The sequence below is a fragment of the Sorex fumeus genome, unplaced genomic scaffold (assembly GCF_029834395.1).
Source record: "Sorex fumeus unplaced genomic scaffold, SorFum_2.1 ptg000054l, whole genome shotgun sequence".
In the NCBI taxonomy this organism is placed as follows: domain Eukaryota; kingdom Metazoa; phylum Chordata; class Mammalia; order Eulipotyphla; family Soricidae; genus Sorex; species Sorex fumeus.
In genome coordinates, this window is record NW_026606111.1 from 7155569 (window position 1) to 7732284 (window position 576716).

The window sequence follows — 576716 nt, forward strand, 5'->3', positions numbered from 1 at the left end:
TTCTTCTTTTATTTGGAGGCAGAGGCGGATGCTGCACTGCTCAGAGCTTACTCTTTTAGCACAGCGGTAGGGCGTTTGCCTTGCATGCAGCCAGCCTGGCTGAGCCAGGTTTGATTCCTCTGCCCCTCTCGGACAGCCTGGCAAGCTACCGAGAGTATTTAATATGCTGATCACAGTAACAAAAAGTCTCATAATGGAGACGTTACTGGGCCTGCTCGAGCAAATCGATGAACAACGGGAGGACAGTTTTACTGTGTTACTGTTACTTTTGGATGACACTCAGCGATGTATAGGGGTTACTCCTGGCTCTGCACTGAGGAATTACTCCTGGTGGTGCTCGGGGAACTGTATAGGGTGTTGGGAATCGAACCTGGGTCGGCCACATGCAAGGCCTTACCTGTTGGGCTATTGCTCCAGCCCCCTCAGGGCTTACTCTTGACTGCCTCAGAAATTATTTCTGGAGGGTTCAGGAGACCATATAGGATGCCAGGGATTGAACCTGCAGCACCACATGAAAGGCCAGCACCCTACCTGCTGTACTATCTCCCAGGACCTTTATGTTCTTATGCAAAAATAAGCAAATACATACACATACACATACACAAAAGATATATTCTTTTCTTCATTCTGATGCAAAACCTGGCACAGGCCTAGGCCTCAAAAGGCTAATGTTTTACATGCTGGAACCCCTGGTTTGAACCCCAGTACCACATAGTTCCTAGAGTGATCCCCTGCGCCCCAGTAATATGCCGCAGTAGCTTTGCAGCACTGTAGGGCATGACCCACCTCTCAATTCCCCGCAAAAAGTGGCATACTATATTTTTGTCCCTTAATACAGTACTAATAGATTGGTACTCCAAATTCCAGTAGGCGGGGGTCACACCCACCACCTGGCCCCCTGGCGCCGTGTAATCCCATCAACGGCCAAGACTCAGAGACTATAAAATCCAGCTTCCAGAATCGCACTGCCGCGACATCTTATCAGGACATCGTTTTGTGACATCTTATTATCTCATTCCTACTTTGGACAAACTTGCAGGTTATCGAATGTAGCCTGCCCACAGGGCAGAGTCTGGCAAACTCCCCGTGGCGTACCAAATATGCCAAATACCAGTAACAATGATGGGTCTCATTCTCCTAAAGAGCCTTGAATATAATCTCAGGGCTAGGATGAAAGAGACGTTACTGGGGACTGCTCGAGGTAATCGATGAATAACAGGATGATGAATGAATGAATGAATTAATAGATTGGTAAATTATTCCACAAAAGTGAACAGTTATTTTCAGGTATTAGTGCATATTTTTTTGAGGGTGCTGGAGAATGAATCCTCATACATGTGAGGCAAGTGCTTTTGAGTTAGATCCCCAGCCAAAGAAATTGCTTTTTATTTAGGTTTTGGGGCTACACCAGCTGCTCCTATGCTCATGAAACCAGGTGGTACTGGTTATCATCTGGGCCTCCAATCTGAAAAGCATGTGCTCAGCCCTTGATATGGAAATAACTTGCTTCTTTTGTTATTTGTATTTTTTTGTTTGGGGACCACACCCTGCTATGCTTAGGCTTACTCTTTGCTCTGTGCTCGGAGGTCACTCCTGGTGGAACTGGAGACCACATGTGTACCATGGATGGAAACTTTACCCCTTGTACTGATTCTTAAATTGCTTTGTGTGTGTGTGTGTGGGGGGGTGCATACCCTGCAATGTTAAGGAGTTACTCCTGGTTCTGTACTCAGTAATTATTCCTGGCAGTGCTCAGGGGACCATATGGTATGCCAGGAATTGAACTCTGGTTGGCTGCCTGCAAGTCAAACCCCCTACCTGCTGTGCTATCACTTCAGCCCCCTAAATTGCTTCTTTTAATGCAATATTTGCTATTATGTGTTTTACTCCATAAAAACTTATAAAATATGTAACTTAAATTTTATTGCTTCCTTTTTAATTTTTTTGCTGCACCTGTTAGTGGCCAGGGCTTTGCACTCAGGGATTACTCCTGTCAGAGCTCAAGGGACCATATGTGGTGCCTGGGATGGAACCAGGTCTAAGTTGCCTACCTGTTGTACTATCTCTCTTTCCAGCACAGTTTTCCTTCCTTCCTTCCTTCCTTCCTTCCTTCCTTCCTTCCTTCCTTCCTTCCTTCCTCCCTCCCTCCCCCCCTCCCTTCTCTTTCTCTCTCTCTCTCTCTCTCTCTCTCTCTCTCTCTCTCCTTCAAAAAAAACCTCCTTGTCCTGTCTACTAGTATTCCAAATTGGCTTTGATGAGTGTCTTTCCAAAGGACTATGTGAAAACAAATCACTTTTGGAGTTGGAGTGAGAATACAGTGGGTTACTTGCTTGCCTTGCTTGCCTTGCTTGCAGTTCAAAATCCTTACACCACACAGTCTCCCCAGCACCTTAGATTTTGGGAGGGTCACAGCCAACTCTGGCTGTGCTCAGGGCTTAGTCCTGGTGGTGTGCAGAGGATCATATGGAATACCACGAATCGGACTGGTCTTGACCACGAGTAAGGCAAGCTTCTTACCTGCTGTACTATCTCTCCAGCCCCTCAGTGACTCCCGAGCACAGAGTCAGGGGTAGCTGCTGAGCATTGCAGGGTATGCCCCCCCAATTAATTAATTAAATGCGAAAATTTTAAGTGACATAAATAAGAGAAAGACTGCAATATTAAAGTCTCCTTTTCTGGAAGATAATTTTTGTTGCTTCATTTGAGCCATCATACCCAGCAGCCATACTGGTACTGTTCCTGGCTGGGCTCAGGAGTGTCCCCTGGTGGTGTGTGGGGGAATAAGTGGTGCAGGGATTGAATTTGTGTAGGTAGCATTGCAAGGTAACCCCTATATTATCTCGTTGCCTCCTAGATGATAGGGTTGGATTTTTTGTTGTTGTTGTTGTTCTTGTCACACCAGACGGTTCTCAGGGCTTACTCCTGGGGGACCAAATGCAGTGCCCGGGATGTAAAGGAGTTGGCTGGGTGCAACGTAAATGACTTATCTACTGTACTAGTGCTCTGGCCCCTTTTAAAAGGTTTTGAAAATCTGTAGTAAATTCCTTGATGGGATCAAGATTCCCTGATGTCTGGGTTTGAACCACAGCAACACAAATGCTATCCCTTCTCCAAAAAAACAAAACCAAAAAAAGAAGAAAAACCCTAATGTCATAGCTGAGAAAGTGGGTCTATTTTCTTACTAATCAAAGATGCAGGGCCCATCAGTTGCTTCATTAGGGTTAGACCCTGCAGGTGCCTCCTCCCAATATCTGGTGCCGGGAGCAATAGTACAACGGGGAGGGTGTTTGCCTTGCACATGACTGACCTAGGTTCGATCTCCTACATCCCATATGTGCGCCCCTCCCCACCTTCCCAGTATCACCAGGACTAATTCCTGAGAGTAAAAGCACGAATAAACCCTAAGCATGGCTGGGGGCTGGAGTGATAGTATACAAAGAGGAGGGTATTTGCCTTGCACGTGGCCAACTGGGTTCGATCCCCGGCATCCCATATGGTCCCCTAGCACTGCAAGTAGTGATTTCTGATGCAGAGCTAGGAGTAACCCCTGAGCATCGCTGGGTGTGACTTAAAAAGCAAAAAAAAAAAAAAAAAAAAGTAAATAAAAATACCCTAAACATGGCTGGGTGTGCCTCCAAAACCAAAAACAAAAAAAAGAAATAAAATAAAAACAACTTCCAACACGCTGGGATAAGTTGCTTATCTCTCATGCAAGAAAAATGTCTGAGGCCAGGGATCTAGGCCGCGGCTGACACTCAATCACATTCACAGTTTATTCCCATAACTGAATAAACGCCAGGTCCTGGGCTGTGCTCAGTTTCCCTTTCACTAGGTTCTAGCGGACCCCGCCCCGACTTCCGGCTGCGACCCCGCCCCTTCCGGAGCGAAGTTCCGCTCTGCGTCTGTTCCCACCCCTCCGGTCCCGCCCCCTTCCGTAGCCCTTCGGAAGACTACGGGAGTTTGGCGCCAACCGTGGTTTTTTTTCCCCCCCTTGTCTCCTAAAGGCGGGAACTAGAGTTGTCTGCGCCGGAACGTGCCTTGCGTCTCATCTGATTGGCCCCAGGAGCTCAGTTCCGCCCCCGCGTCCCCGACGGCGCTCTGGTATTGGCCGAGAGTCCCAGAAAGGTTTCGGCGTCCAGAAAGGATCCCGGGCTCTCTCTCGGGGCCGGGGCAGGGCGCGTAAGTTGCCTCGGGGGTCTTGTCTTGTGGTGGGGGGGGGGGACTGATGTTAGGGGTCGAGGTGCAGTACTCCCCCCTGACCCCTTCCCCAAAGCGGGGAGGTGGGTGCCGCTGCGGGGAGGCAGAGGGTAGAAGGAAGCCGGACGCGTCCGGGGCGTGAGGGGGTCGCCTCTGGCCTCCCGGGCCCTCCGGTTAGCCGCGTTCCCGCCGCCGCCGCCCATCGGCTCCCGCTTCTGACTCCGTTCCGGGGCGGAGGGGGTGGGGTGGGGGTCGCTGCGGCTCCTGGAAGAGGGCGCGCGGAGACGTGGGGGGAGTCGTCCCCCTTTTCCTCACCTCCTAAGCCGTCTCCTTGGGAGACGGGCTCAGGAAAGCCCGGGGCTAGGGACACCTGGGAAGTTGGTGGCCCCCGAGTCAGGTGATCTTTGGTTGCTTTTGCTTCCCCGAGGCTCTGGCGCCCCGGGGAGTTGTCGGGGTGTCGCTTCCACGGCGCTTACCTGACAGGTCCGAGGCGCTCGGCTCGGAGCGGCACCGGGCTGGGGGGGAAGGTCTCAGGGAACCGGCCCTGCGGGAAAGCGGCTCGGCGTGGGCTGCCCGCCCTTGTGCCTCGGCAGCCCCCACCCCACCCGATTTCCTTTGGGCGCCTCTGGCTTGGGAGGGGTCCCAGAGCTTCTCCCCACCTCACTGCGAGAGAATTAAGTGACGAGAAGGCACACAGGCTTGTTGTTCGTCTGTTTCTCTCGGAGGCAACGCGTGCTCTCCTCGCCTTCGTCTCAGGTCTGTCCTCTGGCTTTTAGAGACTGCGCTTAGGGTGGGCGGCCGGGGAGGCAGGTTTACCTGTTCTGTGGAAAAGGGTGGGGGGGGGGAGGTCTGCGTCTCACAGGACTCTGGAGAGGATTCGGTGTACAGGTGATGTTCTCAGAGCATTTAGGTTGAGAGAGGAAATAAATGAGACAGGAGAGAGAGGTGAGGGAAGAGAGAGGCTTTCTGTGGAGATCTGGTGCGAAATGGATGCTCTCAGAGCATTTAGGGTCGAGAAAAGAGAGAGAGAGAAGTTTTCTGTTCATTTCCTCACAGGTTTTTTTTTTTTTTTTTTTTTGGTTCGTAGATTTTACTGGATTACATTAAAACCTTTTACTTGGGCCTAAAAACACTCCCGTATTTTGTTCCCTCAGTTTTTTTGCAAAACTTTCTTTGACCTGTCTTTTTTGAAAAGTCAAATGTTGATTCACCATTGCTTTGCAGGACTAGAAAATCTCAGTACAGCCTCAGACTTCCTGTATTTACAAACCTCATTGAATCTCCCACCAAGTTTTTAGTGCCATCTCTCTACCAAAATATGTCTTCCTCTACCCATTTGTCACATCTCCAAGTTCTCAGTCTTAAAGTTTCTTCTTTTTTTTTTAGAGGGGATGGGTTTACCACTTCATTTGCTTTATTTATGTTTCACATACTAGTGAAACTATTTGATAATTGTGTTTTACTTCCTAACTTACTTCACTCACTACCTGCACCAATCTTGTTCCAAAAGGTACACAATTTCATCTTTTTTCAGGAGATAAGTAGTATTTCATTGAGTATATATTTGTTATCTGTGGATGAGTATTTATGACGATTTTTGAACTATTATAGAATACAGTGTGCCTATGAGTAATAAGGGCTGGAGCGATAGCACAGCGGTAGGGCGTTCGCCTTACAAGCGGCCAACATGGCCGACCCGAATTCGATTCCTCCGTCCCTCTTGGAGAGCCCGGCAAGCTACCGAGAGTATTCGATATGCCAGACACAGTAACAACAAAGTCTCCAATGGAGACGTTACTGGGCCCGCTCGAGTAAATCGACGATCAACGGGAGGGCCTTTACCTTTATTAGTAATAAGGATGCAAATATCTCTTTGAAATAATGTTTTTGTGTCCTTTGGATATGTACCTAAAAGTGATCTTGCTGGCTCATGGTTTCTCCATTTATGTCTTCTTAGAAATCTTTATACTATTTTCTATAGAGACCACACCAATTTACATTCCCACCAGTGGCATATCAGTTACTTTTTCTCCATTCTCCATACTTCCTTATTTCTCACTGATACTATTTCCAATTATCCTCACTGGTTTTATTGGTGATATTTCATTGTGGTTTTGATTTACATTTCCCTGTTAATAAGTGAAGTTGAGCATTTTTCCAATAGTCAGGGAACCTGTTGTGTTGTCGTAACCTCTGTAGCATCTCTCCAGCCCCTGCCTCTGTCCCTTTCATAGGAAAACTCTACTGTAGTAGCAGCTCTCATATTGAGATCCTCTCTTGTGAGAAAGTGGAAACATTGAGTAAACTCTTCTTTGCATGATATTATGATAGATAATACTTTTTAATCTCCCTCTACCTTTCCAGAAGAATCACTAGTCTTTATGATTCTAAGAGAGACCATCTCAACTGTGCCAATCATGCCCCATCTTCTGTATTATATACTTAAAACAGTCTGTTAGACATCTGAATCTGGATGTCCTGATAATGATTTGACATGTCCTGTTTTGGTTATCTATTTTAGTTAAAAGCAGAACTCTGTTACCAAAGCTAGGAATGTTAACATTGTTTTTAACAAACTGATAAATAACAGCAGTTTTTTTCATTATTACCTACCAACCTGCTGGGCCATGTGCTGAGATCTGGCAGTGCAGTGGTAACGGCAGAGCCAGTCCTGGTCTTCATGGAGCTTACAGTCAGGGAGTGAGATAGACATTTGTCTAGGAATCATACAAAATATAATCCTCAACTGGAAAGAAGCCATGGAGAGAAAGGATATAGTAGTATAAGTGGAGAGAGGGTTTAAGTCAGAATAGCAAAGAGGAATTTTGGAGCTGGGGAGAGAGCTTAAGTGGTACATCCTGGGCCTAGCATGGGTGAGGCCTTAGTTCAGTCCTTAGCAATATTTTCTCCCTACAGCCCCCTGAGCTCTCAGGTGCCCTACCCTTAACCTCTGGTAGTGCTCCTCCCCCTGCCCTCCCAAACTGCTGATGGGTGGCCTGTATAAAATAAGGGTAAATAGAGCATTGAGAAAAGGTTCGTCCTCCAGAGAGCCTGTGGTGGAGAAGAACAAACTGTATACTCAGCAAACTGAAAGAAGGCCCATATAACAGACTAAAGACTGTTGTGTTCTGGGGGCGAATAATGTAGACTGATAACTGGAAGGATTGGCAAATTCAGGTCACTTTGTTGTTTGTAAGAGGAATTGAACATAATCTGTTTGACCTAAGATAAATTGGAATCACTAGGGGTTTTAAGCAGAGGTGAGAATGTGATCAGATTTACTCTTGGTTGGGGTCTGCTGGAGATCTCACACTGGCACTCTGGCTGCCATACGGCAGTACCACTGGGATCACACTTAGCTCATAGTGTGCTGAGCATGTACTCACTCCAGTGAATTATCTCTTGGGTCCTCGGACATTTTTTATAAGGTCGCCTTATAGCTTGTTCTGAGAAATTGAAATTGTAATAACCATGACATTGTGAAACCCTCCCTGTGAGCTTTTCATGCTGAGAATAGACTTTGAGTGAAGGCTCATCACATTCTCAGTAAATGTATGTGGTTTAAATCATGGACATATATGTGTATTCTGGCTGTTTAAGTCTCCTTTGTGTGATTTTCTTGTTTATTCATTATGCATTTATTATTATTTTCTACTATTGCCATGGGGCTGGAGCGATAGCACAGTGGGTAGGGCGTCTGCCTTGCACGCAGCCAACATGGCTGACCCGAGTTCGATTCCTCCGCCCCTCTCGGAGAGCCCGGCAAGCTACCGAGAGTATTCGATATGCCAGACACAGTAACAACAAAGTCTCCAATGGAGACGTTACTGGGCCCGCTCGAGCAAATTGATCAACGGGAGGGCCTTTACTTTTTACTATTGCCATGGTGCCACTTCCAAGAGTGTTATCTATAAAAATAAGATAACAGTAAGCAGAAGACTTGGGATATCAGGTACAGAAACCAGTACTATACATGCAAGGCATGTTCTGATTTTCTCTACTACTGAGCCATTGCCCTAGCCCGTTTATGTTTCTGTGTTTATCAAAGCCAGTCAACGGTGTTTGCAGGATGCTGTGAAGCTAAGGCTTAAACCTGACTGCAACACAGTAGTTATGTGGCTGTATCTACCACTTGATCTATCTCCTTGGCATCCTCCATACGTTTACTTTTTTTTGCCACACCTGGTGGTGCTCAAGGCTCACACCTGTCTCAGTGTGAGCTCAGATATAACTCCTGGCAGAGCCTGGGCGCGGGGGAGGGCAGGACCATATGAGGTGCCCAGGATCAAACCGGGGTAGGCTACGTGCAAGACAAGTGCCCTATCTGCTGTACTATTGCTCTGATCGCTGCTTTTTTTTTTTTTTTGGGTCACACCCGGCGATGCTCAGGGGTTACTCCTGGCTTTGCACTCAGGAATCATTCCTGGCGGTGCTCGGGGGACCATATGGGATGCTGGGAATCGAACCCGGGTCAGCTGCATGCAAGGCACACGCCCTACCCGCTGTGCTATTGCTCCAGCCCCTGCGTTTTCTTAATATGGAGAATTAGCAAACTTGATATCTGTTTTCAGATTGCTAATGGTCTAAATGGGCTGGAGCGATAGCACAGCGGTAGGGCGTTTGCCTTGCACGCAGCCAACATGGCCGACCCGAGTTCAATTCCTCCGCCCCACACGGCAGAGCCTGGCAAGCTCCCTGTGACGTATTCGATATGCCAGACACAGTAACAACAAAGTCTCCAATGGAGACGTTACTGGGCCCGCTCGAGCAATGGTCTAAATAGCTTCTCCAATATGGCAGGTAACCTCTCCCCACAAATGGCTATTTAACTTTAAAATGAAAAAGCAGTTTTGGAGTGTGCTGGGCCAAAATAATGTCATGTGTTCTCCTCGCCCCACCATGATATGTCTTCTAATGTATGAAATCTGTGAATGTGTTGACATGGCAAAAGAAGTTTTGCAGGTGTAATTGCCGTAAGTCTTTCTGGCTCAGTGGTAGAGTACATGCTTCCCATGTATAGGGCCTTGTGTTGAATTCCTGATACTTCCCTCCAAAAAAGCTGAGAATTTGGAAATGGACAAGATATTTTGCATAATCTAGATGGCCTAGCATTACATGTTGGTTCTTAGAAGAAGAAACAGGAAGGACTGGGGAGATTGCTAAATGGACTCTGATGCTAGAGTCCCAGATTTAATCCTCAAACACCTGAGCGACCTTCCTACTGTAGAGCACTTCTCATGTACTTTGTTTCTATTGCCTTTGGGCATATGCTATCTTTCCCTCATATAAGAAAGATCATCCTGTGTCAGTTCCTTTTTAACTTCACTCACGATGTTACTCTTAAGAGTCATACATGACCCAGCAAATTGCACGATTTTATCTTATTTATAGCTGAATACTATTCCATTGTGTATATGTACCATGTTTTTTTTGGGGGGGGGTCACACCCAGCCATGCACAGTGGTTACGGACTTATGCACTCAGGAATTACTCCTGGCGGTGCTCAGGGGACCGTATGGAATGCTGGGAATCGAGCCCGGGTTGGCCACGTGCAAGGCAAACACCCTACCCGCTGTGCTGTTGCTACATTCCCAATACCATGGTTTCTTTATCCAGCCATCTGTTCTTGGAACTTGGATTGTTTCCAGATTTTGGCTATTGTGGATAGTGCTGCAAGAAACAGAGGGATGCATTGTGTTTTGGGACCCTTGTGATATATTCCAAGAAGTGGAATTGGTGGGTCAGACAGAAGTTTAAAGAAGTTACCATAGTTGTCTTATTTAGTATAATGATTTAATTATTTAGTTTTGGTCTGCACTCAAGTGGTGCTCAGGGCTTATTCCTGGTTCTGTGCCCAGGGATCACTCCTGACAGGCTCTAGGTATCATGTACCTTTGTAAGCACCCTATTTGCTGTACCATCACTCTGATGCCATATGATTATTTTTTGTATAAAAGTTGAGTTTTAAATTGGATTGTTTGATAAGATTATCATCATTACTTTGTGGCATGTTGTAGCTGTTGACAAAATGTTAGACTATTTTTTTTGGCGACGTGGGAAGTTTATAGTCATTAATGCTCAGGGCTTAGTCCTGACTCTGCACTCAGGGATTACTCCTGGTGGTGGTCAGGGTCCATATGGTATGCTGGGGATCAAATGTGATTTGGCAGCATGCAAGGCAGGTATTTTGCTGGGACCCTAGACCTTTTTGTTTTGTTTTGTTCTTTGGATCACACCTGGAGTTTCTCAGCAATTACTCCTGCCTCTGCACTCAGGAATTACTTCTGGTGGTGCTCGGGGGACCATTTGGGTTGCCGGAGATTGAACCCAGGGTGTCTGCATGCAGGGCAAGTGCCTTACCACTATACTATCTCTCAGAAATTTTTGAGATCATAATAAGAGTAAAGATTCTCAGGAAATTGCTTTTAACTTAAAGCTAGGTTTAATCTCTGCATTCTAAAAGTGTGAAATTCTTATATTTAATACTTTTAGATGGCAACTATTAAAAGAATATAGGATCATGGCAGCAGATGATGATAATGGTGATGGACCAAGTTTATTTGATGTCTTTTCTGGTAAGGACCAATTTTAATTATCTCTAAATTATTTAATCATTTACTTGTTAAAATAGTAATTTTAATAAGTATTTTAATTATTAAAATAGTAATTTTAACAGTATGCAGGCTTTACATTTCTAGTTATTTTAGGCCACACTTCAGGGGCGCTCAGACGATACTCCCTAGAGTTTCTTGCCTGGGGATCACTCTCCAGTAGTGTTCAGGAGATCGTGTGGTACTGGAGATTGATCCTAGGTTTCCTGCCTAGAAATCATGCAGTCTAGCTCATTGAGCTGTTTCTGGTCCCAGTTAAAAATTTTTAAACATAGGTACAATTTTCAAGTTTTCAGATTTTTAATTTGGTTTAAAACCTCTACTTTTCTGCTAAGCTTTACTCTAGTAGTATTGAGTTGCATGCTGATGTTGTAGATGATATGTCACAGACAGTGGATTCTGCTGTATTCCTCTGAAGAGTTATTATTGTTTGTTTTGGGGGCCACACCTGATAGTGCTTTATCCACTGTACTATTATTTCAGCCCCAGAATTTTTTTTTAAGTATTTCTGGATTTAGGGTGCAGTTGAGTTGGTTGACATCACTTTGATCCTTTGAAATTTGTTCATTTTAAACATTCTGCACAGATAGTAGTATTTTATCCCTAATTTGCCAGTGACAGTTTGCCACCATCACCAGGACAATACTTTTGACTTGTGTCTTCCATTTTCTTTGTTTTGGTCAGGTACTTCTTCTCTGGCAGGAGGAGATAGCTCTTTTCTGGCTGTTGCTCTTCCTGTGTGATTGTTCTTTGATTTTAAGGATTTTTTCATCAGGGGTCCAAGAGATAGTACAGCAGGTTGAGCATTGCCTTGCATGCTGCCTACCTGTATTTGATCTCCTGCAATGCCAGGAGTGATCCCTGAGCACAGATAGGAGTAAGCCCTGAGTACTGTTAGGTGTGGCCCCCAAACCAAAAAAAAAATATTTCACTGATACAGTATGTTTTTGGAATTGAGACTTTACATTTTATATTTCAACGTTTTCAGCAGTGCTGGGTGATTAGATGCTTGGGTCTGTGAAGGTGGCCTAGTGCTGCTGCTTAGGCCCAAAGGTCCCAGCTCTGAAAACAAGGTGTCCCCCCCCCCCCCCTTTTTTTTTCTAACTGCGTTTGTGTTTTGGGAGGCTGGGAGAAGACCATACATGGAGATAACTTGGGTCTTATTCCAATTGCAGTCCTTGAAGACCATTCCAGTTTGTACCCTGGGGACTTTGCAATGCTGGGGATCAAACCTACAGTCTTTGAGCTATCTCCCCTACCCTGAAATTTAGTTTTTATTTCTAATCTTGAGTTGTAAATCTCTGCTAAAATCTTTTTTTGTTTTTGTTTTTGTTCAGGGGCCACACCTGGAAGTGGTTTAGGATTTGGTCCTGGCTCTATACTCAAGGATCACTTCTGGCAGAGCTCAGGGATCATAGTGGGTTCTGGGAGATTGAACCTGGGTTGGTTTTCTGCAAGGCAAGTGGCCCCCTTAAAATCCTCCTTTTTACAAGGCTTTATAAATATTTCTGATCAATTCTTTGAGTTACATTTTTCATCTGGCCCTTATAAGTAGGAATGGAAAATCTTTTTTGTTTTGTTTTTGGGCCACAGCCAGTGATGCTCAGGGCTTACTCCTGGATCTGCACTCAGGAATTGCTCTTGGTGATGTTCTGGGGAACATATGGAAGAAAGGGATCAAACTCCAGTTGGCTGCATGCAAGGCACACGCCTTATCTACCCTCTGTGCTATAGCTCTGATCCCGGAAATGAAACTTATTTACTAAGGACATAAAATTAGTTTTGACTGCTCTTTGATTTTCTTGCAGCTTCTCCTCTTAAAAATAATGATGAAGGTTCATTGGATATCTATGCTGGGTTGGACAGTACTGTTTCTGGTATGTAAATTCTGTTGTAAAAATAGCTGCCCTTCCCCCACCCAAAACGTAGCCTGCTTTTGTTTGATCAGTCTTTTGGAAATCTTTATTTTGTTGTCAGATTCCAGGAATAGCTCACAGAATAGTTTGCCATTCTTTGAAATGATTACATCAGGCAATTACTGACCTGCCTAAAATTTGCTAAGTAAAAGCAAATAGCACTCAGGTTTGTTTTTCATCTAGGACTCAGATTTAATTGGACCATATGCAAAAAATATTTTGTAATACTAAACATTTTGTGTCATTAAAATACGGTGCTATTTGTACATATGTAACTATTCACACTGTAATTTCAGTTAAGTGATATTAGATCTTTTTTTTTTGTGGAGGGGGCGGGTGTTTTTGTTTTCCGTTTTTCCACATCGTGGTGGTACTCAGGCCTTACTGCTGACTCGCTGCTCAGATATCACTCCTGGTTGTGCTTGGGGACCATATATGGTGCAAGAAATTTCAACTGGGGTCAGCCACATGCAAAGCACTTACCTTTACTCCTATTGTTTTAGCCCAGAACTATTTTCTTTTCCTTTTATTTTTCCCGTTTTTGGCCAAACCTGGTACTCAGGGATTACTCCTGGCTTTACTCTCAGGGATCACTCCTGACAGCGCAGAGATCACGTAGGGTAATGAGGATCAAACTTGGGTTGGCCGCATGCAAGTCAAACATTCTTCCTGCTGTACAATTGCTCTGGCTCCCAGAACTTTTTTCTTTGTTGTTTGGAAGATCAAACTCAGTACCTCACACAAATGTGCTCTACCACAGAGCTATATCCCTGGCCCACTTCGAACATATGCCTTTGTATCTGATTTGTTGACAAAAAGTGTTTTAGGTAAATTGCTTTTCAACTCTCATGTCTGAAATAAGTATAGATTTTGGTGAAATGTAAGAGAAGGAGAACTGTTTGGTCCTTTGAGTTGAGGTAGCAAAAAATATTTTTAAATTTCAACTATTTTTTTCCATTTTCTTTCAGCTTTATTAAAATATATGTAACATTATGTAAGTTTAAGCTTACACAAACTTGCCTATTACAAAATCTGTTACAGCTATAGTTTTAGCTAATATCTGACTCTTGTCATCATATAATTAGCATCTTTTTTTGGGGGGGGGGTGGTGGGGACAGGGGTTTGGGCCATACCCAACAGAGCTCAGGGCTTACTACTGCCTTTGCACTCAGATGACACTCCTGACAGAGATTGGGGGAATGTATATGGTGCTAGGGATTGAACTTAGGTCAACCATGTACAAGGCAAGCTCCTTACCACTGTACTATTACTTCAGCCCGTATGTGTTTATACATGCTTTTTGGCCCAGCCTGGTAGGCACGCGGGACCTTGTGAGGTGCTAGGGATTGAGCCCAAGGTTGGCCACATACAAGGCAAAAGCCTTAGCCTCTGTATTATGATCCTGACCCCACGTTTGTTTTTCTTTTCTTTTTTTTTTAAAGATTCAATTTTTTAAATTTTTTTATTTTCTTCCTTTTTGGGTCACACTCGGCAATGCACAGGGGATACTCCTGGCTCATGCACTCAGAAACCACTCCTGGCAGTGCTCAGGGAACCCCATGTGATGCTGGGGATCGAACCCTGGTTGGCCGCAAGCAAGGCAAACACCCTCCCCACTGTGCTGTCTCTCCAGCCCCCATGTTTGTTTTTCTTAAGTGAAAACATTTCCCCTTTCCCTTTCTTGTTATTGATGTTGTGGTGATGAGGGAGAGGGGGGTCACACTTATACCAGGTGTCATATTTGTACATTTTTAGTTGTGATGCTTGCATGGACTCTCACGTGGTGCTTGTAGAGGAGCAGTGAGCATTCCTTTGGTTGTGTTTACACACCTGCTAGCCAGGAACTTTACTCTTGAGTTGTGCCATGTATTGATTACTCAACAAGGTTGCTGCCATACTTACACATACGAATATCCTTTTGTGGATACTCATATACACCCAGCTGTAGTGTGGCCAGAAGTTGTGATGTGTGTGATCACAGATAGCAGAGGTGTTCAGTGTATGTAGAAGCACTGGGGATTGAACTCAGATTGCAAGACTGGCATATCAGCCTCTGAGTTGATCATGAACCCTGGAAATACCTATTTTAACCTAAGGATTTTTTGTTTGTTTTAGACAGTACCTCCAAACCCTGTGTGCCATCCAGAAATTGTTTGGATTTATATGAAGAAATTCTTACTGAAGAAGGAACTGCGAAAGAGGCAACATACAATGATGTATGAGTTAACAGAATTATTATAGAAAGTTGTTTTGTACTCTTCTGTAGCTTTTGGAGTATATGCATCACATTATTAAAAAATAATTTTTTTTTTTTTACTGAATCACAGTGAGGTACAAAATTGCAAGGTTTTTCATGATTGGGTATCAGTTATTTAATGTTCCAACATCCATCCCTTCGCCAGTGTACATTTCTTACCACCAATGTTCCCAGTTTCCCTCCCCCCCACACCTGTTTTACCTGGTCTTGGATACTGTATATTTTATATCCTCTCAAAAAATGGAGCACTTTGCGAATTTGCGTGTTATCTCTGTATCTTTCCAATTTTAGTATATGTGCTGCCGAAGCAAGCACTAGACATCACCTTATTGAATGTTCTATGTTTATGACAGAGCTCTTAGAGAAAAATAATTTTATCTTTTTTGCTTTTTTTGGGGGGGGTCACACCTGGCAATGCACAGGGGTTACTCCTGGTTCTGCACTCAGGAACTACTCTTGGCGGTGCTCAGGGGACCATATGGGATGCTGAGAATCGAACCCAGGTTGGCCGCGTGCAAGGCAAACGCCTACCCGCTGTACTGTTGCTCCAGCCCCGAGGAAAATAATTTTAAAGTTAGTTTCTACCTTCTGGGTTGGTTTTTTTTTTTTTTTTTTTTTTTGCTTTTTGGGTCATATCCAGTGATGCTCAGGGGTTGTTCCTGGCTCTGCACTCAGGAATTACTCCTGGCGGTGCTTGGGGACCATATGGGATGCTGGGGATTGAACCCAGGTCGGCCGCGTGCAAGGCAAACGCCCTACCCGCTGTGTTACTGCTCCGGCCCCCTGTTTTTGTATTTCTGAGCCACACCTGGTGATTTACTCCTGGCTCTGCATTCAGGAATTACTCCTGACAGTGTTCAGGGGACCGAATGGGCCTTCTGGTCTGCTTTTTTTTTTTTTTTTTCTTTTTTGGGTCACACCTGGCGATGCACAGGGGTACTCCTCAGGAATTACTCCTGGCGGTGCTCAGGGGACCATGTGGATGCTGGGAATCGAACCTGGGTCAGCTGCTGTACTATCACTCTGGCCCCCCTGGTCTGCTTTGTATTTTTTATTTTTAGTCAGTGGCTACACTGACTTGGTGGCTGGGGTCACTTTGGTGCTGCCCTGGGAACCATGTGGTGCAGGGATTGAACTTGGGCCTCCTACATGCAAAGCTTGTGCTCAGCTCATTGAGCTCTCTCAGTCTCGGATATGCTTTTTAAAACAATGTTTTCTGAATGTTTGTCTAAGTTAAATTTTTTTTAGATTACATTTTTTTCTCCTAATTACCTCTCTGATTAAATTTTACTTGTCTAAATATATAAACTGGGTTGGAGTGATAGCACAGCGGTAGGGCATTCGCCTTACAAGCGGCCAACATGGCCGACCCGAGTTCGATTCCTCTGCCCCTCTCGGAGAGCCCGGCAAGCTACCGAGAGTATTTGATATGCCAAACACAGTAACAACAAAGTCTCCAATGGAGACGTTACTGGGCCCGCTCGAGCAAATCGACGATCAACGGGAGGGCCTTTACCTTTACCTTTACCTTTTAAATATATAAACTAAATATATAAATATATAAAACTTCAACAGGCAATCACTTTAATATATAGAGCTTTGTCTTTTTATGATGTGTACTATGAAATGTTCCAAGAATTAAATTGGACATGTTCTTTGTACTTTATTTGTAAATTGTAAGATTTGGAGATTGAATGAGAAACTAAACAAAATATATTACTGGTTTGGTGACCAAAGTTTAAAAATTAGAACAAACTTCCCAACATGTAGCATAGAGTTTATCACTAATGGTGCATATGGTTGTCCTCTACAAGATTAAGATAGGTATGTTTATTCCTAGTTTGCTAAGGGATTTTTATATATTTCCAATAATGAATTAACATTTTATATACATTGGTTACAATCACTTTGCAGCTATTACAAATTGACTTTTAGTGATTTCTGATAATTTCATTTGTCATTTTTTTATGTATTGTTCACGGTCATGGTCCTCCCGTTGTTCATTGGTTTGCTCGAGTGGACCCAGTAACGTCTCCATCGTGAGACTTCTTGTTACTGTGTTTGACATACCGAATACGTCACGGGGAGCTTTCCAGACTTTGCCGTGCGGGCAAATTACTCTCGGTAGCTTGCCGGACTCTCTGAGAGGGGCAGAGGAATCGAACTCGGGTCGGCCATGTTGGCTGCATGCAAGGCAAACGCCCTACCCACTGTGCTATCACTCTAGCCCTTATGTATTGTTAGAGAAATTAATATAAGATAAATTTGTTATATGCCTGCCAAGGAGGGAGATTGGGGGGTGGGAGGGAATCTGGGGACAATGGTAGAGGGAAGGGGAAACTGCCTGAAACAACTTATTATGAACAACTTTGTGAATCATAGTCTTAGTGAAATTTATTTATTTATTTGCTTTTTGGGTCACACCTGGTGATGCTCAGGGGTTACTCTGGGGACTGTATGGGATACCGTGGATGGTACCCAGGTCAGCGGCATGCAAGGCAAACATCCTACCAGCTATATTATTGCTCCACCCCCTCCTACAACATTTTAAGTAATCTTTTAAGTGAAAAAAATAATTTACAATGATACTTAAATTAATCTTTCTATATTTTATAGTTACAGGTAGAATATGGGAAATGTCAGCTGCAAATGAAAGAGTTGATGAAAAAATTTAAGGAAATACAGACACAGGTAGGAATATGATGAATATTATACTTTTTGCCTTAACTGAAAATAACATTTTAACAAACTTTTTGTAAGATTGACATGCCAAAGTACTGGCAGCTTAAGAAACTGTGTTTGAGGACTGGAGCAATAGCACAGCAGGTAGGATGTTTGCCTTACATGCAGCCGACCCGGGTTCAGTTCCCAGCATCCCATATGGTTCCCTGAGCACTGCCAGGAATAATTCCTGAGTGCACAGCCAGGAGTAACCCCTGTGCATTGCCAGGTGTGACCCAAAAAGCAAAACATAAATAAATAAATATCTGTGTTAAATTTGGGCTACACCTGGTAGTTTACAGGGCTCACTCCTCCTGGCTTTGTGCTCAGGAATACTCCTAGTATGGCTTGAGAGATCATAGTGGATTGCTGGGGATTAAATCTAGATGAGTGGCATGCATGCAGTTGTCTTACTCCCTGTACTATCTAGCCCCTGGAACTTTAAAAAAAATATCCTATGAAATAACAAATCTAGCACAGCAAATTAATTTTCTATATTAATGAAATTGATGTAGGAAAACTGCTTAATTTGTTAAATGATGACACGAAAAGATTTGTTGGGACTATTTAATTGAAGTAAAACTCATTGGGTGACTTACTGATAAGAGGAGCAAAGATTTAAAGTGATATTTTTTGAGAAAATGGTGGTATTTTTTGTTGTCATGTTGTAAAAATCAGAAATACATTGTCTTGTTCTGAATCATTATTTTAGCTTGTAAGATAGGTTGCAAGTTTTTGATCCCTGTTTGTATAGTAGTTTCATTTTAGTTAACCTTCCTTTCACACCAGCTTTTCTCTGAATCCCAGCTTCCCCATCTGATGAGTGTAGTGGTATTTCCAATTGGACTTACTTGAAAATAAGATATAATTTGTGCCTAGTATATAGTTAGCATTCAGTAGTATTTAGCTATATTAGCTAGTTTTATAGATACATATTTCATTTAATGTATTTATATTTTGCGATATTTAGAATTTCAGTTTAAAAAATGAAAACCAGTCTCTTAAGAAGAATATTTCAGCACTTATCAAAACTGCAAGAGTGGAAATAAACCGCAAGGATGAAGAAATAAATCATCTTCACCAAAGGTATAATTGAGAGATACAGATCTCTTTATAAATATTGTAGTTCTTGTCATGTAGGATATTTTTAACTTTGAGCAGGAAGATAGTAAAATCATATATTTAATTTAAATTTATTTATTTAGCTTTTTGGGTCACACCCGGCAATGCACAGGGGTTACTCCTGGCTCATGCACTCAGGAATTACTCCTGGCGGTGCTCGGGGGACCATATGGAATGCTGGGAATCGAACCCGTATCTGCAGTGTGCAAGGCAAATACCCTACCCACTGTGCTATCGCTCCAGTCCCAATTTATGTTTTTATTTTGAATGATAAACTAGTGGCATATGTGTATGGTTATTGACAAAGTAGTGCTACAATATTCAGTTTTCTAATAACTTTGGACTTAGCTTTGGCACTCTTTTTTTTTTTTCTCCCTATGGTGCTAGGAACCTAATGCAAAATTTTCAAAAATCCCATCTCTAGTGAGATCAGAAAGAAAGTATTGTCAATAGGGTGCTGGCCTAGCATGCAGCTGACCTGGGTTCTATCCCCCATCCCATATGGTCCCCTGAACGTGGCCAGGAGTAAGCCCTGAGCATCACCAGATGTGGCCCAAAATCAAACAATACCACATCCAAAACTAAATTTATAATCAAACCATTGTTATTTCCCTGGTCAGTGGATTCTCTGTTATTTAGTTGATATAAGTTATTTAACTTGAAATAGGATTACCATTTAATTTATTGCCCACATCATTGTACATTTGAGGGTATAAAAGGGAACTATTAATAATCGCATTTAGAGTTACTGGAAAACTGGGACCCACTGTTACTCTGCCTAGATCATCTTGACACTTGCTCTTGATCGCCCTTCAGATTTAGTTCATCACTATACTCTGACTTTTGTTTGTTTGTTCTCTTTTGGCCACATCCAGTGGTGCTCAGGGCTTACTCCTGGGTCTGTGCTCAGGGGTCACTCCTGGTACTGCTTGGAGAACCATTTGGGGTGCCAAGGATTGAACCGGGTTGACTGTGTGCAAGGCAAGTTCCTTATCTGTGTACTCTCTCTCTGGGCCCTGTTGCTTTTTTGTCTTTGTAATCTTTGAATTCATTCTCCAGTTTTTCCATTGTTTCCTGTCCTCTCTCATCTCAACTGGTAATATTCTTTATACTGGTATCTCCATCTTGTGTTTTTTCAACTTATATTTTCAGTATTAGAACCACAGAAAACTTCATAAAGCAAGTCTGGCATCTCACTGTCATAGAACCACTAATTTTTTAAAAAATGTATTAATGACTAGACCTGAAGGATAGTACAGTGTTTGAACCTTGCATTTGAGCAACCTCGGTTTGATCAGGGCACTATATATGTTCCCCTGCACACCATCAGGGGAAAGGTATGTTTAAACGAAGTGAAAAGAGAAACTGGACGATTAAATGATAGAAGTTGTATAATTAGATTGTTTGCTATGGTTTAATGTTACTAAGAAATACTGTCAGACATTTCCACTATTTTTTTCCCTTCCCCCTCCCTTTGTTCTCTTGATGGGAGCTTATGGCATTTGCACACTTGACTGTGGAACTCATTGGGGTTGTGCATGTTTTTTGTGGGGCCACGCCTGGTTGTGCTGGGGAACTGCATTTCTGGAGATCAGATCTAACTTCATACACTCATCAAGCTAAGCTCTTGCTCTCTCTCAATAAAAGAATAATCTCATTGTCATGATTCTGACAAAGGAAGGTGATTTTTTTTTCTTTTAGTGAAGCAGTTTTTTTTTGGGGGGGGGGTGTCACACCCGGAGATGCACAGGGGTTACTCCTGGCTCTGCACTCAGGAATTACCCCAGACGGTGCTCAGGGGACCATATGGAATGCTGAGGAATCGAAGCCGGGTTGGCCACATGCAAGGCAAACACCCTACTGCTCCAACCCCAAAATAGTTTTTATTGAACAAAATTTACTTGAAAGAATATGAGAAAAGAGAAACAGAACACAAGCTATAGCTTCTCTAGAGTGGGAAAAATAAAGCAAGCAAAGATATGCATTTAAGGGGAACACGGGCTTGAGAGAACCAAAAATATTATTGCAGTTGAATCTCAGATTTTTTTTTAAATTAAATCATCATGAGATACCTAGTTAAAAAGCTATTCATGATAGGGTTTCAGTCATACAATGTTCTGACAACCCATCCATCCACCAGTGTCCCAGAGTACGCTCTCTCTCTCTCTCTCTCTGTCTCTCTCTCTTTTCCCCTCTCTTTCTCTCCCCCTTCCCCTACCTCCCCCCCTCTCTCTTCCCTACCCTCTTCCCCTTTGGGCCTTATGGTTAGCAAAACAGATACTGGGAGGTTATCATGTTTCTTCCTTTACCTAGTGGTCCTTTTATCCAGAGTGATCCTTTCCAACTATCATTGTCATAGTTGTTCCTTCTCTATCCCAACTCCTTCTCTCTCAGCACTTGTATTTCTCAGATTTTTATAGAGCTTAGTTCTTTTTTGTTATCTTTTTTGGTGTTTTTTTGTTTGTTTGTTTTTCGAGACCACACCTACTGGTGCTCAGGACTTACTCTTGACTCTGTGCTCAGGTATCACTTTTGTCAGGGCTCGGGGTATCAAATGGGATGCTGGGGATTGAATATGAGTCAGCCATGTGCAAGGCAAGCACTTTACCTCTGTACTGTCATTCTGGTCCCTACAAAGAATTCTTGTTTTGTTTTGTTTTTGGATCATAGCTGGTGATGCTCAGAAATTACTCTTGGCTCTCTACTCAGGAATTACTCCTGGCGGTGCCTGGGGAACCACATGGCATGCTGGGGATGAAACCTGAGTCAGCCGTTTACAAGGCAAGCACTCTACCTGCTGTATTATCTCTCCAGCCCCTACAAAGAGTTCTTTACTAGAAGAACTTTGCACCAGTTGATGTGTGGTGGACAAGAACATGTATGGCTCTGAAGTAGCTCAGTGTTCTCAGTGTTTTGTGTTTTTTCTATTTTGTTTTTGGATCATACCCACCAGAGCTCAGGAGATATTCCTGGCTCTGGGCTCAGTTTCTGGGACAATATGCAGTTCTAGGAATCACACTAGGGTTGCCTGCAAGCAAGGCCAGAGGCTTATCCACTGTAGCATCACTCTGGCCCCTGGATGATTCTTTTATTTATTCTTTGCCCATACCAGATGGTCCTCAGAGATTATTTCTGACTATGTGCTTGGGGAATCATGCAGTGTCAGGGATCTAATTTGAATTTCCTGCTTACAGAGCATGCACACTTAACTCTTCACACACTGTTTTGGTACTTGCGCACATGTTTACAGAAATCATTTAGCAGTGGTGCTCACACACTTTTCTGCCATAGTGCTCACTGAGGGTTGTACCCTTGGTCTGTGATACTTGGGAGACCTTTTTGGTGGATACTTTCTGGAGATCACACACTTAAGTTGTTGTTCCCATAACCACCTGGCTGCAGTATGCCAGAGATCACACTTTCTGTTGAGGTGCCTTGGTTCCTGAACAGCATTTCCGTAAGTTGTACCCGGAGTAGCCTCAAGCATGCAAGGCAGGTACCTTTTGTCACTGAGTCATTTTTCACTGGGACTCCTACTTTGCTCTTTATAATTATGAGCTCAGAATTATAAATATATTAATCTCTTGTATTTGTACTTAGATTCTAGTGGTAAATGTTTTAATAATTTCCTAAAACTATTTATTAGAAGGTATACTCTTTTTCATTTGTCCTCTTAAGTACGGTTTGAGGATGTCTATTGATACTGGGATTACTGTGGGCTTGTATGTGAAAAAGAAAACTAGGACAAGTAGTTATGTGGAATTCTGTTTTGATGGTATCTTTGGCTCTTCCAGATTTCAATTTTCCTTCTGTTTCAGTAGGCTAGGATGAGGGAGGGCAAGAAAATAATGTCATTTTTCTAAGAGAAGTTAATCTGGTGTTATGGAACTGTGCACTTGAGGTGAAGAAAATTTGAGAAAGGTTGTCAAATTCTGTGTTAGAACTCAGATGCTTCAGACTTCATTTGAGCAAAACAAATGAAGAATTCCTTATTTAGGAAGCTGGTAAATTCATGCCTTTATTCAAAATAAAATTAATTTTGCCATATTAGGTTCCCTAATTTTAAAGTGTATTAGATGTAAATAAAATTTGGAATTTTAAAAATCAATTAACTTTGGAGCTTGAAAGATATTACAGGGAATTAGGCATTTATCTTGCACATGGAAAACTGCATATGGTCTTGTGAGCCTTGCCAGGAATGATTCCTGAGCCAGGACTAAGTCCTGAGCACAACTGAGTGTGGCCCAGAAACCAAAAATAAAACTAAGTTAAAAAGCAATTAACTTTGATCTTTTTTGTTGTTAATTTCTCTTTCTCAATAGATTGTCCGAGTTTCCACATTTTCGAAATAATCAGAAAACTGCAAGGAAATCGGATATAGCTAAACCAAAAGATCTTAAGTCCAGACCTTCCCATTTGGATGATTGTTCAAAGACTGATCTGAGAGTGAAAAGTGATGCTTCTAAAGATGTCCGTCATAGCACTTCACTGCCAAATCTCGAAAAGGAAGAAAAATCACAGTCTGAAAAAAGGAGCACTTTGCATTTATCTGCATCTACTGAAAAACATTGTATCAATGGCATTTGGTCACGTTCTCATCATCACATTGGTGAGGGTAGCTCATCTGATGATAGAAGAGGGAGAAAAGATGTTAGACACAATCAGTATAATCGAGGAACTGACAGAATACGAAAAGATAACACTAGCTTTTGTGATGATGAACCAAGGAACACAGAAGCTGGTCAGAGGCTACAAGGGCGTTCTGAGAAATATGGTAAAGGTGAACTTAAGACTGAAAGCAAAAATTCGAAGTTTAAGAGCAATGCAGAGTTGGATTATAAAGATGAACGCATTAGCTCTTTTTGGGACAAAGAGACCACTCAAGAAAAATTGCATGCTCGAGCGGAATCTCAAAACAACAAAAGATCAGAAAGACAAAGTGAAAGAACACAAAGTATGAATAGGAGAGAACTTAAGCCACAAGATAGAGAAGAAAGGAAAGTTGACCAAAAATCTAAATCTGTGGTGAAAAACCAGGATCACTTGAGAATATCTGAACGAGCTTTACTTCCTCATTCCAAGAATGAAATGAAATTTTCTCTTAATTCCAGTAAATACCACTTAGAAGAGAGACGAGAAAGGGATGATTATAAAAGAGACAGAGGTACAAATAATCATAATGTTCAAGATGGAAGATGCCCATCTTCTCTTTCAGCCAATAGAATTCACAAACACATTGACTCTAAGGAGAGTGATGTTTCACACCAACGGGAGAATACGCTTTTAAAAGCAGAAAGGCATAGAATGGAAGAGAAGAGGAAAAAAGAAAGAGAAGGCAAAGAAGAAAATAGGCATATGAGAAATGAGAAAAAGACATCTACAGAACATTTTCAGAAGACTAGCAGAGAAATCAAGAAATCCCCAATTGATGTAAACAGATCTGAGATGAAAAATGATAAAGGAGAGGTTGCAAATAATGTTTCCGAAAGAGCAGAACTTGCAACTAAAACTGAGAGTGGCCCAAATGAAGCAAAAAACAAAGACTTAAAGTTGAGTTTTATGGAAAAATTGAACCTAACTCTTTCTCCTGCTAAAAAGCAACCTGTTTCTCAGAACAGTCAGCATAAAATAATCAGTTCTCCCAAATCTGGTGTCCTATGTGATTTGGAGCCCTCGGTGCAGACTAAAACAGCAACTTGTATTCCTTCTGTCAGTGAACCTGTCAAAGAGGAAAACAGAACAACGTTACAACAATCCAAGGATATTCTTGAAGCAGCATCTGAATCTGGGACCAGTATTCCAGAAAGGAAAATTGAAGACGAAAACCTTTTGTTTGCCAAATCTGTTCAGAACACTGTACGTTGTAACACGCCCTCTTGTGGTTCAGAGACTTCCTCCTCAGCACCTGTAGAAATGGAACAAGGAGAATCTTCGTTTCCATCATCAACAAAAGTAGAACAAGCCACTAATGGTACAAAGGCAGCAGTTCCTGTGGCAGAGGATACGTTACAATCAAATGTTTCTCAAAACTTTGACTTGGAATTGGAGACCAACATAAATGATGGTTTAAATTCTTGTGCTTCTGAAGGTATGGAAATTATAGAGACCTTCTCAACAAAAGGGGACAAAACCAGTGAAAGCATTTTGCAGTCATCAGTTGATGAGGCTGGCATCTTGCCAACTGTCCTTTCAGAAGATGGGCCAAAATTTGAGTCTTCTCTTACAGATGCACCACTGGTTGAGAACAAGTCTTGTCATGTGGAGCTGTGTTTACCGAAAGAGACATATGAGTCTTCACTTCAGCAGACCCAATTACTGGATCATAGAATGGAAGTTGCTGGAACAAACTCTGTGTATCAGGATGATGAGAATTCAGTTCTGAGTATCGACTTTAATAACTTGAGACCTATTCCAGAAGCCATCAGTCCTCTGAATAGTCCAGTTAGACCAGTAGCCAAAGTTCTTAGATTGGAAAGTCCATCTCGAGTTACATTATATAATAACAGTCATAAAGGTAATAGTTTATATTCAATAACTTATCTTTGTGTGAGAACGTAAAATGGATACACAAGATGAGTTGTTACTTTTCATCTTCCTTTCCCCTTCTTAACAGTGTTCAGGGGACCACTCCTTGGTGGTACTGTGCCAACTGGGCTGACAGTTCAATACTAGTTTTAGTGTTAGATTCCACTTGAGTGTGCTTGGAAGCCACAGGGCCACATACATGGCAGTGTTGTAGGGGTTATAGGGGGCTGGCTTGTGGTCCTGGGGATTGAGCTTGGTTCTTAACGTATGAATGACATGTGCTCCTGCCCCTTGACCTGTTACCGTGTCCCCTCTTTCTCTTCCTTCTCTCCTTTCCTCTGAGGGCCTCATACATACAAATCATGTGCTATAAAGCTGAGCTATATGCCTGCTTCATTCGTCCTTCTCCCTTTTCATCCTCCTCCTCCTCCTCCTCCTCCTCCTCCTCCTCCTCCTCCTCCTCTTCCCCCTCCTCCTCTTCCTCCCCCTCCTCCCCCTATGCCTCCTCCTCTACCTCTTCCTCCTCCTCTCCCCAGTGGTAGTAGTTTGGGGGCTATACTTGGAGGTGCTCAGGAACTACTCCTGGTGCATAGTTCAGGGTTGCTCCTGATGATGCTCTGGGGACCATATTGTACTGAGAGTAAACCAGGGTTGGCTGCCTGCAAAGCAGGTGCCTTAGTTCCTATACTATGGCTCTGCTTTTTCTTTTTGGACAGCATGACTAACAATGTGCAGTGAGCCTCTAGTTTAAATTTAGGTAATTTTTTTAATTTTTAAAAATTTTTAAATTGAATATTCGTGAGACAGACCATTACAAAGCTGTTCATAATTGGATTTCAGTCACACAGTGATCCAGCACCCATCCCTCCACCAGTGTACATTTCTCACCACCAGTGTCCCCTGTTTTCCTCCCACATCCCCCAACCCCCACCCCTAGCCTCCCTCTATAGGAGGCACTTTCCTTCTTTTTTTCTCTCCTTTTTTTTTTTGTGTATTATGGTATGCAATACAGGTATTCAGAAGTCATTGTGCTTGTTCAGTGCGTTCAGTATTTTTATCGGGACAGTAAGGCTTGAGTAGCTTTTTAACTGGATGGAAGCTTTGGGGTGTGTATGTGACTGCAGAGGCTTCCAGGAGTACAGGGTGGTGGTGGGAGGTAGCTTATCCCAACCCTGAGAAAGCCTCGAGATTTTAGTCACAAAACCCGCAAACTAGAATTCTCAGCAAATTTTATCTCAGTGAGGTCCGTCCTGAGATGGTGGAGTCAGGCCGGGGTATGGTGGCAATTTTGGATGTGGAAGCAAGTGACTGCTGGGGGATCTGCTTGGGCAGGTTCCAGGCTAGCCTGCCTCCCTCCGATTTACCCCAGTCTGTTAAGTCATGTGCGGGGCCAAGGTTAACTGCGGCTTTTAATCTCTTTCAAGGTTTATTGGTCTCTGAGATAAGGCCAAGGTGTTGGAGTCTGACCAGAGGCACAGTCACAATTTTGGGGTATCAGGAAGCCTGAGGCAGCTTCAGGCAGCTGATGCACTCACCCTGCAGGTATAGGTTGACCTGCTGGTGCCACCATTACCCCCTAGGTAATTCTTATACCAAAAAAGGGAAAGGTAGAACAGATTGCTTCTGGTGCTTTGTTTTCAGATTTATTTTTGGCCTTCATAGACTATCAAATAGCATGGGGTATGTGATGCTGCTTATATGAAATAAAGATGCCTGGACAGTAGATAGTTATTCAGATAGTGTTCTCTTTTGAGCACATTCTATATATTGATTGATTTTTGGACCACACCCAGCAGTGCTTTGGGCTCACTCATGGCTGCACTCAGGGATCACTCCTGACAGGCTCAGGGGGCCATATGGGAGGCACCCTACCACTGTAATGTTGTTCTGGCCCCTGAGCACAATTAAAAACTAGTTTAGACAAAAGGCATGAATCCATATTAGGCACTAACATTCTGCTTTAAAAAGCTACTAATTTTTAAAAATTTTTTTGTTGTTATATTAATATAAAAATTCAAATAAGACTATGTAGTTTTATGACTGTATACTTTTTTCCTTCACAGATGTGTTTCCACCAAATCCAGCTCATTCTACCTCTGAGAGTCATTCTGATCTCAATAAAGAAAATCAGAAGCCAGTTCTTAAATCTGAAACATGCACAGAAGCAGACTCCCATAATAATTTGCCTTTGGATGAGTTAGAAGAAGGAGAGATTCTAAGTGACAGTGAAAAATCTAACTCACAGAATTTTGAAAAGGATCCCAAGCCTAAAGTATCTACAGAATTTCAAAACACAAAAACTCACTCAGGAAGTAAGAAGAGCACCGTGCATTTGAGTAAAGACAGGAAAACATCTATAAAAATCCATCAGACCAAAAGTAAATGGAACAAAAGACAAAATGAGTCTAGTAGATCTTCAAAAACAGAGAAGAAAGACAATACAATAAATTTGTCTAGCCTAGAGAAAATAGTTTCAATTATTGCTGCACCTTCCTGTATCCGTGAGGTGATGCAGATGTTGCGAATGATAAGAAAACATATAAGGAAAAGCTATATGAAGTTCAAGATAAAGTTTTCATTAATGCAGTTTGATAGAATTATTGAGTCAGCAAGTTGGAGTTTCACGACACTAATTAAGCAACTTGACTTTTCTAAGATCTCTAAGTCAGTGACAACATTAAAGAAGAATCTCTGTGATGTTATAGTATCCAAGCTTAAGCAAGTAAAAAAAAATGGTATAGTGGATCGTTTGTTTGAACAACAGCTACCAGATATGAAAAAGAAGTTATGGAAATTTGTAGATGAACAACTTGACTATTTATTTGCAAAGCTTAAGAAAATCTTACTAAAGTTTTGTGATTTCATAAACTTTGGCAGTGATAGTGATGAAGGAAAACTTGAAAAGATTAGTAAAAAGAAAGCACAGTATTCAAAATGTCAAAAGGGAAATATGGACAACTCCAGCAAAGAGATGCTGAAAGAGAAATACCCCATGTTAGAAGATCCTGCTTATTGTAAGTCTTCATTGGGGTGCAAAAACTCTGAGGAAAAGCATCAAGAAAAAAATACCTCAAATATTAACACAGGGAAGGATGACATTAAGAAAAGTTCTCCTACTTACTTTAATAATATGAGGAACTCTCACTCTGAAGAGCATGTGTTGGAACTGAACTGTTCAAGCATAGCCAAACCAGGAAGAGCTGAAGGTACCACCTCAGAGGATGCACAGATGTCCCAGCTTGCAGCTTTGAAGCCAGAGCGCGGTTTTGAAATTCTCACAGAACAGCAAACATCTAGTCTGACTTTTAATTTAGTGAGTGATGCTCAGATGGGTGAAATTTTTAAAAGTTTGTTGCAAGGTTCTGATCTTTTGGACAACAGTGTTAACTGTAATGAAAAAAATGACTGGGAATTAAAGACTCCAGAGAAACAATTGCTGGAGAGTCTCAAGTGTGAGTCTATACCAGCTTGTACAGCAGAAGAGCTTGTTTCAGGAGTGGTTTCTCCGTGTCCTAAAATTATTGGGGATGATAACTGGTCATTATTATCTTCTGAAAAAGGTCCCTCTTTGACTTCAGGGCTTTCGTTGCCAGTTCATCCTGATGTATTAGATGAGAGTTGTATGTTTGAAGTGTCCACTAGTATAGCTTTAGGCAAAGATAATGTGTGTAGTTCAGAAAAGAGCAAGCCCAGCATTTCTTCCATACTTCTTGAAGACTTAGCAGTCTCTTTGACAGTGCCCTCCCCTCTTAAGTCAGATGGTCATCTCAGTTTTTTAAAGCCAGAAGTTTTATCTAGTGCAACCCCCGAAGAAGTTATTAGTGCCCATTTTAGTGAAGATGCCTTACTTGAAGAGGAGGATGCCTCTGAACAAGACATTCATTTAGCTCTGGAGTCTGATAATTCAAGTAGTAAATCAAGTTGTTCTTCATCCTGGACAAGCAGATCTGTGACTGCAGGCTTTCAGTACCACCCGAATCTACCCATGCATGCTGTTATAATGGAAAAGTCTAATGATCATTTTGTTGTGAAAATACGCCGTGCAGCGCCATCTACCTCTACTAATCTTAAACAGAATGTGATAGCTGATCAGTCATTGACCTCTTTGCCCAACATGGGAAAGGAGGCTGATGGAACCTCAGAAAAAAAATCTAATTCATGTCAGAACACAACTTTTCAATCTGTGGAGAAACTGAAAAATTCCATCAATGATGCTGACAACAGTAAATTAGTTCATGAGGAACAGGACTGCATGGTACAAACGCCAGTTCCTGATATATATGAATTTCTTAAAGATGCTTCAGGTAAAGTGGACCATAATGAAGTGACTGATGAATGTTTCAAGTTGCGTCAAGCTTGGGAGCCCAAAGTGCCCGAAAGCATTGAAGAATTGCCTCCTGCAGAAGAAATTCCTTCTGTAGAGGATCATCTTTCAAAGGCATACATAGACCTAACAAAAGATCCCACCACAGAACCTCAAAATTTGGGAGAACTCGTAGATGTAACCGTTTTAAATATTGATCAGTTGGGATGTTCTGGAGGCAGTTTGAATCAGAATGCTCAAATACTAGAAAATGGGAAACCGGATACTGTTGGTGCTTTTATTGATTTAACAGAAGATGTTTCAAGTGAGAGTAAGAACGAAGGTAACCAGCCTCTATCAACTGCCCCAGACTTGGATTGTCCGGTGATATGTGTGGATGAAGATAATAGCAAAGAAGAAAAGGTGCAAGTAGCAAATAGGCCTTTTGAAAAATGCATTGCTGAGGAAGCCTGTATTGATTTGACTTCAGAAGCTCCCAGCTCATGTGAAGTTAAAAAGAGTGTTTTAACATCAGAGCCATTTTCCAGTTTGGAGACTTCACAGTTGCCTGGCGTTTTGAATAATAATGCCCACAAAAAGAGAAAAAAACTTTCAAATCTAAATCATGCTCAGAAAAAACAGAGAATGGAAATAGACTTAAAGACTGAGAAAGTGACAAAAGAGTCTCCTGAGAATGGTGAAGTACAGCAAAGAAAAGCCAATAAGAAAAAGACTACTCCAGTAATCAAAGATCCCTCATCTTTCAAGGCCAATCTGGGGACTACAGTTCTATCAGAAGCAGCTACCACTTTTCCAAGCCTTTCTGCAAAGAATGTCGTCAAAAAGAAGGGAGAAATTATAGTTTCCTGGACAAGGTAAGAATCTTGTGATTTCACCAGGAGGTTTTGAGAGGCCAGGAGTTTATTCTGTGATGTCATAATTTGGGATTATATCCTAGTGTTAATATAATTTAGTGTTTTCCACCTTTTTTTTTTTAAATTAGCAGTGCAGATATACTTAAAGTTTTTTTTTTCTGAGTGGTATTTGGGCTATTTTCTGGCTCTGCTCAGAAGTGACCCTTGGCAGTGATCCAGGAATCATAAATGGTGCCAGGGATTCATGCCAGGGCTTTGGCCACACTAGTCTCATGCGAGACAAGTTTCTCTCATATCCTGTACTATCTCTCTGACCTTCTGTATTGTTTTATCCCAGCCTAAAATAAGGAAAGTATTTTAGGCTGGGATAAAATACTACTGAACGTATCCTGCCTACACGGATGAGTCTGGCAAACTCCCCATGGCATATTCAATATGCCAAAAACTAGTAACAATGATGGGTCTCATTCTCCTGACCCTGAAAGAGCCTCGAATGTGGCACTTTCTAAAATCTCAGGGCTAGGACAAAGGAGATGTTACTGGTTCTTGCTTGAGGAAATCGATGAACAACAGGATGACAGTGATACAGTGGTGATTTACTTCAAAAGTAGTCCTTCTCGGGTGGAAGTTAAGTTAGTGGAGAACAATATCTGGAGCATGACTTAAACTCAGATGAGTGCTGCCAGAAACATCTTGGGTGCATTACTCAGTAATATTTGGTCCTTCTGTGTTCAGATTTTACTGTTGCCATGTTTTTCACAATTTCTGCATCCAGTTGTAGTCACTGTCAAAGCCCACACTTTAGGAAGCCATTGTCTAGAGTAGAGGCTTTTTTGTTGGGGATATGCTTTAGCACCATGCACAGAACTCTTCAGATATGTTCAACTTCTTTTTGACCATTAAAAAGAAACCTTCCTGGGGACCAGAGTGATAACACAGCAGGTAAGATATTTATCTTACACTCGGCCAGTTCCGGCTTTCATCCCTGGCATCCCATATGGTCCCCTGGGTACTGCCAGGAGTAATTATACTTTAGTACTGCTCCTGTGAAACAAAGGATTCAGGGCTAAAGAGTAGCTTAGAGAACTGAATAAGTTTTGCATGTGGGAGTCCAGGATTTAGCACTTTCTGCTGAACACTGTGCTTAGAGTAGCTGCCAGAGAACCACTGGGCACGAACCAAAAAATTTTGGGGAAAAAAGGAATAAGCTAATTGAAAATTCAAAACCATGTCACTTCCTCTTGGTGGAAATTAAGACATTGGGGTTTTTATAATCCTCTCTAGTCTAATCTACTTAATGATATTTCTCCCTTCAGAAATGATGACCGGGAAATTTTATTGGAATGTCAGAAAAAAGGACCATCACCAAAAACATTTTATTATTTAGCTGCCAAGTTGAATAAGAATTCCTGTCAGGTAACTACTGAATTTTAATACCTCTGTTGTTTGATAAATGTTACTACCTAATTTTATTTTTGCCTTTCTGGTACATTGCTGTTTTAAATAGATTTAATTTTTAAAATTCTTAAGATATGCAGGTATTTACTGACTAGCTTCTTTAAAAGTACATTTCTTCATGTAGGACCAAGTTAAAACTTGTTGATAAGTCAAAGATAATAAAATAATGCTCAATTTTTTTCTTTTCCCATCATTGAGTTCATAACATAGATTTTGAGTTTATAACGTAGATTTTGATAGGTGCTTAAAGAAAATTTTAGGCAAAATAAAACATGAAGTAAGCAGGACCTTGAATAAGGCCATTGAGTGCAAAGTCAAATTAATTGAACATCTGTGCTTATTTGGTGTCAGTTTTGTATTGAGGTATTTACTTGTTTAGGAAAACTTGAAACTGAAAAGTTAAACTAGTAAATCGCCTTTAGTGGAAAGATTTTTTTTAATTTATTTTTTTGCTTTTTGGGTCACACCTAGCGATGCACAGGAGTTACTCCTGGCTCTGCACTCAGGAGTTACTCCTTGCAGTGTTGAGGGGACCATATGGGATGCTGGGAATCGAACCTGGGTTGGCCGCGTGCAAGGCACCCGCTGTGCTATCTCTCCAGCCCAAGATTTTTTCTTTTTTCTTTTTTTTTTTCTTTTTGGATCACACCCGGTGATGCACAGGGGTTACTCCTGGCTCTGCACTCAGGGGTTACTCCTGGCGGTGCACAGAGGACCATATGGGATGCTGGGAATCGAACCCGGGTCGGCCGCGTGCAAGGCAAACGCCCTACCCGCTGTGCTATCTCTCCAGCCCCCAGCCCAAGATTTTTTATTTTTTAAAATACCACTTTATCTCTTTATTGAGAGTGGCTTTATGTGTCTTTAGAGGTTTTGTGAAAACATCAAAGATAAGTAGAATATTATTGAGTTATTTATAATTAACGCTTAATTTTGAATTTTTCAGGTTTCAGAAAGATTCCAGCAGTTAAAGAAGCTCTTTGAAAAGTCAAAATGCAGGTAGCTAATGGCCATGGTGAAGTCTACGGAATGTTTGGCACTGCATCTATGCGGTTAAGGCCCTTTCATCATTGTAGATTTGAGTGTTCGTGAGGGACACCCAGTTGAGTCCCTTCTTTAGTTATCCATGGGCCATGTCCAGAGTGTCGCCTACTGCAGTTCAGATAAGCGTGATATCTCTCTTAAACCTTCTGGTTCCCCATTATGGGGGGCAGGCCATTTAAAGGTTAATAATACATTTGTTTTGATCAAGAAAAATCATGCTCAATTTTATATTTCATACTCATTATATCTGTTGTCATTACAACTTTCCACATTTTTATTTAGTAGTGCAAATACTTTAAAATACAAAACACCGTTTTCCTCAGTTATTTTGGGGAATGATGGCACTGTTTGGAAGAGCTATGAGGTGCTAGGGATGAACCCAGGTCGCATAATATGCTTTTGCAATTGAGCCCTGTCCTAGCCCCTCAAAATACAAAATGTACATTCTTAAACCCCAAATCATTTGTCATCTAAACAGATGGCATTGTTTACCTTTAGCATTAATGCTCACAGAACGTTTTCTCAGACCACCATTGCATAGGTTGATTAAGGCTGATTAATATTTAACAGCAGGTTGGAGCCAGAGTGATAGTACAGTGAGTAGGGCACTTGCCTTGCACTTGGCTTACTGGGTTCGATCCCTGGCATCCTGTATGGTCTCCCAAGCCCACCAGGATTGATCCCTGAATGCAGAGCCCAGAGTCAGCTTTGAGCTCTGCTGGGTGTGGCCTCCCAACTCCCTGCCCCCGCCAATTGAGTTTTTTAAATAAGGAAACTTACAAGACTATCTTCATAGTGTAATCTTTTTTTAATGAGCAAACCTTGGTCCCCCGCATGCACTGCAAGCACCCTGCTTCTGTATTATCTTTCTGGCCCCAACACAATAGCCAATTTAAATTAGATGGTTTGAATTAAATAAAATCTAATAGAAGCCATATTTGGAGGTTGATCTTGGAGTGATGAAAGATTCTGAATATTTTTGAGTTATAAATTAGTTTCTGCATTCTCTGTAAATGACTATTTAGATAGTTTCAGAATTCTTTAGGAGTAACTCATTTCCTAACGAGATCTTCAAAGGACAGTTAATACCTATACTATAACGTTTAAATTCTCTGCATATAAATGTAAACTTGAATAATGGGCATTTAAAGGAAAAACTTATTCTAAAAAAAATTCAAAAAATATTTAAAGCAAAATGATCTGATTATTTTTCAGACTTATGGTGCTTTAAATTTGTCACTGCCTTCAAGAAATTAAACTGAATTTTTTTTTAATGTGAATGTTACCTTAAAATGTGACTTCCTTTCTCTTGCAAAAATAATGTATGTTCATGACAGAATTAACTTGGATCTGCAAGTATGCTTACTAGTTTCATGTTTCAAATTCCATTAAACTTTAATGAAACTTCAAATTTTTAAAAACTTTAAATCTTTCAGTGGATTTAATTGGAGATTTTATTTGCTTGCATAATGCCCAAATAGTATTTTATTTCTAATTGTCACCTTGATTTTGATTCTCTAAGCATTGTGTACACAATTACATTTTTGTCCTGGGGCCAGAAAGATAGTATAGGTACTTGCCTTGCTGCCATCCTGGCTTTAATTCCTGGCCCCACAAATGGTCCCTCCAATTCCTCTAGGAGTGATTCCTGAGGCAGAGCCAGAAAGTAAGATCTGAGCACTACTGCGTGTTGCCCAAAAACAAACAGAAATTTTTGTCAACTGTATTGATAAGATAGTTACCAAGGTGATTCAAAAGAGCAACACTTTATGAACAGAAAATAAGAATCATAACTTTAGTGTTTTCTTATATTACAAGTAAGTTTCTAAATACCTAGGAATCTTGATTGATGGTGAATTACTGCACAGAAGCTTGGACTTCCTCATATTTTAAATGGGGAAGTGGGGAGCAGTTACATGACTTGTGTGGTTACCAGTTAATAACCTACATTTGTACTTGATTCCTCCTTAATCTGAAATCAGCATGTTCAGCAAATCAATTGGATTTGCATTGCTGCTATTGTCCAAGATATTTATTTTTAAACAGGTTAGAATTTGTTACTAAGATGAAAGCAACACTAGTATAGTGTTGAAACCTTAGTTTTGATATTGAAAGAAATGACTTCCTTTTCTAGATTTTCAAAAATAGTTTTTAATAGTGTTTCAAGCTTAATGCGCGTTTAGTTCATTTTTATTTTTATTTGCTTTTCTAATTCTCTTTCATTTGATAAATTGTAACATAGTATGTAAATATGTATAATTATGTTGTAAAATACTTTGTGTGTGTGTACTTGTGATTTGTTTATACACATGGATAAATGGCTTTGCTTAGCCAAGGCTTTTTTTTAATCTATATAAAACTTTTTGTATAAAGTTTGCTGTCATTACCAGTAATGTGTAAATAAAACCGTGTAAAGTTCTGTTTTATTTTGTTTGTTTTTTTTAGGCCACTCCCAGAAGTGGGATTAGGTGTGGGGGCCATGCAGAGCTTGGGTGCTGGGAATAGAGCCTGGGGTTCCAACATGGAACATGCTCCAGTCCTTTGAGCTATCTCCTTGTCTCAATTATTATACTTTGATTAGGATATTTCTTTCAGTGGGGCAAGAGTGATTATAACAAGTGGGCACTTGCCTTGCACACAACCTACACAGGTTTGATCCCTGGCAGTCCACATGATTCCCTGAGCATCATTAGAAGTGGTCTCTAAGAGAACACAGGGGATTGCCCTGCCACAGAGGCAGGGGGGGATGGGGGGATGGGGGTGGGGGGATATTATTCATGGTGGTGGAAAATGGGCACTGGTGGAGGGATGGGTATTTGATCATTGTATAATCGAAACCCAAGCACAAAAAGTAGTAAATCTACAACTGTACCTCATGGTGTTTCCCTAATAATAATAATAATAAAAAAGAAGTGGTCTCTGAGCACAGAGTCAGGAGTAAGCCCTGAACACAGCTAAGTGTACCCCACTTCCTACCCCCAGAAAACAAAATACATAAAATATTTCTTTTAGTGTGTTTAGATAATTACAAGAATAAAAAGGAAAGGGGAACATGGTAGACTATTTAAAAGAGTTATTGTTTGAGGGGGTGAAACCTCTTAGCGTCATTATGGGAAAAGTTTCTTTTTCCTGCTTTCTCACACTGGTGCTAATACAGTGAACCCCATCTCTCTGATTGGTGTCATGGGTAAAATGGTATTACCACAAACTCCTTTAGGGTGAAGATTTGGAGGAAACAATAATTGACAGGCTGTGTATTATTTATTATTCACCTTTCCCCTCCAGACTCAGGATTGGTGGGTTATCTTATCCCTGAACTACAGCAAGTGCTTTAGGACATTCCCTAATCTGAAGAATTGCCTGGTAGGTGACATTGAAGTAATTAACTGACTATAGTGCTGGGATTGTGCACTCTAAACTTCTTCCCTCTTTGAACCCCCCACAGAACCTAGGGGACTGTCTGTCTTTAACCATTCCCTAGTTTTCAGAAGTTTTCAAAAGAAGAAGCTCAAGGCCAGAGAGATGTGGCTGACTCCTATTGCCAACACCCATGGTCTGCTCACCATCATTGGATGTGTCCCTGGAGACCCTCACTGAACACTGCAGGTCCTGAGCAGCACCACATCCTCAGGGCCCTTGCCCTGAACCATTAGCCTGGTTAACCGAGATAAAAAAAAAAAACCAAAAACAAAAACAAAGAATGCAACAGTTAGTTAGTCTTCAGTGCCTGGTTAGGAAAGTGTTCTTTCCAGATCTAGCCACTGGGTTCTGTATGTGCTGACCCCTGCAATACCCCCGCATGTGAGAGACTTCATAATTTACTGAGTTGGGGGGTTTGCATTTGCACTCTCCTGTTTATGGGCCAGGGATATGTTGGCAGTGGTAGACAGTATACCTCTGTAAGATTCAGGGTTCAATCTTTGACACTACCCAGAACAGTGATTTTTCACAAAGTGTGCTTGTGTAACACCATCCAGGGCAAGAACATGACCTTTGTAACCTCTCAGAAAGCTTCCACACACTCTGCTACTAGTTAGAATCTTCATTCTAGCATTAAACAATTGCTGGCAAATTCCCTTAGGTTCATTTGACCTTTTGTTTGAAATTCCAAATGGAATACATGTTTATACTATTTACTTGGGAGGACGGTCAGACCCAAGTGGTTATTTGGGAGGATGGGCATACCCAGATTGGTGAACTTGAACATGACCCATAGTGCTCTTGGGGAACGTACTTGCTGGGGATCAAATTCAGACCTTCCACATACAAAAGTCACTCCAGCCTGTTGAACTTTTCTCTCCTGCCATTATGGTATAGATGGAGGCTTGAATCTTTGCTCAGCTGTTGCTTGTGAGATTGATTTATTTTGTTTCCAGTGTGGAGCTATTTATATAGTACTGGTCTGAACAGTCTTGTCCCTGGCCTTTACTGCAAAGGTGAACACTTTCCTTTGGTTTTGAGGCCACACTTGGTAGTACTCAGGGGATGCTCTCAGCTCAGTGTTTGAGTGTCACTCCTGGCAGTGCTCAGGGGATCATGTGGCTCCAGCATGCAAAGCCTGTGCTCCAACCCTTTTGCTGTCTCTTTGGCACCAATCAGCACATTTTTGTTGGATATATCCCTAGGAGTAGTTTACCATGGGAAGACTTAAAATAAGTATTGCTTTTTTATTTATTTTTGTGTGTGGGCAGGGGGACCACACCTGGTGGCGCTCAAGGCATTTTCCTGACTCAATCATATGTGGTGCCGTGGATCGAACCCTGGTCAGCTCCATGTAAGGCAAACATATCTACCTGCTGTACTATTGCTTTGGTCTAGTGTGAAAAAACTACTACTAGTTTTTGTAAGTGCTCTAAGTTATGTTCCCACTAGTAATATGTAAGTTCTTTAGTTTCTTTAAAAGATCTATAACACTCAGAATTGTCAGTCTTTTTTTTTTTAATGCTTTTTATTGGGTCACACCTGGTGATGCACAGGGGTTACTCCTGCTCATGTGCTCAGGAATTACTCCTCGCGGTGCTTGGGGGACCATATGGGATGCTGGGAATTGAACCCAGGTCGGCCGTGTGCAAAGCAAACTCCCTACCTGCTGTGCTATCACTCCAGCCCCCAGAATTGTCAGTCTTTAATCTTGCCTGTTCTGGTGAAAGTGGAGTGATAGATCATGAATGTTCATCGACCACTTGAATATCCTTACATCAAGTTCCTGTTTCTCTTATTTGTTTTAATGAGACATATAATCTGATTGAGTCCTAGATAATGTAACCATTACTGTACAAAGTATATTAGTAGGTCTTGTGTTGTTTTTTATCCCCATCCTTTTACTTTGCTGTTACAGGTGTGATAAGGGTTGGGTGGGGGAGGACACCCACTTTGGTTGGGATGCATGCTGCAATCCAAACATGGTTGTGATGTGCTGTGGTGTACCAGAGACCACACACCCTACTGGGGCTCCCATGGGAACCACACTCAGCATGTGGGACCGTGCTGGGGATCAAACTACAAGGCAAATGCTCTCTACCTGTGGGCTACCCTTAGGCTCTGACATCATGTGTTTTCACCCACTATGGATTCTGATAATCAATTTGTACCCAGTGGTTTTGAAATGTTTACTCTTAAGGCCAGAGAGAGTGAAACACTTGCTTTGTATGCAGCCAAAGCAGCTGCAACCCAGGTTCAAATCCCCTATGCCACATAGGGTCCTCTGAGCACCACCAGGGGTCAATTCTAAGTAATGATTCAGATTAGTAGCCCCTGAGCACTGCTGGGTGTGGCCCAAACCCCTACCTTTCCCAAAATGCTTACTTTTAGATCTAGGAGGTTCAAAAGACCGGAGCATGTACTTTTTTTTTTTAACCTGACAATGCACAGGGGTTACTCCTGGCTCTGCACTCAGGAATTACTCCTGGCGGTACTCAGGGGACCATATGGGATGCTGTGAATCGAACCCGGGTTGGCCGCGTGCAAGGCAAACGCCCTACCTGTTGTGGTATTGTTTCAGTCCTCCTGGAGCATGTACTTTGTATGGGGGACCCTGGTTTCATCTTGGGCACTGCATTATCTTCTGAGCACTGCCAGTTCCAAAAATTAGGAGAAAAAGAGCTTACTTTCTTTTTGATGTTTGTCCTTTCAACATGGCTTGATTTGCAAGAACACTGTGGATTTGACTGTCACTCCACTTTTATTTGTTCACAGTTGATGAGCCTGGACTCACCCCAGGCAGCTGTTGGTGAACTTGGACATGACCCATTGATTTGTGAGCACAGATTTTCAAGCAGTCGAGTGACAAAGAAATCCACCCAAACATGCGCTATTGTAATCTTCAAAAAAGGAAAATTCTCACAATTTTCTCACTTTTTATTTCTAAATATGAATACTGTGAAGGGCCTTAGCTAACTAGCTATTTTAGAAAAAAAAATTACAAAATAATTGCAAAGCACCAACGGGCATTTAGAATCCTAGGAGAGAGCTGGGTTAGACTTGATTGATCAAAATTATTGTGCTTGTTTTGGATTGGGCCCCATGGCCAGCTGATCAGAACCTTTATATCTGTAACCAGCAGCAATTGTTCTACTAATTAGCTACACAAGGTGCAACGGTTTTTTTTTAAGTCCAATTGGGATTTTGTTGTTTCTCATCAATAAGGTAAGTGATAAATACGTGGAGTCTTGTTTATGGGACATATATAGAAAATTTTTGTGGGGATAGAAAAGTAATATTTAGGATAAAATTAAGGAAAGGCACACCAGCTTTTCACTTTGCAAATGTGAAATTAAATTTGATAAAATTCAAGAATATATTTTTGGGGGCCACAATTGGTGATGCTCATGGGTTACTCATGGCTCTGTGCTCAGGAATCACTCCTGGCAGTGCTCAGGGCACCAAATGGGGTGCTGGGAATAAAACCCAGTAGGTCAAGAGCCCTATCTGCTATACTATCACTCCAGATTGACAAGAATATTTCTAAGGTCCAGAGTGACAGTACTGTGGGTAGGGTGCTTGCCCTGCAGACCCAAGTTTGATCTTTAGCACTCCATATGGTCCTCTGAGCCCTGCCAGAAGTGAGCTCTCAGAGCACAGAGCTAGAAGTAAGTCCTGAGCACCACCAGGTGTAGCCCCAAAACAATATTTCTAAAACCTATCTATAGTCATTTAAAGTAAAAAGTAATTGTTTTTAAGGAAATGTAGAGATAATTGTCTAAGGAATGTTCTTGCAGGTTAATAGACCTGATTGTGTTTCTGTTTTGCATGTGGGTTGTTTTCCTTTAATTGCTATTTGCTATTTCATGATAAATTCTAGAGTATTTCTAAGATCTGTAATCAAAAAGTTGTTTATTGGAAACCCAGGAGTAATTGTCTGAGGTAGAATAGAGCTGGTCTGTAGGGGTAGAAGGTTGAAAACCATTGGTCTTGTGGCTGGAGCAAAAGTACAGCGGGTAGGGCATTTGCCTTGTACACGGCTGATGCGGGTTCGATTTCCAGCATCCCATAAGGTTCCCTGAGCACCGCCAGGAGTAATTCCTGAGTGCAAAGTCAGGAGTAGCCCCCGTGCATCACTGGGTGTGATCCAAAAAGAAAAATAAGTCATTGGTCTTGGTTTGAACTGCCAGGCCATGAACCGATCTGTGAACAGATGCCAGGCCTCAGGTGTAGAATGGGTGAAGAACACTGGTCTAAGGATCTTGCTCTTGCAAGTCAGTATGCAAGTTACATTTCTGTTTTTGGTTTGTTTCTCTTTGGGTCACACCAAGCAATGCTTAGGACTTACTCCTGGCTCTGCACTTAGGAATCACTTCTGATGGTGCTCGAGGGATCATATGGTATGCTGAATTGATTGAACCCAGATTAGCAGCATGCAAGGTCAGCAGCGTGCAAGCAGCAGCTTCTAAACAAAGCATTATGTAGTTATAGATAGCCAAATTGATAATAAAATAGTGAAATGAATTTGTTTTTCTGACCTCAGGGTTTGTTTTCATTTTTGTTTTGTTTTACTTTGCAAGGCTTTACTTTTTTTTTTTTTTTTTTGCTTTTTGGGTCACACCCTACGATGCACAGGGGTTACTCCTGGCTCATGCACTCAGGAATAACTCCTGGCGGTGCTTGGGGGACCATATGGAATACTGGGAATCAAACCCGGGTCAGCCATGTGCAAGGCAAATGCCCTGCCTGCTGAGCTATCGCTCCAGCTCCAAGACTTTACTTTTTAGCCACAAACAGAAGTGCTCAGGGCTTACTCCTGACTTTGTGCACAGGAATCATTCCTGGCAGTGGCAAGGAGGCCACATGGGGTTCCAGGGATTGAAGCCTGGTCAGCAGCATGTAAGGCAAGTACCTTACCCTCTGTAGTATCCCTCTGGCTCCTGGACTCTAATTTTTAATTTTAAGAAATTCACAGGTATATAGACAAAAATATATCTCATTGATATACTCCTTCCAAATTTTGAGATATCAACTACTTTAAAATTTTTATTCTAAAAACTGTTTTACACTTATATGTAAATATAGGTATGTTTACACATGTATGCAATGCAAATTTGTTTATTAATATGTATACACACAGGTATGCTTAGTCAAATGTATGCACATACTGGCATAAATTTATATTTTTTGGAAGGGGCACACTTGGTACATGATGGGGCTTACTCCTGGGTCTGTGCTCAGGGATCTACTCCTGATGGGGCTCAAGGGACCATATGGGGTACAGAAAATTGATCCCAGTTCAGCAATATACCTGCTATACTATTGTTCAGGCTTGTGGTGACATACATTTATATAAATGAATACATTGGATAAAATACAGTCACACTTTCTAAGAAAATAAGTCTTCTCCATTTCCTCCTTTTCCTCTTCCTCTTCCTCCTCCTCTTCCTCTACCTCTTCCTTCTCCTCCTCTTTTCTTCTCTCTTCTTCCTCCCCTTTCTTCCATTCTCTCCATTCCCCTTCTTTCTTAGATATTTTGCTTCTCCTCTTATCCTACAACTTTTCTTCATCCTCATAACCTACCCACAGACTATAAACCCATATCAACTTTCTGACGTGTGTTTTTCCACATGTTCCTAATACTCACATATCCACACATGCATGCACGCTTGCGCACATTGTAAGATTTTTGTTTACACACGCTTACATAATTTTGCATTTTATCTGAAGCAATTTCGACAGATAATTTTGAGACTCATTTCATAGGATACTTATTTCATGTTTATTTAATAAATAAGACTATCTTATTTCATAGGATATATGGTAAATGGGAATCTCAAATGGGTAGACAAACTGAACAACAGTGTGGAATGAAATGCACCCAGAAGGTATGAGGACAATGTATATACTAGAATGAGGGACAACTTTGTGACCGAGATGAGAATAGGAAGAGATTGTGTCAGATTGTGTTGGGGGGGGGGTCCTTATTGTTTTCTCTAAAAACCATATTCTTGGGGGTCTGGGCAGATAGTACAGGGTTGAGGGCACTTGATTTCATGTGACTGACCTCTATTGAGTCCAGTGCCTTAGACCACTCAGCTATCCTGACACCCAGCTGACTTCCATTTGATCCCCAATGCCACATGGTCCCTCGAGCACCACCAAGTACAATCTAGAGGTCCTCAAGCACCGACAGGTATGGCTCTGGAGGTTGCCAGGCTCCATAAAAGCAACCCAACACCACAGGGTTCAAGCAGTACCAAATGCTGGACCCTGATAATGAGCTGTCAATCTGGTTGGCTGAAAATTGCTACGGGTCCTCAGATCACTTGGGAACCCCTTCAGTAAACAAAAATAAAATAAAAATAACAGCACAACTTATACTCTCTGGAAACATCTTATTACATTATGCCTGGGCCAAGAATATCAGAGCTGGAAAATCCTTTATAGATTTTTTATGTGACTTGACAAAGTACCTGCAGTGCTGATGATTTGTCCTCATTTGTCCCATTGACGGGTGCTATTAACTTATGTTTCCTATATTTCAGACACTAGTCTCTTGCCATGGGGGACTGGAACTTACTGGGTGGCATCCTAGAGGAAGTCCATTCCCATTCAACTATAGTGGGGAAAATCTGGCTGACCATCCTCTTCATTTTCCGAATGCTGGTCCTTGGTGTGGCTGCCGAAGATGTCTGGGATGACGAACAGTCAGCCTTTGTTTGCAATACCCAGCAGCCAGGTTGCAGTAATGTTTGTTACGATGATGCTTTCCCCATCTCTCTGATCAGGTTCTGGGTTTTGCAAATCATCTTCGTGTCTTCCCCTTCTCTGGTGTATATGGGCCATGCACTTTACAGACTCAGGACCTTTGAAAAGGAGAGACAGAAGAAAAAGGCCCACCTGAGAGCCCACCTGGAGGATCCTGAGCTGGAGTGGGAGGAGCAGCAGAGAATTGAGAGAGAGCTGAGACGGCTAGAGGAGCACAGGCGGGTCCATAAAGTCCCTCTGAGGGGATGTCTGCTGAGAACTTACATTCTGCATGTTTTGACCAGATCTGTGCTGGAAGTAGGCTTCATGATAGGCCAATATATTCTTTATGGATTTCAAATGAACCCCCTTTACAAATGCACTCAACCTCCTTGTCCCAATGCAGTGGACTGCTTTGTATCCAGGCCCACAGAGAAAACCATTTTCATGTTCTTTATGCAAAGTATCGCGGCTGTCTCTTTGTTTCTGAATGGACTGGAAATATTTCACCTGGGAATCAGGAAAATTATAAGGGCAGTTCATGAAAAACCCGGTGGTGAAAGCACGGAGGCTGAAAAGGGGCTTGATTTGGAAAAGTATCCGGTGGTCCAGCCATGTATGGTTTGCTCTTCGTTGCATGAAAGAAGCTCCCTGCTTCAAGCCAACAACCAACAGCATCCCCTCCAAGCCAGTGTACCAAAGTTTCACACGATGCGGCAAATCCCACAGCCCAGGCAATTCGAGGTGGACGCTTGCTATAGTGAAAAAGACTGTGCTGAGAAGGATCAGCACAGTGGACAGCTCCACGTCCACGAGCCAGGTCTGTGGACCCACAGAGCTGCCCTTCAGCACCCGGGACAGCATCCAGGCAAGTCCTTTGGGCCACAGAACACAAAGTGCCATTCCTGGTTGCTTACCACTGCCCTTCCCAGACAGGGGGCATCATATGCATCAGGACCCTGGGAGCAAGCCCAGGACCAGCATATGGCAGGAGAGTCTCTCACAGATGCGCAAAGTTTCTGCAGAGATAGTGAGGGCAGCGTGAGGGAGAGTGGGGTCTGGATGGATCGATCGTGCCCGGCCAGTCGTAAGGCCAGCTTTCTTTCCAGAGTGATGTCTGAAAAGGGACAGCTGCACAGCGACTCAGGAAGCTCTGGTTCTCAGAAGAACTCTTGCATAGACTCACCGTACCTAGACAACAGTCCCTCGTTCCTGCCTTCAGCTACTGGACGCCGGAGATCAATGGTAAGCAGAGGTAGACTTGATCAGCCTGATTGATCATAGAATTATCACTACAAGAGGTATTTATCTCTTTCCATTATTAACTTTCCTTTTCTTCTTTCCAGTGCCTATTTGTGTGTTGAAAGAGAGGGAGAAGAAGGGAGGGAAGTTAATTTTTTGTTGTTGTTTTGTTTTTGGGTCACACCTGGCGATGCACAGGGGTTACTCCTGGCTCATACACTCAGGAATTACTCCTGGTGGTGCTTGAGGGACCATATGGAATGCTGGGAATTGAACCTGTGTTGGCTGTGTGCAAGGCCCTATCTACCACCCTGCCGTACCACCCTACCCGCTGTGCTATCTCTCCAGCCTTGAGGGAGGTTAATTTGTGGAGACTTAAATTCATTGATAAAATATGGGTCCAGAGAGATATTACAGTGGGTAAGGTGTTTATCTTAAATGAGGCAGATCTGAGTTCAACTCCCAACACCCCATATTGTCCCCTGAGCCCACCAGGAGTGATTCTGGAGAGCAGAGCTAGGAATAAGCCCTGAGCATCACAGGATGTGTTCCCAAACCAAAAAATAAACAAACGGGGGGTGGGAAGGTGGGGGGAAAGTTGGGCCAGAGAGATACAGAGCATTTAAGACACTTAACTTACATGCTGTCAAACAGAGTTTGATCCCTGATACTTCATATGGTTTTCTGATCCCTGTCCACAAAGCCAGGGGTAAATCCTAAACACAGCTAGATGTGTTTAGGATTTACCTAAACACAGCCCCTCCTTTCAAAATCCCATTACATTCCACCTATAAAATAAGTGTAATAAACCTTTATATCTATCAGTCATAACTTCTGGGTATATAAGTAAGTCAAATACAGTTTATGGGGCAGGGGGTAGCATTGAAAGAACTGGAACTCATGTCTTGCATGCAGAACCCACAGGTCTGCTCCCTGGTACTACGTGTAGTCCTGGGTGGACCTCAAGCCCACCATGAGCATTGAAGCTTCATTTTATTTATATTAATAAATATAAATAAAATGAGCCAGTGGCCTTGGGCTCTCTGAGCATTATTTGGAAGGCTTCACCTCAGCCTCTGCAAAGGGTCTGTCATCAAGGGGCTCAGCATCTCGACAGGGAAGTTAGGAGAGTAAACATGCACGTGGTAGTGACTGTGGGGTATCTTGTAGGTGGGGGTGTGGACATGGGGTGCTTCAGGAAGAGCTTTGTGGTTGAAGTTACTTTTGAATTGAATCTTGCAAAAAGTGAATTCCTCTAGACTTGGGAGAACTGGGTTCCACGGAAGGAAGAAGTCAACATGTTAGGGGGCATCACCCAGTAGAGGGCAGCACACAGCAGCGCTGCAGAGTCCTGAGTGTCTGCAGCCCAGGCCAGAAGGAGGCTGGAGAATGACAGACAGTGAAGGGACCTGGGTGCCGACAAGTAGCAGAGGGTGAGATCTACTTTCATCCTTCAAATCTCTTCCTGTCATGCTTTGGAGAGTGGGTGGGAGGAGTGCTTGGCAACTTCAAAGAAAAATTTATATATATAATTAAATATCTATAATTAATGTAAATAATTTTTTATTTATATTGGTAAATATAAATAAATTGCATATAATATATATTAGCTTTCCTTTTCTTCTTTCTGGTGCCTATGTGTGTTTGAAAGAGAGGGAGTGGAATATATTTGGTCACAAATATATTTTCGGCCACACCCGGCAGTACTCAGGGTTTATTTATTCCTGGCTCTACCCTCAGGAATTACTCCTGGCGGTGTTTGGGGAATCCTGTATTATATCAGGGATGAAACTTGGGTTGCCTGTGTGCAAGGCAAGCGCTCTCCCCGCTGTACTGTCTCTCTAGCCCCTTTGGCACCTTTGAACTGCTCTCAGGAATGAGGGTGAGCATCATTATTTTAATAGCACTTGCATTTAAAAGTCCTATGTAAATATTTGGTGATATATTTCACAAGGACTAAAATCAATATGGTATTGATTTTAATTCTGTTCTCTGAAAAGCCACATGGAAAAAAGAAAGGCCTCCTGGCCATTGTAAGATACAGTGAATGTTGACTGTAGGTGCTTCTCACTTGGGAAAGAGAAAATGATATCTGCTTTACCCAATGCTACTGATGGCGCGTTTCATTCATTGTGTTGGTTAAGAATGAGTTTCTCTACCCTACTTTTATCTTGCTGCTAAAAGTTCAGAGACATCGTGCTATGCATGAAAGTCAGATCTTACCAAGGAATGAGCCTGCATTGCTTATTTCCTAATGAGTGTCAAATTGATACTCATTTCTTTCTCTGTTTTTGATTTTTAGGGAGTTACATCTGGTCCTGCTGTGTTTAGGGCATACTCCTGGCTCTGCGCTTAGGGATTATTCCTGGTGAGGGTCAGGGGATGATAATGGAGTGCTAGGAATTGAACCTCCAGTTGTACCATCTCTCTGCCCCTCTTCTATGCATTTGTGAAGGCTCCAGGACAGTCGTTTTCATTTCCCTTACCTGTTACTGCCTTCCCTGTGAGAGGAGCCTTTGAATCGAGAAGTCTGAGGGGGAGAGAACAGTGTTCAGTTGAGGCTGATGTTCTTTATCCTTTAGATCATTCTTCAGGAGAGACCAACTATTGTGAACAGCTTGAGTATGTGTGGGAATTTTTGGGGGGGGCCACACCTGGTGGTGTTTGGGCTTTACCCCTGGCTCTGCACTCAGGAATCATTCCTGAGTGTTCAAGGGATCATTATGGCATGCCGAGAGATCAAACTCAACGTTGGACCAAACCCCCGTTCCCAGTGTATTTAGAATCTGCCTCTGGGAGCCCCAAATGATAGGACACATGCAGAATGCTTGCCTTGTATGCGGCCAACCGAGGTTAGACCCCTGGCACTCTTTATGGTCCCCGTAACTCCTCCAGGAGTGATTCCTAAGCTCTGAGCCAGGAGTAAGCCCTGAGCAACCTATGGGTGTGAACCAAAACCAAACCAAACAAACAACCAGGCTCTGAGGACAAGTATAAACCACATATTTGGTTCTGGTTTTTGTTTTTGTTTGAGGGCACACCTCAAAGTGCTCAGGACTTACTCCTGGCTCTGAGCTCAGGGATCACTCCTGTCAGGGGACTCTAAGGGGAGCCAGGGATAGAACCAGGTTGACTGTGTAAAGACAAATAAGTGTTCTACCTGATTTACTATTTTTACAAGCCCTTAAAATTAAGTTTAGGGGGCTGTAGCAATAGTACAGCGGGTAGAGTGTTTGCCTTCCACATGGCTGACCAGGATTCAATACCCAGCATCCCATATGGTCCCCGAGCATTGCCAGGAGTAATTCCTGAGCACAGAGCCAGGAGTAACCCCTGAGCATCACTGGGTATGACCCAAAAATCAAAACAAAAAAATTAAGTTTAAAAAAATAACTCATTTTGGGGCTGGAGTGATAGCACAGTAGGTTTTTGCCTTGCATGTGGCCGACCCGGGTTTGAATCCCAGCATCCCATATGGTCCCCGGAGCACTGCCAGAAGTAATTGCTGAGTACGGAGCCAGGAGTAACCCCTGAGCATCGCTGGGTATGACCCAAAAAGCAAAAAATAAAAAATAAGTAAAAATAAATTAAAAAATAACTCATTTTATCCCCTCCTCCTCTCTTCTTTCCCTCTGGCTTTCTCCTCCACCTTCTGTTGGCTGAGATGACGGGCATCGCACAGTGCCTAGCTGTGGGGGTCCACGTCTCCTGTGCATGCAGTAGCCACACAGCAGGTTGTGGTGCTTGGCCCTGACTGAGAAGCTCAGCAAGGCTCACAGTTTTTCCATTGTGTAGATCAGACCTGTGCTCACTGGAGCTGGTCTCATTACCTGAGGTGTGCAGATTATCGTTTTGGTGCTGGCCAGCACGGGCATGGAGCTCACCCAGCATGGGCCAGCCCTGCACTTCCTGGCTGGGGTGCTGCTACTAGCCTTCGAGTTGTGCTTACAGGGGCCTCACCTTGTTGGTGCTACATGTCCCCCCACCTGGCAGCCACTGCTTGTGATGCTGGGGATCACAGCCAGCAGAGCAGCCAGCTTACCAGGAGACATGTAGATACTCAGGATGTGAAGTCGTGACCGTACATCTGTGAGACTGGGCTGGGAACCTCTGCGGCAATCCTGCTCCAGGACCCCTGTGTTGCTGGTGCTGCTGTGGTGGTTCCCAGGTTAGAAGAATTTCCAGGCGTTGGTGCTCACACATTCAGCTGTGGTCTCTGCCAGGAAGTGCATGTTAGGGCGTGGTGTTTGCACACACTTGGTCCTGGCCGATGTTTGCACTCCTGGAATGGTGTTGCTTGCACATGTGCTCACTGGGATTATGCTCTTTTTTGGATTTTTCGTTTTGTTTTGTTTTGAGCTCACATCCAGTGGTCTCAGGACTTACTCCTGGCTCTGCACTCAGGGATCACTCCTGGCAGGCTTAGGGGACCACTCCACCTATAGGCTGTCAGGGATCAAACCTGGGTTAGCCTTGTGCAAGGCAAACATCATATCTGCTGTACTATCATTCTGGCCATTCTTTTTATTTACATTGTTTACTTTTGCTTTTTTGGGTCACAACGGGTAATGTTCAGGGATTACTCCTGGCTCTGCACTAAGACTTACTCCTAACAGTGCTCAGGGGACCATATGGGATGCCGGGGATTGAACCTGGTTGGTTACATGCAAGGGAAATGCCCTACCTACTGTAGTACCACTCTGGCCCAACCCTACACTTATTACTATTACTCTGATTTGGTGCCCACACATCTGCTTCCCAGGGGTTGCGCCTCTTGGCTGTGACATATCGTTAGTGGTGGTGCTCACTGAGGGTTGCACACTTGTGGTTTGCACATACTTGTTTGCGGAGTGGCTGGAAGTCACTTGTGGCATCAGGGGTCTCAGGCAGCGCTGCCAGGATTGCATTTGGTGTACCAGAGGTTGAACTTGGGCTTTCTAAGCCACTGAACTTTTGTTTCAAGTTCTCTTCCTTGGGACTGAAGTGATAGTACAACAGGTAGGCATTTGTCTTGCACATAGCCAACCGGGGTTCTATCCCTGGCACAACATATGGTCCCCCTAACACTGCAAGGAATAATTCCCGAGTGCAGAGCCAGGAGTAAGTCCTAAGCATTGCTTAATGTGGCCTAAAAATCTAAAACATAAAAATGTTCCCCTCCTCTTTGAGGGGCGGAGGGCTTTGGCTGCCCCTGATGGTGCTCAGGAACTGTTCTTAGCTCACAGTTGATTCTTGATGGTGCTTGGGTGACCAGACTCAGTTGGCAATTGAACCCAGGCCTCCCGCATGCAAAGCATGAGCTACACTCCTCATTGACCTGTCTCTCCAGTACACCCTCCCTTTTATTTTTATTTATTTATTTGAAGTAAAACAGATTTTATTTGGAGATTTTGAAGGGAAGGAGGGAGAGAAAGTGGGAGAGTGGAGAGTAACGTGTTCAAGAGAGAACCCAGGCTTCTCCAAGGGTGGAGAGAGCCCCTACGTACATCCCAGCATTAGACATGAAAGCATGACAGTACACATCTCAAGAGGGGAGATGCAGGCAACACATGTGCTCAACCATCACATGTGCTCAGCCACATGAGCGCAAGCAGCACATGGGCTCGGGCAGCATATGAGCGCCCCCTTTTATTTTTGATTCTGATTATTTGGGGGGCACACCTGACTGTGTTCAGGGCTTACTCTTAGTTTGGCAGTCAGGGATGAAGTGCTCAGGGACCATATGTGGTGCTGGTGATCAAACCTGGGTTAATCACATGCAAGGCACCTAAGCCTGTACTATCTCTCTGGCCCCCATTTCTTTATTTTTTTCTTTCTCTCTTTCTTTCTTTCTTTCTTTCTTTCTTTCTTTCTTTCTTTCTTTCTTTCTTTCTTATTTTTTTATTAGTGAATCACCATGAGGTACAGTTACAGACTTACAATCTTTCGTGCTTGTGTTTCAGTCATACAATGCTCGAGTACCCATCCCTCCACCAGTGCCTATTCTCCACCACCGATGATCCCAGTATCCCTCCCACCCCCGACTCCATCCTCCCCACCCCATCCCGCCTCTGTGGCAGGGCATTCCCTTTTCTTCTCTCCTTTTGGGTGTTGTGGTGCAGTGTCTCTGGCCCCCATTTCTACGGTTTGTTTGTTTGGGGACTACAACTGGTAGTGCTCAGGGATCACTCCTGGTGGGACTCAGGGGAACCATATGTGGTGCTGGGGATGGAACCTGTACTATCTCACTAGCCCCTCATGTGGGAGGATCTTAAACTCAGTATTAATAACAAGGATTGGGAGGGTATTTGTAAAGTAGATTGCTATCAGTTATTGAACCTTTAACAAAGTCTTATATAAGAATTCCCAAAGATAGTCTAAGGAAGAGGGAGAGGGACTGGGATGTAGCTCAAGGAATAAAACACATGTCTTGCATACAAGGACCTAAGTTCCAGGCCTGGGGCTGCATAACCCACTTAGTACCACTGGGTATAGCCCTGGTTGCCTCTGAACCCTGACATCTGCCCCTGTCCCATCCTCTATAAAAGAGGAAAGATGCACACTTTATTGAGGATCCAACTGATCTAGACAGTGCCAGAGGTTCCTGCCTGTAATTGTAATTGTTTTAAGGGTAAGTCAGGGGCAGGGGAGAGAGTACAGCGTTTGTCTTGCATGCAGTCAACCCAAGTTCAATCCCCGGCATCCCATATGGTCCCCCATGCACCACCAGGAGTAATTCCTGAGTGCAGAGCCAGGAGTAACCCCTGAGCATAGCTGGGTGTGACCACCCCCACAAAAAAGGTTAAGTCAATTGTTGACTTTCCTTTGTTTGGTTGGTTTTAGGGCCACACTCGGCAGTATTTAGGGTTTACTCTTGGATTTATGCTCAGGAATCACTTCTGATGGGGCTCAGGAATTTCTATGTAGTGTTGGGGATATAACCCAGGTCTGTCAGGTGCAAGGCAGGCACTGATGACTGCCCCTTGCCTTCCCTGTGCAAAGCAGCCCAAGCTAAGAGTATTTTTAGGATTGATCCTACATCAGCATGAAATGGAACATTCCACATTTGAGTCACTTTCCTCAGGTCAGCATTATACAAAGTAAAGAGCCTGGCTAAATGTGGAGGGGACAAAGATAGAGCTTAGGGAAACACTGGGTTTTAGCTTTCCACCTAGATTTCTTACAAAATAGCTGGAGGTGGAGAGGGACCTGGTAGATAACGTCAAGCAACAGAACCTCTTGCCATTTATCTCTGGAACAATGAAAAAACAGTTTTTTTTCTGCAGCAGATGTTTTTTTTTTTGGTTTTGCTTTGCTTTTGAGTCACATCCAGAAGTGTTCAAGGGCTATCCTGGATGTACTTTGGGGTTGCTCCTTGGCAGTGCTGGGGGGCACCATGCAGTGCTGGGGCTCAAACCCAGACCTCCTGCATGCAATACTTGAGCTCAGCCCTTTGAGGTATCTCCCTGCCCTGCAGCCATTTTTTGGTTTGGATTCCTGTATTCAGACATAGAGTTACAGGGGGTGGATGGGACTGACTTTTGCATACCTTTACCGTCTATTGCCTTTGCTTTCTATCTCTTCCAGAACATGCTTCTAGAACTTTCATCTATTATGAAAAAATAACGCAGACCTTGGAGGAGGAAAACAGACCCAGGAACAGGTGGCATCCCTGGGAGAAGCAGTTGTCAGCTCCAGCAAGGAAGAGCTGCAGACACTTCTATTCTGAGAGACGCTCTGGATTGTGAATGGGGAGCCCCTTCCTTGGGGGCTACTCTGCCATTTTCTGTGTCCCCAGCCCACACAGTTGCTCCAGCTGAAAAGCCCAGGGCTGGAGACTGTGCTCAGCCAGGTGAGCTCTCTCCAGTTTGGATTCTGAGCAAGGGCCTAGGATTGCCCTGAGAATCTCAGCCTGGGCTCCAACATGCTTCCTGTGTCATGAGACTGCTTATTCTCTTCCTGTCCCGCCATCATTTTCTGGGGTGAACCAGCTGGGTTTTGGCTCCTAGATTCCAGGTATCAAATATGGCTTAGGACATTGCCACATGCTTGCAGCACCGGCCTTTGTTCTGCCAGGATCATGCTGGGACCATGGGCCCACAGGCCTCCTGCAGTGGGAGTGGGGGGGAGACTGAAGCCAGCACCTCTTCCCCACACCCCTGCCTTCCCAGAGGCACCTCATCACCCAGAAGGCATAAGCTCTCATTAGCCAATGTTGAGCTGTTTGTTACTGGCCAATTTCTGAGAACTCTGGAGACAGGCTGTGTTCCCATAGCAAGAGCCACTTAGCTCCTCATCCCACAGGCTGACTGACCCTCAGCCCTGGCTACTGACCTTTGGTGCCAATTTTCACAGCTGGGAATCATCTGTGCCCTGTGAGATAAAATCTAAATTCCTCAGCTTGGAGCACAAAGCTTTCCTGTGCTGACTCCTGTTTGCCTTCTTCCCTTCTTGTGCTCCCTAACTCAGCTGCTGCTTGCTGTCAAAGCTTTGTGAAACTTTGCCTTTCTCTTTAACCCCCCAGATTTAGTAAGACTCTCTAGGATACGAAAAGCTAAGCAGATTAGGTCGAGCCTTGTGAAGATGTGACAACCTCTCTGGTTGCATTCCTCTGACTCAGACCTGTCCAACAAAGGAACGCTTAGAACACTGACATTGAGCTCAGAAAGGGAAGGGGAGAGAGACAGACAGAGAGGGAGAGAGAGAAAGAGAGGGAGAGGGAGTGAAACGCCTACCATAGAGGCAGGCAGAGAGTAGGAGGTGATAGGAGGGAAACTGGGAACACTGGTGCTGGGAAATGTACACTGGTGGAGGGATGGGTGTTGGAACACTATGACTGTAACCTAATCATGAACAGCTTTGTAAGGGTCTATCTCACTGCGATTCAATAAAACGTAAAAATTAAAAAAATAATAAAAACACAGGCTTTGAAAAGTCCCCCTGGTCCCTTTCCGGACAGCACCAGCCAGCAGAGCGTGTAGAGCTCTGGCCTTTGCTCCTCATCACCTTATAAAACACACCCCGAAGACATTTCCCCGCCATCTTCTGTCCATGTTCTTCATGTGAACCTTTGTGGCGTGTGCTGGCTGTTCTCCCCGATGAGGTATGATTGCCCTGGGAAAGGACTAGCACAGGGATGAACTGTTACATTGCCCACTCTCTGCACAGGCATCCAGCAGAACCGCCAAGGGTCATTTTCAGCCTGTGCTGGGGGCCATTCTTCCAGACTTGTTTTATTTTATTTTATTTATTTATTTTGCTTTTTGGGGTCACACCCGGCGATGCACAGGGCTTACTCCTGGCTCTGCACTCAGGAATTACCCCTGGCAGTGCTCAGGGGACCATATGGCATGCTGGGAATCGAACCTGGGTTGGCCGCGTGCAAGGCAAACTCCCTACCCACTGTGCTATCACTCCAGCCCCTTCCCGACTTGTTTTACTGCCCGTAAAGCCCCACCTCATCTCCTTCATTGTTTCTGTGCTTCTTTGTTCGAGGACACCAGCACCCCACAATATGCCGCCTGCTGGGGACCATGGGAGACAATCTCAGCACTTCCCATCAGCTAGCCTGCACTCACCATGGCCTCCGCCCAACCCTCTTATAGATATTATAGACACCATGCTGGGGGTTGATGATAGTTTTGTTTGCAAAAGAGGATCATAATCGATTTTTCTTTTTCTGTGTGTGTGTGTGTGTGTGTGTGTGTGTGTGTATGTATGTGTTTGGGCCAAGTCAGTGGTGCTTAGGGTTTACTCCTGGCTCTGTGCTCAGGGGATCACTCTTGATGGGTTCAGAATGCTGGAGATCAAACCCAGGTCAGCCATCAGCAAGGCAAGCATCCTACCGCTGTACTATCACCCCTGCCCTAATTTGATTTTTCCTTTTTTTTGGTAGGGGTGGAGGGCACACCCAGAGGTGCTCAGGGCTTACTCTTGGCTCTGCTCAGGGCTTACTGAGGCTAGTGCTCAGGGGACCCTACGTGGTGTCTAATATTGAACCTGGGTCAGCCACATGTGAGGCAAGTGTCTTATTCACTGTACGATCTCTGTTTTGTCTTTTTTTCCCCCCTAGTCATTGTTGTTTGTTAGGTTTTAGGTTACTCCCAGCAGTGCTTAGGACTTACTCCTGGCTCTGCACTCAGGGATCACTCCAGGCAGGGTTCAGGGAGCCCTATGTGGTGCTGAGGATTGAACCCAAGTCAAACCCAGGCTGACTTCGTGCAAGACAAGCACATTACTCTATGTACTATCACTTTGCTCCCTCCTACCCCCCCCCCCCCCATTGATATTTCTTTTTTCTAGGAAGCACCTTCTGTCAAAGGGGAGTGATTCATTTCAGAAGGTGTTGGGACAGGCTTGCTGTGACCTTAAGTTTCTGTGTTAGTGAGACTCCAGGCCTCTAGCTAGTTTTTCTCAGTATGTCTGAGATTAGCATTAGAATCAGTAAACTTGCTCAGGGCAGGAGAGAAGAGAGACTATGGCAGGTAGTGTGTCTTATCTGTTATCAACTCTGGTTTGATCCCCAGCACCACATAGGGTCTCCTGAGCCCTCAAAACCTAAAGCAGAACAGATAGCCCACTGTGGGTGGGCATCATCGACTCTGTTGCAGGTCTGAGCTAGAGTGACATAGGAAGGGAGAATTTGCTCTCTTCCTGCTTGAGCTAGGACGTGGATATTCTCCTGCTCTCAACTCGAGAAGTGTTATCAGTGACTCCGGTTCTAAGAACCACACCACAGTGCCACCTGCTGTTTTTCTCCCAACCCCCCACACCCTAGCTTGCAAAAGGTCCCCGTAATCAATCTTTTTTTAGTGATGGTACCTATTTGTCCTCTCTTATCTCTTGTGGTTCTCTCTCTCTGGAGAACTTTCACTAATATACCCGGGACAGTGTAGAAGAAAATCCCACATTGGCCAGGTTGGGTCTGTGCTTTTGTAGTTTTGGGGGTCACACCTGGCTATATCAGGAGTTCTGTATCTGCACTCAGGAATCACTCCTGGTGGACTCCGGGACCATATGAACGCCAGAAGTTAAACTCGGGTCAGATGTATGCCAGGCAAGCACCCTAGCCGCTGTGTTATATCCCTTGCCCTGGGCAGGTTCGTGCTTTTAAGCCAAACGGTTCCTGTGTTTTCTTTGTCCTCCCAGTTTGCGAGGGTGGGTTAAGTAGAGTGACCACACTAGGACCCTCTCCACAGTGATTTGTACAAGAGCTTGCGAAGACATGGTGGGTGAGAAGGACTCTGGAGCCAAGGCCAAACGAGTGCAAGTTAAAGTAGCAAACTATTCCAGGTGCTTAGACACATTAGGTAACATAGCGCACAGCTGTGTCAGCTTTTCATCGCTCATCCTCATTTAATAGATGAGATTAAGTAACTTGCTCTGGAGCTTTAGTGGCTGCTGTGCCCCTGGAACTCAAACCCATTTGTAGCTTCTCAAAGACTCACTATCCTTCATAAAAACCAGCAGCCCTGGGCAATGACTTATTTGTACACCTGTATGTCCAACTAGTTTTGGAAAGTTCCAAGAATCAGGCCAGTGCATGTGCAATCGTAGAATCCAGCATGAAATGCAATGTTGTTGAGTGAGTATATGTTTACTTACAGATGCCAAAGATAATGCATTACCCATTGCTTCTAGTTTTCTAGGTTTTAGTCCTTGTTTACTACTGTTGGCTGTCCTCCCGTTGTTCATTGATTTGCTCGAGCGGGCCAGTAACGTCTCCATTGGATACTTTGTTGTTACTGTGTTTGGCACATCGAATACATCACGGGGAGCTTGCCAAGCTCTGCTGTGCCGGCGAGATACTCTCGGTAGCTTGCCGGGCTCTCCGAGAGGGGCGGAGGAATCGAACTCGGGTCGGCCATGTTGGCTGCGCGCAAGGCAAACGCCCTACCGCTGTGCTAACGCTCCAGCCCACTACTGTTGGCATGTCTTGTAAATTGTTTATTATGAGGCTTTCCCAAAGTCTGTATACCACCCCTTCCTTCCTTTCCTTTTCTTCTGCCACACTGGTGATGCTCGGGGGTTACCCTGGCTCTGCACTCAGAGTTACTCCTATTGAAGCCCAAGAGACCATATGGGATGCTGGGGATTGAACCCAGGTCTAGGTTTGCTGCATGTAAAGCAAATGTTTTACCTGCTGTACTATCTCTCCAGATAGTACAGCAGGTAAAACATTTGCCTGGAGCGATAGCACAGCGGGTAGGGCGTTCGCCTTACAAGCGGCCAACATGGCCGACCTGAGTTCGATTCCTCCGCCCCTCTCGGAGAGCCCGGCAAGCTACCGAGAGTATTCGATATGCCAGACACAGTAACAACAAAGTCTCCAATGGAGACGTTACTGGGCCCGCTCGAGCAAATCGACGATCAACGGGAGGGCCTTTACTTTACTTACTTTACTTTACTATCTCTCCACCCCCTCTCTTTCTCTCTTCTCCCTTTTCCTTCCTTCCTTCCTTCCTTCCTTCCTTCCTTCCTTCCTTCCTTCCTTCCTTCCTTCCTTCCTTCCTTCCTATACTCTCTCTGGTTCCTGTTTTCCTTTCCTTTTCTTTTTTCTTATTTCAATGTTTTCACATACAAAAGCCTTTACCCGATTGTCAATTGTCTAGCACAAGTCAAAGTATTCAAGAAGTGAATGGAACCCACTATAAAATGAAATGCTTTTAGTTATGCTGGTTTTTGAAGACTTTAAACCACTGCTTTAGGATGATGCAATTTGGGGAGGGGGTGTGCAGAATCTGGGCTCCCCCCAGCAGTGATCAGAGGTTAATCCTGGCTCTGTGCTCTGGGACTACTCCTAGCACTGTGCTAGAGGAACCAACCACGATCAGCTGTGTGCAAGGCAAGTGCTTTAACCTCTGAATGATCTCTCCAGCCCCCAGCTGAAGCCATTTTAACTTTAGGATTGTACTTGTCTTCAAGGAAAAGAGGAAAAGCTAGCGTGCGGAGCCAGCCCGGATTCTGGTGATGGAGCAGGCCAGTAGTTGGTATAGGCTGCAGCCAGAGGAGGTGGGGATGAAAGGTATCATCCACCAGGTCTAGTGAAAGGCACTTGCAGCATGGGATCTGGGGAGAACAAGTCAGGCTTTTCCCATTTTTCTGGGTTTTGATTCTTTATTTGTTTTTGTTTTGTGTTTGTGCTCAGGGGCTACTCCTGACAAGCTAGGGAGACCATATTTGGTGTTGGGGATCAAGCTGGGGTCTGTTACACACAAGGCAAGTGCCCTACTCACTGTTCTATGTAATCCCTGAGCTTTAATATTTTTCAAACCAGGAAGCATCATGCTCATTTACACTAGGAAGACTAAGGTGCTGGGAGATGTTGTTGGGGGAAGAACTGGAAACCCATTTGACTCTGTGCATCACCACAAGCTGGTGTTGACACCGATGCCATCTTGCTAAGCATAAATGCAACTGATCAAAAACCACAATGGGGTACCATCTCACACCTCAGAAACTGGCCCACATCCAAAAGAACAAAAGCAACCGGTGCTGGCGTGGATGTGGCGAGAAAGGAACTCTCCTTCACTGCTGGTGGGAATGCCGACTGGTCCAGCCCTTCTGGAAAACAGTATGGACGATTCTCAAAAAATTAGAAATTGAGCTCCCATTTGACCCAGCAATACCACTCCTGGGAATATGTCCCAGAGAGGCAAAAATGTATAGTCAAAGTGACATCTGCACTTTTGTGTTCATTGCAGCACTCTACAATAGCCAGAATCTGGAAAAAACCTGAGTGCCCAAGAACAGATGACTGGTTAAAAAAACTTTGGTACATCTACACAATGGAGTACTATGTAGCTGTTAGAAAAGATGAAGTCATGAAATTTACATACAAGTGGTACTACATGGAAAGTATCATGCTAAGCAAAATGAATCAGAAGGAGAGGGATAGACATAAAAAGATTGCATTCATCTGGGGGACATAAAGTAACAAAATAGGAGATTAATACCCAAGAATAGCCAAGATCAGTACCAGAAGAATTACTCCATGGCTTAGAGGCCAGCCGGGCATGCTAGGGGAAAGGGCAGCTCAGATAGAGAAGGAAGCACCAAAAAAGGGTGTTTGGAGGATCCTCCCAGGATGGGAGATGCATGTTGAAAGTAGACTATGGACCGAACATGATTGCCACTCAATGCCTATTTTGCAGACCACAACACCCAAAAGGAGAGAGAGAACAAAAGGCACAGAGGCAGGGTGGGATGGGGGGGATGGGGGTGGGAGGGATACTGGGATCCATAGTGGTGGAAAATGGGCACTGGTGGAGGGATGGGTATTTGATCATTGTATAATTGAAACCCAAGGACAAAAATTTGTAAGTCTACAACTGTACCTCATGGTGTTTCACTAATAAAAATTAAAAAAAATGCAACTGATCAGAGAGGGTGATGGGTGGGCTGGAGAAGAGTGAAAAATTCTCGAACCATTTTGAAGAGCAGCTTAGTTACTTGGGAATCCATAGAACAAAGCTGTTGGCAGGGATGTAGGAGTAGCCAGTCTGGGAATCCTTAATGTGCCCTAGAAATAGATATTGTGAAATAAAATTTGCAAAATTGAGCATGGAATTTGCAGAGGTTTTGAGTTCAACGAAGAGGAGGGAAAGAACCCCCCTTCCTTCCCCATTTGGCTGTGAGGAGCCAAATGTGCTTCTCCACCAGTGACATTTGTAGCCTCTGCTGCCAACTTCGGCAGCTAGAAAGACTGTGGAACCTCACTAAGTTGAGGGGGTAGTGGTGCGTTGTGTGTGGATGGGGTGCAGGGACATAGTCGAGGAGATAAGGCATTTGCCTTGCATGTGGCCGCAGTCAGCACCATGTACTGCACACCCCCTGAACACATCCAGACGTCACTCCGATCACAGAGCCAGGAATAGCCCTGAGCACTTGTAGGATGTGGCTCCCCATATCATAGGAGAGGAGCTGTATTGGCAGTGAAATAAATTGGTCAGACAGCCACCAGTAGAATGGCTAAAGGACAATGTCCTGCATGCAATCAACTCCAGTTTGATCCCCAGCACCATATATGGTCCTCCCCACCCAAACCAGAGTGGCTTCTGGGACCCTGAACACTGCCTGGGAGCACCCCCCACCCGCCTCAACTGAAAACTTTTTTTTTCCCATCTCAGTATGCCTTTCCTGGCAGCTTTGAGATCTCCTGAGTTCCAGGAGCCTTGTTCACTCAGGATGCTGTCACAGGCCATCAAGTCAAGTGTTTGTTTTGAATCTAAGTCAGTTGTGAGTCAGCCCCTCCCCCTGGGATGATGGGGCTGGGGGAGGGGTGGTGGTCACCATAGGATATAATGGCAGCAGTAGTGCTGGGTGGGAGAGGCTTTTGTTTGTTTGCTTAAAGCAGGAAGATTTTTTTTTGTTTTGCGTTTTGGGTCACACCTGGCGATGCACAGGGGTTACTCTTGGCTCTGCACTCGGGAGTTACTTCTGGCGGTGCTCAGGGGACCATTTGGGATGCTGGGAATCGAACCTGGGTCGGCCGCGTGCAAGGCAAACGCCCTACCTGCTGTGCTATCTTTCCAGTCCAAAGAAGGAAGATTTCTAAGGGGGCACTGAGTAATTTTTTTTTGAAAAGGTGGCAGTTCAAATAAATTTGGGGATCTTTTGCTTTCTATGATTAATGACCATTTTTTCCCTTTGTTTTTAAGCCACACTGGGCTGTGCTCAGGGCTTAGTCCTGGCTCTGCACTCTGTATTGGTGGAGTTCTGCGTGCAAGGCAAGCATCCTACCTGTTGTGATTGCTCCGGCCCCTAATGGTCATTTATTCCTTTGGTGAAAATAGGCCCCACCTGTTCCAACTGCAAAGAAGTTAGAACCCAACCTAGGAAGGGGCGAGAAAGGGGCTAATCACAGCTCTCTGACTTGAATTCTTCCTCTAGGCAGCCCTTATTTAAAAAAAGTCTTTTTAGGTATACAATATTTCAATGCCAGCCCCTCCACTAGTGTTCCCATATTCCTTCCCCACATTCAACCCCCACACCCCCTGCCATCAACAGATCTAGTGGTTGCAGCTTAGATCTCATGTTTTTGGTGTTGCTGAGTCTGTGTTTTGGATATATGGCTATACTATTCTATAGCCATATACCATTCTCCCCCATCCTTGTTCCCCCATTCCTTTCTGTTCTCTTCTCCCTGCCTTGGCCCTCATTTTTATTTATTTGAAGGGGAGGTCACACCTGGTGATGCTCAGGAGTTACTCCTGGTGGTGCTCAATGGGCCCTATGGATGGGGGTGGGGGTGGGGATTAAACCTGGGTCTGCTTCGTGCAAGGCAAATGCCCTACCCACCTTATTATCTCTCAGTGACCCTCCTTTTTAATGCTGAACATTGAACTTCCCTGAAAAGCCAACCATTTGAATCACTGCAAGATGCATATTCAAAGTCCTCTGGGAAGAAGCTGCTACCTCTGAGCAGAAGGGTGCCAGAGGCTTCTTCCCTGTGGGGAACCTACAAGCCTTCTTCTGTACCACACTGAGAGCACCAGAGTCAGGGCTGAGGGAGCAAGCGACCACTAGATCGAAGTGGCCGTTTCCTTCCCCAAAAGCTTGCAAGTCAAACCCTCGTCTTCCTTTTATTTATTTATTTTTTCGTGTGTGTGTCACTCAGCGTTGCACAGGGGTTACTCCTGGCTCATGCACTCAGGAACTGTTCCTGGTGGTGCTCAGAGGACCATATGGGATTCTGGGAAGCCAACCCGGGTCAGCCATGTGCAAGGCAAACGCCCTACCCACTGCCCTACCCACTATCACTACAGCCCCTCCTTTTTCAGCATGATCTTTCCAGGCGCAGCCAGGGCCTGTGCTCCACCTTCCTGTCTGGGACCACCATCCTATTGATGTTTTGGCTATTCCTCTCCTTTGCTCCTTACAATCCCTCCTCAGTCAGCAGAGAGCCTTGGAGGCCACTGAGGAAGAAGTCAGCTTAATTTTCACTCTGGGCATGGGGTAGATGTCTCCTCTCCCTCCCCCTCCCCCACTTGTCCAGAGAATGGAGCTGTCCACTTCAGGCATGTTCCTTACCATTCACAGCCTTGCCCAGGGCTCAGTACACCTTCATGCACAGGGTTGCACAGGGTTGCCTGGCCAGCCTGTCCACCTTTCAACAACCCCCCACCCCCCAAGCAAAAACTCCCAAATGTCAATAATTTAATGAGCCTTTGTGGTTCTAACATATTTACTCTCTCATCCTTTGAGCTCCTGCAATTCCCCACCATCCATTGTATTCTGTATTTTGTTTTAAGTCAAACTTTCTATTTTGAGATAATTGGAGATTTACCTCCATTTGGAGGGAACAATACCTTTCACTTAAGTTTCTCCCTGTGGTGACATTTTGCCTAGCTATAGAACAAAATACCCAAACCGGGAAATTGGGTTTAATGCCTTTTATCTATTCTCAGAGGCACTAAGGATTTTAATTCCGAGGAATCCCATTAAGCATTACTGAGAGTTTTTAGGCTTCTAATTAGATGAATCAGGTAGCAGGTAAAGGTCCAAAGGAGAGGCAGAGAACCCTGGTCTCCCGGGAGAAAGGCCTTCCAGCTCTCGCCTACAGCGTGGGGCCAGGGACTGAGAAAGCAGCAGTTTGCAATGCATAATGATATGTCTTTATTTCATCAACAGAAATGGTGTCCAGACAAAATGCAGTTAACACTAGCAATTCAACTGAGTGAATTTTTTTTTTTTGCACAATAGTGTATTTACAATGAGTAAATGACATTTCAATTCATTAGTTCATAGCAATGCTTTTTTTCCCAAAAAGGTAAAAACTCTTAGTTACAGAGAGTAAGCAACAACAGCCATTTCATTTTTAAAATTTTTTTTTTACAATAAAAACCACAAGAAAAACCACAATCACTTAGGAAGAAAAAAAAAAAGAAAAGACAAGCCTAAGAACTAGTACAATAAAATGATGCATTGGATCAAGTTACATTAATCGCATAGAATCTGTGTAAAAAGTATGTAGAAAAACACCTGATGTAACCTGTTACAGTCGTTGACCAGTTGTGAGAGGTACAGAGGGTTATACAGGTAGATATGTGTGAAAACTGTCCATATTGTTCGGCCTGGGGAGGAAGAGGAGGAAGAGGCTACAGTTGCATACGCTGAGAAGACCCTGTTTTGAATATGGCCTCTGGATTTGTAAGGCATAGATTAGAGGTGCACTTGGATCAGACTGTTCTGGAACAAATGTCACAGTCCCTTTTGGCCTCACACACAAAGGCGGTGCTTGCCTTGAACGGCTCACTGGGTCTAACCAGCACCCGAAGCTCCCGAATTCATCTGGAATCATCCTGATCACTCACTAGAAGTGGCGGGTCTTTTGAGTCAGAGCGTAAAGGGCATCTCAGCACTCACACGTGCCACAGGCACGGTCAGGACTCAAGTGGAGGGCACCTCTGTGCCTCCAGACAAGTTTTGGTAGATTTAGCATCGATCGGTAGGTAAGAAACAAGAACAACGGCAACACCCCTTTGACCCAGTTCCTTCACTTTCTCTTGTACTATGTGTCCGATCACCCTCTTGGGAGCGTTTGGCACTGAGTGTGAGGGTACCTGAAATCAGCGGTCTTGGTGCACTTCTGCGTCTAAGGAGGGCCACTGTTTGATCTGAGGTCAATAAAGTGGAATGAAAATGAAAGAGTTTATCCATTGCTCGCGAGAGAAACGCAGACACCATGTCACCACGGTAAATCAAAGCTACAAAGATGGGCCTCTGCACCCAAGTGGGTATTCGTCACAAAATGGCAGCATCATTTTCATATTACAATTTAAAATGCACTGATATTCATTTGATATAAATATTATCTCCCAGGGTGGAGTGTAGGAAAATACTATACACTTACTTTGCTTTGCAAGAAATGTTTTTGCACCGTCAGTTGAATAATTTATCCTTAATCTGCCACAATGGGTCTTTTCTATGTACAGTTACTATCTGTGTACACTATTTATGCACAAATAGGTCCTAGTCTACAGCATCCGTCTTCGATGCCTGGGTCATGAGAAAGCTCGGGCAGTATGAATACACAGCTTGAACCAAGAAAGCCTCCGTACTCACGAGCTTCCTGGACCAACACCCCAGCGCTGCGGACCGCCTCCCAGCTCTGGAACCGACAACAGAATTCTCAGTGGGGAGAAGAAACACAGACTCCTGGTATCGCAAACAGTTTCCTCATTAAAAAAATGATGTTCCTTCATCTATTTACAGCGATTTGAGGACAAAACTCGATTCCTGCTCCCTTCTTGACCCTCGACTCCTAAACCGAAAGCAACAGAGGAACGATTTAAAGTCCTGTATGAAGCAGCAATTGGTTTCCTAGGGGGCATCCTGTGTAGAACTAGGCAGTCTGGGACTTGGAAGAGCTTGGCTGACTTGTCCTCATTGGGAGAGGGTTATGTTACTTCTTGGGACACGGGGTGGCTCCTGGCGGCCGGACTTTGTGGATTCTTAAAAGGCTTATATTTTCACACCTTTTAGTTTCTTTAATGGCAATCAAAAAAAGTACTGGACATGTAGGCCTTGCTCTCGGATAACAATAACACTCAAATCCACACTGCAGTCTGAGAGACTTGGAGTCACCCTCTCAGGCCCGGCCCTGTGCTGGTCCCTGCCCTCCTTCAGAAGGAGCAGAACAGTTAGCATACTCATCACGAGCCTTTCTGTTTGCTTGTTTGTTTGAAACTTCCTTGGGAAAGCGACACAAGGATTCAATCCAAAATTAATAGTGCATTGTAAAAGCAGCATACCTTTAGAAAGAAAGTTAATAAATTACTTGTATAATATACAAAATAAGTTTTTCTACTGCAGCATCACCTCTGACGCCTGAGTCATCGCTAGGAAACTGGTAAGAGCAGGAGTAAGGTCGGCTAACTTGGTCAGCTTGTTCAACCACGTTTTTGCTCCTTTAGGGTTTTTAATTTTTTAAATAACTGTTTTGTTCCAGAATCAGTAAAGAAGTTTGCTTTCATTCAAGGCACCCCCTCGAGAATGCAGAGAAACAAACAACAGACAGCAAAGCACTCGCTTGCCCAAAGCCTGACCAGCCAGTATGAAGGGAAATGGACACATGGGCACAGGCAGATGCAAGGGGAGGATGAGACTCAGGCCATGCTAATGAGGCCAATGACCTCCTCAGTGGTCTTCACTCAACAGCCCAGACTCCAACCATCACTCCCACCCCCACATCCCCACACCTACTGAAGACCCATTCGAGGGGATGGGATGTAGGGATCTTCCTACAGCCTGTCCTTGGAAACACCTCCATTTTTCCAGTGCTCTGATTTTTTCCTTAAAATACAAACTAAATGGCACCTTGTGGTGACAACACAGCCCTATTTTTCCTTTTTAAGGAAAGATCTGGGATTGACTAAGGGATCCTATAGAAAGAAGATGGGCTGGTGTTTCATTGCCACTGAAGTGAACTGTAAGTCTGGGCTCTGGCACTCCTCCCTTTGAATCAAGCCCCAAAGAATCTCAACAAGTACCAGATTCAGATTTGCAGAAAACACAGACATGTCACATACACAAAGCCTGTGTGGCTGTTCATGCTGGACAATGAGCAGAAGGACAGCTTGTTCCAAATCTCCAAGATACAGGTTTTCTAAGCAGTCCGTGTGACCAGTTCCCAGGACAGGATTGGGCTGGGGAAGAGGAAGAGAAGAGGAGGCGTGTGTGCGTGTGTGTGTGTGTATGTGTGTGTGTGTGTGTGTGTGTGCGCGCGTACTGGGCTGAGGATGTGGGCTGGAACAAGATGCAGACAGGCAGGAGACCCTGTCTCTCCCAGAAATAACCACCACACAACTGAGAGTGCATTGAACAATAGAAACGGGGAAACGAATGGAATGTGGTCAAGGCCACTCGTTACACATGAATTGTGGGCAGGATAAATCACAGCAGTGAGCTGGTTTGGATCTGGCTGTGATTGGAGCAGAAAACAATCCTTTTTTTAAAAGAGGAGGTCATTTGAAAAAGACAATGAGAGAGTTGAAAAACCAAATACGGCAGGCTAACTCCCCCAGAGCTATCTGGGATGTTCCACAGACTTTGCAACGAACTTCAAGCCCACCGCTTTCCCCACAGAAGCGAATCTCACAGTGAAGCATGGAACTATTTTACCAGGCCAAGAAATCCCAACCAACGGAATAACAAATGGCAGATCCAGCCCAGAGCCCTCTCAAAAGCTTTCAGACAAGCACCCACAGACACACACAGGGGAGAATGAACAGAAACCCAGAGGCAGGTTTTAAAAGTGGAAACGTTTGAAAAGTCTTAAAAAAAAAGAAAAAGAAAAAAAAAACCCAAACCAACAAAACCCAAAATCCTACTGAATGAACAGACAAGTTTCTGGCATTCATACATATTTAAACATTGAGCATTAATATTTGTACAGAAAAAAGTTAATAATACTAAAACATGTTACTATGATTTCACTTTTTCCCCACATCATATACTAATTCCCCCCTTCACATGCAGCTTTAATATTGTCCAAACAATGGCACAAATAAAGAAACAAAGTCAACTGTCTAGTCCCCCCTGCCCACCACCCCACCCCACATCAAACCCTCGGGGACTTCCTCCTGTAGCCAGGCCCTACGGGGGGGCGGGGGGGGGGGAGGCAGGAAGCGGAGTCCCACTCCTCTGGGTTGCAGATCACGGGCACACCTTCCTGTAAACGTGGCCAGGCCAACACAACTCCAGAGCCAAGGGAAGCTGCTCTCAAATGTGTGTGTGTGTGTGTGTGTGTATGTTTGTGTGTTTATGTGTGTGTGTATGTGTGCGTGCCTGTGTTGTGTTGGGAAGGCAGGAGGGGTCAACAAGGACCCCTGGCCATACCCTGTCCAAAGTCTAAGAGTGAAACCTGCCTTTGGACCAGCAACCAGTGGGAAGGCCTCCGCTTTATCTCAAAGCTTCAGAAGAAAGACTGGAGAAAGAAATGCTTTTGCCCGCATCAGGGACAGACTCAGGCTCCCCCTCTGTCCTGCTCTCTCTTCTCCGGACCAGCTGCCCTCCCCTGGGGGGGGGGGCTCCACGGAGGGAGGGCAGGACCTTCCTCTATTCCCTCAAGCCCTGCCCAAAGTTTTCCAGACAAGCCTGCTCAGTGGAGACATCATGGGAAGCGGGTCCTGGGCGCAGGCAAAGGTGCCAGGCCCACCATATCCTTCATGGGAGAAGGCCTGACACTTCCTTGGAGCCGGCTGAGGCTGGAGGAAGTGCTGAAATGAATGGAACGATTCCCTGGGCGATTCCATAGTTCTAACTTGATTTCTAGGAGCCAGTGCCTACTGAGTTCTGGTAATAAGTCATGAATTCCTGCTGATTCGATGCACTTTTGCGTGAGATGTCCAAACTCTCTTCCCCACTTTGGAATCTGAACACCCTGCATCAACTCTGAATTCTATCTGCATTTCAACTTTGCGTAGGGAAGGGTGAGGAGGAGGTGACATAGAAAAATATTCAAGCAAATTATTGTCTACACATCCTAGGATGAAGTCATTATTTGGCAAGATTGTTTTTTTTTCCCTACATCATTATCACCTGAGTGCTTTTTAATTAGCTAAAATGTTTTACTTTTTTTTTTAAACTAAAAGCAAAGAATATACAGTATACTTGAGTGATACTGAAGTGACAACTTCATTTAAGAAAATAGGTTTAACCCAAAACTCAGTGCAAGTGGCAAAGCTGACCATGACTAACTATACAGTATCTGCAGGGAAAAAAGAAAAAAGAAACAAACAAAAAAGGCAAACAGACCCACAGCACTAATGGCACCATCTGACAGTGCCCAAACCAAGTCAAAAAAAAAAAAGGTCCTAAACAAAACCTAGAAAAGAAAAATTCCAACACTGAATTCCATCCATAAATAATAAGTACACATTGAAAGCTGAACCATGAAGCAAGGAAAAAAACCGAAAACAAACAGCAAACCATATTAACAATGATCAAACTAGCTCTAGTATCAGAGACCAAAGGAAGAGGAATGTTGGAACCTGTTTTTAAATGAGAAATGAAGTTTCCAGTTTTAGAATGAGAAAATTGAGGCATGCAGGACTTTTGCATATGGAGATATATATATTTCATATATATTATATATAGTATGTACAGTCTAGCTATAAAACTTTGATGTGTATAGAAGCTGTCTTCAATGAAAAAAATTGAACATTCAGAAGAAATTCCTGAGATTGGATTTGTGACATGGGCCACTGAGCAAAAAAAAACAAAAACAAAAACAAAAACAAAACCCAAAAAAACAACGAAACAAAAATCCATGGTGGGGTCCCGGAGGTGACAGAGTCTATCCCTGTGAAGACTGAGAGTGACCCACAGACAAGAGTCGTCGTCGTCACTGTGTTCTTTCCCCGCGTGAGCCAGGGTAGCACCATAGTGAAGGTAACTCTCCACCACTCCTGCTCGAAAGAGGAGGAAATACTGAGGAACAGTATTGCTGCGAAGACGGCTTGTAGTGTGCACCAAATTCCTTCGAGTTCTTCAGACAACAGGTGAGCAGGCCGCAGGCTGGCCTGGAGACCCCGGCAGGGTGGGCGCTAGGTGTACTCCTTTCGTGGCTGCTCGTCGGTCGTACACTTGTCAGTCATTTCCTGGCAGAAGTCCACCGTCACCGTCTGACCCCGGGCTTCCAGAGGAGGGCCTCTCTCTGGGAAGGGGCCTGCTCCAGGGCCTTCCAGCCTCCTGGCGGAAGTACAATTCTCCGAGGTGCTGCTGGGGCCCCAGGGGGATCCTGGGGGGGCGGCTGCGGCAGCGGCACCCTGCTCTGGGCAGCAGGGCCCGCTCTCCCCCGTGGCACACTGGGACGGGGCAAGGTTCTGGTTGAGGCCCAAGGGCGCGGGGTTAATACTGGAGGCTGTGGGGAGACCCACGGGCCGGAGCACTGGGCAGTACCGATGCAAGGCCTGGATCTGCTCGGGGCTCTGGATGTCCCGGCACACTTCCTGGGAAAGGCAGGAGAAGTTGTCGAGCAGCTCCCCCATGCAGGCTTTCAGCTGGTTCCTCTCTGACAACAGTTTCTCTTTCTCACAGACCTGCAAGGGAGAGAAAAAAGGTGTGGTCAAGCCCCAGCCAGGCAGAGGCCAGAGGACCTTGTTCGTGGGGGGTGTAGTGGGATCGTGGTGGTGGGGAGGGTCCCATCTATAGTTGGGTTGTTTGATTTTGGGGGACACATCCAGTGGATCTTAGAGCTTACTCCAGGCTTTGCCCTCGGGGATCACTCCTGGTGGGGTTGGAGGAACCATATTGCTTTTTTTTGAGTTACACCCTGGGATGGGCTGGAGTGATAGCACAGCCGATAAGGCGTTTGCCTTGTACGCAGCCAACCTGGGTTTGATTCCTCCGCCCCTCTCGAAGAGCCTGGCAAGCTACCCAGAGTATCTCGCCTGCACGACAAAGCCTGGCAAGCTCCCCGTGACCTATTTGATATGCCAAAAACAGTAACAACAAGTCTCACAATTTGTTGGGAGATGTTACTGGTGCCTGCTGGAGCAAATTCCATGAACAATGGGAGGACAGTGCTACAGTGTTACAGTGCTACACCTTTGGTGCACAGGGGCTACTCCTGGCTCTGCACTCAGGAATTACCCCAGGCGGTGCTCAGGGGACCATATGGGATGCTGGGAACTGAACCTGGGTTGGCCGTGTGCAAGGCAAACGCCCTACCCACTGTGCTATTGCTCCATCCCCTGGAGGAACCATATCGGATGCTGGGGATTGAACTTGGGTCAGGCGTGGTCAAGCCAAGGACCTTACCCGCTGTAGCATCTCTCACAGTCTCCCACCTTGTGTCTGTGTTCTACACTATGGGGTTCCTCCTCAATGCCCAGGTGGGGATCTGAAGCCCATTATCAGGGAGCTACATTCATACTTGCACCAAGCCTCCCGTCTGGCACTTGATCCAGGCAGGCTGCTGACCTGACCCTTTCTTCTTTGTGTCTCTGCATCCTTTGCAGCCCTGCCAAGGGCTAGGAAAACTCCTACCAGCCCTGAAACCCCAGGGAGGCAAAGGCACATTTTTTTCTGGGATTTAGGAGTTTTTCAAATGAAACACTTATTTCCAACCTCATAGCTGACAGTTTCTCCCAATGCTTTAGGTTACCATTTTTTAAAAAAAAATTTTATTAGTGAAACACCATGAGGTACAGTTGTAGACTTACAAATTTTTGTCCTTGGGTTTCGATTATACAATGATCAAATACCCATCCCTCCACCAGTGCCCATTTTCCACCACCATGTATCCCAGTATCCCTCCCACCTCCATCCCCCCCATCCCACCCTGCCTTTGTGGCAGGGCATCCCCTTTAGTTCTCTCTCTCTTTTTTGGTGTTGTGGTCTGCAAAAGATGCATTGAGTGGCAATTATGTTCGGTCCATAGTCTACTTTCAACATGCATCTCCCATCCTGGGAGGATCCTCCCAACACCCTTTGTTGGTGCTCCCTTATCTATCTGAGCTGCCCTTTCCCCTAGCATGCCCGGCTGGCCTCTAAGCCATGGAGTAATCCTCCTGGTACTGATCTCGGCTATTCTTGGGTATAAATCTCCTATTTTGTTACTTCATGTCCCCCAGATTAATGCAATCTTTTTATGTCTATCCCTCTCTTTAGCACATCCAGCAGTGCTCAGGGCTCATGCCTGGCTCTGTGCTCATGGATCACTCCTGGTGGGGCACAGGAGACCTTAGGTGGTGTTGGGGATTGAACCGGTTTAATGCCTAAACCTCTATACTAACTCTCTGCCTCCTAGGCTTTTTGAAAACCAAATATATAATCCTTACTGTCCCTTCTTTTTTTTTCTGGCTTTGTGTTTTATTTTAGGGTCATACCTAGTGATGCTCAGGGGTTATTCCTGGCTCTGCAATCAGAAATTACTCCTGGCTGTGAACAGGAACTACATGCGATTCTGGGGATTGAACCCGGGTCAGCCATGAGCAAGGCAAGCGCCCTACCTGCTATACTATTTTTGGAAACCAGAAATAACTGACCAGACCCACTCTGTAACATTCTAGAAGACTGCAAAACTATGAAGATAATAAGAAGATAGGTGGGTGTCAGGGTTAATGAGGAGGGGGGAGGGAGAAGAACAGGGGTCCCAGGGTGGAAAGGCTCACATGCCTATCATAATGGGGAGGCACAGGTCTCTCTTATCTGTGTGTCTTGGGGGGTGCAAGGGACCAAGAGCAGTTTAGTCATTTTCATCTAAATTTTCTATGCACCTAAAACTGTTCTAACATCTATGAAAACACACACACACACAAACTGCCCACTTGTGATTTCGTTTTCCCCATCAGTGGGCACTGGGGTCTGCATGGCAGAACAGGGTGACTTCATGGAGGGCCTGGAGTGTCTCCCTGTACACCGTGGGATGCTCAGCCCTGGTGCCCAGAGGCCTCCTCCTAAGGATGTGGGAGCAGAGAAGACAGGTTCTGTGGGACACACACTACAGGGGCAACACTGGACACGGGAGAGCAGCTGGCAGAGTCCTCAGCAGCCCTTCCAGGTGGGAAACAGGAGGACATGGGGGAGAGGGGAGGAGGGAAGAGGGAGGAGGGAGAGAGGGTGGAGAAAGAAGAGGAGGAAAGGTAGTGATTGGGGGAAGGGAGGAATAAGGAAGAGGAGGGGAGGAGGAGGGAAGGGAGGAGGAAATGGGAAAACACAGAACAGAGCGTGGGGGAGGGAGGTGGGTGGAAGTGGGGGAGGGGGAGGGAGGAAGCGAGCCTGACCCCGTCCCCTGTGTGGGAGCCGCGCACACGCGCGGGAACACGGCAGCAATCTGGCAGGCAGCGTGGGCATGTGTGTTGGAGACAGAGATTTACACGGGGAAAGGGCACCTGCTAAAATATTTATAAATTTATCAAGAAAACAGGCTTTAAAAATGAAAAATAAACAGATGTACCAGTGCAACTCGAGAGAAATACATTATGTGAGTTTGCAAAAGCCGAGAGTCATGTGGAGACAGTGTGGGAGCCTGGAGAGGGTGCACATGCCTGTCCATCGAGCCCAGAGGGCACAGCGCCCCCAGGAGGCGGCACGCGGGAAGCGGAAGGTGTCTGGGAGGCCTCCTTTGGGAAGGGTGAACGTGGCAGCGGGCCTGTACCAGCCCTGCAAACTACACCATTATTTAAAGCTCTGTCACGGTCACTGTCACTGTCCTCCCATTGTTCATTGAATTGCTAGAGTGGGCCCAGTAACATCTCCATCCTGAGACTTGTTGTCTCTGTGTTTGGCATATCAAATACGTCACGGGGAGCTTGCCAGGCTTTGCCGTGTGGGCAAGATACTCCCTGTAGCTTGCCGGGCTCTCCGAGAGGAATCGTACTCTGGTCGGTCAGGTCGGCCACATGCAAAGCAAACACCCTACCTCTGTGCTAAGGTAAAGGTAAAGGCCCTCCTGTTGATCGTCGATTTGCTCGAGCGGGCCCAGTAACGTCTCCATTGGAGACTTTGTTGTTACTGTGTTTGGCATATCGAATATTCTCGGTAGCTTGCCGGGCTCTCCGAGAGGGGCGGAGGAATCGAACTCGGGTCGGCCATGTTGGCTGCGTGCAAGGCAAACGCCCTTACCGCTGTGCATACCTCGTTGTGCTTGGGGCCTACTCTGGGCCCTGCACTCAGGGATAGCTCTGGGGGCCCCTTGGGTGCTGGCGATGGAACTCAGATTGGCCTTATCCTTTGTACTCTTTACCCTCCACCCTGAAAACTACAACTTTCTAGCTACCCCAGAGAATCCTGCTTACTCCAGCCAACCCTCTGTCTCCCATCAATTTCTCTGTGTAAGACCCCAGGAACGGGGATGGGGGGGCCACGGGGCAGCTTCTCTGTAGGGAGCTCAGTTCACATCAGGAAGCGCAAGGTCACTCAAGATCATCGGTGAGAAACTGAAGCTCTCATTTGGCAATGAAAGGGGGCTTATTATTTTTTAAACTTTTTTATTTTTGATTTTTGGGTCACACCAGCGATGCACAGGGGTTCCTCCTGGCTCTGCACTCAGGAATGATTCCTGGCGTTGCTCAGGGGACCATATGGGATGCTGGTAATCGAACCCGGGTTGACCACGTGCAAGGCAAACGGCCTACCCGCTGTGCTATCGCTCCAACCCCAGCGGCTTATTTCTTAGGGTTCCCCTCCTCCTCCTCAAAAAAAAAAAGAATATTTGGTTGCTTCTTTTTTCTTTCTTTTTCAACTGCTACTCCTAGCTCTGTAATTGGGGACTGATTCCGGAGGTGCTTGGGGGCCCCGGTGGTGCCGAGGATCCAACTGAGGCTCATGCACTGCAAACCTGCACGCCAGCTCACTGAGCCATCTCTCTGCACGCCCCATCTTGAGTAAAGCTGAAATGGGAAATTAGCACAATATCAGCCTGGGCTGACTCGGGCCTTTGTTCGCTCAGGTTGTGATGGGACAAATGGTGCCACTGACACAGAGCAGGTGCTTCTCCAATCTGGGCACAAAGAGTGAGCAGGGGTGGGGTGTGTGTGGAGGGGCAAAGCCAGGGAAGGCCTGTGAGGGAGACGGAGGCCCAGCGCTGGCCAAGGGGAGAAAGGGCCCCCAAAAGTCTGCCTGTGTGTGGACCAACAGTGACAATACCTTGCTTGCTTAGGTGGCTTTTTCTTTTTTCAGGGTGGGGTATTTGGGTCATACCTGGTAATGTTCAGGGGTTACCCCGGGCTCTGTGCTCAGGAATCACTCCTGGCAGTGCTTGGGGATGCTGTGGATTGAACCTGGGTTAGCCAGGTGCAAGAAAAATGCCCGATCTCCTGTACTCTTGCTTCGTCCTCTTTTTAGCTGGCTTGAATTAAAACCTGGTTGATGGTAAGACATTCAAGAAAAGTCTGGGAAAATTTTGTTCTACTACAAGCTGAAGAGTCATCTTCTACAGGACATTTCAGGGCAATGAATTTTTTCTGAATGCTTTCAAGGTACTTCCTTGGAGGATGATGGAGCTGCTGTCACTGTGGTGAGGAAGCACGTACGTAGGACGGTGTGTGTGTGTGTGTGTGTGTGTGTGTGTGTGTGTGTGTGTGTGTGATGGATCTGCACCTGGATAATGCAGACCAAGGAGAGCAGCATAGAGCCAAAGGTCAGGTCAGGGCCAGGGGGGCAGTCCCCCAGCTCACTGGGGACTTAGGAAGGGATAAGGTGAAAACCTGCAAGAACAAAGACCTGGGGCTAGAGTGATAGCACAGCGGGTAGGGTGTTTGCCTTGCATGTGGCCAACCTGGGTTCGATAGCCAGCATCCCATCTTGTCCCCTGAGCACTGCCAGGAGTAATTCTGAGTGCATGAGCCTGGAATAACCCTTGTTCATTGCCAGATATGACCCAAAAAGCGGGGGAAAAAAAAAGAAGAACCTGTGTGTGTGGGTGGGGGTGTACAGGGAGAAGGTACTTGCCTTGCACGCGGCCAACCCTGGTTCCATTCCTGGCATCCCACAGGGTTCCCTGCGCCTCTTCAGGAGTGATCCCTGAGCACTGAGTCAGGAGTCAGCCCTGAGTACTGGGTGAGTTGACCTGGTACATGGAGGATGTCAGGAGAACTTTTTTGTGGTTGCTGTATGTGAATTTTTTATTTAAAGATGCCTAATGAGGTCTGAGGATATGGCTCATGGCAGAACTCAGGCCTCTTAGACATAAGGTCCTTATTCATAATCATAAACGTTTGAATGCTAGCACTACAAACAAAAAAAGGAAGACTAGGAGTCTCAGTCTCTCAACGACAGGTTATATCCACCTTGCTTTATCTTGTTTTTAGGTTCTCACTAGACTGAGAGCCAAAGAACATCTACAATTAGTTTGTAGACCCAACTTTATTATTTACTTACTTTAGTTTTTTGGGGGGCATACTTCCAGGTATTCAGGGCTGACTCCTGGCTCTGAGCTCAGGGGTCACTTCTGGTGGGGCTCGAGACACTGTATGGGATTACCGGGGATCGAGCTTGGGGTGGGTATGTGCAAAGCAAGTGCTTCCCCACTGCACTATCTCTTGAGTCTGTGGGGACCCAAAAGTAATTAATATTTCTGCAATCAATGTCCCACCAAGTGAGAGATTATAAATAATGACCAGGGATGGCTAAAGGACATAAATACCAACACTTAATCACACAACCACACAAATACAAACTGCAGAGTGTGCAGAGTGTACAGCTATTATTTCTGAGGAGAGATTTGTTTAGGGGCTGGATATAGGCTGGCTGATATGGTATGGTCACTATGAGGCCTCTCTCCTTTTCAGCCCGACCCAGGGTGAGCCCCAGGTGAGTTTTGGCCCTGGGCCTAAGGACAGTCATTCTAAGGCTGCCATGGGGTCAGAGGTGCCTGGGCTGCTTCCTGCAGCAAAGGGGACATGCCAAGGAGCAGCAACAGCGTTACGAACAGCAGGGAAGATACTTTCCTTGCATCCCAGTGAGCCGGGTTTGAATCTCTGTACCACATACAGACCCCAGAGCTCACTAATGAGCACACAGCCAGGAATAGTTCCTCAGCAACACCGCGGGTGACCCCCGAATAAAACAAACTAATGTAACTAAAAACACTCTGAACACATTTATAATCAGACAACTGGATTTACACATAAGTACCACCATATGCTGGGAAGTTGCCTTCATCTCTGCACACTTGCTTCTCCCCTAGCTGGTATAAACAGTGCACACGTTCCAGGGTAGCCAGGAGGGCTAAACATGACCAGCTACAAAAATGGTTTAGAGGGCTGGGAAGATAGTTCAGGTATCAGGGGTGCATACTTTGCATGCACAAGATCCTAAGTTTGGTCCCCTGCGTACATTTCCCACTTGGCTCCTGAAACTGAGACATGGTGCTCAGGAAACCCACAGTACCACACATAGTTGGGCTCTGGCACTGAATTACCTGCCCAGCCCTGCTGGCTGCGTATCACCAGGAAAGGTGCCTGGGCCCCCTGAGCACTGCTTGGGAGCCCCACAAAGAGTTTAGAATAATGCCTCTTCCACAAATGCCCTCTCGGAGAGCCCGGCAAGCTACTGAGAGTATCTTGCCTGCATGGCAAAGCCTGGCAAGCTACCTGTGACATATTCAATATGCCAAACACAGTGACATGAAGTCTCACAGTGGAGATGTTACTGGGCCCGCTCGAGCAAATTGATGAACAACGGGAGGACAGTGCTACAGTGCCACAAATTCCTGTAATCAATGTTCTGTCAAATGAGAGATTTAAAACAATGACCAGGTATGGCTAAGAATATAAATAATGACACACAATGACACAATGGCACACAAAGGCACACACACACACACACACTGCAGTGGTAGAGCTATTATTTCCAAGGACAGATTTGTTTAGGGGCTTGGATATGGGCTGATGGTTGAGTGTAAGACTGAGTGACGTTTTGCATTGGATCCTGGTACTGTCACTGTGGACCCCCTCGCCCCACACAAACAAGTATGCAGACCTCAGATGCAACAACAGCAATCCCAACAACAAAGAGGAGACAGAAATGGAGCTCTCAGGATGGAGAAGAAGTGCAGCAGGTAAGGCACTTGCATTGCATGTAGCCAACCCCAGTTAGGTCCCTGGCACCATATAAGGTCCCCCAGCAAATAAATTCCGAGAATGCAAAAAAAGCACAGCCAAAATGACATCTGCATCTATATGTTCATTACAACACTGTTCACGATAGCCAGAATCTGGAAACAACCTGAGTGCCCGAGAACAGATGACTGGTTAAAGAAACTTTGGTACATCTACACAATGAAATACTATGAAGCTGAAAAGATGAAGTCATGAAATTTGCTTATAAGTGGACTGTCATGGAGAGTATCATGCTAAGTTAAATGAATCAGAAAGAGAGGGACAGACACAAAATGACTGCACTCATTTGTGGATGTGAAATATCACAATATGAGACTGACATCCAAGGCCAGTTAGACACAAGGGCCAGAAAGATTGTTCCATAGTTGGAAGTCTGTCTCATGAGCTGGGGGAGAAGGCAGCTGGGGTAGAGAAGGGATCACTTAGTCAATGATAGTTGGAGGAATCGTTCAGGATGGGAGATGTGTGCTGAAAGTAGATCACAAATTACAAATCACAAATCATCCTGTTATTCGTCAATTGCCTCGAGCAGGCCCCAGTAACGTCCCTTTCATCCTAGTCCTGAGATTATATTCAAGGCTCTTTAGGAGAATGAGACCCATCATTGTTACTGGTATTTGGCATATTGGGTCCTGAAAGTAGATAAAGGACCAAACGTGATACAGCCTCTCAGTATCTATACTGCAAACCATAATGTCCAAAAGTAGAAAGAGAGTATGGGGGAAATTGTCTGCCATTGAGGCAGGGGAAAGGTTGGGACATGTGTGGGGGTATACTGGGGACAGTGGAGGTGGAAAATGTGCACTGGTGGAGAGGTGGGTATTCAATCCTTATATGACTGAAACTCAAACATGAAATTTTTGTTAAGTGTATCTCACGGTGATTCAAGAAAAAAAACAAGGTCCCCCAGCACTGCCACGAGTAACCTGTGAGTAGAGGCAGGAGCAAGGCCTGAGCACCACTGCTTGTGGCTCAAAAAATGAAAGCAATGAACTGTTGAAAAACCAACCAACCAACCAACCAACCAACCAACCAACCACAAACTAACCCAACTTTCCCGAATGGAGATCCTTCTCCCTACTTCTCCAGCCTTTGCTCTTTGTATCAGTCATGGGGACTTTGGGTTCCGAAAGGTTGGACTTACCAATTTGCGGATTTCACATTCTAAATTCTGAATACAGTCCAGTTTCCTCTTGCGGCAGCGCTGGGCCGCGATGCGGTTCTTGCTGCGCCGGCGGACGTCATGGATGAACTCTAACTGTTCTGAGGTTAGTTTGTGCATCTTAATCATCATCTGGAAATCGTTCCTTGGAAGGTCTGTGATTTGATCAACAGGAAAGGGAAGTTTGACCTGAAACCAAGAAGAAGAAGACCAAAAGAGTTTAGACAATTAGATTTTAGTTTTTAATTTTGGCAGATAGAACATAAAAGAAATGGTTAAAAACCTTTCCGAGATGACCAAGAAATATAGAAGCAACTGAAAGCAGGCTCTTTTCCGTTTCAACTGTAAAGAAGATGTAATATGTGGACAATAGAACAGAAATATGAACACATAAATTATAATAGGGTCATCACTTCTGAGGGTGTGTTTTATTTTAGGGCCATACCACCCAGTGGTCGGAGACCACTCCTGGTGGGGATTTGGGGGCCATATATGGTGCCAGGAATCAAACTTGGGTCAGCTGTATGCAAGGCAAGCACCCTGCCTGTTATAGTATCTCTCCAGTTCACTCCTGAGCTTTTTGAAAGCAAAGAAGTGTGGAAGTACTAGAAAATGAGCAATTATTTTTTTTTATTCTTTACCACCTTTGTAAGAAAGGGATCTGACTATAGTTAATTGAAATCTACTTCCCATGAGCCCCAAGGAAATGAATGATCATATAGCACGGGCCATCAGAGGAATGCCATGGGAAATGCATGGATGGAGGGGGTACCCAGACACCATGCACATACTGGCAGACAAAGCCATCAGCATAATCCTTGGATATAAGCAACAGCACAGGAAGATACAAAAAGATAACTGGTTCCACCAGGGGAACCTAGAAGAACTAGCCTTTTTTTTTTTTTTGGCTCAAGACCTTAGGGTGGTATAGTTTGACTTTTGTGAATTACTTATCTGCAAAATGGATATTGGCTTTCGGCTGTACAGCGCTAGCAAGAGTCTGGCATGTTGTCAGGTTTTATCTTTCAGAGCCGGCCATCCTAGTTCCTATCATCTTTCACAGCATGAGGCTGACTTTCCAAGAGGTTGGTGCACCTTCCTGTTTCCCGCCCAACACAAAGGTACAGCGGGTCATTTCTTTCTTTGTGATGCCGTGCTCAGGAATTACTCCTGGCAGGCTTGGGAAACCAGAGGGGATGCTGGGGATCAAATCTGGGTGGGCTGCATGCAAGGCAAGCACCTTCTCCGCTGTACTATCCTTCTCTGCATATACTATCTCTCCGGCCAGAGACTGACTTTTTTGGAGGGCAAGAGTGACCATGCCTCTCGGACACTCAGCAGCCTGTGCAGAGGTGAATGGAGCCTCTGGGCTGCCCCCATCTTGCTGGTTGTACAAATGAGCTACCCTGGACATGGATTCTCCAGGCCCAGCAAACTTTCCAGTAACTGAAGTTCTAGCCAACCTCTGATTTCACCTCAGTGAAGATACCCTGGACTCCAAGTGTTCAGCTAGGCCACCCCTGATCCACAGAATCATGGAGAGGGGGTTGGAAAGATAGCTCAAAGGGCAGAGCACAGGCTTTGCATGTAGAGGCCTGGGACTTCATGGTCCACTTAGCATTGCCAGGAGTAACCCTGAGCACAGAGCCTGGAATAGACCCAGAGCACTGCTGGAAATGCCTCCCCCCTCCACCCCCCCCACCACCAAAAAAAAAAAAAAGAGAAAGAAAAAACAAAGGGGAAAAAGGGATAAAAATGAAATTCTTTCCTCCCCTGCAAACAACATGAAACAAAAATAATAATCCAGAAATTGTGAGACAGAAGGTGGTAAATGATTCTATCGCTTTAAGCCACTAACTTTCCGGTGAAATGTTATACATCAGATAGTGTCTAATTTATTTTAAAGGCTATTGACATGATTTATACTTTCAAGCACTTGACAAATCCAGGCAAGTGGCATTACCCAGAGAGAGGACACTAGTCCTTTGAGGAATGGAGATATGTCCTCATTTTGAGAAATTCTAGCTTCTAGCCCAGTGCAGTGTAGGCACTTGGCTCTGTACCTGTGCGTTGGATTTGACCCACTGCATATTATAAACACCTGTTTTGCGTAGTTAGGCCTCTGGTGACTGTGCCAACACTAAACATGCAGACTTTTACCTTGTCATTATTCCCGAAACAACATGACAACTCTGTAGACAGCACTTCACACTAGATACAGCAACGATTTCAAAAGTGTGTGATGTGCATGTAGGTTAGATGCAAAAACACTGCCATTTTTAGGGGCCTGAGTAACTGTGGAAGTTTTCATCTTCAGTGGTAACAGAACCAATGCCTCACTGATATTAAGGGATGACTACATTTACTTTTGTCTTTTTGTTTAATAGGGTCACTCCTGTGTCTATGCAGTCCTAATGCTTAGTTTTCTGGCATGTGGTGCAGGTACAGGGATTGAATTCAGGGTATTGTATATGCGAGGTATGTGCTCTACCCGCTGACCAAAAACTGCATATATATTTTGGGGCTGGAGTGATAGCATAGCAGGTAGGGCGTTTGCCTTGCATGCGTGGTTGATTTGGGTTTGATTCCCAGCATCCCATATCGTTCCCTGAGCACCACCAGGAGTAATTCCCGAGTGCATGAGCCAGGAATAACCCCTGTGCAGCGCCGGATGTGACTCCACCTCCCCCCAAAAAACAATTACATATAGTCGTGTGTGTGTGTGTGTGTGTGTGTGTGGTGGTATTTATACTACATATAGTGTGTGTATGTGTGTATAGTGATATTCTAGTCTTATGTTTAGTGTATATAGCGGTATGTTTTTTGTTTTTGTTTTAGTCTTGGTCACATCCAGCAGTGCTCAGGGATCACTCCTGGCAGTGCGTGGGAGCACGTATGGTGGTGGGGATCCAGCCTGTGCCCTCTGCAAACCAAGCATGCTGCTCTCTCTTTCCAGGCCCAAGACTGCTTAAAATAAACATTTTTTCCCCCTTTGTTTTTGGGTCACACCTAGCTGTGCTCAGGGCTTACTCAGGGCTCTATGCTCAGGACCACTTCTGGCAGGCTAGGGGAATCATACACAGTGTTGGGGATAGAGCTTAGGTCAGCTGTATGCAAGGCTACGGTGCAGCAGTGCCCTGCCCGCTGGACTATTTCTCCAGCCCCAGAACAAAAGATTTCTTCTTTAATTTTAATTAATTCATTAATTTTTGATTTTTGGGTCCCACCCAGTGATGCTCAGGGGTCACTCCTGGCTCTGTGCGCAGGAATCACTCCTGACGGTGCTTGGGGGACCATATGGGATGCCGGGGATCGAACTTGCACGCAGCCGACCCGGGTTCAATCCCCAGCATCCCATATGGTCCCCTGAGCACTTCTGAGTGTAGAGCCAGGAGTAACCCCTGAGCATCGCCATGTGTGACCCCCCCCAAAAATAAATAAAAAGAACAGTTACTTTGGGGAACAGGGGAAGAGCACAGATAGGTCAGGATGAGCAGATGCCTTGCACACTCAGGGCCACAAATTTGATCCTGCGCGGTCACCAGAGCACAGTGGTGGGTGTGGGGACACCCTGAAGTGCCTCTCCCGCCCCACCTTGCATTGTCTTGTGGTCCCCAAATCACCAGGACCGAGCAGCAGCACATTGTTGGGTCCTAGAACTGTCTGCTAGACTGGGAGTGGGGTACGCCCCACCCCGACACACATAAAACAGCTCTGGGGGCGGGGGGAACTTCTCCACTTCCACAGAGGGCACAGGCTTGCGCCTCCCAGCTGTCTGTCACTTGGAGGTGTCTTAAAATAATCTTTCAAGAAGTCTGCTGATGAGACGGGGGCTTCAGGGTTCAGTCTGGTCCCAGAAATGCCTTGGAAAGGGTGCGTACACATGGCTTGGCCAGACTCCACGCAGTGCAGACATGTGTCTGTGGCAAGTTGACCAGCAGATGGCACAATAAACCCACACTTCCTACCAGCCGTCCCCCCCCCCAGCCTTGCCTGGTGCAAATACGGGCTTATATCTGTGATTTGAATGTGTTCTAGAGGCCACATGAAAAGAAGTGTGGGGAAACCACAACAAGTGGAACTATTTTATATAATGTATTTAACCCAACAAGTCTGAAAGTCTTTTTTTTTTTTTTTAACACGAACGTAACAAATTATTAATGAGATACGGTGCATTTTTTTCTGGGAAGACAGTAACTAAATTCCCCAACCGGAAGCGTTTTTCACAGCTTACAGCACATCACAATCCACACACACCACACTCCCCGGATGCAAGAACTACATGTGCTGTGTGGCCACCACACCAGCCAGCCTGGGAACACTCGGACAATAGAGAACTAGGGAACTGGAAAAACAGGTGGATCTGGTTTTAATGGGTTAAAACATTTGGGGGGAAAGAGACTGAGGCTCTTGCCATACTCTCTCTGCGTGACACAGGGGAGTCTGATGGAGACTTCAGGCTTTTTCTTTCTTTCTTCTTTTTTTCTTTTTGGGTCATACCCAGCGGTGCTCAGGGGTTACTCCTGGCTCATGCACTCAGGAATTACTCCTGGCGGAGCTCGGGAAACTATATGGGATGCTTGGAATCGAACCTGGGTTGGCCGCGTATAAGGCAAACACCCTCCCCACTCCAGCCCCAGACTTCTGGCTTTTTCTTGGGCTGCCTCTGATGCAGATTGACCTGAGTTCAAGTTCCCATACTGGTGCCCAGGGACGACCATTCACAAAAGCAATCACACTGAGTGGTCATTTGCCTGTTTAGGGGGTTGCAGAGATTCAGAGGCTGTGCGCCGGGGTAGTTGCTGAAAACTCCCCATGGTGTGCCTGGTCAACCTCACATGGCAAACTCATCGCCAAACACCTGTAAAACATTGCCCCCTAGAGAAAAACTGCTGGGGCACACAGGAGGCCACTGTGGGTCCAGCATGCCACAAGCTGGCGGCCAGGACAAACAGCTCCTTGTTCTGGGCCCAGGAAAGGGCTTTGTCCATGAGGCATGTTTGCACAGGGCTTATAATGATATGAAAGAATGTTTGATTTCCCCTTTATGCCCTTTGGATAACAGACTCTCAGATGCTGGACGCGGCTTAAATCACACAGAGGCCTGTCTGTTGGGGACACGGGTGTTTTCCTAAAAGGCAAAAGCCTTGTTTGCACAGCAGAGGTTGAGGCAACTCTGGGGCCTTGTGGAGTTCCTCAGCTCCCCGCTACCCTACACCCCCGCTCCACTGATAACAAAGCAATTCTGCTTCTGCTTGAAACTGGGCTTGCTGGTTTTCAGAGAGAAAATATACCTATAGTTCGGGCCACGGGGAGAGTCAAAAGGTCCTCTATACCAAGAGCGACCGCATTTAAAATCATCTAGACAGCGAATATAACACATGATGGAAATAGGACAGAAGGTTGACAGGCCAGTGAGGAAAAAAAAATCAACAAGACTAGTTTCAAAGTCCTTGAAACGAAGGCCATACACAATTTCAGCAGAGCTACTGCCAATTCAAGCATTTTTTAAAAGAGGTCAAAGGAAAAGAAAATAGTCACAAACTCTCCTGCATACAAAAAAAAAGTAGAACCATTCTATTGCTTTGTGAAAGGCTGCTACCCCCAGGTAAGTGGGCTATGAGGCGGAAGGCCCGAGGTATTCTTGAAAAAGCACAGAAGCAATGTCTGAACCTCTGGCTTTTTTTTGGGGGGGGGGGTCACGCCCGGTGATGCACAGAGGTTACTCCTGGCTCTGCACTCAGGAATCACTCCTGGAGGTGCTCGGAGGACCAGATGGGATGCTGGGAATCCAACGCGGGTCACTGCATGCAAGGCAAATACCCTACCCGCTGTGCCATGGCTCCAGCTCTCTGCTGGCATTTTTTTCAGAGCAGCAAGTTCTGAGCCAACAGGTATCTGCCCTGGAGATGCAAAGCAGTCACAGAGCTCTGAGCACCCACACACTTTCCCAGAGTCAGTCAATTTCTAAGTCACTTGGCCTTGAAAAGCTGAAATACATCCAGAATGAGGGTCCCCCTCCTTCCTGAGAATTCTCCCAACCCACAGCAGCCTGACAGGGCTCACGCTCTTCTTTATGTTCCTCAATGCATCATCATCTTCCAGGAGTTTGCTTCTCAGCAGTGAGCTGGCTTCCATCCCCTGTGTTCTCCTCTGAAAGAAGCACAAGGCACCCAAGAGGAAGAGTTCCGTGTGCTGGTGGTGAATGGCTGGCCTGCCGCCATGCCCCGGGCCCATATGCCTGTCCATGCCCAAGAAGGCATGGCTGGGGCATGGAACAGGAAGCCTGTGGTCTTGGGCACCTGTGGACTCAGGTGTTGCTTTGTTTTGGGTGCGGGGCTGGCACTGAGCATTGCTAATACACGGCCAGGGTCGGCCATGGAGTCAGCACGCTGAGCAGCAGAGCAGCCGAGGCTGGTTAGCCAACGGGCTGCCCAAGTTGCTGCTGCTGTTTCTCCCCAGGTCCAGCCTCACCCTTCTTACTCCGGAACATTGCAGGAGAGAAGCACAGTCTTCCTGCCACCCGCACAACTCTGAACAGTGGTACTTATGGAGATCCATGAACCCTGAGATGATTCGGTGACCTCTGGGCCCAGGCAGACAAAGCGGGGAGGGAACCAGAATGTCTGGAGAGTGAACAAAACCTAACGTACTCCTCCTGACAGTCTGGACAGGGGGGTGTAGTGGGTGCATAGCCTTCTTGGCCCACAGAAATATGCTCTTCATTCCTCTCCTTGGACAACCACCACTCTGGTTCTGTAGCCAGAATCACTGTCCCGTTCCTCTCTGTTTAAACAATATCATCGAGGGGCCAGAGAGATATAATTCAGTGGGTAGAGCTGCTTGCCTTGCATGCAGTTGACTCGGGTTCGATCCCTGGCACCATACTGGATGTCCGCCACCCCCCAAACCAGGAGTGATTCCTGAACACAGAGCCAGGAGTAAGTCCTGAACACTGCTGGGTGTGGCCCCAAACCAAATCAAAACAGACAAACAAAAAAAAAAAAACCACTGAAAATGTATATAAGGAATATAGTTTGAAGGGAATTCATATAGAAGTGCAAAGAGAGTAGGGGAGGGGGGAGAGGGAAATTCTTATCCCTCCCTTCCCTCCCCCAAACAATAAATGCCACCTTGAGAGACTTCCCAGTGATTCCTCTTTTCCTGCACTCTCTCTCAGAGGGCTGTAATTAGAAAATTGCCCGGTGGCTCTGACTTGCTGGATGATGGGAGCTAGGAGAGGAGCAGGATGGGAAGACAGATGTCGGGAAGTGAAAACTCCAGCATCGCTTTCCTCTCGAAAGCCCAGAGGCAGCTGGCTCATGAGTCCTCTCCCATCTCCTTTCCTGGTTTCATGAGCAGATGCTGAGGCAAAGCCACCGCAGACACATCTGACTCACAGCACCCATGTCCTGAGGTGGAATCTCTCGAGCTTGGAGGATTCCCCGGGCTCATGGCAGTGCCCACCTCGACCCGGGGGCAGCTGGTGATTCCAATGCAGGGATGAGATGGCCAGCTCAAACGCCAGGCACATGCCCGAGAAAGAATCTTCTCTCCTAGACTCCAAACTGTTTCCTACTCAGACTGGCCTGACCCCACCCCATTGTCATGGCGCAGTTTCTGAAATACATGCAAGGAACCAGGGATCTAGTTGTTATCCTCGTAATTAATGAGCTGTGTGGTCTCAAGTGAAGTCTTTCATTCTCTGTTCTTTGAGGATCTGAGAGCAGGAGAACGTACTTGCTCTATTTTGCTTATAGGATTGCAATGAAAGATAATACTGGGTAATAAACCGTGCTTTGGAAGTTTGAACCGCTTCTAGAGGTGAAGTATTATTACTTCTGTTCATCAGCTCTCTTTGTCACATGGTTTCCTTTTTCAGACAGACAGTATGCTTTGGAGCTGAAGATACTAAGTATGTCTTTCTAGACAATACAAGATGGTAAAAGTGTGGCTAACTTTTATATAGCCGATTTAGCATTTCCTTCCTTCCTTCCTTCCTTCCTTCCTTCCTTCCTCCCTCCTTCTCTCCCTCCCTCCCCGCTCTCCCTCTCCCTCCCTCCCCCTTCCTTCCTTCCTTCCTTCCTTCCTTCCTTCCTTCCTTCCTTCCTTCCTTCTTTCCTTCCTTCCTTCCTTCCTTCCTTCCTTCCTTCCTTCCTCCCTCCCTCCTTTCTTTTCCTTCCTTCCTTCCTTCCTTCCTTCCTTCCTTCCTTCCTCCCTCCTTTCTTTTCCTTCCTTCCTTCCTTCCTTCCTTCCTTCCTTCCTTCCTTCCTTCCTTCCTTCCTTCCTCCCTCCCTCCCTCCCTCCTTTCTTTTCCTTCCTTCCTTCCTTCCTTCCTTCCTTCCTTCCTCCCTCCTTTCTCTTCCTCCCTCCCTCCCTCCCTTCCTTCCTTCCTTCCTCTCTCCCTCCTCCTCCCCTCCCCTCCCTCCCTTCCTTTGTTTTGCATGTGTGTCATACCTGGTGGTGCTTAGGGCTTACTCCTGGCTCTGAGCTCAGGACTTAAGCCTGGCTCTGAGCCCAGGGTTTACTCCTGACTCCAAACTCAGGACTTACTCCTGGCACTGAGCTCAGGGATCACTCCTGGCGGGTTTGGGGGACCACATGTGATGCCAGAGATCAAATCTGGGTTGGCCCTGTGTAAGGCAAGCATCCTACCTGCTGTACTATTGCTCTAGTCCATGAGCATTTCTTTTTTTTTTTTTACACACATTAGACACTTATAAAAAAAGAAGTGTCTGTTTCAACAGACCACAAAAATAATAGTAAAGTTTTTTACAAACAACATATGTCTGGGTGAAAGATTTAGAGCCAGCCATTGTGCTTCAAATCTTTCCTACATACCAGAGTTCTTCAACCTTTCTATACCTATAACCAGCAACTGTCCTGCACTCTGGTTCAGGGACTGGCAATTAGAATCAAGGCGGTTGTAGGTCAATGTTTTTCAACCTTCCTACACGTGCGGGCTGGCACTGGCCCATGGACCCATGGTGAAAGAAGCTGCTGTATACAAACTCAGAAGCTGCTGTGTACACACTCCCACGTACCTACATACTCTCACATACTTTTTATTCCGCTTGCCGTGAAACACATCAACAGTGCAAGTGCAGCTGAGCAATAATTCTGGCTGTCCAAATACTGTCTTCCCAGAATTAAAACTTAAAACTCAAGATCAATTTGAAGTGCTGTGCTACATCAAGTTCACTAAGAAGCTGACTCTTTGGAAAATTTGTAAAACGATCCTACAAACCACAATGAAACAACCATTGCTTCCTACTCACTAGCAAGGCTTTAATTAAAGAAGAGGCACAGAAAGGTGTTGGCAGAGGCTGGATGCCGGGAATGGAAAGTTGGGCGGTTACCTTGGAAAACCCTCTGGTAGTTTCTTGAAAGGTTGGCTGACACATAATTCAGGAATTCTATTTCTAGGTAAATAATGAAGATCACTTGAAACACGGTCTATGAAAGCATGTGTATAAAAAATGCTTACAGAGTCATTAATGATGATGTTCCACGTTATTTAGCACTAACAAGGACTGAAGCACACTCATATAATGATGTACCTGTCAGGTATCTTAAGAGAAGACAGGAATCTTAGGAAAAAAATATACCAAGTGAGAGAAGCCAGAGTGTGAGACTCCATTGATAAAAAGAGTCTAGATGGAGACAGAGAGATAATACAATGGGTAGGGCTCTTGCCTGGCATGCAGCTGTCCCAAGTTTAATCCCCGGTACTACGATTGTCCCACATTCCCCACCAGGAGTGATCCTTGAACACAGAGTCAGGAGTAAGCTCTGAGCATCACCCATGGGTAGGATCCTTCCACAAAAAAGGAAGCTAAGGATATTATAAACAAAAAGGAAAATGGGCAAAGATATAAAATGGTATTTCACAGGAAAGGAAATATGAATGGTGAAAACACACAAGAAATTATGTGAATATTATTAATACTCACTTACTCATCAAGCTGACAGGAAAACAGGGAATGGTAACAAGTTGTACTGAGAAGAATAGGGGTCAGAGAAATAGTCCAGCTAGCAGGGTGTTTGCCAAATATGCAGTTGAACTGGGTTTGATCCCTGGCATGTCAGATGGGTCCCCAGGAGTGAGACCACCAGGAGTGATCCCTGAATACACAGGAGTCAATCTTGAGCACTACTGGGTGTGGCCCCTCAAAAAACAAAGCCAAGTTATAATGGAAAGAATAGAAGGAAACAGACATTTATAAACTTCTGAAGGATAGGTAAATGGATACAGCCTTTCAGAACCTTTTTTTTCCTGCTTTTTTAGGTCATACCCGGCAATGCACAGAGGTTACTCCTGGATCATGCACTCAGGAATTACTCCTGGCGGTGCTTGGGGTACCATATGGGATGCTGGAAAACAAACCCAGGTCAGCTGCGTGCAAGGCAAATGCCCTACCCGCTGTGCTATCGCTCCAGCCCCCATTTAAAAACGCTTACCCCACAAACAGGTCATCTCAAATAAAAATATGGCCTCTGCATGTGTCCACAAAAATATTCATTGTTGCAATGTTTATAAGATGGGAAAAAGTGGGAACAACTGGAATGCCAGTTGGTAGGTGATAGCTGAGGGTACCGTGCATTCCGGAAGCTGTGGATATTAAAGTGGCTTGTGTGAGTCCAATGTGACCAACCCAGAGACATGGGCACGCCTGAGCGCTGCACCGAAAAAGCAAGTTGCTGAGTAATTATATGGTAAATGCTATTAAAATACAACCCAACCACCCACAGATGTGAAGAGATGTTCGTGGAGTGTTGTGGAAACAGAGATTGGATAATTTTTTTTAAAAAAAGAGAGAGAGAGTTGATTTTAAAAAGCTGACTGTTGTTGGTAAAGGGCAATGGTGTGCTAATTTAAGCTTTCTTCAAAGCTAGGGAATAGCTAAAGAGGAGGGTGAAATCAGTGTTGATCAGATGCAAGAGATAACAGGGTATAACTTGATCATCTCACAGAAGACAATTATGCTACCACACTGTCTTTGGATGGAACATTCTGGCTCTGTGCAGAGGAGAGAGAGGAAGGAAATCGTAGCTGTCACTCTGGAGACATTGGCTGGCGGCTGGCTGGGAGTTGGGGACTCTCTCTTGGGTTTCTGACTCGGATGTCTCCTTGAGGGTTCATTCACCTTATACAGGGATACATCAGGGCAGAAGCAGCCCAAGACTTTTTCTTTTTCTTGGATCAGCAAGTTATGATGCTCATTGTGAAGAATTTCTCTCCGTATTATCATGGGTGTCAATATTCTACCACCACAGTCAAAGGAACTTCTGAAATCAACTTACTTATAGATTGACTAGGATGCTGAGTTCTGAGAGCGTTCTCAGAAAACTAAGTCTCCTCTACTCTGGGAAAATGGAACTGTCAAACTGGGAAAAACCTGGTCTGACTCTAACAATCCTGTCCCCAGTGCACCACCGAAAGGGACTAAGAATCTCCCTGAAATAACATAGGTGCAGAGCAGACGTTACTAAGCTATCTGCTCTTTACTGTTCCCTTACACAGAAAAAAAGAGAAAAATCACACAGTCCCCTGTAAGTCTACCTTCTATAGGCAGACAAAGAGAAACTGTCCCAGAGGCTACTACTGAAGCCCCCCCCCCCCGGCCCAGTGCTCCAGAGTCCTCCAGCAGGTGCTACTGCCCACTTTGGGGAACACTGTCACTGTGGAACATTATTCAGTGGACTTCTTCTTCTTACAAATGCAAACATGATTTTTTTTTGGGTTGTTTGGGGCCACATTGATGGTACTCAGGGTTTACTTCTGGCTTTGCACTCAGTTTACTCTGGGTGGTGCTTGGGGAACCATGTGGTGGATAGAACAGGGGTTGGCTGAGTGCAAGGCATGTGCCTTAAATACCATTCTATCTTTCCAGCCCAGCAAATTTTTTTTTTTACAAAATAGAAATAGGGTTGGGGCTGGAGACAGTATAGTAGATAAATCTTTTGCCTTGCACAAGTCTAACCCGATTCAATCCCTGGCATCTTACATGATTCCCTGAGCCTGCCAGGAGTTCCAATAATGACAATTTTAGAGAAAAAATGTTCCTTTTAATCGAGTCATTTAGAATTGAGACGTTCTCAGGCATTTAAGTGATTTCATCTGGACAGAGGTGACAGGGTGAGACTTTGTTCCAAGAAGTGACCTTAAGCTTTCTATTGTAGCACTCAGGACCAAAGGAGACTTCTTTGAAACTGTTGTGAAAACAGCACCCCATGAGCTTAAAGGTGTAGCACCCCATTTTATCCTAAGACGGAGAGAAAACAGACTCAGCCTCACTTCTCCAGCCACACAAACCCACTTCTCCAGCCACACAAACCCTTGGCAAAAGTCTCCACATGTGTCACACCGACAGGGGCTTTGGCTTTTTGCTCCAGAGCTGCTGAGTAACGTTCTTTGGGAGGAAACCCGCACAAGCTCTGATTAGTAGGACAGACAGCAGTGAGTCAAGAGAGCACAGACTGCCACTACTGGGGACTGGAGCAACAGTACAGTGGGGAGAGTGTTTGCCTTGCATGCAGTTGACCTGGGTTCGCTCCTATCACCACATATGGTTCCCCAAATCTGCTAGGAGTGATCCTAAGTGCAGAGCCCAGAGTAAGCAGCACAGAGCACCACCAGGTGTGGCTCCCCACACCAAACCAAATCCAAAAAAGACCGGGGGTCAGAGAGATAGTACAGCGGGTAGGGCATTTGCCTTACACGCAACCAACCTGGGTTCAATCCCTGGCATCCCATATGGTCCCCCAGCACCATCAGGAGTGATTCCTAAGTGCAGAGTCAGGAGTAACCCCTGAGCATCGCTGGGTGTGATCAAAAAAGCCAAAAACAAAAACAAACCACCAGACTGGGCTATTTGTATAAACATAAATCCTCTGAAACACAGGTAACTATGGCTTGGAAGCCTAGCAGTCTTCCACCCCAATCTGAGCTGTTATGGTACATCCGCTAGAAATGGTTCCCACGTCCTTTACCATCTACTGCAGCTAAAGGAAACCCTTCCAGGTATCTTCCTGTCCTTCCTCAACTGTGCCAGGCAGCAGCAGCAAAGCGGGGATCAGGCTAGTGAGCAAAGACACGAGCCTAACCCTGCGGCTAATTTCTGCGGCTGGCACGGGGCAGGGAGCTTTGGAAGCCATCGCCAAAACATGCCCGGACAAAGACCTCATGTGCTCCTCGCCAATTTTGCAGAGGCTGACTAAGCCACATGTGGCCCTTTTCACCCACAGTGAAAAGTCACCGAGTGCCACTTTGCCATCTGGTTGGGCTAGAGCCTGCTGCTGCTTAACCCGAGGTTAATGCCCAGGCACGGTGAGGTGCAGGGAGGCCTAAGGCAGCTTCAGGCCCATTTTCGCCTGCCTGCGCTTTTTCCTTATCAGCAACTCTGAGGAGTCACTCAGCTTCCAGCCCACACTCTCCTGGCTCTTGCGGCAGCCTTCACACACCAGACAGGGCTGCCTTGAAGGGAATATTTATCTAAGAGGCACTTACATTTTTTTTTTTTTAGCTTTTTGGGTCACACCCGGTGATGCACAGGGGTTACTCCTGGCTCTGCACTCAAGAATTCTTCCTAGCGGTGCTCAGGGGGACCATATGGGATGCTGGTAATCAAACCCGAGTCAGCCACGTGCAAGGCAAATGCCCTACCCCCTGTGTATCGCTCCAGCGCCGGTACTTTGTTTTCAGGGTGAACAGAGACCGCTACTCAAACCCACTCTGCTTCAAAGTACCTTCGTGCCACCCTAGAGAAAGACATCACACAGTGACAGGTGGCTGGTGCTTCTGCACAGACCCTGTGGCTGGCACGGTAAAGCTGTCACCAGCATGATGATGGACACAGTCTGGCCCTCCGGGTCTTCCCTTGACAAGTGGAATGTCAGGGTGCTGGGAAAGTACTTTTAAAATATTTTTATTGGTGTGGATCTCTCTGATTTCAATCAATCAGTTTTGCAAGTGAAATCTTTATTTTCCTTTACCTCGACAGGGTGACAAGCAGGGACAAGGGTGATGGGGTGGCACGTTTTCAAAGCAGATGGATAAGAATGGGAGGAAGTGGCAGGGGTGGGTTTGAAGTCCTGGTGGAAACTGACATCGGCTGGACTTATCGCCTCTGCCCATGAACTAGTGCTTGCTAGATCAGCAATTGCACAAAAGTGGTTACTTTTATTTTATTTTACTTTGTTTATTTGGGGGAGTGTTTGTGCCATACCAGGTTGTGCTCAGGGCTTACTCTGGGCTCTGCACTCAAGGATCACACCTGGAGGGACTTAGAGGACCATATGGGATTCTGAGGATTGAACACATATTGGTTGCATGCAAGGCAAACGCTGTACTAGCTCTCCAGCCACCAGAGAACCCTGAACCCCACTCTCCTGCTCCCCATGTGGCTGGGAAGGTAGCCCCTTCATGGTCACCCTGATTCTTCGCAAATGAGAACAATCTAGAAGGTGTGGGGGGTGGGAGGGGTGGGAACAGTCCAGACAAAGGACTGAGTGGGTGGGTCACACGCTTGAATCGACGTGGGTTCCCTACCTCCTGGCCCCTGTCCTGCACAGGACACGACTCACTGTCTGCTTCCGAGAACGATCCGGATTCGTCGCTGGAGTTGGTTCCGTAGGATTGCTCACATTTGATCTGGGGTCGCACTTGGTTGTACATTCCATCTGCCATCAGGCCTGGCTCTGGGTGTTCAGTGGCAAGGAAGCGGGCTCCCTGGGAACAGGGCGATGAGGAGAACTCGCAGAGGGGCAGGCTGCAGGGGGAGCCCCCGCTGCCGTCCTCTGCGTACGAGTAGGAGGAGCAGGAGCTGGAAGTCCTGGTCCTGGTCTCCAGTGGGGGTGAGCGGGGGCAGACTTTGATTGGCACCGGGCAGCTAGTGTTGGGGCGCATTCTTCCTGGCAAGTGGTCGGCCACGAGCCCGCCATGGGAATAGGCCTGGGAGCTGGGGAGGGACTGGCCGGCCCCCACCCACAGGCCCTTTGGCAGCGGCTCCGAGAGCTCTTTGTCCAAGCTGCCCACCCCAGGGTAGGAGTGGATGGCGGTGCTCGCTTGGTCGCACGTGCTGGAGGAGAAGATGACGCTTCTCCGGTCCAGTTCTCCTTCCTGTTTACAGAGCGCCTCCAGCCCCGGCCCCTTGAGCGGCGACCCCAGGGAGAAGTTGGACAAGTCCTTCTGGCCCAGGTGGGGCTGCCCGTAAGTCCCCGTGAAGGGGGCGTAGTCCGTTTTAAGGTCACCCTGAGAGATCCCCTTGTCGAAAGGGCATGTTGAACCCCTGGCAAAGTGCTGCGGAGGCGTGTTGGGCAGCCCAGTCAACTCCACACCTTTTGTGATGCTGAACAGAGACCTCAGACAGGAGGACGAGGACTCGCTCCTGGCTCTCTCCAGGCCACCGGGCCCGGCCGGGGGCGCCGCGGTGGGCGCGGGGCTGGGCTGTTTCTGGTCCATATCCACGTCCCCCGCCCGGTCCTTGATGTCGGGCTCGTCTCCCGACAGGCAGAGTGTGATGCTCTCCTCTTCATTCTCTTCGCTGGGCGGCTCGCTTTTAATCTGCCCCACGGCGAGCCTGGACTTGACGCCACTGCCGCTGCCGCCGCCACCACCACCACCGCCGCCACCACTGCCGCCACTGCCAGAGTTCTCTTCGCTGAATGTGCTTGCAAAGCCTGAGGTACTGTGTGATGAAGCATTGTAGACATTCTTGGTACATGCAAGCTGGTATTTCTTGTATCTGGGGTACTGGGTCAAGGCGTCCTTCTCAGAGCTCTCCTTGGCATCGGCGGGCACGTCGGCCTCAGGCAGCAAAGCTTCCTCCTTCTCGGCCACCGGGATGGGGGTAGCCTCGAAGCGGATGGGGTCTGGAAGCATCTGGTCCCCGGGGCAAGTCATCTTGGCGGCCTCCGACTCCATCGTCTCCTCCTCCTCGTCCTCCTCCTCTCCAGCCGAGTTCTCATGGTCCTCGTGTGGGCGCTGGCACGCGGCGTCCTTGCGGCAGACAAACAGGCCATCCTCGCTGTCCAGCAGCTGGGTCTGCAGGAAGCTGAAGCAGGAGTCCTCCAGGTTGTGCATGCGCAGGAACTCGGCACAGCGGATGACCTCCCGGATGTTCTCTCTGCTGAGTAACAGCTTGGCGGTGTAGGCGAACTGCAACAGCGGCCCAAAGCCCCTGGCGGTGACCTGCAACAGAATAGAGAGACAGAGAGATCGCCTGTGTTACCATATGGATGTGTGGCTCTGTCTAGAAGCGCTCAACAGCGGCAGGGGAGGCGAGATAACCAGATGGGGCCAAGACCCCCGGAGGCGGACTGCAAAGGGGCAGCTCATCTCGCGCTGGGTCAAGCGTTCTCAATAATTAGTGCCTGTCTCCTGCATACCGCCTTCGCCTGTACTTCGTCAATGCACGGGGAATTGGAAATCGCTGGGGTCAAGTGGCTAAACAAGATGACAACAGGTTCTGTGTTTACACTAATGAAATATCCTGGCCAAAATGCGTGCTACCAATGGGAAGCCTATTAATTTCCCTCCCAATCAGTTCTGTTGAGAGTCATTCTACATAAGTGCGGGGACACTTCTTGCAGCCTACCAGAGTCAGAGAATGTACTCGGAGTCTTCTTGACAACCCTGATTCTGGCAGTCAGGTCCAGTGAAACAGCGACAGCTCTTCAGGGTTTCAAACTGATTTTCCTTTTTGCTTTCCCCACTTGCAAGGCTAAGAGAGCCATTAAAAACAACTCCTCGTCTTGCTAATTCCTCATGATTTGAGTTAGGACTCCTTCACTCAGCTTGTCATAGCTGATTTTACAATGATGACAATCACAAGCAATGTTCTCAGCCAGAAATTAAGTCCTGGTCTATAAAGAACGGGCTTGCAAAGCTAAACCAATTGGCTGCCACTTAAATGTAGTTGAGGCTGCACAGGACATGGGCTATTCCTTCTCTAATTAATAGCAGCAGCTTTGCCAGGCAGCTGTCTACTTCCCTGGTAAATCTTCAAGGGCTCAGCCTATTCCTCGTGGGCAGCTCATCCTTTACGTTTAACACAGACCGAAAGATGCTCTTTAGGCGCAGCCTGTGCCTGCACAGTGACTTGAGGCAACCAGAGAGCCACTGCTGAGGACCACCTACACTTTTTCAGAAGAAAACCGCCAACCCTGCTGGTGTTCGGGACAAGCTCTCATTCCTTTTTTTTTTTCCTTTCGGGTCACACCCGGCAATGCACAGGGGTTACTCCTGGCACTGCACTCAGGAATTACTCCTGGCAGTGCTTGGGGGACCATATGGGATGCTGGGAATCGAACCCGGGTCGGCCATGTGCAAGGCACATGCCCGACCCGCTGTGCTATCGCTCTGGCCCCACAGTCAGACGTTTTCTAGATTTTTTTTGCAAACACTGACACCCCCCACCCCCACCGACATACAACACCACCCCTATCCATGCTCCTGTTTCCCCAAGAAGGGGAGAAGGTTGAGCAATGATGTGTGCAAATCAACGAAAGCAGCAATCACAGAGTTGTTGATGGAAGTTACAGCAGCAGTGATTTAAAAATATCTGTTGGGGGATAAGAGCACCTCCAGATGAACCGGCAAGTGTTGGAGCGGGCATCCACACAGATTAAATTCATGGCAGCACGCAGAGCTGAGACGGCCGTGAGGACTTACATTCGCTGTTCAAGTTTCAGTGTGGCACTGACTCCTCTGGGAACCCTCTCCAAGCCTCTTAGAAAGAATGATGCCCCCCCTGGGGCCGGAGTGATAGTACAGTGGGTAGGGCATTTTGGCTTGCATGCAGTCCACCTGGGTTCGATCCCCAGCATTCCATATATTTCCCCAAGCACCGCCAGGAGTAATTCCTGAGTGTACAGCCAGGACTTAACCGAGCGAGGAAGTGGCTTGTGATCTCCAGCAGAGCACTGAGTTAACACTGCTGCATTCTTTCCGGTAGGGGTCATTTTTCTTGACTTTTCTTCTCTTTTTTGGGCCACACCTGGCAATGCTCAGGAGTTACTCCTGGCTCTGTGCTAGGAACTACTCCTGGCAGTACTTGGGCGACCATATTGGGTGCTGGGGATCAAACCCAGGTCAGCCATGTGCAAGGCAAGTGCCCTACCCACTGTACTATCTCTCCGGATTCATTTTTTTCATCTTAAATTAAAAAAAAATTATTTTAGGTTCTGTGGTTTCTAACATTTAAAAGGTAAAGGTAATGGCCCTCCAGTTGATCGTCAATTTGCTCGAGCGGGCCCAGTAACGTCTCCATTGGAGACTTTGTTGTTACTGTGTCTGGCATATTGATAATTTTTTTTGCATAACACATTTTTGCACTATGTCTTCCCCAGAACTGTCCTATTCAATGGGATGTCCCCTCCCCCTCCATCCTCTACATCCCTCCCTGTTCTCCCCCCCTCCCCCATCCTCCTGGCCCCCTGTGATAAGGTAAATTTCTTATTTCAGACCCATTAGCAGTTTAAGAAGAGTAATTTCTTAGCTATCTAACTGGAAGGGCTATCTAATTATTCACATTTTAGGAAATGCTTTAAATCTCATTTTATAGTAAAAAAATGCTATCAGATAATAAATCCCAGAGATATTTGTTAAATACACACACTTTCTCCCTCCCTCCCTCTCTCTCATACACATACAGCCATGGCTGACAGACTCCTCTCAAAGGTCTGTGAGGGTGATCTCGCCAAATTCCCCTTTGTTACACTTAACTGTGAGATAGCACATGCCTTCAGAACAGAGGTGTCTCGTGCTCCTTCGCCACTCTACAGCTAACTGGGGTCCCTCACATGGTGAACACCCAACAGAAGCCTGCAGGAAGCACTGTAAGTCTCACTGTGCCCCTGGTCAGCAACCCCAGGGATGGAAGGGAGTCGTGCCATCTGCCTGGTGAGTGCTAGGTCTTGTTTTCTGGAGAAGGAATCGTGTGCACAGGGCAAACCAATCAACTAGTCCAAGGCAGACAAGAGTCCTTACTGGCCCTGTCATCTAGGACTAGTCATAGAAAGGGACCGTCCGACCTACCCTTCTATGTCCTACTCAGCTAACATGGTAATGAATGCAGCAAATGTGATATACCTTCTCTGCTTTATGTTCTTTTCTCCCAGGGTGCCAGAGAGGGGACTCCAAATCAGGGTAGCACTGCACTGCACTGCACTGCACTGTCATCCCTTGTTCATCGATTTGCTCGAGCAGGCACTAGTAACGTCTCCATTGTGAGACTCGCTGTTACTGTTTTTGGCATATCAAATACACCACGGGGAGCTTGCCAGGCCAAATCAGGGTATACTTATAAATAGCCAAAAGAGGCAACAAGCAAGTCACAAACCCATTTCTTTATTGTGACATGGCTTGGCCCCAAAGAGAAATGGCAGAGTCCAGGTGGAGCTGGTCCCTTGGAAAGAAGACAATTGGCCAGTGCAGAGCACATCATACACCTCTGGGGTGCTGGCAGAGGTGCTTATTATCTAGCACGTGGGGAGATTTAGCTCAACGTACAGATGTCTTTTTCTTTTGCTTTTTGGTCACACCCAGTGATGCTCAGGGATTACTCCTGCTTTTGCACTCAGGAATTACTCCTGGAGGTTCTTAGGGGACCATATGGGATACCAGGGACTAAACCCAGGTCGGCCACATGCAAGGCAAACACCCTACCTGCTGAACGTACAGATGTTTTGATAAAGTCTCCTCACCCTCTCATTTTCATCAACATTGATCTTTCATTTTGAGATTGTTGGTCTCATCTGCCCACCACTGTCCTCCCCTGAGGTTGCTTCTAAATAAAAGTTCTAAAGAAGCCACAGAAAGCCAGGGGGGATGGTGAAATCAGTCCTCCGTGCCACCATCTGTCCCTTGGCTGTGAGGAACTGGAGCCAGCATCACTCGGGGATGAGCTGCAGTCAGTGAGTTTACTGGCCAAGAAAGCCAGCCAGCGGGGACCACGTTCCAAATCAGAGTGCCCTGCTTTTGGGATTAGGGGACATGATGATTGCGAAAAGACTGTCACTTGGTCACAATACAGTCACAAACAGTAACAGTCACAAACAAAAAAGGTAGTAAACTGTCATTTGAGTCCAAGAACAGAGGAAATGTCACCATAAAATTAGTCGAGTTCAAAAACATCTTATGTTTACATCAGTTTATTTATTGAGGCGAAGTTAGATCATTTGCATTGAAACTTATTTAGAGGGCCCACGGGACAAGTTAGGGAAGGGAACACTAGGACAAGGGTGGAGGGGAAAGGGCCTGCTGTAGAGGCAGGTCAGGGGATGGGAAGGAAACGGGGGACATCGGTGGGGGGAAGTGGACACTGGTGAAAGGACTGGTGCTGGAATATTGTATACCTGAAACTTAATAGTGAACAACTTTGCAGCTATGTAAGTCACGATGATCTAATTAAACAAAGAGCTTACTTAGAAAGATGTGAGGGGAGAGAAGTATGTATTTAAGAGAGAACACAAGCTTCTCCAGAGTGGAAATAGAAAGCAAAGAAACACGGGGACAAGCAAGTGAGCTACACATTCAAGGGAGAATGTGGGCTTGAAGAGCAAGCCTCTTACCCAAGTTTAAATCCTGTCTTGTCATAATTCAACTCTGTTATATTTGCTCAGCTTTTGTGTTCAAGGCTTAGTCTAAGGCGCTGGAATTATCATTCACCCAGCAGCCCCCAGGCACCAGGACTGAGACAGCTGGCTCTCAATATGCCCTGCGAGGCAGGCACCATCACTTCTGTTATGTAGATAAGGAAGCTAGGTAACAGGGAGCTGAAGGAATTTGTTCCAGGTCATCTAGCTGGGAAGGGGCATGCTGGGATTCTAATCCAAGTCACTGGCAAGAACGCCTGAGTGTAAGTCTTAGCCTCTATGCTCAAGAAACTTAAAATCTGGCTTTGAAGAAGTGGTGTACATGACGAAAAGTTAATTATTAAGCAACGATGTAAGTCAACTGTGGAAGAGCCACACCGGATCAGACAATTGTCAGCTTGGAAATACTGACCAGTTCAGGAGAGGAACCGCCTGAACACCGTAAGGGCAACCAAGGGAGGGCGGCTCTTGGTCAAGCACTGCTTTGCTACAATGAGCAGTTTCTGAAGTGCCACACGCACAGCGGGAGGAACCCATCCTGGAGCACTTGACTAGCAGCTCAAATATTCAACATGGAAAGCAAATGCTACCACACCTGCTGATCAGTGTTGTAATTACCGAAGGTTTTCTCACTATAGGTTTAGACCCCCATCTCCAGGAACGGGTACCATCTTTCTAAGAAAAAAAAACCTACTCAAACTTACTAATTGAACTCAGAAAGCAAATAGCATGGCACCAAAGGAAGGATCTGACAATGAGAAGAAATAAGAAATAGGAGAGGGTGGGAAGTGCAGAATGACACACAAACTAAATGAGCTATAAGCACCAGAGAGGTAGTATAGCAGGTAAGATGTTTGCATTACACGTGATCAACACAAGTTTGACTTGGCACCTTTTTTTTTCCCTTTATTTTATTTTATTTTTTTTAAAGTTGTAGATTTACAATTTTTTGTGCTTTGGTTTCAATTATACAATGATCAGATACCCATCCCTCCACCAGTGCCCATTTTCCACCACCATGGATAATATCCCTCCCACCCCCATCCCCCCATCCCCCCTGTCTCTGTGGCAGGGCAATCCCCTGTGTTCTCTCTCTCCTTTTGGGTGTTGTGGTCTGCAAAAGAGGCATTGAGTGGCAAACATGTTCTGTCCATAGTCTACTTTCGACATGCATCTCCCCTCCTGGGAGGATCCTCCAAACATCCTTTATTTGGTGCTCCCTTCTCTATCTGAACTGCCCTTTCCTCTAGGATACCCGGCTGGGACTTGGCACCTTTTACGGTCCCCAGAGTACTGCCAGAAATGATCCCTGTGCACAGAGCCAGGAATAAGTACTGAGCACAGTCAGGTGTGCCCCCCAAATGAAAAATTATTATTTAAAAAGGTTAAAAAGGTAAAGCCATAAAGTTAAGGTGAAATAAAGTAGCAAAGTTGTTCATTTCACTGATGATAATGGAACTATGTTCAATGCTCAAAGCAGATGCATCAGGTTAGGAATGGCTAATGATGTGATAAACAAATGAAAAGTACAATATTAGGGACACCTGGAATGACAGTCTTGCATTTTGAGGGAAATGGCTTCGATGGATCATTTTATTTAGTTTTTGTTTCTGGGTTACCTCTGGCAGTGCTCAGGTCTTAGCTCTGGGCTCAGGTGGGCTTGGGGGACCCTTTGTGGTGCTGGGGATTGAACCCTAGATGGGCCACATGCAAGGCAAGTGCCCTATCTGCTGTACTATCTCTCTGGCCCGTTTGTCTTCTGGCAGTGGATGTCCCCTGACTTTCTGGTGAAGTGTCTGCAGGGGGCAGTTGGTGTCCTTTACTGGGGCAGTCACTGAGGCATGATCCCCTCCACTGTGAGCAGAGGTGCCTTTCCCCACCCTTGGGAGAGGTAGTGGCTTTCTGCAGACATGAATAACCTACCAGGCTAATTCTCCTTCCTCTTTCAGTTCTCCCAACACCTGCTCAATTAATTCCCTGATTTCTATCCTCTCAGTGTGAATGAAACACCTGTCATGGTTTCTGTTTCCCCAGCTCAATCCTCCTCTACTTTACAAACCCAGAAACTAAATTATGGTGAAGCCCAGAGAGAAGAAGGGACTTTCCCAAACCGCACAGCTGCTCAGTGAGGCACAACTTAAAGTGTTTGGACAACGGAGTTCAACGCTCCTGCTCCTTTTCTTCCATCTACCGCTTGTCTGAAGCGAATAAGCAAAGAGAGGATGATAATTATAACTTAAGCTTTTTTTGCGGGGGGAGAGGGGCACATCCAGTGAAGCTCCGGAGCGATTCCTTGCTCTATGCTTCGAAATCACTGTCTCTCTCTCTCTCTTTTTTTTTTTGCTTTTTGGGTGTGCACCCAGTGATTCACAGGGATTACTCCTGATTTTGCCTCAGGAATCACCCCTGGCAGTGCTCAGGGGGACCATAATGGATGCTGGGAATCGAACAGGGGTTGGCCACATGTAAGGCAAACACCCTATCTGCTATACTATTGCTTCAGCCCCTTGAAATCACTCTTGGTGGTACTCAGAGCACCGTATGTTATGCCTAGGATTTGAGCTGGAATTGGCTGCCTAGTAAACTCTAACCCTACTTCTCCAGCCCCACGTTTCTCAAAGTTTTTAGTTTTGTACCGCTTTATGCAAAGGATCCTGGTCAACGGAATGTGGTTATTTCCTTGGCTTTAGTGAAAAGGGGTGAGAGCAATGATATCGACCCACACTTCTCAAACTTTTTCACTTGAAATGCCTTTTCCTCTGAGAAATGCAAAAGGAGTGAGCATTGCCATGGCTGATTCTGAACTAATGTTTCATCACTGCAAGTTCCTGAAAACTTTCCAAAGTTTTCATGACTCCCACATTCTGTTCCGTGAGCTACACATAAATTGTGGGTTGTGGTCCACAGTTTAAGAAGCTCGGGCTTAAAGCATCTGCCTTGCCAGGGCTGTTGCTTTTAAAACATTGTTTTTGGCTTTTGGGCCACACCCAATGATGCTCAAGGATTAACTCCTGGCTCTGCAGCCAGGAATCACTCCTGGAAGAGCTTGGGGGACCATATAAGATGCCAGAGATTGATCCTAGGTTGGCTGCATGCAAGGCAAGAGAGTTACCTGCTGTGCTATCTCTCTGGTCCAGAGCCGTGGTTTTAAGTCTCTGGTGCTCCACATGTGCCTGGTGTGATCCTAGTTGAGCAAAATTATGTCTTTTATTTTTTGTTTTTTGGGTCACATCTGGCAGTGCTCAGGGCTCACTCCTTGCTCTGCACTCAGGGATTACTCTTGGTGGAGCTTAGGGGACCCTCTGGGGGCGCTGGGCATTGAACCCGTGTCAGCTGAGTTCAAGGCAAGTGCTTTACCTCCTCGCACTATCACTTGGCTCCTGGCACAAGTGATTTCTGCCAGGTGTGTTATAGCAACACTTAAGGATTCAGTCCTCTGGTGCACTAAAAAAAAAAAAAAGATGGGAGAGTATCAGAGCACCTCTGAGAAGCACATGTGTGAGGATGGCATTGGTCCTGGTGGCCACCACAACCATTACTTGTGCTTCAACCCTGAGTGCTGGTTCAGGTGAGGAACACAACTGAGCATGAAATGGGGGTTCACCACAGCCAACGTGCACAATTCCTTTCTCAACAACAGACAGGGGGCTGGAGTGATAGTACAGTGAGTAGAGTGTTTGCCTTGCATGCGGCTGACCCCGTTTTGATTCCCAGCGTCCCATATGGTTCCCTGAGCACCGCCAGGAGTAATTCCTGAGTGCAGAGCCAGGAGTAACCCCTATACATCGCTGGGTGTGACCCAAAAAGCCAAAACACAAAACAAAGAAACAAAAAAACCAAAAACAGACAGGGATGGGAAGTTGGGGGGAATTAAAAAATACATCAAAAGGGCGAACCATGCATGTACCTGCTTCTGTGATGATTTATATCAGTCAGATTTTGAGCCTGATTTCACCAAATAATGAAGAAAACTCGGGTTAGAATTGGGATTAGGCAGCTAGCCTTGTTGTGCCCAAGTCTTCTTCCCTCCGCCCAGCTCCAAAACCACAAGCTCCCCCTGACACCCCAAGCAGGGCTGGACATAGCTCTGGAGACCTCAGAGTACTGCTAGGATGAACCTGGTGGTCCCCAGCAGTGAAGAGACCCAGCATCCTAATGTCCTTGGGCCTAAGCATTGAGTTAACCTGATGTGGCCCCTAGTCGCCTGAGCACTGCTCAGGAATCCCCCCCAATGCCCCCACCGACCCCCCCCCCAAAAAAAGTGAAGAAAATAATTCAATTCCTCTATTGCCCAATGAGATTGAGTAAATTCTTACATCCTAGAAAACCCTTTTTATCACCTAGGGATTGACTAAATTAACAGTCCTGAAAATCTGAAAGATAGCAAGAAGAAATGCCTTTTTTGGGGGGGGCGCTGGGTGGCACCAATGCTATTTCAAATGAGGAAGGCAGGGTGGGAGAGAATGCACAGTGGGTAGGGCACTTGACTTGTACACGACCAACTCTATCTCAATGCCTGGCATCCTATATGGGCCCCTGAACACCGCCAGGACTAATCCCCGAGCTCAAAGCCAGAAGTAATGCCTGAGCATTGCCTAGTGTGACCCTCAAAGAATAATAAGCAAACAGATGAATAAGGCAGCCTGATAAGCAGCTCACAGAAATCAGGCATGGCTCCTTGGTGTAGTCTGCTCAGAATAATCATGGAGCCACGGAAGAGGAGTGTTTCTTAGGCATTTCTTTGGTAGTGTCAGAGTTGATGAGAACAGAGAAGGGGACTGAACTTTACTCTTGTCCTTCCAGGAAACTGGTTACACCTCAGGCCTTGTGTCACCTTCACTTTAGCTGTGAGGTGGCCCCTCCTCTTGCCTCCTTCTCAGAGACCTTAATTCTATCAGCCTGAGACGATGATATTTTCCACGTACATGACAGGCAAAAAAGTTACATGTGATACCAGATCAGATATATTGACTCTGAAAGCACAAGCTGAAAACAGAAAAATTTTCTTCTGAAAGATTATATAACGAAGTTCATGGGATAATTAGAAAAATCCAGTTTCAGTGTTAAGAGTAGATCTTAAAATAGGTACGAAGTAGTAGTAACTTTCAGCATTTTACAGTGTAAAATGAAAGTGAGAAGCATCCCACTCACTGGTAATAAAGTAGTAAAACCTGCATCTACATTATAGTTTTATCTTAAATCTGTCTCCAATAAATTTTTTTTTAAAGATTAAGAAATATTCAGATTTTCTTTTGTTTTGTTTTCGGTGCTGGGGATGGAAGTCAAGGGCCTCACACATGTGAGATACATGTGCTACCATAAACCCATCTCTGAGCTCCTGATACTATTTTAGTGATTTATGCAGTGGATCCATTCAGAAGCAGGGTGACAAGAATTTTCTTTCTTCTTCTTCTTTTTTTTTTTTTGCTTTTTGGGTCACACCTGGTGATGCACAGGGGTTACTCCTGGCTCTCCACTCAGGAGTTACTCCTGGCGGTGCTCAGGGGACCATATAGGATGCTGGGAATCAAACTCAGGTCGGCCGCGTGCAAGGCAAACGCCCTACCCGCTGTGCTATCTCTCCAGCCCCACAAGAATTTTCTTGAGTCAGTGTGTGTGTGTGTGTGTGTGTGTGTGTGTGTGTGTGTCTTTTGTGGGGCGCAACGATGATTTCAGAGCTTTTCTGGTTCTGGGCTTGAGGGTTGCTCCTAGTGGTGTCCAGTAGATGACAGGGTAAAAGAGACAGAATCTGGGCCTTCCACATGAAAAGCATGTGCTCCACCCACTCGTTAGCTCTCTGGACCAAGATCTGATGGTGTTTTTTGGGAGAGGGGCAATGGCGCTCAGGGTTTACTCCTGGCTCTGCACTCAGGAATCACTCCTGATGGACTCAGAGAACCATATGGTATGTCAGGAATTGAACCCGAGTGCGGTTGTGTGCATGGCAAGAGCCCTACCTGCTGTACTATCTCTGTGCCACTCCCTCCCCACAAGATTTGGTTTTATAGTCTTAATCCTTTCAGTAATTTCAAAGCTATGATCTACCACATGACCTTCAACTGGAAAACACAGAACATCTTTTAAGGCTTCCAGAGAAGAGAAGAGAAGTTCAGTTATCCTTAAGTCTTGTGTTTTTCTTTTTTTTTTGGGGGGGGGCACAGCCATCGATGCTCAGGCTCTGCACTCAGGAATTATTCCTGGTGGGCTCAGGGGACCATATGGAATGCAAGGAATCAAGCCTGGCTTGGCCACACACAAGGCAAGTGCCTAACCAATTGCACTATTGCTCCAACCCCACCATCTGTCTTATTTTTTATATGAAGTCAAAGGTTCCATACTTGATATCTACCCAGTTAGGAGCCTCCATCATCCTCATTCCTTCCTTAGAACCATCCTGAATTTTACCACAATCCCAGCACAGTGCCCAAAGAGGGAATGTTCTAGTCACTGGTATAGAGGACATCACTATCATAAGCCCCCATCTGCAACCTAGTTTTTAGGAATGCTAAGATTTATGCCCTGCATGTAATACTTCTGGTGTTATTAAGACTTCCAAGCTTGGAGTGATAGGACTGTGGGTAGCAGGCCTGCCTTCCACACAGCAGACCTCAAGTTTGATTCCAGCATTGTTTATGATTGCCCAAGCACTGCCAGGAGTAATTCCTAAGTGCAGATCTAGGAGTAAGCTCTGAACATTGCTGGGTGTTCCCAGAAACCAACAAAACAAAAATATTCCAATTATTTTAGCATATATTACTGATAAGATACATGTCCATTTTAATCTCATGAGTATATATATTTGATATATATATATATCACTCCACACCCACTGGAGTGAGAGCACAGCAGGTAGGGCATTTGCCTTACATGTGGCCAACCTGGGTTCAATTCCTCTGTCCCACTCAGAGAGTCTGGCAAGCTACCAAGAGTATCCCACCCACAAGGCAGAGCCTGGCAAGCTCCCTGTGGCATATTTGATATTCCAAACACAGTAACAAGAAGTCTCACAATGGAGACATTACTGGTGTCCGCTCGAGCAAATGGATGAACAATGGTACAACAGTGCTACAGTTCATATATACATATATATATATATATATATATATATATATATATATAGTCACAGTCCTCCCATTATTCATCGATTTGTTCGAGCGGGCCGAGTAACAACTCCATCGTGAGACTTGTTGTTACTGTGTTTGGCATATCGAATACTTCACAGGTAGCTTGCCAGGCTCTGCCGTGCGGGCGAGATACTCTTGGTAGCTATATATACATATATTTATATATATATATATATATATATATATATGTAAAGTAAAGGCTCTCCCGTTGATCATCAGTTTGCTCGAGTGGGCCCAGTAACGTCTCCATTGGAGACTTTGTTGTTACTGTGTTTGGCATATCGAATACGTCATGGGGAGCTTGCCAGGCTCTGCCGTGCGGGCGAGATACTCTCGGCAGCTTGCCGGGCTCTCCGAGAGGGGCGGAGGAATCGAACTCGGGTCGGCCATGTTGGCTGCGTGCAAGGCAAACACCCTACCGCTGTGCTATCGCTCCAGCCCTATATATGTGTATATATATATGTATATATATGTATATATACACACACACACACACACTCAGTGACATATTTGGAAACTGAACCTTTTCTATAAATAATTCTTCAGTCTTCCCCCAGCCCCTCTTTCTTTTTGGGACACTAGGGATCCAATCCAGGGTCACAATCACACAGCAAGGCATAAGCTCTATCACTGAGTCACATCCCTAGTCCTTTTCATTTAAAGGTTCACATTCACATTCTTCCTTTTTGGAAAATCATAATGCCATTTTCTGATCTCTGGATAATTGACGCTTTCCTGAATTCCAGTATTCCTAAAATTGATTATAACAAGTGGTGCTACAATTATGCCTGATTTTTTTTTCTTCTAGTATGGAGACTCGACTTCATCCAGGAAGGCAGCTTAGGTGTTTTCTTACAGTTGATGGACAAGTGGTTTTCATTCCCTCCTCCAAGCATTCCTCACTTCCCTGTGTAATGTGCATTGTCCTTGGGGCACAAAGCAGAGGTCACTCTTCGGTTCTCTGCTGTCCTCTTTACTGAATGAGCTTCAATGTACAGCGGTGTTGGTGGCTTCCTTCTCTTCCTGCGCAGTAAAATCTTGAGTTTGTTTTCCTTGTCTGCAGCCCTCTTTAAAAGATCTCCTTTCATTCAGTGCTGGTTTTTTGGATCCTGCTTGCAGTTACACATACCTTTTCACTGTTATGTTTTTCTACCATTAAAAAAACCTGAGGGGCTGGAGCGATAGCACAGCGGACAGGGTGTTTGCCATGCACGTAGCCAACCCGGGTTTGATTCCCAGCATTCCATATGATCCCCCGAGCACCACCAGGAGTAATTCCTGAGTGCAGAGCCAGGAATAACCCCTGAGCACTGCCAGGTGTGACCCAAAAAGCAAAAAAAAAAAAAAAAAGTCCAAAGAAAAACAAAAACAAAAGAGAGAACTAATTACTCTCCTTTGCTGAAGAATGGGCTTTCTTTTCTTCTTCTTCAAGTGGCTGCATTTCACAGAGCTTATGGCCCAGGCCTCTCTCTGCAGAGTTCAGTCTGGCGTGGGTTTATGGTGCTTTGGAACCTTTGGAGACATACCTAGCAACGTTCAGGGAACTGTGAGGAGCGAGTGAAAACGTAGTCTTTCACATCTGGGCGGCATGTGCTCTACCACTCCCAGACCCAACACCCCGCCTTTTAAACCAGTACCCCCAAATGTCTTTTTTTCAAAAGAGCAGCCAAAACAGTCTTCTTACTACTGATCTATCAAATTCTGCCATGCTTATGCCACTAGGAAAATAAAATTCAGACAGAAGAGAGAAAAAGAAGACAGTGAAATCCGTAACATTACCAAATCTGTCTCTCCTCCTAGACCACTCTTGTCTTCATTTGCTCTGGCAAGGGTCTACTTCTCTAGATTAGTTTCATCTCCAGTTATTCTCACACTAGTAACTTGTTTTTGGAGACACTTAAAAAGGGGAGGAGGGAACATTTTAAAATTATTCAACACCAGTGCATAAATGTTATATCAGGAAATTCCTAGACACCAAAACCACAACAAAATGGTTTCAAAGGAAGGCATTTCCACCAGAGTAGTGCCAAGAATTGAAAAGAGTTAAAGTGGTTTCCTAACACATTTTCATTGTTATGTTTTTCTACCAATAAATAAAGGTAGAAAAACCATTTTCCAAACCTAGTATTTGTTCATGTTAACTACAGAGACAGAGAAGAAAAAGCATACTTTTAAATTATTAGTCAGATCTTGCTCCCCATTCCCATTATTCTCCTAAAACCTGTCATCTGGGTTCAGAAGACCACAAGGCTTTCATAGGCAAAAATGGCCAGAATTTTCCCACAAAGAGAGAAGAGCACAAAGAGGTTCTTCTCTGAACTCTGCTTTGTTTTCCTAGCACTTCTGAAACTTTTGTCCCTGAACATGAATAATTTATATATTCCTCTATTATAAATTTAATTTCAGAATATTTCTTTTTGTTTGTTTTTGGCCCACCTCCGGTGATGCTCAGGGCTTATTTCTCACTTTTCACTCAGGATTTACTTTGTGTGGTGCTAGGGGGAACATATGGGATGACGGGATCAAACCTGGGTTGGCCGTGTGAAAGGCACACACTCTACCCACTGTACTATCTCGCCAGCCCCTTTCAGCATGTCTTGAACCCAAACTAAAGCTCCTGGAAGAAAGCAGAAAACGCTCTGAGATAATGAACTTGACAGTGGTTTCTTGGAGGGGACATCAAATGCACATACCAAAAAACCCCCAAAATAGACAAATGGGTTTAAAATAGATAAAAACATTCACGAATCAGAAGACTTATCAGAGCGAAGAGGTGATCTACAGAATGGGAGAAAACATTTACAATCAAATCAGACAGAAGATGTGGGGTTAATTTCAGAATATACAAAGCATGACTCAACAATGACAACAAAATCAAATACCTTGATTAAAAAATTGGCCAATTTTTTTTGGAGGGGGGTTGGGGGCCACATCCAGGGGTGCCCTGAGGCTACTTCTGGCTCTTTGCTTAGGGGTCACTCATGATGATAGTCAGAGGACTATAAATGACATTGGAATTGAACCAGGGTCAGTAGCATGCAAGGCAAGGGCCTCAATTAATTCCTGCTCTAGTGCTCTGGCTCCTGGCAGATGTGAAAAGATATCTTTCGGAGAGATACTCAATAGTCGATGCTCAACATTGAAAAGATGCTCAACACCACGAAGCACCTGAGAAATGCAAATCAAAACCACAATGAGCTATCACCACATGTGCAAGAGGGCTGCTTTACATATATATTTAAAAAACTCAGAAAATAACAAGTGTTGGTTGGGCAGAATCTGGAGAAACAGAAAACCTGTGGTCTGTTGGTATAACTGTTATGGAAGAACAGTATGGAAGAACATTCCTCAAGAAATTAAAAATAGGATCACCACATGATCCAGAAATCCCTCTTCTGAGTATATATGCAAAAGAAAAAAAAAGCAGAGACTGAGAGAGAGAGAGAGATTTGCAAACCTGTGTTCATAACAGCTTTATTCACACCAGCCTAAGAGAAGTGAGAGCAAGCAAGCCATGTGGCCCTCAATGGAGGAGAGGATAAAATGTGGTCGATGCAGACACTCGATTGTGTGCCACCTTAATAAGGAAATCCTGGCCCATAGTACTGTAAGGACTAGACTTGAGGTCCTTAAACAAAACAACACCAGCCAGTCACAAACAGAATTCTTCATAGATCCATTTAGATGAGGTACTGAAGCAGTAGATTCATGGTCACAGAGCGTGGTCACCAGGGGTGAGGTAACAGGGAGAGGTAGTTTGGTGTGTCATGGTAGAGAGTTTCAGTTTTGCAAAATGATAATGGTTCTGAAGATCCATTTTACTTTATTTATTTTTTGCTTTTTTGGGTCACACCCAGCGATGCACAGGGGTTATTCCTGGCTCTGCACTCAGGAGTTACTCCTGGCGGTGCTCAGGGGACCATATGGGATGCTGGGAATCGAACCCGGGTCAGCCGCGTGTGCAAGGCAAATGCTCTACCCACTGTGCAATCTCTCCAGCCCCTGAAGATCCATTTTAATACAATGTGCCTTTTTCGCCAGTTAAGAAAATGTTTGATGGAGATGAATATAGTACAGCTAAAATGGCTGATGGTAATTTTATTTATTTATTTATTTTTGTTTTGAGGCCATTGCTGGTTATGCTCAGGGGTGACTCCTGGCCTGCTCAGAGGGCCACAGGGGATCCTGGGAATTGAACCCTGCTCAGCTATGTGAAGGGCAGGCACACTATCCACTGAGATGGTACATTTTATATTATGCTTTTAATTATGATTAAAACGGTCAAGGCACTCTGCACTCTATCAATTCTCTAAAGGGTGATTTTTCAGAATTCTAAGAATCCTTTCATTCATACCTTTTTTTGGGGGGCAAAGGGAGCATACCCAGGGGTGCTCAGGAGTTACTTCTGGCTTAGAGCTTGGGCGGGAGACTGCTCCTGGTGGCCTTCCAGGGACCCAGGCAGTGCAGGGGAGTGAACCTGGGCCATCACATGTCACACATGCACTCTAGCCTGGGTGGAGCTCCTCTCCAGTACCTCAACTATACTTTCGTCAGTTCCTCTTAGTTGGCCACTATTAGGAGCAAAATAGCATTTTACACTCCTTTGAAGATGAAATTGTTAAGAAGGCAAAAAAGATCCATAACAAGGTATTCTATAACAAGCTAAGGAGAATTCTGGTAGTTGAAGTTCTTCGTCATGCAGCTCCTTTGCTCTAATTTCATAAACGAGGAAAGCAACATGAAGCTGTTAACTGCCCCCAACTATATAGCCCACAATAAGCTCCTACAACTGTCTCAATTTTGTTTCTCTCTCCTCTAATCTCCTCCTCTATTCTTCTAAGGTGCCTGCACTCTTGCTTCTGCACCTGCCTGACTGCTTCTGGAATTCCTGGAGATAAGGTTCTGTCCAGCTTTCCTTCCCAGTTATCGCTCATTTGACTATAGAATGCCTTCACAGAGACACACTTTACTAGGATGTCTTTGTGTTTTTTTTTTTTTTTTTTTTTTTTTTTTTGCTTTTTAGGTCACACCCAGCAATGCACAGGGGTTTCCTGGCTCTGCACTCAGGAATTACTCCTATGGGATGTTGGGAATCAAACCCGAGTTGGCTACGTGCAAGGCAAATGCCTTACCCGCTGTGCTATTGCTCCAGCCCCTAGGACGTCATTTTGCTCATTTGGTTACCTGGGCTACCTAGTTTTATAACCCTGAAATAATACACACTTCATTCTGTTTCACCCACTGACGGAGAATCAACGGAGATCATAAGTACAGTTTCTGTCTTCTCCTTTTCTTTTTATCCTATGATTCACCAAGCCATTCACACTTCCACATCAATGTCAAACCTGCTTGCTTCCGCAATAATTGGTGCCAGGAGCTTAGCAGGATATTTACTCCCTCATGGCCCATCACTTTCAGTCTTAAGCTTGAGTCTCGTGCACCGTAGGTTTTCAATATCTAATAGTCGAACCGGAGTTAGCCCCTAGCACTGTTCATCAGGGCAAGCAGCAGTTTGAATCTTTTTCATATGACAATCCATCATGAATTTTATAAAAATTATATATATTTGCCATACGCAGCAGTGCTCAGGGATCACTACTGGAAGGTTTGGGGGACCATCTGGGGTGTGGGGGATCCAACCTGGGTTGACAATGTACGAGGCAAATGCCTTACACACTGTATGATCACTCTGGCCTCCATGTATTTTAAAGGCTTTTGCCATACCTGCTAAGGACCCCCCCCCCCCCCCAAGAACTGGCCATAGTTTCCATCATTTAAAAATCAAAACTGAAAAAAAATAAAAGGGATGTATCTCTTATGGAAAATGTCATTTTCTTCTTCTCTGGAAGCAAGAGGATTTATACTCCTTGATAGTTCAATGGTCATGAGGACCCAGGGCCAGCAGGGAGGACTTCTGTGAGGAAGGTAATTGGGCCCTGCTGATTGGAGAAGCACTTTTCCTGCTACTGCCACTCTTTTATTTGCAAAAGAGGAAGAAACCAGGCTATGCTAAAGGAATGTAGATAAAACACTTACAAGGTGTGAGACAGAATCTCTTCCATAGTAGTGGAAGTGGGTCTTACTGGTGCTTACACTAAAATAAAAATATATAGAGTTTATCTATGGGTATGGCTGATCATCAGTAATAACAGTCTGGTTTCCTTCCTGCAAGTCCTTCACCAACCTCCATAGGACAAAAATGCAGACAGAGGGACAGAGACGAATAAAGTGAAGGAAACAGGAGTTTATTGGGGTGTGCTCCCGGGCACACTCTATGACTCTCAGGTGAAGCTGGGGTAGAGCCGTACCCTGGGGGAGTCTAAGAGAGCTTTTAAATTGTCTTGGGTGGGAAAAGGGGAAAAGAGAATGAAGAACCAGTGGAACCTGTGTGCTTGGTCTGGCCTGTTACCTATAGTGGATGGATGTGAGGATGCATGAAATGCAGCCAGGTGACTTTCTGTCCAGGTGGGCTATAAGTCCTGTCTGGGGACAGGATGATCCCTGGTTCCGGGAATGTTGCTGTCTTGTCAGCCAGTTGCCATTTGGTCCTGGTTGCCATTTTGTCTGAGCAAACCTCACAGTTTGTATGAAAACCAGATGTTTTGCCAAAGGGACCAAACTTTTCTGATTTCTCCTCCCTTCTCCTGTCTCCACGTGGGTACCATCTGTGCTCTGTGAGATCTAAACATCGGCCATCACACAACCCTCAAGTGTGGACGGGCTGCCCTGGAGCCACAGGCCTGGCTGAGAAGAACACAGTGCTGAGGGGGTGTGGGTGGATTCCCTCAGGCTGTCCCTCTCCTATATCTCCCTTTTGTTCACCTGCATTTCTTCTTTTCTTTCTTTTTCTTAGCCTGGCAAGTTACCCTTGACGTATTCAATATGTCAAACACAGTAACAATTGTCACAATGGAGACGTTATTGGGCCCGCTTGAGCAAATCGATGAACAATGGGAGGACAGTGACAGTGAGTGAATCACTGTGAGATACAGTTACAGACTTACAAACTTTGGTGCTTACGTTTCAGTCATACAATGATTGAGTACCCATCCCTCCACCACTGCCCATTCTCCACCACCACCAGTGTTCCCAGTATCCCTCCCCCTCCATTTTCCCGCCCCCCACCCACAGTGGCAGGTAAAAATGTTACTTCTTTCATGTGTGATTCCTGTCATCAAGGGAGGGGACAAAAGGGGAGCTGACTCCATCTATCACTATGACCAGCATTCTTCTGAACCGTGGCTGAGTAAGCAGGCAACGCTGGCATTTCCAACAAAGACTTTTGGCTCTCTCTGCTTTCTGGGGGGAAAGGGGGGCTGAAACACACTTCTCAAGGGACCTTGGAGTGTGGTGAGAAAAGGAACTAAGTCACAGGTGCATCCACCAGCACCTCCGAGGCTGTTTGGATCCACTAGTTTGAATGTGGCTGGGAATGGTCGTGAGCCCTAAGCGGGGCTAACTCATTCCAGTTCCTAACCAGGAAAACACCTTTCTGTGAGAAATCAAGAGATCCAAACCTACTGAAAACCAACTTCTGGTTTTGACAGAGGTCAGATTTCAAGCTCCCCAGGTGTTCTTGTTTGGGGAGAATCAAGCCCTTTCTGTGTGTCCCTTAAAAGAGATGAGTAATAGAAGGGAGATGCCTCCACCACCCTTGACCCCAGTGTTTAGAGCGAAGAACAAAGAAGAAAAGAACTCAAGGGGGTAAGAAGAGGATGGGAGTGACGATGAACAGGCATCGGGGCTTCAGTTATACTGGTGACATGAGTGAAGGGTATAGCCATGTACCCCAAACACAGACTCAACAACATTGAAAGCATGAGACCTAAGCTGCAACCACTGGAACTCTGTAATGTGCCTGTCAAGTTGACAGGCGGGGATGGGGTGGGGTTGGGGGCTAGGGAGGGAATATGGGAACAAGGTGTGGGGAAGTTGACACTGGTGGTGGCGTTGGTGTTGAAATATCATATGCCTAAAACTCAACTATAAATAACTTTGTAAACCACAGTTCTTTAATTAAAAAAAAGATATGAAAGTGATGCCTGCTCTCTCTCTGTCTCTGTCTCTGTCTCTGTCTCTGTCTCTCTCTCTCTCTCTCTCTATTTGTATGTGTGTGTGTAGGGGGTTGGGGGGAATTCCAAGATTTAGATGGGATTTTCATCACAGAAGGGGAAATCCGAAACCTAACAAATCATAACAGAAAACAAGCCCTCTAGGTTGCCTGCACGTTCCTAGCAGTAACTCTGGCTGCAGGGCGGAAGGGCTGGCAGAGCCGAGACCCTGCCCAGTGCCAGCCGCTTACTTGCACAGCTCTGCTTTGAAAGCCCCAACGAAGCTACCTGGTGTCTGCACAGCTCTGCCATTTTTCTTTAACAAGTGTACAGGCCAGGGCTGAAGGATCTCTAGATAAAGCTACCGTTGAAGTGAAAATACGGAGACTCAAAGTGAAAGAGAAAAACGAAGACTGTTTTTACACCCCACTTCTTTGCTCCTGACCCCAAGTCTCTGTGGATACCGTCTCTTCTCTGTCCTGTATCCCTGATGAGCTTTGAACTGTCAAGTATAGGAGGCGGGTGCATTTTAGGGGAAGGTTTCTGACATGGACAATGCGCCAAGCTGTCTGAGAGAGCAAACTTAATTCCTTTCTATCTGACCTTCCAGATTTCCCCCCAATTGACTACCATCGGCCCCCACCCACCCCCTCCAGTCTCATCTCAGTTATCTTCTTGAGCCAGCCGGCCAGCTCTTTTGCCTTCGAGCATTTGCTCCAGCTGTGCTCATTGCCTGGATGCATTCTTTGCTTTGCTTCACCAATTTCACCTGTACCTGGGATGGCTCTGGAGGACAGGTCCATCAATATGGAGTTCAAGGGCCAAGCAAATCCCTTGAATAGAAGGGAGAATTAAACTGGATCCCCACCCCCAAACCTGCTAACAAATGCCAGACTTGGCATTTAATCCCGGAGTGCTATTTTGCATTGCTATCTAAATCTTCCACTCTGCTACCTTGATTAGAAATAATTGGTGCTGGAAAGATAGTACAGGGGCTTAGGTGTTTTGCCTTCCATGCACCCCCTGTGCCCCTTCCTGAGATTCATGGCCAAATATGGTCCCTGAGCCTAAGAGGTCTGGCCTTAAAATAAAAACCGAAACCCAAATTCCTCAAAGTCAGGACATATATGACACTTTTCTTTTTCCTTTTTGGATCACACCTGGCGATGCACAGGGGTTACTCTTGGCTCTGCACTCAGGAATTACTCCTGGTGATGCTCAGGGGGACCATATAGGATGCTGGGAATAGAACTCGGTTGGCCACATGTAAGGCAAACGCCCTACCTGCTGTGCTATCGCTCCAGCCCCATATATGACAATTTTCATGAATCTGCTATGTGGAACTCAATTCAAGTTAGATAGATATCTTCATTGTGAATAAGTATTAATTGTTTAGAAGGCAGTTAACAATGTGTGTGTGTGTGTGTGTGTGTGTGTGTGTGTGTGTGTTGGGGAATTGGCCACATCTGGCAGTGGTTTTGGCTCTGTGTTTAGGAGTCAATCCTGGTGGTACTTGGGGTACCTTATGTAGTTCTGGGTATCGATTCAGGGTCTGGAGTATGCAAGACAAATTACCTTAACCCCCTGGACTACTTCAGCTCCTAACATTACTCATTTTACATATAGTAAAATAATGAACAAAGCCCACATTTTCGTATTATCCATTTCCTCACGACGGCATTCAACAATGTGATTGGAAAATATGAGGAAATTATCAGACCAATAGAGAAGTGCCAAGAGCACAAGCGATTCTTATACCAGTACAAGGTAGCTTATAGAAACAAGACGGTGCTAAAAAATATTTAAAAAGAAAACCATTTACTTGAGCGTTTGCTACACAGCGTGCTAGAGTGAACTTGAAAAAGGACAATCAAGACAACTGTATTTGGAGGGACTCCCAACTTCACCACGATGAACCTAGCAGTTGAAGATGATTGTTCTACAAATGCTCGTTCTACAATGTCCGGGTGGCTGGTGACTGTGAATGGGAGGCAGGAAGAACAGCCTGAACTCAGGGCACTGAGCATGAGTGAGAGTGATGGGAACACAAGCCCCCTGCAAGCCAGGCCAGCCCTCCAGGGACTTTTAGCTTGACCTGAATGAATGTCCAAACAGCCTCACGACTTTCTAGGAAAGCATCTTCCATGAGCACCTGGAATTGAACACCCTTCTCTCCCCTAAGAGAAACCAGTGCCCTCCACCCCAACTAGATTAAATGTAAGGGAACTCCTTGAAAGGGAAGGGTACAGTAAAGGAAAGCACGGATCCTCTGGAAGAGGTTGCCAGTGGCTGGGGTCACAGAGCACAGCCACTGAGGCTTCTGGAGGGGCCCCAGAGCCATGCACAGGGAACAGGACCCAGGTAAGAAAACCAGGGCAATGCAGGCTGGGGGAGAGCAGTGGTGAGTTAGACTCCTTGAGGTCCTACTCGAAAACAGCATTTTAATTTTTTGGGGGGTGGGGTGGGGTGAGGGTTTGTTTGGGCTACTCTCAGCCATGTTCAGGGGCTACTCCTGGCTCTGGACTAGAGAGTGACCTTTGGATGTGCTCGGGGGACCATATGTGGTGCCAGCCAGGGATTTGAATCAGAGTCGGCAGCATGAGAGACAAGTCCCTGTATTAACTCTCTGGCCTCCAAAAGGAACAAAAATTCAGATGTGGGAAATGGGAGGTTCAGTTCTAGAGAACTGTGAGAAGAAAAAACCCTCTTATGCTAATGTAGGAAAAGCAATATACTTAACAGGGAAGGTCTTCCAGAAAGTCAGATGAAAAGAGGTGGGGGGGAAGGTAAACAGGTGGGAAAATGATGAAATGGTCACGAAGTCACTGTAGTAAGATGAAGTATTTGGGTAGGGTTAGGGTTCAAAGATCGCTCCTGCTCCCAGTGATGCTGAGGACCGTGGGGAGGCCACCGGAAGCTCCCTCTCCCCGCCCCCAGGGGGCGCCATCCTGCCAGCTCACAGCTCAGTGAACCTATCTCAGCCTTGATCAGTTTCCAGCCCGGGGTGGGGGAGCACCCCACTGGCCCCACAGTTGTGCAGACCATTTTCCATGTTACTCAGGGCGGGAGAGGACAGCCTGAGCCTGAACCCCGGTTCCAGAGCAGTCAGCAGAGCCCCTCGCGTGGCGAAGGGAAGAAATGCCAGAGGGCTTTCACGACACCTGAGCGGATAATTAGATAATTAGCTCCGCTAAGCGATAGGGCACCTCTTAGATGCACTGCGAGATCTCCAGGGAGGCGGACTGGAAAAGATGCACTATATTATAATGTATTTATTTTTTTCATTCTGGAGAACATTTCATTTCTCAGAAAAGGATGCCAGGCACGTTGTTCTCCCCCAGTACACAGCGCTGCTCCTTTCACTTAGCCAAGCTGGACAGCGCGCAAGGCAAGAAGTAAACCCACTTCCGGTCCCTCCAAGAGGGGACCTGCGGTGCAGGCTGGCTTCTTTGTTCCTGAGTCGGCCCCCTCTTTGGGGTGGGGGTGGGGTGGGGCGGGGGTGCCCAGATGGAGGAAGATGGCCGTGCTGAGAGGCAGGGAAGGCCAGGAGAGGGAGCACAAGAACACAAGATAGTGCTGTATCTGGGCAGCAGGGCTAGTAGCAGGAAAAGCGTTCTTTGGGGAAGCACAGACCCTGAAAACTGCACTTGGAGCTGGGGTGGGGGGTGGGGGTGGGCAGGAGAAGCAGAGGGAGTGAGTGGAGCTTGTTGCTCGTCATTGGGCAGAATAAATGCTGAGCGGGTTCTACTGAAGCAGATTTAAAAGGGCATGTTATTTGCGATTAGTTGGTCCCGGAAGATAACCACTGCTCTGTGAATTGCTGAATCTGTCACCGATTAGGACACATCACCCCGCCTAGCTGCTGTGCCCGGGTCATTTCTGATCACGTCTGCTGCACCCTGATCTGGGCCCAGAGCAGTCCCATGGCTCTTGGGAACTCAGGTGGACTGCCACGACTTAGGCACGGTTCTCCGAAAGGCTTCACCTCCGCAGGTGCTTGCATACTGGCCATCTCACTCACTGCAGAGCCTGGGTCATGATGGGACAGAGAGCAGGGCAGCAATGGAAAGGGTGTGTGCTTCCCACCAGGCGGACAGCCCGGATCCCCATCACCTGCGATTATAACACAGCATTCTGTCTCTAGGAGTAAGGGACAGACACATTGCAGGCTAGTGGAGGCTTCATCAAGCATTAGGCAGGAAGGAAAGGCACGTATGAGAAGCATGGAGGAGGGTGTAGACACAGGTCACGGTGGAGGAGTGAGCAGCAGGAAGGTTGTTCTCTGTCAGGGGGCCCGCAAGGTGTGTCAGGAGAGACAGGGAGTTAATGGCATTTGGGCAGGGGGCATACTGGCCCCAGAGATCCAGGCATGCGCCACGTGTTACTGGAATGTGGTACTGTGGCAACTGGGGGATGTAGCAGATTAGGGTCAGGAGTTGGTGATGGGTGAGAAAACGGGCTTAGGGGAGACACACAGGAAGACTGCCAAAGGGTCACCTTGCTGTGGACTGATGAATAAAGTCAGAATATGGAGGCCACACTTGGAAAGGAAGGTTTCAGTTGGAAGCCCTGTGGGACGCTAGCACGTGTTACAAAGGAAGGGGGGAAAGATCCCCAGGAGCTGAGGGAGTGGGGAGCCAGAGGCGGAGACCCCGAGGAGGATGTGGTGCAGGATTCGGCAGCCACCAGCTTCCAAGGCAGCCCTGATGTCAATCAGCTGTTTCCTTCGGAACTGCTGGAGGAGGAATTTTCAGACAGCGGGAACTGGCCCAACGAATCATTCTGACCTGGCAAAACCTTTCACTGAATTAGAGGAGTCCTTTCTTGAAAAGATTTATTCTGACAAGAGGTGTTAGATGGAGTTAGATGGGCTGGTATTTCGGAAGACTTAGTGAAAAAAGTCAATGGTCCAAGATGGGGAAGAGGCAGGGGAGAAGCACCCTTCTTGTCAGGACCCATCCTGTGAGTCAGATGGGAACTGTGGGTGAGGAACCATACTTGGGACCCCCCCTCCCGAAAGCATTTATCTAGCCTCACTTGAGGGAACTTCACATTTCCAAGTGCCTGCCTTTCCCAGGCTGAGCTGCCTACCTCTCTGGGATAAGAACTGCTGTGATTCCACTGGGGGCAACTGGCTAAGCCAGGATAATCTCATCTGCAAAGTTCCTTTTGCCATGTAAGGCAACAACAGTATCACAGGTCGGGGGATTAGGACATGGATATCTTTAGGGGGGGCTGTTTTTCTGCCTCCTACACTGGGCTGTTATAAAATAAAGGCAGCAAGTTTTTTCAACACATCTTATACCTTCAGCACTTCAGAACTGAGGCCCGAGACAAAGGCAGATCCTCAGCAAGTCAAGGTGACCTACACAGATGGACTTGATGTAATGGGAGTGCAGTGACCTGTGGAGTCATCAGTGGGTAAAGGAAAAATGAGAGAAGTATTTTCTACTTGCTATCATGTTTCATTTCCAGATTTTTCAACATCTTGCTCACAATTTCCAGTGCTGGGTTCGTGGCAACTTCTGGGTGGGAGACACTCACTGCTACCAAAGCCACAGGGGACTGACTCTGAGACTCACTTTGCCAACTGCTGAAGACAGAGCTGGGCACCTCTCATGAATGGGACTAGGGTCGTCACTGAGGGGTTAAGAACAGGAGCTCTGGCGCTCTGCCTCATTTGGTATGTGGACTTCAAAATTTCAAACAATAATTTCAGCAATCCAACTGAGACAACGACTTAAAGACATATAGTGCACCAGGCAGTGCACATCCAATAAATGGTATTTGTATTTATTTACTGGGTGGCCAGGGGCTAGGGAGAGGGAAGAACAGAAATCAAGTGTCAAGTGTGTGTGTGTGTGTGTGTGTGTGTGTGTGCACGTGCACACATGCGTGTGTGCTTTTCTTTTTGTGGTGCTAGGAATTAAAACTAGAGTTTCACACTTATAAGGCACATGTCCTACCTGTGAACTATATCCCTGGTCCCACTGAAAGTTATTTTTAAAAATTCATTATCATTACTGTATTAGAAACAAAGGGTATATGAAATATAAAGCCTTTCCTTAGTTCTGGGTAAGGCTTTTATGATTCCCAATATATTAGAGAAAAACAAACAGCTTCCTGATGTTCTCATTCCTTATGTATCATGCTGCTAAACTAGCAAGGTCTTTTACTATTTCTCCTTGCTGCCAATTAAAGGCACAAGTCTGAGTTGATATGTTAAAAATTACTGTCCCATCATTACCTGCTAGTCTCGCTAATAAATCCGAGCTTAATGAAGCATATGCATCTTTTTAGTAGAACTGAGTATTACCCAAACTAGAGGTCCACGGGCGCCAGCTTGTTTACAACAGCACTTTAAGAAAACCCAGTGCATAATTGCACGCTCATAAATACAAACGCTGTAATTTTCTTGGATCAAAGATCATTTTCAAAACGTAGACACACACATCCATACTGGTGGTAGCTTTTAAAGCAAGTCTACAAGGTCCAACAAGTCAGTTTTGAGAGTAGCTCTCTTCCACTTGAAATCTGAAGAGTGGCGAGTGGAGTGGATGTGTGTTTTACTCAGAGTCAGCAACAAAAAAATGGAGTACACTCACAGCTGGAGCAAGCTGGGAGGCATTTATATAGGGGATTTGAAATCAAGACTCAAAATTGCCTTCTTGAGGCTCAGGGATATGGCTCAAGAGGTAGAACAGATGCCTCGTATGTGCAGAGCCTTGGGCTGATCACCAACACCAAGTATGAACCTCGGCCCCTGGAACACTGCGGTGTGTTCCTAATATCTGGCCCTGCACTGCTAAGTAATACTGAATGTGGTCTCCTCCTCCATAAGAAAAAACTGGCTTGTTATCTATTGAAAACAATTTCACTGATTCTGGGTCAGGAATTCAGTTCAGAGAAATGCATGCTACTCCTAGTTCCCAAGCATGCATGCAGAAGGCCTAGGTTTGATCCCTGGGACTGCACAGTTGTTTGAGTACCAAAAGGAGGATATTGAGTGTGCTGGGACTAGACCCTGAGCACCAACAGATGTGAACCCCCTCCTCTTCCGTTCCCAAAGATTTTGGACTTTCTGATGGCGTTTTCTGGGTAAGGCAGATCCTAGAATGAGAGCTAAGAATAATTTCAGATATAGATCTCTTCTCTGTTTTCAAAAGAATTAGAAACTGCTAACAGAAAACAGGAATACACTAAAAGAAGAGTAGATTTCTACTTGCTAGTGGTAATCTTGGTATAGCACTGTAGCACTGTCCTCCAGTTGTTCATCAATTTGCTTGAGTGGGCCCAGTAACGTCTCCATTTTGAGACTTGTTACTGTGTTTGGCATATTGAATACGTCATGAGTAGCTTGCCAGGCTTTGCCATGTGGGCGAGATACTCTCGGTAGCTTGCTGGGCTCTCTGAGAGGGGTAGAGGAATCGAACCCAGTTTGGCCAGGCTGGCTGCATGCAAGGCAAATGCCCTACTGCAGTGCTATCGCTGATCTTGGTATAAACTGTCTAATTTAGCTTGTCCTAGTGCTGGACTCTTTTCTACATTACTATAACTTCTTTAGCTAGACTTACCACTTCATCGTTTTTCTTTTTCCCTTTCAACTTATATTATTAAAAAAAAACCCAATTCTGTAAGTGTACTGATTTTTTTCTGTTCCTTTGATACTAATATGTTATTTTGATCAAATTATTTTCATAGCCATAACAGGTACTCAATAAAGGTAGATTTCTTCTTTCTCTGCTTGATCTCTCTATAGCAATATGTTTCTTCCTTTAGACTTTAGTTTACAAGCTGTTCGCTAAATAATTGGCTCTGGGAGCATCCTTCAGAACCTACCTCATTTATTGGGAAGCGGAGCCCAAACTGACAAAACACTCATAAGACATCTTGGAAATGAAAAGGTTTCAGAGAAAACCAGAGTGTCCCACTCATCAAAAACAAAGTGTTTTTGTTCTCATTTCAGATGTGGTGGCAGAAAGGAAACAGCAGCTTTCAGGGGGCCCAACAAACATTTGACAAGATATGTAGAATAATTTTCTTCATTTGGGCTGCTTGCTTCCTAATACAAAGTGTTTCAAAAGAAAAACAAAGTCAGTTTAATGGATCAAACACGCTTCTGCTACAGACACATGCTCGTGTAAACAGGCACACTCTCCTAGCTCTAACAAATGCAGAATCTAATTTAGAATGACAAGAGCCAGGAAATTAAGAGTTAACACTTAAACCCCATCCTTAATTCATCCTGTCATGCCTGAGCATCACTTTTCCTCTAGCAACTATGATCACCCACTGTTCAGAGACCACTAGACAGAGAATGGAATTGGTGATAACCCGACTGTGTCACACTCAGAGGGAATCAGAGATGAACTGGAGAATGAGTGCGGGTGCTCTTTGTGAGAGCAGGAAGTGGGACAGGAGGGATGGGAAGGAAGACAGAAATGGAAGATAAGAAGGTGGGCACATCAGGCAAGCTCCTGCCAATCTTCTATATTGTTCCTATTGAGGGCATCTGAAGGCAGGATGTTGGCTGTGGCCCTGTTATGGCTGCCCAGCTATTAGCAGTCTACACTGCCAGGCTAACTTGAAAGAAACTCTGTTCAGAGTAAATAAAATGGCATACACCTTCTCATGCACACCTGTCTGAGGACAGGAAAAGGGAGACTTCCAGCTTGAGTGAAGAGTCCCTTGGTTGACTTTTTTGTAGAGCATTTTGGATTCCATTCTTCCAACAACACAATGGGCCATCTACCCATGAAAATGAGACCATTCCTTGTTATTTCTTTACCACGCATCATTGCTTCAGCATCTACTTCTCAATGGGTTTGATTCCTCCGCCCCTCCATAGGAGAGCAGCCGTTTTGACTCCATAGAGCTTTCATTTGATAATGGAATTACTCAAACCCCTAAAATCAAATAGAACCCATGGAACCACCTCAGGGTCATCACAAAGCATTGCTGTGTTCGCTTGGGTCTCTCTAGCCGTGCTCAAGGGGCTTGGAGTCTACTCCGGGTGACTTGTGGGCCAACCCGACTTCAGTTCAGTGCCAGGACCCAAGGATGTAACCCTCCTCAGGCCCTGTACTGCCAGGGACCACAGCTTCCAGGGCTATACACTGTGCAGTGCTTGGGGCTATGCTCACTGAATGTTCGATTCGGAGGAATCACAGGGTTGGCTGTGTGCAAGGCAAACATCTTACCCGCTGTACTACAGCTCTATTATTAGGTACTTCTCAATGGGTTCGATTCCTCCACCCCTCTTGAAGAGCCTGGCAAGCTACCGAGAGTATCTTGCCTGCACAGCAAAGCCTGGCAAACTACCCGTGACGTATTCGATATGCCAAATGCAGTAACAACAAGCCTCAAATTTATTTTATTTAAAAAAATTTTTTTGGGGGGTCACACCCGGTGATGCTCAGAGGTATTCCTGGCTCTGCACTCAGAAATTACTCTTGGTGGTACTTGGGGGACCATATGGGATGTTGAGGATCAAACTCTGGTTGGCCAAGTGCAAGGCAAATGCCCTATCCGCTGTACTATCACTCTTACCCCTCAAATTTATTAAAAAAAAAACATTTGAACCCAAAACATGTACAGAAGGTTAGAAATTATCTTAATCTTAAATCCCACTGTTGTTATTTATTTATTTATTTATTTTTAATCACAGATGTTTTGCACTGATAGTAAGCCCAGGCTCTTTGGATTTGCTGGCTTAGATTAATAACTACCCATCTCTAATCATTAATGATGCTGCTTCCAGTTCGGTGACTGAAATGGGTTAAGACATTTCTCATTTTATTCTTTCCTTATGAAAGAGCTATTGGCATTGCAATGCATTTTTTTCTGGAAAAGAAGTCTTTTGAAAGAGAAAACACTAAAAATGGTGTAAGCAGCACTAGAGAAGAATGGAAATTCATTTTAAAGCAGTGTACCATGTACAAATGCTGTCTTACAAATAGGATTATTTAATTTAAACCTTAGATCTGTCAAGCTCCATTACTTCAAATGGAGCCTGTCGCTTCTTGAGTTCATTATATATCGAGATTATATTACAATTTATGTTGGGTTAAGTCATCGCTGAGACACAAGGCGGTTTGAAAAAAAAATTACACAGCAATGTCAGTAAATAGAGCAAAGTCACTGCAGTGTTCGGAAAGGCAAGAAGTCATCTTACTAAATGAGGATCCAAGCTGTCCTGAACCAAGACTGTTACTAATAAATAAAAGGCCTCTGGGAAAAGTGCTGAGCGTACGCTGGATCTATTTTCAGCTTGCATCAGCAGCTGCTGCCCCTGGGATCACATCTTTACGCGTACTCTACACCATATGTAATCACTCCAGTGCTGCAACCAGTAAGATAATGAAAGAGCATGGCATAAATCTATACTTGAGTGGAATGCTAAATGAGAAAAATAATACAAAAAGGGGGGAAATAAACCGCATTTTCAAGTCATTAGGAAGAAAGACTTTGACATATGAAGTGTTGCAACCATTAATAGCACTTATCATATAGAGTGGAGACAAAGAGACAAATTAATCAAACTGACAGAACTGGGACATTTTATGCTAATGCAGGCTCCTGGGTTTTAGTCTGTATTCCTCTGTGTCTGGGAAGCCGATACCATTACAGGGCAGGAAATTGTAGGAATAACATGCAACAGATCATAAAAATTCACACACCAACTGCAGAAACACTGCCAAAAGCTCTGTAGAAACAAGGATGGAGACCTCAGCAGAGAAACTACCAGCAAGTAATGAATGCAAATAAGTCCAGGAATATCTCCCATTCATGCATCGTAATTAAGCATAGGCTGCTCACTCATAATTATAGTGGTGAAACTGAAGCCTAGAGAGCAGACTCTGCTGCTTGCCAGAGAACGCAGCTCCGCCTGATTCCAGGCAGTTTGCTGTCGGAGCTGGGCCAGTGTCACTCCGACCTAAATTTGCAGGCTGGGTTGTGTTAGCTGTAGGAAATACAAAATAAACACGAACACATTAACTTAAGCCTTTAACGGGGAGGCAGGACATACACTGATTGATAATGCGAAACAATGAGCAGAAATGTCCATGTAGGTTTGTGCAAATGGTGGCAATAAAGAGAATCTGATGCTAAAAGCACTTTTCTAAAACACCACGGAGCCAGATTTACAAAGAGCCTTCACTTTGGGAATAAGCACTTAAAAGTGAATGGCAGGCAAGTCCTCCTGAGGGCTCCAGGGAGTAACTGCCCTCTGAACTCCAATTGCAAATTCCTAGGATGGTTGGTGGTGAGAGTTTCACCGGCTCATTTATACCAATCTACAGAGGCGAATGAATGCTGACCTAAGCTCTCTATTTCTCCCTGGAGAAAGTGTGCACCCCTGATACTCAGAGACGAAGGTTTCCTTAGGTGTTTCAAAGGTATTTTCCTATAAAAAATACACTATGCTGGGGGGTACGGTGCTGCCAGCAGGTTAGTCTGTACCTGCAGGATGAGTGCATCAGCACCCTGATGGTGTCTTCAGGCTTCCTGATACCCCAAAAGTGCTGCTGTGCCTTTGGCCAGACCCCAACAACTTGGGGCCAAGTTTATGAAGAATTAAATGGTCAAAAGTTAGGTATGTGGGAGCCACACCCACAAACCACCTCCAGCTCAGCTATACAAGCTCATTTATTGTTTCAGAGACCCAGAGATAAATCTCTAAAGAGATCAAAAGCCTCAGTTAATCTTGGACCCGCACATGGCTGAACAGAGTGGGGTAAATTGAAGGGGGATGGGTTGGCCGCCCAAGCAGAGCCCATGGCAGCCACTTGCTTCCACAATCCAAAATCACTGCCATACCCCCGGGGCCTAACTCAACCATCTCAGGACAGACCCCACCAAGAGATAATATGTTGAAAATTCTGGTATGCAGGTTTTGTGACTGAAATCTCCAGGCTTTCTCAGAGTTGGGATGGGCTACCTCCTACCACTTCCCAATACTCATGGAAGCACTGGCAGTCAGGCCCACGAACCAACTCCAGTGCCACCATGTAAGCTCTACTACTGGCCTTGCTTCAGAGACCCATAAATACATTTTGAAAGAGATCAAAAGCCACAGTTAATCTCAGACCCATGCATGGCTGAAGAGACCAGGGTAAATCGGAGGGGGGCGGGGAGTTGGCCTGTGCCTGTCCAAGTAGAGCCCCTGGCAGCCACTTGCTTCCACAATCCAAAATCTTTACCATACCCCCAGCCTGACTCAACCATCTCAGGATGGACCTTACCAAGGTATAATCTGCTTAAAATTTTGGTATGCGGGTTTTGTGACTGAAATATCCAGGCTTTCTTGGGGTCAGGATGGGGTACCTCCCCACACTTACCTGTACTTCTGGGAGCCTAGGCTGTCGTCACAAAGCTTCCACCTAATTGAAAAGCTACTCCAGCCTTACAGTCCCGATGAAAATACCAAGTGCCCTGAACAAACACCATAACCTCTTAGCACCTGTATTGCAAACCATAATGCATAAAAGGAAAAGGAGAGAGAGAGAGCAAGAAGTGTCCCCCATAGAGGGAGCCTGGGGGTACGAGGGAGGGGGCCGGGGGATGGTGGTGGGGAGATGGGGGACATTGGTGGTGGGAACTGTACACTGGTAGAGGGATGAGTAGTGTTGGACTGAAAACCAATTATGAACAGCTTTGTAATGGTTTATCCCATGGATATCCAATGAAAAAAATTTAAAAAAATAACACTATGTGGGACCAGATATAGCATAGTGGGTAAAGCACTTGCCTTGCATGTGGTTGACACAGGTTTGATTCCTGGCAACCCATATGGTTTCCTGAGCCCATCAGGAGTGATCCCTGAGTGCAGAGTCAGGAATAACCTCTGAGTATTGCCAGGTGTTTTCCAAGAACAAACAAACAAACCCCAAAACACTATGTGGGCTGGGATGTGGCTCAGGGGCAGAGCACATTCCTTGCCTCTATGAGGCCCTGGGTTCTATCTCTAGAACTGCAGACAAAGCAAAACAAAACAATGTGAACAGAAGTTAGATGTGGCTGGAAAAAGAGCATCAGAACCGGAATCCAATAACTGAATGTTTTTTTTCCCTTCTCTTTTTTTCAGTGTTTGGGCCACACCCAGCTGTGCTCAGGATTTATTCCCAGCTCTGTCCCTTAATGGTTTGCATCTAACCTCTCCTCCCATTCTCATCTGATACACACAACGCATTTTTCTGCCTCTAGAACTTCATCAGTGAATTTTTCCAGGGCCATAAATTCAACACCTGGTACTCAATGATCTCTGAGCACTGTCAGGTGTGGCCCTGGAGGTCCCCAACATGGCTGCAGGTCTGGGTATCCTTGATACTAGAAGGGCATAGCAGCATCGCATCCTCAGGTCTTTGCTGAGGATGAACTGACCGTCTGGTCTGATTTGCTGAGAATCACCAGTGGGACTCCTGGACCCCTTGCTTGGGAGTTCCCATCATTGACATTCCCCCCAAATAAAAATAATGCTTTTCATTTACTTGACAAATGTTAACCTAGTGGTTACCATGTTGGTACTGTATTAGGTGGTAGGTTTGCTGATTTAAACATTATCACTGGGGGCTTGAGAGATAATACAGTGGGAGGGGGCTTGCCTTGCACACAGTCAACCTGGGTTTATCCCCAGCATTGTATATGGTCCCCTGAGTACCGCCAGGAATAATTCTTGAGTGCAGAGCCAGAAGTAAGCCCTGAGCATCAACAGATATGGGCCCAAACAAAAAAAGTAAACATCACCACTACCACCACCGCCACTACCACCACCACCACCACATAAATCTTGCATGAGGATCCTACTGTTCAAATGAGAGAAATAATTCACTTAGAGTACAGTGCACTAGCTGCTATGACAGAATCAGAGAGAGATGCTATAGGCACAGAGTGAAGGGAAACTAAATGTAAGATAATCCTTTGCCACTGTGAAATCCTCTCCTACCTTCAATCCTTTATGAGGTCTCCTCTCATTAGAAGGACCTAATCTTCCTCTATATTTTCATAGCCGTTCTCTTATTCCTAGCCTACAGAGTTAATTCTCTGCTCTGTTCAGTGCATAAATTAAAATAATGAATGAGGATCCAGATATGAGATTTGGGAGCTGACTTATTGTTCTTCAAAACCTCTTTCCATGCAAAACATACACTCAAGGCTCAAACAACTCATTTCCTCACAAATGTTTGGAACCCATTTATCTAAATGGCCTCCAGCTTTTATTCCATAGATAGACCATCAAAAATGTAACCGGTATTTACCTAGACCAGTGTCTCTCAATCTTTTTTTGAACTATGACCCAATTCTTCTTTTTAATTTTTGGAGGGGCTACATTCGATGGTTAGGGGTTACTCCTGGCTTTGAACTCTGTAATTACTCCTGACAGTGCTTGGGGGACCATATCAGATGCTGGGGATTGAACCCGGGTCAATCTCATGCAAGGCAAACACCTTACTTGTGGCCTCCTTCTATCCTTGTTTCCTTTCTGTGAGAATCCTGTTCTAACCTCCCTTCCCCCAGTTTCATTCTGTGTTCCCATCCCCACTTACACGATTTTTCACCCTTGGAACATCCTGGGGATCCACAGGGGCGCTCTGACCTCTGGACGATAGTGCTAGAGCCGTTTTTTCCCCCTTCCCATTCCTCTGTTTTTGTTGCTTATTGTTATGTCTGAGGATCAACACCTGGATATGACTGGTGAGTGCACATCTGAATGTGGTGCTCACCAGGGCTTGTGCCCTTGGTTGTGGGGTCACACACTTAGTTTTGGTGTATCCAAGGTCACTCTGTAGTGCTCACATTGGTACTGTTGGGGACTGCACTTGGGGAAGGAGGGCTGTCCTGGGGAATGAACTCAACGGCCTGGTACAAGGCTGGTGCACTATTCTTGAATCACATTCCTGGTGACATGGCTCAAGATTCCATGGAGATGATTCTTCTGCCCCCCCTCCCCCTTTTTAGGTTTAACTTAGTTTTTGTAAGAACATTTAATTTAAAAAAATCCCAATGGTGTAGGAGATGGAGGGTAGTTAAGATAGAGGAGGGTCCATTATGACAATAGTCGTTGGAGATGAGCACTCTGGACAAGAACTGAGTGTTGAAAGCAGGTAGCGGGGTATAGATGATAACCTTTCAGCATCTGTATCACAAACCATGATGCCTAAAATGAGAGAAAGAGAAAGAGAGAGAGAGAAGAGAGGTGCCTGCCATAGAGGCAGGCTGGTGGGGGGCGTGGGAGGAAAACTGGGAACACTGGTGCTGGGAAATTCCACAGGTGGAGGGATGGGTGCTGGAACATTGTATGACTGAAAGGCAATCATGAACAATTCTGTAATGCTCTATCTCATGGTAATTCAATAATAATAATAAAAATTCCCCTTCCCTTCGCTATTTTGTAAGGATGAGCACTTGCACCCTTGGCTGTGGGTGCCGGAGAGCTCACAGCAGAGCTGTGGGGATGAGCAGAGCTCTCGGCGCAGGCAGGCAGATGGTGCTGGAGAATGAACGCCTAATCTCATGCGTGCCAGGCAGGAGTGCTACTACTGACACAGTTCCCCAGGCTCTAGGGCTGCTTCGTCATAGGTTAGAGGTGCTGCAGAAGTTGTGCGTTTGAGGAAGTCAGTTCATGAAGGGAAAAAAAGAGTCTCAAGCTATCGCTAATCAGATGGGCACAGGGGCATAGACAGAGCAAGAGGGCATAGACAGAGCAAGAGAGGAGGAGAAGGCAGGGCTGCCAGGCCAGTACTGAGCCCCCTCACCCTCTCCTGCTGGAGGCGAGCAAGGGAGGCTCAGCTTCACCACCACCACACAGCCCCTTCCAGTTTTTGCAGCTGGGATTGCCAGAAAACGCTTCCTCATTCTTCAGTAAAATCTACTTTCACTTTTGATTCTATAGGCGCTTCTGGTCTTGGACCAATGGGGAGGGGAAGGAAGTTACAGAACAAAAAGGGGCAGAGAGAGGCTGGAATTCTTGGGGCAGAGAGAGGCACAGGATTTCTTGGCAATCAGCACCTCTGAGTTGTAACAAACCACTAGAAAAAGGTAAGGAATCAGGTTTCCAGGTTTTTTTTTTTTTTTTTGGTATTAAGAGACAATTTTTTGTTGTTGTTGTTTCGGGGCCCCATCTGGTTGTGCGCAGGGGTTACTCCTGGACAGAAATCCCTCCTGGCGGTGCTTGGGGGACCATATGAGATGCCAGGTAAAGCAAGCACCTTACCCACTGGACTATCTCTTTAAACCACCCCCTCCCCCTAATTCTTTTGTGGGTCCAGGCATGTGGTATGTATGAGACCCTTGATTCATTTGCAGCACCACCAAGAAATGTTCTTTTCTGCACTGTTATAATTCTGTTTGATTTTTATTTATTGATTGATTTTGGGGCTACACACTGTGGCGCTCAGGGTTTACTTCTGGCATTTGCCCTCAGGGATCAATCTGGTGGGTTTCAGGGATTGAAGCCAGGTTGACTGCATCCAAGGCAAGCGCCTACCTATTATATTATCTCTTTAGCCCTTAAGATTCTAGACATTTTGAATGTCACTGGCCAGAACTGAGTGGCTCGTTATTCTTTTCCTAGAAGGCCCCTAGCAGTGTAGGCTGAGCAGAAACACCTATGTGTTTGAAATATAACCATCCTCTGCATGGAACTCTATGAATTAGAAAACACACATTTCCTTCTGAATCCATCATTCCTTCCTTCTTACCCCCATTTTTAATGCAGCGGAGGCTCTGTTTGCAGAGCTCCACCCAACAGATCCAAAGTCCTGGTACTTTAAGCCCTTCACTCCAGGCCACGAGGGACCACCGCCATCTCTCTATAGCCAGAAAAACAAACCATTTTCTTTTCCTTTTTCCATTTTGTGGAGGGGCAGAGGAGACACATGACAGAGCTCAGGGTTTACTCCTATCTTTGCACTCAGGATTCATTCCTGGTGAGCTTGGGGACCATCTGGGATGCTGGGGATCTATACAGGTTGGCTGTGTGAAAGGCAAGTGCCCTTCCCACTGTATTATTGCCTTGGCCCAAGAGCAAAGCATTTCCAACACATTTTCTCTCCCCCCATCACTCCTAAAATATGTTCTACCAGTTTGATTGGTACCCTTCCATATTTCAGGGAAGAGTGTGGGTGGTGTGTACTGTAAGAACCAGAAAGGAAGGCCAAGGAAGCAGAACACTAAGCAGAGCTGGGTGTGCTCTGAGTGTTCCTCACAGTCCAGCCTTCATCTCTCCCCTTGGGCTTGCTTCACTCCACCTGTGTGTGCTCAGTCTTTGCTGCCAACACTTGGGGGATGACCTAAAAGTACTTAGGAAATCTCCATCCTATTTCAGTGGGGACAGAAACTGTCCCCCACCAAGTAATTGGAGTAGCACAAAATACTCTCCTTGCCTCTCTTTTAGGACCTGTTTATCCTCCTTTATTCAAAAATATTTATTTATTTATTTGCTTTTTGGGTCACACCTTTTTGGGTTACTCCTGGCTCTGCACTCAGGAATTACTCCTGGTGGTGCTCAGAGAACCATATGGGATGCTGGGAATTGAACCCGGATTGGCCGCGTACAAGGCAAATGCCCTACCCACTGTGCTATCACTTCAGTTCCTCAAAAATATTTATTGAGATCCTACTAGGTGCCAAACACTGCAGGGATCTAGGAACAGAATGCCAAGTAGGGCAGGAATGAAGCCTGGACCTACTTGTACTGAGCTGAGGCTGGCTTGCAAGCTGACACTGACTTACAAGCTGGTTTTGGGAGTTCAGTTTCATATCTCTTCATCACACCTTTGCCCAACACCCAGGAATCGCTAACTCCCATCCATTGTCCTCCCTTTCTTTTTCCCTTCCTTTTGGGGTCACACTCAGTAATACTCAGGGGATACTGCTGCTTAGTGACTGGGCATTATTTCTGGCAGTGCTCTGGAGATCAGAAATTGATCCTGTGTCTCCTGCATACTAACTATGCAGTCCAACTTTCTGATCTATCTCCCTGGTCATGCCTTCCCCCTCCCCCCCCCCCCCCCATGTATGCGGGCGAGATACTCTTGGTAGCTTGCCGGGCTCTCCGAGAGGGGCAGAGGAATCGAACCTGGGTCGGCCGGGTGTGCAAGGCAAATGCCCTACCTGCTGTGCTATCGCTCCAGCCCACACGGCAAAGCCTGGCAAGCTACCCATGACATATTCTATATGCCAAACACAGTAACAAAAAGTCTCACGATGGAGACGTTACTGGGCCTGCTTGAGCAAAATCGATGAACAATGGGAGGACAGTGCAGTGCAGTGCTTCCGTGTATGAGTAAGATATCTGGTATTTGTCTTTCTCCTTCTGACATTTCACTTAGCACGACTTCCCGCCCCCAGTTCTATCTGATCTGTGCTGTCGTAAAAGGCAAGATTTCATATTTTCTTATAGCTGAGCCCATGCCATTGAGTATGGGACATGTACTCTCATCCTGCACTATATAACAGAGCCATCACTAGCCACGTGTGACTCTTTACATTAAAATTAATTGAACTTAAAAATTCAATTCCTTAGTAACAGCAGCCAGATTCCAGATGCTTGGAATGTGGCTAGTGGTTGCCGGGCTGGACAGCCCTCAAAGGAGATTTCACAGAAAATGTTACTGGATAGAACTGATCTACAGGAAGAAATGGATAATACACAAGTCAGTGAATGTACACTAGACAATGATGATACAACTTTAGGTCTTTTCTGCTTGAAAAATAAATGCACCCCCTTCAGTTTTTAAAAAGTTGCCTATTTTGTTCCCAGCAAACATGACTTCATGGCCTTATTACTTCACCATTGCAACAAGCAGACAACTATCTCCTTTCTCTCTGAATTTTTCCTTTGTACTGCTGCCTGGGTAATTTTCCCAATGACAACTGTGTCATCTCTATGTGTCTTGCATACAGAACCCTCAAAGCATGAGTTTCTTTATAACTGGGCTCCCGTGTCTTGTATTCTGCTATGTCTGAGCCTTACTCTACATTTTAATAATACAAAAAATGGGGTTATTAAGAGCAGAACCACTGCCCTCCATACCGATCCCACAGAAAGATATCTAAATTAAGTCGGTATCAATAACCAAGCATATCAACCTGCTTTGGTAAATCTTTGAGTTGAGACAGAAGGAAAAGAGAGGGAGGTCGGGATGTGGTTTCAGTATCAACCATCTAAGTGGTCCTGCAGACATGCCCCATCCCAAAGCATCAGTCAGAGTGTGCATTCTTCTCTGGCCTTGTTGAAACAAGCGCTACAGAAATAGAAGAGGTGAAATGATTAACTAGGGATCTTTACAGTAAAGCTAGGATATTTTGGAAGACAAATCAAATCAGAAAAGCAAGAAAGAATGAGCGAAAGAAATGCAAGCAAGAACGTTTTCATGTAACTGAACTTAATAAGGAAAGCTTGTTCCTCTATTTTAGTTCAAGCTAATGAAAAGAGGTCGGGTGGGCCAGGGAGATGCTCAGAAGGCTGAGCACGCACTTATCATGAGTGAGCTCTGGTTTTACTCCCTGCCACATAATGGTATCCCCCAGCAGGGCCAGGAGTGACGCCTGAGCACAAAGCCTAGAGCAGCCCATGAGCAGTGTGAGGTGAGCTCCCCTTTCCAAAACAAAACAAAACAAAACAAAACAAAACAAAAGACTGAGATTGGGTTGGAGAGCTAGTAAGGGGGTAAGATGCTTGCCTTGCCTGCAGTCATTCCAGTTCATTCCCCAGCATCACATGTTGTCCCTACAGTTCCTCCAGGAGCAACCCTGAGTAAGCCAAGTGTGGTCCCCAAACCAAACAAACGAAAAAGACAGCTCCTGTGGCGTTTTGGGGGAAGAGATTGTACCAGCAGGACTAGTGGACTTAAAGCAGACACTTAGGACCCACGGTCATAATTTTTGTGTTTTCCTCTAATGACATTCACTTTCTTCTTGTTTCTGTTTTTTTTTTCTCTTCCGTAGGTATGCACAAGACTTACTCCTGGCTCTGTTCTGGGATCATTCCTGGTGGTGCTCAGGGTACTACATGTGGTGCCAGGGACTGAACCAGGGTTGGTGGCACGTGAGGCAAGTACCTCACTAGTTGTACCATCTCTCCTAACTCCAACTTTTCTCCTTCAACAAGTTTAACTACAAAGAATCTCTCTCTCTCTCTCTCTCTCTCTCTCTCTCTCTCTCTTTTACTTTTTTGGGTCACACCCAGAGATGCTCGGAAGGTTCCTCCTGGTTCTATACTCAGGAATTACTCCTGGCAGTGCTCAGGGGACCATATGGGATGCCGAGGATTGAACCCAGGTCGGCTGTGTGCAAGGTGAAAGCCCTACCCACTGTACTATCGCTCCCGCCCACTTCGAAGAATCTTGCCTGAAGCAAGTAGAATCTGTCAGATCTACTTTCCTCCAATACCCAGGAAAACGAACACCGTGAATTCAGACATGGCTCTGCACACACTGGTGGAATCCCATCCTCTTTAAGCTGGGAGACACATCCCTATTCTGCAGCAAGAACGGGATCAGAAACCCGAACGCCAATTGTGGCGCTGTGCTGGGCAAAGGGACAACGCGGAGGTGGCATCTCCTATTTCTGCAGCACCAAACGCCATGCAGAACTGCAGCTCACTACTCTGCAGTGGCCAAGGCTGGGAGAGGGGGCTATTGAGACTAAAGGAGTCACAGTGGGCATGTGGACGTCGATGTGAAGAACAGAGGATCCCTGAAAAACCATCTCACTGTCCTTTAGGGGCCAATGAGTTAAGGGGAAGATGAGGAGGGAATGTTCCAGGGGCTCCTGGCATGCCCCATCCTTTGTAGGGGATGAAAACAATGGAGTCAGTGGCCCTCTGAGCCCACTGACAGCAACTGGCTCCTTGGAGGGTGGTGGCTGATGGGGTTTGGGGTCAGGGAAGGTCCTGGGGGTCTCTGTGGTGACAGACCCCTTCCTCTCCCTGAAGCTGCAATGAGGGAGCAGCAGTCTAGCTAAGGTGAGATAGGAAAATTCTCCCTGCAAGGATATAATTGTGGGAACCCCTTGATCGTGTCCTTGAGGCTGATGCAGGGTCACCCATGGGGCTGACACAGATCATCTGAATTCATTCTCCTCTGCAGGGATTCGGCTAGGGGCTTCCAGCTTTAGACAGAGGTTCACTTATTTTTGTAAAAAAAAAAAAAAGGGAAGGGAAATCGGGCTCCCCCTGGAGAAAGAGGGTCTCATGGACTCCTTCTGTCATTTCCTCTCACCTCCACAGTGAGGCTGAGCTCTCAGAACGCGAGGGCTAAAGCACTTCAGCAAGTGGCCAGGCGATTGAAAGCCCCTCCTAACAGCTGTTAATGGATGTCAATGGGCAGGCAGACACCCGGAATGGAAGGACGGGAGCCAAAAATAACTCCACAGCAGCACTTTGAGGATTATAGGATTCCTTCATTTCTGAGGCTGGAGAGAAGGAGCCTGAGGAACTGAAGTGCCCTTCTATGAAAACAATGCCGAGGCAGGAGGGCAGAGGGCCACGTGCTGTGCCCTAGTGCCTGCAACAGCAGCACCATCAGCATCTTCCAAAAATGTGGTGTCCCACAGGCAAGGATACAGGCACAGAAGGACAAAGAACAGTCCAGCTCACTTCCAGCATGTTAGCACTTGGGCTCTGCATCGGGGGAGTTTTTGTGAGGATGGGGAGAGAGGTTTGGGGCACACCCTAAGGTGCTCAGGGCTTATTCCTAGCTCTGTGCTCAAGGATCACTCTGGGCGGGGCTCAGGGGACCATATGGGGTGCTGGGGTTGGCTACATACAAGACAAGTGCCTTACCCCCATACTATCTCTCTAGTCCTTTAATCTGTCTTTCTTCCTATGAAATCTACAAGCCCATTCTATGGTCAAAATTATTCAACCATCTTTTTTTTTTTCGTTTTGGGTCACACCTGGCAATGCACAGGGGTTCCTCCTGGTTCATGTACTCAGGAATTACTCCTGGCAGTGCTCGGGGACCATATGGGATGCTGGGAACCCAGGTCGGCCGTGTGCAAGGCAAATGCCCTACCCGCTGTGCTATCGCTCCAGCCCCTCGACCATCTTTTGCCTAATGCCTCTCTCCTCTCAATTCCTTGCCTTGATGAAGATGCTTTCTTCTGTATTTCTGCTCAATTTTCTTTCTCCCTGGCAGAGATCTGGAGCACTGTGTACTCCAAAACAAAACCAGAAACAAACAAAAATCTTATTTTCCCTTTATGATCCACTCAGCAGCCATTGTTTTAAAATCCTAACCTAATCTTAGCCATTTCTCCAAGAACTGCAGCGAATTGTTATTCTGAACAGGATTTCATCTCAGTTTTGTAATGCAAACCTACAAAGCAGGATTCTTTTCCCTTATATTTTCCTTGTCACTCAATCAAGACGTGTATGTGGCACTTTAAAACCTTCCTCTCCACTCTCCAAAAGTTTTGATGGGCTTAGTGAATAAAACTAAGCCATTGAACAATATTTCCATCTGAATTGTACACTTGATTTTTCTGGGCTTGGCAAACAAACCCACTCAGAACCTAGACAGGAAAGTGGCAGATGATTCAAGCTTCATTAGGAACAAGTCACGCCAAAATAACTTCATTTCTGGTTTTGATAGGATTATCGTTCAGAGGAGGCAGCCGAAATAGCATACCAAGATTTCAGAAAGGCAGCTGACGTCTCTGAGGTCACTTTATGAATGGGGGGGGGGGGGGGAAAGGAACCTGGAAAATAAAGATACAGTGCTGGGTGATGGATCAGTGTCTGAATCTGAGGAAAAGCCGGCAATGCCTTCTGTTGTTAGTTCTGCCATGACTAACCACTGCCTCTGACATGGAGAAGACATGGGTGGCAAACTGGTAAGATGCTTCTTGTGGACTAAGGAGGCAGTACAGTCGATAAGGCATCTGTCCTGTACACAGTCAACTCAGGTCTGATTCCTGGGACTGCATGTGTTCCCCTGAGCTCTGTGTCAGGAATGATCCCTTAGCACAGAGCAGGAATAAGCCCTAAATACAGCCAGGGGTGGCTCCCAAACCAAACCAAACAACACAACAAAGCCCAAAACAGTGAAAACAAAGATGAGACAGAACCCAAATCGAAAACGATGACAACAGGCTGATATGATGGGGCCAAATGTACAAACATGCAACTTAGTAAAAATAGATGTCCAAACTTATTCTGGGATAAAAATGTCAACTGGATAAGAACAAGATGGGAATGTGCTGCCTTTATGCTGTGGGTCACCCAGTGGCACAATAATGCAAACTTAATGCAAAGCAGGACCACGGGCAGAAATGCATGAAGCACGGATGGGCTCACAGTTTCCTTTCTCTGTCCTCCTGCTGCAGATCCCACGAGGACTCTTGCTGTGGGTCCTGTTGCTGCACATTAGTAGCAAGCCTGACCCACAAGGCCATCCAGATCACTGAGACCATGTCCCAGTGGAATGTGAAATCAGTCATGTGAAACCCCGAGGAATGGGGAGCCACTAACAGCTGTCTTCAGAGAATAACCAGGCTCTCATGGAAAGATGAACTGTAGGACAGCAGAAGCAGCATTCGAATTGGAGGCATGTCTTTGGAGCAGCTGATCCCTGTTACATTCCCAGCCTCATATGGTCACCCAAGTCACATCTGCTAGGGCCCTAGAAGCACCTGAGCACTGTTGGGATGGCCCTGGTATCCCCAGGACCACGGGGTCTAAGCAGTATCTATACTTGGATACTGCATTGAATCCCTGGCCTGGCTGACCACTGAGTCTCCTGAGCATGACTTGGGACCATCCCCTAATCTCAAAGAAAACACAGCCAAAAAAGAAAAAAAAGGAAAAATGGGATGAGATTTGTTCTCTTCCACTCTACAGGGTATAAACAGGATCATAAATAAAAAGCAGTAGGCTCCTGCCAAAAAATGAGGAATTTTCCAGCAATCTTTGTGCAAAGCAGAAGGGGTTCTTGGACGATGGTGAAGCGAAGCCATGGGGATGGCTGGAAGTGTTCCATTAGAGGCTGGAGAGCTACAGGAGTCATTATCCTAAAAGGATTTGGAACTGGATGGGAATTGGACCAGATGACTTCTAACATGCCTTATTTTTTTAACCTCCAATCCCTGATGCTCTTCACTTCCCACCACAGTCATCTAAGGGAGTTATAATTCTTCACATTCCTTCAACACTCTCTGCAAAAACTGACAAGAAAGCAGGGTTGATAGTATTAACATTTATTCTAGAGACCGTTGGCAAAATAGATGGGCTTGTGAGTGAGCAAAACCAAACAGAGCTTTCTTAAACAACCCCAAATCTGCCCTAAGTCTATTAATAAGATCCTTGAGTTTGGCATGCTGGCATAGTCAAACCAGGCTGCTGAGATCCCAAAGGATTTCTGAAGAACACTGGGAGCCTTGATAGTATGTAATGGGCAGTAGCATTAAGAAAATTAAAGTAGCCGGTGATTTCCCAAATATTCTAGTTTTTAAAAGTCATCATATCTATTCAACAAAGATTCAAATGTACATCGAAGAACCCCGAAATTAAACAAAGACACACTTAGCAGAGTTTCAACACATTCACACAGGCATTATTTCCTGGCACATCTTTCCCTCACTGAACAAGAAACCTCTATCTTGCAAAACCTGCCAGGGAGCAAGTGTAGTCAGTCACATGATCCAGGGTTTTGTCTGAATGGAGGGCAGCAGGCCCCATCTTGTATATTCCTGGGCTTGGCTTAGCAACACATATTACAAAATATCACAAAGGTTCCACACACGCCACCCTTCTATACACATTCAACTGTCAAAAGAAAAGAGTCCATAGCTTTTCCTCCATATAATCTCTTGGACAGATTTTAGGTAAACTTGAAATCTTTGCTAATGAGCAGAACAGAAAGCAGAAGAGGTGACTCCATGTGGAAGAAATGGAGGGCTGAGTAAGGAAATACATTAGGGCAAAGTACACTATGGTTTCTCTTGAGTTTTTCATGACTTGAAGAGAGAGAGAGAGAGAGAGAGAGAGAGAAAGAGAGAGAGAAAGAGAGAGAAAGAGGTGTTTTTAAGTTTTTCATGACTTGAAAAATGAGAGAGAGTGAGTGCTGTGGGGATGGAGGGACTTTATTTATTTATTTTTTGGCTAGAACCCGACTTTATTTTGACATCAGCAACATCTTAGCCATCACAAAAATAAACTCTACCCAGGGCAACACCCATCCCTCCACCGGTGCCCATTTCCCACCTCCAATGCTCCAGGCCTCCCTTCCAGCCCCCACTCCCCCAACCCACCCCACCGCTGCGGCAGGGCATTCCTTTTTGTTCTCTATCTCCTTTTGGGTGCTGTGGTTTGCAAATGAGGCGTTGAGTGGCTATCATGTTCAGTCTAAGGCTATTTTCAACATGCATCGATGGAAGGACTTTAATGGGCTGGAGCAAAGACTCTGAAAGAAAGAGCTGCAGCTGAGTAGGGGTGAAACTTATTCTTTGCTCGAGAATTATTCCCAGCTCTGTGTTTGGGGAAATACGTGGTGGCCAGGGTTGCACGCATGCAAAGCTCAGCTTCTGGCCTTCTGAACCCCGTCTTTGGCCCAATCTAATAGAGTTCAAAAAATAAATCCAGGAGGACAAGAAGAGAGAGCATGAGGATGAGGGAAAAACCTATGTCTTCTTCTCTTTCTGATGTTGGCCAGGCAGGAATGCTTCCCGCTGTGTTCTCTGGGGCTGGTCCTCAGCTGGCAGGATGCTCTCCAGCTGCAGAAAGAAGCTCCTGAGAGTGTGGGCTCCAGGCCCATTTTCTCCATCACTAATCGTCTACCAAGGGCCCTCGCTGCTGGCTCATGACTTCAAGAACACTTTCTGAAGTTCCCAGAACCTCAGCAATTCTCGAAGAATTCTCATGAAATGCTCCCGGCATATTCCTGGGGGAGGAAGCCTCCGAATAAAGAAGGCTCATTATTTTAAGAGCAGCCTCGGTAGGAATCTTGGAGGGAGAGCAGAAGAGGCAGCGGAATGTGAATGAATAGTCTCCGAGCTGCCAGAGCCTGCTCTTGAGGAACGAAATATGCTTAGAATGTGTGTCCCTCATGGAGACAGGCATGGAGCACAAGAGAGAGAGGGGGATCTGGGTTCAATGCTGAAAGGCAGTCTGTGAAATGCCGTCCCATGTCAAAGGGTCGCTGGCAAAAAAATGTCTGGGAACCGGGGTGACACAAGGGCTGAATCTTGCAGGCCACTGTGGGCGGGGCTGGCTCTTCAGCAAACTCCCCCTTTCCCACCCAAATTTAACTTCCAGCACCTAGAACAAGGGAGGCCTCTGGCTAGAGGCTAGACTTAGAAGCAAAAGTCAGCGGTAACTGGGAGTTAGTCTTTTCATCAGAGAGCAATTCACTTATTGGTTCATTTGCGAACAGAACAGCATTTAATGTGAAAGTTTCGACAAGGCAATTCGAAAGGATCCTGGCACAAGTCTGCAGTGAAATTCTCCAAACCTGCAGCTCTTGCCTTTTGCTTCCCACTAATGACTGCAGGTCTCCTGAACACGGCACCCTCCACTTACCCCAATCCCTGGCTTCTCCAGTTCGACCTGCTCCTGGACTCTCTTGGTAACACCCCTCGGTGGTAACTACCCTTCTCGAGTGCTTGAGGCAAGAAACCTCCATCACGTTGGTTTCTGTCCTCTCCCTGCTCTCACACTCCACATTCAAGCAACTAGCACCAAATCTTGGCAGCTATGCCTTTGAAACGGAGTCAAATTTGCACTGTCCCTGTTTGCAGCCTTTGATTATGGCAGCAGCTGTGTACTGGGTGTTCCTGCTTCTGTGCTGCCCCTCCATGGCCTATCCTCAACTCAGCATTTGTCCAGCATCAACCTGGTCACTCACTAAGGAAGGCAAACTGGGGTCATGCCTTTGTTTTCTACAGAACCCTCTCAAAATCCTGTCATTTCACTGTGCAACAGTCCAAGCCCTTAAAAAGATCCAGCAGGCACTCCATAATTTGTCCCCTCCCAATGCGCTGGCCCTAGCCCTGGCTTCTGCTGGGAGACCCCTTTTAAAAGCTATCTTCTTGAAAATGTCAACTCTGCCCTCACTTAGCTGCTGGCTTATCACCAATTTACTTAGCCCGGTTTTCCGTCTGTCAAGCCCAGTGAGAACACGAGCTCTGTGGAGCAGATGGTTTGTTTTGTTTTGAAGCCACATCTGGTGATGTTCAAGGGTTACTCCCTTGAACATTATCTGGTGATGTTCAGGGGTTTCTAAAGCTCAAACTCAGGCTCTCATATGCAAGGGGTATGTTCCAGCCCACCGAGTTCTCTCCTACCTTCTTCACTTCCCCACCTCATGCTGTAGATCAACTCAGGTGTCTAAACCACACACCCGCCCAGTGCTCAATGATCCAATCTGTTGGATGAATGAAAGACTCTCTCTGGTCACTGAGGTCTCAACTCAAAGTTTTCTTACTATCACTCAAGGTCTGATTACCACATCTTACAGCTTTATTTGGCTTCTAGGATTTATAATAATTGAAACTTGTCTGTTTTCTTGTCATTGGCACTAAAATGTGCAGACCCATGAAAATACCAGCTAAAATTTTCTTTTCCATTGTTATACAGCACACAGAACAGGGCTTAGCATAGAGCATATTGCTTAGTAAACACTTCTCGAATGAATGGAGTATCTTTATGACAAAAACCAACCCAAATTCATTATTTTTTCACAACAGTTCTATTTTTTTGGAAAGGGGGCCACACTCAACGATACTCAGGGCTTACTCCTGGCTTTGCGCTCAGGGATCACTCCTGGCAGTGCCTGGGATTGACATGGAGTCAGCTGTGTGCAAGGCAAGCACCTTAACCCCTGTACAATCTCTCTGGCCCAATATTTTTATCTTTAAAACTTCAGTACAGTGTACACAATGGAATACTACGCAACTGTTAGGAGAGATGAAGTCATGAAATTTGCTTATGAGTCTTGAAATTTGCTTATTCTCCATGAACAGACATGGGGAAGAGCATGCCAAATGAAATGAGTCAGAAAGAGAGGGATATACATAGGATGACTCCACTCATTTGTGGAATATAAAATAACACACAAGGATAGTAGAGACAAGGACCAGGAAGATTGTTTCATTGTTGGAAGCCTGTATCACATGAGCGGGGGGAGAACACAACTGGGATAGAGAAGGCATCACTAAATCAGTGATGGTTGGAGGGATCGCTTGGGATGGGAGATGTGTGCTGAAAGTAGATAAAGGACCTAACATGATGGTCTCCCGTTATCTGTATTGCAAACCATAATACCCCAGAGCAGAGAGGCTAAGAAGGAAATTGTCTGCCATAGAGGCAGGGGGTGGGGTGTGGTGGGGTGGGGGAGGCAGGAGGGAAAATGGGACACTGATGCTAGAAAATGTACACTGGTGGAGGGAAGGGTATTCGAACATTGTGTGACTAAAGCTCAATCATGGAAGCTTTGTAACTATATCTTACAGTGATTCCATTAAAAAAAATAAATGATTATAAAAACCCCAAACTTCAGTACAGGGCCGGAGAGATGGCTTTGTACTGAAGGAGCTGAGCACATGTTTTTCTTGTAGGAGGGCTGGGTTCAATCATTGGTACCGCAAGATCCCCCACATTAAGCTGGATTTTCATTTAACCAATGAGACTCTGAGTTCAAGTTCACCTGCCCAAGTTAAGGATTTAAGATTCTGAGGGTGTACTTAAGTCAAACAGAGGGAGCCATGGAGCAGTCCAGGGTAGGGGTGAAGGAGGTGGCCAGTTTGGTGAATTCAGGAAGAATACTGATGAGGCCACAGAAATCACAACCTATGAAACCACACATAAAACCAGGCTGGAGAGAGTTCTTTTTCTAATATTCTGTTCCATACTTCACCAGGTCTTCCTGCCTGTCTATCCACGGAATTGCTCAAATAACCTTTTTATTAGTAGCACAGAAAGGTAATAATGTACGCTGCAGGAAACTGGAAGATGCAGACAAGCAAAACAAAATTCATCACATTGCTGCCATTCACGGGTCACTACTGTTAATATAAGAAAACAGCCATACAGAAACATGCACACACGTGTACTCTCTATCTTGCACATGCGTCATGAAAACCTTAAACCTGGCAATCGACAGTAAGTCTCGTCCTCGGCAGAGGACTCAGCAGGAGTGTAAGCATGGCACTCAGGCTCAGCTGTGGTCTGGCTTCCGTTTCTTTTGCTTAGAGTAAGCAGCAGTTTCCAGCTGCTGCCCATGTACTGGAGTTCCTCATGTCCATATCTTTAGCTCTGCATGCTCAGCACCATGAGTCCATGAAAGGTGCTGCAGACAAGCTCAGAGCATCTGGGCCCCACACCCAGATTCCTGGGATCTTTGAAAAGCACCAGGCACCAGCATTATCCTGGTCTCCTTCAGGCACCGGCCTTTCTTAGCTCCTGCCAGGGGCTGGCTGAATGTTGGCTAAGCTGCCAGTCTGGAGTATTCTGTTGTTCCAGATGTGAAGCATCCTATTGCTAAAAAGATACACCTTCAACCACTTTCCCCCCTGCTACTTCTGGTCTACATTTACTGAAATCCTATTATTTGTTCACAGAAAGGCCCCACATAATCTGAACATGTGTTTTTTTTTCTCAGGGTGGAGCGGTAGCACAGCGAGTAGGGCGTTTGCCTTGCATGCAGCCAACAAGGCTGACCGAAGTTCGATTCCTCCACCCCTCTTGGAGAGCCCTGCAAGCTACTGAGTATCTCGCCCACATGGCAAAGCCTGGCAAGCTACCCGTGACGTATTCGATATGCCAAACACAGTAACAAGTCTCACAATGTTACTGGGCCTGCTCGAGCAAATAGATGAACAACAGGAGGTCAGTGACAGTGACAGTCCCAATCAGCACACAGAAGTTCTCAAGGAGTCACTCCTGGTGGTGCTCAGGCTACCAGGGTAATATGAGGTATCAGGTGTCACATGAAGCACCAGAGACTGAAATGGTATGGGCCGTGTGCAAGGCAAGTGCCTTAACCCCTGTATATCTCTCTGGCCCAATCTGACCTTATTCTGAACACTATCCCTAAGTCTATGATTTGTGCAGGTCTGTTGGCTTCTCACATCCCTGAGAACACATATTTCCAGGCCTTTGTTGTCTCTGTTTATTCCAGGGCTCTGCACAAACAATTTTGTCAGGAAAGTCTCAATCATTTGTGCTGGGGTAAGCTTGGGTGGTCTAAACTCTGAGGGGAAGATACAAAAGAAATCCCGTCTTCTTCCTTGTCCCAACCTTTGCAGCACACACAGAGGCTAACCCAATGTGGCATCACGGATGCTATGATTGCTCACTTTTGTTTTTTTTTTTTTAGAAATAAAAACGTTTATATTTTTTATTAGTGAAACAGCATGAGGGACAGTTGTAGACTTATGAACTTTGTACTTGGGTTTCAGTTATTCAATGATTGAATACCCATCCCTCCACCAGTGCCCACTCTCCAGCACCACTGATCCCAGTAGCCCTCCCCCCAATCCCCTTGCCCCCTGCCATCGTGGCAGGGCATTCCTTTTTGCTCTCTCTTTCCTTTAGGGTGTTGTGGTTTGCAATAATGGTATTGAGTGGCCATCATGTTCGGTCTATAGTCTACTTTCAGCATGTATCTTGCATACTGAGCAAGTCCTCCAAACACCCTTTACTTGGTGTTCCCTTCTCTATCTGAGCTGCCTTTTCCGCCAGCATGTGCTGCCGGCTTCCAAGCCATGGAGCAGACCTCTTGGTACTTATTTAAACTATTCTTGGGTGTTCATCTCCCCTTCTGTTACTTTATATTCCCCAGATGAGTGCAGTCTTTCTATGTCTGTCCCTCTCTTTCTGGCTCATTTCACTTGATTGCTCACTTTTTAAGAAATATTTTTCTTCTTGACTTTAAGGGCCACACCCAGCAGTGCTCAGGGCTTACTCCTTGATTTAGGGACCAAAACTTATGGTTTACTCTGCATTTAAGATTACTCCTGGTAGTGCTCAGGAGACAATTTAGGGTAATGGAACTGAACCCAGGTTGGGCACATGCAAGGCAAACACACACACACACACACACACACACACACACACACACACACACACCTAGGTGCAGAACTGCTGGATCCTCCCATGATTCTATGTTTAATTTTCTGAAGAATTCTCTTTGTCATTGTTGTCGTTGCTGGTGGTATGTGCTGACTGGAAACTTCACATACACTTAGCTGTGGGTCTCCCATATGTATATATATATGTATATATGCATATATACATATATATATATATATGGTACAAGCTGGAAAAATCTGGTCAACATTGATTTTAAGAGCCAAATAGGAGGTGTGGTGACACTCTGTGCAACTGAACTTTAAAAGGTCACTGCATTCCTCAACATGAACTTCTTGTAAACCTGAAGGATTTCTGACAGATTAAAGTCATCCCTAAAGTCTCCAGAGTGGCAAAAAATATGATTCAGACAGCTCCTCGTGGTAGCCTGCTGATTTCCCCAAATGATAAAATACAGAGCCTAAGTGTGGTGTCTCACTTTAAAAACTTTCCTCAGCCTTCCTATTTGGGGGACCACCACACAGGTCCTAGGCTGTGTAGCTCCTCTTGAATACTTCTACACAGGCTGAGGTGTCCGCTGGAGAGAAGGACACATATGACAATGTCTCTGTTCACAGACAGCTCATCTTCACGTGGTTAGGAGGTTGAGATCCTGTCTTTGGTCAACATTTCTCTGTATTTTCATAACTTTCCTGCTCTTGTACTTCAGTAACTAATGAAATGCGAGTCACAGCTAAGTTGTGAGGTGTCAGAAAGCCTTTCCGGACCGGGTTCTGAAGTGACTGACCTCTGTGCATCATTCCATCCGAGCGGCATAACTCAGCACAGGTCAGCCAGCGTGTGTGGCCATGGCCCCCGAGAATCTACTCTGGGCTCCAAGTTCTGGTGGCTGAAGCCACTTCCAGAAACGACATCCTCATTTTGCCACTTTCACGAAGAATCATCCAGCATTGGTTTCGCATAGAAAGAGGGGGAGCCTCCGCCCAAGAAATCCACAGACAGAAAGTGAAAACTTGTAACTAAAGAATCCGGGGCAAGAAATAGCAGAAGAGAAACCGAGTAACGTCAACAAGCTGGAGACCTGAAATTGTGACCTCCTGTGTCCTTTCTTTAATTTTTTTTCTAGATTCAGGAACCATTTGTTGGCAAAATCGCAGCAGTCACCACACTTCATCCCCTGTCCCCCACCACCCCCCACCTGTCCCCTGGGCCAACTTTTCGACTTTCTTGGAACAGCTGCCAGTATTTCTTTGCTGCCAGTCAGTCAAAACCTGTGTTCATGCTGGAGGCCTGGCTCCGTCCCACCCAGGGTGCTGAATGCATTAACTTTTTCACACATTGCCTTCGCCAGGCTGTGCACAGAGTCCATTTCAGTCAAGAAAGCTCAGGGCATCGGCTGCTAGCTTGGAGGCAATGCCAGTCATCAGAGTCATAGTCAACATATTTGTGGCGTCTACAGCAAAGTGATGACTTTTCCTCTAGCCACCAAGCAAACTGCGGGGGGGGGAAGGACATTTCTGAGCTATTGGGGGAACCCAAAGTGGTAAGATAGAATTGCCCTACTTCTGAAAGCACAAACAACCCAACCCTTTCTCTAGCCTGTCATTTGGTTCAGCACCAAAACAAACAACAATATAAGCATGAAGGCGTTAACTCAGGGGAGACAGCAATTTGACTTTCTTTGTTCTTCTAAGAAACAGCCCTTTCTCCCGACAACCTTTCCAACGTCTGGCTCTGATCCACTTTATGAAGAAATCCCGGAATCAGTTTCCTAGCTGACCGCTTGTCCAACCAGGTGTTTCTCCCCAGAAGAAGGGTCTCTTTCAAAAGCTGCTTGCGTAACTGCACACCCACCCGAAAAGTCAGGGATGCTCCAACAATAGTGCAGAAACCTGAAGCAGTTTGGTGACATTCCAAGTTTTTGAATGGAATGCAAATCCATTAAGATTATTAGGTAACTTTACTGATATCCTCAATGGTTTGCCAAGTGTTGAAGCTGCCAAAGAAAAGACACAATAAAGACCCACTCTTGGATTCCAAGTCAAGAGTATTTTGGTGTGGAAATGGTATTTTCTTGTAACTCATTTAAAACACACACCAGTGCTTTCACCATTTAATTGCAATCTCAGTTTTCAGGAAGCAAAGAGAAATGAGATACATAATCAATGTTTCTCTTCCGTTTCTTCGGCTTTCAGCCTAAATGGTCCTGCGCTTTTATTGGCAAAGTAGGGCAGGTAATAACAGAGAACAAGCGACCTATTCTAAGAAGTACTGGCTCAAGTGAAGTACCCACTACATCACGAGTGAGTCAACTACCTAGTCAAGAGTGATTACTCGGCAATGATGAAGCCAGGCTAATTGGACAGTGGCCGGGTGCCAGCCCACGTTGGCATGACCTACAGTGCGCTTGGCTGACAGCCATCACGGCTTTCCATCACACCTATTTTTTTTCTGGGGGAGGGTAATCTGGATGGGAAGTGAAAATCATTTAAAAAATCCCTTCCAAGTGCTATTTAACTTCTTATCATGAATTAAAAGTTTAATTAAGGACCCTGTTAAAAGACCTGGTTCTATGATTAAATATGACACAATAATAGTTATGATTACTTGATCATGAGAGAAACTTTACAGCTCTGAACTTTGTCATTAAAGCCATTATTAATTTTAACTGAAATAGCTAAGGAGCTCTATACTATGGAAAGGAAATGTAGGGGGCATTTAATTCATACACAGAAATTAATGTCAAAATGAAAAGATGCACTGATAACTCATTTTATAGCATACAAGTCATTTAAAATGTTGATTGTTGTGACAATCTGATGTTACATAGGGGATAGCTAGGTAGGTATAGGGAATGAAATTCTTAAAGCTGGTTAGAAATCAGATCACTTCTAATTTTTAAACATGTCTGAGAGTTTTTGTCTACTCAAGTTCTTCTACTATGCCAAAAGAGGAACACATTTCTGCATGAGTTTCCTTAAATAGATTTACTGGCCTCAGGATTTAAAAACTGTAAGAGGTTTGGAAGCAGCTTATGCATCTCAGTTTTAAAATTAGCTATCACTGTGGCTATTTTCACACCACATTTCCCTTCCTCTGTATCAGCACCGTTGAGCTGCCTTCAGAGATGGAATCACAATAGTATTAACTCCTGCTCATGGCTTTGTCTTCGGGCCTCCTCATTTGATACTGAAGCCCAGATTTCAGGCTGGAAGGCACCTCTGTGTTACTATAAATAGATTCTGCCTTTAGGCGGTTCAAAATTATCAGCACAATTCTAAGACTTGAAAACTTCTTGTTAGCAAGTAGTTGCCTGGAATATTCTGACTTATTATTTATTTGCTATTTTTTTTTCATCTGCTGCCAAGTCTCACTAATGTAACTTGGAAAATTGCACCATAGCTTTTAATGAGGATTCTGAGGTAAGAGCCATTTAATCAGAGAGACTGTGCTTTCCTTTTATGGGAATAATAACACCTTCTGTTTATATAGCACCATCCTTCCAAGAAGTTTAACATATCTCATTTTATTCTTCTAAACAGAGGTCCCGCAAGTCAAGTGATAATCAGTATTGTTACTCGCTGCATAGTCACACTGAAATTGAGGTCATTAAATATAAAATGTATATTTTTAAAACTCCTAAACCCTTTTGAAATGATTACAAAGCAATGATCTGCATCTTCTAAAATTTGCCAAGTTTCTTTAAGCTACCAAGTAGACCACGGTTTTAGAGCTCTTTAAAACACACAGCTTCTCATAAATTTTTTTTATTTTTTGAAGGGAGTATGGTGCTTGAACTCAGGGTCTGAAAATTTGAGGCCTGCACCAACTGAGTACCTCCGCCAACCTCCCAGAACATTTTTGTTTTGTTTTGCTTTGTTTCTGGACAACACTTGACAGTGCTCAGGGGTTACTCCTGCCTCTGAATTCAGGAATTACTCCTGGCAGTGCTGGGGGGACATATGCAATGCTGGGAATTGAATCTGGGTCAGCCACACTCAATTCTACCCGCTAGACTATCACTTCAGCCTCTCCCAGAACATTTCTGAAATGTGAAATGGGAGGATTCACAAACATGTAGATGAGAGTGAACTCACTTCTCTTTTGAAATCTGCTGGCTCTCTTATGTCTGACCTAATCGGCCTCCCATTTCCATGGTCTTTCCCTACATCTCAATCCACAAATTTCTTCTCTCCCTCCTGCAGAAACATAGACACTTTCACAGACCAGAAACCTCTAACACAGAATAGGATTTCAGAGATCGTCTTATTTTCAGGTAAGGGACTACCATGCTACCTTGAGTCTGCCTATTTAGCCGGTAGATCCCATCTTCTCTTTAATACTCAAGGGCACTCCTTTGGCAACTGGCCTTCTGTCACCTATAACATTGCTTTCCCCTCTTTTGAAATGTTCCTCCCGTCAGGTTAAATATTAGTCAGCATGACCTAGGCTTTGCTGTGGTAACGAATAAATACCAAATCATAATAGCTTAACACAAAACTATCTCTCACTTATGTCAGTGTCTGATTTGAGTCAGACGACGCAATAGTGATTTAGTGATATGGGTTCTACTATTGTGAAATTCTGTGATACCAGTGACCCAAGTCGGGAAAGAGCAAGAAGAGCCTGAAAAACTCAACTGACTTTTTAACTACCTCAGACCAGAAGTGACACATTATTTCTTCTCATTGGTACTTCTACTTTCATTGGCAAGACTCAGTCACAAAGTACAATGAACTATAAGCTGAGTTTTACTGTGTGTCCAGGAAAGAATGAAAAATCAGAATATGGGGAAAAAAGAGATATTCACCTCAGAGTTCACACATGTTAGAGTATCACTATAGTTAAAACAAATGTTACTCCTATTATCTAGATTTCTCTTCCCTAAATGCCAGCATGACCAGCTTCCTTGCCTCATTTAAGTTTCTGCTTACATCTGGAGAGAGAGCTCCTGGGATAAAGCATGTGTCTTGCATGCACGAGGCCTGGATTCAGTCCCTGTATCACATGGTCCCTGAACACCACCAGGAGCAATCCCTAAGCAATGAGTTGGGAGTAGCTCAAAGTATTGCCAGGTATGGCCTGCAAACAAATAAACTCCCTACTCACAGGTCATCCCCTCAAGATAAAGAGGAAAAGGAATCCTTACTCACTGTTGATGAAACTATAAATTAATATAGCCTTTCTGAGAAACATTATGGAGATTTTTAGAACAAACAAATGACAACAGAACCATCAGATGAGCCAGCAATTTCATTCTTAGGTATCTATTCCATGAACACAAAAACACTATTTCAAATATCTACTTCTACATTCACTGCAGTGCTATTTACAATAGCTAAGACCTGGAAACAACCCAAATGCTCAGCAACTGATGAGTGGCTAAAGATGTGGTATATGTACACCATGGAATATTTCTTGGCTATAAGAGAAGATGAAATCTTGCCTTTTCCAACAACACAGATGGAACTGGGGAGTATGTCATGCTGAGTGAAATTAATCAGAAGAAAGGCAGATACCATCTCATACTCATAGTATGTAAAGAAACAAAGCCAGGTAATAAAGAATATCCAATAAAAACGAACTTGTAGAATCTGAGCAGACCTGAGGTCACCTAAAGGGGTGGGAGACTCGTGGAAGGGTGGAGTCATGTGGGATGTGGTGGAGAGTTACTGACACTTTGGTGGTGAGTATTGTTTGGGAATACTGGATCCCTAAAACATAAATATTCACACCGAGAAAACAATTTTGCCTCTCTCTCTCTCTCTCTCTATATATATATATATATATATACATATATATATCATAATTTTTTTAAAAGGGTCACTCCTAGGAAGATAGTACAAGGGTTAGGATACATGCAAGGCCCAGGTTCAATATCTGGTACATATGATCTCCTGAGCATCTCTTGGTGTGGCCTTGGAAGCCCCTGACCACTGTTGGGTAGCCATGGGAGGTCCCCAGCATTACAGGTCCTGAACAGCTACTCATTTGTGCCCTAACACTGAACAGCTAGCCCATCTGGCCAATTATCATCAGGAGTGGCCCCTAAGTCCCTTGAGTACCACTTGGGCCCCCTACTGTCCCACAAAAGTCATTCCCTCAAGTATGTCTTTTTTGGCCACTCTGCTTGTACCTGTACTGTGACATTCCTTAATCCTCCTCTGGGTTATTTTCCTCAGTGGAAGATAACCAGTCTAACAGGAACATATCATACTTCTTTAGTTTCTGTCTTTCCACCTCGCCCACTGGAATATAAGCTCTGTTTTGTTCTCGAGGTTCACTCAGCACCAAGAACATACTTCTGGTAGATAGTTGTTGGATAAGTGTGTTGGTGAATGAATCTGTTGAATAAACGAGTGAGAAAACATGCCCAAAGACGCTGACTGGCTTGCTAAAGACCTCACAGGCAGTTAGTGACAAGGCATGGATTGTGGTTTCCCCAGTCCCTCATGGCTGGTGCTCCCTGGTGCTTAAAATTTGCTTAGGATTCTTTATCAGAGTTTTGTGGAGAAGGCCAAAAGGCCAGGGCTCTGTGCCCTGGGTTGGGTGAGTGCTTCATTTTTTTTTTTTTTAATATCTTGGTGAGCGGTAGGGCTTTTGCTTTGCACGCAGCCAATATGGCCGACCTGAGTTCGATTCCTCCACCCCTCTCGGAGAGCCCGGCAAGCTACCGAGAGTATCTCGCCCACAAGGCAGAGCCTGGCAAGCTACCCGTGACATACTCAATATTCCAAACACAGTAACAACAAGTCTCACGATGGAGACGTTACTGGGCCCGCTCAGGCAAATCCATGAACAATGGGAGGACTGTGACAGTGGCAGCTGATATCTTGGTGATAAGGATAAGGAGCTGGGGCCAGAGTGGTAGTACAGCAGGTAGAGCCCTTGCCTTGCACATGGTCAACCCAGGTTTGATCCCTGGCATCTCATACAGTTCCCTGAGCACTACTAGGAGTGATCCCTGAGAACAGAGTCAGGAGTAACCCCTAAGCACTGCTTGGTATTCCTCAAAGTGAATAAAAAATAAGTATTTCCAAAAGGCCTCATCCAGCTCCTCTCCATACTTCTCTTCTCCCTACTTTATACTTGGAGGTTACAATGCTGTTAACATCGTGTGCTATCATATTAAGTATGTTATATAGTTTTGTGCACTGACAGGTCTACCCAAGGAGGATCATGCCTGTCTTACTGCTTCTTTAACAGACTGAACCTACACCACCCCAGAGACATGAACAGAAATTTATAGTTTCCGAAAGCCTTCAGACAAGACAATTTCATATTTCCTTGTGGACTTCTATGCCGGGCAGTACTGATGCCTTATTTCACCCTGTAGTTAAGAACTAATAGCACAGAACAGGGAGAAAATCCAACAGGCTGGAGACTGCATGTGCAATGTCCTAAGTTCAGTCCCTAGCACCACATGCTCCCTGAGCACTGGGTCTGAGCAGGATTGAGCCACCAGGCTTGAGTGTCTAAATGTAGGCCTGTACTGAAGACCTCTGGAAATCTCAAGAACTGCTGGGGAGGCCCTTATCCTCCTCCCCTACAAAAAAATAGACTTAGGGGGCTGAACCTCACTTTATAGCTGACTGTACCCCAGTACCATATAAGATTCCCTGAGCCCCACTGGGAGATATTCCAGAATGCAGAGGTAAGAGTAAGGCCTGAGGAGTGGAGCAATAGTACAGCGGGAAGGGCATTTGCTTTGCATGTGGCCAACCCGGGTTCAATTCCCAGCATCCCATATGGTCCCCCAAGCACCACCAGGAGTAATTCCTGAGTGCAAAGCCAGGAGTAACCCCTGAGCATCACCAGGTGTGACTCAAAAAGAAAAAAAAAAGAGTAAGGCCTGAACTCCCCTAGGTGTGCCTCCATTCAGAAAAGTCAAACAAATAAAAAAAAAACAGAGAGAGAGAGAGAGACAGACAGACAGACAGACAGACCGACAGACTTAATAACAACCTCATTTTATCCAGAAGCCTTCTGGGTACATTTTTCTATTCATTTAGCCCTGAAAAAAATGACATCTGCTCTAAAATGTTGAGAGAAAGAAAAGAAAAAGCAAAGAGCAGTGACAGAGACCAGTGAACAGAAATCTGAAACATATAAATTCAGAAATTTTTTTTCTTTGGCTTTTTGGGTCACACCCCGCGACGCTTGGGGGTTATTCCTGGCTCATGCACTAAGGGATTACTCCTGGCGGTGCTCGGGGCACCATATGGGATGCTGGGAATCGAACCTGGGTTGGCCGTGTGCAAGGCAAATGCCCTACCTGCTGTACTATCGCTCCAGCCCAGAAACATATTTATATCTAGGAAGATGCACCTGAAGGAAAAATTCTGACCCTGATCCTAAAGTTTTCCTGCATGAACCCCTCCCCTTCTCTGGAGGATGAAAAGATGCAGGAAAAAACCCAAGGGAAAGCAGTAGTCTTGGCAATGGCTTCTATCTCCCTGATTTTTATTACTGGTTGAGTTATTCACGCAAATAAAACCTCACATATTTAAGGAATATCTGTGCTGTTTTGACGCATTGTATATCACAATGATTACCACCACTAAACAAATGAATGTATCATTCATCTCTCCTCCTTAGCATTTTGTTGTGAGGTGGGAACAACTGAGATCTATGCTTCCTGTACATTTCAGGAATGTAACAGATTGAAAAAGATAACATTATTGGGGGCAGAGCAATAGTACAGTGAGTAGGTGCCTGCCTGGCACACGGCCAACTTGGGTCTGAAATATTGGCATCCCATATGTTTCTCCAGGCCTGCCAGGAATGATCCCTCAGTGAAGAGGCAGGAGTAATCTCTGAGCACCGCTTCCGCGTGTGGCCAAAAAACTAAAAGAGATAACATTATTATTAACTACCATGTCAACCATGCTGTACTGAGGTTTCCAGAACGTGTTCATTTTACAACTGAAAGTTTGTGCCCTTTGATCAGTATCTCCTTCGCTTTCTTACCCCTCCGTCTCTGGTATTACTCTTCTATTTGCTATTACTATGAGTCTGACTTTTTTCAGATGCCACTTTTAAGTGGTGTCATGCAATATATGTCTGTCTCATTTATTACTACCAATTTTTTTATGTTTTTGGGGCCACATCTGGTAGTGCTCAGAGCTTATTCCTCATTCTGTGCTCAGGGATCCATAAAGGATACTTGGGGTGGGGGACTCCTGGCTCATTTTATTTTGAACAAAGTTCCTGAGGCTTATCCATGGTGCTGCAAATAGCAGAATTTTCTTCTTTCTTAAGACAAGAAATATTTCACAGTATATATTACATACATATATCCTAAAGTGTATATATTCCACATTTTCTCTTTGCAGACATCTGCCACTAGATGCTTCAGTTATTTCCATGACTTGGGTTCTGTGAATAATGCAACAGTAAACAGAGAAATGCAGTTATTTCCTCCAGACAGTGATTTTATTTCCTTAAAGTGAAATCGCTGAACTCCCATTATAGATGACAGTTATAGTTTTAATCTTTTGAGGAGTTTCCATATTGTTTTCCACAACATCTGCAATGATTTCTAGTCCCACTAATTTCCATTCCCAGCATACCAGGGCTCTGTTCCCCAACATCCTCACTAACTCTTATTATCTTTGGGTTTTTGAGTAACAGCCATTGGTCATAACTTCTCATCAGCTGGTCTTCTAACATTCTGAGAGAGCAAAAAGTTTGTTCCCCAAGAAGGCAGTTGGGGTAGAGAAGGAACCACCATGACAATGATAGTTGGAAATGATCACTCTGGACAAGAACTGCGTGCTGAAAGTAGGTAAAGTAACAAACATGATAGATAACCTCTCCGTATCTATACTGCAAACCATAATGCCCGGAAGGAGAGAGAAAAAGGGAAAAAATGCTTGCCACAGAGGCAGGCTGGGGGTGGAGGTGGGGGTGGGTTGTGGGAGGGAAACTGGGGACATTGGTGGTGGGAAATGTGCACTGGTGGAGGGATGGGTATTGGATCATTGTATGATTGAAACCTAATCATGAACAGCTTTGTCACCGTACTTCACGGTGATTCAATTAAAAAAAAAGTGGTTGATGGGCAAGCCCATTTGGCTGCGAGTCTCTTGGGAAAAAGCATACCCCGTTTACTTTCTGTACCCCCATGTGCTGTTAAGGCTGCATTTCCTGACTGTGGTGCCATTTCTGCCATGGTCTGTTCTCAACAGCATCTAAGGTCGTATTTCAGGGGGTGTCTGTTCAGACAGCGTGAATCCTAGCACGTAGCGAGAGAATGTCCTTGCAGTACTGTTTCATTGCTCATCATTTAGTACAAAAGTGATTATAATTAAAAAGGGTGCCATCATTTAACTGAAGTACTAAGATCTACTGCCTTATTTTCTACTATTTACGGACACACATATACTGGGTGCTTTTCAATGGGGAGCCAATATAAATCCTAGGGATGGCTAGTCCACTTTTGGTGGGAGGGGAAAATAAAGCAAGATAATTCAGTAACTTCTTGGCTTTTAGAAGGTGGCTTCGACTCTATCTCTCTTGCTCTTTCAGACCAGAGGCTACACTGAGTACTGCATGAAGCTCTGATTTGCTCCTTGAGCACCAGGAGCCAGGATTTTGGGTAGAACTGCACAACTGGATACCAGCTGGAGGGCAGAGCTGAGTCTGGTTAAATGGATCAACTAGGGAAGGGGAGAGGGCGGTGGCTTGTAGCTTGAAGAAAGAGTTTTGAGACTCAACCAAGTGCCCTTCCTGACAAGTCCAGCAGCCGTCAGGTGGCTGGCCAGGGAGTATGGAGGTGGTCAAAAAGGAACAAGGCTGAGAAGGGCCAGAAAGAAAGTTGATCTGAATTTGGTGGTAGGATTATAATGAGGATTAAAGATTTCCAAGGAAGGAATCAAGTGCCTTTTTTTTTTCCTTCACATCTTCTGAACTAAATGCCAATTAGTTCCAGACAGCTACTTTTCCATGGCAATGGTTGGGCTGTTTGTTTATTTGCCACTTAATTCAAATTCTATGAAGTAATTCACCAAGCTCAGGGGGACAATGACCGCGGAGCCAGTAAGGAAGTTTCAGTGTGCACACAGCCCACCGAGAAGACAATGGCCGGCACCGAAGGCTGCAGGCGGCTCTGTGCAGAGCTGAGAGAGGGAGGCTCAGAAACAATGACAGACCCAGCCAGCACCTCCGGTTACAAAGGGGAAGGGCACTGAGACCGCCTCACAAGTGCCACTGGCAAGAAATGGAGATCGAGGTGACTGGCAAATGGCTTCCTAGTGCACAGAGGGGGGAAAAAAACCGGGTAGTTCCATCGGAAGGAACTGGTTCCCAGTGTTTCAAGGGGTTGGGAATGCTGATGATAGAGGTTCAACAATCATTTTTTAGGGCTAGATGAAAATCAGATTCTCACTGAAATGGAGCACAAACAATGACACAGGTCAAATAAACGGCTGTGTGATGTCTGGAGAGTGTGTCTCTTCCTTTAAAGATGCAGTGTAAGTGAGGAGGGAGTGCTGATGGTTGGAGCATAAGCACTGTAAAACCTTAGCACCTGGTGGTGCCTTGAGCACCGCCATACCACGTGTGGCCTACATAACTCCCAAATGAAAAAAGTGAAAAATAGCCTAGGGCCAAGGAAGTGATATTAAGAGATTTGATTTAAAATGCAACTTTTGGGATAAGTCAGATACACATACACAAACACACACACATACACATACATGTACATGTATCATATGTACACATATGCATATATACACATATATGTATCTATCTTTGAGTCTCTCTCTCTCTCTCTCTCTATATATATATATATATATACATATATATCTGAGTTTTCTTTAAATTACTGCCCTGGTATTAGGGTAAATAATTCAAGGACTTGGGGATTTCAGCACTTAAAAAAATTGTTTTTTTGGGTCACACCTGGCAGTTCTCAGGGATTACTCCTGCTTCTTCACTCAGGCATCATTCCATTTGGGGCTCAGGGGCCACATGGGGTATCAGGGATTGAACCCAGGTTGGCCTGGTGCAAGACAAGCACTATACCCACTGTTCTGTGATTTTTCAGCCTTCCCACAGATAAGAAGGGGAGGCTGGGGACCCTCAGGCTCCGCCCCTTCTGTCTAGTCTACCTGCTCATTGTTTTCCTATTGCCTTTGGATGCCTTCCTGGGAGCAGGTGATCGGGTCCCCCCTCCTCCAACCCTGCTGTCCTCTACACCTTGCTTTGGTCATTTCTGCTTCTTGTCAGGCTTCTCTCCCCCCTGGGACTCCCCCCCCCCCCCCCCCACAACCCGTAAGCCTCTGGGTTTGTGACCCAGTGCTGAATGATACTTGAACCCATTAGCACCTGAGAGCAGGGGTGTCACCAGGGTTGCTCTGTGCAGCCCTTCACTGTACAACTCCATTGCCAGCCACATGCACGATGGCTGTGACTTGTTCCCTGTGTCCCTGCACAGCTGTTGGTGGGACCCCCAGTGCTGCTCTCTGCTGTTGCCTAAGGAAATATTAGAGCCTTGAATATAAGTCAGAGCTGAAGCAGGCAGGCTGGCAAACAGCAACAGGGGACCCCCTTCCCATCCCCATGGCAATGACTTTTGGGGAAGTAATAAAACCAATGAGTCCTAAGGCTACCAGGGTCACCTTGAAGTGATAACCAGGTAAAGGCCCAGAACAGACCCAGAGAAGGCCTGACCCCACTCTGAGAAATGCTCCAGAAGGAACAAAGGCCAGGGCAGGAATGTCAAAGAAGACCGTTAACGGCTCCAAATTTTTCCCTTTGGCAACCACCCTAGCAATGAGCTCTTACTCAGGTAGAAAGCCCCGCATGGGGCAGCTACAAAAGCAAATTTGGAACAAAGAAGCAAACACAGGTGTGGCTTGGGTACATGGTACCAGAGCACATGTCACTTGCATCTCCCCTCCTAAGGTATGTACTTCTGTGTTATGTATGTGCTCTCGAGCACATTACATAACACAAAATGAATTCTGTGTTATGTATATGCTCTTGAGCACCTTACTCTCTCTCTTTCTCTCTTTCCCTTTCCTCAGAACTTCCAAATAAAACTGTTTTTTTTTTTTTACTACACTGCTAATTTCCTTTTTTGGTGAAGGCCTGGGTAAGGTCTAGCACTGACTTGACTTTGCTGCAAAAAGCAAGGCTCACAGCAGACTCCTATCGGTGTAGGATTCCCCAGACACTCCAAGGGTGGCAGAGGTGGACAGAGAGAAAGCAGATTGCCTTCTTGAGGCTACGACCTCTCTCCACCCCACCTCACCAAAGACACCCAGCATCAAAGCTATTCAGTGTTTCCTTCAGTCCCTAGAAAATTCAGGTGGAGAGAAAATGAAGAGTCACAGAGCACAGGGAGGATCAGCAGAAGGGCCTGTTGCCACCAACTCCTTCCTTTTGAGCTCCTGCAGCTCAAACCTTCCACTTGGGTGTCATTTCTGGACAGAACAGGTCCAGCTACTCGTGTCCTCGCAGTACTCGAATGACTGGACTCCCTGGAGTCATCGAGAAACCTTGAGTAGGGTATTTCAGCAACGGTGAGAAAAGCAAGTTCATGCTTCAGAGAATCTTGCTATGTGAACTCTGGAAATCACTGCTTGGTTTTAACTGCCCCCCGACCCCCTAGTGAGGAGGTTGCTGTGAGGACTTTCATGCTCTTTCTCTCAGGGGGAACTCGAGTGATTCTTCACCTGGAGGGGGGAAAAAGTGTTGCCACCCATCCCGAGTGATTCAGATCCCACTTCGAGGACACCATCACCACCACCAGACTCCGTGTGAATCACTCAGAGCCTGTGGAGCAGGTGGACGAGAAACTTCGAGTGCCCGAGAGCCGCAGGTGAGGTTTGTTTCCCCGAAAGACAGACGTCATGCTTCAGAGTCATGCCTCGGAGACTCGAAGTGCCTCAAATCGAAACTGGCTCTGCCGCAGACCTCATGTGTGGGTGACATGGACTTCAGCCCCCGAATGGGGATGTGGCACAGGGTCTACCTTCCAGCTCTGACTCAGCCCACTGTGCCCAAGTCAATAAGCCCCAAGCAACAACCACATAAACAGACCCGACTACTGTACCTCCTCAGGCAAGCTGACCACCAAGTCATTTTTCGTCTGTCCGACGAGCGCCTGCCAGAAATATTCACTGCATGCGGCCAGCACAGCCCGGTGGGCCCGGAACTCCTTCCTCTCCACGATGAGAGTCACGTCACAGAGAATATCCTTTTTCCGCTGGTCATTGAGGCCCAGGAGGATGTTGGTACAGTGGACTGTGGACTCATACACATACATGGGGGAGTCAGGCTTCTCATCCACAGACATGCCGTTGACACCCTGCAAGAGAGACAGGCCGGGTCAGAGAGAAGGTGTGAGAGAACACGCCCGCTTCCTGCGCCTCCCGCCAGGAGCTGCTCAGCAGCGTGTGCATGTTCCACCAAAAATACAGACTTATTATTATTTTTTTTTTAAAAAAGCTACCCGTGACGTATTCAATATGTCAAACACAGTAACAAGAAGTCTCAAAATGGAGACGTTACTGGGCCCAGTCGAGCAAATCAATGAACAACAGGAGGACAGTGCTTTTATTATTGAATCACCATGCGATGCAGTTACAAGCTTTCATGTTTGAGTTTCAATCATACAATGATTAGACACCTATCCCTCCACCAGTGCACATTCTCCACTACCAATGTCCCCAGTATAACCCCCCTTTCCAACACTCCCCCTGCCTCCATGGCTGACAGTTTCCCCCACACTCTCTCTCTACTTTTGGGAATTATGGTCTGCAACACAGATACTGAGAGGTCATCATGCTTGGTTCTTCATCTACTTTCAGCACACACCACCCATCCCGAACGATTCCTCCAACCAGCATTGACTTTGTGATTTCTTCTCTATCCCAGCTGCCTTCTCCCCCAGATCATGAGACAGGCTTCCAACTCCTGGCCTTTGTGTCTACTGACCTTGGGTGTCCGTCTTCTATTATGTTACTGTATATTCCACAAACGAGTGCAGTCCTTCTATGTTTGTCCCTCTTATTCTGACTCATTTCACTTAGCACGATACTCTCCATGTCCATCCGCTTTTAAGCAAGTTTCATGACTTCATCTGTCCTAACAGAACACACACTCATTTGTGTTCTTCTTGTTTTTTTTTTTTTTTTTTGAGGGGCCCCTCGGCGGAGCTTACACCAAGCAGGGCTCAGGAGGCCACACCGTGCCAGAGACTGACATTTAGGTCGTGAGCATGTGCTCCAGCCTTTGGGTCTATGTCCCCAGCTCCCAGAACATGTGCCTGGAAAGTCATATCATTGACGGCCATCCTTACTCCTTATATTGTGTCCTTTTACAGTACTCCCAGTTATGGAGCCAGATCTTTTTAAAAAATTCATTTTTATCTTTCAAATTTTATTTATTTTATTTTTAAATTTTTGGCATGAGAGAATTTTATTAACAATTAGCACAGCGGTAGGGTGTTTGCCTTACAAGCGGCCAACATGGCCGACCCGAGTTCGATTCCTCTGCCCCTCTCGGGGAGCCCGGCAAGCTACCGAGAGTATTCGATATGCCAAACACAGTAACAACAAAGTCTCCAATGGAGACGTTACTGGGCCCGCTCGAGCAAATCGATGATCAACGGGAGGGCCTTTACCTTTACCTTATTAAAGATATTCTAGTGATATAATTTGTTTCTTATGTTAATTTTCCATTAATCTAAATTTTTCCATAATATAAATATTTATCAATCAATGCAAGTAAAGTACATTTGGGTAAACTTCAGAGTATAAAATATATATCCTTTCAGTAAGAACTGAAAGAACTTACCAGTCTAGTTCAAATTCCCCGAGGAAAACTGTCTCTCCTATTCCAGTTATTCATTTTCTTTTTCTTTTTATTTAAGTGAATGGCCATGAGATATAGTTACAAAGCTTTCATGATTGAGTTTCAGTCATACAATGATCGAATACCCATCTCTCCACCAGCGTACATTTCCCACCACCAATGTCCCCAGTATCCCTTCCACCATTCCCACCATACCCCACCTCCTGCCTCTATGGCAGACAGTTTTCTTCTTATTCTCTCTACTTTTGGGCATCATGGTTTGCAATACAGACACTGAGAGGCCATCATGTTTGGTACTTTATTTACCTTCAGCACACCTCTCCCTCCTGAGTGATCCCTCCAACCATCATTGACTTAGTGACAGCACAGCGGTAGGGCATTTGCCTTGTGCGCAGCCAGCCCAGCCGATCTGGGTTTGATTCCTCCGCCCCTCTCAGAAAGCACAGCAAGCTACTAAGAGTATCTCACCCTCATGGCAAAGCTTCGCAAGCTACCTGTGACATATTCAATATGCCAAACACAGTAACAACAAGTCTCAAAATGGAGACGTTCCTGGGCCCACTTGAGCAAAATCGATGAACAACGGAGGCCAGTGTTTGTTTGGTTTTTTTTATTAGTAAATCACCTTGGGGTACAGTTACAGACTTATAAACTTTCTTTCTTGCATTTCAGTCATACAATGGGACATTTAAAACACTTATATGCTTTTTTTTTTTTTTGCAGGTAGGCACCCCTGTCACTGGACACATATATAGTATATGTGGTGCTGGGGATACAACTGAGGTTGGCAATGGGCAAGGCCAGTACCTAACCCCCTGGACTCTTTCTCCAGCCCCCAAACACAAACACAAGCATTCTTCTTTTCTTTTCTTTTTTCTTTTCTTTTCTTTTCTCTTTTTTGAAAGTCACACCCAGGGACTGGAGCGATAGCACAGTGGGTAGTGCGTTTGCCTTGCACGCAGCCAACATGGCTGACACAGGTTCGATTCCCAGCATCCCATATGGTTCCCCGAGCACCGCCAGGAGCAATTCCTGAGTGCATGAGCCAGGAGTAACCCCTGAGCATCGCCGGGTGTGACCCAAAAAGCAAAAAAAAAAAAAAAGTCACACCCAGCAATGCTCAGGGGATACTCCTGGCTCTGAAATCAAGAACCATTCCTAATGGTACTCGGGGGACCATATGGGATGGAGGGGATCAAACCTGGGTCAGCTGTGTGTGCAAGGAAAGTGCCTTACACTTTGTACTACTGCTCTGGCCCCACAAATATTCTTTATTTTTTCACTGGGCAAATATTCACTGCTGTTTCTCTATAGCGAGCATTAGGCTAAATGGTAGGAACTTCTGCTTTCATAGAATTTACACACAAATGTGGGAATTCAGTGGTTACAGACTGTTGCTAGGGAATATGAAAGAGGAAAAAAAAAACCCTTAGGCTCTTAAAAAGTACTACAGCTTGACTGTTCAGTAAGAAAGCTCAGTGGTAGAATGGCTCAGCATCAGGGCACTTATAGCCCTGATTTTGATCCCTGACATCCCAAAATTTTTATGAATTTTTTTGGGGGCATACCAGAAGATATTCAGGGCTTACTCCTGGTTCTGTGCTTAAGGATCACTCCCAGCAGGGTCAGGGGACCACATGGGGTACTGGAGATTGAATCTGAATTGGCCTTGTGCAAGGCAAGCATCTAATCTGTATTATCTCTCTGGTCCAATAGTTTTAATATTAAATGCTAATATATACACATATACACTTCAAAACTTGGTAGTTTGATTTTGTTAGCTGACTGAAAAGAAACTTGCATATATTTATGGTCCCAATTAAACTATTAACTGAGATTTGTGTTAAGAGAAAATAAGTTATTTTGAAGTATTTGCAATGCTCTCTTGATGAAGTACATGTAAGGTCCTAGACAGAAATTTGACCAAGCAGAGAAAGCATCCAATCACAATGTATAATTTAACAACTGAACTAAACAACATGCATACTGAGTAGATATTGCAATTGCTCTCTGCCACTTTAAGACAAAGCAAAACCAATATAATGCTATTATTACTAATAAAAAACTCTTGAGTACATTTTGTTGTCATTATCTCAGTAGACTTGATGTATTTTCTCTTTAAGGAAATATAGTATGTCACATTAGAAGTCACAGAAAAGATGGATTCCCCAGTGTATATTACTTTAACAAAAGAGTTCTTTCCTTTTTTGAAAAAGAAGCACATTGACTTTTGATGCCAGGGATTAAATCCTGAGATGCATACATACGAAGTCTATGCTGTACAACTGAGCTGCATTTCTTGCCCCTATATTGACATTTAAAAACACCCAGTGGGCTCAGAGAGATAGTACAGAGATTTACAGCACTTGCCTAGCATAAAATTGACCCTGGTTTAATCTTGGCACTGCATATGGTACCAGGAGTGATCCATGAACACCACCAGGAGTTAGTCTTGAGCACAGCCAAGTGTGGCCCCCAAATAAAATCCACCAAAAATCCAGTATCATAATTTAAATACAGTAATGTTTACTAGTAATATGAATTCTAATAGTGAATCTTATTTTCTTTTTAGCATTATTCTTTCAAAAAGTTTATATTCAATACACTTCATAGTATATGCAATGATATGAAAATCAGTGAACACCCATCACCACCAAAAGGACCCTATGCTCCTTGAGCCTCTGTGCCTCAGCTTCTGAAACCACAAGAAGTTGAAAATTAGTTGCACTTTTACCCTTGTATAATGGAATCATACACCTTGCATCTTTTATGCGTAGCATCCTTTACTAAGTATAGTTTTATTTTGTATGTGTGATTCATGTACTCCGGCCTGATAGCACAGCGGTAGGGCGTCTGCCTTGCACGCACCCAACATGGCCGACCCGAGTTCGATTCCTCCGCCCCTCTCAGAGAGCCCGGCAAGCTACCGAGAGTATCTCGCCCGCACGGCAGAGCCTGGAAAGTTACCCGTGGTGTATTCGATATGCCAAACACAGTAACAACAAAGTCTACAATGGAGACGTCACTGGGCCCGCTCGAGCAAATCGATGATCAACGGGAGGACAGTGACAGTGACAGTGACAGTGATTCATGGACATTGTTGTATTCTGCCATTCTGTGACTGGATTTCGATTTGATTCATTTAAAATTTCTGTTCTTTGCTTGATTTTTGACTTCTTTTGCTTTAGCTATTATTTATAGCTTAATTCCCTCTTACTTATTGGTATGTTATTTTATTATTTGTCTTAGGAGTCCTAATATTCTTCTTTAAGTTATCACAACTTACTCTCAAGTGATAATGTACCAATTCATGCGGACCTTACAACATTTTGCTCAAGCGGGCCCAGTAACGTCTCCATTGGAGACTTTGTTGTTACTGTGTCTGGCATATCGAATACGTCACGGGGAGCTTGCCAGGCTCTGCCGTGCGGGCGAGATACTCTCGGTAGCTTGTTGGGCTCTCCGAGAGGGGTGGAGGAATCGAACTCGGGTCGGCCATGTTGGCTGCGTGCAAGGCAAACGCCCTACTGCTGTGGCGCAATCTGTTAGCACGTGGTACCTTACAACATATGTTCTCTTTTCCTCCATTCTGGTATTGTGCTATTGTCATGTATTCTACTTCTACAGACATGACAATACATCCCATGATCATGTTTGTTTAACCAATAATATTTTGAATATTTTATATACTAAGACTAAAATTAATATACATACAATTTCCTCCTATCCAAAGAACTTCTTTAATATCACTTCCACTGAGGTTATGCTGGAGTGTGGTGAGTTTTCAAAACACACAGACTGAGAGACTCGAGCACTAGGAATCTGTTTCTCACAGTTCTGGAGGCTCGGAAGTACAACAACAAGGTGTCAACTTATTTGCATATTTTTGGCGAGAGTTTTCTTGATGACATGCAAACAGTCACTTCTCCCCACGTCCTGTTCTCTCTTTCTCCTTGTCTACAACACTAATCCTAACACAGGGTCGTCATCCTAATGATCCTCACTAAATCTAAACTAAATCTAAATCTAAACACTTCACTAAATCTAAACACCTTCTAAGATCATCACATTGGGGAGTAAGCTTTCAAGTCGGTGAGCTTGGGATGCTGGGGATAGAACCAGGTCAATGGCATGCAAGGCAAGTGACCTGCTCCTTCTATTATTGCTCTGATGTTCCCTTTGATGCTTCCTTTGAACACTTTTATTATAATGTGTCCTGATGTATTTATCTTCTTGGCTGTGGCTTTTGAGCTTCTTGGATGGGTCATTTATAGTTTCATAAAATTTGGAAATATTTCTATCACTATTTCTTATAATGTCTTTGTCAAACATTTTATCTCTTCTCCTCTTTGAGGGGTGGGGGCAGGGCTGGGGGCTAGACAACCTGAAATGAATTATCCCACAACTCACAGATGCTCTGCTCATTTTTTGTATGTGTGGTCTTTATTTCACTCCGCATTTCATTTTGTAGTTTTCATTGGTAAGATTTCAAATTCACTAATCTTTTCTTCTGCAATATCTAATCTGTCACTGTTTTCCATTAGCATAATATTCATCTCAGACATGGCGATGCTTAACTCTGAAAGTTCAATTTGAGTCTTTTTAAATCTTCCATATCTCTACTGATGATAGTAAATGATCCCTCTGACTTCATGAACATTTAGACTACAGTAATAATTTAATTTTCAATGCTCTTGCCTGTTAATTCTAACACCTGTTTCAGTTCTGTTTCAATTGATTTGTATTTGTGTTCACTATGAGTCACTTTTCTGCTTTTGTGCATGCCTGGAAACTTTTCACTGGATATTAGACACTGTGAATTTTATCTTGTTGAACACCTGATATTTCTGTATTCCTGTGAATATTCTTAAGCTTTATTCTAAGACATAGTTGAGATATAGAAAACAGTTTGCTTCTCAGGGTTTTTTTTTGATAGTTGTTAGGAGGGAACAGTGGAATTTAGTCTAGGGCATGTTGTTCTCCACTACTCAATCAAGACTCTTCTGAATATCATTCACCCTTGACCCTTTCTTTACTCAATACCCCTCACTGTTTCCTTATACATGGGTGTTAATGAATATGATGCAGAATATTCACTGTACTTCTGCTGATCAGAGGAGTTCACAACAATGCAACTCAGCTCCTTGCATTCTTACACTAGTTCTTAGTATCTCCAGACTATGAGGTCATCTCTTCAACTGAGGAGTTAGTCAGGGTCTTTGGTTCTGTGTCACTGCCTTAAAATTCAAAATATCAAACTGGGCTCATTTATTTTCCTTTTCTTGGAGATCAGTGCCCTTTGTTGCCTAACATTTGATATCTTGACAGTCAGTACTTCATTTATTCATTCTTGAGAACTACTCCTGGTGCTCAGAGGCTATTCCTAGAAAAATGCTCAGGGATCATTATTGGTGGTGCTCAGAGAACTAAGAATTGTCAGGGACCAAACCTGGTACATTTTTATAGTGGTTTTTGGTGGGAGGAAAAATCTTGTACCTGTTGTTCCACATGGTCTGCATGCAAGGTCCTGGATTTATTATTTCTATTATAGTTATATCCAGTACTATACAAATAGTAGCTAATCATATTCAAAACATTTTCTGTACTATAAATAGTAGGCTATGATACCTAATTAAGAAAAAAATGTTCCTACAAAGAATTTTTGGTTCTTTGGTAGTGTAGTAAAAGAGTGAGCATATGCAAGTTTTATTGTCTGGAATCATTTTTCATGCAACAAAAAAAGCATTCTAAATGACACAACTCAGCTATGATGAACGTAAGTCATGGGATAAGATTGAACTGTCTGTTACTAGTTAATTGCTGCTAAATCATTACCTAGTAAAAAGACAACTATTTTTTATGCTACCTTCTTTTCCTTGAAATGTTTTTAGGATTTCCTCATCTCCCGGGCAGTGTCCAAAGTTTAATGTATTTTCTCCATTTTTAGTTCTAAAATTATACATTGTTCATATTACATTGTTTTCTCTATTAGCCTGGTGAGACTGAGGGTTTTTTCCTTTTAAGCCACAACAGCATCCTATGTAGCAGACAGCACTCAAAACTGGGTGAAATAATTACCGTTCTACATGTAGACAGTGCACTTAATTTTAAGAAGCAGGAGATTTATAAGAGACACCTCATTTTTAAAATGCATTTGTGTGTAAATTGTATTAATGGACTTCTACCAAGAATTGAGAGGCTTATGTGGAGAATTCAGAGTCATAGATTTTACAGAAACACGTGAAACAAAATCAAAAGAGAAGTAAAAGTTAAGTCAATGGAAAATGGACTGGACCAGTAATCCAGGACTTCTAGTTTACCTCTGACTGAGTTTTTGGAGTTGGGTAGATGACCTTTTTCTTTTCTTTTTATGTGCCCAAGCATGAAGCAGCTTTGGTCACCAACTCAGACATCAAGATAGGATCAACAAAGTACCATCTGCTTTTCTCCCAACTAATGTAAGAGCAATACCACCAATGAAGTGTTTCTTTGCCACTACTAGGGGTTTAAATCACCGCACTTCTTCTGGACCTGGTTTCATGTTTGCAAAATGAAAAGCCTGGACTGAAAAATCATCAATTTCTTAAAATTCTGTAATTTCCTGAGGTTTATTTTCTTCTAAAAGAAACACGCCTCATTGATCAGAAGATGGATACTGTCATTTAATTTTTATTGTTTTAAAAACTTTTTAATTTAATCACTGGGAGCTAGACCCTTACAAAGCTGTACATAATTGGATTTCAGTCATACAGTGTACCAACACCCGTCCCTCCACCAATGTACATTTCCCAGCACCAGTGTCCCCAGGTTCCCTCCTATCACCCCCGACTCCGACTCCCTCAGGGGGCATTGCAATTTGCAATGCTGATACTGAAAGGTTATCAAGAAGAATATCCTTTTACCTACTTTTAACCCTCAGATTTTATCCAGCGTCATCATTCTCAGCTATTGTTGTCATAGTGGTCTCTTCTCTATCTTACCTACCCTCAACCCTACACATGCTTGTAGTTAGTTCCAACCACTGACCAGTCCTCCTAGTCCCTGTTTTTCCTGGTCATAGGTATTGTCTTCTACTAGGATACTGTCATTTTAATTGAGAGTCACCACTTTCCTTGCCACTAGAAACACCTTTTAATGAACTCTTTGTGATTGCTGATATTGCTCTGCTTGGCAAAACTACCCCTGTAACAGGAATGACTCTAACAACAAATGTAAGAAACCAAATCTGTGTGAGTAGGAACTAGGACCTGGCCCCTGGTCCCAGATCTGTCCAAATTAAGATCTGTCTGTCTGGATAGTTCATATCGTGTCTTTCAGAAAATGGAGGGGGACAAGTCCCCTTGAAGTGAAATTACCTGTAGGAAATGGGGAAACCAGACCTACGTGAGCACTGAGGCACAACTAGGTGGAACTGATGCTGTCAGCACCTTTAGTCCTGGATGTCTTAATCCCGATATCTGTTCCCAGAACCATGACTGAGCATGGGAGTATAAACTAATGTGCCACTATGTGAAGCTCCACAGAGGCTGAGCCTGTGATCCCAAGTGGGTACTAAGCCAGCACTGAACAGATATCAGACCCACTAGGCAGGAGCAGCCACCAACAGTGGGCAAGCCAAAGCAGTGGAGAGGGTCTCAGCTCCCAGCTCAAAGTCAAGATGGTCCCTTTTTGGATCAAAGATACTTGGAGGTGAGGTTTAAAAAAAGACTCCAGGAGAGATAGGATGGTGGATAGGGGCCTTGCCTTGCATGAGGCATCACTATGGTCCCTAAGCACTGCCAGAAATGATTTCTGAGCAGAGCCAGAAGTAATCCCTAAGCACAGCTCGGTGTAGCCCAAGAACCAAGTCAAAACCAAGAAAAAATTCCATATCCTCTAATAGAGCATGTTGGTTGGGGAGGAGGCATAACAATAACCTTGAATCAATGATGCAGGTTTTAAGAGTGAACTGATTCAACCTGGAGTCTCTGCTGTTTTTTTTTTTTTAACTGAATCATCCAGAGAATTCTGGAAGACATTCAATGTGTTCTAGCTCTATCAAATTCTCTGTTGTTAAATAGTAACCTGAAGGAAGATTTTCTGGATTTTATTACATTGTTCCCAAATATTTTTTTCTTCATGACTTATCAGTACTAATTATCTTCTTGATCTTTGCATTTCTATCGTATCTGACCATGTTCTTCTCTGTCAAACCCTCTTCAAGCTTAGTGGAACATAACATTTCTTCTTTTCGAAATCAGCCCTTTCCTCAGGTACTACCTCAAGTTATTGCAAATGCTCTTCTTGGATCTCCTTCTTTTGTGCTTGTTTTTGATTGACAAAACCCAACACAAATCCTGTGTCTCCAACCATGCTTTATGATCCACTGTTTTCTTTTAAAAATTTGGTTAACTAATATTCGTCAAAAAACAGACTCTCAATGCAACAGATCCTGAAATCTCTAGCAGAACCCATGAGATCTAAGAATGAAACACTTTGTAGTGAGTTACCAAGCCCAGAATAGCATGCAGGAGGAGGCTGACAGCCAGTCTTCACACTAAGCATTAGACAATGTGTTAAAGTGTGTAGACATTAGCTGAAATGAGAGTATAAGGAAGCTTTCCAAAGGTTCAGATTTAGGTTTTGGCTGGATCTCTTTCTTCTTTCTGTAGGCCAAAAACCCCAGCTGCACATGTACAAACATACATACCCCAATCATCTTATCATATGGTTCAGCAGTAAAAGTTAATTACTATTATTTTATCATAGTATGCGCATCCTCTTAAAAAACTCCCAAGACCACAACTCTTATCACTCAAAAGATAAGGTATTAATGAATGCAGAATCACTTAATAACTCATCCATTCACTGCTCATTGTTTGGTCATATTAAAAAAAGTCTAATACTTCTGAAAGTAGAAATTTAAAAAACTAAGAAGAAAAAAAAGAAATCCACTAAAAAAAGAAAAAGACCCATAGTGGGAAATATGAAAAGCTGCAATTCACAAAAAAGAAGGATGTTAAGTTTTTCAGACAACCTGTCACACCTAGAGTGTTTCAGATGAAGAGAAATAAATATGCTTCACAGGTAATGAAAAAAGACCAAATTATGAGCCATTTCACTTGAAATTCCAACCACATTTCCCTTAGAAACAGTGCATTAAGTAAATACTTCTGTGAATCAAACACTAAATTATTTAGTAATTGCTGAGTAAATTCCTGCTCTTATCAAGCATGCTTTAAGAAAAGTTATTTACTATGAAATCTTAAGGGTTAGTTTCCATAAGAGAAATTTTAGAGAGCATAGGGCCAGTAAAATCACTAACTTATTATTTCTGGATTGGAAACACTTTTCAACCTCATAGAGGCTCAAACTTCTTACTTAAAGCGAAAGCAATCCAATTTCAGTATTTTCTAAGGGCCTGTCACTTAATGTCTCTAATGCCTTTGATAGCTAAAGGAAGGCCCTGACACAGAACAGCTAAAATGTTTCGTGTTCCTTATTTACTCAAACACTCCATCTGCGTGTGTACTACTTAGTGCCAAGGGAACTGAAATTTAAGGTTGTCGTTAGGAGGAAGCACTTGCAATTGTATCATCAAATCCATAATAGCTCTGAATGGTTTTTAGACTTCAATAAAAACTTCCATTTCCCTTGACCTTTCAGGAGGAAGTTCAAGCTACTGACATGGTTTTCAACAATGGTTTTTATGGCACACTTCAAAAATATTTTTAAAAATTAGGGAAGAAGATGGAGAGTTAAGGCACTTGCCTTGCATGTGGTTGACTGGTTCAATCCCTGTCACTGCATATGGTGGTTCCCCCCCCCCCCCCCCCAAGCACTGCCAGGAGTAATCCCTGGATATAGTGTTGAGAAGTAAGCCCTGAACCTCATAGGATATGGCTCCAAACATATAATACACACCGAAATTAAGAAAAGTAATAATAATCTTAATTGGGGGGGGGCGGACTTTTGTTTTTGTTTCATTTATTCTTTCAAAAAGATAAAAAATTAAACAAAAGCAAATGCGCCAAAATAAAAACTAACCTCCCCCTCCCCAATTGCTGGTAATAAAGTATTGACAACCACTAATGCTTCTGTATTTAAATTCAAACTGCAGTCAGGCAGGGGGAGATAGAAGAGATGGAGAGAGAAGAAGCATTAAGATGCCAGTGGCAGACCGTATGTATTAGCCTACAGATAATGATCAAAGACATATGATGCATCCGACAAACCAGAGAGCATTAGAAAGTTTGACAATAAATCAATGTGAAGATGGATAGCAACGGGGCTCATACAATGATGGCAAGTTTCATCTCTGGAAAACAGTCCGGCATTGCTTAGTCAAACTAAGGATATAATACATAGCTTATGATCAAGTACAGAGGCTATAACCTAGGAACATTCCCGCACATTTGAAACAGGAATTCTGGTCTAGTCTTCACTGCAGCATGGATTAGAATAACTCCTCATGGAAAACAACACAGGATCTGCCAGCAGTAGAATGAATAAACTGCAGAATGTCCATGTATTAAAATAATGGAAGAATACAAAGCTAATCAAAGCCACCAGAACCACACAGATGAATACTGAAAGTTAATAACGAATACTGGGCCAGGAAAGCAAAGCCAAAGAATAACATACAATCAAATTCCATTTATTTCAAATCCCCAAACGTGCAAAGATTAAGTATCTGAGAGGCATATATGTAGGAGAAAAAAAATATTAAAGAAAAGCCTGAGAACAGAGGCTCCTTTTATGAGTTGAGAACTGTCACTGCAGAGATGGAGGGGTCTCAGGGGTGTCATCATGACTATTGCTTGACATTGGTGATAGGTCGAGACATATTCACTTTATGCTAAATTATACATTTGCCTTAAGTACTTTTCTATACCTACATTGTATGTAATAAGAAAACCCTACAGATACCCTCAAATTAAGAACTGCAGGAAAGAGTCAGGAACTCAAGTTACCTGCCCGAAACACCTACTCATAATAATAACAACACATCTGTAATACTAATCAAAATCATATAATACAAACTATCAAGGTCCTAAGAGTGGATTCAGGGTTTCAAATAAAAATACCACCATACCTTCTAGCCTACCATTAAAAAATTATTTAATGAATCATCATAAATTACAAGGTTCCGAAATTATTCATGATTGAGTTTCAGGCGTACTATGTTCCACATCCATCCTTTTACCAGTGTCCCCTTCTTTCCTCCAATGTCCCCAGTTTCCCTTCCACTTTCCAGCCTGCTTCTATGGCAGACATTTTCTCTTTTTACTAGACTACAATTTAAGGTTAAGAAGGGTCCTTGTGGAGTGAAGGTACAGTGGGAAGGCCTTGCATGCGGCCGACCCGGGTTCAATTCCCAGCATCCCATATGGTCCCCTGAGCACCACCAGGAATAATTCCTGAGTGCAAAGCAGGAGTAACCCCTGTGCATCACTGGATGTGACCCAAACAGAAAAAAAAGAAGGGTCCTTAACAGACATAGAATGAACGTACTCATTTGTGGCATATTAATATATATATATGTATATATATATATATATACACAAAAAAACCCCACCATCCACCCATTGTTTATTGATTTGCTTGAACGGGCCCAGTAGCGTCTCCATTTTGAGACTTGTTACTGTTTTTGGCATATTGAATATGTCATGGGTAGCTTGCCAGGCTTTGCTGTGTGGGTGAGATACTAGCTGGGCTCTCCGAAAGGGGCAGATGAATCGAATCCGGCTTGGCCTGGCTGGCTGCGTGCAAGGCAAACGCTCTACCGCTCTCTCTCTCTCTCTCTCTCTCTCTCTCTATACATATATATATATACATATATATATATATGTATATATATGTGACTAGTATCCAAGGTCAGTAGAAACAAGGATCAGGAGGACTGTTCAATGGTTGGAAGTTTGCCTACAAGTGGTAAGGGTGAAGGGTAGTTAGGATAGAGAAGGGACCACTACAACAAGGATAGTTGTAAATGATCATTCTGGACGACTTGAGTGCTGAAAACAGTGTAAAGAGACAAACATGATAATCTTTCAGTACTATAGTGCAAGCCATAATTTCAAATTTATTTTCTCTCTTATAAAAATACCAAATCAGATCAACATACTTCTACTTCCTTAACTGAATAAGGAAGAAATGAAGATGGGAGGAAGAATTTTCGTTATTAAAAGTTCCCCTCTTATCCATGGCAACCAAAAGAAAGGCTGAATCTTGGGTGAGTTTCTTAACAACAGAAGCTAGTGTTCACTGGGTCTGAACAGGCAAGTTCTCAGAAACTGTCTTGGGCATGTGGCTACGGAATCAAGGGGCTGTCCATCCCTCCTTCTAAGTCTCCACTCTTGAGGTCAGACCACCAGGTAGGGGTTGGGGAGGTAGTGATGACTTGGGTTTAAGAATGACCCAGTGTATATATTGTTGACTCAAGAAGTAGGCAGGACTGCATGCTGTGCAATCATTTGGTAAAAGGTACTCCACACCAGGTCATTCAAGATATACAATTACTGTTAGTGGAGGTTGGGTGATTGTGGGAGTATGAGGGGTACACCAGGGAAGAAGTGAAGAAAGAAAAGAAAGCATGGAACTAGGGATTCACAGACTTACATGTGCAACTTTGTGATCATTTACCTGGCTCCCCACCTTCTACATTTTGATGCCTGCTTCCGTACTTTTGTGGTAAATCACACCCCCTCACCCCTGGTCAAGGATGCAGTGAAAACCACTGTTTGTTCTTCTGGAAAAGATCCATTTTTACCCGGGGCAAGTTTTCTTTTCTGTCCTGTCACTTCCCGTTTGTCTCTGGCACTACTTTTCTGTATTTATGTTCCCCATTTACATTCATATTTCACACATCACTGGCTCCCATTAGCATTTGCTTCTTGCCTACTAGGAAAGGGAGGACAGAGAAAGCCAGTTCTTGTCTTTCTGGGGGAATCTGTGTGAAATCGTTCGAAGTGTCCCCCTCTCTCCCTTCCCAAGCCAGACAAATAGGAGCTTCAAGCTGCTAATATGTGAGAAGAGATGAGGAAGAATGATCAGGGGGCTCCTTGAGTGCCTGGAACCTACTGACTTTATCAAGGTTTGGTGAGGGAAAATGTCAGGGAGGGAAAGGGGAGGAGAAGGGTTAAAATGAAAAGAAGAAAAGATCCATTTGACTCAGAGCACTCTTCAGTCAGCCTGGATTCTATCAGCCGCCCTGCTCCATGGGGAAATCATTACAGAGAAATGACATGCAAAGTGTGCCATGCAGCCTCTGAGTCAAACCAGAGGGAGGAGGATGACTCAACGGATCATTTTACATTTTAATAGAAGGCGCTGCAGCTTAGCACCAAGTGCGCACCCCCCTCCCCAAATCTTCTCCACCGGGTGGGAGGGGAGTTCCCAGAACCTGACAGAGATTATTCTGTCTTCGAAGAGAACCAAGTCAAAACTCAACGGAGAATCACAGACGAAGAAAAGACAACAGAGTCAAAGGCAGAAGAAAGGAGGAGACTGCCAGTCTGCCTCATCCCGACGCATTGCTGTCAAACAGGAATCGCAGCTAGAGAGACTGAACATGGTCCTTAGTGGGCATCAAATCTGCAAGGTGTCATGGGGAGGGGAGAAAGGGTGGGTTCTGGGAAAGGGAGAGAGAGAGGGAAGGAGGAAAGAAAGAGGAAAAGGAGAGAGAAAAGAACATATTTATGTGTTGGGACTGGAGAGATAGTACACAAGTAGGGCATTTGCCTTGCACACAGCTGACCTGGGTTCAATCCCCAGCACAGCATATGGTCCCCTGAGCCCCACAGTAGGAGTGATGCCTGGGCACAGAGAGAGCCAGGAGGAAGTCCTGAGCACAGTCAACCGTAGTCCTCCCCCCCAAAAAAAAACAACCGCAGAAAATATTTAATTTTGGGGACTGGGGATGTGGCTTAGGCATTGCATGGATAAGGCCCTGGTTTAATCCCTAACACTGCAAAAAAAAAAAAAAAAACAACTGAGTGATACAGTGAAAAAAATCTTGTTTTTAAATTAGTCTCCAGTCCAAAGATCAAACAGGGGACTTTGCTGTGCAATCAGCTTACCCAGCAGGCCTCTAACAACGCTGTTTTGTGTGTCCATGTGAAATCAAAAAGCAATATTCGCAATGCCTTTGCAAGAAGCATATCTCCTGGGCTAGTGACTGGCCCATAGGTGCTAATTTACCAAAGGTCAATTCATGCAGAGCAGGATTAGGGCCCTAGAGACTGGATTGTCAAACCTAACTCACTCTCAGAGTGAGGTCGGGGAGGAAGATGGCACCTTCAGACATGCTTCTGAGACAAGAATCTGCGTGTACGTGGAGAGGATCTCGAGATGTGGATGGGTTCACCCGTGTATTGGCACCGTGTCTATCAGAGCTGGTCCTGCTCCTGAGAGGGGAGGCTGCTGCTGATGGGCAGGAAAGAGAACAGAAGCTAGTTTCTGCGACTTGGTAGAAAGATCTCTTTCACCAAAAGGTACCTGATGAAAGGAAACTCATTTCTTATACACAACCAGGCTTCTAGGACCACATGATTCTGTCCTGAGATTTCTGTGCTGGGTTGTGTCTGGGGGTGGATAACATTGCGTCAGTTTACTGATCACTTGGTAACTACAACAATCAAAACTCAGCACCCAGAAAGCATGGTTTCAATCCCCAGCTCTGCCTGGTTCTCTAAGCACTCCTGGGTGTGTCTCCCTAACCAAAAGAAAACAAATGAATGGACCAATCCCACTCCAAAGGTGGGTAGCATTGAACAGGGGCAGAGAAGTCCTTGGGCTCCGGGGTCATTCTGGAAGTGCTCTGGGATAGGTCTGTGATTCTGTGCTGGAGCCTGGACACCCTCCCTCCTGTTTTTCCATTGACACATGATGGAAATCATGGGCAAACACATTGGCCAGCAGTTCCTCAAATCCCACAGCAGGTAGTAAAAGTGCTTGGACCATCTGTGACCATAAAAGAGATCAAATAGAGCTGATGGAGCTGGAGTTTTACCGCGGAGGTGAATAGCTCCCTGGAGAGAACAGGAAAGGTGTGTCAGTGGAAAGACAGAAGGCAAAAGAATTGTTTGGAGCCTTCTGAGTCCTGCCCCATCCTTAGCAGCATCCCAGAATGAGGCTGACTGGACAGTGGGGACACAAGTGCTCCAGGACGCTGGGTGGACCTCTTAAAAGACAGACTCTGCTTCATGCTGCCATCATGACCACTCACACAGCCCGCCTGTACCCATGTCAGATGCCGAGTGTAGGTCACGGAGAAGAAGGATGATAGAAAAAAGAGACGATTTTCTAACACACTCACTGTAATAAGCCAAGATGGTCTGGCTGGGTCCAGGGGAGAAATTTCTCTTTCCAGATGCTCTAACTTTGGCAGGTGGGACTGGGGAAGCACAGAGGCATTGGCGATGATGATCAGGAAATATTTCTCAGTTCTCAGCACTTCCGTGGCTGTGCACTTGTACATGCTTCCATTTTTACACCAATCACTTCACAGAGGGGCTCCTATTTAGACCCTGCTCTTCCATTTCCAAGTTGTACAGCTCTGGGTACCTTGATTAGACTCACTAATCCTTGATCTTCTCATCTGAAAAAACTGCTATGTGAAGATGAAATGGGCCAAAGCAGTAAGGTACATAAAGATTTTTTTTTTTTACAGCAAGTGTTCCACAAATAAGATCTATTATTATGGAAAGAAAATAATTTTCTTTGTGCAATAGATAAATGAGTGATTCTGGATAGATTGAGAGTTTTTTCTTTTTTGTTTAAAGAATCCATTTATTTTATTTTTTTCTTTTTTTGGTCACACCCAGCAATGCTCAGGGGTTACTCCTGGCTTTGCACTCAGGAATTACTCCTGGCGGTGCTCAGGGGACCATATGGGATGCTGGGAATCGAACCCGAGTCAGCCGTGTGCAAGGCAAACACCCTACCCGCTGTGCTATCGCTCCGGCTTTGAGAGTTTTCCCTTTTTTCCCTATCGGCCGTGCCTGGACTTGTATGAGGAATGATTTCTCCTGCTTACATTTGACGAAATGTCTATTGCTTGGTTCCCCTGTCTCTAGATTTAGGAGAGTTCTGGGGCAAAAAATGAGACGCAGTGTATGTTCTGGTGTTTCCTGAACTCTGACCATAGATCCACTAGTGCTTTCTCTCTGCAACATCCCACAAAGAACATGAAGGTCAAATCCAGCAATGTCCCAAAGAGTCCTCTGAGAAGTGCCAAAGAATCTGCTTGCATGGGGAATTATCCTCACCGCCACTTGACTAATTCTACACATATCAAGAATGTCTGCTCTATGGGCACTTAACCCTGATATATTTCTCTTTCATGCCAAGAGAAGGCGTCTGGCAGATGGAGACTTGTATTGATTCTCGTCTAATGACATTTCTTAAAAGATTCTATCCCCTTATATTTGCTCAAAGTACGTGCTTTGAATAGTACCCCCTCCTCCTATAGGCTTCCCTGTCTTCTCTCTCTGCTGCCTTTTGCATATGCTCATACAAATCAGAATCAAGGCTCTGGGGCGAATTTGCCAGCACTTGATGCTGACTGCTCTGTTCCCCGGGACAAACCCAACGAAATAGTGTCAGGATTCCTCATCTGTAAGGCAGCTGTCATGAACAGAAAGCGACTTAGAGCACAAAGAGGGAAAGCTCTTGGAACAATTCCTGGTAGCAAACATATATTAGAGATTGTTGACGTGGTATCTGGAGAGTGGCATCCCGGCTGAGAATCCAGACTCACAAGTCAGCTTGTCCAGCTCTGAATCTTTTTTTTTTAATTTTTATTAGTAAAACACCATGAGGTACAGTTGTAGACTTACAAATTTTTGTGCTCGGGTTTTAGTTATACAATGATTGAGTACTCATCCCTCCATCAGTGCCCATTCTCCACCCACTCTAATCCCAGTATCCCTCCCACTTCCCATCCCCCCATCCCACCCTGCCTCTGTGGCAGGGCACTCCCTTTTGTTCTCTTTCTCCTTTTGGGTGTCCAGCTCTGAATCTTGACCCCTGGTCACTAGCTGCAAAATCTCTTTGGTAAGACAACTTATCCTTTGTGTGCTCTGGTTTCCCCACTTGTGTACATAGGGTATGAAGAAGCTCATCTTTCCAAAGGGCTGTGAGGACTGGAATGCGCTCTGCTTATTCATTCATTCACCAGAAAGTTTCTGGCAATACTTGGTTTTCTTCCTCAACTATACCAACGTTTGGCATTTCCTTTCATTCCAGATTGGGCTCAGTTTGTCCCCGGTTCACATCTGAACTATATGCACCTCCTGTACCTAGTTCTGCCTAACTCTTCCCAGCTACCTTCCTATCTTCTGGAATTACAAGAGCTCTCTAACTTCATGGATTTGAGAATTTGGGTTAACTAGAATGAGGCAAGAAATCTGCACTTCAAAACCCCATGGCAAATGACCTAAGACAGTTCTATAAACTGGACTCTCCACGCCACTTACCACTCCCCTCCCCCATTAAAAAAGTTTTTTTTTGATAACATGGGCAGCTATTGCAGATCTTCTGAGTTTCCTCATATAGAAAAGAAAGAGAAGATCAGTGTCCTAAGAGACTTTTCTGAGATTTAAATATGATGGCTCACACCTGACCACCTTTAGGTCTTCCCCTCATCCTCCCCCTGCCCACCCCCGCTACTCCCCAGGGTCACAGCAGGCTGTCAGTATTACCTCTGGGCAAGCAGCAGCCTCACAGTTACCTGGACGACACTTTAAGCCGCTGTATTATGTTCGAGATACCCTAGGAAGTCCCAAGTGATCCTCTAGTTAAGCCTCAACCCCAAGCTTCTGCTTGCACTCTGTTTTCCTTCCCCACCTTCTGTTACCCTTGTATCACTGAAATCCTCTCCAAACTTCCTGCACACATACCCAAACTCTCTGGAGCTGCCTATGCATCCTGGGCCACCTGTATGTCTGCCTTGGCTATCCATTCATCTGTAGATAACACTCTGAGCAATGCAAACATGAAAGTAGCAGACACTCAGACCTTCAAGGTGTGTCCAAAAGTGTCCAAAAGGATGGGAAACTCCAAAGAGGTTAAGAAAAGCTTCCAGTGAAGGAAAAGCAAACATGCGTCAGTCTCCTACGTGTTCTCCAGGTCCAAAATTTGGGGGCTTGATTATTCATGAACAGTGAGACATTTTCTCTGTTGGTGCTTCACCGTCTGGATCTTGTGAGCTGTTCTACACTGAAAAGACGTTTCTTGCTCATGCTTATAAAAGATGATTCTGATTCCCTCTCCACTAACCAGAATTCCCACTTTTCCCATTTTCCCATCTCAAACTTCCCTCTGGAGGGATCAATCATGTTATTCTGTTTCTGTGGCACCTTGGGCTGCAGGTCCTCAGGAACTGATGCACACAGGAGCCCTTTCCATCTGGAATTGATTCCTCAGGATGTTTTCAGAATATGACTGAGCTTGGCAAGACCATTGTTACCTGGGGCTATGCTGCTTTGGGGACCACGCCTGACTCTGGACGGCCTGGGAATGAGTTGGTAAGAGAGGGATCAGCAGGCTGGAACCCACCCTCAGATGCTAAAAGAACATGCTTTAATTTTATGCAAAGTGGTTAGATAACAAACTCCCCTTTAATAATGTATAATTTGGAATTGTAAGACATTAGAGTCACTGTGACCAAATGTAAAAAACAAACTAATCGCTTAACAACATCCTGGGAAAGTGGAGGTGTGTGCATACAGTCCTGTCCAGGAACAGGCCCTTATGCTGGTTTTCTGATCAGCTTAGAAAAATATTAATTAAAGAATAGCTCATGTGTGATAACCATTCCCTATTGCCATGGCTCCACAATTGTTTGGGAAGAAATTAGATGTTCACCTGTTAAAAAATTTCTTTTAAAACTTTTGTTGTTTTGTTTTAAAAAGGATCTCTTGAAACTAGAAGGGGGGAAAAGCAACACCTTCTTTAAAACATATCAAACAGAGTGGCCCAGCAGAAGTTCATGCACACAAAATGCCCAACTATATTTCTTTTCAATAGAACTCAGGCAGAGTGAAAGACATTCCTGGCTTCTGAGCTTTCACTGGTTACCTAGGTTGCAAAGGATACCAAAAGAAGCTCACACCAGGAATTCTTAGTGAGAATGCCAGTCAAGAAAAAGTTCATAATCCTTTCAGATTTTAAATTTTGTGTGTCTGTGAGGAGGAAAACCATTTAGTATTTTGGACAATTGGAAAAGAAGACCAGGCCAGACTGTGTCTGCTACACTATGGCTTTGCACTCATCAAAGGCAGAGGGAAGAGGTTTTGTTCTGGCTGCGGCTCCGTTATTCTTTGTCAAACAGTGGTCATATGAATACTGCTGGCTGTTTAATTAGAACAGAAAGGGACACACTTTTCTGGTGTCTCTCTTTGAGCACCAGAAAAGCATATTTAACTGAAGTTAGTGTATTAGCCTGATATTCATATCCAACATCTGATTACTTAAAATGGACCAGATTTGAAATCTATTAAGATCTCTTAATTATTTGTATGTGTTCACAGTTATTGCTTTTTTCAAAAGGAAGCATAGAAAGTTTAATGATTAATATACCAATTTCAAAAGCTTTTTCCTACAGATTGGACTAGACTCCATGGTCTTTATAGAATGATCATTATTTAGTTAATGAACTCAGCACACTGAATATTTCCCAGCCACCTGAAACACCCAAGTATTGTGTGAGTTTTTGGCCAATTAATTATCAATTACAACATCATAAAACATTAGCACAAAAATAGGAATAATGAAATTTAATTATACATTATTCTTCTGAGTTGCTGCAAATACTATACAAGACTGATTCTGATTAATAATTCATTCAGCAATAAAGTATCAGGAAAGATAATTATGCAGTGCCACAATTCTCACACTGATTTCCATAATTACAGATTACAACAGTGTTAGCAATTTAAAAGGTTAGAGAGCTGTGGTAATTTGCTATGTCACCCTCAGCTATATTAATGTCTCTCTTTGAGCACCAAAGATAATTGAAAATATAATAATGGACCAAATCAGATGGCTTGCCCATGTTCTCCTCACCTAAAACATCTCCAACCTGAGTATATTAGTAAAGTCAAGCCCTTGATAATTAGTCTTTTTGATTATTTAAGCAGACTCACCACTCACATTTCGTTTATAGGTAATGGAGGGGAGGAAATTTGTGAGGTATGCATGGACACTATGCAAACAAAGAAACATCTTCTACAAAAAAATACAACAAGGATATAATTATACTTGGTATGTATTTTTTTGGGGGCACAGCTATGAATTTATATGTGGCTATGTGCATAATCCTTACATGATTAGATCTGCCAAGTGACCCACATAACGGGAGTGGAGTCACTATCTTTGGTAATCCGGTACATGGTCGCAGATGAGGAGACACAAAGTTTATCCAATTACCCTCTCTGGGTCTTTTATGTATTGTGAAACACCAAACTACTCTTGCCTTTGAATTAGATTACTCTCTGAGAATGAAAACAGGCGCATCATCCTAGGATGATTTAGTCTGCTCTGCTTTCATTGCTTAGGAAAAAATGGCTAGCAACTTATGGCCTCTTCCCATAACCAGTATTTAAATAAAAATCCATCTGGAAGAAAAGCCCAAGTAAATAAGACATAGGGTTCTGCCTACAGAAAAAAAATCTCTTTCCTGCTCCTGTTGGTATATTTGGAAGATGAACACTGGCAGAGAGCATGGATATCCTTCTCTAAAATGTACTGGACTAAACTCATGTCCACTCGCACAGAGAAACATATGACCAAAACTCTCTGGCAGTAACATCTTAAGCCTCACTTAAACAAGTCTTAGCAGGATTCTGGGTGTCCTTGATAGACTGGGGCTTCCTCATTACAGAGTAGCCTTCCCCAACCTTTTCACACTTGCACACTCATCCGTGTCTTGCACACCAGCCCAAAGACCTGCAGTTAGAGCCAGGGTAGTAGACCTCTGGGTCCCAACCTTTCTATACCTTTACATCAGCACTGGTCAGCGGACTGGTGGTATAACACCAATGTTCTAAAGACAAAGACAGAACCTGGATTCAAGATTTAATTATAATCCACGCCCCCCCCCCCCCGCCCTGCAAAGATGACACTGTAAGACTTTTTTTTTTTTAAAAAGCAATGGTTCATGTTAGCATTCAGAGGGACTTGTACATAAAGGCCCTCCCGTTATTCATCGATTTGCTCGAGTGGGCCCAGTAACGTCTCCATTGGAGACTTTGTTGTTACTGTGTCTGGCATATCGAATACGTCATGGGGAGCTTGCCAGGCTCTGCCGTGCCGGCGAGATCCTCTCGGTAGCTTGCCGGGCAATCCGAGAGGGGCGGAGGAATCGAACTCGGGTCGGCCATGATGGCTGCATGCAAGGCAAACGCCCTACTGCTGTGCTATTGCTCCTGTACATATATGTTTGAATCTGGTAATCTTCCACCATGCAAATGTAGGTATAAAGGGATGAAATGGTTTACTCACAATTACAGAACAATTCAGCAGCAGAAACAGGAGAACACAAATGTCTCAGACTCTGGTTTGTACTATGTTGTATTAAAGAAAATACAGAAGGAAGACAGGTCTGCTGAGAACTTGGAGACAGTTTTGGTTCAAAAATTAAATCCCTTTATCTACACTTAATTTCCATTAAGCAGTAAGTATGTGACTAGGGACAGGGAGGTAAAGGGTAGTTCTAAGAGAACACCATAGACTTGTAACTCTTTGTGCCATTTTTTCAAGTAAAACTACAATGGGTTTCCTCTGTGTCACTTAGCACCTATTATTAAGTACTGCATTGCTTTTTCCTGGGCCTGTGCATTCTTCTTGGACCATATGTAGGTGACTGGTACAAAACCATAAAGGAGAGTGACACTTTGAAATAGAATTATTGTCTGTCCTTCTTCATTTACTTCCTTTTTCAAAGTCTTAGTCCCGGTTGGGAAATAAAACAGGCTCCCAGGATATTCTGTAAATCTGTTGTTGGACTCACCAGGAAACTCCAAGCAGATGATGTTGTTGCCTGTACTACGTAGAGGATCTTCAAGCTTGTGACAGGCAATGTAAGTGGCATACACATGCTAGCCCCCTGTTTGCAAGGTCCTGTATGGCCTTTGTACTTTGAAATTTTTAGGAGGGAGAGGGTTTGGGCCACACACAGAAGTGCTCACTGACTATTCCTAGGTCTGTGCTCAAGAATGACCCCTGGCGGTGCTTAGGGGGCCATATATGGTACAGGAGGGTTGAACTTTGGTAGCCTGCATGCAAGGCAAGCTATATTATCTCTCAAAGACTTCGATTTTCCTAACATCCTATAAAAAATTTGAAATGAAAAACATTTGAAGAATTTGGGCTGGAGCGATAGCACAGCGGGTAGGGCGTTCGCCTTACAAGCGGCCAACATGGCCGACCCGAGTTCGATTCCTCCGCCCCTCTCGGAGAGCCCAGCAAGCTACCGAGAGTATTCGATATGCCAGACACAGTAACAACAAAGTCTCCAATGGAGACGTTACTGGGCCCGCTCGAGCAAATCGACGATCAACGGGAGGGCCTTTTGAAGAATTTATAGTGTACATCTATATATTGGAATCAGTCTTATAGTATTTGCTGCAATTCAGAAGAATAATGTATAATTAAATTTCATTATTCCTATTTTTGTGCTGATGTTTTATGATGTTGTAATTGATAATTAATTGGCCAAAGACATTGTGACCTTGGGCTCTGGGCTCAACAGGACCTGGGAGCAGAGATCCTCTGCCTGCTTCCCCCAGTCTCTGGCGACCCAGGGGTCACGCCCTTAAGTCACCTACTGCTGGTGGCTTACCAGATGATCTCATTGGTCACCATGCAGAAACTCATGGATACTTCTCCAAGAAGGGAGCATAAAATAAGGCCCTATATCCATGCCACCGGACTCCGTTCCAGGCTGTTTTCATTCAGGGCACCCCAGAGTGGGGAGGGTAAGAGCCCTCCCTGCCCCAAGGGACCCAGCCGAGGCAGCCAACCACCACTACCCAACTGCCACCATGCTCCAGGCCTCTTTCCACACGCTTGGGCTGAGCCTCACATATGAGTGAACATATTCCTGGACCTCGAAGCCGCTTGACACATCAAAAGACACTCCCTACTCATTTCCATAGTTACCACACCATACTTGATGGGAATCGGACAGTAGGCAACAAATCTCAGAGGGAAATATATATATATATATGCCTATATACATATTTTCAGAGAACACCTGTAAAGGCAATTAGAGGCTACCGAAAAAGCCTCTGTCCCCCTTGGAGAGCCCGGCAAGCTACCGAGGGTATTCCGCCCACACGGCAGAGCCTGCAAGCTCCCTGGGGTGTGTTCAATATGCCAAAAACAGTAACAATAACGGGCTTCAATGGTCTGATGCTCTTTGTGTTCCTGGAGCAAGCAGACAACATTAGGCTATGTTAGCACATGACAGGGATGAATGGAGACGTTACTGCTGCCTGCTCGAGCAAATTGATGAGCAATGGGATGACAGTGCTCTAATACATATATATATATATATATATACATATATGTATATATATGTTTTTAATATAAACTAGGAGAAGTTGAGTTCTGTCCCAGAATGGCAAAATTCTGAACCTGTTACAGACCTCATCCTGCACTATGACTGATTTTCTTCCTTCCATCAACAAACATGTCTTGTGCACCTACAATGAACCATGCACAATGGAAGCCAGTGAAAACAAAATCATTATCTCATTAAATTAGGAAAATGACTTCAATAGTGGTGAGAACTGTGGGATTAATTATACCTCAAGGGTGATTTGGATGTACAACTAAAAGGCAAGCAACACACCACACCCCATGTCTGTTACTCATTTGGAAAACTTGCTGACTCTTCGCTTGAAAAATAAAAACCCCTATCTATGCCTAGTGAAAACCGAAGGCTCGTTGGGTCTCTGGCGTCAATCTGAAAAAGGAGATGGCAACTGAAAAACTGATTTTCTGACAACATTATTGCTCTGTGATGAAAATGAATGGACATAGTGTGAAGAGCCATCACTTAAAGAGATATTCCCCAGCTCTACCAAACTACTCAATCATGAAAGAGCCAAAACAGCTCGTCTATTTTCATCCAACATAACTATGGTGAATAAGTGGATTTGGTCTGTATTTTCCAGCACCTGAACAGTTGCCAAGGAGATAACACCTTTGGCAGGGACAACATTGGATGACTTCTCTCTATAAGAGCTAAACAAAGAGACAACTTCAAAAGTCAGTCAAGAAAAACAAGATGAAAATATTCTTCCATAACAACCTCAGGACTCTTAAAAATTCTCCAATTTATTATTTTTTTGTTTTTTGGGTCATACCCGGCAATGCACAGGGGTTACTCCTGGGTCATGCACTCAGACGTTACTCCTGGCGGTGCTTGGGGAATCATATGGGATGCTGGGTATTAAACCTGGGTTGACCGCATGCAAGGCAAATGCCCTACCTGCTGTGCTATCGCTCCAGCCCCTCCAAAAATTTTCTTAAAAAATAAAAATACTTTACGATTTAGTAATTCCACTGCTAGGTACTGATACCAGGAGCACCAAAAGTCTAATTAAGATACATGCACAATGCAACTGTTTTTACAACAGCTGTGGTCTGGAAACAACCCAAATACCCAACACGGATAGGTGGATAAAGATGTGGCATATATACATAATGGACTATTGCTCAGCTATAAAATGAAATCTTGCCGATGCTACAACATTGAAGGGGTACTCAGCGAGGTAAGTTAGAAGGAGAAACATGCTATGGAGGATTTCAATGTTCTATGGAAATTAAGCTAGAGGCACTCGCAAGAGAATTAAGGACACAGGACCCTCTGGGCTGTGGGCTCTGGTGGTGGTTTATTGCTGCTTTGGTGGTAGATGCCATATGTTAATCTGCAATAAGATTGTATCTATCTGCCTGTTTTGCAGGTAACAGTAGCATCTCATTGTATCTATTTTTATGCATAAAGCTGGATGCATTTTATGTTTACATATGTTTCCAATTATATATATATTTCCACTTCTGGAGGTTGCTAGTTAGTAAACTCCTTTTATTCCCCACTGCATGGCTGGTTATTTCTCTCAGTGAGTGCTTTGTATAAGTTCTTAATATATTATGGAAATCATCCATTCTCCTTATACCGGATGCAATTACCCCTTCACCCCTACACTTGAAACTTTGCCTTTGTTTGTAGTAGAGTTTATCCATAGAAATTTTGGACTTTTGGACTTTTATGTAATGGAACATGTTTTATGACTTCTTTGGTGGTGTCTGATGTTTTATATCATCCCGGTTATAGACAGAAGCAACTTTCCTTCCGATTATTTATTATTTTTAAGGTTGTTGCTGTTTTAATTTAGAAACCATCTTGGTGTTGAAGCTAGAGCAATAGTACAGTTTGCCAGCTTGCCTTGTATGCAGCCAACCTGGATTTCATCCCTAGCACTCTTTATGGAGTCCTGAACACTGCTAGGAGTAACTCCCAAATGCAGAGTAAGGAGTAACCCCTAAATACTGGTGAGTGTGCACCCCATCCCTGCAAAACAAATTAAAAAAAAAAAGAAACGATCTTGGTGTAAAAAGATGACCTATCAATAAACTTAAATTTTACCATCAGGTATTTAAGCATCCTAACAGTATGTAACAACTGTTTTATCACACTGATCTGAGATGTCTTTTTTAATGGAAAGTAAATTTTCAAACGTATTTGAGATTACTCCTGGACTCTGTAGTATGCTACTGACATATCAATCTCCTAATTTAAATAAATATGTTTTAAAGTAGTTATTATCTAAAGAGCAACTTTTTTGAATCTGAATGTTTTTGGGTCACAACTGGCAGTGTTCAAGGCTTACTCCTGGCTCTGTGTCATGAATCACTCCTGGTAGGCATGAAGGACTATATAGGGTGCTGAGGATTGAACCAAAGCAAGAGCTTTGTACCCTTGTACTAGCTCTCTGGCTCCTAAAGATAAAGTTTTGTCATGGTACTCAGTCATACTACCTAACTCTGTTACTGTTTGTAATATATTTTCCACTTAGTTCACATAAGAATGTATCATCTCCAAAGTACAGACATCAGTTCAACCTTTCCTTTGAAATTCAGTGATAGGGCTTACTCTGGGCTCTGTAGTCAGGAATCACTCCTGGTGGGACTCAGGGAAACATATGTAGTACTGGGAATCGAACCTGGGTCAGCAGCATACGAGGCAAGCACCCTGCCTATTGTTCCATCTTTTCCGTCCTCCTCTGAACTTCTTGTGCTCCTAATATCTTTCTCTTGTACTGCATTCGTTAGTGCATTCAGAACACTGTTAGAGAATGGTTCTAAGAATGGCATTCTCAGGCTGGCCAGGTAGAGCAGGAAGAAAGCTGCTTGCCTTACATAAGGCTGGCAGGCCTGGATCTATAGGATCACTCCAAGCTCCAGGAGCACTTGGCAGGGGTCAATCCTGGCACCACGCACAATTAGGGCACAGAACCAACTGGCATTTTTAAAGAAAAATTAAATGCTTATTTCATTTATTTCTGTTTTTCTTATTCATTAGAATAAGGATTTCTGTCCGTGACTTTTGTTCTGAGCTCTGCTTTCATCTTTTGGCTACTACAAAGACAGGTACTTGAACAGGTCTGTTGGTTGGAGGTAACTGATGTTTACCCAACCATTGTGTATGATATGAACTCAAGGAAACTGAACATTTTAAAAAGTGGTAGGGAAGATCATTCAAGAAACGCAGCAGTGGGGCTGGAGCAATAGCACAGTGGGTAGGATGCCTTGCATGTGGCCAACCCGGCTTTGATTCCCAGCATCCCATATGGTTGCTCGAGCACTGCCAGGAGTAATTCCTGAGCGCGTGAGCCAGGAGTAACCCCTGTGTATCACCAGGTGTGACACAAAAAGCAAAATAAATAAATAAATAAATAAATAAATAAACCCCAGCAGTTAGGCAACTGCAACATATGAGTGTCTTTTGCAGACACTTCAGTGTCTTGGCCACATCCATGGCCAAGCACTGGACACTGCAAGAACAAAAATGATCAGATGGGGTCTACATAGTTCTGCTGTGAAGGGAAAGAGCCTCATAGTAAACACACAGTCACATACTGCAAAACCACAGTATTTTGGTTAAGAAGAACAAATGATCAGGAAGAAACAACCTGTAACATGAAAATAATTTCCCTCCCTTTACTTGAAATACATTCATGAATAATATTTCTTTTGGGAGTGGAGCTCCCCAGTGGAGCTCAAGGTGATCTGGGCCATGCCTAGGGATATTCTTCTAAGGTAAACATCAGTTACCACTGTTGGGGGGTGAGGTGCAGAGCTACCCAGGCCTGAAGTGCTGGGAACCAGAGGCGCTACAGCTAGGGTTTCCTGGGGCCATGAGGTGTCAGGATTTCAATTTGGATCCTTGAATCCTGTGTCATCTTCCCAGATTAAAAATTAAAGATTAAAAAAAATCTTTAAATTTTTTATTTAAAAATATAATTATTAATATATTATTATTTTAAATAATATATTTCACACCTAGTGATGGCTCAGTGCTTACTCCTGGCTACGTACTCAGAAACTGATTCTTGCAGGGCTCAGGGAACCACATGGGGTGCGGGGGATTGAACCCAGGTCGGCTGTGTGCAAAGCGTGATCACCTGCTGTGTGATCACTCTGGCCCCCTCATTATTAATATTTTTTTGTTTTATTGAGACACATCTGGTGGTACCTGGGGACTACTCCTGGCTCCTATGCGTAGGGGTCACCTTCAGCCATGCTAAGGGGACCCTGTGGTCCTGGGGTGGAGGTGGGACAGAACTGGGTCCTGTGCATGCATGAATCACATGCACAGCCCACTGAGCTCACTCTCTGGCTCTAGTCTCCAAATTAATCATATCTAAGAGGCATCCACTAAAGTGCCTGCCATACAGGCAGGGTGTAGGGTGGGGTGGGGTGGTGGGAGGGATACTGGGAACAAGGGTGGTAGAAAATACGCACTGGTGGAGGGATGGGTATTCGATCATTGTATGACTGATACTCCATCGTGACAACTTTGTAACTGAAAGATTTTATTGAATCTCACGTTGATTCAATAAAAAACATAAGCTAATACCTAAAAAAAAGAGGCATTCATTTAGTTGCTATTGGCCAGAAGCTTTCCTTCATTTTAACTTAAAAGCCAGTACATGGCACTTGGAGTTTTTGTACTGAATGTGGGGCTTTGATGCAAGGGATCCCCAGTAGTCTAAGGGAGCAACAAAAATGGGCTGGACTTAGGAGGGAGCAGCCGAGGTGGTGACAAGTGGCTGGAGTTCCAAAGGCAGAGCTGATGGATCTGCTAATGGCCTAGGTGTGGGGTGTGAGACACTGGCTTGAGGGGCTTCAGGGTGACTTTGAACATTTCATCATGAGCAGTACCATGAACTAGGGCTGTCATTTACAAAAGGGGAAAATTCCAGTGGACAATAACCTTTGGGTTGAAATGAAATTTTGCTTGCTGGCTTCTCAGACATTCGAATTTACTCATACACCTTTCCTTTAGGTTGGTCATAGTTGAGGTTTGGTTGTTATCACCGCTCAAGCTGTTCTAAGTGCTGTTTGCACCCCTGAAGTGCCCTTCCCACCCTCCTCTGTCTGCCAAGTACCCACTTATCCATCCTTCAAGAATAATCACAAATGTCAGTTCCCCTAGTTACCTTCCTGACTCCTGCAGGCACAGTTGGGAGAATCTTGCTCAAGGTTTCCAGCACTTCAGCTTGGTGAACACACACACAATTGCTTACTGCATCTCTTGGCATAATTGACATGGATTTTTTTTGACCTGTGGTGTGTATGTGTGTGTGTGTATGTGTGTGTTGTGTGCATGTGTGTGTGTGTGTGAGAGAGAGAGAGACAGAGACAGAGAGACAGAGAGAGAGAAAGAGAGAGAGGGAGGGAGGAGGGGAGAGAGAGGAGGGAAAGAGGGAGAGCGGAAGAGAAGAAGAGAAGGAGAGAGGGAGAGAGAGAGGGAGAGGGAAAAGAAGAGGCAGAAACCATGGGGCTACTTTTCCTGCAGCATAATGCCTGAAACCAACATGGTGACTCAGGAAATATTTCCCTCTGTTCCAACAGCACCGTGTCTTCCATGTGGAGTTGGTGGTGGCATCATGCATGATACTAAGTGCCTGCAGAACAGCAATGAACACAGAAAAGGGGTGCCAACCAGGAGCCCACATGCACAAAAAGACGTTTAGCACATTGTGCTGTGAAGAAAATACAGTATGGCCAGGTCAGAAGAGCAAGGCCTGTCGGGGTGACAACATGGCCTTGGAAAGTTCATTAAACATATTAGAAAGTAAGGAATAAACTAGACGTGGATCTGGAGAAGAACCTGCCTGGCAGAGTAGAGCCAGAAAGCCAGGAGAGCCTGAAGTGGGGCAAGGAGTGGACCAAGGAAGGAGAAGCAATCTGACGATGCTTGCTCAGAAAGTAATTTCCCATTGGAAGCCATGGCAGAAAGGGAAAGGCTCTAGTTTATGTATATTTTTTATTACTTTTTTTAATGAATCACTGTGGGGTACAGTTACAGACTTACACACTTTCATAATTACGTTTCAGTTTTTCAATGGTCGAGTACCCATCCCTTCACCAGTGCCCATTCTTCACCACCAATGATCCCAGTATCCCTCCCACCACCTCCCCCAGCCCCCTGCCTCTGTGGCAGGTCATTCCCCTTTGATCTCTCTCCTTATGGGTGTTGTGGTTTGCAATAGAGGTATTAAGTGGCCATCATATTCGGTCTTTAGTCTACTTTTAGCTTGCATCTCCCATCCCTCCAAGCGGGCCTTCCAAACACCCTATACTTGGTGGTCCCTTCTCTATCTGAGCTGCCTTTTCCCCCAACATGTGAGGCCGGCTTCCAAGCTGTGGAGCAGATCTTTTGGTACTTAATTTTTCTTGGGTGTAAGTCTCCCATTTTGATTTATGTATTTTTTTCAAGGTTACTTCAGCTTCTCTGTGGCCATGAGACTGGACACCTCAGGAGGCCCTTGGAGTAGGCCCCAGGAAAGCAATGAAGCTGTTGGACTAGAGAGGGTGCAGGAGAGGTGGGGTGCCGGGCTGGGTTCGCACATACTTAGAAGGCAGAGCTAATGGAATCTGTTAATGGATCGCATGTGGGAGTGCTCCAAACAAAGATTTCAACTTAAGGGACCAGAGGAATTACAGGGGGTGGGGAAGCAGGTGTTGGGGGAGTCCTTGACTTGAATGGGACACCCTTGGGAAGATCAGGTATACAAAGTGAGAGAAAGGGCTGGCACTGGACGTGCCGAGTCTGAAGATCCCCTCGGCCAGTTGGAGCTAGCACACAAAAAGCTGAACACATAGCCAGAGATTCAGGGCAGGGTTAATGCTAGAAATATGAATTTGGCAGCCACTGACTGCGTGGAGTGAGTGATATTTAAAAGCCACAGGACCAGAGGAGATCACCCAGGAGTCAGCTCACAGGGGCTGAATGAATGAATAAGCAAGTTTCTGTGCAGCCAAGAAGGTAACAGGTTCACACAATCTGAAGCTACAGAGAGGCTGGACAAAGAAATCATATATACAGAGAAGAGTGCAGAGAATGAATTTTGTCGAGTGGCCAATTCTGAATTTTCCTTTGGACTCTCAGAAGAGCCTGCCATGGACCACAGGCCTCCCATCAGCAAGCATCTATGCTCAGCTTGTGGACAAACTCGCCAGCCTTCTCTAGGCTGTGGGGGGAACTCTCTCCTAGCCTGGGTAAACAAACTGACACATAGAGCATGCGGCACAGTCCACGAGTGAGTGAGCGCTTCTGGAAAGATGAGAGATGAACAGATGTACACAATGTGTTTCAAATTAGAAAAGGGAGAGAAGATGATAAATCCAACATCTGCATGTACCATTTATGTCGTTTTTACTGAAGAAACAAGGCAAGCAAACCTCCTACAACTCAGATAAAATAATCTTCACTCTAAGCCCAAAACAAGTAGAGTTTGAGATAGTGAATCTGTATTTCTCAGAAGTCAAAAGCAGGTCAGTCAGTCCACCAACATTATTTTGGCTCCTTCAAATATCCTGTTACCTAATACCAATAGCTTCTCAGGCCTGTTTCATAGAATCCTATTATGAAACATGACAAAGGACGGTGATATAAGAGATAGCCACCAAGAAAAATTGCTTTTGCATACGAAGATATATTACTTCTTTCCAAGTACACAGAGTTGTGTTTATTTTGTTTCTAATCACAAGGCATTAAAACGTGGCACAGAAACGCTCCAACCTCTTGTGACTTTTTCTGATGTTTACTCATTCACACAGTTCCAGGTTTCTCTGTTAAAAGAATCACCAGTGCTTGTTCTCATCTGCTCCCCTGTTTCAGTGTGATAGTTTTCCTAGCTATGCCATCTTCTAAATAAGAAACAAAGACTCCAGAAGAGAGATAGCTCAAAGAGTTGAGCGCAAGCAATGCGTGCAGGAGTCTTGGGTTTGATTTCTTGGCACCACAGACTGAGCACTGCAAAGAGCAACTCCTAAGCACAGAACCAAGGGTGAGCCCCCCCCCCCCCAACAAAAACAGAACCACCACCACCAAAAGACTCTAAGACCAAGGAACCTGCTCAATAGCTGACACTGCATGCTTTGGTTGCAGAAGGCTCAGGCTGGACTGCAGCACTGCATGGTCCCTGGAGCACTGCCAGGAGTAATTCCCAAGCACCTTGCTGGGAGTAACTCTCCAAAACCAAAACTACAAAAAACAGTGGAGCCATCTCATGTGTCCTGTGCATGTCTTAATGCAATAAAGGCTGATTCTAAAATTACTGACACCTGCTGATGAGAGTCAGTCTGTTCCCTCTTGACTACTCAAATGGCATAAAAAAAAGACAAATGAAAAAAGTCAAGAAGAGGAAAGTTGTGTGGAACTCAGGAAACAGGGAATGATCTTATCCCGTATGGATCCAGGAAATGTTGAGCAGATCTACCACATGCCAGTTGTATTGAAAGGTGCTGGGTCAGAAACACAGAGAAGCTTCTACAGCAAATGGTGATCAATGACTGGTAATTTCTTGCTGTGGTGAAAAAGTGATGGCCACTTAACACAGGGTATGCCTGGGTCAGGTAGTGGAGTGGGATTTAAAAACAAATGCAATATACTATTAGAAATGATGTTTTTTATTTCTGCCTTTAGTGGTCTGTGAATTCGTTCCTCTATTTTCACTGGTGTGCAGGTGTCAAAAGGTTGAAAATCGCGGATTAAGAACATACATAGAGTTTCCCCAGGCAAACAGCACTGCTGTAGTGGTGTTCCAGCATCTATAAAGCACAGAGGAGGCGCTACAGCAATGTCTGAGCTGAATTCTCTAACCTCTTTTTTTCCATTTTTCTGTGGTTCTGGGCATCAAATTCAGATTCCCTACATGCAAAGCATGCACTTACCACTGAACCACATTCCTGGCCCCTCAGCTGAATTCTAAATATCAAAATAGGAGTTATCTAAAGGGGTAGAGGCTAATAAACTGAAATCTGTAAGGAGGAATCAATATATATGGATCCTTAACTGCTTTTCCTCTTAATGCTTGGTTCTAAATGTACAAAGATTAACGTGGTACATCTCTCGACAAGAAGATAACAGCTATTAATTTCTTTTCCAAGAAGGGGGCCAGAGAGATTATACAGTGAGTTGTTCACTCACCTTGCATGAAGCCGCCACAGATTTGATCTCTGGCAACCCAGATGGCCTCCAGAGCACTGGCAGGAGGAATACAGGAATACAGAGCCACCGAGCACTGCTGGATGTCGCAACAAAACAAAACAAAACAAAACACTTTTCCCCATGAAGTTATGTAGAAAGAAGCATCGATCTTCCCTGGTTGGTCCTATGAGTGATAACAGCAGGTGCTGGAGGCTGGAGTTAGTTGCGCTCTACCAGCCTGGGTCAGCCCCACATTTTAGTGGCTGAATGCTTCCTCTTACGAAGTCTGAGAATTGTGAAATTCTGGTAATAATCTCAAAGATCTCAATTTAAAACAATAACAAGACGTTTACAGAGGTTCAAATATATAAGACAAGTTGATAATACGATGATAAGAAACATTAGATGTGCTATAGAACAGACCAGTGCTCTCAACCTTTTTTTCAGCTGACCCTATTCCTACATTTGCATATATCAGTTATGATCCTGTTCCGTGCAGCAAGACTGGCCGGCAGTGACTTCCTCACTGCTCTCATCTCTCTTACCACCAGAGGAATCAGAGAAGCGATGAAAAATGAAGGTACTGAATTCAAGGTATTGAATTTTCTTTGCCTTTAATAAAAGCAAACGATTGCCAGAAGAAAAGTCCCTGAAGCAAGCTTGGAGTATGGAGAGGTGCAAGCCATGAGTGACGAGGATGAGGAGGAAAGTTTTTCCTTCTGATCTCCTTCCTGTGGCGCCTTCTATTGGTGGGCCCCCTAGTCTTATAGCCCCCATTTATGTGACTTTTTTTCAAATTCAAGCTATTTTTTTTTGTTTTTGGGCCATACCCAGAGATGCTCAGGGCTTACTTCTGGTTCTGTGCTCAGGAATCAGCAGGCTTAGGGAACCATACGGGAAGCCAAGGATTGAACTTGTGATGGTGTGTGCAAGGCAAGTCCCCTAACCATTGCACTATCACTCCAGCCCCTCACTGAACTGATTTTCATCTGTGGTCTCCCTGGATTATCCCTGGAGCCTGCAGGGAGGAGGGCACCTATGGTTCCTGGCTGGGAAATGCTGCTGATGTAAAAATGCATTGAGCTTTTCCCGCTAATGACCCCTATTTTGGCCTGAGAAAATTTTATATGGTCCTAGGTATTATAGGTATATAAAATAGGTAGTGATCAAATGCTTACTGATAATGAATCATAAGGAAATTGATTGGAAGGCAAAAATCTCAAAATGCCATGTGACTGCATGTGGGACTATGACCCCCCTAGCACCCCAGCCTAAGCAGCTAGACTCAAAGAGTGAGTCTCTGTAGATGCTTACTGGGATCAGGAGACACGAGGACTGTGAGGAAGGCCTGTCCTTGACATACCCTTGACCTTCCCAACACCATCCCAGATACGGTCTTGTTTATGGGGATGTGCAGCGGCAGAGCAAGACAGCCATCTAAGGGAATATGGTTTAAATTCTGAAGTGCACAGCATACAAGACACATGTCCCTTGGTATCCTCTGTAAGCTTCTCACCTTCGGTGCTTAAGGACTGGGAATGTGATGGGATCTCTACCACAATTTAAAGCATGGAAGGAATGGAAAAGATAAAGCGTGTCTTCAAGACCCTGTAAGTCATTACTGCAGGCCATGAGGCATCTAGAAACTATCGCCTGGTGGGGCTGGAGATACAGGACAAGAGGTGAGGCTTTAGTGCTTTGCAAACTGTGGACCTGGTTTGATCCCTGGCACCACATGTGGTCCCCCAACCACTGCCAGAGGTCACTCCTGAGCACAGAGCCAGGAAGAGCCCCTGAATAGCCCCACACCTCTGGGTGTGACCCACCCCCAGCCTGTGCCATAAAGAAACCTTTATACTCTGGTGCCCTGAGGAAGACAGTGGGCTTCGGGGAGTGAGGGGAGTCACAGGGCGGCTCTTCCGACAACTTCCTTCCCATTGCAGGTGAGACGCCAATGGAGGCACTGGCTCATCCACGGTCTGCTCTAGGAAGATGGAGATAGGCAGGCCCGCTCTTCCTCCCTCTGTGTGTGTCCTCCACATCAACTCTATAGCCCATTTCCCCAAATCTCTTCTCCTGCTGTCTAGTCCTCTCTCCACAGGCGCTTCGGTAAAGCAGAACACCTTCCTGTGTTCAGAGCTTAAATTAGCTTTCAGAACCTAGTAACTGACATATAATTGCTCCTGCTGTTCCTTGGAGTACTTATATTTTAATTGAGGATGAAAATTAAGTTAGTAGATAATTGTGGACTTTCAGATACGGGTTAAAAAAAGTAAGACCCTGTCAGTAGCTACTGGAGAGTCACATAATCAACTTCTGCAGGTAACGGACTCTGAGTTCTCCCTTGTATGAATTAAAAAGAGATCTCCGAGAGAGAACACTTTCCTTTAGAAAAAAAGTTAGAGATCTAGCTTTCAATCTAGGAACACAATCATAGGGAACTGATTACCAAAGTCCTCTATCTTCTGGTGTCTATTGAGCTAGTTTTGCAGCTCCCTGGGAAGTTCCTTGGAAACTACTTTTGTGTATTAAAATAGATTGGAGAGATAGGGCACTTATCTAAGGAGAAGCAGCCAGACTCAAAACCCATGTTCTACCGATGACTTCTGAATGATGCTCAGGAATTCAATTATAGATTATGGCTAGTAAGTCTCTATTATCTGAGATGAGGCCCAGGCCTGCGTCTACATGCTGACACCTTGTTATCCTGTCTTACTGTCTGCCTGGTGCAGCTGGGAGCCAGGGCAAAAAAGACAAACCTTTTCTGTGAAGGCCACATGAGACTTTAAGTTCATTTGCCATTGCTGGGGTCCTATGAACAATCCTAAGAACTGGGCAAAAAACTGAAGAAGTATACTGGTTTCTTGGGAACTGAAGAGCGAAGTAAACATTTCTTAAATGTGCAAAGAAGTTAATTTTGAAAATCGACTGTTCATTTGTTATAATTTCAGAGTTTCAATTTTAATTATTAAAAAAATTCCCTCGAACAAACACACTTTCTGAATGACTATGGCCCCATCATTTGGCAGCCAATTCTTGAAACCTTGGCACTCAGAGCAATAATTATGTGTATGTCTTAATGGGTATCCAAAGAATTACTATGTTACCTGGGAGGAAGTGGGAGGATATGAATTCAGTTTTTGGCTTTAATTCTTCTCATATTTCTAGATTTGTAATAGTTTTTTTGATCTTCAGATGCTTTTTCTGTAAAACAGAGCCAAACAGTAGCTTGCTTTGACAGTTCTTGTGAAGACTGAGTTAACACAAATAAAATGCAGAACTGAAAAGTTCCTTCTGATATTATCCACAGAATCTAGAGTGAGCACAAAACACCTAGTTTCAGCTCTAAGACCATGAGAGTGAGAAAAGATGAGCATCCCATGCCACGAGGCATTGTATAAACCTCAAGCAATTACTTCTCAAATATCTGCTGAATCCTTAGGTGACAAGTCTTATTTTAGGCTTTGGAGAAACTTATTTTATTTAATATCACAGACAGGGTTCTTCATTCTTGAGTCTTATAGTACAGTTGGGGGAAACAGTAAGAATAAACAGACAAATAAGAAAATCCCCAATAAACTATAAAGGATATCAGTATGTGCTTGAATAATAGTAAAAACTGAGTGGTATGGCAGGAAGTCACCAAAAGTTACTTAGGATAGTTATCCCTGAGGTCATGACACTCAGCTAAGATCTAAATGACTTGAGGGAGAGAAAGTCACAAGAAAGTCTATGACAACCCGTCTCAGGAATCCAAGTGGATTCCAAGATGATTCCAGAAAGTCAATGTAGTCAGTAGTATTTTCATAATACTACTAAGGTGCTATTTGTCTTTTTCACAGGTTGACATTTGTGTCATGGTGTAAATGTAATGGTGGGTACAACTGTTGGTACCTTAACAGAAAGCTAGTCAGTGGCACCATTTGAACTATTACACACCATAGAGCAAAATACTACTTTCAGTTAAGAATATACTTGGTTATGGACCAAGAAATTATTGGAATGAAATGCATATTAAATCTTAATATCTAGTAGTACATAAGGTAGTACATACTACTTTAATTCATACCATATCACAAATATGTTGACTACAGAGGTACCATATTTTGAGAAAAAAAAAACCCACATCTATGGGATTGTCTGATTTTCAAGCTGAAAAAGACATATCCACATAACACCTTTTTACTCTTAGAAGAAAGCCTGAAAAACTATGATTACTCAGATTTAGATGTCTGGCAAATATATACTTTGAAACAAAAAGGTGAGTTGTTGTCCTTAAAAAAATTTAGTATTTGTTCTAATGATAAAATTCCACTGTCCTCCCATTGTTCAATTTTCTCGAGCGGGCCCAGTAACGTCTCCATTGTGAGACTTTGTTGTTATTGTGTTTGGCATATCGAATACACCACGGGTAACTTGCCAGGCTCTGCCGTGCGGGCGAGATACTCTCGGTAGCTTGCCGGGCTCTCCGAGAGGGGCGGAGGAATCGAACTCGGGTCGGCCATGTTGGCTGCGTGCAAGGCAAATGCCCTATCCACTGTGCTATCGCTCCAGCCCGATAAAATTCAGGGTTCTAAAAATTCAGATTTTGCAAAGTGTTGATCTGCTAATAAGAGCTTGATAACTTCACAAAAGTTAAAACTGCTGACATTGGTGATAATATTAATATGTCATTATTTGGAATATTATAAAATAAAATGCTTGGAAAATCTGCCTAAGTCAGTAAACCTGACTTAATTTAATTATTTCAAATAATTAATCATGTCTTTAAAAATATTAACTTCTATAATAAATCAGCATTTAAGGCAAGACCATGAATTTAAACATAATGGAATATTAAAAGTTCATTGATAGAGCTTTAGAGTTTGTGTTGGAAACAACCTTTAGGAAGAAGTAGCTCTATGTCAAATTTTGACTAAGTACCTAAGAATTATTAAAGTTATTTTAATTACTGAGTTATGATTACTTGAAAAGGTTGTTAGAATGTTCCTTCCTTTTCCAAACACAAATATGGTGATGCTGTATTTTATTCATCTAATTTAACCAAAATATCACAACAGATTAAATGGTAAAACAAAGGTTGGAACCTCAGTGTCCTATTATGCTGGTATCATAGGTACTTGGAAAAATATAAAACAATGCCACTTATTCTCACTGGTGTTTTTAAAGATTTAAGTTTCTCATAGATATGCTACAATATATAGCAGGCTTATCATTGCTATAGTAGGCTTATCGTTGTTATTTATTTATTTATTTTTGCTTTTTGGGTCACACCTGGCGATGCTCAGGGGTTACTCCTGGCTCATGCACTCAGGAATTGCTCCTGGCGGTGCTCAGGGGACTATATGGGGTACTGGGAATCGAACCTGAGTCGGTCATGTTGGCTACGTGCAAGGCAAACGCCCTACCCGCTGTGCTATCACTCCAGCCCCATCATTGTTATTTAAAACTGAATAAATAATGTTCAGTTTTAATCAATATGCCAGTTAATTAATATCCATACTAATTAAATTAATGAATATTAATTAATATTGATGGATAAAACTCTAATAAACAAAACCCACTTTGAGGCTCTCGTACTTTTTAGAAGTTAAAAGGTCCTGAGATAAAATCTGTAAAACATTAATCTGAGAATGAGACTTATAACTAAATTTCAGGACTGGACTAAAAATTCAGAATTTTGCAAAGTGTTGATCTGCTAATAAGAGCTTGATAACTTCACAAAAGTTAAAACTTTGCTGACATTAGTGATAATATTAATATGTGATATTTTGGAATATTATAAAATAAAATGCTTGGAAGATCTGCCTTAGTCAGTAAACCTATAGTCTGCCATGCTTGAGATGACCTGGTTTGACTCCCATAACCCTGAGCACCACCAAGTGTGATCTTTGAGCACAGAGCCAGGAGCAAGCCTTGAGAATGGCTAGGGGCACCTTAAAAAAGCAAACCAAAATATAAAAATAAATGGTAGCAGTAAGTTTTAGGGGTTTTCTAGGTCTCAAATTTTGCTAAAATTTATTCTTAAGTACTTGTATTTTCCTATTGTAAGTGATAACTGTTAAACTGTTATACTTTTCCTCCTAGTGACAAGAAGGCATTATAGTTTTTAATATTAAACCTTTATCTAGTCACTTTGCCAAACTGTCTCATTCTTTTTTATATATCATCCTTATGATTAGCCCCGTGGTTGACAAATTGTGATTCATGGGCCAAACTGGCTTGCCTGCCCCCTCTATTTGTAAATAAAATTTTACTGAAAGAATCATATCCATTCATTGTTTAGTGCTACAATGGCAGCATATGCTGGTTATATACCACAAGGCACAGCTCAATAACAAGTTTATTTCTTACCAATGGAGTTAATAATTTCCTATCTGCCTGTCTTTAAATGAAATTCTGCATTACTATTTCCATCAGCTCTGCTGATCCCTCATTTGGCAAGTGTTTTTGTTTTTAATTAACTTTTGTTCCTATCTTTGCTCATCTTCTCTCCCTTTCTCCTTATTTTCTCTTTTTCTACCTTCTTAAAGTTACCTTATTAATGTTCAATTTTTTTCTTTTCTGGTAAAAGCACTTGAGCTATACATTTCTCTCTAAGTATAACTTTCACTGCATCCCACAAGCTTTGACATGTAATATATAAATTCTAAGTATGAACATTTTTCCATAATGATATCTTTCATGAGTTATTAAGAAATGTTTTTAAATTTCCAAAAATAAGGGGAATTTTGAGGGGGTTTATCTTTTAGTTACTGACTTCTAATTCAATTTTATTCTGATTAGAGAAAATGGTCATTATTTTAGTGTTTCTTGGAAACCTAGTGAGACTTGTGGCTTATAGTGAGGTCAATTTTGTAACTTCACTGTGAAGAATACTGTATCCTAATTGTTAGGTGTGAGGTTCCTTATGTCTGTGAGTCAACCTGTTTAATTATGCTGCCAAAATATTATATATCTTAATGAATTATTTGTATCTTCTTGACCAAACAACAATCTGGAAGAATGTGAAATTTCCTTATGTTTGATTAAAATAATTGCTTTTCTATTCCAAGGTTATTTTAAATGAAACATTATACCTTTTGAGTGAATTAAAATTTTTATCAATATGAAGCTGCTTTTTAGTTCACAATTTTTTTGGTCATCAAGTCTACCTGACAGATATCCATGAGATTACTCTAGCTTTCATCATGCATTCATTCATTCATTATTCTGAAGGTTTCAAACCCAGGAATCTACTACCTGTGTGTGTGTACCCCAGTCTTGAGCCATATTCCAGCCTTTTCAAGCTTCCATTTTATTAGTATTTGCTACTGCACATCTTCCCATTGTTTTACTCTTGACTTTTCTTGTCCTTTCATGAAAGTTGCCTTTTCAAACATGAAATAGCTCTACTAGTCACTGTCACTGTCCTCCCGTTGTTCATCGATTTGCTCAAGTGGGCCCGGTAATATTGTGAGACTTGTTACTGTCTTTTGGCATATCGAATACGTCATGGGTAGCTTGCCAGGCTTTGCCATGCGGGCGCGATACTCTCGGTAGCTTGTCGGGGTGGAGCGATTTTAAAAAATCAACTTACTGTATTAGCAAGCTTGGGTTATTAAAAAAGTAAATATACTGTATATAATATAGCTATAATTATTTCTATACAGTACAATGCCTTCCATTAATCCTGCTTTTTCTGTAACTTATTATAGTAAAGCAAGAATATTTATGGGCTAGAGAGAGAAACTGATGGGCTGGAGATCATGCTGTGTGATCCCAAGTATCAGCATTGATAGGAGTGGCCCCTTGAGCACCAAGCCAGGGGCAGCCCCTGAACATCATTGGGTGTGGCCCCTCCCAGTAGAAGACGATTTGCTTACATTCTTTTCCTCTCTCTTTTTTTTTCTTTTAATGGGAGTCTTTCAAGCACTGCTCAGAGTGTGAACACTCAGCCAAAGGGCCAGAAGTTCAGTGCTAGGGCCTGAAAATGTGTTACTATATTTGGGTTCTGGGGAACAGCAGAGCCCATGCCAGCAGTGCCCAGGGACCTCCAGGGCCACACCCAGTGATGCTGAGGATGGTGGTACTAGGGAGTGAGTTGGGATCGGATGCATCAAGGCACCTTACTATGTCCTCACCACTGTATGTTTGAACTACATGCTCACCTAATCCCTTTACATATCATTTTGTCCTGTATCTCAGGTTTGTCTTCTCTTTGTCTTTTCTGAAATACATATTCTGAAGTTCCTTCAGTGTTAAGTTTTCTTGTGGTAAACTCAAAGTTGTCCTTCTATGAAAAGAGTGTTTTCATTGTTTTCTCTCATTGTTGAGAGTTATTCTTGCTGATCACATAATTTATGGTTGGAAATTATTGTCTCTCAGAACTTTGAAAACGACATTCTCACTGTTTCTTGACTTCAACTGTTTCTGTTGTAAAGTATGCTGCCACTCTAAGCTATTGTTCCTCAGTGGGCATGTCTGTCTATTTTCCTGAATATTCCTTTAGAGAGAGTTCTATCTTCAGTGGTCTATAGCCTACCATTGTGAAAGGGACTGTATCCAGCTTTGTTTAATAAGGAGTCTCTGCAGCAGTGTCAGGGGACCTGTGACCTTTGGGGAAATAAGGGGATGGACGACTATGTTGAATACTGTTGAGAAAGATGAAGTATGGGAAGGCCATTACCGCTTTTTTTGCTTTTTTGTTTTTGTTTTTCTGGTTACACCTGACGATGCACAGGGGTTACTCCTGGCTCTGCGCTCAGGAATTGCTCCTGGTGGTACTCAGGGGACCATATGGGATGCTGGGAATCGAACCCGGTTTGGCCGTGTGCAAGGCAAACGCTCTATCCGCTAGCGGTACTATCTTTCCAGCCCCGTCATTACTGGTTTTGACGTAAGCAAGTTTGGAGGAGGAATCTAGCTAGATTGGTCGGGTGTGGGGTAGGCGGTGACAGACATTGCCTATCGACTTAAAGTTCAAGTCATTCAGAGTGAAGGGAAAACAGTAAAGAGGATAGAAACTAGAGGAGGGTGTGGCATGAAAATGTTTTTACCGTTAGGTGATACTAAAGATTGAATTAGTAAAGGGAACCATTGGGTACAGAAAAAAAACTCATCACACAGGAGAAAAAGTGGATATTTTCAAGAGTAACACTAGTTTTTGTTGTTGCAGTCTATGGGGCAATTCACTGGTGGGGTGGGAGAATGATGTGGCCAGGGGTCAAACTTAGGCTCTCACACATGTGAACCATGTGTCCTACCAGTTAAGCCTCATCTTTGGCAGGGAGCTATATTCTTGAAAAGATTAAGAGTCCAAAAGTGTTTTAAGATATGTTTGTATCCATCTGAAGCATGAGACAGACATACGCTCAACATATAGGAGAGAAATGTCAGGATACTATACTGGATAAGTAAGGTCTTCGAATCCATATCAACGTAATTGTGGTCAAGTTCTCACGAGGGGTGCTACATCCTGGCTTCTGTATTTACCTACAATTCAGCAGCCAGTGGTGGAAGCTATAGGGCATCCTGGGTAATCAAGACCCCATGCTGTTTGGGGGAAGTTATGAAGGTAGCAGACTTAACTCAAATCTGAAGTGCTGAAGGGTCTTATGATATCATCTAATCAGGTTATTCTGTATAATACAGGTTGCTGTAGAATGCACAATCTTCTAGATGGCTCTAAAGTTGGTTATTAGGGTAGGGGTTACCCACCCCATTTTGGTAGGGGAATCCGGAAGGTACCTTTCTGTGGTATAGCTAGAGCAGCTCTTTGGGAATTCTGCCATCTTGTGATGTGCCCAACAGAAACAGAAGTAGTATTTCTTTGGTTTAGTACCTCATGATCATAGAATGGGCTGGAACGATAGCACAGTGGGTAGGATGTTTGCCTTGCACGTGGCTGATTTGGGTCTGCCCCTCTCGGAGAGCCCAGCAAGCTACCAAGAGTATCTCACCTGCATGGCAGAGCCTGGCAAGCTCCCTGTGGTGTATTCTATATGGCAAAAACAGTAACAACAAGTCTAACAATTTGTTGTGAGACATTACTGGTGGCCGCTGGAGCAAACTGATAACAATGGGAGGACAGTGCTACAGATCATAGAATAAGGCTGAAATGAACTGTTTTTTAGCCACATCCATCAGTGCTCAGGGATAACTCCTGGATCTGCACTCAGTAACCACTTCTGTTGATGCTTGGGGAGTCAAATGGGATGCTGGATTGAACTCAGGTAGGTCATATACAAGGTAAGTGCCTGCTGTACAATCTCCTCAGATCCTGAACTATTTAAAAAAAATTTCTTTTATTAGAGAATCACCGTGAGATTTACAGTTACAGACTTACAAACTTTTGCTTTCGTGCTTTCATTTCAGTCATACAATGATCGAGTACCCATCCCTCCACCAGTGCCCATTTTCCACCACCAATGGTCCCAGCATCCCTCCCACCACCCCAACCCACTTTTGCCCTATCAGAAAATAGGGCGATGAAATGAACAGAAACTTCCTCAAAGAAGAAATCCGAATGTCCAAAAGGCACATGAAAAAATGCTCTTCATCACTAATCATCAGGGAGATGCAGATCCTGAACTATTTTTTAACCTCCAAAATTTATGTATCTGAATACATAAATTAACTTTACTTCTCCAAGCATTTTTTAAAAATTTTCCTATACAGATTTGTTTTGTACCACTTGGCTAGTCTTCCTGACCGATCCCCACTCTCTGAGAGATTTTCTTTTTGAGTGCAGTGACCACACATTGACAAGCTACTCAAATAAAATCAGAATAATCTTGAGAACAGTGGGGTGATTTCAACACATCTCCCTCAGATGGATGCAAGCCTGAACCAAGTCTGCCAAGACTTGAACACAGTCCAGTTCCCGCTGATTTGGAAAGGCATTTTCCTAGGCATTTTTCTTCAATTTAAATTAAAATGAAAATAAAATCAGGCATATATAGGAGGGCATTTTTGGTACACTTGTCCTTCAAAATCAGTTTACATGATATCTACATAAGTCAAACTTTGAATAAATCAATTCCTTCTAGAGTATAAAAAAAATCCAAGCTTACTGACAAAAAAAAGATTTGTCTTTGTTCCATAGAGTGCTTCTTAAATCTCAAAGAAAGAACTCAGATGAAGTGATCAATTAAGGGAAGCACTGGGTTTGGAAGCTACTGTTTTCAAGCTAATGGATGGTTAAGAAGCTCCTATGGGTATGTGCAAGAGAGTCTGCCTGCTAATTATTTCCCAAGAAAATCTAAGCATCCAATCATCATTCTCATTTTTGCTATGCAGCGTGAAATACCACATCATATTATATCATGTTATGTCAAGTAATAGGATGTTCCTGGGGTAACAAGACAAAACAATACAACTGGGACAAATAAGCTCAAAGGCTACTGACGTGCATATAATTTGAAGAGGAAAAAGAAAGATGCGTGTCAATAAGGAGACCGATGGCTGACTTTTGATATCCACAGGTGATTCTAAGAACACTGCTGATTGTAAACCACACACCAGAGCAGTGTGACTGAAAAGGCTTCCTTGGTTGTGTTAGCTTCACACTGTCTCTTTAAACCATACCATTTTTCCTCTGTAAAATGAGACTATACGACTCAACTCACCTCTCTTTAAATGGCCACCATGAATTCTAATGCCTGGCACAGTAAGCTTTTTTCCTTCTGTGCTTTACATGCATCTAGTATTTTCTGCATGTATCAGAAAACAACTTAATATTCTGACTCAAATATATTTCTATTAATAGCTTTTTGGAAATATGATGGGCAAAAGAGACGGAAAGAGTCAAAGCGCTATGCACATAGCATTTACTCACTGGTTCATGGCCCCTGTGTAAGGCTTTCACAAGGACATGTGGATGAAAGCTGGTTCCCAATTTAAGGAGGATGTACTGTATGAGGATGCACCACATGAGGTGGATGGGACAGAGAACTCAAATATTTATCAGGATGTGAGCCATGCTATTGGTGCTGCATGCTGCCCTGGGCACGAGGGGACGTGGGACCCATGCTGCTGGGACTCAGGCCTTATTGGACCTTGCAAGGAGAGAACACAAGAAAACTGGTGTATAGTCAGAGCAAGTCAAGAAGTCTCCACGAAGGGGGGGTGGGGAATGATGACTGAGTTTGGGGGATGGCTCAGGAAATTAGTATTTGGGCTCTGTTTAATAAGATGGGAGAGGTTATTAAGCAGGAGCAGCCTATGGAAAGTGGGGTACTCGAGGGTCTGCTGGCAACTCACAGACAGCAGAGGAAGCTGGGGATCAGAGAGCCAGCCCTGTGCAGGCCTCAGAGTCCACAGAAGAAGGTGAGTGCTAGGGGCTGCGGGAGGAGACTGCAAAGGAGGGAGAACCACAGTGAACACATCTGGCAGTGGAGGGGAGTCCTCGCAGGGCTGGACAGGAAGAACACACCATGGCCTCTGCCTACATCCTCCCAAGGTATGATCTGCAAGTCTGGCTGTGGCCCTACCCCAGCATCTACAGCCACACACACATACTGTACATCTATATGCGAGGTGCCGGACTTCCAGCAAAGATTTAATTCATGCTTCTAATTCAGGTCTTTAAGACATGGCATATGCAACACATACTCAGTGAGTCAGAGGGGAAGGGAGAGAAACAGCTGCTATAATGGGCTGCAGTCCTACGAAACTCTCTTTTTTGGTCTTTGTTTTGGGGCCACACCTGGCAGAGCTCAGGGATTCTTGTTTCCTCTGAGCTCAGGGATCACTCTTGACGAGGCTAAGGGACCATATGGGATGCCAGGGATCAAACTGGGTTGGCTGCATGCAGAACAAGTGCCTTAAGCTGTGTAACTCTCTGGCTCATTAACTCTCTCCTTTAATTCACTTTCTGGGTTTGGTGCCCCTGACACAGACTTTGGACTTCACCACAGGATGTTTTCGTTGCTGGGCCACACCTGATGATGCTCAGGGGTTACTCCTGGTTCTGCACTCAGGAACCATTTCTGGCAGAGCTCAGGGATGCTGGGGACCAAACTCGGGTGTGTCGCATACAAGTACAAGGCAGGTGCCTTATTCACTGTACTCTCACTTTGGCTCCCACATGACCGACTTTTACTGAAGGAGACAACAGAATGTATGGCTAGAGTAGGAATGTGAACAAGGCATGCAAGCTGGGGTTCCTTTCAGAATAATGGTTCCTGATTTTTTTCAGAATCCTGAAACCATCAGGAACACACTTGTGGGACAGCCTCCTAGAGAATGAAGACCATTCAGTGCCAAAATAAAGCATCCCAGGTGATGCTGCCCCACACCAGCCTACCAGATTTAGGGGTGAGGCCATCCTAGGTGACAAAGTGAGTTTTAGTATGAGGGTTCTATGATTCTGCTGGAGTTGCTCAACTCTTGCTGTGGAAGAGCTATACATATTACAATGCCTGTGGTTGTGATCCAACTGTCCACAGACACTTTCAAAAACAGGTGGCTGACCTGTGAGCCACATCTAGCCTTCCATTACCCTAGACCATTCAGCCACAACTAAGCTGGTCTCCAAAGAACTGTCCAGTCCATGTTCATAGTGGTGAGAGATGGGGGTTTGGGGGAATGAGGATCTTTTGCAACAGAAAAGTACGTCAACTGAAACACTGTTTATAAAAATCTGGGAGGCAAGACACATCACAAAGAAGAAAAACCAGAGCTGGCACAGATGTGGGAAGAAAGGGACTCTTCCATTGTTGGTGGGAACGGTGACTGGTTCAGCCTTTCTGGAAACCAATATGGCCATTTCTCAAAAAACTACAGATTGAGCTTCCATATGACTCGCCAATATCACTTCTGAAAATATATCCCAGGGGTGAAAAAAGCACAATAGAAATAACATCTGCACCTGTATGTTCATTGAAGCACTGTTCACAGTAGCCAGAATCTGGAAACTGCAGGAGTGCCTGAGAACAGATGACTGGTTAAAGAAACTTTGTACATTTACACAATGGAATACTATGCAGCTGTTAGGAAAGATGAAGTCATGAAATTTGCATAGAAGTGGATGGACATGGAAAGTATTATGCTAAGTGAAATGAATCAGAAATAGAGGAACAGACATAGAATGACTGCACTCATTTGTGGATTGTAAAATAACATAATATGCGACTGACACCCAAGGACAGTAGAGACAAGGGCAAGGAAGATTGCTCCATGGTTGGAAGCCTGCTTCGTGAGCTGGGGGAGAAGGCAGCTGGGATAGAGAAGGGATCACTAAGTCAATGATGGTTAGAGGGACTGCTCAAGATTAGAGATGTGAGCTTAAAGTAGATAAAGCACCCAACATGATGGCTCCTCAGTATCTGTATTACAAATCATAATGCCCCAAAGTAGAGAGAGAGTAAGAAGGAAATTGTCTGCCATAGGGGAGGGGTAAGTGGGGTGGGATGGGGGGGACACTGATGGTGGAAAATGTACCTGGTGGAGGGGTGGATGTTCAATAATTGTATGACTGAAACTCAAACATGAAAGCTTTGTAACTGTATCTCATAGTAATTCAATAAAAAAAATTTGTGAGACCTCGACACCTAAAATCTATGCATAGAAGTAAAAAACCAGTATGGAATGTTTTCAAATGATGATATAAGGAACATGTGGTTAGATGTCAAATATATAGTGTGAGATAATTAAGATTTGAGAGGAAAAGAATGAGAAAAATGAACTTGGTCAAAAAAATTTGACTTGGGAAAATTTTGTTGCCTGCATAGACTGTGACAGACACTCATAAATTTGGTTTCTCTTCCTTTGGGTATCTTTAAACCCTGTGTCTGCTCTGTTCTCTGTGCAATCACCTGGCCAAGAACCCTCTGAGCTCAAGGGGTGCCTCTGAGGACTGTTCTCTGTGTTCCCAGAGCCTAGTGCGTGGTCGGTCCACACTGTCAGGCTCAATTTACTAACCAACACAGGAGCACAGAGCAGGAAGCAAGTCAAGTGGGAACAGCAGTGACAGGAGAGTGACAGAGTCTGTGTGGGGCTGAGAGGCTCAGGAAGGGGGTGTGTGCAAGAGAGTGAGTGGTGTGTGATTCTGCACTTGGGAGGCGTGAGAGGCAGGAAGAACCTCAAAGTCAGGTAGGGAGATGCAAACCACCTATTAGTGGAGTGGATATATTTGGAAGGCAACTTTGGGGGCAGTATGTAGGGCAGCTTCCAGGAAGAGACCAGTTAGGGCAATTTAGTAATCTGGGAGTGAGAAAACAGTCTTATCATGAGTCAGTGGAGTTGGCCATGTGAGCCCAAACTGCATGCGTGTGTGACCTCAAATGGAATGTGCACTTCAGCACAGGGAATAAAGAACAAGGGGACTTCCAAAGCATCACTTTGTATCACATGAACTGTGGACAAGATAGTACGCTCCAGAGTAGATGTTCCTAAACTTATTTTGTCTACCGCCTCCTTTTCAGGAAAAACAAACAAACAAACAAATAAAAACATCATTCTGTGTCCCCATGGAAATTTACCTTCCTTATCTTCTGTTTGCCTGGTGTCTGGTTCCTTCTTGACTTTTCAAATGACAGGCAAGAAAAAACTCTATAAAAGTTCTAAAGGGGCGACTAGTATATTTAAGCAAATGGTTGCAATGAGATAATTTTTGTAGCCCATCCTTCAAAACTTTTTTTTTTTTTAATTATTTCTAGTTTGGGGCTGGAGCAATAGCACAGCAGGTAGGGCATTTGCCTTGCATGCAGCCAACCCAGGTTCAATTCCTTCGCCCCTCTCGGAGAGCCCGGCAAGCTACCAAGAGTATCCCTCCTGCATGGAAGAGCCTGGCAAGCTCCTTATGATGTATTGATATGCCAAACACAGTAACAACAAGTCTCACAATGGAGATGTTACTAGTGCCCGCTCGAGCAAATTGATGAACAATGGGAGGGCAGTGCTACAGTGCTATGATGCCAGCAAACAGAAAGTGCCCCCACATTGCACCTGAGCATTCTACTGTACCCCCCGTCCCCCTCCCCCACATAGTTCCACCGTCCGTTTTGTGACACACTATTACAACATGAATTCATGTGCTTCACAAAGAATGGGTATATTACATTGTAGTAAAGCTGGGTGAGGTCCAGGACACTCCCTGGTCATGGAGAGGGAGAGGGAGAGGGAGAGGGACAGGGAGAGGGAGAACAAGTGAAAGAGTGGGAGAGAATGAGAGAGAGGAGAGAGAAAAAGAGAGAGAGGGAGAGAAAGAGAGAGGGAGAGGGAGAGAGAGGGAGGGAGGGAGGGAGGGAGAGGGAGAGAGGGAGACAGAGAGAGAGAGGGACAGAGGGAACAAGAGAGGGAGGAATTAGGAGTGAGGCCGCCCTCATTAGAGGCTCAGGGACAGCCTCTGCAAGGACACAGGCTGGGGCTCACGTCTGGCTGCACCAGCACAAGCCACCAGCATCGTGGGTGATACAATGTCCTGCGCTTGGCAGGCCTGGGTGGGAAGAATGCGCAGCATAGGCGGCGCACCCACCAGGACAGGGAAAGCCACGGGGAGCAAGGAGTGTGTCGAAGGTACAGTTGGAGCTTTGGCCTCAAGTGGAGGGAGGAGCATGAGCTTGGGCGGGGAGAGCCTCTCTGGACTGGAGAGCAAGAGGGGCATTCTTGTCTAGTCGTAAAAACAAGGCAGAACAAAACAAGTAAAAAACGAGCCATGATTTGGACAAATGGGAGCAGGGGAAGTCGGTCCAGGAAAGATGCAGGTGGTGGAAGGAAAGAAGAGATGAACGGGTGACACGCCCCTGGGCGGCCGGGGAGGAGCTGTGCTTGGCTGTGGAGAGGTGAGAGTGAGGCTGATGGTGGAGGGGCGCCAATGAGCGCCTGGGGGAGGAGTCTGGGCACTGTCCCTCCTAATGAGGTGCTGCTGAAGGATCCTGAGTGGGCAAAGGACGTGATCAAAGCGAAGCTCAAGACCAGTTAAACCCAGGGCGGCCTGCTGAGGGATGTGGAAGTGGAAGAGACAGATGCAAGGTCATGCGGGGAGGCAAGAGCAGTGAGGAAGGGGGGCGTGTGTGAGCGGCTGCAGAGGAAGCCCAGGCATGGGCGGCAGCTCAGCAGGGCGAGCTAAGAAGGGCGTGTTGGGAGTGCTGAGAAGGCGTGTGTGGCCCCAAGGGGCTATTCACTCCTTCACTCAGCTAAACCTCCTCTGGGCTTTGAGGTCTGTGTCAGGTCCAGGCACAACTGGTGGGGGGACACGCAAGGGCCTGACAGGCCCCACACTGCAGCCTAGGGAGGATGGCCACAGACACACTCCCATGACTCCAGAGGGCAGTGAAGACAGGCTGTGTGGGAGGTGAGGCCTGGGGTGCACCAGGAGGTAACAGACTTGGCATTAACAGAGCCCTCGCAGTCTAAACGCCGCAGCCAGAGTGTAAGGTGAGTGGCGACACAGTGGCACTTACAGGCTTGATGTAGTGGAGGGAAGAGGCTGGAGGGGTGGCGCCACAGCAACTGTACAGAGGGGAGGAGGGCACTTGCTTTGCAGGCGGCCAACCCAGGTCTGACCCCCTGCATACCACATGATCCCGCCGGGAGTGACCCCTGAGAGCAGAGCCAGGAGTAAGTCCTGAACATTATGAGGTGTGGCCCCCAAACGAAAAACAAACAAAAAGACTAAAGTGGAAGGTTGGGAAAGAGCCAACCTAACCTAAGCCTAGGTCAGACAGATGCGTTTGGTGGGTGAGGTAGAGGCTATGCAAGACTGAAGCTATGACACCAGAGGGCATGAGAAAAATCTCAGAGTTTTGTGTAATCACAGGGCAACGTGCATGCGCGCTTGTGTGTGCATGTTCTGTGTAAGTTATGTGTGAGTGCCTGGATGGAAATGTGCCCGTAGATGAGTGCATGCACACGTATTAATTGTGTGGGAGTGTGGGTGAGCACACGTGTGTGTGTGTGTGTGTGTGTGTGCGCACTGTTTAAGCTGTGTGTGACTGTGTGTAAGCTGTGTTTGAGTGTGGGGGAGGTGTATAAGTATGCAAATTGTGTAAGTTGTGTAAGTGGGCATGTGTGTAATTGTGTGTAAGCTATGCATGATTGAGTGTTAGCTGTGTGAATGTGGAGGAGTGTACAAGTGTGTAAATTGTGTGTAAGTTGTGTGAATGTGCATGTGTGTAACTGTGTATAAGCTGTGTGTGAGTGTGTTAGCTATGTGAATGTGAGGGAGTGTACAAGTGTGCAAACTGTGTAAACTGTGTGTGTGCACGTGCATAACTGGGTGTAAACTGTGAGTGACTGTGTGTGTAAACTGTGTGGGGCCTTGTGTCCCGTCCTGAACATGGGCGCCTGTACCTTCTCTAAGTGTGTCTTCTGCGTATGTGCCCTTCGTCCTCCTAGCTTGGCATTATTGGTTCATTCAGTTGACAAGATGTTGACTCGGACACTGTGTTAATCCCTGGGAGCACAAACATGAAGCCAGGGTGGCAGGGGATGAAACTGGAGAAATCAGAGTGGCCAGACCTGCTGAAAGTTCAAGATTCTAGCTGTGTTAAGGAGTTTAGAATGTATTGGCTCCTGTTTGGGGAGTAGAAAGATCACTGGTTTCTTTGTGGATAACAGACCAAGGAGGAAGAACAGGCTGGAGCTGAGCTCAGCAGCTGGCACTGGACTCCAGCAGTGGGCGGCAGAGGGGGCATGGGTCAGAGAGGGTTACAGTCATGCCAATGGGCTGGGAGACCACTGAGATACAGAGCATGAAGAGGAACGACAACCCTTGGCTCACTGGATCTGTGGACACTGGGCCTGATAGAGGGAATGGGAGAGAGTGAGATAAAAGAGTTTGAGCCTAGAGAGAATAAACAGAAAACCTCCGAGGAATGTCCAGGAGACAGCCTGGTATAAGGTAGTGGAGCGAAGCTGGGCATGGAGCTAAGATGATCTAGTTAAGTCCTTGATTTAGGAGGGAGCAGAAACTACCAGTGGCTATCAATACCTTTTTTTTTTTTTTAGAGGGTGGGGGTTGAGTCACACCCTGAGTGATCAGGGGCTCATCCCTGCCCCCGTGCTCACCAGCGACCTCTAATGGTGCTCAGGGTCTAAATGCCATGCTGGGGATTGAACTGGGATCAGACCCATGCAAGTGCCTTACCTCCTGTACTACATCTCTAGCTCGCAACACCAATCTTCTAAGGTGGGAGAGAGACAAAGAATAACTGGAAAGGCAATTGGACTAGGATGGATACTGTGAAGAACAATTGTAAATGAACGACTGTCTTTACATGGCAAATGTCTTTGACCTGCATGCACTTTTATTTATTATTATTATTTTTTTTACTTTATTAATTTGGGAGGGATTGGACCACACTCAGTGATTCTCAGGTCTTGTCTCTGCACTTTGAAATCATTCCTAGTAGTATTTGGGGGACTATATAGGATGCCGATGATAGAAACTGGGTAAGCCATGTGCAAGGTAAGTGCCCTACCTGCTGTATTATCTATCTGACCCTGGACATGTACTTTAAAAGGTCAGAAAACTAAAGGATGGGATAATTAATAAGAGTTGATTTTCTGATACTTTCTTATTGAATGGGGCAACAATAAAACTCATAGGCAATAAATTTTTCGTCTATATCACTGTCCCACAATTGGTGTTGTCAATAATCATTGTCTTCATCATTAGATGATGGGGCTCCTATAAAAAGACTACACTGTCCTCGACATTTTAGCTTTCAGACCCCACCAGTGGACTTGACACATTCATTCACCCAACAAGTTTTTCTTAAACACTGATGACATACCAAGCATAGTTTCAGGCTCTGGGGATACCTAGAAAGTTTAAAAAATATTTTTTGCGTAATGAGAGCTTACAAATCCTAATGAAGAACAAGTATCATAGCAAATCTATAAACTTAATATATAAATCAAAATTGTATTGGTTTCTGGATAAGAGGAGCTCTGACCTAACTAAACCCAACAAAATGGAGACCCAAGTACTCATGGAAATACACTACTTTTTCAGCTGCAAGGAAACTTGAAATATCTCTACATTCAGTTTGCACTTGAAGCATAAACAAAATCACTTTTTTTTAAAAAAAAATTACTTTTCTTACTCTGTGATCTAGAACCCTTCCTAAAGATAGATTGCTGTTTTTCTTTTCTCCAGTTAAAAGTTTAAAGGTAGCAAGGGTAATGTGCTTTCCTTGTGTGTGGCCAACCCAGCTTTGATCCTTGGCACTACATATGGTCCCCTGAGCATTAACAGTGTGATCTCTGAGCCCAGAGTCAGGATAAAGTCCCAAGTAGTGCCAGGTGTGTCCTCCACTCCCCAAACAAAGACAAAGTTTCCCACATTTGGGCAAATCGCAGGAGTCAGCCCATATGCCTTGCCCTGGAAAAACCACCTTTGTGATCATGGTGTTTTGCCAGCCAGGTAACACTATAGCACTGTTCTCCTGCTGTTCATCCATTTGCTAGAGCAGGCACCAGTAATGTCTCCATTGTGAGACTTGTTATTGTTTTTGGCGTATCAAATACGACACGGGAAGCTTGCCAGGCTCTGCCATGCGGGTGGGATACTCTTGGTAGCTTGCTGGGCTCTCTGAGAGGGATGGAGGAATCAAACCCAGGTCAGCTGCGTGCAAGGAAAACACCCTACCCACTGTGCTATCGCTCCAGTCTGCCTGCCTGGTAAATATTTTCTTTTCTTTTTTTTCTTTTTGGGTCACACTCAGTGATGCACAGGGGTTACTCCTGGCTCATGCACTCAGGAATAACTCCGGGTTGTGCCTGGGGACTATATGGGATGCTGGGAACTGAACCTGGGTCAGCCGTGTGCAAGGCAAATACCCTACCTGCTGTGCTATCGTTCCTGCCCCTTATTTTCTTTTTTAGGGGGAAGCCTCTCGAGTTGTGCATAGGGGGTCCTAGAGGCCACTCCTGGCTATATATGGTCAACTGGACTGGTAGTTCAATGCAAGGCACTAAAGATAGGAAGCTACTCTGCTCTGTAGGCCAGGGATCACCAGGACCACCCTGAGGGCGTTTGGGGATTACCAGGGCCACATCTGGTAGTTTTGGGTGCGGGTATGCAGCACCAGAGATTGAACTGGGGTTTGGTGTATGTAAAGCATGAAACTGACGACCTGCATTATCTCTCTGGATTATCTGTTTTATCTCCTGGTTTATGCATTATCTCTCTGGTTTAACTCTACTATCTCCTTCATTTGGTTCTCCCTGGTATTGCCCATTTTCACTGGCACTCTTGTTGAACCTGGAGAACCGACTGCTGAGGATCCAGAAACACAGATGAACTTGAGCCAGCGACACAAAGAACAGAGTGGGACAGAAGAAGAGATGAGGGCAGGCACTCTTTCACTTACCAAGGGTTGCTCAGGCCTCAGATAAGGACCTATTTCCTGAGTGGCTCGCTAGAGGGAAGAGATGGACAAATGGGTGGAGGAGATGGCTGAATCTGCATGGCAGCTTTCCAATTTCTGACTCAGGAAAATGGCTGAAACTTCCCCTCCCTGCCCACTGCTTTTTCTGTTTCAGCAGCTTCCTTTCAATGGGAGAGGATGTGAACAACAGGATCAAATTGGCATTCTGGAGCTCTTTATTTAGCAATTTGCACTGTCTGAGTTAATATATGGGTTAGGTTCCCTGTGAACGACACCCTCCTAGCTCCAGGAATGTCATAAAGACACTCAGCTGCTGTGTGTCTGGCAACTTAATGACTACAAGCCCAAGGGATGGGAGAATGGGGAAATGTTAACATTAGGAAAAAGAACCTTAATCAAATTCACTGGATAATGAAAAAGCCATCATCTCTTCTTCTCCCCTATAAAGCAATATAAAAGATCCTGTTTTGAACAAAAAAAAAATTCTTTTTTTTTTTTTTTTGGCTTTTTGGGTCACACCTGGTTATGCGCAGAGGTTACTCCTGGCTCCGAACTCAGGAATTACCCTGGCGGTGCTCAGGGGACCATATGGGATGCTGGGAATCGAATCCGGGTTGGATGCATGCAAGGGAAACGCCCTACCCTCTGTGCTATTGTTCCAGCCGCCCCCCCCCCCCCCAAATTTTTTTGGACAAGGGAATTTAAAAATTTTGTGCTCATCAGAGCCATCCGACCTGGAATGTAGAAAAGAAGGTGGCAAGAGTAAAAGCTGGAGGGTTAGAGAAAAAGGAGTGAGAATCAGGGACAGGAAGAAGCAGAGGAAGAAGGAAAAATGGAGAATGAGAAAGTAAAGATGGCGGCTCCAGATGGAAACGCAGAACAAGAGAAACAGGGTGTGGATGTCGAGTCAGGTCTCAGGGGCAAGCATGAGGATCTGGCCAGTAGAGGTGGGTGGGAGGAAGTGGATGATGACATGAAAGAGGGGAGAGGGAGAGAGAGGAGGGAGAGGGAGAGGGAGAGGGAGGGAGGGATGGAGGGAAGAGGAGAGAGAGAGAGAGAGAGAGCGAGAGCACTGAATTCTTTTACTGCCTCATTTTATTAAATCCTCCAGCTCAAAGCAAGAAAGGTACCTGCATTCTGGAAACAGGTTACATGGAGTGGAGCTGGGACTCTGGTCAAGCAGCCACCTGTGGACAGCACATCATGATCCACAATGGTCTCAAGGCAACACTATAAAGAGGTTAAGGGTATTTTCATTTTGCCGAGAAATAAATAGGGACTTGGAGGCTTTGCAGGAGATGCTTTCAGACACAACTAACAAGAGAACAGGATGCTGGTGAACTGGGATATGTTTCAAGGTTCCTCTTGAGTGAGAGTCCAGCCTTCAGGAGGATGTCACATGCACCCTTCCCCCATCTGATCTCCAATATCAGCCTGTAACTTATGGACAGATGAGGGTTGAGTGAGTTCCACACCAGGAACCACATGGAGGTTGGGACGATGGTCATCTTGACCCTTCAGTGAATAAGGACTTTGAGCTTTAAAAACAGCATTAGGTGGGCCTGGAGAGATAGAGTATAGGGGTCAGGCTCTTGCCTTGCACAAGGTCAACTCTGGTTTATATTCCTCTGGTCAATTCAGCATTATATTCCTCCTGAATAAAGAGTAAGGAATTATCCCTGTATCCCAATATAATCAAGTCAAGGTGACATTACAAAGGTACCCTACCATGACATCAACTCCCAAGGATCTCACTACTCATTGAGGATAACTTGGTAAAGCTACATTGCTGAAAATGCAAAGTTCAAGACCATGGATTTCATGGTGACCCCAGCCAGTAAGGAATCCTGTCAAGCCCAACCAGAAAAAAACTTGCTGGTCTCAGATATTTTTGTGTCATTTATCAAGTACTGGGAATTTAGCCCATGGAAGGCTGTAAATACTGGGATACAGGAAGAAAAAGATATAGTCCATGCAAATTTATTAAATGCATCGTTATGTATTACCAAAAAATTTTTTTGAGCACAGAGCCAGGAGTAGTCCCTGAACACTGTTGGGCATGCCCAAACTAACCAATCAAGACAAAAAAAATAAACTGATGCTGTCTGGCTTACGTTTCCACACAATGCAGTACTCTTATTTCTAACAGTCCCATTAAGTGGCCATAAAAGATAATGATCCTCATTCTAGTGACAGGGGGTTTACTGTTACCAAATGACACCAACGGATTCAATAGCGTGTTAGTGTTCTCTTTCAAGAAAATTCTTGTTTTAAACTCAGAGCTGCTCCTCTACATCTCCCTTTTATCTGCCTTTTTTCAAAATAGAGAAGTCTTTCAAATATCCCAATACAGCTGTTGTGTCTTTTTTCTCTGATTCAGATTAACCTGCCTGAAGTCCTTCAGTCTGTGATTTTTAAGACACTCTGATGGCTTCCCCATTCTTGATTTCTTCTGATCACAAAGTCCTCAAGTTTATTTCCCTGTCAAATTCCCTGTCAAAACTGACTACTCTTAATGTGCTCGAAGTCCTGTAGTGTGTCCAGTGGAATCTCGTGCTCTCGCTGGGCATGAGATGTCTGTGTCCATGATTGGGACAATGTGAGCTTTTCAGCAAGCAGGTTGTTGGTGGGAAGAAAGAGAAAGAAACAAGCTCGGGCTTTTCATTGTAAGTGCTGTGGGTCGCAGGGGAGGGGCAGTTAGTTTAGCATTAAAAAAAAAAGCCAAAAATCACTTCTGGGAAGAAAACCATTCTCTCCTAGTAAGGGCTAACTGGGTGCATGGTACCTGTGAATGGGAAGGAGCCAGTTGTTTTGTTGGTTTGTTGGTTTGTTTTGTTTTGTTTGCTTTTTGGGTCACACCCGGCGATGCACAGGGGTTACTCCTGGCTCATGCGCTCAGGAATTACTCTTGGCAGTGCTCAGGAGACCATATGGGATGCTGGGAATCGAACTCTAGTCGGCTGCATGCAAGGCAAACGCCCTACCCGCTGTGCTATCACTCCAGCCCCAAGCCGGCTGTTTTTATGGAAGATGGGACTACCTTGGTGGGCTGCTAAATGAGAGGAAAGAAGCAAAATGCAGGGCTTAGGGAGCTGAGCGCTGGCTCAGTAGGTGGGTGAGCCCAGGGCCAATGGCTTCTCCCTTCCTCCACTGACCAGCAGGGCCCACACTAAGTCATACCAGGTTTCCCAAATCTTGTTTCCGAGGACCTTTATCTGTGACTCTTCTGGAGGCTCTTCTCCCCAGCTGGAGAGCAGACTGGCCCCGGAGACTTACCTTTGCAGGGCAAGTCTAAGAGGTGCTTCCTTCCTCTTGTCCCTTCCCTGTGCTGGGCTGCCTGTCATTCACTCTCCACCCCTCAATGCAAAGCATGCAGGAATGGGTCCGGGTTTCCCTTTAAAGCCCAGGCAAGTGAAGTCAAGAGAAACACCTTTCACAAGCCCCCGGTCTCACAGGATGGATGAGGGACCAGAACCCTCAGAAAAGAACCTAAACATCCCACCAGAAAGTCCCAAACAACCCTGAAAAGTGAGAGTAAAACTACCAAAAGCTGACAGAGGGGAGCAGCATTATTATCAACCCACATTTGTCCTTCTAAAAAAAGACAAGCAACTACCGAAAAAAAAATTCCCTGAAATATATAAAATCTAACATAGTTAACATACTTCCTGTCCTCACATAGCTTATAAAAAAAATGCTTCTGAGCGTTTCCCTGGCTCATTTACAACGATGAGAAGGAGCAAAAAGGAAATGCAACAGATGGAACTACCAGACTCTCTCGCAGTAATTTATCTTTACTTGAGGTAGCTTGGGCAGGGTTTCAAACATTTTTCAGATGTATACCAGTAGCTTATTTCTGCTCAAGAACAATGAAGACACTCTCCCTTGGGGAAAAAACAAAGCTGCAGGTTGAAAGTCCTGTTTACTATTATCTATTTTTGTTGTTTCTAAAAGAGATCACCTCAGCATCCCCCCAACCTTCCCACATGGACTCAATGAGGATCTAATCCGGTAGTGATTTAGAGCTGACAGGTGGTGCATGCATAATTAAAGATGACCTAACACAGAATGCTCTCATTCCTGGCATATTATCAGACACTTAAGCAAAGCAATTATCAGTAGGCAATCTTTTCTGTCAACAGTTAGAGATGAAACATTTCTTCAATTAGGAGGATTCTACAAGGAGGCCATATATTCATATCCATCTGCAAATACTTGAAACTCTTAAGAGTTTAACATGAAGCTACATAGAACACCTCTGGTCACTTAAATCAGTAGTTTTCAGCCCTTTCACACCTGTGAACTGGTACAGTTCGATTCAGTGGTGGCTAAAAGCCATGGAGTTAAAATCGTGTCTCTTCACCCCTCCCAAGATTTGATCAAGGCCCTCCATCCACCCCACACTTACTTTTCTAGAAGATCACTCTTTAAACATCAGAATCATCAAAACCTGGGACCATTTGCAGGGCATCAGCAGAGATGCTGATCCAAGTTGACCAGAGAATTTCTGCTTACTCCTGGCATAGCCCTGCTAAGGTTTGCAAATATGCCAAGCCTTCCTTAAAGGCTCAGAGCGAAAAAGGATAGGGGAAAACTCAAAAGTAAACTCTCAATTAAAATGTCGCCTTCAAAGAAGGATTATTCTTTTCCCATGTTCTAATCAATGCCAGATTTAGAGAATTATCACCATGCCTCAAAACTTCATCTTTCAGTGATTCAAAGGATTTATTTCATTTTTTTTCATTTTAAAGACATAAGTATTACTGAAAGGGAGTACATTCTTGACCTATTGAATGGCTTTCCCATTTCAGGTGAAAAGGGAAGAGGCATTTCCTAACAGAGTACACACTTTAAAAAGATAAATTATAGTGCTTGTACTTTATATACATGAATGCATTTTAGCTTTCCTGAGAACAGAAATTGCTTTAATGTTACAGCAAGACAAGTGATTTTCTTTTTCTTCTTCTTTTTTTTTTAAAGAAATGGTTTCTACATTAATGAATTTTTTGAAGCCCAAGCAAAAACTGCCTCCACGAGACAGAGAACATCACAACGTTTGTGGTGCATATTTTGCCACATTTCACAAGAGGCCTTATTGTTTAAATTCTTATATCCTTATGTCATACGTGAACAAACGACCTTATTGTTCATTTGAACATGTCTTTATCAAATCTCTGGGGGTAGAGCTGGTGTTGTTGTTTGCATTTTTTTCCCTCATCAAGTCAGAACAAAAGTCTCCCTTTTTTCAGCAGCACTGGGAGCGCAGGGAACGCGGCACTGTGTGGCAGCAGATGTCAGTTGGAAACACCATAATGATCATGTAAGTGAAGTGCTGCTGTTAATGGGTTGACTTCTGACAAGTAAATCAAGGTCTATAGGAAAGTTTCTTCTACACAGCAGACTTTAAGGTAATGCAAAAGAGAAGCACTTAATAGAACAATTAAGAATCTTCCAGTACGCGATTAAAGAGGAGGCCTGCTGGGCAACAGGATTCAATTCTTTCCAACTTGTGTTTTACCTGGAAGAGACTCCATTCAGAATATTAAGGGGAAAAAATACCAGTAGTCTTTGGGGGAAACAGAAATCAGGTGGTGAGCTGGTGATGGTGGGATCATTAATGGGAGATTCAGCGGGACTCAAAGCTCAAGTTCATTATATTTCTCAGAACTAAGAATAGCTTCTGAATGAGTACTCACAATTCTCCAAAGACCTATTTCTCCAAAGGAGCTTTCCCTCTTTCCCTTTCCAATTTTAATGTAAGAAAAAGAAGGGAATATATAGTCATGGATAGGTAGGCAAGAACAAAGGAATCGCTACAGATTGGAGGAAGAAGAAACTAAACCAGTTCTATTTTAAATGCTGTTAGATTCTGACCGTCAGGATTCAGTTTAGAAAAATTCAAGGATGCAGTCTGGGAGCATGATGCTCCCTGGGTCAGGGTGAACAAATGTGTCACTTATGCACTGCTGTGGTGATCAACAAAACATGTCATTTCTTCATCAATGTCATGGATTGAAGCAAACACAAGGCGCATATCACCACTGAAATGAACGTCTTAAAAAGGAAAAAACTGTAGTGAGTTTATTTAGGGAGATAGCCTCATCGCCCACAACAGTTAAGTGTTCCTGAGTGTTTGTAAAGCTTTACTGATGCCAACTTGGTAAGCACTGTGGATGCTGAGTATGGCTAGCACAAGGCATTAGGATTAGGAAATTTCACACCACACCTTTCATACGTAGTTACAATTTTAGGATCACCAACCAACAACATTTTTAAGGGGAGGACAGTACTTTTTGTAAATCCATCTTATGCTGTTGATCTTGGGCTGGAGCAATAGCACAGCAGGTGGGTGTTTGCCTTGCACGCAGCCAACCAGGCTGACCCATGTTCTATTCTTCCGCCCCTCTCGGAGAGCCCGGCAAGCTACCAAGAGTATCTCGCCCGCATGGCAAAGCCTGGCAAGCTCCCCGTGACTTATTCAATATGCCAAACACAGTAACAACAAGTCTCACAATGTTACTGGACCCGCTCGAGCAAAATCGATGAACAACGGGAGGACAGTGCTACAGTGCTACAGTTGGTGATCTTGCTCCCATCTACCCTCAAAACTGGTTTTCCAAGTATCCTGAGTTTTCTGCCTGGATGAATAAGACTGTAGCCAGGACTTCAAAGTAAAGACTAAACTATGCTATATGAATGCCAAATTGGGTGTTATTTTGGAAACAACAGAAGTGAAGTCCATGGTATTATTATCTTTCATTTTGTATCCCCATTGCAGAAAGGCTGCTTAAGCCCTGACCTGCCTTATAGAAAGAGTGTGCAGAGTACCTGGCTCTTTTTGTTGACAGATTATGAAGGATGCTTCTCAGGTTTTTGTCACTTAGGACAAAGTGTAACATATATTTAAGAAGGTCACAGTGGTGATTGTTTCAAGTCTAAATCCATTCACAGTAGGGCATTTCCTGTCAGGTTAAGAAGTGACAAAGCTAGTTCTTGTTATCATTAGCTTTTTCAACAACCAGCTTGGAAATCAAAGCTGACTACCAATATTTCTGATGATGTAGAAAGTATTTTCACTGATGCTTTTATTTTCTCTTAATTCTTAATCAAGGCGGCTATTAAAGATTGACAAAAAGAAGTCCTCCTCCCCCTTTCCTGGAGGAGGAGAAAAGAAAATAGAAGTAAAAGAAGTTATTCTGCATAAGCTACATTTCAAGAATCAACCACTCCTGAGTTTCTCCACGAAATGAAATGCTATGCACCACTACAATTTGTTTCCCTTAGGGATGGAAGGTGATGAGAGGAAACAAGTGTTAGGAGAGGATTAAAGAAAGAAACATATGTTCTTATTAGGCAAAGGTTTGAAAAGAAATAGTGCTACAGAGAAAATGAATATTACATCCAAATAATGTATGTTGGATACTCACAAAAAGAAAATCAAGGCAAGTTTTTGTTGTACATTTAATGTCATCCAGCCACGAATAATAACAATATCCCAATGCTAACCTGTTTATATAAATAAACTTACATGTATTCCCTCATGGTCCATTGTAACCTGTGCCCTAAGCAGACATGCTGTGCTCTCACCTGTATACACCTGTAACTTCTGCAAACTGATTAACAAAAGAGAGAGAATATGGAGTGTCCAGATATAATGGCAACCACTGACTTGCATGCCTGCAGCCACCTGAACTGTAATAGCTTCAGCTTGGTGCTGACAGCCGCCTTCCTCCTCTCATCTCCACATAATGCCTTCAGGTCTGTCTAAGTAATGTAATTTACTGGAGTGGAATTCCCTCAGTCTCCTGTGCAGTGCTTGGTGGCGGCATCATTTATATGCCACAGTGTGGTGGTCCAGCACCGACACACTGGCCTTCATTCCTCATTCAGAGCAAAGTGTGTGATTTCACCTTCCACCATGCCCTTCTGTGCTGTGCTGTGTGTGGATGAATTCCCTCCATGGAGCCCTAATTACAAACCTTGGTTGAAATGCTCTCATTAGATTTGTATTTCTCACTCCAAATGTCAATCTTATTGAAAATTCTGATTTTCCCAAGGATTCATCCATTAGCAATAAACTCTAAAGCATTCCATGACTGAGCGCATTAAACCAGCAATGTGGACCTGCACTTAAAATACATCATTAGAGAAAATCTCCATTGCAAATGCTTTACATTATTCAACCCAAGGCATAATGAGCCTGGCCCAGCCAGTACCCGCAAATTGCACATGAAAGATGAGGTTAAAACTCGCTTTTATGCAGGAAGGAGCTCACAGTATACCAACAGGAAACATTTCAGAATCTGTCATTCCTTCTGAAGGTGTGGGAAGGAATCCCAACCAGTGTCTAATTTATCACCTTCATCCAATTATTATTTCAACAAGAATTTCAGTCTGTGGCAAAGTGCAACAAGCGAGGCTGATGATGGCACGTGGAGTGCCTATCTCCCTATAAGGGGACCGCAAGGCCAGGAACTTTGTTAGTTTCCCTGAGTGGTGTACTCTGCCTTAAAAAAGCTCTTTCATTTTGCTCAACAGTGAAAACAATAATAACCGTAATAATAATAATAATAATAAAATAAACTGATCAAAGCAGCACTGTTTGGATACAATGAAAAACCTGGGCTCTATTTGAAGATACAACAACAGATCCCACAGATTTAGCCAGCCCAAGAAGTAGCTACATTCCAAACTGCTGGGTCTTACCATGAAAAAGCCAGGAAACCTAAGGATGCTGTTAACATGAAAATTATAACGCAGAGATTTATGCCTATGACTGATATGGTTCAACAGACCATGAAAAGGAAATGATTTTTAAAAAAAAACTAGCAAAAATACATAAGCTTGATAAAACCAATCCATCCCTATTTTCTCTCTGGATCATGCTTTAATTCCTTAGCTTATTGGTTTCATTTATCACATCTTATCAGGTCTCAGGTGATCAGCTTCAATGGGAAGCCATAATTTCTCTTTACATAATGAATGGAGCAAATGTATCCCAGGAAGGTCATGGTAGAGGTTAAAAGAAGGCTCTGATCTAAACTTTTAGTATCTACGTCCAAAGATTAATTACAACTCTAAATAATACCGAAAGTCACAGCCCTATATATATTAAAATATGTATACTATAAAATACACATATTTTTAAATGGGTTGAAAGGATTCTTACAAGAGCAGGTAGATATCATAGTAAACAGAAAATAAAAATATAATAAAAATAAAATCAACAGCAGCAACTATTTTCTGCTTTTGGCCTTTAGTCATCAGTAGGGTTGATCAAAAGTAACCAGAATGATCAGAGTAGCAAGGGTTTCTGTGAGGAATTCTATCACATGAAAGCTAACTGCTTCTGAGTCTCACTTGTTCCCACCTGGAATATTTAAAACTTTACTTTATTATAACATTAGCACTCTCTCATAATGTGCATCAGCAGGTACTACAATTAACATGCACAGATGTTAGAACTGAAATATCCATGTTTAAATAAAAAATATAACAAGAAGGCAAAAATAACTAAACATGTTCGGCAGAATGAACACCTTACAATTGTAAAAAGAGGCTTACATTGTACTTACTTGATGCCAAAAAAAGAGACTCACCACAGCACTCCTCACCTATGAAGAACTAAGTAATCTCTTGCTGTCCTACTCAATTTATAACATTAGGATACAACAGAACAAGTAAGAATAATGTCATTTATTGGGCACTGGTTTTGTGTTTTATAGATGTATATTTAGTATCCAATAATGCACATATATAATATATATGTCATATATATTTTATATATTATATAGATATATAGCATCCAATGCTGCACACATGTATTATATAGCTACATACATGCATGTGTAATATATATATCCTCCCACTCCTTCTCAGTTAACCCTTACAATCACCCCATGAGGTAGGTACTAGGTACTATCCTCATTCCCATTTTCAATTAAGTACCTCCAAGTCCAGGAGAAGTGAAATGAATAAAACAAGGTTCACAGACAGCTAAGATTTGACTCCAAAGTTCTCTTTCTCCCAAAGCTCTTGTCTCACTTTGCCCATCATGTCTCACTGCTAGCCACAGCTGGAGATGTCAGAGATTTGCAGCCTTGACAGAGCACCTGTCTTGACAGAGCATCTTTCACAGAGCCCCTGACATTGAAAGGCTCCCAAGGCTTTAGACATTCTCATTCTTTGGAAATGCCATCACCCCTCAGCACGGTGTAGAGGGGCAGCACCCTTACCAGGACTGTGAGGCACAAATTTCCCTGCAAAGCTGACACCACCATTCTTGGTGTTTCTTCTAGCCACAAACTGACATGGTGTCATCGATTGTGGTCGCGGTGCACTTGGTCAGATGAAGGGGAGTTTTCACTTGGGTAACAGTCCCTTCGACATCGTGTCCATGGAGGGTACTCACCCCTATCTCCCCCTGACCCCTCTACCTGCTGAAAGAACACCCCAATCTCTCAGGCACCACCATTCAAAAATGTGTCGTCCCTCACTGGTCTGAACTACAAGAAATAACTTTTGAACAATTCACCAAGAAGATGAAATTTGTAAGACCCTATTTCAAACCAGGCAGTTACTTAAAAAAAAAAAAGATTCAAGGATTCTACCACTCCTTTCGACCTTCCATAGACACACTTTGTATATGTATGAGTTGTGTCTTTCTTCTTTCAGAAGGGGAAAATGCTGACAAACTATCACATGTAGACAAACAGTGCAAAATCCCGGCTGCCTTTTCCTACTTAAACAGAGACACATTTATTTCCCAATGCACTGCTTACCAGACAGATGCAAAGATGTGGGCAAACCAGTCATCAGAATTAACAGAGCGATTGTGCTTGCACTACATATTCTGATTTGTATGACTCTTATTTTTAGCCATGCACAAAAGGGCAATAAATGGAAAATCTTATTCTAACCGCTACTTTTTTTTTTTCTGGGCCACCCACACTGCTCCACCTACTGCACAACTTCACAAATGTAAAAAAACCCAACCCAGGTTTGTCCTAACAAGGGATGCAAAGTGGCTCAAGTATGTGACAGTTTTTCCAGTCAGTGTCTGTACTTTCATTCTTTTTCTCTATCAGGACTTTCAGGGCAAACAGCACTGACTTACCAACGGGCATTTTCAGAGAGCTGACTGGGGCACGCCAGTCAGTGTACAGGTAAGCAGGATCCAAGAGGCATGTGTGCCACCCGACCACCTGCCACATGCCGGCCGGTTGCCCACAAACACCTACACCCACAAACACCGCTGTTCATTCGGGAAGAGGATGCCTACAAGTTCTGAAACAACGACCGTGTCTAAAGTTTTTCCAATGATCCTGGGTAATACCTGAAGCCGTTCTGCAACAGAGTAGACTCTTAGATATGACTTTGCCCTAGCTAGGTAAGAGCGCCTGATGGAAATCTACTTTGAGTTTGCTGTGGAACAATGTTTTTCAAGAATGCTGTGGCAAGCTCTCTCCCCTGGTCTGCATTTCTCTTAGTCCTATCCACAGCCCCCACCTGCAGCTCACCAAGCTCTAACTCCCACACAGAGGGCACTGACACTCAGAAGCAAACACCTTGCAGAGTGAGGAAGAAAAAAAGAGAAAGCGCTGAAGAGGATGTTTTCTAGGGGCAGAGAGAGGCGAGAGAGATCAGCTGATGTTGGGATCCCCCCTCTCTCTTCAGACATTTAACAAGCAGTTTAGTCCTTGGGATCCCATGATAGCAATTAAAAAGGAAAAAAAAGCCCCCCCCCTTGAGCCCTTCACAGACAACCACAGTAAACAAGCAGGGAGTCATTCATTTTTAAAAATCAGTTCAGAAAATGATGCAGACACAGAAGGAGCGAATGCCAAGAAAGGCATCTTTACCTGCGTGCTTGCTCATTATCCAGAAACTTGAGGAAATGTCCGGTGATCTTCTGCTAGGAATACGCCCTACAGTGCTAACAGCTTCCTCCTGTCATGCACGGGACAAGAATGACACCGACGAAACGTGCCAGAGAGTCTTTATGGGGTGATCATCCTCGACTGTCAGAACTTCTGACTCGTAAAGACACGGTTAATTGTTATGAAAAAGTGGGTCATACACCACCGAGGTACAACCACACCGTCCCCAAACTAGACTCCAAATGACTGTGTGATGACAGGGTGGGAGGGGTCTGGGCACAGCGAAAGCAAAACTTTCATGTGGTGAGGAGCATTTTAGTTTTCACTGGCTTCAGGTTAGAGAAAGTTAATCTCATTGTCAACGACAAACCCACTTTTGGGCACCTTCTTGTAATTTTATGATAAACGCTGGCTATTAACGTAAGGGGGAAGTCAGCCCCGATGTCCTAAGCAGTCCAAGGGACTGTCTCAGGCTCAAGAGCCATGTCTATCACCTCAGAGCCAGGGCTGTGACTCAGGGAGGTTAGGATGTCAAACCAAAACTGAAGACGAAAACCCAAATTCTCATGATCCACCAACTGCACCTGTCTCCAAGGAGGGACTGAAGTATTGGACAAAATACCCCCATGCCTGTACCCACTCCAGGTGTTCCACACAATTATGGATATTGGTCGTCGCCCCCTGGACTGCCATGGGAAGAGCCCAGTTATTCATCTGCCAGTCAAGTTACAGAAATATGAGTTCACATCTAAAGTCTCTGCTGCATAAGAGCACAGAGGTGAAAGGAAGCGGAAAGACAAGCACAGACAAACCTGCTTCCCAAGACCCTGTCTTGGAAGGGTCTGTATCTGGCTCAGAGAAGAGCAGCCATTTCCTGTGCCAAATACAGTTCACTAAGTTAAAAAAAACTTTTTTTTTTGGTTTGAGGGACACACCTGGTGGTGCTCAGGGTTTACTCCTCTCTCTGTGTTCAGGGATCACTCCTGGAATGGCTAAGGAGGTCTTCTGGGGGGCTGCGGACATAACCCAAGGTGCTGCTGCAAGGCAAGAACGAGCTTTAACCCCTGTAACTATCTCTCCAGTCCCTATAGCCCATTTTTGAAAAAAATAATCTCTTCTAACAGCGATTTACTATACATTTCTCGTTCTACTGCCATGAGATTTGTGGAAGATATCCCACAACATTTCATGGAGGAATCCATTAGCAATAACTTAGTTTCATTTCATTTTAAAACTCAGTTTTTAGCTGAGTTTTCCTTCAGGGTGTGATCTTCCTAACTTTGGATGTTAGAAAGTATTTGATCCTTGTCTAAAAATCCTAGAGTTGCCCAAAGAGAAGTAGAGTCATGCCCCTGCTCCCCACAGGAACTGTACCACCAAACCAGACGAATCTGAAGAGAAGCTGCTCTAAAAAGCATAGAGGATGTGAAATGAAAGGAAAATTCTGGTTCAGGAAGGGATCCATTTGAATATTTTGTTGCTATCAGATATAAACAAGAATTCTACTGGCATCCACTGTTTGCATTAGGATGAAACTCTGGGAGGGATCCAGCTGATTAACCTTTGACATTTTTGCCAAGCCAGCTTTCAGTCTATTGATCATGAATTTTTAATTATCTAGACCACACAGCAGTTGACCTAACAATTAAATCATCTTGTATCTGATTTAATCTTTCTTTCATGATACACAGATCCACCAAGATCTGACAGGGCCACCCAATCATAATTTTTATTGAGAGAAAACATATTTAAAAAAACATAATGTTGAGTTATACACAGCAGGTAGGGTGTTTGCCTTGAACGTAGCTAGACCTGGGTTCAATTCCCAGCATCCCATGTGGTCCCCTGAGCACCGCCAGTAGTAATTCCTGAGTGCAGAGCCAGGAGTAGCCCCTGTGCATTGCCAGGTGTGATCCAAAAAGAAAAAAAAAGACCACACACACAATGGTTTATAGTTATTTTTACCTGATAAAATAATGGAGAGTCAATTGAGGTAAATGTCTTTGAAAGTGTTGATTACTGCAATTTTAAAGAAGAAAAGCAAAGCAACTAGGAGATCACTGTTTTGTGAAATGACATTTAAGTTACACCAGCTTGTGGGATGCCATTAACACAGAGCACTACTGACAGATTTGGAATTCGCTGACTATTTGAAAAAGGTCTGAAAAAAGGTACAAAAGCGTGAGTCAAAAGTTAAGTTGTATCTGGTGGCCAGATGATAGGTAACTGATTTTCTTCTGTTATCTTGCAAATTATGTAAAATAATGTGTATTATGTTTACAACCAGGAAAGTAAGACTACCTTTGTAAAAGGAAACAACTCTGATGCTTCCCTTTTGAGTTCTTAATAGCATTTAATACATGGAATTCAGTTTAATAATCTGACCTAGGAATGAATCAGACATAAAATACTGAAAAAAATTGCTAGCAACAATGGATAATGGATTCTAGAAAATCTCAAATGCCTGCCACACCACAGATGCTGTTCTTTCCCATGGTCTCCATGCCTGGGCATCCCTGGGCTGCAATCAAGGTCTTCATATGATTAATTTAATGGGAGGAGTCCTTGGAAGAGTGTGTTGCCATTCCCTAGATTAAACTCTGGGTTAAATCAAGGTTCAGAGAGAGTTATTTTGCAGTGCCAGGTGTGCTCCAACACATAGTTTTATTTATTTTTAAAAACTTTTAAATCGAATATGTGAGATATGTCCTTACAAAGCTGTTCAAGATTGAATTTCAGTCATACAGTATTCCAACACCAATCCCTCCTCCAGTGCACATTTCCCAGTGTCCCCAGGTTCCCTCCCATCACCTGCTACCTGCTACCCTCTACCACCTGCCTGTCTCTCTCTCTCTCTCTCTCTCTCTCTCTCTCTCTCTCTCTCTCCCCTCCCCCCGCCCTTTTCTGGGCACTGCCAACACATAATTTTAAAACAGCAACAGAAACAAAATAGGAGACTAATACCCAAGAATGGCCGAGATAAGTACCAGGAATTTTACTCCATGGCTTGGAGGCCAACCACACATGCTAGGGGAAAAGGGAGCTCAGATAGAGAAGGAAACACCAAATAAAGGTGTTGGGAGGATCCTCCCAGGATGAGAAAAGCATGCTGAAAGTAGACTATAGACCAAACATGATTGTCACCCATTGCCTCTTTTACAAACCACAACACCCAACAGGAGAGAGAGAACAAAAGGGAATGTCTTGCCACAGAGGCAGGGTGGGATGGAGGGGATGGAGGTGGGAGGGATACTGGGATCTGTGGTGGTGGGAAAGGGGCACTGGTGGAGGGATGGGTATTTGATCATTGTATAATTGAAACCCAAGCACAAAAATGTGTAAGTCTGCAACTGTACCTCATGATGTCTCACTATTAAAAATTAAAAAAACAAAAACAAAAACAGCAACAGGTTGGAAGTTACTAAACTAGTATATGAAATTATATGTGACACTACAACATAAAACTGGTAACACTTGGCAAGGAGCTTTATCATTATTCATGGCTAAATTTATTTGAAGTTTTACTTGAAATAAAAAAATAATAATGTACATGACCATGCTGGGCAGATCATTCCTATCTGTATATTAGTGTATATGCAAAGAACGACAATCAATTTTGGTGATGCCTTCAGCAGAATGTAAGTGTAAAATTGAGTGTTCCAAATGATCATGTCACACATTATTTTCAAAAAGAATTGACTTGAAAACTATTCTAAAGCCAGTGGCGATAACAGAGTAAAAAATTGCTAATGAATTATTTAGTACAGCATCCATAATATCATTAATAGTACATTTTTAGCATGCTTTCAAACAGGAAAAACATAAACATAATATCTGAAATTTAAATTCTGGCAATGAATGGAAAAGTGTTAAGACCCAAAACTTGCTGTTTCTCAGACTAAGAATGGATAGTATTTTTTTCTTGCCATAGTAAGTCAACATTCATAGATTACTCAGTTATGTAAATAGGAACAACAAAAGCTCAGTTAACCAGACAATGTGAGACAAGTCAAATACATTTTTTGTTTGTTTCCATTCACTAGTTCATAGACAGGGAAAAAGTATGTTTTTGCTCTTGTTGCTGAAAATCTTTCCACAGAAGTTTCTTTTCCTAATGAGAAAACATTGATCTATTCTCAATGATTCAGCAGCTTGGTGGCCTCCGTTACAACTAGTCTTCAGGGTATGTTCAACCACTTTTACTAAACCAAAGCATCTTGTTTTCTGAAGCTTTATCTCTGAAAAGGGGAAGTGGAATGTGGGTGGGCGGGTGGGGTGTGTGGGAAGAGGCTAAGAGAGGACTGGGGAAGAAGGAAGGTTAGTTTGGGTTCTGGGTTGTGGGTTCCAGGTAGCTTGGCTGTCTGTCCCTAAACAGCAATTTGGTATCTGGAATCAGGGACTTGTGATTCTGAGGAGATAGGAGAGCTGAAGAGGAGAGCTCCCAGGGGTCTGCTTTGCTGGTTCTCTCTTTTGTACCAGCTGGGTGATGGCTGGGCTTCTCTGGGGTTTAGTAAACCCTTACTAACATGCTCACTCAACACGCTGGCCTGCGAAATCATGGGCTGAACTGAATTTGGTCAGAATCTGGATCTATGTTGTTTCAGTCCAAGTTCAGTTCAAGGACAAATAACCACTCAACTTTTCTCACTCCCAGATTTGCTGACCTCGATTTTCTTTCCTACAAAACCCTTTAGATTTATTTTTTCAATTTAAAAAATTCTGATATCTGTGCAGCTCCCTGAAGCACATGGTTCTGAGCTCTTTGTTGCTTTGTCCTGTTCTCCAACTTAAGTGAAAAGGCAGAGAGTTTATTTCTAAGCAGGTCTGGAGAACCTGGAATAGGAGTAGGAAACTGACTAGCATTTTAAACTTGGGTGATTCCATTTTACCTTTTTTGGGGGGTTACCTGTTTTTTCAGTTCTGCTTAAGCCAAGCCCATACACAGAGATTTGTGTATATGGTTTATGTCATTTTATAGAGGAAGAGAGATAATTTAGGATAGAGGTTTCTGACCTATTTGCAACTAGGGTTCCTTAGGTGCAGTTTTTCAGGGATTATAAACCCTGGTCAACTTGAAAGGCTGATACATTGTTTCATGGATAAACAAGGCTCAGGAACTTCATAGACTCAAAACCAATCTTAAAAGAAGGACTAAAGGGGCTACTGTAAGACAAGATAAACCCCTACAAGCACAACAAACCTCTACAGAAAGATGGCGTAACACTCCATGACAATAATCTCTCTCAATGTCAGTGGCCTAAATGCACCAATTAAGAGACACAGAGTGGCAAAATGGATTAAAAAACTGAACTCAACATTCTGCTGCCTACAAGAAACACATTTGAACAGTCAGAGCAAACTCAGACTCAAAGTCAAAGGATGGAAAACAATCCTTCAAGCAAACAACTCCCTCAAAAAAGCTGGGGTGGCCATACCAGTATCTGACAACATAGATTTCAGGCTCAAAAGATTTGAAGGGACAGCAAAGGCCATTTTTAAATAATCAAGGGTTATGTACATCAAGAAAAAATCACACTCCTAAACATATACGCACCCAATAAGGGGGCCAGCAAAATACTTAAAACAACTGCTAATAGACTTCAAGGAGGACATTAGTAGCAACACAATAGTAGTCGGAGACCTCTTGATAGATCAACAAGACTAAAACTCACCAAGGAAATACTGGCTTTGAAGGAAAAAGTGGAACAGAGAGGGCTAATAGATGTATACAGGGCTTTTCATACCCCCCAAACCAAATATACATTCTTTTCTAGTGCACATGGAACATTTTCCAAGATAGATCTCGTGCTGGGCCACAAAACATACCTCAACAGAGTCAGGAAGATAGAAATTGTATCAACTATCTTTTCAGACCACAATGACTGAAGATAGAAGTTAATCACACACAGAAATGGAGAATCAAATCAAACACCTGGAAATTAAACAACTGAATGTTGAACAATGATTGGGTCAGAGAGGAAATCAAGGAAGAAATCAAAAGAGTCCTGGAAAAAAATGAGAATGAAGACACAAGCAACCAGAATTTGTAGAACACAGGTAAAGCAGTGTTAAGGGGAAAATTTATAGCTCTGTAAGCATTTCTCAGGAAGGGAGAAAGGGCCTACACAAATAACTTGACATCAAAGCTTAAGATCTTAGAAAATGACCAACAAAAGGAGCCCAAACCAGGCAGGAGAAAAGAATCAATTAAACTTAGAGTAGAAATTAACAACATGGAAACCCAAAAGACAATTCGAAAGATCAATGAAACCAAGAGCTCTTTCTTGGAGAAAACAAACAAGATTGAGAGACCATTAGCAAGACTCACAAAGTAAGAGAGAAAGAGAGAGAGAGAAACCTAATAAACTGAATCAGAAATGAAAAGGGGGATATCAGAGAAACCAAAGAAATTTAAAATTTCATCAAAGCATTACTTTGAAAGCCGGTATGCCATGAAACAAGAGAACCTAGAAGAAATGATTAAACTCCTGGATTCCTATGACTACCCAAGGCTGAGCCAAGAAGATCTGGAATACCTGAATAGACCTATCACTATCAAGGAATTTGAAACAATCAAAAGTCTTTTCAAAAACAAAAGCACAGGTCCAGATGGATTCACTAGTGAATTTTTCTGAACATTTAAAGAGGACCTATTGCAAGTCCTTTTCAAGCTTTTCTAGGAAATTAAAGAAACAAAAACACTCCCAAACAGTTTCTATGAGACATATATCACCCTAATACCAAAAGCAGACAGAGACACCACAAAAAAAGAAAATTACAGATCAATATCACTGATGAACGTGGATGCAAAGATCTCCAAAAAAATATTAGCAAATAGAATCTAACGACTCATCAAAAAGATCATACACCTCAACATACACCACGACCAAATGGGATTCATCCCAAGATGCAAGGATGGTTTAACATTCTCAAGTCAAGCAACATAATCCATCATATCAGTAAAAGAAAAGATAAAAGCCATATGATCATATCACTAGATGCAGAGAAAGCATTTGACAAGATCCAGCATCTGTTTATGATGAAAATGCTCAGCAAAATGGGAGTTGAAGGCACTTTCCTCAATAGAGTCAAAACCATCTACCACAAGTTCACAGCAACTAAAAGCCTTTCTTTTTTTGCTTCAAATTATTTATTATTTTATGTATCATTTATCATATTGGCTTTAATGTTTTCACCTTAAGATAATGATTTTTTTTTTAAATGTAGGAGTACCGCTATTTATTCAGCCACTCATTAGGCTGATTGAATTGGGCATGAACTCCAAAAACCTTTCGCTTAAGATCAGGGACACAACAAGGATGCCCACTCTTACCACTTCTATTCAATATAGTACTGGAAGTTCTTGCCATAGCAGTTAGGCAAGAAAAAGATATTAAGGGCATCCAGATAGGAAAGGAAGAAATGATGCTCTCACTATTTGCAGATGACATGATACTATAGAGAACCCTAAAGTCTCTACCAAGAAACTCCTAGAAATAATAAACCTGTATAGTAAAGTTGCAGGCTATAAAATCAATACTCAAAAGCCCAAGGCTCTCTTATATGCAAATACTGTGAGAGAAGAAAATGATATAAAAAAATAATCCCATTCACAATCATGTCTCAGAAAATCAAGTATCTTAGAATCAGCTTACCTAAAGAGGTAAAGGACCTGTACAAAGCAAAGTACAAAATGCTACTTCCAAGAAAAGAGGACACAAGGAAATGGAAACACATCTCCTGCTCATGGATTGGGAGAAATAACGTTGTCAAAATGGCAATACTCGGTCGGAGCGATAGCATGGTGGTTAGGGCGTTTGCCTTGCATGCGGCTGACCCGGGTTTAATCCCCGGCATCCCATACAGTCCCCCAAGCACCTCCAGGAGTAATTCCTGAGTGCAAAGCCAAGAGTAACCCCTGAGCACTGCTGGGTGTGACCCAAAAAGCAAAAAAAAAAATGGCAATACTCCCCAAAGTATTATACAGATTCAAGGCGATCCCTATAAGGATACCCATCATATTCTTTGAAGAAATTGATCAAATACTCCTGAATTTCATATGGAACAGCAAGCCCCCACGAATAGATAAAGCAATTCTTTTTTTTTAGATTTATTTTTTTAATTTTTATTAGTGAAACACCATGAGGTACATTTGTAGACTTACAAATTTTTGTACTTGGGTTTTGATTATACAATGATCAAATACCCATCCCTCCACTAGTGCCCATTTTCCATCACCATGGATGCCAGTATCCCTCCCACCCCTACCCCCCGCATCCCACTCTGCCTCTGTGGCAGGGCATTCCCTTTTGTTCTCTCTCTCCTTTTGGGTGTTGTGGTCTGCAAAAGAGGCATTGAGTGGCAATCATGTTCGGTCTATAGTCTACTTTCAGCATGCATCTCCCATCCTGGGAGGATCCTCCAAACGCCCTTTATTTGGTCCTTCCTTCTCTATCTGAGCTGTCTTTTCCCCTAGCATGCCTGGCTGGCCTCTAAGCCATGGAGTAATCCTCCTGGTACTTATCTCAGCAATTCTTGGGTATTAATCTCCTATTTTGTTACTCATAAAGCAATTCTTAGGGGAAAAAAGATGGGGGGAATCACCTTCCCCAATCTCAAACTGTACTACAAAGCAGTAATAATTAAAACAGCATGCTACTAGAACAAAGATCCGCAGATCAATGGAATAAGGTTGAATAATCTTACATACACCCTCAAATATATGATCATATAATCTTTGATAAGGAAGCAAGAAATATAAAGTGGAGCAAGGAAAGCCTCTTTAACAAATGGTGCTGGCAAAACTGGACAGCTACATGCAAAAAAATAAAATTGGCTCAGACCTCTACCTAACACCATGCAAAAAAATAAGATAAAAATGGATTAAAGACCTCAACATCAGACCAGAATCCATAAGGTACATTGAAGAAATGGTTGGCAAAACCCTTCAAGACATTGAAGCTAAAGGTATCTTCAAAGATGAAATGCCACTGACACATTAAGTAGAAACAGAGATAAACAAATGGGACTATCATAAAGTTAGAAGATTATGCACCTCAAAAGAAAGTGACCAGAATACAAAGACAGTCTACAGAATGGGAAAGAATATTCACCCAATAACCTTCTGATTAGGGGTTAATATCAAGGTACTGGTTGAACCCTACAAGAAGGAAACATTCAATCCCATCAGAAAATAGGGTGATAAAATAAACAGAAACTTCCTCAAAGAAGAAATCTGAATGGCCAAAAGAAAATGCTCTTCATCACTAAACATTAGGGAGATGCAGATAAAAACAACAATGAAATAGTATTTCACACCACAGAGACTGGCACAATCCAAAAGAACAAAAGCAACCAGTGTTGGCATGTGTGTGGGGAGAAAGGGACTCTCCTTCACTACTGGTGGGAATGCCGACTTATCCAGCCTTTTTGGAAAACAATATGGCCGTTTTTCAAAAAACTAGAAATTGAGCTCCCATTTGACCCAGCAATAACAATTCTGTAAATATACCCCACGGATGCAAAAAAGGACAGCACTATTTACAGCAATATTTATAGCACTATTTACAATAGCCAGAATCTGGAAACAACTCAAGTGCCGAAGAACAGATGATTTGTTAAAGAAACAATGGAATACTATGCAGCTATTAGAAAAGAGAAAATCATGAAATGAAGCATATAAGCGATGGATGTGGAGAGTATCATGCTAAGTGAAATGAATCAGAAAGAGAAGGACAGACAGAAAATGACTGCACTCATTTGTGGAATATAAAGTAACATAAAAGGAAACTAACGTAGGATAGTAGAGATAAGGGCCAGGAAGATGGCTCCACGGCTTGAAAGCCAAACTCATGTGCTGTGGAGAAAGGCAGCTGGGATAGAGAAGGGAACACCAAGTAAATGATGGTTGGAGGGCTCGCTCGGGATGGGAGATGCGTGCTGTAAGTATACTATGGCCCAGACATGGTGGCTGCTTAGTACCTGTATTGCAAACCATGTCACTCAAAAGGATAAAAAGAGTAACAAGGAATGTGCCTGCCACAGAGGCAGGGGGTGGGAGTGGCAGGAGGGATACTGGGAATATTGGTGGTAGAGAATGGGCACTGCTGGAGGGATGGGTACTCGATCATTGTATGACTGAAATGTAATCAGGAAAGTCTGTATGTCTGTAAGTGTATCTCACGGTGATTCACTGTAAAAAAAAGCCTTGGTCAGGACTAAAGGAACTCAAAAAGACATGGCTATGAGGCCCCATGGAAATGCTCTGGTGTAAGTTCACCAAAGCCAACTTTCTAGAAACATATAATAAAATTCCAAAAACAAACTAAAAGGTACAGCTTGAGTCAGAGAGATAGTTTATTGAGTATCAGAGAGGTAGGGGCTAACTTTGGTCCAATCCTGGGCACCACATATGTTTCCAGGAGTGATGCCTGAACAAAGAGCCAGGAGTGAGCCCTGAGCATAGTTGGCTGTGCCCCACCAAGCTTTTTAAGTGGGTTTAATTCTATTAATCACATGACTGTCTGTCACTCACTTTCTTTTTTGGTGGGGGGGGACGTGTTCAATCACATCCAGCAGTGCTCAGGGGACCACATATGATGTTGGGGCTAGAACTCAGTTGGCAACATGCAAAGCAAGAGCCTGACCCACTGGACACTCTCTGTAGACCTGAACAGTTTTTGTGATGTATAGCTAATGTGGGGCTGGAGCGATAGCACAGTGGTAGGGCGTTTGCCTTGCACGCAGCCAATATGGCCGACCCAAGTTCGATTCCTCCGCCCCTCTCGGAGAGCCCAGCAAGCTACTGAGAGTATCTCGCCCGCATGGCAGAGCCTAGCAAGCTACCCATGACGTATTCAATATGCCAAACACAGTAACAAGTCTCACGATAGAGACGTTACTGGGCCCACTCGAGCAAATCGATGAGCAACGGGAGGACTGTGACCATGACCGTGATAGCTAATGTGCAATATTAGAGATATTAGTGATGGGGGAAAATTATACTTCATTAAGAAAAAGAAGGTATCATCATAATTAGAGGTTCTGTTGCAGGAAAACTATTCACTATTCATTTTCCTTATAATTTTTATTTCCTACTAGGTTTCAGCCTGTGGTAAGTCCCTGTTCCACTAATAATCCACTAACCAGGACCTCTTAGGCACCATGCAGGAAACTCTGTAATCCCCGATGTTCAGGGACACCATTCATTAAACCATGTATGAACACACTCCTCAGAGGATTGGGACCAGCCCCACCGACCCACATGCATGGCTGACACCCTACTGCCCCTCCTTCACACAGAAGCATGTTCTTATCCCTGTGACTGGCACACTGAGCAACATTTAGAGGGAAATCCCCTGGTGGTCTGAAAGAGTATCCTTGTCATATGATTGCAATAGAACTGATCCTATCACTGTGTTCCAAAGGGCAGAAGGATGTGTGCAGGACACGACCACCTGTCCTTCCCCTCACACAGTCACCTCCCATCAGACACGGCTCACTAGGCTCAACTTTTGTGAAAGGAAAGTGAGCTCTGCTATTCTTTTTCAAGTGTGTAAAAATATACCTGAGAATATCACTGACCTTTTTGCCACTAAAAAAAGTACAGTTCAGTGACATTACGTACACTCACATTTTTGTACAACCACCACTATCATCTATCTCTAGAATGCTGCGTTGTCCCAAAGAGAAGCTCAGGGCCCATTAAACATTCATGTTCCTCTTCCCTTCTAGTCCCTTGATAACTACTGTTCGACTTTTACATTAGGAATCTGACTGCTGAAAGTACTTTCTTCAAGTGAGATCATGTAATACTTGTTCTTTTCTGTCTGGTTTATTCTTCTTGGCATGGATGAATCTCATAAGGTTCATCTATTTTACTATGAGTCAAAATTTCATCCTTTTAAGGCTGAAGATACTTCAGCTGTCTATCTCTCCTGTATCTTCTTCATCCACTGCTCACTATTGGGCACATGGTTACTTTTACGTTCTGGCTATTCTGATCAATGCTGCTATGAACCCAGGCATATAGATTGTTTCAGTCCCAGCTCATACTTCTAGGTATGTACCCAGAAGTGAAACTGTTGAATCATAAGGTAATTCTATGCTCAATTTTTAAAAAAGGAATTGTTGTATTGTTTGATATGCATTAAAAATCAATCAACTTTATTTTTCAGTAGTTTTAGTTTCACAGCAAAATTTAGGGGAGAGCACAGAGGTTCCCTTCTGTCTCTTACCTCTCTTTCCCCCACTTCCAAACACACACAGAGGGTTTTTAGAGAGATGCCCAAGGCACTTGTATCTGGACTATTGTCCAGAGGCAGCAGGGAACGATCTGGGCAGGTCTGCCAGGTCCCCCAGGAGCTGGATGCTTGGATTCATGTCCCAGCAATCTGCCTTGTACTGCTGCCCCCGGCTATCACTATAAAACTATGAAACTGAGTGATGCCAACCAAAGAAAGACCTGACGTGTGAGTATGAACATGCACACATGCAGAAAACAGATGGAGTTTTCAATCCTTACACACTTCTTTTACTCCTGCTAAAGATATTCCACAAACTGAAAGCCTAAGAATGCCATGAGGTCATGAGTAACTATCTCTCTGGCAGTTAGGATGGAGAAGGGACCACTGACCACTATGACAATAATAGTTGGAAATGATCACTCTGGATGAGAACTGAGTGCTGAAAATAGGTAAAGGGACAAACATGATAACCTTTTCAGTACCTGTATTGCAAACCATAATGCCCAAATGGGGGAAGGGGGAAGAGAAAAAGAGAGAAGGGAGAGAGAGAGAGATACAGAGAAAGACAGACAGAGAGAGAGAGAGAGGCAGAGAGACAGAGACAGAGAGACAGAAAGAGAAACAGAGAGAAGGCAAGTGCCGGCCATAGAGGCAGGATGGGGGGATGGGGGGAAAGAAAGGAAACTGGGACATTGGTGGTAGAAAATGTACACTGGTGAAAGGAAGGGTGTTAGAGCATAGTATGACTGAAACCCAATCATGAACACCTTTGTAACGGTATCTCACTGTTATTCAATAAAAATCAAATACATTTTTTAAAAAGCCATTTTAATTGAAGAACCAGGATTACGATAATAATAATGCTACGTTTCACGCATGCATCATTCCAATACCTCCCCATGACAGAGAGAGCCTGCATCCCTCCCACAGCATCCCGAAGGCCCTGCCCAGGCACTGCTCTTCCCCCATAGGAGTTTAGTTGTATAGGCAAAACCTCCATTACCAACAATTTGGCCATTTGTTGTTCCCTTGTTGTGTTTATTTATAGACCACCCATGAGAGGTCTTTAAATTTTTTTTTTCATCGTGGAGGTGATGACATGGACACACATACAGATAACTAAAACTGAACTCCTAAAAGTCTATAATATTGAAATCAAGGATAAGATGAAAAAACATTTTTCAAGAACTGTATCTTTTTCTTCAGCTACACAGTGGCTGAATAAATAGCAGTACTCCTACATAAAAAAAAGAACACTATCTTTTTCTTCTTGTAGGTATGTAAATTTAAAAAATAATGTAAATAATTCCCTGCAAATACATTTTAAAATTAACACAAAATAGATAAATCCTACAAATACACAATTTGCTAAGAGTAAGGAGAATTAAGAAAACTTAAGGGCATTTTTTTATTTTTTATTTTTTGGGTCACACCCGGCGATGCACAGGAGTTACTCCTGGTTTATGCACTCAGGAATCACTCCTGGCGGTGCTTGGGGGACCATATAGGATGCTGGGAATCAAACCTGGGTCAGCCTCGTGCAAGGCAAATGCCCTATCCACTGTGCTATTACTCCAGCCCCCTTAAGGGAAAATTTGAATATCACCTGTCACCTATCAGTTCTTTGTTTTTTCCGATTTTGTGACTTATTTTCTTGGAAGCAAGTGTACTTAAAGCTATCTCCAGGATTTTTGACTCTGTTAAATGTTTAGACAGTAGACATGTTCCTTCAATATATATTTGTTAGGAAACTGCTTTATTAACTGTGATGATTCTTAGCTTCTGAGAGCTATAATAAAATAACTCTTTGGGGTTGGGGGGTGATGGGAAGAAACCTGGGGACACTGGTGCTGGGAAATATACACTGGTGGAGGGATGGGTGTTGGAACACTGTATGACTGAAATCTAATTGTGAACAGCTTTGTAAGGGTCTATCTCACAGTGATTCAATACAAAAGTTAAAAATAATAACTCGTTGGTCCTATGTGGTACTTTGAATGATAACATTTACATATCCAAATGAAATACTGCAGATTAGAGTATTTACACACAAAAATTTAAAATGCCCAGAAATTTCTCATTTCCTGGAAAACATCAATCATACTACTGCTTTACACACACACACACACACACACACACACACACACACACTCACACACGCACGCACACACACACACTCACACACACACGGATAAAACACAAGAAAAACAAAAACATCTAAAATTCTGACAGTGAAAGCTCAGAAGTGTGTAAAAATGCACATGTATTCTCATGCACATATATACGTCCTTGGACAGTCACAGAGTGCATTTCTTGAGTAAACTCTACATTTTTCTACTGATAAGGAATGCATCGCTCCTAGCAGAGAGGAGGCTGGCCCTTTCCAAAGGTAACTCAGTACCATGCTACTCTTCACCATTCTGTCAGTCCTGAAATGCCAAACTACATAAACCTGGACGTGCTGACTTGGATTCTTTCTCAGAAGTACACCTCCTCACAGGAGTTTTGCCAATCAAGTCTCATTTAAGAGAGAGAAGGGAGGGATAAGAGAGGGTGATTCATTCTGAAAGGGAACTATGTATTTCCCACCCCAGGGGGAACAAAAATGTTCCCTTTTGAGTGTATCCAAAGGCTGAGGAGGAGCAACTCTGAAGGGCTGTAGCTGTCACTTTGGCTGGAGTATGACACTATTAGTCACCTTGCTGAACAGCACGGGCGAAGAATGACCGATATTCAGGAGTAAAGCTGGCAGGAATAACACATCTTTTTTTTTTCTTCTTCTACTTGGCTGAACTTTCAAATGTGAGTGTGCTGAAAGCACCTTAAAATCCTGATTTCTGAGATGAGTTAAGATAGGAAGTAAAGCACTAGTTGCCTTAATTTAGTGATACTGAATACTGGATGTTAATACATTTTTCCCACTTTTATCATTCATCCTTTCAGACATGCTCGAGTTAAAGCAGTGAGCCACAACGTGGGGTCCTTGGATTGGCAATGCCTGGAAACCTGTTTGAGAAGCACATTCCAAGCCTAGTCCAGATCTGCTGAATCAGAAATTCTGGGCAGAAGGTGCAGTAAGCTGTGACATGAGAAGCTGTGCTGGTGACTCTGACACAAGCTCATGCGAAGAACCGCTGAATTAACGAACCTTCAATAAGCAGATTCTAACCCTGGCTCCCTTTCTCAGTTACAGATCTTAAGCAAATTTGTTAAAAGAGAAGCAGGGGCCAGAGAGATAGTCCAGGGGTTAAGGCACTTGCTTTTTGCATATACCTGACTCTTGTTTGATCCCTGGCACCACCAGGAGTGATTCCTAAGCTCTGCAGTAAACCTTGAGCACCACCAGGTCTGGCCGCAAGACAAAAAACAAGAACAAACAAAGCAATCCATGTGCATTTAGTCCACTAGTTATCATCTAAGAAAACTCAACACGGTGAGGTTTGAGAAAAGAAACCAACCAAACTCACATGTAATTTTTCCAGGTCCCGTTCTGGCTTCGAGTCTTAGGGCGCAGGGCACTGGGCGAAGGGAGAGCTGAGAAGGCCACAGCAATCCATTCAGACATGGACCCCGAAGTGCTGTGGGGCAACCTCACGGCAGGTCAGCGGCGGCCACCTGAAGGGGGAGGAAGAGTTGTTCATTAGTTGAGCAAACCTTGCAGGGGACTGTTTCCTCCACCCTCTTCCCTGGGATATGCTTGCTGCTGCTTTTATAACCCTGCTGACCTCCTGTGCTTCTGCCATGTGCCTGGTGACTGGCATATCAGCAGAGCACGACAGAACAGTGTATGGTATCAGTGGTCGTGGGCTCAGCACAGGAAGATGCCCTGTTCTGGCCAGTGTCCCCTTTTGTGAGCACACTCCTGGGAGCTCTCCTAGACCTCAGAGAGATGCCCACGTCCTCTCAGCTTCTCCATTATTTCAGCAATGTTTTATTTTTTTGGGGGGGGTGAGGTTTGTAGGGGTTCCCAAGTTGTTCTCAGGGGTTGCAGGAGTCACCACTGGTGATATCTGGCCCAGAATGTGGATCCAGAGTTGTTCAGACCATGTACTGCTGGGTCAGCTGCATGCAAAGCATCTTTCCAACCCCCTGCACTATCTCTCAGACCCCTGGTTCTCTTTAATCAGAATGCACTGTCTAAAAGACACGTGGAAGGGCTAGAGAGATAGTACAACAGGGAAGGTGCTTGTCCTGGGTGCAACCGACCTGGGTTCAATCTGGGGCACCACATAGGGTCCCCTGATCCCCACCAGGAGTGATTTCTAAACCCAGAGCCAGGAGTGAGCTCTGAGTTTCACTGAATGTGGCCCCCAAACAAAACAAAACAAAAACTAATATTTTGCTTAATTTCTGCTTTTTTGTTCAGTGATATACGGATATAAGCATTCTTCAAGCTACTAAAAATTCTCTAAAAAAGCTCGCCTCCAAATATTTGTTTTTTTCTGCTTCTTTTATTCAGTGTACATCTTCTCAGTTATTTCTTTGATTTTTTTGGAATTAGTGATTTTATCATGGTTTGTTGTTGTTGCAAGTAACATTTGAGGGGCATATCGAAATATCAGATTTCTGAATTTCTGAGTATCTTCTTAGAAAAATGAATCCTAGAACTATTCTTAGAGAAAGAATGATCAGGTCTAACAGTGTGGCACTGGGGGTCTTGGCTTTCCAGTGCAGCTCGACCAATGGACAGCAGCCCGAGGGTCTGGCTCTTCTGTTTAACTGTCCACTTAACCAGAGGCGCAAAGCAAAACACTTGCGCTTTACACATTTAAACAACACTGTCATCAATGACAACTGTTCTTAGGAAAAGTTTTGCTTTTCTTACATTGCAAGCAGCAAACAGAGGGCTCTGGAGGTAGCTCTGTAGCAGTCACCTGCCTTGCAAGCTTGAAGCTGAGAGTTTGATGCCTGGAAACATGTGGTGGGTACCACCTGGCGACACTGCTGTGTGGAATCCCTGGCATCACCATGAAGTATGGGATCTCCAGCGCATAGCACGAAGTGCACATCAGAAGCACAGTGGAAAGATGTGAGCACCAAGGCTGGAGAAGCAAGCCCAGGGGAGTGCGGCAAGGAAAGGCTGCCCAAGCATCACAATACTGTGACCCCTGGTAAGCGCCAAAGCCAACCAAGTATGTGATGTCCAGTCATCAAAATAACAACAACTAGCAATGCAAAGGGAAGGGAAAAATAAAAATAAAATGAGACAGCTCATTGTTTTTCACTTAAAGAGGCCTCTGAAAGTTTACTATCCAGTTGCTGTCACCTGAGTGGGATCTGGGCTGGGTAGGGATGTCACCCTCTGCCCGTGGAGCCTTAGCCTGGAGCAGGGTATATATGGGCAGGGGCATGAGAATGATTTGCCTCACCATGAGAAGAGAAGCAATCAGCTACTGATTCTTAGTGGGCCAATACATTATATTTCTGCACCATCAAGGTTGGAGGAGGGGTGTGGGGGTGGGGGCGGTTTCTTTCAGTCTTCTCTATTTTTCCTTTTTCCATTTTTTTTGGAAAGGGGAATGTCCTAAGCAGTGTTCAAGTACTCAGGGGATTCCTGGGCTGCTCCCAGCAAACCTTGGTCAACCTTGAATGGTTCAACGTTTGAGTTTGGCCACAAAGTGCTTAGGCCCCATGCTGCTAGAAGCTATCAGGGTCATACCTGGCAGTGTTCAGGAGCTCACATAGTATTGGGGATCAAGTTCTGGTCGAGGCCTATGTCACCTGACCCATGAGCTCTCTGCCTGGTTCCCTAGTCCTTTAAGTGTCTCTCTCTCTCTCTCTCTCTCTCTCTCTCTCTCTCTCTCTCTCTCTCTCTCTCTCGGCACACCCGGTGGTGCTCAGGGCTTATTTCTGGCTCTGTGCTCAGGGATCAGTCCTAGTCCTAGAGGGGCTCAGGGGACCAGCTGGGATGCTGGGATTGAATTCAGGTCGACTGCAAGCAAAGCAAGCACCCTAACGGCTGTGCAATGCCCTGGCCCCCATAGTTCTCTTTTCTTGGAGATTTGCTGCTTCTCAGCATGGCATCAGAAAAAGATGGGAAGATAAAAGTGAATCTGATGGGCTATGAAAATGGGCCAGTCCTCTGGTGCCCACTACGCCATGTCTCGTTTAATGCTGATACAATGGTATAAACACCAGTGACTGTGTTCGCCCATCAACCCCATCACCTTCAAGAAGTCTGGAGGAAGTAGAAGCTTATCAAAGACTCAAAGATCAAGTCTGATGTCCTCTTATCATCTTAACTCCAACTCCAGCGTTTTATGTTATGCAGTTTTACTTTTCTTTTTCCTGTCAGTGTCATCTATAGTATATACATGAAGCGGGGAAAACAGCATAAAGAAAACTCAAGAAGATTCTAGATAACAGTAAACACTTTGAAAATTTTACATTGACAGGAGGGAGGCTACATCTCTTAGAATTTGACAGAGAGCTGAGTCTGTTATTTAACACAAAACACAGGGTATACAGAGAGACGGTAGGAAGACACATACATAATATATACTTAAAAAATATGTATTCTTCCCAAGAAGGACTACAAATTAACAATGCTGTATCAAGACCCACAAAACCAAGACCCACAATCCCAAGTTCATTCCATCTGTATCCTTTTTTCCCTTTCTGATACACACACACACACACATACACACACATATATATACACACACATATATATACACACACACATACATACACACGTATATACAATATTTTCTTTCTCTTTAGAGGTGTTTAACTTTACAGGATAACTGGAGTAGTGGATGCCATGATTTTTACTTACAAATGAAAAAAAAACCTGAAGAGATATTTCTTTGTTATATGGTATGAAACAGTATCATTCTTCATTTGCCAACTCAATTTCTGTACAGTGCAGTACAGCATATATGATCAAATGACTGATGTTCAAGATAGTGAAGCAGAAAAGAGAGAAATTTTAATTTTATTTTTGGAGTGAGTGAAATTGATAGTTCTCACAATCTTAACGAAAATTAAGAAAAGGCTTTTTAAAAACGGCTCTAAGACAATAGATGCATCAAGAAATGGGCCATTTCCTTCAATGTGGTTTTATTCTCTTTATCATTAAAATAGCAGTCTCTCCGACAGCAAGGGAAGAAAATAGAAAATAAATAAATGAGATTACATCATGCTAAAAAGCACTTGCATTAAGAAGGAAACTATCATGAAAACAAAATATCCCGCCGCATGGGAGAAAATATTTGTACACCATACATCTGATAGGAGATAAGGGACCCAAAAAACTCAACAAGATGACAATCCCATCAAAAATGGGGAGAAAAGCTGATCTGACACGTCTAAGAAGACAGAAAGATGCACAATAGGCATGAGAAAAAATGCTCATTATCACTTATTAACAGGAAAATGCAAATCAAAATGAAAATCACATATCACCTAGACCTGTGAGAATGGAAAATTCAGGGGAGCAGAAGTAGGTTTAGGTGCAGCTGGGGGACACTTTCTGTTTATTTGCTTAAAAAATTAGATTTCCAGGGGCGCAGGGCTCTGGAAGATCTGTGTTTTTTTGAAAAGTGGCAGAAGGCCCAGTAAGGAATCTCTGATCTCTATGAAAAACATCAGAAAAAGGAGTGTAGCATGTGCCTTTATGCACAAAAAAATCTTGATTTACAATTAGTGTTACTGCAAAATGGTTTAGCCCTGATGGGAAAACAATATAAGGATTTCTAAATAAAAGTAAATAAATAAAAGATCTACGTGTGACCCAGCAATTCTACTCCTATCTACCCACAGAACACAAAAATACTAATCTGAAAAGATATATGCACACCTATATTCTTTGCAGCACTATTTAGAACACACAGTTCAATATGCATGAATATGAAGAAGATGTGGAGTATATTCATAATGGAAAACTATTCAACTATAAGAAAAGAAGGGAACTTATCTTTTACAACACTATAGACAAAATGGGAGGGGGTCATGCTAAGCAAAATAAGTTTAAAAATGAAAGGCAAAGATGGTAATCTCATTCATGTGAGGGATACAGAGAAGCAAAGCAATGGGAGAGACAAAGCGTCTTTGGTCACGACCTGACAACTCAAGGTTATCAGATGGGAAGGGAGGAAAACAGGACAACAGTGGGAAGGGATAAAGACTGATGAGAACACACTGGCACTTCTTGGGTAGGTGTAGTATGATAACATTTTTTGAACAGGTGTAATTATAACCCTAAAACATAGTCTTGGAAATAAATGTTATCTAAATTTAAATATATAAATAGCAGTCCTTGATAATTATGTGTCAACTGGAGAGAACAGTTCTGATTTTTTACTTCTCATGATGATATATGGTTAATTTTGTATGTACACTAGAACTATATGGTGTGAAAAATAAAGTGGTAACAGAGGAAATGAACACTCTAAAATATACTTTTTTTTTAAAAAAAGGACCTAAATGCTTAAGGATGTAAAAAAAAATCCACCACTAATAGCAGAAATGATTACCAGAAGTTCCTTAGATACTCAAACTGCACAACTAGCATTTCTAAAGCTAATTACAAATTTGGATTCTCTCATTTTAAAAATATACTTCAAAGCAGCCGACTTCTGTTTTAATGCTGAACCAAAGTCTGTGCAATTGGCACATTATCAAAGTGGAAAAAAAAAACCCAACACAACATCGCTTGAACAAAGTTACCCACTTTCAATGTCACTAAATCTTCTACTGCAAAATACCACAAGCTAAAAACGAGTAATGCCATGTGGTTATGTTATCTTGCATTTACAAAAGAGTTCATAGTTTCTCAAGCCCCAAGAGATATAGGCGTTTGCTACTCTTAGCAGCTTTGTTACCTTGAGCAGATCCTTTGCTACTTTGAGAGAGAAATAGTAGGTTCTTGTGAAAATTCAATGAGAATATATATGAGAACTCTTACAAACTATAAAGCATACAGTTAAATATTGTGTGTCACCACTCCAGTCTAAAGACTGTGAAACACAAAGAAATCATTCCCCATTTCACAGTTAAGACAACTGAAAATGGGAAGATAGATCCCTGCAAAAGTGCCACCCTCGGAAATTTGAGTTTTGTTTTTTATAATTCTATTTTAGGCACCTGACTTAATGCATACAATGTTCCAACATCAAATCCTCTACCAGCGTTAATTTCCTGATCCCACCTCACCCCCCACCAAACTCATTCCTGTAGACCAATTCTCAGGCTCTGTTGCCTTTAGCCATTTGTTGCACCTTTATTGTGTTTCTTTATATCCCACATATGAAAGATCATTATCTGTCACTTTCCTTCTGATTTCACTAAGCATCATACCCTCCAGATCCATCCATGGAACAGAAAATTGCATCTTTTATAGCCAAAGCAATTCTAGGATATTTGCGTTTTATCTCCCAGTTGGCCACAAATTCAGCAGAGTGATTCTCTCTGACTTGTTTTCTTCAGCTAAGGGAAGAGTTAGAATGAGATCATTTTTAGGTCTTCTTAAAGCCAATGGCTCGATGATCTGGACTTAGCCATGGCAGTGAAGAGGTAGTCAGTGAAGACTTAGAGGAGAGAGGAGGCAGAGTCCTGCCTGGGGGACACACCGCCATGAACCAGGAGAGTGTTGGGGTTGTCTACAGTACTCTCAGGGGATGGGTCCATCAGTCAATTCATTTCCTGGATACAGGGAAGGTTGGTGGGATCCTATAGAACTGCCCAGAAACTCCTAGACACAGGAAGCTTGTTCAGGAGGAGCTTGAAACGGAGGCTCTATGTAGAGTGGCAGAAATATCTCACCTCTCTTTAAACTGGCATAACCAAATAAGTGTGATTACTTGTTAAACCACACCACAAGAAGGCCTGTCTTGCTAGCAGCCCCACTGTAGTCTGTCTGTCAGTTACAAACAGGCAACCTCCTCTGTGGGCCACCTGACTTCCTTTCTTTAATTTTATTTGACTGAAATAACATTGCATTCTAATGTTATGTAAGCAGCAAGATACAGCATTATAAATCAACATTTGATTCATCACCAGAAGTCCAACTCTCCTCTTAACCACAAAATGGGTCCCTTTTGTGTGATCTATCTACCCTGCTTCCTTCTTCTTGCTGGCCACTACTAATTGGTATTATAAAGTTCACGTTTGTTCTTATTTAGTTCCTTTGAATGCTGAGTTCTCTGTATGCCGCATGAGTGATACCATATGCCACCCATCATTCATTTGGGGGGGCTGTGTGGCTCCCGAGTAATGTTCAGGAGGTTCTGGGGTCACTCTAGGGGTGTTAAGATAGCTGGTTCATATGGTTCAATACTCAGACTCTGTGATACAATGCTGAATGCGACCTGCAGTGCTGCGTGCCACTAGAGTACTCAGGGAGTGCTCGAGACACCTCCAGGAATACACCAAGCAGTGCTGGGGTGGAAAGACACATGATGTCAGGATCAAACTTGGGTTCTTGTACATGTCAGACAGAGGCTACACTCCAGTCCTGTGCACTGTCACCTCAGCTTCTCATCCACCTGTCTTGATGGGATTCCTATAGTATGAGAGAGACAGCTGTTGAAAGAACTACTTTGTGTATTATAAGTAGACTTTATGGTCATGCCAGAGTTTCACTTTAAAAAGATGGAAGCAATTTGGGGCCAGAGAGATAGTATAACTGGTAGGGAACTTGTCCTACATGAAGCAGACCTGGGTTCAATTCCCGGCATGCCAAATTTCTTATTCCCCTGAGAAAGCCAGGAGTGATCCCTGAGTGCAACAACAAAACAAAATGGTGACACCAACTTAGGCCTCTACTAATGATATTTTACATCTACAAGTGACGAAAATGTTCAACGTTTTCCTTCTAATATGGTAGCCCCCGGTCACATATGGCTCATGGGTACCTAATATGCGCCCTGAGGAATTAAATTTTTCATTTACAGCAGCTTAAATGAAATCGAACCGCCACCTGTGGGGAGGGTTTACCTTATTGGACCGTAGCTCCAGACTGCCTCATATATTAGGTTTTTGTTTGCTTGTTTGAAAACTGAAGTGACACTGGTTTACAAGTGTGTAAATGTTTTGAGATTTTACAGGTATAATGTTACCAAACCTCCAATGCAGTGCGAAATTCCTCCGCTGTTGTCCATAAGCTCTACTTTTCTTGCATGTGGTTCTGATGACCAAGCCCAAGGATAAAACCCAACACGTTCCATTCAACAAGAGTTTACCGGTGTCCTCCTTGGTGCTGGACAACCTTTAGGTCTGAAAACAACGTGGATCCGCGAGTCAGAAACTCTTCCTCCCCTCCGAGCTTCTCTTAGCGCAACCAAGTTCTAAAGACCTCACGCAACCCTGAAGTGGCTCACCAGACTGCTCTTAGGAAAAGGTGGGTGAGAAGATATGGTAATGCTCCACCAAGCGTGAAAGCGCTGCTTTTTCATTTCTTCATATTTACTGTTAGAGAAGCTGGGGGAAAGCTTAAAAAAGCTATCTGGATGGTTCCTGCTCATGACACAAGTCGCATATCCCAGATATGAGAAATTATCTGTAAGTAATTCTCTCTTGCACACACTTAAATGGACTTAAAAGAGAAAATCAGTGGGACCTAAATTCTTAAGCTAAGGAAAAGTAAATGGTATTTAATTACAGTAATGTCATGAAAAGTACAAGTGGGTCTCCAGCTGCAAGCAGTGGGCAAGGAAACGTTTATACCAATTAGCTGTGAAATGATCAGGTTTTCTAGAAGGTATTTCTTACATAAGTAAGGCTGATTGCATTCTTTGTCCCTATAACTTAGCTCTTAGCTAAGATTGTCCTACTGACTTTAATGGAATTTGATGAGCAAACACCGATCTGCTTTTCCTCAGTAAACTGTAGGTATAGGAATTTTTTTCATCCATATCACAAATCTAATGCCAACAATGTAATTTCTAAGAAACAGAAAAGTAGTTTGATTTAATGTTTTTACAATTTCCAATATTGCCTCTGATGTTCTTCAGTTGCCAGTTTTCTCCGAGATTACTTGCTTATCCCTATTTTATCGAGATTCAAAATGATGCAAAGAAAAGAAAATAGGCTGGTTCATGCTTTTCTTTGAATTTGAATCTTGGCTTACCTAAATTTAAAGAAAAGAGGCATACATCACCAAGCTCTGAAATCATTCTCCGCACCCCACCCCCCCGCCTGCCATTAAGAAAAGTTTTGAGGGTTTATATTTTAAATTCTTTTAATTTTTTTTTTTTTTTGCTGGGGGGTTGTGGTGGTGGTTATGGTGGTGGATGGGGCATACCTGGCTGTGTCTGTGCTCAAGGATCACTCTTGACAGTGCTCAGGGAACACATGAAGTGACAGTATTTGAACCAGGGTTGTGGTTAGTCGAGGCCTTAACCTTTGAACTATATTTCTAGACCCTAGGATGAGGTGTTTTAAGTTTAGTTCTCTCCATTATGTTATCAGTGTATGTGAAATGATTCATCAAGCAAATTGATCCGATTTTGTCAGCATCCCAATGGACGTCAGGCCCATCTACGGTCACTGTCACTGTCACTGTCCTCCCGTTGTTCATTGATTTGCTAGAGCGGGCCCAGTAACGTCTCCATCGTGAGACTTCTGACTGTGTTTGGCATATCCAGTACATCACAGTAGCTCGCCAGGCTTTTGCCGTGCAGGCTAGATACTCTTGGTAGCTTGCTGGGCTCTCTGAGAGGGGTGGAGGAATCGAACCTGGGTCACCCGGGTTGGCTGCGTGCAAGGCAAACACCCTACGCGCTGTGCTATCGCTCCAGCCCAGGCCCATCTAACTTCTTAGAAATAAGGGACTCATCCATCCTACACTCATATTTATATTCATTTTTCTCTTCTTTCTCTCTCTCCTTCCCCTTTTCCTCTTCTCTCTTGCCATGAATTTTCCCCCTTGGATAGAGTGGAGAGATAAATTAGAGGGAGGGGGCAGAAGACAAGAGTCAGAGTTCATAACTCAGTTCCCTAAATACAAACTGTACTCAGAGACCATCATCTTCCAGAAATGGACGAATCTCAAAAGTTCTGCTGGTTTCATGCTGCATAAAAAAAGTACTGAAAAAGCAGTGAGAATTTTAGTAATAAACACGCTATGAGTGCTCTAGAGTCCTTATTCATTTTCAGAAACACTAAATGGAGTAGTCACACGCCAATATGTGCGCAAATAGGCTTAAAAAAGAAAGGAGTAAATTGGTGTTAATTTTTGGGAAACTACAGAGGAAAAATTTTTTAAAATCTACATTGCAAACATAATTTAAAGTCCCTTGTATATGCAGAAGACCTTTGAATCATAGCTCTTGTGGCTTTTGTGTTTTGTTCTGACATGGGAAGGTGATGCAAGGAAATGTGCTTTTTTTTTTTTTCATTACAACAGACAAAGGAGGAGGAAGGAGGTGCAGCCATTTTCAGACAGGATGGAGAAAAGAATTAAGATGAAATAAGATGAAATGTCAAAGTTTCTACTTAAGGCATTACAGGTGTCGGGATCAAGTTGCTCCAGCTGGTAGCCAGAGAACCACAGCTAGAAAATGCATCATTTCGATGTTCAAAGTGTTTGAGTTTCCAAAAATACAGTGGAGAACTTAATTCAGATTTTCACCTCAATCACAGAATGATGGTGCAATCACTATGGACAACTTCATCAAAGACAAATCTTTTTTTTTTTTTTACAATATCAAAGACAAATGTAAAAAGAAACAATAGTTGAAAACATAACCTGAAATAATCTGGAGGTTTCTGTAGAGTTTGTTATACAAATGGAACCCTTGCCTATGTTTCTGCAGAGTGGTAATAACAATTTCCATCGTCCTGAAATAATTTCCATCTACTTGAAAGTTCTATGTGTTAGGAACTTTACAAGTACCAGTCTAACTGCTGAACAATAAAGTCATGGCAGAGGCAGCTGTAGAGACTGCCTGCCACTCCACTGCCCATGAGAGGATGCCCTGCCATCTGAATCCATGGCCATTTGGCACTGAAGGCCTCCCCCTTTCCTATGCCACACTGCCATTCGTTACAACTTCAAGAAACCACACACACCTCCCATAACCCCTTTCCCATATGTTATCAGCAGGCTCTCTCAATAAAATGACCAAGCTGCAGGTCTTACAGAAATTTATTATTTGTTTTTTCTTTTGGTGCAGAAGAGATCACTTCTCGTGGGACACTGGGGACCATTCCTGCATGGTGTTGAGCAGAAGGATGGGAAGTGAAATGCTTGGTCCTTTTATGCCATAGCAGAAATTGCTACATGGTGCTATGGATCAGACATGGCTCAAGAGTGTGCAAGGCTAGCACCTTATCCACTAATACCACCTCTTCTGCCCTGATTATTTGAGTAAAAATGGGTCGATTAGTTTATTCTAAAATCAGAATACAGTATTTTCTAGGACAATACATGTTTAAACATGTATGTCAATCCACGTAAATGTGGATTTTCTTGTGAACAGATGGCATAAATGTATAATACTAATACACAGTACAGAGCTGTAAGTAAATTTCATCTTCCTCAGGATTTTGTTTGCAAGCTTAGTTTATTGAAATAATACATAAAAGAGAAAAAAATGTGTTAATCCAATGTTTTAGCAACATCCTAAACATTAGATTAACATGAGTTAAGAAAAACAGCTAGGTTTTGGGGGAGTCAGAATTATATGTGAATTTTTTTATCATGGGGGGGATGGAGCAGAGCCCTTAAATACCTGTACTATTCACTTGTCAACAGCATTTGACGTGAACTATATTAGAATACTGTCCGTAGCATTGTACTCCCGTTGTTCATCGATTTGCTCGAGCAGGAACCAGTAACGTTTCCATTATGAGACTTGTTACTGTTTTTGGCATATCGAATATGCCACGGAGAGCATGCCAGGCTCTGCTGTGCAGATGGGATACTTTTGGTACCTTGCCGGGCTCTCCAAGAGGGACGGAGAAATCAAACCTAGGTAGGCCGTGTGCCCTACCCACTGTGTTAAAATGATCTTTTATTTTTAAAAGCACTAGAAGGCATCAGATTAAAAGTGATCCAGATTATTCTCTAAAACAAGACCCAAATTATCCTCTGAGGGTGAACTATAAACACAGAATTCCTGTCCACATGGGGTGGAAACAGTGCATCAGGTATTTTACCCTGGGCACAATCTCTGGAAATATCCAAGATATCCCACCAGAGATATGCCACCATCCCTAGAAATATGAGAGCAGAAAACACCCAAAGCAATTTCTGATATGGCATAAAAGGTTCAAGCAACTCACTTTCCACCCTTCTACTCAACACCAAACAGGAAATACTGTAGTGACCAGGCCCAGCGCAGCAGAACACACGGGGCTGCCTGTCCACCCGGGGAAGGGCAGCTGTGGAGGGGCATCTGAAGTGCCTTGACTCCTTCCAGCTTTAAACCCTGGACCATGCTCTTGAGCATGCTTTGATTTCTCCCCATACCTGAGAGCACTGGGCTCTGTGCTTCGCTTCTAAGCAGAGGAACCAGCCAAGTTCTACCCATTTCTGGGGAGCTGCTCAGGCCTGCACCTTCATCTTTTTGGGCCGGCAACTCTTTACCTCCAGACTGCTCAGGAGTTGGTTCCACAGAAGGCAAGATGCCTCTGGACTGTCTCTATGGAGGTTAATGGGGTCCACATGGAGCCCACGGTCGCAGCAACAGCAAGGGTGACACATCCAGCTAAGACCATGGACAGAGGTAACATGATACAGAGGGATGTGAGGTGCCTTTCTAGGCCAAGCCGATACTACTAATTGTGGTGCCACAGCTCATACTAAGCATTATCTTGGATTTTCTTGCTTTTCTTCCTTTTCTGGATTTTGGGCCACACCTGGCGGTGCTCAGGGCTTACTCCTGGCTCTGTGCTCCAGGATCACTCTGAGAGGTGCTTGGGGGGGCCCCTATGTGGTGCAAGAGAATCCAACTGGAGCCAGCTGCATGCCAGGCACAAACTCTAACCTCTATTCTCTCTTTCAGACCCTTATCTTTAACTTTCTTCTCAACTCTTCACATATAACATCCAATCTGTCATTGTCACTGTCACTGTCCTCCCGTTGTTCATCGATTTGCTTGAGCGGGCCCAGTAACATTGTGAGATTTGTTGTTACTGTGTTTGGCATATTGAATATGTCATGGGTAGCTTGCCAGGCTTTGCTGTGCAGGTGGGATACTATCGAGAGGGTCAGAGGAATCGAACTTTAGTCAACTGGGTCGGCTGCATGCAAGGCAAACACCTCTACTCAATGTGCTATTGCTCCAGCCCAACATCCAATCTATCAGTAAGTACAGCTGGTTCTACCTCTTACTTGTATTGCAAACCTGTCCGGTCCTCTTTATTGATCCTGCCATCTCCAATATTACTCCAATATTACTCATCTGGCTTGATGCTAATGCCAAGGTAACTGGTTTCTCTTTTTAATTTTCTCCTGGCAGAGGGCTACTGGATGGCCTTAGTTGGGCGATTCCCTAGGAGGATGCATGGGACCCAGTCTATCACTCAGCTCATAGCATGCGTAGTTCATTACAGCTGCATATCTTCTACTCTTAGTGTGAATGCCAATTGTAGACCTTCACCTACACCATCCTCAACCCATTTCCAGCACTCAGGTCCCCACAATCCTCTTCATTCCCTGCAGAGTCACTGCTGACAGCTGATCCTTCCACTAATGACACACTTCGTTTCTCTGTCTGGATTTGCAGTCTCCACATTTCAGTCGCCATCTGCCTGGTGTAAAAATCAAATGCACCGAATCTTGCAGTGGTCACAAAGTCTTTGATGATATGGGTATGTGGCCCTGAGTCCTGCTGTCCCCATCCACCCACGTGGCATTCTCAGTCCACTTGCTGTCATTCCTACTGCCACCTGACATCACTCAGCTCCCAGCCCTCCATCTCGGGCCATTTCCATCCTCCTTCCCACTCTCATCCCCAAGGTGCTGGATGGCAGCCGAGAAAGAGAAAAAGTAGGGGACAGAGGGAAGTGAAGGTCAGAAGCAGCAACAGTTGCTGTGTGCTCACACATGGGCCTGCGCTTGTCCATATGGATTTTATAAAATGTAAATTTGAATCTTTGAAATTGAGTATCTGAGTTCACCAAAGGAGCAAAGCCATTATTTTATAGCTGCAGAGCACTCCACCAGCCCTCCACCAAAGTTTCCAGATCCTTCCACCACCACTGCAAGGTCCTTTCCTCCTCCCCCCATGCCCCGACTCAGTTCTTAGTTTTACTGATCCTGTCCCAGGATTGGGTTCCTTTAGGGACTGCCTAATCCCATTCTTTGTCTCTGTCCAAATGGATTTTTTCCAAGGTCCTGTAGTCCTTTTCACAGTTTTCATAATTCATGGGTTAGCAAAGCTGTAAGGGATCTTGAAGATCACAGAATTAGACCTTTTCATTTTATTTGTGAAGGACAGGACGTGTGAGGTCAGGGAAAGGATGGAAAGAAGGAGGGAAAGAAGTGTTCATTCAGTGAGAGCTTATCATCTGCTTCATAGACACATCCAGACCCCACAGCTAGTGAGAGGCAAAGCTGCCTACGGTGCTTAAATGAGGGTTTTCATCATGCGATTCGCTGCAATTTGGATGGACCTGGAGGATGTCATGTTAAGTGAAACAGTGAATCAGGAGAGCAACGAATACCAGGTGACCTCACGAATCTGTGGTATACAGAATAACAGGACAAAGGAATGAAGGTAGTAAAGAGGGAATTCCAAGCTCATCCTTAGCCAGAGTATAGTGAGAAGGAAAGAGAAGGAAAAAAAAATCTAAGGAGTTAAAGAGATGGAAGTAACAGGGGCCAGAGGCAGGGGCCTTGGGTACATTGGTAATACAGAGGGGTGGTACACCTATATATACAAACGACAGAGTAAACAGCACTGCAAGCATGAGATTCAAGCTACAACAACCAAACCTAAAAACGTGCCTGTCAATGAGGCAGGCTGGGGCCGAGGCGGGTGGGAGTGGGAGGAAGTTGACGCTGGAGGCTGGATTGGTGCTGGAACATTGTATGCCTGAAACTGAATTTTGAATGACTTTGTAAATTATGGTGTCTTAGTAAAAAGATTTTTAAAAATGAGCATTTTCATTCTGCACAGCTCTTACCTATTCCTTATCAACTCTCATATATAGGAAAGCACTTATATAGAGAACCCTGGAAATCCCACCTCAAAGGACAAACATATTTTCCCTTTGTATTACCCAATGCCCAATGCATTTTCTTATTGTAGGAATATGTGTATGTGTGTATACATGTAAAAGACAGAACTTACCCACTAACAGGTTTTGTTAGCTGAAATGTAATCCCACCCAACATGCCAAGTACCAGTAACAATGATGGGTCTCATTCTCCTAAAGAGCCTTGAATATAGCACTTTCTTAAAAATCTCAGGGCTAGGATGAAGGAGATGTTACTGGGGCCTGCTCGAGACAATTGACGAATAACAGGATGGTCGTGGTCATCGTCGTGATACCCACTAACAATCTTTAAGCGAATACACAGTTCAGAGGAATTAAGTACAATCACTTGTTGTGTAAGCATCTCCATGACCCACCCACTTTGTTTTAAGCATTTTCTGAATAGTAAACTCAAAACAAGATCAAAGGACACCAGAGCAAAAAAAAATGTAGTGATGCTCAGGACTTATTCCTGACTCTGTGCTCAGGGATCACTCCTGGTGGGCTTGGGGGACCAGATGTGGTATTAGGGATCAAACCTGGGTCAGCCATGTGCAAGTCAAGGGCCCTACCTGCTGTATTATTTCTTTAGCCCTCCACAGCAAAAGATGTAAAGGAAAAGAACATAGGAAATAAATGCCTGGGATTACATTTCAGCTAACAAAGCCTGTCATCCACATTAGGTTCTCTGTGACTTCTTCGATATTTGCTTGGCCTTCAAACTAGAATTGTGAGAAATTGCTTGTCAGCAGGTAAAAAGGTAGCTCCGGTTGTTTCTCCAGCTTCTGCGTTAGCTGCATCTGCTTACAAAGATGTTATGCAACCCAGGTCAGCACAGCCTTCCACACCTCCTCCATAAAAGGACAGACGAAACACGCTTTCTTGGAAAGACAGACGTTTACCAAGACGCTGCATCTAGATGGAGCTGTCGCTGCTGTGCTCCTCGAGGTTTCCAAGCTGGCTTAAATATGTTGGCACAGAGCACAAAGGGAGTCTCTGCTATTCAGCAGTGAGCTGAACTGCACAATATACTTAGCATGATTTCTCCCCCCAACTTCTTGGTTTAATGACCTCAAATGTACCAACATCCTGTCTTACCTAATCCCTTAACAAGTTCTATCAGATGCCAGGACAGAATCAGACAGCACTGCAGGCAGTGAGATCATTCGCTAAGAATTCATTTTTTATTCCAAAAATTGGGAGTGCCAGACCATTTCACACAACCTACCACAAAGCCAGCAAATGAGCCTGGCAGTTGAAGAGCAACATCTCCAGAATAAAAAAAAATACTCCTTTTCTTCTCCTAGTTTCTTTCATAACTAGATGACCAGAAGAAGGGGTCGATGTACCAACCTGTTTGCAGAGAGAGGGGTTCAAGGACTTTCTGATGCTTCTGCAGGGGTCCTTATTAAGCATAAGACAGACCACAGGTTACAATGCCCTGTTCTAACAAGGGTTCTCTTTGTCTATGAGTCCGTGTTCTGGACCCCGGTCCCGGAAGCTCCCGAAGTGAATTCCTTGGGTGCCCCTTTTGTCTCTAGATGAGAGGTGACTTCTGGGTTTGGCTTCAGGATATCCCCGCCTTGGCTTCAGGTTACAATTGCTGTCAACATGGCTGCGCCAAGTCAGGGCACTGCTCTGGGGCCGCTCCACTCTTGCAGGTCCCTGGTAGGCTTGCTCTAGCCTGCCCCGTTGGGGTCTGTTCTTCAATTTGCTGTTAGGGATCTACTCTTTCCCATCCTCCTCCCCTCATCATGCCAACAGTTTCCTGGCTGGCCCTCTGATGTACTCATAATTTAAAAAGATGAAACTTCTTTTTATTTTTAATCATAAAAGCAACAATCTCCATTTTGAACTAAATTTTTTTTCTCCAAAATCACTCTTCAAAAGTTTTGGGGCCTAGAGACAATAGTTGAGGGAAGGGGGAAAAATGGATGTTGTCTCAGTTTTTTGGTGTTAAAACATATTGTTTAAAATTATTTTTGAATTAGTGTTAAAGATTGTGATCATTTCAATTTTCAAAAACAAGCTTTGGTTATTTTGGGTCTCTTGCAATTCCATATGAATTTTTAAAATGAGCCTGTCAATTGCTGCGATAAAGCAAATGTGGGATCTGAGAGGATTCTGCTAAATGTGTATGTTTGGGTGCCATTGCCTTCCTGACACTATTAAGTCTTCTGAATTACGTGTCTTCCCTCTTACTCTCTCTCATGATGTTCTATAGTTTTTATGATGCAAATCTTTTATTTCTCTTAGTTAAGCTCACTCCTGATAATTTCTTTCTTTTTCGTGATGCTGTGGCAAGTGGAACAATTGTCTTCATTTAATTTTCTGACAGTTTCACTCATAATTGAGTATACCCATAATTCACTCCTAATTTATTTCCCTAGTGTAGGGGAATCAAACTGATTTCTGGATAATGACCATTTATTCTGCAACCTGACTGTGTTTATTGATTAGTTATAATAATGTTTTTATTGCCTTCTGGGGTGAATTCGAATCCGAAGGTATTTTTAAGTTTTTTTTTTAAATCACAGGAAGATGCTTGCAACTAAATTTGAACTCCCCTATAGATAACAGGAGTTCATATTTCTCCTCCCTCCTCCCTTTTCACTGGCAAGGCTCCTGTTCTGGGACAACACTATTTCGGTGACATTCTCACGCAGTATGAGGTAAGTTCCTGGAACTCTAGGTTACCCTGAACCAACTTTCCCTGGAAGTTGGATGTGCCACTTTAAGGTCAGACAGGTGGGGCTGTGAGTCCATACCCTTAGGTCTATGTACATGGGCATCCTTGGCTCAGGATAACACAAGGGCCAGCCTCACTATCCCCAAAGAAATTGATCTGAAGCTTATTTCAACGAGAAATTACCCCTTCAAGGAATTTTCTACAGTCATTATGAAGAGATCTTCTGCGTGTTTTCAGGTGATGCCTCCCCCCTACTCCTTACCAACATGGGACAGAGTCCCAACAGACATTCCTTTGCGGGATAGTAGATTCCTTGGCTATTCGTACAAACAAACCCCACAAAGTTGCTCCCCCCCCCCCCACTGTACTTTAAGGTTTAAAAATGGATTTCCAGCCAGCTACCATTCAGAGACCTGCTTTGCATCTTGATCCATGAGTCACTGATTTGAGCAGGCACTTGCCCAGAATACCCAGGCCTGAGAAAGGGTCAAAATATCACACTTTGATTCAGAAAGTCATTTCCTACCACCACGCATCCTGAGAGTTTCTGTACTGTGTCTGACTAACTGAGAAGGTGCAGGAGCAGAGAGCCAGGAGCTGCTACTGTGTCTGACTAACTGAGAAGGTGCAGGAGCAGAGAGCCAGGAGCTGCGCTGGGGAAGGACCTGTCCCACCAGTAAGGTTCCAAGATCCCAGGGAGCAAGAGCCCCGGCTTGTGGCAATGCATGTCTGCATGCAGGACACTGAACTAAACTGAACCTGGGTATCGGAGTCATCTTTTGAAGAGATCCTGATATCTCGGTTTGACGAAAATCGAAAAAACATTTTAGAAAGAAAATCGGATTTGTGTGTAAATGAAAAATATTCCTGAAAAGAAACTCTATTACGAAACTGAAATCTGGAGACCGCGCAGTGGTGCTAGGTTGAGTCATCATTCCCTTTACACCCTAATAATTGACGGTACTTTGATCACAATGACTGCTCTGGGTGATGCTTCTTTGTTTGCTTTTTTAAGTACTTCCTTGTGTAAACAGGTTGTCTCACTAGCGTCTTGCAAACATGTTTACATTTGGGGGATCATGGGGAACATCTGCTAGAAACAGATTTCACGCTTTTCTGTCAACTTGGGAAATCTGAATCACATTTTTTTTGTAATATAGTTTTTGAAAAAAAAAAGCTCTTGGAGAGTTATGTGGAGCTCTACTGGAAAGGGGGCTGGATGCAATGCCATGATAACTCTTCATTTATCTACTCTGAAATTGGTTCCCAAAATATCTGCTTGAAGTCATTAGAACCATTATTTTCCATTTCTGTACAGAGAGACACAGATATCTAACGGAGATCAAGTGGCCTTGCCAAGTTGGAGAAAGTGGCAAAGGGTGTGCTCTAGTGATAGTACAGAGGATAGGATGTTGACCTTCTAGGGATCAACCTGTTTTTGATCCCTGGCATCCCATATGGTTCCCTGAACCCTCCAGGAATGATCCCTGGGCTCCGCACTAGGAGTAAGCCCTGAGCACTGCTGAGTGTGGCCCCCAAACAGCAACAACAACAATAAGAAAGCGATAAAGGGGGAACACAACAACATATTTTAGGACCTTAAGCTATCAGGGGTCCAGTGACATTATTTTAAAAAATAGTTATAATCCCCTGTAATTTTATTACGGCTATCACTTACTCTAGAGAGGGCAAAAGGAAGGGCTGAGTCACAGGCTCTGAGAAAAATACAGATTTGGAGTGGGGGTAAAGGTGGCTGCCAATCAGTGCTCGGGGGTCCTGGGGATGTTCCCATTGTTTCTCTGTCACCCAGTGGTAGTTCAACGCCAGGACCCGAGGGTGTGGTGTTGTTCTATTGCTGCAGTGCTGGGGGACATCAGGGTTGCCTTGATGGGTTCAAACCTGGGGGCTGCTGAGCTAACTCCCTGATCTCAAAGGCGTGATTTGAAATTCAGGTCTCAGTTAAGACAGGGAGAAGTGAGGGACTGCAGAAAGGGATGAAGGAGAAGGTTGAAGAGATGAAACCAGGCAGAATCTGGGAGAAATCGCTACTGAAACGTCATTCTGGCGCTGCCCTGGCTGAAACAGGATGCCCTTCTCTCACACTGGCCCTCAGTCTCTACAGGAGTATCCATGTATGTGCAATGAAGCATCTGCAAGCAAGGAACTGGTGGGGGGAGGGGGATGGACAGGAGGAGGAGGGAACAGGGGAAAAAGGCCAGCACTCCCTGCACTGCCTTCCAGCTCAGTGTTCAGAGGATCCTGCAAATTCCAAATTCATCAGTTTAGATGAAAGGCAAAGGAGCAGGACAGAGTATATTCTGTGACTAATTGGTGAGCTTGATTTAGAACGTTAGAAGATTTAGACAGATGGCCCCATAAGCGTCAATGGGGTCCTTGTCCCAAAATTTGTAAATGTCAAGGGGAGGCCTCGTAGGAGCTAGAGACTGGACTGGACACTGGCTGAAGCACACAGTATAAACAGACACTGATCCTCTGGGTCAGCAAGCGGAAGTAGCTATTAGGTGCTCTCCACATCTTAGGGCCTCACATAACAGTACTGTTTTGGGAGATGATGTTGGAAGAGGTGAATCAAGTCCATCCCCAACTAGCAGCTCTGTATGCCAAACACACCAGGGTACGACTATGGGCCAAGTGAATCTGATTGTGCAGCAGTCACCTAGAACCTTCATCTGAGCAGTTTCTTTTCCCCAAATATACTCTGTAATACTTTCATCTTTAGCTGGTCAGGCACCAGGTACCTGTGGGAACCAAACCAGCAGCAGCTGGACATGATAAGGAAGGACAAAAACAGAGTTGGGGAAAAAATATACCAATGCTTGGGATTTCTGAATGAATGTGAGGTTGAACTGAAAGAAAATTAAGTAGTTATACATCAAATGCATGGTATGATTCATTTTTAAAGGCCCACATAGGCTATACACCCACTGGCAGGAGTTTCCCAAAGTCATTTGAAACTATTTGATGCTGTTTCCTGTTTTTCAGCCCGTTTCTGTGGATGGGGGTGGCAAGTCTACTGTTACCAAGTGAACAGGGAGAAAAGTGAAGGTGAAGGATTGGGCATTCTCTGAGCTCAGTCATTGACGTTGTCTTTATTTTTCCTTTTAATTTCTTTCTTTCTTTTTTTTTTGGGGGGGTGACATCATCTTTAAAAGGGCCTCATTTTCCCAATTCGCATCTTCAGAAACGACAGAAGAAAACAGAAGACAGAGATTCATTGATTTGGGTCTGTATTCAAAACATGCCCCTTTTTCACTTCTGAGATAAGGATTGCCCAGAAAAAAGACTTCTTAATATTTTGAAGAATAGCAATAAAGTGCCAAATACACTTACTTCACAAATTAGAGGTACTAATGACTGTGGGAAAGTGACCACCTCTTCGTACTTAATCATAATATCTTTCAATTTTAATCAAGTAGATGATGAATGGACTATAATATTTTCCATGAAATAAAAACCAATAAACATCACAGAAGCATGAAAGACATCTTCAGGATAGTGGAATGCACCATTCTAGTAATGATTCTGATTAAAAACATCAGCTGAGAACAGTTCTCTCTCATAAGGAACCAAGTCTGAGTGGGAGGATATGGAGACAGGGATTGTAGGGATTGTTTTAGATAATCTTACCACTTATAGGATTATGATAGAGAACATATGACACTGTATATATTATAGAGAACTAGACGCATGTACCATCATGTCTGTTGTTAGAAGGTTCTCCCTGAGGCTAATATACCTTCTTGCAGCACCCCCAAACATTGGCTTGCCCTTCAGGGCAGCAGAAAAAGGATTATCTGGCTCCATCTCCTTCATTCACCCGTCTTGCCTCTAGGCTTCCAGTTTCTTCAAATATCATTTGGGACATGATTAAAAGTTCTCTTGGGATCACAGCTGTGGGCCACTGTTCTCGGAAACCAAGTTAAACTCTAAATATAAAAATAACGATCTGGACACAACACAGCAGGCATCCAGATTTCTGCCAACCTAGCTATCAAATACACTCTTGAATAAGGCATAGTTTGAACAGGAGGACCGAACCATAAACACCTCTTGGTCCTATGATGCTGATCACAATTTCCTTTTTGCTTTTCTCCTTTGTCTTTTTTCCCCCTTTTCAATAGAATCACCATGAGATTCTATTACACAGATACAAAGTGGTTCAGGATTGGGTTTTGGTCATACCATATTCCAACACCCTTTCCTTCATCAGTGAACATCTCTTACCACCAATGTCTGATGACAATTTCATGCAGGTTTGGCCTGCTCCCTCACTACAGTGCCAGGATGAAGTTGAAGGAATCTATTTCCCACATTCTCTTCTTAGTCCCCTTTTCTTTTATTTATGTTTTTTTTTGCTTTTGGGGTCACACCTGGCGATGCGCAAGGGTTGCTCCTGGCTCATGCACACAGGAATTACTCCTGGCAGTGCTTGGGGGACCATATGGGATGCTGGGAATCGAACCCAGCTCAGCTGCGTCCAAGACAAACTCCCTACCCGCTGTAGCATCGCTCCAGCCCTTCTTTTTAGTCCTTTTGAATCCTCACAGTTCCTATTTGTGAAGCTGGAGATTTTCTGGACCTGACTGTGGGGCTGACTATTTACACTGTTAAATGTGAATGCTCTTAGATGGAGTTTCTCGTCTCTTCCTTTTTTCTCCTGCTCCTCCATGTGGTGGCAAAGGCACACATGAAAGCCAACCATGCCCGAGCCCAGGCTTCCCCGGCCGTGGGCAGTCAGCGTTAAGAGCCAGTGGTAACTAATACCCACTACACCCGGAGCCCATGTGTGTTGAATTCCGCTTGCTCAATTCCAAGAGGAAACTTGGAATAAATATTTACCATATCTATTTATTTCTCTGTATGAGAACTATCTAAGACAAGAGGATGTTTAACGATGAAACAGATTTCAGGATTCTGCTCGGCACAGTGGCCTGCCCATGCGGGACGAGGATGATCTGAGTCCCAGGCTCATAATGAAACCAGACACAGTTCACTTCCTTTTTTTTTTTTTCTCTGAAACCACCCCCTCACCTGGGGCAGGGGGTGTCTTGAGATGACACACAGTCATGTATCACTAACCTGTGATACCAGAGGGAACAATCGGTACTCATGATCATTAACAATAATATTTAAAATAACTTCCTGGGAAGACAGGCCACACTTGACTAGGATGGGATAATCTTGGCCGCACTGATTTTCTCCAGCATCACCGGGAGAAAGGCAGCAGTGCATTTGCTTGGCTGTTTCCTCTCCTGGTCCACAGAGCAAGGAGAGGCCAGGGAACACACAGTGACGGAGAAGACCTGGGCTGTGTCTCCAAAGCTAATGACTAAGGAACTGCTACGAAGTCCCAAAGCCCCACTCCAGGGTTGCCTCACTCTGAAAATAAGAGAAAGAAAGAGACCAATGTAACAAATATGCCAACTGGTTATGAGCTTTCTCCGACCTGCACTGTAGAGAGAGAACTGAGGGCTAAGCTGTGGCTAGTTTCTACCACGTCTTTAAACAAGGGAACAAGCCAACTGACCAACCCGTAACAATATGCAGTGTGGACAACTTGCTTGTCTCACAGTCCCTGAAATTTCTTCTGGGGCAGAAAGATGGCCCTAAGGCTGAATATATGCTTTGTATTTGTGTAGTCCGTGTTCAATCCCCAGCACCACATAGTCCCCTGAGCTGGGAATAGCACCTGAGCACCATCAGGCAAGGCCCTATAGAAAAGGGGGGGGGGAAAAGGAAAGAAAAAATAAATAAATAAATTTCTTCTGTTCTCTACTACACCCTATACTTCTGGAAGCCATGGCAGCCACACTCATATCCCACGGCTGCCAACCATGTAAACTCATCTATCTGTAGTCAAAGCTGCCAAAATTTATGGTTTCATAGTCTCTAGGCTGAAAACTTCGGGGTGCCCTTGGAGGGGGTCAGACCAAGTTCCCACCCTGCTGAAGACCCAACCCCACAGTTGCCGCATGCCAAGGACCCAGCTCTAGTGCTTCACAATTAATTTCTGCAGAGGCACCAAACTGATGAAAACCAGGTATTTTGGTTTTCAGGCTAAAAACGCCTTTGTCTTCCTGGAGAAAGGGCAGGCTGCATACCCCTAACCTCATGTACTTCTGGAAGCCCTGGCAGGCACACCCACAACCCACAACTGCCACCATGGTAAACTTATCTATTTGCCCAGCTCTATAGATCCTGAGTTCCTAGAGTGGGCAGTTGTGTACTTAGTTGTATGACACCTCCAAATTTCACAGTAATGACATCCCAGCTGGATCCCACCAAATTAGATGGGAAAGTAACATAGAAGCCAAATAAAGCTCAGTAAATAAAACATACAGAAGGCTCAACTAGCACTAAATAGCTTTGTAAACTCTCAAAGACTTACTGACCCCATGGTGAAATATAAAAATTTTCACATTTTTTATTGTTTTCTTTTATAATTATAATATCCATTTAATTGTATCTAGCAATATAAAATAAATTATTTTGTGTCTGCTAAAGGGGCAGACTTGGGAAGTGGGTGGGAAAATGGGGACAATGGTGGAGGAAAGGTCACAATGGTGGTGGGATTGATGTTGGTACACTGAGTGCCTACAACAACTGTATTATGAACAACTTTGTAAACCACCATGTTTAAATGAAGTAAAATTTTTTCCTTTCGTTTCAGAAGTTTTCTACTGTTAACCTCTTTATGGTGGACAGAAGGTTCCTAGATCAACTTTTAAAAATAGCTATCTCAGTTTTGGACTTCTCTGACTGACCCCCAACCCCGGCACCCCATTCCTTTCAGTAATCACTAATCTTGGGCTCTGAATTAGCCTTCCCATCCTCTCTTGAGAAATCACTTCCTCCATTTACCTCACTCTCTCTGTGATATTCCTTTCCCCTGGACCATTTCCATCCACACAGATGCTTGTTGACTATCTCCCATTTTAATTCCCTGCTTCCAAAACAGGGGCAGGGAAAGCAGTACCACTTTATTGGACCTGGGTCAGCACTTTTGCCAGTTTCCCTCTGCCTCACCCTGGAAGGCTCTTCCCCAGGTCTTAGCATGTTGAGGTTCTTATCTTCATCCAGGTCTCACCTCCTGTGTCACACATTACCTGACCTCCTTATATATCCCTGTACATCACTATCTTCTTGATTACACTGCTTCACTTTAACACCTTTATAGCATTCGTCACTAAATTTCACGTTCTCTAAAAATATTCATTACTAGATCTACAGCTTTATAGCATGCACTCCTAAAACAATGTAAATTTCCACACGAGCAGGGATCTTCTTTCTTATGTTCCACCATATTCTGACCACCTACGACAGTATTTGGACTATATAGTAGGTGATGATTCGTAGTTGCTGACTGGAAGCACACGGGCATGCATGGCAATGGGTAGTGTGATATTAAGTAGGAAAGTTCTCTACGTACTACCAAAAAGCATACTTATGTGTGTGTGTTTGTGTGTGTGTGTGTGTGAGAGAGAGAGAGAGAGAAATATTATGCTACAAACAGTACATAATCTGTCTTCTAAAGATCACTACTGACATTATTACCCTATGGATGCTTGCAATCTTGACTCTATAAATGAAGCAAGAGTCCAAGTGCTCAAATCTCTTGCTTTAAGTTGGTTTTCCTGCCACCATGCTGTTTTCTTTTCTAAGTCATCTTCTACAATGTTTGTAATCTGTCATCATGGAAACGGGATTCAAGTCCATCCCAGACTTTCAATGATATTAGGATAAAGCTCAAATGTAATTTTCTGTGTGGCTCCTGATCAGGATCTTGGCCCCACCCCCACCTACCTTGTTCTCTATGTCTCATATGACTTTAGCTCTTTGAAAGCACCAGACATTTCTACCTCAAGATTCAGTCATTTATTCTTTCTCCTCTGCTCTTCACCTTTTACCTTTCAGGTGTAAGATTAGGGAGCGCTTGCTCTGGGAACACATCTGACTTCTCCACCTCTGCAATCTCAGTCTTTGCTGTTTCTATGATGGTTATTCATTTACTTTGCCTCCTCTACTCATTTGCAAGCTTCTTGAACACAGTGCCTACATACTCTTCTGTATCCAAGCACCTAGCATGTCATCAGTGGCACAGTAGGTATTCAATAATATCATGAAATAAACAAGTGAACCAATATGGGAATCCCACAGAGACAAAAGGAAAATTATACATACATGATTAAAAATTAGCTTTTATATTTTTCTTGTCAAATATTAAATTTTTTTTCTCACCTTGAATTTTATTTTTAACACTGTTTTGGCTTCCAAGTCTTTATTTGTAAATTCGATCGACATATATCTCTCTCCTTTATTTAATATTTTTCCCATAAAAAATAAACAACTGTTCTTTAATGTTAAAATTTCTCTTAATTTTTTAGCCTCCATTTTCTTCATTTTTATAAGCAACTAAAGTCAATACAAAATATTTTATGTGTTTATTACTGAATCTAATAAGTTTACTTTATGATTATCTATAGCTTCATTTTTATATGACTATGTATAAGAATTATTAAGCCTAACAGACATGTAAAAGTTCCTGATGGCAATTAGTATTCAAGCTAATTATTTTAAAGAAAAGCTACCTCCTGTGGATATTTTCCTGGACTGTAATGCTAACCAAGAAGCCTGAAGGAGAAGCATCTATTATTTAAACCAAAGGAACATGAATAAGGATCTGTGGCTTCACACAGGTGACTTGTCTTTGCTATTCGTTAGCTCTGTGGGCAATGGAGACAAGCTAAAGCACCTCAACATTCCATAACTTAATAACTGCTTTTAAGTAACTAAATTGCAAGTTTGGATAAATTTCCCTCTAGAGATTAAAATATCTTTGGAAAAGTCCAATTTATTGTATTCAAGTATATCACTGGCACCACTAAAGGAGTTTATGCCTTGATAAATTTTAGCCCCCAAAACTCACAAGAGCATTGATAAAATAATTTTACCTACCACTGATACAGGCATATCCATGATCAGTACCGATGAGCTATATTAAACCCAGTAACGGTCACATCTTCTCCTTAATTCAAGAAATAATGTAAATTAGCGATGCAAAGTGCAATATGCACTCCCCCCAAAAGCTGACACCAACCCAATCCAGTCACTATAAGTATCTAAAGTAAAATGGGAACAAACAAATGCTGATTTGCGATTCATTGCAGAAATCCAAACAAGTAATAGTTATTAAGACGGTAAAAGTAAGTAAAGTAAAGGCCCTCCCGTTGATCATCGATTTGCTCAAGCGGGCCCAGTAACGTCTCCATTGGAGACTTTGTTGTTACTGTGTCTGGCATATCGAATACGTCACGGGGAGCTTGCCAGGCTCTGCCGTGCGGGCGAGATACTCTCGGTAGCTTGCCGGGCTCTCCGAGAGGGGCGGAGGAATCGAACTCGGGTCGGCCATGTTGGCTGCGTGCAAGGCAAATGCCCTACCCGCTGTGCTATCGCGGTGGGCATTTATTATCTTTTCCATTTTTAAAAATAGAATTATAGTGATATACACATTTACAAAGTTGTTCATGATTGGATTTGAGTCTTATAATGTCCCAAGACCTGTTCCTTCACCAGTGTACTTTCCCCATGACCAATGGTCCCAGTTTCCCTGCCACCCGCAAAACCGTACCACCTCCTGCCACCATGACTTATAGCAAGCACTTCTCTCTCTCTCTCTCTCTCTGTCTCTCTCTCTCTCTTTAGGCCTTATGGTTTGCATTACAGATAATGAAAGGTTATTAGGTATATCCCTTTAACTGTGCCCTTCACCCCGACACGCTCTTGTGGGAAGCTTCCAACCAATGAGCTGTCCTCCTGGCCCCTGTTTACTCTCATCTTAGATTACCTGATCTCTTGACTTTCCGTTAATCATCAATTTGCTCGAGCGGGTGCCAGTAACGTCTCCATTTGTCCCTGTTGCATGCTAGTGTAGCCCAATGGTGTCTTCTGAGGTGCAGCAGCTTTTGAGTTTAATGTAGTCCCATTTGTTTATGTTTGCTTCTACTTGCTTGGTTAGTGGTGCTTAATCTTTGAAGATGCCTTGAGCATCAATGTCATAGAGGGTTTTGCCTACATTTTCTTCCATGTACCTTACAGATTCAGGTCTGATATTGAGGCCTTTAATCCATTTTGATCTGACTTTCTTGCATGACATTAGAAAAAGGTCTGAGTTCTTTTTTTTTTTCCTAACATGTAGATCCCAGTTTTCTCAGCACCACTTGTTGAAGAGGCTTTCCTTGCTCCAAGACTATGGGCGTTTAGCCTAACCAGATCTGGGTTTGATTCTAAACTCACCTCTTTTCTGCCTCTAAGGTATCTATATCCAGTACTATATAAGAGGAAGATGACATAACTTATCAAATTGGATATTTTATGAGAATTAAAGGAGGAAATATATACAAAGTAAAATTTGAGCTCAATTCCAGGTACACAGCAATTGCTGAAAACATTTTACCTTAATTCAATCTCCTTTCTTTTTTCCTTTGTAAAAACATGTGATCTGATGTTACATAAAACATACAACCTCAGTCATATGTAAAGCTTTACATGACATTGGCAGGCACCGATGTGCCTATGTTAGTTGGGAAAGTCTACCCATATGCAGTAAGAACTGTGATTCTTTGTTCTGCACATGCAGCTACATCTTGTATCATTTATATCACTTGTCATTCCATTGCTCATCGATTTGCTCAGAGCGAGCACCAGTAATGTCTCCATTCGTCCCTGTTGTGTGCTAGTATAGCCCAAAGGTGTCAACTCACTCTAGGAACACAAAGAGCATCAAACCATTTGTTCAGGGTCTTGACAAAGAAGTCTGACCATCTCGTAGGTGGGTGGCCATTTAAAGAAGGCAGCTACATCTAGTGATGATAAGTAAGTCTTAATCTTCCCAGGGTCCTGGTGGGCCCAGTCCTCAAAATCTGAACTTACATGAGTTTCAATCAACAACTGGACTTTTAAGACATACTGATAAATAAGAATAACATATGCCATAATAAGAAACAATATATACTAAGAAACAACAAATGAATATAATGTTCATAATATGAACCTGTATCATCACATTATGAATATAATATGATAAAAAATGAATATAATTTCCATGACACATTATTCAAAATATGATACACATTATAGAGAAATGATTCACTGCAACCCAACCAACCACTTACTTGGTGATTAAGGTTTACCGAGTCATCAACTTAAATAGTTTGATACTTAAACACATAGAACAGATCTACAGAAATGGTCTTCTAAATATTATAGTATTCTAAATATTATAGCAGTATAACACTACAAATCCAGCAGCTGAAAAAGAAATTACTGAAATTATTCAGAATTTTGTATTATCCAATATTGCAAAATTTGCTATAGAGCTATAATTAACATTTCCTAAAGATTCTATGTAGGCAAAAATTTTTAAAACTAATTAGCTGTTTTCAGTTATTGCCCTAATTAATCTCTTAAGATATTCACTCACCTAGAGAAGAAAACTACTACCTCATTTATTTGCAGATAAATTCAAAGCCCAAGTGAAAAGAATTCCCATATGTCTAAAAACATAAATTTGACTTGCTATCATTGAAACACAAAGCCTGTTATAAATGGGATCTGCTCACTTTGTTTTAAATTATTTGTCATATTTTGTCTGTAATCAGATAAAGGGGTTCTGTTTAGGCCTGGGGAGAACACAGAAAGAAAGCAAAGCAGGGGAAGCTTCTAGTGAAACAGAAGGAAACAGGATGAAGATACAACTTTAATTTCTTTCTATCTTTTTTTTTTTTTTTTGCTTTTTGGGTCACACCTGGCAATGTTCAGGGGTCATTCCTGGCTTTGCACTCAGGAGTCACTCCTGGTGGTGCTTGGGGGACGATATGGGATGCTGGGAATCAAACCCGGGTTGGCCATGTGCAGGGCAAATGCCCTACCCGCTGTGCTATTGTTCCAGCCCCAACACGACTTTCATTTCAATGTACCTTTTGCTAGTTGTGTGACCTGTCTCTCATTCAATCATTCATTCATTCATTCACTCAAACTATTGAGGATATTAGTGAATAAGAGAGATATGTATCTCACAGCATTTATTCAAACTGGCCCCAAGAGCACCCCCAAAATAATAAGGGAATACAACAATGGCAAATTTACACCAAACATCACAGTAGAAAATTCATGATTAAGGACTCTCACGGCGCAGCTGGATCTATTTCTTTAGGGAAAAGAATAGAAACAGTATCTTTCCATAAGGATCAAATTTTGTGAACACTTTTATGTTGCATACATTTGAAATTAAAGAAAAAATATTTATACCATATCAAAATAAACCACCAGAAAAATCGATTCTGATAAGTTTAAGGTTTTCAGAGCAAAGCCTAATTCATATGTTCATTGTTATTTCAGCCCCCCATAAAAGGATAATATATAAATGTGTGTACATATTTAGAGATGAATATTTTTACCCTTTACATCTCTTTAAAATATTTTGAGTCTGAGTGAGAAAATTATTATTATCTCTAGAGGATCCCTGTGTTGGGAAGAACCCTTCAAAATGAATCTTTTTTGGTTTTTTTTTTGCTGTTGTTTATGTATTGAGGCCACACCTGGTGATGATCAGGGCTTACTCTTTGCTCTGCACTCAGGAATCTCTCTTGGTGGTGCTTGGGGAACCATATTGGATGTCAGGGATCCTCTCAGGGTTGGCATTATGCAAAGCAAACACCCTTCTGCTAAACCATCTTTCTCTCAAAATGCCCTAAGATGACTTTCCTTTCTAAATAAAAAAAAACCAAAATAGCATTCATGACATAAAGCATTACTAGGATTTCAATATAGAGACTTTGAAATAATCATCTGTATATACCATTGCTTGCTCACTGTCAGAATTCTAGTGTCCTTCCAACACATTTGACCTTTAACTCAATTTACCTACTCCACACTATTTGTTTTTCAAAATTCATTTTATCCATGTGTTTCTTAGATAGCTTCAGAATATACATGGTGGAAAGTTTCTTAATTAATGGAGTTTAGCTAACTGAATGGATCAATCAGCATATCCAGCTCCTGTATAAAATGTACTGACCACCCTGTAGTCAAAAGAATGTTGGAAGGTTCTCTCTGGCCTTATGGAACTTGTCAGCTTGCTTACTTGCTACTGCTAATGCTAGTTGTCCTTGTTACTGTAAATAAATATTATATTAACTTTATTCAGCCTATGCCATCTGAATAAAGTTAACTTTTTAAAAATTAAGCAAAATAATGACATAAAAGAAGCAACTTGCTGAAGGAAATCTGAGAGTGAGATAGGTTTTAATAAGATAACTAAAAGAATGGCAAAATCATAAAAAATTTAAAATGATTTGACATTCACATTGTGTTAAAACAATTCTACTTTAAAGCGACTGCAAATGGAATCATGTGAGAATGTGCATGAGCGAAGACAGAATTCCAATCATCAGACACAAATTCCAAGAAAAGACTCTCATCAAGACTGGCAAGAAACTGTTCATTTGTTGTTGAAGTTAAATATTTTAGACTACTTAGGCTTCAGAGTAAATTTTTAAAAATGATTCATCCTATTACTAATTTTTCAACTAAACAGAAAACAGACGTTCTCAACAGGCTAGTTGAGGGCCATGGAGGGGTGAGCAGTCACGGACTCCAGGACTCCCCAGGTACCTGGAATTTCTTCTTTTTGGCACTTTCTCATTTTTAATTGCATAATTTTCACCAGTGGTCACAGATGACTTAAAGGTTTTTTTTATTAAAATATTTACTATCAATTTTAAATGTCCCAGAACAAACAGCTTTTGCACATTTAAGAAAACAAAAAAAGTCCATTTTTTGGCCCATGTGGTGCTTACAGTGCAAATCTGTCCTTTGCTTTCCTGTTTCTGATGCAACAACACCTACTCACTTGCAACCTAGGTTTTAAGTGGGTCTCAGTGAACATAAATCTTCCAAGTAACCAAAGCTGGACCTATTCAATGCAAGGTTTCATTTGCATTTGAATTAAAGATTGATTTTGGAACAGTAGAATCTTACCATGTGTAAAATAGGTTTCCTCTTAGTAATCTGGCTCTTCTGTATATTTAGGGAAATGACAGGAGTCCAAGCAGTGCATAGCAAGAGCCAAACTAGCATGAGGCTTAAAAGAATTGTGACTCAAGAGAACTTCCCTGGGGATGCCCAGAGGTTGTGCATGAACAGACACTGACAAAGTGTTTTTGAGAAACCTCCTCCTCATCTGTTAATAGCCTCTAGCAGAAACCTGTACCCTGCACAGAACCAAAGTGAAATCAGTAAAATGCCCCCAAAGATAGGTTGGTGTCAGTGTCCAACACAGTTATGTCCTCCTTTACTAGACCAACTACCCTCCCCGCCCTTCTACCAAAAAAGTTTTATAATTTACAGGAATGAATTACACAAAGGCAACAAGATGGGACACAAGGCTAAATACACTGAATTCTTTATTTTAATATTTCTCTCTCCAGATGGGAACTGGCTCTGAACCTATTCAAGTCCACTTAATCACAGTCAACAAACTTAGGGCAATCTATTTCTCCAAGATTTCTATCAAGACATCAAATTCTGTTTCCCATTGATATGTTTCTACGTGTTCTCATGAACAATTTCCCTCTGTCAGGAGAGTCTGATAAAAGAAAAAAAGTGGAAAGACAATGAGTGGTGGGGGGTCGAGGCTGGCGGGGGGGAGGGGGAGAAAAGAGACAGATGAAAAGTAACAGGGGGCAAGAGTCAAGGTACCCTGTTGTGCTAATGAATGATAGAGCTAAGTATCCAAGCCATCAAATCAACAACACTGAAACCATGAGGCCCAAACATTAATAACCAAACTTCCAAAGGTGCCTGTCAAGATGGCAGGCTAGGGCTGAAGGTGGGGGTGCGGGGAGAAGAGGAAACCTGGGGACACTGGTGTAGGAAAGCTGACCCTGGTGGCAGGATCAGTGCTGGAAAACCCAACTCTGAATAACTTTGTAAATCATAGTGCTTTAATAAAATAAAATATAGAAAACTAAAATCTAAAAGAAAAATCAGAGGCAGCCCCATAAAAAAACCATAAATGTGGGATCCTATCTCTTTCAGTGCTTGGACAGGAAGTATGGATGTGGTTGGAGAATGGATACTGGGCATGTCTGGCTCTCCAAGGCCCTGGGAGAGTTTTGGACACTGCTTGAATGAGAGAGCACCCACCCAGACAAAACCCCAAGTTTCAATGCGAGGGTAGTCACGGACTATGCTAACCATGCTTCTGACCACCCCTTCAAAGAACTTCCTATAAAGCTATTCCTGAAAGAGGGAGATAATACCAAAGATTTAACCTCAAATAAAAAGAAAATAAGAAATGTAGACTGTTTTGGCTTAATGTCAAAACTACTATTCAACTGCTTAGAAAATGTAGTGGGTAGAAGTCGTGGCACCTCCGCCCTCCTTGAGGGTATCTGACTCCAAGGAAATAGGTCTACATCCTAACTCCTGGAATCTGTGAAATCTTTGGGTATCGTCAGCTGAGGATCTTGAGACAGTCTCACACCAGTGCACTGGAGGTCACCAAGTCCAATGAAAATGGTCTGATAAGAGCGAGAAGTTACAGACAGAGGAGAGATGGAAACTGGGAATGGGGCTGTGTGGTCACCCACAAAGAAGCCAGAAAGGATTGAGACACTGACTTGAGACTTCTGGCCACCTAAATTATGAGAGAGTAAGTGTCTGTTGCTTTTTAAAAAAAATTTTATTAGTGGAACACCATGAGGTACAGGCTGCACATGCTAGCGTCTGTTGCTTTAAGACACCAAGTTGTCCCAACACCCTTTATTTAGTGCTCCCTTCTCTATCTGGAGGTGCATGCTGAAAGTAGACTATAGACCGAACATGATTGCCACTCAATGCCTCTTTTGCAAACCACAGAACCCAAAAGGAGAGAGAGAACAGGGGGGAGTGCCCTGCCACAGAGGCAAGGTGGGATTGGGGGGGGATGGGGGTTGGGAGGGATATTGGGATCAGTCATGGTGGAGAAAGGGCACTGGTGGAGGGATGGGTACTAGAACATTGTATAACTGAAACCCAAGCACAAAAATTTGTAAGTCTACAACTGTACCTCATGGTGTTTCACTAATAAAAAAAAAAAGACACCAAGTTGTACATCAGCCCTAAGGCTGGAACAAACAGTATATCAGGAGGCAAGTGGATTTGAAACACGGTGGTGGATAGGTGCAATGGTGGTGGGGTTGGTGTTTGAACATGTAACGTAATGAATTATTGTGAAAAACTTTATAAAAGTAAAAAAATAATTAAAAAAAGAAACATTGGTTGGAAATCAAGTCCTCTGTGTAGATACCAGTCTTTCTCCATTTTACTCCTCTCCAAACCATAAATCTGAAGGAACCAGGGAGCAGAACAGTGAGAAGAAATTGCCATTCACTAATGCATGTGCCCATATTTTGAAGCAGAATCTGAAGAGATGAACCGAGCCATAACTAGTTTGAGTAATCTTGAGAACTTACAAAAAAAAAAATCCTGGTCTTTCCACTAAATGATGGTTCAATTGGAATTTTTGGAGGCAGGTTTGAGAGTCTGCATTTTTCAAGTTTCCCAGGCTATTCTGATGATCTACTCTTCTTAAAATTATCTGATCCAGAAAGTTTGTCTCTCCAAAAGGAGAGGCAACTTTCTGCCAAAAGAGATGATTTTAGGTCTGGGAAGACAGCTCAACAAGCTGGAGCCTCTGCGGGGCATGCTGGATCCCTGAGTATCTGATCCCTGCCACTTCAATCTCTCCCCCTCCCCCCGCTACCACTGCCTGGAAGTAGTTCCCAAGCACCACTTGTGTGTGGTACCCAAAGCAAAAAAATATTTTTCTTTAAAAAGATTTTATCACTTAAAAACCAGTTGTGGGGTTAGAGCAATAGCACAGTGGGTAGGGTGTTTGCCTTGCACGTGCTGACCTGGGTTCAATTCCCGGCATCCCATATGGTACCCTGAGCACTGCCAGGAGTAATTCCTGTGTGCATGAGCCAGGAGTAACCCATGTGCATCGCTGGGTGTGACCCAAAAAGCAAAATAAATGAATAAATAAATAAATAAAGACAGACAGACCAGTCGTGCTTTTTCTGCAAAGACAATACAGATGGATTTAAAGTATTAGCAATACAGTAAAAGCACAAAGATGAACATTCAAATAACCCAGATTCTCCTTCTTGGATAGATATTGTATAGATATTCCTAAGGACTTATTTGCCATAGACATGGGTATTCTGTTTAAACTTGCAAATTCCAGTGTAAGTCCATGGGTCAGAAGTAGTGACAACACCAGGAAAATTGCCAGAATTTAGAATCTCCGACCCTACTTGGTCCTTCTGAGTAGGAACCTGAATTTATAAACCATTATAGTATATGAATGGAAAACATTCTATATCCCTGGTGCTATAACTTTTTGCTCGAGCGGGCCCAGTAACATCTCTTTATATAACTTGCTATAACTTGCTTTAACCAAAGCAAGACATTGTAAATATATTTTAGGCAACAGATAAAGACTTACCTGATTTGTATTCATGGACACATAGTTTCTTTTATGTAACAGAACCTAATCAGTCCCATTTTGAGGATTATTTCGATTCCACTTTCCACCCTCGCCAATTACAAATTGTCATCCTTGAGAATAAAATTTTTTCTGCTCTGTCTTTAGATAGATAGATAGATAGGTAAATCCCTTGAAATGTGTTTGGTAAGCCTAATAATACGTACATCATAATTTTGAAACATTATGCCAGGATGTTTTGTAAAAACATTGTCTCATCATGCATGCCCACATGAGTTTGTAGACTAACACATGCTTTCTCACCCCATAAACACTTGGGTCTTTTAAAAATTTTTTACTGACTCACCATGGGATACACAGTTACGAAGTTGTTCATGATTGGGTTAATCATGCTATGTTAAACCTGTCCCTTCACCAGTGTACATTTCCCACCACCAATGTCCCCAGTTCCCTCTTGCCCCACCCCTCCCTCCTCTATGGCAGACACTTTTCTTCTCTCTCTCATTTCTGTTGGGCATTATGGTTTGCAATACAGGTGCTAAAAGGTTACCATGTATATTCCTTTACCTCCTAACACTTGGATTTTCCCAATAACTTTACTCATTGCCTATCTGAAAATATAAAGGGAAAAAATAAGCTGTCATGCTTGGCCTTCATTTTCTCTAGAACTGAGTTTTAACAAACTGAAGATCTTTTTATTGGCCATCTCTATTTCTTCCTTAGTGAACTGTCCAGAATAATTCTGGTTGTTTAACTGTTATATAGAAAATTTTGGAGTGTTACAGAGTTTAGAAATACGGCCTAATCACAATGAAAGGAAACACTGAAGAATAAAAAAGAAGGCAGAAGAAAATGTGCCACAAAAAAAAAAGGATAATCAAAAGATTAGTTTGTGTGTTTATTTATAGACACTGGTTAGAGCAATCCAGTGATTAGGCAAATTAATGCAGCTGTGTATGATCACAGCTCTGGGATCAGCCCCCACATCCTTTTCAAATGATGCCACCTGTCAGTTAAGTATTTTTCATTTGCCTTTTATGTTACATACATTTCCCGATGATTCCCATTAAAAAAAAAACAACATCATTAGTTAACTCTTTGAAGACTGACAGAATATGGATTTTTTTTCTTCCTTGTTTGTCTCTTTGGCAGTTAGGAATGGGGGTTCCTACATCCTTCGGAGGAGACAGGAGAGACAGTTCTTTTGCTTTAGCAAATAAAAGAAAAATCCCACAAAACCCAACTCTGTCCAAACTTTCACTTTTTATTTTAATAGAGGCCCCCTCATGGTGGTGCTCAGCGACCACAAGGGCCATGTGGTTTGAAGGGTCAAACTCAGGCCTTGCACATGCCAGGCATGCACTCTATTTCCCTGCCCTCTCTAAAGGTTTGCTTTACTGAGGAAACTGGATCCATTTAACTTAGTGAAAAACTAGCTCTGTGCTCTGATCAACTGAATAAAATGGGGGTCTGATGTGTGCGAGCTGGCCATGAGTAGCACGAGCAGCAAATGCCTTACTCTGCAGGACCTGGGCATCCCTTAACCCGTCAGGAAACCTCAGGGCTGCTGGGACATGGAGCCATCCTCCAATGCACCAACTCCTGCAAGTGGACCAGCCTCATTGGCACTGGTCTTTGCACAGGCCCCTGCAAAGCTCTTCCAACTTGGAGATGAGGCCGAATGGACAAAGCCCCACCTCACCCAGCCACACCATCATCTGCCTTTCACTGCATCACATCTGTCTCAAGATGACTCCTTCCCCTTTACTAGGCAAGCATTCTCTGCAGACAGTAAGAGTAGACATCAAGGAGGGAGAGTTCCCAGAGAATGAAGGAGAGAGAAGGACGCCAGACCCCACTTCACAACCTGCAGGATTATCAGCAGTCTGAACAGGTCTTACTGCACACCTTTCAGGAGAGTAGCACAAGCAGACTACAGACTACATAAATAAAAATACAAGCATGACTTTACACCACAGGTCCTACGCATACCTGAAGCACGCAACTTTAAGAACAGTGACGCTTGACAGAGATTTTGGAGACTGCAGGAGCGGGTCTGCTCTGTACACCTGGTACCAACAGAACTTAAGAGGCGCAGGAAACCCTCATAACATCTCTGGAGAGGTGGGTGGAGTCAGGGGGGCTGTCATTACCATGTTGTAAGAGGGTCAACAGTGCAGCCCTCGGAGAGAAGCTCGGCTAACAGAGAGCTGTCGAGATCTCTGTTCGGAGACCAGAGACGCAGCAAGGAGAAAGAACAGAGATGGTGGCATGAAAGAAACTGGTGTGAAAGTGCATCTACATGCAACCTGAGTGGAGCAACTGCTTTAATTGTGAGTCAAGTTCAAAGGAATATTCAAGGAATATTCCACATTGCAGTCATAGAAGGTAGTAGAAGAACCCAAGCAGGCTGCCAGACACATCAGCATTGGGCACAGGGCAAGTCTTTGGGTCATGCTTCGAATGGTGACGTTTTCTCTGACAATCAGAACAAAACTGACGTGGACAGAAAGGTTCTAGAACTGATTATGTGATAGGAAGAAGTGGCCAAATGTCTGGTGGTTCTGGTAGATTCTCAATGCGACATATTCAGCCGCTCCTTCTAGTCTGACCGAAAGTCTAGCAAGCGAGTGGTCAAAAGAAGAAAAGTCAGGAAATGGGTGTGGTGGCGGATTCCAGCGCCTCACGCCCCAGCCAAGTTGACTTGTCAGGGAAGAGGCATCTTCTGTTTGGCGCCCCCCTGTCAGGGGGGCCGGCAAGCTGTTGACAACTCCTACTGTACAAAGAGTTGTTCACACTGCAAAAGTGTTTACTGCTCACAAGTGATGCTCAAAATTAATTCACAGCAGCAACACCAGCAGAAAGCTTTGACAGACTGTCTTATGTGTTGACACAGTTAGAAGTTGTTGGATAAAAAAAGCAACACACTTTCCCTCTTTTCCAGCCCATACACACCAAATTTGCTCTGAAGAGAAATGTGTCTGAGACTGTGAACGCCAGCGCGCAGGTGAGGATTTCCAGTGCTGGGGTGGATGGCTCCGTGTTGGGGTTGCGGGGTGGGGTGGGGGGAGAATGAAGACCTCGGTTTTGAGGGGGGAGCCTCATGCCAGCCCTGTGACAAGTGGTCACGGTGGGATGTTTGCTTTTCTCCTAGAGTACCTCCCCAAGAGGGCAAGTCTCAGCCTCCGGCATCAGGGTAGGAAGTGGAGGAGGGCAGTTTATGCGCCTCATGCAGTGGCTCGAGGAAGTCACCACCTTCACTCTTGGGAAAACCACCTTCCATCATAGGCTAGGGTGGGCTCCAGGAAAGCGCAGAAGCTAGCTCAGAGATGGTTTACGCGGAAAAAAAATCAGAAAAAATGCAGTGTTATTTAATTATCTCAAGTCACTTGAGATAATTAGACTGAAAAAAGCAGCCAGGTGGGATAGCAAATATTTGGCCTTCTCTTGAGGCTGTTGCACAGACTCCGGTTTGGCTTTTTGCTGCAGAGCCAAGGTGTGGGGTTCGAAGGCTTCCTCTGGAGTGAGAAGCCACTGGTTTCAGAAAATGAAGCCACTCTTTCATACGGTCATCGGGCTTCTGTGAGAAGAGGCTGCCACTGTTCCTGGTGGAACTGGGCCGTGATCCAGGTAAGACTACAATTTAAGTCCCTGTTTAAAATCATGCCAGTGCACATTCAGCCTTTATCTCCTGCTCTTTCTTCTGCTCATTCTCCCTCTCCTCCTTTTTCTTCACCAAATTCTGCTAACCTTTAGTGTTAGGGGCAAAGCAGAGAAAAGAATCCATACCTAGGGAAGAATGACTGGCTGATTAAGGATTTCAGTGCCATAGGCTTCTGGGGTGGAGGAGCAAGGGAAGTAAGGGGAAGTGGGAAGTGGGGTGGCATTACAGTGCACAGAGGTGGTGGAATTGTGAGGTGCAGTGAGAAGTACTAAAATATCAGGGATGGAAGAGATCATTGGGGGTCCATGGGATGCACATTCATTTTAGGATTAAGAAAGTCTTCTCTGGGTCTGGGATGTGGCTTATTGGTAAAGCACACAAGAGACTGGGGGTAGCCCCCAGTACAGGACCAGCACTGGGCTTTTACATCCTGCAGGGGCCAACATTTCCTCACATGTCCACAGCCCAATGGGAAAAGCATGGGATTCCAGTACCGACAGAGCTGGTGAGAATACTGGCCCACCTCTCATTCTCTTTGGATGAATCCCCCAATTCACACCTATTGTTTCTCACCTCTGAAATTAACTGGATACCAGCTGGTTTCCAACATTGTCCTTAAATAATGAATAAAATAATGCCAATGAAAAATGTATGCAGAATCTTAGGCTGAGCAAGGACATGATTGCTGTTAATAATGGTCCTTTAATGGGAAAGTTAGTTCCTAAGGGCCAAAGACTGGCTTTCCAGTACGTACTATCTAGCCCAACCAGACAAAGCCACAAGCAAAGGCTCAGGATGTTGGGAAGAAGTGAAAGGTTTATCAGAGGCATTTATCAGTCCTAAAGAAGGAGGAGGGAACCTGTAATTGGTAAACCACAGACGTAAGGTACCTTCCCTGAGCTCAGAGCAGATGAACAGTTTCATGCTCATAGCCAGCTGGAGATCCATTACAGCTGATGAGCTGGACATGCCATTTTCTTGTCACTTAGACCTCTGGAGACCAGAGAATCAGGTCAAATGGCAGGGTCACCTTTGAGTGGTCAGCCCCTCATTTTTAAACAATTGCAAAGCACAGAAGCTTCTCCTAATGTAGTTCAAAGACATCTATCCCCCCAACCTGCTGAGATCCAGAGGCAACCACGAAGGACCTTGGGTTTCTCCTCTGGGTGGCTGGGACCTCAGTGAAAACAAGTAGATAGGAACGTTCCAGAAGGAAAGTTTGTGGTACTAAATTGAAGCCATTATTATGGTAGGCCTCCAATCTTTTTCTACACATGAGCTCACCCTTCAAATGCCACATTTGTGGTCACTTTGGGGAGGGTTGAACTAGGGTTTAAAGCATTATGTCACTGTAAACAATCACAAGTAGCGTGATTCTGTGGAAAATACAGCATTTCACTTTTGTGGTGTTTGTTCCACTACAAGAAAAGGGAACTCAAACGATGAGGTCAGTGGGCCAGCTGCCACACCAAAAGAGAGTGCCGGGTCCATGCAGACAGAGCAAGCTGTGCTTTCTCGCTTCTGGAAAATCACGCTTTTGCCTAGTAGGCCAGTGAACAAAAGTGATGGCCGTCCCACAGTAAGGGAAACGGCTCTAGAGACCACTTCTTCCTGGCATGACACAGCTATGCCAGGAGGGCAGGAGAGTTGTTCGCCCTTGACACGGAAATAATTACATCCAGGCTCATTTCATTTGGATGACATATTGGTACCCTGATGGCTTATTCCATGAGAACAGCGGCTACTGTGACTTAGCAGCAGAGCGAGAGTTCGAGCGGGTCCAGTAACATCTCCACTGTGACACTTGTTACTGTGTTTGGCATATCAAATAGATCACCGGTAGCTTGCCAGGCTTTGCCGTGCAGGCGAGATACTCTCGGTAGCTTGCTGGGCTCTCAGAGAGGGGCGGATAAATGAGTGTAAATATTAAGAGAGGATGTTGTCTAAGTCCTAGGCATCTCAGAAGTCAAACAGGGCCATTCACACCTTCTGCTCAATGTGCAATGGTGGAGAGGTGCGCATAATATTATGCAGGTCATGTATAAAACTATACAGGTTAACCAGACTTGTCTATTTTTTTTTTTTACCTGAGGAGAATAAAATTCTTTTCTTGGGGGGGGGGGAGCATTTTGATATGCCCCATCACTGGGAGGAGGCACATCTGGTGATGTTCAGGAGTCACTCCTGACTCTGCACTCAGGAATTACTCCTGGTGGTGCCTGGGGAACCATACAGGATGCCGGACTTCAACTGGGGTTGACTGCGTGCAAGGCAAGAAATGCCTTACCCACCATACTCTCTCCCCAGTCCAAGGAGAACATGATTCTTCCACCAAGCAACAGAGCTGCTCGGATTTCCGCCCCCGACCGCCACAGTCTTTAAACAAATCTAATATAACCATTAGAACAAGCACGGGTGTATAGACTGAACCTACTACTAATCCACTAATCACTCTTTCAACTATTAGGTCCCAAGCATTTTTTTCTTTTGATTTCTCCGGCTCTGTCCTAATTCCATCCATGTTCACAGGTGACATTCAGCAAAGTCCCATGTATCTGGTGCTATGTGCCTGAACTTTACCCGCATCTCTTTTCTTGTCACAATTTCCATGCAGGTTTGTTCTGCAGCCTCATGCCCACACTGCCTTTACCCCTCCCCCCAGCTCTTTTTCTATTACTCCAGTGGCTACAGCATCACTGACTTCCTAACTAGACATGGGGCCCCTTGTTTCAGCCCCCCATCAATCTGTCAGGGAAGAGGACACCAACACCAAATTAAAGTAATGATTTTCCAAGCCTTAAAAGCAGCAACTTAAAACTCAGCCTGTCTCATGGCCTGACGTCAACAATTTGGCATCAACTTACCTCCGCAATCCTATTTTTCACTTCTGCCTGACACAAACCATTTCTCAAGCCCTGCTTCCCCTATGTCTCTGACACAACCTTTCCCACCAAAGTGTCCCTTTCTTCCTTCTGTCTGGCTGTATGCCCAGGACAAGGTAGAACATATGTCCTCCACAGAGACTGACCTGTGGCTCATCCGGGAGTACACACACCCGGGCCCAGATCACTTACTTGCTCTTACACAGTATACCTTCCTGTGACCCCCCTGTGTCATGTATTGCTTTTGTTGCTAGCTAGTCAAATGCAAAGCAGCAGCGTTTTTGTCTCTGCAACTAGACTTTTTCTGTCTCCCTGGAGACTATATTTTCTAAGTTTTGGTATTGTCTCTATTGACCTCATCTTTTATCCTTCTTTTCCTCCTTCACATCCACCTACCCACTGCAAAAGTAAAGGCCTTCTTTTCATTTATGTCCTAAGGGAAATTAAGATGGGAATCTAAATGACATGCACGAATAAACTCTGAGAGGCTGCAACTAGGCCTCCTCTGGGTAAAAGACACTACAGAGTTAGAGACATCTTCCTCCAGTGAATCTGCAGCATTGCAAAAGGTCCTCCCCTCCAGTAAACCTACTCATAACAACTCAAAGGCTAAGATCTAATTCAGCATGGTAGGGAGGCTGAGGAAGTGACGTAGTAATTTCTCTAAGAAATGCTTTGCTCCGTAAACATTTCCCACACATGTCTTCACTTTTAAGCCAGTTTTTATTTAGGAGTATTTCATATTGTAATGAATTTAATTCCCCCTCCCCCCCCCGGCATAAAGTGAGATAGTAAGATGAGTACTGTTTTCATAAGAGGAGGCAGAAAGAACCTGGAGTGACCAGGCAGAGCTGGGACCACATTGTGGGTGGTGTAGGAAGGTAGGTGGCCCTGGGGTGAGAAGCACTACACAGCAGGAAAAGTAGAGTATACTTCCAGAATGAAAGCATCTCAAATAACACTTTTAAATAGTCCTCACCACCTAGATCTTATGGGCTGAGAAGGGAGAAGGCTGCCAGCTCAGACACTTATGTGTGACATGGGACTTGTGTTCTCTGGTTGAATTAAGACCTCATGCAAAGCATTGGTCCTGAGAGAAAAAAAAGCATTGGTCATGGCATTCTGAGAGAGAAGGTGCTCAAAGGGCTGGGCCCATTCCTTCCCATCAATTCAGCTGGAAGTGTGTGTGTGTGTGTGTGTGTGTGTGTTTGTGTGTGCGTGTGTGCACGTGTGTGTAGGGGTCTTCTGGTGCTCTAGGGTATTGGGTTTGTGACCGTAAGTTACTGGGAAATTTGGGAGGTAGCAGTCACTGAGCAGATGGTATCAAATGTGAAATAAATTGATCACAACTTAGCATTAGTTCTGAGTTTTATGTTCTATACTTTTTTTTTTTAAATTATTGGTGGGGTAGAGGGCAACATACTAATCTTTCTCAGGGGACACATGTGTTGGCCTTATCCACACAAGGCATGTCTGCTATCATTTGAAATACATCCCTGGCACAACAGCATCTAACTGTTGATTCCTTTTCTACCTCTCCCTTAACGGAGGCATTCCCTTGCAACACTACCATCTCCTGGACAGCATGCTAGGCTGCCTTTTGCAAGCAAGAGAATGAAATTATGGAAGGAAGGTTACCAACGCAGCCTGGCCTCCTTTCCACGTCATTTACTCACCCTTAAGTTTGCTTTTCTTTTTACCCCTTCTGTTGTCAGTGTCCTCCAAACTCAATATAGCCAACAAATACATTATCTCTGGTATCCTCATAACCACAGTGAAGTTTTGGTCCCTCCCCTCTCATCCCTCTCTCTCACACCCTGAGAATCCCCAAGGTTGATGGAATAGTTGATGTTGGTTAGAATTCAGGTCATAAGTAACCTTTAAATGAGAGGATTAACTTCAAGGGTCAGGAATTGTAGCTGCCATTTATTTCTTCTCTCTGCTCACTAAGCACTTATGTGCCTGCTCTGGTCTCGTAGTCATGGAGCATTGGTGAAGAACAGAGGCTCCTACCATTCCTCTGTCTCTGGGTCCTCCTCCGATGCTTCATGTCTTTGTTACAGCCGATAGAGCACACACACCCCTCACCATAGCTGCTCACGCTTCCACAGCTCTGCCCCTTCTCTTTGCTCTCTCACACACCACCCGGCTTACTAATTTCTCCAGAGTTCCCCTTCTACAGACATCATCTATCAACAGTGGCCCGCTCTTCCCTGCTACTAGTCAACCCTGCCATCAGAATTGAGGGCTGAAACTCTGCATTGCATTTTGCTGCTAAGGTTGCATTTCTTCCCCTCCAGGGGAACCTGCCTGACTTCTTCATTTTCTCATTTTTTTCCCTCAAATGTGCAAGGTCAGGTCTCTTATAGATGAACAGAACTGTATTGGTAGCAACTGCTGTGAGGAGGTAGAACGAGGCAGGCTTTGAAGTCAGAGAGATCTGGTTTCAGGTTCTGGTTCATTGCAATAATAGGGCACCTTTGACAAGTCAGTTAATTCAACCCAGCCTTGGCTGCCACATCTACAAAGCAGTAAGGATAATAATCCTTACCTCATATATATATATTTTTTTTAAAAAAAGGATCCAATATATAGGCTATCATATGCATAAGAGGCATTTTACAATGCCTTCCCTAACTCACCGCCATCCTGCCCCCTGACAGGTGATACCCAAGATGACTAAGGTAAATAAGCAACCTTCCCAATCAGGATGATTTATTCCAAGACAATTCTAAACCAGCAAGGACTTGGTACCCGAATTTCAAGTGTAAGTGTCAGCTGCTGTCCTATAGTGTGGGAGTGGGGACATGAGAAGTAGGGCCAGACTTTAACACCCTCAGCTGATACAGAAGATGACTAAGGTAAATAAGCAGCAGAACGACATCCAGAAAAACTGAACAAAGCTGATGATAATTAAGAGTAAATACAAATAGGAGCTGGAGCGATAGCACAGCAGGTAGGGCGTTTGCCGTGCACACAGCCGACCAGGGTTCGATTCCCAGCATCCCATATGGTCCCCTGAGCACTGCCAGGAGTAATTCCTGAGTGTAAAGCCAGGAGTAACCCCTGTGCATCGCCAGGTGTGACCCAAAAAGAAAAAAAAAGTAAATGCAAATAATGCTTAATATCAAGAGGGCTGGCCTGCTATGAAGATGCAGAAATCAAGATGTCAACCCTCCTTCACCCCCCGAAAAAAAGGTCACCTATTAGTTCAACAGGAACAATAAAAAGCTGAAGAGGTCACCCAAAGTGAACCCAACAGCGAAGCCATACAACAAAACGAGCACTCAGGCGAATTACTATTTTTAAATTGTCCTATAAAGACGCAGGAAATAAGGGAAGTGGCTTGTGAAAAAGTCTTGCCTTGTGTGTGCAGCTGATGAATATTCAAAAATCCTAGACCAAATTCCCATTTGAAAAAGGAACTTGTAAAGTATGTGGTTCCATGCGAAGAGGAAGGCAGCGCCTGTCTGCCGAGTCACGCTGTGTCTCTCTGGCACATGCAGAAAACAAACACGGTGTGTGAAGCAGCAGCAAGTGGGGACAAAGGGGCCCAAGGAGAAAGATGAGCCTGGGAAAGGAGGTCTGGGCCGTGGCGGGATCACCTTTGGCAGACTCATGCCCATGTGCACCCCACCTTCCTCCTGCTACAGGGCAAACGGAGTCAATTTCCCCAGGGCAGCTCTGCAGAATTGGGCACGGTCTGGGAAGGAGACCAGATCTCTGAGTCACTATCCAGGCAGAAAGAAGGGTCAGATGTCTCTGCTGGAGTGAGGGGAAGCATGTGTGTGTGAGTGAAGGGTGATGGCTTTCAACTGTTTAAAGATGCCACAGATTTATTAGCTTGAACTTCAAAGAAACAAATTCTGAGAAAATTGAAGACGAGGGTGGGGCACGCGAAGAGAACTGAGTCGAAACCATTTCCCTGTTCCTTCCCAGAAGAACAATGGCAGCCAAACCGGGCGTGGGTCTCTCTCTTCTCCCCTTCTGGGTGACTGACCACACTTCTGAAAATATCTGCTGTGTAGTCTTACCTCTGGCCAAACAGATTTGTATTCCAGTTTGTGGCTGAACACGACTCCGTGAGCTCATTTTTCTATGATTTGTTAGACATTTTTATGTGGCTTTTACTGAGAACAGTTTAAAGTGAATTATCTTGAGAAGCCTGTGGGATTCTATAATTCTCTGGTTGCTCTTCCCAATCAGGATGATTTACTCCAAGACAATTCTAAGCCAGCAAGGACTTGGGTACCCGAATTTCTAGTGTAAGTGTCAGCTGCTGTGCTTACAGTGTGGAGACATGAGAAGCGGGGCCAGGCTTTAATGTCCTCAGTCTGTTGAGGAAATGACGCTGCCTCTCTGGGAGGTGACTGTAAAATATAAAGTGTGGTGATGCTTCCTCAGATTCCCGCCCTCCGACCCTCCACAATGCTGGGCCGGCTATTCCTCTAGACAGGCACTTATGCAGGGAGGCCCAGGACAGGTTTTCGCAAATTAAAGGCCCATTCAGGAATTTTAGTCAAAGAGACAAATGGTAGAAACAGAACTGGGGCAGCAAGAGTCCTTCTGAAATCACCAGAGACACCGACTATCAGAATGGGCAGGCCAAGAATCGACCTAAGCCATCCCCTTCAAAAATCCTTGAAAAATCACTATTCTCGCTGAGAGACTACAAGCCGATATGAATAATTGAAAAGAATTCATTAAATACACACCAGAGTACACTTCCGAGGAGCTAGAACATAATAAATGGAGAAAGCATTTTCTAGGTTCGCCCCTCCAGCCTGACAACTCCTTGCACTAAATAATAACCCTCGACAGCTCTATCAGGAAATGAAACGCACAAACTGAAGTAGGACACAGTAAGCACAATACCAGTAACCCACTTCAGCTCCTGCATTAATTCACAGACACACGTTTAGTTATAAAAATGCAAGGGTGGGAAGAACTGGGTGCGGGGAGGGGAGGCAGAGTGAATCCTGCTGACCTCAAGAAGAATGTGCCAGAACAGGAGCCTGGTCTGCATTTTTGAAGGAATCCCCTTTCCGCTTCATCAGCTTCCCCTACACACACACTTTAATGAGATGAATAAACAGGATATGCCCACTCCACTTCCTTGTTTGCTCTCAAGGTGACATCACTGAGAAAGAGCATGAGAGGACTTTATTGCAACGTCACTAGATTTTTTTTTTTGTTTGTTTACAGTAACTCTCTATGCCCATGCTGAAATCTGGAACTGGCTGATCTTCCTTTCTTCACACTTACTCTCTCTTCCCCTGGTCCTCATTTCTTCCATGTGTCTCATGATTCACTTGTCCAGTAATGTTCCATGCCAAGTCCTGTGTGCCTTGAGCAATTTGGTGAAAGAACTGGATGAATTTAATAAAGGCAGATAACATTAGCAGGGAAAGTGAGGCGCAGAGAGAAATGTAGCCTGCAGCTCACTCTCATTCTGAGACAACCCTTGAAGAGACACAGGCTGACTTCACAAGGTCTCAACAGCAAGCAGCTGCTGTCAGCCCCGGAGGCCACTGCTCCACCTACTTCCCGACAGAGTCCAGCTCCTCTGTCAGCTTCGTGCAGGAACTTCCCTCCTTTCTTTCCTTGGGAAAAGAAGAGAGTTGGGAGGGAAAGGCAAAGAAATAGGTCTCAAATCATATTTATAAACGTAATCCTCTGACATGGTGTTTTGGAATGTTCTTTGATTCTGTATGAATCTGTATCCCCAGGGCTGGGGACCCTCAGAATCTGTCAGGAATCTTTCTTTAGTGATACAAGAAAATGAAAATGAATATAAGAAAGAGCATAAAGGCAGGAGACCCATACCTGGCTAGGTCACTGTTTTGGACATGGATAACTCAAAGTCCAGGTAACACAGACATCATCCTCCGCTGTGGCCCCCAGATAAGAGTGTCAGTGTTACAGTCCTGGACCATTGCTTCCAAAGAAATCAAGGGCAAGCAGGACAGAAGACTATAGTGAAACCAGATTCAACAGAATAAAAACTCTTTTTTAGCTTTCCTTTCCAAAAACCCAATGTCTTTTTCCTCCAAGTTCAAATGGTACTTATCCATTCTCACCACTCCTATTCACTATAGTACTGGGAGTACTTGCCATAGTGGTTAGAAAAGAAAAAGACACCAAGGGCATCCAGATAGAAAAGGAAGAATTTAAGCTTTCACTATTTGCAGATGACATGAAAATATACTTAGAAAATACTAGATACTCTACAAAAAAGCTCCAAGAAACTACAGTTTTGTATAGTAAAGTGGCAGGTCACAAAATCGTTACCCAAAAGTCCACGACTTTCCTATATACAAATAATGAAAGAGATATTAAAAAAAATCCAACCCCATCAAAAAATGGGAGAAGAAATGAATAGAAGCTACCTCAGATAATGCAAATGGCCAAAAGACATATGAAAAAATTCTCTACATCACTAATCATCAGGGAGAAATAAATTTTAAAAAGTGAGTTCTCATTTCACACCATAAGAGATTGGCATACATCTAAAAGAATAAGAGCAACCAGTTCTATTTTGAATGTGAGGAGAATGTTGGCGGGAATGCCGACTGGTTCAGCCATTTTGGAAAACAATATGGGAATTCCTCAAAGAGCTAGAAATTGAACTTCTATATAACTCAGCAATACCACTTCTGGGAATATACTAGCAGAAATGCCATCTGCATGTCGATATTCATTGCAGCATTATTTACAGCATTATTTACAATAGCCATACTCTGGAAACAACCCGAGTGTCCAAGAACAGATGACTAAATAAATAAACTGTGGTACATCTACACTATGAAATACTACACAGCCACCAGGAAAAACGAAGTCATGAAATTCACGTACAAATGGATGGACATAGAGAGTATGATGCTGAGCAAAATGAGCCAGAGGGAGATAGACAGACATAGAATCATAGGACTCATTTGTGGAAGTAAAAAAACAGAGTATGAGACTAATACCCAAGGAAAGTAGAAACAAGAGCCAGGAGAAATGGTCCATGGTTGCGGAAGCTTGCCACAAGTGGTCATGAGAGAAGGACCTCTAGGATAGAGATAGGACCACTATGATGAAGATAGTTGGAAATGATCACTCTGGACAAGAACTGTGTGCTGAAAGTAGGTAAAGGGACAAACGTGATAACCCTTCATTGTACTGCTAACTAAAATGCCCAAAAAGGAGAGAGGGAGGGAGGGAAGGAGGGAGGGGAGAGAGAGAGACAGAGAGAGAGAGACAGAGAGAGGAGAGGAGAGGAGAGGAGAGGAGAGGAGAGGAGAGGAGAGGAGAGGAGAGGAGAGGAGAGGAGAGGGACAGTGCAATTCTTCTAATTGGTGATCAAAGAGAAGAAAATGGTGACCCCAAAGCAGTCTCTGAGATGACAGAGACTTTGGAAGCTTCCCTTTTTATGGGGGGGGAGGTGTATAATAGAAAGATAAGTGACACAAGATGAGCATTATTAGACGAATGCAGCAGAATAGCATTCTGATTTTGAGACATGGATTCTCCATTCATAATTTGATATATATATTTTAACAACTTAATGTCATTCACAGGAAAAGTGATACATCACAAGATACTGAAGAGACACTTATTGAGCCCAGTATAGAAACACTTAGATCAACATAGGTTTGGACAATGAAACAGACAAGAAATACTCTAATCTGCACCTAACACTAATACAGTAGCAAGAACTGAGAGGAAGGAGAAAGAGAAAGAACAAACACTTTTTAAAAAAGTATTTGAATTTTTTGGCTTTTTGGGTTACACCCAGTGATGTCCAGGGATGACTGCTAGCTTAGCACTCAGGAATTACTCCTGGCAGCCTTCTGGGGACCATATGGGATGCCGGGGATTGAACCTGGGTCAGCTGTGTGCAAGGCAAAAGCCCTACCCACTGCACTACTGTTACAGCCCTAAGAACAAACACTTTGGACAGCAATAAAATAAATTTGCTGAAGAATTACTCAGAATTAATTAATTAATATACTGTCACAAGGGGAGAGTCATTGAATAATTTACTAAGTTATAATGGAAGAATTACTGGTTGGCATAATCTGGTGATTTATACCTTGCAATATCTTTTTGTGGAAAGGGGTGCTCCCAGGCGATGCTTGGAGGTTCAGGGGCCTGATTAGCAAGTCTCAGCCAACGGGACCATCAATTCTATGTAAGGCCCTGAGGATGTGGTGTGCTCAGGCCTTACAGTGTCAGAGATGACCTGGGTCACCCCAGTGGTACTCAGGACTCTGCAGGGCTGCAGCTGGTGATGCTTGAGGACCATGCGGTACTTGGGATCGAATCTGGATCAGACACATGCTAGGCCTGCACCTTAACCCCAGCACCTAAACATTCTTCAAGGTTCTGACCCAGAATCTCTATTTCTAGAATTAAAACGAAGAAAAATAGCTAAGTATATACTTAAAGACTTAACTATGGAGATATTCATCAAGGTTATATATGACATCTAACAGGCAGGGGAAATACCCTATTAGAGAGGACTAGTGAGGGCTAGAGAGATTAAAAATGTTTAGGGCCAGAGATAGAGCACAGGGGCTAGGGTCTTTCCTGGATGTGGGGATCCTGGTTTGATTGCCAGCACCACATGGTCCTCTGAGAATTGCTGGGTGCAGCTTTAAAGATTCTCACATTACTGGGTGTGACCTCACTGTGTCCTAAGCACCTCACACTGAACTGCAAGGACTGCTGGGGATTGGGAAGACCCCTGGATCTCTCTTGAGCACTGCTGCAGAGCACCTACCTCATAACAATAAAAGATGTCAGTCCATCCATTCTAATGTATCCATTCTAAGGATATGGTTAAGAACATTAAGTCACTGGGGCTAGAGCAATCGTACAGTGAGTAGGGCACTGGCCTGGTATGCAGCAGACCTAGGTTCAATTCCTGGCACATCATATGAATCCTTGAGCAAAGAGCCAGAAGCCCTGAGCATTGATAGGTGTACCCTGTCCCCCCAAAAAGACAATTAAGTCATGGAAAGTAATAATAATACAGAAAACATAAAAATATACTCTGAAACAAAACACAGAATGTAGTCTTGTTCTTTTTTTGAAAAAACCGAATGCAAATACAAAATGCAAAGTTATCTCCATGCCGTGCATGTACAAGGGCACGTGTTCCACCCTGGGCTGGGATCACCGCCGCACTGACCCACAGCACTGCTGGACCTGAGCAGGCTGACCCATATCTGCTGAAAGCAGCCTTGGGAACTCAGAGCGCCTCCAGGGAGTCCTTATTTAAAAAGAAAATTCCCATTTACCAGTGAGAATACAGAAAAGAACGTGTGTCAATTTGAATTTACAAACTTTTAGAAAAGTGATGAAAATGATCACTTATCTTTTCAGGATTTTGAATTAATTTAGTTAGGCATCTATCTTTCTAATTCTATTTTTACAAAATAATAGATTAGTGTGTAACTTTGGGGGAATCCTATTTTATGAGAACATTACTTCTGAATATCTCATCTACATCTTCAGTTTCTTCACCGCTGTTAGAACCTCTTTTCCAGTCACCTAACACCTCCTTGTCAGAGATAGAATCTCAGAATATTTGACTCAGTACATATGATGCTGACTCCGGGAATATGATCCCGAGTAAGAAAGCTCATGTGAATCATATTAAGAGATAGCCTGATATGTTTTTCAAAAAGACTTTCAAAGCAGCTAAACTTCTGTGGAATTTCATCAACTTAATTTCAATCAGTTTTATCAGGTGACCTCTATAAGAACTTAAAAAGTACACTGCCTAAAAGAGTTTCAGGATAATGAGCCTTTACCCAAATAGTTCTCTATTTAAAATGAGAAAAGAGACAGAATGACAATCATTTGAGAGAATTTATATGGGCATGATCATTAAAGGATATCTATTTCTATGGATAATGTCTCACCAAACACATTACCATTCCTGCCCTGTATCCAAACACATTTTATGTGTATGAAGGAAGAAAAGACTAAAAGACCAGTCAGCATCATATGTACTGAGTCAAATATTCTGAGATTCTATCTCTGACAGGGAGGTGTTAGGTGACTGGAAAAGGGGTTCTAACAACGGTGAAGAAACTGAAGATGTAGATGAGATATTCAAAAGTAATGTTCGCGTAAAATAGGATTCCCCCAAAGTTATACATCTCTGTAAGATCTGCAGTGGTTACAGCTGTGAAGGGAGAGTGTCCTGAGAGGTACCATCTTCTTTCTGAACACTTCTTTGACTTTCTCAAGTTTCTCCACTGAACAATCATGATCATCATAGTTAGAAAAATAGGATTAAGAATAAAAAGGAAGAGACACTGAATTAAAAAACTGACAGGGTATGAGCAGAGACAGCTAAACTTGTCCCAGGGCATGGCTTATGACTTTCTAGTTAAAACAACAACAACAAAACAACTCCCCGCCTGCCTGAAAGTTGCCGCTTTCTTGGTTGACAGATAGCTGCTAGATAAAACGTGGATATGTTTTTTGGAAAGATAACTCATTCACCTACTGTTCACTATTGATTCACTGCCCACATTCAGTTCTGTGCCTGGAGTTGAGTCCTGAAGAAATGAGTCAATGACAGGGACACGTTCAGGTCCTCTGATAAGAGATGGCCAGAGATCAGGCACCAGCTATCCTTTTTCTTTTAACTCTCCACAAAGTTCTGGCAGCTGGGGAGGTGGGGAGTAGGAAAGACATGCTACAATGAAGGGAAACAAGAACTGAGACACCCTGAGGCAGGTTGCTGGAGTTAAGTTGCCTCCCTTCTTCCTATCTCTCCTTTACCCATTTATCAGGGCAACTTTCTCTCTGCCTCAGTTCTTCATCTGGAGGAAGCAGGATGATAGCTGTTCCTACTTGGTAAGAATATGAGCTTTAGTAATGCTAAGTGAAGTATCCGATCACCAAACAAGTTTCATCATTACTGGCTGTTGATTCTAGTGCTCCACAGTGGGCTCCACACCTATCCACACGTAGGCACCATCACCTCTGTCTTTCCTCACATCAGCCTGACCAGTTAAGTATAGCTGTGTCTATTTCGCAGATGCAGAAACTGGGGGCCTGGGGGGTGCAGGGTGGAATAACTTGTTGAAATCTGAACGGCTGATGAACGGAGACGTGAGAGCCCATCAAGAATCACTGACAGCTGCCTCCTGGTGGCTTCACCTTGACAAGGAATGTGTCTATGGTTCCCCTGCATCTGCGGCTTTCAGCTTCTTTCCTCCTTTCCATGCTGTGTGCTGTGTGGAGACACCCGCACACAGCCCTTTCCACACAGCCCTTCCCCATCTTTCCTTTCCCCAGTTTCTCCCCCTGTGAGTGAACATCCTACTCAGGGCTAGTGGTCGGGGCCCTTTCAAAGCCAAGACCTTGACTTCACTGTCCAAAAACAGGCAAAAGTTTCCCACCCTGTAAAGCCCACAGGAAAGAAGGCCACAGCCTTCAAACCTCTCACATCTGATGCCACTTCTCACCTATCCTTTTTATACTTTATTTTTTTCTGCTTTTTGGGTCATACCCAGCGATGCTCAGGGGTTACTCCTGGCTCTGTACGCAGAAATTACTCCTGGCAGTGCTTGAGGAACTATATGGGATGCTGGGAATCGAACACGGGTCAGCCACATGCAAGGCGAATGCCCTACCCGCTGTACTATTGCTCCAGCCCCAACTCCTCACCTTTTCTATTTGCAGAGAGAGACACTGAATCCAGGGTCTCATTCCTACAAGGCTTGGGCTCCACACAGAGCTCCATCTCTTCAGACCAAACTATTCTCTTCTGTGTGTGTGCGTGTGTGGGGGGGGGGGACCCACCTCCTGCACTGCTCCCTTTGAGGCACCTTGACTCTGGCCTGTGAGACTGACTGGCAGGCACCTTCACAGACCCCATCTTTGCTCACACTGTTTAGAAGAGGTTCCCAAACTTACTTGGCCTACTGACCTCTCCCCCCATTTCTTTTTTTTTGGGGGGCGGTGCAGGTTAGAACCGGTGGCATTCAGAGCTTACCCCTGGCTCTGTGCTCACAGATCTGTGCTCACTCCTGGCAGGCTCAAGGGACCATATGTAGTGCTGGGGATCCAACTTGGCTGTGAGGAAGAGTACCCCGACCTGTCCATCTCTCTGACCCCACTGCCCCTTTTACAGGAAGAAAAACTGAAATCCCCCCTTGGAAATCTAAGAGAGGGTTCTTTAAGTGAAAACACAGACGATGAACTCCACCTGCACCCAAGGCTCTGGACTGTCCCAGTCCTGTTCCAGAATTCCACAGGCATTAAATTTATTCACATTGGAAACACTGGCTAGAATGTGCTTTTCCTTCCAATGATTTCCTCCTCCTTTAAATAACAGCTTAAATGTCATTCCCTGTAATAGGCCCTGACTGTGGGCAAAAGCCTACTGTCAGACACTGTCTCACACTAAAATCCTGTCCCCATTCTGCTCAGTCATCATTTCTGCTCCTCAGCATATCCCTGTGATCTGCTGCAGCATTAAAACTCACGAGAGAACTCTTTCCTCTATGATGATCTGATTCAATGGAGAAGAGGACCATGTCTTAACTCGCTATGTACTTTTATCTTGGCTCACTAAGGACTTAAATATTTAATTGGATGAATGTCCTGAAAAATCTTCTTGCTGGAAAATACATATCTATCATCATATAGCTATGATTATATCTATCTATATATATATCACATATCTATATCTTGTGAGCAACCCAATCTAGAGAGCTGGAGATGATTCATCTGAAGATATTAAAATGACACTTACGGCTGGTCTCTTGTGAAAGTCCAATTTGTCACTTGTGTACAACACAAAGAAAAGTTGTAACTTAGGATCCCTGGGACTTTGTACATTGCGAGACCTTCAGAAGGTAGTCAATGAATGTTTGCTAATGGAGGGGGAATGAGGGATGGAGGAACAAGCCTGAAAAGGAAAATGGAGGGACTGGAGTGATAGCACAGCGGGTAGGGCCTTTGCCTTGCACGCGGCCGACCCGGGTTCAATTCCCAGCATCCCATATGGTCCCCTGAGCACCACCAGGAGTAATTCCTGCATCAGAGCCAGGAGTTACCCCTGAGCATCGCTGGGTATGATACAAAAGTCAAGCCAAAAAAAAAAAAAGGAAAATGGAAGGAGAGGATAAGTGAAAAAAAAAATGAAAGTCTTGGCACCACAGAGAAGAGCTGGGAATGGGAATGAAAGATACTTATCCTGAAGTTGAATGAGGCACTGGCAGATATTCTTGATAAACTTGGGGCAGGGGGAGGAGCAAAGCGGTGTAGGGGCAGGAAAGGGAAATCCTGGTTGGGCCTGCAGCAACTGGTGCAGGTTTCACTCCTCTGGCAGAGAAAGCATTTCCAGGAACACCATTGTTCTGAATGACAGGCTGAGACGCTGCAATGCTGACGGTCTGAGTAAGCCCCATTGAAGGGAGTAAGAAAACCGATTTCTTACACACACACTCTAGAAGCAACATAAATAAAACAGTAATCCTTCTTGACATACTCCATTTGGTGAGTTGAGTCTCCCATTCACCTACAATGCAGGTGAACAAACACAGATTTGTTTTGTTTTGTTTTCAAACAGAGAAACAGGAACAAACTTATGTTGAAATTTCCCAAGGAGTTATCACCCTCAATAGCTGCCAGTGGAACCAACTAGGACTTTTATGGACCAAAGAAAGAAAAAGGGAAGCAGCAAAGCACTTTCAGATTTGCTCATTATAAAAATGAATGCAACCCCCCTGAAATCAGAACTTCTCAGCTCTAACTCTCTTAGCCTCCTGACTCCCTCCCCACTAGTGCCCCCCCAACCCAGCAGACGCGTGCGCGCGCACATACACACACACACGCATACACGCACACACACACACACACACACACACACACACACACACACACAATGAGCCGGCTGAGGAGATGCGAGGTATAGACTCAGGAGAAGAGATGAGACTATGTGTGTGGGAGTGATGAAAGTTTGCTGTCTGACACATAGTGGGTCCTCTTTAGATGTTTTTAAAATAAAATAAAAAGTCAACAAAGGAAAGAACAGTTCATCTAATCTATCCTTGGAATTTCTCAAATTACTCATAAGAGCACTTAAAAAATTCCAGAAAGACAGAGAGTATGCAACCCCTGTCAAAATAGTATTAAGTGCTGAAACACAGACAAAGATAGGTAATTAACTGCTACTAGCTTAGATGAAAATGTCTGCAATCTTGTTTAAGTGCTAGGATGATATAAAGCATTTGGAGATAAACTTGGGAGGATGAAGGGGGTGAGGAGTGGGTAGAAAAGGTGTTTACAAAACTAGCATGCTGTTGGCTTTTTATAAAACTAGTTCTCACAAAAAAACTTTTAAAGTGCAAAATACTTAAAGCATCATCAGAGTTGCTTCAGAATGCAAGGAAATGGGTGACAAAGTCCCCGGAAGGTCCCAGAGGATCTCTTTCTGCAGGTTAATCCTTTAAAATCTGAAGGCAGTAACATTTTCCTAAATGAGAATGACACGCACACAGGCTCTTTAAACCATCCATCTATAAATATATGAGTTTATCATGAAGTCTTTCTCTGGCTAACTTGACTTACTTAGCCGCAAGGGAGGCTGACATCAAGGAAAAATGGATGCTGTCCTCCTAAAGGACATGAATGGACCCACAGAGAGGGGAAACATCTAGTTTCAAGCAAGAAGGGAGAAAATGGGTGTTGAAAGCAGGTAGGGAGAGAATGGGGGAAAAACGACAATGTCCTTGAGTTGTTTTGTGACCTTTTCTCTGTGACTTCCAACAAAATTTCAAGTGTGGTATTTTTGTGGTGGAATCAGGAACACAGTAAACGCGAATAGGAGTTGGAGTTAAAATTTTTGATTTAAAATTAATAAAAAACTTTAATTTTTAAAATTTTGGGGTCATACCTGGAGATTTTCTGGGGTTACTCCTAGTTCTGTACCCAGGAATTATTCCTGGCAGTGCTGGGGGGACCATATGAGATGCCTAAGATCAAACGAGGATTGGCCTCACGCAAGGCAAATGTCCTACCAGCGGTACTATCTCTCTGGTCCTAACATCCATGCATTAATTTCTACGTAAGATATACACACTGAAGAAGAATTCAAAGTTTAAAGATGAGACTTTTTAAAAGATTAAATTTAAGGGTAGTAAAAAGCACAGAAGAAATGACACCTGTACCTATATATTCATTGCACACTGTTCACAATAGCCAGAATCTGAGTGCCCGAGAACAGACTGGTTAAAGACACTTTGGTACATCTACACAATGGAATACTATGCAGCTGTCAGGAGAGATGAAGTCATGAGCTTAATGGAGAGTATCCTGCTAAGTGAAATGAGTCAGAAAGAGAGGGACAGACATAGAAGGACTGGACTCATTTGTGGAGTATAAAACAACATAACATGAGGCTGACTCTTGAGGATAGTAGATACACGGGACAGATAGACTGCTCCATAGCTGGAAGCCTGCCTCATGAGCAAAGGGGAAAAGGCAGTTGGAATAGAGAAGGGATCACTATGAAAGGGCTGGAGCAATAGCACAGCGGGTAGGGCGTTTGCCTTGCATGTGGCTGACCTGGCCAACCCGAGTTCGATATCTTCGCCTCTCTTGGAGAGCCTGGCAAGTTACTGAGAGTATCTCTCCAGCATCGCAAAGCCTGGCAAGCTATCCATGCCGTATTCAATATGCCGAACACAGTAACAACAAAATCTCACAATGGAGACGTTACTGACCGCTCGAGCAAATCGATGAACAATGGGAGGATAGTGCTAGTGCTAGTGCACTTTGAAAAAGATGGCTGGAGGAACTGGGATGGGAGAGGTGTGCATCAAGTAAATAAAGGGCCAAACATGATAACCTCTCAGTGTTTGTATTGCAAACCATAATGCCCAAAAGTAGAGAGAGATTATGGGGGATCATGTCTGCATGGAAGCAGGGGGAGGGTGGGAAAGGGGGGGGTATACTGGGGATATTGGCGGTGGGGAATGTGCACTGGTGGAGGCATGTGTATTTGATCACTGTGTGACTGTAACCCAAACATGAAAGCTTGTAACTATCTCACAGTGATTCAATAAAATAAAAAAAAATCTCAGGGCTGGGAGGAATAGAGATGTTACTGGCACCAGCTTGAGTAAATCGATGAACAATGGGATGACAGTGATACAGTGTGACACAGTGATACAAATCACATTTGGAAGAGTGTGAGTGTAGGGAGTGCAAAAAATTTTATTTGAAGGGTAGTGAATTTGGGGTAGAATTTTACGTCACAGTGCTGGTTCAAAGATCCAGAGACACACGGAAGTGATGTCACAACACTGTGTTCAACCATAAGTTATAGTGTATTCAAGTGTGTGTGTGTGTGTGTGTGTGTGTGTCTGTGTGTGTGTGTGTGTGTGTGTACCCTTAGAACCTGTCCTCAAGGACTAAAGATGATGATTTTTGCTCAGGCATCGATTCTCACACTGGGGATAAAGGTGTTTTAGAATGGAATATACAAAGACAGAGTGTCAAAAATTACCTTCACTCCAACTTGATCTAACGCTGACATCCACCTCTTTCAGGACCTTATTCTAAGCTGTGTGACCGCACATACTTAGTCAACAACTGATTTCAACATGGGCAGAAATGGAAAAATTGAAAAATAAGTAGAGGCATTGCTACAGTTTGAAAAATCAAATGCCATAATATTCCAAGTAAGCCTTATTTTGAAATATTTTAGTGCCTGGGATTGCTGTTAATTAAAATACTGGATTATGATAATTTGCCACTTAAATTTTATTCGGACTGTCTGAAGTAAACAATAAAGAATGATGTATAAAATGAAATTAAAAATGTTTGGAAATACAACACTGTCAAACACTGTCATCCCGCTGTTCATCGATTTGCTTGAGCGGGCCCAGTAACGTCTCCATTGTGAGACTTCTTGTTACTGTGCTTGGCATATTGAATACTCTTTGGAGCTTGCCAGGCTCTCCGAGAGGGGTGGAGGAATCAAACCTGGCTCTGCTGGGCTGGCTGTGCGCAAGGCAAACAACCTACCTCTGCGCAAAAGATATTCATTTCAGAATTCAAAGGTGGTAAAGAAATAGACATAAAAAGGCCTGCAATAGTCTCCACAGAGCATGCCAACTACAACAATTACACGTTGCTCACAGTTTTACATTTCTACTGCTACCTTAAAAAAAAGAAAGAAAATGATTTCTTCTCCGAAAGGGGGTGAAGAGAGCAGAAATTATAAATACCAAACCCAGAGGAAAGCAGAAGTTAGCCCCTTACAGAAAAATGGGTGGCTTGCTATATGTGATATTAAAGATTGCCATAACAAGAATGGGGCAGTAATAAAAATAAATTATTTCTCTTTTTGCAAAGCAGGCGAGGGTAGGACATTGACCCAAACTGTCAGAGAAATGAGGAAGCACCTTTCACACTGTCCTCAGAATGTCACTCCACAATTTATCCCTTCCTCTGATGCCCCTTTTCCCCCTGCCATGTCCCTGCTCTCTGCTCTTCAGCTGTCCTCTCACCAAGATCCTCAATTAAATTATCTCACATTTTCTCTGCTCTGCTGTTCACAGCTTGTCACAGACTATACCAGGAGCCTTCCCACAGGCTGCTGAGACAGGACACAGGGAGAACCCATCACCTCTCTCCCTTCTGCTGCTCATGGGTGGTGGAATCCAGGGCACAAACTGGGGGTGCACTCTATACACAGCTTCACAGTGCTGGGGCAGCACTGAGTGTGTGCAAGGCCAACCCACAGGCCATTCCTCCAAGAGCACATAAATTCACATCCTTAAAAAGTGATGACATGTAATACTACCATCCTCCTATACTGCACAATCGATGGTCCAGACAATCACCTGGGGAAAAAATTGTGCTTGTCCTCCTCCTCTTGTATGAAAGAACAGGCCATTTTCTCCTGAAAACCTGGGGACAGAGCTGGGAGGAACTGAGTTGGGTAGCTACCCTAAGTGTTCAGCTCTTTTATCTGTTTTCTTTCTGCAAAATAAATATAAGGGTAAATTCTTTTTGAGTCTGTGAGACATCTTTCACAAAAACATTATCTCAAAAATAATGTTTACGGGGCATCCAATCTATCATGGCATGAATTATCCAAAACAGTAACACAAAGAACCTACATGCTAAATTAAAGCATTAAATCAGAAGATCAATAAAGAGAAAAACACCATAAAGTGAGCTAAGAGTCAAAAAAAGGTTCATAAAGAGATTCCTCAGGTTGATGAAACGAAGCCGAGAGGCTATTTCTGGGTGTGAATCTGCCTAGGAACAGCACACTACCTTCAAGGTTGCAATTTAGAGGAGGTGCAGCTAGCCAGTGGCAGGTAAATAAGTATTCCTCCTGAGACAAGAAGAAGCCCGTTCCAGAGAAGGCTGAGAAACATCAGACTTGGAATGGCATCCCTACAGGAAGGAGTAAGGCAAAGTGCTATTTTCCCCCACCCTACTCTAATTTTTTCCCCAAGTAGAAATGCAGGTCCAGCTGAGAACCACTGATCCCAACTCCAAGAGCCCATAGGGGAAAAGAGACAGAGGACCATTCTCTCAGACCGGACCCGATGGCACCCAAACTTAAAAATGTGTCTGCTCTGTGACTGATCATTCTATTACAGTCGTGTGAACACAGGGGTGAGAATAGTCTTTACCAAAAAGATGGGAAGCAGTTGTTGACGATAAGGTAGAAAGGAAAGGACTCTGGTACCCTTGAGGTAGGAGTGTCAAATGATGTGGTGCAGGGGCCGATCTGGACTTGGGAGATTCCTTTAGCAAAAGAGAAATTCATAGTATTCAGCAACAGCATGTCAAAGTATCTGGTTGAAGGACACAAAAACGCTAATTTGAAAAGATATTGGCACCTTCATGTTTCATGAAATCAATGTAAATGTGTGGTCTATAGAACTAAAGGATTATGTCTCTTATTAAAGATAATGGAATATTGCCTTTGGGACAAAAAAGATGGGACCTTCAGGTGATTATGCTCACTGAAATAAGGACGTGATAGACAAAGACTGCAAGACTGCATAGTTTCACTAAGATGAAGAAAAATGAAAATGAAACCAAACAAATGGCAAAAAAGGACCCAGAAAAGGACTTTTAGCTGTGGTGAAACTATGGAGCTTCCATTTGACCCAACTATCCCACAACTATCTACTCCCTAAATACAAAACCATTAATTAGAATAGACATATGCACACCTATGTTCATGGCAACTCTTAGTACAATAGCCAGGATATGGAAACAACTCCCACATCCAACACGAGATAAATCATTAAAGAAGTTGTAGATTTTATCACAATGGAATATTATGCAGCAATTAGAAAAAAGATAAAATCATGAATTTTATGGCTATTTGGATAGAATCAGCGATTTATCATGCTGAGTGAAATAAGCCAGAGGCAGAAGGAGAAATACAGGATGATCTCCCTCATCTGTCTATAAAGAGAAATCAATCAAGGGCATAGACAATATCTTAATCAATAATAAATCTCAGATATAGGCCTGAGAATGACAAGTTGAGGGGGGAGGGGAATGAATAGATTCCTGGGAACATAGTGGAGGGTGTGGAGTACCTGGGCGGTGCTAAGGGAGGTAACAGCCTGCATAAAAACCTTAACTGATGATTAACAAATACCGGGGCCAGGGGCAGAAGGGAAGGTAATTTGGACAAGAGTAGACACAGATACTGTCATAGACACTTCAGCTATGGTGTATTTTTGTACATCAAAACCAGAAACTTGAACATTATTGTAACCCTTTCACTTAAACTGTAATAAAAAAATTTCTAAAAAAATAAGTGAAGCAGCATGGGTTGAAGATGCAGGAGGCAACCAGCTATAAATTGCTCCCAGGATGAACTCCAAAGCCCTTCCTCTTTGTACCGTGTTACATACACATTGCCGCCTTTGTTGTATCTCCCGAGAGACAGACCTCAGTTTATACTTATGAAGGCTACGTATCAGCAAAGTCTTCTGGAGTTTAAACTGCATCAAAAATCACAACTGGTGAGTCAATAATGTGGGGGATGCCCAAAGTGAAACCAGACAAACCAACCTTTGAATGTGATGCATTCCTTAAAGGTGGAAAGGTGAGTCCCCTCTGAGCATGGCTCGGGGGGAAAGGGTTGGGGAGGAAACGGCATTTTCAAAAATCCTAGTTGCAGTATACAGGCACACAAATGCCTTTGTATCCTCCCTCACAGATGTCAAGAAGCTGGTGCTCCTTTCCGTTCATACATCCCTCAGAGTTTCAATTAGTGCTGTCCTTGAACTGCCAGGAGCCCTCAGCTGCACCATTAGCAGTGACCTTATATAATCACAGTGCTGTACTGGCTAGGATTTGAAGGGGGGACATAATCGAGGGCATTGGTGTATCTCTGCTCTCTCTTTTGGTCTGGGAATGGACAGCAGATAGTCCAGATCTCATTAAAGAGAGGTCTCTAGCACCTATTAATTCCGTGTAGAAACCAAGACACAATCTCCTTCAAACCTTCAAGCATTTTTCTCACTGCCATGTCAGGGAAAACACTGTCTCCTCTCGCTCTTTGTTGCAGCTCTGATCGTCAGCTCAGAGGAGCCGCGGTCAGGACTGTAGCCTTCTCGGTAGCCTATCTCTGACCAGAGTAATTGGCAGACAATCCTATGGGGGTGCTTATAAGAGATCATATTAGCACTTTTTTTTTTTTTTTGCTTTTTGGGTCACACCAGGCGATGCACAGGGATTACTCCTGTCTTTGCCTTCAAGATGCTGGGAATCGAACCCGGGTCAGCCACGTGCAAGGCAAACTCCCTACCCAATGTACTATTGCTCCAGCCCCAGCACCACTGACTTTTAAAAATAAAAAGATAAACTTGAGTTTTGTCAACCCCGTCATATTATTTAGTATTTTTAGATTCATGTGATACTTCTAAACGGTAGCCACAAGCCCAAGTGACTATTCAAACTTAAGTGGAATGAAGTTAAAAACCCTCTTTGTAATTTTAATCATCATGTTTCAGGAACTCAGCAACCCTGCCATCTGTGGACAGCGTGCATAGAAAACATCTCCTCAACTGCACAGAGTTCTGCTGGACAGTGCTGCCACTGAGCAATGAGCATTCGAATTCAGACACACTTTAATGAGTGCTAAAGTGCCAGACACTGCTCTAAGCATTTTCTTCGGGGAGGGGGCGGTGGGGTTACCACACAGTATTTCAGGGGCCACAGATTGGGAACCACTCGGCGCTAAAAACCGAGGCTGTGAGGCTATTCCACTCTTGATTTTTTAAAAACTGTAGTTGCTTACTGAATTTGGTGACTCTTGTTATGTTTCTCATAACATAGATGGGGAAACTGAGGCACAGCTTGATCACATAATTTGACTCCCCTCTCTCCCACGACATCCAAATACAGATGTGACTTTGTGGCATCTCTCCTACCCATGTCTCACACCCACACTGGTTTGATATCACATAGACTTGTTTCATTTATTTATTTTTAATTTTTTAAAAAAATTTATAAAGTAGTTCACAATATTTGATTACACTTAATATCAAACACCAATCCCACCACCATTACACCTTCCCACTACCATATTTTGGGTGTTTCCATCATGAACCCCAATCCCTTAAGTGGAAACACTGACCGGACTGTTCTGCCCCAAAGCAGAACCAAAATAATATATTTTCCTCTAAGGTTTGCTGCCTCCTACTTTGAATCCCATCAAATGTGGTGCTACAGTACTCTTGGACTATGGGTAGGGTATGTCTCCAGCAGCATGGTCCAGGGAAAGGTTCACTCGTGGGTGAGGCCTGGCCCGAGCATGTAGAGAGTGGCCATGAGCAAGGTTGGCAGTTGGGTTCTGGAAGTTTTCGGCTGCTGGGGCTGAGTCCTTTGGGGCTGGGAAGGGTTTCACCTGCCTCCCTCTAGGGCACCCCGAATGAAACTGACTTGTCTCATTTAGCCTCTTAATGGGCAACTTCCCGAGTCTCCTAACCTGTCTCCTTGTTTCAGTGATCTTTCACCATCATCACCAGGACCAAATAATTAATAATTATTTTGGAGCTGACAAACCCTCAAAGGAGCCTCAAAGTCTACTGAAATTAAAATTTAATTCTTCTAATTCTTTTTTTAAAAGTTGTTACTGCAGGTGCCATTTCTTCCTGGTCTGATCTTCAGTTAACAATGGAACACTTTCTAAGAATGAGGGCCATTGTGTTCGCTCAGGTCTGCTGGGAAGCAGGCAGGGTGAGATACACTACACAAGAGATGGTTTGGGATGGGAGCGGGAGCAGACAGGGCAACTTTGAAGGAGAGCTGTGGGTCTGGCCCTGTGCAGTAGAGGAGGGAGGCAGAAGAGGGTGGGCGTGTCTCAGAGTGCAATGCAGTTCTAGGAAAGAAGAAAGGCTGAATTCTGTGCATGGAGATGCCTGCAGGGGAGGATGCGGGAGGTAAGACTGGGACCGCCCCCATGCTCTGCAGAACACACATGCTCCAACACACCCTGCCTTGCAGCTGCTGGCTGGGAGTAGGCCATAAGAAGTGTGGTTTGTGGTCACAAAAGTCTGGGGGCTTCTGAGGGACTATTAACTGGGTCATCCATCAGCTATGTGCTCCCTCCAACATGGAAGCTGAGTGGCTAATTTTTCTGGCCACCAGCATCACAGAATCATTTACCATTTATAACTGGGCCTCTTCTAAGAATGGAAGAGGAGGGTTGGAGAGTTCCAACCTGCAGGGTGCTTTCCTCGCACGCGGCCAAACAGGTTGGAATCCTTGGCACCTCATGTGGTCCCCTGAGCCCCACCAAGAGTGATGCTTGAGCATAGGGACAGGAGTAAGCCCTGAGTACGGCCTGGGATGGTCAAAAACCAAAACCAAAACTAAAAAAGGAAGAGGCGCTAAGAATAATTGTCCCGGGACCTGAGGTGGAACAAGAGCTGTGCTAGGCAAACTATACTTACCCTAACACAGGCTACACAGTTAAGTGTCCGCTCAGCTGGTGGGTATGTGGAGGGCACCACGCCTCTCTGGAGGGGGTCCAGGCTTGAACCACTTTCCAACTGCTACGGGGCTGCAGCCATCCAGGGGAGAGGGGAACACTGATCTCACAGGTCACCTTCGGAAGCCATCCTTTCCTCCCTGGGACATGTCCTGTGGGGCGTGCTTTCTTGAAATACAAATCCTATCCTGCTATAGATGTTAATTAATTTTGAATTACTGTACTCCTGTCACGGGACAGAAAAATTCCAAAGGGCAGGGATGAGGCTTTGTTTAGTTCTGTTCTTCCTTGTGGTAACTGGCACAAACAGGCAGATACCACCTCCACAGACTGCCCCAATATCAACTTTCTCAGGGATTTTTTCCACTTTAAACAAAAAAAACTTGTGTCATCTTGTAGTTCTTAATGCAATTTTGGGGGTATGTCTTTATAGTTCAGACAGAGAATTCAAATATCAGCCAACCTTGGTGAATGAAATCCTTTATGATGTTGCTAATTACTTTGTTCCTTTTTCTGCAGAAAGCCTACACTGAATTACTTCAACTCCGTCTCAAAAGAGGACTAACAAATTGCTGAATATAATTTGCACTTTGAACAATAAAGCTATTACTGGCATTTTAGCAAGAACACCCATTATTTTCTCCACAGCAATAAATCAGCATTTCATCTATTATAAATTGCTTGGTCAGCTTCAAATGGTTTCAGAATAAATCTCTTTCTCCTTTCTGCCTCTGCTGTCTGTGATAAAGAAAGGGAGCAGAAGGTATTCCTGTGCTCTGCATTCCCCGGGCATATCATTTTCATGCTGCACGACTCTGCAATTTATTTCCCGTAATAAACCTCTTGGAGTTTTATCTGATGGATGCGCACACATGTTCAAATATACAAGGAGACACAGGTCGCTGTTCAACATTCACACAGCAATGAAGAGCTACCAGGTGAAGTGTGCGGGGACCATGTACAATGGAATTTTGATGCCTAGTTTGCAGATTTCAGTAATAAGGTAGCTGGAAAAATAAAATAGAAATGTCCTAAGAATTAGACGATCTTTTTCAGCCCCACCTTCAGATATGGTCATCTGTATCACAGGGCCATTGGAAAGGACAGAGCTCTCCTCCGACAATTAGGCAATCCCATCCCCTTGTTTCTGAGAAATAGACCTGATAATAAGGTCTGCTTTTCAAATACTTGCACTGAAATCATTTCAACTCTACCATTTTTCCATTTTTGTGCTTATAAACACAGCCCCATATCACAAAGTAGGTACCTAATAAATATTTAAGTGAATGAGTTAATAGATGAATGCTTTTCATTTCATCTGCATTACTCATTCATCAAAATTAAATACTACCAAGTCATCTACATTTATTAGCAGTTGGTCCCTCTTCTCTTTTAAAATTTACTGATATTTGGGAGTAATGCTTACTGTCAATTATAGTGCTAACATTTCAAGTCTATGGAGGATTTTATGAGTATTTTCATGGATAATGGTGATTAGTTGCTTTTAATATCCTAGGCAGAGTTAGAGAAAACAGACTTAGCTACAGCATGAGAGATTGAAGTTAGATAAGAGGGTGTTCTGACATCAAATCTAATTAAATACTAGAGTGGCTTAATGGAGAAAATGGTGAAATTTCCTTTCTTCTAAGTTTTTTTTAATAAGATAGACTTTCATTAATACATACATTATTGGAGGTGCTCCCACTGAAAGATGAAAATATTGTTACAATATTCTTCGGCTGATTTTTGTTTTGTTTTCTTTCTGGGTCACACTATTCTTGGTGTGGTACTCAGACCATGTAAAGCTGGTGATCAAACCTGGACTACTGAATGCAACGATGCTCCCTCTGAGCCATCTCCTTGGATCTGGTTCCAACAGTCTCTCAAAGACAGATTTTCATCAGAGACATCACATGAGATATTTGTACCAATTCTTAACCAAGGATAGGAGTTATATTACAAAAAACTAACTTCTATTTCTTCCTTCTCATTTATTATATCCCTGTAGCCAAGCCATTTTACTTCTAAGATGAAGGTTCTTTTCCAAGTCAACAATCCTCAGTACCTACTGCCCCCAATAAATTATGTAAGACCCTGTTGGTTCAATTATATCCTAAATAGATAAACAGTAGAAATATCTACATGCTACAGTTTAAGGTTATTTCGATACTCTACCCTCATTTATTGTCCTGAGGTAAATTATCACTGTGTCACTGTCACTGTCATCTCATTGTTCGTCGATTTACTCGAGCAGGTGCCAGTAACGTCTCTATTCGTCCCAGCCCTGAGATTTTAGCAGCCTTTCCTTACTTGTCTTTCCCAACAATTGGAGACTCCTTCAGGGTCAGGGGAATGAGACCTGTTATAGTTACTGGTTTTGGCATATCAAATATGCCATGGGGAGCTTGCCAGGCTCTGCTCATGCGGGCAGGATACTCTCGGTAACTTGCCGGGCTCTCAGATAAGTAAACTATATTTATTAAAGTCTGTATATAAACTTAAAAGAGAACGCTTATCATACTGGTAACATGAAAAAATAACTAAGGAAAACATTTTAGTGTGGCAATTAAGTAGTCATCTGACAGAGGCTTTATTCTTAAAACCCAGGTGCTTTAATGTATTTTTAACCAATCCTGCACCACACTGACATTTTTACTATGCAACTTTATTGCTAAACCACAGAAGAATCTATCATTTCAAAATTTCCAGGTACAGAGCATTGAGGAAATGAGATATACACCCCACCATCACCACTACCACTTGCTATGGAATTTAGAGAAATGCACGCTTATGTAATCATTGGGAAAAAATCATGGTGATGATTATGCAAAACACTGAAAGTGTTTCACCTGCTTTTGTTTTTGTGTTAAGGATACATACTGTAAGAAAATTCACATATATATACATATATATATTTTTAAACTGTCAGGTATAGATCTGATTTGATTATGGTCATCAGAGCCTGCACAATCTAAAAAAGAACACATAATTACACTCTGTACTTTAAAATAGAGATTTTAGGGGTTGGAGAGATAGTACAGTGGTTAAGGGGCTTGCCTTGCAAGCAACTGACCTGGGTTTGAACCCCAACACTTGATTTGGTCTTTCGAGCACTGGCAGAAATTATCCCTGAGCTCAGAACCAGGAGTAAGTTCTGACCACTTCCAGGTGTGGCTCCCAAATCCAAAATTAAATAAAATGGACAGCTTGGGTTACAAATCTGTTTTACCTAAGTGCCCCACTCCCTAATCAGAGATACCAATAGGATGTTTTGGGTGGAACATTTGTTGTGGAACAAGAAATGAGAAGAACACTTGCAGAGAGTAAGCAACTGAACAGAACCACAGTTCCAGAGGCAGAACACATGCAAGACAACCAAAATATGTGGGTGACAAGAGAGACAACAAATGAGAGATGTTGAAATGAATAAAATGAATCCATGGGAAAATTAGATCAGGACAAAGGTTGAAGCAGTGAAAGAGTCAGAACCATGCCAGAAAAATCAGCCTTACAGCAGACAGTGGTATGTCAAGAACATTAGAAGTGGAAGTCAGCCTTTTTTCTTTTTCGAGGAAAGACCGCAAAATAAACAAATAAAAATCTTTGTAAATTAGAGTGTAGAACCTATGGGTACAATACTGTTAAAGGTTATGGTACTGGTGCAAAAAGCAACTGCATCTCAACACCACCAAAGTGATTGTGACTCTCTCCCACTGTGTCTATGTCACCTCTGGTTCCATCTTCATTCATCCCCTTCTTCCATGACATGGGGATGAATTTTGTGATCCAAGGTCCAGGGTCTTGTCAAGGTTTGATACTATTTAGAAGTGGAAGTCATTTTCATGGTCCTTTGGGGATTCATCTCCCTTCACAAATGAAGAAATGGGTCCAGAAAAGAGTGTGCTACTTTCTCAAGGTCCCTCCTCCATCTAGGAAGAGACCACAATGAAATGGCTCCACTGAATGGCAATTTCAGAGTGGGGAACATTGAAATGACCAGGCACCCGCCTCCCCCCCCCCCCCCCAACTGGAGGACTTGCTCTCCGGGTGCCTGCCTCTCTGTGCCAATGCCCACTGTGTTCTTCTTCTGAGAGCCTGACTTCTAAGATCCCTCTCTTTTAAATGTGATTTTTATCAAAATAATGTTGTTTTAGAGCAATGATAAGACTTTTAGGTACTCAGTCTTAGAATTTTACATCTGTGAACCCCATGAACCCTACCAAAAAGTCTACCATCAAAGATGCCTAATACCCTTCACGCCCACTCCAGCCCCTTACTCTCTCATGACTACAGTATCTGCAGTCAGAATCTGCCCCCACTTACTCTCCAAATAGCCCTGAACTAGTCAATCTGGACAAGAAGAAAACCAAGTGTTACCCTGACATGGTCCCATTCATGAAGAAAAAAAAAACTGCTAAGCTTCTGATCTACGAGTTTAGGTAATGGGGCAGGGAGGGCGGAAGGATCCCACAGCCTGCTCTGTTATTTAGAGGAAATTCATAGTTGGGGGTGAGGATTGGGGTGTGTTTTGGGTGGGGGAGCTCAGACAAGCCAGGCAGGAAGAGGGAGAGACCTATCTACTAAACTACAGAAGTTGGACGAGGGAGCATCACAGACTTGGCAGCCAGAGGGAGGGGCAACATCCCTGTACAGAGGTGGCAAGTGGCCAGACACCTTCCCTGCCAGGCCAGGTCATTGATTTCAATAGAATAAGCTCATCGCCTTGGGCACAGCAGTCCGAAATCCCCACCCCAACACCAAGCCCCCCTTCCCAGGGGGAGAGAGACACAAGATAACACAGTTTTCTACCTGGCCGTGGACTGACTGGGAAGGCTGCACAATCCATCACAGTCAGGGGCCAGAAATCCAACCAGGGAGAGACTTAAGAGACCTTTTAAAAAGAAACATTTCAGATGAAACTGCATCTTGTAAGCTAGACGGAGAGTTATGTGTAACTAGACACACATGGCAGGAGGTGTCAGAGATCGGCTCCACTCAAAACTTACATGAAAACCACTATTTTTGGAAAAGAAACTAGGCTAAGAATAGGTAACCTGAGAATCTCAGCCAAGGGCTTGTCACCTTGCCACCTTTCCCAGGCTTCCTCGGCACTTTGCAGCAATCAGATTTAGCCTTCAGCTGAAGTACTTTCATCCCAGCAAAGCTTAATTTATGCAGATGATTCATTTGTAGCATTAAATCATCACAACATTCTCTAACAACAACAACAACAAATGACGAGAAAAACAGGCCCTGCATTGGCCTCATTTAAGACTGCAACCTCCCATCATCCACAAATGGACATTCCTCTCTGACCCTGCACTTTTTCTTTTCCCTTTTCTTTATTACAGGAACGGTCTTCTGACATACTAGAATGTGGTTGTTTATGGCTCACTTTGTTTCCCCTCCGCAGAAGTCCCAAGAGGGAAGGCATTTTTCTGTTTTCGTTCAGACAGAGCCCACGTTTCCAGAATAAAGCCAACTTCAAAGAAAGTATGCGGAAATGCTAGCTGATGGTCAAGCGCTTTCAAGGTTGTATAAGAAAGTCCGCTTTGCAAGTGACAATGAGACAGCCTCATAGCGAACTATATGGAATATGTCCTTTTGATGGAGATTGCCAAGGATTTTTTCTTTTCGTTAAAAAAAAAGCATTTGGGATTCAGAGGTCAGTGGAGAGAGTTTTGCTCACAGAAGCAGAGGCAACTCATTTGGAAGCTTCTTAGGAAGAAGAGTCCAGAGCACATAGGGTTGAACTAACGGCTGTGTCTGCACATCCCTGCGGGGGAAGGAGGGAACAGGGGAGGTACTGGGCACTGCAAAAGGACACTTTCATAAGGGTTTGTTTTCATAGCCTGTCCTCGTAATATTTCTGCACAGTGCTTTCAGGGCCTAAGAAATATTTTGTGTGTGTGTGTGTGTGTGTGTGTGTGGTGGGGGGAACACGAGGACACTGGGGCAGGGATTTACTAGGTGACTCCATGACAAATAGTCTGCCCTGCAAGCACAAGGCTTTGGGTTCAATCCCTGCATAGGTAGAGCATGATTCTGGAAGCAATGCCTTCGGGCATGCGGGCCTAATAACAAACTGAGTATTGCTGGGGCCCCACAACTGATATGTACAGCCCCCAGCAATCACCACAACCCGTTGTGTGTGTGTGTGTGTGTGTGCGCCCCAGTCACTGCACAAGCAGCAGCAACAACAAAGAGAGCAAAGGGGGAGAAAGCAATTGGAAAAGTTACCCACTATTGCTTCACCTCCACACTAACCCTTTGAAACCGGTTTATTCTGTGAAGTTGGAAGCATGTTACTTGCCTAGGACCGTGGGCTACAGTAAATTAATTTTATTGTGGTTTTAAAATACAAGTATTTAGGTTTGAAATTCAGTAGTGTGTGTGTGTGTGTTTTGTTTGTTTGTTCATGTCATACAAAGTAATACTCCCCAGTTGGACTTCACTGTCCAATGCTGGTGGCTTTATGTCAAGGGGGCAATTTTGCTAAAGTGAGTGACTGAATAGTCCTTATTTGCCCAAGTGCTGAGAGTTCAAGCAATTGTGAGAACTCGAACATTCTGCTCCCTTTGTTTTTTTCTGACTCACTTCACTTAGCACGACACTCTCCAAATCCACCCAACACTCTCCAATTCCACCCGTGTTACAGCAAGCTGCACGATGTCCCCTCTCCTCCTCGCTGAATGGTATTCCATTGTGTATATATATATATATACCACAAGGTCATTAGCTACTTGTCTGTTGTTGAATGCTTGGGATGTTTTCAGGTTCTAGCTACTGGATAAACCAAAAGCAAGATAATCTTGCTCATTTGCCGGTATAAAGAAACAAAATGAGGGATTAGACCTTGACAATGGAAACAACCGCTGAGAAACCATCAACAGAACTGTGATTTCAGGATGCTCAGCGGGAGGGGTAATGGACCTTGGGATAATGGTGGAAGGATTCTAGCACTCCAGAGGTGGGCCTGCTGTGCCAGTCCCTGCAAGTGTAAAATAATAATGTTGATCCTATTGTGAAAAACAGAAAACAAAGTCTGCATTACCAAACAGGGATTCCAAGTATTATTTTCTCAAGGCCTCACAGTGCTATGTGGGGCTGAGATGGGAGCTGCTACAAAAGAGGCAGTCAGACACGCAGCTAGGGCTGAGGGCTTTGTCTTCACAAGCCTGCTCAGAAACCGAAGTCCTCTCCCCAGGGCGGAAACTGTTCTGGATCTTGAGGAGAAGGAGCAGGAGCCTAAAACACATGTCACCAAAGCTCAGGACAGATGGGCAAAAGCACAGGATGCGTAGGGTCTAGGGATGTGACTCTCACACGAAGAGGAACCGTGTAGTATCCAGAGAGAAGACAGGGCACAGCAGCTGGGGCGAATTAATAACCAAAGGGTATGAATCAGCTCAGCGTCTGAAAACACCTACAGCTTCTGTCAGACCTGCCTGTGCTCTTCAAGAGCTTCGAGGTTCACAAACAGGAAACTGCTGGGTATGACTTAACCTGACTCAACCTCCTCGGTGAAGAACTTGCCTCCAAAAGTTATGAACAAAACGCGGAGCCAAAGGGTGAGAGGTGAAGAAGATTAGTTCAAGTTCACAGTATGGCACCCTGAGTACAAGGAAACACTTTTTTAAAAAAAAAAAAGTGCAGCAGAGACCAGGGATTTGAGCATGTGTCTCGTGGCTGCTCTTCCCCTTCAAAGCCCACCCCCCCCCGCTCTCCACCCCCCCCCACCCCCGCCTTTACAGGAATGCAGAGACAAACCTGGATTCCAAAGAGACTCACAAAGATGAGTGTATTCACGTGTTCACTTACACATGACATTCTGTGTTAGGATATTTTAAAAACAGAGAATTCTCAATGGACTCAAACACGAAGATTTATTATCTCACACAAGTGAGTTGTCTAGAGATAATGTTGTCCCAGGACTGGTTTATTTAGCAGCTTTGTCATATCCTCAAGAACCCAGGCTCGGGGCTGGAGCAATAGCACAGTGGGTAGGGCATTTGCCTTGCACGCGGTTGACCTGGGTTCGATTCCCAGCATCCCATATGGTCCCCTGAGCACCACCAGGAGTAATTCCTGAGTGCAGAGCCAGGAGTAACCCCTGTGCAATGTCGGGTGTGACCCAAAAAGCAAAAAACAACAACAACAAAACAAAACAGGCTCTTTACAGTTTTCTATTTCAGATTCTTTTTCTATTTCAGATTCTATTTCTTAGTCTAACCGAAAATTGCCCCCCTCTCCCCCCAGCTGAAGAACCTGGCTGAGGTCCGTTGTCATACAGTGGCTGGGGAGAGTCAATATTCTAATCAAATCAGGGCTGTGCTAGCCAGAGACTAATGGCCGCAGGGGTGTGTGTCGGGGGAGGGGAGCAGGGTTGGGTAGGAGGGTCACCAAGAGAGCTGTACTGTCCTCTCAATAACATTAATTAGGCAGATGCTGGTCACGGCAAAGAGGGACACAAGGAAAATGCCTTCTCAGGAAAGCTTAGCGATTGATGGGGGAGGCAGAAATCAATACAATAACAATGAATATAAATGTCAACTTCACTAGGCGCGATGTTGGAAAGGCATCTGATAACATGAAAGGGTAAAAAGAGACAAGGCTGGATAAGAGGGTGGGCAGGCCTGCCTGGCCTAGGGTACTAGTACAACTGGGATGTGAAATGCGAAATATGGCAGACAGGGGCAGCGTATGAAGTGACTAAGTGGAAGTCTGGACTATGACACACTCAGACCGTCCCCAGATGGGGAGCAGACAACAGCCTTAGAGCCTGGCGTAGCAACCAGCTGGAGAGGTCAAAGGCAGCCAGGCCCTAAGGGAACTGTCTGTAAACGAGGGAAGAAAATACTAGCAAGAATGTATGTTAGAAACATAAAACCTTCACCTCACTCATATCAAGCTTTCTACAAAGGAAGAAGGGGGGGAGGCCTCTAAAATGTCTTTGTCCACACAGACTCTGAGAGTATTAGAAGACTATTTCCTGTCTCTGCAAACTGAACACCTCGGTCATTCTCTTTGGGAATCCCCCAGGGAGATGGGTTAGTGTTGGGGCCAAGATGTAAGGTTTGAGAAGACTAGGGATGAAGAGTTTGGAGTGACAATGAAGGCATGGAGTTAGAATTGATTTACGAAAGGAAGTTAATAGAGACCAAGATAGGGCAGGGAAGGAGGGGAAGATTGTGACTTTGCAATAGGGTAGAATGGGATCAAAGGTCTGGTTGTGAGGCTTGTGGTGTGCAGCAACAAGACATGGGTGACTGAGCAGGGGTTGTGGGGAGACTCAGAGGCACAGCGATTGGGAAGGCTTACTGAAGGCAATCTAAATTCTGCTGCACACACGCAGGAAGAATCCAGCAGTTAGGGGTGGAGAGAAGGGGGGGAGTAAGGCCACACTGCTGATCCTATTTGATCCTCGGCATCTCATATGGTCCCCTGAGCACTGTCAGGAATTATCCCTGAGACTAGAGCCTGAGTAAGCTTTTAAGTACTGCGGGATGTGGCCCAACCCCCTGTCCCCTCTCACCCCAAATTCGAGCAGTTAGGCCAGGAGAAAGCTCGGTAATAAAGCTCATGCCTTGCAGGTGTGAGGCCCAGGTTCAATCGTGGCCACCACTCGGGCAGGACAATAATGACAAATAGCCTCCAGATTCAAGACTGTGTTTCAGGATGTGCATCAGTGGCCAAGCACATGCCTCACATGCATGGACCCTGGGTTGGATTAGAACTGTGCTTTTACTATCATCCTGTATTCTGGGAAGGCAATAACAGTGAAACCCCAGAACGCAGTCTACCTCTGTGAACCGGGATGTGCTTGGGATCCAGCAAAAGAGCACACAAAAATTACTGAAGGTAGGGCCTCTATAAGGACAGTCCAGGGGTTAAGGCACTTACTTGTCTTGCATACTGCTGACCCCAGTTTGATCCCTAGACCCACATGTGGTGCCTTGAGTAGCTCTAGGAGTAAACTCAGAGCACCACTATATGTGACCCCCAAACAAAACAAAATAAAGACTATTCAGGTAAAGTGCCACGGGGCTCTCTCAGCATGAGCACGTGCTCTTAGGATAAAAAGCACTATCACTTCTTTGTGGGGGTCAAAGAGTATTATCTCTTTCACTGGTTTCCCATCACCATAAACTAAATCATAATTTCTCCATCGCTGAGTAAAAATGGCCAAATTAATCATGCTCTGCCTTTCAAGTACTTAAGAATTTTCATAGTGATGAGCTATGCATGTCTTCCACCACAGGGATACGCATGTCAGTTAATGAAGTCTCATTCTCCAAAACAGACACTTAAAGTGTGACAAAATCATCTCAGAGAAAACTTGGTCCTTTTGAAATGAGACAACTAATTACCCGGTGAAAAGGCAGTCTCTTCTCCACTGGGAAATCAACTACGTGGTCTAGTAGAAGGAAAAGCATGGGCCATGGCAAATCAGGTCTGCAGAAACAGTAAACAAACAAGCCACAGAACAATTAGCACATGTGGAAAAAGCAAAACAACACCAGTCACACAGCTGATCTGATTTTAAGAAAACGGAATCTCTCTTTGAAGGAAAGGGAAAGGAGTAAAAATACAGATAGCTATGTTTTTTTTTTTTAATGAAGAAACAAAACAGCATTTTAAAAAGCAAGTAGAATGCGTGTGTGTGTGCGTGTGTGTATGTGTGTGTGTGTGTGTGTGTACACTTCATGGACTACTCATATTACTTTAGATTATCCTACAGAAAATTAGGTCATGGTTCTTATACATGGGGCTGGAGTGATAGCACAGAGGGTAGGGTGTTTGCCCTGCAAGCGGCCAACACGGTGGACGAGAGTTTGATTCCTCCGCCCCTCTCAGAGAGCCCAGCAAGCTACTGAGAGTATCTCGCCCCACAGCAAAGCCTGGCAAGCTACCCATGACATATTCGATATGCCAAACACAGTAACAAGTATCACATTGGAGATGTTACTGGGCCCGCTCGAGGAAATCGATGAACAATGGGAGGACAGCGATAGTGACAAATCTTATACATGGGTTGTAAGACTCAAGAACACAGCCCATGTCTGTTCTAGAATCCTGTTGACACAAAGCACTAAGCCATACGGAGATTGTCCTTTAAAAGGGGGATACAGCCTATTTTCTCTAAATCAAACGTTATTGGTAACTGGGAGCCCCTTGATTTTGTAGTTATATGGAGAAAGAAAATGGATGATGAAGCAAATTTAATTCAATAAACTAGCAACATTACATGGTACAAAATTGGGGAGAAGAAAGCAGCAGAGGGCATGCTTTCACACGCGCGCACACACACGCGACTACACACGTACACATACATGCACATGAACAAACACACACACACTAACTTTGTTTCCTTTTAGTTTTTATCAAATTGTGTATATGCTTGTGACTTTTGCCCCAAAAAGGATGAAAATTTCACCCTAAAACATTATAAAAAATTAAATGGTCGCCTTTGGTTAAGTTTCACACGAATCACCACCATCCTGTTATTCGTCGATTGTCTCGAGCAGGCCCCAGTTAAGTTTCAAACACGAAAATACTAATTTTCCCCCCCAAGGCACTTTCAAACAGTGTGTGCCTGCTCCTGACATCTGCTGATGAGCTAGTTTCCTCTTCTTCAAAACTCAAAGCTTCTCTAAATTAAACATAAGCTTGTTTTCAGGATCTGCAAAATATATGTGGATAAAATTCAAAGTTTTAGAAAGAGAGTTGCCATAGAAACGCACAACTCTCTAAAAGAGCAATCTGTATCTCTTAAGGGGACCTTGCATCATAGATATGTATTCAGTGCCTGTGAGTGAGCAGGAGGCCTTGGACAATGCAGCACAGACACATAAATGAATCAAGTACTTGAAGGGATGATCCCCTTTGTGTGTGTGTTCGGGGGTGGATCATGTGACTTGAACACTGCTGTTCAACTTAAATGCAGTCATCATAAAAATACTTAAAAAACAGGGCCAGGGAGATGGTTCAAAGAGCTGGAGCACAAGCTTTGCATGCAGGAATACAGGGTTTGATCCCTGGCACCACATGGTCCCCTAGTACCGCTTCGAGAGACCTCTGAATACTGATCCTCCAAGCACCACAGGGCATGGCCCCCAAACAACTACTAAAACCATAAAACAAAAGAAAAAAATTGTTTGCAATAATTTGGGCACGGCACACAGTTATCACTATGGACTGTTTTCTGTGAATTCTTTCAAAATGTGGATGCAAGTTTCTCGAAGCTGCACTTACAAAAATAGCTTTATTTTTACTAGCAGAGTAGAGTCAAGCTAAAAATAAACTAAATGGAAATTTTGTACTGCAGACTTTCAAAAACATAGTGTTAGGATACCTAAGACAGATAACACCTCTTTATTAGAAACTTCTGTGCAGTGTTCCAGACTACCAGATTTTTCAGCCAGACCACAGTTCTTCAGACAGAGTTTCCCTGAAGACAAAAGAACCCCCTGGAGAGAGCATCTACTTTGGAGTCTTGACTCAGACACTTCCTGGTCCCTAGGGAATAGTTTCTGCTCTTGGGCATCCAGAAATTGATTAGTCACCAAATTACCACACAACCCTCTGAAACTAGGATTGTTCTAACTGCAAGGCCACAAAACAAACAACTGGAGAAATGCAATGTCCCCCCTCCCCCCCACCGCCCGTGTTCCAAACCACAATGAACTCAAGGCTTAGAAAATGTAAACTCATCTAAGCCACCGTTGGATAAAAATGTGATCTTTCTGCAGTTGCTGTGATTAGCACTAATAATTTGTAAATCACATTAATAAATATAATGAGACTTCCTAATAAAACAGCATTATTTCATAAATATTAGAAATTTAATCCCTGTTCGAACAGCACTGTTAACTTATTATTGTTATTTTTGCTTTTTGGGTCACACCCAGCAATGCACAGGGGTTACTGCTGGCTCATGCACTCAGGAATTACTCCTGGCAGTTCTCAGGGGACCACATGGGATGCTGAGAATCGAACCCGGGTAGGCTGCGTGCAAGACCAACACTCTACCCGTTATGCTATCGTTCCAGCCCCAGCACTGTTAACTTATTGCAGCTGATAAAAATGTTCTTTTGTTCTGAAATCCCCTTCCTTGGGGATTTCAGCGACTTCCCTGCAAACACATGGTCATGAGTTCAAATCCCCACAGTCCCACAAGTGCCTGTTATCCTTCCAGGAGCCTGGGAGCTCAGCTGTCTGTGATCCCAGGACACCAGATGATTTTTAGCAATACGATATTATGTACTGTGCATGTGCAAACAGTACAAAGAGTAGTCCAACCCGCAGTAAGCACCTTAATTTAAAATATGTGAGTGCCACAGCTACGAAGTGTGACCTCTGGCAAGTACCTGTGTGAGTATCATAGAAACCTCTAGCCAGTACACCACAACCATAGGAGTGCAATCCTTGGGGACCACCAGAGTCAGGTGTGCAAGCACTGGAACCTGATATGCAACCTCCAGTGAGCACCTTAGCTGGAAATGTGCCAGCACCAGTCAGGCATGTATGTGACCCTGTCATGACAATAACAACAAGAAGGAAGGATGGAAGGAAAAAGGCAGAGGAATGAAGGAGGGCTGGCTTTAACCCAATCAAGTTAAATCTAAGTGACAAGGGCATTATTCTGGGGGAAGCGGGGATAACCAAATGCTTTAACATGTCACTTTTCCACTGCTACAAATAACAGATGAAAATCCAACAGTGGTGAGTGGATCACAGTACCAACTACATATACAGGGCAGCACTTTGAGGTTGGAAGTGCAACAAAAAAAGGGTACGGGGCTCCATCTGGGTAGCAGTTAGAAATCTGAAGTATGTACAAAAAGTGAAGGTTTGGCCAGATGAATGTACTCTGGAATAAATGGGTAGGAATATTCTGACTTCCACTCACCCTTAATGATTTAGACCAATCTGGAGTTTCTGATGGGAGATTTTCTGAGCCATTGGCTAGGCTTGTACCACCAGATTTCCTCAAGCCCCCATGTAACACTTCTGTGTTTATTTTTTTCCAGGGAGGTAGGGAGAATATTTTTAATCTTATTTCTTTACTATTTTTATTGAGGCACTGGGATTTAAAAATATTTTTATTGAATCACCATGAGATACACAGTTATAAAGTTGTTGATGATGATTAGGTATCAGTCATTCAATGTTCCAACACCCCTTCGTCATCATTCCTTCTTTGAATTTCAGATACTGGTTTTCTCAAAAGCTTCCCGATTAAGTCACAAAATTCTTAACAGTGGCAGTCACATCTAAACACAATTCTAGGCTAGAATTGATGGAACTCAAAGTTTGACGAACAAATAAATGAATCTAAGGACTAGATTTATTTCTATTATTAATGCTTTTATTGTTCAGAAAACCTGTTACTTGATAAAAGTTGTGTGAATTAAAAGAAAAAAATCTTCTATGTTCCAGAGAAGTGCTTCAATGGTAGAGTATGTTTCATATATATGAGGTACTGGTTTGAATACTAATACACACACAAATTCTCTGTATCTTTCTCTCCTCTCTCTCTCTCTCTCTCACACACACACACAAATACCAACTTTTATTTATTTATTTTTTCTCCATCTGCAAGAATTTATTTATTTATTAGTGAAACACCATGAGGTACAGTTATAGTCTTACAAACTTTCGTGCGTGGGTTTCAATTATACATTGATCGAGTACCCATCCCTCCACCAGTGCCCATTCTTCACCACCAATAATCCTAGTAGCCTTCCCACCCCCCAACCCATCCCTCTTCTGTGACAGGGCATTCCCTTTTGCTCACTCTTTCCTTTTAAGGTGTTGTCGTTTGCAATAGAGGAAATACCAGCTTTCAGTATAGAGGACCTTTTATAGCAAAAAACACTACTATGGGAAAAATTAGAGGCATACTGTTCCCTGACACAAAATCACAGCAATGAAAACAACATGGTGTTCTGGGGATGTGGCTCCAGGGGGTGTCACACATGCCTTACATATGTAAGGTTCCGGGTTCAATTTAGTACCATGTGTCATCCAGAGCACTACCAGCTGTGGTCCCATCAACAACAATGAAATCCATACATGGAACTGTGCTCATGGACTGGAGAAATTAACATTTTCCCCCAAAAGCCCATAATACTCAAAACATTATATGCAGCCAATGCAACCTTTATCAAAATTATAACAGCATTATATAAGTAAATAGAAAAAAATTACAAAAATTTATATGAAACCATCAAATAGCCAAATCAATCCTGAAAAAAGAGATGACAGGGAACATGTTTTTTTAAACTTCTTCTATAAACTTGAGATTATACTACAAAGCTACAGGTACCAAAGCTATATGCTGTTGAAATAAAGACACACAAACCAACAAAATAGCATTTAACTTCCCCAGAAATAAATCCTCATATATAAGAACAATTAACTCATGATAAAAATGGAGGCTAAAATAAGTCTCTTTAACAAACGGTACTGGGAAAACTGGATAGTCAACATGCCAGAATAAAAATGCACCACTATTTCACAAAGACACACAGTTACTTCGAAATGGATTAAAACTTAGATGTCTGACTTGAAGCCGGAATACAGTGAGGAGCACACTACATAAAGTTAGCTATGGGCATGACTTCAAGGATTCAAACTCATCAGTCAGAAGAAAAAAATCAAAAATAAATAATTGGATTACATAAAAAAGTTGTCATAAAGAGTGAAATTACATCCCACTGAATGGGAGAAACTGTCTGCATACCATACCACTGGAAAAGGGGTAATATCCAACATCAAAATGCACTCAACAACAATAGAACAAACACTATCCAAAAATACTTAGGAAAGCTGAACACTTTACCAAGGAAGACAGACAAATGGCCAAGGGGCACATGAAAAAAAATGCTCATTATCACTTATTATCAAGAAAATGCAAATCAAAATGACAATAAGGTATCACCTTGTTCCTGTGATAATGGCCTATATAAAAAAAATTCCAGAAATAACAAGTGCTGCCAACAGTGTGAAGAAAAAGGAACTCTCATACATGGCTTGTAGGATTATAAACTGGTCCAGTCTCTATGGAAAATAGTATGGAGATTTTTCAAAAAATGAAAAGTAATGGATCTACCATATGGTCAAACAATACTATTTCTAAGTTTTTATCCAAGGAACCCCCAAAAAACTAACCTTAAAAGACCTATACACACACACACACACATGTTGATTATAGCATTATTTATACAACAAAAATTTGGATACAACTTCATTGCTTAATTACAGATGAAAGGATAAAGAAGAGGTGGTATGGTATGGTGCAATGTGGGGTACGTGTGTGTGTGTGTGTGTGTGTGTGTGTGTGTGTTTGTGTACAATATAATACTACCTAGCTATCAGAAAACATAAAATGTTATTTGTAATATCCTGGATGGTACTGGGTATGTGTGTCATGATAAATGAAGTCGTCGAAAGATAAATACTGGATAATTTCATTCATATGTGGACTATAAAGAAGAAAGTAAGGGACTAGAAGACACAGTTTTAGACTCTGATTCCAGATCTGAGATTACCACAGTATAGTGGTGCTGTGTGTGACAGTGGGAGGGAAAAAACTGTGGAAGGGATATACTGATACTTTGGAAGTGGGCAAAGTATGCTATATATTTCCGCAAAATAAATAGCTAAATCCTTGTAAACCAACATTACCTCAAAAAATAAAATAAGTCCGGATAAGAGCAACAGAATTAAGAATCTAGAAATAAAGCCACATATTACATGGAAAACTAACGAGATAGGCGTCTAAAATGGAGAAAGAAAAGAATCTTCAGTTAAGTGGCACTGTCAGAACGGGCTTGAGGGATGGTTTGGAAAACTGGAAATAATTGTGGTGGGAAGGTGCAATGGGGGTGGGATTGGTGTTGGAATACTAAATGTAATAAATCATGAACAAATTTATTAAAATAAAAATAATAAGTGGTGCTGGGAAGAATAGACATAGCTACATGCAAAAGCATGAAACTCAACCATTATACATCATACATAAAAATTAGTTCAAGATGGAGTAGGTGGGGAGCAAGGGGAAAATGAATAAAAACAGATTAAAGACTCAACCTAACACCTGAGACAATTATATACATAGAAGAAAACACAGGTGATTCTTTTTCTTGACATCGATCTTAGAGATGTGTCTATAGTTTTCAATTCTCAATTCCACTGCCAGGAGAAACAAAAGCAAGAATAAACCAGAGGGATGATGACGATCTCAGGGCCAAGTTTCTGCCCGGTAAGAAACTTCATAAAAACATTCTACCAACTGGGAGAAGATACTTGCACATTATCTGGAAAACAGGGATTATTGTACAAAACTCACCAAAAACAGAAACCCAAATCTCCAAATCACCTAATTAAGAAATGGGCAGAAGATCTGAACATACACTTCTCCAAAGAAGACACACAGACGGTGAAAAGGCACAAGAAAGGATGCTCATCAACTCATTAAGTACAAATCAAAACAAGAAGATCGTAACACCTCACACCTGTGAGAATGCCGATTCACCAAAAGACAAGAACCAACAAGAGTTGGAGAGGAAAGAGAATGTGTGGATCCTTGTACACTGCTGGTGCTTCAGCCAAGAGATTGGTGTAAATGTAAACTGGTGCAGTCGTTCTGGAAAGGAATTTAAAGACTCCTCAAAAAAGTCTAAAGAGAGAGAGAGCTGGAAAGATAGTACAGAAGGCAGGGTGCTTGCCCTGCACACAGCCTACCTGGGGTTCCATCCCTGATATCCTATATGGTCCTTCAAGCCTGCCAGGAATGATTCCTGAGTGCAGAAAAATTCAAAGGAGAAATTCCATGTGGCCCAGTTATTAATTTTATGTACTTATCCTCTAAATTAAAAAAGAAACACTAAAGAGATATGTATACATGCTTGTATTTATTGCAATATTATTTACAATAACCAAGCACTTGAAACAGTATAAATGACCATTAATTGACGAAAGGATAAAGAAGTTTATAGATAACAAAGGATTATTATTTGGGTCTCTGAAAAGACACTATTTTACCATTTGTAACAACCTCGATGGAGTTGGAGGGCATTATGTGAAGTGAAATAAGCCAGATGCAGAGAGACAAACACTATATCATTTCACTCCTATGTGATGAAAACAAACACATGAGCTAAATAAAACAACAGTAAATTTGGGATTATAAAACCAATTACTGGTTATCAAAGTGGACAGGGCAGAGGCGGAGGCGTGAATCAGGAATAAGGAGACATAGGGTGATTTGCAATGATGCAGACCTAAAATCTATTTTTTCTAACACAATGTTTCAATTTAAAAGAAAAGAAAAACAACGCTAAACATTTTAGAGACTAGAGATTTGTCCATTAACAGGAATTTTCATGTCTTAAGAATGACTTAAGGGGGGCTGAAGAGATAGTTAAGGAGACTTAACAATAGTTAAGGTGCCTGCCTCGTCATGTACAGACAACCGGGTTCTAGCTCCAGCACCCAAGGTCTCCTGAGCACCACAAGGATTGATCCCTGAACACTACTAGGCGTGGCCCCATTTTTTTAAAAAATACAAATAATGAAGCCAAGCACAATAAGACTTTTCTGTACAAATCAAGATAAAGACTCAAGCTCTTTCTTCCTTTTTAAAAATTAATTTTTATTGAAATATTGAGATTTAGAAATTCATAATTCAGCTGCTTCAGGCATTTGGTGTTGCAACACCAGCAACTGTGCGCTTCCCTTCACCAATGTCCTCAGTTTTCCTCCCAACCCCAAACTGTCCCCTTAGGCACGCACGTAACAAATTTACTTTATATTGTCAAGCTCTTTCTTAATACAATCAACTTCTCTTCAACACACCCACATGGGCATCACACACGCACCAGCTGCTGCTAGAATTCTAGAACTGTTTATAGTGGGGGTCAAAATGGAAACAGCCATGGCAATGGAGATTCTCACGTAGACTAGCAGTAGCTCGGAAATGCTCCTTCTGCACTAGAGGCAGGGATCGCCCAAGCAGCCAGCATCTGACAAATGCACAATGGTCTTTCCCACTTTTCTCCTGAGAGAACTCAAAATAGCTTCTTGATACTATGCATGGAAGGCAACGCTGCGAGAAGTATTTATCATCTCTGCACTTACAACATACAGTGAGCTTTGCATACCAAAATTTCCTAGGAGACACCCTTCTCCAAGCAGAAGCACAACTTTGACTGTACTGACTGCAAGTTCAATGTAAAAAGCACCAAGTGTGAATGCCCTAAAGATTTCATTCATCTTTCCAGAATCGGGTCTCTAAATGTTGTTTGGTTTGAAGCATGTAAATTCAGATTCAGGAATCTCTCTCACTTTATTTCATTTCTGAGCCATCATGCCATCAGAACTCTATACTCCTGGACCTTATGGAGTGTCAGGGGTCATACCCAGCTCAGCCATATGCAAGACAAGGGCCTTATTCGCTGTACTGTCGCTCCAGCTCCTCTAAATGTTATTTGTGGGTAGGAGCAAGTATTGTGCTTGGGGCTCAGAGTCCACTCCGGGTGACACTGGGTCCAGCAGTGTGGTGACAGTGCTGTGCCTGGAGCAGGCACACAGTGCTACGCAGGTTCAGCAGTGCTGGGGGGGGGGTCCCCAGAGCGACACCCCACAGTGCTGCCATGGCCAGCAGTGCCGAGATCCAATCAGAAGTCTCATGGAAGTAAGGCATACGCTAAATATTATTTGACCCTAAATATTATTTTGAAAAATTGTTTTAGTTTAATGTTCTGAATCTGAAAATAACCCGAGTGCCAGAGAACAGATGACTGGTTAAAGAAACTCTGGTACATCTACACAATGGAATACTATGCAGCTGTTAGGAAAGATGAAGTCAGGAAATTTGCATATAAGTGGATGGTCCTGGAGAGTATCATGCTAAGTGAAATGAGTCAGAAAGAGAGGGACAGATATAGAAGGACTGCGCTCATTTGTGGAATGTAAAATATCATAATATGAGATGAACACCCAAGGACAGTAGAGAAAAGGGCCAAAAATGATGACCTCTTCGTATTTGTATCGCAAACCATAATGCTCCAAAGTAGAGAGAGAATAACAAGGAAGGTGCCTGCTTCAGAGGCAGGAGGTACGAAGGGGTAGGAGTAGCGGGAGGGATACTGGGAACATTGGTGGTGGAAAATGTACACTGGTGGAGGGATGGCTGCTCGATCACTGTATGACTGAAACTTAATCATGAAAGTTTGTAACTATATCTCACAGTGATTCCATAAAAATATTGATGTTCTGAGGTCATTAGATTATTTTAAAATAATTTTTGATTGTTTAAATCAAAATCAAAGGTAGAGAAATAATCTTCAAAATACACTTGATGCATTGCAAACCATAATACCCAAAAGGGGAGAGAGAGAGAGAGAGAGAGAGAGAGAGAGAGAGAGAGAGAGAGAGAGAGAGAGAAATGGAGGAAGAGAGAGGGAGTGAGGGAAGGAGGAAGGGGGGAGGGAGGAAGGAGAGAGGGAGTGAGAGAGGGATGAGGGAGGGAGGGGGAGAGGAGGAGGGAAGAAAGGGAGGGAAGAAAAGTGTTTGCCACAGAGGCAGAGTGGTGCAGGAGGGAAACTGGGGGCAGTGGTGGGAAATGTACCTCGGTGGGTGAAGGGATGGGTGTTGGAAAGTTATGTGACTGAAACTAAATCATAAACAACTTTGTAACTATATATCTCACTGTGATCCAACTTCAAAATAAAAACTTAAAAAATAATAAAATATTTGTAATAGTAGATTAAAAATTACACTTGAGGGTCAGAGAAATAGCACAGAGGTCGACACTTGCATAGCATGTGGTTGACATTGGTTTTGATCCCTAACAGCCCATATGTTCTCCCGAGGCCCTACCAGGAGTAATTCCTGAGTGCAGAGCCAGAAGTAAGCCCTGGGCACAGCCAAGTATGCCGTCCTGCCCCAAACAATCATAAAATTGGCATGAGTCCTTCAATACACCTTAGTAGAGCCAGAGTGATAGTACAGCATGTAAGGCACTTACTTTGCACATGGTGAACCTGGGTTCCATCCCCAGCACCCCAAATCATACTCTAAGCACCACCAGGAGTGAATCCTGAGTGCAGAAACAAAAGTAAGCCCTAAGCATTGCTGGGTGTGGCCTAAAAATAGGGAGGGAGGGAGGGAGAAGGGGGGGGGAGAGAGAGAGAGAGAGAGAGAGAGAGAGAGAGAGAGAGAGAGAGAGAGAGAGAATACAGCTTAGTTTTAGTTTTCCAGAGAGTAAGAGCTCCACAGTTTTCTTCTATTAGAAATACTTCTAAAATTATACCAAAGTATCCTTATTTTCATGTGTCCATGATCAGAGCTTAAACGCCTCACCTGCTTTTCCCTTGATCAGTGGTCATTAAAAAATGCCAGCTCACAGTATAAATTGAATCAAGTAGAAATGTGATATGTCTACGGTCACAGAGGAAAATAGATTTGAAGTGGACCTGGAGAGGAAAGATTCTATTTGACACAGTATTTTGGTATTTGTCCTTTAAGGAAAAAAATTCTAACATCAATTTGTATATTTGTGTCATTGCTTCTTCCTCATGAAGGCAGGGTGAAAGCTAGGCCATGTAGAAAGAGCCTCTAAGGGCTGGGCACACACTTGGATGCAGGAGGCCTGGGTTCTATCCCAGCACCACATGGTCTTCCCAGTACCTCTGGGAGCAGTAGCCTCTAAGCCAGGAGTTAGCCCCTGAGCACCACTGGATGTGACTCAACCCATCTCCCTCCAGCCCCACCAAGTGAAAAAAGGTATGCAATGCTGTCTGACCTTCCAGTAAATACAGTGTTGTTTTGAAAAACAAGTTGATGGACCAAAGGTGAAAGAAACTTTCTGAAAAATGGTTTGTCTATATGCTAAGTTGGTAGTTGCTTGGATTTTCCTGTCAGTTACCTCTGATCTTCAGGCTGTCAAAACTTCAAGATTTTCTACAGTCTGTACTTACCCACTTTTTTATTTGACACCACATTTATTCAGTAGTCTGCAAAGAGAAATACCCTTGATCAATTCATCAGAATCTGAATCCCAATGGTTGGGAGTACAATGCTTTACTTCCTTTTGCTCAAGTATTTTTATTAACCACAGAAGAGACTGGTAGATTTTGAAAGACCAGTTTGGAAAGAAGGATAGAGGGGAGAGACAGACAGATAGATGTAAAAACATGAGAAAGTACCTATTGGCTTATTCAGCAACTTTTTAGGGGGGCTCTAGTTCAAAGACATTTTTAGACATTTAAGTAAGAAAGAGCAAAGAGGCGGACCCTACCATTGATTAGAAAAGTAGAGTTTTGTTCAATTTCTTCACAATATGGAATTGGTTCAACATAATCATAAAAAGTGGTATAGTACAGTTTCATACACCTGAGTTCCTGAGTTGGATCCCCACAAATGGTCCCTGAGCACCACCACATGTGGTCCTGAAGCAGAGAAGTTGCCTCAAAGCTACAGAGTGGCCCCAATACAAAATATTAGAAAGTCAAGCAATGAAAAATTATTTTGCCATTAAGATTTTAAAATAATTATGCAGACCAACACTTACTGAAACAGATTTCCACAATATATTGAGTAAAAAAAAAACAGGTTTCAAAAAAATACATGTGGGTGAACACAGGAAGGACATGTATTAGAAGCTCCCCAAAGCTCGTGGGAGCATTTAGAATCTCAGTCACTTTTGGTAGTATTCCCCAGGCCAAGACAAATACCTACCAGGACTGTTTGTTAAGCAACTAAATCCAAGTAAGCTAATGAGGTGTATGTCCTAATCACCTAGTAGCTCCTGAAAAATAAAATGCACTGCACTGCACTGTCCTCCCGTTGTTCATCGATTTGCTGGAGCAGGCCCAGTAATGTCTCCATTGTGAGACTTGATGTTACTGTGTTTGGCATATCGGATACATCACAGGGAGCTTGCCAGGCTTTGCCGTGTGGGTGAGATACTCTCAGTAGCTTGCTGGGCTCTCCGAGAGGGGCGGAGAATTGAACCCGGCTCTGCCAGGCTGGCTGTGTGCAAGGCAAACGCCCTACTGCCGTGCTAGCTCTCCAGCTCCCCCCAAAATAAACACACATATAAATGTAAATTAGAGTTTTTCCTTTTTATATAACCTACTGATACCTAATGCAATGTGTACATCTTTGGGCCATGCGTAATTTCATATTTTAGTGTCAAACTGGATCCCATTACACTCATTTCCTGTTTCGCATTAGTTTTTACATGGTACTCATTTTTTTTTTTAAAGAGCTCAGATCACTGAAAAAACACTTTTGATGTAATGTCATCAAAAGGAACTGAGTTTAATCTAAAACCCAAACTTCTAACTACCTCCAACGTGCTGCTGGGCAGATGTGTTTGCCTTGATGATGGAAAAAGTCCCCTAGCAACCTCGTGAATTTACTGTGGTTCCCCAGTACATCTCCGCGCACAGCTCAGGAACTGCCCATACATAATACTAACAGCTGCTTTCTCTCAGGTTAGGGATGATTAAACGAAAGTTTCTAAACCTTTCCCCAATAACATGTTACTTTTCATAACAAGGAAAAACCATTAAACTGATTTAAATATTTTAAAAGATTACCCCCAGCCCCCCCCCCCCCCCCCAAATTACTTTTTTAAACTGCTTTGGATACTGGGAGGTCTAAGATCAAAGTTTTGGCCAGTTTCACATCTGATCCTTCCTCGGTTCAGATGTATAGATGGCTGTTGTCTGGCTGTGAAAAGTTTCTTTATTGCCCTCCATTTTTTTTTTAAAGGCAGTGGCTATTCTGCTCTTGTTGGTTTTTCACTCTTAGGCAAATTGAAGCATACACAACTTAAAAACTAAAGGCCTTAGATGATGTCTCCATGATTAAAAAAAATATTCTCCTGAAAAACCTTCTGCAATAACTCATACTCTCTGAACCCTTCCCTGCTACTCACACTGATAGGATCAATGAAGGCACTGGTGTCAGGACATGAACCCAGACATTCACCCTCCTTCCCGGGGCAGCCATGGTCACCATCTAACAATAGACGCTCTGTCCCTCAGTTGATGTGCTGTTATAGAGCATGGTCATGCCCCCGTGGGAACTGCACTGCAAATGGTCTTTTGCTCTTGGTCTGCAGAACTTGGGTCTGGATTAACGGCGCTTCTTTTAAAACAATGATCGTTGCTTTTCACCCTGCTGTCCATGGCCACTGTCTTTTAAGGTCTCCACTAACTCTCTTTATTCCTTTCTGGTAACTTCTGCCTTGGCTGCACCAAAGTAATGAATAGTCTTTTATACCTTACCATTTGCGACTTTCAAAGCTGACCTATCATAATAAGCATAGCAGAAACAGAGCCTCCTTCAGTGTTCAGTTGTTGGAAATATTCTGTTTTATTCCGTGTGTGTGTGTGTGTGTGTGTGAGGGGTGGACAGATAGGGACATTTTCCAGTATTTAGTTCCAGCTTTTTTTAATGGGGGGCGGGGGCACACCCAATGGTTCTCAGGGCTTACTCCTGGCTCTGTGCTCCAGGATCACTCCCAGGGGGACTTAAAAGACCATATGTGGTGCCAGGCATGGAATCTGGGTCACATGCAAGGCAACCATATGGCTGTACTATTGCTTCAGCTCCAATGATAGGTTTTAAACCTGATGATTCTTAACTGTTGGTGTTGAAGCTTTATCATGATCAGTGCTTTTCAAATATTTAGTTTCTTACTAAAAAGATACCAAGAGAATCATCTTTCAAGAAAAACACAATTTTTCCAATGTAAGAAAAGTATACATCAATTTTAACCTAGCCTTTACACATGAAAGTAGAATTATCAGTTAGAAGTGATCACTCTGGACAGGAACTGAGTGTTAAAAGTAGGTAAAGGGATATACACAATAACCTTTCAGTATCTGTATTGTAAAACACAATGCCCAAAAGAGGGGGAGACAGAAAGACAGAGCGAGAGCGAGAGCGAGAGCGAGAGCGAGAGAGAGAGAGAGAGAGAGAGAGAAGTGCCTGCAACAGAGGCAGGCAGGGGTGAGGGTGAGTGAACTGGGGACATTGGTGGTGGGAAATGTACATTGGTAAAGGGATGGGTGTTGGAATATTATATAAGTGAAACCCAATCATGAATAACATTATAACTGTGTTATCTCACTATGATTCAATAAAAGTAGAATTATCAATGCTGCTGTAGTAAGAAATCAAAAAGTAACTTTGGGCATGAACTTTACTTGGAATTTTCCCCTAACAATTTTAAATATATTCCTTTAAAAATGCAAACTAAGATTTCTCAGTCCTCTTTACCTGCCTCATTGTTGCCTGCAGCACCTAGAACCTTTCAAGTTATTATATATTTTACCTATTTATCTTGCTATTTGTCTATATATATTCCAGGAAGTATCTAAGTTTAACAGAGGGAGGATTCTTTTGTCTGTTTCAATCACTAACAACATCCTCAATACCTAAAGAGCTTGGCAAAATACAGAGAATTAACAAGTAATTGTTGAAAATTAAGAGGATGAGTGAATTATTCTCAAAGACCTAAAATAATTCACTTTAGAGGGCTTAAAAAAAAGAAGGATTATCATCTTATTTTGCGGGTGTCAGGGATCAAATCCAGGGCAGAGGGAAGCATGTGCTTTTCCACAAAGAAAGAAAAAACGGTTTTGAGAGTGAGCAATCATGTTTATACAAACAACTACTACTTTTTTTCAGAGAACGTTAAAGTTAACCTTTGTGGTAAAATCCACAAATGACAGGGATCTAACTGACTTATGATTGCTTTTCTTCGGGGAGACATTTCAACTGTCAAGGAGGAATTATGATTATGTGGAGTATGGCAGATCCTTGTTAGAACACCTGAAAACGCTGGGGTGAGTGTTTAAAACATCTTTTAAAATGCATGCCTAAATGGCAAGAAAGGAACAACAACTGTGAAAGGTCAGAAGTGACAAGACAAGGAGAAACCATGAAGTAAAGTACTTTCTGAAGTTGGTGTGTGCACTGGAAACGAAGCCAATCCCTGGTGGGATCTTGAAGAGACAAAGAATCTCTGTGTCTGGAGAAGGCCAGGAGACCACATAGGGTGTGACAGCAGCGGATTGAAGGTAATACTCCCAAGAGGTGAAACTCTCAATGGGAAAATTAAAAAGAAAATGTCTCCAGAACAGAACAAAGGGCGAGCCTTTGTACAGGCCACAAGGCAGAAAGGAAGTTTCTCAGAACATTATAAGCCCACTCTTCACTGTTTGGGATCAGAAATTACTTACCCATGTGCCCTCTTCCAAACACAAACATTTATGGTAAAAAACAAAAAGGCCTAAAGTGGCACAGCCCCCAAACACATAACAGAAGCAATTGCAAAGCTTTCTTGGGTAATGAATTTTAAATCCAAGTTTCAAAGGATTTTCAAACACAAGAGTTCTGGGTTTATGACTGAAAAAAAAAATCACAGAATACACAAGGAAACAAGCTTCGATGAATAAAAGACGAAAACAAATTGCAGACTCCAACCCTCAAAAGCGGCAGACACTGTATTATCAGCTATAGAATAGAAAACATTTAAAAGTATTTAAAGAGAGAAAACAGACTCAAAATATAACAAAGAAAAAAGAGATCAAAGTGACTAGATAGGTCTGACAAAGAATTCAAAATAACTTCTAGAAATGAAAATATAATAGTTTTAATTAGAGATTCAATAGTGAGTATAATACCAAATTAGATACAGCTGAAAAGAGAATTGGTAATTTGGCAGGAAGATATGAATAAATTATACTTAATGTTGTACAGAGATGCAAAAAAGATGAAAATATAAAAGACTACGAGTTGTGAAAGGGTAGAATATAAAGGAACATATAGATAATGAGGAAAAGATAGCATTAGAAATGATTACACTTGCTAAGTTTCAGAGCTATCAATCTTCAAAACTCAAAAAGCAAAATGAATCCCAAGAATGCTGAATAGAAAGAAATCCTCACCCAGATAAAGCCTAGTAATATTACAGAGTACCATATCAACAAAGATCTGGAGGAGAGAGCAGCTTGCCTACTGATGAGTGAGAGCCAAGCTAACTAAGAGTTGATTTCTCAGTAGAAGAGGAGCCTGGGACAATGTATTCAAACACTGAAAGTATTACTGGACACAAAATTGTATAGCCAACAAAACTCACTTTCACAAATTTTCAAGCGAAATATAATAGTTTATTTAAAAAAAAAACACCCAAATGATACACTTCAGAGAAAAACAAAGTGTTCTGAAAGAGGGAAAGATGAGCAAAGAAAATAGTAAACATATGACGGACTTGAAATCAATACAGACAACACAAGGCAAATGCTGATTATATACAAATTATAATCATGTCTGATATAAAAAGAAGGAAAAACTGAAAACAGCGTAACAATAGTTGAAAAGAATGATCAGTATTAAATCATTTTAAGATCCCTGAAATACTTGAGTAAATCAAGAAGACTTTCAGTAGTGTTCACTAAGTTACATGGGGGCACTTCATCTCTATAAAGGGTGCCCAGAAAGAAAGTGGAAAAAACCAGAAGTAGAAAAAAAATTAAAAAAAAACCCAAAACAAAAACAATGCCAAACCATAGAATGACTGCACTCATTTGTGAAATGTGAAAAAAAAAAAAACAACCCAACACAGTCTGAGACTTACATTCAAGGATAGTAGAAACAAGAGCCAGGAGGATTTTAGAAGCCTGTCTCAAGGGCTGAGGGAGAGGGCAGTTGGGATAGAGAAGGGACCATGATGACAATGGTGGTTGGAAGGGGTCGCTCTGGATGGGAGATGGGTGCTGAAAGTGGTTAAGGGACCAAATATGATGGCTTTTCAGTGTCTGAATGGCAAACCATGATGCCCAAATGCCATAATGACATAATGCCACGGAGAGAAGCTGGGGGTGGGTGGATGTGAGGAGGGATACCGGGGATATTGGTGGTGGGAAATGTACACTGGCAGAGGGATGGGTGCTGGAACACTGTATGACTGAAACCCAATCATTAAAGCTTTGTAACTGCATCTCAATTTATTATGAATCAATTAAAAAATAAATCATAATCTAAAAAAAACAGTGTCAAACTCATTAACCCAAAATGAAGGCAATAAAGAAAAACAAATTAATCACAGGAAAAGTAGAACAAATAGAAAGGATGGGAAAAGACTATCAATACAAATGCAGTATTATTTTTGGCTTGACTAAAAATGCAAATGTAATCAATATGACCTACTATGAAACAAAAGATATGGAGTATATTGTCCTGTTTAAATACAAAGATTGCTTTGATTGAATTAAAAAATAGAAAACACACCCCCACAAAACTTCTATGTAAATGTTCACAGTAGTTTTATTCATAATTGTCCCAAACTGGAAACAACTTAAATATCTACAAATGGGCCAATGACGAAATTGTGGTATATGCATACAATTAAGTGATACTCAGGGATAAAAAAGAATAAGATAATGATTCATGCTATAATATGCTGAATCTCAAAAGCACTACACTAAATAACAGAATTCATCACCAAAGACCATACTGTTTTGTCCACAAGTTAGATTCAATATTAATGTTCTATATAACATTAACGAAACATACGATCATATGATAGGATGCAGAAAAAGTATTCAAGAAAATAATTCTCACCAGAATTATCAGTAACAAGAAACAGAAATTCTTTAACTGGACCATATGTTACATGGTCCCATTTAAATGACTATACTAGGGAAGACAAGATTACAGTGATAAAAAGCAGATGAGTGGTTTTCTGGGGCTGAGATGAGGGAAGGAAACTGACTGCAAAGGGCATGGGGAACTTTCTGGTGTGATAGAAATGATCTCTATCTTTATTGTGGTAGTGGTTTCATGACTCTGTACACTTGTCAAAATGTGTCACAGTATAGCACTTAAAATGTGTGAATATTACTGTATGTAAATTGTATATTTAAAAAAACCACTGAACTTTGTACATTAAAACCATAAACCTTAACGCTATTGTAACCAGGTTACCTAAACTATAATAACTTTTAAAAAAATTACAAACTCTATCTTTCAGAAAAGAAATTAAGTCAAACCATAATTAGGGAAAAAAGATTAAAACCATTGAGAAGGACTTGATTCTGTTATTTGATTTATAGAAAACATATTTAAAACCTTCTGTGTCCTTGAAAGAAGGATCATTAGAGAATGATTATATATGCAGGCAAATATTAACCTAGAAATTCAGCTTAGTAAAATTATTTTCAGCAATTAGGTTAAAAGGGTCATGGTATAGTAAAACAAATATTCAATTCACTAGAAATATAAGAATGTTATATACGCTTAACAATGGAAACTTCAAAACTTATAAAACAAGACTTCACAGAACCTCAAGAAGAAACTGACCTTGGACAGTCTTACTTGTGAACATAAATGCAAAAACCATGGAATCAAAATCCAACAGTCTACCAAAAAACCAGCATGTCAAAGTTTGGATTATTGCCATATAACAAGTTTCAATATCAACATTATCTATCACATTATACAGATTCACTGTCACTGTCACTGTCCTCTCACTGTTGATCAATTTGCTCAAGCGGGCCCAGTAACGTCTCCATTGTGAGACTTGTTACTATGTTTGGCATATCGAATACATCACAGGTAGCTTGCAGGCTTTGCCGTAGGGGCTAGATACTCTCGGTAGCTTGCTGGGCTCTTCAAAAGGGTCGGAGGAATCAAACCTGGGTTGGCCAGGTCGGCCGTGTGAAAGGCAAACACCCTATCTACTGTGCTATTGCTCAAACCCTATAACAAATTAAAGAATAAAATATACAGTCATATGAAAGGACAAGAAAAAGTAGTCTATAAAATAATCTTAATCAAAACTATGAGTAACAGAAAACAAATTTCCTTAAGTGGGTAAAGGTGTCACAAAACAATCCTCTAGCAATCAATATATTCATAAAATTTGCAGTGTTTCTCTTAAGTATCTACCCTCAGCACAGAAAAACCAGTCATTCAAAAAGACATATTCACAACACTATTCACTGCACCACTCAGTACAATAGCTAAGATTTGGAAGCAGTCTAGATCAGTGGATCATGAAGATGTGGTATACATACACAATGAAATACTATACAGCTATAATAAATGATGAAATGATACAATTTGCTGCAACATGACAGGAACTGGAAGATATCATGTTAAATGGTGTAAGCCAGAAGAAAAGGGACAAAAACCAGATCACAGCACTTATATATGTGCTATTATTTAAAGTAACTGGATGAGGAAATGAAATGGCTTAAGGTGGGGGAGGGGGAAGCCTAGATCATCCTTGGCCCCAGAGTTTAGGAAGGAGAAAGAAAGAAACAGTGAGAGAAAGAAGAGAAGAGATAGACAAGGACAGGGGTCGAGGGCAAGGGGACCCAGGTACACTGGTGGCGTTAAGGAATGATAGAGATAAATATTCCAATCACAGATTCAATAACACTGAATACATGACACCCAAACTTTAATAACCAAATTTAAAAGATGCCTGTCAAGACAACAGGATGAGTTTGAGATGGAATTGGTAGGAGAGGGAATCTGGAACACTGGTAGAGGGAAGTTGACACTGGGGGTGCGATTGGTGCTGGCACATTGTATGTCAAAAACCCAACAATAAATAACTTTGTAATTCATGGTAATTTAATAAAACAAATTGGGGGAGAAGTTGCAGTGCTCATGAAGTCACTGAAAAGAGGGCATCTATATAGTCACCACTTCTATTCAGCACCAGAGACTAGTCAATTCAATAAAACCAACAATAAAGTGCACCGTATCTACATACATTCCCTCCTGTATATGGAAGAAGTTCTGCTTTAAAGAAGTAAATTAACTGGTGAGAACTTTGATGGGCATTTTAAACTACTGTAGTGCTATTTTAAGTTGGAAAACACAGGCAATCAGGAAGTGATTTTTCTTTATCTAAGTTTTATTTGAATTTTTTGGGGAGATGTGTACTATTTATTTTTATTAACTTATTTTTATTTGGAGCGATAGCACAGCGGGTAGGGCGTTCGCCTTACAAGCGGCCAACATGGCCGACCCGAGTTCGATTCCTCCGCCCCTCTCGGAGAGCCCGGCAAGCTACCGAGAGTATTCGATATGCCAGACACAGTAACAACAAAGTCTCCAATGGAGATGTTACTGGGCCCGCTCGAGCAAATCGACGATCAACGGGAGGGCCTTTACCTTTATTTTTAAATTATTTTTTAAAATTCAATTTTTTAAATAATTTTACCCTAAATTTTTATTTTTAATTTTTTTAATTATTATTATTAGTGAAACACCATGAGGTACAGTTGTAGATTTACAATTTTTTGTGCTTGGGTTTCGATTATACAATGATCAAGTACCCATCCCTCCACCAGTGCCCATTTTCCACCACCATGGATAATATCCCTCCCACCCCCATCCCTCCCATCCCACCCTGCCTCTGTGGCAGGGCGATCCCTTGGGTTCTCTCTCTCCTTTTGGGTGTTGTGGTCTGCAAAAGAGGCTTTGAGTGGCAAACCTGTTCAGTCCATAGTCTACTTTCAACATGCATCTCCCCTCCTGGGAGGATCCTCCAAACGCCCTTTATTTGGTGCTCCCTTCTCTATCTGAGCTGCCCTTTCCCCTAGAATGCCTGGCTGGCCTCTAAGCTATGGAGTAGCTCCTGGTGCTGATCTCAGCTATTCTTGGATATTAATCTCATATTTTGTTACTTTATATTCCCCAGATGAATGCAATCTTTCTATGTCTATCCCTCTCTTTCTGACTCATTTCGCTTAGCATGATACTTTCCATGTTGTACCACTTGCATGTAAATTTCATGACTTCATCTTTTCTAACTGCTACATAGTACTCCATTGTGTAGATGTACCAAAGTTTCTTTAACCAGTCATCTGTTCTTGGGCATTCAGGTTTCTTCCAGTTTCTGGCTATTGTAAAGAGTGCTGCAATGAACAAACAAGTGCAGATGTCACTTCGACTATACATTTTTGCCTCTCTGGGATATATTCCCAGGAGTGGTATTGCTGGGTCAAATGGGAGCTCAATTTCTAATTTTTTGAGAATCGTCCATACTGTTTTCCAGAAGGGCTGAACCAGTCGACATTCCCACCAACAGTGAAGGAGTGTCCCTTTCTCGCCACATCTGTGCCAGCATCGGTTGCTTTTGTTCTTTTGGATATGGGCCAGTCTCTGAGGTGTGAGATGGTATCTCATTGTGGTTTTGATCTGCATTTCCCTGATGATTAATGATGTAGAGCATAAAATTCAAATTTTTAATCAATTCTACAATCCTCTAGATATTGTTTTACAGTTGTGAAGTTATGACATCAATCTTGATATATCAACCCATGGTATATCAAGATTCCTTCACCACGTATACCTACATTTCAAATTTAATCCTTATCTTCCTCACTATAGCAAGAGCCCTAAACACAATGATTTTCCAAATACAATGAAACAAAACAACTGCTTTGACAAGTTTTAAAAGTACATAGAGGGGCTAAAGCTATATCACAGTGGGTAGATTATTTGTCTTGCATGCAGTTGACCTGGGTTCGATTCCCAGGGATCATATGGTTCCCTGAGAACTGCCAGGAGTAATTTCTGTGTGCAGAGCCAGGAGTAACCCCTGTGTATTGTTGGGTATGACCCAAAACGAAGGTACACAGAAAAATAAATTTTTTGTTTGTTTTTGGGTCACCCTCAGTGGTGCTCAGGGCTGAATCCAAGCTTCATGCTCAGGGATCACATCTGAAGGGTCTAGGGGAGCACATACAATGCCAGGGATCAAACCCAGGTCAGCGACGTACAAGGCAAGTGCCCTACCCATTCTACTATCTCTCTGGCCACAGTATTTTTAAAAACTGCCTATATAAGACAAAAGAAAAACAACAAATGAAAGGACTAAATGATAAGGAAGAACATTCAAAGCACCTTTGCAGTGGTTGGGACAGTGATTCAGTGTTAGAACATTTTCCCTCTGTGTATATGGCCCTGGGCTCAAGTCCCAGAATCATAAGGAAAAATGGGGGAGGGGAAGGAAAAACAAAACACACACACAACTTTCTAGTGGAAGAGACCTAATCTGTTTTTGTAATATGGGACAATTTTTTGAAAGAGAAATAATAAGACAAATGTAATAACATAAAGAAAAGAATTTCCTTTTCATTAAATGTTTTAAAATTTTCCAATATAATGAAAATGGTATTAATGACCCAGCCACTGGAAAACAACACAATAGAGCATTGCCTGTCTTCCAAAGCAGTCTTGGGGTCCAGCAACCCAAATCCGACCCAATGCCCCTGCCATCTCCTGTCATCCCTCAGGCCTCCCATCCTCAACCCTGGCTCCCCCATCCCACATGTCACCTATGCACAGTGCAACCTTGAACAAAGACAAATACTACAGAATTACTCCCAAGACTGAAACACTTTCTGTCCTGACCCACGCCCAACCAGAACAGCCTTCAAGTCACTTAGCATACACCCATCTTCTATCCAACCTTCCTCGTTTATGTGTGTCGACTTCAGACAGAATCACTGTAAACCAACTGCAGCTGTTAATATTAACATGTTGATTTAATATTAAAATACAATTCCATGGACCCATATATTAGCATATCGCAGGCAATCTTTTCTCCGTAGATGCACTCCTGCTTGCTTTAAAGTTATGACTCATCTTCAGTAATCTACAAAACACCTCTGTTCTGAGGTTTCCTAAACCAATCTAATCTGTACCCCCTCCTGGAAACCTTGTTTCTTGTTTGACGACACATGCTGCTTTTCTTATCTGTCTGCCTGTCTCATGACCACTGTAACTTTGTGCTTTCAGTCTGTATTACAACCACTTGTACCTTTGTGTCTCCAGACTGGACATAGCACCTGGTCCCTAGAACGCTACTGTTTAATTAAGCACCCACTGTTTATTATGCCTGTACCCAGATCTTCACATGTCATCAAAATGAGTTCCCATAAAGCAACGAATTCTCTATGATTATTCCCCACCACCTATTCTGTTATATTGAAAGTTTACTTAATCAAGCACATCAAGACAAAGTTTACGGAGGGAAAACAAGGAGGCTTTATTCACTAATGGACTGAGTCCAGAGAGCAAAGGGGTCTGAGAACATCAGCCACCAGCAGTGGTCTCACAGGCCATGGGCTATTTCTGAAAACTCATCCCATGGATTTATGCTTAGGATTATGCATCAGCAATGTGGGAGTACAACTGATATCAGAGCATCAAGCAAAGCAATGACGTTGGAGCTAGGTACAACAAGGATATCATATGATAAGGAATTACAATCATGGTTACATCAAGGTAAGTTGGGCACGGTTACTTCCCTGAAACCAGGGAATCTTGTGATGTTGTGTAAGAGCATGCACGAGTAAATTCTCAATCATCCATAACACTCTCCCTTTTGTTTCTGGAAGATATCAACCCAAACCCCACGCAATGCCCCTATCACCTCCTATCAGCCCTCATGCTTCCCCACCCTCCCCGCCTGGCTTGTACACATTGCTTTCACAAATACGGAGAAAAAGAGAGAGGCTAACATTCCAGGCTCCTCCAGCTCCTCAGTGGTGGAGTTTTCATGAGAACAAGCGTCTTGGGCAGGAGAGGTAGTACAGAGGCACTTATCTTGCATAGGCTGTGGCAGCTGTGACCCTAGTTCAAATCCCTGGCACCACAGTATGATCTTCTGAGCACAAAGACCTTGAACAGTGCACGGGGGATATGGCCTTAAATCCTCACTTCCCTCCTCTCTGTCTCCCTTTTCCCCCTTCCCCCAAGAACTCTAGGATTCCAGGGTTTGTGTTAGCATCTGGCACCTCTGGTGAAATGCAGTACAAAATGCGAAACAGGTTGTATGAACTCCTGCCCAACTTTCACCCACCATGTTGAAGGCTGTGATGTTGACGTAGTGTGATGGAAAGGTGCCAGGAGACTTCTCTCTCTAGTTCTGCGGTGATTCATGTCAATCCGGGGCTGTTTCAGGCTTTCTCTAGACCCTCCCCCTCTTCCCATGCTGGGGACGGTTCCTAAACTTCACAGATTCCACATTACTTTCTCACCCTGCCGAGTCTCTAAAGCCAAGAAGAAAGTCTGTGGAGCATAAATCTAGGTAATCATTCTAGTCACTGGCCTTGAAACACCACTTCCTTTACCGAAACACTTTCTGAAGAAAAGATGCCAGAAGCCATTTTTGAGTCAGGGGAAAAAAAAATTCACTTTGGTTCTTCGCATAGAGCGGGTACCTGGACAACCCCTTCCTAAAGCACTGCAGAGAAAAGCAGCACCCCCAACACATAGCTGGCCATAGACACTATCGATCACGGTATTTTCACAGTGGAGAAAATGAACAGGCTTGTGTTTAAATAATGTTCAGGGTGTGTTACGGATCGAGCCACCACCCTCCTTCCTGGGGAAATGCAAAGTTAGCTGTGGCCTTGTTGCAAACCTCAGAGAGGATGAAATGTCAGCTGTAACTGAATTTCCTGGCTTCATTCCACTTACCTCACCACTTTACTATTATCTAAGAAGACATTTTGGATATTAATATATTACATCTAAACACCATGCCTCACTCAGACATCATGCTACAAACAAACAGCTGAATTCTACAGCTGTTCCTGTTAGTAACAAAAAAGGAGTCTTAACATTTTTTTGAAAGGGGGGAAAGTCTGTTTATTCACAGATGTCTCCGGAGCCACGTTTATGGAGCTTGTCTATTAGCTCTCGTGAGTCAACGCTTAACTATACTTGTCGCTCCCATTCACACACACTCTGGTGTTAAGCAACCATTCCTTTCCGTCTCCCAAAAAAGACAGCAAAGAAAACAATGTTCACTGGGAGGAAGAGAAACTGAAATTCTTTTGGCTGTTCCTCTCAATCAAACCCTTGCAGGAACAGAAGTATTCACTGTGGTTTATACACTTGTCACTCAGAAAATAGTACCTAGAAATGCACGCGCCTTCCTATAATTTCACTTCTATTTAAGGAGCGGCACTGTATTAATAATGGCACTGGGCACAATAGGCAAAGCGACTGAACGGCATCCCGACAACGCTATGGATGAAAACTATTAAACAAAATCCATGCCCACCCCCCACCTTGTGTTCCTGGAAGACGCTGCTACTTCTGACCTTCGGGTCCACCTGGCTCCTTGGGGCGTACACAAGGCACCTGCTGAACTGAATCCTTTTTTTTTTTTTAGATTTTTATTAGTGAGACATCATGAGGTACAGTTGCAGACTTACAAATTTTTGTGCTTGCTGTGAACCTCATGCTGTGCACTGACACCTCAAACTCCCTAAAATGCAGTCCTTCAAGCTAGTCACATTTTCCACATTCTGTAGTTAAGGAAATGGAGAGCTTACACAAGCCGGCCCCAGTCAAACGGTCAGTTTCCAAACCAGGAATTTTGAATCAGTCAGCTTCAGAATACAATGGTCTTTTTTTTTTTCTTTTTGGGTCACACCTGGTGATGCACAGGGGTTACTTCTGGCTCTGCACTCAGGAATTACCCCTGGCGGTCCTCAGGGGACCATATGGGATGCTGGGAATCGAACCCAGGTCAGCCGCGTACAAGGCAAACACCCTACCCGTTGTGCTATTGCTCCAGCCCTTACAATGGTCATTCTTTTACAATCCTCAGGATATATTATGAATCTAGATAGGTTTTTATATTGGAGGAAAATGATCATGGAGGAAGTGTAACCATCACATCCTAATAAAAATCTCGATGTAAGATGGGTAATCCAAAACTGAAATGAAGGCATTACAAATGCCAAAAAAATGAAGTGCTCCAAGTGTGAACATTGAGGACAACAAATATATTCCATCTACTGCATTCTTGTGGTAGTCTATCCAAAGAAATGTGTCTTTTTATGAATCCAACCCATTACAAAATTTTCTTCTAACTCATCTATGAAAACCAAAAATGAAAGTAAAGAAAGAATTCATTTTCTCACCTATGAAATGGGAATATCTACTTAGTTCAACTCAAAGGCCATTCTGAGCAACTAAAGAGATAACACACGGGACCATTCTTTTCAAATATATCCAAACAAAGGCATTTCAATGAATTCACTCTAGCCATTAAGAGCAACTTCAATTAAAACTGATATTACATCAACACTTTGATCCTGACCACTGTTCTTAAGAACCAATACCACACATATATCCAAAGACTGGAAATAATCAGTGTTGGTGGAGTTGTGCTGAAAAGGAATGTCATCTGTTTGGCCTCTATGGAAAACAGTCTTGAGATTCTTCATAAAAGTTAGAGTGGAACTTCCATATGACCCAGAAAGTCTACTTCTGAGCATCTATCCCCCAAACACAAAAAAAGTAATTCAAAAAGATATGCGTACAGCTATACTCACTGCAGTGCTTACGACAACCATCAGGATATGGAGAAAGTCCAGATGTTCAATGGCAGATGAATGAATTAAGATGCTGTTGTATAAATACACAATAGAATACTATGCAGCTATAATTTGACCATTTGTTGCTACTTGGATAGAACAAGAGGGTATCATGTTAAGTGAAATAAGTCAGAGGGAGAAGGAAAAATACAGATGACCTCACTCATCTGTGGAATACAGAATAACAAGAGAACAAGCAGTATAAAATAATGTCACACTCTTAGATTTTTTTGGATTACAAAATAATTCTTAGGTTACCCAGCAGTGGGGGAAAGCAGGGAGGAAATGAAGAAGTGAACCAGAGGTAAACAGAGACAGTGGTGGAGAGTTTGGAGTTGGTGGGATGCATTGACTTTGTACATCAATACCATAATAGCACAGCAGTAGGGCGTTTGCCTTGCGCGTGGCTGGCCCTGTTGAGCCAGGTTTGATTCCTCCGGCCCTGTTGAGCCAGGTTTGATTCCTCCGCCCTCTCCAAGAGCCCGGCAAGATACCGAGAGTATCTCACCTGCACAGCAAAGCCTGGCAAGCTACCCTTGACATATTCGATATGCCAAACACAGTAACAAAAAGTCTCACAATGGAGACATTACTGGGCCAGCTTGAGCACATTGATATACAATGGGAGGACAGTGTTACAGTGCTACCATAAACATTAACGTTATTGTAACCATATCACCTAAACTAAAATGGAAAAATCAGTTGCAGAAAAAGTAACCAATGTCACAGAAAGAACCATACCTGTTTTCAAGGATATAAGCTTATAACTACAGTATAAAATGGCAAAAAAAATGGAACCTTGGTAAATATACATCAATAGAGTAATTGGGGAATAAATTTAACAATAAATCATATTATGCAGCCTGTAAGAATATGTTAGTCTTTACCAAAGAGTACTAAATGAAGAGATTTCAGCATGACTGTCTGAGATAAGCATGATATTAAAAACGTAGTATGTAGCCCAAAAGTCTTAGTGCACTTTTCAACCTAAATCATTTAAGATTAAATGCTACATGCTTACAAAGAACAATTTAAGTTATAACTTACATTTTAAAATACTGATACTTATTATTGAAGCTCAGTCAAACAGAAATGATTGCTGAGAAATTAAGAAAAAGAAATTAAGAGTAAAAATTATTAATCAAAATTTTAAAAAACTCAGTATAAAATATTTTTAAAAATCCAATGTTCTAATGTTTCTTTTCTATATATAGAACAATTATACTTTAGGGCCAGTAACTTAGCTGTCCTATGTTTAGGAATACCTGACAGAACTTGTTTCATTTGTATAAAACAAAACATGACCCTCCCAGCACTCTGCTTGTATAGATGCATGTGTGTGACTGAATATACATTTATACAACTGTACAAATGTAAGGGAAATATGGACAGATAAGGGGTGAGGGGAGTATGGGAAAAATGAGAGTGATTCAGGCAAAGAAGATAAAGTTCAAAACAAAGAAGGGGACTAACGGAATGTGTACATTATTGTCACACTTGCATATTTACAGAAAATCATTTGTATTACGTAGACATAAAATTACATCTCTTTTTGTTTTTAAAAGAAAGCCTGTGCTGAGTAGCCATGTAAGAGTCAAACTTCCTCCTAAGTGTGTCGAGCCCTCTGTTCTGTGGGAGTTGGAAGGACCACCACACTCTAAGCTGACTCCTGTAGATCACATCAGGCTGTTCACTGGCCTGGTGGTGGGAGCTTCAAAGCAGGTTCCAGCCCTTTGCTCATGGGCTTTAGAAGTTCTTTTCATTAATTTATTTTTGGCTCTTTTATCAGGGAGGAGCTACACCCAGCAGTGCTCAGGGGTTGCTCTTGACTGTGTGCTCAGGAATCACTTCTGCAGCGGCTTGGGGACCCTGTGGGGTGCCGGGGATTGAACCCAGGCTGGACATGTGCATAGCAAGTATCCTACCTGCTGTACTCTCTCCAGCCCCAATTTTATTTCTGGCTTTTTGGGGGCCAGTTGCTGGCAGCTCTCAAGGCTATTCCTGGCTCTGTGCTCATGAGTGAGCCCTGGCCGAACTCAGGGAACATTTTCAGTGCCAGGGATCAAAGTGGGGTGGGCCGCAAACCTCCTACCCTGTGAACTATCACTTCAGTCTCTGGAGTCCCTCTTATAACCAGTGGCTGTCTTTCAAAACTCTCATTTTCAGGGCCCAGCACTATAGCCTGGTGGATGCTGTAGACGGAGCCGTATCCTGAGTATGTCAGTTACTGCTGATAGCATTCTTCAGTTCCACAGGTAGATAATTTCAGTCACCTCTGCTATGAAATTCTTATTGATCTGGTAATTTGAGATTCAAAGATACCCTTCCCCCCTACCCTCAAGTAAAGTAAAGGCCCCCTCAATAAATTAAAAATGGGTATGTCCTGACAACCTCTAAATAAGCAATGTGCTTCCTTTCTGCAGGCCTGTCATATAATGACTCCCTCTTCTTTTCCTTTGCCTGGGAAACTCCTCTGCACTCTTCAAGTGGCAGCTCAAATGTCACCTTATCTATCAAGGTCTTCCCTCCTGCTCCCAGGCAGAACTGTTTCACCCTCAGCACGCCTACACAGGTGAGGATAGGCATCTCCTAGCAGTTTTCAGCCCGACTTTGATTACGGGTTTAGGTGCTGGGCTTCCCACTGGATTCCCAAGAGGGAGGCGTCTTCCTTATCTCTTCACCATTTCTCACCCTCACCATTTCTTGGCCCAGTGGCTAGTGTGCTACTTGGCACAGCACGGGCCTTCGATAAAAGAGTTCTATGATGGCACTGTGAGACCGAGAGTTTAATTAACTCCCAAGGTGACTAAGTAATAAGTCCACCAGGCAAGCGAATCAACACATGAATCTTCCACGCACGGGGGCCAAGAATCTCCAGCCTTAAATAGGGTGTAACTAAATCTCTATTAGGAAAGATGTTACGAATCATATGGGCGTGTCTTTAGTCTTGCTTTGCCTAATTAAGCAACAGCAGGAAAAAATCTCAAGTTCTGAAAAACCCATCCAAATGTTGGCTTTAAAGATAAAATCACACCTAAATGTAAGGTGCACTGGTGCCTTGCATGCACATACATTTCACGATTTTCATTACAGATTCAGACCAACTTTCACCTCCTAAGTGTGAGATGCAGAAATAATTAGGGTCGATGTTTGTATGACACTTGGATTGGTCTTTCTTTCTGAAATATTTTTATGATCGTGGTGTCAAGCAGTCTTTCCAAAGCTGATAATACTGATCTTTTACAAGGTGTTTCAATAGTGAGGAGGGGATGTGGAAGTTTCCATGCAACTGAGGATGGCACTTTTCTGTGTGCTTAAAGGAACTGAATTTCTGGGGGTGCCAGGGATATGTGAAAAAGGGGGCTGTAAGTCAAATAAGTGTGGAAACTTTTCTTGGTATAGACAGTCAGCAAATCAATCGACATAATATCTGCTTATACTGATTTCAAAGTGGGTCACCATTTATTGAATTTACACCTTAACTATGTTTCAGTTTACACCATAATCTGAAAATGTTGACTAGGTTGCTGCTGAAAGAAGATCCATAAAATTCTAATGTATTTAATGGCATGCATGCTGCTTATTATTTAGGATACATAGATTTAAGCGTGTTCAGGGTTTGAACAAAAACTGATAACAATTCTTGTCAATCCGAGTGAACAGTATCCCAATTAAGAAAAGGTCATTGTTTATTTGCTGCTCCTGCCTTCAGTGAAAGCAGGCAAAGCATTTGGGAAACCCATTTTCTGTAATCCCTAGTTGACAAGATTAAAGTGATGTTACTACAGAGACTTGTTTGTCTCAACAACTCATATCCATCAAATCCAAAGGTTCTTGGATTGTCTTTTATTATTTTTGTATTTTTACTTTTCAGCCACGCCTGTGAGTATTCTGGGTTTACTCCTGGCTCTGTGCTCAGGGCTCACTCCCGGTAGGGTTTGGGGTACCAAGTAAGTTGCTGGAGATTGAACACTGCTGATTGTGCACAAGGCAACTAACTGCCTTATCCACTGTAACATCTTTCCGGTCCTCTTGAATTGTCTTTAATCAAGGATGTTTGATTGACTTCTCTTCACTGACAAAATTTGACAGGGTAGTTAATGAGTGGTGGCTAGACTTCATCCCAGCAATTCACATCATCAATTAAGCAATTAAGCATGTATACCTCACTGTCTCTCACAGAAGTTTCCAAGAGTCTAAATTCCGTGTGGTCTCAGGGGAAACAAACAACACTGAACTGTGAGAGGTGGCAGAGGATGTCTTCTCTCCGTGTCTGTGAGAAGGCTGCCAATTTATTTTGGCCCGCATCACGTGTACTGCCATTTCTTCCCTTTTTGCCTGTCTTTCTGAAATTATAAAGGGCTCTCAAGAGTTGTTTATATGAAATCAAGCACCCTGACCCACAGGCAAGGTATTCCGGGAACTGCTGAAATAGCAAGCAAGATAATGATATCATTTTAGAAAGTGCCAGGCAAGAAAGCTCTGATTAACCACTGAAGCATGCTCAGTGGAGCTATTCGTAAATAGAACGAATGTCATTTTAATATCTCCTTTTTTATCTAGGTTCCCCCTTCCTGGTATGCTATTATTACGACTATTTCCTCTTTAGATAGTTGCACATAAGGAAGGCTGTTTGATGTACGGGAGTAAAAGTACTTTTCTGAGAGGGGAAGAAAAGATGTGTTTACAGAGATACAGAGAAGCCGCTGAATCTCATCCAATATTTGTGTGCAATCTCAGTCCTTTGCATGACTTCCCTGCCTCTGCCCCTTTGCATTCCCTGCCTAACACTCAGCCTGACCGGCTTTCGAGTGCTGGCTCATTCTCCATGAGCAATGCAAGTAGTAGTAAGAAGAGCGGGTTCCTGGTGGAAAGTGGGAGGACCATGTGAAGCTTTCAGAAAGGGATGGCTTCAGGGAAGGTGAGACAAGGCTTCCTGACACAAGGTGAATCCCCAGGGGGCACATCTGTCTTCTGACACTCCTTAGGAAACCCTTCCAAACTCCACCTGTTCCAAGGCACTTCAAGAAACATCAGCTCAGACTTGCAGGAGCTGGAACTCTGACAGTTGTTCAGGGTATGGGTAAGGTTGCTGGGAACAGAGCTGGTGATATTTACAAGGGATGCCAACCCTTTCTCAATGTTGGGGCCATATGCCCCCATGTGCCTCTCTTCACCTGTGGATAAATAAAAACCTATACACATGTGTGTGCAGAGAATCAGGGAGTGTGTTCGCTTTGTGATTTGTGGCACTAGAGGGTAAACTTTTCAGAGATCACAGGAGTGAAGAGTGCCCAATTAGCAACCAGAAGCTGAATGTCAACTGGTATGAATGGTATGTATCTGGGCAGTTTTCCAAACCCCACGCCACGGCGCCCTATCAGGATGAGTGCTGTAAACAAGCGGGCATGTGTGCACGGGGGCCCGATAAGCCGGGAGGGAAGAGAGAGACATGTAGCAGCCGCCCAGCCTGAGGAAACATGCAGAGCCTGGTGGGTTCCCACTACAGCCAATGACAGCTGCGGCAGAAAAACTTATGGGCTGGTGAGCAGTTCTGGTGATTCTTTGGCTTTTGACACATTTCATGCCTGTTTCAGGGGATCAGGAACTAAACTCTCCAGTTTTGTGTTTTGGGGCCCACACCTGACAGTGCTCAGGGATCATTTCTGGTGGGACTTGGGGGAACTATATAATACTGGGGTGCTGGGGATCAAACCCAGGTTGGACACATGCAAGGCACAGCTTTACCTGCTGTACTATCTCCCTCCCAGCCTCTAGACTCTCCACTTTTAAATTTATCCTAATCGCACTACTAAAATTGCTTTACGAATATTCAATGTGAAAATATGCAAAGGTACATTAAGTAAATATAATAAAAAGGTCAGCTATAAGTATGTAAAGCTAAACTGTAAAGCATATAAATACATTTAAAAATAAATATAAAATACCATTAAAATGTAACACTGGATGTTTTGTCTCTCGGTGGTGGAATTATATGTGATTACCACCCCCCCCATACCCACCCCGCCCTGCCCTTTACACTTTACAATGTGTCTGAAAATGAAACTGCTTGGTTTTGTAGCCAAGAAGATAAGTGATTTAATTAAGAAATATCCCATGAATAATCTAGGGATGGATTACCTGGGTTGAGGAAGGCCGGAAAGGCATAAAATAGAACCATTCATAATGCTCATAAAATGTTCATGTGAATTTAACACCAAGTTCACACATAATAGTATCTTCTAGCATTTAAACTCAAAGAGAATGTCGGCCATATCTAATTCTATGCAATGTTTGGCTCAACTAAAAATGAAGAGAAGATGGAATTTTTATGATTATGCAAATATAACTGGTTCTGTTCACTATGGTAGCCAGTTTGAAAAATTCCATAGTATTACTGGTGCTGGCATAGGAACATAGAGAATGAGAGCAGAAATCTTTTCTCGCCTTCTCAAACCACAAGACATCAGTAGGCTGCTTTCTGTAGAGCATATAAATCCATGGGGAAGAGTCCCTTTCATATTTAAAGCACCAGAATTTTTCCTGCTATAGACCATTTTATTATCACATCATTCCTAAAGATTTAGCTGAGCATGTTATTTCCGCATTAATTCAATTACTAGACTCACCCTGAAGTTAATATAAAATAGGGACACAGTTTTTATTTTTTCACTTAACAAAACCAAGTCCATAGTCCAGAGTCAAACCACTGAAATAACAGTAGGAGACCCCAGAATGCACTTCCCAATGGTTCTCTCAAAATGAAACCCTTGAAGTCATTCTCAGGATGTACCTTGGTATCTAAAAATAGCAGGTTTTTTTTAATACAGTAGATACAAGAAGACACAAATGACACTGTTTCAAGTTGATGCTCTTAACTAAAAATTTAAAAAGCAACACATAAATTTGGCCCAACTGAGTCAGATCTGTCCAAGGTTACCATGAAATAGGTAGGCAAATGTAACCTTCCAGGTGCTTTATAAACTGAAACAGAGCAAGCACATTTGGGAACTCTCCTGGGCTCCCCTTCCCCATTCCTGCCCCATCATGGTGGGCACCCTTTACCCAGTGCTCCTCAGATGCTGAGAGCCAAGTGTGCTATGGACAAGAGATAAAATCTCCTCAAAGAAGCCCTTGGAGGAAGGCACTTATCCCATGTTTGAAGTTCAGTGTAGGTAAAGGTTGAGAGTTTGCTTAAGGTCTCACATCTCCTCTACAGTAGGCCTGGGGTGTAAGTCCAGGTCTGATAAAACCCAGGTGTGAACTACTTTTTGTTGGTTGGTTGGTTGGTTTGCTTTGGGGCCACACCCAACAGTGCTCAGGGATGACTCCTGTCTGTGCTCAAGGATCATTCTTTATTTTTATTTTTATTTTTTTATAGAATCACTTTGAGATAGACCCTTACAAAGCTGTTTATGATTAGATTTCAGTCACACAGTATTCCAACACCCATTCCTCTACCAGTGTACATTTCGCAGCACCACTGTCCCCAGGTTCCCTTTCATAACACCCGAACACCCCTACTTCCCAGTCTGCCTCTGTGACAGGGGCCTTTCTTCTCTCTGTCTTTGTATCTCTCTATCTCTGTCTCCCTCTCTCTCTCTTTCCTTTTGGGCACTGAGGTTTGCAATAGTGACTCGGGGTGGGGGGATGCGACATTGACACTGACAGGTTATCAAGTATGTCCCTTTACCTACTTTTAATACTCAGATCTTTCCCAGCATGATCATTCCCAGCTATTATTGTCATACTGGCCCCTTCCCTATATTACTTACCATCTGCCCCCCCCCACCCCACACACATTTGTGGTGCTGGGGGAACCATATGTGGTGCCAAGGATTGAATCTGGGTTGGCTGCATACAAGGCAAGTAAGTGCCCTGCCCACTGTACCATCATTCCAACCCCAGGATGGGTGTGGACTTTTAAGGACAGGACCAGGCAGGTAATTAATGAAGTGCAAGATAGAATAGAGAGAAGGGGTTAATAACCAGATTAAAAACTCAGAAAACTCGACAACATATAATCCTACTTATAAAAAAAAAAACAGGCTTAAGAGTGAACAGCCGCAACTCCAAAGACAGATGAGAGACAGATGGTCAACAGGCACATGGAACAAGTACACATTGTCACTTACTTCCAGGTAAGTGCCAAATCCAAACTACAATCAGGCATCCCCTCACCTGGGTGAGAACTATCGCAAAAAACGCCAGAGAGGGCATGGGAAAAAAGGATGATTCATACACTGTGGTAGGAACAGTTAACGAGAAGCTTTCTCAAAACAACAGAACCTATTTCCATAGGATCCAGCTATTTCACTCCTAGGCTCCTATCCAAAAGAATATAAAAACACACCCTTGAAAAAAATATACATGCTCCCCCTGTCCATTTTCATTGCCGTTTTATCCATTATAAATAGCTTAGATACAGGGCTGGAGCGATAGCACAGCGGTAGGGTGTTTGCCTTGCTCGCAGCCAACATGGCCGACCTGAGTTCGATTCCTCCGCCCCTCTCAGAGAGCCTGGCAAGCTACCGAGAGTATCTCGCCCACACGGCAGAGCCTGGCAAGCTACCTGTGATATATTCGATATGCCAAACACAGTAACAGCAAAGTCTCCAATGGAGACGTTACTGGGTCCGCTCGAGTAAATCGATGATCAACGGGAGGGCCTTTACCTTACCTTTACAGAAAAAACTCAGTGTCTAATGATGGATGGGCTGTAGTTTATGTAATGAAATACTATTAAGCTCTAATAAAGAATGAAACCTAGCCATCTGCAACAATACAAATGTAACTGGAAGAGGCCCAGCTACAGCAAAGTCAATCAGGGAAAGAAAAAACAAATACTGGATAATTTCACTCCTATGTGGGACATAAAGAAACCAAGCAAGAGAACAGACAAAAACAAATATTTGGATTCTGACGGTAGAAGTGAGATTACCAGAGAGGGAGTAGTGGGGAGGGAAGGCGGGAGGGATCCCAGTGAATGTTGGTGGAGAGCTATTTACTCTGGTAGTGCACATGGTGTCACTGAGCACAGCTGAAGAGGTGTGAAGCCGCCCTCCTAAAACAGTGTAGTACACCATCATCTTTGATAAACATAACCAAGCCTGAGTTTGTTGGTCTTCCAACAAATCATAGTTGGTCTTCCCCTATACTCGGCACTATGATTTTTTTTTAAAAGAAAAGATAACAGATTCTGCCACAAAACCCTCTGCAGGGAAACCAGAATCATTTGCTAAAGCAGTAATTCAAGTCTCTTGCTGAGAACATTGCAATCCTGAGGCTTGGGTGTGGTCACCTGAGAGATCTGGAGGAAACCTAGAGGCAACATGTACCGAATTTTCTATTGCACAATAGAATCTGCCCGTGGAAAGCACCCCCTAAACGGAAGTATCTGTCAAAGTAAAAATAAACTCAGTCAAGAACAGCATCTGAAAAATATACTGGGAGTAGGACGCATATTTATTTCATTTGCTATGGTACATGCATGCATTCTGGTTTTCTTTTTTGTTCTATGCCAAAGGAAAAGAAACAAGGCTCTTGACTTTGGGGCCTATTCTACAAAGCTCTGACAGGAACTAACATCCATCCTGTAGTAATAAAGAGCAGGCTGTTGAGGCTAGGGACAGTGTACAGCAGATAAGGGACCTGCCTTGCATACTCCTAACCCGAGTTCTATCTCAGCACCTTGTATGGTTCCCAGAGCCCTGAAAAGAGAAAAATTCTTGAGTGCAGAGCCAGGAGTAAGACCTAAGGAGTGAGGAACTGCAGGGCATGGCCCCCAAACCAAAATTAAAGAGTGTGGGGTGCCCCAGGGTGCTTAGGGAGTTGCTTCTGGGAGTTCTACTTTGGCCAACTCGTGAGGCCCTCAGAAGACAGGTTTGCTGAGAACACAACTTGGCACAAAAAGAAACCTAGCCTATTTGGTCACACAGCAAGGGCTCATCCCACCCAAAGTTACAGAAGCCAGACTGATACTAATCAGTTTACACTGAGAAATATAATTACCCAGGGAAGTATAATACTAGCACCAGACTGTAACTTAAAAAAGAGAAACACAAAACACTAAACTACTATTTATTGATCAGAATCTTTCTTATGCACCTACCCTCCTTTCCTCCTTCTCTCTCACTCTCCCTCCCTCATCCCTCCCTCTCTTCCAACAGAGGTGGGGAGTGCACTCCCCGTGGTGTGCTCAAAGAACCATGCAGTGATGCTAGGGATCAAACCCAAAGCAAAGCACGAGGCTCCAGCCCTTTGAGCTCTCTCCCCTAACTCTAGTGGTTTTAACTCTCACAACCAACACTTGGGAGTTTCTTTTGTGTACACGTTCAAGCTGAGGAGCGTAAAATCTAGGAAGTTTTTGAATCAGAGGAACAGCAGTTTCCATGGGAGGCCAGGCACCCCAAAGCTAAATAAAGCCAGGAATCTATCTCACTGTTGGGGAAAAGTTCAGAAGGTCCATAATTTATACTTTGATTGAAAGGCTCAGAAGAGACTGACAAGTAAGCCCAGTAACCTAATGCTGGACATTGGCTTCTAGCTGTCAAGTGGTTGTGATAATCAAGGGCATCTCTGCCAATGAAGGATCCCTAATTCCTCTTGGTGGCTGCCACACAGACCAGGAACCAGCTGTGTGCTTCTATATTAACATGTTATAATTACCTAAATCTTAAGTTTTCTCTCTATTCTCTTTTGGTTCTTGGGCTACAGCTGGCAATGCTCAGGGCTTACTCCTAGCTCTGTGCTCAGGAATCACCTCTGCAGGTACAGGTGACAACGTGGGGTACCAGGGATCTAAACCAGGTTGGCCACATGCAAGGCAAAGACCCCATCCCCTAACTCTCTCTCTGGCCAAAAAACATTGTTTTCTAAGCCTTTTACTACGTTTTTATGGGATATTAAAAAATGGCAGACAAACCACGGATTTGCCTGAATTTGTTTGAATTATCTCTTGGAAATTTTTACATGTAGCTATTCTCAGTTATTTTTATGTTCATGCCTTAGAGTTTCGGTTTCAAGGGTATTTTCTACCATTGTTCTTTGAAATTCAAATTCTGAGGGTATTTTTTATTGGTTCCAGAGCACTAATTCATGTTTGTCTATTAAAAGTACACATGTATGACACAAATTATGTGCTATACTGCAAACTCATTCATGACTAGAAACACGATAACTTGTAAATCTGCCTCAGTAAGCTAAGTAGAATACAACTAATGAAATTTTGTACTATACTTTTCTGTTCCTAATGAAAATTTTAATATACCTACTTTGCACTACTAATCTAGTTCAAACAACTCTGAACTAGAATTGTTACTTTCACGTTAAAAAAACTGTAATTAGGACTGGCAATACTAAAACCGGAAGGCTACAAAACAGGTGTTAACAAAAGAAATAAAACAAAATAATTAAAACAAGACCAATTTCTAAAGGCTAGTTCTGAACATTTTGCCTGCTTTTGACTTTGAATTGAGAACTTGGCATGGAGAATAAATTATTAGTAGTGGACAATTCATAGAAATTTTGAGTGTAAGTATGATTTTGGACTACAAAGAGAACTTTTTTTACAATGTCTTTAAAGAATGTATTTGAAACAGAAATTGAGAGTAAATGGAGTAAACGGTTGTAAAGCGCACATGGAGATATTTATATTGAAGAGTCAAAAATAATTTTAAACCCATCGACAAAAGTGCAATTTGGAAAAAAATAATGTAGGCAAGCACCATGGATCTCTTGAAAGGCATATCTAAGGCATCCAAAAATTGGTGATGTGACAGTTTTTTGGGTTTTTTTTTTTGCTTTTATTTAGCAGAGGATATTTTTTTAAATGAAGGATAGTAAAATTCAATAAAGTAAATAACTGAGTCACATGAAGAGCAAAAATCCATTCATTTCTTAAATTTTTTGTTTTCATCCATTCATTTTAAACTGGATGGGTGGGCTGGTGACTTAATTCTTTATCTTCCTGCCCAAAGCAGGGAAGTACTGAAGTGCTTTCCTAATCTCTCCTCTATTTGCTGAGCAATAAGGCGCTTGCTTCAAACTGGTTAATGCACTAACCCATATGAGAAGTTGCTCAGGCAGGACAATGTTCTTGCACACTGAAGATACAAGAGCAAGAGAAGTGAGGTGGGAGAAATGCTATGTGTGTGCTCAAGTCTGGCCCTCCGTTTCCTCAATGCAAGATCTGTCGATGAACTCAGAACACCCTTTAAGCCCTAACCCCTCAACCAGTGGAGATCCCAAATAAGGAAGAGCTATTTCTCATGGTGCTTTACATTGCCATTGCATATAGCTACGAGACATTTTCAGGCCTTGAACAAATGCTCATTCATCACTAAAGCATGACTCACTCCTATTTCTGCTAATAAGAGGATTTTGTCATCAAACACAAACATTTATTGAACATTTACTATGCACAGAACACTCATTGTCGACCACAGAGATGCAGTGTCTACAACAAAACATTCTAAGTTCCTGTTGCATGTCAGACTGCAGAATGGAGATAAAATGTGCTCATTTTTCTTACCTACCCTCCCCATGACAGGCTGGGTATAGCAAAGTCTATGTAATGCTAGAGTGTCACTATAGCTCTTAGAGATAATCTGGTTTACTGGTTTCTTTTTTCTTCCTTTTTCTTTAGGCCATACCAAGCAGTGCTCAGGGCTAACTCCTGGCTCTGTACTCAGGGATCATTCCAAGCATGCTTGGGGGAACATAGGGGGTGCCAGGGACCAAGTCTGGGTTAGCCACATGCAAAGCAAGCGCCTTACCTGCTGCATTATCACTTTGGCCCATTTGTTCACTGATTTCTTTGTGTGCTGAACCCACAGAGAATCTAGTGTAACAGGTATGAACCACAAAAGTGTATATTATGTGTATTTGATATTAGACTCAATTCCAATCATGATCCAGATACTGCATCCCCAGGGCTGATTCAGGCTATGTGACCAAGGTAAGAAATCCTCAATTTACTCCCATTTCTTCACTGTACATATGCACCAAGTTTCAAGCAGGTGATGTGCTTGGTCGGAATTCCATAGCAGAAACCATGAAAAGTGTTAATGGGCTGAAATTGAAAATAAAGCATATACATTTTTATAAAATATATATATATGTATATATATATTCCTGAAATCTCAAACTCATTCTTTTCTTCTGAAGTCAGGCTTATTGTAGGATGAAGTGATAGCATAGTGGGTAGGGTGTTTGCCTTGCAAGCGGCTGATCGGGTTGACCTGGGTTCAATTCCTCCTCCCCTCTCGGAGAGCCCGGCAAGCTACCAAGAGTATCTCACCCATATGGCAAAGCCTGGCAAGCTACCTGTGACATATTCAATATGCCAAACACAGTAACAACAAGTCTCACAATAGAGACATTACTGGGCCCGCTCAAGCAAATCGATGAACAACAGGAGGACAGTGCTATACAGTGCAGGAAAGGTGAAGGAGAAATGTTTTGGAGTATTATAATTTTCCTTCGTCCTGGAGTGATAGCACAGCGGGTAGGGTGTTTGCCTTGCACACAGCTGACCTGGGTTTGATTCCTCTGTCTCCTTTGGAGAGCCTGGCAAGCTGCCGAGAGTATCCCGCTCATACGGCAGAGCCTGGCAAGCTCTCCGTGGCATATTCGATATGCCAAAAACAGTAACAACAAGTCTCACAATGGAGATGCTACTAGTGCCCGCTTGAGCAAATTGATGAACAATGGGAGGACAGTGCTACAGTGCTACACTTTTCCTTCATCCCAGAATTTTAAGTTTCTTAGGCCAGTTTTATTTTGCTCTTAGGTGAGGTCCACTCATGGTTCAGCACAATCATGGTTTAGCCATGAGTCTTTTTTGTGGGTTTGCTTCAATAAATAAATAAAACCTGCTTAACCAGGGAGACAAGTGGTGAGTACATGGTAGAAACAGTTTTAGAGAACCCTACCTACCCTGAGTGATAGTACAGTGGGTAGGGCACTTGCCTTTCATGTGGCCCACCTGGGTTCCATTCCTTCCCTCCCATATGGTTCCGCAAGCTCTGCCAAGGGTGATCTCTAGCACACAGCTAGGAGTAAGCCCTGAGCACCGCTCAGAGTGTGGCCTCCAAACAAACAAACGAAAAAAAAGAACTCTCACCTGAATTCTCAAGAACTCTGTGGTGGCCTCATAAAGAGACATTTAAGAATAAGTTTGTATCATAGACTGCTCCTTTATTTACAACACAGGTAGTCAACTAAAGGCTTAGAAGGAAAAGCTCCAAATCTGAATAAAAATCTAGGACAGTATTCTTGGTGAGGTGTTCAGTTCCTTGAGTTTTTGTACTATATCTTTCCATATTCTTCTGGCATAGAATCTCATTGAAGAGATCTGCCCATCTTATGGGCTTTCCAAGTTCCTTTTTTCAAAATCTTGCTGTTTTCAATATTTCGTCTTTATCTTTAGATTTTGTCATTTTGAGTAAAATGTGTCCTGGAATTTCCCTATTTGAGTCTATTTTCACTGAGACCCTTTGGGTCTCTTGGATCTTGGTACCTGTAATCCTCAACTCTAGACCCTGATTTCTTTAACTATTGTTAAATAGTTATAGAAAACTACACAGCGCTCCACAGATAAGTGACAACTCAGGAAACTCATAGATTTGAAGCCAGTTTTGCAAGAAGTGTTAAAGGGCTCCTTTAAAGGATAGGAGAAACTTCCCATCAGGAGGTATTAAATATGGCATTCACTAACAGTGCATATGGTTGTCCTTTACCAGATTAATTAATGTTAAAAAGGTATAGCAATTAATCATCACAAATTGACTTTTAATGATGTATCTTCTAAGAGTTCTATTTGCCATTCTTTTAAGTTTTGTTGGAGCAAGCAGTATGAAATATGTTTGCTATTTACCTGCCAGGAGAAAGTTGGGGGTGGCAGGAACCCTAGGACCTTGGAGGTGGGGATGGTATTGCAACATTGTATGCCTGAAACAATTCTATGATGAACAACTTTGTAAACCACTGTGTCTTAATCAAAAATAAATAAGAAGCAAAATTTCCAGAGACTAGCTTCAATAATCAGATAGAACTAATTTACAACTGCATTATGTTGTTTATTTGCAAATGGCCTGTTCTTCCAATAATGAAAATATTCATATCGCATTTGCGTTTAGTTCGGCAAATTCCTGTAACGTATTTAACATTCAACAAATACTCTGCCTATGAAGCAATGTGACAATAAAAATGAGTAAGGATTTTAGAGTCATTTGTCCAAATTCAATACTGAATCTTGGCGTTGAGGAGGTAGTTCAAAAGGCGGGGGTGCATTCCTTGCATATGCCAGACCCAGGTTTAATCTCTGGCACCACATGGTCCCCTGAAAAAAACCAGGAGCCATGGCCCCCGCCCACCACCAAATTAAATAAATATGTGATACTGGGCTTAGTGTTTGTCAACTTTGACTCCCCCGCTTCCCCCATGTATAAATCTAGAATAACACCACTTTTACTTTGCCAAGTCTGTAAAAATTAGCAATGACAACCTATTGTAAAAGGAGCCAGTCAATACCTGGCAAACATTAGACATTCGCTAAAAGAGTAACAGCTAAAATATTGATGATAAAACATCTAAAACGAAAAACTTCATCCTAGGTTTTTCTCTACAATCTGTATTTGTAACATCTAAATCAGTGTCAATCAGTGTCAAGTGAGCAATACTGGGGATGCTGAACATCTGGGGAGGGCGGCGGTAGCAACCTTGGGTGCCATAGGGGTTGTGCTCCCTGTTTGTTAAAGAAGGAAAATTTCCAGCGAGGCACTGAGTGTTTGCGATTTTTTTTTACCCCCTAAAAAGGGGACAGTAGTTTGGAAACCTCTGATCTAAATCAGCTTTTCTCAACTGGGGATACAAGCTCTGTGGAGCCCCAGAATATTCCAAGACAACACCAGTGAAAATCATGTAAATGGGGCCTGCCACATTAGAGCAAAAGACCCAGCAGAAGGACAAGGGTCCAAGGCGAGAGAAAGGTTAAGAAATAATGATCTAAATTAACATAATTATTTTTTAAAGAGATGGTATTTTATTTTGAAATATTAAGTTAAAATCTATGACCGCTAAAGCACAGCGGTAGGGCGTTTGCCTTGCACGCAGCCAACATGGCCGACCCGAGTTCGATTCCTCCGCCCCTCTCGGAGAGCCCGGCAAGCTACCGAGAGTATCTCGCCCGCACGGCAGAGCCTGGCAAGCTCCCCGTGACGTATTCGATATGCCAGACACAGTAACAACAAAAGTCTCCAATGGAGACGTTACTGGGCCTGCTCGAGCAAATCGATGAACAATGGGAGGGCCTTTACCTTTACCTTTATCTTTACAAAAGTACCACTATCAGAAAAATTTGTAACCAAAAATAAATCTATAATACCACTGATGAGTTTTAAGTCATTAGATAACATGATTGTTTCATAGAAACTATCTAAAACCACAAGTGAGTATTATAAAACAGCAGGTTCTTAACACCAAGTATAGACTGAGATCTTAAATATTGTGGTTCAGTAGTAAAGTGTTTTTATTCTACCTACCAAGTTTTCAGACTGCACCTACTTACCCTGTTCAAATTGCTGTAACTATCTTTTTCATGAGAAACTTCTTTAAATCACTTTCGGGAGCCAAAAATTCATGGGAATTTTTTTCCTGAGTCCCTTTTCTTAGAATAAACCTATTCAGTAACTGGCAACTCTAAATAATTTTCAGCAGTTCTAAATGTAGAGAATTTATGACTTCTTACTGTAATTGAAAAGGAACATACAAAGCAATTACTTAGTCACTTATAAAAGCCCACGTTCTACTTTTGAAGCAATGACTAACCTGATAGGAGAGAAGACTCTTTATAATTAAATACTCAAGTCTAGCCATTTGAGATAAGCACAGCAGGTTACATAATTGTCCTCTTCACTCTCAATATCCCATCCCCTCTCTTGCATGCATATCATTTTTCTGTAATAGAACATGTAGCCAAAATAAGTTACTATACTATAGGAAATCATGTTAACCACAAGCTCAGTATTTTGGCTATGAGTAAATCCCCACTACTTTTATGTCATGATTTCTTAAAGACAAAAGGTGCATATTTATATTAGAAAGAAAATTCCCTTGAGAATATATTAGTTTTTTTTTTAAAAAAAGAGACAATCAGTTTAAGGCATTTATTTTCACGTACAGACATGTGTTGATGAAAAAGTATCCCTAGAGCCATCATAGGATGGGATTCTCAAACTCAGGTGTCTGAAAACCTTGCTCAGTGCTCTATGATGAATACTGCTCAGGAGTGCTGCAATAGGGGGCTAGATACAGAATACAGTGGGTAGGATGTTTGCCTTGTGAGTGTCTGACCTGGGTTCAATCCTGAGCACCCCATATAGTTCCCTGAAACCTGCCAGTAGTGAGCACAGAGCCAGAAGTAAGCCCTGAGTATAGCTGGGTGTGAACACCACAAAAATAAATAAATAAGTAAATAAATAAACACACAGTTGTGCTGGAAATATGTGGGTGCATTCACATGAAGCCATGTGATGACTCCGGAAGTATGAGAAAAAGACACGTTGAGTTACTTCAGGGTTATGGTGACTAAGAAGGGAAGATCCCTTTGTCGTGTTCTTTTCCATCAGCTGAATATAATCCTACATCTCAAAAGATGGCATTATGGGTTGAATAATGGCCCCTCCTATTCATACGTTGAAGTCGAACACTCATAGTCAGAAAGCAATGGAAACAGTTTCATCCTTACAGATAAAATTCATTAAGAGTTCAGGTTAGACTAGATGGACCCCGGGTCAGTATAACTGGTATCATTACAAGAAAAACCATCTGGACAGAGACAAAACTCGAGGGAAATGATAGGAGAGAGAAAACAGGCCTCTGTAAGACAGGGAGAGGGGTCTGGGATGGATCCTTCCCCTCACTGTTCTGGGAAGGAACGGAGCCTGCCAACACTTTGATCTTGGACTTCGAGTTTCCCCAACCATGAAACAAGAAATGTCTGTTACTTAAGGAACTCAGCTCGTGATCCTTTCTTTAGGCAGGCTAGAAACCTAATGCTAAGACTGGAAGATGAAAAGGGGGTGAATTCAGGACTTCTGAACAACTGCTGAGTAAAAACAGTTCACCAGCCAGAAAGACATACATTGGATCAATAGCATGGTGAGGAAGGAGACATTTAGTGGGTCATAATCTAGTACACTGATGTTTTATTTGTTAAAGCAGTGAAAATACCCAATAGAAGATATCATTAAGTAATTTAACTGTCAAATATTTTAAAAGTTATTTTACATAAAATTACACAAAAAGAAAAATCAATGAAAAACCGAGTTTACATAAAGGTATTTTGGGGAGATTCCCCCAAGTCCCTCACAGACAACAAATTTACTCTTCTCTGCCAATAGAAATAGACTTTCCAAAAGAATCTTAAATAACTCACAATGTCGAGGTTGCTGCACATAGTTTAAATCCTAGTTTTTTAAACTACGGGTTACAATTCCATAAAGGGCTAGGTAACTGCATGTCATGGGTTGGGATGAGGGTGGGAATCATAAAAAACTTGGCCACAGTCAAAGTTTTCTGGACACACAAGGATCAAAATTAATTAAAAGTCGAGTGCATAATAAATCTGAGGTGTTTCTGCCAATGTTTACCCATGTTGCATTTATTTCTTTGTATTGGGGGGCAGGGTTAGGTCACACCTGGCTATGCTAAGGGCTCTGTGCTCAGACAGTTTGGGGGACCATATATGGTACCAGGGATTGAAATGGTGTTGGTAGTGTACAAGGTGAGCACACTACCTGATATAACCCCTGTGATATCATTCTGCACTTTATGATGTATTTCCTGAGTGAAAGGGGTCGCAACAGAACAGATTTAAGGATCCCTGGTTAAAATGTGCTGTAATTCACTTAAAATTTTCTTTCACAAATTCAGAGGCGCATTTCTCCCAAGTGTGAAACCTTTACCTTGGGTACTAATGATGGGAATACAGTAAAATGGGATCTCAGCTTTCCCCAAAGTTCGCCACTGATCATATTTCTTCATCAATTTCAAGAGAAGCCACCTGGTCTCAGAAGTAAAGCGAAAAAAAAACATGCTTCCTTTATGACTGAGGCACTAATGTGCAATCAATACAACACCTTTCCCTTTTTTCTTGCTCGAAGGAAAAGGACAGATGTTGATTCAAAATACCTCAAAAGCTGAGCTGGCAGCTGGAGTCCCGTGTTTGTAGAAAAGTGAGGATAATTCAGCTTGAGCTCAGAGCTCAATTTAGGTCACAGCATCTGGATTCAAAACATGTGCGAAGCAGCAGCAAGACTCCAGGTCCTGACTGATCCCAGACTGAGGCCACTCGCCAGCATGATTCCTTAAGGAAGCCAGCCACTTAAGGCAGGGAGCAGGAGGGGAGCATCCCCAAAGAACGTAGGAAGACCTGGCCACCATCACCCCATTCCAAAGTGTTGGTAACCGGTGGTTGCCACATGCTAGAGGGGCTCAGAAGGGCAAGGCAACTTGAGAATGACACTCACAGTCCCTTCCCCAGCTCTGTCACTGCCAGACACCACTGCTGACAATGACTACATTCCTGGAGCAGCTATAATTCAGATCAGACACCGGGAATCTGGTAATAAATGAAAAGCTTTGGTGAAGGCTTGAGAGATAGCATAGCAAGTGAAGTGTTGCTTGCCTTGAACTCAGCTGAACTCAGCGCCATCCATCCCCCCCCCAAGTCCCACCAGGTGTGACCCCTGAGCACAGAGCCAGGAGTAAGCTCTGGGCACTGCCGGGTGTGGCCCCAAAACAAAATAAAAATAATAAAATGGAAAACCTTTATAAATAAAAGGAGCACACATTCCCTGCTGAGATCTGTGTCTAACTTTGCTTTGTTTCAAAGAAGGAAACTGGGGCAAGGGAAGGGGGGGAAAATAAACCCTTTTCTTTTTTTCTCGGGGAGGAGAAATCATCGTCACAATCATTTTAATAGGGGCTCCATCAAGAAGTCTTAAGAGAGAGGAAACCAGGAGCATGAAATCTTCCTGGGCTGAGGCTAATCTCCATCAGCATTCACCTTGCTCCTGCTTAATTTTCCTTGCACGTGATATATCCAAACACTGGTGATTCTGGAACGAGAGATTTTTATGGGACAGGAGGAAAAAAAAAGAAGTGTCTCCACTGCTTCTCCTCACCTTCCCCCCTCCTCCAAGGTCTCTTTTACCCTCTCTCCTTCTTGTCTCTTTGTTGTGAATGTCAGGGCTGTCAGTGTCACAGTCTGACATGATTAGTGTTTCTGACATTACACCAAGAAGCAGACAGAGCCAGGGAGCAGGGGGAGGGAAGGAGGGAGGGCAGCCATTGAAAGAAGGCAAAGGAGAAAGCAGCCCAGCCTGGAGGTGCCTTGATCACAGGGCGGCTTCTAAGTCACCCTGGATTTCTCACATTTATCCAATTAGTCCATTCTCCTGCTCCCAGGCAGATCCCTAAGGTGCAGATCGAGTGTCTGGGATCAAAGTCTGTGGCTCTAATGACAGCGAAGACGGAACTGGTGATTCAGCAGATTCTCGGGCGGGCTGTGAAGTGTAACAATTGGAGCACTTTGGGATGAGAGCACCAGTTCATTTCGAGTATCGATTCGCTGCACTTTGTCACTCTAATGATGTTATCTCATTAAAAGAGATAAATGTCCCGCTGTTCTTCCAGGAGCATCTGCTTCTTCCTCTTCTCTCTTTTTCAACAGCACGGCTCTCAGCAGCAGCGCATTAAAATCAAATTGAAATCCAATGCAAGACTTGGCGACCGAGCTGCTTACCGAGGCTTCTTTCTAATTGCTTTTTTCCTTCTTCTCCACGCCCCTCCTCCACCCTTCCCCCCAACAACCATCCATAGAAACGAGCAGTCTGAAGAAACAGATGTGGAAAGAAATCGTAATAGCAAGCATTGACTGGGACCCTACACCATCTCCACATTTAACTCACTCCTACCGCAACTTGCTCAGGTAAGTACAACCACTGCAAAAGAAGAAGTAGAATCTGAGCAGTGAAGGCACTAGCCCAAGATGACACAGAGAATGAGACACCATGCTCGAAATTGCACAAGGGTCCATCCTATGCAAATATACTTTTTTTTCCATTTCCATTTTTATTCGTGGAACAAATAAGTATGATTGCAACTTGATTAGAATAGGTGAAAAGATGTAAAAGAAGGTGGCAATTATTCTCCAGCCTGCTAGCACCCAGGAACATAATGCCATAGGCTGTGCGATGGTTTTGTTTCAACAAATTTCTTATTAAATAAAAAAGGTAGCAATTTTCCATAATGAATGTTTTATACATTATTCCTTTGTGTATCAGGCCTCTAAAGTACACATTATTAAAGTCTATTAAAGTCTGTATTTAGCAGCATTACTAATGTGCCTTTGGGGAAATTATTACAATGAAACAGCACCAGTCTTTCACAAAATTTCAATTGTTTAATATTCCTCCTCTGATCTTCAATACATGTGCCTATTTTTAGCATAACCAGACCTCATCCAAAATGCCATAATCCCAGCCGAGAGCTGTCACAACAAATTGTTTATGGGCTGGATTTAAGAACTAACAGGAGATGCGGATATAGCTAATTTCACCCACAAGTTTCCCCCCGTAAGTGGATGCAGTTTTCCTACTGTTCTAGCAAACAGGTGCTCTGTGATCACATAATTAACTTGCTTATATTTTTACCTAGTTCAGACCAAACCTTTCAAGAAAATGCCATTTTATTAAAGTCTGAAGGTTAAGTAAAAAAGATATAATACTAGTCCGAGAAAAAAGAAAACTGAATAAACAAACCAGAGAAACATACTGATTAATCCAATCTAATGTTCATACCAAAACCTGAACATCATCATTTATGAGGGACTATAAATATGTCTTCTCAACAAACAAAATAAGGAATTTATGCAGATTCTGTAGTTTCCATGTAGTCTAATAGACAGCTCTCCCCTATTTACCATTTTCATTCATTTTTATCACAGAGTACGAGGCTTTAAAAAAAAACAAAACCGATGAGGGATCTATATCCAAAAGTCCAAGACACATCTGTGAGGCATATTTTATGGAGACAAAAGATGATGGAAGCTGGACAAAGCATTAGCAGGCAGCTATGTGTTGTAAGACCTCTATGTCACAAAAAGGGAGGAACAAATGAAATTCAAAGTATCAGATCCTCAAATGAATAAACTGGATTAGAAGCAATCTGTCAGCTATCTACTTCCTCTCATGCAGAGCGATCCCACTATTTGAAATGAGAGGCCCACAAAATTAGGCAAATCAAGTTGATTGCTAACATTCTAAACATGGACACGCCACAGATTAACTAAGCAACTAAACAGTCATGTTTCCAATCAACAATTAACTAAATAGGATGTAACTTAATTGTACCCATTAAGACCTACTAATTGAGAGGAAAAGGGCAGAACTGAGGCCCGAAAAGGAAGAACAGAAGCATTCCTCTATTTGGTTCACAAAGAATAAAATGTGCTGGCCCCTTTGTTACAAGGACCTGGTTGCCACCAGCACACACACACAGAAAGGTCAGAGCTCACATCTCACATTCAAAGAACCTGTCTAAATATGCTGCAGGCTTAGTTCAAATGGTGATGCAGAATGAGAATCCACCAGCATTAAGTCCACATTCAATTAAAGGCACCACACACACAAAAAGCCAAATATTGTTTGAACCAAGAAAATCCTAGGAATGCTTCTGTAAATTCTTTAGAAACATGGAGAGAGAGTACAAGGGTAAAGAGCTTGCCCGGCACACAGCTAACGGGGGTTTGATGCCTGGTACTCTATAGGTCCCTCTGCACTGTCAGGAATGATCCCCAAACACAGAGCCAAAAGGAAGTCCTGAGCCCAAACCAAAAATGAAAAGGAAAATATGAAGGAGGACCAGAGAGACAGGACGGGTGGTAAGACATTTGTCTTGCATGTGGCTGTGAGGTTTGCAACCTGGTTCAAACCCCCAGGCACCATATAGAGTCCAACAGCTTCTGAACATGCACAAGGGGTGACCCAACCCCCCAGGAACAGGAATTAACATTCCAAAATTTACTATCACAATGTGTGAAAAGTGGCAGAGTAGGGTGTCCGCTTCCCCCCCCTCCCATAGGAAATCTGAGATCAGTAAATAACCACATTTTAAGGCGCTCAACACGACTGACGATGAGTCCTTTCAGATCTGAAATTATCTGAGAGCCATGTCAAAACATACTGCCTCTCCTTTCCTGGAGCCATTATGATCTTAAACTCCACGTCCAGCCGGGATTCTCCAACGTCCTAAACAGGACTGGGACTTGTTTCAGCAGGTCATGCCACCGTCACCCTCCAGCCAAGGCACAGCCCTGGCCACACAAATCCTCTGGGGGTGGTCCTGGTGCTGCGCTGCTCCTGAGTTTCAGGACCTTTGGAGCTGTGAGGCATCTGAGAACCATATTCTCAGTACCAAATAGTTCATTCCGTTTTTGAAAGTGCTGGACTTTTTCATGGAGATTGAAAGGCAGGCAAGCGCCACCCCTGCCCTGCAGGTCATGCCCTGAGCCGGGGAGAACCATGTGATGGGCAAGCAACTGACCTGGCCAAGGGAAAGAAGGAGAAGTCTTGGGACCGAATACAAGCACTGGGGCTGATTCCGTAGCAGAAGAGACGATATTAAGAAATAACCCGACAGAACTAATCTCCAAGAGACACCCAACTGCTGAATCGTCCCCCAGTAGGTAGAGTAATCTCCAGGCTGAAAACTCTGAGGTCTTTTTGGAATGAGGGCAGCTGATTCCCTGCCATGCTGAAAGGCCCAGCAGCCCCCACCCATATCCAACATTCCTGGCATGTAAACAGCCCAGCTCCACAATGTCACAAAAAAACAATCTCAAAGAGACGCCAAGCTTCACAGCTCTGGGAGCACATACAGCACACGTGGCCAAGTGACACCTCCAAATTTCACAGGACTGAAGACCTAGTTCAGACACAGCAAATTTGATGGGGGGAGTTGCATAGAGGCCCACTAAGCTCAATGAGTGAAAACAGTAACACAGAAGGCTCAACCAGCAACGACCAGCACCGACCAGCTCAGTAAATCCTCAGACAATGACAATTTACACTATTTGTGAGATACAACAATTTACACTAATTTTCTTTTACTGAACTAGTTTTTGATAATTTTATTTGACAATTTTTGTAATGAGAAATGTAAAGCATGTTATTCTGTGTATGCTACGAGGAAAGGCTTGGCTCCCCAAGGGGAACAGGACACTGGTGGAAGGAAGGCTACACTGGTAGTGGGATTGGGATTGGAACATCAAATGCCTGAAATAACTGTATTATGAGCAACTTTGTAAATCTTGGTGTTTAAATAAAGTTTAAAAAACGAAGAAACAAAGTATACTCTACTACTGAAAATAATAATTCTACAAAATACAGGAAGCAATTCTCAAATAGCAGGTATTATGTTTTATGTGTATTTACACGGACAAAGGAACATGCATATATTCAGTGATTCCTTATAAACTTGTCCTCTTTGTAAATTAGGCCTCTTCGAACTTTACGCTGAGTTGTCCATCTTAGTTTTATTTTAAGTCTGCACTCTGCACTTCTTAGGAGGGAATTAAGTTCCTGTTTTCTTTCTAAAAACTCACTGACTTCCGGGGCCGGAGCAATAGTACAGCAGGTAGGGCGTTTGCCTTGCACGCAGTCGACCCGAATTCAATCCCCAGCATCCTCTATGGTCTTCCAGCACCACCAGGAGTAATTCCTGAGTGTAGGGCCAGGCCAAGAGTGGCCCCTGAGCATTGCTGGGTGTGACCCAAAAAGCAAAAACAAAAACAACAATAACAACCAAAAAACCTCACTAATTTCCTAGTGTGAAGGATGTGGAAAAGATTGAAGGTCTAACTTCACCATTTCCATACACTCCACGTTCAAAGGATTTTAACTGTCCTGGGACACAGGTGCTACACAGGCCTTATGCCAACAATAGTCCATTTACAACCTCAGAAAGGCTATAAAAACAGTGTTTTTGAAACAAGGACTAAAGGCAATTTTTCCTTAAAAATGTAGGAAGTGGAGAGAGATGTGCCTCAGTGCATACTGCTCAGGGCCCAGCGTCCTCTGAGAGAGAAGCTGTTAACCAGCAGCCCAAGACACAGCTCAGCTGAGTGGTTGTCAGGCTCTAATCTCCTCACATGCTTACATACTACTTACATACAGAACCCAGAGGGCTCCTGCTCATTCTGCTATTGTTTCCTTCTGTCATTTACAAACGGAAACTGAACTCAAACCACATAGCTCAACAACCATCACAGGAATCATGTCACTGCATCTACTGGCACTCTTAAAAACCTGTGCAGTATACCTGAGATCAAGCAAGGACCTCATTCTGGCATAGTTAGAAGTGTTCTTGGTTTAATGTTCATCATGTAATTCAGCACAGTACACAGTAGAGCATGCGCTGGATAAACGTGAGTAGGGGAAACTGATGTATAATCAATCGAGTAGAGTTATCCATATGCCTGTGTTGGGTGGAAAGTCTGGAATAAAGACCTGTGAATGTCATTGCCTCGTTTTGAGGTGTTTCCAAGTAGGAAAACTTTGAAATGAAGGAAGAAGCTAATTTTCAGTTTTACTTTGACAGTGGAATATTAATCTGATTATAAAGGGGAAACTGCCTCAAATCCGGTACAGCAGGATATGGTGTTGAATATGGAAAGCAGTCAGAAAAAATTCTTTTTGCAGACATTAGGTAAAACAGTGGCATCTCTATCCACCAGCAGAGATAAAATACACTACTTCATTTGATGCTATGAAAATTGTCCAAAGCAACAACAATTGGATCTGGTCTTATTTGAACCTAACAACAAAGGAAGTTTCTTAAAAGGATTCCTTTCCACTGTTGGAGAAAGAAGAATATTTTGTATTATAAGAGAAAAATCAATTATTTTTCAATCAGATGGAATGTCCTCAAAAATCAAGGAGAGAACTGCATATATATACTCCTACAAAAAGAGTGATGCTGAGGGAAGGAGTTTTTTAAATTTTAAGATTAATGCCAGGAAGAGATTGAAATTTTAACTGATTTATTAATCATTTTATTGATCATAAAATATTATATACAATATTATGGAATTCAGGGGTTTAGTTTTGCCTCTATATAAAAGTCACCACATCCACCACCATTCCACTACTAAAATACCCTTTTATCCATTCCTCTACCCTCTTCCCCTTCCTTTTAGTCACCATGGTAGTTTCCTCCAAATCTAGGAGTTAGTTTTACTGTTCTTGATAGTCTGCTTGTTGTATTCATATTCCACGTATGAGTGAAACCATCTGGTAATCATTTTTTACTTTCTTATTTCATTCAACGTAATAACCTCAAGGTTTATCCATTTTGTGTCAAAGGGCACAATTTTATCTTTTTTAAAGACAAAGTAGTACTCCATTGAGAACATATACCATAGCATCTCTATCTCTTCAAAGACCAATGTCCACTCATAATAAATCGGTATTTTGACTAGAGTGAATAATATTGTGAACAAAAATGTGCAAATATCTTTTCCAATTAGAGTTTTTGTGCCCTTTGGATAAATGCCTAGGAGTGGTATAATTGGGTAATATTGATTTTTCTATCCATTTTTCTACTACTATTACTACAACTACTACAACATATATTATTGTACTTATTACTATACCACACCTGGATGTACTTTGTATTTTGCTGGCTCTGTGCTCAGAAGACCATATGTAGTTCTGTGTATAAGACAGAATTGGCTGCAAATAAGGCAGGCACCTTAACCCTTGTACTATCTCTTCAGCCCCGTTTTTATGTTTTCAAGCAATCTCGTTGCTTTTTAAAATAGATACTATACAAATTTACATTCCCACCAGCAGTAGGCCAGTAGAAGATGTACAGGCTTTGTTTTTCTCCACATCCTCACCAAAATTTGTGTTTCCAATTATTTTGATATAGGTCATTCTCACCAATGTGAGGTGATTTCTATGTTTGTGTTTCTCTGATATTTTTCTTTTGCTTTTAAGGATACACCAGCAGTGCTTAGAAGTTCCTCCCGGCTAGGTTCTCAGAGGTGATTCCTTGAAGAGCTCAGGGAACTACTTCGGTGCATGGTCTTGAACCTGGAACTCTGTGTGCAATCTCCAACCTATTGACCTATCTCTCTGGCCCTTCACTATAGTTCTGATACATGTTTCTCTAACGAGTTGTTAAGGCTGCTGTCATGTGTCTGTGAACCACTTTAATATAAGTACCTATTCAAGTCCTCAGGCAGTTTTTCAAATTGAAGTAATATTTGTCTATAGCATTATGTACATTCCAAGCATACATTATTAATTATCATTTTTAGGTAACGTACAACAAAATTTTTGATATTTATATTTTAAAAATATTGTAGATTAGGTAACATGATTATAATAAAGCTACCTTTATGGTTTTGATATCTATACATATATATATATTTTGCTTTTTGGGTCACACCCAGTGATGCACAGGGGTTACTCCTGGCTCATGAACTCAGGAATCACTCCTGGAGGTGTGCTCAGGGGACCATATGGATGCTGGGAAATGAACTGGGTCAGCGGCATGCAAGGCAAATGCCCTATCCGCTGTGCCATGGCTCAAGCCCCAGTTTTGATATATATATTGCAACTCACCAAAATGCATAAGCTCCTCTACCAATGTCACTTTTAGTTTGCCTTTTCCTCTGTCCTACCATCCCTGCTCTGCTTATTTTATTAGATTGATCACTTTCTTTCTTCTGTATTTGGGATGGGGGGGGTGGTAGTAAACACCAAGCAGTGCTCAGGGGTTACTCCTGGGTCTGAGCTCAAGTAGCACTACTGGTGATGCTTGGGGTGTCAGGGGTCACACATGAATCTGCTGCATGCTGCCTTGCCCATTGCACTATCTCTCTGGCCCAACTGTACACGCTGGGTATCAGACCAACACAGACACTAGCTTCATGGACCAGCACTAGGTTCACTCTCAGAAATGCGGCCTAGAAGACCCTTTGTTTCTTTTTTCTGCCAGCAACTAATATACCAGTGTCCTAGCAGGCTGAAGACCAGATCTGAACCCCTTTTTTGGTGTGCCTTCAGACCCTGAGAGAGAAAACTCACTGAGTGTGAGGAATGAATGCCCTACTTGGCAGACAACAGTTCACTGATTAGCAGGTTAGCCCTGTTGAGTGAGACAAATTGCCAATCTCTTCTGGCATGGGGTGATTCTTGTCATTTCTAGAGGAATCCTCTGAATGATCCTAAAGAGAAGTGTCAATGTCTGCCTATAACCCTAACTGACCTGGCACTTCATGCTAAGAACAGCGGGCTCTGAAGTTGCTGGGGCCACTCCACCATCCTGACACCACCCTAATTAAAGTGTCCCATCAGCTGGCTAGGGACAGGGAAGAAAGGAAATTATGACAGTGTCTATCCAAGGAAGGCACAAGGCCACAATTCAAGTATTTCCAACTTTCTAGGAACAAATTGACTTCAAAATATCAAGTGCACCTACAAAGATACCCTCAACACTATAAGCTATATAGTGTAACTGATGAGGTGATTATCTTCAATTTCATTTATGCTGAGATCTATTTCCACCCACCCCACTCCCCAAAGGATAGACTATACTTTGTTCTATGCCAATAAAACCCTAGAAAAATGCTCACTGATAAACATCATGCTTCATCACTACTTTAATGCAACATACAGCATTCACTGGACCTCGCCAGCCAAAATTAACTTCCCAAGCAACGGACACACCTACTGAGACACTTGCAATTCTGAAGGAGTCTGGTTCCCAGCTGTGTGTCAAGAGCCAACTCATGACATCAGGCCTTGAGCTGCTTCTGGAGAAACTTAGGGTAGGGCTATCATGACAAACTGGGCTTGCCAAACAGATTTCCCAAGAACAGTCTCAGCTTTTCAGAACATGACCAAACTCCAAATAATGGAAACCAAGGTTTGCTATGGCTCTGATAATGAAGCTCCACCCTCTCCCCCATATCAATCATGACCTTGAGTCAAAAAACCTGCCCAATTTCCAGTAATTGCCAAAGCTCACATCTCATAAATTAAAGTGAAGGCTGGGGAGCAAGTGTCCAGACCAAAGCTTCTCCTCTACTTGCCTCAGCTGACTGAAAACCTCACTAAATTCAGTGTTTCCTTTTTCTTGCTCTCTTCGGAAAGGGAAAAGCAACCTCCCCATGAGACGGTACCTAAGACTCTTATGAAAAGGCTAATGAATGGCTACGGCAAAAATAACCTCTATAAAGGGGTTCTTAGCAAAAGGATTTCCATAGGCCAAATGGGTTTCCTAAAGGCCAGGAGTTCCAGAATGCTTTTAAAGATAATGGTCTTAAATACCAATCCATCCCAAATTATTGTTTAGCACCTTCAAACCCACAAAGTGGTAAGTTACCTTTCTCCCAGAAAAGTATAAAATCCTTCAGTCGTTCTCAGAATCAACCCTTCTGCTCCTCCCCTGAGTTCCTATCTGACATTTCCCAGTGCTGTAGTAGTTCTCAACCAGGGGTGTTTTGTTATTTCTTCCCACCACCCTGCCATTGGGGATATGGGACGATGTGTAGAGACATTTTTGGTTGAGAGAGGTTGAGAGTTAATGTTTAACACTATTAAACATCCTCCAGCCTCTCACTACAAAGAATTACCTGCTCTCACTCGGTCAGTAGTGGGAAATTCTGCTCCAGCTCTATAAAATCCTCTGCGGTTCCTGAAATATGTCCAGCTTTCTTACATGCTTCTGAGCCTATGTAGAGGCTGTCTTCTGTAACGTGGAATGGCCATGCCCTACTTCCGTCCAAGAAATTATTTGTCATCCAAGATCAAATTCATATTACCACCAACTCTGTCCTATCTTCTGCTGATCCCCCAAGCTTTCCATCCCTTGTTTGATGCTGCTGGAGTTTCTGATACATACCACGTTAAAACACTGGTCATGCTGTCTCCAAATTATGTCACCTACTAAAGGTCAGACCCTAAACCTCTATCATTGCTTATTCTGAGAGTGCCCATCCGATTCAACCCACACTCCCTAAACCAACCAGGGAATAAATGGACATGTTGTGGGTGTATCTAGGACTCTTACAACAGTGTCAAAGTGACAAAAGTGTCCCCAACCACAGTAATAAATATTCATGAAATGCTCACAACATGGACAGGCATAATATTAAGCATCAGTGGACTTATTAGCTCGTTGTTCCTTACAACAACTCATGAGGTGGGTACCATTATTATCAGCATTTTATATATGGAAAAACTGAGATACACAGAAGTGAAATCACTTGTCTAAGGTCATCAAAGTTAGCACACGGAAGGGCTGATATTTAGATTAAGCTGGTCTGATTCCAAAGTGTCAACCTTCCAAAACCCAGGTCCAGGCAGCAGTACTGATGTGAAACAACCAATGTTTCAAATGTTCAAAGATCCAACAAGCACAAGAAATACCTTCTACAACTATACAAACATCCAGAGGTCACCAGCACCTGGGGCTGTAAACATTGCTTGCTGGGTTCACGCAACTCTTCAGCTTCTAGAAGGAGAAGCAACCTCCTCACACCTTACAGAAAACATTATATATTCGAGAAAAACCATGGTACCACCCAAGTACTACCAGGGCTGACTTAAGGTATCTCTTACTTTGTTCATGCTGCATGGAGTGGAGCAAGGGATCAGACATGTCACAATGCAATGCAGCTTGAAGAGTCTCCTCGTTCCCGTTGATGTCACTTCCAGAAGCAGACAGCTGCACTGAGGACACAAATAAAGAGAAATTTCGTCAGCTGGAAGGCACAGAACAGTCCTATGCCCAATGTGACTTTCTACTAGGATCGCAAAGGTGCATGTTTAAGACATCCAATATGGTAACCACTAACCAGAGGTGTCTACTGGGTATCTGAAATGTGGCTAGTGCAACCAAGGGTAGGTTTTTTTTTTGTTTTATGAGCCTAATAAAACTTTATTAGCTAATTAAACTTACATGTAAATAGCCACATATGAATAATGGCTACCCTGCTGGACAGCACAGTCAAAACAAAAGTCTTGAGGGCCTAGACAATGGGCATGCCAGTGGACAAGGGAAAGCTGGATATTCACAGGGATAGGAAAACTCATTCAATCATAAACTCCTTCTGAACACTTACGAGTTGCTCGGTCCTGAGAATATAATGATCAATAAACCAGAAAGCTCAGCTACTTAAAAGTTAAAGTTCAGACTTTGGCCTCTTTAGGAAGGGAGCGGGTCTAGCATGTGAGTAGGACCTACTATATGCCAGACCTCAAAGCCTAGCCCTGATGTCTAAGAAATAAACAGGCAGGGCTCTGCTGGCCTAAGCACAGCATGGCCATGGCTTGAGAAAGAGAACTCGGCAGAGTCCTGCACCAAGTGGTATATGACAGAGAATTCAGGAAGTCAGTTTTCCACAGGCCAAATGTACCAGATGATCTAGCTCCACCTCTGATGGAATATATATTCATAATATTATCCATAATATTGGTTCCTTAGTAACGTGTAAAATTTGCTTGCTTGAACTATAAAATAAAATAGTTACAATACCATTGCTGAACTTTGTCAAATATTAAGAAAAATAGATAGTATCTTTGACTACTTAACTAGATCGGGAGGCTTTTATTTTGTTTCTTTGTTTTAGGGACCACACCCAGAAGTGCTCCAGCTTACTCCTACCTGACTCTGTGTTCTGGGATCATTTCTGGCTGGATCAGGGGACTATATGGGATATATGGATTGCTGGGGATCGAACCTGCGTCAGCAGCACACAAGCCAAGCGCCCTACCCATTGTCCTGCTATAGTATCACTCTGGCCCCAGCTTTTCCTTTTATTTTTATACATTTTTTAAATTGAATCACAGTGAGACACACAGTTACAAAGTTGATCATGATTTGGTTTCAGTCCTATACAATGTTTCAACACCCACCTCTTCCCCAGTGTTCAGTTCCCACCACCAAAGTCCCTGGTTTCCCTCCTGCTTTCCCCCACTTTCTGCCTGCCTCGATGCCAGGTACTTTCCCTCCCTCCCTTCCTCTCTCCCTCTCCATATTATGGTTTGCAATACAGACACTTAGAGGTTATCCTGTTTGTTCCTTTACCTATTTTCAGCACACAGTTCTTGTCCAGAGTGATCACTTCTGACTATTACTGTCATAGTGGTCCCTTCTCTATCCTAACCGCCCTTCGCCCCACACATACTTGTGGCAAGCTTCCAGCCACTGACCAGTCCTTTTGGCCCCCGTTTTTCCTAGTCTTGGACATCAGTCTCATACTATTTTTTTTTATATCCCACAAATGAGTGCAGTCATTCTACACAATGGAATATTACACAGCTGTTAGGGAAATTGAAGTCAAGAAATTTGCTTACAAATGGATGGACATGGAGAGTAGTATGCTCAGTGAAATGAGTCAGAAGGAGAGGGAAGATACAGCGTTTCCTTTTTAAAATGTGTTTGTAGATGAACTGGAAAAGGGGGGAAATTATTGTCAGGTTCCTTAAAATCACGTTATTTAAATTTTTCAGGCAGTATCAAAGGAGAATATATACATCTGAATTTTTTGAAAAGGCTAGAATTTTGGTGTGGCTGGAGCGATAGCACAGCGAGGAGGGCGTTTGCATGCAGCTGACCCGGGCTTGATTCCCAGCATCCCATATGGTCCCCTGAGCACTGCCAGGAGTAATTCCTAAGTGCAGGAGCCAGGAGTAACTCCTGTGCGTCACTGGGTGTGAACCCCCCCCAAAAAAGCAAAAAAATAAATAAATAAAAGACAAGACTAGAATTGGAGATAAAGTTGAATTGTTTCATTATTAAATGCATTATTATTATTTTAAAACTACAATATAGGGGATTGGAGCAATAGCACAACGGGTAGGGCATTTGCCTTACACGCAGTCGACCTGGGTTTGATTCCCAGCATCCCATATGGTCCCCTGAGCACTGCCAGAAGTGATTCCTGAGTGCATGAGCCAGGAGTAACCCCTGTGCATTGTCGGGTATGACCCCCCCCCAAAAAAAACCCCCCAAAAAACCACAACTACAATATAAGGACATTATAAAAAAATGTTTAAGAGGAAAAGGGGAAAACACAAAAAAGTACTAGCCCCACTGTCTGCTATAATACCTTTATGTCTTAGGATCAGTCTTTGACTATTGAGAATGACATGAGGCCATGGTACAACTGTGGAGTTGATGATACAGGGAAGTTGGGGGCTTCACATTCCCTTTATTAACATCTTTGTGATGAAAATAATTTTGAAACTTATGCTTTGAAACTTATGCTTTAAAAGAGATAAACTCCTCCATACACATTGCTATTCTGTGAGAATAATATTAAATTCCTTTTACAAGTCAGAAGATAGGGAGAGGAAATTACAGATCACTCCCTGGCTATTTGAGACATAGATTCCAAAGAAAACACCACATTCAGTCATAGCAATAACATATTTTAACAATGATGTACAACATAAAGAGACCCTAGAATTCCAATTCTGCAGCCTAAATAGATCCAAACATTCCCATGTGTACATGATGTCTGGGTAATCATCACTTCAAAGTTGAGAGTGTTTGAATATCTAATTATAATCAAACTTACAGTGACCCTCCGAAAATGTTGTATATAACTTTTACTTCTTGAACTTGCAGAGGCAGATACTTGTGACTTTCTGAGGTCTAAAGGAGAACTCTAGATGTTGTGTCCTTTTGAATTCTCACTACTTAAAAACTAGGATCAAGCACTTTACTGAGAAGCTTGTCCAGATGTCTTGCAGAGACGCTGAAAGTCACTATTCCATTCAAATGTACACACTGGTATCAACACAGGAAAGGTGGCCACAGAAGATAATAACAAACAGACAAGGATCCATGAACACAATTTCCCCAAGGAACTCCACCCAGCTCCAATCAGAGCACAGCCCCCCTTCTCCTAGAACTTGGGGGTACAGTTTGCAACAACTTAATCCAGACTCTGTGCCCCCATTCCCACGTATTTTCCTGACATCTTCATCTACAAGAAAATCAGACTAAAAACTTCTCATGGGAAATAAATACAATCACATAGAAGGTTCTTAATATTATGATTTTTTCCTTTGTTCTCACAGAGCCAAAGATGACATAGCCCTTTTATCATTGCAAATTACCCTAACGTTTTTTTAATGAAAGAAAAATCTTTGAACGTTGAGTATTTTAAATCTTTTGTAAAATACGATTGAGATTATCATATGGCTGCACAGTGCTCAGAACTGTAGACGGCACTTTCATATTAACACTCTCATTTAGTAAGAAAATCAATCATCTAAGGGGTTGTTTTCCAAATTAGAAAAGCAGATGCAGAGAGAAAAAAGAATTATTCTTAGCCACGCTATAACAGGTGGTAGGCCCTGGACTAGAAGTCACTTCCTTTTAAGATCTTACAGAATTAAAATCTGTACAAAACCACAAATAGAAAACATTAAAGTCCCCCCCACCCCCAATCGGTCTATCTCCCTCTCCATTGCGCCTTCCAGAATACCTTCTCCACCACCACCACCCTTAACAGAGAACACCTCGGCCAACAGATGACTGTTTTAGAAACTGGGTCAGTTCACTTTGGATAATACCAAAAGACTGGCCTTGTTTTATCAAGGACTTTCAATCTTCTTTCAAAGAGAAGGATTCTGGGTATCCTGAAGCAATGGTGTATCAAGAAGCTCAGAGAAATCCAGTTGTGTTTTGTTTGGGTTTGTTTTAAAAGTGAGACTGCATCCTAAATAAAAAAAGCATCAGCAGAAACAATACTGTAGTGCAAGTCAGGAAGGTTCCTTTTTAATTCTAGTTTGAATGGTTCCTTTTCATTGTTCAAGAAATTGATCTGACCCCAAAATACAAATCCCTTCCATAGGTGTCTTGAAAAAGTCAATCCCATAAAATCCAGCTTCTAACTCTCCCTCAGCGGACCCTAAAAATATCTGTCTGATGAGTATCTACGCCTGTGGGGTCTATTTGAGGCACCTAAAGGGTTAAATGAAACACAATTCATATTTTCAGGCAGGTAAGTGGGAAGGTGAAAAGGAGGTACGCATCACAAAGAAGAAACATGAATGAAAAGAAAAGGTGAAAGTGCCATTGAAGGAGAAAAACAAATGTGTAGGTGTGAAGACAGACACCTAGGGAGAGGCTCAGTGATGTCACCCAGAGCGGCTCACCAGCCAGATCCTCACTGCAAAAGGGAGAGAGAGATCCAGCTTCTTGTGACAGAGACATTCTTGGGCTCCTCAAGGATCCAACACTCTTGTGACCCAGGTGGCAGCAAGTGGGAGTTGGAGTGTCATTCAGACCTGGCCTACCTTTTTGACCACTATTTATTTACCATCAGCCTCCACCCACCCCAGAGAAGAGTTCATTTCACCTGGATCACTTTAATGTGGAATAGAGATATAGGCCAATTTGAATTTATTATCCTTACTCTAATGAGAAGCTTAAATGCAAGAAAGGACTAGTGGTTTATAAGTGTGCCTGTTCTGGGTCCTTGGAGATGCAACTAATACTTATTGCCAATACAGAATGGAATTTGATGAGTTGGGCTTCTCAGGGCACTCCACTCTCCTCATGCCTTATAAGTGGGTCACTCTAGAAGCTTCCTGAAATATATCTCAGAGTTGGCAGGGCTCAACTCAAGCACTGCTATAGCACAGAGGCCAACAGGAGCCAGCAGGTACCTCTTCCGCTGTTCAAGAACTTTCTGGATCTTAGATATTACATACCTTGGGCACGTCTATGAAATGCCTCGAGTTCAAAAGTCTCAGAGAGCTGGAGCAGAGAGCCCAAGAGCATGTGGGGAAGGAGCGAGTGAAATAAGAAAAAGGGATGACAGGGAAAAAAATGAAAGGAAGAAAAGAGAAGGCAAGATGACGAGATTGGGGAAAAAATGGTTTCAACCCAGGAGCTAGCAGCTTGAGAAACCAGATGAACAAATGAGAGAAATATCCCGACCATTTTTTTCTGGGTTAGAGTATTTCACACGCCTCTAAAATTGAATTCTGACAACATTCAGGTGGAATTCTTGTGTAAGACTAGATAAATGTCAGACCTGGCTAGTAAAGACAGTCCACAACTGGGGCTGGTGCTAGAAAAATGGTATCCAAGGGCACAGCAACAAACAGAAAGACCCCCGCCTCCTGCCAAATGCATCCGCGCCTTCGAGTTGCCAGCTCCTTCCTATCTTCTTGAAGATGAGACAGGGACCAGGGCAGAGTTGACTTTGGGGCGTCCTGCGAGTTGTCCGCCGCCCTCAAAATGACAGCAGCCATGTGGCTGCAGTTCTTCAGGACCTTCAAGTTCTGACCACCCCATGTCTGGGCAGCCAACGCACCCCAGTCAACTGCTTCTACATAAAGAACCTAGATGACATTTGGCACTCTTTCCTGCCCTTTTGGGCACACCAAGGAAAATAGCCAGCCCAAGAGAGAATGAGAGCATTTGTCCCCGGGGTACCATCACAAGGCTTCTTCCCCACAAAAAAGAAGTGAGGCAATCACTACTGGAAACCACTATTCTGAAATGTTACCTAGCATCTGGGTATAGTTGGCGCATCAGAGAACTGGGATAAGAAGGGGGAAATGAGAAGATTATCCATTAGAAAGGAGACAAACTACCAGTAACATGGAAAGATTGCTGTGTGAGCTGGAGGCGCATGCACAGTGCTCAGGAAGGAGCCAAGAGCACCCAGTGGTAAAGGGGTTCTTGTGGTCAGATGGTGACCCTGATACATGTGCCAGGGGTTTCCTGTGCCTTGTCAAATCGTAAGACAGGGTTTCTGAATTTTAAGGTTCAGGGCTATCACTCTCAAAAAAATTGTTTAAAGGTTAATCTCAGTGATTTAGGACTAAAGCATTGTATAGCTTACTTCTCTCACCTAGGTGACTAAACTAGGGGGTGCCAACTCACAAGCTTACTGGAGTTAAGAAATAAAGAGATGGTTATAGCACTAACCACAATAGCCAAAATATGGAGACAACGCAAGTGCCCAAGAACAGATGACTGGATAAAGTCATCGAGGATATGGAACATATACGTAATGGTTGTAAGATAAAACAAAAAATCATGAAATTTTTCACTGTGCGAATGAACATGCTGAGCGAAGTGAGTCAGAAGGAGAGGAACAGAATGATCTTCCACGTATGGAGGATATAAAGAGGCATAATAAGGAAATAAATGCCAAAGGCAACAGAAACGGACAATTGGTCTTCAGTGGAAAACTTATCATGGTGGAGAAGAGAACAGGACAATGGTGGAGGGAAGTGAACATGTTGGTGGAGGGTGAGGTGCTGGACTGTTATATGCATGAAAATGTACAATTAACAGTGTTCTAAATTATAAAAAAAAACAACGAAATGAGATGCTGGGGTCTTGGGTTGGATCCCTGGTGCTCTGGTCCCCTGAGCACCACCAAACGTCATTGTAATGCACTGCCAAAAGTGGCACTCAACTTTGCATCTCCAGGAAAGCAAGACCAAACACATGCTCTCAGAACTTCTAGTATTCAAGAGTCAGCAGATGAAGAGATTATATAAAACCCTTTGTTTTGTTTTGTTTTGTCTTTTTCAATGTTGGCAATCATGATCATTCCTTGGAAGTTTCATGAAGGTTAGATTTACTGGATGAGTCTGGATGTTCTACTGTGTCCCTTAATGTCAACTGAGGGCATTATTTTCTTTGTTCTCTTAAATCCAAGCTGTCTCTGAGTCTCTCTGGGGTTTACTGAGCTTAGTAAACTGGGGAAGGAAGAGAAAAGTCGGGCTCCAGAGTCAACTTAGTCTTTTCAGCACGATGATACCTTCTTAACCTTCTCTGAGTCTCTATTCCTTCATCCATAAAATTGGGGAATTCTGTACCTCCTACGACGATTTTGCATAGTAAATGGCCTAAGAGGAAGACAGTACCTTTCCTCCTGTGTTTGAAAAAGATGAGTTCCTTGCCATTTCACTCTGTTCCCTCACCAGCATGTCCTTGTTCCATTTGCCACTGCAGGCAGGCACCCACCTCTCAGTCACGTTCCTGCACTACCATTATTTCTAGGAAAGAGTTCGTGAATTTCACACCCGAGAGCCTGCCTCTACCCCACTGCTTTGCACTCAGCGGACACTGAAGAGACAAAATATAATGATAATATCAAGAACTGAATGTCTGAGAACACCTGCCCACCTGCCCCCTGCCCTATCCCCCCCTCCCCCCTCCCTGCCCTAACACAGCATGTCTTTAACTCCCAGTTGAGCTGGTACTGGGAGGAAACTAGACTTGGGTGAGGTCCCAAGGGTGGGGCCCTCACCATGGGATTAGTGCCATTATAAGAAGTGATACAGGAGAGTGTGCCCTGCAGTCATGGCCTCCCCCTTGGACACGGGAGAGGACAGCAGGAAGGCAGTTCTCTGCAAGGGCCCTTCTGAAGAACCAGATCAGTGCCACAACCCTGGGCTTCCAGCCCTTAAAACAGTGAGAGGCTGGAGCAAAAGTACAGCGGGTAGGGTGTTTGCCCTGCAAGCAGCCAATCTGGGTTCGATTCCCAGCATCCCATATGGTCCCCCAAGCATCACCAGGAGTAATTCCTCAGTGCATGAGCCAGGAGTAACTCCTGTGCAACGCCGGATGTGACCCCCCCAAAAAAAACAGTGAAAAATAAACTGTTGTTTCACCTTCCCAAACTGTGACCTTCTCTCATAGCAGCCTGAACTAAGACAAATGTGTAGGAAGATTTTCCCCCTTAAATCTGATACCAGGGACTGGAGTGATAGCACAGCGGGTGCATGTGGCCAACCTGGGTTTGATTCCCAGCATCCATATGGTCCCCCAAGCACCGCTAGGAGTAATTCATGGGTGCAGAGCCAGGAGTAACCCCTGTGCATCATCTCATGTGACCAAAAAAAGCAAAAAAAAAAATCCAATACAATTGCGCCCACTCTATCCTGTTCTTTCACAACAATATCTATAACTGCTCAATTGGTCGGATTATGTTAAGATAAGAGTTCAATAGATTGGAGCACATGTTTTGTATACTTTGTACGCGGGCACTCCAGTTTCCTTCACCATGTGGGCTCCCAAGCAGCACAGGGAGTGACCTCCAGAAGTGGGGTTTGGAGCAGCCCTTGAGCACCTCTGGGCATGCTACCTGCCCCAATAACAACAAGTTCAAATGATGATTAAAATCTAGCTCAGTTTTCCTTTGGAAACTATATTAGGTCAGCAGAGTATACTATTTGGGTTCTCTTCACGTGCCTCAGGGGGAAAAATATTACACATAGATGTCACCAGTCTATTAATAATTCCAAGAATCATGCTTTAATTTTAGTCTCCATAGCTCATGTTTGCCAACAGAGCATGTCATAGCATGAGTGGCCCTGGTGGCCGTCCAGAGTGCTAGGTAATCTCCAGCGCAGCTGTCCAACTAGGATTGAGAAAGCTGAGTTGCATTCATCTAGGATAAATGTTTACTAGCCATCCCTGACTTACCAAGTTTACTTTGATTTTATGCTGCAATAGTCCTACAGACCTTCAGACCATCGTTGTCTCTTTCTACCTAAGCAGCTTTGGCCAAGAATCTAGGCAAATACATTTCACATGATTTGGTCGGGAGATAAAATAACTAAACCAAAAAGAAATCCTAGTTAGTGTGTGACTTCAGAATGACCCTGTGAAGATGAAGGAATGACCAGGGAAATAAATAGGAAGGAATCTTTCTAATGATGCTCAAAATGAACAGCTGTCTCTCCAATTAATAAATGTAAATATTCTTTTTTTTTAATTGAATCACTGTGAGATACACAATTACAACGTTTTCCATGACTGGGTTTCAGTCATAAAATATCCCAATACCCATCCCCTCACCAGTGTACAAGAAATTTAAGTATTCTTAAGAATAGTCTGAGGACAATGATTAAGAAGAGACAGACTATCATCTGTTTTTTGGTTTGGGAAGTTGTTTTCTGAGGGGTTGTTAATGCTCACAATTGAACTGCAGCTGTACAGTAAGTTGCAGCAGGCACAGTGCCTTATTCCTGAATCTCAATTTGGCTTTTAATTCCCAGTCAAATCCCTCCCCGGGATTCCAGGTTCAATCTCTGCTTTCCTGACACTCAGATCCTCAATGTATTCTTCCCTTTCTTGTTATTATTTTTATGTGGGTGGGGGCAGGGGTCATTGGGACTATAACTGGTGATGCTTGGGTACTACTTCAGCTTTGTGTTTGGGGGTTGCTCTCCCCAGTGTTCAAAGGAACATGATGTACTGGGGATCAAAACCCAGGCCTTCCACATGCAAAGCCTCTGCTCAACCCCCTGAGCTCTCTCTATGGCCTTTTGTTTCTTTTTTGCCGGTATGCTACATCCTGAGTCCTTAAGCTTCTCCACTGGACCCAGTGCTGGTTTCTCCTGGGGTCTCAGGGCTTTCAATGCGCTGGGACAAGTTTAACTTTTACATCAGAGTTTTCACACTGTGCAAGGCAGTGTAATTATGGGCCCCACAGCTATTTAAACAGCATGACTTGGGATTTCCATTTTGCAGCCCTATACGCCAAACAAGCAACCTAGCAGACTGGGCTGAGGAGGGGGTGGTTCTTCTTCCCTTCTTTTTTTTTGCAAACCATTCCCACGTGAGTATGACCATCACAGTCCCTAGAACCCCAAGGCTCTGGCCAGGTCTGAGTCACTTCTGAGTCAATTCTAGCAACTGAGAATTTCCCCTTCCTGCTTTCAAGCTCACTCTGTGCATACTATTTTCTATTTCACCCAAATATCAGGGATACTGGGGGTGGGTGAGTGAGGCTAGGGAGACGCAAGTAGGCCAGATGGCTTCAGCTCAGGATACAATATTGCTGGGAGTACCCTGCCTGAGACACCCTAAACTCACTTCTGCTGCATCGAGTCCCCAGCACTACCAGTTAGTTCTAACTCAGGCTGGAACCAGAAATAGGTTCCCGGAAGCCCTTGCTACCTTGTCATGTCTCGTCCCCCCCTGTCTCTTCCTCGTTACAGAGGGACAGCAGGCGAGAAAACATGTGGTGTGACTGAAGCACCGAGGCCTGCCCTCAGCCAGCACCGGCAGCACAGACTTTCAGGCTGTTCCCCCAACAAAGCAGCCTCTTCCCAGGCAGACTGCTGGCCGGAGCACGCAGAAATGCCTGTCCTGGGCCGGCCTGGTGGGAACTTCCCTGTGAGTAAGCAGACAAGGGCTGCAGGCTGACATGTGGTAGCCTCAGAGAGGCAGAGCTGGCGAGAAAGGAAACAGGGGCACCGTCGCCTCCCACCTCACCCTGTGGTCTGTGGAATCACCGTGTTCTATAGCAGCAGCCGAGAGCTCAGCCGCGACCCAGAGGCCTCATCCCTGGGGTATCCTCTGATCTCATTACAGCAGTCAACACGAGTCCACACAAAACAAACAGGAAATTTATGCCTGCCCTAGCCTAGGGAGAGCTCCACATTCCTGTTTAACAAGAGCTCCAGCTTCTGAGACCACAGTCACCAGGATGGGGAGCATGTCTGCTTTGCTCCCCAAACTGAACTGTCGTTACCATCCCTCCAACCCCAGGGCTACGAAGAAAGACCGTGAGCCTGGAGAGCGCCAGAAACACCTGGCCTAGGCCCTCAGCTCTGCTGCCTAAGAAAAGCGCCTTTTCCTCTTCTGTCAACATCACCCAAGCTCCACACTGCGCTGCTTCCTCTGGCCCAGCTCTGGGAAAGTCCTGACAATACAACCTTGAAGGAAGGGGGTGGGTGGGGGAGCACCTGCCGAAGCCAAATTCCAAGAGAGAGAATGTCTGGGAAAGCCAACTCAGGGAATATGTTCTCTCAGAATGCCCTCGGCATGAGCTTAGAAACCTTCACCGTGGGGGGGGGGTGTGAGGGGGGGAAGGGCTACCACTTCTAGGAAAAATGGCAAGAGGGAGAACAGTGACATCTTTTTAACTCCATCTCAGCTCACGATGAAGAGAAGACACTTCCAAAGCAAAACGATGATGTAGCAAAGTGGTTCCAGGCTGGGGTGACTTCAATCCCCCAAAACACACACACACACACACACACACACACACACACACACAGAGGGAAACACTATTCCACAGTGTTTGGACATCTAGCAGTGAGGAAAGTTTGATTTCTGACTGGGGGAAGAAGCTACTGACCTCTCCTGGGAATAAGTCAAAGATGCCGCTGAATATTCTACCAAGAGGAGGGAAGTAGTCCTGGGCACCCACAATAAAATAGTCGTTCAACAAAAATGCCATCAAGGCCTAGACTGAGAATCCCTGATGTGGAGGAAACTATGAGGTTCGAAGCAATTAGAGCTCTTCTTGCAGGTCTTGTTGATATCACTGCCACTGTTGCTGTCACTGTCCACCCGTTGTTCATCGATTTGCTCGAGCGGGCCCAGTAATATTGTGAGACTTGTTACTGTGTTTGGCATATGGAATATGTCACGGGGAGCTTTGCCAGGCTTTGCCGTGCGGGCGAGATACTCTCGGTAGCAGAGGAATCGAACTTAGGTCGGCCAGATAAGCCGCGTGCAAGGCAAACGCCCTACCCGCTGTGCTATCACTCCAATCCATGTTGATATCATGTCATAAAATGTACCCAGCCAATTACATACAAAAAAGTTTCCAGTTCTCAAGTGAAATAAATGAAAACTGCCTTTTAACTCTGCAGAGTACATTCCTGGCAGTTGCACTGGGACTGGCCTGGTCTCTGGTATCAGTTTTCCTGAGTACTGGGTACAATCCAGGGAAAGGTGAGATCTGAGTGCCTACTATGACGCTGGTGACCACTGAAAGAAATGATGAGGAAAGTATCAGAGTTACTAAACAGTACGTGAAACCCTCGTATATCTGGGTCTGGAAAAAAAATCACAAAAATATTTAAACTTTGAAAACATCAACAGTACAAAGTACCATGGTGATGTTGACCTACATTCTAGGATGGCTTTTAAAATTAAAAAAAAGGCTGCTTAGTAGGGCTTTAAATAAATGGAGAGCTGCAGAAATGTACCATATGAAAATAATCAGTGTGTATGTTTCAGATTTCTATTTTTTTCCTTTATCTATTTACCTATTTCAAAAGTCCCTTCCTTTCCACTACACAACCTTTGTTACATTTGGTGTAAGAATGTATATTTGGATAACCTAGTCATTATCTTCTCATGAACTCTTATTCCAACAAAAGTAAAATCCCTATTTGAGTTCAGCTACTGCAATTCTGAAGCAAGGAGAAAAATATGTTATGAATGAAGAGAAAAATTTTTTTTGGAGAGAGAGAGAGTGAGTGTGTGTGTTGTCAGGGATCAAACCCAGGACATCACACATGCAAGATAAGTGCTCTACCACCAGGCCAGATCCCTGGTCCTTAATGGACTGTTTTAAGGCTTGTGACATAAACAGTAAACAAAACTCACTGACTACATGTTAATCCTGATTACCATGATCTAAGAGTTGGGCTTTCTAGAATGTCCCAGAATCTAAAGGAAAATACACACTGTAGTAGGGAAAAGTAATACCTTCCTTGGCATTTCAAAAGCATTGCTCAATTCCGCTTGGGCAAGGAAGCCGTAAATGACTTTATTTTACTCATCACAATTATGGTCCACCTCAAAGTCATCCTGCACAATATCCCACTTTCCTCCCTCCACTCAACTCCTGCGAAATCATCTCTGGAAACCATTAACCGGGGCGTCCTGTTCCAATTTTCCTCCCTCTCCTGCTGCCTCGGTCATGCTGGAGTCCAGACAAAGCAAACTTGTATTACATCACAGAGCAAACTCATTTTCTAGCCACCATCCTGTTGGTAGTTTACTGCTACTGGAACCAAATGCTGTCAACAGTGTGGTCTTTGTTTGGTGGGTGCCACTTTAAATATATTTTTTTTAAGTTCTGCCAGCACACCCCCTTCCTCTTTTTCAATAGAGGAGGCGCCCCTCCAGCCTGCCTCCACCCCGCTGGGTAAACTAGACATTACCTTATACACAAATGAATCTAAGGCATTCCTCAGTCTAGCTGCCTGGCTGCAAAATTCCTATGCTCCCCAGCATCCAAGCAGTACACACTCTCCAGCTTCTCTCTCTCTCTCTCTCTCTCTCCCCCCCCCTCTCTCTCTCGCTCTCTCTCCCTCTCTCTCCCCTCTTTCTCCTTTCCTCCTCCTTCTCTCTCTCTCTCTCTCTCTCTCTCTCTCTCTCTCTCTCTCTCTCTCTCTCTCATTTCCACTGCCTCACTGTGTTTTTGTGTAAATGATCTCACATGACTCAACAAATCCATCTGCCTGAAGCAGGCCAAGTCTGGAGCCCTCCCAGGAGGGAGGAGAAGAATTGCTTTGTGGAAAGGACCTGGAGCTCTGCCCTTTCTCTGGCTGGAATTACCCGCCTGTCAGGCCTGACGGATTTGGCTAAAAATAAAAGGAAGCGGGCCGTGAAAAGCAGATGAATGGGCTCAGCAGTTCCTTAGATAACATAGGCCTGCTGTTGCCCAAAGCTCGTCAAACAGAAACTTCAAATGCAGGGCCTGGGAGTGCAGAGATGTGGTCACCAGGTGAAAGGGGGCTGGGGGCTGTCAGGTCCACTGGGACAGAGGACCCTGGGCCTGGGATTTAGATCTGTGCTTTAGAACATACGTGTGTGTGTGTGTGTGTGTGTGTGTGTGTGTGTGTGTTTGTGTGTAAGAGAGACTGAAGCACAGACAGAGAGACAGAGACAGAAAACTCTCATAAAAAGATTCTCAGAAAAAAAAACAGTAAGTTTCAGTACAGTGGAGTCATGGCTTGTTTAAAAAAAAAAGTGGGGTTAGGGGGAAATGTTGTTTCCACTACAAAATTATCTTTCTCCCTACCTCACAACACCAGACATTTTAAGCCTCCTATGATGTCATTTCTGCACTGGAGCCAGCAAAGAGCTAAAAGTCCTTCTTGTAAGTGTATGCCCAGCGCCCGCAGTGGGTATTAAGCACTTAGGCTGGCAATGTAATGACACACTGTAACAATCTGTAATATGAAGCAGTCAGCAAAGCCTGGCTCTGAAAGCTATTTCTCCCGACCATTAACCATATGTTTGGCTCCTCAGATAGCCAAGCGGGTGTTCCAGCTTACCATCTGGTTTCTATCCATACAAGCAACTGCAAAGCTCAGACGATCTCCCTCTGGACCGCTGTGTTTCTTTTTCTCTCTCTTTTCCACTCTTCCCTTTCCTCCCCCCAGATCCTCTGGCTCCCCCTCTGCCAGAGAATCCGCTGCCATTCATCACATGCAAAGAAAACTTTACCTGGCGTGGCAAGGGCGCAGCCATTCAGAATGCACAGCTGGATCGTAAACACACCAGAGGGCCATTTGCCATTCGCTGCGGAATCGGGACACTGCCATCTCTACCCTTTTCTCATCTCCTAGTGAGTGCTGACATTTGATCCAGGATGTTAAAAATAGGTACATTCTTGACAGATCCAGGGTTGCTGCGGCTGCCCATCACACTCACTTTATATTCCCAAAGTGGGGCTTGAACACACACACACACACACACACACACACACACACACACACACACACACACACTCACGACCACGCCCCCTGAGTTTGCCTCTGCATTCAATCAGCATGACATCAGTCTCACATAGATGACATACAAACAACCAAGGGAAAGAAAGTATTCTCTTACTTTTTCTGCCCCGAAGGAGTCAGTTACAAGTGAGCATGTTTTTCTCTCTCTCTTTTACCCCCTAAAGCACTCATGCTGAAAGTGATGATGCTACTTAGGAAGAAGTGCATTGGGGCCATCAATTTTGTTGTCCTCGGCCAAACTTTGGCTGATTTACTTCTGTGCTTCAAAGTAAAACATGGTCAGAGAACATATTATCAGAAGTCTTATTTTTCCAAAGCATTTCTCCCAAGTTTTTTTTTCCTACAGAGTTTTCAGGTGCTTTATAACTTTCCAAAAATTAAGAAGCATTTGATAAACTGATCATCCCACTCCCTGTCACACTCCCCCTTCCCCCTCAAAATCCTCATCCCAGCAAAAATACAGTGTGTACTATCAGCTTGTTTTACTAAGGAATAAGGAAACTAAAGTTAATTTTTCCCATACATTAAAAAAAATAGTTTCTCACATAGCAAGAACAAAAGGAAGAGTATCATTAAAAAGCAATTAAGCAAACGTCAGATTTTATCAGCGAGGCAATGCTGGGAAGGCTCTGACAGGGGAGAGCTGTTGATTCAGGCTAAGAAGGGTGCCAGGGAGGTCACTACCTGTGCAAACTTCTTCACCCTCTGCCTCTGTCAATCCTGGTTTGCATGAGCTGAAATGGGACTTCTGTCCACTGTTTCCAATAGCGAACATTCAGATTCAGCAGCATGTAGCTTTTAGAAAAGGACGGGAAAGGAAACATCTAATTTCAAAAAAATTTAGCAAAGTGGCCATAGGCATAGGTTCACTTGATGCTATTTTTGATCTCCAAAGTCACAGGACAAACTCATCATATTAACTTCACTCACAATATCATTAAAGCAAAGAAAAAGGATCAATTCAAAAGTTCACCTTTTTCGTAGTAAACCATCTGATTCTTTAAGTAAGGCAGAGTCAATTTATTAGAAAATGTTGTGTTTTTCATAAATACTGGAGACTAAGTACTCCCCCCGCCTTCCTCCAGCCCAATTTTACTAGGACCTCAAGAGTGGCCTGGGTGTCTGTGTTTTTTTTGTTTGTTTGTTTTGTTTTGAGGTCATAACCCTCAGTGCTTCAGAGCTTTCTCCTGGCTCTGTGTTCAAAAATTACTCTTGACAGGGCTCTTGGTGCCGCCATACTGGATGTCAGGGATTGAACCTGGCTCAGGTGTGTACAAGACAAGTGCTCTACCTGCTGTGCTATCACTCCAGACCCTGCAACCGTGGCTTTGGAAGTTTCCCAGACACTCCCACTGGGCCACAGGGCTCAATATATCTTGCACATTGTGCACTCACGTGATACTGGAAACCGCCTCATCAAAACCTAAATGAAACCTTTGGAATCAAAATGGAAACAAAGTTTAGGATTTGAACAGTGGCTTTCATACTTGTTTAGAAGTAGAATCTTTGATCAACAAAATCGTAGACAAAATCTGTGTAGGCATGACTGCAGACACGGACATTCACATTGTCATATACTCTGTACACTCTCTCCAAGGGTTTCATAAACTTGAAAGTCGGGGTTTTTTGCTTTCAAATTATCATATGTCAGCCAAAAAGAGGGAAAAAAGCATCTTCTTAGATATAAAAATCTGATATTGGGGTTATGGGCTGAGCACCCAGGAGTATCCGCCTCAGCATCACACTCTTCCACAGTCAGTGTTTCATATTGAATGCACATTACAACTGAGGTGCACACAGAGCCAAGAAATGAATTCAGACATCAACTAATTTAATTGATGTTGATAAAATGGCTCCCATATACCAGGTACTGCCCTCACAGGTCATCAGTGAGATAAGGTGCAGTCTTTACTCCTGGGAAGCCTCAACGGAATCCACCTACCAATGGGACAGGAAGAGGAGCTGGATCCTCAGGAATGGCGAACTCTGCCGAAGGAGGTAGTGCGAAACTTTATTCCCGTGAAACGATTAAGTCAGATTCTAAAAGTGTGATATCAAATAAAGAAAAGGGAGGCGTATTTCATAAAGGAGGAACAGAGAATGCAAACAAGTGTCTGTGTATAAGTCCACTTGAGTTTGGGGAGTTATAAAGGATTCTGAGGCAGCACGAAGGATTTGGATGTCAGGAGGCTGAAGAGGTAGCCAAGAAAAGGTCAGAAGTAACTTGAAATGCTATTATTCCCAGCTTGGAACGACAGAATTATAGGGTAAATCACACATGTAACTTTAAAAAAAAGAAAGGAAGACATCAATTTTTAATATTATTTAACCTAAAATACTTAAAATATTTCAATATGGAACCAGTATAAAATCTGTATTGCTATATTTAACTTTTTTTTTCATACCAAGCCTTTAAAATGGGGATTGAGCTTTCAAGGGAGGGGACCTTGGGACAGTGGAGTACGGAGGTGGGCTCTCAGGTCAGGGGGTGGTGCTGGAGTGATGTATGCATGTATGAAAAATATGATTAGCAGTATTGTAAATCCTGTGCCTCCCTCAAAAATAGTAAAATATTTCAAAAATAAATAGATACCCCTAAAGCAATGAAGATCTTTTAAAAGAGTGAACAAAATCACAATGATACTGAAAAAATAGAATCTGGGCTTTCTATCTACAATACACACCAAACTGAACTGGTCACATTTTATTTTCATTCTTTCATTTTTTAAATTTTTAACTGAATCACAGTGAGATACACAGTGTACATATCCCACCGCCAATGTCCCCAGTTTCCCTCCTCCCCACCCCCACCCCACCCACCTCTATGAATAAGTCACATTTTAAAAGCTCAACCTTCAGATCGTGGCTACCATGTCCTGCAGACAGTGTGGGACAAAGGACTGGACAGGGTTTTTGGGGTTGTGGAGAGATCCCAAACAATTCTGACTAATCAGGCCAAGGGTTCACTAAGAAGCCAATGTACTGCTGCTCAGCCCTGTGGTGCCAGGCATTCCCCGGGTCACCCCAGAAGTGCTTGGGACTGCACCAAGGCCATATCCACTGGCTACATCCTGTATTAGCTCTTTTGTACCCAGGATTTGTTTTACAAGGTGACAACCACTGCGACAATGAGGAATAACAGAGATGAGGCTGGATCTGGGAGGCAGGCATGCAAGGCTGCTTCCATCGTCCAGACAAGGGATGAAGACAACTCTAAGGCTCGGAACAAGGGCAGCGGCCTGGCCTGGGCTGGCAGCAGAACAGAACAGTCAAGAGTTAAAAGAGAGACATAGAAAACACTTCAGATGATGGAACATGAAGGACACTGGAGAAGGAATCATGAAATCTATTTTTTTATTATTATTATTATTATTGGTTTTGGGTCAAACCCAGTGATGCTCAGGATTTCGTTACTCCTGGCTCTGTACTCAGGGATCACTCTTGGTCAGCTTGGGGGACCAGATGGAGTGGCCGATGATCAAACCCAGGTCAGCCACATGCAAGGAAAGTGCACTATCTCTCACACCCTCAAAAAAAATTGTTAATGCCAAAATGTATACTTAGTGTAAAAAGTTACTTATTGCATCTTGGCTGTACTGTTCAATTCAAGGTTGCTTCCCATTGCAGCTGCAGCTGATGCAATGTCATAATAATATGTACTAAACACGTGCAAAAACTCACCACCCTTTTCTAGCCAGTAGCAGACTTTAGGAAAGTAAACTGAATGAACATAATTCTTCAAGGGCTCACATTCAGTGTGGGAGACAGAACAACATATTACAACAAAGTGTTAGTAACTAAAGGATAACCAAGGTGGGCCATGATATGGTCCGTAAAGTCTACCTTGTAACTCTCTCCTAGAATGTATTCAGTGGCACTTTTTGAGTGAAGTGAGTGGAGCTTCCAGAGCATTGACACTTAAAAACACTGATCCACCTAAGATTTACATCTGTGTTTATATTTAATTGTACAGAATTCAGAAAATCCCAATTCACTATCATTATCTGGATCTCAAAAATCAGGGATCAAATTTACTCAAATAAATCACTTGCTGACAGCTGTTACTTCTTACTATTTGAGACTTCAGATACCAGATGAACACAAATAATGCCGACTACTTTGCCTCTGGAATTCACTCTGGGAAATATCTGTATCTGATTTCTGTAAATGAGTGGATTATAACAGCCAGGATGGCTTTGTTGTAAAAAACACCAGAGGGTTTTTTTGTTTGTTTTTGTTTTGATACCACACCCAGAGGTGCTCAGGGCTTACACCTGACTCTGCTCAGGGTTTACTCCTGGTGGTGGTGTTCAGGGGGACGATATGGGATGCCAGGAACTGAAACTAGGTAAGCTACCTGCAGGCAAGTGCCCTGCCAGCTGTACTATCTTGTTCTGACACCAGTTCTTTAGTGATTTTGTCATCTCATGACATGACCCAATCAATAACTTGAAAAATATAAAGCAGTTAAGACTTTTTGCTATTTAAAAATTTAATCACTAATGATAATTAACAATTTACTTTATTGATACAAAAGTGAATTAAATTTATTTATCCTATTTAAAGACGGTCAGAGAGTTAGTAAAGGTTTAAGGTGCTTTTGAGCAGCCAACCCTGGTTCAACCCAGACACTGCATCTGTATGGTCCCCAGAGAACCTCCAGGAGTAATTCCTGAGTTCCAGGAGTAATGCTCCTCCTCACCCCCCCTGCAAAAAAAAACCCAAAAAATAATTTGAGAAGCATCCTAAATGTCAAGAGAGCATATAGGGCCATATAAATGAATATATGTCCCTAAGTGATGTGTGATGTGATCATTTAGTATACTACTGGCCATTAATTAACAGAGACGACAGTACTTTTGGTTTCCTGAGCCCTATCTGGCATGTAATTGAACTTAATGAAAACATTAAGAATAATTCAGTTGTTCAATTTATAATCAGGTTGGAATCTGGAAAACACACCGGTATATAAATATATAATGTTTATAAGAAGATTATATATATTATATAGATACACACACCCATATATATATATAGTGGGAAAAAATTCAAGGCTAACTTAACAGTCCAATTCAATGCATCAGAACTCTCTCTCAATGTAATGTTGGTATGTGTTCATGTTAAGTGTACACATGTTTAATTATGATTATGAAAAATGGCTTAAGACATATTAAATATGAAACACAAAATAAATATTTTCAGAATCTCTAAAGTCTCTCCAAGCATCTTCTGCAGACTAGTTTGAAGACCACTGGCTTCGAGGTTCAAGTGTAATCTAAGAGCAGAAATTCAACACACCCACCAGCTCAGCATCATCATATCATTACTGAACTTTAGACCAAAGCAGATACCATCCCTCAACATCCAAAAGCAATGATGCTGAGAATCAAAACCATAGCAAGTGTTTTTATGATTCTCCAGTGCATCAAAGAGATCAGGACACAAATATGACATACAACATTTATATCACTAATTCACTCAACAATATTCACACAGCAGCTTCTAGGGCAGCACTAGACTTGAGATTCATGAGTGGAGAAAACCCACTACCTCCATGAACTTTGGCAAGGGACAACAGGCCATCAACACAAGAAACTGACTACTATTATAAAATAAACAGTGCAACGAGGAAAAATAAAGGTCTAGGGTCAAAGGTGGGCTGGAGTGATAGCACAGCGGGTAGGGCATTTGCCTTGCACATGGCTTATCTGGCCGACCTGAGTTCGACTCCTCTGCCTTCGATTCCTCCGCCCCTCTCAGAGAGCCCGGCAAGCTATCAAGAGTATCTCGCCCTCCCGGCAAAGCCTGACAAGCTCCCCTTGACGTATTCCATATGCCAAACACAGTAACAAATGTCACAATGGAGATGTTACTGGGCCTGTCTGAGCAAATCGATGAACAACGGGAGGACAGTGACAGTGACAGGGTCAAAGGAAATGGGATGGAAAAGAGGAGGAGAGCTGAGACTTTAATAGGGCGGTCAAGGTCGGGGAGAAGGTAGAAGCGGAGCAGAATCTGGAGGTGAGAGAGAATCCCACTGGAGTTCCAAGGCCATCCCAGGGATAGGACACTGTCACTGTCACTGTCTTCCTGTTGTTCATCGATTTGCTCGAGCGGGCCCAGTAATGTCTCCGTTGGAGACTTTGTTGTTACTGTGTTTGGCATATCGAATACGTCACAGGTGGCTTGCCAGGCTCTGCCGTGCGGGTGAGATACTCTCAGTAGCTTGCCGGGCTCTCTGAGAGGGGCGGAGGAATCGAACTTGGGTCGGCCACGTTGGCTGCGTGCAAGGCAAACGCCCTACCGCTGTGCTATCGCTCACTGGCTTGGAAATGCTGGTGTACGGTCCAACCACTTGCTAACAAGCCCTTCAGGTGATTCTGCTACTGCACACATATGTCTGGGAGCACCACTAGAGTAACGGCCTGGTAGTGCTCTGTGGCCGCAGGATAGCCCAAGGGGTCACAGGTGAAAATCACATAACTGGGCGCCCACAGCATGAGACTAGCGTGGTCAACCAGTAGGAAAAGATGGATACAGAAAATTAGCTAAGAAGAGGGCCCAAGGTCAGAGAGAAGTTGAAAAATACTGCTTTAAGAGGCTCATCACAGCAACTAAAATAAAATAAATGCTGATGCTGGCTGCTGTGGGAATAATCAGTGCAATGAAGAAGGCGGGCTGTACTCAGCATAGGAGGGTGGGCAGTGCTGGCAGGCGGACTCAGACGATGGAGCTCGGGTTTGTGGTGCTGGCAATTTCCACAGCACTAATGCTGCACATACACACTCCCGCCCCCCCCACCCCCAACCCATGCCCCAGTCACCTGGTGAATTTCTATAAGGGGTCCATCCAGTGATGCTCAGCAGTCAGCTCCAGTGGTGCTCTGGGGACTGTAGGTGGCTCTGGGGACTCTAACCATGGTTGGCTCAAGCAGCCATAATGCAAATGCCTCACCTCCTGCACTATCTCTCTGGCCCATCACAGTTAATATCAAACTGCCACCATGACTCAGGGAACAAGGAGTCATGAAGAGACGGCTATTAGGAAAAATGAAATCATGCGACTTGTTCTACCTGGATGGGTGTGGAGAGTACGAGGCAGAGTGAAGTCAGTCGGAAGAAGGACAGAAACAAGATGCTTTCTCACATCCATGCAATATAAAGATACACAACAGGGGTATGACTAGTGCTCAAAGGCAACAGAAACTGGTAACTTGGTCTATCACAGCGAGGGATGGGAGGATTAGGATGGGAGACGGTTCCTGGTGCAATGGTAGAACACTTTGGGGGAAAGTGCGGTGAGGGGGTGTGCTATGCAAACCCCTACCTTTAACAGTATTGTAAACCATGATAACTAAAATAGTGTATGTTTTTTTTTTAAAGAGAAAGATAGCCACCATGCCACAGGTAGGTTCCACTATCAGTGCTACCATGGAGAACATTTTAAAAAAATAATGGGTATCCCTTCTGGCTAGGTCTAGCAACCTCCACACCAAAACTCTGCCATAGCAAGGGGCCCACTCTACAAGCTCCTGAACTCTGCACGTTACCCATTCCAGATGGTCTGACTGCCCCACTCACAACTCCAGGACCTTTTCAGGACAGGGTGGGTGGAATTCTCCTTCCTTCCTGCTGCATCTGGCCTCCCCACTCCAGACCCGAACTTCACCATAGCAAAGGTCCCAGATCCACAGCTCCTCAAGCTCCTCCAAATTTACACTACTCACAGCACAGTAGGAACACAGCAAACTTGATAAGGAAAACAGAAGCCCACCCAGCACAATGAATGAAAACAAGAATGCAGAAGGGCTCAAACAGCACCATTTAAATCATCTCAGTAAATCCTGGGTGACTTTAGTGACACCATTGTGAGGATGTTTAAAATGAGATCAAAGAAACAATAGGCAAAGCCCTCAGTGCAGATGAAAGAAGAAGTGCTGAAAGAGTGAGCTACAAACAGTAATGAAGAGTATGGTGATGATACCAAAAACTCAACAGAAGCTCTGAACAGCGTATTAATAGCAGCTGAGCAAAAGATCAAGGAGCTCCACGAGGAGATGGAGGAAACCACTAAAAAACAACAGAAGGTGGAAAACAGTCTGAGAAGAAATGAACAGCATACTAGAGAACTATGGGATGAGCTCAAGAGGAACAATATAAGAATAATTGAAGTACCCAAAGAATAGGGAGTCACATTTCTTTTAAACCTTTTTATTGACTCACTGTGAGACAGACCCTTACAAAGCTGTTCATGACTGGATTTCAGTAATACAGTATTCAAATTTGATTAAAAAACAGTATTTAAAGAAATCATAGAGAGCAATTTCCTAGACTTGAGAACTACAGGCGTCAAGATCCAAGATGCCCAAGGGGTCTCAGGGGGAAAAAAGACCCAACTAGGAAAACAATAAAACACACTGTACTCAAAATAAAAAAAAATCACAAGAAAAGAGACAGAATATTGGAAGCAGCAAGATCAGAAAAGCAACTAACATACAAAGGAAAGCCCATAAAATTCACAACAGAGCTATCAAATGACTCTTTGAGCTAGAAGGAAATGGAGGGATATAGTACAAGAACTCAAGAAAATGACTACCAAGAATACTCTATCCAGCTAGATTAATAATCATATTGAATGAACAATACAAAGTTATTAGGGAGAAGCAACAGCTTAGGGAATTCACAGCGTTGAAACCAGTTTTACAAGAAGCATTAAAAAGAGCTTCTTTAACTTCTCAACGCATGGCATTAATTATGACACTCACTAATGATGCTTATGGCTGCCCTTTACTAGAGTAAGGAAGGTATATTTACTCCTATTTTACAAAAGAATTTTCTGTATTTAATGATGAATTAATGCCTCATTTATATTGAATGTTCTATATCTTATCAGTATTTTCAATATTCCCCTTCTTAAAGAAAAATGCTTTGTACTTTTATAGGCCTGTTCAGATATTCCCCTCTAAATTTTCTCAATTCTCTTCACTTTTAGTAAATTTTAACATTGTATACTTTACATATTTCATTTAACCTCTAAAATACATTAGCAAAGAATTAATAGTTTTACTAATGACAGGGAAAACAGGATCATTACCATGAGACCCAAGTACAAAATAAAAGCTAATGCTCTATATTTTAGATACCAGAGTTGAAAAGATATCTATGTAAACAAGAGTAGGCTTATAATTATATTTTTCATTTATTTACAGATTAAAACCATAAAGCAATCAATGATCACAAATTTTATTTTCTGATGACTTCATTTATCATTCCTTTGAGTTTTCTTGGTGCAATCAATATGAAATAAATTTGTTATGTGCCTGCTAAGAGGTTAGGGAAACTAGGGACACTGGTTGAGAGAAGGTGACACTGATGGTAGGACTGGTGTTGGACCACTATATTCTTGAAACAACTGTATTATGAATAACTTTGTAAGTTATGGGGTTCTGTCACTGTCACTGTCTTCCTGTTGTTCATCGATTTGCTTGAGCGGGCCCAGTAACATCCCCATTGTGACACTTGTTACTGTGTTTGGCATATTGAATACGTCACGAGTAGCTTGCCAGGCTTTGCTGTGCAGGCGAGATACTCTAGGTAGCTTGCCGGGCTCTCCGAGAGAGGCGGAGGAATCGAACCTGGGTCAGCCAGGTTGGCCGCATGCAAGGCAAACGCCCTACCTGCTGTGCTATTGCTTCAACCCATGGGGTTCTAATAAACATAAATTTTAAAATATTTTATTTAGTCACCATGAAATTACAAAGTTATTCATGACTAGGTTTCAGGCTTACAATGTTTGAACACCAATCCCTTCACCAGTGTCCACTTCCCTCCACGAAAGTGATACATGAGTCTGCCTCTGTGAGAGGTGCTTTTTTAAAAAAAGGTTTTAAACCATAGTTTACAGAACAGTTACTGACAGCACTTCATGCATATCCTTTTACCACTTTTCAGCACCCCTTGGCTCCTCCCATAAACATCATTTTCTGAAAAAGTAGTGGGTAATGTAGCAGATCTCACTGAGCATGTTTATGCTCTTTCAAAAATCGATATTGGGATCTATAGAACCCAATACCATAAGGACTCCATATAAATTAATTTTTTTAAAAACCTATTAGCACTGGGGCTGGAGTGATAGCATAGCGGGTAGGGCATTTGCCTTACACACGACCGACCCAGGTTCGATTCCCAGCATCCCTATTATCTCCCAAGCACCACCAGGAGTAATTCCTGAAGTGCAGAGCCAGCAGTAACCCCTGAGTATCACCGGGTGTGACCCAATAAAGAAAAAAGAAAAAGAAAGAAAAAAATAATAAAACCTATTAGCACTGAATTTCAATTTCCTTTGTCCACAATCAATGTAACTTTTAACTGGGGTTTCACTAAATAGAGCATTTTCCCTCCTCCTATAATTACTATTTGCACCAGGCAGGCTATGTAGGGCTGCTCCAGGCATGCATGGGAATGGTGGGCTGGGCATCCAGCAGTGTGTGTGTCACCAGAACAAAAGTTTGTATTTATTGGAAGATGAAATGAAGCTTGCAATAGGCATTCATCCTTTTGATCTGCCATTGAGGAACTTCTCTTAGCCTCCTGAAACAATCCTTGTTTCTGTCTACGAGAACTGCATGTGGTTGGTGGAAAATAGTCTTAAAGTAGCACCTTCTTGAATTAAAAAAATCCTCTATCAACTCTGTGTCAATGGAAGTGTCGACTGCTATCAGGAATATGCTCCACACCGTGCCCTGTCAGCTGTCTTCCCCAGCCCCGTCCCACCCACACACAGACCCCAGCCGGCTAGATCAGCAAATGTGCACTGGCTCGCACTCCTACGAAACAATGGGGTCTTTGAGGCCTTACAATCTTGTGAAGAAACAGGCTGAAACGTCATGGGAAAAATTAGGAAATAGCAGAGGAAAACAACTCACGAAATGAGGGGTGGAGCCACTTGCTCACAAGTTCTAATTCCTGAACAAAGAGAAACAACCGTGACAGCCCCCTGTGGCTTGGTCCCTTCCATTTCAAAAGGAGGAATAGCCTAACCTTCTTTTCTTCCCTGGAAGATTAAGGCAGATAGAAGTAGACAAGACATCAGAATGAGAAACTTTAAACCTAAAAGAAGAGTTCTTTTCAAAAGCTTTAACATCCTGAAAAAGCATAACCACCAGCCCCCACTGGCAGCCTTGTTCAGTGATCCATAGTATATCAACACAATTACAGACCAACTGGATTTCAACAGCTAAAAGTAAACTGAAACTTCTTCTAATGTATCACCTTTTTTTTAAACCCTGCTCTTCCAAAGTACTCTTGCTATTAAATCTCCAGCAACATCCAGCTCCACCTCAGCAACTTTTCCTTCCCATCCCCTGAAGCAGTTGACATGTTCCCGACCAGCCTATTCAACTGGCCTGTGACAGTACTTTCTCTATATCCCAGCTTTTGCAAGCAATGTTCCACTTGCAAATCACCTACCAAGCATCACCACCACCCCCCATAAAAGTAAAGTAAAAGTAAAGGCCCTCCCGTTGATCATTGATTTGCTCAAGCGGGCCCAGTAACGTCTCCATTGGAGACTTTGTTGTTACTGTGTCTGGCACATCGAATACTCTCAGTAGCTTGCCGGGCTCTCCGAGAGGGGCGGAGGAATCGAACTCGGGTCGGCCATGTTGGCTGCTTGTAAGGCGAATGCCCTACCGCTGTGCTATCGCTCCAACCCCCCACAACAACGCTAAAATTTTTTTTAGATTTCTCAAAATATTCATAACAGAACCATCATATAGGATCCACCAATTCCACTTTCAGGTATCTACCTAAAGAACACAAAAATACTAACTTGAAAAGATATGTGCCCACCTATGTTCAGTGCACTGATATTTATAATAGTCAATATCTGAAAAATGCCCAGGGACAGATGAGGTGATAAGGGAGATGTGGTGTATATGCACAATGGAATACTTAACTGTAAGGAAAAAATGAAATCATTGCCTTTTTACCATGGATTAAACCACTGAAGTTAATGCTAGCAAAATAAGTGAGAAGAACAAAGACAAACAGCAGTGACTTTAGTTATGTGGTACTAAACAAAAAAAAAGCATGGGAAGGACAGTGACCAGATTCTGACCAGAGAAATGAGGTTACCAAGGAAGAGAGGCAGTTGCTGAAAGGGTGAAATGAAGGGTACAGGAATATATCCACAGTTTGGTTGTGGGCATGGTGTGATAATGTACTCTGAAGACACTGTATCTGCACTCTCATAAACCAATATAATGCTGCATCCCCACATATTTAAGTTTAAGTCCTCATAACTAATGCAAAGTAAGTTCAAAATTGTAACCCTGGAAGCCTTTAATTTTTATTGCACTTTTTATTGCAAACATGTGAATAAATTTATCCTTCCCCTTTAGTTAGTTTTTATATTCCAACTGTATTTTTCAGATATAATAATCTGATTTTTCTAAACTCTCTGAAGATAAGGTCTGAGTCCATTTTTTCCTACGTGATGTCCACTTTCTACCATGTTGTTATCTGTGAGGCTTTTTCAACTGCTAAGCACTGTAGCTATGTAATCACTGTCTTCAAACTGTGAAACTGATGGCCAGCCATTTTAGGAAAAGAAATATGTTTCTTATTATAAAGCATTATGCAGGTGTTGCTCTTGAAATTTCAAAAGCGGCCATGTGAATTTTAAGATATTTAAATGGTAAAACAATTTGAACAGAAACAGAATGCAGGGAAAATTACAGAGTTTCACGAGGGTGAGAGAACTTCATGAAGACACCCTACAGACATGTCACCAGGAAATAAGAGTCAAAGAAGCATAAGAACAATCTTTGGGAGAAAATGTCATTTGTCAGCAAGGTCGATTCCAAGTCAGGTGGTGAACTGAGTAAATTAAATGCAAATTAGTCGTGCCAGCTAAAATTCAAGATAGGACACACTATCAGAAGGTGAAAGCTAAATGCAGTCCACAGATCTGATTCCATAGTCAACACACCCATGAACTTACACAACAAATTCTTAAACACAACTGTTGTATATCAGAACTACCTGCACAGCTTTTAAAATTCCCATTGCCCAGGGCACTTTCCATACAATAAAACTAGACCACCTGGAGTAGGGGAGCAGGGGAGCACAGTTCTTAAAGCTTCTTGGTGATTCCAAGGAGCCTCGAGATTTTGGCACTACTGTGTCAGAAGCTACTGGCAGCAGATTATGCTCAATGAGGAAAGAATGAAGTCTATTTAACTCAGACACTTGTAAGAAAGAAATTAATACTTCGGTTGAATAAGAGGTTTCTCTTGTCTTATCATCATCATGTGGTCTATTACGAAGTTTTTATTTTGTTTTTGGTAAAACAAGGTAGTTTTTATCAAACTTATTTAGAACGATGTGAGGGAAGATAAAAGGAGAAATGTATGTTCAAGAGAGAACAGGCTTCTCCGGAGTGTGAAGCAAGCATTTTCTAAGCAAGCAAAGAAACAGATAAGCAAGTGACATATGTGTTCAGAAGAGAACACGGGCTTCAAGAGCAAGCCTGGTTTATGACAAAACTTTTAAAAGATCCTAGATAGGGACTGGAGCGATAGCACAGCACGTAGGGCATTTGCCTTGCATGCGGCTGACCGGGGTTCGATTCCCAGCATCCCATATGGTCCCCCAAGCACCGCCAGGAGTAATTCCTGAGTGCATGAGCCGGGAGCAACCCCTGTGCATCGCCAGGTGTGATCCAAAAAGAAAAAAAAAAGAAGACCCTAGATAAACTTAGAACTTTAGAATGCAGACTACAAAAAGGAAACTAGGCATAACTCTAAGTATCAGCCTTGATAACAATAATAAGCAATTAGAATGTCACCCACAGTGCCACTATGGTACTCAGTCCAGCCCAGGATAGAGCTCAGTGCCAGAGCCTGGCATATGTGAGACCCTAGGTTCAATCTCCATCACTTCCCAAAACTAAACGAAGCTATAGAGTAAGCATCCTGGATGTTTTTCTGCTGGCTGTGGGGCTGCAGGCAACTCCCCAACCATATCATCCTGGTGCTTCTTCTTCTTCTTCTTTTTATTATTTATTATTTTAAAATTTTTATTAGTGAGACACCATGAGGTACAGTTGTAGACTTACAAATTTTTGTGCTTGGGTTTCAATTATACAAAGATCAAATACCCATCCCTCCACCAGTGACCATTTTCCACCACCACGGGTCCCAGTATCCCTCCCACCCCCCATCCTCCTCTGCCTCTGTGGCAGGGCATTCCCTTTTGTCCTCTCTCTCCTATTGGGTATTGTGGTTTGCAAAAGAGGCAATGGGTGGCAATCATGTTTGGTCTATAGTCTACTTTCGGCATGCTTCTCCCATCCTGGGAGGATCCTCCCAACACTCTTTATTTGGTGCTCCCTTCTCTATCTGAGCTTCCATTTCCCCTAGCATATGTGGCTGGCCTCCAAGCCATGGAGTAAAATTTGTGGTACTAATCTCGGCCATTCTTGGCTGTTAGTCTCCTATTTTGTTACTTTATGTTCCCCAGATGAATCCAATCTTTCTGTGTCTATCCCTCTCTTTCTGACTCATTTTGCTTAACATGATACTTTCCATGTAGTACCACTTGTATGTAAATTTCATGACTTCATCTTTTCTAACAGCTACATAGTACTCCATTGTGTAATTTTTTATTAGTGAGACACCATGAGGTACAGTTGTAGCCTTACAAATTTTGTGCTTGGGTTTCAATTATACAATGACCAAATACCCAGCCCTCCACCAGTGCCCATTTCCCACCACCATGGATCCCAATATCCCTCCCATCCCCCATCCTCCCCATCCCACCCTGCCTCTGTGGCAGGGCATTCCCCTCTGTTCTCTCTCTCCTTTTGGGTTTTGTGGTTTGCTAAAGAAGCATTGAGTGGCAATCATGTTTGGTCTATAGTCTACTTTCAGCCTGGTGCTTCTTCTTAAGCAGAAGTTCCAAGCCATGAGTGCTTATTATAATAGTATATGTAGGCACAGTCGAGAGATTCTGATCAGTTTAATCTCAGTCCCGGATCTATACATAGGATCTGTTTGACTATCCGTTTGTCAAACAGACAGGATTTTTTTTTACTTTGTGACGGTGCAAAAGCATATTCAAATTAAAGAAATGTTTTGGGGATTGAATAAGAACATTCTTCTTTTCACTTTCAGCATAGTCTTTGATAAACTACAAGAGACATTCAGCAAAGGCGTGTTAGATGATTTGCCCAACATATAGGTGAATGTAAGTGATTTGAGTATGTCTAAGGCAGATGAGGCTAAGCTGTGATGTTCAGTCAGTTACAAATATTAAATAAATTTTTGAGTTGGTATTTTCTTTTGTATTTTTAAAAAATTGCTTATGTTTTATTTTATTTTTATAAAATTGTTCACAATAATTTGTTACATTTAATATTCCAAGACCAATCCCACCACCACTACACCTTCCCACCACATTTCGAATGCTTTCACCCTTAACCCCAAACCTTGCCACCAAAGCAGGACCCAAATAATTTATTTTTCATTGCTTGTCATTAATAATCCACTAAAAATGATTCAAAAAATTTCCTTAAAGGAAAATATGTGAAGATTGTTGTATTTCACCCTGGAGCCATTAAGTCCTTGTCTAGGAGATTATGGACTTGTTTGTAGGATAACATTGGTATGTCCTTTCTCCCTTGCTACAGGAAGTTAAGGTTTATTGGGTTATACTATTCACAGTGCTCCTGAGTCACTCCCATTCCTCTGTGTTTATCTTTAACTTTTCTGTGCTCTCTTCCCAAACCAGTTAATCACCTATTTCTTTTAAGCAGTACCTGTAACTTGTAAAGTCAAATTCCCCAGAAATCTCTGGATTTGTATTTGTAACTGAAACATAGCTTTTCTCTTTCCCTTATGTCTTTTGCATAGTTTACTTCAGAGCAATATCCTTTTTGTATAGACACAGGAAGACAGTTAATGTTATGCATTTGAAACTTGGGAGTTAATTGACTCTGAATAATATTTACTCTTGGGCATCTGTTTACCCTACATAAGCCTCAGTTGCCCTTACTTCCTAGCACCCCAAAGCAGGTTCCCGATGAAGGATGGATCCAGGGCAAGCTGTGAGCTACCCTGGCATCAAAATGAGTCAGGCCAAGCACCATAATATTTAACAACAAGAGCACAGATATGGACAAATTGTCATGATCGAAAGAGAAACATCTCGACAAGGATCCTGCTTAGGGTTAGGAAGAGCTCATCTGGCCTGAGCACTGTAGTCTGGGATCTATAGCAAGATAGCCCCAGGAGAGTCACCCTATAAGCTTAACATATCTCTTACTGTGTCCACACAAAATAACTAATATTGTTAAGAAGTAGAATTAAGATGAATGTTCAAATGGTTGTTGGACTAAGGAAGGAAGAAACTCACCCCTAGATGAAATTCTGCCCTTGAGTGGATCTCCTAGCAGGGGATCTTTGTCTTAGAAGAGCTTCCCTGGAAGGAAGGGAATTGCTTTACATATGTTGATTGTGCTAACTGACCTAGGAGTAGTTGCTACCTCCAATGCTTGGAGGTTGGGTGCTAGATCAAGGCTGTGAGGCTGAGCGGGGAGAGACTAGCCTGGGGGACTGGAGGAGACTGGAATGAGGGGCAGTGTGAGACTGGGATAGGGCACTTAGTGAGACTGGAAGAGGCACATGGGGAAAATGGAATAAATGGCAAGTGATCACCAACCAGCCTGGCGACCCTGTTGCCTCCTTCATGTGCCTGCTGGCGTCAGTTGCAGGCTGGGGTGGCTCGCGACCACCAAATGCACATGGCAGGAGAGAGACCATGCTCACTTATTTATTTTGTGAACTTAAACATTGTTAAAGATTGAGTCTTGTGTGCTTACACACACACACACATATATATTCCACCTCCTGAGATGTGTTGCCTTCTACTTTAAACCCCATCAAAGGTGGTGTGCTACTCTTGGTACATCAGTGGTGTACAGTATGAAATGTACAGGAATTCTGAAATTTTAAATACTGCTATACAGCTGAGGTTACTTTAAATTTTTTTGTAAATGGATGGTGACTTTGGGGCCCGGAGGTATCTCCATGGCATATCATTCTGTGTTGCTCTCTTCCGAGAGATTTATTTATGAGTCTCGATCATGGTCGTTAATGAGTTTATATGGTGCCAGAGGCAGTTCCTGGGCATGACTGCCAGGCTACCAGAAACACAGGGTGATGGGCAGAGTTGGTATTTTTCAACTTAGCTGAGGGGTTATCAGGAAGTTACCCCACCAGACATTGAGAAAGATCCATATTTTATAAGCTTTCCAAGTGACTGCTAGGCCTTATTAATATGGCAACCAGCAGTAGAGAGATTATAAGAGCATATTTTGTAGTAATTGTCACTTTGGTTCAAATTCCTTCCCCACCAATAACTAGCTATTGCTCAGTTTCCTTACTTGTGAAAACAAAGCAATATACAATATTACCTTTGTTGTGAGATTTAACCAGAATCTATCGAGCTCACTAGATTATTGTGAGGACTTGGCAGTAAACCTAGTACACAGAAAATGCTCAGTTACACACACACACACACACACACATCCCGTACAAGCATATGCATGCATTTACTTCTTATAAGGAATACATTACGAATATAAAGTACCCAGCACTGGGCCAGAGTGATAGCACAGTGGGAAAGGTGTCTTGCAGGGTCCTGATCTAGGTTTGATCCCCAGCATCCCAGAGAGTTCTCCAAGCCCTTTCAGGAGTGATTTCTAAACAGAGCCAGGAATAAGCTCCGAACACTGCCAGCTATAGCCCCAAACCAAAATAACAATGATAAAAATTATTAAAAAGTACCAAGCACCGGCTGTATCCATATTAAACTGTTCAGTAAGTGTCAGCCACGCTGATGCTGCTGATAGCAGTAATGAACACACTAAAATTGTCTTCTGTCTGAGACTGCACTATCTCCTCGTTCTACCGAGCCTTAGCTTCAGAAAACCTCAATTATAAACTTAAAAATTAAGGAGTGGGAATGAATGGCTTTGCCTTTCTTAATTGATAAGAGGCCCTACTAAGCATGGAAGGGTAGTTCTAGTACCAAGCAGGGATGGAAATGTGGGCTTTATGGTAAATAAAAGAAATGTGCAGAACCAGTCCTGTCTCATACAATGATGAATAGCAGAATTTGACAGCCAGAGGAAACTCACCCCCTCATTTCCTAAGAGAAACTCAGCCAGAGTTCAAAAGTATTTTCTCCAAGATCACATTGTCAGTGGCAACGCCAGGACCAGACTAGCATGAAGCTCTTAAGTTTCCAGCTTGCGTCTTTAGTTATCCCATGTGAGAGAATCTTAGTATACAGGTGGTGTGGTACTTGCGGCCAAGACCAACATGAGGGGTGAGGAATGCAGTGCCCTGTTTTCTAACTGCTTCCTTCCTCACTCTGCCCAATTCCCTCCCCTGGTCTGAATTCCACACCCTGCAGGCCATTTCCGGCTGAAATGGAGGATACAGAATTCTAGAAAGCAGCTGTGGTTTGATTTGCAGCCAAATTATTTTCTATGGGATGTTCAATTCCAATTTTGTAACATAGGACATAAAAAGGGCTTAATTTCTCAAAATTTCACTTACATATACTATCCAGGGCAATACAAATTAAGGGATACATACTTGCATATTTTTTATCCGCTGGCCAAGGACAGGAAATCCTGTCTTTCAGCTGCTGAGTCTCACACCACTCCATATGAATATTCTCACTGACAAATGTGACCTTGTCTAGGTTCTGCAGAATTTAAATATCCCCTCAAAGTCATTTCTACTTGACCTATGCATACTGGCCAAACTGCAAATTCAAACCCCTTTTACTAAAGGTTCAATATTCAAGTGCTGTTACCAATCCTCCTCCAACTCCAATCCAGTAACTCTAGGCTAGAACCTAATCCAAAAGATTACAAAGCAACATCCTGATGAGTTTCCATGGTAACCCTGAGATGTCAGCTATCCCATGTCCCAGGGATCTAAATTCTTATTTTTAGTCTACTCATAGCCTACCGTTTTATGTAAAACAAACAACTAAACTGCAATTTAATATGTCAGCTGCCAAACACAGTAAGAGATGTCAGCTGCTATTAAAGCCCAAAGTAAAAGATTTCTAGTTATTCTGTTTTCAAAGATACAGCAAATCTTTGTATATTCTAACTTCAACGGGATGGTCCTCAAAGGAGCTATTTAGTCAGACTTCCTCCATTTTTACTTAATTAGTCAATATTTAAGAGAGCCTTGGAGATGAAAAGAACTCTAGTGAAAGCTAGGCATTATTTTTTGAACAAGGGGAAATGCATTTATCTTTAAACTTTCAATAGACACAGTATATTTGATCCAAACATGCACGCGCACATGCGCGCGCACACACACAAACACACATACACACACAAAATTCAAGCCTTTCCAAAGGCACAAGTATACAACGTGAGGCTGCTTAGCAGAGTTTGTATATTATATATATGTATATATATGTGTGTGTGTGTATGTATATATATATATATATATATATATATATATATATACTTGCTTTGCAGAACTTTTAATTCCATATAAATGGGAGAGATATCAGTATTGCTGAAGTATTGAAATCCAGGTAAGTTAAAATTTTTTTATTCAGCAGTTTTGCTATGAACTGAATTGTGTCCTCACCTTAGAATGTTACTGGTGTGGAGATAGGGCCTTTAAAGAGGTTTAAGGTTATATGAGGTCACAAGGCTGAGTTCTAATGCAATTTGACAGGGGTTCTTATAACGAAGAAAAGAGGATCGTGTGATTGTCAGTCTCCTACAAGCTGAGAGGGTCCTCCCCAAACCACTCTGCTCACACCAGGATCTTGGATTTCCAGCCTCTAGACTACAAGGAAATAAATGTGGTGTTTAATCCACCCAGTCCATGGGGGTTCGTTCTGACAGCCCTAGCAAACAAAGAGAAGTTTCTACTCTTTTCATACTCCATGTCAACTTCCCAGCAGTGATCTTTTTCTCAGGTTGATTTGGGCCAACCCAATCTCTGATAAAATACCATCCCTACCTGCTTTCACCTGGGGTCCAGCAGGGCTCACTACACACATACATAGGGGCAGGCTGCACAATAAGACAGTTGGAAGATCATTTCAGAGCCAGAGCCTTCCCTTGAAATATTAATGCAGAAAAAAGCATTAAAATCACCTCTTTAAATAGTGAAACTGATTGCTAGAGTTGTGTGTTTATTTTTATTTTCCCTGCTTATCATTTAGCAGAAATGTTAATGAGAAAAGGAATGTCAGGAGATGAACAACAGACCCAGAAAGGAAAGGAAAATGAAGACATGGATAATACACAAACCAGATGATCAGTCCTGAAATATTTCAGCTCAATCAATGGTCAACGTGATAAATCCCGGCATGTGGCAGCTTCTAATCCTAAAAGGAAGTGGAACGTAGAGAATATACAAAAGGGCTATATCTCAACACTAACCAACATGTGTAGAGTTTACAAGTCTTTTGTGCTCAACTTTCAGGAGAATTTTTCTTCTTGAGAGTTCTGAAAATCAATCTCTAATTCTCTTTTATATTCATACTCGCTGCCAGAAAGTTCCAAAACAAGTTTATGGTTTATCTCTACCAAATCCATAAATGGGAAGCTTGAGGGTTTTTCATATCCTTGCCTCACTGCACTTTCTTGTGTTATCAGCTTTTAATGGATTTATCTATGGAATAAAAACACTGCAACACTGAGGACATATTACTAAAGATGTAAGGTAAGGTAAAGGTAAAGGCCCTCCCGTTGATCGTCGATTTGCTCGAGCGGGCCAGTAACGTCTCCATTGGAGACTTTGTTGTTACTGTGTCTGGCATATCGAATACTCTCGGTAGCTTGCCGGGCTCTCCGAGAGGGGCGGAGGAATCGAACTCAGGTCGACCATGTTGGCCACTTGTAAGGCGAACGCCCTACCGCTGTGCTAAGCAGGGTCGGGCCTGGTTAGTACTAAAGATGTAGTCTTCATTAAGTCTCAAATATTTATGGATGCTTCTCTCCGAGAGCATCTCTTTGATCCGTGAGATGAGAGATTTCATGCCTAAATGAAAATTTGTTTCAGTTCATGGAGGAGTTGAAAACAACATTGATTTTCTCATAATCTGTTTTTACCACAATCTGAGTTTATAACCTAAAACAGAGGAGAAAAAGCTGTGATAGGAAGTTGGACCAAGGTGAGGTGAGAAGAACCTTATCTGAGGGTTGATTCTCAAGATGTTTGTGAGCCAACACCCAAAAGGAGAGAGAGAACACAGGGGATTGCCCTGCCACAGAGACGGGGGGATGGGGGGATGGGGGTGGGAGGGATATTATCCATGGTGGTGGAAAATGGGCACTGGTGGAGGGATGGGTATCTGATCATTGTATAATTGAAACCAAAGCACAAAAAATTGTAAATCTACAACTTTAAAAAAAATAAAATAAAATAAAGGGGAAAAAAAAGAAAAAAAAAAAGATGTTTGTGAGCAATTAAAGATGCATAAATCCCGTTGTAAAGCCATCACTACACTGCCACTTAAAACTTTCTTTCACTGAGAGTATCTACACAAATGCCTTCCAGGATACCAGTCTTCAGACTTCTTGGATCTTGTCTATTTCCATCTGTCTTGGCACAGAAGTTGCTAGTCTAACTCCAGTCCCAGGAAAACGCACCAAACTATTACTGAAAGTGCTGGCTTGAATTGAAACATAGTTCTGAGTTTGACTTTTTGATCCTTAACTGGACAAGATATCATGCCCTTTGAATCTCACAGACTTCCACTGAAAATTCTCTCCATTTCCTACAGTATTCCTAAATTATTCTCTCTTATGTGGGGGCTAAGTTAAATCACATAGGTGGGGGTCATAAGCAAAATCTCTGATATGTCCCAGTCAACACTCAATAAATACGAACTATTATTATAATCAGATTTCTTTAAAGGAGGGCTGGCAATCAGTGTACCTTTGTGGTCTTTATACACCCTGAGCCCATCAGCAGGCTAATGAGAAACCAAATTTCTCTGTATCATTTTTTTTCTGGTGACCAGTGAAAGCTAGTCACAGCCTAGCTGGCCAGACAGGGGGCAACCTCACCCAAGTGGAGAGTGAGACCCATATACCTTCTACTCTGCAACTGTTTCTTGCTTCGCACACAGCATTTACAGTTTCAGAGGGATGAAAATACTCTCTGTCTCCTTATCACCACCCTCATCAGAAATGCCAATGCCCACATCAGGGTCTTCTGCACTTGGGGAGCCAATGAGGTAGTTACATTTCCTGGAAATACAGGCAGCAATTTCCTGCGACTTCCTCCATTTCTGATGTAGAGATGAACACATGTGAAAATTAAACACATCAAGGACCAGATGCAGTCACTGGTGGTGCACTCTAAAAAAAAAAATGCGTCATTTCCTCATAAACAGCTTCAGGCCGACAATGTAGAAGTAAGCTTCCCAAGAGTATTCTTCCTTTCTTCCTATGATGAACCTATAGCACAGGGTGACACGGTGTCAGGAAGAAGCAAGATAACCTTCCATGTCCGTGTGCGTGTGCTTAACTTGAGCATTTCCATGAACTGAGACCCAAGTGAGCAAGAATCAAATTTTCCATAAAGGCTGGTGTTTTGCATAAACTTTAGCCTGAAAAAGCTCTGGTCTGGTCACATGTCTTACGTAAAGATTTCTCTAGAAGGTGGGGTCTAGCCAGAAACAGCTCACCCTCTGAAGTGGAAAGTAGTAAAATTATTAGATGAACTTGTTTATACATAACTGTACAAAAGACAGTTCAGGATTAACACATTGATGCCGGTATTTACCACTGATGGCTCACATTTGGATGTGGCCTTATTACACTTTATACACACTGCAGCTCTTGCTAAAGAAAGCCAATTCCAGCAACAGTGGGGGAAAATCCAGGGTTAGGATAGCTGACTGCAGAAGAAGCAAAATGAAGCAAAGCCAAAGCTATCTTGATCAGTTATAGCCTAACCTGTGAAAGAAAGAAGAAGCAGAAAGAGGATGGACAGGAAGCACTGGGTTCCTATCAGTCAGTGCACAGGGAAAGATTTGGGAGGCAGGCACTTCATTCTGATCTTCATCTTTGCCATTCGCTAGCTGAGTGAGCTTGTTCAAGTTATGTAACCTCTAAACTTCTACCACTTCACCTGATTTTTGTTGACCAATACTGGCTTCCTTTCCTTTGTGATGAATTTCTCCTCAACACCAAGTGGGGCACCAAACCTTGGCCAGTCAAACATCCCAGAGATCGCTTTACCACAGGACACAGTGAAGTCTTTTTAAGTCTTTTGAAAATTCATTTATTTCATGCAACTCAAAGCGTCTAGGATTAATAGACCTTACTTACAAGACTTTCTATGAGAATCAAATGAATTAATATAAAGCAAACATAAGAAATAATGTGTGTGTTTCCAAAACAGTAGGTCAGCATAAATACAAGAGGTTAACTGCATGGGTTAGGATCCCTGCTCCCTTAGCAAAGTATCTCTAGACAAATCACTAAACATCTTTGCTCTTTATCATGTGATCTGTAGAAATGCAGCTGAGACAGCACATAATAAATAGGATAGCAATACTGAGTAGATTGAGAGAAAACATTCTGAACGGTAACTGACATGCAGTAAACATTGAAGAGATGTTCAGTATTATTATTACAAAGTTAGAATAACTCTGATTCTATTAAAGATGGCATGAAAGCCACTTATCTAGAGAAATGCCTTTCAGAAAAAAATTATTTGAGTTTGATCCTTGGCATTCCACCTAGTCCTCCAAGAACCGCCAGTAGTAATTCCTAAGTGCAGGCACAGGAGTGTGGGGTGTGGCACAAAAACCAAAAAAGAAGAAGTAAAAAAGAATTATTCTTTCAGATAATCTGACTTGCTTAAAAATCCCTTCAGGACAATTATTTTAAAAATCCTATTACTTATATTAGAATTTAACAAGATCTACTATGAGGCCTCCTGAGTAGACCAAGAGGATCTGACCTGATCAAATGACCCATGTTATTTGGGCTAATATGATCTCTCTTTCTCATTGTCAATGAACATGACAGCCTATTCCTTATATGTGAATTAATCCATCATACATTTAATTATAAGACTATTTTGATTAAGTCACATCTTTCTAGAGTTAAACTGATTTTGATCCCACGGGCTATCTTCTCCAAGGCTACATCCTAATGAGGACCACCCTGAACAACCAGCCTGGCTTGCTCTCATTGAAATTCATATTAATTGCAACATGAATCTATTCTACATGCTGATTAAGTTCAGTCTCTCTTTTGCTTATGTTTTCTGTGCAATATAATCATTAATTGATGATATTATAAACTTTCCTTGAGTGCCAACTATGTTGCAACTGCAGAAAGAAGTGTTGGATAAACAAACACAAGCATGAAACAGTCTGCAAGATGCTTAGAGTCTAGAGATAAAGATATGTCAAATGGCCATAAGAAAACAATATGCTAGTGTGAAGATATACCTATAACACACAGGAAACTCAAGGTGGGGACCAGAAAGAATTTTTGAATTCAACACAAAGCATAGAGAAAAGCAAAGGTTTGGAGAGCCCAAGGAAAGGAGAGCGTATGGGGAGTGTGGGCCAGGAGTGGAGGGTAGAATAAGAGACTCTGAAATACAAAGTGCCTTGCAAAGGAATGTATTCTGCTTAGGGAGAGAAGTCTTTGGAAGATTTTAAGCAATGTCTTGTCTTTAGAAAGGTCATTTCAGTAGGCAATACAGATGATGGGAGAAGGGGTGATATGCAGGAACAAAGAAGCTACTTAAGAGGTCGCTTCTTCTGCTTGGAAGGAAATGGTAAAACTAGAATACAGTGGAACAAGGATAGGTTCCAAAAAGAAAAGACTGAAGATTTTGGAATATGAGAGCACTTGAATTCTATGAAGTTATCCTATGTTAGCTCACTGGACAGAATAGTAGACCTTTCCCTGTTCACCTACTTCTTGAAGGAACTCAACTCCAGATTAAATTGAAGATTAGGTAAACTTCACACATACTGAACTGGGAAAAACCATTCTCCAATGACCCAGGAGTGTTACTTCTTTTAGTAACCTAAGAAAAACTGCAAATACAAAGAAAGTGCCTTTAAGTTAGATATTTAGTCTTCTTTAACAAGCAAAAAAGGTTATGATGGGGGCCCAGGGAAATAGGACAGTGAGTAGGGCACTTGCCTTGCAGGCAGCCATCCTCAGCATACCATATGGTTCCTGAGCACTGTCAGGAATGATCCCTGAGCACAGACCAGGAGTAAGTTCTGAGCATCACCAGGTGTAGTTCCAACCTCCCCCCGCCATCCCCCCCCCCCCCAACACACACAATAAAAAGGTCCTGATGATCAATAATGCCTAACTGGTTCGGAGACATTTCATCTTCTTTGTCATCCTTGGTTAAATGAAACTCACCCCACCCAAGTTTTTCCAGTATAGTTTTATTTTCACTCTATTTTCTACTAGTTTTGCACATTTCTTTTAATTTAAAGAACTCAATAACTCTTTAAAAAATTCAATAACTGCCAAAATGTTAACACTCTGACAGAGAAAACGTTTTACCTTGCACAAAGAATAACTGACCACATCTGTTTGTTTTGTGACATAACAGTCCCTGAGAGAAGTGGGAACAAACCAATAGTTTTTCTTAAATACAAATGTAATGGAATACTGCCTACACTGTAGCCCACTTTTCTGAGTGAACCGGCTGGGAATACTGAGATCTCTAAACAAAATGAGTTGTGACTTCCATTATATTTAATACATACAAATTTTGGATTTCCTAAGGATACGGGGCCACAAGGAGGAGTAATTCAAGCCCATCCCAGTTAGAACTCTACTCAGGGATTCAAGTAGTGACTCACAGGCAGAGAATTACAAAGACTGTATGTGAGAGGGAAAAGGGAGAAAATTGATCCTAACATACTATGGAGTATCTTCTAGAAACAACCAAATTGACTGTAATCTTAAAAGGACACCATTTATTCTAAAAATCAGTATGCACTAAATCTCCCACAGTCCTATAAAAAAAAATTCCAGAAAACCTTTAAGAAACAAGATTGTTTTTGAAAAAAAAAATCAGAAATCATCAGGTTCTATTATTAGTGTAATATACTAAATTTATTAAACAATGGACTTGTCCTTTAGCCAAATATATCATGCTTATTAAGTCACATCCTATATGAATTAAGGAAATTTTAGAACAGCCTCACGTTCCATTTGGGAAAAAAAAGCATGATCTTTCTAGTTATCTAAGTTAGATAAGCAAATCTAATGAACTCCCTAAAGCTCTCAGAGAAAAGTTATGGGAAAACACACACTGACTAGACACATTTCAATTGTGGTTACCACAGAAACAAGCGGGTAAGTTTCATTTTGGAGTTGAGCCTTTTGATTAAAATAGAGTATTTGCATTTCCATATAACAGCATAACCACTGGTTGTCCACTTCAAATTACATGTTTTTCTACTATTTAAATTAGTTCTGTTTATAGGTTGCTAATATTTATAGAGAAAGTATTTCTTTTTTCATTTTTCTCTTTGTTTTTCTGTGTGTCATGTGTGATGGTGTTCTGGGGACCATGTGGTACTGGGAACGAAACCTGGGGCTCCTGCATGCAAAGCCTTTGCTCCAATCTTCTGAGTCATCCTCCTGGCCTGGAAAACATCATTCTGAATAAGCTTATTTTTAAAAAATCTTTCCCTGACTCCCCACTGTTTCATACTACGAAGAAACTAAAGTGAAGCTAGTAAAAGCGTTAAGACAGGAATCTAAGGAAATCAGTTTAGTCTTCCTGAACAGAGGTTCATAATGACTTTTACTTTATTTTAAAAATGGCAATGTTTTTATTGAATTACTGAAGCGAGTTGGCTAGACTATCTACTCTTGTGAAAGTGTAAAACAACAAGAACAGAAAACTAGTTCTCCTCACCTTCCCCGGGATAATTTTTAAAACACTGGAACTGGGGACAGAGAAATAGCTCAATGCGCTTTGCACGCAGGAGGTCCAGAGTCAACCCCTGGTACTTAATGGTACCCCAAACAGTTCTGGGAGTGGCCCCAAACAACTGGGTGTGGCCCCTCAACCAAAAAGGACAAAACAGAATACTAAACCCTTGGTGCAAATGTTTTTCAGGGCAACTAGCCAACAACGCCGGTAAGCTGCTTTTAATTAAATTAACACAACTCATTTTTCTATGAGAAGATAGATGTCTCTTTCTCACAAGGTAAGAAATGATGAAATGTTTCCTTCAGGAGCTAAGAGTTATAATACTGCCCTACGTGAAGCTCATTATGTTTTCTTTCCATTTATATTAATAACATTTGTTATGAGCCTTAGCACCCAAAACAAAACACACTGACCTTCCTATTTCAAAATGTAAGAAAATTATGCATTATAGTACAAAGTTAGAAACGCCAAGTGAAACAATCCTCAACTCAAACAATATTCTTAAAACAAAAGAAAACAGCTGGTAAATTGTTGCACTAAATTCTGTGACTGAAAGCTACTGGGTCATTTGCTGATTGGTGCTCTAATGATCGTTGGATTATAATCAATACAACTGCCCTGTATGTGTATCTAGTGGCTGGGGGTGGTGGGTGCCAGAAACCGCCTAACAATGGCCTGACTCGGCTTATAAGCCACACACAGAGGAATCTCTAAAACCAGAATTGGTGGATTTAGTTTCCTATGAGCAGGGAACGTCCTGGCTTCACACCAAGAACCTCAATCCCCTTGACACAATGAATTGGGCAGCAACCCTGACTTCCAGACACAAGTAAATCACATTAACAGCTGAGAAGAGGCTGTGAACTTTCTGTTTGAAGGTCAACTAGAAAAGAAAACAAGCGAAAGATCAACTGAAAATGTCATGGGTAAACCTGAACCAGGTGCTGGCTCTAGTATTACAGCTAGGTCCCAAAAAAATATTAAAGGGACAAACCATTCTTTGAGGCACTACTGCTCTCTCTTTGGCTTCAAAAACTACATATGGATGGATGCATGTGTTTCAATCATCTGTGGCAGTAAGCACATATTTCTGTCTATGTCTATTTATGACTATGCTATAGATCCTTCCTAGAGCATAAGAGACAGACCTTCTCTTCATACAACAAGAGAGAACAGTTTCAGCTGATGGGATCAACGTCGTAGTTATTTTTATATTCTACATATATATAACTTATATTCTACATATATCATGGTCCTCCTGTTGTTCATCAATTTGCTTGAGCGGGCGCAATAACATTGTGAGACTTGTTTGGCATATGGAATACATCACGGATAGCTTGCCAGGCTCTGCCGTGCGGGCGAGATACTCTCGGTAGCTTGCCGGGCTCTCCGAGAGGGGCGGAGGAATCGAACTCGGGTCGGCCATGTTGGCTGCGTGCAAGGCAAACGCCTTACCCGCTGTGCTATTGCTCTAGCCCTCTACATATATAATATATGTTATATATAAATTATATATTATATAATATTATATATCCTAAAGGGTGAGAGAGACTATTTAAGCACTTTTTTAGTCATCACATAAATCACCACATAAAATTTTTTTAAATCACCACACACTATTTTAAAATGTATAAATTAGCCAAGTGCTGGGACAATTAGAAAAAAAAAAAAGCATTAATGTAGAGCAAATCACTACCAGTCCAGACTTGCCAAGTAAAATAAAGATATAACAATCAATCTTATAGGCCATAAGCAAATCCTAACCTTAAAAAAATATTAAATGCATTAGTTATATATTAAGTAAAAATGTTAATTCAAGAATTTAAGTAAAAGTATTATTTTTTCAATGTAATAATTTTATAAAATATTAAAGTCTGGGGCATGATAATACATTTGAAAGTTTATTTTAACCCATAAAATATACAAAGTGGGTTTCAAAGTAATTTTAACATCCATGAAGAATGTTTTCTGGTTCAAGGAGGTAATACAACTGTATTCAACAAGTTTAATTTAAACAGAATTTTAAACAAGTTTTAGGACAACGAATGTTTTAAATACTTTGAAAATATTTTGCTTTGTATTAAATTGATATAAGAGTGGGGATTTTAATCTTTATTACTGCTCACTTAACAACAACAACAACAACAACAAAATGTTGGGGAATCACATGGGATTGAATCCAGGGCCTCACATGTGAGGCACGTGCTACACTACGAATCACATCCCAGTCCTAACAATACTCTTACATTAAGGGGGGGGGGGAACACAATGTTGTTTCTTATCCCCATTAAAACAAAACTTGACAAGAATGACACATTCAGTATGATGAAATACAGTTCAAAAATCTTAAGTACTCAGTACAAAATAAGAAAGCAAATTGACTTTCCAAACTATGATCTAAACAAAATCAATTCTTAATCTTAAGCATGTAGATTATCTCCTTTGTGGACTGGATGAATAAACTCTCTAACCACATACATTTGACTGACTCTGCCCAGCAAACCTATTAAGCCAAGTTTTCAGTATCAACCAATGTGAAAAGGGTTTTATATTTGAACTCTATCATTGTTCTCTATGAGACCAGAAATTAAGAGTTGTTCACATGTATAAATTGCACTGATATAAAGGGTTGGCTCTTGAACAGTTTGAACTATGTACATCCACCTACACTGAAATTTTTTGGTAAGGGGCACACTTGATAGTCCTTGAGGAAACTCGAGGGGCAAGACTAGGAGTCACTCCTCATGGTGCTGGGATTAGAGGTGAGATCCATAAGGTTCCAGGACTCTAACTGGGTTCCTATATGTAAAACCTGAACTTCAGAGCCATTTCACAGCCCTAGAATTATTTTTAAAAAATAAACACATTTAGCCTTCTGTACATGAGGATCAATGTTAAATTAAACCCAGATTTATGTCACCATTATTCTGCTGTAGCTGATGACAAAGACCCTGTTCTTGAATTTTTTCCTCTAAGAGGTTTCCATTACTAGACCTCCCCACTTCTTTGGAGTGTTTTAATAAAACTATACAGAATGGCTGCCCTCATAGTTTCTCCTCCATCTAACCTCCTATTTCAGTATGATACATTCTTCACAATGAATGAGTCAACACAGTCAATACTGTATTATTAAAATTCTCAGTTGACATGTCAGTCTACCTTTTGTGTCACATTGGTTTATAAGTTTAACAATCACACACCATCTCTCGACAGTTACAACATCCTAGAGGATCTTGTTATTCCCCACTGGGCTTCACTGTTCATCCTCCCTCTCCTCCCCCAGAGTCTCTGGTAGTCACCGCTCTTTTGAATATATCTGCTGTCTTGATTTTCTGCAGTTGAGCCACATAAACAACGTCTTTTCAGACTGGCTTCTTTCACTGATCAAGATGCATCTAAAATGTCTCCATGTCTTGATAGCTCATTTCTCTTTAGTGCTTAAGAATACTCCACTGGACGGATGTATCAGTTCATCAACTACTGAAAAAGTGCCCGCGCATGCGTATGCGCGCATGTGTGTATGTATGTGTGTGCGCGGGGGGGGGGGGGGGGGGGGGGGGTGGTTCACACTGGCTATTCTCAAGGATCATTCCTGGCATAGATCAGTGAACCATAACTGAGTGGTGCTGGGGATCAAACCTGGGTCGACTGCTTGCAAGGTAAGTGCCCTAGCCCTGTACTATCTCTCTGGCTCCTGAAAGACAACTTTTATGAATACATTTATGTTTAGGTTACTGTGGACGTAAGTTTTCTACTCAATTACTGTACTGTATGGTTAAGTATAGGTTAACCTTTGTAAGAAACTGTCAGATTGTCTTCTAAAGTAATACCAATCTATTTTATGTAATACTGAAAATCTGTATCACAAAATACATTTATGATAGCCACAAATTTTGACTAAGAAACACTCCTTAGTACATTATCTGTAATCTATCCAAATGGTGGAGTAGGCCTTTCTGAGTATGACCAAATTTATAAAATAATCTGACTTAAAAAATCTGATTCACAGCATTGACATTAGGCAAATAACCTGACTTGTATAGCCTTGACAATATATCTGTACATGAACATCAGTTTTAGATAGTAAATGTTTTGCCCTACTAACAGAAGAAAACATTATCTTTTCACTGGAGACATAGTCTAGTTATTACATTTTCCACATTCTGTTTTCCTTATTCCTATACCTACCCTAATATTATAAAGTAACTGTTAGGTCCTCTTTCTAATGATCCTTAAAAGTCTGGCACAGCTCTGAAGTCTATGCATTAAGCAAAAGTAAGGACTGATTTCCAAAAGGCAAATTTTTTCTCAGCAATTATATATAGTTGTGTTTCCTTTTGTTTGCTCATGAACAGATGTACTCTAAAACACCCTTTCCTGAACTCTCTTTAAGTCATCTTCCTCAAATGCAGTAAAATGTTACTGATTAAATTAACTGAGCTGAAGCATAATGAATAAATTTCATCCATATAACATTTAAAAAGAAATCACTTGGGGCTGGGGATATCACTCAGTTGTAAGAGAGCATGTTTTACACGCATAGGCCCTGGGATAAAGAATAAACTATGCACAATGTAAGTTTTACTTTAAAAATGGATTTAACGGATTGATTTGGTTTGCAGGTACACCCCGCAGTGCTCAGGGGCCTTACCTGGCTCTGCACAATAGTGACCCCTGCCAGTGCTTGAGGGACCATATAATGTGGTGTGAGGGACCAAACCAGGGTCAGCTACAAACAATGCAAGTATCTTAACCTTTGTATGAGCTCTCTGGCCCCCAGTTACTGCCCATTATAAAAGTAGTCTGTAAAACTGAAATGACCGATTTCTCAAAGTTATAGAAAGCATCTACTTTAAATATAATTTTCCACTTTCATTATTACTGTCATCCACTGAAATCAATTTTCTCCAATCACTCTAGAAAACTCAAGTTGATTTCTTTAAGTTTGCTTAGACCTCTTGAAGACAGGTTTCCAAACCTTTCTATAAAAAACGAAAGCATAGTTATTTTGGGATCCAGCTCTCTGTGCCTCCCCACCTCTCTGATAAATACCCAGGGAAGTAGCTGTGTCACCTACATATCATTTACCTGAAACAAATGAACTCATTCTCTTCGAGTACTTTTCTTTGTGTACTGTTTGTAGGGTTAGCCCAATTGTAGAAAAAATTCTGACTTACTAAATCTGGGGTTTAAAAGATGAACTAGATGATTTAAGGATGATTTAAAACAAATTGGGCCAAGTATATTATAGTACAATGTGAAATATAAAATAACATTTCATAAAAAACTTTTGGGATCACAGATACTCCAGAACTTCTTCATAAACATCATTGTGACAGTGAAGTAGTATTTGATGAGGAAAGTGAGACTTTACACTGCAACTGTTTAGCTACAATACAAGGAAGCATTCAAAAGAAGCCCAACATTAAAGTTCAATGAAAGTTTCCTTTAAAAACTCATAAAAGACATATATATTATTCAGGATGCCTGTGAGCCCCAAGTTTTCAGTATCTACAAATGTAAGAAGGACTTTAAGTGCCAGAGTACTATAAAAATGTTTTCATACCAGAACTGGAAAGATTGCTCAAATGGTAAAGCATATGCCTACCACGTGTAAGACCCTGTGCCCTAGTACTGAAATGCTCTCATGTCTCCCTCTCCCAAATTCCTAGCAAACCCCAGCACCACCAGGAGTGGCCCCAAATGAAAACTGTTTCAAAATTTCACTTTTATGACCAAGAAATACTAAAGACCATGACTAGAAGACCATAACAGAGAACAAAGGGCTGGAGTGTACGCTCAGCATGCAGAGCACCAAAATGGACCTGGTGGTACCCAAAGCTGGTAACCAAGGGAAGTGAGCTAGAATCTACTGAACATTGCTTGGGAGGCCCTGAACCATCCTCCCCCCCCCCCCCCCCCCACACACACACATACAGAGGACTATGAATAAATGTATGAAGTTGCATATTGTTACTATAAGAAAGATACAGGAACACTGGAGAAAAGTCTGAGATGCCTTTGGTCCTCCTTTGGAGAAAAAACTGCCAACGTGTGTGAGGCACGCACAGTATTTTGGCAGGTATAGATGTATTAAGGATCACGGTCACGGTCACAGTCACAGTCCTCCTGTTGTTCATCGATTAGCTTGAGCAGGCCCAGTAACGTCTCCATTGTGAGAATTGTTGTTACTGTGTTTGGCATATCGAATACATTACGGGTAGCTTACCAGGCTTTGCCATGCATGCAAGATACTCTCAGTAGCTTGCTGGGCTCTCTGAGAGGGGCGGAGGAATTGAACCTGCGTTGGCTAAGTCGGCCACGTGCAAGGCAAATGCCCTACTGCTATGCTATTACTCCAGCCCTTATTTTTTACCCCTCTACAGCATACCTCCTACCATATTTCTCCTTCCGAGATTTCTCCCTTCCCCCCATCACCATCATGAAGCCATCCACTTCAAAGAGGGCTAAACAGATACTAGAGAGCAAGGAAGCAACATGATCCCCAAGGGGGTTCATGGGCAGATGTGAGAAACCAAGCTTTAAATAAACACAGCATAGGTAAAGAGGCAATTAAGTTTCCAGTAAGGGCTTAGAAAGGCAAGGAGAAGGGAAAGCCTAAAGAAGTCAGGGAGTAGGGCATACAGGAACTCATTGAGGATGGGAATCCCGGAAGACAGCACAGAGCAAACGATTAGTAAGGTGAGTCTGAGGGATGAGCAAGAGTCTGAGCATGAAAAATTAGTTGGGGTGCTTGATGTACAAGGAGCGACCTGACGCAAGAGTCTGGCCTGTGAGGGGCGTGAGTGAAGTAAGGTCAATGGAGGGAACGGGGGTCTATGAGTGTGAAGTGCCTGGCAGGACCAGAAGGGCAGTGGAACCTCAAAGGACATGCTGGATACTGAGTACAGTGGAAGCCAGGGCAGGCCACCGGGGCGAGGTGCTGCTGGTTGCTTCACTGTCTTCCTGTCTTTCAGGGTAAGTCCATGGATATAATCTCACTTTTTCTTCCTGTTCCTCTTGAGAAGAAGGTTGGGAAGCCGGGGAGATGGTGCAACAAGTAAAAGCACTAGCCTTACACGTGGCCAACCAGTTTGATTCCAGGCACCCCTATACGGATCCCTGAGCACAGAGTCAAGAGTAAGCACTGAGGGTTGGGGGGGAAAACACTGTGAGGATTTTTATACCTTCAGAAAATGCAAGTGGAGAAATCATATCAAACTGAGGGAACAACCAAGATCTTTCAGAACGTTCACAGCCTCTGATTCAGCGGCAGGACGGAGACGGGTGGCATGGGAAAGAGTGACTGGGTGAGATCACTTTCCTTTATCACTTTTCAGAAGTCAGGTCAGAATCGAAATGGAAATGACTCAAGGTGCCACCTTGGGAAAATGGGAGCTTGTCTGTGTCGTGGGAGAGCACCAGTGGCTGCCAAACAGTAGCTGGAAGGGGAGACACAGTCTTGCTCTTGGGGACAGTCTGGCGCTGTGTCAGGATAAGACTCAATCGACATCTGGACATAACACGGCTTCCTGTCATCCTCCTCCCTGGAAGGACTGTGTGCATCCCACAGCAGCGCCAGATCTTTACTCCCTGGGAGAAGGTCGTGAACCTCAGCCTTATTCACACGGTGAACCTCCCACCAACAACAGTGCTTGAACACCAACGAGAATGTTAACTGCAACATTTTAATACAGCCAAGACAAATCTGAGTCAGTTGAGGGGGGAACAAGTCATGCTAAGTGTCTAACCCAGAAGCAAACACACGTTATCAAAATTCACTTCCTCACGACAGAAGGCAGGACTGAAAGGAACACTTTACAGACCGAGACTAACACTTATTTCATAGCTAGTAGGTTTTTTTTTCTGTTTGTTTGTTTTTTGGTAATTCAAGACAGTTTTTATTGAAACCTATTTAGAAAGATGTGAAGGGAGAGAGGGAGAGAGAGAGGAAGAAGTGTGTTTATTTAACAGAGAACAACAGGCTTCTCCAGAGTGGAAACAAGTGAGCAAAGAAACAGACAAGCAAGTGAAATACTAGTTCAAAGGAAGAGCAAGCCCATAGCTGGTAGTTTTTAGGTGAGAGACATGTTCATGCGTTCTTTCTCCCCCACCCACAGAGGTTGGGCCATTTCCAAACCATGTTCAGCTGACATTCTTTTAAAGGACGTAACAAAAAGGTGATGCATGCTCCAGTGGAAAGGTAGTGTTCCACCCAGAACAAGATGATTCACACGTGCCTAAGGAAAAAGTGGGTCTGCTGGCCAGATCTGAAAGAAAGCAAAAAAGCTTGACTTTGAGTAAATCCTATCGAAATATTAGACAAACATTTGATATACCCTCTTTCCTTTCTCCATCGTTATACTAAGTATGCGACTCCAGTTTAAGGAAATAGCTCATGTACCCAAATCAGAGTTTATAAGTCATTAAAAACTAGAAACTGGTTTAAAAAACACTCATCTCATGAGTCAGTTTTCTGTGTATATTTAAGACAGCACGAAAAGCTATTTTACTATTTTCAAAATAAAAAGTAAAAAGAAGCGTCTACTACGTCAAATGAACCTTGACAGACATTCATTCAACACATTTTGATTGCGACCCTAGATAAGAGCCAGGCACTGCTCCTGGTACTTTGCACAGAGAACAATCATAAACTCCCAACCTCAACAGAGCTTCATTTAGCCCACACAACTATGGAAATCACTGTGAAAGAAAACAAGCTTTAAAAAAATAACATTTGGTTTTGCAAGATGAAAGTGTTCTAGAGAGATGCTACGTAACAATAGTAGTTGACACCCACTGAACTGCATATTTATAAATAATCAGGAGCATCAATTTTATTTTATGTGCTTTTTACCATGATTAAAAAACTAAAATAGTTAGAAAGTTTAAAAAAATAATAAACAGCCAAATTTACAAAGTGCTTACCACATACTAGGTTCTACTCTGAGCAGAGGAAGCATCTCATCCTGGCAATAATTTTAAAAGGTAAACACTGTTGTCATCCTCACAAATGGGTAAACTGAGACACAGAGCAGCTAAGAAAGTTGTTCAAAATCACAACTGCAAGAAATGGAGTTCAAACATTAAGAGCAAGCAACCTGATACCAACCCTTTATCTCTTATTCCATAGAAGAGGTTTTTCAAAAGCAATCCTATTTCCAAATTGGAACAAATAGTTAACAAAAATCAATATAGAACAACAGAACAATAACAGTGAAAATAACTGAAGCACCTACATTTTCTTCATTTTTTAAGCCTTAACGATGTATAACCCAACTTACTGTTCTTTTGAAGTTTTTTTCCTCTAAAAAAATCTAAACATTGAACAAACTGTTTTCAACCACTTCTCTCCAAACCATAATATTCTTTTCCTACAAATGGAAAAAAAGTCACACAGGATGGTTTCTTTAAAAACAGACATTACTGAAACTGTAAATATTTTTAGCCTTTTGTACTTTTCATCCAGCAGCATGGCTGAGAATAATACAGAAACATTTAAAAATAGCCCTTCACTACTCTGAAAACTATTAAAAAGTTTAACACACAGCCAGCACCTGTTTGACGCGTCTTAATCAACACTACTTTGCTAGTCATATAAAAAAAGAAAACCCTTTCAGTTTCAGAATTTTTCTCCCTTAAAGACCCACTGCATCACCAGGGCACTCTGTGCTAGCGTACCCCCTCTCCTAACTTAGAAGTTCACACCTGGATCAAGTCATGAGTAGCTAATGAAGATGCAACTTTCCCCACAGCACAATGCATGTGAGAAAAACATCCCCAAACAGAAGTCTTTAGAACGATTGTCAGGATTTTAGTAGAAAGTTAATTCTGTCCTACAATTTACAGGAGGGTATAAGAACATCTGGTATAAATCTTCCTCGGTTAGGAAGGCAACAGGGGAAACACAGAATGTTAAGGGGGAAAAGACTCTTTAGAATTATTTTCCCAAAGTTTAGAAAAATATAATCCAAAGATTTCTGAAGATTAGAAAGATGGATGGAAGGTGGAAGGAGGTAAGAAAGGAAATCATTGAAAATCAATTATGTTCAAATACTCTGTGCTTATTCACATCAGACTTTAAGCTATGTTTTGAACATTCGTTTGTTCTAACAAAACCGAAGTAGGCAGTCTGAATATACATATATGTCACACTGTTTTAATATTCCAATAATGCAGAGCAGAAAGATAGTGCAGAGGTTAAGGTGCTTACTATGCATGAGGTCAACCCAGTTCTAACCCTGGCACCATATCTGGTTCACAAACAGGAATAACCCGTGAGTACAGAGCCAAACAAGAACCATGAACACAGACAAGTGTGACCAAAACCTGCCTTCTCTCCGGCAATCCAAATAATGCAGAGTGGTTTTGAGAGTCCCCAAGTATCCTTATGCCATAATACAAAGATTAAAGCAATATGGTTACAGCAGCTTTTCCCTCCAGTCCAACATGATGAGGACTTTAGAACACCTCCTGCAGTAACCAAGATTCCTGGGAATGTGAGGTCCCTGACCCACACCACACAGAGATCATTAAAACATGTTATCCATTAGGAAGAGTTAAGGTAGTTTCAAAGTGAATCATAATGGAAACATGAACTGGGATACTATCCACTCATCCAGGGCACAGGAGGGAACAGGGATAGTCGCCAGACCAACCACGATTCATGCTCACCCAACTGAAAACTGCATCTCCCAGGGGTGGGGTGGGCCCTAGAAGAGACACTGCAAACAAACTCCAGTGAAAACTATTTTCTTTCCTCTGATAATTTTTAGTCCTCTCTAAGATCTCCACATAAGACAATGGTAATACAAGCTCAATTTCCTACTCGCTTCATTTTTTTTAAATTTATTTACTGAATCACCGTGAGAATAGTTACAAAGCTTTCAGGTTTAAGTCTCAGTCATACAATGATCAAACACCTATCCCTTCACCAGTGCATATTTTCCACCACCAAGAACCCCAATATACACCCCATCCAAAACTTCCCCATGCCTGTGAGGCAGATGATTTCCACTTAACTCTCTCTCTCATTTGATTACATTCATTATTTCGACAAAAGATGCACCATTATAATTTGGAATTTTCCTCCAATAATAAAACCTACTGAAAAGGCATCGTGAAATAATTTCTTTTCTATCGCTGGTTATGAAGACCATATGATGTCGCACAGCTGCTATTGAGGCCACACAATTTTGGATTTCTGATATTTTACTAATTAAGTCTGGAGGGACTTTTGCCAAAAGCTGCTGGGTTCTGAATTAGGTCCTCTGGGGCCATGGCCATGCTAGAGAGCCACTCGTGGGGAGGGGGGCAACTCGTGGTCTCGGCAGGGCAAGAAGGACGTGCTGGTTCCACCTCCCGTCCCCCATTCCCTGAGGCTGCAGTTGCCCCATCACCACCAGCTCATACCTGGCTGTTCAATAAGCTCTGAGGCAGCAGACACCATGCCGTGGGATGGGGGGAGGAGGAAGAGACAGACACTCTTTCCCTCCTGGGGGGGGGGCACAGCATCATAGCTTAATGCATATGACATTCATATTTCTGCCAAAAGCTGCTGGGTTCCGAATTAGGTCCATGTGCCTCTGGGGCCATGGCTGTGCCAGAGAGCCACTCGTGGGGGGCACTCACTTCGTTTTTTTTTTAAATCACCTTTCTTAAAAGTAAAATTCAGAATGATCAGAAGCACAGCTTCCTCCTTTCACCTCCTCAGTCACAGACAATCAATAATGAGATTCTAAAGCAAAAGTAACTGGCACTCACCCTATTAGGAGAGCTATCTATGAGTCATTTTCATCAAGGACTGAGATAAGAATCCAGAAGACATCTAAGAATGTCTTCCAAAGTCAGTGGCACAGTTGTCAGAAACAGGATTCGATAAAAGCTTACAGTGGGAAAAGTGGGCCCAACGGGGCAAGGGTCAAGTTCACTGGTGTTCAATGCAGTGTCCTAAAAAGTCTGAATGGGGTGCTGGAGAGCTACTGATTATGATTTTTAATTTTTTTCTTGAATCACCATGAGAAACATAGCTAAAAGTTGTTAATGATTAGTTTTCAGTCATACAATCTTCCAACACCCATCCCTTTACCAGTGTTAATTTCCCAACACCAATATCCCCAGTTTCCCTCCTTCCACCTACTTCTCCCATCCTGCCTCTATGGCAGCGCTCTCTCTCTCTCTCTCTCTCTCTCTCTCTCTCTCTCTCTCTCTCTCTCTCTCTTTCTCCCCTCCCCCCACTTTTTGGGTATTACAGCTTGCAATACAGGTACTGAAAGGTTATCATGTATATCTCTTTACCTACTTTCAGCACTCAGTTCTTGTCCAGAGTGATCATTTCCAACCATTATTGTCATAGTAGTCCCTTCTCTAGCCTAACTGCCCTCCCCATCCCCCACCCCCACTTGTGGCAAGCTTCCAATTGTGGATCAGTCCTCTGGCCCTTGTTTCTACTGTCCTTGGGTATTAGTCTTTTATACTACTTTTTTAAATTTCCACAAATGAGTGTGCTCATTCTACGAGACCTACTGGTTAATGCAGGCTGTGGGACTGGGCTGCCAAGCCACTTCTTGAATGTATTAATAAGGGGATGCTCTCAAAACCAGAGAAGTTGCCATGTCCCATCCTGCATGGCCTCCCTCCAATGATCCCGGCTTTAGCTTTTAAAGAACAGCCTTTAACTTTAAAGTCTGCCCAAGGAGTTTTAAGGCTTAAGGCAGGAGTACATTTTTTTGCACACATTTTGCATTGATTTCCCTTGAGTACCTACCATGATTTGCTCGAGCGGGCCCAGTAACGTCTCCATTGGAGACTTTGTTGTTACTGTGTCTGGAGCGATAGCACAGCGGGTAGGCCGTTCGCCTTACAAGCGGCCAACATGGCCGACCCGAGTTCGATTCTTCCGCCCCTCTCGGAGAGCCCGGCAAGCTACCGAGAGTATTCGATATGCCAAACACAGTAACAACAAAGTCTCCAATGGAGACATTACTGGGCCCGCTCGAGCAAATCGACGATCAACGGGAGGGCCTTTACCTTTACCTACCATGATGCTTGACCATTCCTTCCTCTGCAAACTCCTGTTTTGGGTCTCAAGCAACACGACTCTTAAATTTTTCACCCATGCTCCCCCAGATCATTCCTCCTATGGTTTCTTTTTATTCTCTCCTCTTAAAATGCCCACATCCTAGCACTTCCTTGGTCTCTCATTCATACTCACCAGACATTCCCCACTTCTGCCACGCCTCCAGTCTCACAACTTAACTGAGCACCCAGATACTGACAGTGCCACTCACACAGCCATCCACACAGTAAATCTGGGAGTTTTCCTTCATTGTTTCTGTTCTCTTACAGCCACCACGTTCTTAAGATTCTACTTCTCAACTGGCTCTCGGCACCCTCATCTCCCACACCCTACTCCTGCTTGTGTCACACTGCTCATCACTTTTCTCACGCACTGCTGTGGGACACTGACTGCTGTGAACCCCACAATCCTTTGCTGGTCAAGTGACAAAACTGGAAGACAGTGTTTCACAAGCACCAATTTGACTTTGACTCTTATTCATTAAAATTACATACGTTGGGGCCAGAAAAATAGTCCAGTAGGTAAGGCACTTGCTTACAGCTGACTCAGGTTCAATGCCTGGCATCACCTATGGTCCCTAGCATGGCCAGGAGTGGGCCCTGAGCAAAGAAGACAGAGTAAGACTCTAAGCACTCCCAGGTGTGGCCGCAAACAAACAAATTCCAGATGTTATTTCTGATAGGAATCCTGATGACTGCAGGAGAAAGATCAACATCTTTAGCATTCACCTCCCGAACCAGGTTCCCATCTGTGTTTTAGTCTGACTCTCCTCCATTCCTATGACTACATTCCTGAGAATAATCTGAAATCTATATAAGCTATTTCTATGGCTTCCAACACTGCTTTTCACCTATTTCCTTCCACAACCCTTGTTCTACTTGAATATTCCTTCTAGAACCCAGCACACACTCTTCTTTAAAGTTTTGTTGTTTTATTGAAACCCAAGCACAAAAATTTGTAAATCTACAACTGTACCTCATGGTGTTTCACTAACAAAAATTTAAAAATAAAATGTAAATGATGGAGAATGGGCACTGGTGGAGGGATGGGTACTGGATCATTGTAAAACTGAAACCCAAGCACAAAAATTTGTAAATCTGAAATCTACAACTGTACCTCATGGTGTTTCACTAATAAAATTTTTTTTGAAAAATTTAAAAAAAATAAAGTTTTGTTGTTTTGGGTTTGGGTTCATACCAAGCAGTGCTCCGGGGGGGGGGGGTGTTGTTCCTGGCCCTGGGCTCAAGCATGATCCCTGGTAGTTCTTGGGGTAGACCATATGTAGTACCAGGGATTCAAATCAGGGGTCTAGTTGCTACAGTCTCAGGTGAGACAAGCACCTCACTCCCTGTATTACCCACCCCACCCCCATACACATTCTCTCAGTGTTCAGTGTGGGATTCACTGGTTCAGTGCCACAGCAGGGACTCAGCTTTCTGTGGAGCACTCCTTCCCCATCCCACCTCCAGATTACTGAAGTGGCTCCAGCAGGGGACACCCACTATGGAACCTCCTGATGTAGCAATTCTATCCCATTCCTTTCTGAACAGTACCAGCACAAACTAGGCCCTTTAGAGAAGATGACTGACGGAAAGAACTCACGTTGAACACCTTTCCTCTTCAGGCTGGCCCAGTCTGGTTTGCCTCTCAGAAATAAAATTCCCAAAGAGTGGCCAAAAAAACCCATTATGATGCCAATCAACAATGCACTGGTGGCCAGGTTCGAGCAGTGTCATCTTCAATTGACATGTGAAAAGTGAGTATTTGGCATTAGAGGAAAAAGATTCAAATACTCTACAGACGACTGCCACAAAGATAGCTCAAGGGCTATTATCTCCAGGGATGTGAATTCATTCTTAGCAATTGTATAAACTAGAGTTCACATTTCACACAGAACTTTCTTAACCCAAATTGGAAACAGGACAGTTAAGCCAGGCAATGGAAAAGCATGGCTTGGATACACAAGAAACGACACATGCATTTTACATTAAATGCTGTTGTAATCTGCTTACAGAGTGTGGTACAAGAATTATTCCAAAAGTCATAGCTTGTAAATTTGATATGTAAATAGGAATTTAAAATTAGAAATCTCCATGGCCACTGAATGCTAAAAGAGAAAAAAAGAAAAAGGAAATGAAAGATAAAATACACTGTTTCCAGGTCTCTGGAAAATGGTTCCCTCTGGTCTTGATCAGTGGGAAGGCCAGTTATCACATCTGATGCTCTGGCTAAACACAAGTGTTTACTGAAAAGGAACCTCTTCATGAAAAACCATGGGTCAAACATCTTTGTGACATATACAGCTAAAGGGAACATACTTTTCCCCATGCCTAACATGGTGATGCATGATGTGCTGATTTAGAGTGACAGCTTAACAGGGTTCCCACCCCAAAGCTTAGCAAAATTGCTTTTATTTTTAAAAAAAATATATAATTTGAAAAATTAAATCCCCAAACATAGGTCTCCTAAAATATTAAATCCTGCTGAAGATAGATGTTTTCAGAAAGCAGCCCAAAAAAAGCTTTTTCATTTATTTAATGCTCTATGGGTTGATGGTATCAAGAACACACATATCTTTGTTTAAAGTATACAAATTAGTGATGCTTATATGTACCATCAGTTTGACTTAGTTCCTGCTACTCAATTTCATAAGCTTACTCGCACTTTTCCTGGTGCTGACTGAGGTCTAAATCAACCAAAAAAAAAAAAATCAAATTTAACATTTTACCAGTTCAATTATTTCTGAACATAGTAGGCTAACATATCAGCTTTTACTCTAAACTAAACATCAGGAAAGGGCTTCCATATTTACTCCAATGGTATCCCCATTAATAAACATGCTGACCAAAATAATGAAGGGTTCCACGCTCTCAAATTTGGCACCAGCAAATTTCCTTGAAAATCTGCTCATAGCCATAAGATGGCTAGTTTAAATAGATGTGGGCTCTCAGTTGATGATATTTAAAAAATTAATTTATAGGTTGAAAAGTCTATAACCCTGACCAGAATACTAAATGTCTTGGAGCATCAAGAAAAGCTCTTTGAACTAAATACACACTTGGGAAAAGCTGCATCAGTTGACGTTTCATTATTATATTTATATTTTGTATATACCTATGAAACTTTCAACTGATGAGCCAACCAAGAATTCTTCCTAATAGACATAATTCTTAACAGAAAATTCTAAGTGGGAATTAAATTTCTATTCACTAAATTTTTTCTCCTTATAATTTTCAGATCCAACCTCAGCACTGCTTAATCTGTCCTTCTTATTCATTGCCATCTAGATCTGTCCTTCTTAATTATTACCATCCGCAAAAAGTTATCAAGAGTTACTTATAATGAGCAGTACTATGATTATAAAGGGAAAAAATGTTCTTATTTTTCAGAGATAATACTAAAACACTGAGAGATTGTCATGAGATTTGCAACTCAGTTTTAAATGGTTCTTTTAAAAAATGAAAGCCTTATTGAAACAATGAATCTAATCAAAGCAGATAGAGTGTTAACTAGAATTCATCTGCCTCACAGGGACTGGGAGGGGTGGGGGGTGGGGTTTTATTGGGGTTCTTCATGGTAAAAAATAAGTATTGGTAAAGGGAAATGTGTTTGATATTTGCATGACTGAAAGCTAAACCTGAAAGCTTTGTAACCTTTCCCACAGTGATTCAATAAATAAATAAATAAATAAATAATTTTAAAAAAATGAAAGCCTTTCCCCAACATTCAGACAAAAAACTATTCATAGAGAAAAATAATAACAAATGTTAATAACTGGTAAGTGTAAACTTAGAGTAGAGAAGTGTTTATTATTATTATCCTTTCATCTTCCCATTTGAATTCTTGATCAGAAAAAATTTTCCAAATAAGTATTTTACTTTTTAAGTACCAGCATTTCAAACTGTAAAGGATTTCTTGAGCATCAAAAATCTGAAATGTGGGTGACTTTGTGCTAAATAAATGTCAAGCGCAATAAAGGACATTTGACTGTCTCCTCTAGACATAACCTTCATGCATTTTGCACTTCCTGGAAGGGGTTGTGATTTGGATCTGGATGAAAGTAGAAAGGCATGATTAACACAATCAAATTCAGGTCTTCTCTCCAGAAGATTCCAGAAAGTTGACCCCTCGGGCTCTCAGATCTCTACCTACCAGTGAGATTCTGGTTCAAAAGTCATCTCATCAGTGATCCCTGGGAAATGTCTGGGAGGTCCCTGAAGACTTTAGGCACATTTAAAGAACACTCATGAAATGAGCATACTAAACATCTACATGTCAAACCTGTTCAAGATATTCTACTCTTCACGGAAATATTTTAAATACTTTCAAAATTTCACCTGAGTTCAAATCTGCACCCCCACGCTCCCAATAATCATGTGCAAGGTATAGCATGAAAATGATTTGCTATTATAGACAGTATATATCTGGTCAGAGGCTAGAGAGATAGCGGGTGGGTTTCCTGCATGGGCTTTTCTTGCTGGAGACCAGAATTCCATCCTGAGCACCTCCTGCATTGGGGAGCACCGCCAAGCACCCTGCTGGGAGTAAGCCCCTGAGCACTTCCAGATGTGGCTCCAAATCACCACCCTCCAAATTTCAGTCACAGAAAAAAAAAAACAGAATATTTCTAAAGTGTGGTTCATTCCTGACAAAACGTGAACTCTCTCCATCACTTACAGCAGCACCCAACAGAGAATGCTAATTGTTTCCTTCAGTTATGCACGCCATGGTACTCTCTCAAGGAACTCACTCGCAACAACAGGTGTGAGGTGGGAGCAAAGGACAGTTCTCCATTCTCCTCCCTTGTTTTGACTTTTCCAAAAATCACTTCCTAATGCCAGAAAACAGGACAACAGCATCGAAGCAGCACTCCACACAGTATGGAAGAGTAGTTTTCAGAGGCCAAAGAGAAATTTGGGGTCAGCTTCCAAAGAAGAGATGACTTTTTTTTTTTGGCTTTTTGGGTCACACCCGGCGATGCACAAGGGTTACTCTTGGCTCTGCACTCAGGAATTACTCCTGGCTGTGCTTGGGAGACCATCTGGGATGCTGGGAATTGAACCCAGGCTGGCCGTGTGCAAGACAAGAGCCCTACTCCCTGTGCTATCGCTCCAGCCCCAAGAGATGATTTTTTTTACAGAGATGACTTCTTTATGGTGGACATGGCATTTCCTTTTAATTTCCTTTGAGATGTAGGAATCTGGTATAACTATGACTTTTCAACAAGTATGTCTATGCTAATATAATGCTAAATTCTTGTCACACATCAATATCCCAGCCACAGTTCAATGCTGAGCACAACAGTCTTTTAATTAGCCTGGTGTGTCTATGGGTAATAAAAAGGCTTTAGGTAAAAGATAGGTAAAGGCCCTCCCGTTGATCGTCGATTTGCTCGAGCGGGCCCAGTAACGTCTCCATTGGAGACTTTGTTGTTACTGTGTTTGGCATATCAAATACTCTCGGTAGCTTGCCGGGCTCTCCGAGAGGGGCAGAGGAATCGAACTCGGGTTGGCCATGTTGGCCGCTTGTAAGGTGAACGCCCTCCATATTCCCAGGTGAAATCTTTACCACCTAAAGCAGTTTATACAACTTGTAATCAAAGTGTTGGTGTTTTCCCAATGAGAAAGACTATAAGGTAAGGTATCTTCCTATCTATCTCTACTGAGTGTTTATGTAGCAAAATGCTGTTAGGAGCACTCATGTGCACATTAACTCATTTTATTTTGATGGCAGCACTATTAAGGTCATTGGCAAGGAGAGGACAAAGAAGCTACCATGTGATGCTAGCATCATGGGGCTCTCTGTTATTCCACTTTATCTCTCTTCCACTTTATCCATGACTTAAACCCATGTCACAGAGGAAACGGGAAGGTACATAACTTCATCAAGATTTCCGAATTGGGAACTAAACATACATACTAAGCACAACATGGGCAAAATTCCTGCCTCTGGTTCACTATATTCCACAAGCTCCAAGTCAGATACTGGAGGTGGAGGTGACTAGCCTAGAGGGGAAGAGAGAGATCCCTGTGGATCAAGACTCTCAGCCATTTGCCAATTAAGTCTAGAGAAACTGGTACCCTAAGAGGAAAAACTAACAACCATACCACAGGGGTGGGAAGTCAACTTAAAAAAAAATCCAGAGGCTGTGAACTGGAGACATCGTGGTCCAGCTGCAACCAGATCTTAATGTCAAATGAACACAAATCCCCAATCTGACCCCAAGACTGACTCAGCCTTCTAAACACGCTAGAAATAACCAATCACTGAGAGAGGAGAGTTCTAGAAGACTCTCTCTGGAAGGTCCTTCTCCGCGGCTCTCTTTCTTGTCCCTCATATCTCCCTCCTTATGACTAATCTGGGGTCTACATTTACATGTGTGAGTATTCACATAGCAAAAGGTGGAAATACCCAAGTGTCTTATCAACAGATGAATGGATAAACAAATTGTGGTATATTTGTGGTATAAATGGAATATTATCCAGTCATATGAAGGACTGCTGCATGTTACAAAGTGGAATAACTACAGAAACCATTAAGGTAAATGAAAGAAAGCCAGGCACCAAAAAGTCACAGAAGACTCTGATATGAAATATCTAGAAAAGGTAAATCCATAAAAGTAGAAAGCAGATTAATGGTTTCCAGGGGGATGAGGAATAAGGCAAGTGAGGTGGGTGACAGCTTAATGGGTCTAGGGTGTCCTTTGGGTGATGGAAATTTCTGGAAGCAGATAGAAGTGATGGTTGCACACTAAACTGCCAACTTTAAGAGGATAAATTTTAGTTATGTGCATTTACTTCAATAGAGGAAAAGCACATGGGGGAACATGCACTTCTTGAATAACAATGAACAGCATGGCAGGCCATGACGATGCCCCACCCTGAGCCCTTTTTACATTACACGCAAATAGACGGATTTCCTGTAAGCTGATCTTGAAGGGGAAAAAAAGTTAGAGAAAGAAAATGAGAACTGAGCCATCTCAAACAAAACAAAACTTAACACTGTATCTTTGTCATCTTCCCTATCTCCTCAATCCCACTAAAATAAACACCAAGCCATCGCTGAGCACAACACACACAGTGAAAGCAGTATTAAAAAGACCTCATAAAATGAAAATGGATGGCGTTTGTTTGCTCAGAATTGAAGAGAAAGAGCCAAGAGACCCTCAAAGTAATAAAGGAAGAACTGTAGAACTCAGGAAACTTTAAATACAACAACAAGAGTCACTTTTCATACATTAGAAAGAGGAAACCCTTTTTTTTAAAATTTTAAATCCCTAATATATAGTATCAGTTAAGCAATCAGGTCCTTCAAATTTTACTGGTGGGATACTACATTAACAGCTGTTCCTTAATTATTATCTGGCAATATCTTCAACTCAACTTTTAGGAATATATCCTGCAAGCATTCATGTAGACAAATTGGGCTATATGTTTCGATAAACCTTGGTGTCCTGCATTTCTAACTCCTGTGTATTGCAGAGCTTTCTATCACTGGAAAGGTTGAGGCAACCCTGCACTGAACACATCTACCCAAGTCATTTCTCCAACAGGAGGGCTCACATTTTTATTTTTTAGCAACAGTGTATTTTTAAATAAAAGTGGATACATTGTTTTTTTAGGTATAATGCTATTCCATACTTAAGACTACAGTATAGAATAAACAAAGTTCTCTATGCATTAGGAATCAAAAGACTTCATAAGCCTCTATTACAATCTTCACTTTTTTGCAGTCATCTGAAACAGAAGTCAACATATGCACCGGAAATGACTTATGAGAAGGTCAAGACATTGTTAGGAATGATGAACATCTAGAATGCTCTCAAATGCCCAGCCACTAAGGAAAAATAAACTATGGCTCAACTGAAGCCACAAGAGGCATTAGATTTATATCTGTTGAGGAAATATAAAATATTAACGAAAAGTTAAGGTGTAGATTACATTTTCATAGGAGAAAAACCGATACATTGAGATATGTTTACATAGGTATCATATACAAAGAAAATAATTCAAAAATTGGGGGAACAACTTTCTCTATTTCATCTTTTTTTTCATTTTTTTTTATATTTTGGGTCACACCCAGCAATATTCAGGGGTTACTCCTAGCTCTGCACTCAGGAATTACTCCTGGCAGTGCTCAGGGACCACATGGGATGCCAGGGATTGGAGCCAGGTCGGCCGTGTGCAAGGCAAATGCCTTACCCGCTGTACTATCGTTCCAGTCCCTTCTATTTAATCTTAATTTTTTCTGAAACACTGCAACTGTGAATTTTTTTAAAAAACATAAAAATGTATAAATACGGGGCAGGAGAGAGAGTACATCAGATAAGGCACTAGCCTTGCATGTGGCCAACCCGGTTTGATTCCCAGCTCCCAATATGGTCCTCCGACCTTCTCCAGGGATGATCTCCAAGAACAAAGCTAGAAGTAAGCCCTAAACACTGTCAGCTGTGGCCCAAAAACAAAACAAAAAGCGTCTATTTTTCTGCACCTGACTTTTGTTATGGTAAACCCATACTAGAAAAACGCATGTCGGATACGCAGGTTTTTCTTCCCTCGGGGTGTTGCGAAATTTAGCAGAGATTCCTCATCCTAAACTATTCTGCCTCTACCCCGCACAGCCTGACTGTGAGGGGCACGAGACCAGCATGCTCCACCACGGAAGAAGGAAACAGATGCTTAGAGACTTTGGTAGGAAATTGCCAGTGTAAGTTTTCTGTGCATTGTATGTATTAATTTTCAAATGTTTTCATGAGGCCTATATTTTATATCTTTGTAGTTTCATTTTTTAGTGACTCATTTTGATTATATTTATAACCAATCCATGACAGATTATAAACTGAAAGTCAAAACTGGTACTTCGTGCCAGAAAACACGATTTTAAGCAATGTGTATCAATTGTTCATAACAATAAAAATTATAATTTACTTAGGAACATGGGGCCGGGGTGAGCTCAACAGGCTGGAGTGCATGCTGTGCTTGCTGAACACCCAGGTTCCATCCCCAGCACTGCAGAGTTCCTCAGGTACCACAGGGTGTGAGCCGGGATTAGATCCATGACTGGGTCTGGCATAAAAGCCATACAGGATTAAAATAAAGAATCAAAAAGAAAGTGGTATTTAGGTATTCAAATAGTGAAAGATGAAATGTTTTAGATATAGTGTACTATGTTAATACAGCAAATGCCTATAAAATTGTTGCCTGATAGCTAAAAAGAAAACTTCTGGCAACCAAAGCGCTCTAACCACTTTAAGTAAAGGAGTAGATCTCTCGAAAAACTCTACAGGATATTTATAAATGAAATGTAAGATAAATGAAGGAAAAAATGAAACCTCAGACAACTCCAGAAAAACAACTACCATGAGTTCAACCAAAAATACTTGAACTTTTGCCTAAACCGTAGATAAGAAACAAAGTTAACTTGACTTTCATTTTCCTCCCCTCATCCTTCTGAGTCAAGATGCTAAAGATGACAGGAGAGGCAATAAGAAAGAGAGCAGGGGAACTGGTGGGTGGGAGCTATGGTCTGACTTTCCTGAGCTGACTATTTTAGTTTCAGTTACCGGTACTGTATGCTTGCTATGGGCATGGAAAGCCAGCAAGAGAAAGCAAGAGCATGGAGAGCAAAGCGAGAGAGCGAGAGTGAGAGAGACTGTGTGTGAGAGAGAGGGAGAGAAAGAGAACAAGAGAGAGCAAGTGAGTGAGCAAGTGAGCGAGAGAGCAAGAGTGAGTGCTCCCTCATTCGACTAAATTTTCTAAGTTTTCTAGATGGAGATACCTTTTCTAAAACTCAGGATGCACCAAATCACAGTTAAAAAGAAAAGCTGGCTGTTTTCTGGCGGAATAAAGAACCAAATAGGATTCTAGCCAAGAGCTAACATACATTAAAATAGCACTGTAGCACTGTCCCCCCGTTGTTCATCGATTTGCTCGAGCAGGCACCAGTAACGTCTCATAAGAAATTGTGAGACTTATTGTTACTGTTTTTGGCATAACGAATACGTCATGGGTAGCTTGCCAGGCTCCGCCATGCAGGCGAGATACTCTCAGGAGCTTGCCAGGCTCTTCGAGAGGTGTGGAGGAATCAAACTCGGGTCAGCCGTGTGCAAGGCAAATGCCCTATTTGCTACTGCTCCAGCCCAACATTAAAATAATAATAATAATAATAAATAAAAGATTTGCAAATGCAAATTTCTTCTCTCCTCCCTAAAATTTAAAATCCAAAGCTAAAGAGAGGTACATTTCCAAATCTGGCAGCTTAAAAGTAAAAATAACTGTGAGTGCTACTGTGGTGGATGAAATGCTTTACAATTCACAGCTGCGGTGCTGAAAGAATGAAATCCTGGAAATAAGGAAATCTCACCAAAGGGTAAAAGCAAGCATTGGAAGATCAGATTTTGGAATTCTGAGGATTTCTGAGAGGCTAAAAAAAAAATCAGGTTATTTTCCTAACAGCTGTACTTTACTTGACCAAGAAGCCGTAAAACAAAAAGGAGTTTGTGTGTGGCCAAGCTCTGACAACAATCAGCATATTCAACAGGAGACTTAGGAAGAGGCCCGGGGGGCTGTGGGCTGTGGGTGAGCGTCTACATCTGGCTGGGTTTCAAATGGGTTCCCTTCTGCCTCACCTGGGCAGCTTCAAGAACCCCCCCCCCCCCCACCCACCCAGCAGGCTAGCCCTCAAAGATGTCTTTCTTGAATAGGTGGTGATCAACTAGACACCTCCAGTCAGCAGCTGAGAGCTAAGCGAGCGAGCACACGGAGAAGAGTGGAGATGACTACAGGCAGGGGCTAGAACAAGTTGGGTATCAGCGCTTAGAAAAGGTGCCACAGAAAGAAGTTGGAAACACCAACATCCTTTGTCCAATCGGACTTTAACATCATATGTGCCATGCAGGGTTTGAATACATCAAATCTACGCCCCCTTCTCATTCTCTGCTCCCCATCAGTATCACTCTGTGACTTTCTCCCTGTGCATCACTCAGTAGCTTTTTATTATTTTAATTCTCTCTACCCTGGGGAGCTGGTTCTCCCATTTTCTTCAAGGCTCTCTCCTTCCTCTGCTTCTTGATCAAGAGTACTTCCGAGGTCTTACTTTTTTGTTTTTTCTTCCTTTTTTTCTTCCTCTCTCTCTCATCATGCCCTCCCTCCCTCCATCCCTCTCTCTTCTTCATCTCCCCGAACTGAATCATCATCATCACCATCATCTATTCTAGGCCACTGCCGCTGTGTTGGCAAACAATCCCAGATCACCCTTTATTCTCCCTTGACTCTTCTCCCTGACTTTCAACGCTCCACTGAACATTTTTCATGCACGTGGCACATCTATTGGACACTTAACTCACCCCAAAGCCCTCATTTCTTGCCCTTGTGCTAGTGGCTTCTCTCTGGATCTCATTAATTTTCTCAATCACCACCTCCCAGCCACCCAGGCTCTAAATTCAGATTCCTCTTGATCTTTAATGCTGATCATTCCAAGGCCTGCCGGTTCTTTAAAGCTTTAAACCTCTGTGTCCTACTAATCACAGACCCCACCTACACCCTCTTCCGTGCACCGCAACTACTTTCTACTTCTGTCCGAATGTTTCCTCTCACCACACTGGTCAACTTGGCAACTCTCCAACCCCAACCACTGCTACTCTGTTCTTTCCAACATCATCCCGCTCAACCCAAGAACCTTCATCACCATCCATAAGGACACCAGCCTCTCCTCACAATGAGGGGTAAGTAAAGCCCATGGGTCCAGGCTCTAGAACCCCATGGCCTGGCTTTGAGTCACTTGATAGCTGTGACTCTCAGTCCCTTCATCCCTCACAGCCCACTGAGATGAGCACTTACTGAGGGTGGCTGTGAAGAAGAGTCAAAAGCCTTCGAGACCCTGGAGCAGTGCTTGCCCAGTGGACACATGCTGAGTTAGACCTGGATTGCTTGCAGTGACATTGACTTTCCCAGAGTCTCTGTTCCGGCTCCTGTCCCTTAACACAGCGTATACAGTGTGTAAGACCCTCTTTCTGCCTAGCTATGCCAGTGTTTCTTTATGCCCAAGTTTCTCAACCAGGAGCCAGATGCCCTCCCCCTGTTAACTGATATCTTGGAGGAGTCAGAGGTGAATACTGTGTAACTGGCGGGAACTTGCCAAGGACTAGAGGGGCAACCAGTAAGACAGAAGGAAACAAGGTAGGAAGGGGATTGAGAAAATCATTCCTCAATACAACCCCCGCCCCGCCGCCCCCTGACAGCCAAAGCTGAGGTCTGATTCCCTCTCAGCCATCAGGTCTTCTCTTATGACTCCAGCTGCACCTCATTGACACTGCCTTTCAACTTCCAGAATGTTCCTCCATCAAGTTATTCATTAAATTACCAAATGCGGGGTACACTCATTCTACCCTGGCCACCACATAGGGTTCACCAAGCACCTCCAGGAGTGATCCCTGAGTAGATAGCCAGGACTAGGCTCTGAGCATCACCGGGTGTGTCATCCCCACCCCATCCCCCCAAAAAAGACAGAAAAAAAGAGAACAAAAAACCCCTGCAAAATATGGGAGGTAGCCCACTGACCAAAGAGAGCACAGGTGTTGGGACCAGCGGCCCAGTGTTTTACTCTGGGTTCTCCTAAGTACTTCAAGTCCCAAACCTCACTGTGAAGTGTATAATATTATTTCATTTAAAACATTCCCTCAAAGACTGAGTAAGAGCATGCAAAATTTCTATCATTTCATCGGGCATGCTGGTTCAGTTCATTCGACTAGAGAACTCGCACTTCTCCCAATTCCCAGGACAGCAGGATGCCAGGATAAAGGGCCTAAACCACCCTGCCCCCCAAATCCAGTCTAAAGATGCCAAGACAGTGGGCTTTTCCAAGTGGGCTTTTCTGTCTGCTCCAAATGGCAACACTTCTGTCAGATATGGCCCGAGAACACAGTCAATCTGCCAACAACAAACGAACTTAATTTTCACGCTAATAAAGGAATATATTACCCATCTAGTCTTTTCATTTTTTTCAAGGATGCCCTTTTTTCCTTACAAAATCTAGAAAGTCCACAGCCAAAAAAGAAAGAGCGCGAGAGAGAAAAAAATAAAGACATTGTCGCACTAATTTAAAGGTTTTTTTTTTCATGCCTAAAAAGGGAATTTTTAACCACAACCTTAGTCATAAACCTTTAACAGGCAAATCAGAAGCAGTGAACGATGAAGTACCAAGGAGCGAATCGGGCTCCAGTGTGACTCGGGTTCAGGCAGTGGGTTACAGCCCTGAGGAGGGGCTGACGGAAGTGGGTGCCGTACCTTTATCCCAGCCGCCCCCACCTGACCACCTGTAGCAGCCTCAGGGGAAGCAGACGAACCCCACACACTTTCCATCTGCAGCGTGGCAGCCACAAAGTACACACACACACACACACACACGATCAGCCAACATACAGAATCTTATCAGAAGCGCTGATGTAAAAACAGGGGGATCTTCAGCATGTGAAGAGTGACCCGTGTGGTTTACACTCTGTCACCAAGGCCTAGAGCTCAGGGGCTCCACTTGGAAAATCACTAGGTCTATGGAATGCACCTCAAAATGCAGCCACACAACCCTAATTAATGACCACAAACCTGCATGCTTGTCGCATCTAGTATCTGGTGCATGTCAAAGGCCTCTGCCCAAAGGAAGGTGCCAACTGGGGAATCTTTTGGTGGGGGGTGTTTGTAGATCACCCCCTTCCCCAGTGTTTAATGTCAGAAGAAAATTGGTTACTACGATGCAAAAGCCAGGAGAACTGTTCCTGGCCTTAGAATCAAGCTGGACAGAGGAAAGATTTAATGCTCCAACTGCACACCAGAGGATAGCACTCGGTCTATGGAATGCATGAGAATCCCATCTGGAGCAATGTTCTTGGAGGGGCCACGTGCTTCAAAAACTCATAGGAAGTCAAGTGCAAAGAAGACGCAGGCAGGAAGAAAGACAACTGTTTACAAGTCATCTTCTAAACTCTGCTTTGTTCCACTTGAATCATTTTTAATCGCCATTTTAAGCAAGTAATTTTAAAAGGCACCTGTGCTATAAATCATGGGCAAACACACCTGCTCTTCAACTATGACTTTGAAAATAACCTGAGCCTTCCCCTATACTCTCACTTCATATTTAGTGTGAAAAATGAGATTTTTTTAAAAAATGGGCTCTAACTGGCCCACAACCTAAGGGAGTCATAACGTTCAACAAAGAAAACTGCAACTTTTACGGATACACCTGTAATCTAAAACGAAGCCAGTATTTGGTGGGTGGAGAAATCCCACATCACTGGCCTCACAAAAGAGGGATTTGGGACCAATGCAGCAGCACTGGTGCCCACCACGGCAAGCAGTACACGTGTTCAAGTGTTGGTCAACAAGAGCTATTTTCTAAATTAACTGTTTCCTCCACTTTACCATAAGTCTAAATTGCCACTACTAATAGCCACAATGTTATTCGTCCATGGAGGGGGAATGCTACCAGTCTTTATCCAAGGGTTTGCATGTCCCATGGAACTTTACTAGAGTCATCCTGAGTCAGAGGGAGGGGGTTGGGGGTGGGGTTGGGAGGGAACTATTCTTCTGCAACATCAGCCTCAGTGCCTCAACTCTTGTAAATCTAAATAGAGAAGCCACATCTTTAAATGTGGTCATCATTACTCTTTCTGAGCCTCCAAGGTAGCCACGCTGCAGTGTTGGGTGGGGGCAGCTCCTGAGCTGCGTTTCCTTACGGGAGGACGCCTCGCTTCACTGTCTGCCTTCACTTCGCTTTTCGCTGTCCTACAAGATGTGAGGGAATCTGCAACTGCATTCTTTGTAAGAACACAAACTTGATTTGTGGCAGCTAACCCAAACCAAAGAGGGAAGGATGGAGGGAAGAATGTTCTTTGAGGGGACACGCCCTCAAGAGCTCCCCCTAGGGGCGGGGTCTGACAGGTGGTGCTGGGGTAAGGGGGCTCAGGTGGTGTATGGATGGAATTCAGGGTCTTGCACACACAGGCATGTGCACCACCTCTTCGACCTGCACTGCAACCTTCTCTGTAGATGCTGGGGCAGAATTTCTTACCATTCAAGCTCCCATCTCCATTTGTTCACTGCCAGTAAATACACTGTCCAGTTCCTTGTGACTTATTATACCCTGACAATGGGTACAATATAATGATAATGATGACAATGATATATAATATAATGACAATATAATGACAAAAATAATGATGGCCATCTTAGCATCCATCTCGTCTTTATTTTATGCTTTTTTCACCTGACATTTGGGGGGATGGGGATTAGGAGGAGGCACGCCCACTGATGCTCAGGGATTTCTTCTGGTTCCGCACTAAGGAATTACTCCTGGCAGTGCTCAGGGAACGATATGAGGATGCTCGGTATTGAACCCAGGTTGGCTGTGTGCAAGGCAGGTGCCCTACCTACTGTTGAGTTGTTTCGCTCTCCCACCCACCCCTCCAATCTAAACTTTTCATGAAGAAAAAAAGTATAACCTAAGAGAAATCTGAGAGGTGCAAATTCAACATTCAATAAATATCAGAACCCTACAAACTCCATCTAGACAGGAGAATTTAACATTTTCTCTCCATTCTTTCTTCCAAAGGTATGTCAAGGCAATGAAATTTCTCTACCTAATATCCTTTAATGACCGCTTTATTACATATTTTGATATACTAATTGAGATATCAGAAGTCTGAAGGTCTTACTTCTTCAAAAGAATATCACAAAGTCAAATTTCAGCATCACCTGCAAGATCATTTATTAAGCTTCTTTTGTAATTCTATTCCTACAATTATGTCCAACAGAAATGTATTAAGTGTGTTCACCCAAAGGTAGGTTCTGGAATATTTGGTATCAGTATTATCTGTAATAGATAAATACTAAAAATAACAAATGGAGAAATAGCAGTGTGTTCACACATTCGAATGTTATGCTGCACCAACATGTTACACTGATTTAAAAGTCCAAGAGGTGCGGCAGTAATTATAAGGGGGTAGGAGAGATTTCTGGGGTAGTCAAGTTCTGTGCCTTAATCAGGGATCTGGTTATATCAAAGTTCACTTTGGGAAAATTCATCAGTGTGATGAACGTATGCAATACGTGTGCTTTCCTGAATGTATAATGCAACTGAATTTAGAAGCTAAATAAGGCAAAATTAGCTATCTCAAGAAATCGTTTTACAGGTGTGAAACGATGAGTACTCAACACACTACAATGGAGATAAAGAGCTGGATATTAAGGCTTGAAGAGATAGTACAGGGGTTAAGGCATGGGCCTTGCATGTGGCTGACCCTAGTTCGATCCCCAGCACCACCAGGTTCCCAAATATCTCTGGGTGCCACCCTGGAGGCCCCCTGAGCACTGCACACATGAACCAGGTCATCAGCACTGAATCCTCCAGCCTTTACATTGAATGTCAGGTTCAAGCCAGTTGGCTGAGAATTGTTGGAGTAGTCCCAAACCCCCTGAGTCTCCCCTTGGAAAGGCATTCCTCCACCAAATACTTTTTTTTAATTCTAACTTTTACCATGAATTAAATCCATCTCTGCTTCTCCATTTTCCAGACCAATCAAATGGAACAATAGGCAAGGACCAAACAACACAACACAATAAACGCATTATTAGTAAATAAATAAATAATAACAGCATGCACATGCTCATCACTGAAGTTCCAAACAATTTATTAGAGTTTTGTGACTTATCAAAGAATTCTGCATAGCTGGATACAAATATGAAGTATAAATGTTAGTAGTACGACAGTTTCCTCGATTTGGCAAATTTCTTCTCAAACCTCCTGGTGCCGCCACCTTCAGAGGTAGTGCTTCTCCCTGACAGTACGGCTGTCCTGCACTTTCCCACTACTTCATGACTGTTCCCAGCCAGGCGCCCCCACCCCCCACCTTCCTATCTGCTCACCCCTTTCCCTCGCTTTCCCCTAAAATATTAGCTACTTCTCAGTGTCCTCGTCATCTTGTAGACAGTGTGTCTACACTTACTAAGTCTTCCAAGGCTTGGTGGCCTTTCTTTCTGCTATCGGCTTGTGACAGTTCTGATTCCCAGAAGAGTCGGGCACTGGAGGTGGTACCCTGAAACCATCCAGAGGAGTAGAAGCAGCCTCAAGATGACATTGGGGGTATTTTATTAAGGTACAATTCCGGGGGGTGGCATTGAGCGACTTTTTTTTTCCCCGAAGGGAGGGTGGAAGGCCAAATAAGTTTGAAAACCCAGGACTCAGAGCACTGAACAGCTATTTCTCACACCCTGATCTAACCAGTCACAGGCTGATATCTTACTGCCCTATAGGTTATATGTTTTCCCTAAAGGCAGGGGCTTTAGTGATATTTATTTAGTGAAATTTATTTTAATTTCTCTCGATGCTCTGTATATTGTAGTTATTAAGTAAGTGCTTGCTCTACCATTACTTTTGTGGGGGATTACGAAGGCAGGCCTCTTGGAAAGTAGGGCAGAGATGGCGATTAGGATTTCTTCTCTGGGTAAATAGACTCTGCGGATGCCATTATCTCTCTCAGATTCTGCTCCGCTCTGATCTTCTTTCTCTGAGAGTTCTCAATCCACTTTATAAAGTCTAGATCAGTACTTTCAGATAGAAATACAATATGTACAGAATTTTTAATTTTTCAGTCAGATGAATTTCACAGGTGAAAAGAGACAGATAAAATATTTCAACTTAACCTTGCATCTGCAAAATATTAGCATTTTTAACACACAGTCAGCATTTAAATAATTTAAGAAATATTTTACTGTGTACAGGCATCTTTAAAATCTGTTGTACATTTTCACTTGTAGATTACCTCAGTTTTGACCAGTCACATTGCCTGGGTCCAATAGTCACCTGTACCTAGTTCTGCAAACACACCGAACAGCACAGGCTAGAATCTAGTTTAGAACATGCAAGAATCTGAAAATCTTCTGGAAAACAAAAAATATCAGGTAAACTCTACTAGGGATATACAGTAATCTTCCTAAATGTTACTCTTAAAGAATGGAAGGAATAAGAGCTGGAGAGGCAGTCCAGTGGGTAGATCACTGGCTTTGGACACAGCCAACCCAGGTTTGATCCCGGGCACCACATAAGGACCCCAATGCCTACTAGCAGTGATCCCTAACAGCATAGCCAGAAATTAGTCCTGTGCACTGCTGGAGGAGGTCCCTATCCCCCAAATTATGAAGGACACCCTGCAAGCAATTGTGCTGTTAGTAGCTATTAAGTTCAACATTAATTTTATGGGGTCAATAACTATTCAATATCAACAGCTATTCAATATGTAAAATAGTGACCTAATAAACCAAAAGCTTTTATATGTGCCATGAGTATTATTTACTTAAAAATTCCATTGGGGTCGTATCCAGCAGCACTGGGAGCAGGCAACTGAACGAATTCTCAACCCATGGAAGCAGAACCGGCTGCTGGCTGCTTAGGTCAGCTCTGTTGCACTCGATGGCCACAGCTGGTGGCACAGAGGACCAGGGAGCACCAGGATCCAGCTCAAGACCTGGCATATACCAGGTACGTTCTCTGCTGGCACCTTCTCACAAAGAGTAACATAACTATTTAGAATAATTTTATAGATGGGAGAAAATGTGTACTGCTGGAGCTGTCTTCCTCATGTGATATTCTTCCCAGAGCCATTAACCTAGAGCTTTGCACAGAGGAAACACACAGTGTTCATTCCTGACAAATGAATCAATGAATGAGGCAGCAAGTGCTGGTAGAAGAAATCGGTCTTCTACCTCACGGTGTTCTACGAGATGATGAAGTGTGAGCACACTTGCTCACCATCATTTAGGGTTTGAAAGAAATCCATGCTAAAAAAGAAACCAACACTTACTAAAGCTGAATTTAGGTCCTTTAAAAAAAATCTGTCCTACGAAAGGAGAGAAAGCCTGTCTAACCCCAAATTGAAACATAACAATACACAAAGGTCATTAAAATAGTACTTTACCATGCTGCAAGGTCATTAATCACATACTATTCTATCTAGATATTCAATTTTATTTAAACCACCTGAAGAAGTAATTTCTTTGTCCTCCATGTGTCAAAAGAACACAGAAGTAGAAGAAACAACTCAAGCCTATGTGGCCTTAAAGGACATCTTTTATGTCCATCAAATGTTCTCTCTACTCATTTTGCCATACAGTGGAGATGTTTAACGTCTGGTTATAATCCACATAAGAATTTATTTAGAAACCAGAGTGAAGGTACAATGAGTAGCACACTTGCCTTGCGCATAGCTGAACCAGGTTTGATACCTGGCATAGTGAGAAATGAGGTTAAATGCTCATCATGGAATCTGAACCATGCACTTGTTTTCGGGGACAAAGTGGAAGGCACCTGGGGCTGAGGCAAGCCTCAAGTCCCACAGTCTCCCTGGGGGTCTCCAGCAGTCAGGAGCCAAAACCTGCCTCCCCCAGCAGAACGGCAGGGCATGACTTGTAGAGCTGCTGGGAATGGTGACTTCCTTCATTTATAAAAGATACTTTTCCTCCTAATTCCTTTTTGCTAGGTTCCTGGGATACTCTTACAACGGATCTGTTTCCAGGTTCCTCAACATCCCAAACCCAGAGCAAACACCTTTAGAGACAACATCTTCCTCTAAAACTCGGTCCCCAGGAGTGCTTTGGGTACTGGAGGACTGGGTGGTGTGAGGACAATGGGGTGAGCTGCTGCCTTGCTCCACTAGCCAGGACAGAGCTCTCTGGAACGGACTCCACACAAATGTGTATTCTATACTAGAACATTTGCAATCCCAACGCAGGGATTTACATTTATTCCTGTTAAATGTCATCATGCTGCTTTGGATTTAGCCTTCGCTGGGGTCATTTGAACACAATAGATCACATCAGAGATATTTTCAGAGAATAACTCAAAAAAGTACTTACAAATTGAATAACCTAGTATAGCATGTATGCCTTTTCCTACAGAAACTCATAATTGGGAGCCACCATCCAGGCTGAGAATGAGAGCATGCTCGGCACGAAGAAGGCTCCAGCAACTCCCTCCTCATCCAACCCCCCTGCGTCACCTCACTGATTTCCTTATCTTATTTTTTTTTCACATTCGAGCTTGCTTATGGGCTACTCTACATATGGCACTCAGGGGTCACTCCCAGAGATACTCAGAGGGTCCCATAGTGCCAGGGATCGAACCAGGAGTTCTTGCAGGTAAAGCATCTGCTCCCGTCCTTTGAGCTATCTCCCCAGTCTCTATACTGGTTTCCTTATGGCAACCGTGTCCTTAATTTTTTAGTTTTGCCATCTATATATGTGTCTCTAGGCAATACATTTAATTTTACAATCCTTTGGGCTTCACATAAATAGAATCCTGGCACGCTTCCCGTGGCATATTCAATATGCCAAAAACAGTAACAAGTCTCACAATGGAGATATTACTGGTGCCCACTTAAGCGAATTGATGAAAAACAGGATGACAGTGCAGTGCAGTGCTACAGTACATATTCACATGTGCCTTGATTCTTTCATGCATTATATTCAGATTCATCTGTACAGGGGACTTGAAAACTGCATGCACCGCCAGTGATGCCAAGTGTGTCTCTGGTGATCCCTGAGCACCACTAGGGAGCCTCTCCCCCTAATTCATCCATATTTATTCATGCATTAAATATATTTACATAAGCATACTGAATGCCTGTCATTTTCTTGAGCATTTCACAATTATTAGCTCAGTCTAATAAGCCTACCAGAAAGACACTATTATTTTTCCCCACTGTAGAGACAAAGAACCCAAGATAACACTGAGGTTAAAAAACTTGGGCATGGTCACACAACAGAGGCAGAACTTAGAATCCAGGTGGAAACCTTGTGCTTAAACACCCAGCAGTGATTTCTCTTATCCCTTCTCCTGTGGGGTATTATTAGTTCATTTTTCATGTTCAAGTTGTATCCCAGTATATAAATGCAGCAAACTGTGCTGATTCAATTCTGATGGATATTTAGGCTATTTTCAGTTATTTCTCTTCTGGATAAATGCTTCTTTGAGCTTTCTAGTCCATGTTTCTGAAAGCGCCCAGGTAAAGGATTTTTCTGGCTATGTGCCCAAGTAAGCCTTCTGAGTTATAAATTATTAGCAGATTAAGTTTAGATAATAACAAACAGCTTCCCAATATAAATGAAGCTGTCCTTCTATTAACTACTAGAATGGCATTCCTTATACCTGATAATTTTTCATTATCTGTACTGCAAACCATAAACCCCAAAGGCAGGGTGGAGAGGGGGGGTAAAGTACCTGCCACAGAGGCAGGCGGGGGGTGGATCAGGAGGGAAACAGGGACCATTGGTGGTAGGAAATGTACACTGGTGAAGGGACGGGTGTTCAAAGATTATGACTGAAACCCAATCGTGAACAACTTTGTGACCGTGTATCTCACTGTGATTCAATAAAAGAAATTTTTTAAATGAATGACATCCTTGCCCACACACAATACTGTCAGATTTTACCATGCTATATAAATGATGATAGGGCAGACGTTCGAATGGGTCGTCACCGATGATAGGGCTGGAGCGATAGCACAGCGGGTAGGGCATTTGCCTTGCACGCAGCCAACATGGCCGACCCGAGTTCGATTTCTCCGCCCCTCTCGGAGAGCCCGGCAAGCTACCGAGAGTATTCGATATGCCAGACACAGTAACAACAAAGTCTCCAATGGAGACGTTATTGGGCCCGCTCGAGCGAATCGATGATCAACGGGAGGGCCTTTACTTTACTTATATAAATGATAGAAAGCAAAACCTTGATATTATCATTTTTTAAATTTTATGCTAATCCAGAGGGTGTATATGACAAGTTACAATGATTTTAATTTACATGCAGTTAATTGTTAAATTAGCCATTTGAATTCCTTTTGTGAGAGGCTTAAATCTATGAATATCCAGCATCATTTTTCTACTGGGATGTCTAGCTTTTTTTCTCACTGGTCCATAAGTGTTCAGTACATATTCTGGGCCAGTCCTACATATATGCCACACATATTAACTACTTTGGACTTGTTCTCTCACTCTTGATCTTTTAGTGAACAGAAGTTTAGTCACTTTTAAAAAAAAAACAAAATTGAAGAACTTATTTCATTTAAACTTTCTGTATTATTATTAAGAATTCAATGGGCTAGGCTGGAGAGATGGAAGAGTGATTAAGGGGCTTTCATTATATGTAGCTGACCTGAATTGGAGTCGCAGCACCATGTATGACCCGCTGAGCCCTGTCAGGACTTATCCCTGAGCACAACCATGCACTGCCAAAACACAACAACAGGAATTCCAATTCAATGATTCTGCACTAGAGTCCTTCACATCTACCCATTCATTGCAACTTAAGAGGCTCTAATTTGGGATGGTCAAGAAATGGGCTGTATCCTGACAATGACTGACATGGAACAATAAAGCCAATGAACCTGACGTCTATAAAATCATGAAGGAGAGAAACTCGTGAATTAAAAACCACTTCAGCAAATCTCACATTAATTGTCTGCAGATGTCTACAGGTCCACTCATCCTTTTAGAGCTCACAGTCCTCCAATCTTTGCCATCTACGATTGTTCACCTCCACTATCCAGCCCAGTGCTTAACCACATAGTGTCACGCACTAACTTCAAGATTTTTCATGCTTCCACAGACCATCATCTCCAATACCAAACAACTCCCCTACAGATATGGGGCCTTACTTACAATACCACGCTACACCAAACACTCTTTCCAGTGTCTTACTGATTCCTCTACCTTTGAGCAAGTCTACTAAGTCCAAGAAGTAATTTCAAGATAAAAATTTTAAAATCAAGTCAACATACATAATTCGCCTATTAGGAAAGTATACAAAATTTAAAAGCACAATTTTTTCAAGGGACATTTAACTGCATTCCAACAGATAAGAATCAGAGGTGGAAATTATGTATTTGAAAAAGTTGGGTGGGGGGAACCCGGGAGCTGGCTCACGGGGCTCAAGCACGTGCTTTGTATGCTGGGGGCCGCACCTTCAATTCCCTATATGGGCCCCTACAAAACCACCCAAGCACCACTGGGTGTGGCCCCAAAACAAACAAGAAAACTAGGGTGGGGGCAGACTTAGAGGAGCTCTGAATGATCTGCTGAAGAGTTTAGACTTCTTCTTTGGGCTGCAAAAAGCCAGGGGTGCTTTTGAATGCAGGAATGAGTTCCCTATTCAGTCGTTCATTCATTCAACAAATACTATTTACTGAGTAGCTGCTGTGGGTCAGACATTTTCTACCACTGAGAATATCACATGATCAAAGGTAACTGACTGATCAGATAACCCTTAAAAAACTTATATCAGGGGTCTGAAGCAATAGCACAGTAGGTAGCTGACCCGGGTTCAATTCCTAGCATCCCATATGGTTCCCTGAGCACCACCAGGTATAATTCCTGGGTGGGGTGTATGAGCCAGGAGTAACCCCTGTGCATCCCCGGGTGTGACCCAAAAAAGTAAAAAAAAAACAACTTACATCCCAGTGAGGAACTAGAACTAGATAATAAACAAGGAATCAACACAATCAGGATGTGAGGGTGTGATAAGAAACAAAGGAAGAAGAGAAGACAGACCTGGGCACCAAGGCAACTGGGGCCTAGAAGTCTAGTGTGCAGTGGGGCCCCTGGGAAGAGCTACTCACTGCACAGTGCCCATGGCCTGTGAACAGTCACGATGCAACATAAAGATCCTCATCTTCTTCCACTTCCGGGCTTCTACCCGCCCGCCCTAACCCAGCTCTTCAAAACTCCCCTTTGCCACTACATCCCTAGACACATGCGGTTCAAATCCCAGTGGGATTCTCCAGCTCAGCTCCAAGAGGGCACAGCCCTGCAGCCCTCAATGTCTTCCTTCAGTGATTTCTCTGGGCCAGCCATCTCTCCTGGCCTGACTACAGAAGGTCTCCCTGGGCCCACGGCTGCTTTTGAATCCAGCTTCTTCCTAGGGGTGCCACCCAGTTTGCCATTCCAGCTCCTTTTCCCATCTCCTGCCACCTGCAAGCAGGGAGGGAAACAGGGGCACTGGAGGCTACTGTGGGGGCAGGAGTCCAGGCTCAGGAAGGGCCACTGTGCTTCATAGAGGAGGGGGTGGCGGGGGGGGGGAGGGAAAGCAGTGTGTGCACAGGCCTGTACACACAGGGATGTGCAGCACATACATGTGCCTGTGTCTGTGTGTGCACAGGCCTGTTTTAAGCATGAGAAAGGTGAGATACACAGGCAGGAGTGAATAGACTCTCAGAGAGCAAGTGAGAGGAGGATACGTTTCAGTGACAGAGAGAGACACAGAGACTTCCCAAGAGAGGCAAAGAAAAGGAGGACCAGAGAGCTGGCTGGCAAGACACAGGATAAAAGGAGTGACACTGGGGGGAAGAGAGAGAGAGAGAGAGAGAGAGAGAAGAGAGAATGGGGTAGAGGAAGAGAGGGAGAGAAACAGAGAGAGAAAGAGGGACAGATGGAAATTAAGAATCCCAATACTGGGGGGAAAAAAGGAAGTGGTCCACAGAAATGATCTAAAACCAGCTGTGAAGGAAGCAAGATGAACATGACTTTTCAGCTAATGCAAGTCAGAACTGCTCACATCAAGGTTGTGCTTCCCAGATCAGAACTCAGGAAACAAGACTAGTGCAAGGGCCTCCTGACTCTAGCCCTAAGAGCTGGAAAACAAGCAGCAAGAAGCAGGTTGCAGGATGAAACATTTCAAAAAAAAAACAAAAAATGACAGTCACGCAATAAACTGACCGTCCGTTCTAGAAAATGAGCTGCCTTTTACTACAGCAGGCTACAGAGGTAAGGCTGGGATCTCCCTGCTGGCCACACTGTGAGAAGAGTAAACCCAAACTACACACAAAGACCCCAGGCGGCTTTCCTGGGCAAGAGCAAACAGGCGACAAGATGGATTCATACACCTCGACCTCATGAATGCCTCCACCACGCACCGGGAGCCCCCTTCTTCCTGTGACAACTGTGTATCCTCTTCACTGTCTCCTGACCGTCTTTTCTGTGGCCCTTCCTCTTGGAATCCTTTGAAAATGACTCACATGGCAGTAGGGCTAGTCAGCAGTATACCCTGGCGCTCCACAGTCAGTGCTGTGTGGGAGGCAGGCGGCCGGCTCGCTCAGCTGCCTGTTTATTTATTTATTTTCCCTTTCTCTGTTCAGAGAGGATTTGCTTTTCAGCCACATTTCCCTCAAAACACAGGAGATGCTTACTGCACAGATTTCACAGCGATGAAATGATCTGCGTTGGGTGACTTGGTCAGAACGAAACTAAAAACAGTAAGATAAAAAAAAAATAACCAATATGTGTGATTAGCACACCTACAAAAAACAAATTTAGGTTTGGGTGAAATCAAGAGAACAGGAGAGAGAGAGAGAGAGAGAGAGAGAGAGAGAGAGAGAGAGAGGGGAGAGAGAGAAGCTCAAACTAATATTTTCCAACCTTTCACTAGCAGCTACCGCTCCGACCACATGTTTTGAAGGTCTTGCAGTGTGTTATTATTAGAAGTCACAATTCTATTGATACTGATGAGTCATTTGTATCGGCGGAAACCAAGAACTTCCATCAACATCATGATACACAGTCACTGTGGCTTGGCATTTTTCTTTATTACTGGTCAAAGCTGCTTCAAATGCTTATGAAGTCTAGAAAAAAAAGCCAGGCACACAGCACAGGGGCTGGCAAAGGTTTCCTTTCCCCCCAGCAGATCTCACGTGAATCAACCTTCTCAAGTTAGTTTAGGATGATCTGATCAATTGTACCTACCAAAGGAAGTTTATTTAGAAACCTCAAAAAAAAAAAAAGTAACATTTCACACTTTCCGTTAAAAAGAAGCAGAACTGAACTCTGAAAACATAGTGAAACCATCTCTGAAAACACATGCCAGTTAAAACCCCAGTAAAGACTGTATTCTTAAAAAAAATTAAAAATAAAAAAATCTTAATAATATGAAGTGGACATATAAAGCTGTCATTACTTAAGGACTTGAGCCACACCAAAACTCCATCCTGAGACCTCAGCACTGCTACCCCAGGGCACCCAGCAGGGTGGGGTGACACTCAGAAAAGCCCTAGGTAAAAAGATTCCGGAGTGTTCCTTGAGGGGCTAAGGAACAAAGAAAAGCAAATTCCCCTTCCTTTTTATCATCCCCTTTATGAATCCTGGAAAATGTAAATACAGCATAAATCTTTTTTTCTCTCTCTCTCTTTAGCTTTTTGGGTCACACCCAGCGCTGCTCAGGGGTTACTCCTGGCTTTGCACTCAGGAATTACTCCTGGCAGTGTTTAGGAGACCATATAGGATGCTGGGAATCGAACCCGGGTCAGCACTGTGCAAGGCAAACACCCTACTCCAGCCCCTAAAGGGACACTCAGGAATGCTCCGATTCTCATGCAGTCCCTCAGTTGTAAGGACGTAAGGACGGTCAGCTCTTTTCTACCCTGCAACCAGAAGGCAGTGTTTGACTACGAGAGGGAGATGGGAGCCCCGCTCGGCAGTGGTCACAGGTCTGAAAATAGCTGCCCGGCTGCTAAGTGGCCCCCAGCGTTCTCTGAGGGTGGTGGTGCGGGCACCGTGGGCAGGTCACGGTGCGGCCAGCTGAGAGCCGCAACAGCTGCATGAGTCAGCAGGCACTTCTGCAAGGGAACTGCTGACACGCTAAATTACTCTTGCATGCATAAGGTGCACACACCCCCCCAGCAAAACACAAACAAGGTACAAGCAAAGCAGCCAACAGGCACCACCCCGCGCCAGCAGTTCCCACATCTCACAAATCAAAAATATCGTCTACGCCACTATTCAAATAGTCGGGACAACTATTTAGTAACTCCTAGCGGTCATAAACAAACGACTCACCCTCAGAGCTGGGATCTGTGGCACAGCTGCATTCAAATCTCATGAGCCGGTTTATTTAACTGGTTTTTATTTTAACGGGATTTAACTGCTTTTCCTCCCGTCTGAAAAATCAAAATAGTTGCCATATCGACCACAAGAACTGGCAACTGGCGAGCACAGTTCCTGTTTTTCAGAGGGGACTTAACTTTCAAACCCACAATATCAAGATGTCTTAACATAGTGGAAATAATTTTAAAAAATAGAATGATAGAGAAGACTTAAAGACTGTACACTAATTCAGATCCCACTAACGTGGGTAATCACAAATTTTGTCCTTGTGTCTTCTGTACCTTTCTTGTTCATACAAGACCCAAATCATCAGGATGACTGGCTTCCTAGAACTTCAGAGACACTTTCCCCTACCTACGGATATGCCACACAGCATTCTATTCCAGGATATTCCATAAAAGTGTCTCAAATTCCAAATATGAGTGAGAGATCACATTCACAGATCGTTTTTTTTAAAAAAAGGAAATATTATTAACAGTAGTTTTGAAACCACAAAGAAATGCTTTTGATCGACTGTGTTTGAGGAAACATCTAATTAGCAGATCAGGGAGAGTCTTCTAAAGGAGACTTCTGAATCTAGTCTTCAGTTTCACTCTAGTTTTTTAATATGGTTTAAGCAGTTAATTTCACCAAACACTATATGGCAATCTCTTATTTCGGCATAAGGGATCATTTGAAAATCTTCATCTTTACCAGTTGTGAATGCTGCTTTTTCTTAAAAGCCCTCCACCTCACTCCAGATTAACCAAAAAATGGAAGACAGAAGGAAAAAGAAAGCAGGATAAGGGACTATTGGAGGCATTTCTAAGGAGAAAGAATGAGAAGGTGCTGGGTCTGTGAGGGGAAAAAAAGGCACAGCGACATAATCAACTGTGAGCACGGAGAGAAAATAGGAATTCGAGAAAGGTTCCCTGCTCTCAGGACATGTCTCAGAAGCGGGAAGGACTCTCACCTGAGTCAGCCCGCTACAGCAAAGATCCGTTAAGAGACCAGTAAAACAGTTCCAGAGACTAACACTAGGTGGCGCCATCAACCCAACATAGCATGGTTGCTGGGAGACAAGATGAAGGAGGGGGTAGCATGGACTCTCTATCTCAATTGGGCAGGGAGCAGACAAGACCTCTCCCTAAATGAAGAGCCCTTTCAAGAACCAACAAACCTCTTCCAATAGTTCAAATATCAGCAGCATGCTAACAGGATGGGGCATATCAACTGTGAAAGAAAATGTATCAATCCCATCATAATCAATAAAACTGTTGGGGGGGAGGGCAAGATAAATGAGTGAGATCCACTGCCCATTTCCCCTCCCCCCTTTTAAACTTCCTTGTTTAAGGATCATAGAGTATTTTGGGTTCACTGATACTAACAAAAATTCCCAATTATAAACCAAGTAGCTTTTCGCTGAAGTTCTGTTTAAATGTCAAATAACAGACCATCTTGCTACACAGGTTTGTATGTTCTGATCCAGTGTCTGGCAAGAGGAAGGCGGTGTTCACTGGCAAATGCAGTGTAACATTCAAAATCATCTGCTCTTTATATGTTTAGTGTGACAGTGGTTCATACCCCCAATCTGTGCGTGTCTACATTCTCTGTCCCGAGCTGGCTTTATAAGCCGTCCTCTTTTCACTAAGAAATCTACACCCTCCTCTCCCCAAGGATAACAGGTGTGGAAGACTACAATTTCAACCTTTAGGATTTGAATTCTTTGGCTTTCTTTCCTATGAGTGTGCTGATGCCTCAGAAAGGAGCACTGCACTACATGCACTCAATTATTTATGCCCTAGCGAAAACGTGTTCATAAAATCCTTTCCTGAGACTGGCTTTGAAAGGGAAGGAAGGGACTAGTTAACGACCTGGAGTGGCAAAACACAGAAGTAACAAAATAAACCCAGGCAGAAATCACTGCAAGAGATGAGAGCCAATAGAGCAAGATTTCTTTACAACTGTAGCAAGGATATCATCCCAGACACTGATCTCCCCCAAGAGATTTATAAAAATAAGGGTTAACACAAAGGATATCTACATTTTCCTTTCACTGGATGAGTAATAGCATCCTTTACAACTCAGTCCATACTTTTTTTTTCACAGTTTTGACTTCTCAAGGCTCATTCATTTGCATAATATGGGATCTTGAACTCATATAGCTATTCTACAAATCAATGCAAATAATTCTCACACTAGATCAGCAGCTTTAATTTAAGCTCATCATTGTTTGCATAGAAATCTTTATGCACTCATCTGCTTGATTTTTTAAATCACCTAACCCTCCCACAGTAACACACTAAGCATTTTCCCATTTGCCACCTCTAAAATTTGAACTAAATAGTGAAAAGCGAGCACAATACATTCACACACTTGATCATTTCCAACCTTGAGCTTCATATGTATGCTTCATGTTTCAGCCGCCCGCAAGAATAAAGCCTCTTGACTGAAAAAGACAATGCGGGTGTCCAGCCAGGGCAGAGCTGAGTCAGCATTCTCCACAGTGACCCTGCGAGCCAGAGGTGATGGGTCACTGCCAAACCAACTGCCTGGCCGGGTTCTTTAAAACCATTCAAATCTCTAGTTCAGAGTTGCAACATGCTAATCTGGCAAGATAATCTCTTCCTGAAATTGACTAGAAGGAGAGCAAAGGTTACCAGCTTTTATCTGTTACTACTAGGGAATATTTCTAATTAGGATCCCTTCTCCTCCTCACCAGTATAACTGACCAATTACAGAAACTGTTTTTTTTTTTCAGGCTTTGCCTACCTTTCTCTTTCCCTGAAAAAAGCTGAAAACAAATGCTTTGCAGAAGGCTAAAGCAGAACCGGGCTGCAGGCCACAGTGGGCAGAGCCCGGTGATTCACCATCTCTGGCTCCTTTTTTCTCTTTATATGTCGTCAGTCTCACTCACTGGTCCCTCAACAGTCACTTAGACCTGAGGAATGTAATTGGAAAGTGAGTCATGTGAAAGACAGGAGATATATTCACTTGGGTTCACCGAGAAATTGTTTTTCAATTTTATCTTTCAGAGAGACGACAACAAAATATCAAATACTTCAGACCAGGCTGGCCGATATTTCCACTTCCAAGAACTGCCTGAGCGTGTTCCAGCCTCAAATGAAGAAACGGAAGGAGGCAGCGGACGCAAAGCAGCAAGGTGGTTAAGAGAACACGCTCCAGTGTCAGACACTCAGCTTTCAATCCCAGCTCCACCACTCGCTCATTAACCGCGTGACATCTGTGCCTCGGCTTATAATGATCACACCTAGCTCAGGGTTGTCACAAGGACTAAATGAGTTCAGATGAATAACACACACAGGAAATTTCCAACACTGGGGAGGTTGTCACCAAAGAAAAGGGGAAAATAGGGGGATTCTAGCAAACAGGAAAGGTCAGTTCTTCAAACATTCCACGTCAGCATTCTTAAACGGAGTGGTCTAGAGAATCATTCTTGGTCTGCAAAGACTGGAGACTCTCCTGGCTCTAGAGTCTTTGGAGGCTTCAGGTGGAAGCTAGAGTCAGATTTTCACTAAAGAGCCTGAACGAGGTCCCAAATGTAGCAGCCAATGTAGTCTGCGCAGCTTTTAATCAATCATTCAAACACTGTCAAAATGACCCATTTCGAAATGACAGATTGAAAGAAGAATGCTACTTTGCATTTTCCTCACAGTATAGAAATGAATGGACTTCTTGCCAATTGACTAGCTACCTAACTAGCTATATCAGGCTCACAAGACAGAGGTAAAATAAGTCAATTCTGGACTCTGGAGAAAGGAACCATTATTTGCCAAAATGGCCCCGGGTGGGGGGGGGGGGCTTAGTCATGGCTTATGCAATAATCCAAAGGGCCAAAGATAATAGAGAATTAATAGGATTATGAGAGGAGGAGGTGAAAGTCAACCTCTGGTTTTTGATCGCATAGATGGCTGCCCATTCCAAACTGGCTCACAGTGCAGGGAAGCCTGTCAAATGTGTCCAAGCATTCACTGGTACACAGAACACCCTTTCTTTACAAGGCTCTGTGGGTCTGTGTCTGGGTAACATCATCCCTCCTAAAGACAGCATGCTTCCTGAGGGCAGGGACCAGGACTGGTTTGCTCCCTACCATGGGGATTCATCTCTAGTTCACGCCTGCCACATAAGAGATACTCAACATCTGTTCGGTTACTGAAAGAAGGCAGCCTCTGCTGTTGGGAAGGGTCTTTTTGGATGCCTGGACATTCCGTGGCTTCCAGGAGGTATTAGAGCCTAGGAGAAGAAAAGTAACAAGTGCCCACAACCTGAGGTTTCTGGGAAACGAAGGAAGGCAACTTGTCAAGCAACTTGACTATGCTGCCCTGCTCAGAGAAGAATACGATGCTGGCTCTCCCAACCCTGACCTCCAGAGTGAAAAGTCTAAGAATTCGATGGAACTGATAGTAACATGACAATGGGAGGAAAGTCGAAAGACGTCTCTGAAAAAAAGTCCAAAAATACAGATTCCCAAAAACGTAATTGAAAATTCCCAAAGCATCTGCAGCAAGAGCCGGAGCAAAGGGAAGGGAAGGGCAATATCCGAAACCATTGAGGGCTTGAAATTTCGAACCTCAAAAAGCTTTTTCAGAAATTAATATGGGGTTTGTGCACATAACAAACTTTTTCAGAAATTAATCGGGGGCACCGAAAAACAATAATGACAACTGTGGAAGAACTGGGCAGAAAGGGCTCTGTGATTAGGGAAGAAGATGAACGCTGATATAAGGATAGGGGGAGCTAACAGCTAGCCACCAGCATTTGGGGGCATCGGCATTAGATGCCATGTCCTTCCAGAGAGGCAGGGAAAGGTGTTTAAGAACACGTCTCCGAAGGAAAGGATAACTGATTATCAGGCTAAAAACAAAAGGGAAGTTAACCAGGGGGATGTGCTGGAGCAACAGTGATTATAAAGTCACTGGGGACAACTGAGAGGTATTTTGGCTGTAAATCCAGTGTCTAGAATGAATGAATACGTGAAATGCTTTCAGATTAGGAGATTTATTGTTTTGGAAAATAGAACTCAAGGAAAAACAAAGGCTAAAATTCCTGCCTGATTCTTGAAGCAGTGCCATCAGGAGGACAAGGTTCAATTTCCATAGTTCAATTTCCTTTTCTTTAGAAAAGAAATGGTCCTTGAAAAGGATGTGGTGATTCTGAGGATGCATCCAGCATGGTAAGATGAGGTTTCAGTTTTAGCTAGACCAACACTTAAAATTGACAAAAAAAAAGAAAACGGGGGTGGGGAGAGACATGCTTCTTTGAATTCAAAAAGCAGCAGCAACTTTTCTATTACATGTTAATCCAGACGAGAGAGAGAGAGAGAGAGAGAGAGAGAGAGAGAGAGAGAGAGAGAGAGAGAGAGAGAGAGAAAGATATGAGTAATATTCTGGGCAACCTTTGCAAGTTGAGAAAATGTTTGGTTCACAGCAGGTTTCAACTTAAACTTGAACAATCTGTATATATCTACCAAAAATTCAATTTTGGCCCAGAACTGGGTCACACGGTGTCATTGCTGGGGGGAGGGGTAATTCATCCCCTCTGCCCCACCCCCACCCCCAATCTGTCGTTCCCAAGGCCTACATTCTACTTTCCCTAACATGACTCAACTTTGCCACAAACTTATTTGCCATTCTCAAAGGAAAACCTTTTTATTTTTTATCAAACAGTCCTGGCTTCTGAACTGTCGGTCCCTCTGACAGGATCATAAGTTAGCAAAACTTCCTGAACATCCAGACAGGAAGGGATTGGATAGAGTGCTTGCTATTCAGCCAGTGTACTACATCTTGTATTCTCCGCTTTGGTATGGGAGGGTAAAGACCCGGTTCACGGTTTACAGTGGTCCTTAACACACACCCCATAAAGGACCGAAGGCTGAGTTACCAGTTCAGGGTGGGGAGAAAACTCTCCAGACAGTCAAGAAAACTCATTCTCACTGCATTCAGATGCAATCCTTTCTAACATAAAATGAACCTTTCCCTTCTTTAAAGGAAGTCTCTGAGAAGTTAATGAGATGTGTCCAGGTATAGCAGGGAGCACTGTTGTATGGAGCACACAGCAGGTCTTTGGCCTGTCAGCTACTCTTTCTTTCAGTGTGTGTTCTCAAGGGTTAAATTCTCATGGAGGTCCCAGGGCATTCAAAAGTCAAGTTACCCCATTGCATCAGTAACAATCAAAGAGGGTGGATGGCTGAGAAGCAGTGGATTCACACAGTGCCCACAGCGGTAACGATCTGGCCTTTCACGCTGTAATCTCTGCTAAAAAGAACACTACCAGTCCCTGGGTGGGCCGTGGTCCTGATCTGACTGGGTTTTTGTTTCTTTTTTTCTTTTTTTTTTCTTGCAGCTTTCCATTTTCCCAATAGCAAAATTACTCATCCGTTTGGCAGAGACTCACAAGTCACATCCGACGTGCCAGGCCATTTAGAAAATAGCCACATCGAGAAAATTAAGGATGGAACTTCTAGTACGAAGCCAAGCTGCAGGTCAGTTATAGCTCGGACATAGGTTCTCATCCAACATTTAAAAGGAGTTTTTTGTTTGTTTTCAGGCCACCCAGGTGATGCAAAGGGGATTTGGCACTACTGGGGATCCAACCAGGAGTCACTTCACAACACAAAGCACATATTCCAGCCCACACTGAACTATCTCCCCAGACCTTAACATGTTTGGTGTTTTTTTTTAAGCTAGGATTTAAAAATGAGAGAACTCCTCACCCAAATCCCTATATCCAGCTTCCAGTCAGCGGGGGAACAAGAAGTCAGTATTTCCACACATTGCTGCCTGGGAACTGAGGGAAAACAAGGACGACAGATGGAATAGGGGTCCCCTGCCATGCCACACGATGCCCTCCTCACCGAGATCAGAAAGGAAAGAAAGGCACATGCTTGGGGTTCAGGAATGAGGAAGGATTTCAAGAAGACAGCAGCAGGGACAGGGGTGTGACACATCTGGACATGCTCCTCCGGAGAAGCTCCCTCTGTTCCTGGACAGGGCACAGGCCAAGAAGCTGGTCCTGCTCTCAACCCTCTGGCCACACAGGAGGGTTATTTATAAATCTATCATAATCATTCCTTTCGCATCCAACCAGCATCCCTAAGACAAGTACAGTCAGCCCCTGAAATCTGATGTGGGGGTGGGGCAGAAAGCAGGGAAGGGACTAGCCATCTCTCCTTGTTAAGGTTGGAGCCACACCAGAGACTCAAAGCTCAAGTTAATCCAAGTCAAATTAAACTGTGCCCCACAATACAGACTGGCCTAAGCCCCTTTGTTGGCATCAGAGGAGCTTGATCACAAATTCTAAGGAACAGCTCAGAAGCGCTAATGAGTCCAGTCCCATCACTGTGGGCTGCGCAGACAGTGGGCCCAGACGCAAAGGGCTGGCCTAGGAGAGCTCCGAACATGAACCTAACCATCTGGCTCTCTTCAACTCACTTTGATCACAAAATGAATTGCAACAAATTGAAGAGCACATGGCTCCAGTTAATTGTCTCATCTGTAATCTGAACCCACTTTTAAGCAGTTATTATTACCCTCGATCAGGTGGAAACATTTCCCACCATCACTGCAAAGTGCATTTTCCTGATGAACTGTAATGGATCATTAAGTTCCATATCTGAATAACAATACTTTGCACTTATTCAGTGCCTTTCATCCAGGGATTTCAAGGCAGTTTGCAAATAATTAAGCCCCTCACACAGCAGCCAAAGAGGGGAGCAACTACTAGCCTGAGGACAGAGTAAAGGCATAACTCAACACGGAGAGAAAAAAATGCTTCCTCCCATGCACTATAATATGGAAAGTGAACTGGGGGGAGGTGCTCAATCCTCTCCTTTTCTGCCTCATCTTTCTTCTCCGAGGCAGATCTTCACATGCACCATACAGAGAGAGAGAGAGAGAGAGAGAGAGAGAGAGGTAACAAACAGGGAAGGGTGTTGTTAAAACAGCTATGAGTTCAAGCACACATATCAGAGGTGGCTGTTTTTCCATATCATCTTGGCATCCACAACATGAAAACGACATTTCCATCCACCTGCAGAATGGACAGATACTCAAAAGAATCAACTCAGGGCCCTGCTGATTATAATGGCAAACCTGTCACATTCCAAAGCCAAAATGAAAATCCTTCATCTGCACAAATAAAGGAGGAGGCTCATAGGAGGACAACAAAAATAAAAAATTTTGTCACAACTGCCTATGGTACTTCTGGGGCTCCCTGTCCAAATGTGATTCAATTTTCAGCAAATAGGACGGAAGTGGGCAATCTATGCAGGCTTTTTTTTTTAAATAAACACAACACTAGAAGGGAAAAACACTTCCGCCACTTAAAGTTTTGTGGTGATATTATAAACTCCTGAAAAGCTGAATTCATAATGGAAACGTTGACAGACCTTTCACTGGAACAGTCTGAATGCAACACTGTAATTTACCAATCTCTCTTACAGAGGCAAGACTAATTCTAGCAAGATGTCATTTCGACTCATTTAGTGTTACCTGCGCGAATGATTTTTTTTTTTCAAATGCCATTTACTCTGCAGCTGAGAGTCTGGGGGTGGGGCAATGTCCCATTTTCAGCAGGTTGTCTCCACTGCCTCCCTGAAAATCGCCCTCTCCACCTCTCCACGCTCGGCTGGTGTCGTGTCAGCTAGAACCTTCGCGACTCCACATGTCTTTCCTACAGGTTACATTTTAATGATCTGAGAAAACCGTTATCAGAGTTCACATCTCTCATTTTACTCTAAACAGACAAAAGCAAAATATCTCATTAGGCATCATCTCCGCCAAGGTTCCCACTAGGCAGGAAAGGATTTTTATCTAAAGTAATTACCCTTTTTAGTTAAACACACTCAACAGATGCAATTGATGCAGAGCGAGCACAGCAGCACGAGCCTGGCTAAGGTGGAAACCCAGGAAAGCCGCGTCTGAGGCCGTGGCTTGCTGGGGGCGCCCGCGACCCTCTGTGGTTTCCCAGGGACTTCGGCGACCGCACGCACCCGGGGTCGGATGAACCGCACCTTCTGCTGCGCCAATACCCGCTCCACGCACCCCAAGCCGCTCCCCCCCAAAAAAAAATATAAATAAACCCTCTGGCCGGCAGCGGCTGCTCGCGAACTTCCCCTTAAGTTGTCAAAACTCGCCCACACGGCCACGGGACACCGGCGATACCAGCGCGCGCGCCCATGGCCCGCGCAAACCAGGATTGCGCTGCCCCTGTCGCGCCGCACCCTGGGTGTCCCGTTGGCTAATCCCCGGCCGGCCGGAGAGAGGTGGCGGAGACGCTCGCTCGAGTCCCCTCTCGCGGGCAGCTGGGGTAGTCCAGGAGCGCCACTCGCCGCCTGCCCGCGCTCCAGCAAAATACCCCCGACCCGGGCTGTAGGGAGAGGACGGGACGCCCGGCGGGCACCGCGAGATGGACAGGGATCTCCTGCATCATTTTCTCTCCTAGGCGCAGCGCCTGGGGTTTTAGAATGTGAGAAGAGAGGTGTGTGTGTGTGTGTGTGTGTGTGTGTGTGTGTGTGTGTGTGTGTGTTGCGCTCTGATTTCTTGCAGGCTCCTAGGGACGCAAGGGAAGGGGAAGAGAAGGCAAGCTTTCCACTCTCCAGAGACATCAGTCCCTGGGTCTGAGCTCCCGGGGACCCAATGCCAGCAACCCGATCCTCGGGTGCACAAGGGCTTCCACCGGGCGTGCGCCGCCGGCGGCTCCAGTCAGCCGCTTTCCCCGGGACCCTCAACTTGAGCTTTGATGCCCCGCCAGGCGCGCGAGGTCCGGGCCACCCGGGCGGCATCTGACAGCTGAGTGCCGCCGCGGGCCGCGGTCCTCGCCGAACCGTGCGTCTGTCTCCTCCAGCCGGTGGGCGTCGCGCGGCGAGGCCGGCAAGGAGGCGGCCGGCCGGGGGATCGCGGGCTGCCCCGCGGGTTCGGGGCGCCGGGCCGTGGGTCTGACAGCTGCTGCTCCGGGCCGGCGCCGCCGCGCGCCTCCCTCCAGCCCGCCCTCCCCACGCCTGACTTATTACCCTCTGCTCCTCCTCCCCCTGCCGTTCCAAAACACGCGTCGACGCGAGCGCGATACAATGCCGCCTCGCCCGCCGTAAACAGCCCGGCGCGAGAGCGCACAGTCGCCGCCGCGCTCGCCTCCCACCCCCTTCCCGTTCCTAGAAAATGCCACCGAAGCGGACCTGGCGGCCCGGCGGCCGGTGCGCCCTCCCCGCGCCGCTGCCCCGCGCCTGAGCTCCCGGGGACCCAATTCCAACCACCCGACCCTCGGGCTTCCACCCAGCCCCAGCGCGGACGCTCCCTCCTCGGCCCCGTGCGCCCCCCACCACGCACCCCTCCTCCCCCACCCCCCAAGCAAACTTGCACCCGCCCACCCCGCCCGTTCACCCGCCAGGGCCCGGGGACTCACCTCGCCCGGGAACTTTGCGTCCTTTTTTTTCCTCCTCCTCCTCCTCCTCCACCTCCTCCTCCTCCTCCTCCTCCTCCTCTTGCCCGCGTCTCCCCAGCCCGCAGCCCCCCTCCCGGCGGCCGGCGCGGTGGGCGGTTCGGGGGTCACCGAAAGCTCGCCGAGAGGACGCGCATCACATGGCAGCTCGATCGCAGGCCCCCCCCGAGAGCGCTGGCGCAGGGGGGAGGGGAGGGGTCGCGGGGAGGCCGGCGCGAGCGAGGCGGGAGCCCGGGCGGGGTGGCGCGGGCGGCGGCGGCGGCGGCGGCGGTGGCAGCGGGCGCTCACGTTCGCGCGGCGGCGGCGACCGCAGCCCGGGGCGTGCACGGTGGCGGCGGCGGCGGCGGCGGCGGCTCGGCGCTGCTGTTTGCTCCGCGCCGCGCGGCTCGCGCTCTCCCCGGAACGCCCACACTCTCAATCGCTACATTGTTGACATTCGGCGCTGACGTCACCCGCTCCCCATTCACAATAACTTTACGGGAGCCGGGCAGCGCACCTCCCCGGCCGCTGGGGCGCCGTACGCCCGGCGACTAGCGTAAGGCGCTCCGCGAATGGCGCTCCGGGGGCTGCGGCGGGGGAGGGCGCGCGCGCTCCGCCGGCTCGCGGGAGGGGGCGCGCCTCTCGCCGCCGCCGCCGCCGCCGCCGCAGCTCTCGGCCCCGCTTTGTGCGCCGCGCGGCCCGCGCGGCCCCCCGCCCCCCGCGCCCCTCCGTCCACCGCCACCGCCACGCCACCTCCCACCCGCTCTGTCTCTCCCGGTCCCGCCGACCGCCGCCGTCCGGCCTCGCCGGAGCACTTTGCAAGAGGCCCTGGAAGACAAGGGACGAGCCTCCGGGGACGGCGGAGAGCGCTGGTGGGGTGGCACGTGCGCCGGGGTCCGGCACCCGGCAAGCAGAGCCCCGAACGTCGAAAAGCTGGGATCCCTAGCGGTCTAACGTAGCTCGGGAGGGGAGGAAAAGATGCTCGACGTCACCCTCCCCGCCCCCCCCCCCCCCCAAAGAGCTGGACCCGGTCGAAGAAGGCGAGGAAGAAGAGGGACTCCCGCGCCAAGAGCGCTTTAGACGTTTGGCTCCTCGGGGGCGTTTTTGGTTCGGGGAGGGCCGTGGCCTGCATGCGAGAAACCCAGAAGGGACCAGCGCTTTTGCGAAGCGCTGTGGTCCCGGTTTCGGTCCAACCTCCGGCTCCCTCTTAGCTTCCCGCCCCGAGCGCTGCCAGAGAGATACCGCTGAGCGCTAAGGGCCGCGAGAAGTCTGCCTGGTGCTGTAAAGAAAGTCATTCGACGGAGACGGACGGAAAGATTGCCATCAGAGCAGCAACCCCAGTGCCCGCAATTGACCTCGGCCTCGGCCTGGATGTTCTGCCGCGTTTCCCCAAACACCCCTAACTTGGCCGCTGGTGTACAGGCAGCATTGCACATGACTGCATGCAGTGCTGACTTTTAATGAATATTATAAAACTTTGGCTCGCTCCGCTGAGAGAAGGACCATAAATTTCCTTCCCAGGAAAATGGACACTGGCATATGCTGAGAAAGCAGTGAAACGTTGCCCGTTGAATCTCGTGATAGCAGCCGAGGTGCTTGCTCTGAAGCACCTTCACCGGAGGACAGAGTGTCCACAGCCTCCTTTAGAGTGTCCGGGCGCTGGCCAGGAAACCCGGGGCAACCCAGCTCTCTTTCCAATAGCACTGCACAGCCCCTTTGCAGGTGCAGAACCATGCGGGTTCTTTCTGCCTTCCCCGCCTTCAGATGAGATGTCTCTCATAGCCAGGAGCAGTCCTGCTCTTCGACTTTGGGTCTGGTGCTTCCTCTGACTGTAATGCCTTGCTTCGAGGATCCTGTTCCTCCCCTAGGACAGATTTACTGACCCCTGGTCTGTTCTGCTGGGTCCATTTCTTAGTACTGATGTTCTTGCATTTCGCGATGTTCTCATAAATGCATTAATGCCAATGATTTAATTTGCTTTCATCTTATATATGAAATGAAAGCAATATATATGCATGTATATGTATATATGGGGGGGGGTGACTGGCTGTGCTAAGGTTTACTACTCCAGGAGGACCTTATGTGATAACGGGCATCACACTGGATTGGCCACATGCGAAGCAAACACTTTGCCCACTGAATTATATCTGCACACCACCCCCCCTCCACCCAACACTTTATGTTTTTTAAATAATACCAGTAGTTTTTCTCACTAGAGCCAGGCTGGAGAAAAGATCCTTTGGAGGGTCTTGTGAATTCTTCCTTTTCAGGCAAGCAGTGACCACTGACTGAAGGGGCAGTGGAGTGGTACACACACCAGTGAGTGTGGAGGGGTGAAGTGGGCAAGGGCTGCTATTGCTGCTGCCTGCTGATGCAGCCACCTGGTTTCTTGTCCCAGGTGGAGACAGCTGGAACAATCAGATCATTTCCATTCGGCTACTCATCCAAGACCACCAGGGGAACATCTTCAGTTTTGATATTCTTGAGTACGTAAGGGGACCAGCAATCAGAGATGAACAAAACCTAGTGCAACTGTGATAAATCAGATTAGGTAGTCATTGGAGGAGGAGGTAGACCTACTTGACCTCTTGGGTCATGCCTAACATTACAAAAATGTGTCCCTAGAGCTATGAATAAGAGAAATTCAGAGCCTTTGACACACCCAGGGGACCAGTAGGGAAATAGTTGTTTTATTTTCAATAGCTTGGAGTGGGTTGTTTGAATTAAAGCCTGTAGAACTTTCAGATGTACAAAATACGTACTGCTGAGGTTAGTATGTGATGCCTGAATACTGACAGGTTGACTGTTTATTAACCGTCCCCCGGGTGTGTGCTGTTCTGGGCATTTCAGCCACTTCTCATTTTCATTTCAGTGTGAAACTAGTTAGAGGTCTTTCCCTTTCTATAGTCACAGTAACAAATTGAGCAGAGGTCTGTTTATCTCCCATGATTGCAACATTCCAGCCTTTCTTTTGTTGTTGTTGTTGTTGTAATCCCATTTGTTTTTGGTTTTGTTCTCTTTGTCTGCAGAGTGAAGTCATTGAAAATCCTTCCTTTTTCTATTTCCTCATTCCATCCTTTCTGATCTTCTTTCCCCCCCTACATAATTACCTGTGTTCACTGATACAGAACACGGGCTTCATCAGATATAGTCCTCATCAGATACATTTCTATCCTGGGTATAGTTTCCGGGGACAATAACTTGGCAGCACGGCATTGAAACTGGTCACCTTTAATAATCTCCTTGATTTAAGAAAATATAGGAAAAAATGTCAATATCCAGGAAGCAATAAGGTGTGCAAAGAAAGACAGAAGAAAGAAGAGGTTCTCGTGCCCTCCATGATCTTGCTCCCGAGCTGCTTGTATAACTTGTATAATACAGGATCTGGTGATATTGAAAAGATAAATGAATTTCTTAGGCATTTCTTAGAAATGGAGTATGGTACCTTTAATAACACACAGGGAGAGAGAATGAAAACGCCAGGAGAAATCCATGCTGAAGAACATTCCTTTAAGAAGGAAGTGAGTTTTGGAGGTCCAGGGAGATGGTACAGGGGTTAAGGTGCTGGACTTGCATGCAACCCACCCTGGTTCAAATTCCAGCACCAAATATGTTCCCCTAAGCCCTACCAGGAGTGACTCTGAGCATAGAATCAGGAGTAAGATCTGAGCATCACCCGGTGTGACCCAAAAATCAAAAAGAAAAAAATTTAAAAAACCTGAGCCCTTCTTTTCATTTAATCCAAATTCCTCAGAATTATGACCATGGTTTATTATTTCAAAACCAGATGTTTTGAGGTAGATGTAACCCATAAAAATTCAGCTCAATATACCACACAGGTGACACTTTGGGAGGACCAGTGAAATCAGAGTTGTTCTGAGTGGGGACTTGTTCCGTTGTTAAGCAGCCGCCTTCTGTGTGTCTGGGATGAGCCGTGAGCTCTTGTAGAATTCTCTTTCTAGTGATGAGATAGGTCTGCAAAAGGGAGACAGATAGTGAGCCCAGGATGACCAAATCCTATAAAAATGTGGGGATAAAAATGATATGAAAGCCAAGAAAGCAGTTGAGGGAATTAGAAGTAAGGGAGTGCGGCTCTTTGGGGGGTGCTAGGGTTCCAGAAGCATTTCCTGATGCACAGATTGTTTAAACTTGATTTGGGGTAGGAATGGAGAGGGTGGGGGATGAGCTACACATCTGGGGAAAAGCTCTTCAGATCTGGAGAGGAAAAAGCCTCTGCAATGGCCCTGGGGATGGTATGGACTCCTGTGCTCTAGGGTTAGCAAAGAGCACTCCGTGACTGATACAGAAGAGAAGGGAGCAGCGTGGCAAGAGATGATGCCAGAAGGATAACCAGCTGCCGTGGTTTAGTGTTAAAAGGAAGGGATTTATTGGGTTTCTGCCAAGAAGGGATATGACCTGACTTCAACTCCTAAAAGATCATTGTGTGGAAGAGAACAAGACTGGAAAAAGACACCAGAGAGAAGACTTCCGAGAGACACCAAAAGAAGTGAGTTGGATTCCAGTTGCAAACCAGCCATGGAAGTTACAATCATAGTGAACCAGACAGTCCCTGATAATTCAGTGTAGAGATATCAGAGAAAAAAAGAATCAAAAGAAATTCTGCATTTTGACCTGAACAGATGATTAGTTGAAGATTCCATGGAAAGGAACAGCCGTGGTTTGGGGAAGTTCAGGTGTTTGGCTTTGGATAAAGAAAATTGCAGGAGCCTATTAGATGTCTGAATGGAAAAGGAGGCAAATAGATTCAGAGGGCAGTGGGGCTGGAGCGATAGCACAGCGGGTAGGGCATTTGCCTTGCACGCAGCCAACATGGCCAACCCAGGTTCGATTCCCAGCATCCCATATGGTCCCCCGAGCACTGCCAGGAGTAATTCCTGAGTACATGAGCCAGGAGTAACCCCTGAGCATCGCCGGGTGTGACCCAAAAAGCAAAAAAAAAAAAAAAAAGATTCAGAGGGCAGTGGATCCTAGAGTTTAGGAGAGTGGTATGGCTCAGAGAAGACTTGAGTATCAGCATGGATGGAGGAGGGAAGAAAAGAGAAGAGGCCTAAGGATTGAGAGCTGGAATCCTTCAGCTCTTAGAGTCAGTAAGAGAAAGAAAATGAAGACACTCTGGCTAAGATGTCTAAGAAATGACAGCCTGGTGACAGAGAAGGAGGAAGGGAATATCAAATCCTGGAAATGGAAAGACTGTTCTGAGATGGAGGGAACTACTCTGTCAAATAAGAAGGGAACACATGTGACTTATTTGGTCACCTGGAAGGCAATGTGTGTGTGTATGTGTGTGTGTGTGTGTGTGTGTGTGTGTCTGTGTGTATATGTTCCTGTCTGTGTGCGTGTCTGTGTGTTTGTGTGTGTCTGTGTCTGTGTCTGTGTATCTCTGTGTGTGTCTGTGTATGTAAGAGAGAGAAAGAGAAACAGACAGAGCCGGAGAGAGAGGCTGGAGGTGATTGGAGGGAGGGAGAAGAGGAAGTAGAGCAAAGCCATAGAGCAGTACTTAGAGGAGTTTACTGTGAAAGACAAAATGGGGAAATAAGTAGAGGGGTCAAATTAGAGTTGGCGGGAAATAACCTGTCAAGAGGAGAAACCATAACAAGAGAAGAGGTAATATCAGGAATAAGTTCACATGAGAGGGAGCTTCCTCTGGGAGATGAGTTCACTCCCAGCACCAAGCAGGCAGGTTGCTGCAGAGGGGCTGAGAGAGAAGTCTGAGATGTGGTCATGCTGGTGGTGGGTCATTTGGGGAGTCCTTGCCTGGCTCAGTGGGTTCCACAGCAAGCTAACCAGCTGGAGCTGGAGGAGGGGTCGTGAGGGACCACCAATGAGCCACATGGGGGAATCTGAGGGTCACTGCTGGTCCTTATGAAACTGCCCCCACAAAGAAGAGCACTTTCTCATGATCCAAAATCTCACACACAGTTGGAAGAAAAATCACGGTCTGTCTAAGCTGGAGAGCATTTGCTGGAGTTATTAGAATCATGCAAGAATTTTACTTCTAGCTCTTCTTACATTTGACTGAAGGTCTATTTTTATTCCAAAAACTAAGAAGACTTTCTTATTTGTCCTGTCTTTAACTCCCCACAGATTTCAGTTTCTAAGAAGGCCTTTGGAAATAGTCTTTAAGAGGAAAAATATTTACATCACTATCTACAGGGATGTAGTCCAAAACCTGATTCTACAATAAGGAATTTGTACCACTGTGATCTAAGATTTAAAGTGAAATGAGACAAAGTGAAACTGCTTTTTGAACATGAAAATCAAATGTCTATTGTGCTAATGAGGTGAAAAATGAGAAAATATCAAATCTTATTTTCAATCAATAGGAAAAAATATAGATAGATAGTCAAAAACTAATAGAAATGAAGCAATTGAAAAATGTAATATTTTTTTGTTTTATTATTTAATAAAATAATGCTAACTCTTACTTTAATATTGAAAATATGCATATATGTATTCATGTGAAGCATACTTAATATTTAAAACTGCAATAATTTTGTTTGATAGAATTTATCTATGGAAAAATTAAGAATCTACACTTTTTAATAATAGCAAAAAGAAAAGGAAAACTAAATATATTGGTACAGTAGAGAACTGGCTATATAAATAGTGGTTTATATATATTAGATTATCTAAAATTAATCAAAGTTATGTTGAATAAGTAATTATATTGGCTTGTTAATATTTTATTAATACATTTAACATAATTTACAAAATAATATGATCCCATTTGTGGAAAAATTGCCTAAACGTTTATAGAAAAAGTCTGGATGAATATATACATAGTGTTGAAAGTAGTTCTCTTAAGATGATGACATTATGAGTGTTTTTCCTTGGGCTTAACTGGTTTAAATCTTTTTCTAATATAAATGTATTACTTCTGTAATAAAGAAAGCCAATAAAAGTTATAAAATTCAAGATGTGTGTAATTAAATTCTAATAAGAACTTAAGTGTAGTAGGTGTTAAGAGGGAAAAAAAAACTTTATGAGGGCTGAAACAGCTAAAGAAGGTTTCACTGAGAAGGTGGCAGCATTCGAGTGGAGTATCAGGTCTAGGAAGGATTGGTTCAATGTGGAGGAAGGGGAAGGACTTTCAATACAAAAGAATCCCCAGAGGGCTAGACTTTGCTCTGTATAAAACACGGAAGTGTTGGGTTGTTAGGAAAGAGTGATATGTGATGTGGTTAAGAAGGCGAACAGTGGAAGGTCTGAGAGATGAAGATGGAGCTGAGTCAGCCTAGCAAGCGGCAGCACTGTTCACTGGGCAGCCCATAAGTTTTCCCTTCATTTCCTCCTTCACGGGCCAAGATCTTGTAGCTATTAGAAAGCAACATGTTGCCTGTCTCTATCCATTCAGACATGCCTCAAAAACACACAGATTAGGTGCAAAGCCCTCTTCTAGCCTCTGGTGATACAGGAATGCGTAAGAACGAGGCTCTCTACTATAGCCTAGTGAGAAGAGAGGCAACTAAAGAAGTCATCACAACATACCGGGGCCACGTGCCCAAGTAGAAGGACAAAGGGCATCTGGCAACTCAACAGCCTAGAGAACTGGCTTTCTGGAGGATGTGAGCACGGATTCTGAGGGATGAGGAAGTGTCATCAAAGTAGAGGCTGGAAGGTGGTTCCAGATAGGACAGATGTAACCATGAATGTACAGAATTTGCAGATGGTTAGAAGTAATACCTGATCTTAGTATATGAAACTGGCAGCACAGTACCAAAAGTAGCAGAATATGGGACTTTGTGAACCAGAAGTATGAAGATTTCATTTTATCCGTAGGGTTGAATATCCCTTGGACTTTTTCACAGTGTCGCCGGACCTAGAATGGTAACCATCTGGGCATCCTCAAACATAGCCCCAAATGGACTTGGTAAGCATGAAATGAAGTCTCCAGTTACTTGTTAAAAATTCAACTGAATTTCAGTTGTCCTCTACTGTGTATTCAGATCAGCTTGACTAAAAAAATTTAGAGGCAATTTGTGACTATCAGGACTGAAAATTCTCCCAATTCAAGAAAATTTTTATGAAATCAATACACTGGGTACAGAGTGATAGTACAGTGAGTCAGGTACAAGAGCCTTGCACTTGGCTGACCCAGGTTCCATCTCCAGCATCCCATATGGTCCCCCAAGCACTGCCAGGAGTAATTCCTGAATGCAGAACCAGGAGTAACTCCTGAACAATGCTGGGTGTAATGCAAAAAGCCAATTAATTAATTAATTTAATTAATACGCTGCAGGAAAGCTCCATGTTTCTTGTTTATCTGCAGTGTTCTCCGGAGGCACTGGTTAGCCTGCTTCTCCCTGCTGATTTCCAGTCATCAAAGAGATAAAGAATTGCCATTGGTTTTGTGTTTGGAATGAACAGCATTTTTTTTGGTGTCTCCAGCTTTCTGAAAGACAAGAGAGCTAGAGACACCAACAGAAATCCATGGACTAGATATTGGGTGCCTCAACCAAGGCAGAGTGTGGTCTGGGAACTGAGAGGGAAAAGGTGGATTGGGGGATACTTGGGGAGTAGTTGCCTGTGAGAAGTGAGGGAGATAGAAAAGCAACTCAAGGAAGAAAGCAATGCTGGGAGGCAGCAATCAAGAGAAATGAGACCTGGAAGGATGGAATTAAGAGGCAGCAGTGCCAACACTGGAATGCTGAGGCATGGATGCTTCGGATGGATGTGGGCATAGCACCCTATGGCAGGGAAAGGTCTGGGGGGACATCCGGGAAGGTCTAGACCCACTGCAGAGGAGGGGGGAGTAGAAGGGAAGGAATAGAAGACAGGCCTCAGGGAAAGAGAGTAGAGAGTGAAGGAACAGGATGGAGATAATGAATAGAGGTGGAAAGATCAGGGGAAACAAGGTGAGAATTCAGGACTCTAGGTAAAGACTCAAGTTAGGGGTGGACAGGAGAAAAGCCAACATTTGTGTGTTAGTCATGAGCTTTAAATAGAATTTGCGGGCAGGAGAGGATCAGCCAGATATCTTCTCCGAAAAGTAGAACTTGAAAACTGACAACTATAGGAAAATCAAAGATTTGGAAGCTTTGAATTGTGACTAGAGATTAAAGCTAATCTCTAGGGTTTGAGAGCTGGATTGTTGCATTTCAACTGGAAAACAGAGAGGTGTCAGTAAGCAAAACATGCTAATAGTGATAGCATTATTGATGTTTTATTAATTACGTTAATATATTATATTGCCTTCTTTAAGTTTTTTTCTCTATCCCCTGAGAACATGATAGGATATCTATATTTTTACAAAACAAATAAAAAGATAAGTAATATATTAAGTGTACAGTACATTTCTGATATTTTTGATAAAAAAAACTGATTCTTTTTGGTTCTCATCGCATCTTTGCTTAAGAAATTTGAAAACAGGCTATATACAGAAATAACCTGACAAGTTTCAAATGATTATAAAAGAAATTCTTGATTTTATTCTAATAAAAGTGTTGCTGAAAATGGTGTCATTTCCCTTAACCCAATGTGTGTTTGATTATTTTTGACAGAGTCTAATTCACTAACCCTTACTTAGATAAGTACAGCAACTTAGCAAAGAATTTCTGAGACAGGACATTCAGTTTATTAAAAATAAAACCTGTTTGTGATATAATTACACAAGGGCATCCAAGCTGAACACCGGTAACAGCTCTGTGTTGGTCAGCACAGCTGGCCTATCCCCACGTGTGGGGACCAGCTGTGTGCTTGCCAAGTGTTTGCCCTTATCTATGTCTCTGTTTCCCAAGATACTTCTACCAGCCATCTCCCACAGCACCACACACCAAGCAGCTCACTCCCAGTGTTTCAGGTGGTAGGTGTGTGTGGAAATGCAGCACTCATGCCCAGACTTGATCTGGGCCTATGGTGATGTTGCCGATGGAGGAAATATGGCAACACATTGTGTTTGTTCCAGTTTCACTTTAGCTGCCTCTGGATTTACAGCTTCGCCCAGGTCTGTTGTCATTGCAGGTGAGATCCTGTTGGTCCAACCTCAATTTTATGAAGCTGTTTGAGGGAGGTGGGTTGGTCTATTATGTGTCTCATGATTGGAGCAGGGCCATGATTCAGAGAAGGGACCTGTATTCCCAGATCTGGTGACCCATTCAATCTAACCAACGCAGATGCTGAATCAGAATGCTTATTTGTTATTTTATTAGAACCATATGTAATTATTGGCAGGTTACCCTACTTTACTCTGGAGAGAGTTAAATGAAGACAGAAAATTCTTTTCTCTTATGTTTTTCTTTTTTCCAATTCAGTGATTGATAAAAAGTCCCTCTGTATTTCTGATCTTACTATTACCCTCTGCCTCCCCTGTAGGTTAAGTTCAATGAGACATCTTTGAAAAATAAAATCTTGAAATAATTTTAATCTTTCGAAAGAGTCGCAAAAATAAAACAGAAAGTTCACATTATTTTACCTTTATTCTTATATAGCTATTGTTAATTTATTTATATTTTAACATACATAGTGGGTTTGTCTTTGTGTGTGTACATCTACACATATACATAGTAGACACATTTATATATGTATAGGCATATACATATATCTAATATCTATATGCACACATTGTCATTATTCTCAGAATATTTGAAAGTTGTACACATAATGCCTAAATGCACCCCCTAAATGCAACAAACATATTTTCAAAAGACAAAGACACTATCCTTAGTACAACATCAAATCAGGAATTTAGTATTGTGTCAACACCACCATCTAATCCAGAGACCCTATTCAAATGGTCTGTCCCAATAATAGCTCTTTCTGTTCTGCAGATATAACTCAGGAACATTGGTTACAGAGTACATCTAGTTGTATAATGCCTTTAGTCATTTTTGATCTGCACCAGTTTCCTGCTCACATCTCCTTAGACACTAACCCTGGTCCTGCCTGCAGGGGACAGGGAAAGAAAGGGAAAGAAAGGGTAAATCAAAGCATGTTGATGCATACCCCTTTTACTGCTACCTGAGTCCAATTTTGTTGAGTTAATCATTTAAGATTTGTGCAATGTTTATGTTTTCAAAAATGTCAGAATGGTTGAAGAGATAGTTCAGGGGTTAAGGTATCTATCTATCTATCTATCTATCTATCTATCTATCTATCTATACATCCTTGTTTATATCCATCCCTGGTTAGATCCCCGGTACCACGTATGGTCTCTCAAGCATCTCCAGAAGTGATCCCTGAGCCCAGAGCCAGTAGCCCTGAAAACAGCCAGCTGTGGTCTGAAAATAAATAACAACAACTAAGATTTGGAAAGAACCAGGTTAAAACAAACGTTTGTGCTCAGTTGATCTGAAAAAATCATATGAAATCAATGAAGGAAGATCCGTCATCTCCCAAAGACTTTGTATATACCATTCCTTGTACCTCTTTTCTTCCCCAGAAGCCCCCTACTCATCCTCTCAGAAAGAGATGTTCCCTCACAACTCTTTAGCTCAAAGTCCCTTTATATGTATCCTCGATCTAAATCATTTGCTGCATTCATTTATACAATTATATTCCCCTCTGCCTTTTTACACTTCTTGTTTAATTGTGATAAAATGTACAACATAAAATGTTTTTAGGTGACCTTTTTAGGAGTGTTAAGTCACATTGTTGTGCCCCAGTCTCTGAGATGAAAGTTCCCTTTCATCTTGCAACATGGAAACTCAATACCTGTTAAAAAGGACAACTCCCTTCCTCCCTCTCTCAAATCACTTTCTGGCTGTCTCTATTAAACTGAAGACTCTAGATTCCAGTTTTTCCACATCCTTGCTGACTCTTGTTATTTTTGTTTTTTGATAGTAGTCATCCTAATGAGTATGAGGTCAAATCTCGTTGTAGTTTTGATTTGCATTTCCCTAATGATTAGTGAGGTTGAACCTTTTCTCCCTACGCTTGTGGCCATTTGTGTCTCTTTTTCAAGTATTTTGCCTTTTTAAGTTTTTGGAGTTCTTAATGGTGGCTTCTAGTAGTTCTCTATATATTCTGGGCATGTCTTCAGCAGACATGACTTGCAAACATTTTCTCTAGTTATGTAGGTTATTTGGTCACTCTCTTAAGTGTATCCTCTGATCCACAAACGTTTTAAAGGTTGGTTTAGTCTGATTTATCTATTTTAATTTTATTGCATTGCGTGTCTGGTGCCTTATCCAAGAAATTATTACCAAAACTAATGTCATGGACCCTCCCCCCTTTGCTTTATTTTATGAGTCTTATCATTTAACTCTTTTGTGTAGGTCTTAATCAATTTTTAAATTCGTTTCTGTGTAATATGTAAGGTAATGATTCAGCTTCATTATTTCGCACAAGCTGTGGCTATTCAGTTTTCCCAGCACTGCATGCTAAAAAGACTGTTCTTTTCCCCATAGAATGGTCTTGGTACTCTCTCCTAAAATCATTTGACCATACATGCAAGGGCTCATTTTTAGAAAATCTACCTTACTTCATTAGTTGATATGAATCTCTATATGACAGTAGAACTGTTTCTATAACAGTAGGCTTATGATAAGTTTTAAAATAAGGAAATGTGAGATCTCTAACTTTGTTCTTTTTAAACAAGATTGATTTTTCTTTTTTTTTAAATTTCAATTCTGTATGAATTTCAGGATGAATTCTTTTATTTCTGCAGACAACATAACTAGCATATTTACATAAACATTGCATTACATTTTAAAATTCCTCTGAATAGTATTGACATCTTAAGGTTAAGTCTTTCAATCCATGATGCCAAGGATCTGAACTGAGGCCAGTGGGATGCAAGGCAAGTGCAATGATGCAGGGCAAGTAGGGTAACCCCATACTGTCTCTCTAGCCACTGTTTTTGCCATTTTTAAAATGTACAAATATTTGCCTTTTTGTTAAGTTGATTTCTAAGTTTGTTTGTAGTGCTGGGGCTATCACTCAGTCTATTCATACAAAGCATGTGCTTTGTATGAATAAAGCAAGCCACCTCAAACCACCTCCTTGACCCCTATTTCTAAATATTTTATTCTTTTTTTGTGGGATACTTCCAAGTGGTGTTCATGGGTCCCTAGGCAACTCCCACTGAATCTCAGATAAGCTTCCCAGTGTGATGCTAGGGTCTGAGGACGAAGTGAGGTGGTGCCAGGGTTCAAACATGGATCTCAGATCACACAAAACATTTGACTCTAACCACGGTACTACCTACTTAGACCTATTATTTTATTCTTTTGATGTTATTGGAAATGGAATTGTCTCAAAAAAGGTACTTTGTTTCTCTTTTATTTTTGAGGGAAATCATTTGTTCTCTTTCTCTGGGGTGTAAGACTTGGAAGGTTAGAAAAAGTGTATCATTTTGCTCAGAGAATCTCCTTCAAGTTCTTTGTTTAGCACTGGTCACTGAGTATATGCTCAATAAATACTTGCTAAATACTCTAATAATGTCAGGCTGGTGTGGTAGATTCCTGTTAACTCTTAAATATGAGTGAAGAGGATGCTTATGTTGAATCGTTTATTCTATATTTTCAATCCTCCTCCTTTTAAGAAAATAGCCCCTTAGACTGGAAAGATAGCACAGGGGTGAAGATGCTTGCCTTACTTAAAGCCGAACCTGGTTCAACCCCTGGAACTACATATAGTTCTAGAGTCCTCCCAAGAGGGATCACTGAGCATAGAGTCAGGATTAAACCCTGAGTACAGCTGAATATGACCCAAAACCTAAAAATAAATGTCACTGTCCTCCCGTTGTTCATCGATTTGCTTGAGCGGGCCCAGTAACGTCTCCATTGGAGACTTTGTTGTTACTGTGTTTGGCATATAGAAAAATAAATAAACATATCAAAAATAAAATAAACATAAAATAAAATAAAAATAAATAAAATAAAATAAAATAAAATGAAAAATAAATAAACATATCGAAAAATAAACAAAGTCTCCATTGGAGACTTTGTTGTTACTGTGTTTGGCATATCGAAAAATAAATAAATAAGTAAATAAAACGACACCAATTATTTATTTACTTACCATGTGTTATGTATCTTTGCATGGTTACTTGATTTTTCACAATGATCCAGTGATGTGGGCATAGATCAGAATATACAATATTGAATGTTTGAGTCCTGAAGCTGGTCTTCTCAAGTGGTTCTGTCATTTTTAAGTTGTGTGTCCTTGGAAAAGTTAGTTCATGTCTCCTTGCCCTGGATTTTCATAATAAGGGATTCCTAAAATGTGTGCTCTTTAGATTGTCCTGAGGGTTAATTAAGATATTGGATAGATGTTTCACAACACATTGTAAATTCTTAGTAATTCCTAGCAATTATTTCCTCAACTTTGTAAATGTGGGATCCTAGGGTTAAAGGAGATTACTGGGGCCTGGAAGGATAGATAGCACAGGGTTAAGGTGCTTGCTTTGCACTACTCAGACCCCAGTTCCACACCGGGCACAACATACAGTAGTTAGTTCCCTGAGCACCACCAGGAGTGAACCTCACCATCACAGGGTATGGCCCCAAAAGTAATAAATAAGAAATAAAGAAGCTGCTTTGATCACATAGAGACTGTTCATACTCAAGTCCTGTATCAAGTGCCTCTGCCTTTTCCCTGTATTTGACATTACAAAACTCACAAACCCCTCAGGGAAGAAGAGTTTGCAAGAAAGGAAAGAAGAGTTTGCAAGAAATGGAACTTCACAGGAGACAGATATGAGAATGTAGGATGTGCCTTTTTTGTTTATCCTCTTCAGTTAGAACTCAGGGTATCCTGAGGAAAATAGCAACTTCTAAACTTTCACTCAGTTGATCAAATTTGGTATATGGGTCTCCATTGTAAACCAACCAGTGGGGTTCAGGTGGACACACCCAGAATGGGGAGGGCACTAGGGAATAAGGGGAGGGGTCTTGTGCTACTATTTAAGGCCTGAAGAGAGCTTGAGCTTGACTCCCACACTCCTGCTCATAAACATTGTTGTCAGCAGCAGAAAACCATGCTCATTTCTGTCCCATTCCCAGTTGTTCCAGAGCCTTGGAGACAGAGAAGCAATCCTGAGGACTGGAAAGACCTGAATCCTAGAGCTGGACCTAGATATGAAAATCCTGGCAATAGTGCCCTTTGCTCTACGTTCACTTAACATAAGGTGAGCGTGTGTTGAGTGCTCACTGACGTGTGTGTGTGTGTGTGTGTGTGTGTGTGTGTGTGTGTAATTTATCTACAAAATCTTATTTTATCCCCAGTCACTAATTTGTCCCTTTTTGCTAGGGACATTCTCAGTTTTAGAGCTGGAAGTAACACACATAGGACCATATGGAAAGTCCTTCACTCTTCAGCAATCCAAGAGGGTAGGATCCTGCTTCACAATCATCCTGAAATGGAGACAAATTGGCCCAGAGGGCTAGAATGCTTTCTTCAAGATATGCCCCACCAAGCATCAAACTCACAACATTTCAACTCCAAGACTACTTCTCTTTACCAATCTGCAACTCTGCCCAACCAGCAAAAGCAGCATCTGTCTGTATACGTGTGGGCTTGCCAGACAGTCCTGGTGGCTATGGGAAACTAGGAAATTCCCCCAACAAGGAAAATGGAAACTCATCCTTTATGGCTGATAAAATGCCAAAAATTGCTTTATAGACCCAATGGGCTGTTTGATGTGGTGTCTCACTCTCTTGCCCCCTAAGTTTGATTGTACTTTTTACTTGCCTGAGAGTGGAAAATAGGGACCAGATATGTATTGTGGATGGGCAGCACTAAGATGAGGAGGTGCAAGGTGAGAGTCTTGTTCTCAGTGAAGGGGCTCAGCTCCCCAACTTCTTCCGTTATCCCTATGGAACATTGACCACTTGGTTGTCACCAGGTCTATTGGTCTGCTTTAATTTCTTTGCTTCTCTTTCTTTCTATCTTCATGTGACATGGCTCTGTTAGACTCCCACATGGCGTCACAGCGGGACTGACCATCCCTGCTCTGAGATACAGCCCAAGATTCCTGCCTGTTGTTCCTGCTTATCCACTTGTATATTCTCTCTCTCTCTCTCTCTCTCTCTCTCTCTCTCTCTCTCTCTCTCTCCTCTCTTCCTCTTCTCTGCTCTAAGCAATCTTGGGATCTGTGATTACTATAGTAAAACAGTAATATTCCATACACCCTAAGGACGAAGCATGGGGAGAAAAATGAGAGGAGTAGGAAAGGGAGGTTATAAAACGAAAAGCCTGTTACTTTCAGATAGCCCCTTAGACTATAGCCCAAGCTACTCATTTATACCAATACCCAAGCCATTATGACTTCTTCCACACCACCCTATTGGATTCTTATGGGGTCTTTTCCATATAGGTTGCTCTCTACCATCCAGCTTACATTACCTTCTTCCTCTCCTTTCTTGGAAAGTAGGGGATTCTTGAGCATGTGCTACTCCAGGAAAACTGGGGATATTCTGGGACCATGAAGAGGATATCTGGGACTCTTTTTATTTCTCACACAAAACTGTGTGAGTCTCAGAGTGAAGTCTAGCCAAGACAATGAACTATGCCATTCATTTCTTCTTCCCAGTAACTCAAGGAATAACTTGCCATTTTTAGAGATTCTGACTCTTCTTCATTTACCCTCTGTCTCTCTCTGTCTCTCCTTATCTTTGTTGACTAGTTTCTAATTTATTGGGATCTTTCTTAGTTCAAATTTATGAGAGAAGAATTGTAATGGGCTCAGATGACTTTTTAGCATGAATTGATGGTCAGATAGCTACTGGTAAATCAGCTGTTACCAAGAGGGTATGGGCAAATCACGGTCAACAACCTGCCCATCAGCAACCTATGCACAGAGAGCACCCTATCTTCAGAGGCTCTGATGGTGAGGAACTGTAGTGATAAATATTTTAAACACATTCATGCTTCAAAAATGAGCTATGTGTTCATATGAGACACATCTCAACTTTGGGGGTAAACACAGATTCAAAGCCAAAGGCTGGAAAACTTACAGACTAACAACTCCCTTAGACTATAAACCAAACATGATTGCCACTCAATGCCTCTTTTGCAAACCACAACACCCAAAAGGAGAGAAAGAACAAAGGGGAATGCCCTGCCACAGAGGCAAGGTGGGATGGGGGGATGGGGGTGGGAGGGATACTGGGATCCGTGGTGGTAGGAAATGGGCACTGGTGGAGGGATGGGTATTTGATCATTGTATGATTGAAACCCAAGCACAAAAGTTTTTAAGTCTACAACTGTACCTTATGGTGTCTCAGTAATAAAATTTAAAAATTTAAAATAAAAAAAAGACTGCGGTGACCAAACATATATAAGATGACATAGTCTTCAAATGTCTAACCCTATTTTTATTCCTTCTCAGTGTATGAAAAGTAATATTGACTGGAAGAGTGTTGTCATTTAAGAGTATGTTTTTGTTGCTTAGATGATTTGCATGTATTTTTAAGTGCCACAAGATATCACACAGATAAATAATGATTCACAGATTTGGAATAATGCTGCTATGTCCTTTTATGCTGCCTTTCATAATAAGACTTCAATTGCTCTTAAACACTTACGAAATCTCATTAACATTATCTCTAGCACGTTAATGGGAAAAACAGGTCCATAGAACAGTGACATTTTATGATTAAAAACATATTTATTTAAATGGTTGAATTGCCTCTATTTGATATTGTTGACTGCTTCCATAATAATAGAAGTTTTTCACAGATGCTTTTTAATGGGTAACCCCTGCTAAATCTCTACTTACAGTATAAAAGCTTGAATAGCATGCCATGATTTGATAAGTACTAATTGCTTACTTGAAATTACTCAGTTGTAGCCTCTCACAGCTCAAATAACTTCCATGGAGAAAACTAGACACTTTTGGGTGTGCCTTAATGTCACTAGGTGGCTAGGTCACACTAAGTATTCCTGAAGCAGTGACTTTTGTGCCTTAAAGAGTCAATGTAGATCTCAAGACAACCTATACTTACACAGAGAGGAAAGTGTGGACATTTTCTGTTCCCCCACCCGCACAATAAATTGAACATTAAAAGTTGCTTCAACTTAATTTATCCAAAATCATGACTTTATTAACTCACTGTGTGTAACACAATTCTACTCTTGATCATGAATACATGAAGCTCCGTCCCAGAGACTGACTACTCAGGAATGGAAGATAAAAAGCCATTTTTTTAAAAAAAAAATCTGAGTTTTTATCTCTCACTTCCCTTCCCCACTTGAAAGGAAGAATACTGCTGAACAAAGTAAACCAGCCAATGTTCACTCTAGCTTCCTTGAGACACTTCTCAAGAGATGAAAAGGATCTCATTCCCCTATGAACTAAACCTTTGTGAAACTCCCGATAAGGAGCAGCTCATAATGTATCTGGATCATCCAGACACAGCTTCCCACCCAATCTGCTCACTTTCAGCCCAAACACACATCCCTTCCTGTTCTTTCCCAAAGTTCACAATGCTGCACTCTCTCTACAGCCAGTCCTTCGGTGCTGGTGTTTCTATGAACTGATGCTCTTAAAGGTCAGATACAGGTGTCTGCCTGTAACAACTTCAAGAGGAAAACACTGGAGTTTTCTTTTTCTTTCTTTCTTTCTTTCTTTCTTTCTTTCTTTCTTTCTTTCTTTCTTTCTCTCTCCCTCCTTCCCTCCCTCCCTCTCTTTCTCCCTTCCTCCCTCTCTTTCTCCCTCCCTTCCTCTCTTTCTCCCTCCCTTCCTCTTTCTCCCTCCCTTCCTCTCTTTCTCCCTCCCTTCCTCTCTTTCTCCCTCCCTCCCTCTCTTTCTCCCTCCCTTCCTCTCTTTCTCCCTCCCTCCTCCCTCCCTCCCTCCTTCCCTCCCTCCCTCCCTCCCTCCCTCCCTCCTTTCCTCTCTTTCTCCCTCCCTCCCGCCTTTCCTCCTCCCTCCCTCCATCCCTCCCTCCTTCCCTTCCCCTCCCTCCTTCCCCCTTCCTCCCTTCCTCCCTCCCTCCTTCCCCCTTCTTTTCTTCCTCCTTTCTCCTTCCCTCCCTCTCTTCCTCCTCCCTCCCCTCCCTCTCCCTCCTTCCCTCTTCCTCCCTTTCCCCCTTCCTCCCTCCTCCTTTCCCTTCCTCCCTCCCTCCTTCCCCTTCCTCCTTCCTTCCTTCCTCCCTCCCTCCTTTCTCCTTCCCTCCTTCCCTCCTTCCTCCCTCCCTCCTCCCTTCTCCCTCCCTCCCTCCCTCCCACTCTCCCTCCCTCCCTCCCTCCCTCCCTCCCTCCCTCCCTGTTTCCTTCCTTCCTTCCTTCCTTCCTTCCTTCCTTCCTTCCTTCCTTCCTTCCACTGTTGGCGATCAGTTTGGAAGCAGTGTTCAGGATGGACTAAGACAGCCGAGTAGCTGGTAAGGAAATAAGGTAGGAAACTAATAGCGGTCTAGGTGAGAAGGTGGAGGAGGAGGCTCAGAGAAGCGGAAAGAGATAGGGAAGAAATTGAGAGCTGTTTTGAAGGCAAAGTCTTTCACTTCTTGGAAACTGATTTGACATTAGGAAATTACCTTCAAAAACAACCTAAATTATCAAGTTTTGGAATAAAGAAAGCAGAAGAAGAAGAAGAAGAAGATTTGCATTGTGTACACAGCAGGGAGCCGGAAGCCTGGATCTGAAATTCAAGAGAGAGGCAATCAGCGGGGAAAGAGAATATCAATACAGTTATGACTGAAATGCTAAGGAAAATGAGATGAGAGCCAAGGGACTATTGAAACAGAATCTGCAAAGAGCACTCAGTTCCTCAATCCTGAAACCTGAGCATCATCCTTGACTTCTCCCTCCCCTCCCCTCTCCTGTATTAACAGTTGCATCCAGCAATTAATTCCATCTTCAGATTTTATATGGAATTTCCCCACTTCTGTCCATTTACACTTTCTCCACCGCATCTCTCCCACCTGGACTCCTGCAAGGATTTGACTTCTCAGCCATCTCCTGGTGTCCCTTCTTGAGAGGCAGCATTAGTGGTTTCTTCAAATGTTAATTGCATCCTGTCACCCCTCTCTCCTCACATACCCTTAATGGCTTCTTTCGAAGGTCAGAATAAAATGTAAGCATTTTATCATCATTTATAAGCCAACCCTTGCCTCTCTCCATCTTTATATTGTTTTTCCCTTCCTCCACCACCTTTGAATCCCATTGTTCTCATTTCTCAAATGTTAAATTCTCTACTGGGTCTGCTCTAAATTCCCTCATTTACTTGAATTCCTTCTTGCCTCCCATCTCTCCTTTATTTCTCTTAATTCCTTCCCCCAAGAATATAAAGACTTTTCTATTTTTCATTTTTTAAACCTAATTTAATTTTTTAATTGAATCACTGTGAGATAGAGCATTACAAAGCTGTTCATGATTGGGTTTCAGTTACACGGTGTTCCAACACCCATCCCTCCACCAGTGTAATTTCCCAGCACCAGTGTCCCCAGATGCCCTCCGGCCCCCCACCTGCCTCCTACCCCAGCCTCCCTCTATGACAGACACCTCTCTCTCTCTCTCTCTCTCTCTCTCACCCTCTCTCTTTCATTTTGGGCATTATGGTTTGCAGACTTTTAAAAAAATTACTTCAGGAGTTATCTAGCAACAGCACACATCTCACAGCCACCTTATATTCTTATTCCAGATAAGCAGCAAGGAGGCATCATGAAACAAGTCAGAGTTTAGAGATCTCTTTTAAACAAGTCAGGGGATGGGAAGCCACGGGCCTGACCAATGACATAATGCCTATAGAAATCACTAGGCTTTCCTTTAAAAAATGCCTCAAAAGGCATCGCTTTATCACTATATCACTGTCATCCCATTGTTCATCAATTTACTCGAGTGGGAGCCAGTAACATTTGCATTTGTCCCAGCCCTGAGATTTTAGCAGCCTCTCCTTACTCATCTTTCCCAACAGTGCCCTATTGGAGGCTCTTTCAGGGTCAGGGGAATGAGACCTGTTATTGTTACTGTTTTTGGTATATTGAATACACCACGGGGAGCTTACCAGGCTCTGCCTCAAAAGGTATAATACTAAATAATTATATAGCACTATAGCACTGTAGCACTGTCCTCCCGTTGTTCATCGATTTGCTTGAGTGGGCACCAGTAATGTCTCTCAACAAATTGTGAGACTTGTTGTTACTGTTTTTGGCATATTGAATATGTCATGAGTATCTTGCCAGGCTTTGCCGTGTGGGCGAGATACTCTCCATAGCTTTCCGAGCTCTCCAGGAGGGGCGGAAGAATTTAACCCAGGTTGGCCGCATGCAAGGCAAATGCCCTACCTGCTGTGCTATTGCTCTAGCCCAAATAATTATATAATTTATAATTATTAGTACTCATTTCAAAAGACATAATACTCAGTAAAAAATAAAATATAAAGGTATTATTTACTTGACACAAATACAATCTTCAAAAATCTTGAAGTTTACTAAAATATTGATTTTTTTAAATATAATCAAACGTTTTATTTAATTTTCCACTATTCAGTTCACACAAGTTTTCCAGGGCCTCTTGATTGCAGAATAAACCATGTGGACATTATTCCTGAATTAGAGATGGTGAGCGGTAGCGTATTTGCATTGTGCACGGCTGGCCTGGCAGAGTCAGGTTCGATTCCTCCAACCCTCTTGGAGAGCCCGGCAAGCTACGGAGAGTATCAATATGCCAAACACAGTAACAACAAGTCTCACAATGGAGACGTTACTGGACCCGCTCAGGCAAATCAATAAGCAATGGGAGGACAGTGCTACAGTGCTAGAGAAGTTGAGTCACAAAAGTATGCAGAGAATGACAAGGACTCAGTCAAGTTTACTCAACAGAGACCTGTTCATGTTGAATATGCTATAGCAAAGACTGCTTTCATTGGCCCATGAATTTCCTTTTAAAATGTAGACTAAACTCCTGCCATTTTTTTTATTCCTGCAGTAGACTTAAATATAAAACTCTAGTTGTAGTGGTTGCAGACTGTTTATCTTCACTCCCATTCCTTCCCATTCCAGTCATCGCATGACATTCCTGAGGGTGGCATTGAAGAGTTTTGGTGAAATGGTATCACCCTGCCGAACCCCTCTCTTGACATGGATGATCACTTCTTTGTAGAATGGTGAGATCCTGGTAGTGAATCCACAATACAGCTCACAGAAGATCCTGATGTATTGAGTTTGAACGCCCTGTTTGGCTAAGGTTTTGATGACTACTTCTGTCTCAACAGAATCAAAGGCCTTTTTTAAATCAATGAACGTTAGACAGAGCGGCATCTTGAACTCCCAAGAAACCTCAGTGAGCTTTGTTATTGTGTGGATATGGTCCATTGTGCTGAATCCTTTGCAGAACCCGGCTTGCGTGCATGGTTGACCCTCATCTAGTGTTCTGCCAATTCTATTCAGGATGACTCGAGTAAACAACATGTAGATGACAGACAACAAGCAGATTGGGCAATAGTTTCCAATGTTGTGGATGTCTCCCTTCTTATACAGTAGTACAGTCTTGCTGGTTTTCCATTAGGATGGAACCTTGCATTCAGACAGGTAGCGTGTAAAAAGCCGAGACAGTGTATTGATGAGTACTGAGGGCAGATTCTTCAGGTGTTCAGGTCTGACCTTGTCTGGGCCAGGTGCTGTTTGCTTCTTTTTCGAAGAAATGGTGTGTCGGATTTTGGAAGCGAGAATGTTGGGAACAACATATCCATCCTGTGGAATTTGGTATGTGGGCAGGTGAATGTGACTATCAAAGAGATCTGAGTAGAAGTTATGGATAATCTTCCCCATTGCCCTTTTGGAAGATGTGATAGATTCATCAGGACGTCGGAGGGCAGTCATCTTGGTCTTGTAGTTGGCCAAGGACAGGCAGGAGTTGCGAATGCTTTTCCCTGCTTCTGCCGCATCTGCCAGCATTGCTGCTCTTCTCTCTTTGAGGTCTACCTTTATTGCTTCTCTGCACTGTTTTGCGAGCTTGGACATTTGCTTGCGGTTGCCTGAGGGTTGTGCCAAGCCACGCTGGCGAATAAGCTCAAGAGTTTTTGAAGACGGGCATCTTTTTGTGGCTATCTCTCTCTTGGCGTTCTTCACACAATCATGGAGGTTCTGAACCAGTCTATCATATTCCTTGTCAATGTTGTCAACAACAATATCTTCCCATGTTGCCACAATAGTGCCAAAGAGCTCCCAGTTGGTGGTCTTTCTGGGAGTTCTCTTCTTAGACTTTGCAGTCCTTTCTCCTCACTCCATGAAGTAGAATTTTGCATGAAGGAGATGGTGGTCTGATCCCGTTTGGAATTTTGGGACAACAGTGATATGGGGCAGGCAAAACCGTGGATTGAATATGATGTGGTCAATTTCATTGTGGAACCGTCCACCAGGAGACCCCTAAGTCCAACGTTTAGATTCAGCCTTCTGGAACTGTGAGTTACCATGGATGGTCTTGGTTGACATGATGAACACAGTCAGTCTCTCACCCTCTTTGTTCCATTCTAGGCCATGGGTCCCGATGTGGAGTTCTTTGGCTGATCTTCTCGGTCCTATCTTGGCATTAAAATCACCGACAATGATCTTGTAGAAGGTGTGGTCTTCTTTACACCACCTCTGCTTCGCTGATGACATCATTCTAATAACACCAAACATTAGCCAAGCAGCTAGCCAACTTTGACGGTGACAAATGCTAGCCAACTTTGACAGTGAGTGTGGAAAGGTCGGATTACAGCTGAATATCACAAGACAATGTTTATGAGAAACAGTCTCATTCCTTATCTTCCATTCGCTCTCAACAGAATGAACATCTCCGAATACATCAGTTATGTGTACCTAGGTTGAGAAATCAACATGACAAATAACCCGGCACCTGAGTTGTATAGGAGGAAGATAGTGGCTTGGAACGCCTTCAAGAGTGTCAAAGAAATAGCTAAGAGGACGAAGAACCTCTGACTCCGGTCACATTTCTTCGATTCCACTGTTAGTCCTGCATTAACATATGCCTCTGAGACCTGGGCCCTACGAAAACAGAATGAGAACACTAGGAGCTATGCTTGGATTATCATGTTTCACTCAAATGAGAGAAAGAATCCGGAGCTGACCTCCGTCAATGGTCAAGAATCAGGGACCCTGTCTCATTTGCCAAGGTGTCAAAAATCAGAAGGGCTGGATACGTAATGAGATTTGGAGACGACCCCTGGACTAGAGCCATTACCGACTGGATTCCATGGGACGTCAAAAGATGGCATGGCCGCCCACCTATGAGATGGTCAGATTTCTTCGTCAAGACCCTGAATGATCGGTTTGAGGCTCTTCATGTTCCTAGAACTAGCAAACTCCATTGGGCTACACTAGCACACAACAAGGATGAATGGAGACATTATTGGTGCCTGCTCGAGCAAATTGATAAGTAACAAGATTTCAAGTGATCAATTGTAGTGGAGTGAGGAAAGACTCTCAGATCAATGTAATAGAATTGAAAGTCCAGAGACAAATCCTTAGATATATGGACAGCTACTCTTTTGTAAGGAAACAAAAATTATTAGATGGAACAAGGAAAGCCTCTTCGACAAATTGTGCTGAGAAAACTGGTTGACACAAGCCAAAAATGAAATCAGATCTCTTTTTAACATTATCCACAAAAATCAAATCAAAATGGATTAAAGAGACTTCAACATCAGACCAGAATCCATGAGCTACATTGAGAAAAATATAGCCAGAACTCCTCAGGACATTGAAGCTAGGGCATCTTTAAGGAATCAACACCACTGACCAAGGAAACAGAAACAAATGGAGCTACATTAAATTAAGAATCTTCTTTACTCTACCTCATGGACGGGATGATCAAAATACAAAGATACCCCATGGCCAAGAATAAATTATTTGCCTATCATTCATTTAATAAAGGGTTAATATCCAAGATAAACAAAGCACTAATAGAATAATAAAAATATGGGAAGAAGAGATGAATAGAAACTTCCTCAAAGAAGACATATAAATAACCAAAAAGCATATGAAAAAATGCTCTGTATCACTAATCATCAAGGAAATGCAAATCAAACAATAATGAGATATCACTTCACATCACAGACACTTGCATACATCAAAAAGAGTAGGAACAGCAAGTGTTGGTATGGATGCAGGAGAAAAATGTACTCTGATTCACTATTGGTTGAGCCTTTCTAGAAAACAATATGAGCACTCCTTAAAGAACTAGGAAGAGGGACTGGAGCAATAGCACAGCAGGTAGGGCATTTGCCTTGCATGCGGCCGACCCGGGTTCAATTCCCAGCATCCCATACCGTCCCCTGAGCATCACCAGGAGTAATTCCTGAGTGCAAAGCCAGGAATAACCCCTGTGCATTGCCGGGTGTGACCCAAAAAGCAAAAGCAATAAATAAATAAATAAAGCTACTAAGAGCTGCAGACAGTGCTTTAAAAAACAAAACAAACAACAACAAGGAATGGACTCCATTTGACCAGAAACTTAATTTGTTGGAATATACCCCAAGGGACCAAAAACACAATGGAGAAAAGACATTTTACACCCCTATATTCCTTGCAGTAATCTATAACAGCCCTAAATCTGGAACCAACAAATGTCCAAGAATAGATGACCGGATAAAGAAACTATGGTATGTATGCACAATAGGCTATGACTTGGCCATAAGAAAAGATAAAATAATGCAATTTTCTGCTATCTGGATAGATCCAGAGAGTAAGTGAGTCAGAGGGATGGATCATGCTTAGTGAAATTAGTCAGAGCGAGAGAGACCAACACAGAGACCAACAATGAGGGAGAGAGACCAACACATTCTGCCTATGAATTGCATTCATTCATTCATGGGCAGAATGTGTAAAAAACCATAGTGTTGGAATAACAAATGCCCAAAGGCAATAAAAACAAAGAACATGAGAACTGGTCTTCAGTAGAAAGCATGCCATATTGAGGGATAGGACAGGGAAGAGCTATAACTATGTTGGAGGGAACTATTCAACCAGGAGGTAGAAGGGGAGTGGAAAGGTAGTTAAATGTAATACAGGAAACTCTATCAGCAACAGTACCATAAACCACAGCGCCACAGGTTATAAAAATAAACTTCTTTTATAGAGGCAAACTAGTGGGTGGAAGGCAAATGGGGGGTATTGGTGAAGGGAAGTGTGTTGGAATAGTGTTGGAGCATTTTATGCCTGAAACCCAATTGTGAATAACTTTGTAATTTATGATGACTAAATTTAAAAAAATTCTTGGTGACTTTGGTATAGTGTTGGATAGAGACTTTATAGATATCCATGATTTTATTACTAAGCAGTGCTAGTGGTGTTGAAACTGCCTTCATTTTTAATTTTATTTTTAATTTTTTTAACTTGAATTTTAATTGAGTCTGGCACCGATAGCACAGTGGTAGGGCGTTTGCCTTACAAGGGGCCAACATGGCCGACCCGAGTTCAATTCCTCTGCCCCTCTCGGAGAGCCCGGCAAGCTACCGAGAGTATCTCGCCCACGCAGCAGAGCCTGGCAAGCTACCTGTGACGTATTCGATATGCCAAACACAGTAACAACAAGTCTCATGATGGAGACGTTACTGGGCCCGCTTGAGCAAATCCATGAACAACGGGAGGACCGTGACCGTGACCATGAATTTTTATTAAGGTCTGTGATGTACAATGTTGTTAATGATGGTTTCCTGAGTACATAATTCAAGTACATAATTATACCACCACACTTAACATCACTATACCCACTTTTTTCTCCTAAGGATTCCCAAATTCCTCCCTTTCAAACACACACACACACACACACACACACACACACACACACACACACCACAGAGCTGCTTTGTGGATCAATTGTCCCATTGTGTAGACTTTGGTCCTTTGTTGACACCTTGCTGTGTATCTTTAAGTCAAATACATGAGAGAGATCATTCTATCTCTTCACTTCTAACTATACTTAACAAGTCATCCTCTAGTTTCATCCAGTTGGAGCAAGTTGCATGATTTTGTTCTTTCTTGGAGTTGTATAATATTCCATTGTGTATATCTACCAAATCCCTTTTTAAATTTTTTTATTATTTTATTTTAGTGAATCACCATGAGATACAGTTACAGTTTTACAAATTTTTGTGATTATTTTATATTCCACAAATGGATGCAGCCATTCTGCATCTGTCCCGCTCTTTCTGACTCATTTTGCTTTAGCATGATACTCTCCATGTTTATCTACTTATATGCAAATTTCATGATTTCATCTTTTATAACAGTATTTCTACTGTACTCTTTTGCATCTCCGGGATATATTCCAGAAGTGGTATTTCTGGGTCAAATGAGAACTCAATTTCTAGTTTTTTTGAGAAATGCCCATATTGTTTTACCAAAAGACTGGACAAGTCGACATTCCCACCAGCAGTGTAGGAGAATCCCTTTCTTCTCACATCCACGATGCTAACACTGGTTGTTTTTGTGCTTTTGGATGTGGGCTAGTCTCTGTGGTGTGAGATGATATCTCATTGTTGTTTTGATCTGCATCTTCCTGATGATTAGTGATGAAGAGCATTTTCTCATGTGCCTTTTGGCCATTTGGATTTCTTCTTTGGGGAAGTTTATGTTCATTTCATCACCCCATTTTCTGATGGGGTTGGATGTTTTTTTCTTGTAGAGTTCAACCAGTACCTTGTATATTCTTGATATTAACCCCTTATTAGAGGGGTATTGGGTAAGTATCTTTTCCCATTCTGTAGACTGTCTTTATATTTTGGTCACTGTTTCTCTTGAGGTGCAGAAACTTCTTAGTTTAAGATAGTCTCATTTGTTTATCTATTTCCACTTGTTTGGTCAATGGTGTTTTGTCCTTGAAGATACAATGTTGAGGAGGGTTTTAATGACCTTTTTTTCTAGGTACCTTATGGATTCTGGTCTGATGTTGAGGTCTTTAATCCATTTTGATCTGACTTTTGTGCATGATGTTAGATAGAGGTCTGAGCCCACTGTTTTGCATGTAGTTTATCAGTTTTGCCAGGACCATTTGTTAAAGAGGCTTTCCTTTCTCCATTTCACATTTCTTGCTCCCCTATCAAAGATTATATGGTCATATAATTGAGGGTGTAAAAGGATATTCAACCCCATTCCACTGGTCTGTCTACCACAATCTCTTGATCTATTCATTTGTAGTTGGACATTTGGTTTGTTTCCATATCTTGGCTATTGAACTAAGTGTTTCAATGAACATAGATGTGCATATATCCTTTTGAATTAATGTTTTTGTATTTCGGGGATAGATGCCAAAGAGTGATATCTTGGAAGTTCTTTTATATTTTTTATTTTTTGGAGAGATCCCCATATTGCTTTCCATAGAGGTTGAACCAGAAGACATTCCTACCAACAATGGATAAAGGTTCATATCTCACAACAACCTCACCAATACAGTCTGTTTCCAGACTTTTTTTAAGAGAGAGGGGAGATGATTTCTGTAACTGGGTGATACCCATTAGTGCTCAGGGATCGCTTTTGGAAAAACTCAGGGATCGTATGTGATGCCAGAGATTGAATGTGGGTCAGCTGCATGCAAAGCAAGAGTCTCACCTACTGTGCTATCTCCTCAGCCCTGTTTCCAGACTTTAATTTGTGCCATTCTCTTGGCATGAGATGCTATCTCAATCTTATTTTGATTTGCATTTCCCTAATTATAAGAGACAATGAAAACTTTTTTATATGTCTATTGGTCATCTTCATGCCTTCTTTGGGAAAGTGTCTATTCACTTCCTTGCCCCACTTTTGGATGGATCCATTGGATTTTGTTTTTGTTGAGTTTTGTGAGTGCTTGCATAACAGTCCTTTATCTGATATATTATGTACAAATATTTTCTTCCATTCAGTAGAGTGCCCTTTTATTATAGCTTGAGTTTTTTTTGCTGTGAAGAAGCTTTTTTAATTTAATGTACTCCTTTTTGTTTATTTTTGTTGTCTTTGCCTCTGTGGTCATAAGGTTATTTTTAATGACACATTTGTGTTTTATCCAGTGAGCAACCAGGCAGAGAGGCAGCCCCGGGGCAGTTAACTTACATTTTCACCCAATTTTAAAACATGAATAACAAGTTTCTTTTTTTAAATAAAAAAGGAAATGAAATTAAAAACAAGACTTCAATTTAATCTGGGAGTCTTGAAATGGCATGCTTGCCCCTTGTCAATTTTGTTCCAGTTCACTAAGTCTTAACTATCACAGTAGCAGGGCAAAGGAAGGAGAAAGTCACTCAACCTCTACATCTCCTTGCATTTGTGAATTCCAAGTTATTTAAACAGTTTTAATATCATAGATTTCTGCTTATATTAGCACAGTTTTTTTAAAAAAATTGTTTAGAAAACAGGTTTATCTAATGCTTGCCAAACAGCGTAATTTGGGAGGCAGGGGTGCGGGGAAGAACCAAAACTGTAGGCCTTTAGGTCAGTATACATAAATTAAATTTTGGAATCAAGCGCTGTCTAAATACAACCTCATCACAGTTTGGTTCTGTTGGGAAAATTAAAGTTAGTTCTTGCTCAAAAATGTTTTCACATTAAGACATTCTCACCAGCTAGATTTTTTTTTCACCTTGTATATCCTCCTGAGTAAACCAGGACAAGGGTGATAAATCCTACTCAGACAACTGTTGTAAAGGAAATTGAAGGCAATGTAAATCCAGGGTTTATATTAACTGCTAAGATCTTAAGCACCAACAGTTAGTACTGCTTTAGAAGTCTACAAGTTCCATAGCATTCTCAAGAACCGAAAGGTAAAAGAACAAATCATATTCTTTGTGCATATAGAAATCATATGTTAGTTCTGGAAATGTTTGAGTGCTACCATGGAAAAAATAAAAAGGTTTTTGACCAAAACATTCAATTTTGCTTTTAACTAATTTAAATCATTCCAAATGGCTTTTTAAAAAATCAAAATAGTCACATCCTCGGGCTGGAACAGTAATAATTACTGTTATTTCAGGTAGACATTGGACCAGTACTTCATATATATTATTTGCTTAACAACCACACAAAGTAGCTTTATTTTCTCTTTTATAGAAGAAGGGTCCAGGACTCAGAAGGAATGAATATGCATCACACTGTTGGAAAGTGACTGATCCAATATTCATATCCTGGTTTTTATTATTTCACACAAGTCCTCTTGGAAATGGAGTTCCAGTCTTGAGGCAAGAGAAATGTCATTGCTGTTGTTTTTACCTTCATGACACAAATACGTATCTTTATTTACTAGACTTTTTTTTTAAGGGAGACTGATAAAAATGGTCAGTCCTAACATTTAACTGTTCCAAAAAATGCCACATTTGGTGGCCATACATTTTGTTGATATTTGTTTAGACATTGCCACTAATTAGGACTTCTGATTTCATGTGGTCTCATTTGAATGCAATAGAAATAGCTTATTTTTTCCCCTCTCCTTTATTGATTTCAAACATGCCTGTCCAAAGGATACAACAGATTTACATCCATGAATAATGGTATGCACATTGGATTATATATTTATAAACGTATATCTAATGCAGTTCAGGTAAGTTTTTTTTTACTAAGAAAAATGTCATAGGACCAAGTAAAGTGTGTGATGTTTGCTTTGCATGCAGCTGACCTTGGTTTCATCCAGGAATGATCCTTGAGCACAAAGCTAGGAGTAATCCCTGAATGTTAAAACATGTTTATCTTCAACAAAGAATTTCTCTCTAGGAGAAATTTTTTCCTTTTGCTCATCAGGATTTGATTTAGATTCATGGGAAAAGAAAGTTCCTAGTAAAAGACTGCTAGTTATGTGTTCTGATTTGTCATCATCTCCTGAAGCTGGAGTATTAAACATAGGACACATACTTCTTAACATTTGTCTGGAGTCTATATTGTTAACGTTGTCACCTTCCCCGCCCCCATCTCACACACACACACACACACACACACACACACACACACATACAAATGGGGAGTCTAGTTCTTTCTCAGTGGTGAGTCCCATAGGCTGCTACAAGTGGTGCAGTGACACTTCAGGAAGTGCAAACATACTACTGGAACTGACCTAGAAGACTAATAGAACAAGGTGTTTGGGTAAATGGATGGGTTTGAGTTCGATGTTCTATATAGAAAACTAGCTCCAAGTTCTAATTGTACCACTTTGGGTTGGATGGTTTCAAGGAAGATTCATTGCCCTGAGTCAGTTGGTCTCTATTATACATTTTTGAAGTCATTAAGATGTGTAAGGAGATTATGTCCATCCTAGTAGCTCCCAGATGTGGAGTCTTGGAAGCCCTGGTGGAAACAAAAGTGTGCAATTTAACCTACAGAGGGAGAATCTGTGAAGCTGTAGCCTAGGCAAACTGTGTTTTATAAAAAAAATTATCTATTTTTTTTATTAAGATACAGTGATTTACACATAATAGAGTTGTTTCGGACATACAATGTTCTAACATCAATGTAACCTTTCCTCCACCAAAGTCCCCAACCTGTCCTTTGGGCAGGCATATAAGTTACTTGCTCCAACAAAACTTAGAGGGATGACAAATGGAATGATCAGAAAATAAATTAATATCAGTTAATTTGTGATGATTGATTACTATATGATTTTAACCTATGTAAATAAAGAAATTTAAATCATTTAATACAATATGGTATTCTGCCCATTCTCATTTACATAACTAAGTTTTCAATTCTGGCTGGGGTACCCGAAAGAAGGCAGGTGAGTCCACCACCAACCCCAATAGAGCCCCTGAAGCCATAAACCTCCAGAACCAAATCATTGCCATGCTCACGGCCAATCTCCACAGGCTTGGGATGAGTTCCTCAGTCTTGAGAATGAATCTGCTAAAAATTTCGGGTTTTTATTTTATTTATGTGGCTTTTATGATTGAAATCTCCAGGTTTTCTCGAAGTTGGGAATGGGTGACCACCCCCCATTTCCCTGTCTTTCCTGGAGCCTGGCAGCCACACCCACAAATTACATCCAGCGCCATATAAACTCATTAACAATCAAGGTCAGAGACTCACAAATCAATCTCAGAAGAGAGCAACAAGCTACAGAGATCCTTCTAGATCCCAATGTCATCCTCAGTTATATCACCCTATTTAAAATTTTAGAATCCCTAGAGTATACGGCTGCATTTGCAGCCATGCAAGATTTCATACTCTATTCCATTGATGTACCAAGAGTAGCACACCACGTTTGACGGGGTTAAGTTAGAAGGTACCTGATCTAAATGAAAAAAAAAGTAAATATTAGCACACAAAGCTCAACATGTAACAACATGTTAATAATCTCTTATACAAGGACTTAATGACGCTTGATGAGAAGCAACAATCTCTACACATTGTCCTGAAACTTTTTGGAATAATTTTTAATGCATTTTTCACAACAAGCCATACAAAGTAAATTATTCAGGACCGGGGCTGGAGCGGTAGCACAGCAGGTAGGGCATTTGCCTTGCACGCGGCCGACTTGGGTTCAATTCCTGGCATCCATATGGTCCCCTGAGCACCGCCAGGAGTGATTCCTGAGTGCAGAGCCAGGAGTGCATCGCCAGGTGTGAACGCCCCCCAAAAATAATAATAATAAAAATCCATCTTTTTTTAAATGTAGGAGTACTGCTATTTACTCAACCAAAAACATTCATTTAAAAAAAAATTATTCAGAAGTTACTTTGGGGGCATCATGGGTTGTGGTGGGAAAATTCAGAATAATGGTGGTGTGGAGGTGTTATAGTGGTGGGATTGGTGTTGGAATATTGAATGCATTATTGTGAACAACTTTATAAAAATAAAATAAAATTGAAAAAAATAAACTATATTGTATTGCATTTTATTTTGTATAGGCAACTTTTTAAAACATTACCATGTGATTTTCTCTTTCAAATTTAAATTTTTATTTGTTTAATTAAGCATCTCCAGTTTTATTGAAGTATTAATGTGTAGGATTGAATTAGTTTAAGGCAGAGGTCCCCAAGCTTATTTGTCTATTGATCCCTTTTCAGGAAAAAGGTATTCAGCACCTCTTGACACCCTGGAAATGTGCCTGCCTCCTAAGTGTACTAGAGGCTACACTATCCCTGTCTTGTTGCAGTAGACCATCCTGTGTGGTCAGTGTCACCCACTTTCGGAAGTACTGGTTTAAGGAATACAATATGATGGTTTGACCTATCTTTATAGTGATATATGATTATTAAAAGTTTAATCAACACCCATCACCTCACAATCTTTTTCTTGTAATGAGAACTTTTTATGTTTGTTTTGGGACCACAATTGACAGTGCTCAAGGCTCCTGAATCTGTGCTCAGGGATCAATCCTGGAGGACCTCAAGGTACCATGTGTGGTGATGGGGATTCAAGTGGGGCTGGCTGCAAGCAAGGCATGCACCTGAACCCCTACACTGTCTCTGGTTTTGTGATCAGAACTTTCAATATCTATTCTCTTGGCAATTTTCAAACATACATATAATTTTATTAATTATAATCGCCATGCTGTATGTTACATCCTTATTAAATCTAGTAACTGGAAATTTGTACCATTTGATAACTTTGCCTCATTTATATTACTCTGTCCCATTCTTCACACTTCCCAGCTGGCAACTAGGAACCTGTTTTCTGTTTCTATTACTTTAATTTTTTTAGATTCTACGGAGAGCCCGGCAAGCTACCGAGAGTATTCGATATGCCAGACACAGTAACAACAAAGTCTCCAATGGAGACGTTACTGGGCCCGCTCGAGCAAATCGACAATCAACGGGAGGGCCTTTACCTTACCTTTACCTTACACATAGTGAGATCATATCAAATTTGTCTTTCTTTGTCTGTTTTATGATGTATCATGTCCACAAGTTTCTGTCTGTGTTGTCACAATGGCAGTTTCTTCTTTTTTAAAATAATGACTGAACAATATCTCATTGTATCTATCTATATAAATACATATTTTCTTTATCCACCTATTTATTGATGAATAATTTGGTTGTTTTTATGCCTTTTCTCTTATAAATAGTGCTGTAAAGAATATAAAAGTGTCTATGTGACTGAGATAGTGATTTGTTTTCTTTGAATAGATATTCCAAATGCTGAAATCCTATGGTACTTCTTTTTATAAAAAGTTTTAGTTTGTTTTGAGCGCACACCTGGTGGTGCTTAAAGATTATTTTTAACTCTGTGTTCAGGGATCAATCCTGGTGACTCTCAGTGGACTATGTGGGCTCATGGATCAAACTCAGGTCAACTTCTTGCAAGACAAGCAGCTTACCCACGGTACTATCTCTCGGTCCTTCTTTATAATATTGTAAGGAACCTCCATACTATTTTCTATGATAGAAACATGAACTGACATTCCCATCAGTGCATAGGAGATGCTTTCTACAGCCATCCTTCCTAACCCTTGATCATTTGTATTCCTCTAGTGATTTTCATCCTCTCCAAAATTTGCAAGTTCAAAAATTGGACTAACCTCCTATATGATATCATTATAGGAAAAATAAAGTTTTAGAATGATTGAGTTTTGAAGTTCAAAAGAAATTTATACATCACTTTTCATAGGAAAAGTCTGCAGATCAGTGATTAGGTGACTGAGATTCAATGCCCCCTAACTCCTATTCAGCAATTTTGTCATAAGGACTGAAAGAGAAGGTTCTGGAACCTAATTTAGAGCTAATATCTGGAATTTAAAACCCAATACATTGTGTTTAGAGGGTTTTTTTGCACTGTAGTTATTTTGTGGGCTGGAGCAATAGCACGGCGGCTAGGGCATTTGCCTTGCATGTGGTTAACCCGGGTTCGATTCCTCTGTCCCTCTCAGAGAGCCCAGCAATCTACCGAGAGTATCCCACCGCATGGCAGAGCCTGGCAAGCTCCCCATGGCGTATTTGATATACCAAAAACAGTAGCAAGAGGTCTCAAAATGGAGATGTTACTGGTGCCTGCCCAAGAAAATCTATGGAAAACGGGAGAACAGTGCTACCGTGCTACTTAACACAATTTATTGCAGCGTACAGGTAGTTGTGTGTCTTGCTTAAAATAGCTTTTTTTACTGAGATGATAAAGTAAATTTGGTTTTACAGTAATCATAGACTCTGTGGAAATAGTTTTGTGTTGAAACTATTAATCGATACTGAAAAGCTGTAGTGGTTACTAGGAGAAACTGATACTTCCGTCCCATCGGAACTTTTCGTCTAAAATGAGAGCTATAGGATCTTTAGATGCAAAGGACAATAACTCAAGTGTGACATGGGAAGTATTTCAGCATTTCTGGGAAAATGTGAAAATGACTCTATTCTGATTGAAAAGTCTGGTCATGTGTTTGCAATGGGAGAACATGTTCTAGGCAACTTTTTCATTTCTCTTTCAGTTTCCTTTGTGTTGGTGGCAATGCATCATAAGTGTGAGAGAGGAGTAGGGGGAAATGAAACCAACTGTTGTTCTGCCCTCCTAGTTCAGAGAAACAGTTAGGAAAGAAACCTGTGAGCAAACCCATTTGATAAGCTCTAAGCTGCAGGTTAGGGTCCCACGATGAAAAGGGAACAAAGGAATTTTTGCAGTGATTTTTAAAGGGATTTTTATACCGAGATGCCCTGTGTAGCATTTAAGGTTCAGCATAACTTTCCCAGCCTGAAAATGTTCCTACAGTTCCTATTCTTAATGGTAAGTTAAAAGTGATCATTTGGAACAAATAACAGATAATTGTACTCAGGAATCAGAATCGGATGGAATTAATGATTCACAATTGCAGCCTCAGGTAGTTCCTGGATGGACTCTCTTCCTTTGACCCCCTGGCCTGCTCTCCTCCATAATCCAGGAATTGGATTGATTCTCTCCCTTCCATGACTTCCCCTTTCCTCTCCTGGGCTTCTCTGCATCTCAAAACACTACAAGAACGCCAGTCATTGTCTCAGTCTACTTCCGAGAGGACACAAACTATAAGACATGCACTGTAGGGTTCAGAGAAAGACTTAATCAACTGACAGGTACTTCCAACAGAAGTGGCACAGATGCACAGATTCAGGAGGTCATTCACTTATTCAGTTGGAGCTCGTCATAGATGCTGCCTGCATTGCGGTCCTCCTTATGCCCCCACTCCAGTACTTACAGATGAATCACTCCCAGCTTTGGGGAGTGTAGCCTGTTGACAGACCTCACTTGGAGGCACCACTTAGGGGTATAGTTGGCTGAAGAAAACCAACTTCTCTCAATGCCACCCCTCCTTTCCAGGTGGCTTCATTCTCAAGGCAGGGGTCATGAAGTTGAGCTTTCTAAGTCCTTCTGAGCAACTCAGAAGGACTGTACCACCTCCAGAACCCCTCACCAGGTAAGGTGGGTCTCCCTTAGTTGGTCAGGCTAACAGTGTGACTTTCCCCTTTGCCCTCCCATGGCCCTTTCCCTTCCTTCCTCATGTGAACCCAGTACTGCCTCTAAGTAATGTCCTGTTCTCACGACCATCTCAGGTATGTTTCCCTGGGCACCCAGCTGGGTTGCACTGATAAAAACTGACAAGGTGCTTGATACAACGTTAGGCAGGGAGGGAGTCTGTGGAGACTCAGTGGGTTTTTTGGCCTTCTCTTTCATTAGGAATGAATTCACATTCTAGAACAAGGGTCAACTGATTCTTTCTGAAAAGGGTCAAATGGTAAATTTTGTTTTGTTTTGTTTTGTTTTGTTTGGGGGACCACACCTGGTGGTGCTCAGGACTTACTTATTCCTGGCTCTGTACTCAGAAACCACTCCTGGCAGTGCTTGGGGGACCATATATGGTGCCAGCATCAAACTTGGGTTAGCTTTTTGCAAAGCAAGCTCTCTACCCACTGTACTATCATTCTGGTCTCCAGATGTAAAATATTTTTGAGTTTTGTGGGCATACTGTCTCAGTCACAACTGTTCAACATTGTAACTGTAGTACCCAACAAGTAGTCTTATATATATCTAAGAACTAGAGAGATAATACAGTGGATAAGGGCACTAGCCGTGCATGCTGCCAACTTGGGTTCAATCTGCAAAGCACCACTAGGAGTAATTCCTGAGTGTAGAGCCATGAGTCATCCCTGAGCACCACCAAACTAATATATATAGTATGTGACTATGTACTAATAAAATTTTATTTGCAAGACAAAAGTTCCATTGAATTTTCCCCACAGGCTATAATTTTTGTAACCTCTGTTACAAAGAGGAAAAACCAAAGAAACCAATAACAGAATAAGAGAATATCACATAGGCATGAGTCATAGACAAAATGAATTTGGTTGAGATAATAAAGAACAATGCTTTCTTTGTTAAATTTCAAAATTTAAATTTCTTTTCTTTTGAGTGAAAACTATATTCATATGGCTTGAAAACAAAAAAAGGGAAAAGTTTATTAGCAAATATATGTCCTAGTTTACTTTGTTTTCCACAGTATAATTTTATTTAATCCCTTTATTTTGTCAGCATTTGTTGTTGTTGTTGGTGGTGGTGGTGATGGTGGTGGTGGGGGTGGTGGTGTATGTGTGTGTGTGTATTAAATTGGGCCATATCTGGCAGTGCTAGGTGTATGTCTGTGTGAAGGAGGGCTAGAGTTACTTCTTGTGCATCTTGGAATTGCATTAGCTAGAGGTACTCAGGGACCGTCAGGGCTATTCCCAGTGTCTGATCAATCTATGCTTAAGTATCATCAGGGCTGTCACTGTTGGCCTTACTTCAGCGAGGGACAGTGCAGAATAGGGGATCACACTCAGAGCCTTGCCCATATAGGCATGTGCTTTATCACTTGACCCCGCTCCCTGGCCTGTTCAATGAATGTTTGTATTTATTTATTTTTGGTAGTTCAGAACTATCGTTTAGGGGCTGTTCCTGGTTCTGTGCTCAGAAATGACCTCTGGCAGTGGTCAGAGGACTCTGGGTAGTACTGGGGATTCAACCTGTGGTCAGCTATATGTGAAGTATGTGTCCTTCCTTCTACACTCTCTCTCTGGCCTCTGTTCAATGATTTATAAATGCAAACATAAAAACTATAGGTGTATATCTTTATCTCCATCCCATTTTATGGAAAGATAAGCATACACTATATTTTGTTATTGAGAGCTTACAAAGTGAATACTGTTATTCACTTTCTAAGTTCTAGAAGTCATTTCCACTGTTTTTCTTTAGCAGAGTACCATTCTTATTATACACATATGATAGCTTTTTTAGACTATTTACTATTGTATTAGTCTGAGTTCTCCAGAGAAACAAATTTAATTGGATAAAGAATTAGCTCCTGCAATTCTGGTGACTGACAAATCCTGAAGTGAGCTGAGTGGCTACACGGTAGGAGATCCAGAAAGAGCACAAAATTCTGCTTCAAGGCAGGACAAAGTGGATTCTTCCTTATTGGGTTAATGGAAGATGAAGAAGGGCAGGGACAGACAGTCCCTTTGTTCTTATTCAGGTCTTCTGCTAATTGACTGAGGCACATAGTAGGGAGGGCTGTCTGCTGTACTTGGCTCAGTGATTTAAATATTAACTTATCCTAAATGCTCTCACAGGAATACCCAGAACAATGATTAGTTAAATACCTGAGAATCCTGCAGCTCGGCCAACTGGACACATAGAACTAACAATCACACCTGTGAATATACAATTGGATTATTTCCAAATTTTTAAATTATAAATGGTGCTGCAAAAATAAACATATATATTTGTATGTATTTGTGAGAGTGTATGGGTGTATAATATTTCACAAATAAGACGGTAAATCTAGCTGCAAGATGACTTCCTAGGATTGGGATAACAAGTCAATCATATAATAGGAATGCCACAGTGCCCTCCTTGAGATTGCTTTGCTTTACAGTTCCACCAGAAATACACCATCATATACTCCATCCTTGTGAACAATGTCATTTGCAAACTTTAGGTCCTTTTTTTCTGTTTAAAATGCTATTGTCACACAGCTTTCTTTTGAATCATTCTTTATAAGAGCAAGGAGGCACATCTTTGTACATTTAGGGACCAGCTGTATTTTCTCTAAATTTTCTGTTCCTGTCTTTTTTCCCCATTTGCATGAGGCAGTTGAACTTGTCTTAGTTTTGAAGAATCATGAAAGGGCTTTGCCCTTTGTGATTTTGTTCGCAAATGTTTTGTTAGTTTATCATTTGTAGTTTGCAATTTATGTCGCTCTCTGCATCAGTTTTTTCTTTTGCAACTTCTGAATTTTGAATTATAAGTAGAAAAGTCTGCAAAGGGCTTCTTGTTAGTGGGTTGCTTTGGGCTGATAAATATACCCAGCTCTTGCTTGTGCATTGGAAGAGGTGCTAAGTATTTCAGGTAGCCTTCATGAAAAGCCAAAATGTGCATACTCAACCTAAATGAGAAAGAAAACTGACCTGATATAAACACTAAAAGCATGGTATAGACCTGAGAGATAAATCAACAGACTGAGTTCAAGCTTTACATGCAGGAAGCTTGAGTTCAATCCCTGTCTCACATGGTTTTCTGAGTACTGCTGGGAGTGAACGCAAGACAGGAATTGTATCTGAGCACTGCTGGGTATGATTGCCAAATCAACTCTGCCCCCCACCTCCAAACACACACCTCGAAAAGAGGTAAAATAAAAATATCAGAGAATCATATACAATGAGAGTAATTCTATTTGAGCAGCATTGCATGCTCAAATCCTTGCATTAAACCCCAGAGTGACTGACCAAAAATTACTGGTGGGATTGCTGGCCCCTTGGGGGCACCCACCAAATTTAATTAAATAAAATTAAAGTGATTTTATTTATTCTAGATTTAATAAACAGATATAGAAATGATTCCCTAGATATATAGTTTTTCATTCTAGACAAGAAATATAAACTCTGGGGAAAAGTTATGGTTTGTCACAATTCTTCTATCTGAAGCTGGAGTGCAAGGATTGAATATAAATTTGGATAAATACAACCTGACTAATTTAAAATTGATTTAAAAATCTTGCTGTTTCATCTTCATAAATTGAAAAGCAGGTTTGCTTACATTGGTAGCCTTTTATGGTACTTGAATAGTGGTCGGACTACTTTTAGAAATGAATAATGGATTAAAAGTACACTTTGCAGCTTACATTAGTTACTTTTGTAATGCAAAATAGAAGCATGATAATGTACTATTCAGCATGCTTTAATATGATTTATACATATGCTACACAGCATAAGTAATTCATTATGCCCTTCACAGTGCATTTCCTGGGTACAGAAGCTCATGTTTACCAGTATTTCATCTCATAATCAGGTTGTCTAATGGAGGGAATCTGAGACTGTGAGGATTCTGCACTCTGCTTGTCTCCTGACTCATTCAGTGACCTTTGGCAATAAGCTTGCAGGGACTGGGACTGGGGGCTAATGAAAGTGAGTGGATTCAGATCCACCTTATGTATTCAATTCTGAGGAAGGATCCAAGAAGCAGACTTTTGGACTGTAAGTGACTTCAAGGTTAAAAAGTAACCTGGCTTGATGGATCAGAGGGAGAGCACAGAGAGTAAGGTGTTTGTCATGACTGTGCCAGACTTGAGTTCAATTCCTGGCACTCCATACGGTTCCCTGAGCTCCCCAGGAGTGATTCCTGAGCACAAATCCAGGAGTAAACCCTGAGCACTGCCAGGTGAGGCCTAAAAATAAAAATAAGAAATAAGCAGGCTTGAGAGTATAATGATCAATATTCTGGAAATTATCTTGCTTTGGAAATAACATTCTATAGTTATCATTTAATAAGGAAACAGTTCATTTCTGTGCATTTGGGAAGAAATCCACAACGATTTTATAAATAGCACCTGCACACACTATATTGATCTTTTTGCAAAGGATGGATGTTCTAACAAAGTAGGTGATTGCCTTCCATGTCAGCTGTCTTGAGAACCAATTGCGTTCCATTTTTAGAATGAGACTGTACAGATTTGATTGAAAGTCTCGAATTGGAGCTAAGTAGTAGACTTGTCCCAACATTTGTGAGGTCTGGGGCATGAGTACAAATGGAGGCCCACATACTATATGTTTAAATATTTAAAATGGTATAGATCAAGTCAACAGACTGTTAAATAAAATATATCCTATTCTCTTACATTCACAAATATATCTCCATAATGATCTGGAAGGCTACGTTTGAATTTTAGATTTAGCTGAAGGTCCCAGAAAGCTTATAAATCTTATTTCCCTCTCTTTCTATTTCCTGATGGTAGTATGATAGTGACCAGTAATGATCTCAAGACCAGAATTTGAATGTACATGTCCTTGGGGTGTGTTTCAAACTCTGTATCTACTTATGATATGGAAATCATGTTTCCTTTTTGATAATGTTGGTGACAATCTCTATGAAAATGAAAATCTATTAGAATAACTGAAACCTCTAAAATAGTGAGATTGTGCCTGTGATAAATGCTTTGACACAATTTGATTCCTTTGACAATATACAGCTTGACCTGCCTATGAAATTCTTCTGGGAACCTAATCTTCACATCAAACTTCTTTTATACATTTCAGGATAAGTAAAATATGCAGGTTTTGCACACAAACTTATATTTTTGCCTGAAACATAAGCCACGATTTTAGATTCAAAGGAATCTTATTGGTCAAATAGATCTAATAATGGCAATGATATAATAGAAAAATTTATACCCTTAGAGAATGCACCTTAAGCAGTTTTATTTTATAGCTGATATTTTTATTTTTGCTTGGGTATACGATTCTTGTTTGTCAAGATTCCACTTTCTTTGTTAAAATGTAAAATGCATATTGGGCAAATGCTCCAGGGCAATTTGCATAAAAAGTGATGACAAAGAGCAATTAGTACTTCATTATTATGCAGTGAAATGCTACTTTGCTCAAAAGTGACTGCAGTTTCTCCCCCCAACCCCCTTATAAATCTGGTACAGCATTGTTCTAAAAATAGCACATAAGAAACCTCTGTTTGTAAATCAGTGTCTTTTGAGTTTCCACTAGAAATCCAGAGGGTGGGGGGTGAGGAGGTGCGGGGTCGGGGGGGGGGCAGGCCCTAAATAAAGTTATTACCCCAGATCTTTATAATGAAAAACTAGCCCCAGAATTCTGTTAGATAAGACAGGTCAGAAGATTTTAATGTCTCATCGAATTGGATCCATATCTGACTTTACCCCTTGGGATCAGCTTTCAAAGCAGAGTCTGATGATAAGCTGATAGCAACATCACTTACCCCCAGCACACATCCTGTCTCACACACATTCAGAAACAGGGTCAAGCCACACACATCTACACTGCAGAGAACGAACAGTCCCGAGCTAGCTCTTCTTGGGAAGACTTGATTTTTCAGTAGTTTTTATAACCCTGAAATTTGGTTGGGGGGCAGAAGGGAGTGAGAAGTACTGCCTCAAAGAAGCAGTACTAGAAGGAAGACTTTGCGATGTTCGCATCACCTATGTTACCAGATTCTGCCCGTCTTGAATTTGCCAGAAATACTCTCTATTTTGTCAAGCTAACATATTATACAAAACTCTGCAAACTGAAATGCACAGCATCGTGTGTGTGTGTGTGTGTATGTGTGTGTGTGTATGTGTGTGTGTGTGTGTGTGAGAGAGAGAGAGAGAGAGAGAGAGAGAGGGAGAAAGAGAGGGTGAGAGAGAGACAGAGAGAGAAGAGAGCAGGCCATATGCATGATAAGCAAGTACCATAACTGGATACTGTCAGGCCGTTAAGGAAACATGGGAAACTACCAAAGCTTTGAAAATCAACTTTGGGAGTGTGTAGAGAAATGCAGACAACAATATTTTTCTTTGAAAGTCCCAAAGCAGACTTTGGAAGTACAGGGGGATGTGGGGAGTTGGGGACTTGGTAGACTGTGTCTTACCTTTGGTTCCTGCCCTATTTGACTAGAAGCCAAACCAGAGAAATGCAATGCTTGCAACCACACTCCAGCCTGCAGCCCACAGCCCACAGCCACATGGCTCCAATATGGTCAGCCTCCAGTATACTTGCTTCACTAGCTTCCTAAAAGACTGGTGGGTCTGGGGCATTTACGTTATCTTTGAGTTAGGCTCAGGGAATTAGGATCTTGTGATCTATCTTTGAGGAAGAAGGGGTGCTGAAGCTTTAAAGACATGGCTCTCTACACACAGTGATGTGTTGCTGAGAGCTCTTCAACCAGATTAGACTTGATTTATGTTCTCCTTTGTTCTCCTTTGTTCCTGTTCTCCTCAGGACACCAATAAAAGGAGCATAAGGTGGCATAGCTCTTAGCATTTTAGGGATGCATTGTCTAACCTGGACATTATGCACAGGCAAAATGCATGGTCATATTGCATACCCCCACATATTTATTATTCATATAATTTCCTATAAATTTTTAATGCAACCAAGCTCCTAGCTACTTAACACATAAGTCTATTAGCCAGTTGTCTTTGTAAATCTATGAAAAGTGATTTTTGCAGGACTTTCCATTGTATCCCACTCTATTAAAAGGCTGATAAGGCAGTTTTGCTCTTTTTTTAATACAATTTTTTATTTAATTAAAGAATTGTGATTTGTAAAGTTATTGATAGTTGAGTTTTAGGGATAGAAGATGTCAACACCAATCCCACCACCAGTGTCAACTTCTCTCCACCAGTGTTCCCATATTCCCTCCACACAACCCCCTGTCCCATCTCCCACCAGTCAACTTGACAGGCAAATTTCAGTGGTTGCTGCTTTATATCTCATATTTTCAGTTTTGTTGAGTCTGTGTTTTGGATATATGGTATATAATTCACCCATATCACCACTATAACTGAAGTCTCGATGCTTGTTCACCTATTATTTCCCATTTTATTCTTCACTTTCCCCTCAATGTCTTTCCTTCTCTGTCCTTCTCTCTAAATGTGATAGTTTTGCTCTTAACTACCCTCAAATCCTCATTCCTCCGTGATCCCCATGATTTGAAAGGCTGTCATGCTATTTTGGTGGAATCTTCATATCATGTCCCCATTCTCTCCTTCAGGATACATTCGTACTCACTACTAAGCCTGAAGGGTTGACTGCTTATCTACACAAGCTCTAGCACTCATACCTAGGGATCATCCTAGTGACAAGGCAGGGGCTAGTTTGGCAGATCAGCTTGGTAGCAGACATTTTCACAGATGCTGACCAGTAAGTCATTTTGGGTCATGACTTTAAACCCATAAAAGAGTCTTGACATGATGATTTGATAGCATCTTTGGTTCACAAGGGATGAATAAGATAATGATTTTCACAATGGGCAATACATGAATACCCATGAAGCTAAATTTTCACCAGTAAATCATTATTGTTCATATGGGCCCATTTTGTAAGGAAAGAAGAGAGAAAAAGGAAAAGAAAGTTGTTCATATAAATAAGGCTCCTCAAAATATATTTGCTGCGGCCTCATACTACCCAGGAATATTCCTGCTTTTAGGCACCACAATAAGTTCTTTTAGAACAGAATGTTAGAAATGAGAGCAGGCTAAAGCTTTAAGAAGGCGAAAGAGGAGGCAGTGTAGTAAATAGAGCCAGTGTACTCTAGGCTGAGAATCACGACAACAGAGTTTTCACTGACTCTGACACCTCCTACCTCTTTACTAGAGGATCTCTTAATATTTTTCTCTCTCAGTATCTATATCTCCAAAATGAATGCATGCAACAGGATTGTCGACAGGGGCTTCCAAACTTAATTTGACACAAAAATATATAGAGAAACTGGGGGAGGGGGAAATACCATTTCTAGGCATAACTGTGTAATTTGCATATCTAGTGACTCTACAGGCTGTATTTGGGTGGGTGTGGTCTGTCTTTTTAAAAACTCCCAGGTCTTTATTCCTCTTGGGAGATCCCTACTGCTCGAGGTTTGAGATTCTGAAATAGCGCTGAGGTGATAAAGGTTCCAAAGTGATCCTGTTGAAGATTGTAGAGAAAAGAAGTCGAAATGTTAAGAAATATTTTAATGTAAGGTGAGTGCTGCTAAAAACAGTGACTCATGGGGCCATGGATATGGTTCAGAGGACTGGAGTTAAAGCTCTGTATATGGGGTTCAATCCCGGGTACCACCTGGTACCCTAAGTACCATCTGATGTGGCTCTCTCCTCCCCCTAATGATGGCCCCTGTTCCAAGGTTCATTCTGAGTGTTTAACATTCAGATAACCTTGTCCAGCCTCACACCAATCCCTTATTCTCCAGATAAGGAAATGTAATTGTGGAGGTAGCAATATGGCTGGACAAGGTTAAATGCTAGTACTAGTGACAAATGGTGTAGAAGAACAAAGAAGTAGGAAGAATATTAGGCATATTCGTGTTTTCAAAGCTGGTGGACAGGGAGCACAATCTGAATGGTTCTGTGGTTTGTCCACTTGCTGTTTTATTTTCTTACTGTTTATGATGGTGAATACATCAGGTATGATGCATGTATAATTAGCTTTAATAATAAAGCACCCAAGTAGAAATTAGCTGGAAAGACTTGAAACACTTCACTGGAGATCAGATGAGTATTGGGTTGTGGGGTAGGGCTGGGGGGTGGGGAACTACTGTTTGGGGTCTCATCATAGAGATAAGAGATGCAGCTATTAGAGTAGACAAGTGTACCAAGCTCCAGACAGAGTAGAATTTCTTAAGAGAACCAACTTGGGAAGGAGAAGTCAGTGGGCAAGCCTCCAGCATCAACTCAGCAACAAACCTCCCAGCCACTTCTGAAGAGCTGTTCTATTATATTGTTTGGTCAGCAGCTCAGCTCCATATTTTCATCTACCAGAATGTTCAGATCAATACTCCCAGTCCTCATGATTTACGGAACCTGAATTTCTCTAACTGCTCCATTAACTCTTTGGAAAGGTTTCTCCCTCTGTTAGCACCTGATCATGATTTTCCATAAAATTTGCCCTTGAGCAAGCAAGTCTCTCATCATTCTCACTAGGGAAATTGTCTCACTTAGCCCCCCCTTCCCACCCCCCCCCCCCAACCCTTTCGTCCATCTTCACTTTCTTAAAAACTCTGTTCTAAGAGTCTACATTTTGCCTGCTAATTAGTGTTTTTGAATAAACACTTGCTATTGAGCTTGGAATCTAGGGGGCTTTTTCTCCTGCTAGTTTGTGAGTCCTTAATCCACTTAGTATCTACCTCAGTTGGTTGTTCCATTTGGGATCTTGTCCTTCTGTGTGTGCAGCAGAGACATTGCCCTGGTAAAAAACCTGGTGGCTTTGCCCCTGGTGTTGCATGCCCAGTCCTATGCACGTACTTGCATCTGTGCATCTGTGGTGCCTTTTCCCTACCTGCTGGGCTTAGAGGGTCTGATGACCAGAGAGTATTTTTTTAAAGCTGAATTCCCTCACAATGTGCCCCTTTGTTGCAGGGGATATTTGGATCCTCTGAGGTATCAGGGGAAAGCATGTGTCAAACTTTACTCTAGTGCAGCCAGAGCAGTGCACTAAGCACTTGATAGAGTCTCACTGTAGCAACAGGGCTGAGCGTGTGAACCCAGACCTGGGCATAGCGGAACATAGTTATGTCCCTTGACCTTGTCCACAGGGTCCTGCCATCTGACAGAAAAGTGATGTAGCACCCCCGAGGATGCCAGAAGGTGGGGGATGAAAGATGGAGGATATACAGAAGAAGTGACAGACTCCCCTGGAAAAGAAGAAAAGGGAGTGAGTAATTTTATCTGCAGGAATCTGGAAGGGTACAATCCTGAAAAGAAATGACTTCAGCAGGTAACGATCTCTTCAGTCTGCTGCAAGAAACCCGAGTCAGGGGGTATGGTGCCGCCAGCAGGTCAGTTTGTACCTGTGAGGCAAGTGCATCAGCAGCCTGATGGCACCATCAGGATTTCAGATACCCCAAAAAATTGCTGCTGTGCCTTTAGCCAGACCCCCAAAACTTGGCAAAGTTTACCAAGAAAGTAAATGGCCAAAAGTTAGGTATGTGGGAGACACACCCACAAACCACCTCCGGCTTAGCTATATAATTGGAGACATGGCTTCTCTGGTTCCTGATCGAACTGCTTAATGGCCATGATCCCAGAGACTCAGAAATGAATCTTGGAGCCCATTTTGGCAGAAATGTGTCCTGTTCCTGCAGTAGGTTATTGGGGCTGGGCCACTCCAGGTGGGAATAGGTTTCGTGCCTTGGCCTGTTCCCCTTGGCAGCCTGGTGACCACCATCCTCCAGAGGCCACTGGACAGTCAGGTTTGGGTCTGCAGCGACGAGACACACGGGGCCTCACCAGATGGAGGTGGAACAAGCCCTTTCTTCCCCATCCCAGCGAGACCCCGAGTTGCTGCCTACAAACGGCTTCTCTGGCTCCTGATCAAGCTAATTAATGGCCATGATCCCAGAGACTCAGAAACAAATCTCCAAACCCAGCAGCTTTTGGCAGAAATGCATCTGGACCGCATACAAGATGGCGGCCATCCCAGAGCTTATTGGAAAGCCAGGTAAGACCTTGTGGAGATGGAGCAACTGCAGTTTCATAGGAAGGGGGGCGGTACTGGCTTGTCCTTCACGCCCTACCGAGGTCACGAGTTGCCCCCATGAGCGACTCTCCTGCATGGCCATGGCTCCAGAGGGAAAAGGACTTAGTCCAGAGTCCGGTAGCTGCATCAGAAAAGTGAATGGACCATGTGTCAAACTATGGCGCCATGCCTCCCCAGGAGGGAAAGGGTGTTGCTCCCTTACACTGTTACCCCCCCCCCGCCCCCAGCAGCAAGGTGGCTGCCACCTCAGAGTTTATAAGAAAGCCAGGTATGAGCCAGTGTCGATTGGGTATCTGCAGTCTCATGGGAAGGGAGGCAGTACCAGCTCATCCTTCGCACCCTACCGAGGTCATGAGTTGCCCCCTATGAGTGGCTCTCCAGCACAGCCATAACACCAGATGCACAGAAAACAATCTCGTAATTATCTGGTTCTTTGCAGAAATCCAAAATCGCGAGGCCGCTATTGTGGCCACGCAAGATTATATGATTCTCACAAACAGTTAAAGAAAACAAAGTATTTCACAATGCCTTTTCAGCAATTCTGATTGTTGAGGGGGGAAAATTCTAAACAATAATGGTGCATCTTTTGTCGAAATAATGAATGTAATCAATGTAGAGAATAGTTAAGTGGAAATCATCTGCCTCACAGGCATTGGGAGGGGTGGGAGGGGGTATATATTGGGGTTCTTGGTGGTGAAAAATGAGTACTGGTGAAGGGAGAGGTGTTTGATCATTGTGTGACAGAGACTTAAACCTGAAAGCTTAGTAACTTTTCCCACAGTGATTCAATAAATAAATACAAGAAGAAAAAATAATAAATAAATAAATAAAATTATGAAAAAAAAAGAAACTCGTGTCATAGCGTTTAGACAAGAGGCAGCCCAGAATGCTGGTCACATCGGAGCCAGTGATCCAGTTCGTGATGACACAAACACATGAAGAAAGGAATAAGACAGAAGTCTGTGAAAGGCAGGGAGAAGAGGTAGACCCACACCACGGGGGAAGGACACAGTGTGTGAATTAAATATGTGCGAGGGGTGTGTGTATGTACGTGACATGTGTGCATAAAAGTGCATGTAATGTGTGTGCATAAAGTATATGTGATGTGTGCATATATATGTATGTGTGTTGTGAGGGCAGGCTGTGCAGAAACTGCATGATTTAGTTTATTAGAAGTGTTTTGAGGGGAGTGGAGAGTACAGGGGGTAGGATGTTTGCCTTGCACGTAGCCAACCTGGGTTTGATCCCTGACATCCAATATGGTCTCTTGAGCACTGCCAGGAGTAATTCCTGAGTGCAGAGCCAGGAGTAACCAGTAACATCTCACAACAAACTGTTGTTACTTTTTGTTACTGTTTTCGGCATATCGAACACATCATGGGGAGCTTGCCAGGCTTTGCTCTGCGGGAAAGACACTCTCGGTAGCTTGCGGGGCTCTCCGAGAGGGGTGGAGAAATTGAACCCTGGTCAGCTGTGTGCAAAGCAAAACCTCTACCTGCTCTGCTATGGGTACTTTAAAATGGCATTTTGGACCTGTGAATTTTATTTATTTAAAAAAATTTATTAGTGAAACACCATGAGATACAGTTGTAGACTCATAAACTTTTGTGCTTGGGTTTCAGTTATACAATGATCAAGTACCCATTCCTCCACCACTGACCATTTTCCACCACCATGGGTCCCAGTATCCCTCCCACCCCTCATCCCCCTCCCATCCCACCCACCCCTCATCCCCCCCATCCCACCCTGCCTATGTGGCAGGGCATTCCCTTTTCTTCTCTCTCTCCTTTCGGGTGTTGTGGTTTGCAAAAGAGGCGTTGAGTGGCAATCATGTTTGGTCTATAGTACACTTTTAGCATGCTTCTCCCATCCTGGAAGGATCCTCGCAACATCCTTTATTTGGTGCTCCCTTCTCTATCTGAGCTCCCTTTTCCCCTAGCATGTGTGGGTGGCCTCCAAGCCATGGAGCAAAATTCCTGGCCCTAATCTCAGCCACTCTTGGATGTTAGTCTCCTATTTTGTTACTTTATGTTCCCCCAGATGAATGCAACCTTTCTATCTCTATCCCTCTCTTTCTGAGTCATTTCGCTTAACATGATACTTTCCATGTAGTACCACCACTTCTATGTAAATTTCATGACTTCATCTTTTCTAACAGCTACATAGTACTCCATTGTGTAGATGTACCAAAGTTTCTTTAACCAGTCCTCTGTTCTTGCGCCCTCAGGTTTTTTCCAGATTCTGGCTATTGTAAAGAGTGCTGCAATGAACAAACAAGTGCAGATGTCACTTTGACTATACTTTTTTGCCTCTCTGGGATATATTCCCAGGAGTGGTATTGCTGGGTCAAATGGGAGCTCAATTTCTAATTTTTTGAGAATCATATATACTGTTTTCCAAAAGGGCTGAACCAGTAGGCATTCCTACCAGCAGTGAAGGAGTGTCCCTTTCTCGCTACATCTGCCCCAGCACCGGTTGCTTTTGTTCTTTTGGATGTGGTCCAGTCTCTGTGGTATGAAACGATATCTCATTGTTGTTTTGATCTGCATCTCTCTGATGATTAATGATGTAGAGCATTTTCTCACGTGCCTTTTAGCCATTTGGATTTCTTCTCTGAGAAAGTTTCTGTTCATTTCATCGCCTCATTTTTTGATGGGGTTGGATGTTTTCTTCTTGTGGAGTTCAACCAGTACTTTGTATACCCTTGATATCAACCCCTTGTTGAATGTGTATTCGGTGAATATCCTTTCCCATTCTGTAGACTGTCTTTGTATTTTGGTCACTGTTTCTTTTGCGGTGCAGAAGCTTCTTAGTTTAAGATAGTCCCATTTGTCTAATCTCTGTTTTCATTTGCTTGGCTAGTGGCGTGGTATCTTTGAAGATACCATTAGCTTCAATATCATGGAGGGTTTTGCCAACTTTGTCTTCTGGTCTTATGTCTTATGGATTCTGGTCTTATGTTGAGGTCTTTAATCCATTTTGATCTCACTTTTGTACATGGCGTTAGGCAGAGATCTGAGCCCACTTTTTTGCATGTAGCCTGGACCTGTGAATTTTATGAGTGAAGGATTTGTTGAGAAAACTTGAACCTGTATTTTGTTTTAAGATTGTACAGTTTTATGGACTTGGTTGGGATGGGAGGCATACCTGGTAGCTCTCGGGGTTTACTCCTGGATCTGTGCTCAGGGGCGTCTTTTGGCAGGGCTCCAGAGACTATACATGATACTGGGAATTAAACCCAGGTTGGCTATGCAGAAAGAAAGATAGTGCCCCCGTACTATCTCTGTGGCCAAAACCTGTGGATTATGATGTCAGGCCACACTCTTTCCTCAGGTAAGAATTGCTGAATGCCTTGTTGGTCCTGTTTAAGTTTCTGATGTACCCACAGCTGTTTGTGTCTCAGGTTTGTCTGCCAGTTTATGTGGATATTTGCCATTGTCTTCTTGCATTCCTCCCCCTATCTCCCTGGTCATTTACAGAGAGTATTTGCTCGTTGTTTTCAAATAGCAGGCACTAGAGCAAGATGCCTTGGCTCTGGACTTCCTTGCTGGAGTCTTCTAATGTAGATACTCTAGTCTCTATGTTCTTTCCAATACAGAGGACACAATAGGTTAGTTTTAATGCTCCAACAGGAGCTACTTAGAGTCCAATTTCTATATTGGGTAGCCCTGAGATACTTTCTGTGTTGGGTTAGCAAATATGCCCCGAGCTGAAGCAGATCTGTGAATTACCACTTATAACTCGGTGGCCCATGATTGATGACGTCTGAAACCTGAAGTGGCTGTGATGGGTGAGAGGTTTCATGAGGTTCCCTCTTGTCCAGTTTCATGTTTGATCTTTGGCACTACAATGATCTCCTAAACCAAAAATGATCCCTGAGTTCAGAGCCAGGGTTAAACCCAGAGCACCACTGAGTATGGCCCCAAAAGAAAAACAAAGAAAGGTCATCCTCCCGCGGGGCCTCAAATTCAGCAACTCTTCTTCTGTGTGGCTAACACACCACAAACATGGATCAAGTATTGGTTGGTTTTACTTTCACCTTGTACAAATTTAAACTTTCGGGAAAAAAAGTGTGTGTGTGTGTGGGGGGGGGGGGTGATAGCACAGGAAATTTCTCTGCACAGATTTTCTCATTCTTTCCTCTGTTCCTTGTTGGATACTTGAACTTTCCTCACTGCTATCATCAGTTTGAGTTTATATCATTCCAGGCTTAAACATTAATGTCCCTAAAACTTTTTCAGATATATTCCAAACTGATAAACTAGCATTTGGATTAATTTAAAAAAATTTTAAATTGGTTAATACCATTTTGGAGATAAGTTTTATTTTCCATGTTTTGAATAGTACAATGTTGATTACACAATAAATATGTAATTAGTACATATGACTTACTGATGTACTCAATAATTGCTATTGATAGTATGATGTTGTTCACATAATAAGCATTCAATTAATATCTGTGGCTGACTGTTATGCAAAAAACACACTATTGACTTCAGTGAGGCATCCAACTAAACAAATAATTTTGTGAAACAAACCATGTTACACATAGGATGACAGGAAAAGGATGCTTAGGAAAAATGCAGATACTTAGAAAGTGGTATACTCATAAAGCACTTTCAAGAAGTAGGTATTGGTAGAGATATTGCAGTGATTCTTTTGACAAATAACACTGCATCTCCTATATTCCTTGTGTCAAAACTCTTGTTCTTTAATATGCAATGTGAATCTTTTTTGATCCTTAATTCATAAAATGAAGCTTTATGTCAAGAGTATTTTTATGAATGAATTTATGAGAGAAAATATACAAGAAATGTGCTGGGCAGTCTATGTTAGTTCCTTCCATGAAGGGAACTAGTTTTTATGGCCTCTTAAGGCAAAATGGTGAACTGAGTCAGAAATCATTTGTAGATATTTGTTCATCAGACTTGGAGCACAGACACACAGTGCACTGCCTTGTTCAGAGAGGGCATTCAGATCTTCACAAAGAAAGTGAGTAGATATCTTAATTAGCTTGGAAATCATTCTTTTTTGGGGTCATACCCAGTGATGCTCAGGAGTTACTCCTGGCTCTGCACTCAAAAATTACTCCTGGTGGTGCTCAGAGGACCATATGGGATGCTGGGGTTCGAACCTGGGTCTGCTGTATGCAAGGCAAATGCCCTATCAGCTGTACTATCACTTTGGCCCCAAGAATGCATCGTGATGCAATCTAGAACATCGTCTCATTTACAGTAGAAGAGAATGATAAAGGTACAACGAGTCTTGTGTTGTTAAGAAATCCCATAGTTTAGCTCTGCCATGGGAAAAACTAATTTTTTGATGTTTTATCAAAATGGTATAGCAATAGTAGTATTAGCATACTATTATACTTATTTCTCACCTGTATGTTAGGCACATGTTCTAACTGATTTAATTCCAATAGGAACTCTGTGAGTAGTTATTGCCATTTTGTAAACGGGGAGGCTAACTCATAGAGAAGAGATTTTTCCAGGGTTAAAGTTGGAAAGGTGGTATTTGAACTAGGCACTCTAATTCAAGAATTCATATTAGTAGTCAGTAATTTAGATGGCCTCATGCACTAGTGAAAGTCAATCCACACCAAACAGTGCAAATAGGGACTGGTTTCATACCCAGGAATAAAATAAATGGCAATTTGTCTATCATTTAAGGGACATTTAATGGTGATATACTGGAAAGGATTAGGGACCCGCACAGGACTTGTAAAAATCATTTAACAAAAACTCTGATGAACATTGAAAAGAAAGGGAACAATGGTTGTTTGTAATCTATCAGCCAGTAATGTAGAAAAATGTACATATTTTTCCAGGTTGAAGATAAAAACCCTAGCAAATGAACAAAGAATTGAGCATCCAGGGAAAGCTTAAATGGCGATCCTCCCTGGAGATAATAACCTGGACACACTGTTTTTCCTAGGCAAACAAAAATTACAGAATAGCACCTTTGAATTAACTAAAAAGTTAATATATCTTCTTGAACTAATAAATTTCTGAACTAAGGTAATCAGCAAGAAGAGATAGAATCCATTAAAGCTGTGATTTAAAATTTTCATTAGGGGAGAGAGAATACTCTTCCTTAGAACTTACACTAAAAATGCGATTTTGAAAAACATTAAGTTTTTGCAAAGCGTATCTTTTTAAAATGGTAAATAAATAAAGATTTTTTTAAAGTTTCATAAAAACTGGAAGGATTTAAATTCACAAAATTCTAGTTACGTAAGTCTTAACACTTCCTACCATTAGTGTGTGTGATGAGGGGGAATACAAGTACTTATTTTATGATAAATGTAAGTTTTTTCTCTTTTAATTTCTAAGTTATTTCTGATAATACCTTTTCATTTCAGTCCAAAATCTATAGGCTTTTTAAAAATAATACTGTCAACTCTCAAGTGTATGTGCTAAAGGAGATGGCAGGCTTGAAAAACAAAAATAATCTTTTCAATTGGGCTAGGGCCAAGATCACACTCTTGGAAAGAAATAACTGTGACAAAGGACGCAAGCCCATGGTTTGAGGAGCCAGGGCAAAACGCACTGCTGGACTCGGGGGGTGGAGGGGGTTGGTGTCAGTGGAAACTGGAACTTTTCCAGTTCAGCCACAGATTCTCCTGAAAGTTGATACCCCATAGCTTGGGTTGTGTCCTTGCACCTCAAGTCGCCATAGAAACAATGGGGGCTACTTAAAAAGCACCTTGTCCTCATTGTGCTTTTTGTCTCTGATTTCATTGGCATATGAAACTTCACAAAGCCATGTCTGATTAGGTGAGGTGGCTGCTGCACTGAGCCCAGATCCTCCCAGCCACCGCTCCCTTCTGAGGTGCTTATTTCTCTAGCCCTGAGGAGTGATGGAGGACCATTTGGACCTGAGGAATAGCTTCCAGAAATTGTGTTCAAGTGAAGGCACAATTTTTCCTTCTGTGGAGCATAGTCTTAAACCCCATGACAGACAGGAAAAAATATGACAAATCCCTGAATTATGGATTTTCAGGGGGACACTCTGCAATGCCATCTTAGTCTGAGTATCATGATGGGATCAGTTGAGATTTTGTTATAAGCAAATGGATCTCACCTTTTCCTCCTGCCTTCTCTGGCATCTTTCATTCTCCCACAGCTGTGGCTCCTAAAAGTCTCTCGTCCCTGGTAAACTCCCTGATCCCTCAGTCTATTTCTGGGGGTATCTGATCTATAACTCCTGGCAATATGTTCTGGATGCTGAAGGATGAAGATCTTTGGAGCAAGAGTTATGCGAACTTTTATAAAAACCTTTGGTTGAGTGATATTTTGAAAGCTTATCGTAATCTATTATTTTAATCCCTTCCCTCTTCAATTTTCCCTGCCTTGCTTGACTGCTAATTAATAAATGTTAAAAAATTTATTTTTTTCTAATGTAAAAATTTTCAGCTATTGCAGAAGTTTGTAGCATGCCTGAATTGCCACTATGACACAACCACCAGATAATTAGTCACCAATTTATAAAAATGATGCTTCCAGCATCCTTTCATAGCTCTGTTCTTTGTATGTGACATTTGTATATTTTCAATAATATATCTAAAAATAAATTGGTATTGACAATAAGACTAATGATTTTATTTGTGGTTTATTAGCAAAGTACCATCCATTACACCTTTATTTCTCAGCTTCCTTTAGAAAGCTTGGCTACATTAGCCCCATTTTATAGATGGTGAGTACCTTGCTGAAGACTTGGGGACTTTGGGGAAAATATTTCTGATGATCTCCAATTTTTATGATTAATCCATGGTCTCAAGCCTATCATTCAAAGGAAACACCAGGAGAGACTTTGCATTCTGTGAAAAGGCACATTCTGTAGCCCCTGTCACCGGAGAAGGATGGGAGCTCAGGATCAAAGCATCATCTTCAAAGAACGGCGAGGCACCTGTTAAATAACTCCTGGCAACTGCTTAAGCACTAAGCATTGTAATTGCAGAGAGCAGGAGCAGAACTAAAAATAGGAAAGTGGATAGGGACAGGACCAAAGACATCATTGTCACTCAAACTTGAATGTCACTTTTTGACAGCCTTTGAGCAATTGATTCTTGGTTTCCCAGGCTCGGAATTTCAGTAGTCACGCTTTGCTGTGACAGCACTAGAAGAGAAGAGACAGGACCCTGTAGGAGCCCTGCCTGGGAGGAGTATAAAGAACGGAGGGTGAGGATTATTATCAGCCTATGCTATCTCATTGCTAGTCAAGGTTCCTTAGAAGGCTTATAGCCTGAAAGCCACTCAAGCTATCTCCAATTTACTGAGTTGTTAAGGGGAACTTTATGGACAGGAAATACAACCAAGCTCTGCTTCATGGAAGACTGAAGCTGTGAACCAGAAACTTACCAGAAACAATGTAACTCTTTCCATTTTCAGGAGCTGCATGATTATTTCCATAAAATTCTTCCATTGTCCTCCCTTCAAAGCCAGCTTCCCATGTATACCCGTGTTGCTTGCTCCAATCCAACACAGGCTTGTCCAACTCTTCGTTAGGATCTCCGGGCTCTAGTCTTCAAATCTCTTAAAACAAATGATCATTTGGGAGGGTTTATTAGGATGTGTTTTCGCATAATGGGGGAACTGCTTTGGGTTGGAGATGAGTCATGTGGTTTAGAGAGATAAAGAATAGATTCTCTAGAAATGAGTATGGAAGGATCAGACAGTAAGACCTGTTTTTTGAGTCTTGCTTTTCTATCTTTCTGTCATATTCTGCATCATCCTCCATGGTCTAGTCTAGGATAAACATGAGACCAGGTTATCATGACAGTGAATCATGATAAACAGTGTGGAATTTGCTTTTAATGGTCTTATAATCTGTTTTTTATGCAATATGGCATAGCCCCAAGCAAAGAAAAGGAGTCATACCAGGCAGTACCTCATGTGTATCAGATGACTGGCACAGACACCAAAGATTCTGAGATTTCGAGAAGGGAGAGATCATTGTGGGTGAAGTTCAAGGAAGATTTCTCAAGAGAGCTGAGAAAGAAAGTGAGTCATAAGGAATGGGAAGGATTTGGAGAGAAAAGGGAGAAGAGAGCCATTCTAGATTGGGGTAGGAGAGCTGAGAGTGGGAATGCATAATATTGTGCTGTGGGCACAACAAAGAAGCCAAACTATTTTCTGCATAAGATGTGTGTTGGAAAGTATGAAAACAAGTTAAGAAAAATAGGCAAAACAACACTGAGTAATGGAAACTTGAATATCAAACTAAAATATGTTGGATTTTCCTCTGAACATTTTTTAATGATGCTTGAACAAGCCACAGCCAACGTAGTGCTTTAGACTATCCTTCTGCAGTGAGAGATACCAAAGGCTAGCAGGATCTTCATTAAAGATGGGGGTGGTACGCTAGCAGATGAGGAGATAGAGCCAACTATATTAAAAAGAACATAGTGTTTCTGATCTTTAAGTTTCACCGTCTGTTCTTTGTGCATTTACATGAAGAGATTCAAATTCAGGGAAGCAACTGACTGAAGATGTTGTTTCATTACCTGCAACAAAATATATAGCTTCTGTAGCCTGTGAGTATAAATGCCAACCCTTTACAGTATTCCTTGGGTATTTATTAGAAGCTCTGATCTTCCATACACACACAGGCAGTTCAGTCTTTATAGCGGTCCTCTCTCAGTTGTCATGGAGCTTGGATGAAAGCTCATGTTAAGTAGAAAATGAATTTATTGGGGGCATATCTTGTAGCTCATAAATGGATGGGAAGGGTGGGAAAAACAGCTGGAAAAATAATTCAGTCAAGATCATGTCATGGATTGGGATGCTGCCACATGAACCTCGCCATCCTTCCCAGTGAACCCTTGACTCCATGGACACATCCATGAAGAAATTCCTTCCAGAGCCAAGTCCCTGGAGGGCATCTGATGTCTCCAGCTAAGTCTTTTTCCCAAGTCCTGGACTGTAATGAGTCATATGTAGGAAATCAGTCCTTCTTTAACTTTTATCAAGGGATAGGGTTGTATCTCCCACTAGGACCCACACTTATGTATTGCCCCAATTTAGGGAGGAATTAAAATACTGGACAGTGAATGCAAATTTCTTTTTTTTTTACATACATAAAACATGTTTATTAAAGACAGAAAGCAAATGTGAACAAGCAAATCAAAGGCTCCATGATCTCTTTATTTATATATCCTTGTTGCCATGAAAATTATGTATACTGTCACTGTCACTGTCCTCCCATTGTTCATCGATTTTCTCGAGTGGACCCAGTAACGTCTCCATCATGAGACTTTGTTGTTACTGTGTTTGGCATATCGAATATGTCACGGGGAGCTTGCTAGACTTTGCTGTGTGGGTGAGATGCTCTCGGTAACTTGCTGGGCTCGCCGAGAGGGGCAGAGGAATTGAACTTGGGTTGGCCATGTTGGCTGCGTGCAAGGCAAACGCCCTACCTGCTGTGCTATTGCTCCAGCCCAAAAAATTATGTGTATGATCCCAAAATATCATATCATTGAAAAATATATTATTTTCTAAAGTTAGGTACATATTTAGAAAATTAAAATATTTAAAGAAATAGTTAAAAGAAGTAAAATTTGCTCCTCAATATATTAACCTATAATGTTGTTTATGAATTTGTTTCTACTAAGGAATAATCAATAAAATTATGTATCTGTGTTATATAGATAAACAAATGAGATCCTATTATGTATAATTTATATCTTTATGTACTTGTCTTTTCATAGCTTAGTGATCTTTTTTTCTTTTTAATTGAATCATTGTGAGATACATAGTTACAAATTTGTTCATGATTGGGTTTCAGTTGCGCAGTGTTCCAGCACCCATTCCTTTACCAGTGTATATTTCCCCACCTTCTTTCTCATGTTTTCAGGATTCCCAAGATAGGGGCATACGCACATACAATGTTACTGTGAATTATCCCCTTTCTCTTGTGGCTGATAAAGCAGGATTCCAGGGCTATGGCTTTGATGATCCTCTGAGTTCACTCTTCTATATTCAATACATTATTCAATATTTTTATTTATATTTATATCCAATACATAATTATCATCAAGTTCTTCCTTCAAGATGTATTTTCACTGTAATTCACATCTTTCTTCTGCTTCAAAGGAAACCATTAGTCTGCTCATCTGCCATAATAAAATACCACTATTTAGTAGCTTTAACTACAGAAATAAATTGCTAACGTTTTAGGGCTGGGGATTCCAAGATCAAGATAGTCTCATTCTGAGTACTCTTTTTTTTGGATAATAGAGTCTTCATTTCAATTTGTGGTCACAGGTTACCTTCTCTGTTTCATACATGGAGAGGGAGAGGGGATGCGTGGGGAGGAGATAGGAGAGGAAGAGAGGGGAAGAGAAGAGAGGGAAAGGGAAGAGAGGGGAGGGAAGAAGAGAAAGGAAGAGGAGAGGAGAGGACAGGGGAGAGGAAAAGAGGAGTAAGGAGAAGAGTGATAAAGACTCTGATATCACTTGTAAGGACACTAATTCTATTAGATCAAGACCCCAACCTTATGATCTCACTCAAACTTTTTTTTTATATTTTTATCAGTGAGACAGCATGACATACAGTTGTAGGTTTACAAATTTTGTGCTTGGGTTTCAATTATACAATGATCAAATACCCATCCCTCCACCAGTGACCATTTCCCACCACCACGGATCCCAGTATCCTTCTCCCCCCTACCCCCCACCCCATCCCACCCTGCCTCTGTGACAGGGCATTCCCCTCTGTTCTCTCTTTCCTTTTGGGTGTTGTGGTTTGCAAAAGAGGCATTAAGTGGCAATCATGTTTGGTCTATAGTCTACTTTCAGCATGCTTCTCCCATCCTGGGAGGATCCTCCCAACACCTTTATTTGGTGCTCCCTTCTCTATCTGAGCTGCCTTTTCCCCTAGCATGTGTGGCTGGCCTCCAAGCCATGGAGCAAAATTCCTGGAACTAATCTCGGCCACTCTTAGGTGTAAGTCTCCTATTTTGTTACTTTATGTTCCCCCAGATGAATGCAATCTTTCTATGTCTATCCCCCTCTTTCTGACTCATTTCGCTTCACATGATACTTTACATATAGTACCACTTGTATGTAAATTTCATGACTTCATCTTTTCTAACAGCTACATAGTACTCCATTGTGTAGATGTACCAAAGTTTCTTTAACCAGTCCTCTGTTCTTGCGCCCTCAGGTTTTTTCCAGATTCTGGCTATTGTAAAGAGTGCTGCAATGAACAAACAAGTGCAGATGTCACTTCGACTATACTTTTTTGCTTCTCTGGGATATATTCCCAGGAGTGGTATTGCTGGGTGAAATGGGACCTCAATTTCTAATTTTTTGAGAATTGTCCATTCTGTTTTCCAAAAGGGCTGAACCAGTTGGCATTCCCACCAGCAGGATCTCACTCAAACTTAACATCGTTAGAGCCCTTATTTTCAGCTATAACCATACTGGGAATGATGACTTCACATATGAATTCTGGGGAGAAACAAGGGTTTGATTCTTAACACCTTCTCTCTTTTCACACTCTTAATCTAGAGGCTCTCAAACTTCAGTGTGCATTGGAATTAGCTAAAAGAGTCAATGTATATATTGACATGTCTCAGATCCAGCATTTCTGATTGTGTGGGCCTAAAAATGTCCATTTATATGAAACAGCCAGGTGACATCACTTCTGTTGCTCCCAGGCCCCTACCTGGAGAATCATGCTGCCTGGAGCAAGCTTTCATTATTGCTTATCTGATTAACACTAACACTCATCTGCTTCCACTTTTGCCTTCAATTCATTATCACTATCAGTATCCTCCCATTGTTCATCGATTTGCTCGAGCGGGCCCAGTAACGTCTCCATTGGAGACTTTGTTGTTACTGTGTTTGGCATATCGAATACATCACGGGGAGCTTGCCAGGCTCTGCAGTGCGGGCGAGATACTCTTGGTAGCTTGCTGGGCTCTCCGAGAGGGGTGGAGGAATCGAACTCGGGTCAGCCATGTTGGCTGCGTGCAAGGCAAATGCTCTACTGCTGTGGAGGACCACCAGGTTGCCTTCAATGGCCTGATGTAAATAAAATGATGTTATTTTTATTTGTAAAACTTTGCAGAACTGTCTGACCATCTTCGCAAGGTCTATAAGCCCTGTAAAATCTAGCTTCTATCAATCTGTTCTGTAAATCGAGTTCTATGACCGTCGCTACTTTCGGTTACATCAGCATCCACTTCTATATTTTGAATATGGCATATAAGACCTTTGTACCTGAATTCCTCTGTGATTCTTCCCTGTCAAGGGGAGATTGGTTGGGTCTTTCTCATCCTTGATATTAAATTCAAATTAAGCTTTTCTAAGGCCATTCTTATCTGCAGGAGTCTTGTGTAATTTCTATTGATCCCCTAATTCTTGCTCTTTCACTCTGGTCATCCTAATAATTATCTTTTTATTATTCTATTTACTGCTTTTTCCTCGGCTAAGGTGGTAAGCTCTTACATGGTGGGGTTTTTGTCTTCATATAGCTGTCAGCAGGAGTTTGTACAATGTCTGACCTAGTAGGATGCACTCAATGCATATCTATGAAATGATTGCCCCTATGTATACCTGATATGGACGTAGGTCAAGTATTTTTGCCAGGAGTATTTTTCAAGCATTTTTGTTGATCACTGGATACAAATGGATGCTTTGAAGAGGAATGATTACCCATATCCAGATACTGGATTGGTCTAATTTGACTGAACTCAGCTGGGATTTCCCTTGCCCATATAACCTAATGGCTGGAAAGGACACAGATGATATTTGGTAAACCTCACCCCTCATTTCTGTTCCAAATGCCCGTCCTCTCCTTTTCTAGGTTTCTGTCTTGGCAGGATGCTCAGAGCTTCTTACCAACCATGCTCTTCTCAGCACTGACCCAGCCCAGTGCAAGACATTGTCCTCATAGTCAAAATAGACCTTCCTCCTTTTCCAGTTTCTGGACTTTGTTCTGCTCCACTGTGAAAATGGGAGAACTAGGTTACCTGCTCACACTCCATTCATGGTGAAGAGATACCAAAGGGCCTCTCGAGAGCAAAAGCACATCTGATCTGTAGCTTAAGGTTTATGGAGAGGAGCTACAAGCCATTTTTAATCCAGTATAAATTCAAGTATTTACTTAATTATGTGCTTGGGTTTTAGATTTAGTGTAAAGGTAAGATAGCACTGTAGCACTGTCCTCCTGTTATTCATCGATTTGCACAAGTAGGCACCAGTAATGTCTCCATTGTGAGACTTGTTATTGTTTCTGGCACATTGAATATGCCACGGGGAGCTTGCCAGGCTCTGCCATGAGGGTGGGACACTCTTGGTAGTTTGCTGAGCTCTCTGAGAGGGATGGAGGAATTGAACCCGAGTCGGCCACGTGCAAGGTAAATTCCCTATTAGCTGTGCTATTGCTCCAAAAAGACAAAAATTATGTGCTATTTTGGTATAATATGGTAGATAGTTTTTCGTGTCTGGGAACCCAAAACTCCATGTGAATCAGTGACAATTTTAAATTGCTTTACCTCCTTTTGGCTTCTGAAAGGATTCATAGGAATGCTTTACTTTGTGGGTGGGAAACCTCCATTTAGAGTTTACCCACTGAACTGGAACCCATACTGAAATCAACGGTCTCTGAAGGTGAATGGGTTATTTCTGGACTCCTAATTCTATCTCCCATCTTCAGATGTTTCCCCAATGGATTGTTCCTCCTTGTCTTGATTACTGCAGCTTTCTAGTTAAGTAATGAAACTGGGAGCAAGTCCCCCAACTATTTTATTCTTCATGATTGTTGGCTTTTGGTTCCCTTGCGTTTTCTTATGAATTTTAGTATCAGTTTTCCTACTTCTGCAAAAAACCCAAAAAGATAAGATAAATTGAAAAAAATTCCTGTGATAATAGGTTATTAGTTAATAAATCATAAAAGGGAAGCTTAATAAATCCTAAAAAATACAGATTGTAAAGGTAAAGGTAAAGGCCCTCCCGTTGATCGTCGATTTGCTCGAGCGGGCCCAGTAACGTCTCCATTGGAGACTTTGTTGTTACTGTGTCTGGCATATCGAATACTCTCGGTAGCTTGCCGGGCTCTCCGAGTGTAAAATTGTTTTTATATAGATTACCTGAGAGTTTGTCATTTTGTCAAAGCAGGTAGGTATGCAATAAAAAAACATTTCACACTAAAAAGAAAAAAAATGTTTCTCTCTGGATCTTAGAGTTGGAGTCAGTAACATTCTTGGTCAAGATGAGATCATGGAATGTTTCTTTCCATTCGGAGAAGCAGACTCATTTCACCTTTGTCATGACCACACGCTGCTTTCCATATGGCTGAGGATTACCCACGGAGACTGACAATTCTCTGAAGACAGTGGTTAATGAATTCTATTTATGGCAAGAATGGAAAAAAGATCAAGTTTGATAATATTAAGAAAGAAGTATTGGCATTTTTTTGCTGGGGGGGTTGGAAGTAGGGGAGATTGGCCTGTACGTGGCGGTGTTTGGGGTGCCATGGATAGAATCCAGGTCAACCACATGTAAGTATCATACCTGCTGTACTACCCCTCCAGCTCCAGTAACTTGTTGAAACTACAGTAACAAAGAAGATGAAATTGTAAGTACCTGGCTCCCCCATCGCTTTTATTCCCCCCAATTAATCATCACAAATTCCCGGATGTCTGGCTCAAAGTTACCACATCTTCACAGTGATAAAGTTCACACTCTTACGCTTCAGTTTGCTCTTGGTCCAAGCTTCTCTGCCTTGTGGTTCTCGATTGATGCTCTTAGACATTTTCACTTTTCCGATGGTGCACAAGTCAACAGGCGGGAAGGCGCCCTGCAAGCAGCTGGCCACCAAGGCGGCCCACAAGAGCACGCCAGCCACGGATGGCATGAAGAATCCACACCGCTACCGTCCCAACACCGTGGTGCTTCAAGAGATCCACCAGCTGCCATTCCAGCAGCTGGTGTGTGAGATCGCATAGGACTTCAAGACCGACCTGGCTCCCAGAGCTTGGCTGTCATGGCGCTGCAGGAGGCATGCCAGGCCTACCTGATGGGGCTCTTCCAGGACACCAACCTCTGCGCATTCCCCACCAAGCGCATCACCATTATGCCCAAGGACATCAAGCTGACGTGCTGCATCCGCGGAGAGAGAGCATAAAGTTTATGATGCTAAAATCTCAGGGCTGGGACAAATGGAGATGCTACTGGAGCTGGCTCTAGTAATTGATGATTAACGGGATGACAGTGACAGTGACAGACCTTTTCACTAGCCCAGTCTTTTGATAGAGACTCTGTCACGGGTCTCATGGAAAATCTCCTTACCTCATTTAGCATCAGCAATCCAGGATCATGTGTGGCTCCAAAAGTAGTGGCAATTTCCCATTTTAACAGGTGTTGTTGTTGTTGTTGTTGTTCGGTTGGTTGGTTTGATTTGGGGCCTTACCTAGCACTGCTCAGGACTTACTCCTGGCTCTGAGCTCAGGGATCACTCCTGGCGGGACTTGGAGTGCTATATAGGAGTGTCAGTGTTCAAACCCAGGTCAAACACATACAAAGCAGTCACCCTACTTGTTGCACTATCCTCTGGTCCCCATTTTAAAACTTTTTAAGTGTACAATTTAGTGGTGGTAAGCATATTCACAATATTGTGTAGCCATCATCCCCGTCCAACTTCACATCTTTTTTTACCAACTTACATATAAACTCTCTACCTGTTAGACTATCTCTCCTTCCTCAGGTAGGCCCTAGGAATATATCTTATTTCTGTCTCTGCGAATTTGCTTCTACATGTCTGGTGGTTCTCAGGGCCCAGGCTGCTGGGATAGGCATGTAGTTCTGGGTTTGAACTCAGAGCCTAAATTATGCGTGGCATACACTTGCCCTATGAACTATCTCACTGGCCTTCAAACGTTCTGTGTTTCCTTTCCCCAATACACAAACATTTTCACAATCATATACCAGCACTAGTCTGTGAACCAGAGGGTAAAATCCACTCACAAAACCTGTCTTTTCTTTTTTCAAATTTTAATTTAAATAGTATGGTTACAAAAATATTGATGTTTATGGTTTTGATGTGTATAATTACTGCACCTTTACCACCACCGAAGTGCCCAAGACCCTCCTGCTCTGTCCCTGTGTCACCTCTAGTTCCTCTCTTTCTCCTCCTCCTCCTCTCACCCCTCTCCCCACCCTCCCATTGCTTGGTAACCTTAGTTTGGCTGTACAAGGCTAAGGGTTTGATAATGTCTCCTGCCTTGTTTTGCTCTTCTGTCTACCACAGATGAATGAGATCATCTGGGATTAGTTTCTCCCTCTGGCTTATTTTTTTAACTCATGAGGCCCTCCAGTTTCATCTAAGTTGCAGCAAACCATGAGATTTCATCTATTTATCTGGCACTGGGCATTGTTTCTACAGACCCAACTTACCCTCTCAGATTTTATTTTCACCGTGTTTTTCTGTTACCTAGATGCATTAACTCCACACAACTGAGAGCAATTGGCTGTTGACCCAAGTGGAAGAGGCATTCTCTATAAAGATTAGGGAGAGGGAAACATTAGTTGATTACTATTTATTATTGTTGATTACTATTTATTATTTATTACTATTTAACAACTACTGCTGTTGCTCAGGGCCATCAGGTCCATACTTGGCAATGCTCAAGGGGCCAGGGATTGGACCCAGTGGCTCCCACATGGAAGGCAGGTGCTCTATCACCTGAACTACATCTCTTGCTTCATGGGCAAAAGTCTTGAACACCTGTACATTTTTTATTTTCCCCTAGTCAGTGCTCTCCTTGGAAAGAATCTTCATTCTCCTGCACTGTAAGGATATTTTTCCATATATTTCTCTAAACCTAAGCTCTATGATAGAAAATTTTTGTTTGTTTTTGTTTGTTTAGGGACCATACCTGGCAGTGCTCAGAGCTTACTCCAAGCACTGCACTCATAGATCACTCCTGGCTCTGCTTGGGGGAATATATAGGGTACCAGTGATCAAACTTGGTCAGCAGTATGCAAGGCAAGTGCCCTACTATTATTCTGGCCTGAGGGTAAACTTTGGGTCTCTTACTGCTTTGCTTAACAATCCTCATGATTAGGGGCTGAAAAAATAGCTCAAGTGATAGAACATATGTTTACCATGTGCAAAGCCCTGAGTTTCATCCATGCCACTGCATGCTCCTCCTTCCCACGTGTACACACCCTGCGCAGCTGATGTGGCCCTATGTTAAAAAAATTCTTGCCTTGGTATTCCAAAATCCCAGTGAGTTGGTCTCAATCTGTTTCTCTATTTATACTCCCCACTATTACCCCTCCTTCAGGCCCTCCAGGACCCTTAGCAATCAGACCCTATTTCCTGAACTGTGTTTGCATCTTCCTAGTCTTTTGGTTTCTCTCTTTCTTATCCTCTTTATCCTCCTCTCACACCTAATTTCTACCCATCTATTGCATTCCAAGTCAAATGTTACTATTTTTATTAAAATTAGCTGCTGTGGGAATTAAGTAAAGCAACATGTGTAAAGAGTTGAACACCTGTCTTATGGTCTAGCACCATGTAATAAGGCTAGATAAATAGCATAAGTCATTTAACCCTATATGAATTTTACTTGTAGAAATATTGTGTAACTAATCTATAAGAATTTTAGTCTTAGTTAATTTTTGTGTTGTTCTGCCTGCATCAGATTGAACTCTTTTGTTTTGTTTTGGAGCTACACCTGGTTATGTTCAGAGCTTACTGGCATGGTTGGGGGACCAAATGAGTGGTAGGAATCTAATCTGGGCAAGGCCCTCAACACAGGTTCATGACAGGCAAGTTCCCCTACTGCACTATCCCTCCAGGACTCTTTATCAGTTTTGACTTTTGACCACATAAAACTCAACTGGCTAAACAGAAAGTGAGATTTAGTGGGTCACATAATTAAAAAGTCAAAGTATTGAGATGGCTTCTCATTATTTCTAAATGCTGCATTGTCCTCCTTTTTATATTTTATATTGTATATTTTATATTTATATTGTCTTCCTTTTTATATTTTAATTTATAGGCTCTTGACTCAATTGATCATCAACAAATTTAGGCAAATCTCCTTGAGTTTCTCTGGTTCTGACAAGGCCATGCTCCCATTACTGAAACAATCCTTTACGAAGCACTTGAATGCTTGGAGGGGTAATTTTCGGGTCATGTGTAACCCGGAATATGTGAGCCAAACCACACCCACTGAGAGGGCAGGAAGGCAGGACGGACACACACTCACAAAAGCTGGAGACATCCAAAAGTGGAATGAACACCAAAGATGTACCTAGCGCCTTGCATGGACTAGGTGCCCAATAAATCTTTAGTGAATGAATTGAGCTAACATTCTTTTAAATCAAAGAACATTCGAACTACTATTTATCAAATGATAGTTGAGAAGGGGATGGAGCTAACTTTTGTAGAGCACCTTTATACTTTATACCTGGATTAGGTCAGAGATTTAGATAAAATTATTTAATTTAGTCCAAGAAGAACCTGTGGTACAGTTTTACAGTTGAAAACAGACCAAGAGCTTAAATGATCTTTCAGAGGTGGTGCAGAGTTATAGATCCTGGCCAAGTCGGTCTGACCCTGAATCATTTCCAGTAGTTCTTGGTCCCTGCGTTTTTGGTGTTCTTGTTGCTGTTTTGGTTTGGAGGAAAGAGCCGGTGGTGATCAGGACTTACTCCTGTCTCTGTGATCAGGACTCACTCTTGGCATGACTGAGGGGACAATACATAATGCCCAGGATTAATCCCGGATCAGCTGTATGTAAGGCAAGCACTTTAACCGATGTACTATCTCATATGGGACATAGCTTTGCTTAAGCTCTGAGCCTAATTTTCAGTCAGTGCAAGGCATGTGGGTCCTGAGGCTGAGATCTCCAAGCCTGCTCGGATTGGGGCTGAGTATCCTTCACCCAGATCCTCCATCTTCCAGTAGTCAGGGGTCACACCCACTAAAGGACCCCCAGGGCCGTGTAATCTCATCAACGGCCAAGAAGCAGAGACTATAAAACCCAACTCCCGGAAGAGAACAGTGCAGAGTCTCCTGCCCCCACTCCTGGCTGTCCTCACCAGGGCCCCTTGGAGCGGGGCAGGTTGAGTTTCCCTCCCCACCCCAAGCAGAGCTCCAGCAGCCGAAGACCTCCAGAACCAGCCACAACCATGCGGAGACCACTCTCCATACTCATGAAGGTACTGGCAGAGGAACAAAGGTATGCGGGTCCTGGGTCTGAGATCTCCAAGCCTGCTTGGATTGGGGCTGAGCATCCTTCACCCAGATCCTCCATCTTCCAGTAGGCAGGGATCACACCCACCAACTGACCCCCAGCGCTGTGTAATCCCATCAACGGCCAAGATGCAGAGACTATAAAACCCAGCTCCTGAAAGTGCGTGGCTGCATTTGTGGCTGCATGACATCTTATTATCTCATTCTTACTTTGAACAATCTGGCAGGCTACCGAATGTAACCTGCCCACATGGCAGAGTCTGGCAAATTCCCCGTGGCGTACCCAATATGCCAAATACCAGTAACAATGATGGGTCTCATTCTTCTAACCCTGAAAGAGCCTTGAAAATGGCACTTTTTAAAATCTCGGGGCTAAGACGAAGGAGAAGTTACTGGTACCTGCTCAAGGCAATCGATGAACAATAGGATGATCGTGATTGTGACCATCTCTTCATCCATGGCCCCTGCTCTCTACATGGTTACTTATTCTTCTTCTATGATCCTGGGGATGAAAATTCCATAATCTTTTTCTAAAGATTGTTTCACATGGCATAAACCTGAGGGTTAAGAAACCTCATGATTTTCCTATTGTTTTAAGTGGATTGTATTTCATCCCTTCTGTCTTTTAAAAAAAAGTGGCAAGGCACTAGGGCTAGAATGTAGCTCAGTGGAAAAATGCTTGCATTGCCTTTTAGGATCCTGAGCTTGATCCCCAGGTCAGAAAAAAAAAGTGGAAGGTTGGCTTTAAAAAAATACTTATGAATTTGATGATAGTAATTAAGGACTTTATTAACCCATTCTTCCTCATCTCTGTTAAAGAGTTCAATCCATTTAGCCTTGTTTTGGAGAGCCTATTTTCATATCTCATATGGGACATAGCTTGCTTAAGCTCTGAGCCTACTTTTCAGTCAGTGCAAGACTTCAGTCATCTTCTAGATGCAAAATTTCCTGAACTTTCAGAAAAAATGACCTCAGCTCTGCTACGTATCTGCTGACTCTCAATGGAGTCTCCAGGCTGCTGCCAACCCTCTCTGCTGCCCCAAACACTCATATACATCTCTGCCAACACCAACACTACCACCACCAGCAGCACACACGGCCACACAAACCCATATAGACAGTCCACTATGTGTTGGACTATGTATTGTTATACACAAAGACTCAAACAACATAATTTGTGTAGAGCAACATACACTTCAAACAACATGCACACACAAAACACACACACAAATGACATACATGCAATACTACACGCAAGCATACATAACTCCCCCAATAACTTATACACGGTAGCAACAGAACATACCCAACAACACCCACATGTACGGCCACATGACCTGTGTGGAGACCAATGCTTCACTGCTCAGTGGCAGCCTCTGAATTGCATTCTCTGAACTCTTGAAATCAGGGAGCTGCCTGGTCTTTCTCTTTCTCTTGACTACAGCAGACGCCACGTCATTCTTGTTTTTAATCCTGGCAATCTAATTGCTTTATTTCTTTGCTCCCACAGTAGACAAGATTGGAATGCAATTTTTTGTTTTCAAATTTCAAGAAACTGAGAGGGCTGGCTTCTTGATAGTTTTGCCACTGTATGCTCTGGACTGTGAGATAATTCCGTCTCTGGATTCATTGGCCTGTGACCTGCAGGACTCGTGTAGGCACTTCTAACTTTTTTTTTGGGGGGGGGGGGACTTATCAAAGAAAAGTTAAAAAGAAGAGGAAGGAAAAAGAAAAAAGTGAGTACAGGGCAAGGTATGCTTTTCTATAGTTGCCAATATTTATTTCTCTCCCTCCTCCCCCCCTTCCTTTTTCTTCTTTCTTTTTTTTTTTTTTTCCATATTTTTGGAGTGAGGTCATAAGTGACTTTTTCCATGGCTTACTCCAGACTCTGTGCTTAGGGATCACTTCTGACAGGGGCTCAGATGAAGAACCAGGGATCAACTCTAGGTCAGCTACATGCAAGGCAAGTGCCTTATCCACTGTACTATCTCTCTGCCTCAATTGCCAAGTATCAATTAGACAAGTTCAAATAAAGGAATAGATGAATGGCAGTAATACTTAGACAAAGATGAATTCTTTATAAAGAAAACTTTATATTCCTTCATAAAGCAATAAAGGATCTACCTTTTTAATATTTCACATTGTAAGAGAAGCATGTAGAATAAAGACATTCTTAGTGGTAAAAAAGTAGAGCATCAAATATGAATAGCAAAAACTGCCAAAATTCAAAAATTAGAAACTGACAGAAAGATTTATTAGGAGACCTAAACACCAGATTTTAACAATAAGTGTGTGGGGAGGAGGCAATAAAGTTTGCAATATTGTAATATTAAAGTTTATTTATGAAAAAATATTGTAATTTGCTCCTTAATGACAAAATACAAACCTTTTTGGAAGCACTTTATGAAAACATGAGCAAAGCAAATAGTATATAAGGTCACAAAGAAAACTCAGTTGCCACAATTCATGCAATAAACATTAGTTCACATGGAAATCAGGAAAAAAATCAATAAATATGAGAAGTATTTCTAAGTATTGCTTGGGAGCACCCTCCCCCCCATCTAAATTCTTAACTACTTAATTAAAAGTTCTTTATAATTATAGAATAAAAATAAGATCAAATCTGTAATTTTCAAGTTTTTTACAAGATAATAAAAATCAGAATATTATACACGTAAGCATTCACAGATTTGGGCAGATCTATAGAAAGCAGGTATGTTTCACACTTCAAATATTCTCATTATTAAACCAGAAACAATAAAAATAAATATACCAAGCAGATGGCTGAAAAAATTGGGACTAGAACAAAACAAAACAAAGCAAATTCGAACAAGTAGAATTAGCTAAGAACAATAAATATAGGGACAGAGAGATAGACCAAAGGGATAAGCACGTGCTTTGCATACAGATGCCTGAGTTTAAACCTGGACACTGCATGTTCCCATGTTCCATCAGGAACTCAGCATCAAATCAGCAGTAGCCCCAGAGCACCTCCAGGTATGACCCAATACTCTCCCTGCCCCCCGCAAGGTAAATAGAGCACTATGTGAATTAGAAAAATGAGTATGAATGATAAACTGAGTGTTTAAAAGATTTTATGGAATTTGGAATAGAATGCTTTTTATGGAATGAAAATACTTTTCACTACTTGAATACAAGAAAGGACTAGATACAAACAACAATGTAAAAAGTGAGAAAAGTGGCATGAATATATTACAGGAACCTATATGAAAATGATATGTTCTTTGTTAATGCAATTAAAATTATTGATGAAATGATGGTGGTTTTCCTGGGAAAATCACTAAAATTGACAATATAAGTTTTATATATGTGAAAAGATTGATAACGCTGATAAAGATTTGACAAAGTCATCAAAAATCTTTAGGTTCAAATGGCTTTCCAAAGAATTAACTTGCAGTTTCAAAAGTACATGATTTTTATATTTTATAAAACACTTAGAAGAACAAGTAATGTTTAAATCCTACTAAATTTTGTTTAGCTAATCACTAGTTAATAGGCTTTTAAAAAACTGGAGAATTCAGCAACTCCAGTCCTGGAACCTACCAAGAGAAATGAAAACATACATCCATATAAAAACTTGAATGCTAGTGCTCATGACGAGTATTATTCTTAATAGCCCTAAACTGGAAACAGTCCAAATGTCTATCAATTGTTGAATGTGATACATCTACACTAAAGAATTAATCAATAAAAATTAATGAAATCTTAAATAAAAGATGAATTCAAAATATGCTTATACAGCATGCTAAAGCCTGGATAAATCTAGAAGAAACACTATGCTAAGTGGAAAAAAATCCACCATCAATTCTACATGTAATTTCATTTATGTAAAATTTCCAGAAAAGAGAAATTCATAGCAATGAAAATTCATAGAAAAAAAATCAGTAGTTGTCTGGGGGTAAGGGTGAGAGTAGGAAGTGAATACCAATGGGCTTGAGGGAGCATTTTAGCATGACAGGGATTTTTAAAAATGAGATGCCCTAAAATTGCTTTAAAATGGTGATTGTGGGCTGACGTGACAGCTCAAAATGTTGGAGTGCATTCTTCACATGCAGGAGTCCTGACTGGCTGGACCCTGAACATCTGGAAGTGCCCCTCCACTGATCTGGAGTAGCTCCTGAGTGCCTCCAGGTCTGGCCCAACCTCCCAAATGGTGATAGTCAGATTTCCTATAAGGCTATAAAAAAAATTTTGAGTTGGACACTGAGAGCGAGATTTTATGGTACGTAAATTATACCTCAATAAAAATGTTAAAATAGTTTTATCCAAACAAATTAATTTTAATAAGTGCCATTAACAGATAAAAAAAATCTCAGCTGGGGGCTGGAGTGATAGCACAGTGGGTAGGGCATTTGCCTTGCACACGGCTGACCCAGGTTCGATTCCCACCATCCCATACGGTCCCCCAAACACTGCCAGGAGTAGTTCCTGAGTGCAGAGCCAGGAGTAAACCCTGAGCATCACTGGGTGTGAGGCAAAAAGAAAAAAAATCTCAGCTGGTAATATTTCACCCCAAAATTGGCGGGCAAAGACTCAATGTGAAGGATACCACCATCCATATATCTTAAGTAGACTATAAATGGGTACAATGGTTTGTATAAGAAATTATAAACAAATACTAAGAATTTTCAGAATGCAAATGAACTTTTATTCATGAGTTCCACTTGAATTTATCCCTACAAAAATAAAGATCTTGGCAAAGATTGTAAAGGGTTGTGCATTATGGTATTCTTGATGATAACAACTTAGATAGAAAGATAGACACATAAATCATATTACACATATTGCACTGTAGCACTGTCCTCCCGTTGTTCATCGATTTGCTCGAGCGGGCACCAGTAATGTCTCACAACAAATTGAGACTTGTTGTTACTGTTTTTGGCATACTGAATATTACACTATACAATCAAATTAAACTTGCTAAAAATAATATTTTCAGAGAACTGGAGAGATAGTATAGTGGGCAGGATTCTGGCCTTGCCAGTGGCCAGTCTGGGTTTGATCCCTGGAACACTAATGGTTCCCTGAGTCCTGCCAGAAGTGACCCCTGATGAGCGCAGAGCCAGGAGTAAGCCCTGAGCACTGTTGGGTATGGCCAAAAAAATGAACATATAAAACAAATATACTGAATAACTATAAATGCTAATAAGAGATGAATGAAAAGGAATTATATCTTCCTCTATTTTCACCAAATGTAGTTCTCAAACAGAAGTAGCAAATCTATAAAACAATTCTCACTAGCTCCTTCCACCAGGAAAGGCAGTTCCATCACTCATAATGCGCCCAATCCTATTCTGGGTCTTCTTCCTTTTTCAATAGCCCTTAGAGAACTGAGTCAATGTGTTTGTCTGTTTGAGGGGTATTTCATGTTACAGTGAATTTGTTTAGGACAAGGATGTCCCTACATTTGAATTACAGAACCTTTGACAACTCAGCCCCACAATGGTTCGAAGTCTGCTCTCATCTCAGTGAAGCTGTCCTGCTATTATCATTCAAGGACCTATGCTCCAAAGCATTGCCATGTATAAGACAAACTCCTCAAACTGTGAGCCATGCACGGTGCCCCCAAGGTCCCTAAGTGTCTAGAAGTACAGGGCAGTGACACAAGAAAGTTTTCCTTCTTCATTTCTTTTCACTATGTTTGTTTTTTTTTTTTTTGTGTGTGTGTGTGTGTGAGGGGGGGGGGGGAGTGGTGGAACACATTTGATGACACTCAAGATCTACTCCAGAGTCTGTTTCCCAGGGTGGACAAGGAACCGTGCAGTGCTGGAGATCAAGTCAAAGTCTTCTCCATATGAAATATGCAGACACTTCGTTGAGCTCTCTCTTGTACCTGGAATCCTTTCCACTTTGAAATTCCGGTCTTTTGTACAGGTAACTTAAGTGCACTAGTTAAGGTGGGGATGCAGCTAAGAATCAAAGCGGGGAAAGAGTGTGTAACCACAAAGAAGGGTTTGAGGAGACAGCAAGTAGCTGAGAGGGGTCCAGTGAGAAGCAGCCGAAAGCTAATGAGTGGTATGTGCCAAACTTTCTTCTCTGAAGTCACATTATTAGCCACTGCACAGACATTTTCCAACCTAACTTTTTAAAATAATTAAACAAATGAAAAAGAATCCAGATTCTAGTATAAACGCTTCTAAGGCTTTGGTCTTTATTACTAATAAACTTTCACCAGCCTCCACCACCCGCCTTGACAAAGTGTGGGAGACGGCGGCTGGTAACGAGATTTTGCCGCCCGGATGAGCGTGCTCATTAGGGAAGCAGCTTGGTTTGAAGACCCACCCCAGCCAATCTGATTGCAGATTTTATTGAAATAATTTTATAAACAAGTCTTCAGACAAGGTTTAGTCCTGATGAATCCCCCGAGCTCATTACCACCCTCAGGAAGAAATTTGAAGAGATAAAAATAAAAGTCTAGGATTAAAACAACACTTTCACCTTAGGCAAAACAGTCTTCCTGAGCTTTAGATTTTTCCATCTGTAAAACAAGGATAATGATATTTCCCTCCCTGGCTCATCAGAAGAGCTAATGCTGAGTTCTGGAGAGTGTTCCTGGCAGTTGGGAAAGAAGGTAACACATAAACCTGATTATTTTTAATAGCACAAAGAACCTAACGGTGATAAATAGATGTCTGAGCTGTCCTAAGATAGGGTGAAAGCAATGTAAAGAGAGGCACGCATATGGTGTGATAAATCAGCCGAGTGTCTGGGCCATTCACCTGACTTGCATTAGACAGCTGCTCTCTCTCCAATATTTTCTTTGATATGAAGGGAGTTTTCGTTCAATGATGTATCACCATAAAACCATCATATGTATTTGTTGTGGTTGCTACTACAGAATCAGAGAGCCCTTAGCAAGACATTTGCAGTGAAAAACACTCGGGTGGCCAGCCTATATTCCCAGGTGGTAGCAACAAATTCAAAGCAGCTACCATCCCTCTGCCCACTCCCAGCAACTGGTTATCTATGTCAAAAGGCAAAAGACTTTGAAATCCCAATGGTTCATGACCCACCACACACACACACACACACACACACACACACACAGAGAGAGAGAGAGAGAGAGAGAGAGAGAGAGAGAGAGAGAGAGAGAGAGAGAGGTCTGAATTTTAAGATAATCCCTCTAGATCCAAACTCAAGAATCTGCACAGAAGCGTCATGTTTAAAAAGTGTGAAAGAGCTGGATAGGGCTCAAGAATGATCGACGTATTCCTTGCAGACACAAGTGACAGCATTTTCTGCTGCTACCCGGCGTCTTATTTTTGCATCAAACATAAATAGTAAGTGAAGAAATGTGATTAAGGAGCAGAGTTGCAGGTTCCCGAGAATTAGATGAAAGAGATCCTTAGCACGGAGGCACAAAGACTTGGGGGAAAAAAGGCAGAAACGAAAGGAGGGCTAGAGAGCAAACTTCAGGCAGAAAATCCTGGGTGTCAGAGGGACTGATTTTTGAGTTTCACAGAAGCGCCCGGAGCATAGATTACTCTGGGTTCAGCTGCTCCATGTCGTAGCAGATATTTCTTATAAATAATTAAAAAGTCACTGACTCTTTAGTGGACCAGGTTCAAAGGGATAGAAAGGGAGAGTGGGTCACCAGCTTTCAGACTGGGAGACTTAATGAGAAGGTGGCTCCACAGAGGGGGCGAGAGCTGCTGCTCTCAAGGGGTCTGCAGGAGGCTGGATGGAGGAAGATTTTCCATCTCCAAGGTTCCTTGTCCATCCTCCCTCCCCCCAACCCCAACCGCCTTTCTCAGGCTTAGGCTTTTTTGAGTACCCATTTTCTTCTCCCTCTTCCATCCATGGTAGAAATTGCACCTTTTAAGGGGCTCCAAGTTGCCTTCTAGAAAACGAAGTGCCTTGCTTGGCCTACACTGCAGCCTCTTTGGACACAAGCAGACTGGGGAGTTTGAGATAACAGCATCACTGAGCACAAACGGCCTCCATAGTGGAGCCAGAGGAACCTATGAGATCATTTGGAAAAGCTTGTGAATTCACTGCCATTTGCCTACTTGGCTTTGGATGAAAAGCAAATCTTAAAGCTGCTCAAAATGTGTCTGATTCATCTGTAACTGAGAATGAGACCAATCAGGGATAAGAAGTGAGTAAAATCCTTGTGATCACAGAGCCAAGAGAGCCTATTTTAAAGCACTTAATGTATTTTTTTCTTAAAGATATATACACCAACTGTAATTAAGCTCTCCCTTTCCTTATGATCTTGGCAAGATGTTAAAAAAGAGATAGAGGGAGGGAGTCTACTTGCCAAGTGGATTTTTCTAAGCGTTCTCAGCCCTAATTAAAAGTCCTTTGTGCAAGGCCAACCAGCAATCAGATTCCTAATTAGAGTTGAGCAAACTGCTCCGTGAACTGTGGGTTTCTCTGAACCCAGGAATCTGAGGATAAAGTCTTTCCATCTCAATGGGGCCATTTTGAAACACACAGACACCAAGACTTAAAGGCATGGGCTTATAAAGGGGTGCCACAATGTTATTCCTGTTGTGTGAATTCCTTTTCTGTCTCGAAATAGCTCTGTGGTATCTTACAAGCTGTGTTGGTTACCTCTGCTTTGTTTGGTGGGTATAGTATAACCAGGAATTCTAGCTTTCAAAAAACTGTCTTCAAGATCTGGGACGATGTGACTTGAGATTTAAGTATATGGAACAACGGTGTTTTGTGGTTTATGTCCATATGAAGATGTTCCTCCTCAATGGACTGGATTTCTACTGGAGTCTTGAGAATCATCATAAATAATATGCACGTGGCACTTCCAGTGCCGCTCTAGGAACTTGATAAGTACCCTCTTAACCACTATGAAGATAGGTCCAATAATTTCCCCCATTTCATAGGGAGGAAACGGAGGGACAGATAAGATAACAGGCCGTGACGTAGCTGGGTCAGTCAGGTCAATTGTCAATCAAGTTTTAGGTCTATACCAATTCCCACCACCTCGGACAATAGCATGACCTCCTAACTTGTATCAAACCATGGGTCAGAGCACCCCCACAGTGACACAGCTGGGTGCACTGCTCAATTTCCTATGCACTAGAGTTTCTTCCTGATTACTAGGCGGGTTTTTCCAAGACCCACATTTCAAATTGAGACTTTCTGAAATGTAGGCCTTGAATAAAGGGATTATACTGGGATGGAGAAATAAAGAACATAGCTATTCTTCATTCCCAGAACTGTGGCGAAAGCAACAACAATGGCATTCTTGTCTCAGCCAGTTAAAGACAAAACACCCAAAGCCGCAGCTTGGGAGAGTGGTGGGGCGGGGGGCGGGGGGGTGCAGGAGGGGGGTGCCACAAAAGTAACACACACCCTTGGCTTAGCTCATCTCTTAGTTCTCTTCACTTCTTGAGTTCTTCAGAAATGTAAATATCCTGAAATAGGGAGAAAGTTCTCACAATGACATAATTTCCTTTTCTTATGATTTGCCTTGGGCCAGATTCATGAGTACGGAAGATAAAGGCTCTTGGTAGTTTTCTATAAAGAAACTTTATTTTTCATTATCTGAAATGGACATATACTTTTAGGTATACATTTTGTTTTCAATTTAAAATACAAAGTTTAAATATGAGAGTGTGAGGTGAGATCTAAACATATTTCAATACAGAGCAGAGTAACCCACATTAGAAAATAAATGCTTTCATGTGTTCCAGGCAGTTAGCCATTTACAAAGCATCATTCGGGGGAGAGTCCACCATGGTAAGGAGATGACAGTTTTGGGCCAGTGGAAGAGGAAGCCAAAGTCACCGAAAGACAAAGATCAACAGAGGGTGGATAAAAAAAAAATTAAGCCTGAGAATCAAGTGAAGAGAGATAAGTCCCAGTGAAAGGCTCCCCACCCCTAACCCAAGAGTTTACAGGAGAAAATAAATTGGTTATGAGAAAGAAAACAAAATAAAGGCATGTAGCTCTTGAGTCATGTTTCTATCCTTTGCTGGGAAGACCATCTACTCTGGTGAAGTTGATCTGGCATTAGAATGCCTGTGGTTGTTTCTCCTGCAGATGCTTGGACATGGTCAACACAGAGGCCCCCACATTCAATCTGAAGGGAGCAGCAAGGGGGAAATTGCATAAATATGCTTGTTTTGCACTTTTTACCTTGAGTCAAGTTACATATTTGTACACGTCTATCATTGGTTTAGAACGTGTAACTTGGAACACAAGAGCTAAGCTTCATTCATATTCACATCTTTCGTGCTCAGCATAAAGTTGGCTCTCAGTTTTATTTGCAGATGAATGGGAATTCACAGTATCAACCACTATGGTACCCTATGCAATGTCTTTTAGGCAAAAAGCACTTAATACATATTCCTTGGATGAAGTTTCCACATCATGGCAAGTAACATGAATTTGACTCTGACTTTTAAGCTCTGAAATAACAAAGCAGACATGGTAGAAAAAAATACAAGATCTATATCACAGATTCTGTAAAGAACTTCCAGAGGGAAAAATTTAGAGGAAAAAAATAAAATGTTTGAGAATGATTAACAAATTTACTTCTGAAATGTTAAGGAACAAAACAATGCCAACATTTTAGGATGCCGCCATCTGTATCTATCTTCCCAAATTTAAGTTTTTCTCCTTGCTAAAAACCACAGAGACGGCTCAGGGTTTTCATATTCCCTGAGAGCTTGTCTGGGAAATTGACTCAGATGTCACAACCATACCTAGAAACAGGTAAACAGTTTCCATTCATGTGAGTGTTGATATGTATAATTTATATGACCCTCAGGCAATACATAAAGGAATTAATACATATAAATAAGTATATAAACACATATATTCAGATGATCTAAGCTACAGAAAAATGTAGTTACCTGATTAAGAGATACCATTCAAACCAGAGACTGATGAGATTTTAAGATTAGTTTGTAAGGGTGTTTATTCTTTTTTTCCTGTTAAAACACTCTTCAAAGGCTATGATCAGACAGTAATCCAACCGGGAAGACACCTTATTACTTTTCTCTTTTAACCCAACTTGTCTTAAGTACCAATTATTTATGAGACATTTTTCTTGATTTTTACATTCTTTTTTTTAACTGACAACTGGAGTTGACTCTTTCTCATTAATACATAAAAAGATTTTGCATTGTGTATGTTTTTAAGACAATGTTCCATAATTGCCAACTATCTTTTGAAGTAGCACTGGTGAGAAACACAGAGGTATGGAACAGGTCAGTTTCATTTCCTGGATATTATCACACACCTGAATGAGTGTAACTATTCGTCAGCCAAATCCTGCACTTAGAACAGCAGAAATGAAAGGAGAGGGACTTGTGTGCAAGGGTCCAATGTTCGTCAAGAACTGGGTATGTTAATTTTGCAAAAGAAAGTATGTCTTTCTGAAATGCCCTTGGAGTATATGCAGTTGAGACCACTGATGGAGAAAAGATCCTGACAGATAGGATTGTAATAGGTAAACTCTGGCCTTTGTTCATCAGCTTACAATCATGTTTGAGGGCTGGGATCAAACATGAATGGTTTAACTAATGCTAGTCCATGCTGTTGAGGGCTCATTCTGTTTGAGCACTGACCAGTGCTAAATGCTTGGCATGAGTAGTTGCCTCTACCTTTCAACAATATTTTTATGAGCAAGGTTCTAGTGGTATTTTCATTTTATTGGTAAGTAAAGTGAGCCATAAAAATGTTAAGCTTGGGTTTGGAGAGACAGTACAAGGGTTAAGGTGTATGCTTGCCTCTGGAAGATTCAGGTTCTATTCCTGGCCCCACATGTTTGTTCCCTGAGCTTCTGAGTGTAGCCCTATAGGGTCCTAACACCACTTGCAGTGTATCTCCGGGCCCCTGAGCACCACTTGGTGCCTGGTGTTCAGGGAGGCTTAAACTTATACTTGCCAAAGTACAACAGCAAATAAATGTCTATTTACTTGGTCATATAGCCTCAGAAGAAGAGATTTGAAAAACCTGTTTAACAGTTTATGGTTTATTGATCTTTTCCATTAGCATTCATTTTGTTCTCACCTCACTCTGTAAGCATTGTCTTTATTTTGCAGATGAGACCATGGAAACTCAGAAAAGTTTTGTGACTCATTTTGATGGTAAATTAGCTTGAGCATTCTCTGTGGCAGATGGCAGAGCCTCCTGTCCAGGGAAAGTTACTTTAGTAGGATTGAGAAGAAGGAACCCTGAGCCAAGAATCCCTGTCTCCCCTACTTTCCCTCTAACTTGAGGGTTGCAGTATCCTCCATAGCCACATGTCTAGTTCTCTGGTTGTTCGGTGGGTTAACTGAGTTTTGTGAGTCTTAGGGTGCTGCTGTACAAATGTCAGTTACAAATAATACAGAAAAATAACTACTCTTGGACCAAAGAGACATTACAAGGGTCAAGACCTTGCCTTGCATTTGGCAACACCAGGTTCAATCCCAGGTACTGCAGATAATCCTTGAGCACTGCCAGGAGTGATCTCAGATTCAGAGGTAAGCTCAGATCACCACCAGGTGTGCCTCCCCAGGTACACCTCCCACCCCACTCTAAAAATCTAATCTTGAGCTTGCCCTAAAAGCTTTCCATTTAGGGCAAAAACTTCGTTTGTGTCTCTTCCCAGCCCTATGTCTTAGGCAATAGGACAGGAAAATTAAAATAAATTTAAAGAACTTTCAAAGTATCGATTTCTTCTCCCATAGTGTTGGTACTCAGTCACAGAAGAATAAAAATTAGGGAAAGTGTAGAAAACAGAAGAATGAGAAATGTTCCAATTTAGCAGACTCAAAGAAAAAATTAGATCCCGATTGAAGAACAAAAAGTTCTTGTGGTTATAATACATGGATTGAGAAAGTATCTGTAAGTCATACTGTAAAAGCATACAAAAATAAGTCATTTGCTTTATAAGCTTATAAAGTTTAAAAAAATAAACTTATTTGCTTTAATTTTTATTGATAGAAATAAATGTATGGTGGAGAGTTATTTTATTCTATTCTTCCTGGAGACAATCAAAAGGTCTGGTGTTGTGCATTGGTCTCTTAGTGCCTGGTCACAGGGAATGGGCTTTGTGACAATGCCTGCCTTTTGGCAGCATCATTTTCCTTCTTTCCTTTTGTTTTTCTCCTGGCATCTTTAGCAAAAGACTTCCAGCTTGGAAAAGTAATTTCTGATGGGTTCCATTTACTGCCTTTTGTTTTGTGTTACAACAATGAGGCCACATCCAGCTTCACTCAAGGTACGAGAAACCTTAATAGAACTGAGCATCTTTGTTTCTCAGAGCCGGTCTGTTCATAAACAGCTGAGTAAGCAAGATTTGTCCTCTCTAAGAATTCACAGTGAACCTGAACCCGGCAGTTCAGAAAGTATGAAAGAAGCTCCAGGAGAATGCAGCTGAGCATAATACACAAGGAAAGATTCTGTGTGCTCGAAGCAGCAGGCATGTACTGGTCAAGGAATTAGATTACTCAAGGTGGTGACTCATTCAGCAACTATGTAGTGTTTGCGGTTGAAGAGAAACCTTTGCCAGAGAATGACTAAAATCTATTGGCAGTGTCTTTAAAGGAATCATGACTGGGCCTAAACCAGTGAATACGCAAGTGTGCCTTTTTTCTTCATCTTTCACTGATTCAAGTCTGAGAGTAAGAAAACACCATCTTCATTGACGTCTACTGTTACAGCATGGACTCTGGGGCATTCCCAACTACTGCTCTCAATGGGACTGAGCCCAGACACTTACCTCTGTGTTTGGGCATGGTCTTGTAATGGAGTGCGTGCGTGCGTGCGTGCGTGCGTGCGTGTGTGTGTGTGTGTGTGTGTGTGTGTAGTTTGTGGAATGAGCAAGTCAAACTTATGAAATGGTTAAAGGCATTTTGGTCTTGATAACGTAAAGGAAAACCTATGGCAGAGTATTTCCAAATTTGGTTACTGGTATCATCTCCTAGGGTTGTTTTATCAAATACAATAAATGGAGTGACTTAAATAGCCATTTATTTTCTCATGGTTTTGTAGAGTTCAAATCCAAGATCAAAGTGTGTGCACTCTTGGTTCTTAGGAATGGAAGGAAGAAACTGGTCTGTTCCTCTCTCTCTTTTGGGGACTTCCTGGAAATCTAAGGGATTCTTTGAGTGGCAGAAACTTCACTTGGATCTCTGCCTTCATCTTCATGTGGTGTTCTCTCTGTGTGGAGTTCTGTCTCCAAATTTTCACTGTTTATAAGGATACCAGTCAAATTGCATGAGGTGTCTGCCCTGCTCCAGTATGATCTCATCTCTGCCATTTCCTCTACAACGATCCTATCTCCAAAGAAGGGCATATTCTGAAAAACAAGGGTCAGTACTTCAATGTACAAATTTTGTAGACAGAAACAAAATTCAACCCATACCAGATGCCTGTATATGAAGTAGAGATAATTTATTTCAAAAGTACTGGATTGTTTTCATTTCTGTGGTAGACATTGTCAGTCTCTTTATTAAGTTTAGAGTTTTCAAAGAGTTTGAATAGATTTCACACATATAAGGAGTAACTAAAAATAAGACAGATTCTATAAACAAAATCTTTTTTTCTTAACCATTTGGGCATAATACAGCATATATACATTTGCAGTTATGAATGCAAACACCATGCAACTCTTTCCAAACAATATTATAAAGCATTACATTTTAATTTAATAGAATTATCACAATAGGAGGCAAATATAGTACCCACAACTTCATGACTTGGTTTAGTTTTTGAGATCATTAAAGAAGCTTTGATAACTTTTTTTTACAACTATCATTGTAGGGACAGAGTAAGTGTGTGTGAACATGTGTATGTGTACCCACATGCTAGTCCTGACCTGTGCCAAAACCTGAAAATTCTGTTGTGTCAACTTGGGTGAAAATAAGCAATCAAGGGTGAGAGGGATACTTGGGTCATGTACTGTTAAACCGGGCTGAGGTCACAGCAAAGGAGTCATAGGAAGACAGGTTGCGATGCAATGAAGAAAAGGTCTTTATTGGCTAGCTTGAGCTAGGGCCCTTGTCTGGCAGACCGACACAGCAGTAGCAATTTTGGATCAAATAGCCCTGAGTCTCAAAAGTGAGGGGTTTTCCAGCATGGTACTGGAACAAAGGCAGAACTGCAGACCAATGGAACAGGGTTGAATACACTGACATCTCTCCTCAATCATATGCTCATCTAATCTTTGATAAAGGTGCAAGTAATGTGAAGTGGAGTAAGGAAAGCCTCTTTAATAAATTGTGTTGGCATCACTGGACGGCTACCTGCAAAAAAATAGGCTCAGAACTCTGCCTAACACCATGTACAAAAGTGAGATCAAAATGGATTAAAGACCTCAACATCAGACCAGAAACCATAAGGTACATTGAAAATAAAGTTGGCAAAACCCTCCATGACATTGAAGCTAATGGTATCTTCAAAGATGCCACGCCACTGGCCGAGCAAGTGAAAACAGAGATAGATAAATGGGACTATCTTAAACTAAGAAGCTTCTGCACCTCCAAAGAAACAGTGACCAAAATACAAAGACAGTCTACAGAATGGGAAAGGATATTCACCGAATACACATCTGACAAGGGGTTGATATCCAGGATATACAGAATACTGGTTAAACTCCACAAGAAGAAAACATCCAACCCCATCCAAAAATGGGGCAATGAAATGAACAGAAACTTTCTCAAAGAAGAAATCCGAATGGCAAAAAAGCACATGAGAAAATGCTCTACATCATTAATCATCAGGGAGATGCAGATCAAAACCACAATGAGATACCATCTCACACCTCAGAGACTGGCCCACATCCAAAAGAACAAAAGCAACCGATGCTGGCGTGGATGTGGCGAGAAAGGGACACTCCTTCACTGTTGGTGGGAATGTCCACTGGTTCAGCCCTTCTGGAAAACAGTATGGACGATTCTCAAAAAATTAGAAATTGAGCTCCCATTTGACCCAGCAATACCACTCCTGGGAATATATCCCAGAGAGGCAAAAATGTATAGTCGAAGTGACATCTGCACTTGTTTGTTCATTGCAGCGCTCTTTACAATAGCCAGAAACTGGAAGAAACCTGAATGCCCAAGAACAGATGACTGGTTAAAGAAACTTTTGGTACATCTACACAATGGAGTACTATGTAGCTGTTAGAAAAGATGAAGTCATGAAATTTACATACAAGTGGTACAATATGGAAAGTATCATGCTAAGCGAAATGAGTCAGAAAGAGAGGGATAGACATAGAAAGATTGCATTCATCTGGGGGATATAAAGTAACAAAGTATGAGATTAATACCCAAGAATAGCTGAGATCAGCACCAGGAGGATTACTCCATAACTTAGAGGCCAGCCGGGTATCCTAGAGGAAAGGGCAGTTCAGATAGAGAAGGGAGCACCAAATAAAGTATGTTTGGAGGATCCTCCCAGGAGGGGAGATGCATGTCGAAAGTAGACTATGGACTGAACATGTTTGCCACTCAATATCTCTTTTGCAGACCACAACACCCAAAAGGAGAGAGAGAACACAGGGGATTGCCCTGCCACAGAGACAGGGGGGGTGGGGGGATGGGGGTGGGAGGGATATTATCCATGGTGGTGGAAAATGGGCACTGGTGGAGGGATGGGTATCTGATCATTGTATAATTGAAACCAAAGCACAAAAAATTGTAAATCTACAACTTTAAAAAAATAAAATAAAATAAAGGGGGAAAAAAAAAGTGAGGGGTTTTTATAGCATAACATTATGTAACAAAGACTTTCTGAGGACCACCCTTTTGGACGTAGTCTGAGAGGCTTTTCAACTACTTGTACTTAGCTGATTGGTTATAGGTTGAAGCTATATAAGGCTTGCATAAGAATTACATAACGCTTACATATGGTGGGTCTCTTTACCTGCAGCTGATTGGTAACCGTTACCTGACCCCACCATGGCTATCTCCCTTCGGGAAAATCATGACTCAATTTTAGGTATCTGTGCTCAGTTCCAGGAATTTGCACTCAATTCCAGGAATTCTAAAACTGAAACCTAGGAGGCCTTGTTTCTTCTGGCTTTTTTATGAGCCTGTCATGGCACTGCCTTTGCTTCTCTATCTCTCAATACAAGGAATACTTGTCAAAGAGAAGATTAACTGAACTCTATACTCCCAAATATAAGCAATTTGGGATGAAATCGGGATACTAGAGAGGTGTTAAACTTTCGACCTCTGAGAATAAAAGAAGAACATACTGGCCTTGAAAGTACCTAATCGGACCATTAAATCCTTACTCCATTAATAGAGCCATTTATATCTATCTGTGAGATCTGCACATCCTTAGGTAAAGTTACAGCCTGTCTCCTAGGTGAATGGGAGGGTTGGTAAGGATAGTGGCGTTCTCACAACATCCAGAGGGTAAAATCACCAGGGAGGTGGATTCAAGTACAAAAGGTGAAACTCTGACCATTCTTCTTGGGAACTTTTCCGAGACCTGGACTCTACCATAACCGTCTACCATAACTGAAGACTGCTGCTATTTCATGTTTCCTCACATGGCAATAAGTAATGAGAAAATCCATCCATTAGGGTCATGGCTACCCTCTTACTGTCTGTCTATTATAATCATTTGTCACTTGTGGGGAAGACTGGAAAGAACAGAGGACAGTGGTGGCTGGATTTTTTACATTGGTGATACTGAAAATGAGTGACTTATACACCATAGATATAAACACTAACACTATTGCAAAATAGGCACATAAAAATAAATACCTAGGGACTGGAGCAATAGCACAGCAGGTAAGACATTTGCCTTGCACATGGCCGACCCGGGTTCAATTCCCAGCATCCCATATGGTCCCCTGAGCACTGCCAGGAGTAATTCCTGAGTGCATGAGCCAGGAGTAACCCCTGTGTGTCACCGGGTGTGACCCAAAAAAGCAAATAAATAAATAAATAAATAAATGCCTAACCTTTCAACTCTAATGTCCTAAAGAATAATTTCTCACTTTCACAAACTTGATGAATCTTTGTCAATAAATTATAATTTGCATATGAATGTAAAAATGTATTTTTTACTTATTATAGCATTGAGAAATGCCAGTTCATATAAGCATAGCTTGCTAGACCTTTTTTCCTAAGAGGGCTAGAGACTTAGAACCATAAAATGTTGTAGCAGAAAGTGACCTTGGAAATAATCTTGTTCAGCTCTCCATTTTACAGGTAAGAAAATTAAGCTCCAGAGAGTCTAGTTACTTGTCAAGGGTGACTAGACTCTCTAGAGCCAAGGGTCAAAGATCAACAACCCGAACATGTCAGAAATAGGAAAAATGGAGCTGAGGCCGCTTCCTGTCTCTCCTTTCTCTACTGGAACCACCATATAGGAGAGTTCCAAAACTGGTCGATAAACTAAGGAAGAACTATCCTACAACGGGCCTTTCAAATCAAGTCCTGTCCCATGAATTAGCTGTTTGTTGTTTTCCTCTGTGGGCTATAGTCTGTGTAGATGTAGTCAGAGCAGATGCTGATAACATCTTTTTAATTCGTGGGTAATTCTAAATTTTCAAAGAATTCAAAGGGCTGACTAAAGGACATTGAAAAGCAAATGTGGGTTACTTATAAGGAAAAAAATTTTAATTCCTTATACCTCCCTCCCACTTCCTTTTCTCCTCAAACAAGGATTTTATCTGATAGTTTTAGGATATGAAAACTTCCTAGTGTCAATCTCCACAACACTTCTCACACCATTAAGAATTAGTTTACCATCGAAAAAATATGACACTTATTTTGTATTTCTACCACCCGCCAAAAATAGTTTCATTTTTGTTGAATGAGCAGTTTTCTTTGATTAATACTAAGATTCCTGAGTGTATGCCCCCAATATTGATGCTATCTGAGAAGAAACAATATTTCCTAGAGCAGAGTTTAGAGTCCCTTCTGCCAAAAGTTGGTGAAGTATTCTTTTGGCAAATGTTGTCAGACTGGGGGTCTAGGAGAGATTAATTTGAGTGTACTTGGCTGATTTTAATAGCCTGAACTCTGGGTGTGTGAGCAGTAAGGCCAGGAGGCAGCAGCAAGCCATACACAAGTGAATTAAAACGAAGCCCTGGCATCACTCAGGGAAGCCTTCCCACACCTGCTTCTCATTTCCCCTAGTTATTTCTGGTAATGAAAATTGGAACCATTGCTATAGATTTTGGGGTCTAGAAGGTCTATACATTTTTCTTTCATAGAATATGCTTATGATTAAGTCTATGTCTCTGTCTACAAAAAGACACGAGCTAAGTGTTTCTGGAAGGATATGGGGGGGGGGGGGGCGGGATCTTAAAGAGCAATTTCTGAAAAATAGTGTTTCTTTGGTTTGTTTTCTTTCCCAATTCCTGCTTGGCGGGCTCTGCCATGCTGCAGGCTGCCTACCTGTCCAATGACATTTTCATCCACTTTTCTCTTAGCCTCTCTGCGCATTGGCTTTGCCCTTCATTAGGGACCTGGATGGCAAAAGGGAATAATAATGTTGGCTTATTTGAAAGGAGCTGGAGGATTTCTCAGGAATGTTGAATGCATTTGAATGGGAGAGCAGTTCTTCCTGAATTTATTTCTCATTTCATTTGGGTTTTTATTCTTCAATTGTTTCCCAGGCAGGCCTGATGTCTGTATTAAAAGAATAGAATGTGTGACTCAAACATGCCAATTGGAGCCATCCTGGGGAGATTCTAGCATAATTTGTGGTGTGTTTAGGATTGGAATTTGGTCCAGCCCCTACTTAATCCTTTGGTGATCCTGGCTCTTGGTTTTGTGTTGCTAGAGATACTCTGACTCTCTTATCACTGTCTGCCTTCGTTGACATTCTGAAGTACAGCTGTATTGATGATGACTTTTCCCTCCCCTCTCTGGTAGAGACTTGGAATCTCATTGCAGAGCAGTAATAACATGATATATATTCATATGCACATATGCACGAACGATCATGTTCAGTATTTGCATTTGCCTACACGTCTGCTGTGCAAGGGTGTGCTATGCCATGCTCGAGTCTGTCTTTTCCCTCCCTGCCATGTGATGTCTATATACCTAAGAGTAGGAGTGAGAGGCACACTTGGATATATGTCTGCTTGCAATTTCCTAATGGAATCTGGCAAGAGAGTTTTGCAGTGGGACAAGTTCCAGCCCAAAGATGCGTTGTGGAAATGCTTTCCCCTTGTGCCTGTCATCTATTTGCCCTTCCAAAACATTAATCATGGAATGAACTAGATCCCCTTTCTGATCAGCAAAGATGAATACTCTGTTGAAAAAAGGGAGACTGTTAAAAAATTGGTCCTTTCTTAACAGGAATATTCTGGGAGAAGAATTCAGATAAATATGATCTGAAGGAGGAAAATGTCTTGTTATTAATGACAAAGTCCTGCAGTGGACAGGACTTCAGCACTCGTATTCTGGTGCGGTGAGGGAAGGGAGAGCTAGCTATGTTCTTTAAGGAAAGAATAGCAAAGCTGCTCTTGGGATTAGTAGTGAACCTACTATTGAAAAATGGTAAGTTCCTTCATCTGGGAGGGCATCCTGAGAGAAGGTCTCACTACTTAGAAATGGGTTCTCCAATTTCATTCATGTTAAAGTATTCATGCCCTGTGCTCAAGTGAACCATTAAAATTTGGGGTCTAAAAGAAAACATTGGTGCCTGAGATAGTCCAGCAGATAAGACAAGGTGACAGACCCAAGTTCTCCATCCCCGGCACTACATATATTCCCTTGAGCATTGCCAGGAGTGATCCCTGAGCACAGAGTCAGGAGCAAGCCTTGAGCAAAGCCAGGTGTGAGGCCCCAACCCCTCTCCCCACAAAATAAAAGTCGTTTCATTCCTACTTTCTACACCTTTCTTTGCCCTCCAATGTGACATGGTTATTGGTGCTGAGTAAAACTCTGGAAAGGAGATATAGTGGTTAGGGGTGGCAACATATGGAATCCACTCAGGTTGGAAATGTCTAATTCTCTGCATGCAAACTTTTGAACTGAAGCCTCCTCCGAATATTTAAGTGAATGATAAAGAATTTGTTTGTTTGGGGGTGGAAATCTGGCACAATTCACCTGAGATAAGGCCTTTGTCTCACACAGATCTCATTCTGCACACTCTTCACAGAATGACATGCTACAGTGTGATTATATAGCCTTGGGCAGAAAAGAGGTAGGTGAAAAATTTTCTAAAGAACAGGCTAATATTTCATACTCTTCAAAATGAATTTGTCATTTTTTTCTTTAGATACAACCTTTACTTATATTTTAACCATCACTAGTAGATATAAGACACATGGACTGGAGATGTGCTTAAGGAGCAGACACATGTTTTGCATGTTTCAAGCCCTGAGTCCTATCTGATCTCTGATACCACATAAACCCCAAACACCACCTGGGATAGCCTGGTAGTCCCCAAGCACCACCAGGTGTGTCCCTCACAACAACAACAAAAGATAAATGCAGACAACATTTGTTTAGAGTTTAAGGGCAAAGCCGAATGTAAAGTTTTTGTAATGGACACTTTTAAAAGTTTTTAATATCCCACATGACCTCTAGTATTTTACTCATGTGGAGGTCTTGCCTTAGGCACCATCTTTGAAAGGTAATGGTTAAAAATATGTTGTGGCAGCCTTCCAGATAGCTTAGTTAAGGGTTCCAAAGTCCCTGTAATGGTGATCGAGTCTAGCAGATGGTAGAATGGCTGTGAAAATGGACTGGTGATTCTACAATTTGTTCATGTAAAATAAGAGGAAAAGGAAAGATGTAAGCACTTGCTAATGCATTCAGCTTCTCCAAAGACTCCACCAAAAGGATGTAATCTGCGCTCTGAAGAGACAATGACCTGGGGAGCTTTCTTGTTACAGCAGCTGGTGAGTGGTAGGGCTGGAAGATTTGTTTCATACTTTTTTCCATAGTGGCCAAACTAATTTACATTTCCACCAGTGCGTGAGAGTTCTTATTTCTCTACACCCTCACCAACACTTGTTATAATACTTGTTGATGTAAGCCATCACTACATTTATAAGATGATATCTCAGTGTGGCTTTGATTTACATTTTCCCAATAATAAGTGATGATGAACACTTCATGTGCTCATTGACCATCTGTATATGCAGCGGTGTTTATTTAGAGCTTCTTTCCAGTTTTAAATTGGGCTATTTTGTATGTTGAATTGCACAAGTCCTTCATATATCTTGATATTTACACTTTCCCAAATGCTACTGTCACTGTCACCATCACTGTCCTCCCGTTGTTCATCGATTTGCTTGAGCAGGCCCAATAATATTGTGAGACTTGTTACTGTGTTTGGCATATCGAATATGTCACAGGTAGCTTGCCAGGCTTTGCCGTGGGGGCGAGATACTCTCAGTAGCTTGCTGGGCTCTCCGAGAGGGGCGGAGGAATCGAACTCAGTTCGACCATGTTGGCTGTGTGCAAGGCAAACGCCCTACCTGCTGTGCTATCGCTCCAACCCCAGATACTACATGGTTTGAAAATATCTTCTTCTATTCAGTAGATTTTTTTTCTGCTTATATTTTCTTTCATTGTGCAGTGTTTTAATTCTATATAGTACCAATTACTTACTTTTGTTCTCATTTCCTTTGTCATTGGGGCCAAGTCCTTAAAGATGTTGAGAGTGCTGATATCATGGGATGTATTGCCTATGTTTTATTTCATTTTTCTGTAAATGGCAAGAAAAATATAAAATAATTATTGAATTTATTTGGTGTATGGAATTAAGTGATCTAATTTTCTTTTTTTTATGTGTGGATAAAGGTTTCCAACATTACTATTTAAGATACTTTCCTTTCCACCTGATGTGGTTCTGGATCCTTTGTCATTGATGCAGTGTCAATATATGAGTGGTTTTTTCCCTTTTTCTTGATTCTATTAAATTTAATTATATATCTGTTTTGTTCCAATAATGTTTTATTTCTGTCACTTTGTAATATAATTTGAAGTCATGTAGCATGATGGGCTGGAGGGATAGCACAGGGGGTAGGACATTTGCCTTGCACACAGCAGACCTGGGTTCGATTCCTCTGTCCCTCTCGGAGAGCCCGGCAAGCCACCAAGAGTATCCCGCCCACATGGCAGAGCCTGGCAAGCTCCCCGTGGCATTTGATATACCAAAAATAGTAACAACAAATCTCACAATGGAGATGTTACCGGTGCCTGCTCCAGCAAATCAATGAACAACGGGACAACAGTGCTATAGTAGCATGATGCTTTGATTTTTATTTTGGCTCAAACTATTCAGTATCTTTTATAGTTTCATATAAATTTTAGTACTTTTGTTCTACTTTCTTAAAAGTTATCATTAGAGTGTGAAGAAGATAGCTAGATGGACTAAAACATATCCTTTGTCTGCAGGAAACTTGGATTAAACTGCCAGGACCCATGGTCTATTAAGTACTGCCTGAAGTAACCCCCAGTTCCCAGGACAGAACTGGGAGTAGCCCCTGAGCACCACAGAGTGTGCTCCTCTCCCCAAAATATATAAGTATATATATCTACCCAGGGATATACCATTGTAATAGAGCACCTGTCTTGCATATGTGAAGTCCTGGATTCAATCCCTGGTGTAGTGAGAAAAGTATTTTAGAATTTCAGTAGGGATTGCATTATATCTATATATTGTCTTGGTAAGCTGTTCATTTTGACTCTATTGACTCTCCCCAACCATGAATATAGATTATCTTTCCATCTCCTTATTTTTTAATTTTTTCCATCTCCTTGTGTTTTTATTATCTTTAAAAATATTCAATCTTTTTTTTGTCCTCTACTTTTAAAAATATTTCATTGAGTCGGAAGGGTTTATGCCACACCTGGAGGTTTTCAGAGGCTATTTCTGGCTGATCATGAGTGACCCCTGGCAGTGGTCAGTGGACCATATGTTGTGCTAAGAATTCAAACCAATCTGGCTGCATGCAAGGCAGAAGCTTTCCTTCCTATACCTACCTCTCTGCCCCTGTGCTGTATTTTTTAACTCTACTTTGTAGTTTTCATCGTATAGCTCTTTACCTCTTTGTTAAATTTATTCCTAGGTATTTGACTTCTTATTTAACTGTAAACACAATTGTTTAGTTTCTTTTTCTTCTCAGTCATTGCATGTCAGAATACAATAGATTTTACTGTACTCATTTATTGTTTCCAATTGACTTTTTGATAATATCTTTGGGTTTTCTATATAAACTATCATATTACTTGCAAATAATAGTTTCACTTTTTTTCTCATCTTGTTATTGTCTAATTTCACTGTCTAAGATCTCTAAAACTAAGTTAAATTGATGTGGTACACACGAGAAAGCTTTCTTTTCCCTAATCTTAGAGGAAAACCTCTCAGTTTTTCAAAAATGCACATCATATTAGCTGTGGGCTTGAAGAATATGGCATTTATTATGCTGCAACTAGGTCCGACTCCATTTTATTAAGCATATGTTAAAGTCACAATTGGAAGTAAAATTTTGTTAATAACAAATCTTTTTTGTCCACTTGTATTTAATATATATTGGTAAGTTTGGATCTAGGTCTACTGTCATTTTTTTTTCTTTTTGGGTCACACCCGGCGATGCTCAGGTGTTACTCCTGGCTCTGTACTCAGGAATTACTCCTGGCCATGCTTGGGGGACCATATGGGATACTGGGAGTGGAACCTGGGTCGTCTGGGTGCAAGGTAAACGCCTTCCCTGCTGTGCTATCGCTCCAGTTCCTAGGTCTACTGTCTTATTCACTTTCTTTTTTTGTCCCCCAAACATTTATTATATGTCATTAAGAAACATTACCTAAAGATTGAGAATACACGATGATTGGCCAAATGCACTAAGTTATCTTATGTCATTGTTCAACAAGTCTCCCCAAGGCTCCAGTAAAAGTCACAGGAAGGGAATTTCTTTTGACTATTTACTATTAAGGAAACTAAGGGTAAAGAGATAGATCAACTTGCTCAAGGTCACAGGTCACATTAGTGCTGGAGTAGGACTTCAAAGTTACAAGTCCATATAGTTCATCACTTTACCATACTGCCCCTGACTCATAATTTTGTCCTAGTTTAGTTTTTTGATATTTATCCATGGAAGAAATGAGGGCTGTTGCAGCCTTTTGTGGTTCCCTGCAGATGGCATTTTCAGTTAAGAAAAGGACAGTTGCGTGGCACCTCAAGGTGCACGTGAACAAAGCCCAGGGGTCTCAGAGCAGTGACGCTCAGCCTAAATGCACAGAATGTCTATTTACCCTATTGACTGAAAACTCCTTGTATGTATTATGACCTATTACTTCATTAGATGCATAGGAGAAAGTTCTGTTTTGAGGAACTATTACAAAGCATTCTGGTGTTGTGTACTTGTTCTTCTCTTGATACAATATGAGGTTGAGGTAGGAAAAAAAATAAAGCAGAACAGCATGACCAGTCAGGAAAACACACAGATGTAGCAAGTGCTGGTGATGTTTTAGTACTTCCTCATGAAGCAGTGTGACCTCCTACCACCCAGACAGGCTCTCTCGTTAGATTGCTTCTTGCTCATTCGCACAGCTGTTTGTTGTTTTCTTAAATGTTAAGCTTTTTATAGCTCTTCGGTTACTTATAAAAAGTATCAGTTATTCAGGTCATACAAGTACTGGCTCAGTGCTAGTCTAATGAGCAGTGAGAACACTGAAGGAATATTTTTGTTGTTTCTATTTTCTCACTGCTCCCCAACCTGCCGCCCGCCCTGCCCCCTCCCCCCACCATTCTCACAAGTTTCCCCTTTGGACTCAAATGACTCCAGAATTTTAGAATTTACTAAAAAGGGGAACTACCAGTTGGGTTTTGCAGCTTAAGAGTAATCCATGGCTGATTCACTTCCCTGACACGGTTAGTTACTGGTTTTCTACTACTGTGGAGTAGTAGTAGAAGAGTGAGTGGAAACCTCACCTCACGGGTCATCATTGCTCTCAGGGGTTCAGAATGAACTTGTGCCTCTACAGGTGCACCTGAGGTCTCTAGGGAAAAGTAGTTGCATTGCTGCTGTGCAGAGGAGGCAAGTTCAAAACTTGGCACACCTTCACTGAGCAAGCAGAACTTGCTCTCCCGGGTACATCCACATGGAAAGCTGTTGTGTGAGACTAGCTGTGAAAGGATCCTGATAAAATCAGGAGGAAGATGGTCAAGGGCACAGACATTTCTGTATTTGAGTTAACATGATAGTTTCTTCTGGATTTAGAGGTTTTTACAATGGCTTCTGGACTGCAAATATTCTGAACCTGATACCCAAAATTTTTATGATCTGAGTGTGAGCAGGTGTCATTGAACACAATAGGGAGAAAAACTCTTTCCATGGCCAAAGTTGAGAAAATTTGCATGTCTGCTCTGGTATGGAAGTTTCCCATCTGAGTCCCAGTACTTGACAGCACTTCTGGTGATTACAAGATTCTGCACCAAACGTTTTCAGTTGATTTAATGACTAACTAACCAAAAAGATATATGTTATATTTTTTTACAAATAGGTAGATAGTGAAATGATGAGTAAAATAGTAATTTAAACACACTATAGAATAATTAGTGCTCTTTAAAATCCTGATTTAAAAAATTAACTTTCCCTTAAAGTTTAGAAGAATTTTAGAAAATTAACTTCCCCCACAGGTAGGAAGTGCCATCTAGCAGTGATAGAGCTCATATCTGGAAAGACTTTCAAAGAAACTCCTCCAGAGCCTCTGGTCAATTATTTAGGTTGATGAGGATCACATTATGGATTTGTTTATAGGAAACCATATCCCTGTTCCTGTCTAAGAGTTAGGAATTTGGGGGTTTTCTTTTAGAAGGGAGGCAAATTATGTATTCCCCTTGTACATCAATTAACTTGGGATGGGATGATTTTTGTAAAAACAAATCCTTGTTAACTGTGCTCTGCAGGGCCATAGAGACAGTATATGCATTAAGGCATTTGCCTTGCATGTGGCCTATCCTAGCTCAAATCCCTGGTACCACATATTTCCCCGCAAGCACTGTAAGAGAGATCCTGAGTAGAGTCAGGAGCCAGGAGTAAGTCTTAAGCACTGCTGGGTGTGGCCTAACCACTCCCAACAAATGACGTTTTAGGTGAAAGACGGAACTTGTTCTAAACAGTGGTGACCTGAACTGTGTCGAATTTGTAAAAAGTTTATATACAGAGCAAATTGCATCACTATTTTTTCTAGTTTAGGGGATTTTATAGATACATTTTAAATCTCATTCTCTAATGTTCATATAACAATAACAGTGGCTAATATTTATTGGGCATTTTCTACAATAAGACACACTGTAGAACACTTTATATTTGTTATATTTGTGGTAGCTATTATTAATTTAATTTTGTACATAAAGATCAGAAAGCTATTACCCTGACTCCCCAGTCTACAAGAATATTGCAGAGCCAGGATTTGAATTCAGACTGTCTGACTTTTGGCTAAACTTCTAAACCATCATTCTATACTCAATTTATTTTTTTTTCAATTTTTGCTTTTTGGGTCATACCTGGTGATGCACAGGGATTACTTTGCACTCAGGAATTACTCCTGGTGCTGCTCGGAGGACCAATATGGGTTTCTGGGCATCGAACCCAGGTTGGCCATGTGCAAGGCAAACACCCTACCCATTGTACTATCACTCCAGCCAGTCTACATTCACTTTATGTCAAAAGCCCAATTAAAAGTTATTTTATTTTTATTATGAATTAACATTCTAAAAGATTGTTTTCCCCTCGCTGAATCTAGCACTTAATTTTCCTTTCTCCTCAGAAAATTATTCTGTAATGTTAAAAAGTATTTTATATAGAATATAAAAAAATATAAAAAGGTGGAAATTCACATTTACTTTTCCCCTAACTCTGTTAAATAAAACCTCTTATTTCTTCCTTAAGGATATTTGTGTAAATGTGGAAGCTGATATTTTTGCTTTTCTTAGTTCACCAATCATTCAAGCTGGGCCACCTTTACTCAAAAATAGTTGTAAGCAACTTGAAAGAAAGAAAATATGTAAATAAACAACAAACTTAAGAAACATACTCAAAATATCAGACAGTAGGAAAATTTAAATTAAAATAATGAGATACTGTTGGAAATGATCACTCTAGATAAGAACTGCATGCTAAAAGTGGGTAAAGGAACAAACATGATAACCTTTCAGTACCTGTGTCACAAATCATAATGCCCAAAAGGAAACAAAGAGAGTGAGAGAGAGAAAGAAAAAAAGTGCCTGTCATAGAGGCAGGCTTGGGGGGTGGGTGCAGAAGGAGGAAACTGGGAATATTAAAGGTAGGAAACAGACAATGATGAAGGGATTGATATTGGAACATTGTATGACTGAAACCCAACCATGAACAGCTTTGTAACTGGGTATCTCATGGTTATTCAATTAAAAAATAAAATAATGAGATTCTATCACCCACATTAGAATGATAAAAATGAAAACAACTGCTAATACCAAGTGATGTTGAAAAGTTAAGCAACGAGAACACTCATAAACGGTGGGTGGAATGCAAAATGAAACAGACAGTTTGGAAAAAACTGCTTGGTAATTCTTCACAAAAATCACTTAATCACTTAATCACTTAACTTCCCGTTAGTCGTCGATTTGCTCGAGCGGGTGCCAGTAACGTCTCCATTTGTCCCTGTTGCGTGCTAGTGTAGCCCAATGGCATCTCTTCGCTCCGGGAACATGGAGGGCCTCAAACCGATCGTTCATGACCTTGACAAAGAAGTCTGACCATCTGGTAGGTGGTCGGCCACGCGGTCTCTTGACATCCCGTGGAATCCAATCAGTAACAGCTCTAGTCCAACGGTCGTCTTTAAATCTCATTACGTGACCAGCCCATCTGATTTTCGACACCTTGGCAAATGAGACAGCGTCCCTGATCCTTGATCGTCGACGGATGTCAGAACTCCGGATTCGTTCTCTCATTTGAGTGAAACGTGATATTCCAAGCATAGCTCTTTCTATTCTTCTTTGGGAGACCTGAATGGCGTTCTCATCTTGTTTGCGTAGGGCCCAGGTCTCTGAGGCATATGTTAATGCAGGAAGAACAGTGGAATCAAAGAGATGTGCCCGGAGCCGGAGGTTCTTCGTCCTCTTAGCTATTTCTTCGACGTTCTTGAAGGCGTTCCAAGCCGCTCTCTTCCTCCTGCGCAGCTCGGGTGCCAGGTCATTTGTCATGTTGACCTCTCGACCTAGGTACACATAGCTGTTGCATTCGGAGATGGTCGTTCCATTGAGAGCGAATGGGGCGTCAGGAACAAGGCTGTTTCTCATAAACATTGTCTTCGTAAGATTCAGCTGTAGTCCTACCTTTCCACACTCACAAAAATCACAAATCGCAAATCATCCTGTTATTCGTCGATTGCCTCGAGCAGGCCCCAGTAACGTCTCCTTCATCCTAGCCCTGAGAAGATATTCAAGGCTCTTTAGGAGAATGAGACCCATCATTGTTACTGGTATTTGGCATATTGGGTACGCCACGGGGAGTTTGCCAGACTCTGCCGTGTGGGCAGGCTACATTTGCGAAATCTTATTATGACATCTTATTATCTCATTCCCAAAAAAATAACCCATGTTATTTCTAAACTTTTTTTTCAGGCTTGGTAATTCTTATGAAGTTAAATATGTACTTACTATATGACACACCAATCCTATTCCTAGGTATTTACCTATAAGAAATGAAAGCTATACACAACACAAAGAGCTGCACGTGAGAGTTCATAGAAGTTTGGTTGACAACAAACTAGCAGGAAGCAAGTGTCTATCAGCTGCTAAGTAGAAAACTAATTGTGATATATTCATTTTGCGGATGATTGCTTACTCAAAAGGGCAAACCCAATAACATGGATGGATGGATCTCAAGGGGAAAAAAGCTATTGCAAGAAGTTGGAATAAAACACAAAACAAAAAAGTCTCCATACTATGTGATTTCATTCATATGAAAATCTAGAAAAAGCAAAAGTATTGTGACACAGAGCAGATTCATAAAGAAGTGGTTTTGGAAGTGGGTTGGGCTTAACCATAAAAAAGAAATGAGACAACTTTTGGGAATGGTAGACATGTTCTTCTGTATCTTGGCTGTAGTAACAATCATGCTTATCAAAATTCATCAAGCTGCACATTTTAAATCACTCCTCAATAAAGCTGTAAAGGTAAAGGTAAAGGCCCTCCCGTTGATCGTCGATTTGCTCGAGCGGGCCCAGTAACGTCTCCATTGGAGACTTTGTTGTTACTGTGTTTGGCATATTGAATACTCTCCGTAGCTTGCCGGGCTCTCCGAGAGGGGCAGAGAAATTGAACTCAGGTCGGCTATGTTGGCCGCTTGTAAGGCGAACGCCCTACCCGCTGTGCTATCGCTCCAGCCAATAAAGCTGATTAAGAAAAAAAAAGTGTACAGATCTTTGTGCATTACTATACATATAAGACAGTTACACTGACAAATCTCCAAAGATTCATTTGAGTTTAACATAACTTGGAATTTTTTTCTTCATTGCTGTTGGGGGCAAACTTGGCAGTGTGGGCCTTGTGGTATAGGGACTCAATCCGGGGCCTCATGAATGCAAGACATGTGCTCTGTCACTTAAGCCCCATCCCCGGTTCAAAAATGTTATTATCTGTCATTGTAAAACTAGTTATTTTTTTAATTAGGAAAAAAATCTTAAATTTAGTCTGTAACATAGATTTAGTGAAAACAGAAATAAATTTGTTTGTTATCAAAATATATTAAGTCCATGCTTATTCAGTAATGTATAACAATTAAAGTGTCTGTGCATCATTTTATTTGTGGACTTAATATTATATTTGCTTTCACTGTGAAGATTCTCCTAAGGGCATTAGAAGTTTTGTGGTCTTAGGTGACAAACCAGTTGTCATGTAATTTTCTTAACATTAGAATTCTCCATGTAGAAAAACTGAATTAGAAGATCTTCTGGGTAAAAGGAGAGAGAAACAAAAGGGAATGCCCAGTCACAGGGGTGGGGTGGGATGGGGGGGTGGGAGGGAACTGGGAGGATGGGAGGTGGAGAATGGGCACTCAATAATTGTATAACTGAAACCCAAGCACAAAAAATTGTAAGTCTACAACTGTACCTCATGAAGTTTCAAAACAGTATGGATGATTCTCAAGAAATTAGAAATTGAGCTCCCATTTGACCCAGCAATACCACTCCTGGGAATACATCCCAGAGAGGCAAAAAAGTATAGCCGAAGTGACATCTGCAATTGTCTGTTTATTGCAGCACTCTTTACAATAGCCAGAATCTGGAAAAAACCTGAGTGCCCGAGAACAGATGACTGGTTGAAGAAACTCTGGCACATTTACACAATGGAGTACTATGTAGCTGTTAGAAAAGATGAAGTCATGAAGTTTACATACAAGTGGTACTACATGGAAAGTATCATGTTAAGCAAAATGACTCAGAAAGAAAGGGATAGACATAGAAAGATTGCATTCATCTGGGGAACATAAAGTAACAAAATAGGAAACTAACACCCAAGTATGGCAGAGATTAGTACCAGGAATTTTACTCAGTGACCGGGAGGACAACCACACATGTTAGGGGAAGGGGGAGCTCAGAAAGAGAAGGGAACACCAAATAAAGGGTGTTGGGAGGATCCTCCCAGGATGGGAGAAGCATGCTGAAAGTAGACTATAGACCAAGCATGATTGCCACTCAATGCCTCTTTTGCAGACCATGGCACTCAAAAGGAGAGAGAGGGAAATGCCCTGCCACAGAGGCAGGGTGGGATGGGGGCTGTGGGGGGGAGGGGATGCTGGGATCCGTGGTGGTGGGAAATGCGCACTGGTGGAGGGATGGGTGTTTGATCATTGTATAATCGAAACCCAAGCACAAAAATGTGTAAGTCTACAACTGTACCTCATGGTGCCTCACTATTAAAAAATAAATAAATATAAAAAATTTTTTTAAATAAATAAATAAAATAAAGATAAAAAATAGATCATCTGGGTACAGATTAAAGGTGGCTTTAATAAGAAATAAGTTGAGGTCAAAATAATGAATTGTCCAGTTAATTTTATATTTTTTCCTATGAAAACAAACTAAAAATAATATTTTCCAGTTATCAGACCCCCAGACATACACATATCAACTCACCTCTCCCTCAATAAATATACATTTATTAGGGATTTAGTTTAAGCAAAGTATTGAAAATAGAAGAAAAGGGTTTTTTTAATATGATGATCATGGGAGCATTTCTCGCCATATATTTCTTTTTTAAAAAAAAATGTAGGAGTACTGCCACTATTCAGCCACTGATTAGCTGATTGAATTGGGCATGAACTCCACATTACTTTTTTTTTCATTATTTATAATTTTATTTATTGAATCACCGTGAGAGCAGTTACAAAGCTTTCGGGTCTAAATCTCGGTCATACAATGAAAACCCATACCTTCACCAGTGCCCATTCTCCACCCCCAATAACCTCAGTATACCCCCACCCCACACTTTCCCCCTACCTGTGGGGTAGATGATTTCCACATTACTCTCTATCTACTTTGATCACATTCAATATTTTGACACCAGACCCACCATTATTATTTGAGATTTTACCCCAGCACTCAGATCTGCTGAAAAGCCAACAGTAGACAATTTGTTTTCTATTGCTGGTTATGAATAACATATGATGTCACGTGGCTACAGCAGTGGCTGCGCGATTTTGAAATTTTAACACTTAAATCTGGAGGGATTTCTGCCAAAACCTGCTGGGTTCCGAGATTTGCTCCTGAGTCTCTGGGATCATGGCCATTAAGCAGTTTGATCAGGAGCCAGAAAGGCCGTTGGTGGGCGATGACTTGAAGTCTCATTGGGGTGGGGAGGACAGGACCGGCTCCACCCCCATCCCGTGAGGCCCAACAAGTTTTGTCACTGCGGGCCCAAGCCTGACTGTCCAGTGGCCTCTGGAGGATGGCAGGCACCGGGCCGCCAAAAACCTATTCCCACCTGGGTTGGCCCAGCACCGGTAACCTACTGCAAGGACCAGACACATTTCTGCCAAAAGCTGCTGGGTTTTGAGATTTGTTTCTGAGTCTCTGGGATCATGGCCATTAAGCAGTTCAATCAGGAATCGGAGAGGCCATGCCTCCAATTATACAGCTGAGCCAGAGGTGGTTTGTGGGTGTGTTTCCCACATACCTAACTTTTGGCTGTTTACTTTCTTGGTAAACTTTGCCCCAAGTTGTTGTGGTCTGTCCAAAGGCACAGCAGCAATTTTGGGGTATCTGGAAGTCTGAAGGCGTCATCAGGCTGCTGATGCACTCGCCTCATAGATACAGATTGACCTGCTGGCGGCACCATACCCCCACCCATATGTTTCTTGAAATGCTATTTTAATAAAATTATTTTGCTTGACTAAAAAATTCAATGACATCAGCTTTATTTTAATTAATATTATGTACTTTGTAAAAGGCTACTATATCTATAAAACAGCACACATATGCTTGGTTTTGTCTATTTTAGGTAGAGAATTCAAAGGGCATATATAACGATTAGTGGACACTTGAAAGAACACAGACACCCCTTCCCCCATCCCCTCCCCCATCAAACTTGCTCTCAGGTCCTAAATGAAGCTATTAGAGGGATATTGTGTTCAGAACTATCCTCCTTCCCCTCCAGCTTCCAAAGACCTATCCTGGGAAAATGTGATATATTAAGTTGCAAATTCCTTAACATTAATTAGAATTTTGGATTTCTCGTCAGTGCTAAGGATGGTCCTTGTTACTTCTACCTAGAGGTACAACTTTCACGGACATGTTTTTTGGTTTATCTCTAGCCAGCGCCCCAGAAGGCTTTGGGGTACATTCAGTGGCTCTGGATAGGTGCCAGTAGGAAGGGCTTGCTTCTCAAAGTGTGGTCTCAAACCACTTCACCAGAAAGCATGTTCAAAAGCAAAATCTTCGTTACCCCTCCCAGACGACTGAATTAGAAGCCGCATTTTTAACAGGATCCTGAGCAGGTATTTTTGTTTTTGTTTTGTTTTGATTTTTCCCCCAAACCCTGAAGCTATTTCCGCATCTCTCTGCCTACACAAGTAGTGTGAAAATTTAAGGACTTAATTCCTTTGGCTGGAATGTTACAGGGTCAGATATCAGATCCTTTCTAGCAGGGAGAGCCTTGAACCATTCAACAGGCTTCCTCTTCAGATCTTACTTGGTGTTTACTTACCTCTTGCAGCTCAATAAGCATCTTTGTAAGGAAGAGGAAGAAATTGCAGAGTTCTGCAGAGCTTACACACACAGCCAATGAGGGCTCAGATTATGAGCCTGCTCTGCAACACTCTTTATTTAATAAACGTTAAATGATAATAACAAATGGCCTTCCTGTTGGCTTAGAAATGGCTTTTGCATGGGCCTGCTACAAACACAATTTATAATCTATTTAAAGCACCTGTTGTTTTGTTCCTAGGGAGTCTATATGCTCAGTGGGGATGGGGGCGGGGCACCCTGTGCATGTACTGTTTCCATAGTAGAATTTATTTCTTTCAACTCTGGCTGAACAGACTTTCTCCTTTGTACAGAAAAGACATCTGAGGTACAAACTAACCCATGTCTTAAAATGGTGCCTGCTTATCCTTATTCTTTGAGATGAAGAGTAAAGATTTGCTTGTATCCACAGAGGCAATCTGCACTCTATGTAAGAAGTTTTGAGAAACTGGGAAAGTAGAGAGGGTGTGAAAACAGGAATCAAGGGATAAAGCCTGGAGCAGTCATCAAAAATCTCCAGGCCTCCGTTTTCTGACCTGTAAAATGAAAGTGGTGGGCCAGACAATGTTTTTGGGTCTCCTTCAACTCCAAATCAAGGAAAGGGAGACTGGGCATTAGGTTTCTAGAACCAGGACCTGGCTTTCATACTCGTGTCCTAGCTCATCCCTGTGATTTCAAGAGATGTAGCCCCTATTTTACAGAGGAAGATACTAAGTCCCAGAGAGGACAAAGGACTTTCTCAGTTTCACCATCTCAGATGGTATGATCTGAACTCAGGACTCAAACCCAAGCAGTGTGACTTCACCCAAACTTCTTTTCACTATTAGTAATATGGGTTAATAATTGTTTTATGTCTTTTTAAAAAGACTGCAATAGGGCAGCATTCCAAATCTATATGTTGCTCCAAATAAGTCAAAAGAAACTAACTTAAACAGAGTCTATAGGGGCTGGGGAGATAGTATAGATAGGATAGCAGGCAGGGCAGGACGCTTGCCTTGCATGAAGCCAACATGGGTTCAATCCCCAGCATCTCTTATGGTCCCTCAAGCTCCGCTAGGAATGATTCCTGAGCACAAAGTTAGGAGTAACCCTTGAGCAAGGCAGTTACCCTTGGGTATGGCCCCAAAACATCAACACAATACTGATGCTTATCAAAAACCAAGGGGAATGGATGATGCCAGTGTAATAGGTAAAAGGCATTAATTTTACAGTGCTGAATGGCAACTAGACTTTTGGTAAATATAATATCTCAATATAGATGTTAGTCACAATGTCGTACACTTGAAACTTAGATATTGTTGTAAACAACTGTTATTTCTATTAAAATGAAATAAAATAGAATAAACACCTTCCTCCCCCACCTCCTCCTCCCCCCGCTCCCTGCAAAAGAGAGCATCATGCAGGTATCCAGCTGCAAAAAATTACAATAAATTTGGATTCTATTTGGATTCAACCTTATGAAGAGGGCAAGTGATCCCTAAACATTGTCTCTTTGGCTCAAAATCTCTCCCCAAGGGTAGGCAGAGTCCAGTGCTGTGGATGTCCTATTTGAAGAGAGAAAACAGAACTTCCCAAGATTTCCAGGCAGAAGTGGACAATAACTGCAGCTGCCTTACATTTCTCATTTATGTCTCATCTAGTCGCTGCATCTGCTTATATTCAGCATGTTTCATGTTCTTTATCCAGATGTTGCTGTACCCAGCTGGTGACCCCAGAAACTGGAGGTAGAGAGGAATGATCTATAAGAAAAAAACTAGGAATGTATAGAATAGAGCAATCCTATAGGTATCCTTAGAGCTGATAACAGAGGAAAAGATCTTTAGATCCTGAACATTTTTGGATTTAAGTATTTTCCAGCTTCAGCTAAACCTCAAAGTTTTGATTTTGCTAAAGAGTTGGTGCGTATCTTCTGGACTTTAATCACAAATATAGAAGTATAGTTTTGTTCTGCATGGATAAAATGCAAAAAAGAATGTGAATAAGAGTTACTGTTAGTGCAAGTGAGAAAAACAGCTGCTGCCTCCTTTTTTTTCTTCATTGTTAATAGTCACAGCACCAAAGTATCAAAGAAACGAAGAGGGTTATTCAGTGTGTGATTAAAAGTGTTGGCATTAAATTGCCTTTGTATCTTAAGCTTTTCTACTTACTCTTTGACCTGAGAAAGTTTTATTTTTGGTCAGTTTCCTCACCTGTGGGAAGTGGATAATAATGGAATCTATCTCTTAGTGTAATTGTGAGTATTGTATGAGTTAATAGTACCTGCAAAATGCTTATAACAGAGTCTGGGTAATAGCAGAAACTCAACAAACATCAACAACAATTGCCATTAGTGAGGACAGAAGAACAAGCATTTTGATTCTGTTTAATTTAAATACTGCACCATATAATTAAATTTTTGCCTACCAAGTAATAACCAAGACTATCAACTAAGGAACTCTATTTTGTTATCAAAAGGTGAGTTGTAGACGACCTGGGAAAGAGCCAGTCTATTTCAGGTGAGTAAATGAAGGAGATAACATAAAAATGAACACGAAAATGAAACTAATGCAGATTAATAATTTATTGTTGTCCACTGTCTGAAGTGGTGGTGTGGTAAAAATAGTCAAGGGTCTTCTTTAAATCCAGAAAAAGACAAATCCATTTCAAAACTCTGGAGAAACATTGTTTAGAAAAAACATATTGTAGAGTAAGAGAAAAGAAAATTTATCCATAGAAATAAATCAGTTTTTACTCTGGTTTGTAGATCAGATTCTTATGAGAATAGCTAGTGTAAATCATTTGCCCTCACCCAAATTAACTTTGAATAAGCTAATAAATTTTATTCCTGTAGCCAACACACTGACCATCACACCCCATCCCAGCCCGGTGGATTTTGGAAACTCCTAGAACACACCATCCTGTGGAATCCAGCCACTATAGCTGTCATTCCTCTTCTGGCATGTCTCTCAATGTCACTGTCATCATCACTGTCATCCTGTTGTTCATTGATTTGCTCGAGCGGGTGCCAGTAATGTCTCCATTCGTCCTAGCCCTGAGATTTAAGCAGCCTTTCCTTACTCGTTCTTCCCAACTGGCTCTTTCAGGGTCAGGGGAACGAGACCTATCATTGTTACTGTTTTTGGCATATTGAATACGCCATGGGGAGCTTGCCAGGCTCTGTCGTGTGGGCAGGATACTCTCAGTAGCTTGCCGGGTTCTCCAAGAGGGAGAATTAGACTATAAGAGGTCGCTGGCCACAAATGCGGCTTCACACTTCTTGGAGCTTTGTTTTATAGTATCTGGATCTTGGCCATTGATGAGATTACATGGCGCTGGGGCAGTTTGTGGGCATGACTGCTTAGCTACTGGAAAATGGTGGATCTGGGTAGAGGAGGCCCAGTACTGATTCAAGCAAGCTTGGTGATCTCAGCCCCAGGTCCCGCACACCTGGGTTGCTCTGCTACTGTCTCTCAATATAGCAGGGATAAAAAGATTAGGGTTTCTCTTTCAGTCCCAACAAGGCAATTAAGCCAATACTTTTTTCTGCCTACCAGGAAAGATAAGATTGATCTAGATACTTTTGTGTGAAAGTTGGGGTTTCAAAAAACTCACTAAACATAAGTATACAGTGGAAAGAATCTTCAGTTGTAGACACCAGTGGCAGAATATAGAATTGACTGGAAACAAAGTAAATATCTTAGAAAAAGCTAAAATGACCCTAGCACCCTTTGGGTACCATTAAAATAGTTTCTGGATCCCAGAAAGACATCAGCAACATAATGTCACTATAATCTGTTGTTTTTCATAAAAAATTATTTTCCAGGATCCATGCTCCTAGCTATGCATTGCTCTAATTTTTAGCTCAAAACAAAAAAATCAGTTGATTAAACAAACAGAAAGATGCAATCTACTCTCAAGAAGTTAGAATTTTGCTACCACTGAAGAGGCAATGGATTGTGTCTAGGATATAGAGACTGATCCAAAGGCTGAGTGGTGTCTTTAGAATAAAGGCAGTTTCTTCGTGGCTGGTCTGATGCAGTATTATGTGGCTGGTGGTGAAAAACAGAGTGCTTCTCAGGACATGCTTTCCTAGAACTGGTGTAGTGGATTGGAATCCTGGCCACTGTTTGTAGACTGGTTGTGCAAGTTGCTTGACTTCCTCATATCTTCATTTTCTCCTCTGAAAATGATCTGAAGCACATAAGGTTGTTATGATGCAGATGTTGTTGTGACGACAAAAACACATTTGGGTGACCAGCACTGAGTAGGTCATATTTAGAACGGAGTTTTGTCATTCATCTTGCCCCCTTCTCTCTAAATTTTATTTATTTATTTATTTATTTATTTATTTTTCACAAAGCTGTTCATGATTGGATTTCAGTCATACAGTACTCCAACACCCATCCCTCCACCAGTGTCCCCAGGTTCCCTCCCATCCCCTGCCTACATCTATGGCAGACACTTTTCTTCTCTCTTCTTTTGCCTTGCCTTCTGCTTATGAGAGCCATTGTTACCTCTCCCTGCCCACCTGGGGCGCTCCATTCCCACTGGCAAGTGGCTATGTCAGTCCTTGGTTGCCTCATGGCTGACTTTTGGCATTCTTTGTTCTCTCTCTTTGCCCTCTTCCCTTACCTCACCCTCTTTGTGTGTGTGTGTATACTGGTATAAAATATGGTGTTTAGGAAAAACCAGTATATATATATATAAAACCAGTATATATATATATATATATATATATATATATATATATAGTCTTTGTCTTCGTCTCATCGATCTCCCTTGTGATATAGGTGAGAATTAATGAAGAGATGACATACATCTTTTTTCATTTTATGGGTTCAGTGATTGATATCTATGTCTCTTTATTTGGTTTTATCATTCAGGAGAATAATAAAGAATCAGGGAACATATGTTCTATTTGTTTTAATGTTATGGTGGTAGATGGCTTGGTACTTCACGCTGTGTGAATATTTGCGTCTTACAAGTATTAGTATTTGCAACTTGTAAAAGATGGTGTTTGGAAAAAAAACCCCACTATTTTGAATGAGACTTACCATTTGAAAATATTCACTTCCAAATTTGGGGGAAGAAACCAAATTTTGAAACAGCATAGTTTAAATTTTTTTATTCAAGATATACCAAAAGCAAAAGTAATTAAAAAAAATAAACGCTGGTAACAAAAAAACAACATTGCTGCATATTCTTTGTTGAGGTTGTCACAGAACTGAAATAAGTGTAATTTGTTAGAGCTAAAATTCAAATTGGTATTCTCCTTTAGCCAAATGTTGGTGTTGGAACAATACAGTGCATGGCTGAACAATATGAGGCACCCACCAGGCTAATTTATGGGATTTGGGACATTAAGGTCAATCAAGTGATCTAATTGTTTTAACTGTGCTAAAGGATTTATGATAATCTTCAAGATCTGGACTGTGCAAGTTTGAACTTCCCTTTTACAACCTCCACCCCCTGCTACCTTCTCTCCCGTCAAGCAGTTATGTTCTATTGTATTAGCCAGATTTAAGGTAAGTAGGAAACAGCTGAAGTGGGAGCCTGGGTTCAAGACCTAGGGTAAGATTACATATGAAAATTCCTGGGGTTCTTTCTGCAATTACTCTTTGTGCATTTTATAAAACCACTGCTGGGCTGGGGATGATTGACAGCTCTAACTCAAGGTGGGTTTGGCTGAAAACGCGTGTTTGTCAGGTTGGAGTGGAAATGCTCCCCAGGGGAACACAGAACTGTCTATCGAGCCACCTTCATTAGCCCCTCAGGCTTGCTCACTGACGTTCACCTGGAAGACATATTAAAAATCCATTTTAACCAATGTGTTGTGAAATGAACTTGGACATCAAGAACATATCCAGCCCCCCAAATCTGATTATTCAAAGCCCCATAGATGCAGAGAGGGCAGCGTGATAGATGAGGGGTGTCAAGCTCTCTATGATGATCACCTCCACGGAGCAGGCACCTGCATCCCAATGACATGGTGCTGTTTGGCTGGATACTAAGAAAGGTCAGGACACTGTAGTTTGATTTCTCCCTGGTCATGGCTAATTATTATCGTGATGGTAAATATCCATTTTCAACTTAGATTTTTACTTGGGTTTAAAAAAATACAGGAGATAAGGTTTTTTTTCTGTCTTTATGAAGGGGTTAATATTTGAAAAACTATAACTAATTAGTATACAAAATCTCTAGGCCTTGGCTTCCAAGCTTGCAGTGCACTAGAGAATAGTTACAAGTTGTATGCCAGGCAAATAAATCAGTGGGGGATTGAATTTTGTGGGGTTGAGAGTTCGGGGATTAAAAAGGGAAAGGGACAAGAAAGGTGGATAACCTGGAGTAATGTGAGAAAGGAGGGAGACTGGGAGAACTGCATGGTATGCTTGAGCGCAGCCCTTACCCTTAGCATCCACGGGGAGAGAACAGGGAGCAGGGCTGTGAGAGGCTTCTTGCTGGTGTGTCGTACAGTGCTGGGCAGCAGAAAGAGCTCAGTCCTGGCCTTACACGCTGGGTGCAGCCTCTCCCAGTGAAAGAAAGAGAGGATAGGAGAGAAGGGAACAGAAGAGAGAAGGCAGACAGGCACCAATTTCCAGGACATTAGAGTTTTTGGCTTTTGCTTTAAAGGGAATGAGGAGCGGATGATTATAGTATGGTAAATATTTCCTTTCTTTTCTATGTCATGATTAATTTTCCCTCAGTTATTTATTTATTTTTTTGTGAGGAGGCCGTACCAGTATATGCTCTGGGGTCCATGAGGTGCTGGGGAGTGAATCCAGGCCTCCTATATGCAAAGAGCACTCAATCCATTCAGCTGTTTCTCTGGCCCTCCTTACATTGATTTTTCAGTCTCTGTGAGTCTCTGTTTCCTTATCTAGAAAATAGTATCTTTGGGAAAGACAGAATAAGCCCCTACCCAGTGATGAAAAGCATTCACAAAACATCCATTCATAAAACTTGCCCACTCCCTCCTTTCAAAATTGTCACCAGAGGAACAACCTACAGGGATTATCTTAATGGGCTGCTGCCTGGGGTCATTAGCAAAGGATGTCAAAACACACAATTCCTCTGCTGGGTCTTGGTGCTCTCAGGAGCTCTTCAGCGAGGCATGTCCCTGTGTGAGAAGGAGGGGTGAGGGCAGCAATGGGCATCATGCATCTCACTCTCCTGTCCTAAGGGGCTTGTGAGGACAGCCAGCTAGTGCACACCAGATGTTGGCAAAGTCAAGCAGATAGGGGTAAGAGCAAGCCATCATTTTGTCCTGACTTTTCAATACAAGACCATCCCCCTTTCCAGAAGACTATTACAAGCATCAAAGCTTCAAATCACCAGACAATAAAAACAGTTCAGATTTTCAGGTCTGAGCTGTGGCACCTTTCTCATTGTGAGTCTCTCCCAGAAGTGGGGGAGTTGAGTAGTGGCGGGGGGTGGGGGGGTGGGGGGGGGGTGGAGTGGGGGGAGTTCTCACTGTCCATCTGGGGAGGCATTTTCTAAATCCAGACCATTGTTCCCACCACTCCCAGATTCCTTATAGAGTCAGGAGTATTGTTACACCTCCCCCATAGAACTCACAAGGTGAAGACAGGGTGAGTTTGTTTCACTTCCTTTTCTCTGGTTAAAGGGATGAGTGATTCCAGCCTAATCTCCAGCATGGCAATTTTCTACAGAGTTCCCATGAAATGACAAGCCTGGATGACAACTTCAAATGACTTGAGGAAGTTACATCTAAAAAGACACACACACACAGACAAAAAAAAAAAAATGTTTCCTGGACTTGAAAACTCTTTAAGCGGCAAGGGATTTAGTGGCCCGATCATGGGTATCAACAACTCCTTCGGAGGTGGGAGCGCGGGCTTGTTCCCATGTTATTGGCTCTGGGTATCAGACTGAGATGGGGTGATGGCTATTTTGCGTAGCACTGCAGAGCCCCTGTGGGAAGAGAGGGAACTGGGGGTGGGATTGATGGGTGCACAGTGGCAGGTGAAGGAATCGTGCCCTGACTGACTTAATTATTTGCAAGGTTGGTTGAGAAAAGTCATTTCCTTCAATCACTCAGATCTCAAAGTAATTATCTTTGGCACACCCACCATCCATTCATAAAAGCACCCACTTTTCTTTCACACAGAAGCTGCCCTGGGCTTCTTTCTCCCTGTCAGGAGCAGACTCATTTCTCTCTATACCTGGGCCTCAGCTGGCTGCTGTGGGCAGGAAAGCTGGAAAAAACAGGGTGTTTCTAGGCCTGCATTAAATGAAAATCACCCCCAGAAAAACAGAAAAACATTGGTTTTCATCCTCCATTGAACCATGACTGTTTTTGTGACAGGTTTGCCATGAACTAGGAAGAATAAATTTGAAAAAAATTAAAAAATCACAAAGCAAACACTTTGGAATTTGATGCACATGAGGAAACTTTCCCTGAATGATGAAGTCCACATCCCAGATGTAATGTAGAACCCAAATTCTGCTCAGCAGAACTGGCTGGAAGAGAAGATGGGGTCCTCACCATGAGGTAGGTTCTGACCACTCTTCTTGGGCTGAGGGCAACTTTGGTGCCTTCAATCAACTGGTCAAAATGCTGGTCATTAAAAGGAGCCTCATCCACATATCCCTGTGGAAATTAGCACATATCTAAAATTAACCTCAGCCAAGGCCTACCAGGAGCTTTTTTTCCACCAAATCCCTCTTTTACTTAACAGCCCTGGGGACTCAGAGTGGTGCATTCAAGCCATAAGCCAGCAAACATCTGGTATAGCTGTAGC

General features: G+C 42.9%; 3 protein-coding genes and 2 pseudogenes across 5 annotated transcripts; 3 read left to right on the top strand and 2 right to left on the bottom strand.

The window, feature by feature from the left end:
• The first annotated feature begins 4115 nt into the window (after positions 1 to 4115).
• CASP8AP2 (caspase 8 associated protein 2) lies at positions 4116 to 35448 on the top strand. Its single transcript, XM_056125227.1, has 10 exons — positions 4116 to 4179; positions 10690 to 10772; positions 12617 to 12685; positions 14840 to 14940; positions 17598 to 17672; positions 18673 to 18788; positions 23147 to 25338; positions 27413 to 30527; positions 31844 to 31943; positions 32932 to 35448. Exons 2-10 carry the CDS (start codon positions 10718 to 10720, stop codon positions 32986 to 32988), a joined length of 5880 nt encoding a protein of 1959 aa, XP_055981202.1. The 5' UTR covers positions 4116 to 4179; positions 10690 to 10717; the 3' UTR covers positions 32989 to 35448.
• GJA10 (gap junction protein alpha 10) lies at positions 33111 to 52103 on the top strand. The gene is made up of 3 exons (XM_056125228.1): positions 33111 to 33210; positions 42998 to 44444; positions 52008 to 52103. Exons 2-3 carry the CDS (start codon positions 43014 to 43016, stop codon positions 52044 to 52046), a joined length of 1470 nt encoding a protein of 489 aa, XP_055981203.1. The 5' UTR covers positions 33111 to 33210; positions 42998 to 43013; the 3' UTR covers positions 52047 to 52103.
• Positions 52104 to 67703: 15600 nt separating this feature from the next.
• BACH2 (BTB domain and CNC homolog 2) lies at positions 67704 to 466395 on the bottom strand. 3 transcript variants are annotated; one of them, XM_056125204.1, is made up of 7 exons: positions 466346 to 466395; positions 374041 to 374146; positions 241406 to 241553; positions 158019 to 158273; positions 91705 to 93345; positions 77136 to 77342; positions 67704 to 68464 (listed from the first exon to the last, which is right to left on the bottom strand). In XM_056125204.1, exons 4-7 carry the CDS (start codon positions 158259 to 158261, stop codon positions 67970 to 67972), a joined length of 2586 nt encoding a protein of 861 aa, XP_055981179.1. In that variant the 5' UTR covers positions 158262 to 158273; positions 241406 to 241553; positions 374041 to 374146; positions 466346 to 466395; the 3' UTR covers positions 67704 to 67969. The 3 variants fall into 3 exon arrangements, with proteins under 3 accessions (XP_055981179.1, XP_055981178.1, XP_055981177.1); XM_056125203.1 differs by having other exon boundaries at positions 374041 to 374151; positions 466346 to 466375; XM_056125202.1 differs by lacking the exon at positions 241406 to 241553 and having other exon boundaries at positions 374041 to 374151; positions 466346 to 466369.
• LOC130033894 (uncharacterized) lies at positions 166150 to 166288 on the bottom strand (annotated as a pseudogene).
• Positions 466396 to 529397: 63002 nt separating the features above from the next.
• LOC130033631 (histone H3.1-like) lies at positions 529398 to 529756 on the top strand (annotated as a pseudogene).
• Positions 529757 to 576716: the final 46960 nt, after the last annotated feature.

What these genes read in the sequence shown, in the direction of transcription:
- GJA10 (XM_056125228.1), top strand. Translation starts at nt 43,014, where the DNA reads ATGGGGGACTGGAACTTACTGGGTGGCATCCTAGAGGAAGTCCATTCC. An exon ending in CTGGACGCCGGAGATCAATG is followed by an intron (nt 44,445 to 52,007) that starts GTAAGCAGAGGT and finishes TATCTCTTCCAG; the next exon opens with AACATGCTTCTAGAACTTTC.
- CASP8AP2 (XM_056125227.1), top strand. Translation starts at nt 10,718, where the DNA reads ATGGCAGCAGATGATGATAATGGTGATGGACCAAGTTTATTTGATGTC. An exon ending in ATAAATCATCTTCACCAAAG is followed by an intron (nt 18,789 to 23,146) that starts GTATAATTGAGA and finishes CTTTCTCAATAG; the next exon opens with ATTGTCCGAGTTTCCACATT. An exon ending in ATTATAGTTTCCTGGACAAG is followed by an intron (nt 30,528 to 31,843) that starts GTAAGAATCTTG and finishes TTCTCCCTTCAG; the next exon opens with AAATGATGACCGGGAAATTT.
- BACH2 (XM_056125202.1), bottom strand. An exon ending in TGGTCAGCTTGCCTGAGGAG is followed by an intron (nt 93,346 to 158,018) that starts GTACAGTAGTCG and finishes ATTCTGTTGCAG; the next exon opens with GTCACCGCCAGGGGCTTTGG. An exon ending in AATGTGAAATCCGCAAATTG is followed by an intron (nt 68,465 to 77,135) that starts GTAAGTCCAACC and finishes TCTCCCTTGCAG; the next exon opens with GTCTGTGAGAAAGAGAAACT.